The sequence below is a fragment of the Bacillus rossius genome, chromosome 2 (assembly GCF_032445375.1).
Source record: "Bacillus rossius redtenbacheri isolate Brsri chromosome 2, Brsri_v3, whole genome shotgun sequence".
Taxonomy (NCBI): Eukaryota; Metazoa; Arthropoda; class Insecta; order Phasmatodea; family Bacillidae; genus Bacillus; species Bacillus rossius.
In genome coordinates, this window is record NC_086331.1 from 117,682,871 (window position 1) to 118,242,321 (window position 559,451).

General features: G+C 38.8%; 4 protein-coding genes across 12 annotated transcripts; 2 read left to right on the forward strand and 2 right to left on the reverse strand.

The window, feature by feature from the left end:
• Positions 1–3,455: 3,455 nt before the first annotated feature.
• LOC134529679 (GATOR complex protein NPRL2-like) lies at positions 3,456–67,885 on the reverse strand. Of its 3 annotated transcripts, none has more exons than XM_063364028.1 (10): positions 67,669–67,875; positions 62,656–62,747; positions 54,228–54,384; positions 49,459–49,588; positions 34,472–34,608; positions 31,379–31,476; positions 29,690–29,820; positions 28,576–28,745; positions 25,235–25,423; positions 3,456–5,954 (listed from the first exon to the last, which is right to left on the reverse strand). In XM_063364028.1, the coding sequence occupies exons 1-9, from the start codon at positions 67,777–67,779 to the stop codon at positions 25,253–25,255; spliced, it is 1,197 nt and encodes a 398-aa protein (XP_063220098.1). In that variant the 5' UTR covers positions 67,780–67,875; the 3' UTR covers positions 3,456–5,954; positions 25,235–25,252. The 3 variants fall into 3 exon arrangements, with proteins under 3 accessions (XP_063220098.1, XP_063220097.1, XP_063220099.1); XM_063364027.1 differs by lacking the exon at positions 3,456–5,954 and adding an exon at positions 15,260–25,099 and having other exon boundaries at positions 67,669–67,885; XM_063364029.1 differs by lacking the exons at positions 3,456–5,954; positions 25,235–25,423 and having other exon boundaries at positions 28,612–28,702.
• A 23,092-nt stretch (positions 67,886–90,977) lies between these two features.
• On the forward strand, positions 90,978–99,180 carry LOC134529680 (ras-related protein Rap-2a). The gene has a single exon (XM_063364030.1). It carries the CDS (start codon positions 91,158–91,160, stop codon positions 91,701–91,703), a length of 546 nt encoding a protein of 181 aa, XP_063220100.1. The 5' UTR covers positions 90,978–91,157; the 3' UTR covers positions 91,704–99,180.
• A 35,958-nt stretch (positions 99,181–135,138) lies between these two features.
• On the forward strand, positions 135,139–212,861 carry LOC134529681 (synaptic vesicle 2-related protein). Of its 5 annotated transcripts, none has more exons than XM_063364031.1 (13): positions 135,139–135,232; positions 142,369–142,549; positions 145,423–145,607; positions 151,495–151,566; positions 152,321–152,445; positions 158,292–158,355; positions 160,006–160,131; positions 161,971–162,185; positions 173,593–173,783; positions 176,757–176,868; positions 179,847–179,931; positions 187,385–187,474; positions 212,615–212,861. In XM_063364031.1, the coding sequence occupies exons 2-13, from the start codon at positions 142,402–142,404 to the stop codon at positions 212,744–212,746; spliced, it is 1,545 nt and encodes a 514-aa protein (XP_063220101.1). In that variant the 5' UTR covers positions 135,139–135,232; positions 142,369–142,401; the 3' UTR covers positions 212,747–212,861. The 5 variants fall into 5 exon arrangements, with proteins under 5 accessions (XP_063220101.1, XP_063220102.1, XP_063220105.1 ...); XM_063364032.1 differs by having other exon boundaries at positions 135,196–137,394; XM_063364035.1 differs by lacking the exon at positions 135,139–135,232 and adding an exon at positions 135,258–135,351.
• A 3,966-nt stretch (positions 212,862–216,827) lies between these two features.
• On the reverse strand, positions 216,828–453,447 carry LOC134529683 (uncharacterized). Of its 3 annotated transcripts, none has more exons than XM_063364036.1 (15): positions 453,014–453,245; positions 396,462–396,584; positions 350,500–350,670; positions 343,937–344,081; positions 337,520–337,647; positions 303,413–303,937; positions 294,238–294,466; positions 262,722–262,859; positions 259,863–260,068; positions 249,614–249,826; positions 242,731–242,795; positions 232,528–232,732; positions 229,525–229,670; positions 225,806–225,943; positions 216,828–218,976 (listed from the first exon to the last, which is right to left on the reverse strand). In XM_063364036.1, exons 1-15 carry the CDS (start codon positions 453,177–453,179, stop codon positions 218,740–218,742), a joined length of 2,835 nt encoding a protein of 944 aa, XP_063220106.1. In that variant the 5' UTR covers positions 453,180–453,245; the 3' UTR covers positions 216,828–218,739. The 3 variants fall into 3 exon arrangements, with proteins under 3 accessions (XP_063220106.1, XP_063220107.1, XP_063220108.1); XM_063364037.1 differs by having other exon boundaries at positions 216,829–218,976; positions 303,413–303,643; XM_063364038.1 differs by lacking the exon at positions 303,413–303,937 and having other exon boundaries at positions 216,829–218,976; positions 453,014–453,447.
• Positions 453,448–559,451: the final 106,004 nt, after the last annotated feature.

The window sequence follows — 559,451 nt, forward strand, 5'->3', positions numbered from 1 at the left end:
TGAATATCACGCAATTTCGTAGCAGCTCAGTTATTAAAATTCAAATTGTAAATACGTTAAATTAATAATGATTACAGATAAAATAATGGTCACAGTCATATCTCCCGTGTCTGAAAATTTATCTGCGAAAGTTTTACCACTGAATTCTTTATAGTTTTTTAATAAAGCTTGAATTAAAAAAAATACCGAAAATCAGCAATAACTTAATTAAAATAAAAAAATAAAAAATTAAATTTTACACCAGAATGGTTCAAATATTCTCTAGCAGCTGAATCATTAACAAATATATTGTTTTTTTTAATACGATGCTGGTGCACCAATCCCCTTAAAGAGTCCTGAAAGTTCATCTGGACTGAGTTTTTCGTGGGGATGATTTACCATCCATCTTCTGCATGCTTCGTGGTAGGCCTTCTTCAGCGGTGCATAGAAAGCAACATCCAAAGGCTGCATTCAATGGGATGTTTGTGGAGGCAGAGACAGCATGATTATTCCATTGTGATGACAAAATTCATATGACTCGTGAGATATGTGGCTGGAATGGTTGTACAGAACAAGCAATACTGGATTGTTAGGATCTGGTTTACAAAAGGCACTGAAATGTTTTAGCCATGCTAAAAATAGTTCCTCGTTTATCCAGCCTGACTTCGAACACTGATACAAAGAACCTGGGGGACCATCTGTGATTTCGGCACTTACGCCCTTATTGCCTTAAAAAAGTATGAAGCCGGCATCTGAGAGATGGGGACTTTTTAGGATCAATTTTTAACACCCAAAGGAACGTCTGTGCTAAATTTCAAACTTTTTTTTTTTTTTTTTTTTTTTTTAGGTTTGCTCGATTTTTCCCCTAAAATGCCTGGGCTATAAGTTTTAAACATTATAATATGGGTGGTAAATAAACCTACACATGTGTAGATCTCATTTACTATTCACTGTTATTTAGAATGCGTTTCTATATTAACTTGCGGTAAATTATACTATCTTGTTTTTACTTGTAAAATTAACTCTGTTTATTTTTGCACCTTACATAATATATCTTTGAAACTTGTAACTTAAGTTACTTTGCCCATACGTTTATTTCAATCAGTTTTCGTGTATTTAATAAAATGTAGAAGTAACTTTTAAATACATCTTTCATTGTGTGAAAAACGCTAGGCGTTAGTTATTCGCGCGACAATTTTTCACCCAGTGTAGGCCGACTTGTTTACTTGGAAAGGAGGGCTCCCTCCCCGGCAGACTTCTCTCTCCTGCCCTGGGGGTGCCGCACAGCTAGTACGACTTTCATGCTCCATATTATGTCTGTTGTACTTTTTAACAGATTAAAGCGGCTTAGCCCACCCATTCACGTTAGTTTATACAGTTTACATTTATTTTTGATAAATGTTTCGTTGGGTGCATGGTTACACGATTTGTTGATTAAGTTCTGTAAAGTTACAATTACGCCTAACAAAAGCTGTATGTAAAAATTTGTTAGAGACTTGACAATGACTGTTATTGTTGTTATTATTATTAGGTACGTATATAGTCTTAATAACAGCTTCAAATTATTATTGTTATGATTATGTATATCGTCATAATAACAGCTTCATATTCTAATGTTAAATGCATAATTATTTAAAAAAAAATATTTTTGTAACAAACATTCTACAGGCGTAGGTAGTTTCGAAGTAACTATTCTTCTGGAAATATTTTTGAAACTTCTATAAAATCCTAGAGCATTTTAAGAACTTAATGTAGCTGACATAAATACCTATCTGTTCGCCAATCTTCAAAAAGGATTGGTGTAACATATTCTCATATTACATGAAGCGAAAATATTTTGAATGTTTTTAACTTAATGTCTTAAAGATATTCATAATATGTCTACTAAGGTAGTCATTAAATTATTTTTGATTTTCAAACACTGTTTTTTTATATCTTACACTAATGTCATATAATTTTTTTTCGGACAAAGGTTTAAGATAATCTTAAGATTGTTATTAATAAATTCCAACGAAATTGATACTAAAAAATTTACTTTCTTTTTAAATTTCGAACCCTGTTTTTATGTTAATAGTTAGTTTCATCAAATATTATTTAAACCAATTGTTTTAGATAAAACTTAGGAATTTTTACAATAAATTATATTTAATTTGATAGTAAAAGTATTTAAAAAAAGTAATGTATTTTTGTTTTTCTACCCTTGTTATTTCCAGCCCTTGAAGTATTGGTTTGTATTATCAAAAATTGTTTCAAACTAAAGTTTTAAGTAACATTATATGATTAACAAACAATTTGAACGGATTTGAAAGTGCACCACTAAGGGAGTTATGAATTTTTTTTATTCTGCCCCTTATTTTTTTAACCCCTTGTAGCAATAGTACTTCCAATCAATTTTATTGTTTCAGACAAAGGTTTTTGATAAAAATTATAAGGTTTACCAACAACTTGAAGAATGTTATATTGTAACTAATGAGAGTTATGAGTTTTTTTTTTAATTCTACCCCTTATTTTTTCAACCCCTTGCAGTAATGGATGTTCCGATCGAAAATTGTTTAGACAAAAGTTTTAGATAAAAATTATATGATTGATACACAATTCGTACGAATTCTATGTTGTACATACGAAGGAAGTTATGATTTTTGCCACCAACCCTTATTTTTTCAACCCCTTGAAGTTGTGGTTGGTCGTATAAAAATTTATTTCAGATGAAAGATGTACTGAATACTTTAAGGTTTCACGATAAAGGGATTTATGAGTGTACATGGTACATTATGATTTTTTTTAATTCAACAGCTTTATTTTTTCCACCCCCTGCAACAATGGTTCGACATATAAAAAATAATTTCAGACAAAAGTTTTAGATAAAAATTATAAAATTTACTAACAATTATAACGATTTTGATGGTGTACTTACTGAGGGAGTTATGAAATATATATATTTCTTAATTTTTATCGTTATTTTATTTACTACATTACTGCAATGGTTCGTCTAATCAAAAATTGTTCCAGACAAAAGTTTATATAGAAATTATAAGAAAAATACATAATTAGTACAAATTTGATGCCTTACCTACGAACACAGTTATGATTTTTTTTGTCCGCCAACCCTTGTTTTTTCAACCCCTTGGAGATACCGTCGGTCGTATCAAAAACTTATTCAGAGAAAATATTTTGGCATTACTCCTAAGAATTTTAATAAATTCAAAGGATGTGATATTTTCCATATTGCGTGATTTAGAACGATTTTTCTGTTTTTGAAAAAACCTTCCCCATTTCTACCCCTTTCTTCGGATATTGCTCATTAACGAACTCGATCGAGATTTTCCACATTTAGATTTTCTATATTAGTTTGGAATTGATTTGAGAAAAATTAGGACAGTTATCGCGTCCACAAGAAAGTAATATATATATATATATATATATATATATATATATATATATATATATATATATATATATACACACACACATATGTATAAATATACAAGCTTTTGAGTTGACGATGGTTTTGGGGTCTATGGACCATGAAACGAAAAACTATGTAAAAAAAATTCCGGAAGTCGCACCTTCGTAACGGCTACAATAGGTAGTACCTATTTCTTTGAAATCTACCTAAAATACGTAGGTATTAAAATTCTTCTATGCTAATGCACAAAGCTGTTTCGAATTTCTGGCTCCCTTGAGTCACGCGAGACAATTCATATGCTCCTGGGGTTCTCCTGAAACAGTAAAATCTGCAGCTGTGTACATCAATTTAATTTTACCAAAAGAAATGCATTTACCAGTGGTGATTGTACTTTGTTTCTAATTTTATTTTTGGTCAATGTTACTGCAGAAAATATTCTTTCAGTTGCTGCGTATGAATGAGGCAAGCATAGCATGGCTTTAATGAACACTGTTATAGAAGGGAACATTTGGTCTCCTACAGCATTTTTCATTCCAAAAACTGTATTCCAAAAATCCATTATATTTCTTCTCTACTGTAACTTATAGGTAGCTATATTGTGTGTAGGTGTTGACACTGCATTAATAATTCAATTATTAACTTAATTTGATTGTTAGGTAAAAAGTGTAGGACTATATGTATGTACAAATCCTTATTTTACTTAAAAAACACAATAAACATTTATTCAACACAACACAGTACACTATAATGACACAAGGATTTCCAACAATAAAATATTAGAATTTTTCTTCCTAAATTTATATATTAAAATTATTATTTATATGAATATAATATCACGGATGAGTCAGAAGTAGATGATGTACACCCAGGACAATACGTTGAGCACTATTAGATAGAACTCCAGTCAACAATACAATATATGAAAACAAACAGGAAATCGATTAGGAAATATTCTCAACATAAAATTAGTGTTATAAATTAAATTAATCATATATCATTTCCAGAGGTAAATAAAATTTTTGGGTTATGTCAAGTGGCTTTAACTTGGTTTGTTCAAATTTCTATTACAGATGTTGTTGACAGCTTTTAAACATGAATGCATGTAGTTAATTGGCATTTAGACTGAGCATAAATAATAACAATCAAACGAAATAGTATGGTAAGAAAATAAATAAATAGTACTTAAAATAAAATCTGTGTGGGTCATTGTTACCGCACACCATAAATTCGTCGTCTTTCTTCAGTGCTTCAACAGTCTTTAATAAACGCCATTCCCTATCCAGGTTATCGAAATATTTTTCTTCAATAACATTAAGAAAACATTTGGCAAGTGGCATTATACTGTGATTGTCATCTGATTTATACTTTTCTGGACTCAGCAAGGCTAAACCTTTTAGAACAGAGTCATTAAAATTTATTTGTTTTAAAACTTGGCTCCAAAATACAACATAGAAGGCCAAACAATTAACTTTCAATAGTGTTAACCTACATCACTTGGTCTAACTATGCTCTTATCTAATCCCATCAAAAAGAGCTTCCACTCTCGCTCCTAGATAAACTTTGCTTATGTCTAAAACTGGCCGTTGTCAGCTGTATTTTCTTTTTCAATTGGATTATTTGAAACATATTGATGTTTCATGTAAGATTTCATTGTCAGTTTCATTTTTTCTCCCACCGATGAAACCAGAACATGAAAACGATATTAGTACATTGATAATCTAAATTTAAATTAATTATTACTGTCGACAGAATAAAAGCCAGGAACAAAAAATATGACTTAATTAATGCCGAACGACCGAATTGAGTTCCTGACCTGACTCGTCATCGTCAACTGAAAAATTAGATTCCCTTCCACTCCTGTGTGTGTTTGAATAACACTTAATAATAAAACAATTTAGTGTAAACATAATATTATATTCAAGGCAAAAAACTCGAAAAAGTACTAGCTGGGGACACCCTGATTGTGTCTGAGAGTTGGCGTACTTATGTTGTTCTTCTCCTGGTCACGTTCCCTTTCCCCTCTAGCTACCGGCCAATGGCAGCGAGGGGGCGGGGCTAGCAGTGATTCTGACACACTTTTCTCTGATACGGTCTAATGACCATACGGTCAAGCGGTGTCGCCCCACTAGCGACCTTCCCCCACCCTGCTTCGGGTACTGTTGTGTATAGCCTTTTGTAACAAAAAATTAATTAACTGATAATAAATACCACATTAAAATCAGTTGCATTTTTCAGAAGAAGTAAGCGGAAATAAAAACAAACGCGTACAGCGACACTGTTTTATAGATATTATATAGAGATAAAAGCTTCCTTGAGTAGATACACAAGAATAAATGGTAAATACACCTACACTACATAATTAAATCACTACACCCGTGCGAAGCAGGGCAGGATAGCTAGTAATTCCACAAAAAACGTTTCAGTAACAGAAAGTAGTAGGTTACTGACGAACAGTAGGTAGTAGGTTACTGAGAGTAACAGTAGGTAAGAAGCAACTTCTGCTGCTGCCCTGAAGATGGAGGCTGCAACGCACTCCGAAACGTCAGAAAGAACTTCCATTGTGACGCGGCTAGAACCCAGAAGACAAGAACATTTATTAAAATGTTTCTAGTTGATTTGATTACTTAATGTATTTAAGTAAATTCTTGCTTATTGCCACAATGTTCCTGATTTGTTATGAAGTCGCTTGAAGTCTCGATTATCAGTGACTCCGACATCTTATCATGTTTATCATCGGCCAAACATTATTACATTTGCAAGAGGAATTACCTCACAAAATGTGCCAGCCAATTTCAAACTTACCATACATAGTTTATCAAATACAGACACAAATGCAGACTTATTAGTACCTATAAATAAACACATGATCTTTATACAAGCATTCATTTTTCAATTATTGTTTTTATACATTCTAGATAAAATGGCTTCTTACATTAAGTACTGGTTGAAATACACTCAGCCGAGTTAACACTGATATTGCAATTATCTTTTATTTAAATGTAAATACGAATAATGTTAAAGGAATATATCGCACATATCTATCGAATATTGGATTATTTCATATATACAATTTTGAGACTGAATCTCTCCCCACACAGTGCTGAAATAGCAAGTTAGAACACATCAAACGTATACTTAGTGCAAAATGAAACCTTTCTTACAAGCAGAAACACTTTCCCAAAATGTACATGTTAATAATTTATGCAAAACTTGATACAACGATTTTATCTTTAGTGAAATTCTATCACATGCAATGTAGTAAGCACATAACTAATAAGTTACACTATCGCACTGAAAATGTATGTATGTAGTTAAGAACTGAACAATGCATAAAATGACATACCCAAAAACAATACAGCTATATCATGCGTTTGTACTAAAGAATCAAATGCAAACGTCTTGTAAAGTTCAGGTGAGTGTAACATGTGGTATATTTATAATGACTTACATGAGACGATTTCATTATGAATAGTGATAAATCATATTCAAAAACACAAATTTCTTCTTGTCTTCTTTGATTCGGGTTCATCATTGTTGGCAATAGCTTGTACACTTTTATTTCTTCTGGAATTTGATGGTTTCTTGACACTAAGTTTGTGTTGTCTTGCAGCAAATTCGTTCATAGCCTTCCTTTGTAATATAGTCAGGATCTCGTATGGGCAACGACCGCGGTCGTCGCGGGTCTACAAGTTCTGGCAGCATACAGTTTAAGTAAAACTTTGTCAATTGCTGATCCATTTGATCCTTCCAGAACAGATAATCTCTGTCAATACGTGTGGTTTTAATTCCATTTGGAGTCCAGAGCCCGAAGATGCAGTAATTACGCCTTGTCACATGAAGTTGCCCTTGAACTTGGTAGAAAAAATGGTGATTCTTATTAATGTCTGTAACAGTTTTTTTTGTCTCGAGATATGTTCCAAAATGTGCATTTCCTTTTAAGAATTAACTCATCAGGACTTAGAACTTCTGGCTTTACTCCAGAAGATGGACATTTTACTTCCACGATACGATCTCTTTCAATCAGTCCATCTGGGCTGGCCCCTAGAAATTGTATTTCTTCATCAACAAACAGTCCACATGCCTTTACTTGTACATCACAAGTCTCTTCCAGCTTTTTCACTACCTCTTTTTCGTGATCTCTAACCCATATCATAGCATCTGTATCAAAATCCTCATACAACAATGTAGCCACCAATTTTTGGCATGAAGTATGTGGTTTACGCCTACAAATAGTGCCAAAATTAGAAGCTGTCAACAATTTTCTCCTAGTTTATTTCCACAGGCCGCACTCCCTTTGTAAAAGGGTACCATTCTGCAGTTTCTAACGCTCTTCAAATGTAGAGGGTAAGGATTTAAAAAATCCTTCCTTAGCTAGGTTGTAACCTTCGTAAGTCATGTCTGGTTTTTGAGATTGGGGACTTTCAAAGGGAAACCTTGAGGATTTAGAGCTGTAGGTGGTAATCTTGCGCACATACTGGGTTATTAACATTTTGAGATTACAAGTGAATATAATGTCATATGTTGAGCGGACATAGGACTGAATTGTATATTTAGTTGTGAAGCCCTTTCATAGCAAACATTATATAAAAGCTATATTCAAGTTAAAATCTCTTAAATATGCTTTTATGGTATTAAAATGACATTAATTTGTGTAGCATAGGGTAGTAACATGTTATTATTATTGGTGACTGTAAGATATGGATGGACGCTGTGATAGTGTGAGTATGCGGAATTCCCCCGACCTCATATAAATATTTACTACACCTTCACGGTTGTACTGAAATAAGCTAAATGAGTATAGTTTCAGGTACATTGCGTATATATTACATTGATTTATAAGTTCTTTATTTATATTTAGCTCTCCGACTATTCCACGTTTTCCTTGTTTTTCTCGATGATGGACACAATGATTCAGCCACCTTGAAATAATTTTTTCTGTGTTTTGTTTTCAGATAGAATTCCTGAATAACTTTTCATTGAAAACCAAATTTTTTAACAGCCATTTGCTCTGATTTTTGTAATGACTCCCAACATAGATATTGGTGGAAAGTGTGTCTCATATTGTACATGTACACATGAGCATGTGTGTGTTCCCTATCTCTCTCTAAAGCTATCAAGTGTACATAATGGGAGTGCGTCGTTTGCCCTACAGGCGTTTTCCCTAAACGCATTTTCAAAGCATATTCTCGCAGTCCTCATTCCAAACAGGCGTTTGCCCTAAAAGCGTTTGCCCTAAAGGCGTTTGTCCTAAAGTCGTTTGCCCTACAGGTGTTTGCCCTACAGGCGTTTGCCCTACAGGCGTTTGCCCTAAAGGCGTTTGCACAAAATGTTTGATAATCACATTCGGACCAAGCTCCGGCATTTGCCCTAAAGGCGTTTGCCCTAAAATAAGTTTTTCGACAGTCGTTTGCCCTACAGGCGTTTGCCCTACAGGCGTTTGCCCTAAAAGTTTGCGAATTTTCAATAATCCGAAAATAAATGCTTGCCGGCGTTTGCCCTACAGTCGTTTGCCCTAAAGGCATTTGCCCTAAAGTCGTTTGCCCTACAGGAGTTTGTCCTACGAACCTTTTCGAAGATAGATGTCCTTACGTTTGTCGCCCCTGTTGACAAATATTGGAACCATTCTCCAAATGAGTACAAAGTACAAAATTCAAAAATTAGATGGCAGCACATACGGTTTGCTTTCCCAAAGTTGAAGTCTAAGAATGCAGCTGGTAATTGAACCTTACAACAGATGGTGCGCCAATCTCAGTGACTGGATTGTATTTTTTAAATAATTTTTTAACACAGAGGTTGATCATGTAATATGTTCCATGGTGGGGGGGGGGGGGAAGTGTTAACTAGCGAACAAATTAACTTAATTTAATATTGCTGCTATATATAAAAACAAGCGTTAACGAAAGTAGCTTACAAAATTTTATTATCCTTGCCTGCTGGAATTTTCACTTAAAGTTGTCCTAAAAAACGATGACCCTAAAATAATTTAAGGCAGAGGATTATGCATATGCATTTATAAAAACATTTTTAGTGTTTAAAAGTTACTGTTAAAATAGCCTCCGAGACCTTCATGCCTATTTTCAATTTTTATATAATATGTGCCTAACTGAATCTGTCGTTTTATTAATATGTTTGTAGAATGCGGTGAAAATACTTCCATCGAGAGAGTGCATATTTGGCTAATTCGCCCAGATCATCTATAGCTTAACCCCTAATAAGTTTTATGGGAACAAGTGAAGTAGGTATAATAAAAGACTGATTTAATGTGTGACAGCCAATGAAATGTACAACTTTTCAAAATGCATTTAATCATATCATCCATATTGCCACAATATTTGAATGAATGTCATAGGTATGAGTGTAAACTAGGAACGATTTTGATATGTCGTGGAATGTACAATAATGAATTACGTAAAAGTATAATACACAAAGAAAGATCATTAAATATAACTCTGTTTCATATGCTAATGAATCAGCATATTCGCAAAAAAAAAGTGCAATTTTAGTTAACATATTTTCAAAACAATTAAACAAACAGAATTTACTGGAAAATATGTTATTCATAACTTAGTAGGAGCAAGTGACGTCTATTCACCATCACCTATGTTTAATAAATAAATACGTTATTTGTTATTTTTGTTTTGTCTCATTGCTATGTACATGCTGTGCTGAAAGACTATTACTTCTAGATTTCAATGACAGTTTTTCTTGAGCGCGCGGTGTATGCCATGTCTACGTGTCGTCTTTGAAATCGTACAAATGACTTGTAGTTTTTATTAGTTTAGTTTCATATTTTGACATGGTTAATGAATCAAAACAAAACATCAATTTGTATACAACCTCAGTACACATAACATGGTAATTGTATGGTTTCTCAGCCGTATTTATAGTTATATGCGATTACGTAATGGAAAAGGTGTTTTCGTGTATGCTGCTGAAAGAATTCACTCCTTAAAATTTTATTTATGTGCTATGTGATAAATGCCCCATTGTGATACTTATGTAGGCCCTACCCAGCAGCCTAGTATCGTGAGCTGGGGCGATTTAGCATTGAGATTGAAACCATTGTCAACAAATCCCACTCGCAGAAAGCAGTTTTTATTTCGTTCTTATTCATGGACACTATTACTAAAATTATTTATTACCGCGAATTGTAATTTTTTTATAAGTATACATAAAGTTTTTTAATTTTTTAATAAGACATTTTTTTGTGACAGATATCTCAAAGAAAACAAAACCAGTAATTCGGTAGAATTCTATACGAGCCTCGTTGCCAAATTTAATGGACGCAAAATAATAAATTACCTACACATAGACACAGCGTAAATGTTACATGGCAGGACAAGATTCAAGAAAGGTTTAGCTTGGGAGAAGAGTCCTTTAAAAAAAATGTCAGGTAGGAGCCCTGGTTCAATACACAAGAAAGTCATTCGTAAAAAGATTCGACACTGCACAACTCGGCGTAAACTGGCTTACCAAGAAGATAGTCGGATGAAACTAAAACGGCGTGAACTCCAATCGACTAAACCAAATGTTAACTATGGATCCTCATCAGGGCAAGCTACGGATGTACAAGGGTGTGATCTTCCTGAAAATGAACTATTAAGTAAGTGTGAACATTACATCGCGTCACTGCAAGTCACTTTGGAAGAAGGAAGGAATATTGTGTAACAAACAAATATGCATACAATCCCGCAAGGAAAGTCGTTCTGTGTGCGGTGGACTAAAGTCACATTATTATTATTGAGAAATACCATTACATATCATCATTATTTTATTTTGGGAATATAAGTGGAATCCACTATGGGAAAATGGGAAATATTAAGGATAAATTCAGGGTTTTCTTTCGCTTAAAAGAAAGCGAACAGCCAACTCTGGAAAGGCAGCCCATCAGGATTTTACGAACTGTATGCGTACAAAGAAAAAACCTGAAAGGCGGCCTTTCCGATGGGGCACAATTCAGGGTTTTCTTTCGCTTAAAACAGAGCGAACAGCCAACTCTGGAAAGGCAGCCCATCAGGATTTTACGAACTGTATGCGTACAAGGAAAAACCTGAAAGGCGGCCTTTCCGATGGGGCGAAATTCAGGGTTTTCTTTCGCTTAAAACAGAGCGAACAGCCAACTCTGGAAAGGCAGCCCATCAGGATTTTACGAACTGTATGCGTACAAAGAAAAAAACCTGAAAGGCGGCCTTTCCGATGGGGCACAATTCAGGGTTTTCTTTCGCTTAAAACAGAGCGAACAGCCAACTCTGGAAAGGCAGCCCATCAGGATTTTACGAACTGTATGCGTACAAGGAAAAACCTGAAAGGCGGCCTTTCCGATGGGGCGAAATTCAGGGTTTTCTTTCGCTTAAAACAGAGCGAACAGCCAACTCTGGAAAGGCAGCCCATCAGGATTATACAAACTGTATGCGTACAAGGAAAAAACCTGAAAGGCGGCCTTTCCGATGGGGCGAAATTCAGTGCCCACAACGATCTAACGAAAACTAAAAATTTCTGAAAGGGAGCCTTTCCGATGGGGCACAATTCAGGGTTTTCTTTCGCTTAAAACAAGGCGAACAGCCAACTCTGGAAAGGCAGCCTATCAGGATTTTACGGACTGTATGCGTACAAGGAAAAAACCTGAAAGGCGGCCTTTCCGATGGGGCACAATTCAGGGTTTTCTTTCGCTTAAAACAAGGCAAACAGCCAACTCTGGAAAGGCAGCCCATCAGGATTTTACGGACTGTATGCGTACAAGGAAAAAACCTGAAAGGCGGCCTTTCCGATGGGGCACAATTCAGGGTTTTCTTTCGCTTAAAGCAAAGCGAACAGCCAACTCTGGAAAGGCAGCCTATCAGGATTTAAATAATTGTGTGTGTGCTCGAAAAAATCTGAAAGGCGCCCTTTCCAATGGGGCGCAATTCAGCGTCCCCTATTTTACTGCATGCTCGGGTTTTATGGGCGCCACCGTGCCACACGCACGGACCTATGTGAGACTCTTTCTCAGGGTCATGACGTCGCCCATGTGAGGCGTGATTTTAATTTCCCCCTGAATACACCTAGCACGAATCCCTGCCCGCTCTCAGCGTCGGGCACGCTTTTATTTACGCAGTGGGCTCTCAGGCGTCCCACACGCCGTCACACTCCACGTGGTCAAACAGATTTAAATAAGAAAATAATACATTTGATTTACACACCTGATTTATTCGGTGAATGCAACTTACACGATTGAAACTGTTTAAAACGCCCGCGGCACGAATCGGTTTAGGTGTGAAGTCCCCCACGTGGTCACATCTTACATTACGTATTACAAAAGAGAAAAGACCGTTGCTGGTCGTAAGACAATTAGTTATACAGTCCCCCGACCGAGATGAGCTCCGAGGACGAAAAGAAAACGATTTATACGGAATTAAATTGAAACAGAATTACTTGGCGGTGAAACAAACGGTGAGGTCCCCGGAGTGCTGGCACGTCTTCTCTCGGTCGTTCATGGTGGCGGGCTGGGCTGAGATCATGGCTCGCTCGACTAACATGGTGTCCTCCCGCCGAAACAATTGCCGTTAAAAAAGATATTTGCGAATTCGTGCCACGGGAAACTAAATTAACATGACAAGAATGAATTAAAAATTATGTGACAATTTATGAATACTTGAAAAGAATAATACATATTATAATTAATAAAATGAACATTTAATTATTGTCTGACTTCGGGTTTCCTCAGGAATGTCCGGAAACGCTATGATATTTTAATACATTATTTTATAATAAAAGTACATAAAACCCTCCCGGCCGATCTGCCGTCACGTTGCACTTAGGGAATATAAAAACAAATAACACAATTATATTTACTTATGTTTTTAGGGGTGCGGCGCACTGGCTCGACAGCGCCCTCTTGCCGGGCGAGCACACACAACGCACGCACACGCACGCACACGTACGCACGGGAGGTTTGAATGGAGGGTGGGTGGTGTTTGGGCGGTGGCATATCGGACTTAAAAGGGGCCGCAGGCCCGGACGATGTCAATATATATATATATATGTGTGTGTGTATATATATATATAGTATATATATATATACAGTATATATATATATATATATATATATATATACAGTATATATATATATATATATATATATATATATATATATATATATATATATATATATATATATATATATAGAGAGAGAGAGAGAGAGAGAGAGAGAGAGAGAGAGACACACAAATTGGGGTGTGTTTAATATAAGTTTACGTTAGAGAATTTACACATTGAACACTTATTTTAATTTTTTGTTTAGTCCCACTTTTAGTTGAAATATTATTTGTAAATAAAAACTACCAAACAAAAATTGCCAATGAGATGAAACTAACGTAGCATACCCAAAGCACAATACTATCGTTCACACTAACAACGAAAGAGTGCAGGCTATCAAATGTATGTCTGCACCAGGCAGACAGCGTGTGCTGCATGCCATCGGCGACCTATCAATGTCGTAATTGGTCTACATGCATACACTCTATCGAGGCATCACCCCTAAGAAGTACCACAGGGATAGAAAACCTTTTAAAAAAAAGTCCAATCATAGAAAGATTCATAAATTCAAATATTTAACAATTACGTCTATCATGTAAAAGTTGTTACTACAGCGCTCAAAAAACAATGAAACTGTGTTAAGTTCCACAAATTGCCAAGCCTGTTCTGTCACATGTCATGCCAACAGGTCAATGAATGGCTGGTGGTATGCTGTGTATTAGTCAGACGTTATGCCTCCAGTGAAGGAAATGGTGTATAGATGGAACAGCCTCACAAAGTCTATACGAATGCAAGTAGACATTTGGTCAAAAAATACAACTCAACTTGTAACATTGTGCGGCTTGTGAAAATGGTTTTGCCAGTCATGTGCAGTTATCATATTCTTTGAAAATAAATGTTCAAAATTTGAATGATTAAATGTGGTTTAGTAGTTAAAAGATAATTTAAGCATTATTGTATTAATTTTTTCCTCGAAAGCTGAATTTTATATGCGGGAAGCATCTACAAATGCAAACATTTAAAATAGGAAGAATGGAAGTGATTAATGAAGGGAATCATTTTGTGAACGTATCAGGTGGGAAAACATATTATGTGAGAACTTCTAAAGCATTTTAAGCGAGTTTTACTGTATCCAATTCATATCATTGTTGGGTTTGTCTGTTACTTTGTTGTTTGTAGTTTTTGTTCTTGTTACAACTTTCTCGTCGTCAACCGTGTTCGTCTATGCTGTGATGTTTTTCCCAACTAATGCCTTTCACTGTATTCTCTGTGCTGTCTTTAAAGTTAACCTTGGACATCAGTTGATTTTTGCTTGTTTTTCTGTGTGTGTATACTCAGATTTCTTGTATATTCTTGTGGTTTCTCTATATATACAGTGAAAACTAGCACTGGCATATGTGAAGAAGTGTAACATTTGTTACCATCACAAACTCTATGGCAGCTCAAAATAACCAATATTGTGTTTCTTCAAAGTACATTTTACATTTAAAATTTTGCAACTCCATGTTATTTAGCAAAATCAATATTTTGTGTGAGACAGAAATTCATGAAAACTGAAAGGAGTTAATTAAACTATAACCATTACCATAATAATTTTTGCACATACTTTACAAATATTTCCAAACCCTTTTTTTAATTTCACAATTTTGCCTTTAACTAAATTTTTATTTAATGCAGTTTTACACTGTTTGTCAAGGAAAAATTCTGAAAAAAAAATCTACATTGCAGACAGTGGTGTAATAAGTAAAAAAAAAAAAACACAAATTCTAATTGTTTTTAACTATAAAAAGCATCTATAGAGGATTTTATTAAAATTATCCTTATGGCTGCACATTTTAACCACACAACTGTTTTGTCAAGTTTGTGTATACTAAGTTGTTTGTACCATAATAAAAGTAATTACTTCAAATATCCATTAAATATAGGATACAAGTATTTGCCTTATACCAAAAATAGCTTTCTTGGTTTTATTATATTTCTATGAGAAATATTTGTTAGCACTCTTTTGAGTTTAATTAGTCACACCCAAAGCAAGTACAGTAAAACCCTCATTTTAAGTAAATCTCACTTACAAAAATTAATTGCATAATAAGTTTTAAAAATGTAGCACTTCACCTATAAATACGTACAATTTTACCCTTTTAATAAGTTTTTCAGTTAGTACTCAAAATTTCAAAATACCATTGAGAAACTTCTGAACATGGTTTTACAGGGTTTAACATCAATGTGCTTTTGTGTGGCAGCAGAATTAATCAGCTTAAAGCTGATCTAATCTCTCATGAGATGGGGCAGCAGAAGATTAGCCATTACTCTATAATTTGTGCTGGGAATGTACCAACAAAACTAGAGCTAAAATATTATTCTCGCTCTATGTCACATATTCTTAATCCACATTACACAATGGAAAGGATGCAATTAGACAGGGATTTGAAAAAAATTTACAAGTAAAAGTTGTTTGCATCAGACTTTATTCCCCTTAATGCTACTGAGATCCAACTGTTCAGTCTATAACCAAATCATAAGTATGGGACAGACATTGTTTAAGTTCATTTAATACATTTTAAGTAGCATCATTAATTTATCACACAATCTCTACAAAAAAATATCTTACTTCTACTAACAGAATAGTGGTGTTCTCTAACTAATCACAACACTTGATTTGAACGTAAAGCACACTAAACAACTCACATTTAGTATGAGATTATTTATCACACCAAAGTTTCTTTATCCTGAAAGTAATCGTTGTTCAAAACAGAAGAGTGGTGATAAATGCTTCCCATTGTACATTTTCAATTCTATCTGCCAAACAGTCAATGCTAACTACAGTATAAGCTTTTGTAGGATCCCTGCTTATAACTTCATAAGAAAAATGCATAAAATTCCTGTATACAGTAGAGAATAGTTTATTTGGACATCCAAACACGGAACTATTCTAAATAACACACATTTTTATGAATGACTTAAACTTCATATTTTAACGCCTGTACATTTTATCACGTGATACCAGCACTTGTGACACATTGTGCCAAAGGCCACGGACCTATTACAGTGGAACCTCGAAAAAAAAAAAATACGAGTATGGAATAGTATGAGACCTTTGAAGTTATACAGTTTTGTAATGCACCATACATTTGACTGCATAAATGATGTTACATTTATCTGAAAATTACAAGTTCTTTCATGATAGCCCTTTCGTAAGTACGAGTGATTTAAATGGCATCTTTAAACAAGGAGAAAAAATCATTAGCTGAAAAACCAAACATTTGCGCAGTAAACACAAAGACTACATAGCGTGACAGTGCATGGATAGGCTGGGGGACTGACTGCTGTCTCTAGCAATCTAGGAGAGAAGGGGAAGAAAGAGGGCAGGACTTGACAAACAACATGCCCGGTCTCGTTTGTTTGGCTGCATTCACTAGCAGCCATGGAGAAGGGAAGTCTGCGAGATTCTGGTGACAAATATGGTCTCTCTATTTTTTTGTTTAGCGCTCCCGTTTGATGGCGACAACTTGCCCTTCTCCACCTTCACAGATTGCTGTCTGCTATGCTGGTTTTCAGTTAGAGGCCAGTGTTTTATGAGCGAGCATGACCATATCTTACGCAATGTTGATGGTTCTCCCCCCACCTCTCTCCCTCCATTTTAATACCACAAAACTAGCAAGACATAATCATTGTGTCAATCTTGATAAGTTTTTGTGATGCATGAAGCACGTATTCCACATACTACTCGCTTTGAACTGTGCCAACAAAATTCCTTTTGTGTACACATTACTACTCTATTACTAGCAACAGTTTATGCAAAACACTGCAACCAATAATTTTCAATTAGTGGACGTATTGTAGCTATCGATCTTCGATTTGTGGAAATTTTCTAGGTTTAGCGTGATATTGTCTGAGCTTCTCCTCCACAAAATCCACTTCAAATATCTTTTGTCTTATAGTAGTTGGGGAATAGGAGAGGTTGCTAGAGGGAAGGTGGGAGGAGTGGATGACCACCGCCCTTTCCTCCTGTAGTAATAAAGTAGGACAGTCCGAAGGTATGAACATTACCGTGAAAATGTTAACAAATCAGATAAATATTTGCTAAATACATGTGTAAAATTTTTGTGTGCATATGCGTTGAAAACAAATGAAAACTCCTGGCAGTAACTTAATTGTGGCATGGGACAGTAGCATGTACAATTTTGGGCATTTCCTTTCAGAAACAACATCAGGGAGGGTGGCAAACGCTCTTCCTTTCTTCCCTCTCCCGTTTCTTTTTACGCTCCATGTGACCTTGCACAGCAATGTTCACCCCAGCAGTTCTTTGAGCTCCGGCATGTATCGGACAATATTATTCGCGATTAAAAGAGAAAATCCAATACAGATACAAAAAAAATTCATAGACACCTTTTCAACTCTTAATTAAATTTGCTACAACATTTATTCTATGAAATTTTTTACTACAGTGCACCATTTTCAAGATATAGTGTAAAATTAGGACATTTTAGGAATGTTCTGGAATCTAGATTTCAATTTCATGTGTTTGGTTATTACCAGTACTAATAGAAACGAGGATATCTCTTGCCATTGTCAGCTCTCTTAATATGAAGTTCCACTGTTTTTCTGAATACTGAAACTATTAACCGGTAGCCTTGTGATTATTAACAAGTTGTAAACATTGTCTTGGTGAGGTTATGTTCACATGTTTTATTATTCAGAATTTTCTGTTTTCCAGACTAGGCTAGGTCACCATGAATCCGGATGAAAGATACTCTACTGTATAACATTTAATGTTTTAAATTCCTACTTATAACACCATTAAATTAACTTTAAAATAGTAAATTTATTTATCATTTTTGCATAGTGCTGGTCATCAAATAAGTAGGCACCTACTGATTTGAATAAAAACAGCAAATTAATTAAAGGAGCAATTTCTAAACCCATAATTTAATTTTAATATAAAATTTTCTAGAAATAATGCTCTAATAGAAGCAAATATCTCTAAGCAGCACACTATTTATCGTGGCTTTTTTTACATGATGGCAAGAAAGAAAATGTATGACTAGTTACAGAAAAATAAATAAATAGCCAACAATAATAATACTGTTTTAAAATCTTAATGGCATGTCAGTATACTTTATATCTATATATCTAAAAGAATTTAATAAAATAGATCCTAAAAATTTAGTTCTTGCTTATAACATTTATCTGCATGCTAAAAGAATTTAATAAAATAGATCTTAAAAATTTAGTTCTTGCTTATAACATTTATCTGCATGCAACATTTTATTTTTCTCTCTCCCTTCAAAATATGTTACAACAGGGTTCTATAGTATTATATTTTAATATCCAGATAAAGCCATGATATGACATATTTACATCTAACATACAATATTATGCATAATTCAGTCTCAAGTTTCATTCAAGAAGGCTGTCACATTAGTTGGCAGACCTGTGGCACATCTTGTACATTATTTGGAAATATGTATTAATAATTATAGGTTCCTAAACATGGTTTTATTTTCTAAATCATCTTGTTTTTATGACATGGCATATCAATTTTATTTTGCCGTTATACAATTTTTCCTCATTTCAAGTTATAAAATGATTTTAAATGGTTACAAATATTTAACATGTTAATTCAAGCTCGCTAAACCTATTATGGCCACAATGTTCACAATTTCAATTAATAACCATTATTTGAAACAATATAAAATATTTTTTAACATTCATGTATCAAATTCCATTTGGAGAAAAAAAACTGGTGTTACAAGGTGCTGAAAAAAGTTACAAGCCTACTGTATTACCATATACCAGTTGGTGCTTGAGGAAAAATACATTAAAAACAAAATTTAATTTACAAGTCTTTGAAAAAGAGCAAAATGTTGCATGGTATATTGTTGAAAGGAATCATTACATATATATATTTCCCCCATTTTTTAATTTAAGCTTTCTTGTTCCCTTTCTAAATGTTTTCAAAATATATCCATTTTTTCATGTTCTAACGGGTGATTATACAGAACTTTCACACTAGAATATTGTCTGTAACATAAAACCTGTCACACTTAAACTGCGAAGCCCTGGCTGGAAGCGTTACTTTGGGCTATGGCATGATTCAGATATATTTTCTCCATTTGAAAAAGAAATACTGATAAATAAGAACTTCACATATTCAACTAACATATTATGTGAAAATATAAATATCTTCCCTTAGGCAAATATCGACTTGGAAAATCTTGCGTGGGCACGTGGCTAGAAAATATTGATGTCCACAGTAAAATGGTTAAATGAAAATGCCACAAAAATAAAATGACATGGCACCCATAACCTGTGGAGTATAAATATTTGGAGGAAGTAGGTTGTAACAACCCACGCTAATGCCCTCTCCCCTGGTTAAATGGTTTAACAATCAATTTAGTTTGTTGTCCCATTACGTTCAGTACATTGGTTAGGTTTGCAGGTACAAATGGGAGATATTTTTGTAAGCTGGAAATAAACTTAGGTGTGTACATTAAGCAAAAACTTTCAATTTAATTTTTCTTGCATTTGTTAAAATCAAATAATGTTAATAAAGTCTTTGAGATTAAATTTGTTTTTATTTTGTGAAAACAAACTATCTAGACCTGTGATAGAGGCTTTGGAAGCAACACTATCTCTGTTAAAAAATTTTTACAGTATTTTAATTCTACAAAAGATAATTGTTTAAATACATATTTTCTGTTTGGAATATATTTTCACATTATTATTAACAACCATAACAACCTGACCAGCATTATGATTAGTTAAATTTTATTTTCAATGCATATCTGAACAACTACCACAGAGATGATTTATTTCTTCCATTATGGCATCATTTTGCATGGTGATACTACCATTAAGCCTTGTTCCTACACTGCCCATTTATATATTTTACAATTTTTATTTTAGGGTGGTTATATTCAATTCCAATCCCTAACATTTAGGGTCCTCTTCCAAGCTTTCTCTAACTGCCCATTTAAATTTTATATTTCCCACTCTTGAAAACAATTATTTTCCTGTACAAACAATTTGCAGACTTTGACAGAACCCTTTCTTTCTCCACTCCCCATTGCAAGTCAAGTTACCTTCTCCATTTTGAGTAGCATGTTCGGAAGTTTTGAGTGCAAGTAACTTGATATATAAATAGGTCTAAATTCACTGTCCAAAATTCTGCAACTCATAAGCTTATAATGTTGTCTGAAGCCACAGTCTAGAGATAAGCACATTCCCACAAACCCACTTTCGTCGTAAATTATTAGTTTCAATAATGTGCTGGGTTAAGATTCAGTGACTAAATTTTAAGGGAAGTGGGACGGTATCATTACAAAGAATAGTCTGTTGCTTTGAGTAAAACTTCTAGGGTTAATTAGAGCATAGTGAGTGCTACTTATAATATGTAAGGCAAAAAAAAATTATATCCTGTCATCCAACCCAATCTCTGTTTTTTCACTTGCAGATCCTGTTGCCATAACTTGTAGCATTCAATCTTACCAGTTCATTGGGAAAGAAAAAATGCTATTTATAATGTTTTTAATAGAAGCATATCATTTTATAAGTTGACTTATCATAAATACTAACCTTCAATATTTGCTTGATTCTTGTTCTGCTATGAGCCTAAATGGTATGCATCCAGTTTTCATTCCAGTCTCATCAATGTTTCAGATGTATTCAGGGGAAAAAAAGATAAATTTTCAAAACCATGTAGGCCTACTACAGGATTATGGGCTGGCTGGTGGGTATTGTTTTTTTTTCTTCAGAGAAAGGCCAATATCTATTCTAGAAATAATCTCACCTAATTGGATGGAGGTATTGTTCTATATTCCACTCCTAAGCCTCGAATCTGTTCTATCAGCTTCATTACCATCTTGAGAGGCTTACAACTTATGAAGATATTATTTTTTGATAAATGCCTCTCACTCAGCTCTTTGCAGCACCTATTTTAAACTGGCACTATCTAACTATCCTTCCACTCACTCTAACAATATCACCTCCATTATCAAAATCAACTTATAAGCATTTTAGTGTTTTATAGACCCCTGTCACAGAAGCAAAGGTGTTTGGAGACACCTAAATTATTAATGCTTTCATACACTGAAAACAAGCAAAATCCATCGATGGAGCTAGCTTTGAACGTTCCAACACTACCGTATTCACCCGAAAATAAGACGATAGTTTTTTCCTTCTAGAGGATTCAAAAAATTGGGGGTCATCTAACAACCGAGATCAAACATTTTTTAAAGATTGTTTTGTTGTATAACCTATAATAACAAAGGTTGTTTGTTTGTTTATTTATTTATTTATTCATTTATTTATTTATTCATAGCCTCTAATATAACACAAACAATGGGTTTCCCATACGCCAAATATTGCAGCACTTCATGTTTTCCATAACTTCCTCATTAAAAATGCCGTAATGTTACTCCAGCTAAGCAACAAGCATATAAGCAGCTAAGTAAACAATAGCCGTGCTCATAGATAACACAATATGCACGTGTATACGACACTTTCTCTGCTGCATGCCATAGCCATGTTCCAGGCTGCCAACATCGCAAAGCGAAAGATCAGTAGTCCCGTCAATATGGAACACACTTCGTGTACAAGTGGCATATGTTAACGATACATATTTATCTATGGTGAACGGAAATTGCATTGTTTATTGGTGACGACGGCATTTTTACATTCGTTAATCGTTATGGCTGACTACGTGGAAAAACGAGGTTCAAGTGTGAAAGCAAATTGTAATAAAGTGAAAGGCGCAGTTATGACAAAAATTTTAAACTGATGGCTATGAAATATGCAGAAGACACCAATAACTGTGTGGCAGCTAGAAAGTATGGTGTTACCGAGGCAAATGTTCGGCGCTGGAGAAAACAAAAGCCTCGAATACAGAATGCAAGCTCAACACGAAAATCTTTCCGTGGACCAAGACGTGGAAACTTCCCTGAGATTGACAAACAAGTAACGGAATTCGTACGAGCACAGAGAAGAAATGGGATGCCAGTTTCTTATATTTCTATCCAACAAAAGGCACGCGAAATCGCAATAACTTTGAACATTGCAGGAAGAGATTTCAAAGCTAGTAGGGGCTGGTGCACAAGATTAATGAGGAGAAGTGGGTTTTCCCTTCGAAGAAGAACGTCGTTGTGTCAAAGGCTGCCAGCAGATTTTGAAGAGAAGTTGACAGCCTATCAAAGACATGTTATTAAATTACGAAAATCGCACAACTATATCATGGGGAAAATCGGGAATGCAGATGAAACCCCTGTTTATTTCGATATGCCATCAAATTACACAATTGATGATCGTGGGGCAAAATCCATCAGAATTAAAACTTCTGGAAACGAAAAATTAAGAGTGACTGTTATGCTGACAGTGTTGGCAGATGGCAGGAAACTGCCACCATTTGTAATTTTGAAGAGAAAAACAATGCCTAAGGGTATTGTAGTGAGGTGTCAACCAAAAGGGTGGATGACCAATGATTTGATGTTGGATTTGTTAGGAATAATTTGGGGCAGAAGACCTGGTGCTTTGTTGAAGCAGAGAGGCATGCTTGTACTAGATGCCTTTAAAGGACATCTGACATCAGACGTGAAAAAAAAATACAAGACTTGAACACAGATCTGGTAGTTATTCCTGGTGGAATGACTTCTCAACTACAGGTTCTAGATGTTGTGGTTAACAAACCTTTTAAGGACAATTTGAAGCAGCTATACTGTCAATGGCTGGCAGCAGGTAACCATGAGAAAACACCCACAGGTAAAATTAAGAAGCCAACTGTTGCACAACTGTGCAATTGGATCATGACAGCATGGAACAGGATCAGGCCTGATGTTATTGTGAATTGCTTCAAGAAATGTTGCCTAACCAATGCTATGGATGGCACAGAAGATGAGTTCTTGTGGAATGATGCAGAGAATTTGGACAGTGAAACCGATGAGAATGAAGACAAGGAAATGATAATCATCATAGTGACAGTGGAGAAGAGGAAAATGTGTAATGTAATTAACTGAAACTGGAAAGAAAAAAAATCAGTTGAAATGACCTAATTCAGTGTTTTAAATGTGTAATGTTATTTGTAGAAGACAATTTTAGAAATATATGCAGATATTGCTTATATCAATGTTTTCTTGTGAATCCAGGCAATGGCACCAAAAGAAAGAAGCTAAGATTGTGAGTTTATAATTTTTCCTGAAACATGTTTTCATAATTGGGGGTCGTCTTATTTTCGGGTGAATACGGTATATTGTAGACAGTCACATTGACTATTTGGCTATCTATCCTTCCCACTGACAGATTTGATCCCGGATAAAGACTCCCAGCTACGATTAGGATCAAGACTGCCCAAGAAATATTTCATATAGTAGTGAGAAAAATACAAGCACAAAACATGTAAGACTAATCAAAGCAAAAAAAAACATTCACAAAGCACAATCATGAACAAGAACACTGGGCTACTATAGTATCAAATAAATCTAAAACTTTAAGATAATCATTTCTAGATAGTATATATTCTGAAAAACAAAAATATAAAAACAATCTAGTTATTTATACTTTAAAATCAAAACTCCTTCAATGATTCACTCATGGTATTTTCAACCAGTGTTAGCAACCTTAATATTAAAGGTCATGACACACAATACAGTATTGAAAGAGAAGGCTGGATCAAGTCTACTATAGGACTAAATATCACCCTTCTTCCTCAAATATTTAACTTATCATTTAAAAAATATTACATAAATCTGGTTGCCATTTCCTCAATACTCTAGGCTGATTGAGTCAATGAACTTATGATTATCAAATAGTTTTCTTGCAAGTCAAAATTTTAAATCATTGATATATTATAGGAGGTGCAAAACTGATATATGCTTCTTTTTTATTACCTTGATACACTTAATAGTGAATAAAATCAAATGCAAAACAATGTTAAAAATAATAACTTAATTCTTGCTTGACATTAACTTCCAATCCCATGACAATCATTAAATAATACTGAAATTAGGCTTGTATAGATAAAACAGTCTTTCATTGCATTTAATAATTATTAAAGCCTTGAAGTAAAAAAGGATATACACATCATTTTTAAAACAATTGTATTATGACCAGAATAAGACTATGTGCGTAGTCCTATAAAATAATAAAGGGTTGAATGCCTGCAATGTTCCTTATAAGTGTTGCAGTCATCATACATAGCTTGTTTTCCTTATTTATTATTTATGTTATAAATTGTAGCATTTATACAATTTCAAATGTTAAGGATCAAGGAACTTAGAACAAACTAAATTTTACGACTTCAATTTTATATAACTCTAGTTACTCTAAGTAATTCTGACATATTGACTTATGAAGTATATGTAAAAAAATATTTATACTCTGGAACTAAAAATTCAGCCGAAATATAATAGACTTTATCTCGTAACAAAATCAAAAACTCAATTTCCTCAAAACAATGAAATTGGCATTTAGATCCTAATTTACTTCAAGTTAAGATAGGGGAGGGGGTGTTTGTGAAAAAAAAGCAACAAATGTAATGGTAGAAGTTCATCACATTTTAGACTGTGTCCAAAACCTTATTTTAGAACAAATTTCATAATTACAAAGCTTGAGCATTAAATACCTTTGCTTTACATAAAACTTTTATTTTTATTTCTTGGAGGTAGTGATTCTATTGCTTCTGATTTCAAAACCAGCAATCAAGTTCCCCTGAAAAAGAAGGCTTAGCCATCAACACGCCTTGCTAATGGTTTCATTAAAAAAATGTGCATGCCAAAACACACAAATTACATATTCATCCAAAAAAAGTAACTCTTTACACTTGTACATACAGCTACAACTTACTTCAAAAATTGGCGGTCTTTATTTCCATACAATTAGGATTCGTGGATCATGTTCTACTAGCTCCTCAAGTTGCTGGTAGCTCATCTCCATACCACAACAAAGTTCATCATACGAGGCCATGCCAGTGAAGATTTGTGTCATTGGTGACAGCCTGTTGCACTGTGAACTGCTGTTGACCCAAACAGGATACTAAAATAAAAAATTACAGTATAATCAATACTGAACTCAAGTTTCATAAACGGTCAACACAGATGATACAATTAATTATACACAGTTTAAAAAATTGTTCTCACTGCCTAAAACCAAACACTTACATGATAAAACTAGAACTGGTACAGACTTCATGATACCATAAAGGTAAATAAAAAGAGTGACCTAGATAATGTACAAATTTTGGGGATTAAGACAAAACTTTCAACTTTAAGATACTTTCAACAGAAAAATATTTTTGGGCTTTTGGAAGATTTCCTGGTAATTATCGGACGTCGGACATCGCAGCTTTTTAGTACGGAAAGAAAAAATCTGAAAACATGGTTCTCACACATCACACATGTCCCTAAATTTACTCTGAAAAGATGGTTTCTTAATTCCTACTAGTTAGTGAAAAAATTAAAATTTTATATCTTACATTACAATACCTGTGCTTTTATACCGCCGTCATTCATTGTTTACCCACGATAAATAGGAATATATGTTTTTCATATACTAGAGACTTTCCTGAATTAACCCTAAAAGGTAGGTTTCTTAATTCTGACTGGTTTGTGAAAAAATAACAGTTTACAGCTTACATTACAATACCTATGTATTCACGCAATTGCCGACATTCATTGTTTGCCAGTGTGGGTTTTTTCAAAAATTTTTTTTGGAGAACTTTAGTCAATGTAGATGTAATAATGAAATTTGTTTCAATAATAACTGTATTGCAATTGTTAGGAACTTTTAATGCTTATATTTCATTGTTTTATCAGAATAAATAAATGTACTATGAAATGTTTGTTTTGTTACAATTTATTTTTAATACATACTATTTTGAGTCACACTGTAACAAATGAGTCTAATGTGAGCCAAAAATTTGAATTGAATTGTTAACATAGTTCATTTTCTATGAGGAACACATGCTGTGCACTTTAGTTGACACATTGAATTTTGCCATCTTTCCAGATAATTCTTTGATTACAGCCATCATATATTCTGTGGTTGATATGGCTGGTGTTTCATGTATCCAAATTTATCCCTGGATCTTGAAGGCTTGATTCTAATGGCATGATTCTGTGGTACATGATGCTTGCTTGCTTGCTGTTTTAATACAGTACGTTGAAAAATCCTGATGGCATGATCCTGTTGGCTAGATCTTGTGGTACACGATGCTTGCTGTTTTAGTTCAGTAAGTCGAAAGATTCTGCACATAAAAGAAACTGCGGAATAAGCAAGAATTATGACTGTAGGTTGAAAAAAAAAATCCCTTTTATTTGACTTACAATCATGACAGAATAATTTTTTTATGTACAGGATCTTCTGACGTACTGAATTTAAACAGCAAGCTTCATGTACCACAAGAATTAGCCAACAGGATCATGCCATCACGACCATGCCTTCAGGATCCAGGGATAAAAATTCAATATATGAAACGGAACAATTAGCGTATTTTAAATTCTCCATAGTTGGCTAAAGTTGTGCTAAAGAAAAAGATACACAATTTCGGGTAAACAATGACTGGCAACAGCAGTGTGAAAACACAGGTATTATGATGTAAGCTTAAAACGGTTATTTTTTACGAACCCATAGGAATTAGGAAACCTTTCTCTTCAATATAAATTTAGGGACAGTTGTAGCATGTGAAAACCATAAAAAAGCTGCAACGTCTGATAATTACTGATTTCCTACTTAGCTTATACTTTATTTTAAAAATTAAAATAAATATTATTTCATTATAATAATAGGATTTATGCTGTAACTTGAAAGTGTTTAAATTACAATGTAAATCAAATATCACTTAAAAAATTTTTAAATTGATGTTCAATACCTAGAGTAAGTAACACCCATCAAGATATTTAAATATCAACTGTTCCCCTCCAATATTTTTAAGTGCTACTACACAAACAGAAAGCCTGAAACTGGCTAACACTGTCAAAAAACAATAAATAAGACTTCCTGCTACACAGGATAAACAAAAAAAAAAAAACCAAATGAAATCTAAATAAACGTGAAAACTTGTTTTGATTATGAATACACAGTTTTAATACAAATATATTGACAGAAAATTCATTTCACAATAACATCATGTTTTCAATGATGAGAAAAAAATCTGTTTTGAGATTGCCTATTATAATACATGGGAATTTGAATTTCACTGTTTTTTTTTCAGGCGAAGCCACTAGGGTTGCTGCAGTCAGTTGTCACCAGCATTCACCATGTTAAAAGGCCCGAGTTTCTTTTATTTTTCTATTACAATATTTGTTATTACCCCCAATTATTTCAATGAAGTAGTTTTCCTACAGCCACAAAATTCACTGTGGTTGTAGAACATGATTCAATTAAACATAATCCAGATGTTCAGTATTCAATCTTAAATACTTTATTATTTACAATGAAAATGTTGTCCAGCTCCAACTTCAAAGACGTATACCAGCCTTGGAAAGCACTTTCGACCGTAAGTCGTATACAGGTCTTCCACTTATTTTGTTGTGTTGAACCTACAGTGAATTTTCAATTTGTACGTTTGTTTTTTATACAAATCAACAGTTCTACGCAGAGCTTGATGAAAATTTGCACACCTGGCCTTTTAAATAAGAGGAAGGTCACTGTCTACATGACATTACTAAAACTACCCTCATTACCGTTTACCTCCACTTAAAAAAAATTTTTGACACTACATGACAAAATTTTACTCACTTTACGTTCAAAATACGGTGAAAATTACTGCCTACAACAGATTTTTAAAAAAGAGGCAAGTCACTATCTACTTAAAATTTAAAAAAAAAAAAAAAAGCCACACTCTTTTATCACTCCTTAAAGCAGAATTTTGGTACTTCTTGATGAGATTTTGCCCTATTTTCATTTTAAAAAAAAAGTAAAATTACTATTGTAAACTGATTTATAAAAAGAGAAAAGTCTCTGTCCACATGAAATATCAAAGTGTATTAAATAAAAAAGAAGTATAACTTCTAACACACGTACATAGGTACATGCACCTTTATTTTAAATAAATGAAATTCACGTGTCTTTATTTATAAAAGTATAAAATTAAAATTTGGCACTAAATTGAATCTAAATTATATTAGCTGGCTGAAGAAACAATAACTAGCAACTAACTATACATAAAAAATTAAATAGCAACGTACTTTGTGAATGCGACGAATCAATTTGTGAAGAAGTCCAAACTGGATAAGCTTCTTTTCATCAATATGAAGAGCAGATGGGTTGAATCGAACACACAGATCTCTTAAGGTTGTGCCCTGGGTCATACTGCTGTAGAAAACAAACACATCCCGCAAACTTGCTTGAGTGCCACCTGCAGATATCATTAGAAAAACTTGGTTAGTATTGCAATAAACAAAGCAAAATACTAATTTATGATTGCAAAAATAATATGCAGCACAGAATAAAATTGAACCAAATCAATTGACTTAGCAAGTTTGAGAACTTTTCAAAGGAATAACTTTAAACTACAAATTAATAGACTACATGAGCATAATCATCATACTAAGTCACATAACTTAAATAAATAAAAACTTATTATAATTGTTAAAGTGGCAAATGTAATATAGTAGTGTTTAATAAATCAAGTAAGTTACTAAATATCAATACAAATTTAATTGGTAACTTTGAGCATGTAGAACAAGTAGTTAATTGTAGACACACATTTTGCCTGATTACATAACTACATAAAATTTAAAATGTTACATACAGTTAGTATTCCATATTTTCTATAGTTGTATGTACAGTAGGAACAAATTTCTTGACTGATTTGCGACAGTTTTTGGAAATCACTCTACTGCATGCTTTAAATCCATCTAACCCCCATGATCATCAATTGTAATATAATTTCATTTTTTTTAAGAAACGTATTTCAAGACAGTTTGATTCAAAGGCAGACCTATATTACCTTATTCTTTTTCATAGAAAGTTCTTTAGTGTCCATGACCAATGAGGAATCACTCTCCCATGATAAGGATTGGTGGTTCAATCCCAGCTTCAGCCTAAATCAATTTATTAGTATTTAGTAGGTATTCAAGCTATTTGGAGCTAACTGAGGTCAATGAGTTTCCATAATCTTAAAAGTTCAACTTCCTTAAGCCACTGTGCATAACCATGCAACTTAAAACACAACCTTTACCCTTTTTTTTAAATAATTTAAATTTCTTATATTTATTCAAAACGTTTGTTTTACAAAGAATATGTTTATAAAGCAGCCACAACAGTTACTATAACATTTATTAAATCACTTCAACTCACTGGATTTTGAGACAAACTGCAAGCATTCTTCTTGAAAAGACTTATTGCTCACTAGATTCTTTAGTTCTGGTGTAGTTGCATACACATTTGAATACTGGAAAATTGGTAAGAGAGAGACAACTCCATAATACCTGAAAAATATTAAAACAAGAACGTAAACCAGTGCAATCAAAAAGAAAAGAGAAATCAATGGCACTAAAAGTTTCATACGATACTTGTTAAGAATTCCATTTACGGGGGCTACCACCCACCAGGTAGATAGAAATGAGGGTGTTTTAGAGACCTCAGGTATAAAATTAGGGAATTTTTAGAGACTGTTGGAATGAAATTAGGGATTTTCTAAATTCATTACAGAATTTCTTACAACAACAATTATGTGTGTGTGTGTGTGTGTGTTGTGGCATGGTTTGCAGAGAATGGTGAAAGACGTGAGTTTAGACTGAAGACAGATATTTTTCTGTTGGCTGTTTTCTTGAATGGCCAGAGGGCCCTTTCCCCTGGATCATCATGTAGGAGATGAGTGCTGCTTGTCTTGGTTTACTTGTTTTCTGGTTCAAAGAAATATGTAGCATTTAAGTTTATTAAGTTGAGAAATTGATCGTCTGGACCACAGACACTCATTTTTTTAAATTTTTAATGAAGAAAATAAGTATTGAGTAATCACATTATCTTTAATCAGCTAATTTGTCATTTAATTTCCTAGGTAAAATTCAGGGTTTAAAAATGGCTAGGACAAAACAGATATGGTTAGCCTGAAAGTTAACGTTTCATTTATTGTGTTATGAGATGTGAGATCTTAATGTAATTTTTGATGATTCTAATGCTGTGAGATGAGCAAATTCAGGTTGTGTATTTTTTTGGAATTCGTGACGAACTAGGACAATCTTGTGTCCTATCAACCAAATTTCTGGAGTTTTTATTTAATGTGTTATTTTAATATTATGTTGCTTGGTCATTTCTATAGTTGTTTTGGTGTAACTTTGTTGTTGGTTTCTACTCAGAGTTCCAACGGTCCTTATAAGTACTTTTTGAGCAAAATGTGTTTACTGTTATTATTTGTATCTTTACCTTCTGGTGTTATTTTAATTTGTGTATTGCTTTGGGATACCTCCAGTTTCCGTTTGGTTTTAAGTGCCGAACAAATACTGGGATGGCTGAAGTGTGGCAGCCAGTGTGGGTTTCAAGATTTGTTTCTCTGCAATTCTACTCATCATCCACATAATTTAATTTGACCCCATTTTATCTTCTATTCATTATCACCCAGACACTACCCACAACTCACCCAGTTTCATTCATCATTTCAATATGTTTGTAGAATGTTTATAGAATAATTACTACTCTTAGCACGAACCATTACCATTCCCTTGTTTTTTTTTTATCAGAAATTGTTTCATGGGGTAAATGATCTCAAACTGAATATTTAATTTTACTATGTAACTCCAACTCAAGGCTACTATTTATGTTTTTGCTTACCTATAACATCTAAAAAAAAAAGTTTATTTTTAATGGTTACATGCAAACTATCAAGATCAATTATAATAATAACCACTCAATATAAAAACTGGGAGAGAGACTTTCAAAAGTGTTCAGGTGGGAGAATGAGCCAAAACACATGCTTCTCCCATCCAAAGCAGGAGACTTGCAGGTCTGAATAAGACTAAAATATTTAAATCCACTGTGAATACTTACAAGAGATTCTGAATGCATGTTTTCACAAGAGAATTTTCTGCATCTGCTTGCGCTGCAATTTTAGCAACATGGCTGAAACCATCTATATGTTGGAGTATCTGAAAAGTTAGAAACAAATTTTAGTGGTTAGAAAGCACTTTCTAACATTTTTGTCAACGTGGCTTGCTCTAGCACTTGATGTTGGCTGTATCATAATGTCACAAGGTGACCAGAGATGGTTGGAGCAGCACGCTGGCCATGCTTATCTCCAGGGAAACCCGCCCAAACACAGGTAATGCCCGTCCCTCCCCCTTCCACTGTCAGTACGTGGAATACCCATAAGTGGGCCTCTTTCTGTCCCACGGAGTTCGGGTGCCTCTTTGTTTCTCGATAGAGTTTCTGCAGGTTCCCAGAGCCCTGTTGCATGAAGTAGCCTAACTAGGACGCAATTGTTTTTGCAGTTTTGATGATGAGACAATTTTGAGGGCTATGAGATACTCATAGACAAACCCAGGGGTATAAAAGACAGAGCCAACCTGCTGCAGAGGACAGTCTAGTGGTGACACTGGTGAGTGAGCGAGAGGCTGGTGGCGATACCAGCGAAGTGACCCCTTGGCAAGCAACAGCAGGTGACAAGCCACCGGCTTCGCGTGCGAAGATCGTAGAGTCGGGATGTTGTTGAGGCGCTGAGGACGAGTGAGTAGAGCGAAGCAGTATGTTGGGGCAGTGTGTGGTAAGATACAAACAGTAGAGAGAGCCACTGTTGAGCCGAGCTCCAGTGTTGAGAGTAAATAGTGCGATAACGAAAGTGCGAATAATTTGTGGACAGTCATTTATATTGCTGCAATTTAGGAAAAAATGTACATAGAAGTTAAATAGAAACCAATTGATTAATTAATTTGGGCTATCCTTTCTGGACCTGTACTCCCAATTTAACATTTGGTGTCAGAGGTAGGGATGGCCCTAATTGAGATTAACGTAAAAAGGGTGTATAAGCTCACAATCCCTTTTTACGCAGAATGCATTTTCTGTTCCATCGTTTCATTCAGAATTCAGTGGTCTGAGTTTCATTGCTATATCTTGAAAAATGAGGTTGCTACACCTGTTTTAAGAGGACAATGTCAGCTGTTTTTGTAAATACAGCCGGGATTTCTAGTTGCTCTTGTTAGTACTAGTTATGTTATGGTTGTTTAGGCCTATGTGCTGTTATTTCTTTTCTTTGAAGTTAATGTAATAATATTGTCAGTTAAAATGAGTGATACTAGTGAAAGTGATTATGAAACTGAAATTGTAGTGTTATCTTTAAAAGATTTGTGCAATGGGAGTGCATGACTTGATGTAAGTTTTTGGACATACGCCATTGCTAAGAACTTTTTTCTGTTGAAGAAAAACTAAAAACTAAAATAAAGAAATAAATAAATAAAAATACCCAAAAAAAAAGACAAAAAACACACAAAATTAAGCAAACAATTGTTGTTGTCAACAAGAATATGAACACCACAAAATATTCCGTAACAGGAATATGGTCAACAAACAAAGAAAACAAAGAAAAATGTACTAAGAGAACGAAAAAACCCCCACAAATGATGACAACACAAAAATATTGAACACAAAATAATTCAGCACAACAGTTGAAACGAGACAAAAACATGACAAAACGAAAAGACAAACGAACACAATAGTTTTACCAAAACAGAAACAAGCCAAGAAATTGTAGTAAAAAAAGAAGAGGACTAGGAAAATAATAAACAGGCAGAAAAACAAAACTCATGAAGAAGTGAAAATTAAATGTTCTCTTGGTCAAGCCTACACAAAATCCAAAGGTAAAAGTATTAATGCAAATGTTAATACTGTCATGGATAGTTGCTGTAATAATAAATGTTTTGAAAATCTATCATTTGAAAACCAAGTCGAAGTATTTTTATTGCGGCCAATCAAAAAGCTTCCAAGACGCCTATTTATCACATTGTATAGAAAAGTTGGAAAGCTCTAAAAAACAAAGTGTTAACTTAAAAGACCAAGAGAAAATTTTTGGAAATATGTAGTTTCTGTTGGTGTGATAAAGATCAAGTTTTGTAAAAAAAATTTCTACAGCATGGGATAGCACTTGTGAAGTACCGAAAACAATGAACAGAAAAGAGAGAAATAAAAAAGAACTAATAAATATAGTTCATTTTGTTTGATCTATGGAATACACCACAAGAGGAATGATATTTGTTTGGGATGAACAGTTTTAAAGAGGGGGCAGTGTTACGAGGAGAGACCTGCAAAATTGGCGGATTCATTCGGTGATAGGCTAAAATTCAAACACATATGCCTCTTAGATAATTTTGCTATTGGCTTACTGTTCATCTGGACGAATCTCAACCAGTTATAAACCCTCAACCAAAGAAGGATCGAATCACAGACAAACCAGCTGAGACGACTTACAAGTCGGCAGCCAATGAACTTGCGTTATTTGCCCGAGTGTACAGGGGTATGTGCAGTCTATCCTGAAGGCCATCGGAACCGCGAATTTTGAAGGTCTCTAGTTATGAGGTAGCCAGAGATGGCCACGCTTATATCTGGGGAAACCCTGCCATGACACAGGTCACACCCATACTTCCCCCATCCACTACCAGTTCAAGGACCACCCATTAGTGGGTCTCTTTCTGTCCTGCGGAGTCCAGGCACCTCTCTGTCTATCTATGGGTTCAGCAGTCTGACATCCAAGTTTTCTTGTGAATGGCTGCCTAAGTTAGAAATGGAACAAAAAAATTTAAAAGTTTAAAGGAAAGCAATTAAATAAACTTATTTTAATAAATTGCCCCCAAATGAAATCTTTAGATTATGTAAATTTTAGTTTTTCTGGCTAAGACTAACTATTCACAGTTCAGAAGCTGTCTACTAGCTAGCATTTCAGCTTTGCTAGGGACAGGCAGCTCAGCCTCACATAGTATTTGCTGTGTTTCATTACGCAATGTTCATTCTCCTAAGGGATAAGAACTGATTGATGGAGCATTGTGCCTTAGTAGGCAGCGCTTGCCATTTTTGCCGAAGATGCACCACAACTCGGAGTTGAGAGCATTGATGGACAAGTATAGTGCAAATAAATAACTAAATAAATGAACAAACCCTTTGGGTAGTAAGATCCCAATGCTGATTGTTGTAGGTGTTGAGGTCAACCAATAGTATGGGAACAACATGATCGACCACAGGCTGTGGGTCTGCAGACAACTTCACGACCTTCAAGTGTATTGTCATGTTACCATCTGGAACACACAACAAAAAGGTACAACTTGTGACAGCACACACTGCATTACAAAATTATATACCGGCTGGCCTACAATGATGTGTCAAAATATATTTAAAACTTTATGTAAACATATAGGGAAAAACTAAAAAATAAAGTAATTTACAATATTACATTAGCAAAGATATTATTATCAAATTAATTTTATATCCTAACAAATATACGACAGTTGATGTATGAAAAGAGTCTGATTACAGTGCTGCTGGGTTGACCATATTTATAAACACTCAAGTGAACAAGGAACTACAATACACAACATACTTATCAGGGTAGCTAAAGGCTTTGCTGATGGCCCTGACTATACCATATGGTTAGGTTTCAAACAAACCAGATTCAAAAATTGTGTCAGCAACTCCCATGTACAAAACCCTTGGACCACAGATTTTGCAATGCCCCCCCCCCCCCCCCCCCCCCCCCCATGCAAATCCTGCAAAATATTTGCACCCCTGTTTCTCAGTCAGTTCTGTAACTATAGTTGATAAAAATATTTGACTTACTCTGAAGTAAACTTTTATTTTATTTTATAATACATAGCCTAATTAAAATACGTCATGGATCTCCTAACAAGTCTCAGCATTATAACAGATTGTAGGGCACAAAAGTAGTTCATAAAAAGTTTATGCTTCTGCACCTCATATCTACCTTATGAGTTTCTGTGTATCTTCCATTTCAGCCTTCATAAATGGACAATTATCCAGCAGGATATGCTTTTACCAACTTCGTGGAGAAAATTGCATTTTCCTTAGATGAAAAATGATTAACAAAACTCTAATGCATGAAAGAGCTGTAACAAAACCTGGATTATCACTGCAATATTAAAATTCTTTGAATTGGGATATGCTGAAGCACTGTTTCTCACTTGCAGGAATACTTCTTTTGGCTGATTCTTGAGATACTGCTTTTTTTTAATTAACGAGACCACCAAACATTAAAGTTCATTTTTCTTCCATGTGAAATATATAATGCTGTTGGCTATTATATATACCTACATATTCCGTACATTATACACTTTTTTCTGTTATCATCTTCATCAAAACTCTAAGTACCGAACCACAAGGCAGGAAATGTCCTCTTTCAGAAAATCTGTGAACAATCTTCTTGAACTTACAAAACTGTGACATTCTCATACAAATCCTTATAAAGGTACGGTTTTAGTAATTTCCTGGTTCTCCATCGGAAAAACAAAGATGTTTAGATGATTCTTTGGGCAAAATGTGGGAACAGTAATGACAAATCCGTGAACAAACCTTGTTTGGTCTTTTTTTGCCTTATCCTCAAGACACAGATAAATAGTGGCATGCTTTGTTTTCCACATCATAAATACAAAAACAGTTTACCCACGCACAAGTAAATGTTTCTTGCACAGAAATTATAAGCAGTGGAAAATTCTTCATAAAATAAAGACACATTCCTGCAAAATGTTTTTGTGTTTTGCACAATGCCTGTGTTTCCTTCAGATAACTATAAAATTTTGAGGCCCTCATTTTATGATATCGAACTCTGATTGCACCACTCTTTTGATGGTGTCAGGTATGTAGAAGGAAGAGGGATTTTTCAGTTGAATGTCTTGTTCCTCACACTTGCTACATATATCAATTTGAGAATGACTAAAGGAGTAGTTAAATTTCCTCAGTACGTAACAGAAAAAAAAAATAATTTTGTATTGAGGTCTGGATGCTATCTTAGGGCATCGCATCCATTTACTTTATTTCATTTCCCCATAACATGTATTTTTTTTAATAGAAAACATTAAATGTGTTAGTGCATTAACTTCATAACACTTTCAGATATTTTAGATTTACTTGGATTTTTCCCACGTCGGAACTGGAATTCCTCTTGGGTTAGCAATTTTAACAAGCAGAATATCCTCTTCTATGATAGAACATGTAGGTTTCAGAAAGTTTGTTTGCTTGGATTGATTTGTTTTCCATCAACCATAACAAAATAGTCAAAGAATGCTGCCCCTTCTTGACTTCACTGTTCTCTTCCCTTACCGTAGTAATCGTTGTTCTACATATTTTGCAATTAATAATCCTTGCAAAGAGAGTGATCAAGGATTCCTGGATGCTCTCGTTTTCAATATGAGTTAGACATCACATTAAACTCAAAGAAAGTCTTTTAACCTACATATATATTTTGCACTGGCACAGAATTGTAACAGCAAGGTCAAAAGTACAGTATTTTTTACCAACCCACAATAACTGCTGACAGCTTTTGCAGGAACGTATTTCCTTCATAACTAATATATGGCAAAACACGTATTTGTGCTTCTTTTACTTTTTGTTGTTAATGTTCATTTTCACCATGTTTCCTTTTTTGGAGACCAGATAACACGCCTAAGCAAATACTAGCTATTACCAAATACATTGTCACAAATTATCCCAAAACTCAGCCAGTGTTGCAGTTCATATATCACGTGCTGTTACTTCACAGCAGAGACAGAAACTGAAGCCACCTAGTGGTGAAAAAAAAAAACTAAGTCATAATTTTGATTCCTCCTTAATCCACAGCATGGAATGAACATTCCTTTTGTTTTTTCCACATGCAACCGCTGAACATAGTTTGTTATAACACGACAAGGTGCATGCTTGTCTTGAAGTTCAAAATAATTCAGCAAGTACTGTACAAATAAAAAAAAAAATATTTTCTCATCACTAAATTAATTTAGTGTGCTGGTCAATCTAATAATGTTTTCAGCTATACAAATTTAAACGGATGTTTTTTATTGCCTAACATAAGTCAAAAAGAAAACTCTTGAGATTGACTTTAATTAAGCAATGGAAAATGTAAAATCAAATTAATTTAATGGTAATACTTCACCATTACCATTAAACTTCAAAGATAAAGTGATATTACTGGCCATGTAATAAGAATGTCCATACCGAGCAGTTCACAAAAAAAAAGTGACCATACAAATCTAAAAATAATTTACTAATGCACTACATGGTTGATGAAAAACAAAAATTCCTCACTATTGAGATTACTTTCCCTTTTAAAACTTTCTGTTACTTTCTCGAAGTATTGAACACTGAATGGTAGCTTACTTCGTACACAAGGACATGCTAGTAAAACTCATAAGGGGACAGGTGACAATTCAAGTAAAAAGCCCTGGAAGAGTGGCTGAGAAAAAAGAATACGAGGCCTGGAGTGTTGTTCCAAAAAGGGCCGGCTGAAGTCGTGCCAATTAAAAAAACAGAGGCATGGGTAGCCACAGTAGCCGTGTTGACGTCAGAGTACCGTTGTTGACGGGACATGCTGAAAATGCAGTGCAATGGAAACAGCGAATGCTTCTACAGCCATGCCACTGAGCCAGGACCTGCACACAGCTAATGACAGGTGTTATCAGAAACTGCAGCTTAAAAGGTGCAAGGACAAAGACTGGGCAAGCTACCAGAACTCTGCACGTATAGAATATTAAAATGGAAAGTATTCCAAAAAAAATTAATACCAGGTAATAATTTAAAATGGAACTTTAGAAAAATAGTCAAAAATACCTTCAATAATAAAATTACCTAGAAAATTAAATAGTACTAAAATGTTTATACACAGAAGCCAATGTAGTTAAATGAAACTAAAGTGAAATTTTTAAAAATACTTTTTTTTTCTTTACACAGTTTACAATTTAATTCATTCAGAATAATGACACTACACAGCTATATTCTATGATTCTGTGACAAAGACAGACACACAAAAAGTAATGATGATCATAGTCTATACAAAAACAGTCACTGCCGGTCTTAAATAAGATAAGTCTTTCATAAGAAAATTTTTTAGGAATTAAGTTGCAGAAAATTAACATAGAAGAAGCTAAGCCTTAAATTGAAAAAAGTAACCATTAAAAACATGTAACAGTTACATCTCTTTTACAAGTACAAATTACTCTACGTAATCATTACTGGTAACACAATTATTTGTGCATGATAAATCTTACAATTTATTTGATTTTGTGGGTGGCGGAGACTTTGTTTTGTAAAAAAATTACATGTGAATTATATATAACAAAATGTTCTAAAGAAAGACAAATTAGCATTGTTTATGCTCTAGTCTTTGGAAAAATTATGTTTAGTAATTGGCTAAAAGCTGTATTATATTAGAATAAAGACAACACACTCTTGTTAAAATAAGGTAAAGAAATGACACTGCTGTTTAGGATTTGAGTAAAAATCACACTGTACACACACACATGCAATGTGTTGCACCCTCTGGGATGCTAGTGTAATGTTAGAAACAACAAACAAACAAACAAACAAACAGTGGTAGAAGCACCGAGGAGAGAATAGGATACATCAGACCTCAGAGGAACAGGCAAGGCATGGTTAATATCAACTTAAACATGCAGTTATCTTGCAAATCACTCACCTGACCAGTACCAGCAAGCCCACTTTTCTTGTTGATATTTACACACACTTTGAAGTAGAAAAACATTAAAAACTTTTATTTCTAAACTAAAGGTAAAAAGGTGTCAAAATCCATTAAGAAGAGAAGGGATGATGATATTCCTTAATTAAGTTGCATGTCAAAAATCCATTAAGAAGAGAAGGGATGACGATATTCCTTAATTAAGTTGCACACATTTATAATTTTTTAAGGTTTTTGAAAAAATCATTTATATATACACACAACACACAAAACACACACACCAACAACACAACACACACCAATAACATAACACACACACCAACAACACAACACACACAACACACCAACAACACAACACACCAACAACACACACACACACCAACAACCATCTCACAAAACAGCACACACAACACAACACACACAAAACAACCCATCACACACAACACAACACACACCAAACACACAAAACAAACACAACACACACACTTTGACTTAATTCCTCTTAAAGACATCATAACTTCACACACTTGCAATCTGTTCTAGACTCATTCTTGTATACATTTATGTCTTAAGTACATGTGCATTTGAACTTTTTAGAGGTATATTCTCACAGTTATAAACTATCCCCATACATCAATATTTATGCATCTACATATGTAGTGTATATTTATTTTTGTACACATGTACATACATGTGTGTTTATCATCAGACTTGGGATTAACAATTAAAAACCACAGTTGAAAATCATTTTTTTTTAAAATAAGAGTACCTTTTTAACTTCTTGATTTTAAAATAAATTTTCTTCTTAATTCAGATTATGGTTAACTATTAAAAACATTAGTTTAAAGGTTGCCCGAAGGCTGAGCTTTGACCCTGCTTCAGCATATGATGACATTAGAAGGTTTAACCTGTTGGCATATACATGGTAGTTTTGTACTGGTCTTTTGCCATGGTTTAACGTATACACATTGATGGGATGATCTTTGAACCGCATGACCCAAGCATCATCTCACAACGTTACATCAGACACCAGTCTTTTGGACAGGAGGGGGCATATACATACAAACATTTTGCTGCCTAGAAATTTATTAAGACTTCACAAATCAAAGCAACTGAAGTCCAGAGACATTTTTTCCTCAAGTATTTTGGGAGAGCTAACGACAAAGTAGTCTGTTTCACAACACAACATACTCAACTATCCATAAACTGATATTGCTTAAAGAAAATAGACGATTCTTACCTTATGCAAGTTAATTGACTCTGCAAACCCCAACATCTTAATTACTTAAAGAAAAGGAATTTCTCTTACCTTATTAAAAATTTTTGACTCTGCTAATGCCATCATCATAGTTGGTATTTCATTCTTACTGCTACTGTCACTTCAGAATTTCATAGTTTTCCTATTGTGGAAAAAACTTATTTATTCCTGCAAAGCATACTAGAGCTTCTAATCTATAGGCACAAATTTCTTGTAAGTACAATTGCTGCAATGTTTTCTCACTACTTCGCAGTCAAATTAATTTAACTCAATCTTCCTAGTTATCGGTTTAATCATGTTCGAGTAAACTTGTCATTTTCTTTTGTCTGCATACAATTTGTAATCTTTTTTACAAATTCTATTACTTTGAATTATTTTTGTTTTATTTTTGAGACACAATATAGTGTTGGTATAAATTAGTAAACAGCTTTTTAAAACTCATATTTTCAAAACTATTACACATAATATAATCAGTGACACTAGAAAAAAATTCACAAGTTTTTTCAACATTGCACAATACATGGCAGCACAAGGTTATTACAATTCATAATGGCAACAATGGAAGAAGAAAGTTTTCGTGCATTAGAGTACACAAGGGTTTCTTCTATTATTCCTGTGCAGCGCGCATTCAGATATTGCTACAGAAAGAAAGTAAACAAGCCACAAGATCATTTTGAGATGGTATAGGCAATTTAAAAATACAGGTTGTTTGTGCAAAATGACATGTAGTGGCTGACCAAGCATCGTGGAAGAAACAGTGGATAGGGTGAGGAAGACATGTTCAAAGTCCATGGAAGTTGACTGTAGTTAAAGCCTCTAAACTTGAGACATCCCAAAAAAATTGTAAGTAAAGTTTACTAAAAGGATTCTAATTTAAGCAGTATCACAATTTCTGCAAAATTCTTCACTGGTAGATAATATTCATTGATTCGACTTTTGCAAATTATATGAAAGAAGCATTGGAATGTTAAGATTTCACCAATAAAATTACATTCTCAGATGAAGCAAATGTTTCATTTATCAAGACAAGTACATCATCAAAAGATTAGTGTGTGGGGCAGTATGACTTTCCATGAAATTTAGGAGTCAGAGAATGATTTACCAAAAGTAATTATTCTTTGTGCAATGTCACAAAAAAAACTGTAATGTCAATTTATTTTCACTGAGATAACTGTAAGAAGTTCAAAAAATTATCTGGACATATTGCAGAGGTGCCCACAAGGTGGGGGGGTAACGACGCAGACTGCGTCATCAAAATTCCCTGGGGGGGGGGGGGGGGGGGGGGGGGGGGGGGGGGTGTTTGTTAAAAGACGAGAAAAATATGTATATTATTTACATACTTATAGCTTCTAATGTGAAAATACGTATCTGGTGCTTTGATAATTGAAAGGAATCTTGTAAATCAAATTGGCAACTCCGCACTTTCCTCAACAAAAGCAGTTTGGCATCTGTCGGTTCAGGATGGTCCCTATCCCCGCTTCGACAATAAGCGCACACACTCAAAAATAAAAAAAAATAAACAGCTTCGCGCCTGCGCAGACCGTGCAACTGAAAGGAGAATCTGATGCATTCTATCAGGCTTGGAAATTCTATACCTCTGTTCAGCTCATGCCCGCCTGATAGTTGAGACCATATTTCCGATTATTCCCCACACTTTCTTTACAAGTCAAAAGATATAGACAGAAAAATGAAAAGTGTTATCACTTTACACGCATTCCTTCTCATTTCATTGTTTTGCTTGTTATAGCTGGCAGCGACGCCCAGAATTGGCTGGACCACACTGAAGCTATTGTCTGCCATTACTGAATGTATCAGTGCGAAGTCGGGTTGTGCTTGTGCGTTATTCTTATTGTCATCATCTTCGAATTAATTAGTTTTTGAAGTGTAATCGTGATATAATGCTAGTATTGTAGCCATGCCTAAAAAGCAAACGCAATATAAATATAAATGTTTAGAGATTTTGTGTGAAGGGACTGTTAGACATGATAAGTGGGCAGACCATTGCAAGAAGAAGCATTTTTATAAAGTTAAGCACAATTTAGAAATTAGGAAAAAAATAATTGAGGTGAAGTGCAGTGATAGTTCTGCATGGAAACCTTATGTTGAGGGAACATCGACATCTACTGCTATTTATGAACCAGAACAAGAAAGGTAAGTGTAAAATATAATAAGCAATACAAATGTACATATCGGTATCAGACACTTATTACGAGGCCCGTCTACATGCCAGAAAATCGCGCTGCAGCGTGTTAGAACACGTTTTTATACCGAAACTATGTAAATGTGTATTCACGCCATTTATCTACAAAAAGAACACACATTTCAAACGACTGCCCTTGCTTAAGGCGCTCGCCTACCTAGCAAGTGAACAGTGTTACTAGTGTTTAAAATACACGTTACGTTTAAACAGAATACTACAGAAAATTTTAGAAATCAGATTCGGTATGAAAAGAACTCAAACTTTAGGCAAGAACTAAAATATATTTTCAAAATGAACTGTACATAAAAAACAATATTTTATTACCCCTGAACATCGTCAAAAATGGGTTTTTCAGGCTTCTGTATCTTACTAACTATTCACGGGATGTATGTGGCACTAATATAAGGGCATGCGCTGGACCTTTCTACAAACTATGCAGAAATAAAATTATTAGGCCACCGCATTGTATGCGACGGACGTAGCGTCGGAACAACAAGAAAGGGAGGGTGGGGGAGGGATGGAGAGAGAGAGAGAGAATTGCACGCGGTATCAATTATCTTTCTTTCCACCATAAGAGCAGAAGTATTGGAGGTTTGGAAACACCCTATAATTCTTGGAAGGGGGAAAATGAATGACACTACCGCCGAGAGAACGCGGCTGCAGCCTAGTTCCAGCACCGACCGCTGTCGCCCGCGAAGGCTGCTTAGATAGCGAGTGAAAGTTCGGGATGCGCTCCCAGGTAGGCGAGTGCCTTAAGTACTTTCAAGACAACACGCATATTAGAAACACCTTTTTTGGGCCACGAGGCGGGCCCCTTCAGGGCATTTTTTAGTGTGTGTGTAAATTCATTATGCAATTATTACATTTTTTAGGCCATTAAAATAGGTATTTCAAAATATTCCCAATTTTGCAAAGTATATATATTTTTTTTAGGAATGATGTCATACAAAATGGAGAGGAATATTCAGATATTATGCAGGGCCAGTCAACAACTTATCCTGATACTTCTGGTTCACCCTCCATTGTTTTTGGTAACACCTACTCTGCTAAGAATCCTCCTGCGACTGATGGTATTCTGTCTATGTCATCCACCACTGACATGTCAAGTGTTCCTGGGCTTTCGCATGGATTTAATGCACGTGACAAATTTCAAGATCAAATACCTTTCAGCTTGCCCTCTAGCATTCAGCCTGAGTTAACCACAGAAATAATAATGCAAGACACTGAAGTGGCATCTGCTGAATTGATTTCCGACGAGAATAACAGTGATCCTTGTAGACTGAGTGAAATCAAACTGACAGCCAGAGACATATAGTTTGGCTTGAAATTGGAAAATAATGAGTTTGATCCTGAATACGATTTTCCATCAGTCAAAAACAGAAAATCCTCAATGAAGTGGCGGAAGTACAAACTTCCTGATGGCACTGTAAAAGATAGAAATTGGTTGGTTTACAGTAAATGGAATGATTCTGCGTATTGTTTGCATTGCCTTCTGTTTGCACTACCCAACCATCATTCTACTTGGTCATCTGGTAACGGCTATCAAGGATGGTGCACAGGTAATGCACAAAGAGATATTAAACTTCTAAAAACCACTTAGGTTGCCAAATTCCGAGGGTCCAATGGATTGCAGGAAAACATGTTACCAGCACATTTTGTTAAAAAGAAAATGAGAACATTGGACACCAAAGAGAAGTTCTCTCCGTCATCATTGATTGTTGCAGGTACTTGGTTGAGGAAATGCCAGCATTCAGAAAAAACACTTTAGTTGAAGGAAAGCTGCCGAAGTTGTTTGAACTTCTAGCTAAACACAACCGTATGCCAGAATGTATCTCGAAAAAATTGAAAATGCAAGGATGAACAAACAAAAACTGGGATCAAATTTTCTAAGCTACAGAAATATATCAGACTTGATTTCCATTATAAAAGGCATGGTAACCCAAAGGATAGTTTACAGTATAAAGGAAAGTAACAAGTTTTCTGTCATTTTGGATTCAACACAAGATGTCGCTAAGAAAGAAGCAACTACGGTCCTTCTGAGATATATAGAAAATTCAGGAGTATCTGCAAAACCATGCGAGCGACTAGTAAAGGTATTCACATCTGCTGATGTCACTGGAGCAAATCTGAAGTCAAAGTTGGTAGACACTTTGAAAGAAGTAGGACTCAACCCCTTAAATATGATTGGTCAAAGTATGGATGGTGCTGGCAATATGAAGGGCAATTTCTCAGGACTTAAAAATTTAATTCAAAATGAGTATGACACTGCCTTCTATGTTTGGGGTACTTCGCACAGATTCGCCCTCGTTCTTGAGAAATCAATTGATTTTTTCCCCCAGATTCGAGCATTGTTTTCAGTGCTGGAAGAATTATATCGCTTGTTTAACTCTGGGCATAAAAGGCATGATGTTTTTGTTGAGAAAATGGATTTGAGAACAAAGTTGAGTGACAAGAGGAAGCGACTGAAGAGGGTGCAAACAAGATGGTCAAACAAAGCCGAAGCAATAAAAGTTATAATTAGAGACCCGGAAAATTCACAGGTTCAATGACCTCCAGGATAGACTCCAATATCCTCTACACACTCGGGCAAATGCCAACTGTTCATTGACTGCTGACTTGTGAGTCGTCTCTACTGGGTGGCCTGTGATTCGACACTTCTATGAGTGAGGGTCTCTAATTGGCCCTCAGTCCTCCAGATTAACAGTGAACCAATGACAGAAGCAGCACTAAGGTATAATTATTTGAATTTTAGCATAACACTAAATGAACCCGCAAATTTTCCGGGTCTCTAGTTATAATATTGTGCTTCGAGGAGATTACGTCAGCTTTAGAGGATTTGCGGGACAGCAAAAAATTTGACAGAGAAACCGTGACTCTTGCGAAAGGGCTATTGAGCAAGCTAAACTCTTTTAATGTAATCACTGCTCTTCATGTCCCCCAGTCTGTATTCACTATAATGAATCCTGTGACAGTTAGTCTTCGAGGTGTAGTTATAGATTATGGGACTGTTCAAACAATCATTAACAGTGTTAAGACTAAAATTAAGAACCTCCGAAGTGACGAAGGTTGGTCTAAAGTGTTAAAAAAATCGGAAGATTTTGCGAAAAAACATGACATTCATCCACTTGTACCAGTACCTGGAAGAATAAGGTTTAGGAAGAGGGCAATGGATGAGATTGGAGTTGACGAGCCCATAATAGACCTAAATCGTAGACTTAAAATTGAAATGTATTTTAAGATCTTAGATTCTCTGCATCGTCAGCTCGAGGATAGATTTTTCGATCATTCCTTAAAAATGGTTATGCAAATGAGCCACTTTTCTCACACAGGAGTTCTTAATGCAGAGAAAGATAATGTTAAATCTGAAGACATCAAAGAGTTGGGTATTTTTTACAAGTGGGTTTGTGACTCGGTGGCTGAAGAACTGAACAGCTTCAGTGATCTATACCTTGCCACACATCCAAATATCTCACTATCCGATGTGGTAAAAGAAAGCCCAAGAACATCAAGAAAAGAAGATGAAGAGACTGAAGTGACTAATGAAAACCTGGTAGATACAGAAGAAATTGATGGTGATGAAGAAGAAAAGGAAGATGAGGGAGATGAAAAGAACAATGTTTTTTGGGTAACCCAAGGGTTTCTAAAACCTTATCGATGCCTCAATAACTTTTCTGGGTTTAAAGCTATTAAAGTTGTTTATGCAACTTTACTCTCATTGGCAGTAACAAGTTTTTCCGCAGAAAGAGCAATGAGTAAGTTACGTATAGTGAAAAACAGGCTGAGATCGTGCATGGGTGACAGATGGCTGTCAAATCTAATGGTTCTGTGTTCGGAAAAAGATGTGCTTGCATCCATTTTAAATGATGAAATCGTTGATACTTCTCTCCATCTACATCTTCAAGGAAGAAGCTTTTGTCAAGGATATAGATGAGCGTTAATTTTTAATAATGCAATTTTTTTTGCTAGTGAAAGTTATTGCAAGGAGACACAAATTCAATTTGAGCTAGATTTTCAAACAGGCAGTTATCTGTATTACTTTTGCAGGCCTCAAAGTGCTTTATTCACTGGAAAAAAGTGAGAAAAGTGACCTTTATGATAGAAAAAGTGAGAAAAAAGTGATATCCAGGAAAATAAGTGACTAAAAAGGTGACCTGATAGCAATTTGCAGTTCCTTTCTACCTGTGTGGTTTGTTGTTTCATCGTAGCATACTGAATAGTATTCACCATCCATGTCTTTCAAAATAACATTGCGAAAATATGGGCTTAATGCATCTGTTAGTAGATACCTAAATTTAGTGCTGCTCAGGCTGAAGTCCTCAGGCACACCCTCACCAAACATACTTTTAAAAACGTCAGCTATTCCTCCACAAGATGATGCTGAATAATTTGAAATAAAACATTTCATTACCCATTTCAGTTCTGCACTTGTTGCACGATCTCGTACACTGTAAAGACATTTAACATAGTTTTCTGAGGACACTTCACTTGATGTGGAAGCTGAACATGAAGGTCGAACGACCGTGAATTTTAGCTGACTAGGAGCCAACTTATTCCGACATTAACTCTTACGTCACTCGCAAGTAGCATGCTGAGATAGTGCTTGATACCCTTTGGTTGATATTTTGATTGTGACAGCAAACTGCACAAAAAACATCAGTATCATTACTTTTTTTTGCCCACTCGTTAATGATATATCCATTATCATTGCGCCTCTCTAGCCACTCGCTACGAAAACGACACTTCCCCATCTTCAACACACAAGAAATCATCAAAACACTACAATATTATTTTCCGGTTACTTGTTTATCTCAAACAATAGTATAGCATGACACAAGTCATATCGCTAGCAAAGGCCCCTAAGGACAAAACTAACTTAAGACCGTAATCAGACTTACTACAGAACACACTGGCACGAACATAAGTTATCTGCCATCACGTCAGCCGATCGATACTGTAGGGCGAATCGATTAATGGATAGTTCAACTTCAGTTGTTGTTTACCCTTTTACACATGTAAAAAACTATCTCGACAATCCGTGTTATGGCAAACGGCAAATACCTTGACTACGGTCAAAAACACAAATTCAAGCATTTAATTAATGTCACTTTCATAAACGGAAATGCAAATTTTGGGCACCAATATCGAAAAAAAAATAATTAAGTGACTGTTTAAAAAAATGTAACAAAAAAGTTATTGATGCAAAATAAGTGACTGTAAGTGAGTTAAGTGACCATTTTCGACCCCTGCTTTTGTTTGTTATGCTAAGATGTATATATAGGTATATATATTATATATACCTCAATGTTAACTGTTTCTAATATATGTCTAATTCAGAATTTTCAAAATTTTCCATTGTACTACTGAACTATTGTAAGTGATGCTGCGATACTATTTCATCTCATTTTTAAGCTATTAAGGTAACAAGCAAGGATTGAAAAGAACATTGTCACATGTCATAGTATGCTTAAATTATAATATTAAATATTACCTGATATGACCAAAATTATTATTAGAAAATCAGTTTTAATTAATGCAAAATGTGACAAAATATAATACTAAAAAAGTATATTATGAAATCATTGAGAAAATGGCACAAAAAATTTGGGGGGGGGGGGGGGGCGGCATCATTATGTTAGGGGGGGGGGTGAGTCATAGTGTTTGGGGGGGGGGGGCACCTCTGCATATTGCAAATATGGTTCTTTCCAAATCTAAGTGAAGACAGAATGAATTTGTGTTTAAACCAGATGAAGCTCCATTCCATTGTGCTTTGGATGTTCATAGTTACTCAAACAAGGTGCTTCCACAACGCTGGATTGGATGTAGGTGAAAATTTACCTTCCTTTATATACATGGCCACCATGGCCTTGTGATTTCTTTTTCTAGGGTTACATTAAAGATATTGTTTGGTAACCACTATTGCCAAAAACACTCCATGACTTTCAGAATGCATCAGTACTGCATTAAGAACCATTGACAGTAGAACACTGGAAAATCTTGAAAAAAATCTTCAATGTTTTTCTTTTAAGAAAACTTGGAATGGTTTACTTTACTTTCTAGAATCACTGATTATATGTGTATTAGTTTTGAAAATAAGAATTTTTAAAATAATCATTTATTTATTCTAGCTCTGTATTTTAACTGAAAACATTCTGTCTTTTTAAATGTTTAAATTAAATCAATTTTATTTTTTATTAAAACCTAATTTTAACCATAATCAGTTAATGTTATAGATTAACTTAAGTAAATAAAATTGTTCGGCAACTTTCCCAAGTCTGGTATTTATGTGCATTAGTATGAATATATGCATATGTACATACATTTATTTACATGATTTAACAAAACTCTAATTCCAAAATTTGATATCAGCCTTGAACACACAAAAATTAGGTGATGTATGTTAATTTAATATTTAATTTACTTTCACAAACTCTCTATACATAATAAAATGTACCAACTTCCAGGGCCCCACATTTATTATATACATTTTAAAAACATTCACTGCTGAAATATATGTAACTGCTGACTAAACAGATGGACAATAACCATCATTTCACATCTAAATCTGTACAAATCAAGATTTTTATCAGCAGAACCCTCAAGTTAAAAAATTAAATTAATATTTTAATGCAATCAAAATTAGACGTAAAGTTAGGTTCCAGAGAACCTTCTTTTTCTTTGATTTCCCCATATACTTTTTTAATACTTTAATGCGATACTAATAATGAAGAAAATAATATCAAGCCCGCTCCTTTTCTAAATTATGTGCATTTATGTACAGCATGTGCTTGAAAAATGCAGCTTGTAAGTGATGGATCTTCAACCTGACCAAATTCTTTAACTTAAAAGTCCAAAACAGTAATATTCACATAATATAAATTAAAATAAAAAATATGAAAATTTTAAAATACTAAATACAAGATTGTAAGCACAGGTTTACATCCACCACTTTCAGATAAGATAAATCATCTGCAAATTCATGACAATTTGCCTACCAGTCACACTGGATTGTTTCTTTGAGTTCAAATCTTCTAATATCTGCTTGAGCATTGCAGGAAGCTTTGTATTTTCACTCTCTGGTTGATTTGTATCTGATAAGAACCCAGTCTGCTCTTCCATAGTTACCTGCAACAGAAATGAACAAATTATACTTCACATAGAAATAAGTTTTGTAATTAATAATAATGCATGCAAAATTATTTCATATTTTAAAACTTAATAGTTTTCATTACTTGAATTATGTTCAGGTAATTTTATTAGCAATTAACAAGAAAAGGCTTGAACAGTCAATTAAATTAAATTAAATATGCTGGCACAAATATATTTACCCTGTTTCAAGATATGATAATATAACCACAATGTTTATCTAGTTTTCTCGAAAATTACAAAAACCAGTATTTGACAAAAAAATTTGTGGTGAGAATTGAAAGAAGCTAATTTGAAGAATGACATTCAGGACTAGTATATTAGGAAGGCTTAGAAAAAACTTTAAAAATTGGCGCCAACTGCAATAAAGAGAGAGGAAACAAACAAACCGTCCTTAAATGTATTTACCAATATTCTTAACACATTTTCAAAATATTCTCTCAATCCTAAACAGTTTCGGCACCACTGCATACAACCAATGACATAGCGTAAAAAAGAAAAATTAAACGTACACGTGTTCCTTGCTTCCTCGCCTATCGCCTATCTTGTGAAACCAGCTAGGTTGAATGCAAACAGACGTGGTTACAGACACCAGTTGGACACATGCTATTTACTTTAATTAGTTTTAATATTTGTAACTTTTAGTTTCTGAAATATCTTAAACTTAAAATGGACAGATACATGATATGGATAAGAATCACACTTTGTTGCAAGTTGAAAATTATAAAAAATACATCCAACTTTACAACAGTACATTAAAAACAGAAATTAAAAAATAAAATATCTCTAAAGCTAATCAAGCAGCAGATTAAGATATTGGGTATGAAAAATAAAAATACAAAAACTACCCGCTCCTTTCAACCATTTTCCCATATTTCATACATACAGGGATGAAAAGGAGATATATTTTGTTTTAAAATAAAAATTCCTATATCTATGAAGAAAATCCAGCGTAAGTTTGACGTGTCCTGGCGATGGGCCAGTGTCTGGAAGGAGCTTGAGGTGGGGGGTGAAAACCCCCGGGGAGCGACGGCCTCAGTCGTCCCTGCCGAGCAGCGCCTGTTGCCGGGCAGCCAGCCGAACGGAGATGGGCTGGGCCTCGGGTCTCGAGGCAGGTCGTCCGCCGGGCGTGGTGGCGGTGGCCGGCGCAGGGGAAGGGCAGGAATCTCAACAGGGAGCAGGATACTGATGCGGGTGGATGAGGGAAGAGGGGGGAAGGCGTTGGTGAACTCGGCAGGGAATAGGGAACAGGTGAAAATTGGTAGGAGTGGCCGGGGATGTACACTGGGCTCGGTTCGACAGCACTGGTGAAGTAGCCCTGGTGGTGGGCTGACCGCTGCTCGGCATGGAGGTAGACGTTGCCGGAGGTGCCTGGGCCCTGCACGCTTACTAGGCATAGAGAGGAAAAGGGGGGGCCCCAGAGCGCAATCCCGAGGGCCGCTCCAGGGAGGATAGGAGACCTAGAGCGCAATCCCGGGGGCCGCTCCAGGGAGGAGACCCAGAGCGTAATCCCGAGGGCCGCTCCAGGGAGGATAGGAGACCTAGAGCGCAATCCCGGGGGCCGCTCCAGGGAGGATAGGAGACCTAGAGCGCAATCACGGGGGCCGCTCCAGGGAGGATAGGAGACCTAGAGCGTAATCCCGAGGGCCGCTCCAGGGAGGATAGGAGACCTAGAGCGCAATCCCGGGGGCCGCTCCATGGAGGATAGGAGACATAGAGCGCAATCCCGGGGGCCGCTCCAGGGAGGATAGGAGACCTAGAGCGCAATCCCGGGGGCCGCTCCAGGGAGGATAGGAGACATAGAGCGCAATCCCGAGGGCCGCTCCAGGGAGGATAGGAGACCTAGAGCGCAATCCCGAGGGCCGCTCCATGGAGGATAGGAGACATAGAGCGCAATCCCGAGGGCCGCTCCAGGGAGGATAGGAGACATAGAGCGCAATCCCGGGGGCCGCTCCAGGGAGGATAGGAGACCTAGAGCGCAATCCCGGGGGCCGCTCCAGGGAGGATAGGAGACATAGAGCGCAATCCCGAGGGCCGCTCCAGGGAGGATAGGAGACCTAGAGCGCAATCCCGAGGGCCGCTCCATGGAGGATAGGAGACCTAGAGCGCAATCCCGAGGGCCGCTCCAGGGAGGATAGGAGACATAGAGCGCAATCCCGGGGGCCGCTCCAGGGAGGATAGGAGACCTAGAGCGCAATCCCGGGGGCCGCTCCATGGAGGATAGGAGACATAGAGCGCAATCCCGAGGGCCGCTCCATGGAGGATAGGAGACCTAGAGCGCAATCCCGGGGGCCGCTCCAGGGAGGATAGGAGACCTAGAGCGCAAACCCGGGGGCCGCTCCAGGGAGGATAGGAGACCTAGAGCGCAATCCCGGGGGCCGCTCCAGGGAGAATAGGAGACCTAGAGCGCAATCCCGAGGGCCGCTCCATGGAGGATAGGAGACATAGAGCGCAATCCCGGGTGCCGCTCCATGGAGGATAGGAGACCTAGAGCGCAATCCCGAGGGCCGCTCCATGGAGGATAGGAGACATAGAGCGCAATCCCGGGGGCCGCTCCATGGAGGATAGGAGACCTAGAGCGCAATCCCGAGGGCCGCTCCATGGAGGATAGGAGACCTAGAGCGCAATCCCGAGGGCCGCTCCAGGGAGGATAGGAGACATAGAGCGCAATCCCGGGGGCCGCTCCAGGGAGGATAGGAGACCTAGAGCGCAATCCCGGGGGCCGCTCCAGGGAGGATAGGAGACCTAGAGCGCAATCCCGAGGGCCGCTCCATGGAGGATAGGAGACCTAGAGCGCAATCCCGAGGGCCGCTCCAGGGAGGATAGGAGACATAGAGCGCAATCCCAAGGGCCGCTCCATGGAGGTTAGGAGACCTAGAGCGCAATCCCAAGGGCCGCTCCATGGAGGTTAGGAGACCTAGAGCGCAATCCCGGGGGCCGCTCCATGGAGGATAGGAGACCTAGAGCGCAATCCCGGGGGCCGCTCCAGGGAGGATAGGAGACATAGAGCGCAATCCCGGGGGCCGCTCCATGGAGGATAGGAGACATAGAGCGCAATCCCGGGGGCCGCTCCAGGGAGGATAGGAGACATAGAGCGCAATCCCGGGGGCCGCTCCAGGGAGGATAGGAGACCTAGAGCGTAATCCCGAGGGCCGCTCCAGGGAGGATAGGAGATCTAGAGCGCAATCCCGAGGGCCGCTCGAGGAAGGATAGGAGACCTAGAGCGTAATCCCGAAGGCCGCTCCGAGGAAAGAGTGAGAGTAGGTGGGGCGTGGGGGGAGGGGGGGGGGTAGGAGTTGTTGGGGAGGAAGTAGCAATGATATTCCAATATCTCTTGCCACTGGTTTTATTCTCCAGATTTCTCTGGGGGAAGGAGAGCTGCCAGGTCTGGTTGACTCCGAGTACATATACACAATGTTTACATTTCCATCATGGATATCTATATAGAGATTTAACATATATCCTTTACATACCTATGTGTAAGCATTACATTTAACTATACAATTTATCATAATCCAATCACTATGTACATGACATTTAACCTCGCCCTAGTTGTTCATAGGTGAGTTATTAAGTTCACTTAATAACGATTGCCAGCCCTGTGCCATCTGTGGGCAGGTAGTGACACTACCCTTTGTGGGCCATAGACCGGGTAGCGAGTCGTGGTGCACCCGGGCTGAGGGTGTCACTTTGGCCGAGGCCAGAAAAAAATGGCGGATGTGACAAGTTAAGGTACTGGGTATAAATAAACCTACAAAAATTAATGACGAATCCACTTACCCTTATGCTAGAATTCCAACTTCCCAGGTGTGTTAAAGATGTAAATTGAGTTTTACAACTAAAAATTGTATAAATCATAAATCTACTACAATGGGAGGTAATAAACTGAAGATGAATAACATATACATAGTGTTACATGTTGTGTCAGGTAAAATAGGTTATAGAGTACAAAATCACAGGTGGGTCGGTTATAGAGTACAAAATCATATCTCCGAAGCTAATAAGCATAATGTAAGCTATTCAATAGAAACACTGACTAATCATACGAAAACTATAACTTTTTTTTACCATTTTCCAGTATAAAATCACTAAAGGAGTGGGAAGGGATTAAATATGGTTTTACAATAACATTAAAATGTCAGTAATCAAACAGGTGGTAAATTAATAGGTTGAAATATTAAAAATACATAACTAACAACCTATTTTTCCATTATTTGGAAAAACCAAAATAAGATTTTGTTAGTAAATATTTTTACATTATTGATAATGGGATGAGAAATAAACTGTATTAGAGTAAACAACATTTAAATTCAAATATTTTGATGATCGAGAGGCATGACAGTACATTTTTATACACTATGTTTCTAATTGAAATTAAATATGCTATTCTATTAATACAAATGAGAATGAAACACTGCTACACACTATTTGCACCACAGCTTGGTAAAATGAGGTTGCAGCCTAATTACATGCAGAGTACAGAACTTGTATTGCCAGTTATTGGGGCTAAATTTCTATTTTCATAAAATATGAGTACATGCACGCACACACACACACACAAACACACGTAATTACATACACACAGACACACAAATATATACAAATCTAATATACATACCAGATATTCAGAAAACTTTTTGATGACTGGTTCATATTGAACAGTGCGTGCCCAGAAATCGGACACAAAACAAACATTGAAGTAATAAGCATTACGAGCATATTTTGCATTGTCAATCCTGACTGGGAAGCCTGTAATTTTAAATCCCAAAACATTCCTGTAAAACATGAATCATACAACAACATTAGAAATATTAGTAACATGGTTAGGCACATAAAGATCAAACAAACACTACATGTAGCAGTTCTGTATGTCTACTGGGTTGTGAAAATAAAGATATAGACATTTACCTTGACATTTTTGAGATATTTCATCGTACAAGAAATAGGAAATCAATATTTGTAGTGGTAAATTACAACTCAAAGTCTCTAGACAATCTGATCACAAACAATATGAAACAACAGTACTTTTGGTATTTAAAAATAGTAAAACAAAGTGCAAAAGAAACTGCAAAACCTACTACTGCTCAAACTCGCTACAACACACCAAATGGTGATTACGAAAACCAATTATTATATTATCACACCAAACATACTTCTCATATAAGCAAACAGAACTAAAGGCTGCAATAAACTATTTTACATTGAATATTGTAACCTGGTTTAGTTTTGGTGTTAAGGTTTTCTTTAACTTTTGGTGTGGTCCCAGCTTTTTTAATTATTTCTGGCAGGTTTTATTTCAGCTAAATTTTTTAATTGTTGTGGTCCGGAGCACATTAGACCCATTGTAAGAATTGGCCAGACGTGGCCAAGCAATTTTTCTGTGAAGTTGTATGGAAAGCAGACAAGAGATGCGTAACTGCTTAGCGTGGCTGCGAGAGGCAGTTTCTGGTACTCACATTTCTGGGCAAGTGGCAGTTTCAAGGTGCATGGAGGGACGGAGGTGGGGGGAGAACGCAGTACAAAGATTGGCTAGAGGGCGGCTGGTAGCTGGGAAAGGATTGGCCAGTTTAGAGCACATGGTGGCGAGTGAGCCTATCAAAGCAGTAGTCTCATGAGAGTAGTATGGTTGAGTAATCTTAACGCCATGAGGAGACACACACAGACCAGACAATAAAGCAGTTGGATGTTTTGAGCAGTTTTGAAGAAGAAATGGAGGGGCAATTGAGGAGGCAGGTAAGTCGACTGCAAGAAAGCTATCACAATATCACTATAGACGTAACTTAGCACCTAGGTGCTCCTTCTCTAATTTTAACTATGAAATAGTTTTTTTAAGTATGTGACAGTCATGAGAGTTGAAGCTTCTCTGTTAGTTGTCCTGTAAATAACTTACAAATGGCGTGAGGGTGCTTATTTTTAATTATATAGATTTTTCACGAGATTTCTAAATTCTCTTCCGTGTTGTTTTAACACTAAATTTGTTTGTTTGGCAACTAACCTTATAAGTTTAAGATTCTTTTTTATTGTATTTGTCTTAATGATATTTATGTTAGGAGTTTTAACTCTGTTCAATTTTTTTTTTTGGCATTTAATTTTTAATTTAATTTTCAGGTGTTGATGGCAGTTGAGTAGCTGCCAATTTTAAATTTATTCACCATGTCTTTTCTGATTGTGTTGATTACATTATTTTTGCCTTTTCACATCAAGAGTTTGACATCGTCCGGGCCTGCGGCCCCTTTTAAGTCCGATATGCCACCGCCCAAACACCACCCACCCTCCATTCAAACCTCCCGCCTACCCGTGCGTACGTGTGTGTGTGTGTGCGTGTGTGTTCGCCCGGCAAGAGGGCGCTGTCGAGCCAGTGCGCCGCACCCCTAAAACATAAGTAAATATAATTGTGTTGTTTGTTTTTATATTCCCTAAGTGCAACGTGACGGCAGATCGGCCGGGAGGGTTTTATGTACTTTTATTATAAAATAATGTATTAAAATATCATAGCGTTTCCGGACATTCCCGAGGAAACCCGAAGCCAGACAATAATTAAATTTAAATCTTAATAATTATAATATGTATTATTCTTTTCAAGTATTCATAAATTGTCACATAATTTTTAAGGCATTCTTGTCATGCTAATTTAGTTTCCCGTGGCACGAATTCGCAGATATCTTTTAACGGCAGTTGTTTCGGCGGGAGGACGCCATGTTAGTCGAGCGAGCCATGATCTCAGCCAAGTCTTCCGCCATCAACGACCGAGAGCAGACGCTTCAGCACTCCGGGGACCTCACCGCTTGTTTTCTCTGCCAAGTAATTCTGTTAACTTTAATTTTGTCTCAATCACTTTCTTTTAGTCCTCGGAGCTACTCTCTGTCGGGGGACTGCTTCATTAATTAGTTTACGGCCAGTCTCAGTCTTTTTCCTCGTACTAAGTAATTTAATATGTGACTACGTGGCTCATTACCCCTAAACCGATTCATGCCGCGGGCGTTTTGTACAGTTTCAACCGTGTACGTGTGTGAGCTGAATTAGCAGAATAAATCAGGCGTGCAAATTTAACGTATTATTCTTTTATTTTCAATCTGTTCGACCACGTGGAGTGTGACGGCGTGTGGGACGCCTGAGAGCCCACGGCGTAGGTAAAAGCGTGCCCGACGCTGAGAGCGGGCAGGAATTAGTGCTAGATGTTTTCAAGGGGAAATATCACATCTCACATGGGCGACGTCACGCCCTGAGTTAGGAGTCTCACCGGGTCCACGTGCAGCACCACGTGGTGGCGCCCACTAACCTTCCACCTTAAAGCCGACCGATCGACCCCCCGCTTACAACAAGTGTCGCCACAACGAGTGGCACGACAACAAGTTTCTACGTCTGACCTAGTAAAATGTTAGTGATCAAAAATTGGGTTTGTTGCAGTCCTATTTATGTTAGTAAAGTTTAACGTTTGTTCATTGGATGACTATAAGTTAATTATTTTATAGTTAGATGTGGCTTTAAGAGAAATTATATATTGTCTACAGTGAATCTCTGTTGTGTTTTTTGTTGTTTATAAACAAAAGCTTGGGTTATTGTTTTGAAAGAAAGAGAAACTGATTGTTTTGTTTATTTTATTTCTGATAGATAATCAGAGTGACTTTTATTTATGGTTTAAAAGTAGACCAAATCTTAAGTTGTATTTAAGTGCAATGGTGAGAAGCTGCCACCCTCTCGACTGTCTGTCTGTTTTTTTTGTACAACACTGAACTAGAGGGTTATTTTTAGGCATTTGTATATGTGAATATTTAGTATAAAACCATTTGGAATGTAAAAATTACGTTTTAAATGAATTGAATTTAAAATGTGAATTTCACAATTATAACTGCTAATTTATAAAATAATAGATAGATAGTATATTTGGAAAAATTGATGATAATTTTCCCAGCCCCCAATTATGACACAAATCCAATAACCCATAGAAGAGCAGGTTAATATCTGCCCTCCAAATACACTTGTGCATAGGAGGTTACCTCATAAATAATTTGTTTACTGTGCACAAATTCATTCAATTTTAAATGTTTATCTTTTGAACTACAGTTCTCTACCATGATCATTTTCTAACTCCTATTTGTAAGGCTAAAAAAAATGTTCCCTGTATTGTCAAGCACCAATCACAAGCATGAAGACCAAGTGAGGTGGCACAATGTTAAAACAATGATTTTGGTTAAAGTACCTTGGTTCAAATTTTGGTATAGCCATACTGATAGTATTGGTTTTCATGGTAGGTATACCTAAATCATTCCAGATAATTTCTGTGATAGTTTTTAATACAAGCTGTGGTTGATTACTTAATATATTTCCTTGTATTTGACCATTCTAAAAAGCTGTTTATGAAGCATTAAACTTTTCACTATTTTTTTGGCATCAATTTCCAGTTTATTTTCTATTACATCACTGCTGAGTAATGGACATAAATACAAAAAGAACAAACTGGGATTAATAATGGCTAACATTAAAATAAACTATGGTCTACATCTCTTATAAACATAAGCAGCGACAATTGTGGCATTAGCGCACAACCTCAAATCACCAATAAAAATTGCAATAATTGTACATAGTTTATTTAACTTCACAAAAATTTAAATAAATACTGGTTAATTACTGTAAAATTCCAGTAATTATCAGAGCAAGTCATACCAACATTACTCTTGCCTCAATTGTATAAGTTACTGGAAAATTGTATGTGACCCAAAGCGAGGTGGTGCTGGTAATTTCACAATCTACTAGCAAAGAAGCATAATCAGTTAAGTGTACAAATACACTCTCCAAAATACATCAGCCTTGTGTTTGTTCAATTTCCATTGACATTCTATAACTCTAAGTCATACTGCCCTAGTTTAATAGTGTATATTTTATTTTTAAATGGCATTAGGTTACTTTTTACTTTTTTTTTAAATTTAGTTTGTGTTTAAAAGTGGTTTGTTTTTTATTATTTTATATGGGCATTGTGTTAATATGGTAATTTACATCTTAGTTATAATTTTGTATTACTTCTGGTAAAGTTGGAGAGTTTTTCAGTCTGTGAAAGAAAGAAATAAAGAAAGAATGCGCGACCATCTGGAACCTGCCCGATACGTAGTTATTTTCTTATTATTAATGGGAAAAACCTGCATGTAAGCGCGTAACTGCGCATAGAAAATCATATTGTGTCATATGTATACAGCATGCCGTTTCAACAGCCAATCAGAATGCACCACACCTTGGCATGATGTGTTGGTCCAGAAACTCATGGAGAGTTTGCTGTATTTGTTAACCTTTGAGAGCTAACCTTGAAAATAAAGGTTTTGGTCTACTTTCCTTGTATGGTAATGTTTGTTATGTTTGTTGTGATTGGTCGGTTGGCCCACAGGGCTGTGTCCCTCTGTTCCATCCTGGTGAAGGAAGGTAGCTGTGTTGACCAACTAGTCTGTTGTTAGATGCTGCCCTGATCTGCCTTGTCTCATGGCAACTTGCTAAAAAATTAAGAAGAATTAACTGAGAGACTTTTAATGTTCCCTGGTCCAGGTAGGCTGCAAATCAACCATTTTTAAATATGTAATTATAAATGTTTTGACCCCGAGCATCAGCATGACCTCCAACCGCAAATTTCCATGCAGCAATCGCCCCAGTGGCTTGTGGTCTCTTTATACCTGCTAAAAATTAAGATCGGGTATTTTATGAAGAGTTTAATTTTTGTCATCCTCAGAAAAATCTGTCGGGCAGTAAATTCTCAAATAAATGAACTAAGTGTAAAATATATGTTCCAGTTGTTCTGGGCTTTACAAGGGTATATAACTTTTCAAGTGTTTGTTAAAAGAATAAATTTTCAAGAACATAAGAAATTTTTTTTTTCTTTAAACAACTTGCCTAAAGACCATACGAAAGAAGTAATTTCTAATCTCAGTAAAAAAAAATTTTTGCGTATTGACAGTATAAAATATTATGTGTTATGAATTATTGCTATTCTGGATTGCCTTGCACCAGGAAAAAAAGCAACCTAACTGTGAGGGACTAAATGATTTAAATAATTTTTACAACAAAAAAATATTATAGCACTTTAAATAATATAGGAGCTTTAGATATTAAAATACTAGTATTTTCAAGTTTGTTTGAAAAAATTTGTAACAAAAACAAACAGACGAACAAATACTCATTGCTCCACAAACTGCACAATCAAAGTGGCCATTCACATGGGTTGAGAACCGAGGTAAAAAACCAAGGATTTCACGAAAATAATGACAATCAAATGTAGCATTTTTTGATGCACCTAAACCTTGACAAAAGTGATAGTTTTCGTTTCACTCTTATCATTACACGAAATATTCCAGAAATATGCTGCGATTTCCTTGACTTTTCTCAGTTTACTATAACTGTAGCAATCATGCCACTCTACTTCACCAGTGCACAAAATATTCAAATATCACTTATATTTATTTGTCCTTTGAGATACAGTCTTACCTGCGACACAGTTTTAAACTAGATAATTTTGTTTTATCTCCAAATAAATCCAAAATAATTCAATTCAGGAAAAAAAAGTTTTAAATTCAACAGACAGCTAAACTGAACTATGGGTAGGTAAATGTCAAATTCTGTTTCACAATAATTATGGTTAATTTATGCTACCTTTTACTAGGAATGCATGCTAAATGTCTCCTTCGGGGCATCAGTCATTATACTCACTATCAGGTTTAATGGCATCCAGTGCTTTATACACAATGGTTAAATAAAAATTCCAATTTCACTCAATTCCCATGTTTAAATTCATTCAAATAGTGTAAAAGCTCTTTAATCCAGCACTCCTTGGTTCAGAAAATTCTGTAATCCAACAGTGATCAATTAGCTCGCATTCAAATTTTTTGGGGTGATTCTGATGTTTGAAATTTTCCAAAAAAAAAAAAATATAGAAAGAGCATAAAAATTAATTAAATATATTTTTGCTAGCTAACAACGAATAACTGTAGATATTGTATTGTCACCCTCTATTTGTACACCACAGTACAATAAAAAATTTAATTGAAAAATTAATAAATTTAAAAACTGCAGTGGCTGTGGTTTTGAAATATTCTAGTACCACCTAGAAGGCAAGTCTGCATGTGATATTGCACCACAATACACGTCTTCACTCTACACTCACTTCTTTCTTACTTGTGCAAATAGAGATGTCCTGCCTGTCAGTATTCACATTGGCTTATCTCACTTATATAGCCCTTCCCAGACATTGTTGCATGACAGACTTCCTGACTAGCTCAATGTGTCATGAATGTTACATACATAGAATACTTGAAGAAAGTTAATTCAGGCCGTCAAAAATAATGTTTAAATTTGGTAAAAAAGTTACTATAAATGTTTTATGACGGAAATAAAGTCTTTCAAAATTGTTAACTTATTTTCACTGCTTTTTATTATCTTTACCAATATTCACACGTCACCATGGCAGCCATCTTCCGTCTATGAAAATATGTACATGATGAAAATACACGTAACTCGCAGAAAATACCTGTACTTGCTCAAAGAAATCAGTTCATAGCTCGGACACAATATTTAATTAATGTTCGGAACTTAAATCTGAAGTCGCTTCCCAACTCCGGGTACAAAAGGCACAGTGGCCATTGTCTTCTTGGTGCAGCCACAAATCTACACATAAGGCTTCAATCAGGCCTGCACTGCCGCCACTGGTTGCCAAATTCAAATTAGAACAAAAGTCCAAAATGAAGTGTAAAACAGCACGGCCCGGACCACAGGCATGTAACAACATAAAAATGTTATCTTTGGCGACCTGCCACATGACACATCCTGCTTCTGCAAATGCCCGAGCAACAACTAAACAATTGTGACCTACGAATTCACCTCCTTCCCCACTGGAACAATTTTAAAGTTGTAGACCAATCACGGAGCACCTTAGAATCACACCTCAAAACAAAACACTTTTCAGTAATGAAAACAGACCATGATTATTTGCAACTATGGCCATAAGACCTATCACATGATTTCTCTTCCCATGCTCCCATCACTATTATATCATCCAAATGTTCAAGAACATTCTAGAACCAGTCCTGTATCCAGAATTAGTAAATAAAATAAATATAGCAAACAATACCTAAAAAAATACATAGCTGCACATAAAAACTTAAATAAGCAAGCAAAAAATAGGAAAAAAAACCTTTAAATGTATTGTGAACAAAATATTATTAAATGTTAAATGTAAGAGACATAAGAAGAAAAATAAACTACCTATATCGGCAACGTGAATGCTCTGCTGTTACCAAGGAGGAGGAGAGAAAGTTGAAAAAGGGTCATGATTGGTCGGTAGACAGGGAGAGGGGGTGAGACCAGCGGAGTACCAAGTTCCCCAGCCCGGCGGGGCAGGCTGGAGGAATTCACTTGGTGTTCGTTGGTCAACGAGCCTCAACAAAAAAATCCAGGGCGTGATCTTGTCATGTTTTTTTATTATAATTTCTTCGTATGACTTGTGTTAGTGTAAGCTTCCCCGTTCATTCATGTCTAGGTGACGTCATGCCAGGGATCAGACTACCATGTATTGCCCAAGACACAAACTACATAGAAGCGTCTATAAGTAACAATAACATTTTGAATCTAGTTAAAATTAATTCAATGATGAAGTATGCTAACTGAACAATCACATTTATGACTCACCTACTCCAAAGACCTCTGTAACAACCATGCTTATCCACATTTTCATAGTGCAGAAAAAAACCATTTAATTTATTTTTCATCATTCCAACTTGTGGCAACAAAGTAAGAGGAGCCTTACAAAATGAGACATTTTAACAATGACAAAAAATATTTCTGTCTTAGGTAAAATTTTGTTCAGCAGACATATCGCTAGAAATAGTCTGGGAACTTGTAAGTTATAGCTATATCTACAAATAATTTATTAAAGTTTATTTTCTTCACCTATATAACTTTCACATTCTTTTATGTTCATATACGACAAAAATTTTAAACTAAGAGAAAATATATTTCATCTCCAAAAAAAATTTTAATTAACAAGTATCTACTTCATAAAATATAATACTTACACTGTAAAAATAGTTCTTTGCAATTGCGGTTTTGGAATGATGTACACACTTACTGCATCAAAAATTTCCTTTGAAACATAATCATCAGGAACCTAAAACACAAATTACAAACTCACAGATACAAAAACATTAGTTTTATTTTATAAAATTACATTTTTATCAGGTATTTTAAATTGTAATTTGCAATTCAGAACTTTTTCTCTTTCTAATTAATTAAGTTGATAAATGGCATGCAACAACACAACACATAAAGGAGGGACCGAGGGAGTGTATTAAGTTGTATGAATTAACACATGGATCAACTGTAGTTCATCCCAAGAAGATCTAAGTTTTCAATTTTTCTACTCTCAAAAGGCATGCATTAGGCATAACGAACAATTATTGATTGTTTAACTTATGTAATTACACATTAGGAATTTTCTCCAAAATTTAAGTTTTCTAAACCTTTAAGCATTGAAATGGAAAAATATTACGACAGACGAGCAATGTGTTGAATATCGTTCCGTGGCTGATGGACAAATGGTTAACGGATGGACATGACTGGCGATTGTAATCCCGACTTGAATTCTCTGGTATTACTGAGTTTCTTATTCCCGCTTGCACAGAATCATGACATAAATTAGCAGTACTTGAAAGTCATTTACTGATTAGGCCTAAGCTACATTCATGATAGCACAGATTTTGAAGCTACATTCGCACACAACATAGCAGTTCGAAAAACTCAAACTTTTTTTCCACCTTTATTTTTGTGAAAATTTTCATTTTTGTTTGCATTTCGTGATAAATTATTATTATTATTATTTATGAAGCAGTTGATTACCTAATGCTAAGCATTTGATTTCACCATTTAGTTTTGAACTAGCAATGATTAACTACAATGTGTTGCCTCGCAAATAAATACCAACTTATAAATTAGTTTCACTTATTATCTTTGAATTGTACATACCGAAAAAATCACTATCTACTCAGTGCCACTGACATGTTTATCTGATTGGTTGTGCACAAAAATTTTATACACAGCACAGAGAAAGGGATAAAAATTCTTACATCACTGCTTTTCCGTAAATAAAACAATAAAAACCTGAAAATACTTTTTTGGAACACTAAAGACATTCCTCTATTTATCCTGAAAACAGTGTTCCTAAAGTCCTAATGGTTTCTGAGAAATCACCATTTATAGCGAATTTTTTTTAAATTTTTATTAATGGAGAATACAGGATCAGCAAACCTAACATTCACGACTGTCCATTCCAAAGTCATGTTCGTGCATCTTCACTGTAAATATTATAAATTTGTGAAATAGTGAGAACGGTCGTTTCGATTAGGTTAGATACGTTAAAAATACCTCAAAATATTGTGGACTGTTAGTTGGTTAAGTATAGCTACATTAAAAATATGTAGGTACATTATTTTTGATGGTTGTGTAGGAACTATCATGTAGCATAAGAACCAGTTCACATCAGTCCATTCTGAGGCCCAAACAGTTTCAAAGTTCACTGCTTGCATGAGCAACATCAGCAGCACATATTATAGGATAAAAATGTGCATGAAAGATGTCATCTTTTAATTATATACTTAAGTGACGGGGAGATTAGAGAATTGACGAGCTACATTGAAAATACTTTGAAATAGTGTGGACAGTCAATTATGATATGATCGCTACATTAAAAGGTAATTATCTGACGTTGCAGCTTCTTAGAATGGATAGAAAAAAATGGGAAAAAGTGGTTTGCACACACTTCCCTAAATTTACTTCCAAGGGATGGTTTCATAATTCCTACTAGTTTGTGAAAAAATTAAAATGTTATATCTTACAATACCCATGCTTTTACACTGCTGCCGCCACGATAAATAGGAATATATGATTTCCACATACTGCAGACATTCCTGAATTAACCCTGAAATAAAGGTTTCTTAATTCCTATTGGTTTGTGAAAAAAAAAACACGTTTACAGCTTACATTACAATACCTCTGTATACAAGCAATTGCTGACATTCATTGTTTAAGTTTCCACGTTGGGTTTTTATAATTTTTTAAGAACTTTAGTCAATGTAGGTGTTGTTATAATAATGAAATTTGTTTAACTAATGACTGTATTGCAGTTGTACGGAATTTTGGATGCTTGTATTTTATTTTTGTTTTATTAGAACATTTGTTTTGTTACATTGCATTTAAAGTAGGTATACATACTATTTTGAGTCACATTGTAACGAACGAGTCTAATGGGAGCCTAAAATTTGAATTGAATTTTTAACGTCATTCATTTTCTATGAGATATACGTGCTGTGCACTCATATAGCTGACACATTGAATTTTGCAGTCTTTCCAGGGAATTCTTTGATTACAGCCATTGTATATTCTGTGTTTCTTATGGCTATAACATGTATCCAAGTTTATCCCTGGATCATGAAGGCTTGATCCTGTTGACTTGATCCTGTGGTACAGAATGGTTACTGTTTTAGTTCAATACATCTGAAGATCCTAAACATAAAATAAATTGTGAAACAAGAAAGAATTATAATCGTAGGTTAAAAAAAAAAAATCAATTTTAATCAAATTACGATCATAATTCATTATTATATAAAAAAGTATTTTTATTTATGTACAGGATCTTCCGAAGTACTGAACTAAATCAGCAAGCATCACGTACAACAGGAGAAAAATGAACAGGATCATGCCATCAGGATCAAAGGATAAACCTAGATACGTGTATGAAACTTTTACCAACTATTATTTTTCACAAACTAAAAGGAATTTAAAAACCACCCCTTCAGGGTAAATTTAAGGAAGTGAGTAGTTTGAGAAAATCGTTTTCCAATCTTTTTCTTTCTATTCTAAAAAGCCGCTCTCTCATAGACTTTAAAATACTGTGAAATTATGTTAAAGTTTGGTTAGGTTAGGATAGCTAAATGTTAAATTTGTTTGTAATTCCTAACCAACCAATAAAAATATTATACAGTATTTTTGATGAAGCTATACTAACCTAAGCAACCAACCACAATATTTTAAAATATTCTTAATGTTACTAATCTGACTAGTTCTACAAAATAACCACAAACCAACCCACACGGGAAAAAAAAATTGCGACGGCTCCGTCAATGCATAGGTATTGTAATGTATACTATAAACTGTGAATTCTCAACGTATCTAAAGATTCTGTTTTCAGGGGGAGAGAGAAGGGTGTCTTTTGTGTTTGAAAACGGTATTTTCAGAATTTTATTACTAATTTCAAGGAAGACGCGGTAAATATGTAGTTGAGCGGTATTTGCGAAATAAAATGTTAAAAATCCGAAAATACCTTTATTATATGCTCTTCAACTTCCTCTTTTCATTAAAAGCAGGAGAGGTAAGAAATTCCAAATAGTTTAGGAGATATCGAATTTTTAAATTTCATCATATGTTGTTCAGTGGTATTTGCGAAAAAAAAATGTTAAAAATCCGAAAATACCTTTATTATATGCTCTTCAACTTCCTCTTTTCATTAAAAGCGGTGGAGGTAAGAAATTCCAAATACTTTAGGAGATATCGAATTTTTTAATTTTGCAATACAAGACCTGTGGAACCATTTGAGTGCCGCTATTTTTGTTATTTTGCCGTGTGTTTGTGAATATGTGAATCGTGAATGCGTAATTAATAAAATGGTTGATTAGGTCTTGTCAGTTACATTATTAATACTTTCAAACTAAGCCAACATTAAAAATAATGTGAATTAATTTTAATGGCTGTTTAGTTTTAAATTATTTATAATGTAACTGACCTTACCTAACAAACCCGTAACAAAGGATGAACAGTAACAACTCACGTAAATTTTTTTTGTTACTTATTACTTGCGCAACAATATCAAAATAACAAATAAGACTTTAAAATTAGAAACGTTAAAAACTCACCTAAGTTGGAGGCGGCAATTAAACACAGTTTTAAACAATAAATAAACTAAATAATCACATATTGGTTCGTTTGAATTCTGGCCTATCACGAACAATCACGTGACATCATTATCCAATAAAAAAAGTAGATACTCGTAAACAAGAAACAATAGTAAACGCCACATCAATGCACTGGTATTGTGATGAAATTTAAAAATTTGATATCTCCTAAAGTATTTGGAATTTCTTATCTCCACCGCTTTTAATGAAAAGAGGAAGTTGAAGAGCATATAATAAAGGTATTTTCGGATTTTTAACATTTTTTTTCGCAAATACCGCTGAACTACATATGATGAAATTTAAAAATTCGGTATCTCCTAAAGTATTTGGAATTTCTTACCTCCGCCGCTTTTAATGAAAAGAGGAAGTTGAAGAGCATACAATATAGGTATTTTCGGATTTTTAACATTTTTTTTCGCAAATACCGCCCAACTACATATTTACCAATTGAAATATTAACAGTGGTCGGATAGGTTAGCTACATTAAAACACTTTAAAACCCTTTGGATGGTTAGTTAGGTTAGTATAGCTACATTAAAATAAACAGAGAAATATAAATATTAATAAATAAACCCGAGGTTGGCCGAAGGTGAATTGTTCGGGTGTAATAGGGAATGGCAGAACTTTATGTGCATCTTAAGTTTCTCCGTTCGGGAACATCGCAAAAAAAAAATCATACTTGTAAACAAGCAACCGTTATCGCCGCATGAGTGCACAGGATGAAAATTAAAAAATTCGATATCTCCAAAAGTATTTGGAATTTCTTATCTCAGCCGGGTTCAATGAAAAGAGGAAGTTTAAGAGCACAGAATAAAGGTATTTTCGGATTTTTTAAATTTTTTTTTAAAAAAATTGCCAAAAAATGAATGTTAAAAAATTGGATATCTCCTAAAGTAATTGGAATTTTTTATCTCCGCAGGCGGTTCTGAAAAGAGGACGTAAGATAGCATATAATGAAAGTTATTTCATATATGTACGATTTTTTTTGGCGCTAATCCGTACAATACATATTTACCGTCATGGTTTATTCTTTACATGTTATTTTACCTTCAGAATAAATTATTTACACGAAGGAAAAAGTTTTACCTGATAAGTAATTCGCGGTCCGGCAGTTGGATGAAATTCACATAAAAATATGCATCTTATTGGTCCTTCATGCCCACAACCTTCGTAATACCTGGCATCTTCTACTTCCATTGCAATATTTTCTTTTTTATTATTTTATTTGATTTTTAAATGCTACGACAATACAATAACAATGCCGCCAACCAATAAACAACCATGTTTATTTACGGATAGGTCTGGCCATAGATATAGAAGGTATTGCATTGAAACTCCAATGTTAACAAACGCGAACAGGTTTTAGCGCTTTAAGCGGAAGTGCAATAAATTAACGCTTTTTGATAAGCGTAATAAAAAAAATGAACACTAATGTTAACATTAGTTTATTTTCTGTCATGCCAACACACATACACAAACAAATCCAAACACACGCCGAAGCATTCGTTTGGAAAAAAATAAACCGCTTTGACAGGTGATTTCAGTTGAAAAATTAGTATGAAATAAGTACGAGAATTATTCATAAACAAAAAGTAATCTAGAGTGTTCATGAGTATTTGTATTGATTGTATGTTTGTTTTGATTACTACTGACGTGTTTCGGCTGGAGTGGCTTGAGGTGGGGTGAACCCCACCCACAAGGTGTAAAGAGATCACACATCGTTGCCGAACAGCTCCTGCAGGCGGACAGTGCACCTGGTTGCGAGGGGATGTGGGGAAGAGGGATCAGGTAAAGAACGAGGAAGGGGAGTCAGCCAGAGCCTTAGAGCGAGCTCCCGAAGGCCCTTACAAGGGGGGGGGGGGGGGGAAATAAGGAATCCTAGAGTGAGCTCCCAAAGGCCGCTCCAGGGGAGGGGAATCTAGAGCGAGATCCCGAAGGCTACACCAGGGAAACGGGGGGAAAGGATTTTAGAGCGAGCTCCCGAAGGCCACTCCAGAGGAAGGAAAAAAGAGAGAGGGAGCGCGCAATAAATTTTCCACAGCAGTATTGCTTTCCAAGTTTATTAACTTAATTCAATTGGTGGTGAATTCTGGCTAAGTAAGTTTATACCAAGCTTATATACAATTCCCCCATACATCGGCGTCGCAAGGATATATTTTTTGGGGGGGACTTCAATTGATTTAGTTGTTGACGAACATCCATCCCCTGGAGAAAAAAAAGCTGGGCGGATCGGACCACCCCCCCCCCCCCCCCCCCCCCTTTTCCACGGGAAAAATTGGGGATTGAAGGTACAAAAAAGTGGTTTTTAGGCATTTTTCTTTCTTAAATATTCTAATTTTAGTTGGTTGCAATGGAAGGCCGCGTACTTGATCGGATCGGCTCGACTCGTCTCGGCTTTCTGCTATTGGTGCGCTTCGGTATCGGACCTGATTTTGATTTTACACGAAGATCGAATTAAAAAGTGCTCACATTACTACGATTGGACTAAATGCACCATGCGCAACAAATGGGTTGAATCACAGAAATCATGTTTTTTAATATAACTACGAAACTAAATATATTATTGGAGGGGACGAAATTGAAGACTTTTATTATTGGGGGGGACGTTTCCACCCCGTCCCTCCCGGTTGCGACGCCCATGCCCCATACATTGATTACCGATACAAGAGGTACACATTACAAAAACAGGCCATCATCTGTCACCCAGCAACCAGCAATCAAGGTCACTATTTAACAATTAAGACCACATAGCACTGTCAAGCATTTAACATCGTACATCAACTATACAATATATACACACTGTAACAAATGGCAATAACGATTGGTGCCATCTAGGTATGGTTGTGGTAGGTACCAATCGTCGCCTAGACCACAATGTTTGCGTAGAGAAGCCTGTGGGACAGGGCTAGTGCAATGTAAATTGGCGCCCTAGGCGAAAAACCTTAATGCCACCCCCACCCCGCCGGACACCCCAAAAATTTTTCCTTGCCTCAAAATACATCACGTAAGCCTAAGATTTTGTCAACAATCAAATGTAAGCAGGCTTGTGTTTTGTTTTACTTTTTTACTTATTACAAATCATAAAGTATGTTGACATCGTACCTCCTCTTTATTTAAACAAAAACCTGGGTCACAGCCCTGTCCGCGGCGCAACATTCCAGCCATGGCCCTGGTAGTGCCACCACTCATCACTAGATGGCAGTTGTAAATATAAAGAGACAATGTATTATAGTTATGTTATATATATGTTATTATTGTAAATATTTATGAAGATTATTAAGGGTGTATTGTAAGTATGTTTTGTAGACTTGTAAATAATATTGTAAAAGCAAAAGATCCAAAGGGATAGGAATATGTAAAATTGTAACACAAATGATTGTAGAAGAAACATGTATAAATTGTGCGGGCTAACAAGCCCAGCCAGCTCTCCTCTCCCAACCAATCTGGGAGAATAACTATTAACACAGATGCAAGTGGTATTATTGGTTTGCATTCCTCACCTTCCTTTCCTCAACTAGCGACTCTTCTCTCTTTCACCTATCCACTAGCTTCTCCTTGTGAGATCACGGGCAATCCTCTGCTAGCGACTCTTCGTGAGACCGCAGGCATTCCTTTCTCCTGCTCCCAGACCTTCTGCTAGTGACTCCTCGTGAGACTGTGGGCACCTTCCTTGTCAACACGTCCACTGTTGGTTGAACGGTCCACTCCTGCCTCAGAATGTGAGGCTGCTCTACCCAAGAGCTAGCGCCGGGCAAACATCACGACTACCGATCGACCGAGCGGCGTCCACCCCGTCTCCACATCTTCACCAGAGACGAGGCCGCGACAATGTCAATATAAACATTCCAAACTGTTACAAAAATCCCATCTAGTTTCAATAATCGTTAAACATATTGTATCAGCTGTTATGTGTCGTGCTGCGCCGCCCCTAGCTACTTGGCACCCTAGGCGGTTGCCTAGTTCGCCTATATGGACGTGCCGGCCCTGCTGTGGGACACTGCTTGTTTTGGTGAGGCGGCCATGTTGGTATCAAAATTTTTTCTCTGCTTTGAATGTCGGCAGAGGCCATAATTGTAGACATTGAACTTCTTTAAAATTTCAAGACCAGGTTGCACAATCTTGACTTCTAAAGTGAAGAATTTTTCCATTTGATTAACCTGCAAAGTTTTTGCTTAATATGTTTATGCAGAGGACCCCTGTATGTATGCAACTCATGTTTTCGCTAAATGACCTGTCTCAAAGTACAAGTTACCTGGCTGAGGTTTTAAAGTAAACTCATTACTTGCTCTTTTTACATAAGCGATTATTGTTCACTGTGTGACTATACCTCGAATCTCGTCCTGTTCGTTCCCACGCTCTGCGTATTTCGTATTGAAAATGTGGCTTGGGTAGCTCCAGGCTGCCGGTGCCATGTCAGTTGCCACTCATTCAACGCATGGGTTGGACGTGTGAGCACCACGGGGTCTCCAACATCTTGCAATATCCGACTGTAACTTCCATTGCTTAAGGTTTTAAATTCTTTCTCATTGGCCCTGTGGCCGGCCCCATATTCGGTGCAGTTGTAAGGAACCCACCACGTAACTTAATTATTTTGTTCCAAGTAATGCATTTTCAAGTTTTATGTTTTCTATCTTCGCAGTTGAAGGGCCGCATACGCGTAACCATCCTCGGTTAGGATTTACTATTCGTGAACTTTTCCAACTTCACTAGCACTAGGCCGTCTTCAGACTAATCATATCAATTTCCTGCAAAACTAACTAACTAAACATGGAAACCTGCAGGAGGCCATATTCGTTTACGTGGGAAATATTCTTGTGAGGGCCCTCCGCCCATGCTTAACTCCAGGGACTGTTCCTCTCTTGAGAAACACCGTCTCTGCGCAGCCAATGAACAAAACTGAACTCAACTACTCGCGAGACATGTCAAGCTGCCAACATGTATGCTTCATAGTTCCCCACATAGACTCTCTACCAGCTTCAAGTGCAATATTAGTTTATTTGTGTAATATTTAATGTGTTTTATCCTTTCATTTGTATAGTATTTACCATGTTCTATGTAATGGACATGATGAATCAGTAAGACAGAATCATTGTACTATAATTCGCAGATACCCACCCCCTCTGAATAACCAACAGAAATTTATTCTCACTGCCGTACTCCTGCTCTAGTCCTAACAGTAACGTGTCAACGTCGTAAGTATGTAGAAATGTTCTCCAGCACCGACATGAACCAGGCTGAGTGCTTTGGCATCACCAAATAAAGTTCTATCTCTTGTAATAAATCAAAACCTATTCGGAGTTCCTTTCTTTCACTAGCAACGAACCACTGCTGTATCCAGCAAAGTGGCCTGAACCCACTTGAGAATTCTTTAGATAACAATATCAGTCTACTTTAACCACGAGACAACACATATGGCGACAAACTTATTTACCCATATGTGTAATGCTGTATCTATGTTGCTTTATATATTTTATTTAAATCGCTAAAATATGTTTTGTAGTTTGTACATACATACTTCATAAATTAAAGATGAAGTACCAAAAACCGAGGTAACATATCGATTAAATTTTTGAGTTGAATAAGAATAAAACAGTGTCTAAAAAGGACAAGTATAATGTATATATGTTGTCTTATCCCTGGTTGCGGGACAAGGCAGTGGTGAGTCTGTGGTGGGGGTAAAACCCCCCTGGGCACTGCGCGCCTAAGAGTCGCTGTCGAAGATCTCCTGCAGCCGTGCGACGCACCTGGCCGAGATGGGCTGTGGCAGTGGGTCTCTGGGTCGATCACCAGCGATGCAGGGTCCTGGTGGATGCCGGGTAAGCAAGGTGTGGCGCCCGTCTCAGCAAGGACCAGGAGCAGCTGCCTACATGCCATCTGGGCTACTTCTCGGCACCTGACGACCCGGTGGTGCCCAGCCCAACACCCAACGTACAGCCCCCTGCAGTCCTTCGACTTCGCGCCGGTCCCCTACTCACCCGAGCACCCACCGACTGCTGAGACGCTGTTCCCCCATCCCCCAACTCTCCTCTCCCTAGTCAAACCACCCACCTGTCCCCTCATCCTCATCGATATCCCATCCCCTCATACCCGGCATCCACCAGGACCCTGCATCGCTGGTGATCGACCCAGAGACCCACGGCCACAGCATGTCTCGGCCAGGTGCGTCGCGCGGCTGCAGGAGGTCTTCGACAGCGACACTTAGGCGCGCAGCGCCCAGGGGGTTTTTACCCCCACCTGAGACTCACCACTGCCTTGTCCCACAACCAGGGATAAGACAAAGTTGCAGAGAAAAGGTTGACATGCATGACTTCTAAGCTTATATCTGATGGCAGGTTTCGTGATTATGATGAAGTTTTTCAAACTTGGGTGAAGGAAGGTGTAACGAAGGAAGTTTCGAAGGATGATCCTGAAAAAAACATGGGCATTATTAACCTCACAGAGGTGTGTTCAAGAGCAGTTTCATAACAAAGGTCAGGCCTGTGTTTGATGCTTCATGTAAAATCAAAAGATCACTGTCACTTAATGACTGCTTTGCTAAGGGACCAAATTTGTTAAAACTGATACCTTCTGTGTCGATGTAGTTTCGAGAGAATGAAATTGGAGTTATAGCTAACATAAAAATGGCTTTCTTGCAATTTTCTGTTTGTAAAAGTGACAGTGACTATTTGAGATTTTGGTGGTGGGAGAACAGTGATGTCAATGAGGTGAAAATTTTCCGACATTGTCGTGTAGTGTTTGGAGTGAACTGTAGCCCATTTATTTAATGTGCAGTTATACACAATCACTTGGAAAATTGTCCACCTGAGCTTAGGCCAGCAGCAGAGAAACTCCAGAGATCATTCTATGTGGACAATTGGGTGACATAAGTTAGCAATGAAAATGAACTAAAGGATTTTATTGATGTTGCTTCTCAGTTAATATGTACGACCATGTTTGTCATGGGACAAACAAAATGATTTACTTTATTGCTGTGTCAGTGAAATAAAACTGCCTGTAGGTCCTGTGCCGGAAATTAGAAATTTCGACACTTTTTTTTTTGTTATTACAATTATAAATAATTTTTGGGAATTTTATTTTTTATATCATTTAGGTACAAAAGAATGATTTACACTTTGTTAGGCTGGTGTACTCTCCTTAATTAAACTTTGTGCCAGTAGACTGAGGCATCCTTTCTCAGGAACCAATCTGATATTTTGCAAGTCGAATGTAGACGTTAGCAGCCCGTATGACATTTCTCCCGCCTGCAGTCACATCCGGGATTTGTAATATTATTTCCCTGCATGACCAAAACTGCATACAGCAGCTCTGGATGAGTCGTTACCACTTCTCAGAGACGAGCTTACCGTAGCCTTTCCCGTCACGAATACCTTTTAGGTTCACTCCTCGAAAGTCACGACTAGGAGGATCGTTCCTAACCTGGTTGCGTTTTCAACCCCCCCCCCCTTCCCACCACCTTACACCACCTACACCACCTCTTGATTCTAAGAATTTAGCCCAAGATCATTGCCCTGGCGTGAACCCCGCCAAGGAAGTGGCCTACTCCAAGGACATTCTCCCTTGCCCTACAGAGCCCTCCACGACACCTAGTGACAGAAAAAGAAACTTCGGCCCTGGTCGCCAGCGTATCTGGTGGCGATTCAACTCACCGCCTCCTTTAGTTCTCCTTTACGCTGCTAGAGAGCAGCTCCGCGGCGCCACATGCCCCTATGCTTTCAAATTGCGACCCTTAGAAGTCGATTGTTTGTTGCTTTCTGTGCCAGCCGGTAGAGAGAGCGGCAGTCGCTCTTCGGCGCAAACAACTGAAGTAATGCTTACGACCACTCGGTCACCTCCGGATGTCTTCGGCCTAGAACCAAACCTTCCCCCTCTTTTTCCCTAGGGCCGACCGCCGGTTTTAATTAGGAGCTTTGTCCGCCACCATGGCACTCAGTACTCTGACTTCGGCTACTTACCGCGTCATCTCGGTGTCCTCTGTGTTAAGAGGCTATTCGCGGCAACTGCGAAATCGTGTGAATAAGATATGTAGTCAGCTGCCTTAAGGGATGTGATCCCAGCTAAATTTCAGTAGTAGCCAGTCAATAGAAAAAATTAGTATAAGTCATGTCTTAGTTTATATTTTATTAATTATTTTAATTTCTAAATGACGATTTCGGTTGCGTCATCCACGCTATTCTCGAACCGCGCCATTTGATGTCGGCGCGAGACATCTCCTGAGCCCAGGAGCTACACCCTGTTTGGTGAGTTACTTCGATCTTTTTCCTCCCCGAATTCCCGTTTGTTGGCCTTTTCGCGCCGACTGTGTTTGACTGTCTGGAAGCAGGTCTAATTCGTTTGGAATTTCGCTTGTGTTTCAGACAGGGTCCAACATTTGGGCAGCGAAATTGCACCCATCATGTTGTTCTGGACCTCCAGCTTAAATTTCATTAAGAAGAGCTTCCTCCCGGCCAGATGTTCAACTTGAAGCCCCGGGTGATATTTAACATATAACTTCCCCCTAGCGGCAACGAAACAAATTATTCTATGCAAACCAGCGAACAGTGACTCATAACTTAATCCACGAGAATATGTAAACTAATTAGTGAAATAATCTAATATGGTGGAATATTTCAATTTTTTGTTCTGTGATGATGTTAAATTAATATAATATAAATTGTTTTAAATAATTTCGGGCCGGCCCTCCTTTTTGTTACTTGCTAATATATTTTATTCCAAAACAATGCCAAAACAAAACCTATTTAAATAAACCAGGGAAACCTGTAGACCAAGCTAGTTATTTAGTGTTTATTTATTTATCATATTCCTTAATCTATTTAACGATCTACTAGCTCCCAAGTTGCTTGTGTGCAGGGAGTCTAAATTTGTCTTGTTCACCACTTCGTGTCACCTCTGGTAATACTTGTATTTTTCTCTATAATTTTGCCCAGCTGTTTCCTAGGCTTTTTTTATTAAATCTAAATAATATAATTTTAGGGCATGAGGGGCGTAACAATTGGTAGCAGGGCATGGTTTGGTCTATAGGCAAACCTAAGTCGAGTAGGCATACCTAAAATAAAATATAAAAATATATTTTAAAAAATACTTTTTTTGGATAGCAATTTTGTATTTTTATCATTGTGAACTGATCGCTGGTACACCCTGTAGTAAAATTGTGCTTAAAATTTTAAAATTATATTGAGTTTTAACATCCCGCTGTGACTTGTGTTAGCGCGTGGTGTTAGAGTCCGCCCGCCCTTGCCCGTGCGACGTCCGTGGAGGCAGCGCGTTATCAGGCACGCGTGTCATTCTCCCTGTCAACCCCTCCCCTTCACGCCTCACTAGCTGTTGGAGGCAAGGTCATTCTGTTGCCCCCATGTCCGGCAGCGTAAACAATGCATTGCAATCAAGCTTGTTCCTCACGGCCGACAGTGCCCTGAGTTTGTCTAAATTCCTCCTTTTGTCAGTGTTATTTTTATGACACATCCGCCTGCAAACCAGACCATCTTTGTGAAAAAACAGATCATAGAAGTCCTTTCGGACATTGTGTATTTTTATTTTGTCTCTCGGCGCCTGTGCGTGCCACTATGTTATTTAACATATAACTTCCCCCTAGTAGCAACGAAACAAATTATTCTATGCAAACCAGCGAACAGTGACTGATAACTTAATCCACGAGAATATGTAAACTAATCAGTGAAAGAATCTAATATGGTGGAATATTTCAATTTTTTGTTCTGTGATGATGTTTAATTAATATAATATAAATTGTTTTAAATAATTTTGGGCCGGCCCTCCTTTTTGTTACTTGCTAATATATTTTATTGCGAAACAATGCCAAAACAAAACCTATTTAAATAAACCAGGGAAACCTGTAGACCAAGCTACTTATTTAGTGTTTATTTATTTATCATATTCCTTAATCTATTTAACGATCCACTAGCTCCCAAGTTGCTTGTGTGCAGGGAGTCTAAATTTGTCTTGTTCACCACCTCTTGTCCCCTCTGGTAATATTTGTATTTTTCTCTATAATTTTGCCCAGCTGTTTCCTAGGCTTTTTTTTAAAATTAATTTAAGTAATATCATTTTAGGGCACGAGGGGCGTAACGGTCCCATTACTAGGAGAATTATCTTTTCAGTGGCACAAAGGCTGTTCGATGGCATTGGTTTCTCGTGTCCAGCTACTCTGTCACCTAAAGTGTTGTTGCAAGATAGCTAGAAAAGCAAGGTTAGCTGGGATGCAGTAGTGTCAGAAGATGTCAAACTCTAATTTCTCAAATGGGTTCAAGAGTAACCAGGGCTATAGAATGTGAAGATACCAAGATTCGTTTCGCTGCCAGGTGGTCACGTGAAACGAATTCTTCATGTATTTTGTGATGCTTGTCAATCCTCATATGCTGCTGTGGTGTAAATGAGAAGTGAGCAAGAGATATACCATTTAACTTGTGTTCAACTGGTTCTGGCCAAGTCTAGAGTGGCTCCGTTGAAGAAAACAACAATTGCAAGACTGGAACTCCTGGCGTGTTACAGTGGGGCTCGGCTTGCGAAAACAACAAAGGAAAGTTTGGATTTATGGGATGTACCAATTTATTTCTGGACTGATTCAACTACTGCTCTTTATTGGATCACGAGAGGTGAATCATGGGGAACATTTGTCAACAACAGTGTTAAGGAACTACGATCAATATCCAACACTGAGGACTGGTATCATGTTCCGGGGTGTTTTAACCCAGCTGATCTTCCTTCGCGGGGATGTACGGTTGACACACTGTTGATGGTGGGAGGGACCAGACTGACTTCAATAGAGAGAAGAAGATTGGCCAAAGTCTGAACTCATTCCTCATACAGAAATTATTGGTCCCGAAAAGGATAACAAGAATGTGAAATATTTTGTTGCAGAATGACAGTAAGAGGCATGATAGTTAAGGTACTTCTCTAGTTACAAACGAGTGTTAAGGATGATAGCGTGGATTTTGAGATTCAGAGATAATAAACAAGCAAAGCCTGGGAAACGACAGAAAGGGGAGTTGTCAAATAAGGAACTTTTAATGGCAGAGAAGCTTCTCGTGAGAATTGTCCAAAATGGAATCATTCCGGTTCAACAAATTGAATGATCTGAAAACATTGTGCACTTTTGAAGACAGTGAAAAAATTGTGAGAGTCAGAACTAAAATAACATCTCGAAAGGATGCTGAGGATTTTCGATGTCCAATGGTACTTCCCAATAACAACTAATTAACCAGATTGTTGGTTTTTGAGGAGCACTACAGGAATGCCCATGCTGGAACTCACATACTCCTATCAAAACTGCGAGAGCGATTCTGGTTTCTAAACGGGAGACACTCTGTTCGAAAAGTTCTCTCCAAGTGTGTTAAATGTAGGAGGTATGAAGCAAAGAGTTGACGCCAGCCGATAGTGCGCCTCTTAGTCGCACAGGCCGCGATGCCTCTCCGACGCCTCTCAAAGCCGTGTGCCACGAACACGCCCGCGCGTGCAACATGGTGCAACGAGTGTGAGTGCACTGAACGACCCGCAGCTAGCACCACTACCGGCCACCTCGGCGGAAGCACTCCGCCGGGTGTGGCAATGTGCTTCCGCCGGACTATAATAGCATCAAGGGCACATGTTTTCTCTCACAGACATAAACTATGTAATGTATATTTCATCAAATGTTTTTATTTGTTAATTCCATTGTTCAACGTGCGAATAGGTCCTAAACTTGGCCGCGTTTGTTTCCCGCGCGCTGCGCTTCTGGCGCGCAATTGGCAGGCCTGCTGTAGCGCTGTGCTACACGAGTGAGTCAGTACCCACCGGGAGCTCGAAGAGGCTGGTCGTCTTCGCGCAACGTTGAGAGGCCACCTTCGCGCCAATTCCGCAACCACATCTAGATCGTGAGTACAACACCACTGGCCGTGCATCACCGCGCATCACCGCGCAGGTCTTAGCAGCAACGTCCGCCACGTACTGTTCGCTCAAAACTCCCCCCTCTCCATAGTAAGCGGGGTCATCGCCGAACAGCCGTACACGCGCAGAGCTCTCTAACCCCGAACAGTCGCGGCCAGGGGATGGATAGCACCATGTAGAGGTTGATGTGTAATAAAAACCACACTTCACGTAGCAGAGTGCATCATTTGTAGTATAAGGCATCTTGGGTGGCCTAAACAGCCCAAGGATCACCTCTTCGGACACGTCCCTGCCTCCCGCCACTTGGCCGAACCCAAACCCCGAGACCCATCCCGCAAGACTTGATAGCTTTGACGGGGAGGCAGCCGGAACGGTGTCAAAATGGCGCCCACCAAGTGTGGCAACATAACAACGCCGCAAAGGCCATCCGAATCGCTGAAAATCCGGCAGAGTTACGCGTAGGGACAGCACAAAGGGGAGAGAAAGCGCGCGCAGACGTGCAGGCGCCGCGGAACGGGACGCGCCGGGGTAATCAGGCCACACCACCCCCCTCCAGCACTAAGATCGTTCGCTCACTCCCTCCCGCATTCCACGGTTCCACCCCCCCCCCATACACGCGTACAGATCGTTCGCTCACCCCCTCCCGCCTAACCCCTCGCGCGCCGAGGACAAACGAGCGCGCCCGAAGATCACCGAGCCGTCACCAGCCGCGGCCGCGTAAACAACCGCGAGGCGCGTGCGTGCGGGCAAGACCGCTCGGTCGTAAGCGCAAGAGGGCGCACCCCCGGATCTGCCCGCGCCCGCCACCGACGCTTCATCCCGACGCTCGGGTCGGACAGCCGCGGATCGCGCATGGACAAGAGGCCGGACGTAGCCATCACCATGGAGAGCTATTGCGCCGGGTGCGGCAAGCCGCACACCACCAGCCACAGCACCGGTGAGTACCCCCACCTGTACTGCACATGCGAAACGGTACGCGTCAAGACGGAGGGGCAGCCCAGAACCCAAGCGGGTCCCCAGTGCGCCGCTGTCCACTGTCCCGGTTACCGAGGCGAGATAGCGAGATGCCAGCAGTGCGGAACAATTAAACACCGCGCATACGCAGACGCGCTGGAATTCGTAAATTTCCGGGACGGACTTTTTCTGTGTGGGGGGTGCGAGCGACGCGCACGAGGGCACCCAGGGGGTCAGCTAGCTACCACGTCCCGCCCCCTCACCGGGCCTATTACCCTCCCGGAGTTCGCGGGCCTCAACCACGAGGATCCGCGCGTATTTTTGCGAGCCTGCGAGGCGAGGCTCGTGCGGCACCAGATACCGCGGGAAGAGTGGGCGGAACGCGTGAGTGCGCAGCTGCGCGGCGAGGCGCGCGAGTGGTGGGCCCAGGCGGGCAGCTACGACGCAGACTGGGAAGACTTCGCCCGCCAGCTGGAGGCGCGCTTCAATGACACCCGAGCCCTGAACACATGTCGGAGTGAGATGTTCAGCCGTTGCCAAGGGGACGGGGAGGCGGTGGAGATGTTTCTTTATAACAAGCTCAGACTATACCGCCGCCTAACACCCGGGGGTCAAACTAGCGACATACTGCCCTTCATAGTGGAGCTAGTGTCCCCCGAACTTCGCCAATTCTTGCGCGAAGCAGTGACTCGCGGGCTGGATGTTTTTCTCGCACGAGCACGAGCCGTAGAGCATGATTTCCAATCAGCTCGCAGCGCCAAGGGCGTCGCGACGCCCCGGTCAGCCCCGTCCACCAAGGGGGCGGCGCGCGCAGAGGTCGAACGTGCCGTAGTGCCGTACACGGGCCCGCCGCCGCCGAGGGGCAACTACCGGCCCACCGACCCGTCCCCGATGGGGGAGGGGATGCCCCTACCGGGCGCTCCTCACCGTGGCACTGTACAGACGCGTCGCGACGACCACCGCGGGGGAACACAGGGCGCCCAGGACAGCCGGCCACCCCGCTGCCGCTACTGCGCGACAGAGCAGTACCACTGGCACATGGTGTGCCCTACCCGCGAGGCAGTCTGGCGAACGCGAGGGGGCGAGGTGAAGCTTCCGGGAAACTCCGTCTAGGGGGCGGTGACGCAGCTGGCCACCACCCCCCAATTAACAGCCCAGCTCCGCGGAAAGACTCACCCCGGCGCCGCGGAACCACCCAGCCGCCACCCCGCCCACCTATCACAGCTGGAGAGGGTCCGCCTCACCTGGTCGCGGTGTCCGCGTCCCGCTCCAGGTCGCCGGCGAGCGACGCCGTCCACCTGGCGTCGGCGCCGCCCCCGCACGCTGCTGCGGGGGCCACTCAGCTGCCGTCCCATCCACCTGGCGCGGGTGGGGGCGGCCCGCCTCACCTGGTCGCGATGTTCGCGTCCCGCCCCAGGTCGCCTGCGAGCGACGCCGTCCACCTGACGTCGGCGCCGCCCACACACGCTGCTGCGGGGGCCACCCAGCTGCCGTCCCATCCACCTAGCGCGGGTGGGGGCGGCCCGCCTCACCCGTTCGCGGCCAGCCCAAGGTCGCCGGCGAGCGACGCCGTCCACCTGGCGTCGGCGCCGCCCCCGCACGCTGCTGCGGGGGCCACCCAGCTGCCGTCCCATCCACAAGGCGCGGGTGTGGGCGGCCCGCATCACATGTTCGCGGCCTGCCCCAGGTCGCCGGCGAGCGACGCCGTCCACCTGGCTTCGGCGCCGCCCCCGCACGCTGCTGCGGGGGCCACCCAGCTGCAGTCCCATCCACCTGGCGCGGGTGGGGGCGGCCCGCCTCACCTGGTCGCGATGTTCGCGTCCCACCCCAGGTCGCCTGCGAGCGACGCCGTCCACCTGACGTCGGCGCCGCCCACACACGCTGCTGCGGGGGCCACCCAGCTGCCGTCCCATCCACCTAGCGCGGGTGGGGGCGGCCCGCCTCACCCGTTCGCGGCCAGCCCAAGGTCGCCGGCGAGCGACGCCGTCCACCTGGCGTCGGCGCCTCCCCCGCACGCTGCTGCGGGGGCCACCCAGCTGCCGTCCCATCCACCTAGCGCGGGTGGGGGAGGCCCGCCTCACCCGTTCGCGGCCTGCCCCAGGTCGCCGGCGAGCGACACCGTCCACCTGGCGTCGGCGCCGCCCCCGCACGCTGCTGCGGGGGCCACCCAGCTGCCGTCCCATCCACCTAGCGCGGGTGGGGGCGGCCCGCCTCACCCGTTCGCGGCCTGCCCCAGGTCGCCGGCGAGCGACTCCGTCCACCTGGCGTCGGCGCCGCCCCCGCACGCTGCTGCGGGGGCCACTCAGCTGCCGTCCCATCCACCTAGTGCGGGTGGGGGCGGCCCGCCTCACCTGGTCGCGATGTCAGCGGCCTGCACCAGGTCGCCGGCGAGCTACACCAGCCACCGGGTGCCCCCGTCGACCCCGACAGCACCTGCGGTGCCTCCTTATGCACCGGCGTACCCGTCAGGACGGACGGGGATGACCAGCGCTACCCGTCAGCGGCCCGCACCAGGTCGCCGGCGAGCTACAACAGCCACCGGGTGCCCCCGGCGACCCCGACAGCACCTGCGGTGCCTCCTTATGCACCGGCGTACCACGTCAGGACGGACGAGGATGACCAGCGCCATCCGTCAGTGGCCCGCACCAGGTCGTCGGCGAGCTACACCAGCTACCGGGTGCCCCCGGCGACCACGGCAGCACCTGCGGTGCCTCCTAATGCACCGGCGTACCCTGTCACGACGGACGGGGATTACCAGCGCCACCCGTCAGCGGCCCGCACCAGGTCGTCGGCGAGCTACACCAGCCACCACGTGCCTCTGACGACGTCGGCAGCGCCCTTGGAGCAGTCGGGTGAGTCGCCCCACCTGGGACAGTTGGGACCTGAGGCTGGGTACCTACTTAGGATACCAGTGGCCATGAATGGGCAACCTGTGCATGCATTAGTGGACACGGCTGCCAGTCATTCCTACGTGTCAGCTCAACTCATACCCGAGGGGGACCTGATCCCGGAGCGTGAGAATGTACAATTAGCCACCGAGGGGGCGAAGGCACTTACGGTCGGCCGCACCCAAATCACCCTTGCCATTAGAGATCACACCAGTCAAACCACCGCCCTCGTGATGGATGGGCTCAGGGACCAGTTGATTTTAGGGTTGCCATGGTTAGCCCAGGAGGATGCTACAGTAGAAGTGCGGGCGGGGAGGGTGCACGTCGGCAAGCAGGAGAGGCGTACCGTATACGGCCTGGGTCGGCGGCTACCACCTCGGCGAGAGAACCCCATCACCCTAGATGAATTGCAAAATGGTGTACCACCCGAGCAGATAGACCTAATTAACCGGGTATTGGCACAACAACCGCAAGTGTTTGCTGCTACTGATATGCTACGACGCACCATGGTCGCTGAGCACGCCATTCCGACCAGGCCACATGAACCCCGGTTCGTCAAACCGTTCGGGTTCGGGCCCAAGGAAAACGAGGTCATCCAGATGCAGATCGCTGAGATGTTGCGCGATGGCGTCATTGAGCCAAGTGAGTCCCGTTACAATTGTTTGATTGTGATGGCCAGTAAGAAGGATGGCTCAATGCGCTTTTGTGTCAACTTCAAGCCAATTAACGCAGTCACCATACCTGCCCCCCCTCCCCTCATCAACATCACGGATGCCTTGGCGGGGCTGGGCGATGCATGCATCTTTACCTCGCTAGACCTAAAATCAGGATATTGGCAGGTGCCGGTACGCCCGGAGGACCGGCACAAAACAGCTTTCACCGCGCCTGATGGGAGGCGTTTCCAGTTCTGCGCCATGCCGTTCGGGCTGATGGACGCCCCTGCGACCTTCCAGGCCATGATGGTCCACGTCTTGGATGGCTACGCCGGCGAGTTTGCTGCAGCGTACCTAGACGACGTGATCATCTGGTCGCGGTCGTGGGAGGACCACGCACGCCACCTAGGCCTGGTCCTTGAGCGGCTGGCCAGACATGGACTCACATGCGCCCCCCACAAATGCCACGTGGGTGCGCGAGAGATTGAGTACCTGGGGCACCTCGTGGATGCCGAAGGCTGTCGGCCGCTGCCCAAACACGTGAACCTCATTGAATCCAAACCTGCACCCAGCACCCGTAAGCAGCTACAAAAACTCCTAGGTCTCTTGAACTGGCTTAGATCCTTTGTACCCCACTTTGCCAGCATAGTTGCCCCTATGACCGACCTATTGTCACCGAAGACCCGGTTTCGGTGGACAGAGGAGGCAGATCATGCACTGGCCACCGTCAAGCACGAGTTCCGGGAGTGCCACCAACTCGCCTGCTTGAGGCCCGACTCCCCGCTATACTTGCAGACAGATGCAAGCCAAGAGGGGATGGGGGCCGTCCTATACCAGGTAGGGGAAAACGAGGAACGCCGGATAGTGGAGTACGCGAGCGCCAAGTTCGGCCAGCCCGAGCGGCGGTATCATGTGAACGAACAGGAGTGCATGGCCGTCGTTTGGGCGATGCGGCGGTACCGACACCACTTGGAGGGCCGGCGTTTCACGTTGAGGACAGACAGTCAGTGTCTAAGCTGGCTGGATTCCGCCCAAGGCCGCAAGTCGAAGTTCACGCGGTGGGCACTCATGCTCCAGAGCTTCGACTTCGCGGTCGAGCATGTGAAGGGGCAGGACAACCAGCTCGCTGACGAGCTGTCACGTCACCCCGACCCTAGGTCCACTTTCCAGGACGACCACAGCTGGGAGGGGCTACTACCCCCACCAGGTACCCTACCTGTCGCCACCGGGGAGGATGCACCAGCGGTGTTGTGCGCCGTGACCACGCCCCCGGACATTGCCCCAATCCAGGTGTTCGAGACCCTCACTGCCCTAGTGGCGGCCGTGCAGCATGCCCAGCAGACGGACGAGGCCACTCAGACCGAAGTGCAGGCGGGTGAGGGAACAGTCCACCCCTTCCAACGGGTAGTAGACGGAGTGCTACAGACACGGGTGCCTGGCGACATGGAGGCATGGCGTCTCTACGTACCCGGGTGCGCACGAGCTGGCGTACTACATTTTCACCACGACCATGACTTGGCTGGCCACCCCGGGGCAGACCAGACGCAGACGGACATCCGCAAAACATTTCATTGGCCAGGCATCACCCGCGACGTTAGGGGTTATGTGCGACAGTGTCAGCGCTGCCAACAGCGGAAGGCGCGGCGGATGGACGGAGTGGAGCAACAGCGCCCCCGTCGACCCCGTGACCCGTTCCACACACTGGCACTCGACATCATGGGGCCATATCCCCGGACCACTCGGGGCAAAAGATTTTTAGTGGTCATCACGGACATCTTCACAAGGTGGGTTGAGGCCTTCCCAGTGTCCAATGTGCGAGCTGGGACCATAGCAGCTCTACTGGACCAGGAAATTTTCCCGCGCTACGGCTTCGCGAGGGTTCTACTGACAGACAATGGGTGTCAATTCACTGGGAAGCGCTGGCGAGCTGACTGTCGTCGGTGGGGCCTAGACCACCACACCACCCCTGTCTATCACCCCCAGGCCAATCCGACCGAGCGTCGGAACCAAGAAGTAAAAGCACAGTTAAGATTGCGCCTGGGGGACGACCATTCTAAGTGGGATGTACATATACCCAAGTTACTGTATTGTCTTAGGCGCCGTACGAATGCCGTCACAGGCCACAGCCCGGCCGAGCTGCTGTGTGGACAGAACCTCGCCCTACCAGGGGAGTGCCGGGTGGCAGCGGCCATCACGGACACACTAATCCGTCCGGAGATTGAGGAAGGGAGGGAACAGGCCAGGCAACAGAAAAACCAATTCCTATCGGAGCACACACCACAGACCAGTCACCCCCCAACGCCCCTACAACCTGGACAGTGGGTGTACGTGAGGCAGCACCATCTGTCATCGGTCGCTCGCAATTTCTGTGCGGGGCTGGCCCCCAAGTGGTCGGAGCCAAGGGAAGTGCTCTGGAAATCCGGACCCACGTCATACGCGGTCCGTACCCCCCGGGGACGGCCTGCCAAGGTCCACAGGGATGACTTGCGGTTGGTAGCAGCCTGGGTAATGGAAGGCGTGTCACCAGGGCCCAACTCGAGGGTGCCTCAATCAGAGGGCCAGCAGGTAACGAACCAGCAGGTTCTGCCAAAGGGCACCGCCCCACCATCTGATGATAACATGGGACTTGAGCCGATACATATTGCCCCCCCCCGAACTGGAAACTCCAACTGCCCCTACACTGAGCCCTCCGATCGACACCGCGGGTGGCACCCATCAGGACTCCCCGATATGGCAACAGAATGACGAGGAGGAGACAGAGGAATGGGATGAGCCATCATGGATGCTGAACATGAGCTTGGTAGATGCCAAACCCCAGATGTCTGTCGATGAGTCAGGTGATGAGTCAGAAGGGGGGGAGGAAGGAACTGACATTGGGGGAAGGTACCCATCACGCACGCGGCGGGCTCCAGTCCAGACGTGCTGTCTAGACGAACATGAGTCCATGGATATCACGCCCCTGGACGAGCCCGGGAAATACATAATTGAGGATGTCACCCCCCCGGACGAGCCTGAGAGAGACCAAGCTAGCCATGCCTACACCCTGGCCGGACATGGGACATACATAATTGAGGATGTCACCCCCCCGGACGAGCCTGAGAGAGACCAAGTTAGCCATGCCTACACCCTGGCCGAACCTGGGAAATACATAATTGAGGATGTCACCCCCCCCCCGGACGAGCCTGAGAGAGACCAAGTTAGCCATGCCTACACCCTGGCCGAACCTGGGACATACATAATTGAGGATGTCACCCCCCCGGACGAGCCTGAGAGAGACCAAGCTAGCCAGGCCTACACCCTGGCCGAGCCCGGGAGATACATTATTGAGGATATCACTCCCCTGGACGAGACTGAGGACAATACCTCGGACAAGTTCTTGCCCCTGAAGGGGTGCCTCCCGCCGAACATCACACCCGAGCAAGCGGCAGCCCCCTCCCCTCCACGGCGGCCACAGAGGACCCGCAGGGCTCCGGTTCACCTTGCTGAGTACGAATGGACCAATCATCAGTGCCAGGCCAAAGACCCAACAGTGCCACCACAGTGCAACTCAATGGAGCTTATCCACATCAAAACATCACTGCCCCTACAGAGGGGGAACGAGCATAGTGAGAGAGGCACACAGTCATTTTCTTGTTTGAAGAGAGATGCTCAGGGCCTAGAATCTCACCCCAGGCATAGTACACCACCCCAGTGCCGCGCTTCGAGTGCGTCACTCCCGTGCGATCATTGTGAGGCGTTGGTGCACATAGCGGCCTCAGATAGAGGGGGGCATTTGACGCCAGCCGATAGTGCGCCTCTTAGTCGCACAGGCCGCGATGCCTCTCCGACGCCTCTCAAAGCCGTGTGCCACGAACACGCCCGCGCGTGCAACATGGTGCAACGAGTGTGAGTGCACTGAACGACCCGCAGCTAGCACCACTACCGGCCACCTCGGCGGAAGCACTCCGCCGGGTGTGGCAATGTGCTTCCGCCGGACTATAATAGCATCAAGGGCACATGTTTTCTCTCACAGACATAAACTATGTAATGTATATTTCATCAAATGTTTTTATTTGTTAATTCCATTGTTCAACGTGCGAATAGGTCCTAAACTTGGCCGCGTTTGTTTCCCGCGCGCTGCGCTTCTGGCGCGCAATTGGCAGGCCTGCTGTAGCGCTGTGCTACACGAGTGAGTCAGTACCCACCGGGAGCTCGAAGAGGCTGGTCGTCTTCGCGCAACGTTGAGAGGCCACCTTCGCGCCAATTCCGCAACCACATCTAGATCGTGAGTACAACACCACTGGCCGTGCATCACCGCGCATCACCGCGCATCACCGCGCAGGTCTTAGCAGCAACGTCCGCCACGTACTGTTCACTCAAAACTCCCCCCTCTCCATAGTAAGCGGGGTCATCGCCGAACAGCCGTACACGCGCAGAGCTCTCTAACCCCGAACAGTCGCGGCCAGGGGATGGATAGCACCATGTAGAGGTTGATGTGTAATAAAAACCACACTTCACGTAGCAGAGTGCATCATTTGTAGTATAAGGCGTCTTGGGTGGCCTAAACAGCCCAAGGATCACCTCTTCGGACACGTCCCTGCCTCCCGCCACTTGGCCGAACCCAAACCCCGAGACCCATCCCGCAAGACTTGATAGCTTTGATGGGGAGGCAGCCGGAACGGTGTCAGAGTATTTGTAGTTCTCCTGTTCCTTTACCTGAAGATAGAGTCAAAGACACTTCTGCATTTGAAATTATTGGAGTAGATCTCGCAGAATCATTGACCCTCAGAGATGGAAGTAAAGCTTGGATCGTTCTCTTCACTTGTGCCGTGTACAGAGCTGTGCATTTGGAAATTGTTTCTTCCCTCAGTAGAAATTGCTTTCTTCTTAGTTTTTGACGATTTATCTCTCTCCGTGGAAGGCCGAAAATCGTTTACAGTGATAATGGAACAAATTCCTCAGGAGCAGTAAATTTGTTCAAAACTCTTGATTAGAAGACAATTGAGACTGAAGCTGCTTTGCTACAGATTCAGTGGAAGTTTATTTCACCCACCGCAGCATGGTGACGTGGCTGATGGGAACGTTTAGTGCAGGTTGTGAAAATATTGTTATGGCATACTTTAGAATAAGCATCATTAAACTTTGAGGAAGTTCTGAGTCTGCTGTGTGATTGCGAGACAACAATAAACTAGAGGCCACTAACCTACCTGTCAGATGATCCTCAAGGCCTTCTACCATTAACACCGGCAATGTTCATACAAGACCAGCAAATGGTGGGAGTTGCTGATCTTGATAATTTATATGAGATCAACTTGTCAAATAGATTTAAATATCTGCCAAGACTTCGCAGTGACTTAAGAGAGAGGTTTCGAGTAGAGTACTTAAGTCAACTTGTGCATCGCCCAGGGAAAAGAGATTGCATAAGAGGCATTAAAGAAGGTGACGTGGTTCTAATTGGCAGTGATGTTAAAAGAAGAATAGTCTGGCCCATGGCTAAGGTGTTAAAGGTGTTCCCTGGAAAAGATGGAGAAGTCAGAGTGGTGCATTTGAAGACTATGAATGGCGAGATGATGCGACATGTGAAACTTCTGTATCTTTTAGAATTCTCTAGCCCAACAGACCTTACCATAGAAAAAGAAAAGTCTGGGTCTCTCCCTTTTAATAAGGTTACATTAACTAGGAGTGGCAGGGTTGTAAAACATCCATCTAGATTTGTTGAAGACTAAAAAAAAAGAAGTAAAAAAGGTGGTGATGTAACAATTTAATTTTGATTTCTGTTCTGTTTGGTTTGTCGTGTATATGAACGCTGTATTGCTGAATGTTTTTGTACTGGACACAACTTTGAATTAAGGAGTTTATTGTTTTCTGTTGACGCCGTCCCCGCTACCTCTGATTATTTAAACGTAATTGTTGTCCGGTTCGTGATCTCAGGGAAGGTTCGGCCTTGTGGCTAGAGGTAGGGGTCAACGCAGTAGGGCCCCCCGAGCTGTTGAGGCCACTCGGGACGCCTGAATAATAACACAAAACCTCTTCAGATAGTTGGTGAATTTAATACAGCACAGCCCAATACATGGTGCTGCCCGTTCTGGCCGTAACGGTTTGCCCGACGCGACTAGTCACACGCGCAGCTCACTTCCTCAGTGGCGGCTCACGATTCTTATGCGCGTGAGGGGCAGACTCGTATACGTGACGCGAAAGTTACAAAAGACACTCTGACATGGCACACGATATTTTGAAGCACAATACACTACACTAATACCTAGCTCTGGATAAACTGGGCTAGCAACACGTAGGCCCGTGTCTCCGGCGACTCTACGTGGTGTCTAGGTGTGTCCCAGGGACTGAATCGTTATTAAGTTTGGTGGCGCACTGCCGTACGACGGTGATACATAAGCCCTGACATGACGAATTACACTTAGGCGAACAACTATTCCACTAACACATTACACTTGATAAACTGGGCTAGCAACACGTAGGCCCGTGTCTCCGGCGACTCTACGTGGTGTCTAGGTGTGTCCCAGGGACTGAATCGTTATTAAGTTGGATGGCACGTGTCGCCTACTGGCTGCCCCGTGCGGGCCAAAACTAAGTAGCCTGTAGGCTAGGTTGGGCGTGAAGCGCCGTCGTAAAACCACATACTCTCCCCACAGTACTTACGTATGACGTAAAACACTCATCTCGGAGCACTGATTGAATTAAGTTAAGTACCTCATGGTAAATTTAGGCCGACCGCGGAACTGTACAAAAGGTTGAAAAGAAATTACACTATGGAAAACTACATGTCGGTGAATGCAAAGGTTGAAGGTTCCGCGTTGCGCGCAGGCTGCCGGCCTGGTTGAGCTCTCGAAGGACACTGCAGGTGTCGCCGCGCACGACCCCCCTCCCCCGCCAGCCCTCCCGCGGAAACGTGTGAATTTCGCGGGAAACTGAACCGGCCAGGTTCGGGACAAATCGCACATTGAAACATGATTTTGCAAAGACTTAATTATTAATTAATAAAAAATAATGTTTAATAAAATCCTGTGGAAAAACATAATTATAACAATTTGTTGTAGTGCGGCGGAAGGATATGCCACACCCGGCCGGATACTTCCGCCGGCGCAGCACTCGTTGCACGGCGATCGCCTCGACGCACGCACTACACTTAGCTGCGCGCACGGGCGCGTTCGGTGCACACGCTTCTAGGAGACGTTGATGAGGCATAGCGGTCTATGCGACATAGAGGAGCATTGGCGGTCGGCGTCACTGTTTTAGTAATATATCAGCCACTCAAGATGGTGTGTATGTTTGTTAAAAGTGTGATCATTGTAAAAACAGAAAAGATGTGTAATGTAATCCAAGTAAATGAAATGTAACGATCGGGATCGTAATGTTTTATTTATTGCATGGTTAATTATGTGTTTTGCGGTTAATGGTTATAGAGGGAGGACACATTGACAGGTAGTTAATGTGTGGACCCAACAAACACCATATTTCTACGGTTTCATCAATTGATTCTTTTCGAGCCATTAAAAAAAATGTAACCATTTATCGTTTAGGTTATCTGAGCGGATGTATCCCAAAATGCAAACTGATTTTCGTATTCACAGCAGAAACAACCCCCCCCCCCCCCCTTTTTTTGTTTTATCCTTAACGTAATTCTAAATACTAGGCCTAGCTTGGATTTATCTTTAAATCTAGTGTTAGCTCGGTAGATATTTATGTCCATACGGCTGTAATGTTACAGAATACCTTTGGCCAAAGAGTTTAAAACTCAGATGACAACTGTTTTCTACTTTTAAAATGTTTGCCATTCAATTTCAATATTCGAAATATGTAGCATTTTATATTGCGGTTTTATTTTTTAAAACGAGATAATAATTTTAGTTTGTATACTTTATAGTCGTTACGGCAAGTTTGTTAATTTTACGATATTAAAATAGTAACTGATAAAATTATATTATACATGTTTATAAACTATTTTACTTATTTAAATTCTTTACTTTATATTTTCAGCAGAAGGCTATAATAAAGAAGACAAACAAGAAAATGTGGTGTTAATGTCTTGGAAGATGGTTAATGGAGATCGGAAGTGCTGAAGTAATGGCTTGAATCATAGTTTGTGTTGTTGAATACACGGATATTTCCGTCTGGATGAGTGTGTTGCTGATATTTTCAAAGTAGCCGTAAGCTGGTGGTGATAATAGTAAGTAGTGTTAACTCTCTGTATTTTGTAAGCATTACAATGCGCGAGTTTAAAGTAGTTGTCCTCGGTTCGGGCGGGGTTGGTAAAAGTGCACTTACGGTACAATTCGTGTCTGGTTGTTTCATGGAAAAATATGACCCAACAATTGAGGATTTCTACAGGAAGGAGATAGAGGTTGATAATTCACCATGTGTGTTGGAAATATTGGACACGGCAGGTACAGAGCAGTTTGCAAGTATGCGCGATTTGTACATTAAAAACGGACAAGGTTTTGTTGTGGTTTACAGTTTGACAAATCACCAAACGTTCCAAGATATCAAAACAATGAAAGATCTTATTACTCGCGTTAAAGGAACAGAAAGGGTGCCAATCCTACTCGTTGCTAACAAAGTTGATCTTGAAAATCAACGTGAAGTTGAAACTAATGAAGGCGACGGTTTGGCTCGCATTTGGGGTTGCCCATTTGTTGAAGCAAGCGCCAAAAACAGGACAAATGTGAATGAAGTGTTTGCAGAAATCGTAAGGGAAATGAATGTCAGTCCAGAAAAAGAGAAGAAAAGTTATTGCTGCTGCTCATTACTGTAATGTGTAGTTCAGTTGGGCCTCCAATTGAACACAAATTATCCTGCTGTAAACGTTTTTATTGATCAACGTTAATCAGGTATAGTTATTGGGCCTAGTCGATAAGCATTTTGAGGAAATGTCTAATAAAAAAAGTCCAGCCCTATATATTTTAATTTCTTTTTGGGCATGTATGCCAATCTTAAGTAGCAGTCATGTTTAAATGTTTTGTGTATTTACATGTTAAATATGCCCGCAGTTAATTATATTTTCGCTTTTTACTCTATTGTAAATATTCTTTACATTTGGTTTATATTGTGGCAAGTTTTTTGATTAATTATGCATAGTGCCTCATTCAGCATACAATTAGTGTAGAATAATGTGAATGACCATTTATATTAAGAAACTCCTAACTGACCAAATCTCGGAGATATCTTCATAGTGTGATAATAGACTAATTACATTGAACCTTTTAGATTTTTTACTTCATACACATATGTAAATAGCCTATTTTGTGTGCAAAATATATATTTATTACAATAGTCAATTTTGTGTGGTAAAGTTGGCCTATGTTCTAATGTTACAATGCAGTTGCTCTGCTGAAGAGATTGAAGGGCTGTAATAATGTGTTGTAATGTTTTTAAAGTTAATAACTGTATAGTCATCAAAGAAGTGAGTGTTTTATATGATAGGCTGGTAACTTGGCAGTGTTTCTAAGTTTATTAATGTGACTGAAATCACTGACTAGTAGAAACAGTGTTGGGATTATCAGATAAAATAATGAATTTTAATGACTAGCGGCATAAATATTTTGTAGCCTCAGCAGTAAACAGAAGTTAAGTAACAGCAAATACTAATTAAAAGGTAAAAGTTACTGTCTTGTGTAGACTATATACATTTTATTACTAAAAAAGGCCTATTTAGGAATTTCATTTTGAGCCCATGCTGTTACTTGAAAGCTAATTGTTTCATTACCTGTATTTATGAAAAAAAATGCTGGTATAAATGGAACCAAAAATTGTTTTAAATGAGTTAATTTATCCAATGTGGCAATTTGACGGTTTCAAAATGTCCCCACAGTTCTGATTGTAGATCTACATGTGCTCTGTTCAAATTTGAAGTAATTTAAGTAAACCTACATAATACTTCATGCTAGGACCCTGTATCATTGTTAAAATGTGCTTACTATTAATTTGCAGTGTGGCACAGCATATCAAGTGCCTTTGTTTTGTTTATCTAAAAAGTTCTATTACAAAGTTAACTATTAAAGCTTGCTCTACATTTGCCACAGCTAATGCAGTCACAAGAAGTTAAAGGCACAGTCATAGGTAGTGTTGCTAAATTTGTGCTTAACCCACCAAAGGAAAAATCATATGCATGGCATACTTACAGGAAATTGACAAAATTGGAAGTTTACTGTGTGCCGTGAGCAGTGTTGAGTGTGCAGCTAATCAGAAAACATATATTTTATACTTTGTTAGGATGCTTGATAAGCATATCTTTAAAGAAAACAGGAAGGTAAATAATTGAACTTTAGTAAAAAGCCTATTTTGTCTTATGTATTCTGAAGATAACAGGTAGGTATATTAATTTTTTTCATGGCAAGTCATATTAACTGTACATAATAATTCCATTAGGAAAATGGTACTATTCTTACAGCACATTTTTCCTGTAAAGTAGTAATAGAATTCCAAAAATACTTAGTTTTGGACAATAGAAACATTCCTGTATTTACCCTGAAAACAGTGTTTCTATATTCCTACTGTTTTTGAGAAATCACCATTACTAGATTACATTTTTACACAATACCTGTGCATTAATGTGGCTGCTACCATTTTTTCCTTTCTCGTGTGTCTTTGTGTGTGATGATTTGGGGAACTTTAGTTAAATTGTCAAAATGTAAAAGTGGTAGATTATGTTTGGTTAGCTACATTAAAAATACTTCAAAATAATGTGAATGGTTGGTTGGGTTAGGCTAGCTACATATTAAATGGGTTAATTCCTACGCAACCATTAAAAATATTTTTAAGTTTTTTTAACGTAGCTATACTAACCCAACCATTCGTCCACAACTGTTTTGAAATATTTTTAGACAGTTAACCTAACGTAATTGACCATTTTCACAATTTGACTGAAGTTCTCCCATTCATGTACACAGAGACCCACACAGGAAAGTGAAAAAGGGCGGTGGCCATGTCAATGCACACACATTGTAAGGTAAGTTATAAACAGTGATTTCTCAGAAACCACAAGGAATTCAGAAATGCTGTTGTTGGGGTTAATACAGGAACATGACTGTTTGAAAATAACGTATTTTTGGAATTTTATTATTACTTCACAGGAAAGCCGCACTGTAAGAACATTACTGGAAAAATAAATGCTTGGTTTTTTTAATGCAATTGTCAAAAGATATAAAATGTGAGAAGAGGTTTGGAAATGGTTGTGTGGGGTACAAACATAGCAGCCTACAAATTATATTTGTGTTTGTGCTAGATTTTTGTGCTGTTGTGAATATAGTTCAGGCGTTAGTAATTTCTAATTCCAAACTTTCTGGCTTTCAATTCTTCATTGTTTTACATTGAGATAGTTATAAATATTTATATTTTATAACTTTCTTTGTACCAGTTAAAGATTTTTTTCCCTATGTTTTGCAATGATTATTTTCCTCAAAAAAGTATTATGTAATTTTGATGCTCTGTAAAGTATTTAAAAAACTAACTATATCACCTGTTGCTTTAACACTATAATACTGTAGTATTTTGTACTTAAGATCTGCAGATAGGGCTATACATATTTATTTGCCTAATAAACCAGGTATTTCTTCTTTTTTTTTATCTGGCATTAAATCTGCACAATAGTTTGGTGCAAAGCAGGTTGGTCTAATTAAAATATTGTCACATTTCTGAATTGAAGCATAGGATTTATAAGTGAATCACTGGGACCTATGTTGTAAGACTTTGGTTATTGAACTACATTATGACAACCAACGAAGAAGGTTTAATGTAATGCAGGATATTTATGTTGGACCAACTTTGCTTGTCAATTCCTGTGATATACCAGTTAATCATTGCCATACACCTTTCTATTGCGATTCAGCCATCAATACTAGATTTATTATGTGGCCTGACCTGTTGTATGCTGTGCCCCTGTGATTCATCTGTTATTCCTAGGGTGACACTAGGTAAATGTTGAAAGTTGGTGGTTATTTTTGAAAAAAATCAGAATATTGTGTTTTTCATTGCAGTAAAGTCCTGCTAATCCAAAACTCGTGCTAATCCAATTGAGTTTAATAGTATATATATATTTATTTTTTATTTAAAAATTTTTGTTCTTCACCCAACGTGATAACTTAATTCTTATAGAGATGCATTTTACTACATGCTGTTGAATTATGGCAATTATTGGGCTCATCCTAAAATATGCTAATCCAGACAGTTCTGGACCCCCAATTAGTTTGGATTAGCAGAACTCACTGTACTACTAACGTTGCTTCTTTATCCCACAAAAAGGTGATTTCGAATTCCAGCAGTATTCTGAAAACACTCTGTAGTGGGCATGCCTTGCCTTTTCATAAATTTAATACAGCTTATTACAATGTTAAAACATAAATATTGTACACACACATGTATTTTTTAAACACATTTTCCATACTTGACGTGGCGCTCACACTTAAGCATTCATTGAAAGGGAAAACACGGTGCATCTTGAATTCAGTGAATTTTTAAATTGACATACATAATCACTCACTGAGTAGTTCATCAATCATTATATAACGCACAATATCTCGCACGTTCACAAACAATTAAAGCGTATCCACACATTTCATGTGCTTTCAATTCCAACTGATCAAAGTGACCAGTTACTGTAATGCCAGAAATGGAAATTCCTAGTACTTAAAAAACTCTTGTTGTATTATTTTATATTTTAATAGTGTATCAATTTATTACAAACCAGTTGGTATTAATGTGTAAATTCTTTTTCTATCATAACAGAGACAAAACATATTAATTGTAAAGTAATTTATGGTGCAATTGGTATGTTTGTGATAAACCTGTCTATCATTTACATTTAAAAAAAAAAAAACACTTGTAATATTTTCAATGCCCTTTCAGTGAATAATGTAATATTAATTCTAGTTGCAAATAAAATTATTGTGTTCATTTATCTCGTATATTTACAAAAAGCAGCTACTTTCAACAATTACCATATACTAGTGCTTATTATGTTGTTTTTTTTTCATGAACTACTACACTCATTGCTGTTTAGTTTGTTTTTCTTCTGGTTGGCCTTGGCCTAAATCTTTTGAAATAATTATTTTTTGATAATTGTAATAGCAGTAGGTACAACCTGATTTTTATCATATTTTCTAAGACTTTGCTTTGTGATGAATCAGAATCCAAACCACTTTTCATTTATTGTAACTTAATTTTGGATACTTTATTGTATAAATATACAATTTATTATTTATCAAAAGGCTGTGATGGAGTATTGTCTGAAAGTCACCACGTTTTGTTATAATGGATCTTTGTGTGCACACACTACTACTGCTGAGATTTTTACTTTTCTAAAATGTCGTAACTACATCAGTTTTATGAGCAGTTTCTGCCAATTACGAAACTTGCTAGTATTCTCAGTTACTGGTAGTAAATTTATAAATACTGCCTGTAATACAGTTGTTTATTGTATACATCATATATTTAAATACACACTTTTTCATGGTGGTAATGTTAAAGATTATTTGTAAGTATATTGTTTGATAAAACCACAGTCTTTCGAGCTGTAATGGTTATGTAAATAGTTATTTGTCAGATTGAAATAACATTTAACATTTGGCATTTACTCTCATTGCAATGGTTGTACTTGCAGTAAAAACCTTTTAATATGAAATTTGAGTTTGTAAAACCATGCATAAATCCTGAACTCTATATTTGCTATATGAAGTAATTTGTTTAGAAGAACAAAAGGTAACTGAACTATAAATAGTAAATAAGCTCCATTTTTGGTTAGGCCTTTGAAACTGATAAATGGCTGTTATTTGTGCATTGCTACAGTAGATTGAATATAAGACTAGATTGTGCGTGCTAGCTGTGCAGTAACATATTTGTTGTCCTAACTTTGTATGGTTTATTTGCCAGTATAACTGTTCTACACATGGTCATAGCTTACACAGTTGCCACATTGTTTAAGTTTTAAATATCTCTTAGCATCTCTATTTTATGTCTGTAACATTTTAAAACGTGATGTCAAATTACAACCTTACATTTGATTATTCTAACAAAAGTGTGTGCCTGTTAAATTGCAAATGTAAAAAAAAATGTTTTTGTTTACATTAGATTTGACATTTTGATTGATAAATTGTAAGTCAATCAATAATGGCCCCATGCACAAACAAAAAGAATATGTATCATTCTGTGTTTGCATCATTAGACTAGCACAATAAATTGGCCAGTAGTATACTACAAAATTGAATAACTTAAATGAAAGTGTAGATGAACAAATATTTTAATAAGTGTGTTTTACATAACCTAAATAAAATTTTGAAACTTTGTAGTTTAAGTGAACATATTAATTTTGTATTATACTATAGTATTTTATTTTAATTGGGCGAAATGTCCCGTTTATACGGTTTTGTTTCTTTGGTAGGTCACCTAAGTAAGCAGAGGAAGATAGTTCATATGAGTTGCTGAAATCTAACACTATTTTGTACATATTTGTGCACTGTGTCTATATTTTCATTTCCTGTGATATTATTACTATTCTACAGCTGGTAATGCCTATTTGATAAGTTTGAAAATATAGACTTATTATTATTATTATTATCATCATTTACTCTCATAATGTCCACGCTAACAGAATGTATATTAGCTTTAAAGTTTAATGACAATGCTGATGTATTATTACAATATCAATTTCATGCCTAATATAAGTAAAAAAAGACAGGATAACACAAGTGAATAAAAATACACTAGGCAAAACACAAACTACAGATCCTAACATTCAATTAGAACTCTGGTGATTTTTAGGTTTTGTGTTGTTTATGTTTGTTTATTATGTTTTTATTCATCTGTGTTGGGTTATTTAGTTTTCACTTATGTTAGGCAATGGGAAAGTTATATTGAAATTAATATGCCAGTAATAGCATAAGGCTTCAATATTGGAATTTTGGTTATGTTAATTTAGTAAGCATTTTAAGGATGGGAAGGCAAGCTTACATATTATAAAGAAGATTGTGTTTTTTTTTTTCACTCAATAATTATTCTTAATATTATTATTCCTGGTTTGAAATAATGTACAAAATAATGAAAATGTTAGTGTGGATATTTGTTTGGTTGTTTGTTGTTAAATTGTGCAATAACATTTATTTAAAACACATGGACTAGGAAGATTCTGTGTTAACATGATTTGATGATTACCAACGGAAGTTTGGCATGTCGGTTCTCACCTGCATTAAATAATAATTTATGCAATTATTTAGCATATAGTGTTTTAATTTTAAATTTTTACTGAAAATAATTGCTTTTGGTTATTATTTTGATATTTATATATACGTACACACCAAATGTTATTTTTATTTTATACATAAATATAGTGTAATTTGTGACTGGGTGTGACAAAAAGGTGTCAGCTTGTTATAATTTACCAGCATATATTGTAAAAACCTACCTATTCTAATGTTTATGCAAGTTTTATATAGTTCCAACAAATTTTTTTGCAGGCCACAGTCCATTGTTTGAATGTAATCGCCTGGATAGATGAAATTGCAAGATATTTTCACGGTGTAACTTTTCATTATGTTATAGCATTAACTTGTATTGCAGCAAGCTTGGACTTAGGCTGTAGCATATATTATTTTTTTCAATTTGTGAAGGTTATATTATTATTGGTTACTAGCATTGTAAATATTATAGTATTTGTTTACGACACCAAAAATTGTAAATATTTCATAATTGCACATATAATGTAGAAGACCAAAGAAAGATATGATGGAATGTTGTAATAGTAGGCCTGACTTTTTATGACTTACTGGAATGTGTAGTTACCACAGACTTTCCATGCATAATGCTTAACTGGTTTCATTTACAGAGTATGAAAAATAAATTAATCTGAACCTTAAAAAAGACAATTTGTAAAATTTTTGGTAAGTTTTGTGATTACCTGTAAACATTTATGTACCTACGTTAACTTCAGACAGGTCTACTGCATTAAAATTATCTACATGGATTACACAAATATAGATGATGATGAAATTTATGTTGTTGAAATGAAATGGGATTCAGATAAGAAAAAAATTAATAAATTTTTTTGTGTTTGAGCAATTTTCAGATATTTTTCAGCATTGCATTTGTTGGTTAAACTCAAAAGAATGGACCTTATCAGAAAGAAACTGAATGAATACAGTGCAATCAGAGTGTTACACAATTCTTGGAGATTGTAATGGGTGCAATATATTTATATACTCACACATAAATTGTCTTTTGAAAATATACATTTTTGAGAAAAACTTGTAATTTTGATTTTTCTGGTAAACATGTGATGCACTAAAAAAGTAATTATTTTTCTTTTGCAGCATCGGATATTGTCTCACATTTGAATGAGAATTGCAGCATTTTTCAAAAATTGCATTCATGCGTAGGTAACAGCAATGTAAAAACCCAGGTGTTGTCATACTGGGTGTAATTTTCCAATACTGTCACTTCAGTAAAATTGTGTTATTCCTAAAAAAAATTTTTTAATAATTCTAAGATAAGAGCCTCAGTAATTTACCATTTAAGAAAATTTTCTCTTTGTGAATCTTCTAAAGTCATTTATTTGTAAAATGTACTTTATAAAGTTATGATTTTATCCAAAATTCCATTCTTTTTCAGATAATGTATAACTGGTGTTTACTCAAATTAAAAAAATTTTAATGGAATTGAAACAAAACTTACAACTTGTCCTTATAATTGACTGGTTAAATCTAATAACTGAAAACATTTTGTTCCACTATTTGACAGTGTGAATTAGGAAGTATTTATAACATTAATTTTTTATATTTATCTTATGGAATATAATTGATAGGTTTTGTTCTGTGTATAAATCGCTCACAACACTGCTATAGTGCTATAGAAAATATCCTTTATAAATATAGCTATTTTATGGAACAAAATTGGTTATCAGTCTCCAATTTGTTTCTTAAATCCATCTCCAACCAAGCTGCAGGTGACTTCTGTCTGGCATTTATAGAACTTAAATAATTTGGCCCTCATATCACTGACATCTGGCATTCCTTTGACAACAATTTCTCAAATATGGCAAGTATGGCCCTGTTGCTCCCATCACAAAGCTTTAATGCTAACACTTCATGTCTGTTGCAGGGTGAATCCCCTTGCACATTGCAGATTGTTCTTTATTCTTTTTAATTATATATTTCTTCTGTTTGTCTTTTTATGAAAACCAAGCCACATTCTTGGAAAAAATTTGCTTTTTTTTGTCCATGGCTAATTTTTCACTAATGGGTCGTTCTTTGATGAGATTTTACCAGTATTCCTTTTTTTTTTTTTTTTTTTTGCATTAACTGGGAGCCATTTGCATATAAGGTTTTCTTCTTCTGTAAGCACTACTGTGTTAAAAGCCCATTTTGCTCTGTTGGAACCCTGGCTTATTTTGTTTCTATGTGAAGAGTGACACATCTTGTATTTACATTCAGCTTATCAAATACCTTAAGCCTGATTTCTCTTCCTAATAGGATTTTAAAAAAATTATTTTCTTACAGCATTTCTCTCCCATTTTCCTTACCAGTGCAGTCACTTAACAGAAAATACCCTAATGATATAGATGGGAAAACTTCAGTGCTTAAATTCATGCATTATTATTACACAATAAAATTGTGTAGAGTCTTTATTCAGAAATTATCCAGGAATGCTCTGAAGGTTGACCATTTGCAGTTACATTTTTTCAGCCCTGGTCATTATCTAATCAATAAATAAATTTTTTACTCAATTTAGTGTGTATAATCTACCTATGAAAAAGAAAAAAATTAAGACTGAAATAAAACTGGTTGAGTACAGAATAAAAAATATATATACAATAACTATTTCACAATAGACGTCAACCATTGGACAAAAGCCTAACATTGGAAACCAGTTAGTGACCAACCAAGAATTATGAGAAAATAAGTGCTATTTGCTAAAAATTAATAAATACAATGAAAACTTATATTATACATGAGTAAAGTGATAATAAATGATAAAAACTTATTGTGAATCTTATATTCAAAGCAGCCTTTGATAATACACTACTTGTAAATACACACCTGGTAGTGATTTATGTTGTCAATAATCAAACTTTCACTATTTTGAATTGAAGACAATGGTAGGTCAACAATTAAAGTAATGCAGTTTTGTACAGTGTGTGTGTCGTACAGTATGGGTGTCTTAAAAAACTTTACTTGTAATTTGTTTATAATTTTAGGTCTAGTAAATGATCTTAGTATGTTATCTTTAAAAGATTTGTGCAATGGGAGCGCATGACTTGATGTAAGTTTTTGGACATACGCCATTGCAATGGCGTATGTCCAAAAACTTACATTAAGTGATCGTAGTATGATTTTTCTTTCATCTAGACTTGGAAAGTCTGCCTTCATAATTGATTAGAGAATATTTTAAATATTTGCAAATTACAATCATGTTAAAGTAAAATACATCTAAAACATGCAGATTTTAAAAAATGTAAGAAACTTTAGTTTATCCCATAGATCATACAAAGTTTGTCGATAATAGAAGCTTAAATTTAAAAAACACACATACTGCTTCCAAGTTACGAAATACTGAGGCTGACTTCTGGCCTGGCTGTTTCCATTATAAATTTATTTTACACATGTAAGTCTGCATTTACAGGATTATGTTACAGTAGTGACTCAATTGACCAAACTTCCATGTTATCTGAGCCGACCTGAATGCCATTACCGAGAAATGCTGTTGAAAGATTTACAACTGTTGTCGGAAGGCTAAAGAAAATGAACCTTAAACATGACATTTACTTGTGGGTGAATCATAAAGCGGTGTTAAAGAATCTACACAGTTTAAAAGCTGGAAAAACATCACTCCGAAAAATGATACCTGTACTCTAATTGTAAATGAAGATTTTCTTATTCTATGCATGTTATCTGAGATTTTATGTATCTGAGGTTGCTACAGTTCAAATTAACTCCGTTAATTGAGACACTACTGTGTGTACCGTCCTTGATTTGTTATAACGGAGAGTACATTTTGTTGCCTTTAATTTGGTTAACAGCCTCAAACTCGTTATTGCTGACATTTCCGCGTCGCAACTCACGAACGGGAGGGGTTGGTAGTTCTTGAATAGCCTGTATGTACACTCGTATCCAAACACTGCACTGCGTGCACTAATGAATACTTTCTGCATGCATGCATAAGGGTTATTGAAGGATGACATAACTGTTTTAAAAGAGTGTCTGCATATCTCTGTCTACCGCGTCTGTGGAGGGTAAGATGCGGTACTAATATTTATGATGTGCGTGTCAAAGGAAACTACAGCCAACTCAACCCTTCCACCGGTCTGTGCACCCCATTATGAAAACGGAATCTGTGCAGGTCATTCACCAACTTGCTGGACAGTAATGTACACAAGCCATTCTATTCCAAGAATCTTTTTAGGCAGACATTAGTCCTTTGTTGTACAAGCTCTCTGCTTTCGCAGTATTTTTACCCGAAGTAAACATTTAATTCTTGTAGTTTGTTGCATTCAGTGATTTTTTTATACACATGTTTAATTGTATGTAACTTATTTTCTTTTTTTCTTTTTTTTTTAGATTTAGGCTTAGCTTAAATTTTGTGCGATAATGTCTACGCAACAGGCTGGTTCTGCTGCCCCTCTATGAAAGGCAAGTGAGGGGAAACAGCCACTTGTCACGAGCTCTCTCTCACTTCCTTGTGTTCCTATTTCTCTCACCCTCGCTCTTGACAAGGTCACTCGCGCAGCAAGTCACGAGCCAGCAGTTTTTACGTCTCATGTTAATAAGATTTTCTGCCTTTCATTACATACTAGGTTGCAATTCTTAAATGTTATAGATATATATAAAATCAGAATTTTACTATGTATTTATAGTTGAATAATAAAAGCAGGCATTTTTGGAAAGTCTAGGAAAATAACCAGGGACATTAACATTGTTCCTTAGTAAGAAATGAGGTTTAATTAACTGACAATTTTTAGGAACGTAACCGTTCCGTTGATTGAGGACTTATATTTTATCCTACATTTATTCTACTTAGTAATATATATTGGAGTGTTAGAAACAAACTGCACGTCTTTCCAATATTATTTTCTGCTTGATATTGTTTTCAATCTACTTAAATATCATTCATGTAAGTTATTTCCATTCCTAATTGTATGTGACAACTTCTTCGTAAACAAAAAAAATTCCCAAGCATGCAGCCAAGTTCGTGATGAAAGTTTTCGTTTTTCATAGCCTTTGCATATACTTTGTCTAAAAATCTATTGTTTACATCCACAGAGATTTTAGATTTAGTATTTGGCAGTTTATTTTAATTTGGTTAATTACAAAGGAAGCAATCGTACATTCAAATGGGTATGTTTGAACTTAAGTGTAGAAAGAACTAATTTTGTGTTTCAAGCCTGGGCCCTAACTCACAATATATTCTGATGTCCTGCTCATGTAGCTAGACAAGGGATTATGATATGTATCAAGCTTGTTGATAAAACATTGTCTTTATCCAGGTTTATATATGCCCTCATAAGGTCCTGATACCAAAAAATATTCTGTGCATTACTGCAAAGAAAAAATACATCCTTTACTTTTTCCTCAGTTTCCTTTATTTGATTGTTCGCTGTATTTATTTGTGTGGCAAACATGAAGTCCTTTTTTGTACTTCCATGAAGAAACTAACTGGTATTACTGCCAGGTATGATTAGTTTTGCATATCTTAAATTTTTTGTGCCAAAAATTCTATTAACCAAATAATGAAATTTTTAAGTTTTATGATTGAGATACAAAATGTATGGTGTTTTAGCCTAAGTGGAAAAATTTGTTTTAAAGTGAGTGGCTAAGAGTTTTAACAAATAGTAATATAAAATTATTTCCCCACACAATGTTTTTAATTTTAATTTTTTTTGTTCTGTTTAAGTAGGGGCAAAACAACAGATACAATTTTAAATGTTGCTTAAATTTACAATCTCATTTTTTCATATATTCTGAATTTATTGTGTGGTGTTTTTAATATTCTGTTGCAATTGTTGTCTGGCTTGGTAAAACCCTACATTGATTGATAGGGTGTAATAATTGCTTCATATCTTAGATATTGAGTGAGAATAATAATTGTTATTAAGGTTCTCCTTGCTTGTCATCTTTAGTTTTGGAGCAGACATGGTACATTATTTTAGTTCTATAACTCTGTCTTAGTGTAAGACACACATTAAAAAAGTTCTTTTGCTGAAATATTACTTGGCTTGCATATTATATGCAAAAAAAATTGGCCATTCTTTATATTTTAAAATAAGTGCAGTTCAATGCATAATTATCTACAAGTCCTTTATTCATAACTATTCTTGAGGGTTATACTCTCGAAAATCATGTTTAGAATAGCAGTATATAAAAACGTTTGAAAGTAAATCACATTATCACATGAATAACTTCTTATTTATTAAGAGGTGTATAAATTTTGAAATATAAAATATGTAATTCCTGCACAGAAAAATGAACAAATTAATTAATAAAAATACCTTTTGTTAAAACTATTTAGGATTCATTACTGTCACCATAAACCACATGCAAATGTTTTCACTGGCAATGATATAATTCCTCTTATGTAGGCAATATTTCCCATTCAGAGGTAAACACTACATAATTATGTTGGTGAATTGCATGAAGACAGCCCAAAAAAAAGTTATTATTTTAGCTTGTTTATTTGATATTCCCTTGATGATTTCACTTTGTTTCTGCTTCATTCTGGTATGGGAAGTGAACTCTGGTTAATGTAGCCTTCTACACTTCTGCAAATTTTTTCCAATTTAATCTCTACATTCTTATTCATTAGATTATACTTCTCAATAAGATGACATAAAATACGCATAACACCAAAAGTTATACATTTTTCTGTGCTATAATTGCAGGCTATGCTATAGTTATCCACTATAATTACGATGAATTTTATCATCAAATATTTTTTTCAATATATTGGACATTGTATCATTTATCATCATCTATAGAATAAAGTTTTTTTTTCTTTTATTCACAATAATTTTTTTAAACTATGCCAAATACTGTTTCTGATCCTGATTATAGTGTCTGACCCTAAAGGATTGAGCTGGGGCGGAGACATACATATATGTACTCCTTAGTTTCAGAAATATGGCAGGTGATTTTTTTTATCAACCTATATTATATGGATTCAGATGTTCATTATAAAACTTTAAAACCATCTTCAAATTTAAGTTTTTGGAAATTATTTAATATCATGTGATCAAATTTTTTGTATTGTAGTTCAAAATATTTGCGTAGCTGCTGAATTGTCATTGGTCCAGATGAAAAAAATTAATTGGCAGTGATGTTGAAATTCTTTCAAAAGAGTTGCATTGGTTTTCATAAATGAATAACAGTGTCTGCAGAGACTTTGGGTTATTGGAGTCAGGCTGGCACACTGCACAGTTTATTCGGCTTAGCTGACCAGTGCATTGCTTCGCACATCGACCTTGACAGTTGCATTGCATTGTTCTTCCTCAATGATTTACTGATTCAGACCAGTAGATATTTTAAATGATGTGGTAACAATGGCCTGTCAAATAGACCCAAGTAATATGTGTATTAAAAATTTTAATTACCTAATTAGTTTTATAGCAAATATTTTGGTTGAGATTTTTTATTTTATAAATTGGCTTTGTATTCTTTTTTTGTCATCCTAGCAGATGATTTGGGATAAATATTTTGAGCAGATTTCTATTATGTCAGATTATCTCATGTACTAAGCAGTCAGTATCTTGCATATTTTACATGTACCAACAAAAATACTTTTAAGTTATAATATTTTTGTTGCAATTTTCGGGTTAAAGATGTACTTACTTATTTCAGTAATGAAATGACAAAGAGAAATATATTTGTGGGTCAATAATAATTCAATTGATTAATTTTTTTTTCCTTTGTCAAGCTTGCTACATTAACTGTTTGTGAAATTTTATGTCAGGTTTGCAGTAAGTTTGGTTACTGGTGAATTTGTTGATTTGTTTCCAAGAACTGTTATTTCAGCTCTTAATTTTTTTTTATGGTAACTTGATACTACTAAAATAGTGCTCTGTAGCACAGTCCAATTTTTGTATTACATGACGTACTAAAATGCATTAAGTTTTTAGTAGATGTTTTGTAACCTTATTTAATTGCATGACGTGATGCACATTTCAGATGTATACAGTGTGTTCGCATATTTGCGAGGCAAAAATTCATGGGTGGCAGGAAATGACAAAACAAGCAATTTTAAAAAATATATGCCTGGAAACATAAAATCCTGGAAAATTACAGGCAAAAACAGTAGTGCATAAATTTGAATTTCGTGCCCAACTAGGAGTTATTCCAGTGGCTGAGAGGATGCGCAATCGCAGCACCATTATGGTTTACAGTCCGCGCAAAGGAGGTCGATGAGCTGAGTGCAAGTGTTAAGATAGTCGTGTACACTAGCAACCAGCTGTCTGGTGTACAGTACCCTTAGTGGTATGAAACTCCAGCTTCAAGCGTCCTCTGGTTATGACCTATGAAGGTCTTCCCAATCCTTACACCTCTGGTGGGGAAACAGCTTTGGTAAATGTGCACTACTCCTGCAATTCCTTTCGCCTTTCCAAATGTAAGGTACGCCGTACAGTTTATTTCCGTTAAATCTGTAATTTCAGCACTGTACTCACCAAAAGTCATTGCTGCAACTGCCCAAATCCAAACATATAAACATACCACAACTAACCACCCCTTGTGCTGTACAGCAAACTGCTGGTTGATAACGCGTATGGCTGACTCTGAACATCTGCGTCCGGCTTGTCGCCTGCTTCCCTCGAAGCATTCAACCATCAGGCACTGCATTTGCACGTTCTCTCAGCCACTCGGGTGGCACCTAGTTGGGCACAAAACTCAAATTTGCGGGCTACGGTTCATGCCTGTAACTTTGCAGGGTTACTTTTCCGGACATCTGGTCTTTAACAAAAAAATGCTTGTTTTTTCACTCCTTGCCACTCGTTAAATTTATGTCCCACGATTTGCAAACATATTGTATACTATGTTATACTCTTAACTGATTTTTATCAGAACTACAATGAAATTAATGTGGGTCATGTTCTACGCGCTTTGATAGATGTAATTTTTAGTGCTTGTGATTTCCTTTGATTGGAGTGATTTATTTTAAATGTGGCAAATACAAGGACAAACAGGACATCTCAAATTCAATATGATGACTGCACTCTCCTGATTTTAAGAATGTTTCATTTGCACAAAGTTATCAGCAATGAATATTTAACATATTTTTCAGTCTTATAATTTTTTTCATTTTCATGCACACAACAAAAACTGATGTTTTGACGTTTTAAGCCACTGGAAAGAAGAAAACATGTTAACTGATGCAGGAGCTTTTTATTTACAACCACATGTTTATCAGGTATCTATAAGATTGCTAAAGGATTCTAAATGAACTTTAAATAAGCAAGCTTGAATTGGTGTGATTTGTAACAGCTGTTATGACAGTTGTGTAAGAATGAAAAATATTTGTAGATCAAATAAATTTTACTTTTTGAACTTATATAAAAACAAAATTTTATAAACAAGCTTCCAATAGCATAACTCTGCTAATGTTGACACTAGGACACTGGACATATTTTTGCTGTAAATAACTTTGAAATAAATATTTGTAAATGGTTGTGGCTTATCGTGTTTCATTCTGTCATTACAGTAAGGAAAAAAAAAATACACAGATGTTTATGGAATTTTTCTTTTTATATTTTTGAAATACTATATTAAAATTTAATTTCTGTTGTTTTCCAAATCAGGTTAACTGTGATATTAAATAGGAAGGATGCATGTTTCAAAATAATTTTGGTTTTTTGATTTTTGTTATTCCTGTTGACACTCCAGGTATTCATTAATATTCATTCACAAAGGATGATATGAAAACTTAACACAAAATATTTAGGGGTGTGCATAAATTCTAAACAAAGTTTTATAGTGTTGTGTCACAAATTTTGTATATATATGTATATACACACACACATACATTGAGTTTATATGGACACCTAACCTACCAAAAACAAAAAAAAAATAGTTTTTATCAATAGCTGCCTATGGATGTTAGTGGTTTTTAATTTTTGTAAGTTTTGACTATGGAATGTGTTAATGCAACTAAATTTTATTTTGTGATAATGCTTGTTCAATGTAGCAAAACACAAGCTTCTCCATGAGAAAATATAGGTAACTAAAATATTGCTAATATTGAATGCTGGTCATAAAATTATACTCACAGTTCTTTGAAAACTAAAGTGTATGAAAATTATTATAATGAATGTGTATTTTTAACTGATTAATTTTCTCTCTTTCATTAAAAAAATCTGCATTAATAATAGTGCATAAAACATCACTTCACAGAAGGCTATAAATTTTTTGATAGTAAGATACAATTGACTGTTAGTAGTTATGAAGTTCTATTTAATTTATCTTTTACATTGTAATTCAGAAAAATTAAAATTATGTTCAACATCTGTATGTCCTAACAATTTTTTTCTGTGGTAGAGCAGAACTTACATTAGTGCCAATGTTACTGGGTATGAATAAAATACTATGGTGTTCCATTTTTTTCCTATGTTAATAGGGGCCATATACAAGATTTATAAAATAGCTCTAAAAATATTTTATAAGAAGACGACCATCTTACAATTAAAAGGGATTATTTTAGTAACTAGGGCCCTGTTACTTATATAATAACTTAGCATAATTGATCAAGAGCAATCTTAATATTTAACGTCCATCCAAATATCTTTGAATCAAAACATGGTCTGTTGTTCTTTACTCCAATTTTTGACACTGTCTTTAAAATTCTTCGAAGCACCTATACTTACAGCAAAACACTCTTCAAAAATGTTTGAATTTATTTATCACGTTAACCACGGCTTTCAATATAATAGATTATCATTGTATACATATACCAGTTCTATCCATTGTCCGTAGATTAAAACTTAATTTATTAGGCCAAAATTATAAATAGCACCAGTTCCGGCATTGTAACAATACTCGTTTAAAATTGCAAATAAATAGCCAAGGGTTTTTCGCAGATACTCTTGCGGGGCGGTACATGGGCGAAGAGCAGCAGGCTACCTTACCATTCTTAGTCATCGGATTGTGTTTAGGATGTGCGAAACATGCCAGACTTAATAAAGTTGATGCTTCAGGTTTCTGCAGAAACCACGCTGCGCACCATCCCTATACTGTACTTGTCACAGTAACATTCCTTGTCTGTACTAAAATAAAAAATTAAAGATTTGTGTGCCCTCTCAAACTAGCTGTCGGCATACAACTCCCTGTCTGTGCTACGTCGCACTCCCTTCTCCACGCGCCGCATAGCGGTACTAGTCTCGTACTTTCATGACCTGACTTCACGTACCCGTATCCTACTAGTTCAAAATGTGCACTTGCTAATATGAAAAGAAAAGTCGTTATAAATAATGTCCATAAATACTTGAATCCAATACTTAATGACATTTTGCTCAGCTTAAAATTATTAAATACTTATGCTCTTAATTAAACCTGTATCTGTATGTCCAAGAAGGGACCATATCGATTTCGCTTCAAAGTTATTGATAAGAATTTTTCTAAACATCTCAAGTTTAATAAATGGCAGTTCTTAATTATATAAATGCTTTAATTGGCTATGGTAGCCCCTTAGGTCTACCATACTCTTATGTCTTAACAGTTAATAGTATTACATTAAAATAGATTTTACATTGTTTTGCCAATTACAGGTGAATGTCTGGGTCTGCATTTAAGCAGCTTGTGTTTTGTTTTGGTAGCTTTTTAAGTGGAGAGCAATGCTTCACAGAGTTACATAGTTGAGAAAGGCAGCAATACTAATTTGGCTTTCTAAGACAAGATTTCGAATATTGTATATGCAGCAACATCTTCAGTGGACTTTGGTTTTTAAAGACATTGTTTTTTAATTCCCTATAAGATGTCAAATATATGAGGAATTCATATTGCTAACTTAAAAGTGGGATGTTTTTCTATATGTGCTGAACACATTCAGTACCCATTACCAAGTACCATCTTTAGATCTTTTTGAGAATAATATTTGTGTTAAAAATAATGAGATGGGCCTGAATATTATTCTTTAATTTTTATTCGAGAAGTTTTTGTAAGATGGGTGTGATAAATATATTTATTTTTTTAACACACATCAATCAATACATTTTTTTTTCTTAAAGACACCTTGCTGTTTGCATAGAAAAATGTGTTACAGTTTTTCCTGCAGTGGTAAATTCATTTAGTTAATTTTGCTGAAAAACCAGCCAAATAGGCCTGTATGTAAGCACACCCAGTGCAAACTTAAAACTGTTGCAAATGGAACATTGTAGTCCATCAAAAATTCTGTTACCTCTGCACGTAGTTTCATCAAACGGGTCAACTCTTTTCCCTGAGACTACCGCCTTCAGTGTTCAATCTGTAGCAACACTGCATCCATTTATATCTTTTATGCCTGCAGTAAGCCTGTAGAGTCATTCCTTCCAATAACTTGGTCAGGTGTCAAATGTGGAAAATTCTATGGTAGCAAAATCTATCTACTGTGTATACATATACATTTTACAAGGACAGCAATTCTTTTTTTCTGAAAATAAGTCTATAAAGTTTATTAAAGCGTATTTTAGCTTAAAATTTCCATTTATAAGTGTGTGTAGAGCTCAGTGTGTCTCTAGTGTTGATCTTGATTTCCTAACACTGTATTCAAGACAGCTTTTGTCGCTCCCTTAATGCACTAACATTTTATTTAAAAGAAAATAGTTACACTAAAACTGCACGTAAAATACATTAAATATATATCAGAAAATGTTACTTGTTTTGAAATATTATTTCCAGCATTATAAAGTACAGATAATATGGCATGTGATGATTTTGGGGTTTGGCCGTGTCTCACTGGAAGAAATTCTCAAGGTTCCTAAGTCAGTATTCTTGTAACAGTCGGTAAACAGCTAGGCCATCTTGTGCATGATACTATGAGATATGTTGTTTGGAGGACCAATGAGATTGCAACTAGGGAAGTTGGTTGTTAACAAGTTTGGGTGGGGTAGCATGTAAATAGATTATAGCAGATACAAATTAGTCATGCTAAATACAGGTGAGAACATCTCTGATTTGGTTTTTAGCTTGTTTATGTCCTTAGGAACATTTTAATGGCGTGAGTTGTATTAATTACAAAACTATTTTCATGTCATACTTGGATCACATTTTTTTCTTACAGTTGAAATATTATAAAATTAAAACTGTAGTTTCAATCTTGAAGTTTAAAAGTATTTTACTTTTTAAACTATATCTAAATTATAAAAAAATAGTAACATTTTAAAAATTCACGAGGTTAGTGTTGTTATACAACTTGTATTTAAGAATGCTAGGACACGCGACAGCTGTGCTTTATCCATATGTTCTGTCATTTTGCATTATATTTTGCAGACATTTAATTGGGTAAATTTTTTTCATTAAAATACAAGTTTCTGTAACACACTGATGTTCAAAACTCTTACTGCAAGACTTTTGTTTACCAAGATAAATGCTGCCATTTTGAAGTCTGATAAATTTTATGGATCCTTGATTTTACTTGAAAGTGTTACGTGTTTCAACTCAAAATTAGGATATAGAATTTTATAAAAATGTATGTAATCATACAGTAAAAAAACTTAACTTGATCACTATAAACTAATTATTGATTCAAAATATAGCCTGATGCATTTGTACAAACATTTTCAGGCCACAAAATTAAGAGCACATGGGTAATAAACAAACTGAAACAATCATTCACTCAATCTGGGCTTTGTGTTTGGAGCATTGCAGGTTATAATTTTTTAATGAAAAGCCACTGTGATAATCAAAACTGTGTAAATTATTTTTAAAGTTGAATAATAGGGCTACATAATACAAAAATTATGTATGTACTCTCTGAAAAGAAAAAGAAAAAAAATATTGTCCTAACTATCTTGCTTTTCAGCACTGAAAAAAGTACACACAATATATATATTGAGCTCAGTAGCAAAATGTAAAGGTATTTGAATGTCAACAGTTTCTTGGTTGTGTTGGAAGTTACTGAAGATTTTAAAAATATAAATGCTTTCAGGATTACTAATGCCTAGTGAACTATCAAAATTTGACCAGTTGAAAGTAAAGGATGTCCATAAAAGAACATCCCAGTTTCAATGGTATATCATAACAGTTTAATTTAGACTATTTACAACAAATCACTCATCAAATTTAAAGTAAACAAACATAGTTTTTCGTATAGATATTCAATATGTGCACCTTTAGTTATACGGCACATATCCAACCTAAAGTCCGATTCTTTCCACACTTAGGTTAACAAATCCAGAGTAATGGAAGCAATAGCCTCTTCAATTCTGTGTCTCAACTCTGGCAAATCATCAGGTAGCAGCAGAATGTAGACACTATCTTTTATAAAGCCACAAAGGAAAAAATGACATGGTTTTATGTCAGGTGAACGTGGAGGCTAGCGAAAAAGAGCTGTCATCTCGACCATTGGCGGATGTTTTTGCCACATGAGGGCTCACAATTAAATTTTGAATGAAATGCATGTTTAACTGAAATTACAGATTCACTCTTAGCAAATTGAAGAACACAAAACACTTTACACTCAGGAGTCACCAATTTGCGTAGGTGGTGCTGCAAGTGAGAAAACAAAGCAGTACTCGCGCATGAGCTTATCTATAACTGTTACTCTTTAATTGTGACCTTGAACCAAAACTTTACAGTGCTTACAGTTGATATTATTAAAATTTATAACTGGGACATTCTTTAATGGACATACTGTATTTTTGTGTAAGTACTTTTTTTTTTAAATCTTTTGTGGCTGTAATGGATGTGGTACTGATTATATTGTTTCAAATTTTTCAGATGATGATTTTACTGGAACTAAATAATTTACAAACTACAGTAAAATAACTTTAATGATTTTAAAAAAAAATTAAATTCAATTGATATTACACCCAACATGTTTATATTGGTGCTCCAAGGGCTGTGTCCAAATTTGTAATTGGTGCTAATTATGTGCAGAATTATGTATGTTTGGATTGTTTAGGTGGTTTGTAGGTTTAAACTTGTTTTAGTGAATATATGCCACTTATGACTATTCACATTTGTATCGTAATTTGACTACACAATGCACAGCAAGGGAAAATGGTTTGTTACAAATCACATGCATGTAATAGGGTACGGTACCCACAATATTAGAACTGTGCTAACATTATTCATTACTACACAATTCTTTCTTAGATCATTCTGTACATAGTTCCAAAAACCAGTTATTTTTAGTTAGTTTTAAAGAAAAATTTGAATTTTTTTTTATTTTATAATCTTACTTGGAGTATACCAAGTCTTTGAATTACTCTAATATAGCAGTAAATTAAAAAAAATTAGCAGGATTTTAATTTTTCTATTATGGTCAGCAAGACTTGAATTTTACACCAGAAAAATATCTAACTGTTTGCAGGGAAGAATAAATTATAAGAAAATTGAATTTAATCTATGTTAAATTGAACTGAAGAGAGGAAAAATGCAAAATATAGGAAAGTATATTACTTAAAGTGTGACTCAACTATGTTTATTTACTGAAAGTAGTCTAGTTTACTTCCTTAAAATAATAACTAGATTTGAACTAGCAAATATTAATTATTTTTGTAATAATGCCTTGTAAGTATGGAATAATTCAAAGCATGTTTATCTGAAATAAAGCCAGTAGGCTGCTTAAAATGTTACCAGCACTGATTTTGAATTATTGTGTTAATTTTGTTAAACATTCTCTGTTTGGTACACTGAAGCAGATATTTTAGCTGCATTGAATCCTGATTAAGGTCCTGTCATGCTGTCAAACTTTTGCTTCAAACACCCTCCAATATGTTATGTCAAATAAAGTTGGAGGGTTGATGTCATCGGAAATGTCACTACTGCAGCCATGTTTGTTTGACAAGTTGGATGACTTTGAGATTCCATAAAATATTTTGCATTTTGGGTGTGTTCTAAAATATGTTGTATACAGTCAGCCAATCAAAATTGTGCCTAGTGGAAACAATTGACATCCTTCCATCACAACAAATCTTTCAAAATGGCGAAGAACACATGACATGGGCAATTAAAGAGGTTATGAAAATTAAATAAAAAAAACAATGTGTACATGAATGTTTGTACGTGAAATGATTTTATGAGTAAAAAGGAAATTAGATGTCTATAACTTTAAAAAAATCACTAAACATTAATTATATTATGTAACAAACATTATTGTGAGTTAAATTTTTACATGTTTAAAAAATTTAAGAATGCACAAATATTGTAAGTAGTTCAAAAATTCCATTCAGCACTGTAATACGTTATTTAATTTCAAAATGAGATTAAAATAGAAATGTTTGAGATAGCTCACACCAAAAATAAACCTGGATAGTGTGACATGATTTATAACATATTTAAGGTTATCCTTCCAATTTATTTAATGGAAGCCATTTTCCATCCAATACCTACTACCCCTCCAACTCTATTGTCAAATAGTTGCGAGAGAAATATTTGACAGTGTGACAAAAGTCTTTAAAAGTCTTTAATTTGTTTGCAGGAATATGTGTAGAAGCTTAAGTAGTTTCTAACTGTTTTAACTTTGTCTAGTATTGCTGAAGTATAGTTTTATGCTGGCTGTGTTTTAATAATTAACAAAGAAATTTGGCTTCAAAAATTGATTATAGTGAGGATGCAAAAATCTAGTGATCACTAAGGAAAAATGTCACTTAAGTTAGGCACTTTTTACTTTAGTGCTACAATGACTGTGTTGCAATAAACTGCAGATGGACACTATTCAGCATTGAAGTGCAAGTGAATTGATACAGCTTATGTACCAGTTAGCCAACAGTCTTAAAAACAGGCTTTTGTATGCTCACTCTAGTTCCTAGTACTGCTGTTGCATAATTATCTCAGTTAAACAAGCCAATATTGTAATTTATTTTCCAGCTAATAATTTGAAAAAAAAAAAAAAAAAAATTGTACTACAAATCTTTTGCTTATATCATTTCAATTGTTTTGGTTATTTAAATAACTGAAGAAAACTTGCAGATAACATTTCATTTTGAGTTGATAGTAATAACATACAAAAAAATTTATTGGTGAACTATTTCACTTGGAATGTTTAAGACTGTTTGGTTTATGATATGCTCATAATAGTAATATAGTGGTAAATAATTTTTCGGTCTTTTACTTGCTAGAGGTTCCTTACAGCATTTATTATCATTTCAAGTAATTTTTTTCTTAGTTATCAGTGCTCTTGCTCCAAATATGCTCTTTTATAAACAGTGTATTCATAGACATCTTAAACCTACAGTCTGCAAAATAAGCATGCAGGAGTCTTGTCAAACTGTTCAGCAACTGCTAAATCAGTCTACATTGTAAAAGGTATCTTTGTGTTGAGAGGGTCGTCCCCCCCCCCTTCTCTTTCTTCCCCAACTGTTGCTCTTTGCTTCAACATTGAAAATTAGTTTATGTACGCCTTGGGTACTCTGCACATCGCCAACCTCTTGTATGTCGCAGCATTTCCCTCTCTGGCCGCAGTCCGTGCTGCCTTTTCCAAAGATATGCTGGCTGCCCATCTACCAACTACTTCACAGCACTCGGTTAAACAATGTCAGTCCTCCTTGGACCCCACAGAAAAATATATTTGGTGCTATGCAATTCATGATGACTTCCCTCACGTTCCAGATGAAAAGACAGCCCTTTTCAGTTTTTCCATAGCACGAGTCCCCTTAAAGGGGCTCGCCTGCCTGGGCACTCACACAATGTGCAGAGCTTCAGAATAATCATGCAATTTGAAGACTGCTCAAGATATCCGAGTGGCTTCTGTTAATGAAAAGCATTTAAGAATGTACTGAGGGAGGATGGATAGTTCAGTTTCTGTGTTTAGTTTTTAAACTTTTGAATTTTTAGGAGAGCTATAAGGCCTGATGTTAGTGTTTTCAGAGTTATTTTTAGACATGAAATACCTAGTAAAGAGTCTTTAAAACACCCAAGGGCCTTGCATTATACCTTTATCTTCATTTCTCTGCCATGTAATGTTGCAGTTACCTCTCAAATATCGTAGTTGCCCGCTGCACAATGAGAAGACTGTACGCCAGTTCAGAGCCTTGTGCTTAGTGGCGATACATGCTAGAAGCACCAGCAAGAGTTGCACCTATCATCCTGCCTCACTAACATAAATACACCCCTGACTAGGCGGGCCCCTTAATGCCACACGAGTCAGCCGTCTGGGGAGTTTAGTCACACCACCAACGTGTGAATATAGTTTTTTCCAGTGGTAGTTAAACAGCAGAAGCACTCATTACTTTACTAGATTATTTAAGGTTTTATTTGCATTCATGTACACTTCATGAGGTTAGCATTCATTGCACTAACAAATTTTACTTACTAATAGTAATCAATTATATTCCAAAATAAAACTACACAAATTATTGTTATGTGCAACCATTGAGAGAGGAACTCACTAAAACATTAGTAATGTATCCAAACATTGTACATAAAATAGATAATTTTGTGTCTCTTATAAGCTGTTTGTCTATTTTTTACTCTTAATTATTTAATTGCAGTGAATGAAAGATCAATGCTGATATAGTGTTCATTGTTGTGATAGCATCAAGTTCTTATAATAATTCTTGCGTTGGATGCCAGAGTTGTACAATGCAAAAACTTAGGGTTTGGAAAATGTATATGCAAACCCAGGCTACAAAGCAAAAATGAGTGTCAAAAAAAGAAATGTAATAGAAAAACAGATAATTCGGATAAAGAAACTTTGGAGAAAATAAGCAGGAAAAAAGGCTTCTACATTTGAGGAAATTAATTCTGTTCACCTCCTTGGGTACTATTTCCAGCTGCAATTTGTTTTCCTTCTTTGACTCTGTGCTTAGTGTCTACAACTTTTCACCACTCTTTCCATCATTTAAACATTTTTGGAACTGAACCTTGACAATCATCTACTGATGCATGGATGTTGCTCTCCTAATCATGTTCTGAAGAGCAGATTTGCTGCCATTAACATCTTATTAGTTGTGGCTGCTGGCCCTGAAATTGTATTTAGAGCTAAAAGGCATCTACTACACCAATGATGGCCAATCTCAACTTTTTCGAGGGCCAGATATTTTTTAACTAGTCTAGGCCAGAAAAAAAAATTATCAAGACATGTTTAAGTTTTAATTTTAAATGAGAGACTGCAAATAATATTTTTGTATGAAATTAAATGAAACTTATAAAAGGTAAAAACCTTTAATTTCTAAGAATAATTTTATTAGTTTGATGTCTTCAAAGCAATAGATGTTGTGAATTCTACATTACATAGATTGGTAGTAATGAAGGGTCATACTGCTTCCTTCTAATGATTTGTCATTGAAACTCCACTTGTTGGCTCAGTCGATAATATTTTACTGTTGTGGCACGTGATTATGTTCAGTGAAGGCAGCCTGAGATATTAATGTACATCTTCCTGCTTTATTGATAATAAGGTGGATCTGTATATTTTATGCTCTGCCACTTGTTAACAACAATCAAAAGTGTGGTGGCATTTCACAGCAAATAAATGATATATCGCATAACAAAGATGGTTCTGACACAACACCCAGATCTGGCAGCCACACCATATCTGAACCAGATGAAGACAGATCTGTTTGGATCTGTTCAGATGTGGCACAATCTGTGCCAGTTTTCCATATAAGGACAGTGATACATTGCCAGTACAATGCCAGGGAGTCGAATAGTCACGTTTTGTCGCTTCATTAGCTAGACAGATTTTATAATAGCTCAGATCGACCCGGCTACGACATTGACCCAAGACTCCTACAGTACACACACACACACTTGAAACTACAGCACTGCATATGAAAAATTCAAAGTTTTTAATTATTTAGGTTCGTCTATATGTGTATTTATACAGAATTGTTAACAGAATGATGAAAGAAAAAGTTCTGGAATGTTCTGAATATTATTCTGCTACCTAACTTGAAAAATACATACCCACGTACAGTCTAAAAAATGGCAGCACACACAAACAGTTAAACACTTAGTTCAATGTATTAAAATTTGCTATCTGAAAATTTTTTGATAAACATTCTACGAAAGTCTTCTCCTACATCCACTAGACCACTTGGGCAATTACTGCACGAAAGATAGACAGTTGCAGTGGGTCTTAAAAACAAAATCCAAATTAAATGGTTGAAAAAGTTAAATTGTGGCCTTAGTACCTGTACCAGTGAACATTAAATTTTCCTTCCCAAAATAACGTCATTGTTCTTGGCGAGTCACCACGAGATGCACCTGGTCAGAGTGACATCTTATGTCTGACTGGTTGGACATCGCGAAAACCTTTCCTGAAAACGGGAGGTTGTGGCCTGTCCAAATTGACCAATCAGAACAAATATGACAATTTATGGTAAAGGAAATACATTTGTGAGCAATATTTTACAGCACATTTCTAAAATATGTTACTGCAAGCTGGAATTCCAAGCATACAAGTTCCAAGAAATGAGATGGTGAGAGTGCATCGATGAAAGTTCCCGTGGCACTAGTCGACTATATCTGAAATGTAACAAAAGTTTGTAAGAGAATTATAAAGCACAAATGTTGGACATGCTACCAAAATTTACCTTCACATCCCTTTTAACTTGGCAAACATCTGCAAACATATAATAGTACCTTTTATGGGCTTTTATAAAGGAAATGAAATTACTAAAAATTATTCAAGGTATTACTTTTTGTAATATCCTGAATTTGTAATTTCAAATTACAAAATTTGAAATTTTGTACTAAATTTGAACTTTAACTTTTATGACCAGCTGATTTACTACAGTTAAAGATATTTAGCTTTCAAACAGATTGCAAAAAAATACTGAGGTTTAGTCTGACGTCGTCCGACCGAAGGCCACCCTAAAGCCCGACCTGTAACTGCCAGTATCCGACCCTGCTAACGGAACACACCCCTAGCCATGGCCCACCCGAGTCAGGCGAGCACCGAAACAAAATGTATAATTAAAGACCATGCCCCAATCAAACAGACACCGCGGTTCCTGTACGCTATAAATTAAACGTAAATTAACGATTACATCACTTTTCATTAAAAACCCCGTACAAGGGAAGTGCGACGTAGGAGTGCCCGGGTCACTCACGTGTGGATTTTTATTAATTGTGACTTAATTATAACCTCCCAAATTTTTGTGTATCATTCGCCACTGGAGCAGTCAACAAGTGGTGAACAGTCTCCAGTGTGACTCACATTATTTAAACGTAATTAATGTAAACTTGTGGAATCTAATTCCTAAAACGAATCTGTGTATTAGATTATTTCTTATTATTTAATGTGTGAATTTAGAGCCACTTTCAACCTCTTGTTAATTTAATAATTTACGAATAACGGAACTTTAGAAACTCTGGCGCGACAGGACGCTGAGCCCTCCCCTCGCGCCAGGACCAGACGCCAGTAGGGTAGACTGGGTACGGTTGAAACGGTGGACGGTTGAAACAAAGCGGATATCTTGACACCGTGCGTGATGCGGTGAGGAGTACAAGGGGAGAACGAAGCGGAAGACAAGTTGAAACACGAATTTTAGTCGTGCGTCACTCTTCGCGCACTGTGCTTGTGTATAGGAGGCCCCATTGTGTTTTGTGACGGAAAAGTAAGTATTGTTTGTTCGCACATTTTTGCAATTATTATGTTTTTATTAAAGTTAGAGTATTGAGAGTTTTTTTATGAAGTTTGTAGAATATTTATGTATGATTAGTTTTTATTATAATTTATTATCATTAGTACTGTGAACCGTTTTATACCTAGAAAGGGGGGGGTGGGGACAGTTGAAACATTTTTTGTGGGTGCGGTTGGAACAGTTTATTTATTTAGTTTTCTTGTTTCTTAGATGCCAAGGGTACACCAAAGGAATACTAAGAGAGGCCAGGCTGACCTACCAGCATACAAACAAGCCTATGAAGATGTAAAAGCCGGGTCTTCGTTAAGAATAGCGGCAGAAAAGAATGGACTGAACCACTGTTCCCTGTTGAGCATAGGCGTGCGCAGGACTTCAGTAGTGGTGGTGCTGGATTACACAACAGGTCTATCATTCACGGACCCGAGCCTAAAGCGGGGGTCCGGGGGTTCTCCCCCGGAAAAATTTGGATTTGAAAGCGCAAAATGGTGCTATTTGAGGGGTTTCCGAACAAAAACATTAAATACACAGATGTAAAAATGTTAACATTTTTTATGACAAATTATGGCTTTGAGCGTTTTAATCGCCAGGAAAACTACTAAACTATTTACAGTTTTAAGCTTTGTTGAGTCATAAAGTAAATTGCACAAATTGTTTGCACGGAATTCATGCTGGTGGCTTTAAAAAACTGTACTTACATGTTTTCTGAAGACGCCAAATAAATGCTAGAAAAAACATTCTCGAATGTTTAGTTTTAAAATCATCAAATCAAGGGAGTTTTTGTAACATACCTCAAATATGTAACATTAAAATAATAAATATACACAAATAAGAGTGGGCAAAAGTTTTAACTTTTGGAATAAAACAAAAATGTTTTGTCGGCGACTGCATATAGGTCATTGAGTAATCCTTTTCGGGACCCGGCTTTTTAATTTTAATCACCCATTTATACATCATACAAACAGATATATACAGCAATTTACGAACCATAACAACTGTCAACTAGTGAAAATAAAATGATAATTAATGAATTATCCACGTAACAAACACAGGCTGTACTAGAGGTGGGTCGAAAAGTATCAACCTGATACTTTGCCACTGATACGCGCCTGTATCAGGAACGGCAAACGAGTACACTTGAAAAGTATCAGGTACTTTAGTATCAGTTCAGAATTCGCCTGCAACAACACCACGGCCAATGTGCGGAGAACCCGATCGCAGATGACGGTCACTTGGGCGGAGCTTGTGAAAGGGGAGGGAGCAGGAACGATGAATAAGGGATAAAGAAGGGAAATAATGTAGGGGAGGAAGCGCAGGGGAAGGCGTTGAAGGAGAGGCGCAAAGCGAAATTGTTACGAGTCGTTTGGTTATTGTCCCACATCAAAGTACGCTCAGAGCGCTGTGCGTACACAGACTCGTTCAATAATAAAACTAATGAAATTTTAATATTAAAAAGTACATTAATACAAGATATAATATTTATATTTGTGCATACCTAACAGCTATGAAAATGCAAATAAATTCTCAGTTGACACTAATAACAGATGTAATCAACATTAGGACTTTTTTTTTTTCCGAAAACAATTAGTACGTAACTAGTGTTTTCATACATTAAAAGATTACGATTTTATAAAAAATTAAAAAAAACAGATACGTACATTAGTGAGCATACTATATCAATGTTTACGTTTCAAATGTTTCTTCAGATTAGTCGATGATGATTTATAACTCAGTTTTTGTTTACACAAATTACAATTAGCAAACTCATTATTTTCCGTAAAAAAATTCCACACAAATGAAGTCTTTTTCGTGCACTTATCCATTCCTTATTTCACTATAAAGATACTAACTACAAAGCATGACAGCCCGCAACAATGTACATGGTGATACACGGCCAGGCAGAACTGCAGTGAATGTTGAACTGATTGATACTGGCTGTATCAGGCGGGCATGAGAGTAACAGAGGTAGAGAATTACCGGGCGTGATAAATAATGTTTCAGATTCTCCTTCCGGTCGCACGGTCTGCGTACGCGGAGCTTTGTTGCTTCCTGGGACCGTCTGATACAGAAGTATCAGAGACTTGTAACTAGGTACATTACTGTATCAGTATCAGGTTGGAACAGATACCGAAAATTGCTGTAACAACACACCTCTAGGCTGTACTAGTGTACTCATTAGAACAGTAAACTGATGAGTAAGAGTAAACACTACACAGTAGTGCTACCTGGCGGACGGAGGCTATTATTCCGTGCGCCTGCCGAATGGAGTGAACAGTGGACACCGAGCGCGCATTCTATGTAATTCGAGGAGAACTAAGAGAAGTATTTACATTTCAGGAGTTTCGTAGCCGCGGCCCGCGTGTACAACACAAGTAATTGCACCTGGCTTGTTTCCGTGTGTATAGTTGGTTCGATTGATAATTTATATACTGATAGTGTTATGAACACATATCTGTAACTCGACACGATTGGAAAACATATTTTTTTTGGAAATAATACGGTTTTTTGTAAGTATGTATTATTTCTGCTTGTAAAAAATAAAATAACGTTAGCCCTAATGGTGGTGCCAAGGCACCTGTGGCACCTACCGTGCGCACGCCTATGCTGTTGAGGTATGTACATAAACGAGATGCGACTGGTAGCGATGAAAATCAAGAAATTGGATATAAGACTCACAATCGAGTGTTTAACCAGGAACAAGAGCATGAGCTATCTAAATATTTAATTAGATGTGCAGACATATATGTTGGCCTAACTAAAAAATATTTTATGAAATTGGCATACGAACTAACCTTCAAGTACGATTTATCATGACCTCGGACTTGAGATGACAACGAAATGGCTGGCGAAGAATGGTTTCGCATGTTTATGACAAGAAATCCTGAACTGTCAGTACATGCAACAGAGGCTACAAGTCTTTCTAGGGCGACTAGCTTTAATTAAAATAATGTAGATGCTTTCTACGACAATTTGGCTACTGTCATGGACCATAATAAATTTTAACCACTATATATATATATATATATATATATATATATATATATATATATATATAAAATGCTGATGAGACCGGCATAACTACTGTGCGAAAACCCGACAGAATAATTACTAGACGTGGTGCTCGTCAAGTAGGTTCGTAACTTCAGCCGAGAGGGGTACTTTAGTCACAGTAGCATTTGCGGTCAATGCCATCGGAAATGCTATCCCTCCATTCTTCCTCTTTCCGCGAGTGCGATACCAAGATCACTTTATCAGGGCTGGACCAATAGGATCTGCTGGAAGTGCAAATCCTTCTGGCTGGATGCAGGATGAAACATTTATTCATTTCCTGGAACACTTTAAAAAACATACAAATGCTTCTCCTTCACATAAAGTCATACTTGTGATTGATAACCACTCTTCACATATTCACATTAACGCAGTTGATTATAAGTATCGTGAAATACTTGAATATTAATAAAAGTAAATTTGTGATGTTCAACTGTGTCATTACGAGTCGTAAAATGTTATTACACGATGAATAAAACATGTTCATTTATTATATTTTGTATTATTTGCATGTGTTTCAATTGACCCCATACACTGTTTCAACCGACCCTGGCATGGGGACGGTTGAAACAAATTACATTTTTTTTTTAAATTTGATTTTACACATTAAATACAATACAGTGATCTCAAATAACATTGCCCGTTAGTAAACAGATATATGGTCTTTTATTTAGTATATTTCCGTCATCGCTCGCTTAACTAATCCCGACGCAATGGACGATAAACGCTAAAATTTTTCAAACGTACCCAGTCTACCCTACCGAGCGACTCGCGGACCAGGACAGATGTGCGTCTGCCGGGGAGCCTTCAACCATTGTCTTCACCGATTTCATCCCTGGTAATTATAGTCACTCTCCGAAACCTTTTTGTTATTAACTCCCCGTGTGCGCCCGGTCCTTTTACAGTGTAGGGCCTATCCCAGCCACTTAAACGTAAACTCCCCGCACAACGCATTACGCAGTGCAGCATATGGCGCGGGCCGACTCCCGCCATCACAGACGTTTGGTTAATCGCCGAAGTGCACATGCTCTGGCCACAGCAGCTTAAGAACTCTTAACGAATTTCATAGCGAGCCGCGGTCCACACAGGTGGGCCCGGCCGTCGCTGTTCGCAATTTACGGGATTGGCCGACTCCAATCGAACTCCACCCCCCCCCCCCCTCAACCTCGACTGGCGTGAGGACTTAATATTAGTGACGGCGCATCAGAGTGCCCAGTGTCAACATAGTGTACTTTGCGTAGGGAAAAATAGTGTAACCGTAACTGCAAGTGTAACTGCCAATTCCAATTAAACGTCCACTCCGCACACTCCGTGCGCGATGTGTTACGACAGTGTAAACCAGACTCGTGTACGTTATTTGTGAACTTCCCCAATCCAGTTAGAGATCAGCGTGCTATGCTGTGTAGGGCCAGAAGTGTACCAATAACCAGGGACCCCTCACACCACGATCACCGCCGCTGTTCCTAGCGGGCCACGCAGGGGCATTCGCACTCAACGACCCACCTCGCGGTTAGCCATAGAGCTAGCCTGGCGCCTCCTGGACACATTTTCAGCAGAAAACCAGCCTTCTCGCTAGGAACTACGCCGGATCTCGAACGCGAGAACCCGGACGACGGCAAGTTCATTCAACAAAAAGTTATAGAGGGAAATGGGACACCTTTTTTTGACTTTGTTTGAACTTGTTACTTACTTTTGCATGTCATTTTTTTCGAGCTACGAGCGGTCTATTTCCCGCCTCTGGAGTACTTTGACGTCCCTCGGCTTCTGGTCCCTATTTCCCCGTTTACTAGAAATTCCTGTTATGCCCGTACTGTTCTCGTCGGAGAGGTGTGGGTCCAGGCCGACGTGGCCGGGACCGGGAAAAGCGGGACCTGGAGGGATGGTGAGGAAGAATGACAGGTAGATCTAAAGGACCACTCGATGTTAATCGTTCCACGAGCTCTTTTATTGCATTCTGAGAGCTTGCCGCGGCCTGGCGGATCCGTCGCGGGGTGTGCGCCCTTCCCACGAAGACCCGGACTCCCGAAGACCGTCTCGTACGGCCCACTCGTCCCGACGCGAACTAGCAGTCCTCCCACGTAACAAAGTCCCTGATTACCAACTGCTTCACAAAGGCACGTGACGCGTGCGCGGTTCTTACGTACTGACTCGTAACGTCGGCGCAAGTTCAGCGATGCGTAACTATGTTCTTCACAAAGGCATGTGATGCGTGCGCGGTTCTTACGTACTGACTCATAACATCGGCGATTGTTCAGCGATGCGTAACTATGCTTACGCGTCCTATAATGACCGACTCATGACGTAACTCGTAACTCGTAACTCGGACACCCAATCGCGTGGGCGGCACAACGTAAGCAGCTCGGCTGCTGCGAATGCTCGTACTGTGGCGGTGTCGCCGGACCGTGAGCTCGGTAGACACGTCTCACGATCAGCGCGGAGCGGCGCGCACGTCCGCCGCTGCTCGAGTCCTGAGTTCAACTGCCCTTCCCCTCTCGCACGCGGGCCGCGGGGGAGGGAAGGGGAAATCGGCCGGCGTGGGAGAGCGCCACCTCTCGCGACGCGGATGAGCGCCAGGCCGCGCTTACATATAGACACTGCGAGACATTCACGAGAATTACAAGACTAGTTACACACTAATAAATACATTACGGTACATTATTTACACACTTAAAAAGTCACGGTCATTTGGAAAGAATATATACAACACAGAAACATTTACACACTAGCACTGGCTCACTGGCATGCTAGGGCGCACGCGGGTGCGTCCCTGGCCGATGCACAACACTGAGGGTTCACTGGGGGAAAAACAAGGGAGGACGTTGACGAGGCATAACGGCCTGAAGGAGCCGAGGAGTCACTTGGGTCGACGTCAACTTTTAGATTTTCAAACACACAATGCCATACCCAGTGGCGTAGCCAGGATTTGTGTATGGGGGGGGGGGGGGGTGTTAAGAAGCATGGGTCCCTAGTATCAAAGCGGGGTGACCGGGGTTCCTCCCCCGGGAAAATTAGGATTTTAAGGTGTAAAATAGTGCTATTTTAGCAGTTTTCCGTACTTAAATTTAAATATTTTAATGGTAGAAATTTAATTTATTTTAATATGAAATTTGTTTGAGTGATGAATAAGAAATTAATTAAAGATTTGGTGCTAATGGGGGGGGGGGGGGGGAGGTTGAACCCCTTACCCTCCCCCCTTCCCCTGGCTTCGCCCCTGGACATACCGCATATAGATGAAGATAACTGCAAGATCCACTTCCTGAAAAGCGCTGGAACTGCTCATGAAATACAGTTACCTGTTGGATCTTACAAAATTGACGACATTGAAAATAACATCAAGGAAAAGTTACCGAAGCATGTATACTTTCAACTGCGTAGAAACCCAAACACCCAAAGAGAGCATTCTAGCATGCAGTGAAATTGTGTAACAGAACAGTTATAAAAGAAATCGCATTGGGGTACAAAAATATCAACCAGATATCGGTGTATTAAGTTTTAACATATGATAGCATAAAGTCTTGTCAGTATTGGACAAATGCCGAATAAATATGTAAGACGAAATCTTCAACATGAAAGTTCTGCTCATTTTGGATGACAGCAGTACGAAAATGGAAATGCACGAGTACCGGGTACCAGCCTTTCTTGCTCGGGATGTACACTCTACCTTCCGAAGTACGCATCGCTGCACAGCACAATGATATGTGAACTTTACCTTCGCAGTCATTTCTATGTATAAGAGGTACACTAACAAAGGAAGTTGGCATGCATCCGGCAACGATGACAATATTCAGCAACTGTATTCTTCACCTAAAAGAGTGCATTATATATGTACTCAATTGTGTCAATGTATACTAGACGAGAGGTGTAGGCGTAATATCTGCTATTAAAAAAATTACCTTTCGCTGACGCCGAACGAACTGTCTACTGCAAAGATGGCAGGTTGGGGTCTCGAGGATGAATACAAGCTATATTTTTATGCCGAAGGAAGATTCGAAGTGTGTGTTCCTCTGTCAATGCTTCTTGGATTTACTGAAGACTGACGTCGTACCGACCATGGCCGTTAAGCCCGTGCTCCGCACCGCCAGTACAGTATCCCGTTTTCGGAGCGCGCCCCTTGCCCAGCCGGATTGAGTCAGGCGAGCGCCTCGGGCGTGACCCCAATAGACATAATGATATTTAAAGGTACGGAACCCCGGAGGCTCGAACCCATAATTCAATTAAGGGAAAAGCCATTAGTACGAAATTACTAATTAGCCACTCCGGGCGAGTACACCACGCACGGAGCAGACAACAAACCTCATTACAGTCACCGCGGCCACTGGCCTTAATTAAAATGCCCGTGACTATGATCAAGTCAGAATACGAGAAATCCCTCTAAAACAATTCACAGTGGGTTAATATGTTAGTAAATTTACAGTCGCCAACTTGATGTTACAATTTAAATAATTAAATACATTAAAACCATTGTTAAGCCTTAAGCACCCAATTACCAGGTGCTACATTTTAATTGGGCACCTTGAACATGTTTTAACTGGTAATAGAGTAAATTCAATTAATATAAGTTTTTTGACGCCGACTCACAAAGAAGAGAAAGTTTCTCTTCCTTGCGAGGCGGCCATGTTCGGCAGTCTCCAACCACTCCGCGCCGGGAACAGACGTGTGTCCGTGAGCAGCATCCCAGTTTTCTTTCTTTGATTATTTTTATTCTATACTAAATCTTTAAATTTAAAACCTCTTATTAATTGATCGCTGCCCACGTCGACTCGGCGCGTATTTTATGGAACCGGGCCTATCCCGACCGTCTTCATCGTGATACCGCGCTGGGGATCGTATCACTCACGTAAGTGTTTCGCCGAACTTAGGAGCCCGCTCATCGACCCCCCCCCCCCCCTCCTGCACCAGTTAACTTTCGGCGCTGGCCGTCTCCAGCGAGCATCGACCCACGTCCCGCGAGACTGCCGCGGTAACCATTGTCACATAGTGTTGTGTTTAGTGTTGGTGAGAATTTTTGTAGCGGGACTGAACCGCGGAGCGGACTTGTAGAGTGTACCGTGTACCCACATGGACCCCCGGTGAAACTCCCAAATTAAATGTATTCTCGCCAACTCGTATATCATTTTCCGTAATTCCCCGTCCTCCACACGGCCGAGCGGCCTTCACAGTCAAGGTAGAACCATTCAGGTTACATTCAAGCCGTGTACCTGGCGGGGCACGCGGGGGCAGAGTACCCACGACCCCACACCAACGGCCTAGCAGCCCGCTAGCCTGGCGCCCCTCCGGACAACAAGAGCATCGCGACGCCCTTAGCGCCCGTCAGGTACCCCCCGGGCCTTTCACAGAGGTCGGGTGACGGCAAGACTACAATCATACAATCATTAATTCTAAACAAGATATCGTACTACTTCTAGCTAACACATTAATCCAATTGTCGCTGCGGCAGAAAACTCACAGGACGTCTCGCTAACACTATAGTCAGTCGAGTGGATGCTGCCTCACATCCAACTGAGCACGATCGAATGTATCAAGATGCTGAAGAATGTATAAAATGGCAAGAACATTGACGTACCACTCCGATCCTGGAGCCTGGAAACATATCCTGGCTTGCCGCAAATTCAGCGAATTAACTGGATAGTAAAGTCCAGCTTCGCTACGGTAAAACCGAGATACATCATCGTCGGGCTTCAGGCTGGAAGACAGCTCAATGCAGGAGTCAGTCGCTCCATATTCGATAACTGCCAAATACGTAATGTAAAAATATTTTTAAACTCTGAAATTCAGCAGTACATGGATATGAACATGGACTTTGAAAACGGAAGATTTATTCTCGCATATATAATGTATGCGAAGTTTCAGCAAGCTTATTATGGCTGTGGACAGTCGTCGATACTGAGTCCCGACAGTTTCAAGAACAAGGCTCCATTAATGGTGTTTGACATTACCAAATAAGATGATCAAATAAATTCAAACATTTTCGTATGTAAGATCAAGATATAGACGAAAGGAAATATTCAACCAAACACTTAGTATGCTTTTTGTCTGATACTTCATGATCGACTTGCATCGTACAAAAGTCGAGACAATCTTGCGAAAATACTCTCATAAATACTAGTTTGTTTGCGAGATTAATTTAGTTAACCAAGCTTTTCTACCATTAAGATTTACTGCAACCTGCAAGGTTTCCCGAGCCAAAACGGATTTGTGCTTAAGGAGATTGCCGTCATGTACGAGGACAATGGCAATACTCGAACCCGCACGCATCTCCTGTCCTCTGCATCCATGGACACTACTGAACGAAAAAAGCAAATGTTCAAATGAATGGCTATCTAAATACTACCATGGCCTGGAGTGTGAAGAAGGTAAAATTCCATACCACCAAGTGAAAAATGCTCTAGATGATTGGCTACTGCAGAATCCATGTGGCATAATTTATGTTGCCGAACCTGAGCAGAAGAAATGGCTGAGAAAATTTTGCGATGGAGTCACCGAAATTGTAGACCTGCAGACCAACTATGGCTGTCTTCCCTGCGCAAGCTTCATGCAATGTATGGCGGGCAGCCACACAACAAGTCTGAATTATGTTATCTTTAAAAGATTTGTGCAATGGGAGTGCATGACTTGATGTAAGTTTTTGGACATACGCCATTGCTAAGAACTTTTTCTGTTGAAGAAAAACTAAAATAAAGAAATAAATAAATAAAAATACACAAAAAAAGACAAAAAACACACAAAATTAAGCAAACAATTGCTGTTGTCAACAAGAATATGAACACCACAAAATATTCCGTAACAGGAATATGGTCAACAAACAAAGAAAACAAAGAAAAATGTACTAAGAGAACGAAAAAAAAACCCACAATGATGACAACACAAAAATATTGAACCCAAAATAATTCAGCACAACAGTTGAAACAAGACAAAAACACGACAAAACGAAAAGACAAACGAACACAATAGTTTTACCAAAACAGAAACAAGCGATATTTCGGGAACTGCTATCTGCTCTCGTCCTCAGGCAGAGACACACATGGTATGGAAACACAGGTGCGAGGCGAGTGTGTTTCCATACCATGTGCGTCTCTGCCTGAGGACGGTGATGTTCATATTCTTGTTGACAACAGCAATTGTTTGCTTAATTTTGTGTGTTTTTTGTCTCTTTTTTTGGGTATTTTTATTTATTTAATTCTTTATTTTAGTTTTTAGTTTTTCTTCAACAGAAAAAGTTCTTAGCAATGGCGTATGTCCAAAAACTTACATCAAGTCATGCACTCCCATTGCACAAATCTTTTAAAGATAACATCAATGCCCGGTATGGACCCGGTATGCATATTTCTCTGAGGAAGTTGGAAAAGAAATTAATTGATTTATCACAATGTTCGAATAACTTGACTTTTCTCTGTAAATGTCGCCGTAAGGGAGTCATTCCTAGAGGACTCAAATCAAATCCCCGGTCAACAGCAAACAGGCTCAACAAATAACCCGGAAAGCCAGCCAAAAGCTTCTGAGTGAAAGAATTGCCGCATATCACTGCCAAAAATCACATTTGAACAATGAAATTTCGGCACTACAGCTGGAATTTCAGTCTACTCTCAATACTAAAGACTTCAATTGCATCTATCAGTCCATCACGAATCTTGTCCAAAAGAGGTCTCTACAGTGCAAAGAGAAGCAAAAAGATAAATTAGCCAAACTGACGAGTATGGCGAATACAAAAACATCCCACAACACAGAACTTCAACACTGTCGTTAATTCATCTTCAAGAAAGCTGTCCAATAGCGAGGAAAATGTTTTACAAAAAGGTCTCAATTTCAGCATTGCTCCACGACACATTCCTGCACTTGACATAGTTTCATCTGTTGAGAGTGCAATATACAAACTTCCTGATGCCAAACAAGATGAATTTCGTTGGAATGTGCGTACAGCAATCACCTCAGCTGGTCCGCCTAAACCGAATCTTCCGCCTGATGAACTCAACGCTATCAAAACTCTGAAATCCGACCATACCATTGTAATCCTCCCAGCTGATAAGGGTCGTGCTACAGTCATACTTGACAAACCAGACTATGAGCAAAAAATTACTGATTTGATCACCACAGATCAATATACAAAACTGGTAAAAGACCCCACAGCCAGCATTGAAAGAAAAGTATACCAAACTCTAAAAAAACATCAGAATCACATCCCAGAAAAAACTAGATCGGAACTGACACCACACAGCAGTAAAGCACCCCACATTTACTGTCTTCCAAAGATTCATAAACCCGACATGCCTCTGCGCCCGATCATCAGTTGTAATTCCCCATGCCAGAAACAATCAAAATATCTCCTGAAAATTGTTGAGCCACTAGCAGGACAGACAGATACATTTGTCAAAGATTCTAATCATTTTATTTCTATAGTCAAAACACTGAAAACAACGATACCCTGGTGAGTTTTGATGTCCAAAGCCTCTTCACTAATGTGCCAGTAGCCGAAACACTCAGCATTGTCAAGGCCAAATTGGAAGCTGATCCAACCCTAAAGGACAGAACTATAATACCAATCCCATCCATCATGGAAATGATTACCCTCTGTGTCACCACAACATATTTCCAGTTCAAGGATATTTTCTACAAACAGACCGATGGCATGGCAATTGGCTCTTCTCTTTCACCATTTATGGCCAATATATTTATGGAAAACTTTGAGCAAGAAGCACTTAGCAAAAGTAATAGCCCTCCTAAAATCTGCCTCCGTTATGTGGATGACACCTACACTGTCTGACAGCATGGACCTGAAACTTTGGAGGAATTTGTGAACCACCTCAACTCCCTGAGGCCATCAATAAAATTCACATATGAAAAAGAAACCAAAGGTAGCATTCCTTTCCTGGATGTACTAGTCAGCAGAAAAAACAACAGCCTGGAAACTAAAGTATACAGGAAACCTACGCACACAGGCGAATACCTTAATTTTGCATCCAACCATCCCAAAACAAAAAAAAAACTGGCATAATTCACACACTAACCATCCGAGCTGAGATTATTTGTAAAGAGTCGCACCTGTGTTTCCATACCATGTGCGTCTCTGCCTGAGGACGGGAGCAGATAGCAGTTCCCGAAACGTCGCTTGTTTCTGTTTTGGTAAAACTATTGTGTTCGTTTGTCTTTTAGTTTGGTGTGTTTTTGTCTCGTTTCAACTGTTGTGCTGAATTATTTTGGGTTCAATATTTTTGTGTTGTCATCATTGTGGGTTTTCTTTTCGTTCTCTTAGTACATTTTTCTTTGTTTTCTTTGTTTGTTGACCATATTCCTGTTACGGAATATTTTGTAGTGTTCATATTCTTGTTGACAACAGCAATTGTTTGCTTAATTTTGTCTTTCTTTGGGTAGGTACCTATTTTTATTTATTTATTTATTTATTTTAGTTTTTAGTTTTTCTTCAACAGAAAAAGTTCTTAGCAATGGTGTATGTCCAAAAACTTACATCAAGTCAAGTCAGAATGAGTATGTGCCTGTACAAACTTGCAGCTAATGCAGAAATGGCACCCGCAGTGTGAGTAGAGCTTGCTTATATAAAACCTTCAGTTGCAGTCTGACCTGCAAGAAGATGTTTTCATTTCATCCTGCCAATGTGTACGTGAGTGTAAGACCTAGCTTAAGCACTGTCAAATACCAGTGATGCCAACTCCTACAGAGTGTTCCCCCTTGGAACAACTTCAAATCCCCCTAGATTTCGATTAAAAACCCCTAAAGTTTTTGTCGTACACACTGTTTGAGAGGTTATTTCTAAAATGAATATAAAATACATTCAAGTAGTATAAAATAGCTGTTGTATTTACGTGGGTGCATTTTACAAGCAGGCTGACCGTTGAGCTATTATTTCTGATATTTTAGTTATAGCCGCGCTTGGAGTTTATATTTGGTTTAGTTTGTTGGTTGGGTTCGAGGCTTAATATAAATTATTGTATAGAGTCGTGCGTTTATGTTTGTATTGAGTTCATGGGTTTTTGTGTTCACTTGAGCGTTGTCTCGGTTTACAAATTATTATGTTTTGTGTCATTTTACATTCTCTCTTTTTTTTTTTTTTTCAAGATTTACACTTTGTTTTCACGCCCTCAAAAAAATTCTTGAATAATATGCCCCCTAAAAAATCTTCCTAAATAATTGTACCCTCTAAAAAAAACCTGTACATCTTAATTACCCCTAAATTTGGGGGGGAAACCCCAAAGTTGGCATCACTGTCAAATACAGCTACTGGGATGCTGGGTATCTATGCACTAGAGGTGGGTTGGGACAGCAATTTTCGGTATCAGTCCCAACCTGATACTGATACAGTAATGTACCTCGGTACAAGTCTCTGATACTTCTGTATCAGACGGTCCCAGGAGGAAATAAAGCTCCGCGTACGCAGACCGTGCGACCGGAAGGAGAATCTGATACATTATTTATCACGCCTGGTAATTCTCTACCTCTGATACTCTCATGCCCGCCTGATACAACCAGTATCAATCAGTTCAACATTCACTGCAGTTCGTCCTGGCCGTGTATCACCATGTTGCGGGCTGTCATGCTTTGTAGTTAGTATTTTTATAGTGAAATAAGGAATGGATAAGTGCACGAAAAAGACTTCATTTGTGTGGAATTTTTTCACGGAAAATAATGAGTTTGCTAATTGTAATTTGTGTAAACAAAAACTGAGTTATAAATCATCGACTAATCTGAAGAAACATTTGAAACGTAAACACTGATATAGTATGCTCACTAATGTACCTATCTGTTTTTTTATTTTTTTATTTTTGATAAAATCGTGAATTTTTAATGTATAAAAACACTAGTTACTAATTGTTATCAAAAAAAAAAGTCCATATGTTGATTACATCTGTTATTAGTGTCAACTGAGAATTTATTTGCATTTTCATAGCTGTTAGGTGCACAAATATAAATATTATATCTTGTATTAATGTACTTTTTAATATTAAAATTTCATTAGTTTTATTATTGAACGAGACGGTGCACGCACTGCGCACTGAGTGTACTAAAGTAGGACAATAAACAAAACGACTTGTAACCAGGGCTGCCACTGATATTCATGAAAAACCTAGATAACCTAAAAAAAAAACCCAGACACATGGGTAAAAAACCCAGATGCGTCTAAAATGCTATCGTTGAAAATGTTTGCGTACTAATTCAAAAATATAAACATAACTGGTTTTAATATAAAACAATTAATTACCTTACAAGACTGAAAACGGTTAAATACAACCAATACAAGAAAATTACACTGCAGCAAAATGGCTGTATAAGTAATTCTTGGACCAGCACATATCATAAAAAAAACCTACAAATATATACATGACAAAACAAACACCATCACTGCATACTTTAAACCGGTAAATGTTTTTATAAAACTGCATCATGTACGTTAGTCTTTATTCAGAGTCTGATTCTACAAGATTAGTTTGAAGGTTAATTGTTGCATTGGTTTTGTGTTCTGCAAGCCTCTTTGAAGAATGTGTCTAATTTAATATTCGACTTAGCTTCTTGAAAACTAGTTTTGTGTTTATATGTATTTTTGTGTGTGAAACACATAGACTTGTTTGCATTTATCAAACAGATATTGCAACAGATACAGTAGCTACTACCTTTATTATTGTTTTAGGTATAAAAATAATTAAAATTATAAAAAACCTAGAATTGTTGGAATTCATTATTTAAAAACCCAGAAACCCAAACACCATTGGAAAAACCCAGATCTGGGTGGAAAAACCCATGAGTGGCAGCCCTGCTTGTAACAATATCGCTTTGCGCCTCTCCTTCAAGGCTTCAATGCCTTCCCCTGCGCTTCCTCCCCTACATTCTTTCCCTTCTTTATCCCTTATTCGTCGTTCCTGCTCCCTCCCCTTTCACAAGCTCCGCCCAAGTGACAGTCATCTGCGATCGGGTACTGCGCTCATTGGCCGTGGTGTTGTTCCAGGTGAATTCTGAACTGATACTAAAGTCTCTGATACTTTTCAAGTGTACTCGTTTGCCGATCCTAATACAGGCGCGTATCAGTGACAAAGTATCAGACAGCACTAGCGGTTTTCGCACTTTTCTGTGTCTGTGGCAAACATAAAGAAAATAATGTGTTATTTCTTCGTTAACAGGATTTTTTAAATCTTATGGTTGTAGTATATTTATAAATGTTTGTTCAGTAGGCCAAAGTAATGTGTTTCCAAGTACTCTGTTGTTAACTTTTATATCATTTAAAATATTGATTAGAAAATATTAAACATTGTACAATATTGTTAAGAGAAATTGAAAGTTGACGCTAATGTTGTTAATTGGCATAACTTAGTAAAAAGCTCCCCCTCCTCTCTTTATTTATGTGTTGTTTTACTTGAGAGCATCTAACCTGCTCGTATGAACGGCCACTAGACAAAGTATTTCCGGCATTTAAAACGCGCAAGAGTGCCCCAAGAGTTGCAAGGTCATAAGGATCTTGCGAGTAAAACAAATGTACGACTACGTGTATCAAATTATTTAGTAATTTTGTGGTTGGATTTTTTTCATCAATCTATCGTACAAAAAATTAGGTAAATTACATATGGTGGTTATATGTAATTTTTTTGTGTGTGATAAAGGAAGTTAGCTATTAATTTTTTTGCAACCTTTTAGTGTAGCGGCTCCTGAAAAAAAAAAGTTTAAATGAATTGTTGGTTTGAATTGTTGGTTTGAATTGTTGGTTAGATTAGGTAACTATATTAATAATACGTATTATGTATTGCTTACGAATGAAATACGTTTTATTAATGTAGTTGACCTATTCTAACTAACCTTTAAATTAATTTTCTCTTTTCCAAATGACACTAAAATACAAAATTACTGTAATATATTACAGTAAATAGTTATTAAGATTTTTAAAAAAGTATTTCGTACGGTTTTTACATGCACAAACAAGTATTCATAGCCTTGTGCCAAACTTTGTTAAATTCGTGCTTGAACTCATTAACTAAATAAAGGAATACGGGAACAGCATTTAGAAAAATAAAATTGTAATGAATAGGTATATATTACAGATTAATAAACTTTTCCACCACCTACTTACTTTTTTAATCTATTAGTAGTATCCGTCCCAACCCATGTTATCTCATGGAAACACTCCCAACCTAATTCATTTATCCGTACTAAGTCACAGGTTAATGATGGAAGAACACTTCCCTACTTTAGCCTTAAAAACCTAACCTAGCATTGATGTATCTCAATAGAACAGTGCTAACATAGTCTTCAAGAATGACTCAGGGGAAAATTGATAACTAAAGAATTATTGTATTCAAATTGGTGTATGAAGTGTATTGTTATACAGTGCTCAGATGACTTGCTTTCCATTTAGGTGATCCAGGTTTAATTACTGGTGGGGTCAAATTGAAATTTTTTGAAGTGATAAAGTGTTGGAAGTTGCTATAAGCCAGTGGGTTTTCTCAGGGTCTCCCCCCCCCCCCCCCCCCCTCTAATTCATTCTATCAGTGTTCCAGTCTCATGTTATTACCTCTTATCATCTCCAATGACCTAGTTTTTAATGAAATGTTATGTTGTTTCTTTAATCATTCATTCACAATATCCACTTCTCCAGGTTTAATCTTGCTTGATTGTAGGTTAAGTTGAGTAAAGGAAGCTTAAGTGCTAAAGAGTGAGAAAACCATCACTATGATTGATTAAAAATGTCAAAAAATCTTTGCAGTTTATCTTTTGAATAGACAACATGGGAAATGTTCACCAAGTAATATATGTTGTATGTCTTGCGACAGAGTGAGTATAGCTTACCATGGTGTAGGTTTTTATAAGGACTGTCGTTGAGCACTATACTGACACATTTGGGTTCTCTTTGACTGTGATTGCTGAGGCATCACTGTCTTGTGGCAAGGTGGGACTTTGGTGGCCGTGATTTCTAACGCATCATGCTCACGTGGCGAGGGTGGTGGGTTCGATCACAACATCTTGGCATAACTCTTATTTATGAGCACTGTGTAATTTGGCCTACCCATGCGGTTCAGAGCCCACTTTAATCTTGGAGGTATTGTCTACTTAGTGCTTATTCATGTGATGTTGAACCCTATCAAATCAAATCAAAATCTTGTGGCGAATTGTGGGTTTGATGCTGTAGCATTGCAGAATGTGGCCCTTCCCAGCTTTTATGAATATCTTTTAGGAAGAATAAATAGTTTTTTGTGTCATGCAGAGGGAGTATTTGTATTTTATTGACTAACATAAAAATAAGAAAAACTTTTTTCAATCTCTATAACCACAAAACTGATTTTGAGTTGGATGCAAAGTGGCATTTTTTAGCTGCATCTCATGGCAAAAATGCATCAAATGGCTTGGGAGGTACTGTAAAGCAGCTTGCTTCCAAAACAAGTCTCCAGCGTCCATGCGACAACAATCAGATATTGACACCAATATACATTGTTAACTTTTGCAAACAACATATTCCAGGGATTCATTTTGAATATTTTACAAATCAAGATCATAAAGCCAGTGAAAAAAAATATATATTTTCAATTTTCAGAGTGCAAAAGCTTTTTTAGGGACAAGAAAGATCCACTGTATGGTACCTAAGACACTTGCTGAGGTTGCCACAAAAAACTATTCATTAAGTGACAAAGAATAAATCCACATTGTGTGCGACCGTAACTTGTTCCAGTCATCTGCTGCTTCCACTCTCATCAGGTTACATCACTGTTGTGTACAGTGATGCATGGTGGGTAACAAAGCATGACAATGTAGCCAAACTGAAAGTCAGCTTTCTACACCCAAGTGGATAATCATGGTCTTTTGTTTTTCCTCAGCATCCTGACATACAGAACATTACTATAGATTCAGTGCTAAGTCAAGTGGAACCTGTCACTCTAATAGGGCGTGTGCACACGCTGAGTGAAAGTGAAAGTTTGAGTTCAGTTATTTTATTTATTTATTTATTTATTTAAAATTTGTTACATGCCTACCTACAGTTTAAGGCCTTGGATGGTAGGCACGATACAATTAACACAAATACATAAATGAGAAAGACAGAACAATACTAAAGACAAAACAGTTGAAAACAAACACACAAATAAAGAGAAAAAAATTATAGTAAGGGAAAAATGAACACTTATTACAGCTACAGATAACAAAAGATAACACACACACACACACACACACACACACACACACACACACACACCACACCACACACCACACACCACACAACACACACCACACACAACACACACAACACACACAACACACACAACACACACAACACACACAACACACACAACACACACAACACACACAACACACACAACACACACACCACACACACCACACACACCACACACACCACACACACACACACACACACACACACACACACACACACACACAACACACACACAAAACACACACACAAAACACACACACAAAACACACACACCACACACCACACACCACACACACACACACACACACACACACACACACACACACACACACACACACACACACACACACACACACACACACACACACACACACACACACACACACACACACACACACACACACACACACACACACACACACACACACACACACACACACACACACACACACACACACACACACACACACACACACACACACACACACACACACACACACACACACACACACACACACACACACACACACACACACACACACACACACACACACACACACACACACACACACACACACACACACACACACACACACACACACACACACACACACACACACACACACACACACACACACACACACACACACACACACACACACACACACACACACACACACACACACACACACACACACACACACACACACACACACACACACACACACACACACACACACACACACACACACACACACACACACACACACACACACACACACACACACACACACACACACACACACACACACACACACACACACACACACACACACACACACACACACACACACACACACACACACACACACACACACACACACACACACACACACACACACACACACACACACACACACACACACACACACACACACACACACACACACACACACACACACACACACACACACACACACACACACACACACACACACACACACACACACACACACACACACACACACACACACACACACACACACACACACACACACACACACACACACACACACACACACACACACACACACACACACACACACACACACACACACACACACACACACACACACACACACACACACACACACACACACACACACACACACACACACACACACACACACACACACACACACACACACACACACACACACACACACACACACACACACACACACACACACACACACACACACACACACACACACACACACACACACACACACATCAAATAAATTTGTAGTTTTTAGATGAAAACAGTAGTATTATAGTGTGACTGTTGCTCTGTGTGGTGAATTCTTACATTATGATGTTAAGAATTGGCTTGATGATATAAAATTTTTAATTTGTGCCATGTTAGAGTGAACTTGAAAAAATTTGATAAAAACTTAAAACTATGTAAACTAAACTTTTCCACGAAATATTACTGCTTTAATGTTATACATGAAGTGTTCATCAAATTTAATGATTATCACCAAAAACAGTACACAAATAAAATAATATTCAATTTTAATTAATTTTGGTTTTGACATGAAGTTTTTAGTTTTAAAACATTCTCCAAAATGATACATTTTTTCCAGAAAACAGTGCATTTATATATTTAATTTTTAACCTTGTGGAAGTTAGTGTGTTGTTTTACGTACCGGATGTTTATTTTAATTTTACATTTTTCTCATATAGTAATGTTTAATTCAACATTTTTTAAAAATATGATCCCAATATCGTCCCAAAATGAAATTTGGTAGATAAAATCATAAAACCTGCATTATTAACATATTTTTTGTGCAGACAAATTAAAATTGGTCTTTTTGAGTTTTAATAAAAATAATCTTTATAAACTTTTTGAATTTTTTTTCTAAGGTGCCCATGTAGCATACCAAATTGTAGCTATTTTCATGAGTTTTTAAATGTGCCCTTCTCAAGCTTTCTAGGTATAATGGTTAAAAAACAAGAGCCATTTTAGTAACTAATGATTGTAGCAGTATTTTCTCATTTAAAATCATTTATTAAAAAAAAAAAATCTGCGCATGGAGTCCACACACAACAGAAGTGAAACTTCTTGCTTTTTAAATATAGATAGTGATAAATTATTTTCATTTTTGATCAAACTATCCACATACAAATAAATGATAATTATGAACTCATTTACACAAATCAATAACTATTTTCCACACAAATAAATAAATTGTAGATTATTTAATTAAAATAAAAGAAATATGGCAGAATCAATTTCAATGCTCATGTTAGTCACTTGTTACCTACGTAAAAATAAAATGTTTTACTGTCCAAATATAACATTTCTTTATTGACATGTTTTTTAAACAAAATTTCACCACATTAGCTAATTGTCAATGCCTCATTTTTGCCAAATTAAAACAAAAGTATTGAATGATGCATGCAAATATATAGATGTAAATGTTCAGTTGTGAACAATAAAATGAGTGCTAAATGGGTGGGGTGTTTATCTCACACTGTTAAATCCGAGAAAATGTGTGTGTTTTTCCATATTTATAGAACATTGTGCTAAACTTGTAGAAAAGTTTTTTAAAATTGTTTGGCAAACAAAGAGTGTTAAGTTCCTAGTATAGAATTGTTACAATTAATTATGTAAAATAATAATATTAGATTACATTTTACTTTTGTTACTTCAGGCACTGATAGATTTGTTTACTTGTTCACAGCAAATTATTCTGGGTGCTATTCTTTTAAATATAAAACAGAATGACAAAGTTTGGAACACGTTTTGTTTGTTAGCTAAATCTAAATTAACACTTCATCTTTGAATTATAGTTAGACTAAAAATAGTTTTGGACTTGATTTAGAAAAAAACTTAATGCTCATCACCTCCAAAAAATAAGTGCTTGCGGTGCCCATGCCTTGCTGTGCATCTGCATTTTGTTACCAAAATAACAATCTATCTGTAAGAAGGACCTTAATTTCAACTATTAACTTTTTTGTCCTTCATTCCAACAAATTTTCTGTCCCAATTAAGTTCAAGTTTTAGTTGACTTTATTTTTGAGTATCCGTCAAAGTATACAACATGATTATAAACTCTTCCATTGGTTCTACCCCCTGCACTATGGAATAAATCTTAACCTTTAAAGTACAATGTTCTGGCATGGTTGAAAATGGTTCTAGAAAGCTTGAAGTGCTGTGTTGTAGCCTTCAGGCACAGGCGAAAAATTTGTTCACAATTCTCCTTCTTGCCTCAAATTTAGAGAAAGAATAAAAAATTTCTCATTGTCTGTCCTCTCAGACAAGTCCGACACTGATTTGTGCAGAAAAAAACCTTGCTTTCATTACATCCACAGCAGTGACAAAGAGAAGGTGAATGCAGCAGCAGTAGTTTCTTTATGGCGAGTTACACCAGGATTGGTTGACCCTCCGATAATATGACTGATGTCATTACTGATACTCATCAGTACATTATGCTGATTTAATTTCCTTATTGGGTACTGTCAGCACCACGATTCTGCCATTGACATTATGTTTTGTTACATTGCTTTATTTTTTTTACTTTTTTCACCTCATGTTTCAGACACCATTACATTTACCTCATGTTGCCAACATGGCCCCCTTGTAATGACTACAGAACTGACTCATGCTTGAAAAGTTGTTATAAAGAAACATGAAAATAATTAGTATAAAACAGTAGATCTGTTATACTCTCCTACTCTCTACTTTTATATGATTTTGGTTGAAATTGGCTATTGTACACCCCATCTCACTTATTATTTTAATTGTGTTTGTATTGCCTAAGTATACTTATGATTTTCTTCGCAGCTTATATTTTACTTATCTAGGCCTAAAGATAAAAGGTGTAACAAAGGTGATACGCAGTGTCTTCGATACACTTTTGGATGCACACAAGAATGAAAGCATGTGCAGAGTATTTCTATCATCTAATTCAAACACTTCTATTTTAGGTACCTACCTAAGTGGGGTTGAATTGTGAATAAGTTAAATTAAAAATACAGCCCTAGTAATTAGGTACATTCCCCTGCTCACAGTTTTCCCAGAACCCGTATTCACCAACTGTTTCGTCTTATCTTGCTTGACCTAGCAACATATAGCTGTAAAAAAATAACCATTTATAAATACTACTATCGAATTTCATACTCACTTTGAAATTATGGGTTTTCAAAACTTAAAGCAATTAGTAATGACTTTCTGAGAAATGCCATCCATTTTCTGACTTCAGTGAAATCACACATACTCTCATTTTAAATTTTGGTTTTCTTGATTTGAGAGAGCTATATCATTTTAAAACTAAAATATCCTTAAACAATATCTTTTACGTAGTAGAATCATTAAAACAAAATAGCTACTGCACATTGCACATGAAAGATGAAAAGCCCAAGGAGAGTATTGGGAAGGGGAAAACAGCTAGGATGTTGTCTGGTTGAAGTCAAACCAGTCACTGCATGGGTACAAATCACTAGGCTAAACAATGTTGATTTCCACAGGTTACATAAACAAAAGTATCATAACTGGCAAAAATGCTCTCCTCAAAGCGTTGGTCACATAAAAATTCATCACAGTATGAAGACCTTGATAACAATATGGAGCAGTCCAGCAGTGTTGACAATTGTATTCCTCACATTGGGGAAGAAATTGAAATGACTTCAGTTGCGGTTGTGCCGGATGGTAAGTACTGTACACCTTATAGTTTTGATCTACGTGTGTAATTATAAATTAATTTGCCAGTAACTTTTTTCTGCATAAATAAATTGTGCACAGTCATTTATTAATGATGATGAGTGGAAGTATCCGCTCAACAACCGTTTGAATTTTGAATTACTTTAATTGTTCATATAACAGTTTTTTTTAAATTTAGTTACGTATCTTAAAAGAAAATACTGATTCATTATATATATACATGTAATATATGTTACACACTAACATACATTTTGATATACCTGTAAATATATAGATATTTATTTAGGTCCTAGTAGGGAAGTTAGCATTTAGTTCTTTCGAAAGGTTTGGGCACTATTTCATGTAATTATATATTGCTTTCTAGAATCATTTGTTAAATATTGAGGTCACTTGAACCTACTACCTTACTGTTATAAGCTACGAGGGATGCTCAACATTAAGAAGTTGATTGTGACAATGTGAGCTTTGGTATGTTATTAAAATATTTTTCTCCCATATTAATAAGGATGACAGCTCAGGGCAGTTAAGGTTTTACAGTGTTATTGTTATAAAGAGATGTATATGAAAGAGTGTTGGTGGCTTTTCTAAATCTGCGAGCCACATTATGGCTGGCTGCAAACAAAGGTGTAAGTCAAGTTTTATTTTAAGAGACGTTAATTTTTTGGTTTTCGAAAACAATCACAAAAAAAAGTTGTTCAAATCAATATTGAAAACTGTCATATTATGTTGGTATTTGCCCAACCATAAAAATATATTGTTTTCTAAGGTTGAATCGGAGAAAAGAAAACACATAGTTTTGTGTTAATACTAGTTGGTGTATTACTTTTCAGTAATCAGAAGCTAGTTAATATACATTTCTCTTAATGCCTTCTCCCTAGTGCCATACATCATTACAGTTGGCACACTGCAGTGGCCATAGAATATGTAATTAGCAGGATTGTTCGGATTTTAAAAACAACTGACTGAGATGCCAAATTTATATGTCTACCGCTGTGCAAAGAAATCGATTAAGATAAGTGTTATAGGATGTTGCATAACTACATATATCAGTAACCTGTTTTGAATGTGTTCTTTATCATAAAGACACTAAGAATGCATATCTTTACGAAAGGCAAAGTTACAAACTGGGCAGTGGTGGCCAGTAGATGAAATATGACCAGTGACTCACCTATCGTGAATGCTAATATTTGAAACAATTAACATTTTCTCAGTTTTTGTCTTCACACTATCCTGCCAAAAATAAGTCAGTAGGTAATTCAGTTTGTGTATGGCTGATGCCAGTAATAAAGTGGATGTCCCTGATGGTAACGTAAAAGTCACTCCTCCCGCAGTTTCATCCAGTTTATAAAAACAATAGTAAAAGCTTTACAGAATTCATGAAACACATTCTAAGCAGATCCTACTGCAGGGCTACTGCGAGATCTCTTTGTTGTAACACACGTGTCGTTGGGAGAGGGGAGGCAACGGTTGTGTGCGTATCCTACCTTGACAGTAGAGCACTGCACAACATATTTGAATCACAAGCACAGTGGGAGCGTTTATTAGGGCAAATTTGCCACGTCCCTCCGCCACTGCTGGTAGGTGGACAGAGCGGTGGGAGGCAAGCTAGCCAAGCACAGACCTCATGTAACACCGAGGTATGCTAAAGTCAACAATAGAGCTAGGCAATTATCTTAAGTGGTGGAATTGACTGTGTAGCTAAGTAAATTAATGTTGAATTGACTGTGTAGCTAAGTAAATTAATGTTATACAGTGAAACAGTATAATTTGTCTTACAACTTTGATAACACGTTCTCTTAATGGTTCTCGCAATGGGGAAGATTAATTTAAGATGTTGTTTTGGAGATATGCCATTGCTGATTACACTGTCTGTCATAAGAAACCTCAATAACAGACAAGAAATATAAATATGCAAACACAGAAAACAAGCCAAAATCAGGCGATGTAAAATAATTAAAAACATAATACAGAAAATTCCATAGAAGGAATTAGTTCGAAAAATTATAACAGCACAGATGGACCTAGTGGGCTAACAATGATGAGGCAGTAGCAACAAGAACAGTAAATAAAAACTAAAAATACCTTGGACAACATGACAAACAAAATAACCCAACGATGATATTAAACTGATAAATAGACGACACAGCGACAACACATTGACGCGCAGGCAAACCCAGCAATGTGAAGAAACAGATCTTCTGTACACCACAGTGACGACAGATGAACACCTTAAGCTTTCTAAGACAACAGTTTCACAACAAAAACAGAAATTCTGCACATCACAACGACAACAGCACAGATAAGTACAGTAGCCAGTTTCGACGTTTCTCACTTCCCGAAATGTCGAAACTGTTGTCTTAGGAAGCCTACTGTGTTCGTCTGTGTTGCTGTCATTTTTGTGTCCAGAATATCTAATTAGTCACATCGCTGGGTTCGTCTATGTGTCTCTTATGTTGTTCTGTTGTTCATTTTATCTGTTTAATATTATTTTTGGGTTATTCTGTTTGTTGCTATGTTGCCCAAATGCTTGTTTGTCTTTATTTATTGTTCTTGTTGCTACTGTCTTGTCATTGGTAGTACACTGGGTCCATCTGTGCTGTAATAATTTTTTGACTAATTCCTATGACATACAGTGTAATCAGCAATGGCGTATGTCCAAAACAACATCTTAAAACAACTTTGATAATGTTTAACCTGATGTCGATAAAGTTTTGAAAAAGTGCATGTGAAAATTTGGCTGCTACTGAAGATAGGGCTCTAGGAACATTAATTTTTTTTTGTTACATTACAGTAAAATTTGCAATATACATAGTAAGTAAATTAATTTTTCAGTGTTTTCTAACTTAATTTTTTTTGTACAGATACGTATACTGTAGCACAAGCAGTAAATGCATTTGGATTTGGGAAGTTCCAAGTCAAGCTTTCTCTTTTCACTGGCTTGTGCTGGATGGCAGACAGCATGGAAATGACAATTTTAAGTATATTGTCCCCTGTGCTGCATTGTGAGTGGCATATAAGTCGATACCAGCAGGCACTAACCACAACAGTAGGTACTCATGCATGAATAATAGTAATTTAAAATATAAATTTTTGCTTATAGTGCCTAAGTATAGTGTGAATTCCTTTCTACTAGGTGAAGGCATGGCCCCCACAAGGGTGGAGCTGGGTGGACCCATGGGTCTGGAGAGGGCCCGGGCCCAGCACTATGCAATTTTTTTAATTTTGAAGAGAAACTTCTTTGCTGAGGCGGCTACGATTTTTGAGCGTTATGATAATTCTGAACTAATGAGGGGAATAGTTAGATACGTGGTGGGGGAACCGGTAGAGGAGGAGAGTTTGTCAGCGGCGATGCCACTCCAACGCATGCTCCCTGTGGTCATTGTTAAGTAAAATACTTTTAAAAATAAAGTTTAGTTTCAACTAAAAAAATAATTACCATAATACCTGTATTTAAAGGTTAAATTACATTCTAAAAAGAGTATGGATAAGAAATAACCACACAGTTATAATGTAGCATGCGACTGTAAAGTAGGGAGCCTGTGTCTGATCCTGGGTTCAGGGCCCGTAATAGAATGTGGGGGCCATGGGTGAAGGATCGGTAAAATTAAATATCATTAAAATTGTGAATTGTCCTGTTGAAAATGGGGCAATGATGGTTGAGTGGTCAGACCACTCACTTTCCACCAAGGTAATCCAGGTTCATTTTCTATTGTGATCCAACCTTGAATTTTCATGAGTGTAAAATGGTGGCAGATGTTGCCATGAACCATGGGATATTGTATGAACAATCTTGTTTCCCCCATCCATGCATTCTGTTTTTGCTACATCACATCCATCATAATTACCTTGATGTTAATGAGAATTCAATATTCATTCTTTCCTTTTTTTCTTTCACTGGGGTCATGGGTTTGAGTCCCACCTCATGTATGGATTTATGAAGTGAGTTCATAAGCCAATTAATATTGCTATTATTAAATTGGAAGGGGGAAATGACTGAGGGAAAATCAAAATTGAATTTTAATGAGAAATAATTAGAGCTTTAACTTAATAATAAAGTGTAATGATTGAGTTATTTTCATTTACAAAAATACACTTTTAATATTGTAAGTTATTAACAATAATTAATTATATATAATTTTTGTTAATAAATGGACAGATTCCTTATTAACTAAACAAAACTTTGATTAATTAAACCAAACAATAATCATATTATATGTTGTTTCACACAGTCACAACAGCAACATTACCTGAACACTTCTGCATTAGCATTCCCTGGTTTTTATTTTACAAAGCAAAGTGTTGTCAACTATATTTCATAATGGTTTGAAAAAGTAATGTGTAAACTCCCTACATTAGCCCCTAGTGCAACTATATTGTTTGCTGTGTGTTTGGTTATGGCACCAATTCTATCTGGACCCCCGTTTACCATTACCTGCTTCCAAATTACATAGTTCTAGGTTAATTAAAGTTACGTTATATGTTTTTTTTTTTAAATACATTAATTTATCATCGTTAATAGTATTTAGTTTTGATGTTAAAGCGCTGGGATCTACATAAAGGAAAATATGTTATATGGTAATATGCTTAACAAATATTGTTGGACTGGTTTTATATGTCCAATAAAAGCAAATGGGTCATTTTCCAGAGAACTAAAGAGTAGAGGATGCGGAAGAGAGATAGAGAGATAATGAGAGAGACAGAGATGTGTAGATATAGATAGATATAGAGATATATAGAGAGAAAGATATATAGAGATAGAAAAATATATATATATAGGGGGATAGAGATATATATATATAGATAGATAGATAGATAGATACATATAGATAGTGAGATAGATATAGGGAGTGATATAATTATAGAGGTATAGAGAAATATATATAGATAGAGTTAGATAGAGAGAACGATATATATAAATATAGATAGATATAGATATAGAGAGACAGACAGATAAAGAATTGAGAGATAAAGAGAGATCTCTATATATAAAGAGAGATAGAGCTAGGTATATATAAATATGTATATATATATATATATATATATATAGATAGATATATAGATAAAGAAATATAGCAGTAGATATCTAGAGATATAGAAATAAAGATATAGAGATGGATAGATAGAGAGCTAGAGATAGATGTATAGAGATAGAAAAAATGAGATAAAATTATAGAGTTAAAAAGAAATAGAAATTGAGATAGAGAGAGTGACTGAGAGAGAGAGAGGAATAGAGTGTGAGAGATATGTTCATATTTGATATAATTTGAAAAGTAACCTAAACCTATCACTGTGGAGGATTAAATGTTGTTTGAATGCACTGAAGTGCACACTAGTACTTAATTCAACATTTTCACTTTGATATTTTGCAGAAAAATCAATTTGAAACCTTAGGTCATTTTTATATTAACTGGAGCAAATTGTAATTAGCTCAATGAAATGAACATTTGTAGCTTGAGCAACATTAAATTCAATGAATGGAATGTAACTACATATAATTTTATTAGATTGGATGTGTATTAGCAAGGACTGCTCATATTAATGATAACTAGAAATTATGACAAAACTGCGTAAACTTATTTATATATTTATTTTATTTAGGTAATGTTGGATACACATGCTGTTAGGACTGGATATACAGTCAGTTTTTTGTATGTTTGCAAAAGATATTAAAAAGTATTTAATTATTGTAATATGTTAAGTTAATGAAAATGAATAAAGATACTCATATCTATTTGTTACTAAAATTTACTGTAACACATACATCTATAACTATGTTGTCTTTTATACATTATCTAAGTATTCACTCCATTGTTGCAATCTTGAATAATATTTAATTATTTTTGGGGCTTCCAAAATGTAGCAACACTAATGACAATAAATATTAATGACAAACCTCAAACAACTCTAAAAAATACTTGTCACTGGAAAATATTTTATGTATTTGTAGTACTGAATACTAACATTTATTTGGTTGGTTTTACATACAATAATGTACAGCACTCTCTTTCTTAAAAATTGTGTTGAGCTACATCAATGCTTATGACATTTTAAAAATAAAACATTATTCTAACAACAACAACAAACAGAACATTCAATTTTGTAGATCTTATTATAAGGCTAATATGGAGGAAGAAATATTTATTTGAGTAAAAAAGAAATGTTGTAGAATAATTGAATATACACTTTAGGACTTTAAATTTCTCCTATTTTGATAATCATCCATGTCTATCAAATGATGGTCTTACATATTTTCTGCATCTATCACATCTCTGCTAGCTTCTGATACCTTCAATTATGTATTCATCTATTTTATTCCAACTTTGTTAACTTTACAGTCAGTAAAAATATACATTTTACATTTACAACGTTTGTTTTGGGGAAGAAAAAAAATGCCTGTGGAAAATGAAGTACCAGTAGCATATAACATCTCATACACTAAATAATGTTTATATAATACAGTACATAATACACTTAAAAATAATGCTTTTTTCCACCAGGATGGAGTATTATTTTGTTACAATGTTTCAGGACTACCTGAATGTGTGATTACTAAATCCTTAAATTGGTTATTTCGAAACTTGGTTTAGCAGCTGAACCAGATATCTCAATTTTTGCAAAACATCCTTTCTTTAATGTTTACCTATGGAATGAGAAAGACCTAGTAATATCATGAAATATTTTCCATTAACCAAATGTTGTGCAAAAAGTTTTGGAATCATTGTGAATCATTGTTAAGGTTAATAACAGGTTATGTTGCTAGCTGACCCAAATTCTTTGTCTAGCATATCTTAACATTTCTTTGCATTATGCACTTAACAGTCATCATTGTAAACCAGATACCCTACTTTTGTCCTCTTTCTCGACTATCTAGCTACCTTTACAACCAACTCTCACAATAAATCATTGTTACCAACTCCTGCAACAAAAGTCCTGGTTTTTTTCCTTGTACTCACAATATTGCTTTCTGAAGGTATGAATATGTATCGTATGATAGGACTGAACTATTTTTGAGTATAATAAAAAAATAAATTTTCAGTGTACAACCATAGACCATATAACATGCCTTGCGAGTTCTTCTATGCCTTTTTTTTTTATGATTTTGCTACCGCAATGGGGGTTGAAGTGTTCGTCGAAGCTTAGGGCGCCACCACATGTATAATGGGCATGTGGACCCGGCTTCTCTGTTCCCAGGGCCGTGACGTAGCCTGTGTGTGGTGAGGCCCGTTTCCCCCTGTAGCACTCAAAACCTCCGAAGTAGGATGACAGGTGCATGAAGCTCCTTCCTCTTGCAGCGCTCGCGACTCACTGCTTGTTCGTCCTCGCTCGGCAACTCTCGGGAGCGGAGCACTGACGTCACACCGGTGGGCGCGGGGCGACACACGCACACACACACATACACTTCGGCGGGCGGTCGTAGAGGGTGGTGTTGGAAGGAGGGGGCTCGCAGCGTGTAAGGGGGGAGGTGGTGGCACATCGGGCTCAGAAGGGCGCAGCCTGGGACGATGTCAATTTTCAAAAATAACAGTCTTATATGTGTTATACATCAAAATGAAAGAAAAAAAAATGTATTGTAATAATAGTTCATTGTTAAAATGTTGTACAAATTTTTGCTAACTAGTAAATATTTTTAGGATATTTTTGTTTTAAAAAACATTTCTTTTGACAAGTGACTTTTTTGTGCTTAAAAATCTAGTCACCTTACTTAAGTTACAGTTGTAGAAGGTGAGAATCACATTGAAATTATAGACTACAGCTTCAGGTGGTGTGTGTACACCAGGTATGATGGAGTTAGGGAGTTATTTTGGGCCGTAGAAGAATTTTCTAGGCCAAGCCATTACCTGCAAGATGGTCATATTAAAATGTACTGAATTCCTGTCATAATTTAAGCTGATTTTTGGTAAATACAGTGAAAGGTCTTAAATCCCGGATTCTATGGTTGGACACATTCTGTAATCCGGCACCAGTCAAACCACTTGCATTAAGATCGTTTCAGGTGGATCCGGATGTTTACATTGGCCACCAGATCGTATTATTGTGCTGCCTGCATTTTTAGTTCTCTTAGAATTCATCTTAACTGTCGGTTTTCATTTCAGTTAGGTTTTTCCTAGAGGCGTAATTTCAGCTTTTTAACCGGGGTGGCAAGGCGTACTGGGGATCTGGGGGTATGGAATTCCTGCTACTCCACTATATCTATTTAACATTATAATATACAAAATCCAATAAATATTTTATTTTTCTGCTCTAAATAACACTTGATTAATATTGAATCAAGAAAGTGCAGTGCTTGCAAAATTTAATTTTACAATTGTTTGTAAATTATTAATATTTTTACTTCAAAATAGGGTGGCTTAATATTGGGTTTGACAATTATGGGGTGCAACTACCACCCCTTGCCACCCCTGAATTATGCCTATGGTGTTTCCATTGTTCTAGGGGATTACACATCAAATTTTATATTCTCACATCTGATATATCTGTCAAAACTATGTTGATGTTCAGTAATTCATCAAAATCGGTCATGGCCATCGTCCCAAATGTGGTGGATTAAATAATTTCACTGTTTAACTAATTTTTTTATTAATGGAGCCTGTTTTGGCCCAGAATAACCCATGAATTAACTTCAGAAAAATCTAGTATTGTCCGTATTTTAATTTTATCATTACTCTAATTTTTAAAGAAATATTTTTGGGATGCTGAAAGGCACTTAGGTTATCAGTTTATTCTTTGAGGATTTTTATGTATTTGAAATAAATAAGCATTTCTGTCATTTTGTTCATAGACTTCATAATTAGTGTAACCTTGTAAAAATTCTATTAAAAGTTATTATAATAATTTTATAGAAATAGGCTATTACACTTTTTTTTACTAAAATAAGGCTTGAATAATTACAAATGTTAGTTAAACAAATAAATTTGCTTTTTTTTTCTATGCAGATTGTGTTTCTGGGAATGATGTTAAGTTCTACTTTCTGGGGGAACTTGAGTGATCGGTACGGAAGAAAACAGGTTTGTGGCATCTTAAAAAATTAATTCTTGAAGTGTGTATTAAACATAATTTTTTTAGTATAGTATATTCCTGAGTTTTTGTTTGAAACATTTGTACATGGAACTCGCAGTTAATTAATCTTATTTATTTAAATATTATAACTTGTATGTTAGTACTAGAATGACTTATGTTATTACCAATTTTGTGTAGTAATAATAATGGAATTTTTTTAAACTGTTTACATACTCAATCATCATTTTAAAATTGGTAAGGCAGTCTGATTTCTTTGATCATACATGTCATGGGGGATTCAGTGTGAAAATTAATTATATTTAATGAGATAGAAAAATGTTTATAGAAAAACCTAAAGAAAATGAGTATTGTTACATTCATTTACTGAAAAAATGAAATATTAGATTTAAATTTTTTTGTACTACCTGAAAGGAATACAAAGAAGGAATACAAGAAACATGTAACACATATACTTATTTTTACTAATAAATATTTGTGATGAAATAATGTTTTCTAAACTGTCACAAATGACAGAAATAACGACATTTTGTAGTAGTTACTCTTTATTTTATTTTTTACTTACCATTGATGTAAATTTTTGTTCCTGAATACTAGGAAAAATTATAACTTTTATCACAAAATATGCATTCTTGTATATTTCATTATGGCAAAGAGTGTAATAACAATACTGAACAAGATTTTTTTACCTTTCAAGCTTATATTTTGACTGATTTAATGTTAGATTTTGTGTCTTTTTTGCAGGCCCTGAGACTCTGTGCAATATTTCTGTTCTACTACAGCTTACTGAGTTCTTTTGCACCAAATTTCCTATGGATTCTCTTTTTACGTGGTCTTGTAGGATTTGCTATTGGTTGTGTACCACAGTCGTAAGTAGAGAATCACATTATTTGAAATTTATATTTTAGTGTATACTAGTTATTCCAAAACCATCAGTCATAATTTAAGTTTTAAGGTGTTAATTTTTGCATATTTTATGTGTAAACATTATGTTTGCGAGTTTATAATGCTGCCACAATTGTGTGGGTTATTAATAGGGGTAGATCAAGTGATTGATCCAGCAGCTAGTGAATTGGGGAAGGGGTGGGGGCTGGTGTCCTGAAACTAATTTTCACCCAGTTTGCCTCCCAGGAAAAAAATGTTTATCCAGTATAAGTTTGTGATGAGAAGGAGGGGGGAAGGGAGAGGTTTAGGCTCTTAAGCCCCCGTTAGATCGGCCACTGGGCAGATCCAATGTACTCTAATCTGAAGGGTTGGCCTAGCATACAACTTAAAATCTTTTTGGTTATAAAGAAAACATGTTTCACTTTATACAACATTTTGGGATAAACAATCCGGTTTTTCTAACTCCTTTCTAGTGCATAGTTTATTCTATTAGTATTTGTTGCTTAAATGACATACAAAAGGTTATGTAGTTTTATAAATGTATTTTAATGGATTTGCAACTACTTGCTGTCATTGTATATTTTATAGTGTTATTAATTTCTCCCTGTTTTGAGTTATTTGGGTCACTAAGGTCAATAAATTTATTCATTTAATTATTTTTTATTTATTTTATGATTTATTTATTTCATAATTTTATAGGTGTGTGAGAAGAATTTTTTATGTTTCCAGAGAAAATTGAAACAATGTTAAGAATATTCTTGTGAAACTATGTAAATTTCGTAGCAAGATTACCTATTTCAGTAGTTACTATGGCATGACTTTGAGAATCCCAAAACCATTATCAACTCAAAAGTTTATATACATCTTATTTTTTTATGGACACCATAACTACCATAATTTTCAAAAAAATTACTTATCTTATACATAAAAATATGAAAAATGATGGTAATGGGCAAAATTGGACCAACAAGGTATAAATGGGAAAGGTTTTTTGTAGGGATGGGCCAATCAAATCCTCAACTATCATTTAATCCTTAGTTTTCGAAGGATTTAATATTTGAGGAAAAAGATTGGAAGAAAAATTTTAGAGGAAAAAAAGTAAATTAAAAAATAACACTGATAACATCTGAAGTAAACAGGGTCAATTTTAAATTTCATACCTATCCTGTTACCATTCCCAAGATAATGTACTTTTATCATATAATTATATAAATAAAATTACAATATTTATAATTCTAAAACTTAATTAATGAATAAAACATTTAAAGAGTTAATTTTTTCAACACCATAGTTCAGGGGTCGCCAAATGGCGGACCGCCGACCCATTTTGTTCGGACCGCGAGAACACAGCAACTTTACTACAGAGTACGTAATTTAATAAAAATGTATCCCCCGCATTATCTTTGTTGACGTCAATTCGAAAACGGCCAGACGAAGTAACGAGCTAACAAGTGAGAAAGAGTTCGCGGATTGTGAAAGCGTTGATCGTCGCGGTGGGGAAGCGCGAGGGGCGTCGCGAGGGCGGGAGTAATCACGCAATCGTGCTGCGGGCCGCCGGGGGGTCAATTTTTTGTTTTAATTTTGAGTGACGGACGCCGCGACGATCCACGTGCTTGAAATATTACGTTTGCTTGTTTACTTTACGAGTTTAAGTACCTACCTGTTTACATAAGCGAGTTTTATTACTATGGAACCGAAAAAAAGAAAAGTTGAAGATGAAGATAGACAGTTTTTGCCAGAATGGACCGATTTATATTGTTTTACGCTGCCAAATCGTGCTGGAGCAGTACCAATGTGTTTGATTTATAACCAAACAGTGGCATTAATTAAAAGCTTGAATATAAAACGACATTATGATACCAAACACAAATCATTTGCTGAAAACTTTCCACTTGGTAGTGATCTGCGTAGGTATAAAATTGCAAGTTTACTATCAAGTTACTCAACTTCGACCCAGATCATAAGTCGCTCAATGACTGAGCAGGAAAAATGCGGTGAGGCTTCTTTACGTATTTCTTGGACTCTTGCTAAGCATATGAAACCATTTTCTGATGCTGACGTAGTTAAAGAATGCTTTGTCGAGGTGGGTAATGCTTTATTTGAAAACAAAAAGGATGTTGTTGAGACGATACGACGGATTCCGTTATCTGCTTCTACTAGCACCAGAAATACACACTTTTGGCAGAAGAAAATCATTATGATGTGAAGCGGCAGTTAAATAATGCAAACTATTACGCCTTGGCTATGGATGAATCATGCGATGTCACTGATACGGCACAGTTAATTATTTTTGTACGCTACCTGGACCAAACGAGAGAGATATTGGCTCTTTTGCTGCTATTAGGAAGAACCCAAGGAGAAGACATGATCAAAGCAGTGATGGATTATTTTGATAAAGATGAGTTAGACTTGAAAAAGCTTTTATCGGTAACTACTGACGGTGCACCAGCAATGGTTGGGAGTAAAAAAGGACTAGTTCACCTGTTGAGTAGCAATAAAAGATGTAATGAAAATTTGATTTTCTACCACTGTATTATTTACCAAACTGTGCTTTTCTGCAAACTCAATCATAATTTTGAGCATATTATGCAAGAAGTGATGAAAATAGTAAATTTTCTTCGTGCAAAATCATCACTGCAACATCGTGAATTGAAATCATTTCTTGAAGAAGTTTATGCACAATATGACGATCTACTGTTATATAATAATGTGAGATGGTTAAGCAAAGGCTGCATTTTAGAAAGATTCTTCAGCATTTTAGAACACTTGAAGACATATCTTTTCAACAGTGATCAGACTGCAGCAAACACCTTCTTAAGTTTTCTAAACAAAAAAGAAAATATAGCTGCCATTGCTTTCTTGACGGATATTTTTAAACGTATCAATGACCTGAACGTTAAACTTCAAGGCAAGTGAAAGCTTGTATGGAAGCACATGTCAGAAGTAAAATGTTTTTCGTGAAAACTTGATCTCTTTATTAATGATCTTGGTAATGAATGCTTACACTTCCCCAAATGAAATAAAATAATCAGCAGTGACAACAAGATTTACATCGGCCAATACAAGACGTTCATTATGGGTCTTAAATCGGAGTGAGGGTGGGAAAGAGGAGGAGAGTGAGGAAGGGAGAGAAGGAGAGGGTGAGGGTGAAAGAGAAGAGGACAGTGATGGAGAGAGAGGAGGAATGAGTGAGTGAGGGAGGGAGGACAGGGAGGGAGTAGAGGAGGGAAGGATGAGAGAGAGTGATGGAAATGTTGAGAAAATAAGAGATAGGTTGGCAGGAGAGGAGATAAGGCAAGATACGAAAGGAGATATGGAGAGAAAGGTATTGAGGAGAAGTGACAAGGTGAGAGAGGGGGGAGTACAGTTAATAAAGGGAAGGATTTAGGGAGGAGATAAGGTGAGAGAGGGATCTAGGAGAGGAGATAGGGAGTAGAGTGAATGAGAAGAGGATATTAGTAACGAGAGGGTGGGAGGAGGAATTAAGGGGAAAATTGGAGGTAGGAAGCAATATGGTGACAAAGGGAGGAAGAGATAAGGAGAGAAGATTAGGAGAGAGAGGGAGAAGGGAGGAGATTAGGAGAGAGGGAGAAGGGAGGAGATTAGGAGAGAGGGAGAAGGGAGGAGATTAGGAGAGAGAGGGAGAAGGGAGTAGATTAGGAGAGAGAGGGAGGTCATATGTGGATTGAATTTACATCGCAACTGACAGAAGACAAGCTAGTGGCTATCAAACTGAATGGATGACAAACATATGTATTCATAAAATTTACTTCCATGCAACATTGTCAAACAGGTGGGTCATCAATTCTGTATAAAGTGGCAGGTGAATGTTTACATTAAGACTTTGACATTTGGGATGAAAATTTGATAACAGTTTGACGTGGCCAGGGGGTTCGTTGGTGATTACTTGTGTAGTTAATGGGCACTATCGTGCATGGGGGCACAGACCCGGTAGAGACTCTCGATCTGGAGTCGTGACGTCGCCTGTGTGAGGCGTGACTCGTGTTCCCCTGTAACTGCCCAAATTACTTGGACCCGGCCCGCTCTCAGCTTCGGGCATGCTATAGTGAGAAATGCAGTGGGCTCTTAGGGCATTCCACACGCCGGCATACAGTAGGGGTTACATGTGGGTGGCCACAGTCGAAAACCTAAATTTCGATGCATAAGATGCATGCCCACGGCGCCACATACTCCTCGTACAGTAGTTACAATTAAACAAATAAGTGGATCAAATGCCTAATGGCCACCTCATGGCATGTTGAACTAATTTGCAGTAATGTTCGAACTCCACTACATGGATTACTATTTAAATTAATATAGCAGTCACGCTCCCGAGGTAAGCTCCGGGAAAGACGTAAAGGATTTAAAAATAATTAAGTGATGGAATGAACAGATCGGTGAAGCACAAGTTAAAGTCCGCAGAGTTTTAAGACGTGTTAATCTTGGGTATCAGTGGTGAGAGACATGGCCGCCGAGGTGTATTTTCAGTGCCCTCGCGCCAAAATGCAAGTACAGTTAACCATTCTAGTTCATTCTGTCAACATATTTATGTTTAATCAATTATTATATTAAAATTTATAACATAAGCATCTCCGCCACAAAAAGTATAATAAATTTACATATCAAAATTTACAAAGAAAAATATTACAAAGTGTTGGCCTTCAGCAAGTCAGGGTTCGTTGTCAATATTTAATTCCAATTTAATTATTCTTATATTGTTTAAGAGGTCCTGAAAAGCATGTAAACTATGGGGAAATTAAAAGAAAATGTTTACAATGTTATTTTAATATTTATGGGGATGGAACACTGACTTTACCCGCGCCCTTCTGCGGTAGTTCGTGGTGCACTATTCAAATGAGGCACACGTACGTCACCGGCGGGAGATTCAAGTGCCATGAGGATAGGATGGGTTGAGGTGGTGACATATCGGGCTCAGATGGGCGCAGCCCTGGACGATGTCAAGTTCATGTAATCAACTTACCTGTAAAAGTTAACAATGTTAACACATGCAATGCTCTGACTCAGTACAGGAAAATAAAATCAATTACTTATGAGGTTTGGGGACACTCATACAAATTTAAGGTGCAGACTGACTTGTGTCTTGTCAAAATGGAGGGTATACGTACTATTTCTTCAGTTATAACAATTGAAGGTCATATGGGTGTTGTTTTGTATAAAGGACACCCTAGTACATGCTCTAATTGCAATCAGATCAAACACTACTGCTTGGAGTCCCCCGTGTTACACTAATGTGGAAAACGTTCTGTAACAACCTGAGCATCAGTAGTAGAGAATTCTTCTAGGTAAACCCCGAGTTCATCTTGTCCAAACACAAACGACATTAACGCTGTCAACACTAACAGAAGTGTATAAAGACCTCCAATACAGACACCTATCAGGGACAATAATTAAAAGTTAGACAAGTCAGTCAATTTAAATTTAGGTCAGACCGCTTCTGCTCTGTTGAATAATGATAATACCAACCTAAGTTAACATGCTCTCAGTTCTACAGAACACAAAGCAGACACTGACTCAAGTGATGTTTATATGCCAGTTATACATGACAACTAATTCCTGACAAACCACATGGCAAAAAAAAGCAAGGAAGACCAACAGGAAAAATGTATAGCAATGTGAGCCTAAAAACCTGAGATGCTATTCAAAGCTTGCCCAGAGAATCCAGACCACAAGACAGTCAACTTTGTTGGAATATTTTTGTAGAAAAATATAAATAAACAGTTTGTATTCATTAGTTGAGTGCAAATTCTATTTTTTTTTTTTGTAAATTTGCTTTAATTTGAATCTGATGTTACAATTTTCTTGCTTTCAGAGTGACACTTTATGCTGAATTTTTACCTACTAAACAACGAGCAAGATGTGTGGTATTGCTGGATGTAAGTTTTTAATTTCACTCTATGCAATGTACTTAAAGTTTTTGAGTAAATAACTATTTTTAAATAATTGTATGTATTTATATTTATGTTATAAACTATAACTTTTGTATGAATGTGTTCTGTAAGAAATAAAAAAATAATTAACAGCATATTTTCAACATAGATTTTGTAGTTTTTGAAGTTTCATTTCCAAGGAAGATTTTTTACTTTTTACTTATTGTATTTTAGTAATATATTTATAAATATCTTTCACTAAAGTTCAAAATGATTCTGTCAGTAATATAAAATTAGTAAGGATGAAAACAAAAATTTTTCTGTTACAATGTCGTGGACAGAAATTGATTGGGATTATATCTATTGTTACTTTGTTCAAAGCAAAATGATGTGTTAAAAATTTTTGTAGCTTCATGTTTGATTAAGTAATAATAAATTGTAGGTATTTCAGTTCATGAACCATAAAGTAAATAGTTTATGATGTTAATAGTGTTGTCCATAACAATTGATTGGGTTATTACTCTATAAAATATAGAAACTGTCTTAGAGACAAAGAAAGTGAACATGGGTTTGAATTCCACCAGTAGAATGACCATTACAGTCACTAAATGGTTCAGAACCTGTGGTTGCTGAAGCAGGACTGTTTCACTGAGGTGGTGGTGTTTGGGGACGTCAGCCAGATGAACAGATGCTTCCAGCTGGGGTCTCCTGTGTGGCCTAGGCTATACACGGTGTGGCAGCATCAGGTGTCAATATGCATCTTCCCCTCGCGGAACTTCAATTTTGTCATTTTCCTGGGCAAGCCTGGGAAGACCCAGGATAAGCCCATCCCTCAGGCCATCGATGGCTGGCCTGATTATGGACGCTGATGTTTGTTTGAGTGTGGCCAGTGCTAGTGTCCCGACCTCGGGCACCAGGATAAGGTGTGACCCGCCGCTGTATCCACCAGTGCTTTCATGAGTCTCCCGTTCAGGAGGGTGGGTACCCTGATGTGGGTCCCAGTCACCCCAGGCAGGGTCGCAGATGACTTCGGTGTGGACCGGCGTGGTGTCACCGGGGTCACCGAGGAAGGGGATGCTGGCCAGCTGGTTCACCGCCCCCCCCTCATGCTCAGAAAATTTGTGGCGTGATCTGGACAGAAGAAGCACTGGTGATGCTCTACTGTGGGGCAATTTGGAATTGAGGCGGCTGTCTTCAGTAGTGGAATGACTTGTTTCAACGTTCATCATAATGCGGTTGCAGACTAGAAAAGTTGGGAAAGGAGGGGGAAGGTGGCGGTGGTGCTTCTTTCCCTTCTCGCCATTCGTTGGTGTCAGTGAGAGGTCTAGATGGGGCGGAAAATACATACGGCACTAGCACAAGTGCATCTCCTGGCTTTACTTTTCCTTGTTTCGATCGCGCTCGCCAAGGTGTTACGACGCTTCGCCTCATCCGTATTGTTTGAGGAAAACCTTGCTGATTTATGTTAAAAATTTCAATATGCTGTCTCACAATTTTGCAACCAGGGTTAGTGTATGAAGTTAAAGAATAAAATGTTTCACTTTTGTAACATAATGGAATATGGTTGACATGTCACTACGTATAATAGAATATATTTCAGATGTTTACTGTAGATTGATTTTTCACAAATAAAATTAATTTTTTTTTTATTTCTAGTGTTTTTGGGCACTGGGCGCATGTATCGAGGTACTACTGGCTCTTGTTATAATGCCCACACTTGGCTGGAAATGGCTGCTGGCCTTGTCTACAGTTCCTTTGCTTATATTTTCATTGGTGACCCCGGTAAGTTGGTTTCGTTTGGATCCAATATTGTTATAAGTAAAAAAAAATGTAATTTGGTATAAATTTGTAGTTATATTGTTATTCTCTGTTCTGATTGATTATATGACTTTCTTGTGATAATTTTAATAATATATGATGAATGGTGTTCATTAATTATGATATAGTCTCAGTACGACTGATATAAGCAAGAACTCTTTCCATAACAATGGCATTGATGTTATCTCCGATGTTCTTCAGACCTGGTCAAACCTTGGTAATGGGGGAGCGGGCAGGTTAAGTGTAGAAGCAGCTGCTAGAACATGACAGATGAATGTAAGCCTTGTGCTGTAGCGCTGACAGGGTGACTGCAGTCTTCCTTTGTCTGAAAGGTGGAGTAGAGCTTGGCAGCCAGCCAGAAAAAGAACTCCAAACAAAGAGAACACTTTGTAACTAGGAGGAGAAGTGGGTGATGATCAATGCTTGATGGTGGTATATATCATCCTCAAGTTTGTTTACTTGGCTAGCTTATACTATGATATTACACCTGTGACTGTTTACAAACTCTATGAAAAAATTCAAGTTATATTCCACCGTTTGGCTACAATTGGCTGTAAGGTAAAGCACAAGTCTAACTGCAAGATAACTACTAAAACACCTAAATTCTTAATGCCTTACAAAAACATTTTAAGCATTAACAGAATTTTTTTTTTTTTTTTACTGTTGCTGACATTCCTATAGTGGAATAGCTAAAACTTCTTTCCCTAAAGTAAGTGAAGGTCTTGCACAATTTCTGTTGACAACCTTTCAGTCTAGCAGATGTGTGTGGGGTCCACTTGTTGGATCTCATTCATCGACACCACCATAATTCGTTAATGTAAATGTAAAAAGTCATGTTATAATTATAGCCGTGAATCATAGAGTGCTAACATGAGTTATTTAGTTTATTCTGTTTGAATTTTAAATTAACTTCACCCACCTCATCTCTACCAGCCGTAGGTAAAAAAAAAATCTCCTATCTTAAACAATTTGTTGTCAGCAAGGTAATTAAAAAGAGTGTCCTTGCATTGTGTATTAGATGGAAATGTTCATTTTTAGCACAAGAAATGAATAAAGTACAAACACACACACACAAGCGAGAAAGGAGTTACCAAGTAACTTTAAAATCAAGGGCCCACAGTGAGATGGCAGTTTTTTGAAATGCAGTTTGTTGGATGTGCTGAAACATAGATTATATCCTGGGCTGTATTCAGTCTGCCAGTGTAATTGTTTGTTCTCTTACAGATTCATGCTCATGTGTAAATTTGGATCCAAAAGTTTTAAATATTGGTTGAAATGTATCATTTTGCTCTTATTGTATTGTACAACAAATATGACATGATTCCAAATTTTGGTAGTTGCTTTATACCAATAGTGGATTCAAAAGCTTGTGAAGGAGGGGCTTGTGCTTGGAAACTGTTTAACCTATTTTTTTCTCCAGAATACGTCATTTCATCCCTCTTGGATCTGCCTCTACGTAGACATATTATGATTTTTCGGAAGATTATCACAATTTATTTTGATAATTTTTAATCAAGTGTTGTTTCATTATCTTATCTTTTGGTTTTGTTGAAGTTTATATGATTGTTTTGGTTGGTTCAACAAGTTGGCCAAGCACACACATTCATATGCATTCATATTGGTAGTAATAAAACTGCTTTAAAACAAAAATAACTATAGTTTTTTTTAAATTTATATAAGGTGTTTACTTGATGCTTTTGTTTAAAATATCATATATTATTGTATTTTTGATGTTTTTATAACTAGTTAACAAATATTTTGCCATAAATTTCACAATAAATTTTTTTGTGCTTACAATTTTAGTGGCTTCCTGAAAGTGCACGGTTTCATGTTGCAACTGGACAGACTGAAAAAGCATTAGCTACTTTGCAAAAAGTAGCTTCAGACAATGGGAAACCAATGCTGCTTGGTCGCCTGGTTGTGGATGATGACTACAGCGATACAAGGCTGAGGGGCCGAATTAAAGACCTTCTTAGTCCCGAAAGTCGCCGAACTTCACTACTGCTGTGGTTTATCTGGTAAGTTGACCTTGCATCAGTGTGAATCAGTGTCATTTTCGGCCACAGTGGTTGAGTAATCAGTAATTATGTCACTTGCTTTCCGCAAAGCTGACTCATTTTTGATTCCTAGTGGGGTCAGATCCTGATTTTTTTCGTGCAGGAAATGAGGCAGACATTGCAATGAACGGGTCATTACCACAACGCTGAAATACCATAACGCCGAATGTCAAAATTGACCACAACGCCGACAGCTAGAAAACTGCTGTGTACCACAATGCCGAAATAAAAACTGAATGAATTTGTGTGTGTTTCTTAAATGTACCTTAACGCCGAAATACCACAATCAAACCTAACCTTACCTAACCTAACCTAACCTAACCTAGCATAGCATGATATAACCTAACCTAACTTAACCTAGCCTAACCTAGCCTAACCTAACCTAACCTAGTCTAACCTAACCTAACCTAACCTAACCTTTGTGACAGTCCTGCAATGACATTTTTCGGCGTTAGTGTATTTCGGCGTTGTGGTAATTCGGCATTGTGGTACACAGCAGTTTTCTAGCTGTCGGCGTTGTGGTATTTCGGCATTGTGGTGCGTCCCCGCAATGAACCAGTAGATTTTCTTGGGGTACTGCAGTTGCTGTCTCCTCTCTCTCCCCGATGGCATTCTGTCACTGTTGTATCTCGTCTGTGTCACTTCTACATGTTTTTGTACGACTTAATTTTTTCAGGTGATCCAGATTCTGGAATTTCAAAAGCATTAATTTAATGAGAAAGTAAATTTAACAATAAAATTGAGGATTCATGTGTTTTATTTTGAGATGGTTGTTTTTTTTCCTGTAAAATAGAGCGAGAGTAAAGGGAATGAAATGGGGGGGGGGGGGGGGGGAGTTGGTAAGAGCTTAATTTGGGTATGATTTAAGGTAAACCGTGGTATTCGGAACATGATCTGCCAGGCAGATGGCAGTGGTAAATATGCAAGATAAAAGTGAGGATAATGTGAATAGGTGTAGATGAAATTAGCCTATCAGTAGTGGGGTAATTACTGAGAGAGGAAAACTACGATGAATGAGTGGTAGGAAAGGAAATTGAACCTTAGAGGAAGGTAAGCAAAAGGAAATATTGTTTGCAAGTATAACCGTGTCTTAGAATTTTGAGAAACAGGAGTTATATTCTTCCAAAGCCTAAATAATAAAATTTTTAACTCACCATCAACCTGGTTTTTAAGTGCAACCCTTAGAATCTTTTTAATGGTTTCACATTACCAGCATTGTCAGTATGACAAAAGTTGTAGCTAGTAAGCTTATTTTTGAGTTAATATTTTAAATTAAAAATGGTTAAGTAAGAAAATGTGATATTGGTTAATTCAAACATTCTTTTTTTAAAAGTGGAAAAACAACTACACTTAATGTGTAAATATTTATTATTATTGTGTGTGTGTGTGTATATCTTTTCCTCTTAAAATAATTAGAATTAAATTAACAGATATCCACATTTAACATTGCAGTTTACACAAGGTGTGTACCATTTCCATATATGGCCATTAAAGAAATGTAATATTTCTGCTCTTACTTTTTTTCAGCACACAATATAAATGCAGGTACAGGTGACACAGTGTAGGTAGGTTTACAATTCTCTCCCATTACACAGAAATTAAAACTTCAGTTTTTGGAGTTGAAGTATTCTAGATCTCTGAAGAAGCCAAAAAAAAATTATAGCTATTCAGTTTTCAAGATTATGTTTAGGCTACTATGTTTTGAGATGGGAGGGAATTTTGCTCTGTTAATTTAATCCAAAAGCTACTAAAATAATTGTTGAACACTGCTGTGAGAACTTTATAAAAACAATCTCTTACAATCCAATACAACAGAGACAATATGTTTGGTTGTGAAATTGTGTTGCTTCATTAAAATTTTTAGTCACTTTCTGTTGGTCAAATATATGATCAAATAAAAAAATTTAAGAAATTGGGAATATGGATTACCGCATCCTCTAGCTTTGATTTGGCACCAAGTGTTTGCCATCGTCTTCAGCATTTGAAGCATTTCATGGAGGAAGATGGTGCTGAGGCACAGGATGCCTTAAACATAATTTATTCTAGTCTTCTCCTTTTGTATTTAGTTTGATAGTTTTGAGCAGTGTCAAGTAAAACACAAAATCACTGAAAATTGTTGCTGCAAACAAAGAACAAATGAAAGCAAGTGCAAGTTCCATGTCCTTAAATTTAACAGTAAGAGGTCTGTTAAAAAGAATCTCATAAGATTAGTTGCTCAAGTTAAAGTGATTTAGAGCTGCACAAATGGTAGTAAATACCAGCAAAGATATGTACCACACTTAATCACTTCCACTAAAGCTTGAAAAAAATTTTTTGTGTCTGGATAGGTTTATTCGCCAATAAAAAGTGGATGGCCCGTAACACGAGGGTAATGACTCCAGACAGCTTCATTTTTTGGGGAGTCTACTGTATATACAAAACATTTACTGTACAAGACACAAAACATAAGTATAATATGTATTGGATGAATATAAAATCAAGTGTATTATGTTTGTAAGATGTTATGTTGGCAACATGTTAACCATCATCCGGGCGGCCATGTTGTGGGGCAGGAACAATGAAAACGTGTAAGCTTGTACAGACGTGCAATTAAAGACTCAAGATGATAAAACTGTAGTGAACTTCTTATTTATAACATGGTATCAGGCGCGGGGTTATTTGTGTTCGTGTTGCGAATGTAGAAAGTTCGTTCGGCTCGCCATCAAGACCAAAATGGACAAGTTTACGAAACCACCTGATCACCTTTGTGTCGAGGGTAACCTAGACAAAAACTGGACCTTTTGGAAGCAAAAATTCAACCTGTATCTGCAATTTTTAAAGATAAAAGATGATGCCGAGATCCCACGAGTTGCACTCTTACTTAATGCTATCGGAGATAAAGGGATTGAGATTTACAACTCATTCAACCTCGTTGAAACCGAACGGGAGAATTTTGAAACAGTGATTGCATGATTTGATAAGTACTGTTCGCCACGGAAGAATTTGCTGTATCATCGGTTCCAGTTCTTGACTTCGAGGAGGCCAGATGGTATGGCAATAGAACAGTTTGTTACTGATCTTAAAAATCTTTCACGCGTGTGTGAGTTCGGCCAGCAAGAAAGTTTTTTGTGCCGGGACATATTAGTGGCGGGAATTAACGACTCTGTTATGCAAGAGAAGCTGCTGCAAGGTGGAGACGACTTGACTCTTGACAAAGCTGTAGATGTGTGCCGGTCTGTTGAAGCAAGTCGTATTCAGCTGAAAGCCATGCAAGGCACCACAGGGAATCCAAATGCAAGTTCATCTAAGGATGTATTGTCAGTTCAGTCACCCCAAAGTCTGGGAAAATCAGGTTATGTTAGGCAACAGCCCAGTCGTAATTGTGGTTATTGTGGATACAATCATGGACGTGAGAAGCAGTGCCCGGCTTTTAATAAAACATGTGCTAAATGTCACCATAAAAATCATTTTGCAGCAGTGTGTAAGAATCCATCGGCCCGTCAACAATCTACAGATCATAGGAAACACAATAGGCAGCCTAACCTACGTCAAGCCAATGCTGTCTCTGTGGATGTAGAATCACTGTCACATCAAGATGAAACTGTCTATAATCCTAATCAGTACCTATATATATCTGAAGTTGGTGTACCCACTCCTCGTGATAATCAGTCATGGTGGGAACCAATCACTGTTGTCTCCACAGTTGTACAATTCAAGCTTGACACGGCTGCGCAAGTCAACACATTGCCGCTTGTTCTGCTCGATAAACTCTGTGTAGGTGATAATCACATTCACAAGAACGGCCCAGTTTTGCGAGCATATGGGGAGTTTGAAATACCTCACTTAGGGTCTATCACACTGCCATGTGTTGTGCGCAATAATCTACATTACCTACAGTTTGAAGTTGTGGACGTTCCTAAAGCTGTTCCTCTTCTGGGTTTGGAAGCTTGCCAGAAACTGCACCTGGTCCAGCGTGTCAGTGCTATCAATCAACATTTTGGATCATCTAAGGAGGACTTACTACATGAGTTCCAAGATGTATTTACAGGATTAGGAAAGTTTCCTGGTAAGCCACTTACTATTTATGTTGATCCTAATGCATCTCCAGTTGCTAACCCTTGTCGGAGAGTTCCACGTAGTTTATTTGATAGACTGAAGATAGCTTTGACAGAACTTGAGAAGGCGGGTGTCATCACCAAAGTAACCAGTCCGACGGCATGGGTAAACAATCTGGTGATAGTTGAAAAACCAAATGGGGACCTGAGAATATGTCTTGATCCCAATAGCCTTAATAAAGCCATTCAGCGGGAAATGCATCCTATTCCCTCTCCAGAAGACCTCGCCTCAAGACTGGCAGGGTTCAAGTACTATGCAACATGTGATTTGTCTAATGGTTTTTTACAGGTCACTCTTGATGAGGCCAGCTCAGAGCTGTGTTGTTTTGTAACACCGTTTGGGAGGTTTAAATTTAATTGCCTACCTTTTGGAATTAGTTGTGCTCCTGAGATATTTCAGAGGATAACAACTGAGATATTTGGTGATATTGATGGATTTGAGATATACTTTGATGACATTATTATGAGAGCAAACACTCAGTCTGATTTAGAGTCAATAGTTCGTAAGGTGTGCAGAGCTAGAGAATGTAATGTCAAGCTTAATAAATCTAAGTTTCAGTATCAAGCATCTCGTGTAAGCTATGTTGGAAATGTAATCTCTGCACAAGGTATTGAGCCAGAAACAAAACATGTTGAAGCTATTGTGTCCATGCCAGTGCCCTGTAATAAGACAGAGTTGTAACGTTTTCTTGGCTTAGTAAAGTATGTAGGAAGATTCATTCCTAATCTAGCAAAAGTCTCTGCTCCTTTGAGACTCCTTACTCACAGCGATGAACCTTGGCAGTAGTCAGGTGAACAGGATTCAGCATTTGAATTGCTGAAAAATCTCATTTCTTCTGCATCTGTTTTAGGGGTCTATGACCCAAGCCTGGAACTCATAATCCAAACTGATGCATCCTCTCTGGGAATAGGCTGCTGTGCCTTACAGAATGACAAGCCGATTGCATTTGCATCAAGGAGTCTAACTAGCTCTGAACAGAAGTGGGCACCAATTGAAATGGAATTTTTGGCTGTAAAATTTGCTTGTGAAAGGTTTCATGAATTTACGTATAGGAGGCCAGTAACAGTTCACAGTGATCATAAACCACTTGTAGGCATCATGAATAAGGACTTAAATGTGTTGACACCTCGCATTCAGAATATTAGGCTTAAATTGCTGCGATATTCAGTAACAGTTGTCCACAAACCAGGGTCTGAAATGTATGTTGCAGATGCTTTGTCTCGGGCATTTCTGAGAAGTGATGATAACTCCCATGATGACTTGCAGTTTTCAGTTCATTCATTGGTGTCCAATCTACCCATGTCTGAAGAAAAAAAGAGCAGTTCAGAGAAGCTACAGCACAGGATCCCCAACTCTCGGCCCTCATGAAGGTTATTTCTGATGGCTGGCCTGTTTCAAAACAGTTGTTACCTGATTCCTGTAAAATGTTTTGGAGGTTAAAGCATTTGTTGGAAGTAGTAGATGGCTTGATTTTTGTTGGGTTAAAAATATTTGTGCCTGCATCTCTGAGACCAGCCATGCTATCTTTAACCCATGAAACTCACTTTGGGATCAGTAAATGTAAAGCCAGAGCCAGAGAGGCACTTTACTGGCCTAATATGTCCCAGGACATTAAAATACTTGTTGGTAGATGTGAAGTTTGTCAAACCTATCAAAGATGCAACACTAAGGAGCCGTTGTTGCCACATCCAATACCTGACCGGCCTTGGGCTCATTTGGGGATGGATATCTTACAGTTCGCAGGGAAGAATTTCTTAGTTGTCATCGATTACTACTCTAAATGGTTAGAAGTGAAACTTCTTACAGATAAATCATCAACTGAAGTAATCAAACAGTTGGAACATGTTTTTGCTAGTTTAGGTAGTCCAGATTTAATTGTCTCTGATAATGTGCCTTTCAACAGCTATGAATTTAAGAAGTTTGCTGAATGTTGGAATTTTAAAGTTCAAACCACTAGTCCACACTACCCTCAGTCTAATGGGCTTGCTGAAAAAACAGTGGATATTACAAAGCGTATGTTACGGAAGGTATCAGGGTGTAAAATCCCCTTATCTCTAGCACTACTTGAATACAGAAATACAGTAGAACCCCGATTATCCGTGTTAATGAAGGGGACGAGTGAGTCGGATAATCGAAAATCGCGGTTAGCCGAGTCATGCTTGCCTCAAAGGTCATTAGCCCACAGACAGCCATCTGTGAACATTCGGAGATTACATATATACACATGCTTTGTGTGCGTGTGCGTTGTTGACATAGAAGCGGACTGCTTAGTGCTGGGCAGCAGTGGTTTTTAAGTCTTTCGTGTGCGGAGACGTGGGCACGCGAGTCGTTGTTGCACCGAGGTGTGTGACTAGCCGCCCGCCAGTCTGAGGGCCCAAGACAGCTGATAGCTGCCAAGGTCACGCATTCTTTTCATTGCGCGTAAGCGACGCTGCCACACTTAGCTCATTGCTCTGTTGTCAGTAACACCATTGGGCTGGTTATTGTTTTACAGAACGACTGCCTTCAAAATTCTTTTCGAGATAAGATTTTTCATACCAGTGCATTGAGACTTGATTTGATGGTTTTGAAACGGTGTCTCTGTCTCGTATAATTCACGGTGTTTTTATCCCCCTTTATTTATATGAATTTAAAATGTTAGATTTTTTATTTTTAGCTTGCTGAATGTGGAATTAGTGCAAAAACGGCCTAGACTTAGTGTTGCAGATGGGTCGGAAATCTTATAACGACCACCTCTCTATAACGACCCTAATCTCGGGAACCGTGAGGGGTCGTTATATCTATTCTCCGTTCACTCTTAGCTGAGTTTTGAAATAAACAAACACCGTCATATCACTGCGCCGCGTCAGCAAGTGATAGGCTGAATTTATCTTGCGTGCCAAGCACTAGTTGCAACACACACACTTCCGTACAGTCGGTGCTCATAAAATAACGGAGAAGTAATATAACAGGAAAATGGTTCTTCTGTCAAACCTAGTTTTTTTAAAAAAATTACGTCTGCTGTGATAAAATTACGCCACTTAATGCTACACCCTCCGACATTTTCTGTTGAAACCATTCAAACAAACAAGTGTCCAAGCTGCTAAATGTGGATTCGTTCATCGTCTTGCGTTTATTTAATCCACTTGAAGTGTCAGCCTGTGAAGCAAACTGAAGGATTTTTTCGCGATTTTTTATGATGTCGCGCACTGTTGTGTTACCGACATTAAACTCAGTCGCAAGTTTGCAAGCGTTTCTCCACTCTGAAATCTTTCTATAATTTTTGTTTTGCTGTCGATGGACAGTACCACTCGCTTTCTTTTCTGTTCATTTGATGACATTATGAAATGTTGCGCTCAACACTTCCGCACAACACAATGGTATAATCCGTCGGAATGCAGATCACTGTTACAATACATAAAATTATCACCACCTTCACGCTTCAACAACGTACACTAATGGAATGGACTGTCTCCATGCGCCGGGTAATCTCTGTGGCACGGCGCCGTGCTGCGCGCGGAAGTGTACAGTCCGGTCATGCGGACGTGGAATCGCGCACCAGTGTATAATCTATTCACGTAACATGGAACACAAAAATATTATGTACATACGTATGTATGTACTAGTATTTTTTTTTTTTAAACTTTCTGTGTATATAAACATAACTGAGTCAAAGTACTTTGACCAACATACATTTTGCAAAGTATTTTAACATTTACATACATTTTGAATCATTGGTTATATGTAACTAAAAAATTGGACTTGATGGACATAAATCGCGGTTAATCCGCGAATCGGATGATCGAGTCGCGGATAATTGGGGTTCTACTGTACTCCTATTCCTGGTATTCAACTGTCCCCAGCTCAAATGCTGTTGCACCGTCGATTGAAGTCCAAAATTCCCACTCACTCAGATCTGCTTAAACCACACATTCATGCTGATGTTCCTGATAGATTACAGGCACGTCAGGAGAGTCAGAAGTTGTACTTTGATAGGGGTGCGAAAGCCCTCCCTGAATTGCATCCAGATCAGTTTGTTAGAGTTCAACAAGGTAATATGTGGGACCCAGCCACTATTGTTAGTAAATATGATACACCTCGTTCATATTTGCTTAAGACATTAGATGGCACTGTCTACCGGAGAAACAGAAAACACTTAAGGACAGTACCTGGCTTTGTAAATAATGTGCCTTCAGGTTGTGATACTGACTTGCCAAGAGACTGTGAAAGTGCTACTTCTATTATTGAACTGTGTTCTGATTCTGTCAGTGGTAGTGAAGAAACAATGCTCGATTCATTGCCAACCCTTAGGCCAGGAAGGGCTATTAGAAGGCCTCGCTATTTAGAGGATTATGTACATTAGTTGTAGACATATGGAAATGTAAACAGTCACAGTTGCATGTGAGCTACCTAATTGTAGTGTTTTGTATGTAAACTTGAAATGTAAACAGATACTGTTGTTGAGCCATGTAACTATGTGAACTGGTTGTAGTTTATTGGGTGTAAATTTTGTATGTTTTTAGTGTCATTCCATATATAGTAAAGGAGATGTAAGATGTTATGTTGGCAACATGTTAACCATCATCCGGGCGGCCATGTTGTGGGGCAGGAACAATGAAAACGTGTAAGCTTGTACAGACGTGCAATTAAAGACTCAAGATGATAAAACTGCAGTGAACTTCTTATTTATAACAATGTTAACCTAAAATTATAACAGAATGACTACGAAATGTTGATTATAGTTTAGATGATTATAGACTGCCTTGTGACTGGGATAATTTCAAACTAATTCTCTCCTTGGTTCAACAGTGTTTTAGGGCTGCATTTTCTTCATTCTTCTGGTTTTGGCAGAATGGGGAATTGACTGACATTGAATCTAGGTAACACAAACATTTTGTCCTAGTGACAGCATTGCTTGCATCCTGGATTTTCTGCTTAAATTTGCTGGTTGCTTATTGCATGTCTTGCTTGCCTGTAGGCATTGGTGGTGCAACTCACAACAAGGTTGTTTCACATATTTCTACAGGGCTGGCCCGAAAGCTGCTGCTACTTTTGCACGTTTACTATTGTTTACATATGATAATTGCTTCATGAACGTGTTTGTGGCTTTATGAGGTCATATACATATTTACATTTAATGTGCAGAGTTTAAGAGCAGTACTTTTATCACTTGACAGCGTGTAAAAAAATACAAGATTGACGTCCTTTGGTTCTTTGCCCCATAAGCCTGGTAAGACACCACTCCCTTCCCGACCTTCAACGATACTTTTCCGGCATTTGTACCGCTGTAGTATGTCAGTGACGTATGCGTGTGTGTGTTCAAACAGTGCCCCACAACTCCACAAGACATCCGTTCGTTATAATTAATTATGTCAAGTAATTTTAATTCTTTCTTTTGGTCCTAAAGGTAGTTTTTTACAGCAGAATGGCTTGAAGCACCCTAATAACGTAATTGACCTAATTATAAGCTTTTCACAAAGACGGAGTGGAACAATCCTGAGCGGACCCAAAGTTGGCAGAAGCGGGAAAAATTAAAAATATTAATTACTAAATTGCTATATGTTAATCAGTAATGAGGGAATGGGAGGACGTGTCTCATTTATGTGTCTCTGTGTGTTCCTTTGCAATTACCCATGCCACAAATTTTAATAAGCGCAATGGCTTTCTTGCGCAGCGCAAAGACGCCATGATCCCTTGGAGAGTGCGCTTTGTCGCCCAGTCTGACATCAATACTGAACAAGTTAGGACGCGCCAGCACCCCAGGACTTCATCCGTTGCCATCACTGACCAAGTAATTCTGTTTAACTCATTAATTCCATTCACTTTCATAATGTCCTCGGGCAGCAGACTGTTTAAATAATAATTATTTACTCCTCAACGGAACTTTGAAATCAACCTCGTGAATCTTGATTGCGGCCTCGAGGGTGGCTCGCACAACACCCAACTCGATTCATGCCATAGAGCTTTGTAAAAGTTTAATTGTGATATGTATGAGGGCAAGTAGTAATTGTCGAAGGGAATAAAAGTGTAAATGGAAAACCGTGTTACTTTCTGGCCATGTACCGATCATCTGCAGGTCTAAGACATGTGGAATGCCTTAACAGCCAGAAAAATATAAAATAAAAAATTTAGAATTCCTACATAAAATTAAGAAAAATAATCTTAAATTCAATGAAAAATAGAAAGGTGCCATAAAATTTACTAAAAGTGGCACAACAGAAGATAGTGGCATGCATGTTAGGCTATGACCACTTCAGAGGGAGCCACCTCAGAGGAAAGCGTAGGCAGTAATGGATAAGTGAACAATCAAGGTCAACCAGCAAGCAGTTCAAGAAAGTTCTGTAAATTCCAAAGTATCTTCACCACAGAATGGTGAGTTGTTTGTGGTTAGAAAGATTCAGGCTCTCAACGAAATTAAATGCAGCTGCATCATTCTCCCAACAATGTACTTGTTTTGGTGACATACTAAGAGAAGAGAGAACATGTTATGTATTAAAACTGTGGTATAGTCTTTAACTTTGTGTATTTATATGTTTACAAGTTAGTTACTAAGGACTGCCATGTAGGCTAGGTATTTTCAAGGCAGCGTGCATGCTTGGGCAGAAGTGGACAAAGCATGTCTCAAATGGATAAATTATGTTAGCATAGTCGTGAGCATTATCATGAATAGTACATAATATGTAACCAAGAAAACTTTTATTAAGGAATTACTAATAATAAAGTCGGCATTCTTCAGTTCAGCACATTTTGTAATTCGCCACTAATCAAGTCACAGACATTCAATTTTTTTTCGGGTAAATTCAGGGGTTTGTTTACTTTGATGTAATGTGATGTCAAATACATTTTTAAACAGTATTGCTTTTATATACTTTTCTTGTCATATAATAGCTTTTACACTTTGTTTGATATATTGCTGTAATATAAATTATTTTCTTTGGTATTTATGTTAAAATATATTGATATTCAATAGTTTGAAATATCACTAATCCGACAGTGCCAGATTAAATAACCCTTTACTATAAGTATTGTTTGCTGGATTAGAATATTTCATTATTCTGTTTTCATCCATATAGAATATTTATATGCTTTTATGTTTGAAAAATGTTTGTGTTTGCTGTGATTGAAATGCACATAATATACTGCACATTTTTTTAGTTTTGTTTTTTTACCAGCTTTGGGACAGCAGTGTTATTAGGCAAATTATATTTGCATTAAAACTATTTTCATTACTCCATCATTTGCATGGTACATCACTTGTCTGTGTTTTAACACATAAAATGGATATTTCTGCCAGGATGGTTTGTGCATTTTGCTACTATGGTGTCGTACTGATGGCAGCTGAATTGTTTGAGTACAACAAATCTTATTGCTCTGAGCAAATCACATTGGAATTGAAATCTCGTGAAACCTGCTGGGCTGATTGCAAAGAACTGACAACCCAAGATTACATGGACTTATTATGGACATCACTGGCTGAATTTCCAGGTAAGAAAATTTTATATGTTCTATGCTTTGCCTAAGTCAAGACAAGGCAATGCAATCCAGACATGCCGCCAGGAGTAAACCAGACTAAATGTAACAAAATTAAACTCAATGCTAACAAAGCTAAACTTAACCACAACTCACGTCTCACAGCATGCCTGCTCTAACTAATGCAAAGCTTAAACCAAAACATAGGGTGATACCAACTCGCATCCTAACAAATTATAAATGTTGCACGAATTAGCAATATTTATTTTGTTTCCAAAAACTTTCAAAAAGTTTGCTACTATACAAATTTTACAAACAAAAGAGGGAATAGTTACAAATGTACATATTAAAAGGAGAAAGACTACAGAAATTAGTTTTTGTGACCTATATTCATGGTGCATAATGTTGTTTGTGCTTTCAGCAAAACAAAAATTACTTACAAAAAAAATTAATTACAAATAAATACTTTCTACAAAAAGGTATTGCTAGGAGTCCTTCAGTTACGCTGTTCTTGTGAGATCTTGCCTTTACCTTTTTTTCCCCCCATACACCGAGCTTGATTTTTTACCCTTCGAAACATAGCTTCTCGCTGCCAGGAAAATGACCACAAACTACTGATGCCACATGTAGTAGTACTTTACATACTGGATCTTTGCTGTGCACAGATTTGCTTTACTAAACAACATTAGTCATAATCTATGTGTGTCTCATTCGTTAATCAAATTTTGTGAAAACACAAGCTTTTGGGGCAGAGTGTACATACCAAAACGTTGTCTACAAATTTGTTCTGTGCACGCCAGTACTTTCCAAAACTTAAATTTTTCTTTGGTTTTAAAACTTTGGCAAACCTACCGCGAGCACTACCCAACTGGCCGCTAAAACCACCGCACAGCTGACTCTATCACAGTCTTGTGGCTTCTCGGTAACCGCAACACAGTTTACACTAATTATACTCCAACTGTCGATGGAACTGCTTCCTTCCGCCATGGAACTGGATAGTTTTTTGTAACTTAAGTAAAAAAAAATAGTGCGTGGAGTCCCTCCGTGCGGAAGAAGTGAAACTTCGTAATGTGGAAATGAAAATAGGAAGGGGTAGAAGTTGATTTTTAGTGAAATCATATTGTATCAAATCAAACTAAAATAAATCATGAAATCATTCAACGATAAAAGCTGTTTATTTAATTAAGCGAACGGGTTTGCCCCAAGGAGAAAATTGACGCGGCGAGACCCCGTGGAAATAGAGAAATGACACACACACACTATTTATGTGTCTTTGAAACACGCATTCACTCTCGCTCTGTCTCTTTCTATTCCCCCTCCCCAGGAGCGTTAAACGTTTAACGCAACCTTGTTGGAAGTCGCATTGGAAGTTTCACTTCAAAAAAACATTGCCTTCTGCATAAAGGACATTGGCTCAGCATGCCTCGGGAAACGGTGCATTTGGTCGTCCAAAACAGCAGAAAGCTGTGCGGGCACAGACACATCCGCCTGCTGCGGAGGCTCTCGCTCAACTCGCCTCGCTATCACGGCCGCGCCGCTGCTCCGTGGAAACACCTCAGATCACCACCGAGTCCACATGTTTCGTAAGGTAATTTAAAGAGTCTATTACCAACCTGAAATGAAACACTGAACATTTTAAGTTAAAAACTCTTTTTATATAAACAGAATCAACATATATTATGTTAACTTTTTAAACATTATCTTTTACAAACAGTCGTTAACACATTTAGTATTGTACCAGCAACTTAAATTTAAAATCTGTGAAGCAATATAAAAATTATGTTCAAACAATAGAAGATAAAATCAAGTACAATAAATTAATTAAAGTTAAAATACAAGTTACCAAAAGCCAAAAAAAAACGTATACATGTGATGGAACCATCACATATTTATAATTTTAATTTTGTAAGATCACACCAAAATTACTTAAACACGTGGCCAGTAACATGTAGCTAATAATTTTTTTTTGACGAATTTAGGTGGCACAATAGTAAGTCAGAAAACTTACATTCCGAAGGACTCCTTCCATGTCCTCTATTAGCTCTGATGGTCATAGAAAATTCTCAATCTTCTCTAGTTTCCTCCATTTCCTCCACTTCCACTTCACCTGGTCACTTAGCTGCTTTTCTTTGTACCTTCCCTGGCTCTCTGTAGGTCACTGCTGTCTAGGGACTGCCTCACACTGCAGCAGCATACTATGATGGCTGTAAATAAGTCAAGTTGCTTCCACTTTTACATTTAGCTCTCTCAAATGTTGCTGTAAAAATTCAGTTTTCTCTGTCTGGCTATTCACTGCTGGAGATGTAGCTAGTTATAACAAAAATGATTTTGCAATTATTGTTTTTTAATTTTTAATTTTACAAATGTTCACTATTTGTGGCAGTGTTGTGGATTTGTTATCTCATGGAAACTGAACAAAAAGAATAAAGTTCATTTAAATGTTCAAAGTGGTTGTAGAACTTCAATGATGTGAAACCCAGCGGTGTGTTATTTTTTTTTATTAAATTGTTTAAATGGTTTTGCTGAGTAATACTAAAAATTATTATAATTGTAGTTAGAATTGTTTTCATGCTATAATAGGGGTCCTGAATATCTTAATATAACATTTTATGATGTGATTATTTCAACAGTGAGTAATATTTATTGTTAATTTATCTATGTATATTGATTGATGAATAATATTATTGATATCCTGAACAATTATTTTGAAGTGAGTAATTAATTTTGGTAATTCATATTTATTTAGAAAAGAGTTATCATTTTGTTAATTCATGTTTATTTAGGGAATTGTCTTCTTTCTCTCTTTCTCTCTCTCTGCCGTTTTACCCCTTACGATATTCTTATGAGCTGAGGTTTGAATTGCCAATGAAGTTTCACTTCCATCACGTGTACTTGGTTACACACGCTCTCTCTCTCTCTCTTTTTTTATGTTTTCATTTGCAACCAGGATTTTGTTTTAAAACTGAGAAAAATGTTATTCTTCCGCAGGAATTTTCGTTACAATATTTGTGATTGAGAAGTGTGGCCGGAAAAACACGATGGCTTTGCAATTTTTTTTGTTTACTACATGCGTGTGCTTCCTCTTCATATGCACCTCTAGGTAAGTGGTTATTTGCTCAAACTGCATTGCACTGCATGTTTTACAGCAGCGGACTGTTGACTAAGAGTGCAAGCTCCACAATCTTTTGTTCACAAAGTGTTCAGCTCAGACAGGTTGGCGACTGTGCCGCACAAGTAATGGCTTGGTAGGATGCAAACAAAATGGTAATCATTTAGCCACACAGCATCAGGTACGAGCAAGCATGGCATGTTACCATATGTTTCTCGAGCAAACAATGCAAGGCTACCAGATGGCACTTGCTCTCTGTTCTTTCTTGTCCAGGGGTATGATGACTGTATCTTTCACTTTGCGACTGAGCTGAGTTTGGCCCCTTGGCATCTGTAATTCTCTCTGCTCTAGCTCATACTTTGCTTCCCCTCTGTTGCAGTACTCTCATCCACCTTCGTTCCCCTCCTGCAAACTTCCCCTTCACCCTTCTACATTTCTCTTCCCTGCCCCTACCAAACTTTCTCAGCTAGCCTTTCGATGTCTTGGCTTGGCCGTTTGCCTGATGGTGTACAACAGCAAGCCCACGCTTTCTATTCATCACTTTGCTTTAGGACGACTGGCATACGAGTTGATCAAAGGCTCCAGGCATGGTGGCGTGCATGTAACAACATTGTAATTATAATTTATTGTAATGTTAGTAGATTAATTAGTTTTCCCATCAGTGTTTATTCATACTGCAAGTGTGTAGCTAGCTTGATTTAATTTCTAAATTAGGTTTTTTTTTGCGACATTGAAATTTGGTTTGAGTATTAACTTTGTACTATTTTTTTCCTCCTCCTGTTTGCTCCAGCCCTGTCTGCCATTTGTTTGAAAGTGATCTTTCAGCCATTTTCAGGAGTAGCTCTTTGCATAGGGCCCATGGTAATAACTAGATAATTAGTACATTTATAATTGAAAACCTTCTAATGATTACCAATCCTCATGATTAAGTGGAGAAATATTTTTTTTTTATTCTATAAGAGAACATCTGCTTTTGTGGAGAAAAAAAATTAGATCTCCATAAATTATTAAACAAAGATACATTTGCTCTAATATTTGACCTTGTAAAAATTATACATAGGTCTAACTTTAACAGAGATATGAAGCCATTCCAAGTTAACACTATCATATCGATAACTGATTAGCAACAGTATATTGTAGTTCCAAAACTTCAATACAGAAATTGCAATATTCTTCTATATTAGTGAGCAGAAAACCTTGCACACAATTACATTGTGTTTGTAATGGCGATATTAAATAATTTCCTTGACCTCTGTGACATGAAAACTCACAATAGTGCTAATTTTCTTTTAGTCAATCCTTGTAACTTACAACCACACTGTGGTCCCAACACGACCACACATTTCTAATGCCAAAATTCAACCTTTTTCATCTCATGCCAGAAAGAAAAAGAAAACAGTTCATACTGGCATCACTCTTTCAAACACTCTCTTGTTATGCTATCTGGTTGCCATTAAGCGAATTACAAACACATGCACAGAGTATCAGCCTTTCTGCACTAATATCTATGTTCATAAATGCTGCAGATATGCTTTATATAAGCAATTAAATGCAACTAGAATTTATTGATACCAACTTAAAATAAAGACCAGTGAAGAGAATGGTTAATACTGTCATTACTAGCATGTTAAATTACTATTCCAAAGTGTCCCAATATTTTCTTTTAGCTTATACTCAGGCTTAGCCATTTGTTTTAGAAGCTGATTAATATTTTTGAGCTCCGCTTTTAGTGCCTAGCAAAGACATTCCCATTTTTGCAAAGCATTTCCATGCAATTAGGGCTCTCTTTTTCCATTGTTAATGGTAAGTTGTTTTAAAAGTTTTGATCTCATGTTTCTAATATTTTGAGAAACAGTATAGATTGACATAGGTTCACGTGTTTCCCATTCCTGGTACATGAATAAAGAAAAAAATTGGCCAAGGCTTAGTGCAAGGAACAATCCAAGCATTTGCCTGGAGTGATTTCAAGAAAACATGGGAAACCATAACCAGGATAACCTGACTGGGATTCGAACCCAAGTCCTATGGCATGTGAGTGTAGCGTCTTACCACCGCGCCAACTCGCTACATCTCTTGCAGAAGAAGACTTTAGGTAGTTCATTTGGTGATGACAGTTATTTTGAGTCAAGTGTTTTTCTAAGTCTTTTATAAAGTAAAAATTGTATTACTAAGGTTTAAACTGTTTAAAGTTAATTTATTTGATTTGGTTTCATATAGTTACGACAACCCAATTACAATAACACTAGTTATTTACAGCTAAAGTGTTTCAAACAGCAAACATTTAACATAGGATGAATGAAAATGAGCATTAGTAAAACCACGAATGATGGCAAGCAGTTCTTACTGGGGAAAAAAAGTATTTAGAGTAGCACTTTTGACACATCTTGTAGCTTAATATTCCAGTCAATAAAATGAATTTGCTCTTACTGCTTAAACCTGTTGCTTTTTTATTTGAAGATTATTATTATTATGATGTATGGAACTAAATCAAATGTTAATTTGACTGAATCAAATTTTAACGCTTCTACCCATCTCTGATATGGTTAGTATTATTTTATAATTCCTACTTCAGTATTTGACTATCATAATGCAGCAGCATTATTTGAGTACTTCTCTTCCTTGCCATTTATTCAAATCAACAAAGAACCAGAGCTGAAACCATTTTTTAAAGCAAAATGTATGTTCAAATTAATTTAATCACAAGTGTCCCCTATACTAAATTAGAATTTCATTTTTAACTTAATTCAGTTTATGTTTCATTATATAAGTATGTTATAGGCTGTAAATATCTAAACAAATGTGATATTGGGTCAGTAAGTTGGCAAATGTTTATCCAATATGTACTGTATTAATAGGGCTTTAGCTTATGCTTATTTGTGTTGTACAAAAATTATAGTATTAATTAACATTTTGGCATGTAGCCAAACTGAAATGTGAAAATGTTTCTTCTATTAAGATTTTTTTTTCAGTCGAATCTTTCTGACAACAATGTTGTTCATAACAAGGGGCATTGCAGCTGGAGTGTTTCAGGCTGCCTACGTCTATACACCGGAGGTAAGTAAGCTTTTAAATTTGAGTTAATAAACATGAACTTGTGTGTCTAAATAGTTATAAATACATTTTCATTGGCAGTGGTGAAAATAATATGCTTTGTTGTGCAGTAGGTATGTCATATGTTGCTTCTTTACTGGCAGTGAAACCGATATTACTGCCCGGATATTTACAATTTAATTTTTCAGAAATTAAAGTGCTTATTCATATATTACTGCTTGGCTAACACTAATCCTGTCAGGCCCAAGATTTTTTTTTCATTGCACCATTCATTTAACAACCTTTTCCATATGAATCATCTGTTCATTTCTGTTCCGGAATCTAGTGTCAAACATATTCCCGCTAGTACAACCACCAGCATCAGACTTATATAAAAGTTTGATAGGGTCCTTTTTCATACGATTGTGCGTACAGTTGACTTGCTTAAAACTAAAGTGCGACCAACATAAGTGTGGCCTTCATGACATTCTGCATGCCGCAATACTTCTAGTTTTGTCTCAAATACTTGAAGACGATGCATTACGCTCTCTCTTGGAACCATGATTCCAATATGATTCCAACTGCAGGTGCTTGCGCATGTTTTTTATACATATTTGTTTACATACAAGGAATGTTAAGTTCAAAATTAAAATGAATAGAACTCAAACATTGATTTAAATTTTCATTGTTATCCTTGTATTGTACATTGACAGCCACAGTTCATTGTTAAGTTAATATTTGAAGTTGGTAGAGAACTATTTAATATTTTAAAGTGTTCTCTCTCGGAGATTTTGTTCTCATGGCTAGTTACTAAAACTTGTGCATCATTAACTGATATTCCATATATTATTGGTAAGTTTTGAAATGTTTTAGCTAAATAATTATGAATGGCATTCTGAGTAGTACAATCTGTTCTGGTTGCATATTTTGTAGCTGATTTCATATTGAATGTAGGTAGAAAGTTGTCAAGCTTGATTTTGTCATCACTGTATTTTAATTAGTTAATATTGATGTCACCACAGAAAAATATTTCTGTTTTACTAAGGAATTTGTTTACATATTCAGGATGACTGTCGTTGCAGTCCTGTGCCCTTACGTATAAGAAGCACAGACCACCAAAAACTATGCCACCGAGCAGGGATGCTTTTACAGTCAAAACAACACTCAGAAAAAAGGCGAAAAGGCTTGAAAACCAAATTAATCCCTACATGTGGTGTACCATAGAAGAAATTTATATTTACCAAAAACGAAATGAATAAGGTGTTTGAGTCATAAACAACAAAGTTGAAAAACAAAAAAATTATTTATTTCAAAAACCAATATACTACGAGCAAGTACCAGTATGGATAGTTCCTGTACCACATGCATACAATAAGGCAAATACTATTCCAAATAAATAATTAACTCTAAAGGCCCACAATACAAAAGACGAAAAGACCTACTTAGTAACATTCTAAAGTGGGCATACAAAATATATAAAATATAGGGGAAAAATGCATAAATCTTGTTTGCTTTTTAACGTTTTAACCTTTTCGAATATCTGAATACAGTTTTTGTGAATGCAGTTAGTAGAGATACACTGAAGAATGTCACAAAACATAGGTTTTCAATAATATAGCTTTTATTGGCAGATAATCAAGAGTCTACAATAAGTGCGATTTAGGAACCAGTGTCCTAGATCGCACCATGGCGGATCTTAAATCGCACTCTCACTTAACAGGCCTAAAATTATGACTACTTTATTTAAACATTTATAATCACCATACTAATTGTATGTAATTCAAACTTTGACAATTATGTTAAAAAAATATTGCAACATTGAAAATATGAAAAAATAAATTGAAATTATTAAATAGGTTATACATTGGCTAGTATTGGCATAAGCTTGAAAAATTGGAGATTTATTACACTGTAAGGAAAATCAGTTTATTTTATACATAAATCACATATATACGCGACACAATCAGGACCGTATCCAGCACATGACTCATGTGCCCAGTTCAAACACTTCACACATTGCACCATGTCTTCCACTACTGCTTCTTCACATAGCGCGCAAAGCCATTCATTGGTATTAACTATTTCCACTACAACTTGTTGGGATGAACCAGTCATTGTAGATTTTTCATTCTTTGCCCTTTTTTTCTGTCTGTCCTGTCCTTTTACCCATTTTGCTCTGCTGGTTATCAGATAATTTTTATGCGGACTCTCGGTAAGGAGTACAGATTTTTGGATCTCACGTTTCCTTCGAATTTGTGAGGTTGAAGAGGTCGGTGTTGGTATGGGCGATATAGTTTCTATTGGCACTCTCGTCTGAACTGGGGATCTCGAGCTTCCTGCTGTTGTTGGGACACCAGAGGTTGACATGTGAACTGGAGAGCTTGTGCTTCCTGCTGTTGTTGGGACACCAGAGGTTGACATGTGAAAGTCATCGTTTGTGGAACACATGTTGGCTGTTTGCTTTGTTTCAGGTATTGTGATAGTATGTCTCCAACTAATATTTTCAGATGCTATGAAATCACTATCTGAAAACACACTGCGGTCTACAGGCCATATCCCTGTTGCTCTGAACCCAGCAGCAGAATTAGATATTGTGTATGCTTTGCTGTAAGCTTCTCCTAGTAAAGCTGAAACTTGGTATTGAGTGATGCATTGCCCAGGATTGCTACGAAGCCATTTGTTCACTGCCTGCTCATAATAGGTTTCAAATGGTTAGAACAGAGCAACATCTAAGGGTTGCAGACGGTGGGTAGTATGTCCTGGTAGCTGTAGCATGATAACACCACTCTTTCTAGCAAGTTCTATCACTTCAAGATTTTTTGAATGTGTGCTGTGGCCATCCACAACAAGTATATCTTTGTTCTCAAGAGAAGGTTTAATGTGTTCCAGCCACTTAACGAATAGTTCTGAATTGATGTAACCACTTTCAGAAACTTCAACTAGACTTCCAGGAGGAGCACCAGCTTGCAGCAATGGACTGTTGCGCTGTCGTTTGAAAATGATCATCGGTGGAACAAATATTCCAGAGGCGCTTGTGCAACATACAATAGTGGTATTCACCCCTCTTTCACCGCTAGACACAGCACCAATCTGGTGTTTTCCCTTCCTACCTATAACTTTTCCTGCCCGTTTTTGGACGGTGGAAAATCCAGATTCATCAACATTGAACATTCTTAATGCATCAATTTCATTACTGTCTACTACCTTTTCCAACAGATCAAAAAATCCATTCACATTCTCTTTGTTGAATCCCTTTACTCGGGCCATTGAAGTGCACTCAGGCTGTCGCAGACTGAGACGTGGATGCCTCTTCATGAACTGGTAAAACCATTTTTTACCTGCCATTTCTTGTCCCTTATTAAAACCGCGAGGTAAGCAATATTTTTCTGCAATTTGAAAAGCAAGTTTCCTAATGTCAGTTATACATAGCCCGAACATATGTTCTTCCAGTTTCAAAATGTGTTGCTCTAATTCTGTCTCAACATCTGGTGGGAGGTCAGTATATTGGCCATTTATCGGCTGGGTACGATTACATAGGCCTACACCTCTTTTAACTTCACCCCTGACATGCCTTAAAAGTGTGTGCTTTGGCACATTGTACTGTCTAGCACATGCATTCAAACCTAATTTACCCTCCTTGTAATCTTCTACAGCTTGTGCCATGTCTTCTGCCCTCCATCTTCCGTATTCACGCTTAGACATTCCTATATCTGAAATGAACAAACATCCCGATAGTGGAATTAACATAAAATTATTCTTAGTGTCCTAAATCGCACCAGGTGTGATTTAAGGCATGTTTACGTGGTGCGATTTATGCAACTTTCCCTGCTACAACAAACAGCAGTTCTAACCTCAACAAAAATAAGATATTCGCAATGTAACAATACAACTGAATAACTGACATTGCAAGGAATCCGAACAGTATTAAATTATTCTATAAACATACCTTGGTAATGTCTAAACAGACTATTGTCTTCCGTCAGAATCTTATACCACAACACACGAAAAAATTATTTTGCTTGCCATGGACGACTGAAACTTCTGGTGGGTTCTATATTACTGTGCACACATCGATTATGCTCCTAGGTCACCAGATGTCACTTCGAGTCATCCAGTTTCTTTAAACTAGCAGTGGTGCGATTTACGCACCAGTGCGATTTATGCAACTTTCCCCTATATAATAATCCGTTAAATATTGGGCAGAGAAAGTCCTAGAAAAAAAATTTACTGTTATTCATTGTATTTAAAGTTTATATTATCTGCCACAAAATTCAAATTAAAGTCTTTAATAACGACGACTGATGCAAAAAGGATGCAGTCTGTAACGCTGCGACAGTATTCTCAATGTCTCGGAAAAAATTTCTAAAAATTTACAAAAATGTATATTTGCTTCAAAACATGTTACTATAATGCCATGCAGTGCTAGAAACGTCTGTATATTAAGTTTCTTTACAGGTCATAAATCTGCCCCTGACAGTTTTAGCACCAACAAAACACGAAAGGCCGTAAGTTCGTCGACCATAGTACCCAGAAAACGAGGCAGTGTTTTAAACAGCACTACAAACATTGTTCGCCTCTCCACTTACTATTTCCCAGTGAATACATCAGTAAGGAAAAGTTAATCTTGGGTAATAACTCAAAAACGTTAGTCACATTAACAGATACAACAATGTTCATTACAGTCCTATTGAGCACCGGGTGGCTAAGGTAGCCTGGCCTACTACGCAAAGCTTCAACAGCACCTCGCACACAGTCAAATAGGGCACACCTCTATGTCAAACTGGGTTTTTATATTTGCCCAGTTTAAATTCCACTAAGGCTTGCATCTCTCAAACCGTAATACCGTTCATAGTAATTTAATTTTTTTTAAATTAATAGTCTCACTCGGGTACAAACTGTTACTGGCCGAAATTTGCAGCAGTGACTCACTCGTGACCAAGTCCACTGTAACTTTAAAAAGTTGTTGCTCTGCCTATTTAGGGCGGGCCTGATCACTTATGTTATTCAGCGGCGCTGTAGATTACCAGGCTCCTAGGTAGCCCCGAAAGTCCATGAGGTGGCCAGCATCTCCGGGTAGCCCTTGACAACGAGCAGACTAACTCCCAGCCTCTTGTACCAGCGGTGTGCAGCGCCTCGTCAACTGCACTCGCCCGCAGCTAAGCTCCGACTCCCTCGACGACGAGCAGACTAACTCCCAGCCTCTTGTACCAGCGGTGTGCAGCGCCTCGTCAGCTGCACTCGCCCGCAGCTAAGCTCAGACTCCCTCGCGGCGAGCAGACTAACTCCCAGCCTCTTGTACCAGCGGTGTGCAGCGCCTCGTCAGCTGCACTCGCCCGCAGCTAAGCTCCGACTCCCTCGACGACGAGCAGATTAACTCCCAGCCTCTTGTACCAGCGGTGTGCAGCGCCTCGTCAGCTGCACTCGCCCGCAGCTAAGCTCCGACTCCCTTGCGGCGAGCAGACTAACTCCCAGCCTCTTGTACCAGCGGTGTGCAGCGCCTCGTCAGCTGCACTCGCCCGCAGCTAAGCTCAGACTCCCTCGCGGCGAGCAGACTAACTCCCAGCCTCTTGTACCAGCGGTGTGCAGCGCCTCGTCAGCTGCACTCGCCCGCAGCTAAGCTCCGACTCCCTCGACGACGAGCAGACTAACTCCCAGCCTCTTGTACCAGCGGTGTGCAGCGCCTCGTCAGCTGCACTCGCCCGCAGCTAAGCTCCGACTCCCTCGACGACGAGCAGACTAACTCCCAGCCTCTTGTACCAGCGGTGTGCAGCGCCTCGTCAGCTGCACTCGCCCGCAGCTAAGCTCAGACTCCCTCGCGGCGAGCAGACTAACTCCCAGCCTCTTGTACCAGCGGTGTGCAGCGCCTCGTCAGCTGCACTCGCCCGCAGCTAAGCTCCGACTCCCTCGACGACGAGCAGACTAACTCCCAGCCTCTTGTACCAGCGGTGTGCAGCGCCTCGTCAGCTGCACTCGCCCGCAGCTAAGCTCCGACTCCCTTGCGGCGAGCAGACTAACTCCCAGCCTCTTGAACCAGCGGTGTGCAGCGCCTCGTCAGCTGCACTCGCCCGCAGCTAAGCTCCGACTCCCTCGCAGCGAGCTGTGCTCCGCTTCGCCGCCCGCCCGTCACATTCCCAGCAGACGACCCCGGCAACACGATCAAGGCACACCAACATCTGCTTCTTAAATTGTGCGCATGGCCGCCAGCAAAAACTTGCAACTACACTTCAGCAAAAAAAAATTAATTCTGTCTTAGGTCCACACCTTTTCATCATCAAAAAAAAAAAATTTCAATACAAACAGTAACAACATCTGCTAGGACATATATAATTTAATAGGAATTATCTCTATTTTTTTATTGCTGTCAGGAATGTAGAAAAGGTTAAAAATCTGTGCGTGTAATGATAAAGAGATGCTTTATCACCACAATGGAGATATTTCTGAAAAACTTTTTTGATAAACATTTGCTTTTGGGTTCAAAAATGTGACATCTTAAATTTTTAACTATTGTTTGTGAAATTATTTTTAACTATGAGTAGTTTAAACACTATAAGATCCACTGCAACTGCAATTTAAATGATTGAAACACACAAACCTTGCATATCCTTTCATGTTGCCAACATGGAAACAAATCAGCAGAAAAACTATGATCGATATGACTTTGTGGCAAGAAGAGAGAGCCAATACCTGCTAAATGAGTGTCATCTACTGATGTTAAGCGAATCACAAAGCATTTTCAGCCTATTTGAAAATCTTGACATTTCTGTCATTTTCAACAGACTTTGTGTATGTCATATTTTAGGTCCCTGTGACACACATTATTTTATTAATTAATGTTAATCCTATACTTTAATATTGTTTTGAAGGAAATACCTGACAAATGCATAGTCCCCTTTACATATACGCTGATCTCTGTGATTTTCAGCCACTGCCACTTGAATGCATACAATGCGTACAGACTCAATGATAAAATATTACTGTATTTGATTTAGTGAGAGTGATTTTCATAACATCAGTAACACATCATTGGTAATCACATGGCCACCTACAGATTATTAGCCAACTACATGCCACACTTGCTAGCTAGCTAATCATCCTGGTTTATCACCTCCAACTCCAGGTGCCTACTTACCTGTGTGGTGCTTTGGCACTCAAACAATCCTGTGGTCACTACTCCAACACTCATGGTCAGTCAGCGAGCTAATCCACTAGTAGCCATCCCACCAGCTTGGATGAATAAGGAGAAGTCATGGTCTTAACCAGTCATGGATGAGCTATCAGATAACTCCACCAATCATGGGTAGTGGTAGAACTACCCAATGACATTAAAGGGCTTGCTGCTAAATGGTATACATTTATAATGATGTTGCATTTAAAGTTATTTGAAAGTTCCATGCTCTGTCTAGTGGTATACATTCATCAGATAATTTCACATAGTTGAGCTTTTGTCGCACATACTGTGTGCTTCACTGTGTTCCAGGTTTATCCTACTCAGCTTCGCTCTGTGGGAGTTGGAACCTGTAGTGCAATGGCACGCTTAGGAGCCATGGTCACTCCTTATGTGGCCCAGGTAATGATTACTGAATACAAATATGTATCATTGTTGGTACTTTTGTTTCAAAACTTATCAAAACGTATAACCATTTGATCTAGACCTATGATATTTTTCTTAAATCAAAATTATTTTCACTCTCTTACTAGTAGACTTAAAATTTTTCTAAGAGCAGAGAATTTTAATGTGTGTATAAAGTTGCAACAAATCCCGGTTTGGTCGCCGTTTAGACCATCTGCCTTCTTCGGACCTCATCGGGGCGCGGTGGCTCGTGTTCCTCTCACCCCCCCCCCCCCCCCAACCCCGCGCACTCATACCATACCTCTCATACTATTCTGATGCACCTCTTTTCCTTTTCAAGGAACTATTTCTTAAATCACGAAGGCGTACACCCCCATGTTCCACATTCTTCTGTCTTATTCGGCTTCTTGGATGAGTGATTAGCTTCAGCGACCATGCCGATTGCACCGATCATGGGTGTAAGTACAGAGTTTGTGTTTGGAAACTGCATCTTAAATATTTAAGTAGCCATGTAATCTAGTGTAGCTTTTTTTTCTTCTGTTGAATTATGTTTTGTTGTCACGTGCTAGATTATGTTTCTCTTTCGCTTATGTATTTGTATTCATGTTTTTTTCTTATAGTCTTTGCTTAGCTTGTTGCGGCACCCATGGTCAGCACCCAGATGGTGTGTTTCGTCCCTTGCTATTTATAGCTACATTTCTTTATGCGTTTCTTAACGTTAATGTATCTAGTCATTGTGTACGCCGTATCAGTACTACGGACTTAACCCTGATGGATTTATAAATAATTATAAAATTCAATTAATTTCCATGTATAATTTAGATCATATTCTCGCATGTCCAAGTATAGTTATTGTAATTGTAATTTCATGAGATCATATTGTTTAAGATTATTATTGCATCACTGTTTGATACGTGCTTATCATTACAGTTTTGATTTTAATGATTCAGTATTCTAGGAACTTTATTGAGATTGTCTTCAATTCATTTAATAAGATCCTGTTATTTGAGTTCTATCTGGTGGTTTACTACACCCGCGTCACATTTTTGCACGTCACGTATGAATTGTAACTATGATTTATGTTAGTGGAGACCTTCTCCCATGTAATTGTTCTGCTAAATATTTTGTTGGATAAATTTTTCTGTTGGATTCTCATATTTTCCTTGAAACAGGTAAGCACTTGTTTACTTACAAGTTTTTCCTACCAGAAAAGATTTTGAAAACAACCGTTGTTGTCGAGCAAAATCACTTTTATCCGTTGCCTAAATAAGACTAAAATATCCTGTCTTTACCATTTCAGGGGTAACATCTTAAACTATAACATTAAAAATATTAATATTTTTTTCAATTTAGATTAATAATGAAAAATTAATCATTTCCTGATGATGAAGTGTCATTTTATTACAAGCCTTAAAAAAATGCATTGAGTCTCATTAAGAGTGAAAAAAAAGGTAAAACATAAATAGGTAGTCAAATTACACTGTAAAATATTTCTAAGAGCAGAGAATTTTATTGTGTGATGTGAATTTATAAGTGTTGTTCTCTAAACAGATTGACCAACATCTTCATTAAATAATAAAATTATGATTAAGTTAATGAAAACTATGCTATAAATTATGAACTTTTTAAATAAAGCAAAAAAAAAAAAATTACATGTATATAAGGTTTTATAGACAAAACAAAATAGGGTTAGAATTTTTAAAGTGATACTAAATATACCTCTCTCTTTCTCTCTCTCTTTCTCTCTCTCTTTCTCTCTCTCTCTTTCTCTCTCTCTCTTTCTCTTTCTCTTTCTTTTTCTCTATCTTTCTTTCTCTCTCTCTCTTTCTCTCTCTTTCTTTCTCTCTCTCTTTCTCTCTCTCTTTCTCTCTCTCTATCTTTCTCTCTCTCTCTTTCTCTCTCTTTCTCTCTCTTTCTCTCTCTCTTTCTCTCTCCCTTTCTCTCTCTTTCTCTCTCTCTCACTTTCTCTCTCTCTCTTTCTCTTACTCTTTCTCTCTCTCTCTCTCTCTCTTTCTCTCTCTCTCTATTTCACCCCATTAGAAGTAATGTTTCAGAAAATGGTAAAAAAGCAGTGGCAACTTTATCAGCTTCAGATTTATGATTTTTTATTTTCACCCCTTTAGCAATCAATTTTTAAAAACATTAAAAAATGGAAACACCAAATATGATGAAAAGAAGTTGGTAGTCTTTGGATGTTTATTATAACAAAACAAATCTTCTCTCCACTTCACCTTTAACTGCAAAATTTTGAAAAATGTAAAATACACAGTTTGTAACTCTCTGTATTTTGTTCACAATTACAGTACACTCCCGATTATCCGCGAAATTAAGTGGCAGGGCCACCGCGGATAGTGAAAATCGCGGATAATCAACAAAAGAGCTGAAAATGGGAAACAAAAAAGGAAACATTAATTTCAAATTAAAAATCTAAAACTTTATGTACACTAAAAGTTATAATCAACAGTAAAAAATGTTAAATGATACTAAAATTTTAGTATTTTACTGAATTATTAACATACAATACATTTCAGTAATGTAAACATAAAAGTGCTCAACCATCTGACTAGAAACAAAGCGCGACAGAGACAAAAATAGCAACGCATGCCAGCCTACTGCGTGAGTTCCGAGAAGGCCTGTGGCATTTTACTGTATGCTGCACACAATACACTCGTCAGTAGAGTTCAAATTTGCGCACTTGTAATAAAATACAGGTTTACATATGTGCTGTATTTTTTTGTAGCATGCGCGGATAATAGGGAGTTTACTGTAGTTTATTACCTCTTGCTCTAGTTTATCAGGGTGTCTACAAGTCACTAAAGTCCCGAAAGTAACGAAAAAGTAACAAATTTTGATGCGAGGTCACAAAGTCACTAAAAAGTCACGGAATTCAATACAAGCTCACGAAAATTTTTCTATTGACGTATTTTCACGTGTATATATTGGACACTAAGTGACTGTGTAATTGACACAGCCGTATTTTTCTTTCTTTAGTATGTTTGGCCTGCTATAGAAGAACAAAGTGCTGAAATAAGATACCATGAAACGCAGTGGTGAAATTCAATGCTATGTCAAGCTGACTGTCGTGCTACGTTCGTTTTAATGTTTCGTTTTTTAGGACACATGCCGTATGAGTCTAGCATTGCCTGACGTATGAAAAGTCTCGTATTTGTACGAGGATTCAGAGGTTTTCAAACCATAGATGTTACAGTATACTAGTACGTACAACTTGTTACGATAACGATGCTTTCCGCCTCCGCGTCCATATAAGTATAGTAAATACACAATCTCTCATTAGCAGAGCTGCCAACCATTACGGATTTCCCGTAATTATTACGGATTTAACACCGAATTTCGGAACATCGCTGGTTTATTACGGAAACGAGACTTTGTGCTGCATGGTAATGGAGAAAATTCCGTTTCTGCTGTGCGTATTTCGTGAATGCAGTTTGAATACATCGCTTGGTTGCGCAAATAACGGAACTAGTAAGTGTGCGCATGTACTGTCGAAATAAGTGGATTAATTCTCGTGTTTTGAAATAATAAGGGGATGGTATTACGTCCGTTGTACGATACAACTAGTACATATTCTCAGACTTTTTGTTTGAAGGCTACTTACATCACGATAATTTTTTTACGGTACTTTGGCTAACATGTGTTGTTTTAATTTATTGCTTGAAAGCCATTTTTTTTCATCATAGTGTTTTTGTCGTGTATATAGACGTGAAAATTTTTTATGTTTTCGATAGTGTTGTGTTCTTCAGTGCCGGTTGCAAGGGCGCCCATACCCGGGGCTGTCAGGGAAGGAAAAAAAATATAGTGTATTCAGGTGTTTTACTTTAAAGAAAATAATTTAAATTCGGTATTATGTAGAAGTGGTTCAACACGAAGATATTATTGTATATCGTTTTTTACATGTCTACTTCATTTTTTATGTTAGTTCAAGCATTAGTTTCTGCTGCTGCGATATAAGGTGTTGTGTACAGGGAGAAAATGCGGGCAAGCTCAACGCCCGTGGCGAGTCATTCTCCTTCGAAATCCTGCCCAAGCTCACGCGATAACACAACGCAACAGATTTAGACCAGTCAGAGTTAGACAATGCGACAATTGACATGTGCTTGCAGACGGCGAAATGTTTTGCTACTTTTTTGTCATAATAATGTATATATTCACAAATAACATCTCAAAACAGAGACAGTTTTATGCATCTGGTCTAGATTTAGTTTAGTGTAGTCAGTCAGTATAAATAACTTATGTGTAAATAAATCAGTGAAAAGTGTTAAGATAAAAACCATTGTTATTATGTAGTGTTTCTTAGTTTTCCTCATTCGTCACATCCGCTCAGTATATTCACAATTTTTAAGGTAAGCTTACACCATTAAAGTTACTCAAATAAGAATTATTGTTCAGAAAAGTCTTCAACGTAAAATTTATGTTGGAATTTTGAATTTAGAGGAAAACCTTTTTTTCCCTTCAAAAGAGTTTAAAAGGATAAGGATTCCTCTACCTTCAGTAGACTCGGAAGCAATTCACACTGGAATCCCGATTTTACGTACGCTCACGGTCGCTTGGATTGCATTCGTAAAATCGTTATCTTCATAAAATTTTAAACACCCCACCCCCTGAAGATACATGTTATAATTTATTGAACGGAATATATATAATATTAAATATTAAAAACAATGACTGCCGTCTGCCCTCTGCCCTCCCCTGCGTTCCCCCTTTTTTTTTTTTTTTTTTTTTTTTTTTTAAACATTCCATAACTTGCCTCATTGCACGAGTGATATAAAGTGATCTCACAGCGACTAACCACAGTTGCACCACACATTGCATCATGTTAACTTTTGTGTGGTGACAGATACATCAATACTCACCTGCTAGAAAATTTTCAAAAGCAGAGAGAAAGCAATGACGAATTCAAGACCATTTTCGAGGCAGTAAAATAAGATTTTAATGAGCTTGACATAGATTTAAAAATCCCAATATTGGCTGGAAGGCAGACCCACAGATGTAACGTGAATGTCCATTGCTCATCACCTGAAGACTATTTCAAAGTTGCAATTTACAATCCGTACATGGATTCTATAATTATGTCACTTACTACAAGATTTGAAAGAGATAAAGGCATACCTTTCAAAGGTGGAATTCTTCACCCACATTTGATGAAAAAGGAGACGAAAGAAGATTTCATGAGAGACATAAAAAGTTTGCAAAAGTTTTATCAAATCGACAACTTGGAAGCAGAAGCCAGATTATAGTCTGATGTCTGGACGAATAAGGAATGTTTGGAAAAAACAAAGCTCCATGATATACTTTCAGAAACAATGTTTTGGCCAGCAGGAAGGAGACTTCTTATATTCTACCAAACCATACCCCCCACAACTTGCACAATAGAGTGTTCTTTCAGCACACTGCGTAAAGTGACGACGTGGCTGAGAAGTACTACTGGCGAGGACCGTCTGTCCAGCTTGTGCCTTCTAAGTGTCCACAGGAAAAGAGTGAAAAACCCTGGTTTCGAGGACAAAGTGCTTGACTTTTTCGGCAAGAAGAAAAGAAATTTATAGTTTGCTTTTTCAGATAAATATTATAGTCAAATCCGTAATCAAACTTATGCATAATAATTTATCTTAAAATTTGCTTTTTATGTCAATACCAGTAAAAATCGTGTGATGTGTGCATTTTTAATTTGTTTTCTGTATTAAATTATGAAGGTAGAGAAGCATAACATACTGAAAACTAAATTCTTATACTTTATTCCTACTTAACAATTCTGTTAACTTAAATTAGGTTCATCCTCTATGATTGTGTTTAGACACTGATATGAATTCCTCTTTTTTTATCTTTGCTTGTTTCATAAAATGTTCATATTTTATAAATAACCCATTGAAATTCATGTGTTAAACAATAAATTTAATTATTATAAGAAGATGAACTTTTAAGAAAGTTAATGATTGGCTAGCATATCCAGGGAATAGCGATAGCTAGGACATTCAGCTTATGTTTGTGTTTTGACATCTGAAAGTCGTTTAAATAGCAAAGGAAAAGTACATTCTTTAGAACGAAGGAGTATTCGTTCTACCACGGTTTTGTAGAGACATCGTTATTACCTCTGATTATTCACGAGATATCAATTTTGCATGATTTTATTATAGTTTCGACTGACATTCAAGTTTTTACTAATAAAGCAATGTGGCAGAAGTAGTATTAATGAATTAGATTATTGTGACATCAAATTTGAATCATCGTAGGAGATAAACTGCAACCACGATAGGGTTTATTCACGATCTATTGCTTGCTTTGAAACGAACTATCAAATTTTCATGACGGAAACGAACGAAACCAGTCAACTAAGTTCACAGCCTGCAAGACTGATTACTGACGCTTTTCAACGTGCTGTAATGCCAGCGATCAACATTTTTGACTGAAGAGAATCGAGCTGAGAAGAAGAATTTCTGCAAGTTCATATCAAAACCGCTCCAGCCGGAAGGAAGGAAGGCCGGCCAACGATTGACCGGCAGTGGTGATATAGAAGCAGTTGAGGGCGCCGTGTTTCACACAGAACTTCGAAGTCGACCATTGGTGCGTACCGAACAAGACCTTTCCCACTGCGAGGAAGGATGCAGCGGCAGTGAGCAGCCATAGTTCCCGGAACACGCACAGCTCTGTTGCAGAGTCAGAGGTCATCTGTGTCATCATACTTTCGCATGTACTGACGGTGGTTGGTTGTCGTCGTATTGAATAGCATTTGAACAATTTTCGAGAGTCCCTTGAACTATCGATTATCAAGTACCTAAATAATTTTCTTTTCATATAATCTGAGATCTCACTAATTTTCCAGAAATTCATCTTCAATTGAATTTTATTGTGAATATTTTTTGGCATGAAGTAAATTTTAATTTGTTCTAACTATAATGTTGATTTTGTGTCTGATCAGATGGAATTAAAAGTTGCTGTTTGATTAATAACTTAACTTTGCAATTTACTTTTGAGAATTTACCTTGTCCCTTAAGTGTAGTTGATATCCAGTGGTCCAATTTGCTGATACCATTGAGCAAAAATAGCCGTAAGCACTGTTTAAAGGCACTCATTGATAACATGATTTGAGCTGATAACATTAAATTGAGTTTGAAGTTACATAATTTGAAACAATTACTTTTGATAGTAACTTACATATATCTTATTTGAATATTGTAAACAGATTTCACATTTGTAATTTGAAGCTTTACTATCACTAAATAAACTTATAGTCCTCGACTACTGAATCCATCTGTGCTAATTCTAAATGATAAGCAATTATGATTCATATCGAAACATACTAATATTCATTTAACTGTGAACGAGGGAATATTTTGTGTGATACAATATCGCCGTGGTAAAGATAAACAACAGTTGAAAATGAAAAAAAAATAGTTTGAAACAATTTTTGACTATAATTATAAGCGTAGTTCAGGTGTTACATTTAAAAACAACTATTTTATAACTGTGATAACATATTTAAATCGTTTCTCTCCCTAAGTTAAATCTTTTGACCAACACGTTTTAAACTTTATAATTATTTTAATTTAATTTTTAGGCGACATTTATTTAGGGGTAAAGAGAGCAATGAGTTGAAGGACTGTATTCTTGATATTCGTGTACCCGAGACAATGCAAAAATAGAATGTGCCGGAAATTAGGAATTTCGACACGTTTTTTTTCTAATTTTATTATAATTTTAAATTATTTTTGGAAATTTTATTTTTCTCTATAATTTGGTTACTAAAGGGCGATTTACACTTTGTTAGTCTGGGGTACTCCCCTAAGTTAAACTTTGTGCCAGTAGTCTGAAGCACCTTTCCCAGAGACGTATCTGATATTTTGCAGATCTAATACTTTGCTGGCAGCCAGCTTAAAATTTACCTCGCTTACAGGCACGTCCCAGTCCTGTAACGTTACTTCACTTCATGACTAAAACCGCCTACAGCAGCTCTGGACAAGCTGTTACCATTTCTCAGAGACGAGCTGACCATAGCCTTTACTGTCACGAATACGTATTAGGTTCACTCCCCTGGAAGCACGTCACGGACGCTTGTTCCCAGCGTCGTTGCGTTTTCCCCCCCTCTTGAGTTCTAAGAATTCGCCTAATACCAATGACCGGTCATACACTCCAGCAGGCAGCGACCGTCTCCAAGGACGCCTCGCAAAAAAAATGTGTGTGCCAAGATGGACCGCACACGATACCTAGCGGCAAACTCGCTAACCGCCCAGCCAACTTACCCTGTAGGCCGCCAGAGTGTAGCACTAGACTGCGCCCTTTAACCCTTGGTTTAAGCAGACGCCTTGGGCGAGTCGATTCTTTTTATTTCAGACACCTCTCAACAGGTAGCGCTAAAGTTGGCCAGTGTTACCAACTTCGAGACTTCAGTCAGAGTTTTTTTATGACGCCCTCTCGGGGAACTTCGGGACCTTTCGGTCCAGACTCCCAGTCCCCTCCCCCCCAAAATGATTCAAGATTTACTTTTAATTACGAGACGCGGTTATCCGCGGGACACTTCGCGTCGCGACTGCAGACAGACCGTTTGCGAAAATCGGCGAGTCGACGATACACTGCAAGACTTCCATCCGGCCGCAACCGACTATGTAGTCGCTTATGTAAGGGATGTTATCCCTGTAACTTTTTAAAGTAGTTTCGTCCGTCTGCGTAGTACATGTGTAATAGTTATTTTTCTTTTAAATTTCTTTTTTTTTGAAATGATGAAAACGACCGCGCCCAGTCGCGTATTCGCGGGATCCAGTTCCTGGCGGGCAACGCATCTGTAAACAGAAGCCAACTCCCCTGTCTGACAGGGTCCGAGAGCCGGACGCCAAATTGGCATTTTTTCATCTCCCTTCCACAACAGGACACAAGCGCCCTGTCATCATTTTCCCGATGGATCTCCGGAAAACGGAGCCCCGACCTCCGGTGCTTCTGTATCTTTTGACCCTTTTCTGAACTTTATTTAAATTACGTCGTCAGACGCAGTTAATTAAATAAACATAATTTCTGGACTTTAAGTATATAACCTGGGATTGTTTAAACATATTTGTATTTTTTTTTTTATTGGATTATGTATTTTTAGTAAATGAAACTTTTGATAATTCCATGTACGGCCGGCCAATAATTTTCTCTTTCTTTCTGAATATACCTGAGAGCTGCTTAAGAATGTAATTAATATTGTACGTTAATATTTTCTTGTATCTGTTATAAGTTTCCTCAGTATGGAGTAATTATATTTCAGACGGAATCACACCTTGTTTTTTTTGTTCATTTATAATAAACTGGTGAAACCTAAAGATCCACCCAGCAAGGCAAAGATGGTGATCAGACCGTGGTTTGCTGCTACAAAAATAATAGCAGTTAGCATGGTTTGAACCTTGCTACAAAAATGGTAGCAGAGCTGGGGTTTATAGTTTATTAGTGTGATTTCGTCTCTAAACAATCCCAGTAAAAATAACATAAAGTAAATTAAATTTTTTAATCTTTGATTTTTTTATATAAATATTTGAGCGAGAATCTTTATATTTTTTAGCGCGAATATAAGTAACTTTAATTTTAATTCCTTACAAGCAATATTAATCTAACTTTCACGCAAGACGTCTCCCAGCGCTCCCAGCTGTCCCTCCCGCGGCGCGTCCTCAGACGTGACATACACAAGGTCACAGACACCCCTCCCCCCTTTCACCCCGCCTGACGGCCGGTGCATTCTTATCATAGGTACGTGCCTCCGCGCTCGTGCGGACTCTCCCCCCTCCTCCAGCAAGTCCCAGAGGTCGCTTACCTATGCGGGACACAGACAGACGTACCAACTTATACATCTGCCGGTCGTAATAATAATAAACAGAGCACGTTGTGTGTTCGACCAGTATTTTGTTTACTAATAGGGCCCCCCAATAAATAAATTACTTTAATGTCCTTTCGGACTGTCGTGTTTGTTTGTATTTTTGTCTCTCTGCGCTTGTGCGCGCGAGGCCATGTTATCTCGTCACCTCATGACAGGGCCGCCAACCGCGCGGAATCCCCTCTCTTCTTCTGTGTGCTCCTCCCACGTGCCACGTATTTTGTAAACAAACCACCCATGCTTTGTATGTCCTAGTAATATTATTTTTATGTCACCAAGACAGGCACTTTAAATAATCTATACTGCTTTAAATTTAGCAGCAAGGTATTTTCTTAGTCTAGGGGAACTTAAAATATAACATAATAATTTTATATATATAACTTATAATAATACTAACTATACAAATAATATGATAATATAATTTTTGTTTTGTTTTAGCTAATGTTAAGAAACTGCCATTGTTTACGATTTCTAAGTATCTTAAAATCAACGATTAATTTTTTTAAAATAATACATAAAATAAATCACAAAAAGGGTCCATTCATTACGTAATATAAGATAAGAATATACTCTTAAGTAATATACACAACTAGTACTCTAATCCAATTGCGTCGTTCATAAGCTACGTGAATATACTTCGACATATCATTTCATTGTGTTACCATATCTATCCATGTGTCTAGCTTTTAATTAAATGATTTTCGTGATCACCCAACGAGAGGTGCAGTCACTACCTTCAACTAAAGGTTTATTAGATTATATTTGTCAGTGTGTCGGTCGAATTTTCCCCACACGTTTTTTTTATGCTAGCACTGCGATGATGATTTTTTGTTAAGATAGAGTACTACTTATTTACGTCGACGTATAGGTGAACAACTAAGAGATAAAGTTTAAACTATTAAAGTAAGTGAGTGGTAAATTTTGTAATTACGATTTTTATAGTAAACCATTTATTTCTTAATTTTTTTTTAACATTAAGTATTTTTTTATTGTCAGGTGATGTACAGCTACGTACAGAAAACTGAGCACTGCAGCTCGTACATCTTTGTTTACTAAAGAATTTTTAAGTTAACATTTTTTTTTATTGCACTCTCTCCAAAGTTAGTAGTTTATTTTGCATCACTATGAGGATATGATTTTTCATTGTTTTGCAATTGTGACTTCCAAGGTGGCATCAAGGTTTTATTTTTGTGATTTCCTAAAAGTCGAGCAAGGTCAAGCTAGCCACCGAGCAGCGCTAAAGTAAGGGCCCTCTCTGCCAACGAGTCACGACCCGGTCCTCTAGGTGAAACATCCTATGACCACCAAGTGTCACTGGGTTAGATCCCCAGCACTCACCCTTTGGACGACCTATGTTCAAACCCTCTCTCAGGCAGTGTGAACTTTCATGCCCGCCATGGAAGATCCGACGGCGAAAATTAAAATTAATTATAAGTTAGTTATATTTTTTTTAGGACTATAATAATATCAGGTGTTACAGTTTTGTATATATTTTTTTATTAATTAAATTTCAGTGCACATGAAAACTTTTAAAGGTCAAATATTATTTTTACATTATCCATCATTCATCCGAAATTCGTTGATCTTTCGGGTTTCGAACCCGAACTAACTCAGGGGTGGAATTCCCTCTTAGGTGTTTGTGCTCCAGTCTGTTGGTCTGATCAATCTTCAGTCTGAGCATGGGGCCTATGTGAGTTAATAAATGTAGGTAACTGGGACTGAGGTTCTGTTTCGCCTTCGGGCAAGCAGCAAATTTTTACCGTCTTCTCCATCGCCTGACTGTGCAGGGCTGAGTCCCAATGCCTTCGGCTTCTTATGGAAAGACTATTGTACAGGGGTTTTCATTCCCATTTAGTTTGTAAGTTACAGAGCTATCACGCTCATATACAGGGATACCATACCCATTTACAGGGGTTACAATCCCCCTTCGTCACTGAGCGCTCAAGGACGCTTATCCCTTGTTTCGGCCTCCCTCACAGCGCCCATTTTGTGTTCCTACACGATATCCAATATCTGAGATCAATGGGATGAATTCATTTCATTAATATAGCAATTACATAAATGGATGTAAGCATACAGGTACATTAAAATTAAGCTTTTAATTAAATCTTTTTTTATTTATTATATGATTTTAAGGATGTATTTTAAAATAATTAAAACCGAGTTTTAAAAGGGACCCATTTAATTATAAACGTTGTTTTAGACCTATAAGGTATTACAGTCAACGGTCATGGAATTAATTCTGCGTTTATTGTAAGTAGTTTATCTAAGTCGATTCTGGTACAGGGTAAGTATGACAGATTTCAATCATTTTATGTTCAGTGTTGGTTGCTTACCCTGGCTCCGCCTTTCAGTGGGGGAGTATGTGCTGGAAATTAGAAATTTCGACACGTTTTTTTCTAATTTTATTATAATTTTAAATTATTTTTGGAAATTTTATTTTTCTCTATAATTTGGTTACTAAAGGGCGATTTACACTTTGTTAGTCTGGGGTACTCCCCTAAGTTAAACTTTGTGCCAGTAGTCTGAAGCACCTTTCCCAGAGACGTATCTGATATTTTGCAGATCTAATACTTTGCTGGCAGCCAGCTTAAAATTTACCTCGCTTACAGGCACGTCCCAGTCCTGTAACGTTACTTCACTTCATGACTAAAACCGCCTACAGCAGCTCTGGACAAGCTGTTACCATTTCTCAGAGACGAGCTGACCATAGCCTTTACTGTCACGAATACGTATTAGGTTCACTCCCCTGGAAGCACGTCACGGACGCTTGTTCCCAGCGTCGTTGCGTTTTCCCCCCTCTTGAGTTCTAAGAATTCGCCTAATACCAATGACCGGTCATACACTCCAGCAGGCAGCGACCGTCTCCAAGGACGCCTCGCAAAAAAAAAATGTGTGTGCCAAGATGGACCGCACACGATACCTAGCGGCAAACTCGCTAACCGCCCAGCCAACTTACCCTGTAGGCCGCCAGAGTGTAGCACTAGACTGCGCCCTTTAACCCTTGGTTTAAGCAGACGCCTTGGGCGAGTCGATTCTTTTTATTTCAGACACCTCTCAACAGGTAGCGCTAAAGTCGGCCAGTGTTACCAACTTCGAGACTTCAGTCAGTTTTTTTTTATGACGCCCTCTCGGGGAACTTCGGGACCTTTCGGTCCGGACTCCCAGTCCCCTCCCCCCCAAAATGATTCAAGATTTACTTTTAATTACGAGACGCGGTTCTCCGCAGGACACTTCGCATCGCGACTGCAGACGGACCGTTTGCGAAAATCGGCGAGTCGACGATACACTGCAAGACTTCCATCCGGCCGCAACCGACTATGTAGTCGCTTATGTAAGGGATGTTATCCCTGTAACTTTTTAAAGTAGTTTCGTCCGTCTGCGTAGTACATGTGTAATAGTTATTTTTCTTTTAAATTTCTTTTTTTTTGAAATGATGAAAACGACCGCGCCCAGCCGCGTATTCGCGGGATCCAGTTCCTGGCGGGCGACGCATTTGTAAACAGAAGCCAACTCCCCTGTCTGACAGGGTCCGAGAGCCGGACGCCGAATTGGCATTTTTTCATCTCCCTTCCACAACAGGACACAAGCGCCCTGTCATAATTTTCCCGATGGATCTCCGGAAAACGGAGCCCCGACCTCCGGTGCTTCTGTATCTTTTGACCCTTTTCTGAACTTTATTTAAATTACGTCGTCAGACGCAGTTAATTAAATAAACATAATTTCTGGACTTTAAGTATATAACCTGGGATCGTTTAAACATACAGTAGAGCATCCTGTATCCGTAATTCTACTTACCGGAATTTCTACTATCCGGATGTTTTCCGAGAGTTAAAAAAAAATTACAAAATTTAAAAAAATATGTATATATTTTTAAATGAATTATAATATATATTAATATATATTATTCCCGCGGAAGTAAATACCGATTGTTTGCGCAGTTCACGCCCCGTCTAGTCAGTCAGGGTGCACTTGATTTTATAAACACTCAGCGAGTTATGATGGATGCCAAGGCTTCCGGTCTCGCGACTGCAGTGCACTGGCGTCGAGCGCATATCAGGAATTGGCAACAGCGGCCTCGCCTACACGTGAGCGCGCCGTGATAACGTGTTGTAGGGGAGGGGGAGTGGTGTATTGTGTGCGTTCAATGTCAGTCTTGCTTGTGGTGCGCAATCGCTAGTATGTACGTTCCTGCAGACACGTGATGTTTTCAAAACATAAACTTCCTAGTGATGAGGAAAAGAGTAGTAAACGAAGGAAAAAAAGTTCTTACCATTAAAGAAAAGGTTGAGATTCTCAAGAAACTAGATGCTGGGACTTCTGTTAAAAATCTCAGCCAATCGTATGATGTCGGCATTTCGACGATTTACGACATAAAGAAACAAAGGAATGAACTGTGTAAATTTTATTCGGACAGTGATACGAAGAGAGAAATTGAAAACAGAAAAACAATGCAGGATAGTAAATGTAGCAACCTTGATAATGCTCTTTATCAATGGTTTCGTTTGCGGCGAAGTGAAGGTGTTAGCATTTCTGGACAGATGCTGATAGAACAGGCAAAAATGTTTCATGCCGAACTGAATCTAACATACGATTGTGACTATTCGTTAGGGTGGCTTCATAAATTCAAAAAACGCCATGGAATTTCTTTTTTCAAAGTTAGCGGTGAAAAGCTTTCTGCAGATACAGCGGCAGCGGAAAAGTTTGTTGTTGAGTTCGCAGAATATGTGTTGGACAACAACTTAACAGCAGACCAAGTTTACAATGCGGACGAGACTGCTTTGTACTGGCGTTGTATGCCTCGAAGCACGCTATGCACTGCAGATAATCCTCACAGCGGGATGAAAGATTAAGACAGATTGACCGTGCTTGGTTGTTCAAATGCTGCCGGTACCCACAAGCTGAAAATACTCGTAATTGGCAAAAGCTTGCGCCCAAGGGTGCTAAAAGGTGTTAAAGTGTTACCCGTTGAATACCGAGCTACAAAAACCGCGTGGATAACATCTGCAATAACCACAGAATGGTTTGACAGTTTTGTGCGCCAGAGCCGACAACACTGTAACAAGATAGGTTTAGACCCGCACTGCAAGATTGTCCTTGTGCTAGACAACTGCTCCGCGCATCCTGCAGCTGAAACACTAGACAGGGATAATGTTTCTGTCATGTATCTGCCCCCTAACTGCACTGCACTAATCCAACCGCAAGATCAGGGAATATTACGCTCCCTAAAATGTCGTTATCGCACGGAGTTCATGAAGCACTTTTTATCTGATCTGAATGGAGGCAAAACAATCTCAGAAATTAAAAAGGAATACACCATAAAGGATGTCATATGGTCACTAGCTCGTGCATGGGAAGTTATGCCTGCGTCAACATTTCACAAGGCATGGTTTAAATTGTGGCCGACTTTGGTTTATCGTGACGAGGTTCATGACAAGGGAAATGAAGCCGACTTCAAAGGTTTTGAACAAAAAAATGTGAACGAACTGCTGGAGTATGCCAAGAACATAACAAATCCAGAACTAGAAGACTTACAATTGCAAGAACAAAACATTGTGGAATGGTTTTGTGTTGATGATAATGTTCCCGTTGTGCATCACTTTTCAGATAAGGAGATATTAGACTCTGTTAAGTGTAACAAAGACGACGGAAACAATGAAAGCAGTAGCGATGAAGATGAACCACAGGAGAAAATCTCGCAAGATGAGTGCCTTCACCACATAGAACGATTAATAGCTGGCCTAGAGCAACGAAGTTATATCAACGACCAGCAAATTATGCATTTGTATAAGCTTCAAAAACAGCTGACTGAAGAGAAGCACAAACGTGTGCGGCAACAACGCATTAGTGACATGTTCAAAAAAGCTCCTGTTTCCACACCTGCTTCAACTACGAGTGAGTACATTGACGATCCAACACCTGGCACCAGTGGCACAAACGTAAACAGTTACGTTCAGAGTGAGAGTGACAGTGACAGTGATTAACTTTAACTTCTCCAGTCTTTCACAATGTGTGACGATTTAGGTAATTTGTTGTTTAGCTTTTTAAATTTAAATGCGACTGTTAAACAATGTTTCTTACACACAGACAAGTGGGGCCGTATACAGTGATTATTTCAATGCAGTTTATCTAAGTTCTAGGACATTATTTTTTATTCGCGGGACATGTGTAGCCTACAGTGAGTCATGGTGAGTGTTTTTTTATTTGTAATGTACCGTACCTAACTGTACCATGTGTTATTATTTTATATTTTATTTATGCAACATGTGGATACACCAAATCACTGTAAAAACTGTATGTAAATTACGTAATTGTAACACAATTCATTAAATGTCAAACGTCTCGCCTACGTCTGCTTGCTTTGCGCGGACATCATGGTACAGTCACGTAGCTGTAGCGTGCTTCTAGGCAAGGTCTGATAAGCGTGCCCGTGGCAAGGTCACACCACCGGATGTAGCTGTCATCACCCTACCCCCACCCCCCTTGCCGTCCTCATCTACAGCTACAGGATGTTCACAAACTTCGGGAGCAATTTTTTTTTTCAATTAGGGGGCCTTATAGTGAATTTCTACTTTCCGGAATTTTCTACTATCTGGAATAGTCTAAGTCCCGACCATTCCGGATACAGGGCGCTCTACTGTATTTGTATTTTTTTTTTTATTGGATTATGTATTTTTAGTAAATGAAACTTTTGATAATTCCATGTACGGCCGGCCAATAATTTTCTCTTTCTTTCTGAATATACCTGAGAGCTGCTTAAGAATGTAATTAATATTGTACGTTAATATTTTCTTGTATCTGTTATAAGTTTCCTCTGTATGGAGTAATTATATTTCAGACGGAATCACACCTTGTTTTTTTTGTTCATTTCTAATAAACTGGTGAAACCTAAAGATTCACCCAGCAAGGCAAAGATGGTGATCAGACCGTGGTTTGCTGCTACAAAAATAATAGCAGTTAGCATGGTTTGAACCTTGCTACAATAAGGACTGTATTCCTGCATTTGTGTTGCTAAAAATTCACTTGTTTCAATAAAATAGTTAATATTTAATTAATAACGAGGCCAATAAAGTTTTTTATGGCGAATGAGTACTGTGGTCTAGTATTTTAGTAACAGGACAAAAAAATTTAACAGGGTCAGAACTGGAACTATTTTATGGCTAGTAACAAGCTGCAGTTAGTCTTCCAAAATATTAAAAATACTTCATACCCCTAAGTCTGGCCCCCCCTACAAATTATCATATGGGCGGCCTTGGCTGGTTGTAGAAATGAATCGCGTGACAGAACAATGTGTATCTGGGGGGAAAAAACACGCAATTCTTCAGAACTTTCGACTTAAATATTCAAAAGAATGGCCATGCTTGTTGTCTTCAAATGTTCGGAACGCCATGCGTTTTGTAATGTATGCACGTGTGACTTTTCGATTGCACATGGTGGAAGGGATGACTGTAGATGGCATATTGAATCAAAGAAACATGCGGGTCATTTTATAGCCATGATGAGCAATAAATCTATATTGTCCTTTTTTCGCTACATCTGAAGAAACGAAAGTAACGAACGCAAGGTTATTGTTTACAAGTCCTTGTGTTTGTCTGTTGTTTGTTTACATGACAGTTCTTATCCAATTAGGATAAAAGAAGCAAATAAAAGACTGTTTTTCTAAAGTTTAACTTTGAATACTTTGAATTGAAGATTCAAAATTTCCAGTAAAATTGACATTTCTTACATATTCAGTTTGTATTGTTCAAAACGTACGGGACAAAGGTAGATTAGGTCAGGTCAGCTACATTATATAAATACTTTGAAACTGAACGGACATTAAAAATAATACAATTAAATTTAATGGTTTAGTTTAAGTATTTATAATGTAGCTGACCTGACCTAACAAAGGATGGACAGTAGGAACTCACGTAATTTTCTTTTTACATGATGTAGTCGTTCACCTACGTCGCAAAAAAAAATCATACTTGTAAACAAGTAGCTATGGTAAACGCTGCATGAAAATTAAAAAATTCGATATCTCCTAAAATATTTGGAATTTCTTATCTTCGCCGGTTTTAATGAAAAGAGGAAGTAAAAGAGCATATAATAAAAGTAATTTAAGATTTTTAGCATTTTGTTTTCGCAAATACCGCTACTCTACATATTCAAAATTAAAAAATTCGATATCTCCTAAAGTATTTGGAATTTCTTATCTCCGCCGGTTTTAATGAAAAGAGGAAGTGAAAGAGCATATAATATAAGTAATTTCAGATTTTTAGCATTTTTTTCCACAAATACCGCTACTCTACATATTTACCGCCTAATGTGTAATTTTTTTTTGTAAAAGTGTCAATTAATTTAGTCAATAGTACAAAGTAAAAAAAAAAAAAATCCGAAAAAAAAAATGTTGCCATTTAGGTCAGTAAAAGTCACTGAAAAGGTCACTAAAAAGTCACTAAAATTGATTTTGTCACTTCTGTAGACACCTGTATATTCATAGATTATTGTTTCCCTTCTCAAAAAAAAAAAATTACCAGTTTCACACAACTTATGGGTGTAATTTTACAATACCGAAAGAAAAAAAAGGTTTGTTTTTTGTTGCTTATTATTTACACCCAATATTTACCTGACATCATATTGGCTTCAGAAATATGATTTTTTTTTATGATTCGTCAAAACCTATCTCCTTTTCACCTCTTTACGATAGAATTTCAAAAAACTAAAAGAAACACAAACTAACTGTATGAATGTTTTTTGTGCTCATTTCTTATGTTCCGCTTCAGTAAATTTTGTGATGTTAATTTAAATTAATAATACGAAATTTATATTTTTTATACCCCTAAAGGCCCCTCACACACAATCAGTCCAGCTCCCAGATTGGACTGCTCAGTGAGAACTGACAGTTTGGATTGGATTGAGGCCCTATTGCACACACGATCAGTCCAGGTGCTCAGTTTGGATTGAACAGTCGTAACTGACAGTTTAGACCGAACTGAAGCCTCCCACACACATGATCAGTTTTGTGGTTGCTGTTGCTGTTCGTAGAATATGGAAGAAACTTTGGATGTTGCAGTTGCAGTACCATTTTTAGTAAGAAAAAGTAAAAAAAAGTTAAGGAACTATAGAATATAAACAAAAATGTCTGCCTCTACACTCAGCAGATGGACTAATGGACTTATTGTTTGGGCTGACAGTTTGGACTGGCAATACACTGTTCCCACGCACGGCAGTTCGGACTGAGAGTTCTCGAGCCCACAGTCAGATTTGATGGAAAGCCATCAGTTCCAGCTGATTAGTCCACCGTCCTTGCAGTTTCGACTGTTAAGATCCAACTGATAAGTCTGAACTGACAGTTCGGACTGATCGTTTGTGGGGGGCCTTAAGAGGTACAATCTTGCAAAATAGGAAAATTTGTCTGGTCATGTTTGGTTGCAATTTATAACTTTCCCCTTTATTGTCTTTGGAGGTCTCAATTTAATAATAAAACAAAACCTACCCCATTTTCACTCTCTTAATGGCCAAATGGAGAAAAATTGAAAGAAAAAAAAATACTTTGTATGCATGTTGTTCATGCTTAGTTTCTTACCTCCTGCTCTTTTAGATTTTGAGATATGCTTTTTTTTATCTTAAAATCAAACTTAACTTTTTTTTTATACTCTGTAGGGATGGAATTTTTCTAAATGGTACAAAGCAGTTTATTTCGTAGTTTGCAGCCAATATCTTACATTCCACTATTCCACTTTACTAGCTATGGAGCTATTTTTCATACTAACCAAATTTATGCCCTTTCCACCCCCTTAGGACTGGAATTTTGGAACTATATGTAGTGCTTAAGTTAGCCAAAGACCTTACTAATAAAAAAGTTTCATCAAAATCTGTTCAGTAATTTTCCACTGATGCTTGACCAAACAGACAAATAGACCAACAGATGTATATCTTAAAAACAGATATAAATCTTAAAAACTATATATTTCAGTTTTAAATAATGTAAATAGCTTTTTCCTATAGTTTTTTTCCTTCATATTTTCACTCCTTTTTACCACAAATAGTTTTCTTATTAGTATAAATTACATAGGTATTTGCTGAAACAGTAGATTAGTAATAACCAGATTAATAAAATTGATTATAATACAATTAAAATATGAGCATAGAGATGTAAGAATCACTCAATCACAAAATACTTAACTATCAGAATTTTTCAAACAGTTACATCACTCATTACAAAAGATTTGTATTAGTTATAATAATTTGATATATCCGGAATTAATATGCAGAAAGATGTGAATTTACCATACAAAATTCATTTTTAAACTTTACGCTTGTAAACTTTTACCTTTAGTGCAATGCATCCTTGAGTTTGCGAATTTAGTTGGTACAAGTATAGCTTACACAGTTAACCGATTATTGATTTCATACACAACTATGAGGTATAGTACAACAATTATTTAAGAAAACTATCCTTATATGGTATTTATAATTATTGGAACTTTGAGGGCCATTGAACATTACCAAAATTCTCAAAAAAGTAGCAACAGTTATGTAACACAGTAGTGTATACCACAGATTTGGGTATACCATGATTTTGGTTGTACTACCGGTAAAGTCATGCCCATTGTCAGATTAAAGTGTACGTGTTTTTCGTTCTTGTGGCGACAATTACAGACTCTTATGCTATCTCTAGATGGGAGAGGGAGGGCGGAGTAGTGTGTGACTGTTCACTACCGCTGGGAGTTCCAATTGTTAGGCTAATCATTATTTATTCCTGTCTGATCTCTTTGCGCTGTAACAAGTCACAATCATGCCCGGCTAAGATGATGACTAGAGTCAAGATTTTGTGGTGTTATTTTAAGACAAATTTCGGTGTAAAGAAATAAAGATTTCGGTGTTATATGGTTTTATTTTTTTGCTCAAAATACCCACGGCAAAATTTTCTTGCTTTTCTGTACGACATGCAAATTTATTAAAACAAATATTAATAAACACTAAAACCTCATGATCTAATTACAATTAAGTTCATTTGCAAATTCATAGATAATTAAGTTCATTTGCAAATTCATAAATTCAAACTTTTAAATAACTACTAAAAATTTCACGACTTAATTACAATCACATACACTACACAATTACACAATTAAGCACTTACAAAGTTACTATTAAGACGGTTTTATTGAAATTCTATCATAGTTAAATTTTACGCATTTTCTGGAGTGAGACGTTGTCTTCTGTCACTAACTACCAGTGAGTACCTGGAAAATGAATGTTCTACATCAACATTTGATGTTGGGAACCAGATTGCCCTTAAACTGGCTTGAGAAAATTCACTGTAGTCCCCTTTAAGGGAGCACAGTACCTTTGCAACATCAATTTGGCTTGTTTCTGGCAATGAAAGTTCATCCTCAATTATTTTTTTGAAAGCAACATAGCCATGTATGAATGTATCAATGGGAAGATGGGAAACAGAAGGCAAGTTATGCAGAGACTTCTGTATGTTTGCATCTTCTATGCTAACCCTACTCACATTTCTTGGGTTGAACAGCAAATTAATGGCATTAAAGACTCTTACACAAGGATGTCGTTTAAAAGATGAGTTTTGCCTTAAACGCTTATGTTTCTCACTCGCAACATGTTTCACAAGCGTATCGCGTCTCTCGTAGTCTAGCCTGCAGTTACAGAATTTGCACATTAAAATTTTATCACTGAAATAAAATCCTTCGCTGGAAAATTCTTTCGATCGGTCACTGGCAGAAACTTTCGTTTTAGGCATTATCAAAATTTTTTTATCACATAGGAAAAATTTAACCTCTTAATACGCAAAAACTTGCCGTGCTGGAAAGATCAAAACAATGGAGAATAGATGCGAATACAAACGCATACCGAATGCCAACATATGTACGTGTAAATTAATGGGAAGCCTACGATTCACTCGTCCTTCTGGACATACCCGAATACTCACGTTGGCAAGCCTTCTTTTCAGACAAGAGAGCCAATCCCGATGCTCCCCGAAGTTCATGCTCGCTTTTTTTTCCGTTCCATCTCATTGTATAAACCGGTGTGGCATTAAATTTTGCGGTCGATTAGGATAGGTTAGCTACATTATAAATACTTTAAAACATTGTGGATGGTTGGTTATATTAGGTAAGTATAGCTACATTAAAAATACTGTAAAATCATTTTAAGGTTGCTTAGCAAATAACTTTTTAATATGTAGCTTTCCAGGGCTAGGAAACCGTTTACGTGATTTCACAGTATCTTTAATGTAGCTATCCTAACCAAATCAACCGTCCACAATGTTTTAAAGTATTTATAATGTAGCTAACCTAACCTAATTGACCCTTAGTTATCATGAGTTGTATATTTATTTACAATGAACAAAAAAAACCGAAGATGCACAATCGGGTGTTTGGTTCTCTCATCTTCTCATCTGTTGAAATACGGCTTGCCAACGTGAGTATTTGGGTATGTCCAGAAGGACAAGTGAATCGTAGGCTTCCCTAAATTAATACCGACATAAACATGTACTATTTATTATTTACAATCGTTACGTTAAGCAGGGTTAATTTTATTTTTGTACCCTACGTACTTTATTTTAAATAAACAGTAAAAGCAATGCGCTTTAGTGTGTAATTTTTTTTATGATTAAAAACGTAATCTTAGAAAAACATATTTTGGACGTTTGTTATTTTTGTATTATCAGAAAGTGAACGGCGGCCATTGTATCATAGTTATCAACATCTTAAATTATTATGGTACACAAGATTACCGTTTAAAGAAAATATTACGTTAATTCCGAGACTTCATTTTAAAATCTATAATGAATCACCGTCGCATATAATATATATGGCTGCTAGTTACTGTCAGAAATATTTGATTGTGCTGAAGATAGTGAATTGTCCTTACAGAACGGAAAAAAAAAAACGTAAATAATCAGGAGAGACGAAATTTCGTGACATATCGCGGATTTCGCACAATTTCGTTTTATTTTGTGTTTTCAAGCGGTTTTCGGTGTTATTTTGTTTTATCGCGCATTACCATGTAATTGTGCCTCTAATGATGACTGTTCCTTGCACAAACGAAAACACTTGAAAAATTTCCTGACGATTGTTGCACATAGCAAGTAGTGGGCATAAAATTCTGTTAATGACTGTTAATTGACTTTAAACTCTTAACATTAATTACCCAATAAAAACGTCTAAAATGAATTTCTTGTATTCTTATCGCAACAATCCTATCACTGAGCCGCCTATTCGGCGTGACCATTTGGCCCAGCCCTCACCAATGACTGAGTGAAACACAGCAAAGTACAGAACCCTTAGTAAAATTTGGTTAGCTGGGGACTTCCCCAAAATACTGCCTTACCATTGGCTATAACATTTATCCTTACAACTACGATTAAGTAACACCCCTTCTTTGAGGGCTTCCCCTCACTCGTAACATGTCTCTGTCTTTCTCTTACATCTTCTCTCTCCTTTTAATCTAACACAGAATTCTGGGATTCACCAGTCAGATATTCCCACGGTCTGGGCTAACATCTGTTTCTCTCTTATACCGGATGCGATAAATTATCGTCTTTCAGCGCCCGTCTTTCGTTCCTTCTACCCAATACTTGCTGTCTTAAAACCATTTTAAAACTCGTACATAAATAATAACTAAGCCAGCACAATGGAAAGTATGATAAACTAGGTCACTACGATCTTAAAGGCTATATGATCACTTGGTTGACTGTAATACTGAGAAACCATAATATTTATTCTTTTAACAAATACTTGTAAAAGCTGGGAAGGGCACGGTCTTGCAATGTTACAAACTGGTGATAGCTAAAAATTGACTCTGCAAAGAAAGAACACACAAAAGAACATAGTACCGTATCCATGAAGTTAACAGTCAAGAGGTCTGTCCAAAGAGGTACTTCATATACACATAATAAAGATTTGCTGGTACAAATACTTCAGTTCATGAGATGTAGTTTTAAGTCATAGTATTTTATTATTAAGATCAATTTTTAAAAGTATATTAAGCATGTGTTATAATCTCCATTGGTTTTCTTTAAGCTGGAATGATCATCCCTGCATCCTGTTATAAAGATGCATGCAAAAAAGGGACTAGGGTCTACAACTAAAATAAAAAAAAAAAAATCTTTTGTTGACATTGGGATACTTCCTGCCCATTTTCTTTTTCTATCTGAGTGAACTAGCATAAGGGGTTGAAGTAAAGAAGGGAGAAGACAGCATTAGGTAATTTTCAATGATTTACTAATCATTACATGAACGTGTAAAATAGGGAGCTGAGAGGAAGTTAGAAAAAATTAGATATGTAGCCAATGCTTTTATTCACCTGTGGGATACATAAACAAAACTTTACTACTTTCACTAAAACTGAAATGACTTTTTTGTGTCAGATGGTGTCACTCCTCGATGAACTGCGGATAAAACTTAATATGAGGAGGGGGGTAAGTTATATAACTCGACAACCACATTGTACTGCAAGTCTAATGTACGTTACAAAAAGACTGCTGAAAGAATCACATAAAAATATCCTATTTAATTTGCAGACTGCTGCAAATTACTTACTTAAAACTTTATTTACTTAATACTCTACACCGAAACAATTGACGCTCGGTTACTTGAATGAATAAAAAGTTGGAGCACAAAAGAGTGTGCCGGATGGTAGGGTGGGCACACCGCGAAGTCATAGAGAGTAAAAGGTTCAATATGTATAAGTTAACTAGAGCAGCTAAAACATGTGATGGACTCTATGTCAAGCACTCATGCATGCGTCACACCATTGGCCGGAACGAAGACAAATTCCCGCTTCTCCCTGGCCTCTAGGGATCGTGGTCAGTAAGCACACAAAGGTACGCTAACGACGTAAGCTTACAATGATACACACAGAGGGCTTTCCTAGCCAACCACTAGGAGGTGACCCATCAAGTACATACAATGGTTATCTGAAAAATTGTTTAATAGTGTATTTGCCTTGAAATGTTTTTTTTTTGACATTGTTCCAGCAATGGGGTATATCCAAAAAAAAGTTTCAAATCATCTTCCCTATGGAGGAATCACTCACAGAACATATTGTACCTGCCTCCTTTTTTTTACTTAACTATTTTGAGAGAGTCCATATAGATGAAACTTGTAACAATGAAATATGTTTTACACATTCTTTGTTTGTTTGATATACAACATGCATGAATATTGAAGTGTTTGTTTGATGCTAATGAATAATTTTACTTTGGATCATTTTCTAGATGTTCTCTGTTTTAGTGTAATTTCACAATATGTTACATTTTTCTTTGTTTTCTCTAGGTTCTAATGCAGTCATCTTTGGTGCTTGCGATGTCTGTGTATGGCATCACTGCTCTGTTGGCTGGAATAGCTTGTCTCTTGCTGCCTATTGAAACGAAAGGAAAGGACATGAAGGAATATTCACAGCAATAACAAAAATTATAAAAATCATGTTTGTATAAATGTGCTAACTTGCGTGGTGTTTTTATATTTGGTATTTATCTTTTGTACTTATTAATTATTTAATAAAATATTTATTATGTTGAGGTAATCATAGTTTATTTACAGTTATTCATTAGATGAAAATTCATAAACAATAATCAATAATTCTGAGACAAAAACAACTGGCAGTGAAATTATGTTTCATTTAACATTTACTGTTTAGCTTAATGCTTTTTTGACTATAGTTTTTAAGAGAATAATAGGGATATGGTTCTTTCACTATGTTTTACACAAAGGAAAGTGTATTACCAGAAGGACCATCAAAAATACCACAACAATATGTACATGACTGCAGTCTTCCAAGCAACTAATGTATTCACTCTGCATTACCAATAGTTAAATTACAAACAAATAAGTGTTAGCGTTCAAAGCATCCTGCTATTCCAATCCACAATGTGCACATTCATAATAAAGGTACAAACTTGGTTTGTTTGATATGCAAATATGGTAAATATTTGGTAAGCAGATCATTGATAGCTATCAAATATTTTTTCACATTGTTTTTAATTTTAGGTTACAAAGGTAATTACGTTTATGAGAATAGGTTTGTGAGAGTACAAAATGTTTGCTAAACAGCCTTAAGCTGACAGTGCTGCCAACCTCCATACACACTCATCAGTAATATCAGTTATAAATGCAATAAAACATATGTAAAAAATAGGTTACAAATTTTATACTGAATTAACAAAACACTATGTACACTTAGCTAATCCACTGAATAATAATTAAATATAGATGCAGGTATGCATACAAACATATATCTGGGAAAAAAAAAATCAGTAATTATATTTATGTTCTTTTCAACACACTTACCTTCTAATTATCACCTGATAGCATTCACACTGTTGCTTGCTTAGCTTCTTCAATCTACTTTGGAGTAAATGTGTTTTTATAGCACACTTCTTTTGATGAACTGCATTTTACTTTCTGCACCATTAGAGCACCCATGCTGTAGACAAAGATGACCTAAATTCTGTTTGGTTGCGATTAACACTGCTGAAAATTCTCTCTGCTGAAGAATTGCTGTAAGGAGCTGTAAAAATTGCCAAGATTAATTTTGGTAATATTCTAAATTTCAGTTGGCTACTTACATTTTTGAGAGTAGAAATTTTCCCCCAGCTAACATCCATTCTTTCAGCATTAAGTATATCATCCGAAAAAGTTTCACATTGATACATTGCAAATTCTTGTTCCAACAGATACCAATCTGAAGTATTAACAAGCTTTGGAAATCTTTCAGTGAAATACTGGACTGAAGAATAGGAAGCATTTTCTTGGCAAGAAATATCACAGACTTCAGCCTGTTGCAGGAACTCCATTCAATCAGAATTATCTACCATGTAACTACATGCTGAAACATAGAAATCACGCACAGAAGAATAGAATTTTTGAGCATCAACCTGGCTTACAAGTCTTTTAACTGTGCTCTACACTTGGAACCAGTGTCATCTTAATGGTGTTTCTTTCATTTTTTGAAGCTAACATCGGTAATTGATGTGGAACCTAACTGCAGAGAACCAACAATTCTTTGAGAAGACCTTGCAATTTTTGTTTTAACACATGAATTAAAGGGGCTTCTTGCTGAAAGAAAACATTCACAGCATTAAAGAGAGGAAGTGTACTCTCAAGGAAGATCATAAAACAGAGTTTTGTAGAAGGATTTTGCATCAATGACTTGATGAACTCATACTGAGAACTGCTTGCACCAAGATTACTATCTGTTAAAAAAAAAAAACTATTTCAAAGGTTCCCACTGTTCTAACAATCTTTTAACAGATTTAAGAAGAGAAAGACATCTAGTGCTGAAACATTTTAAAAATTTGTGAGGTTTACTCCCGCAGACAGTTTGGTGTAGTTTCAAAGTATTCTGTCATTTAGAACTCTTCTCTAAAGAGTAGAACACCTTTACCAAAAATTGTTTTACATTTACACAAAGTTGACTTGAAGCCTTCTGAGCAGTGCTGTAGAAAAATAAATGGGTGTTTAGCCTGTGCAAATGAAATTACTCCTTTGTTTGCACCCATCATTGTGTTTCATCATCACACGAAAAGGCAATGCAGTTCTCCCAACATATTCCCAATGAAAAAAGCTCTGGATCTGTGGCAGTAAAAATTCCTTCACCTGTGTTGTCTGAAGATTCCAGCAAAGATAACGAAAATGTAAAGACTTGGTTAGGTTTTTCACTATAAAGTGAAACCACAATTGGGTACAATATGACCACATTTTTATCTGTGCTGCCATCAGTTGTTAATGAAAATTCTGAAATTTGCAAAACTGATGCAATTTCTTCTTTAGTTTGTTTTGCTATGCACTGTACTAACACAGAAGTTTTTGTCGGTGCACATCCATACTTTTGGGCTATTTTAGAATCGGGAAATAAAACCAGAAACAAATTACTTGCATGGTCCGGAACAGCTAATGGAACATTATGTTCCACCAGAAACAATGTAAATAACAGTTGGGCGTTCGTACTCTCACTTTCACCACTTTTTACAAAAGTAGACGAGATAGGTGTGGGGGAGGTATCAATTATCAAGTTAAATAAAACACCATACACTACAAACAAGATGTTACATGTTCACAAACAGTGATTAGGTCAAAGCTGATGTAATATATAAACAAAAGTTAAATGTGAACACTTGGCTTTCATTCAAGTAAATGTATGTTTTACATCCTTGTGATGAATATCTAGTTGAAATTCACATGTCAAGCTTAAATGTCTCTCATATACATATTATTTACATTTATCTCGAGTGAACTAATTGCAATCCCAACCTAAGCATTGCCATTGTGCATCACAGAGTTACTGAATAGTGCATTTCCAAGTTTGTGATTTTCTTGCATACTTTTTATATATGCTATGCCTATTTTAGAGATTGCAAGCACTTATTTTTGATGTTGCTCGTTAAACAGTAGAGCAAGGAATTTAACACTGTAATTTTATTATAAACTTATTTTTCCTTGGAACTGTGCAAAAGCTGGTTTTGGTGCAGCCAGTGTTGTTTGGAATGGTTACTTTGAACATTCTGTGGTGGCTCCTGCTTTTACTGCAGAAAGGAAGGGCAAAGCAACCATGAAGAAGGGTTTTGATGTAAATTAAAAAGAATGTTGATGCTTTCTTGACAGGTAGGTTTGAAGAACATGTTAGTGTTTATGGGTATACATAAGGAATATTAGGAACAGTAATACTTTAGATTATCGTATAATTATTTGCAACTAAACAAAAATCTGTGATTCTGGGGCAAAATAGACATTTTTGTTGGGCTTATCCATTATTGTGGAGCGAAGGAAAAGTATCATACATGTAATAGATACTGAACAGAAACAGATTATACCACAACTAGTCATTTACCTTGACTATGTGTTGGTAAAGTAATTTCATGTTACCAAATGAATATTATTTCTTAATTGTAAGATATAAACCTCAATACCTCTACACATTCTAAACGATAGTACTTGTTACTCATTTTTTTGGAAACAGCAGCAACAGCCATAATCACAGAGGCATTTTGGTTTAGTTTTGTTGATATTACAGCTAAATAAAATAGGAAATGCACATCTCTGTAAACAAAAAGTAATTTCACTTTAATATTAAATTTTTATTTTTTTACAGTACTACTAGGAATGTAATTAAAAATTGACTACATACAATTTATTAGTTATCTGCATTGATAACAAGAAATTGCAACCTCTAACAATACAACTTTATGGTTGTATGTGTAAGTGTCTACAACTTTTTGCCTGATTGCTATTAGGCAAGCAGTTGCACCACCTAGTAAACCTTCACACTTGTGATGGCATTAAATTGCTGTCCTGCATTTTACTCCCTTTCCTAGTGTGTTTTTCATTTGCATATTGCATATCTGTTTCAAGTTTACAAAATATTTAACGTGTAAGCATTTTTTTCATTACAATATTTCCTGGTTGAAAAGGTTAACAATTAAACTTGAAGAATATTATGACTTGGTTATGATGGGCACCAGTATTTTAAAACTACGTACTTAAAATAATACACACCTGTTTAAGAAAACATGTTTATTCAATAAAATTTTACACATATCAACAACTTAACTAGTTTGTCTAGTAGGGTTTACAGAAGATTTTACTTCAGCCTTACTTTTTTTCGTGTAGATATTGCATGCTTAACTACTGACTCAATGGATGGGAGAAAAATATAAAATCTGCTAATAATTTAATTCTCTATTATGTACGTACATTTTTAGCAGTGCAGGGGCATACAGGTGATAATTGCGATTTTTGAATCTTTGTACACACATTATTAAGACTCAAGCAAAATTCCTCTACTAAATAAAATTAATGGGCTTACGTTTAAGGTTTTTTGGAAGTCTCCAATTGCAAGCCATGGTTTTCTTACATATTTTTGTATAGAGGGTTAGCTTGGATGGTTTTGCAATCACATATTTCATATGCTCGAAGAGAGTTAAGTGCAATCATAGCAAGAACTACTAATCTTGATGCAATTTAAGCAGCGTGAAAGCTTTTACTGTGGACCAAGCATTATCAGTACTAAGAATATTTGGAATACAGTTGCTTCAGCTGAGCTTATTTTTTTCCTTCAGAATATAGGTACCTATGTCAAAACATAATGTTTACTATATTCCATTTATTATGACCAATTAACTTCTTAAATTATTTGACAAGTTACAACACTGTAAATGCCGTTTATACAATGTGCGAAAGTCATATCAAGGAATTCTTAAATGAAGATGTATTTGTAGAAAACAGTTTGTATTCTTGACATGTGCTTACCCTATACATGCATTGAGCACACCAGGAGTGTAGATCATTCACCATATCCTCATCACGAGTAGTTTGAAACAATTTATCTGTTGGCACTATTTGACACTTTGAATCTCTGGTGTGAATTTGTGTACTATGATTCAATTTCACACGAAAAAGATTATTTTAAAAGTTGTACACTTTGGAAGGAACAAACAGTGATATTAAGGAAGACGTTCATTGAAATCATTACATTCTTCTGCGACATGGTAAACAACATCACAGTCATTCATAACGAAACAACCATCATATAGTTAATGTGAGTTATCATACAAGTTTACAACTGCTTATCTTCATGCATGTTTTGTTTACATCGGAGAGGAATACGGCTTCAGTCGTATAACATCAATTAACAGTGGTAAAGTAAAGTTTTGCTGCGAACCAATGTATAATTAAAAAAATTACACAAAATAGTGTTTAAAATGCATAATCAAGTCAATAAGTAATATATAATTGAAAGCTCAATGCATGAAAGGGAACTGCCAGTTATATTACTTTATGTCTATAAAAGAGTCTGCGAATGGCATGCATATATAACAAATCTTTTCATCTGGCATCAGTTGTAAAGAAAATATTTTGTAGTTCTAAACATTTTTTTTTTAGCAAAATGACAACAAAAGTTTAAGACTTACTGTTGCAATGTACCAAATTTGTGTTTGCTTACCATTTTTCATGGTAAAGTTTGTACTTCAAAACTCTTTGCTACATGCAAATTTCTTCACACACTTTAAATCTTTCCTGAATAGAAATATGTTTTAACCACAGCTGTTCACTCTGCATGCTCATAAGATTAAAGTCAAAATGCTTTGTTTCTCATTCAAAATTGTGTGTTATGTTTCTTCTTGTAGGCCCTACATAATTAAGTACACTCATACTTAGTTGGACTGCAAGTGGACAAATTATATGAATCATATTGATTTTACGATCTTTTGTGCATCAGTTCTATGATAGGAATAAATTTTCAATTGTTTTCCACTTTTTACACAAAAAATTATTCCGTTCACGCGATCTCGTCCCGAGCAAGAATGCATGGATTTGAACTGCGGATGGATAACGCATAGATATTAAATGTTTAGAGCTGAGAAGATGTGATGTAGACTGCAAGTTTCTCAATTGCTGAGTTGTCACGAGTGCGGCAGACATTCTGGGACGGTGCTGCACCAGCGGAGAAACAGGCAAACCAGCGCCATCATCATTGCTTTCAACGGCAAGAACACCTGCAGAGCTGCGCTGCTCTCGACTGGTACTTTCACCTCCACTTCCGCCATCTTGATAATAGATAGCAGAAGATGCGTGTGGAATTCTGGGTGGTGAGAATTTATCTTCTCACTGATGTTGTGCAAGGGTCCAGCACACTCATTCTACAAAAAACCACATTAAAAATTATTAAGTCTGCTCTGTACCTTTCAGTTCATTATTAAAAATTAGGGATGGGTCAGCACAATTGTTCAATGCCACGATTCTCACTGGGATCATAATTACCTATCCTTTTTACGAGATTCCCGGGTGTTTAATTGGATGGTTTTTTTTCTAGGGTGCATTAGATGAATTTTTTTTCTGCAAACCTTATACTCATAAATAAATGAAGGCATCATAAATATTACATAGTGTTGCTTTTCCAATAGATTACACTATCAGTTTTCATGGGTATTTAAAAATGGAAATGGATTTGTTTACATTTTTTTAGCTTAGTACAAAATACACTACAAAAAGTTAATCTCTTACTTGCTAGGAACACACTTAACCTCACTTTAACAATTTTTTTAAAATATGCAACATTAATTTTTCTTTCCACATGTAAACCTAAGTTTTTACATCTCTAATGTCGATGAATAACTGTGGTTCAAAAACCTTTTAGATTAATTTTTCTTAAGTATTTCTTATACTTATTTCTCTTAAGTTTTTTATATCATACCATAAATAATTTCAAAGAAATATGTGTATGAAGGAATGCTCAAGTTTTATTGTTTGTGTGAAACATATTGGTGCTTGTGCATAAGCAGTCTTTGTTTCATAAAATGTATAATTTAAATTTTACTTTCTTGTTGACACATTTGCCATGGCTTGCATTCTTATTAAATTTATTATGAATTTAATCAAAGTAAAATGAAAATATCTGTCATTTGGAATTTTCAAGCAAAGTGTACATAAAGTGATTAAAACACAACAAACAAACAAACAAACAAACAAACAAACAAACAAACAAACAAACCAACCAGACCATTAAAGCTCATGACAGAATAAAATGAAACTATGGACTGGATTATAATGATTTTTTTTTTTCATTTATTTACACAAATTTGTTGATAATGAACAGGGGTTAATTAATAGACTTGAAAAAAAATTTTTTTTTGCATGTTAACATGTTTATTTCATTATGAGTATGTGCTTCCAAAGGTGTGTTTTGGTGGGTGGGGGAGGGGGGGGGGGGGAGAGAGAGAATGTAGGAAATTCTACAATAAATACTTGCAATCTTCTTTTCAAATATAAATTCAACTTTTTCTGAATATTTGTAAAATGAGCTCTGTTGTACATGAAAACATAATTCAGAGGTAAATTACATATATTGTCCAATTAAAAATTTATTGGAAGAGAAAATATATTAAGGGCTCATGTTATATCAGAAAATACATTAAGGCTTCTAAAGTATTCTACTTTAGGTTTACCTTCTGCTTGCATTTCCATAATTTCATTCAGGAAGAAAATGAAACTTGGAATCGGAATTGAAACTGGAATACTGGAATCTAGGAAAATCTTGGAATCAGAATCAAAGAAATGTGGAATTAATCCATCCTATCAAAATTTTTTGTAAAATGGTACCTATCTAAATTGTAGAAGAATAACTTTGATGAATTAAAAATAAAATATTTTGAACTTTTTTTTACATAATATCTAATATTTTAGATATTTTGGGAAACTACTCATAGCTTCTAAAAAAATTAAGTTATTAAAAAAATTAATTACATCCTAAGGTAAAAAGTAACATATAAGTTTCAGTTATGTAATCCATTTAGCTTTCCTTGTTAGCAAAATGTTACAAAATATGCAACAGAATACTTTTGAAATAAAATTAAAGAAATTCAAATTTAAGTTGAATAGTTATTGACATAAATATTGAATAAGAGCTGACATATGAAACACCCATTAAAAATTTTAATGTCTTCTTGTAAACTTTGTTTTGTAAAATATATTTTTTGCTTGCTTTAGTTTGACAGGGTGATTATTTGTTACAAATTATTATTTGACTAACTAAACCACACACCATATTCTAATTATGAGCCCACGAGCATATAAATATGTTATTTGTGGCAATATGGTTATAATGTAAAGAATTAACATGAGGTAGGTCCGCGTTTAGTTATCGCGTCACAGAGCCGCTGACATGTTACTCATTGTTCATTCATTCAACTGCAGAACATTATCAATGCCTATGAAAGCATTACAGTATTTCTATGTAGCCTATTGGCAGAATCTGTTGCACTACAACTCAATGATAAGGTGATATTTGCAGAACTACAAAATCAGTCAATTAGAATGTTCAATCATATCTAACATATACATGATATAAAATTAAATTAAAAACTAATTTATTATAAACAATCCTTGCTTTGATATTTACTAAACAAATTTTCTTTATGGTGTGTGTATTTCAACCGTAGGTAATATTTATTGTTAATTAATCAATATTGATTGATCAATAATTATTAATACCCAGAGCTCTTATTTTGAAGTGAGTAATAATTTTGTAAATTCATGTTTATTTGTTTATTTCTATTTTAATAAAATTTCTAATAAATACAAAAAAGTTAGGATTCTTATATACTTTAAAAAGAAATGAAAGCCAAAAAACTCAGTCCTGTTTTATCTTGTTATTAAATTGTATAAATATTTTGCTGAGTAATACTAGGAATATTAAAAATGTGGTTGAAAATAAAATTTATTGAAGTTGATGTATTTTTTAAAGAGTATAAATTGTAGTTAGAATTGTGTTCATGCTATAGTTTCGGTCCTGAATATCTTAATGTATAACATTTTATGGTGTGATTATTCCAACAGTGAGTAAATATTTATTGTTTATTAATCATTATTGATAGTAATAATTTTGTTAATTCATGTTTATTTAGAAAATTGTCTTCTTTCTCTCTTTCTCTCTCTCTATCTGCTGTTTTACCCCTTACGAAATACTTATGGGTAGAGGTTTGAATTGCCAAAGAAGTTTCAATTCTATCACATGTACTGAGTTACACTGACTATTTTTTTAAAATTATATTTTGTACCTATTGTTTTTATTTTGAGGCCAATATCTTCTATCATGAGCAATGAATGACTTAGACTTTTTAAAGTGAACAGAGCATAATAATTTAAGTTCATACTACATTGATATAAGAACTGAAAGTTTTATTTTAAAAAAATTTAAAGTACAAATTAGTTGCGTATAATATCAATGTGGAAATCTGTAGTTTTCTTAGGTAAAGGTATAAAGAAATTAATATAATGTTTTATTATATGTGTTAATTAATCAACCTTTAATGCTGCACTTGCTCGGATAATATCGGGTTTTTTGATTTCCTCTCCTTCTCTGAGACTTGAGAGTGGGCCTGACGTCACAGCGGCAACGTAACGAATGGAAAACAACTTATATATTTCTTAAGTACTATAAATAAAACAAATTTTTCTGAAATGCAAATGTGTTGTATTAAAATAGGTTATCATTTTTAGAATCAAAATTTTACAGGTTGGTAGAACAAAGATGAAGTGTAGTAATAAACTATGTAGGTTACACACTCCCGTGATTAAAAATTGAGTTCACAACTGTGATGACACTGTGAAATTTTGTATAGCAGAATAACGCAAAAAATTTTGTTTCTTTGCACATACGATACCTTAAGTACTAACAGAAAAACAGCCAATGCAGTTGCCGACCAAAGAAACTGATTATCTATTTAAACATAAACATGTTGCTATCAAATAACCCAAACTGTAAGTAAAAAAAAAAAAAAAAAATTAGCAGTTTATTCTAAAACTATTTAACTCTGGAATGGATTTTTGCGCAACAGTTACACATTAACAAACTGCCAGTTTTTTTTTTGCATAATATTGCATTGTGATTATTTATAGCCATGACTATATAAGTCTACAAAATGTATTCCAGAATAGTTCCTTTATCACAAAGTGTCATTTGGCACACCAATACATTTGGTTCGTCCCCATATATTAATGAAAGAGATAATAAACGAGTGTATGATATCACACATGGGTCTGCCATCATGACAACTTCGGCTCGTGGGTATAGCAGAAAAATAGAACATGTTCTATTACGGTTTTAGGTAAGACTTTGGGTATGCTGAATTGTGATCTGCACTAGAACAGAGGTGCACAAGCAAAAAATAATCATGAAAACCGTTCAAGAAATGTGCATTGTGTGGGGCTTTCGATAGCTTGTACCTTCTTGCTATGAAACTATAGTTCGTAATGATTTTTTGTACATTAAGAATGACGTCACAGAAAAACTTAGAATATGAAACTGTCGAGAGCGAACGATAATCGATAGGCAACGACAATTTTATCGAAACAATAAACTTAGAATAAGCACCCTGGTGCCCTCCCAGACAATTAATACCTATCTAGCAATGCACGCCAGCATCCAGTATGTTCACCCTGGTTTTAGCCTCGAAACTGCGGGTGATGGCAACTAATACAAATAAATATTTGTTAGCTAGTGTATCATTGAGTACAAATAGATATATAGTGCATTGAAATTTACATTTGACATTTCAAATGATACTCCACTCAAAAAGTTTGCAAGACATTCCATTTTGTCATTTTAAACTAGACCAATGCTGTCTGGTCTTGTGAAAAACCATAATACCAGAGTCTCTGTGATTTTAGAGAGGTGAACTGGCATTAATAGAATTTTTAAAAAATTGAAGACAGTTCAAGTTATATTAAGAGTGCAACAATTTTAGATTGAGAAGACATAGAGAAAAAAGACATGGCTGCAGTCAATAAATGCATCATCTCTTATTTTAGTAACTTTACCACAGGTAATATTCATTATAAGTAGGGCCTGGAATTTTTCGCGATCGCGAATTTTGCGAAAATTCGCGCGAATTTCGCATGAAAACACGAAAAGTAAGTACATTCGCGAAAACCACAACATTTCTATATTACACTGCGAATATATCCCCGAAAAGTATCATTACAGTAGAATCCCGCCGATGCGACCCCCCTCTGATGCGTCCATTCCGTTTATACGACCGTTTTTTTGAGAAACCGTGAAAAATTTGAGCAGAGAAAGTCGTAAATTTGAGTAAAATCGGCTGAAAAACAAGTCTGTTACACTTTGTTGGGCACTGTGTTCAACTGTCCACGCGGCAGTGTCTAGCCGAGCTCGGCGCGTCCACTATCGCACGAAAAGCCATCTCAGCGGTCATGTTATCTTACCCGCCCGCACGAAAAGCCGCTGAGGTAGCTTCTGCGAGCGCGTAAGAAACTCGTCCGGCCAGGCTGGCGGGTAGCGGCGGCTTGACGTCATACGTGACGTGACGCGACGCTTACCTCTCCCATCCCCTGCTAATTCTTCAAGACTCATCCCTCCCAGAGTCACAAACCATGTAAACCCCCCCCCCCCCCCCCCCCCCTCTTTTTCCACCTAACATTTCAACACATTCCCTTCCTTATTTCAACCTTCTGCGTGAGAAACTGTCAGCATCCTCCTCCCCTCCCACACCGCGTGGTGCGCCAAAAGCCAGGTTGTATAGTCCATTCTCGGTAAAATAAATATTTTTATGGGCTTATACGACTGTCCTTCGCCGTTAATAAATACTTTATAAGTTTAAGTTATTATGAAACAATTTGTTTATTAGTCACACAGCAGTTTCTGCTGAAAAATCACTAATACCTCGAATTTTATTGAATAGAAAAATTTAGCAGGGCCGTAAATATATTTATTTTACTGCATAGTTACTTTTCCATCTGCATTCCAACTTGTTTTTATCTTTTTTTTTTTTTACGCTGTGAAGGGACGTGGACAAGATAATTGCTTGAGCTGTCAAAATAAACATCGCTGACGGCAAGGGCGGGAGCGCATCCTGTCGGTCTGTTGCTGTGATTATCTACTCCAAAAAACATGTCACAGCATTTCAGGATAGCATTGTTCTTATATCTTTCGTTTATAGCCGAATGTTTTCTACCTGATCCACACAAGTTCCTTCGTCACGTTTTGAACGAAAATAACCACCAGCTGGCTAGCATAGCCTAACTCGCGTGACGCGAATTCACTTAGCGCGAGTATTTATCGGACCCCATTGTTCAGGGTATGCGAGTCCGAGGTGTAAAATGAATTTTAAAAAGTTGTCTTTTTTACTCCATAACTATTTGAATATGAAATCTATGCGAACAAAGGCGATTTTTTTATGTATTTGGATATATTTGGGGGGGGGGGGGGGGGGGGGGGGGGGGGGGGGGGGGGAAATTGGCCCAAATTCTCTATTGCGACCATTCTGTTTATAAGTCCGTTTTTCCGGGAACCGTGAGGGGTCGCATCAGCGGGATTCTACGTATTTGCAGATCACTTATACTCACGTATTTTTAAAGTATCATTTAACCCAAAAAATTCCATTGACAAACATCTAAATTGGGCTAAGCATGTGGCATCGGCAGCCGAAAAAAAAAAATTGTAGTTGCAAACATCTATAGCAACGTGTCTGTTTTGTGTAACTGTTTTGGATTTAATTGGCTGTTATGCATATTAGTCTATTCCTAGTATACATGGATTGTTTATTAAATATGTAAACTATTATATTCAATAACTGCACAATTTAGTCAACATTTAAAATACCGGTAAAATTTCATTGCATAACGAAAATACCGACTTTAAACCACCGCTTTTCTAATTTGAAAAGTACCGCTTTTTGCATACTGAAAACACCGAAATTTTCCAGGCCCCTAATTATAAGCAATGATTTTCTTAAATCAATGTCATTATCTAAGTGTTACATTATGCTGAATTTTAACAAAGTTCAAAATTCAACACCATCATGAAAGATGATGTTGAACCAAATCAATCACCCTTATTAAATAATTATACGTTTTGCAGCAGAAATATAATTTAGTTTGTTAGAAATTACAGCAATGATTATTTTGAAAATGAAGGAAAAAAATTTGTTTACTAGCTTTAGTAAGATTCACCTTCTCTCTCATCAAATGGTCGAGTGAAGAATGACGCACTGCTTCTGGACTTCCAGAGGTCACTTTCTCTGCATTCAGTTTGGCCTTCACAATCATGTTATCCTTCGTAACGTTGTATATCATCAGTGTGCACGAAGTCTGTAAATAAACATATGAATACATAAGAAAAAAATAAAAACTATGACATGTATCCTTTTAAAAATGAAATCATCTAGAAAAATTAAATATGCTACCCATATTTGATAATATTTTCCATCTGATGATAATTTGGAGGCAGAAAGCAATTAATTATCATCTATCAATAAAACATTTTATTAAAAACCTGTGTCATGTTGACATTGTTGACATTAGTTGACAAACTAACTTTTGTGTTCAGAACTAAAACTTTTATCGAAATAAATAATAAAAATTCATAAATAAAGCTTTTTTTTTTTTTCAAATAGAACTGTTTACAAAAAAGTTCCAGTTATCGTAAATGTATTGTTACGAACGCGAGAGACCAGACCGCGATGCCAGCCAGGTTCGGAGCTGGCTGGCGGCCCCGCATGGCCACTGCGCGGATTACAAGGCTCGTCGCTACCCCCCCTCCTCCTCTCCGCTCCCTGCGTGGCGCTCTGCCTCGCGCGAACTGTCGATGGCCTTCTCGAAGTTTCGGGCATCCGGTCGGCGTGGGATGACGTGACTCGTCATCCCGGGCCGTCGCGTGAGCTAACAATGCCCTTCTCGACGCTTGGGGCGTCAGGTCAGCACAGGATGACGCGACTGGCCCCAGCCGCGCTTGTTACTTCTAGAAGGATGCCAGGGTCTATATAAGCTGGACGCCGGCCTCCGCGAGAGTGGCTCGGCGAAGGGAAGTGAGCTCCTCGGCGAAGGGAGTGCGACAGCGGCGACGGAGTGCGACGAGAGTTCGGCGACGGAGGTCCACGAGGAGTGCTGCGGCGAGAGTTGCGTGAGGGGTGCGGCCCAGTGAGGTGTGCGGTGTGTAAGTACTTGAGATACTGAGTGCGAGTAATTGATTAGTAGGCATTTTAAGTAAGATTATGTATTAGTGTTCTAAATATTAGCAGTCAATAAAACTGTCCAAAAATAAATAAATAATTGGGCTATCCCTATACGAGCCCAGTTCTTCCCACTCAACGATTATGAAGATCGTAACAGTATCTTGATTTTAGGGTGCAACAATCTTTATCAGTTTTTGAAACACAAACTTAATATGTACTTACGTAATGACCATGGCTGGCAACTCATGGACAGTTTATTTCTGCACAATACAATACAAAATTTATGATGATTTAAGTTGGATTACTAAAACTTGTTGCCAATTTATAGAAACAATCAATGTAAACATACATCAATTAAGTCCTTCAATTAAGACCTTTCAACTAAAGTACGATAAACTGCCAGATATTGGTGGTTTCGCTGGAGATCACTGTCGCCAAGGGTCTGTGCCATTGCCTGGGGTTGATTTTCTAGTTACTTCTTTACCGATAAAACATGTATGTACAGTGGAGTCCCACTAATATGAAACTCACTAACTAAAAAATCTGGCTAATCCAAATGAATTTAAGGTAGAACATATTATTAGAAAAAGGGGGTTGTCTGTAGAGTCAGTTTACGGACGATAATTTTACGTGATAACGTCATAAGAAAACATTGATGAAAAATTGCATACTTTTTAATTTTCAAATATTATTTACAGTTTTTGCAAATTTAATTTAAATAATTTGTTTAAATATAATCACGAACAATTAGTTAATAAACTGAAATCAAATCAATGTTAATAAATTATTAATTTGAAATGACGAAATTGGAAAAATAAATCAAATTTTTTAAATTGCTGCTTTTAAAAGGCCCGCCTAAACCTGTTTGATATTATAGAAAATTTTCTCGCACGGTGGTTGGCCGGTTCTTGCACGCTCGGCTCAGGCGGAACGTGACAATGAGTCATGCTTTTTCGTGCGTGCAGCCGGCGTTCATCGATTTATAAGACATTATCACGTCAAAATCTTGAATTTGTTTTATTTTAAAAATCATTTTTGATGTCTTAACATGTTTAGTAAGTTTGTACTTCTAAAAGTGTTTAAGTCTGTATTACAGCAATTATTCGGCTAATCTGAAAATGTAATCTGAACAGGTCGTGGCCCCAATTGGTTCGGATTAGCAAGACTCCACTGTGTGTATGCAAGTGCAGGTGTGAGTATAATGTTAAGAAACACTCCGGTTTGGCACGACCAGGAAAAGTTAAATTATCTGTCTCCATTTCAGTTCATGGGTTTTGTGATTTGTCGACAATGCGACCTACCAGTACAACACTCAAGCAACAAATGGTTGAGCAATGCAGGTACCTCCCTTTATCAAGGAGGAACTGAGGTAGGCAGCCCCATGGGCCAACTGACCTATCACAAAAAACACTACCTTATATGGAAATAAATCATACCATCCAATTCCAAGGTTAGCTTTCTAAGGTTAACACATGAAACAAGTGTTCCATGAGTTTCTGGAGCAACACATGACACCAGGGCGCGGTTCGTCCTGATTGGCTGTTGAAACGTCTGGCCAACATTCTACCCTACATGATTTCCTGGCTGCACAGTCAGGCACCTAGGTGTGGGAATTTGCCCGATAACAATAACAAGAAAATAACTATGTCTCTGGGGCAAATGACAGGGTAACCCGAATTTCTTCCTTTATTTCTTTCACTCACAAACTTTACCAAATGATCTAGAAATGTAATTAACATGCTAACATATAAATTACCATATTAACACCATATTTCTATCAAATAATCAAAGGCCTGAAGGGGACGTTTTGCCGATTTGAGTACATGAGTACATTTGAGTATATGCTGCAGATAAGGGGCAAGGAGTAAGGAGCAACATTTAATAATAAAATTACGAATGTTATCAGGAGCTATAAACAATGTGGATTTTAGTGTTTTAATACAGGTACTACCGCCATGGTAGTACCTGACGTTCTTCTTCCACTGCAGCCTATTACTGGAAAAATCACCATCGCGTCTAATCTGTTTGAAGAATTTGACAAACAAATCCATACTTCATTTGCCGACTGCGCCATGTTATGTTAATAAGTATGGCATTATCCTTTATTACAAAGTAAAAGTCTGTAAAATTGTGCTGTATTATTAATATCAAAATAAATTTACTAAACAATTTTAATTTAAGATTTTTTAAGTCAGTATCTTTAAGGTGTCAATGAAATATGATGTCCTTGCATGTTGGAAACCCTATGATTATTCACAGAAAAATTATGTTTACGTACAAATAAAATTAAAAACTGCTAACAACCTTTTCCACAATAAAGAACTACTTTACTAAAAAAACTCCCTTAAAATCGTAAACATGTCATAGGGTTGAATTCTCTAACAATTTATTTATAGGTCTGTCGTGGCGATATGTTCCTTTAAGTTCTTAGCCTTCCGTATCCCTCAATTTAAAACATTTCTATGCCTCTGATATATAGTTAATACCCATATTAAGGTATTTTTTTTACAAGAAGTTAAATATTGGGTCTTCAATATTAATTGTTAAAGTTCACAGATCAAACCCGAGCCCCACAAACAAACAAATTACTTAGATTATTCTATAGTTAAGCATGTGTATTAGCTATAATGTAACAATGTGTTCAGTGATTAATTTATTGCATAAAAATGATAATTAGGAAAGGTCAAACAAAACAATTTTAACGATGACAATGGTTACCTTGTTGCTAACTTCCTGACGCATCAATGCTTCTAAAGATGAAACTGCATCCTGAATAGAAAGGTTACTGTGAGGTTTCAGCAAACTTTCATCAGTCTCACTGTAGCCCAGGAACAAAAATACACCTTCTGGCAAATTGTAACTCTCTGAAACACACATTCATTGACATAAAACAGGGCTGCTAATAATTTAGAAAATTAATAGTTGACAGAACCCCCAAAACCATGAAAAATATAGAATAATTCAACTCAGAAACAAAAAAAAATACTGTTTGATTTTTTAATTACCTCCAGACTTGTAAAATTAAATACGTATGTATTGTGTATGCTGAACTTTGCTCATTTCTATTACAATAGAAATAGCAAACATTGATACCTATATCTTCACATGATCTGCTACTAATAAAATAAAATGCCACTTTATATAGTTAACTTATTACATCAAAAGAAACCATCTATAATATGTAGGTTCATATGGTCGGTTATAGTATGTAAATGTAACAAAAATTTCCCCATCAAAATACCTTATTTTTGTTTACCAATTTAAGAAGATAGTATTTGAAACATGATTAGCTAGATTGGTTCTACAAAACTTGGTTCTTGTTTTATTTATTATGTCACATTGTTGAGCTTTCAAATTTTAATGAATGCTGAAATTATTGTCAAAAATATAAAACCTTACATTGAACAGAGTGTATGTAAAATTTAATTAAATACTAATAAGCATTTGCTAATATTTTGAAGATTTTTGTATTTAACTGTTTACAGACTCCAAAGATCAATCTAAGATTAGCAATAGCAAGTGAGTAGTGAGAACATTAGACCAGTCTTTGACTTAACTTACTGGAGAAAAGCAAGTGACAAGATAATAATTCAGTATGATTCATTAAGCGAGTTTGTTCACAATGAATGAATTTGTAGGCCAATTGCTAGTGAACTCAGCGAATGTAATTGAAGCTTTACTAGTTTTCTTTTACGATAATAAAAACAAATTTAAAGCAATAGTGACATTTATTTACAGATCCATAAGATTATATATATATAATATATATTATATATATATGTGTGTACAATATATCAATTTAATTACTGAATTTTTAATGCAAATTATTCCCAGACTTTGCTTTTTTACTTTTATTATTCTTAAACTTTTAAAAGTCATTTTCATCCTTATGTCCTCATGCATAATGTCAACATACAAGAAGATTTATAGAGGGTTAGACAAACTGAACAGGCGTGTTGGTGGACCCATTTAGAAATTACATATTGAACAAAAAAAGCCTTAGTGGTCCAAATTTTTTTGCGCAAGTTTTTGATTTCATCGTTTTATTTAAATTTGTTCCCTGAGGCATCCTTCACCTATGCAAGGCAGTGTTAGGTGCAAGGAACGACTGAAGAATTAGTTCTGAACTTATAAAGCTAGAAAAATTATGTACACTAATTTTCGTGGAATGTTTTAATCATTATCTTTGTGATTCAAACATTTTATACTTTTTGCATGGCTTTGAGTAAAGGACTGCAACTTTATGTGTAAATAAATTTTACTGAGACTTTTTCATACCAATAAAAACCCTATTATAATTAAAATAAAATGTAAGTTTGATTCCTTACTTATTTCAGAATTTTTTACTGCTTATGCTCCTAAAATAAGTAGCTTTTCAAACTGATGTCGACCGGGGCTACGCCCTCCCTTAGCCCGATGTGCCACGTCACGTCGCAACTGACCCCCCTCTCCTCCCACCACCATCCTCTATTCAAACCTCCCGCCCCGTGCGTGTGTGTGTGTGTGTGTTGGGCGCCCAGCAAGAGGCGGTGCTAGAGTCGGTGCGACGACCCCTTTCTTTTATTAAAATAAAAATAATGTATAAACCTTTTTATGTAATAAAATATCCCCAATTGTCATGCCTCAAGTTTTAGTAAGTAAGGACGGCGCAGCGCCCCATGCAGGCATCAGCAGAACTACCCGCCAATAGTTTTTAAACTTTAATAAGAAATAACACCATAACTAAAGGTTGTTATTTATAAATAAGTGTACTTAAATTATGTTTGTTTTTTAAATAATATTTGTTTGATTAAGTATGTTACCGGACGGCTGCCCGGTAACAAAGCGGGAACTTAACCCTTCCCGGCGGCCATGATGCTCTGGTCTCGTCAGTCTGTTTCCGTTCGCCGCCTGGAGTAGGGGCGGCCCGCGCACCTCGTCGACTTCATCTCTTTTGTTCACTGATCCATTAGTTTCCGTCGCATCTTTAAATAAATCTAAAACCTTCTAACTTTTTCGAGGCCTGCTCCAGGTGGTAGACTCTTTCGCCTAAATATTTGTTTTCCGTTTACGGATATTTCGTACGCGTAATACGTGATTGACTCTCGAGGCCAGGCCACGCGGTGACCTGGTCAGCCTATAAACTGGTTATCACCCGCAACGGTGTTTTTTAGTACTTTACGTAAAACTCTTTTAACATTTTTGTAACGTGCCGTGTAATAATTTGCCTGTGCAAGTTCGCTGGTAATAAAATCACTAGCTCAGAATGTGTGGTTCAGTGGTTACGTGTATAATTCCCTCAGTTCCGGGGCGTGTGGGACGCCTCAAGAGCCCACGAACACGACGCACGAGGGGGGGAAATTAGCCTAGCCCCACATGGGTCACGTCACGGCCCTGAGCCGAGAGTTCGTAGCCGAGTCCACGTGCCCTTCCACGTGGTGGCGCCCAAATTACTCCTTTTCGTCCATCCGAACCCCCCCCCCCCCCCTCCCCGCTACGACAAAACATTGAGTCAGCAACTCCAAGTGTCTAAGCATGAAACATTATTAAAGTGGTGCCCAAATGTAAATAACATGTGATAGTAATTTAGTCAGCCCTAAGAACTGGTAGGCCTGTTCATGTTGCTTCTGATTCTGGCACCTGGTGCTGAAAACTCCTAAACACTCCACTCCATAAATAACAATGTAATAATTGATGAAATTATTCTAATGGCATAGTGATGAATTGCTAATGATAACTTACCTGGTGAAGGTCGCATGCATATAAATTTGCCAGAGTAACAAAGGCAACGACCTCTGTAAGCCTGGTAGGCTGGTGCTTTGTGGTTGTAGAAGGCAAACTCTGTTTTGCATGGAAGCCTCTCTACACACACAGTGTTGCATGTCAGCAAGTCGCCTTCATTACACTGGCACACCTCTGAACATTCTGGCTCGTCATCTCGGTACAGCTGTAACATAAACAAACTCAACTTAACCTTCAAACTGTTACAGATGTATTCCACTTGCTTGTAGCCACATGTGAGAAGTGATAAAATAATACCTTTAATAATTATATTACAAACAAAGTAATAATCTTACATCAAATCTGAATTAAATCTCCTTAAAAATACTCTCCTTGGCTAGCTACGCACTATTACATAGTCGATTCTATGATTGGAAGCATTTCTGGGAGGTTTCTTTTGGAAGGGCCTTCAGCTGCTTCCTTTTACCACGGTTTTTATTTTGGGAAGAGCTGTAAGTCGCATGGTGCTAAATCTGAAGAGAAAGGCTGATGTGGACAGACAGGCACCTTTTGTTCGACCAAAAACTCGCAGATCAGAAGTGAGATATGGCACGGCCCGTTGCTGTGATGAAGGAGGAAACCATTGGCCCATTTTTCTGGTCTCTTTCTAGGTACATCTTTTCACAAACGTTGCAGTACGCCCTTGTAATATTTGGACTTTACAGTTGTTCCCCTTGGAACGAACTCTGATCACACTATGCCCTCACTATCGATCTCGCTAACCTTGATGTTAGACTTTGACTGAAGTGCCTTCTTAGGGCGAAGAGATCCACTCCTTTACCATCCGGAACTTTGAATTTTCATCTTAGGATCTAATAAATTCTCACTTTATTGCTCTACAACCTAATACATCACTAACCATCTCACTCACATCACATTAATTACATCACTTTGTTTACACACACCGAGTCCTATTATTATTGCCCGTCCTTTTTCTCTCCACACGTGTGCCAACCTCTGTCTCCACAATTCTCATGCCGGGTGCCAACTGACACATATCAACAATACTATACATAACACAACAACACTAAACATAACACCCTTCCCCCTTAAGTGATGAAATCCTTCATCCACCCTGGTTTGACAGTTGCCCTTTTAGGCCTGGTACTACTCGACACATCGCCTTCGTGTGTTTGATTCCCCTCACGGCAAGGGCCCTGTTGTGGGTTTACAAGCAGTGGTGCGCTGGCCTCAAAACCTCTGAACTCTTCTTCCTCCTCTGGTGATTGCGGCCGCTGCCCCGGCGGTCGCCCCTGCTCTGCTCCGTTAGGCGGCCCTGGAGACCGTCCTTGCTCTGCTCTGTTGTGCTCCCCTACCTGCCGCTCCACTTCAGCGCTGGAGGATCCTACCGCGGATCCTACCCTCTCACCCCCTGCTTGTGGAAGACTCCTGCTAGCATCATTTCCAGGAACAGCATACCTACGGCGCAATTGATCAATGTGCCGTCTCATGTAAACTCCTTCACTTGTTAACACTGTATAAGAAAGGGGCCCTGTTACGCCCACCACAACAGCAGGAACCCATTTCGGTCCCCTACCCATATTCAAAGCGAATACCAGGTCTTGGGAAACAAACATCCTTGGAGGAACTGGTTTGGTCTTCTCCTCTTGCTTGCTTTTCATTTCTTCTACAAAATCAGGATGCACCCTGTTCAGGCATGTTCGGAGTCGCCTCTCCATGAGAAGTTCGGCTGGGCAGGCTCCAGTTGCTGCGCACGGCATCACATGCTGCGTTAATAACATCCTTGCCAAACGGTGCGGTAAGTCTGCCCCATCCAACCGCTTAAGCGCCTCCTTCATCGACTGAACCATTCGCTCAGCTTGACCATTTGACGAAGGATGGTATGGAGCAACCTTGACCAGGCTAATACCATTGTTCCTTGCAAAACTTATGAATGCAGCAGAGGCAAATGCAGTTCCGTTGTCACTCACAATAACATCGGGAATACCGTGGGTTGCACACAACGTACGCATAGCCATTATGACACACTTAGCATCTGTGGCCGCTACCGGTAATACTTCCAACCACTTCGAGTACGAGTCCACCACGACTAAGAACACTTGCCCTCTGATAGGCCCTGCAAAATCGACATGTAGCCTGGACCATGGTTTCCTGGTCCATTCCCACGGGTGATTGGGAGCCTTGGGTGGACTATGATGGGATGATTGACAGATCTCACATTGTTGCCCGACTGCCTCCACATCTCGGTCAAGTCCAGGCCACCACACGTAACTGCGTGCCAGTGCCTTTGTCCGGACCACTCCTTGATGGCAAGCATGTAGCGTCTGGAGGATGTGCTTGCGAGCTTCTTCCGGAATTACCACACGGTTGCCCCACAGCAAACAACCTCGATGCGTGGTCAATTCATGTTGCCTCTGAACAAACGGAACGAATTCTTCCGTCACTCTTGAAGTAGGCCATCCTTTCATGGCCCAATTGTAGACCCTTGACAAGGTGGGATCCTTCCTGGTCAGCTCGGCGATCTCTTGTGCCGTTAAGGGAGGAGTGTCAAGTGCTTCTAGGAGAAGTACTTCCATTGGTGCTGGCACAGGGTTTTCATGAGTTACGCGGGGAAGGCGACTAAGACCATCAGCATTGGATATGCTTGCTCCAGGTTGGTATCTCAACACAAAATCATATCCACTCAGCAGTACACTCCAACGAAGCATTCTTGGAGAAATGATGTTTGGCGTAATCTTGTCTACCGTGAATAGCCCAAGCAGGGGTTTATGGTCTGTGCGGATCTCGAAATTTCTTCCATATACATAGTTGTGGAACTTTTTCACACCTGCAATTATGCTAAGGGCTTCGCGATCAATTTGCGCATAATTACGTTCAGTGACTGTCATTGTGCGAGAGTAGAAACATACGGGTACTTCATCACCGTTGTCATTTGGCTGACTGAGAACAGCCCCAACCCCATACTGTGAAGCATCACATGTCAATATAAGGTGTCGATTTGGATCATAATGTGCCAGCAAGGACTCTGATGTCAAAAGGGCCTTGGTACCTGCGAAAGCCTTGTCATGGACCTGTGTCCATTCCCACGGTGACTCCTTCCGAAGCAGCTGGTGCAGGGGCTCCGCCACCTCAGCCTTATGCTTAAGGAACGAATGGTAGAAATTCAGCAGGCCCAAGTAGGCCTGGAGCTCTCCCTTGTTGGTGGGGACCGGAGCTTCATGAATAGCAGCCACTTTATCAGGGGTTGGACGAATTCCTTTCTGATCCACTATATATCCAAGAAAAGTCACCGCAGATGCTCCCAATACACACTTTTGTGCCTTCACATGGATTCCCGCTGCACGAAAACGCTCTAGGATCTGCCTTACCCTGCTATATAAATCCTCCATGGATGTCCCCTTCACCAACACATCATCAAAATAGGGCAAAACACCATCCATGCCCGCCAACAAGTCCTCCATGAATCGCTGAAACTTACCAGGGGCTACACTAACGCCGAACTGTAGGCGGTTCACCTTAAATGCCCCCTTATGCGTAACCAGCGTTTGGGCCATGGCCGCACTTTCATCCACTCGCAGCTGTTGAAATGCCTGAGCCAAGTCGATCTTAGCAAATACTGTGCCCCCATAAAGCTTGGTTAGCAGTTGGTTAATGGGAGGGATAGGGTACAGGTCTTTCTTCAAAGCCTTATTGATGGTGCTTTTATAGTCCCCACAAATTCTCACTTCCCCATTTTGTTTTAATACTGGAACAATAGGGGTACCCCATTCAGAATGCATGACAGGTGTATAGACCCCTTGCTCTACTAACTTGTCAATCTCACGTTCAATCTTTGGTAGGAGTGCGAAAGGAACAGCCCGTGGTATCAGTCGCAGAGGTCTGACTTCCTCGTCTAACTGAAACCCAATGGGGGGGCCTTTGTACTCTCCCAACTCTGCACTGAACACATCAGGAAAATCATTGACCAAGTCGGAGACCGAATAACTTACTGTGAGAACACCTCTAACTTCTATTCCTAGCGCCTTCATCCAGTTCCTACCCAGGAGCGATCGGTGGTGCCCCCTAGACACAATTAATGGCAGTTTACTCTTCCGCAATCCATACGTCACGTCAACTTCACAAGTACCCAGCGTCTCTATAGCATTCCTACTGTAATCCTGTAAGATCACTGTGCTCTTCTTTAGTACCTGTGACCCCTGGGGGTAGATGTTTGAGAAGGTGGATTCATCAACAATTGACACTCCCGCTCCTGTATCTAGCTCCATTTCCACTGGATAACCTCCAATAAACACTGTTGTACCAAACTCAGCAGCCCCTTGCACATTGACGTTCCAAAGATGATACACTTGGTCTTCTGTAGAGCTTGGAATGCTATTCACTTCCTCCTGCCTTTGCTCCACCTGATTTACATTGCCCTTGTTCTTATCAGCCGCCTTTGCTCTGCAGACCTTTTCAAGGTGGCCTATCTTCTTGAAGTAATAGCATTCTACATTTATAAAACGGCATGCGGCCCTGAAATGTTGACCACCACAACATGTGCACTTAGGTGTCTTAGAATTTAGGTTACGTCTAGGTGCGAAGTTCCTGTTACTCACTTGGTCTACCCTCACAGGGATGTGTTCCTTCCCACAAGTTTCTTCCTGTGCTACATAATCGGCATTCACAACAGCTGCCGACGCACCACGAATGTCACGAGTGTTCTGGTATGCAGCCTCGGCAGCAAGGGCCCTTTCCTGGGCTTGGGCGAATGTCAAAACAGATTCAGACAACCACCTTCGCTGCACCGTTTCATCCTTCATACCGCAAACAAAACGGTCTCGTAGAGTAAGGTCAAGGATATTGCCGAAATTGCAATGTTCGGCCAGCCTTCTCAATTCAGCAATATACTCCGCCACACTTTCATCTTCCCGTTGATTGCGACGGTGAAATTTAAATCGTTGATAAATTTCCGATGGTGTAGGCGCGAAATGGTTTTTTAACAGCGCCACTATCTCCTGGTACGTTTTAGTGGCTGGAGCAGCTGGCGAGATTAACGACCTCACAACACTATACGTTTTTGGGCCACACACACTTAAGAGAACAGCACGCTTCTTCTCGTTACTTGTGACTTCATTAGCTTCAAAATAAAACTCTAAGCGCTCTGCGTAGGCATCCCAGGTCTGTGGATGCGCCACATCAAATTCTTCAATGTTACCCAAGTTAGTCATGATGCTGGTTGTATGTGATACCTATCTATTGTATCCCATCCTCGTCGCCAGTAATAAATTCTCACTTTATTGCTCTACAACCTAATACATCACTAACCATCTCACTCACATCACATTCATTACATCACTTTGTTTACACAGAGTCCTATTATTATTGCCCGTCCTTTTTCTCTCCACACGTGTGCCAACCTCTGTCTCCACAATTCTCATGCCGGGTGCCAACTGACACATATCAACAATACTATACATAACACAACAACACTAAACATAACAGGATCATAGCCATACACCTAACTTTCATCTCCAGTTATAATTTTTGGCCATGAAGTCCAGATCTGCATCAAGATGATCCTTCAATTCCTTGTAAACTGACACATGATTTTCCTTCTGTTCGTCATTTAAAAGTATGGATACCAATTCCGCACTCATTCATTTCATTAGCAAATTATCAGTAAAACTGCTTTGCACAAACCTGTACACAATGTTCAATTCTTTGGAAGGCTTTTGAATGGTTAATCGCCTGTTTGAATGAACCATTTTGTCACTTTTTGCACGTTTGTGTCTGTTTTTGAGGTCGTAGGATGTCCCAACCGCTGCTCGTCTTTGACAAACTCATTTCTGCTTTTAAATCATTCATATCATTTGTAAACAGTCTTCAGAATTACCATATTATGAGCTTCTTTGGCACTCTTTTGGAACTTAAAATAAAACTTAATGGTAACACATTTTTTTAAAATCCATTATGCGTGACAGACACGGTAACATGACCTCACTCTTCCCGCTCTGGAAGCCGAATGACAAGTCACAACTTGTTCAAACTTGACACTGACTATCTCAATGAAACAGGCTATCGGGCTTACTTCAAAATGTAGCATCATTAGTTGCTGCTATAAAAATTCATTCACCATATTTTTTGATCATACCTCATATACTTCCAAATATTTCCATTATACGCAAAAATTTTCTAATTTGCAACTGGACAAGGAAATATTTATACTATGATGCATAGCTCATGTAGCATATCATGTTTTGTATTACTTCTGTAACATATTTAAAAAAAATAAATTATTCCTATGTTACTGCCCTTGTGTGGTTAAAGAAAGCTTTATATTAATTTTGTTATTAAAGCCCTGGAAGTTGCTTTAAACAGGCGAAAGACACTACAGTATACTTAGAGGTACACAAGGGAGAAACATTAAAAAAAAAAAAGGAAACTTACTTCTCACAATAGTAAGTAGAAAATGGATAGTATTTGAAGAAATAAATAAAATGAAAATGTTTGCTTAAAGCTTACCCTTTTTATTGTTCATTATGGTTTTCATTATTTTCTTTTGATAGTTTCAGGAATACACAGATCAAAGTTAATTGGGGCCCCGGCCGTCAAAACTTATCAATTACAAAAGGATTATTAATTTTACCTGGAATATAAATCTAGCATTTTACTTTGACATAATCAAGCTTTCAAAAAACCAACATTAATAATTTAACTAGCGTATTTTAAGATTAAACATTTGTTAGCCCAACCAGTGCGGGACTATGTATATTCTGATTTAACAATGTCTGATCGTTGACTGTTCACTGGGGGTGACTAGAAGCGGGAGAGACACATAGAATTTATGTCCATGTAGGAAGCCAGCATGTAAATTTAGTTGAATTTCGTGATGGGCTTGAGCTGGAAATGTACCTAAACTCTTGCACCATCTCTTTGACCCCACTGGAACCAAAAAAATAAAGGGATCCAGTGGTCAAGAATATAAATTAAGTTGACAAGCAACAGGAATCGAGAAGTCAAGGCAAAAGTTAAGTAGGGAGCCAACTAGAGCAACTATAGGCAAAAGGGCATAGAATTTTCCATTTAACATTCTGGGGGTGGAATGATGAAAAGCACTCCCTCGGAAGAAGCACTAGTGCTCACGGTAGCCACGCGCTAGTCATGCTATGAGATTACCTAGTAATCCAAACTAAAGTGACTAGCAATCTAGAAAATAAAAAAAACTTAGGTACTTGTCAGACCACCAGCTTGTCCAAGACGTATGAACCAGATGGAATTCCACGTACTATATGATATCTCGCCTTTTAGAACAAAAACGGGCTGTTTCTTTATACCTGGCTGAAACATCGGTAAATTTCGAAAATTTGTCTACTGAAGAGTGGAAAATACTCAGAACAAGCATTGAATTGCTGAAACCATTTGAAGAGAATTCCAAGATTATAAGTTCAAATTGCTCTTCGGTGTCTGAAGAAATACCTCATCTGAAAATCTTCCAGAAATATTTAGAAATTTACAATGATGAAAACAAAGAAATCATGCAAATGAAAGTCCTGCTGGAAAATGATTTGAAGAGTAGGTTCGACTTGGAGCATAACAAAGTCTTCACCCTGGCTACATTGTTGGATCCAAGATAATAAGCAACAGTTTATTTGAGACAGAGGATCTCGTCACCATTAGGTCTCAATTTTTATTACAATCTCAGAAAAATAGCATGAGTGATGACGAGAGTAACAATGGCAAAGATGATTTACATAGCACGTCCATCGATGAAGACAATACAGAAACAGCAACACACCGGAATATTTGGCAATGCTACCAAAAATTTGCATCAAGAAAAATAGAAGATATTCAAGATGACAGGTCAAGGGCAGCTCATGAACTACAGTCCTACTGTGCGTTACCGGTGGTAAAGCGCAATGATGACCCATTTCAGTGGTGGAGCCGCAATAGTTCTAGGTATCCTGAAATGTCGTGCATCGCTAAAGTGTACCTTTGTTGTCCCGCAAGTTCCATTTACAGTGAGCGGCTGTTCTCAGAGGCAGGGAACATATATGAAACAAAAAGAAATCGATTGCTGCCAGATAGGGCAGAAGCTGTAGTCTTTTTATATCATAATTTACCTTTAATTAAAAAAATATAAGTAATAAAAAATATCAGGAGATGACAATTTTGTTTGTCACAAATTTGATTGGATTAGGTTATGTACGGTTATAAATCATATAACTACGTTAGACTGATTGTCATCATGTACATGCAATCTTGCTTTAATAATACTTAGTCTGTTAATGAAGAAAATTCCTACTCTTTAAGTAAATAAGAAGAAATATTTATAAGTGTTTATTGAAGATAAAAAGATATTATGTTGTTTTGTTTGTTAATTAAGATAATAATTTTGTTTGATAAATGTCATAGATATTTTTTCTTTACAAGTAAGTAATTTTATAAGCTGATTACCAAAGAAAAGGTTGTTTTTGCTTTACATTTCAAAATGTGTAAGATCATAAAATAAAAATATTAGTAAACAATCAAGGTTTTTTTTAATGTAATTCCCCCTACACACATTTTATTGAGAAATACATACAAAGTAAGAAGCCGGATAGTCTGCGCTCTTTGCCGAATAGTCGCCGACTAGTCGCTGACTATGAAAGTGGCTGGTTAGTCTGCTTTATCAACTAGTTGGAACATCTCTAATATATATATGAATATGTACCGTATTTACTCGTGTATAGCGCGCCCTCGTGTATAGCGCGCACCACGATTTTTGCAACAAATTCCGAAGAAAAAAAACTTTTTTCCCCGTAAATAAATTTTACTAACATTTTGTGGTACCTGTTAAGTAATTACGTATGAAACAAATGATAATTTAAATTGATGTGTGGTGATCCGTCAGGAAAATACTTAAACTCTGCTGTGTAGACGGAAGATAATGAAGCGCTGTATCGTCACAACTGGTACGTGGGCGGGAGGGAAGGAGACAGGCAGGAACGGGACGCAGAGGACTAGATGACTCACCGGTAGCAGCTGCGACAAGGAAGCGAAGGAAGTGGGAGGGGGAATGGCGACAACATTCTCTCTCTCTCTCTCTCTCTCTCTTTTATTTTAGTAGCTGCGCTGGCTTTCTGTAGAGGGGGAGGTCTAAAAATAAACAAGAGACGTGCGAGCTTGCGCGCGCACGTGTGTTTGTGTGTCTGTGTGCTGTGAGCGTGTGTGTGCGAGAGACCAGGTTGTGTGCGTGTGTGTGTGTGTGTGTGTGAAAGAGAGGCATTGTTGCTTGTGCGTATGTGTGGGGGCTGGCCAGAAACGTCACCCGTCACCCGGCAGTTAACGACTTCCACTCCTCCTCCCAGCCTCACCCCATCACTTTTTTTTTTTTCCGTGTATAGCGCGCATCCTTATTTTTTTCCTTTACTTGAGGGGAAAAAAGGGCGCGCTATACACGAGTATATACGGTATATATGTGTGTGTATTTGTGTGTGTACACACACACATCTACCTAATCAATCAATTTGATTGTATTTGTAAGATTTATTTTTATTAAATGTAAATAAAAGCTTAGGTATATGCCTATCTAGTGTAAAATCAACTAAACCAATGGACTGAGCTATGTATGTAAAGTTATTATAAAAATTTCTTAGTGCAATGACAAATAACTATATTATTTTCTGAAATTATAATGTAGGCTACCTATAAAAATTTAACAATAAGTTAGTTGTATAAAAAAGTTAAAAAATATAGTTTGCCTATGATGTGATTTAAACCTGGTGAGTTTAGCTTCCTAACCACACACTCATCTTCTAAGTTAAACAGTTATCATAGATGTAACTAAGAATATTAGATTATTAATGTTGTAATCCAGGATTACAACATATTTTTGGTTGAGATAATATCTTTTTGAGACTATTAGCATTTATAAAATGTATTCCAGGATAGTTTTTCTATCACAAAGATTTATTTGATGCACTGATATGGTTGATATGCTGCCCAAAGTTCATGAAAACAAATATACAGGTTAATGCCACCACATGGGGTCAGCTATCTGGATGACTTTGACTCATGGGAGCACGCGCATTATAGATTTCGCCATGTTAAACTTCTGTCCTTAATGCATGCGCATCTCTTTTTCATTTGTGATGCATACTAAAATTTCACCCTCAAGGCAAATAATTGTAATAACAAGATTTCTTAAATAAAGTTTTATTATTTCAGCTGCATGAGAAAACTTACCCGTTTTCCTTGGCCTTCTCTGATTTTCTCATCTGAATGATATGGACTCTGCACCACACAAAATCCTGCAACCAAACAAGACTTCTACAATAAATATTCACATAATAAAAACAATGGTTATGCCACTGTACAACATTTTAAATAATGATGGTTTTTGGGAGTGAAACTTGACGTCGTCCGTGGCTGTACCCCACAGAGCTTGATATGTCACCACCCCTCCTCACCCCTTTTTTCCTGGCCATTGAATGCCCCGCTGGCGACATGCGTGCATGTGTGTGTGTATGTGTGTGTGCGTGTGTGTGTAAGTACTCAGTGGCAAGTGGGATGCCGTGAGAGCCCACGTGAGCATTCAGCAGGTATAGCGAGCCTGACACTTAGAGCGGGCCAGGTTCTGGTACATAGTTCTATAAAGGAGTAAGGGGGAAATGAGTCACGTCCCCACACGGGCGACGTCACGCCTCAAGGACAGAGTCCCCACAGGGTCCGGGTGGCACCCACTAACTTTACCAACTAATAAATACCGCATCCCCCCCCCCCCCCCCCCAGCAACAAACTTAAATGACATACTTCTGAACTGGTAGCATTTAGGTATCTACTGTCATCTTAAGAATAGAGCAGTGATGGATACATAGGAGGGGAAAACATTAATATCCCGAAAATCTCACACGCCATTTATTCCAGATGTGAAAATATTGGACCCGGATCACCACTATGTGATGCAAATGGTCTGACCATTACAATACTCCAGCTCCCACAAATTTAAAACTGGTTTTTTCACAAGTGCAACAATAAATAAACTATGTTAGTTCTCTATGACCCTGTCCACAATCAATATTGTGTAAAATAATAACTTAAAAATAGCTTAAGAAAAATAAATAAAATCTTATCTGGTACACTATTTGAACACAAATTAATATTCTGAATAAGGATTTTTTAACATTTATAGGTTGACTACTGTGATGTTCATAAATTGTTTTAAAAGCAACTTTATAATTTTAAGGCTATGCATACAAGACCAAAATGAAGACTTAAAACAATAAATCCACAAATAAATAGCAAAAAATAACTATTTATATAGCAATTAGGTATTATGGTGGGAATTGTGTACCAGTTCATTTTCCAAAACAATATTTCATAGTACAAATTTACAATATTTTGTACATGTGTGTACATGATTTAAATAATGTACTTTCTTGGAAAATTTGCAGTATGAATAGCTGACACAGAAAACCTTACATAGAAGAAGAAAATGAACATATTAATGTCACAACAAGCATCATTAAGCACTAAAGTCATTCAAAATGCATGTACATATATTCAGTTTCTAACGTAGCATGTTTTGGAAGCGAGCCTTATGATTGAATACAGTATTTAGTCACAGGTTAACAGGACCTAATACAGCAGATAACTAAATTATTGCATAAATCTATAATCTTAAGCCAGGTCTCAATTTTTTTGTTACGCATTTCAATTAAACAATTACAATCATTTATACACAAAGCAAAATGCATTATTTATGTTTCACTTTATTTCACACTGCATGGTTATCTGAAAAGAACCTTATATCTTTGAATATATATACTGTATAGAAGTCGCCAGCCCAGGTTAAAATTTATAATACGGTTTGAGGTAGTTGGTTAATTCACCGCCGCAATCGCCACCATCTCTAGGGCATCGACTTGTGGTGGTCCCTAGCGGACAAGTGTCGAACTCTTCAAACACCCCTTCCCCACCCTCCCTCAAACATGCGTTGTCCTCCACCCACCCTCTACCCCACCTCTCATTCCTACAGTTTTGTGACGCACAAACTCCCGTTGAACGACTTTGAGCTGCAGTGAATTTTGGGTGGGGGGTGCGGGGGAATGACAGCGGGCGACAGTGCTGCGCTCTAACGTGTAAATAACAACCTAAGACGATACAGGGCGTTACGGCAGCGCACTGCAGCGGTGAAGTTCCCAAGCTGCTCATCATACACTCCTGAAAAACATAGAGTAAATCCTATCCACTCGCGACTTCTATACTGTTGTACATCTGTCTTGCTGGTGATGGTTGGCATCACTGATAACAGGTGAATGTCAGTTCCGGTTATGGCATCTATATATGTAAATGTAACACGGTTAACGGACAATAAAGAATATTAAGTGCTAACTACATGTACTTGCTTATCTACAACTTTATACCTATGAACGCAAGTAAAACATGGCGCAGTCGTGTGGAATTGTGTTTATATTTCAGTTCGTCCATGTTCGTTGGATTTGTTTGCTGTGGGTGATATAACCTGTAGGTGTGCGTTTGTTTGTTGCCACGTGTTTTTCGGACGTCGGTGGTAGTAGATATCAAACAATGTTGTGGACAGACTGAATCGTATAGTTGTTTTTTTTTCTGTTTTGTGCCATGGCAGGCCTAAATCTTGTAAAGCTCCCCGACTCTGTCGACTTGGAGAGTCCCACGGCCCGAAAAGACTGGGAAGTGTTTGAAGGAGATTTTGAAAATTATTTAATCGCAACGGGCCAGGATGAGGGCCCAGATAAGGTTAAGATCGCCCTACTCAAAAACATGTTAGGCTCCCAAGGACGAGCCCTTTTCGAAACTTTCGACATCCCACCAGAGGACAAGCTAGTGTATTCTAAAGTAAAGGAAGCGTACCGCGTGTTCGTGGCACCAAAAACAAATCCTTTGTATGAACGGTTTGTTTTTAACCAGCGTGTGCAACTGGAGGGTGAGACTTTTGATCATTTCTTGACTGATTGCCGCCGCCTGATTAAAACATGTGGCTATGAGCGCCCAGTTTCGCAGGAAGAGAATATGCTGGTTGACCGCATCGTCCAGGGCATCAGAGATTCGTCCGTTCGGGAGTCTCTGCTGAGGTTAGACAATGCCACTCTTACTAAAGTTGCTGCACACTGCCGTCTGATGGAACAGAGTCAACAACAAGCGAAGGAGATTCAAGCTCGGAGTTCTGCTCACGATAGTGTAAGTTGTGACTTTGTGTCCACTAAGGATAGGAAGTCATCACGCCCAAGGCAAAACAGCAAGTTTGGTGATAACGGTGAGTACAACTGCTCAAGGTGTCAGACACAGCACAAGGCCAGACAATGCCCAGCATATGGAAAAAAATGTGCCAAATGTGGCATTATGAATCACTTTGCTGCCTCATGCAGAGTTCGGAAAGTTCGTGAGGTACAAGCAAAGCATTCTTCTAGTGAGAGTCTATACTGTGATGCGGTGACAGTCAATTCTGTGTATCCTAGAGGGACTAGAACAACCCACATCAATGAGTGGAGGGAGCGTATACTGATTGAGGATAAAGCAGTGAACATAAAATTGGATCCCGGTTCTGAAATAAATATTTTGCCACTCAGTTTGTTCAGGACGGTTGACAAACAGTTCAAGGTCAGGCCAACATCCCTAAAAATTGAGGTTTGGGGTGGGACCATTCTTGCAGCAAAAGGAGTAGTTAATTTGTGTTGTTCTGTCAAAGGCCAAGAGTCTTATGTTGAATTTGTTATAGTTGACTCTGACAGCACTCCTTTGTTAGGGCTACAGTCTTGTGTTGACTTCAATCTTGTGAAAAGGGTTCACTCAGCTTGCCACGAGGCAAAGGACAGATTCATTAAAGAACACAATGAAGTATTCACTGGTTTTGGCTGTTTCCCCCAAGTATGTAGAATTAACATTCGCGACCATAGCAACCCTGTTTGTAAGCCTCCAAGAAGGGTCCCTAGAGCAATCAGACCTGCATTAAAACAAGAACTGGACAGACTCGAACAGAAAGGCATTATATGCAAAGTTGACAAGCTCAGTGCTAGCGCTTGGGTGAGCAACCTAGTTGTTGTGGAAAAGTCAAGTGGGAAGTTGAGGTTATGTCTTGATCCGACTGACCTCAATAAGGTGGTGATTCGAGACTACCATGAAATACCAACATTGGAAGAAATGTCCGAGAAGCTCACAGGAAAAAATTTTTATTCAGTGTTTGATCTTAAGGAAGGGTTCCACCAAGTGCAACTAGATGAAGACTCGTCTCACAAGTGCTGCTTCTCGACACCATTTGGGTGTTATCGCTATCTACGCATGCCATACGGCATTGCCAATGCCCCAGAAAATTTCCAGAAGTTTATCGAAGAGAACTTTGCTTCTATTCCTGGAGTGGTGACGTTCTTCGATGACATCCTCTGCACAGGCGAAACAGAAGGTGACCATGATACGTGTGCTCAGCAAGTAGTGGAGCGTGCAGCCAGCCTTGGCATCAAGTTCAACCCAGATAAGCTTCAATATAAGGTTTCCGAAGTAAGGTATGTGGGCCAGATCTTCTCCGCCGCAGGCATGTCTCCTGATCCTGAGCGAATCCGAGCTCTGACTAGTCTACAGGCTCCCAGCAATCGCAAAGAACTTCAACGTACTTTGGGGATGTTCAATTTTGTTCGCTGTTATATTCCAGGTATGTCTAGTGTGTGTTCCCCATTGTATGAACTTCTTAAAGCGGATGTAGACTGGTTGTGGCTCCCGTGTCATGAAGAGGCTTTTTGTAAACTCAAGTCGCTCATCACTAGTGCCCCTGTCCTGGCAACTTTTGATCCCTCAAACCAACTTGTTATACAGTGTGATGCATCACAGAGTGGGCTTGGTGCTACTTTGTTTCAGGAGGGCCCAAAGGGTCTCCACCCTGTGCACATTGCCTCCAGGTCCCTTACAGCAGCAGAAAAGAGCTACTCCCAGATTGAGAAGGAGCTCTTAGCAGTTTCTTTTGCCTCAGCTAAATTTCACTACTATATTTATGGTAAGCAGCTCCTAGTGCAATCTGATCATAAGCCACTTGTGAATGTTATGGTCAAACCAGTTCATCATATAGGCTCAGCACGCCTTCAGAGGTTACGTCTTAAACTGTTGAAGTATGACTTAAACGTTACTTACCTACCTGGTAAACTCATGTATTTCGCAGACCACCTGTCGCGGTCATATCTTACAGACAAGGTAATCGACGATCCTGCAATGGTTGAGGTAGTACATTCCGTCAGTAAGCACTTGCCTATGTCAAACAAACGCTTGCTTCAGTTCCAGTTGGAAACAACTAAGGATGCGGCTCTCTGTCAAGTGTCCCAATTTTGTCAGTCAGATTGGCCTCCCTACAGTAGAGTTCCTCAAGTATGCAAACCGTATTACAAAATGCGGGATGACTTGTGCGCTGAGAGTGGTTTAGTTTTCCTCTGCGATAAGGTTGTTGTTCCTGAGGCTCTAAGACCATATGTTCTACAGCTGCTTCATGAAGGCCACTGTGGAGAATCGAAGACCAAGTCCAAGGGCCGTCAGTTGTTTTACTGGCCATCTATGTCAGTGGATATTGTGCAGTTCATTCATAAATGCTCTGTGTGTGAGAAGTTTCGCCCAGCCAACTACAGACAGCCCCTCTGCCCACATCCCATTCCAAAGCTGCCATATGACACAGTAGGTGCAGACATTTTTGACTTCTCTGGGAAAGATTATTTGGTTCTTGTGGACAAATATTCCAAATGGATAGATATGTGTGAACTTTCCAAAAAGACTTCCTCTGCCGTCATCAGTGCCATGCAACAAGTATTCAGCACTCATGGTCTCCCACGAGTGCTGATGGCTGATAACATGCCATTCAATTCTCATGAATGCCGTCAGTATTATTCCCTGAGTGAAATTGAGCTACGAACTAGTAGTCCTCATTATCCACGCAGTAATGGGTTGGCAGAAATGGCAGTAAAGATTAGCAAAATGCTGCTACGCAAAAGTCAGGGCACTGATTTCAGAAACTTACTTCGTGAATATAGAAACACTCCTCTTCCTGGCTTAGACTGGTCCCCCTCTCAGTTACTATTTAATAGGAGACTTCGGAGTAAACTGCCTGTCTCATATAACACCCTCAGACCTAGGGTCATCTCTCCAGAACACGTGGTTAGAGCATTAATGTCAAAGGAGAAGCAGATGAAAGACGTATACAACAAAACGGCCAGGCGACAGGAGATAACATTCGTTAAGGGGGAAACTGTGGTTGTCAAAACCCACAAACATGACAAGTGGGAGCCGGGAGTCATTGTGGGCAAACACTCATCACCTCGCTCCTATTGGGTGCGAGGATCAGGTGATAGGATAGTGCGTCGCAATGTGATCCATCTGAGGAAAACCACGACCTCGCAGAAGCCCCACCAGTCAGCTCCACGCCTGCTCGAGGTTCCCAACACCAAGACTGATGGCGAGGAGGGTAACCGCCTGAAGCAGACTCCACGCACCTCATCATTGGAGCCTGACTTCCGGGGGTTTGAGCCTCAAACTTCGACGAGTGCAGTGACTGATGTGTCTACTGTGCAGGGTGATGAATCTCAGGAAGCAACAGACAGCAGTGGCCATACCTTGGCTACCAAAAGTGGAAGGGAGGTGAAGCCTGTGAAGCGCTTAAATTTGTAATGTTGTCTGCTTGTCAATTAGTGTGTTGTGAGTGAGTTGTGAATTGCACATGAGTGTTTCATGCAGTATACTTGTTTTCTGAATTATAGTGTGTACTGTTAAAAAGCAATTGCTCAACTTTGTATGTAAGTTTTGTCTCAACAAGTAAACCTTAGAACCCTAGCAAGTGGTAAAATGTCTCGCAGTTTAAAGGGGAAGGTGTTGTACATCTGTCTTGCTGGTGATGGTTGGCATCACTGATAACAGGTGAATGTCAGTTCCGGTTATGGCATCTATATATGTAAATGTAACACGGTTAACGGACAATAAAGAATATTAAGTGCTAACTACATGTACTTGCTTATCTACAACTTTATACCTATGAACGCAAGTAAAACATATACAGTATATATATTCAAAGCTTATATGGAGTAAGCTAGTTGCAAGGATCGTGCAGGGTTGGGGCACCACTCACGCGGAGGTACAGTGGTGCTGGCGAGGTTTGGCAAGGTGATGGCTGTTCGCTCGCTGGACGCCACCTCCAAGGTCACCACTGGGATTGCTGAAGAGCCTACATGCCCGGGCGTTGCGCTTGCCGCGGGCCTTATGCTGCTCGTATCAACGATGGGACTTCGCGTAGTCGTTGCCACAACCAACTTCTTCGCATGGAAGTCCTTCTGTGATTCCACTGCAAGACCACACAACACAGTGCTTCCTTCACAAAGGCTCATTAATATAAAGACTTAATTCAGGGGTAGAACAGCTTGCCAGTGCACAGTAAACCATTTATGGGCATTAGATTGAATGCCTTATTTGTTATTTGACAATAGAACAGAAAAATCTTTTCTAATAGCACACTAACATAGTTCAGTGTTTCAGGGCTTTAAAATCTCATCATTTTTTGTACGTCTAAGTTTCAATTCAGCATATGATAGATTATATTTCACAATTTCATTAAAATACACACAAAGTTTGGTAACAAATTAACATACACTAATTTTAACAAAATAAGTCTGTTAGAATACCAAATACAACATGTGTCATTGTTAAATCACCTAATTTTGACACTTACACTGACAAATCGTTTGCCAATGATGGGATTATACTCAAAATATAAAACTCAGTCTATTTTATCATTATTAAATAAATTTATATATCTGCCCTGCACTGGCAGTCATACAAAAAGAAAACAAATACACAAAATTCACAAAATAAAATAAATAAATCACAATTGATGATTCCTTAGTTACTAAGTTTTTGAGTGTGATGACCTCTGTTAGCACAATGGTGGTGGAAGTCACAACACATCTGAGGTTTTTAATGATGAGTAATACTGCAGTGGTTTACCGTAGTCTTCCATAGTACAGGAAAAAATGGAATACAGCACCCAGTCCTGAATCTGGCAAGGAATATTTTTCTCAAACACAAAATTCTGTACATGGCTAAAAAACTAACCCAGAAACCTTGAATCACAAGGCAGGAGTCTTAGACATTGGCCCAACGGCTATACACAATATGCATCGAGTGAAAAATGCCAAACTGTTTTCACAAGCGGTCGCCATGGACATGAATGAAGCAGTGTGGGTTGAGCCTATATGTTCATTATTGTCAACCACTGGAAGTGGATTTTCTCACAAGAATTTTCTTGTGTAGTGACACATGTCGATGCAGCCCGATCACGAACGAGTCAGCGCTGCTCGTCGTGGCTGCGGCGAGAGAAAGTTTTTGCAGATCCCCGAGTTTTAGGGTTTCATGGGTGGAATACAAAGGTGCACGAAATGCTTGACTACCCGATACATGCAATGCATGTCGCCTATGGAGCAAGCTGTGTGCACGGAACTATACTCCCGGTGTAACACACGTGAGCCTGCACAGTAAATTTGGAGGGGAGATTGTCGGTCACTCCGCCATTAGCGCCGTCACGAGCATTGGCCTCGGTTGTGATAACCGTATCACTTCCAGAGATCAAAGGAGCAGCACATAAGGACCCAGTAGTGTTCCTGCATGAGTGCCACATGAAATTGGAGCGCTACGAAATACTTCAGGTGGAGTGGACTGACTGAGTAGGTGCATGCTTGAAGGAATCATACAGGGCTTGGGGGAGGTTGGGCCAGGGGTGCAGCGAGTCATGGTAAGGTCTTGCCAAACAACTGGAAAGATGCTATGAAGAAATAGTAGTCATTCCCCAGTGGAGAGCCCAGCTCTTTGGGCAGGCACAGGCCCCACATAAAACTGTTGAATTGTTCTTTTTGAATAAGCTACAGCTATTTCGTAGACTGTTTCCAGACAATGCACCCAGGGATGCGCTTGAGGGCATCATAGAACTTATGCTTCTCAACATACGCACTCATTTGGTTGCAGACTCAGAGAGAAGTCTCAACTGGATTGCAAATAATTGAAACTCTTTGTCATTGGTTCAGAGTTCCTTAAAGTCTAGAGATAATTTTTTGCAGTAAAATCTGTTAATATTTAATACACTTTGTTAATGTTTGAACAATTTTGTTTCTTATAGACTCCGATTTACAAAAAAAAAATAAACCTCATTCTGCATTTGACTGAGCCAATGAGAAAGAACCTGTTGTGTTGTAGAAAGTGTGTGATTTATCTACAGATAAATATACCACATTAAAAATATATTTTATTTCCAATCAAACAAATAATAAGTTACAATGTTAACATTGACCAGGGGTTGCACCCTTTCAGTGAGCCAGTTGTGACCCACCAGCCCAACTCTCCCATCTGCCCTCACAATGTTTTTGAACCTCCCAGCCAGCGAATATGCCTGTGCTTCTTTACACGGGTGTAGATCCGGGTTGAGGGGGGGGGGGGGGTTGGACCCCCTGGAATTACGAAGCTCCTCACTGAGGGGGCTAGCTTGCACTTTGTATGTGAAACGGGATTGATAAACGTAAACGTCAAAACAATGTTTTACGGAAAACTTTCTGTATAATTTAAAGTTTTCTGCTTGTTGCATGCGTATATACCAAAATAGGGACAGTATACAACATACAAGTACCCCATCCAGAGGTGAGTTGTGTCGGTTAAAACTCATGCGCAAAACTCTCAGGCTGCATGGGCCCCCTGCAAATTTACACGGGTCCCCTTTGCGAATCCTACAGATTTGCACCTCTGCTCCTTTAAATACTTCACATAGATTCTGTACCATGAACTCCTAATAAATAATAATTAATTACTATTGTAAAACTTTAATTTTTGCCCTAAGTGTTATTTATTTTCTTTTCCGCGATTGAAATATTAGTGACAAAGTTATGCCATACTCTGGCGTTTCTGAACGCAAACCCACGCAAGATTTTAAAATTTAAGAAAAGTTGTAAACTAAATATAATATTGAACAAGGGAATGTATCTTTTAATTACAAGCTTATATAATCATTAACTTTGTTTTCTCTTTAGCACAAATTTGCAGTTTGCCTAACGACCGTTTGGTTTGACGCTCGGACGTCTGCTTGCTGCCACTATGCGCAGCTTTCGCCCCAGTATCCACCTGACTGCCGCCCACGATACAGCGCGCTCTGCACCTCGAGGACTTCAACCTTAGGTTTACTGATCAAGTCACATCTAATATTTCTAATTAATCAATTGACCCTTTTTTTTAGGCCTACTTTGGTTGGTAGAATTTCAACTCAACCATTTTTATAATTGAATTAATTAAGACTTAAACTTTATCTGTACATGTGGGTGTACCGGATCGTCCTTAAGCCAATTCCATGCCGTTGTGCTCTTGAAATGTTTCATTTTCTTAATGTTATTTGTAAATGTAATCATGTATGAAAGTCATTTACAATAAAATAATATCCTTTTACCAGATTTCTGTGTATGTTTATCATCAGCCACATGTGTAACTGTTGTAGATGTTATCTATGTTAGAGTTGGCAACCTTGTGTAGTGAGTAACAACTGAAGGCGGTATGTCGCCATCACAGTGTGTGTTGTATGTGGTTAACAAGTTATAAGTAAAGATATGTAACCTACAATATTTTGCTGTATAACTAATGCATTCACAAGATATAAAAGGGACTAAAACATGGCGCAGTCTCGTGGAGTTTTCATGAAACCTATTTATGTATAGTTCTTCACAGGGATGTTTGTTTGCGATTTATTAACCTGCAAGCATGGTTGGTCGCGCTATCCACATTCTACAGAGAGAATAGAATTGGTGTGTGGCATACGAGATTGTGTGTTGTGGATGTGTCTCGGATTATTAGTGTACCGAGCTGAGTGACTGACATTTGCGATGGCCGGCCTCAATATTGTGAAACTTCCAGAGAGTGTTGATTTGCAGAGCTCTACTGCACGTGAGGCCTGGGAAATTTTTGAGGGCGACTTCGACAATTACTTGATCGCCACGGGTCAGGATGAGTGCCCTGACAAGGTGAAGATTGCCCTTCTGAAGAACATGCTTGGTTCGCAAGGACGGTCTCTATTTGAAACGTTTGACATTACTGCAGCGGACAAGTTAGTGTTTAGTAAAGTGAAAGATGCTTATAGAACATTTGTAGCGCCCAAAACCAATCCTCTCTACGACCGATTCATTTTTCACCAGCGTGTACAGCATGAGGGTGAGACTTTTGACCATTTCCTGACGGACTGTCGTCGGCTAGTGAAACCGTGCGGTTATGATCGTCCCGTAGCGCAAGAGGAAAACTTGCTGATAGACCATATTGTTCAGGGAATCAGGGATTCAACGACTCGAGAGGCGCTATTGCGAATGGAGAATGCAACATTGGTTAAAGTAGTGACACACTGTCGGCTGGTTGAACAGAGTCAACAGCAAGCCAAGGAAATTCAGGCCAAGACTTGCTTTCAGGATGGTATAAGGGCACCGGTCGATTTCGTAGCAACAAGAAAGGGGCAATTTGCAAAACCTTGGGCCAATGTTTACCCTGCAGCCAGTAGCAATGGTGAGTACACATGTTCCAGGTGCCAAACCAAGCACAAACCCAGGCAGTGCCCCGCCTATGGAAAAAAGTGTGCCAAATGTGGTATCTTAAACCACTTTGCTGTGTCGTGTAAAGTTCGCAAAGTGCGGGAGGCGAAAGTAGAATATTCCTCCAATGAATCGTTGTATTGTGACACTGTAGTCATTCATTCTGTAAGCCCTCGCAGTTCTAAAACATCGCATCCTAATGAGTGGAGGGAGCAAGTGTTGATTGAGGGCAAGCCCATTGACATAAAACTAGACCCAGGATCTGAGGTCAATATCCTGCCTCTGAAGTTATTTAAGAAAGTAAATCAGCAGTTTAAAGTTAGACCAATGGCTCTTAAAATTGAAGTTTGGGGTGGCACTGTTCTTCCCGCCACGGGAGTCGTTGAGTTACTGTGTTCTGTCAAGGGACACGAATGCTACACACAGTTTGTTATTATTGATTCTGATAGCACCCCACTGCTGGGACTGCAGTCCTGTGTTGACTTTAACCTGGTTAAAATAGTTCACTCTACTACTGAAGTTGCTAAAGACAGCTTTGTTAAGAATAATTTTGAAGTATTCTCGGGTACTGGCTGCTTTCCACAAGTATGCAAAATACGTATAAGGGATGCTAGCCAGCCTGTGTGCAAACCTCCACGACGAGTACCCCGAGCTATAAAAGGGGCTTTAAAAGAGGAGTTAGATAGACTGGTGCAGAAAGGGGTCATATGTAAAGTGCATAAACTTGATCCCAAAGCCTGGGTAAGCAACCTTGTTCTCGTTGAAAAGTCTACTGGCCAACTACGACTTTGTTTGGATCCAACGGAACTTAATAGGTCATTGTGAGGGACTATCACGCTATCCCTACACTCGAAGAGATGTCAGAGAAGCTGACTGGCAAGAGCTCCTATTCAGTGTTTGATCTCAAGGAGGGGTTCCATCAAGTGCATTTGGACGAAGATTCATCTCTGAAGTGCTGCTTCTCTACCCCCTTTGGTTGTTACCGCTACCTGCGCATGCCATATGGCATTACCAATGCGCCAGAGACCTTTCAGAAGTTTATTGAAGAGAACTTCGGTGACATCCCAGGTGTGGTGATTTTTTTTTTGATGATATTTTGTGCACCGGATGAACTGAAACAGAACATGATGAGTGTACACGACAGGTTGTTGAGCGTGCTGCACGTCTGGGGATAAAATTTAATGCTGACAAGCTGCAGTTCAAAGTTTCGCAGGTTCGCTATGTTGGTCATATATTTTCTCCGGAGGGAATGTCACCGGATCCAGAGAGAGTTCGAGCTTTAACCAGTCTCCCTGCACCCAGTTCTCGCAAAGAAGTCCAACGAGTTTTAGGTATGTTCAATTATGTCCGTTCTTATGTCCCTAACATGGCCAGTATTTGTAGCCCTTTGTACGACCTCCTGAAGTCCGATGTGGAATGGGCCTGGTTGCCATGTCATGATGCAGCTTTTGCTCATCTTAAGTCCTTAGTTTCTAGCGCACCGGTTCTTGCAAAATTTGACCCATCATGTACTCTTATAGTTCAGTGTGATGCATCGCAGAATGGTTTGGGAGCGACTCTCTTTCAACAAGGCCCGAATGGCTTTCAACCTGTTCATATTGCTTCCAGGTCACTGACTGACTCAGAGAGAAACTACTCCCAAATTGAAAAAGAACTGTTGGCTGTCTCATTTGCTGCCTCCAAATTTCATTACTATATTTATGGTAGAACTGTGCAAGTTCAGTCTGATCACAAGCCCCTTGTTAACGTAATGGCCAAGTCTATTCATCAAACTGGCTCAGCACGGCTTCAGAGGTTACGCCTAAAGCTGCTCAAGTATGACCTGGATGTAACCTATCTACCGGGCAAGTTCATGTATTTTGCAGATCACCTGTCACGAGCCTATCTTCTGGACAAAGTACCTGAAGACCTGGCAATGATGGAGGTAGTTCACTCGGTTAGCAAACACCTGCCCATGTCCAAACAGCGTCTGACCCAATTCCAGTCGGAAACGAGTAAAGATCCCTCATTGAGTCTAGTATCCAAATTTTGTTAAGTCAGGTTGGCCAGCATATAATCTATTGCCTAAAGACTGTAAGCATTATTACAAAATGAAGGACGATCTGTGCCTTGAAGGGGACATTGTATTTCTTGGTGACAAAGTAGTGGTTCCCTTATCCCTGCGGAAATACGTACTCAAATTACTTCATGAAGGCCATTGTGGAGAAACCAAAACCAAATCCAAAGGCCGCCAGTTATTTTATTGGCCTTCAATGTCATCAGATATTGTTACTTTCATCCAACAATGTTCGATTTGTGAAATGTTCCGCCCAGCCAATTTCACGCAGCAGTTGCATCCACATCCCACTCCAAATCTCCCATATGAACAAGTTGGTGCAGACATCTTTGAATTTGCGGGAAAACCTTACCTTGTTCTAGTGGATAAATACTCTTAAGTGGATCGATATTTGTGAACTCTCTGCAAAATCTTCTACTGCTGTGATTCAAGCTATGCAAACTGTTTTTGCCACTCATGGTTTTCCAAGACTTTTGTGGGCAGACAATAATCCCTTTAGCTCTCATGAGTGCCGCCAATTCTTCGCTCAGCATGAAATAGAGTTCTGTACTAGCAGTCCCCATTATGCACACAGCAATGGGCTGGCAGAGATGGGGGTTAAAGTCAGTAAAATGTTATTGCGGAAAAGCCAAGGAACTGACTATAGAGAGATGCTTCGAGAATACAGGACAACTCCCCTTCCTGGTTTGGACTGGTCCCCAGCTCAGTTGCTTTTCAATAGACAGCTCAGGACCAAATTACCTGTGTCGTACAATTCCCTGAAACCTAAGGTCATCCAGCCTCGTCATGTGGTTCGGGCTCTTGTCTCCAAGGAGCAACGGATGAAGGGTTTTCATGACAGAACAGCTCGACGACAGGAGGTGCAGCTTGACAGGGGGGACAGGGTAGTTGTCAGGACAAGCAGTTCTGCCACCTGGGAGCCTGGTGTGATAGTAGGGCAGCATTCATCCCCCCGCTCGTATTGGATTCGCATGTCACGAGGTAAAACAGTTCGTCGAAATGTCATCCCCATTCGGAAGTCAAAAGTGTCTGAGCAGCCAAAAGTGGCCATTCCGGTCCTGATGGAAGTTGATTGTGGAACCCAGTCAGGCAATACAGAGTTGCATCATGGTAGCGAAGAGCTGGGTCAACTTTCATGCTCGTCCCCACTGGAATCAGACTTCCGAGGTTTTGAGCCAGGCACAGGACAGTGTACCGTAACAAGAAGTGGAAGGGTGGTCAAGCCAGTGAAGAGATTGGATCTGTGAATGGATCTGTGAATAATGACATGTAACTAGCCTCTGACAGGGAAGGTGTTATAGATCTCTGCGTTTGTCTATCAGTATGATGTGTTATTGTATCCTATGTGTACTCTGTGTTGAAGGGTTTATTCTATGCAGTGTTCTATGTGTAAGCAGTCAGTATTTTTATGTTAAAATTGAAGAAGTGATTTGTCAAGAGTTAATCTATAAGAGGGAAGGTGTTGTAGATGTTATCTATGTTAGAATTGGCAACCTTGTGTAGTGAGTAACAACTGAAGGCGGTATGTCGCCATCTCAGTGTGTGTTGTATGTGGTTAACAAGTTGACGTCGTCCGACCGAAGGCCACCCTAAAGCCCGACCTGCAACCGCCAGTATGCAACCCCGCTAACGGAACGCGCCCCTAGCCATGGCCCACCCGAGTCAGGCGAGCCACCAGCAACCAAGGTAGAACCCGGCCCCCCCCCAAAATAAACAGACCGTCATTAAAACCAACCACGTTAAAAAACAAACATAGATTATTAAACAGTGTTACGTATTTATTTGAAGTTGTTCAACGAAAGTGCGACGTAGGAGTGCCCGGGCACTCACGTGTGTAACTACAGCAATACGCGTGTGAATGTTCCCCTGGCGGCCTTCTGCCTGAATCAGTCAATCAGACCTTATGACATAATTATTCAAACCTTGTGTTGCGTCATTAACCCCACCAGAGCAATCCGACAAGAGACGAACAGTCGCTGGTGTGACGTAAAAATTCAAACATAATAATTCTTAAATATAATAACTTTCATTTGTAGAAGGGACGAATGACCTTGATTCAGCTTTTATAATTAATGTAAGAATTTAACATCATTAAATTCTCTTATTAACATATCATATCAGAAACTAACGTAATGAGGTCAACCCTGGCGCGAGGGCCACCGAGCCTCGGCCGGACGCCATGACATGACGCCAGTACAGCGCGACTCGTGGACCGGGGCGGACGCACGTCCCACGGAGAGACATCATCCTTTGTCCACACCGAGTTCATTCCTGGTAAATATAGTCATTCTTAAAACCCCTTTTAATAATCTCTTTGTGTGTACCCGGTCCAGTTTTTCGGTCCAGGACCTAATCCGGCCGCATAAATCTAAAACCCCCCCCCTGCACCACACTTGGTCCGCGGGGTAGGTTCAGTATCCGGTACGGGCCGTCTCCCGAGGACAGAACTTTGGTTAAACTCAGTCGCTCCAGCACTGACACTCCCCGTAAGGGAACTTTTAAGCGAATTTAGCTGCGGTCCGTGCTCCACTGCCGTGGACGCGAGCACCGCCTCGATACGCAGATTTACAGGATTGGCCGCCTCCAATCACCCTCACCCCTCGTTGAGCAGCCAGGCTCAGAAACGCCTAGGGACACGATAATACGGAACAATTAGTGACTTTGTAACATTTCTTTGTAAACTTGTGCAACGCAACCTCGTGTAACATTTCTTTTGTAAACTTGTGCGACGCATCTCTCCACGTAACATTCGTAAACTTGTGTAACGCAACCTCGTGTAACATTCCTTTTGTAAACTTGTGCAACGTTAATTAAGTAACTTTCAGACTTAGTTGCGTGTAATTGTGTAGTTTTTGTATCTTGTGACGTCACCTGTTGTACGACGTGGCGTGTAACCAACAACGTTACACCAGAGCCACCGTCGCCTGAATAAATGACGCCCGTCATTTATTACCTCATTTCAGCGTATGCTTCTTTAAACCTACTATCCCCAATCACCGCCGAGTAGGGAATTCCTTAAACCCACGCAACATCGCCGACGGTCCTAGTGGGCCACGCAGGGCAATCGACCCCACGACCCAACTACCGACTAGCACCAGAGCTAGTCTGGCGCCCACCCGGACTCATTACATTTGCAACAGCCACTCCCGCTAGGAACCGCACCGGGACTCGAGCCCGAGACCCCGGACGACGGCAAAGTTATAAGTAAAGATATGTAACCTACAAGATTGTGCTGTATAACTAATGCATTCACAAGATATAAAAGGGACTAAAACAGTCACAACTTTAAATATCTGGGCGCACGAGATGCTTTGAGCACCCACGTGCAATCACCTGTTCTCTTAACTAGCATGTAGTGTGCCCGATGCTCAGAGAGAGCCAGGTCTTGTGGTTGGATGTAATTGGGGAAGTCGAGTTTTGCATTGGCATTGGCGATGTCACGGCTCTGTACTAAAGAGGCTCCACCAGGTCCAAGTGCCTCCAACATAGTTTTTTTCAAGCAAATGAACAATGTCTTTAATATCGCAAGCCCCCTACAAATTACCTTGGTGAAAAAACTTTCACTAAATATTTCCATTTTAACTGACCCTTTACCCTTTCCTATACCAATTCTATTGTCCAAATTATTAGATAAAAACATGAATTAGAAGTTAAACATGTCAAAAAGTCCGTCCGTGCATTCTCCCATTCCCTACTTTAAATAAGTACGAAGGAGAACTAACCTACGCAAGGATTAACCCAGAGCAGACGCTGCCACCCCAAGCAGTCATAAAGTTGCATCATATCAGTGCCCTTGCACGCGCAGTTTGACCGCAACTCAGTGCCCAAGATGCCGAGCATCGACTTTCGACACTCTGCTGGTGGTCCGGCACATTTCTTGGTCACACTGTCCACAGCACAGGACTGCTCGTAGTTTTCTAGCCGGCTCCTGCAAGCAACCAACACATTACACTCTGCAAGTCACTTGAGCTATTCTAAATATTTGAATGGCCTGTATGATTGGAACTGTTATAATTAGAAGGCAGTGCCAGGGATAAAAATATAACACACCTCAAGCCACCTGTAATCTCTATGGTCAAAGCAGTGAGATGGTGTGTAATCTTTTCATTGTACAACATGTAATTAATGAATCTTTAAATGATGACCCTATAATTTTATCATTGGAAAGGGAGTAAAAAAAGTTCAATGCAAACTAACTGAGTAGTTTCATAAATAATCAGTAAGAAGGTTGTAACATTCCAAAGACCTTCCACTAGCTCAAATTGGTCAAACCGTTACAAACATAAACACTTTAAGTATCTGCTTGGATGTTGATGAATGATTTAGTTAAAATAAAATGCAATTAGCGATGATCCATGACTGTTATAAAGTTTCACTGAGGGTTTTATTGATTTTAACTGCTTTTTATTTCTCCTTAACTCAAATCAATAATTCACAATGGCCGCCAGCTTCCGACCACGAAAAACCACATACTTTACACATAAAACAACTTCACTGGCTCAATATATAATTTTACTGTTAGTTTGATGTCGTCCGACCGAAGGCCACCCCAAAGCCCGACCTGCAACCGCCAGTATTCGACCCCACTAACGGAACGCACCCCTAGCCATGGCCCACCTGAGTCAGGCGAGCACCGGTGAAACAGGTAGGATCAAGGACCATGCCCTAATTAATCAGCCACCTCGACCCCAGTTCATGATAAATAAGACACAAATTAATGGTAACGTCACTTTTTATTTAAAACCCCGTTCAAGGAAAGTGCGACGCAGGAGTGCCCGGGTCACTCACGTGTGAATTTACATCAATAATACGTCTGCCTAAATTAATTAGAGTATTGTGTAACGTAAATATGACCTCCCCGGTTTTTGTGTATCACTTGCCACCGGAGCAGTCAACAAGTGACGAACAGTCTCCGGTGTGACTCGTATTATTTAAACGTAATTTATGTAAACATGTTAAATCTAATTATTAGAAAGTATCTGCAAATTAGGGTAATCTTTATTATTTAATGTATGAATTTAGAGCCACTTTCAATCTCTTGTTAATTTAATAATTTCCGAATAACGGAACTTTAGAAACTTTGGTGTGAGAGAACGCTGAGGCCTCCCCTCGCGCCAGGGCCAGACGCCAGTACCAAGCGACTCGCGGACCGGGGCGGACGTGCATCCCACGGGGGTCTTCATCCTTTGTCTCCACTGAAATTCACTACTGGTAACTATAGTCATAATTCAAATCCTTTTCATTGCGTAAACTCCCTGTGCGGACCCGGTCCTTTTAACTGTGTAGGGCTTAACCCAGCCGCTTAAATATAAACTACCCCCACAAAGCATTATGCGGGGCAGTTCAGCATACGGCACGGGCCGACTCCCGCCACCATTTGACTTTTGGATAATCGTCGAGTGCACAGGCACCGGCAACAACGACGTATAAGACTTGTAATTAATTTAAAACGCGAGCCGCAGTCCACACAGGTGGACCTGGGTATCACCGCTTTGCAATTTTCGGGATTGGCCGCCTCCAATCGACCTCCCCCTCAACCTCGACTGGCGTGAGGATTTAAGATTAGTGACGGCGCGTCACAGCGCCCAGTGTCAATTTAGTGTAATTTTCGTAGGGTAATTCAATGTTCATCGTGTAACTGTAAACTGCAAGTGTAACTGTTCGAACCAATTAAACGTCCACTCCGCACACTCTGTGCGCGACGTGTTTACGACAGTGCAAAACCGAATCCGTGTATGTTATTGTGTGAACTTCCTAACCTAGTCAGGAATCAGCGTGTTATGCTGTGCAGGGCCCGTAACGTGTAAACAGCCAGGGATCCCTCCAACCACGACCACCGCAGACGGTCCTAGCGGGCCAAGCAGGGGCATTCGCACCCAACGACCCAACTCTCGGTTAGACACAGAGCTAGCCTGGCGCCCTCCTGGATACACTTTCATTAAAAAGCCAGCCTTCCCGCTAGGAACCACGCCGGACCTCGAACACGAGAACCCGGACGACGGCAAGTTTACCTTCAATTTGATGTATGAATTGTTGTAAATAGTCTTAATCAAACTGTATAATATAAGTTACCATTGAAACTAGGACATTCTTTTATGGAGACCCTGTATTTTGACTGAGAATTGAACACTTTCTGCAAAAGTATAAAGCACAAAATTAATTGTACTTGTTTAAATATTTTACTTATAAAACATCTGGTTGATGTGGACAAAGATATAGCTAAAGCTAAAGCTATTGCTAAAGTTTGAAACAGGTAAGTATGTTAATATAAATTATAAAGTTTCACAATCTAAATTAAAAACTCCACTTTACTACACACACATATAATTTCCCTTGGTTACAAAACATTCCTATCTAAATTAGTGTACATGGCATTTCTTTATTAAAATGCATTTATTTTCTTACATGTATTCTTCATTACATCAAGTCCATAGCTTCTATAGTTTAAAAACTATTAAAATACCTACCTAACAAGAAAATAAATGGTATTTTGCTTTAAAAATGATGCTCACAAGTGAAAACTAACATGATCCAGGCAACACAAATACCTTTGCCAGAATCAGCTAGCTTACAGTATTTACCTGCATTCTCGCTCTTCTCGACACAGTTCAGCAAGCGAATGGCATGTTGGTGATCCTGCTCCTTCCATTCTTTGCGCGCACACTGGGTGAAGTTTCTCTTGAGCTATTAGGCATTTGTCTTGTTTGTTATCAGTCTTTCTATTGTAAACAAAGGAACAGTTTGTCAGAACACTGAATCTCAAAATTATTATATACTGCAGTTTTAAAACTGAAAAGGTAGTCAATAATAACATATTATTAAACTATATATGTATACATATATATATACACATATATATACATATATATGTATATATGTGTGTGTGTAATTATACATATATAAACACACACACATGTTTTATATGACTGTTTAGGATAGAAAAAAATTAATAAAACATTATTATAGTAGGGCCGCGACGTCTTGGCGGGTCGACTCCCTAGAGCTCAGCGACCTTGTAATCGACACGTCCCGCCTTGTCTGCTCCGCAGATAACAACGGCCTGGAAGTCTTCATGCCGTTCCGAAAACATTGGTCGAGAACAATCTCACGTACGGTGCAACACAGCGCAGATCTTAATGATACAAAGATGTGATAATGCTTTACGGTAATTTATTATTTAAAGGTAGTGCACCATTTGCTCGACTGGGCAGCTTAGTTAAATATAGTTAAACATAGCTATACAATTCTTTAAAGTTAAGAACTAAATTTGTAATTGTGGGTTGCTGTAGGAAACACAATTAATTAAGACTTGCATGTAACTCCCTCGCTGATGCTTACTTTTCCATTTGGTTTGGCTGAAATGTGAAGACGATCGACATGACACTTTCACGCACTTCAAGAACCTTACCACTTTTATGCACACGGGTTGGTATTTTTTCCATAACAGCACTCTGAAAGAACCATTTTAGTAATTTCGAGGGGTCCGAAAACCATATTTATAACAAACCATCCTCGCGTATTTTATAGTCTCCTGTTGTTGTGCTTGCTTTATAAACAAGAGAGGCTCCGGGAAGGAAGCCCTGCCTAGAACCAACGCTTAAAACTATCAGTCTGTGCGCTGCATTTCCTGTTGCCATTACCTACACCTTCAGCGTCACCTTTCTTTTGCCAACATTTCTGAAAGGTTAAATTAGTGTCAACCCAGGATTCATCCATGTCAAATATATTCTTTCCAGCCTCCCTGCACTGTTTCATCTGAGTCAGCTACCGTTATCGCCAAGCAACAACGTCAGATCTTTCGAGAAGAAGCATTCGCTTATTTTGGCTTCTTCTCCACACAAAACCCATTTCTTTGAGTATTTTACGCAGCGATGTCTTTCCCTAACTCCATCCGATTTTTTCTTTCAAAACTGGCAGTAGTTTCCTTGTCGTTTTTTTACTGCATAAAATTCGTGGCTAGTGTCTCTGATCACTCTTCTATCAAAGTCATCAACTGACAACAAACGTTTCCCAGTTTTTTTTTGGCTTGAAATGAATAATTAAACATGAGAGGCTGTTTAACGGTCAAATAAAGGAGTGATATATATATATATATATATGTAAATATAAACATATAAATTGTAAATAAATAATGTATTAATATAATATACATTAATATATATCATAAAATCATATATATTATAAAATATATAATGCAATATATAATGTATATAATGTAATATAATATCATGTAATATACCTAATGCAATATAATGTGTAGCAATATCGGCTACACTTGTAGATAAAAAATATTCTAACAAGCGGTGCAGAAAGTTTGGAAAATTGCCAAATGCAAAACAAACAAACCGCGGGTGAAATTACGGGGAATGCATTGAAAAACTTATAATGTTGTTGTTTGTTTTTTATTTGTCGTCTCTCTGTTGTGTTTTCGGATGCGCGAAACTGATCTTTGGCTTATACCTGTGTATCGCGCAGCTCTTTCGGTTGCATTTGTTAGAGGTACTAGCAGACATTTGTTGGCAGCTTCTTCATCACAACACTGGATTACACTACTTATAATTTCCCTCTCCCCACTATGTATTACTTTATTGTATCTTGAACGTCCTGCGTCGGGCTCCATTATTCACTTCAGACTGAGAGCGTGGCGCCTGATGTTTTTGCTATGAACAGCATAGCGGCTGATGTGCGCGCGCAGCTGCTTCCCCTCTCATTTACTCTTCCCCGCTTCCCCGCAAAACGACACGCCAAGACGTCGCGGCCCTACAGTAGATGTTCCTTCTTATTCAATCTTTATTCTAAACACATTGTGTTGATTTTTTATTCCCTAGTTCTTACGCTATGGATAAGATTTAATTCAAACTTCCAAATGTGCCACTTTCTCTTGATTTTCATCCTTATCTCTCATTCCATTTCCTCCATTTACACATTTGTTTCGTTTTATAATTTTTTGAACCATACATATGTGTGTGGTTTCAGTTATTTTTCCTTCCTTGCTTCCTGGATTACTGTGCATGAACCAAAATTGTTTCTGTGTCTCCATATGGCTACACAACATGTACTTCATTTCCCCTAACATAATTTTTTTTTCTATTTTATTCATAAAGCTAAGAAACTATAGGGATACCTACTTTGGGGGTTAGGGTACATGATCACTCGCAAGATAATGGACAAAAAAAAAGGCCCTACAATAAGATGACATAGTAACTGCTATCTCTATTACAGCTAATGCTCAAAATGTAGGGCAATATCAGTGTTCCATTGATGAATCATGAATGGAGAACACACTCAAAGATGTCAGGCTCATTCCGAACAGCACCACAGGCATCATGCATGTATTGCTGCACACCTACACGTCCAGCTCAGTATACACCAATCTCTTTACAACTTCCAGAGGTAGAATCAGAGTGACTCAAACCTGGAGACTGTGCAAGCTCTGTGACAGGTCCTTCACAGCCAAATTATCCTTTAGAAAATGAGCTGCCCTGATAGGGGGTGTACAGGAAAAATGTTCTACATCAGACTACTGGCCTATTCTCCATACAGTTAACACACTGTTGTTGTTGTTTTGTCTCACATACACTGAGCTGATCGTAGACTCCACTGCCTTGGTCACGCACAGGGCACAGGGTTGCCATTCACACAAATGAAGCATTGCTAGACATATATTCATGGGACTTTTTTTCTCTTAGTTGGGTTTTGAGTTATGAAAAACATAAGATTGGCTGGAATGCACTCTAAATGGTCCCCCAGTATTGGATGTGATTTAAATGACAGTGTTATTATAACTTGAAATTGAAAGTGCATGATAACTTTATGGCTTCTAGTTTCCAAACATGTCCATACATAATTTATAACCAGGAGCTGAGGTGGTTCCTGAGTCTTCCCTTCCACGTTTGTTGCCTTAATTCCTTATCATACCTATTATATTGTGAAACTACTTTTCAGTTTTTTAATACTTTGTTGCTGTTGTAGTTCATTAATGAATGATAAGGCATCATGAGTACGTACACAACCTTTGTTCACTGTTGACGTCGTACGGCCGAAGGCCACCCCAAAGCCCGACCTGCACCCGCCAGTACTCGGCTCCGCTAACGGAAAGCACCCCTAGCCATGGCCCACCTGAGTCAAGTGAGCGGACCGCAGCCCAAGGTAGAGAATAGCGAACCATTTTTAATTACGCATGCAACGCAACCCCCGTGCCTATAAAATCCCCCTCATAATAATACAGTAAGCAAAAACAAACAAAAGCCCCTAATTAATAAAGTGCGACGTAGGAGTGCCCGGCTCACTCACGTGTAGTTTTCCGCTAAAACAGCTGTGAGTGCAACCCTTGCGGCCTTCAGCCTAATTTCAGTAGGGAAACGTGTGACGTAACTCAAACCACCCTAAATTAGCATTATCGTTCGCCACTGGAGTAGTTTTCAAGAAACAGACAGTCTCCAGCTTGACTCTAATATTCAAACTTATTTTAGACAAACTTATTAAATGTCATTTCTATAACATATATAGATATTAGATTAATCATTATGTTTTATTATGTGAATTTAGAGCCACTTAAATTTAATTAATTATATAGATTTTTACGAATAACGGAACTTTAGAAACTCTGGCGCGACAGGGAGCTCACCCCTCCCCTCGCGCCAGGGCTGCACGTCAGTACAGCGCGACTCGCGGACCGGGACGGACGCACGTCCCACGGGGAGCCAGCATCTCTTTGTTTCATCCAACGTCCATCTGGTAATTATAGTCACAACCAAAACCTTTTTCTTTAATACTCCCCGTGTGCGCCCGGTCCTTTTTCCGGTGTAGGGCCTAACCCAGCCGCATCAATTTACCACGCCCCACACAAAGCATTACGTGGGGCCGTGCAGTATTCGGTACGGGCCGTCTCCCGCCACCCCAGAACTTTATTTAATCGCCTAGTGCACAGGCACAGGCTACCTTCAAGAGTAAACGTGTATTAATTTAGTAGCGAGCCGCGGTCCACACAGGTGGGCACGCGCGTCGCCAATTACAGATTACGAAATTAGCCGATGCTAATTGAACACTCTCCCTCGACTGCAACTGGCGTGAGGACTTAAGTAAACGCACGTAGAGGCACGCAGGTACCAACGTGTGCAGTGTAACCGTGTACTTAAAAGCACCACAGAGTGCCGTTTTATCAAGTGTAATTGTAATCATAGTGTAATCAAAACTTCTACGTGTTCCGACGCCCCATTGGCAGTCATGTACCGCCGAGTAAACCTCGCGCCCAATGTAATGAACCAGTGTCAATCGTGAACAATAAAAGTCCACCCCGCACCCCCCGTGTGCGACGTGCGACCCGTAGAACAACCAACAGTGTATGTAAATTAATTTAAACAACCCGAACCAATCAGGAAACAAATTTCACCACCGCCGACGGTTCTAGCGGACCACGCTGGGGCAACGAACCCACGACCATCACACGGTTAGACACCGAGCTAGCCTGGCGCCCTCCCGGAGCAGAAAACGCTAAGAAAATCAGCCACCCCGCTAGGACCTGCGCCCGATCTCGAACACGAGACCGCGGCTGACGGCAAATGGCGCCCCTGCGTGTGGCCAAATTTTGAACAAACTGCAAGAAAACTGCCATTTTGGACGCACGAGGGTCAGACAGGCTGACGCGCCAGGAGCAGTGGACAAAGGATACCACTCCCCCCTCCCCAGCGCTCGACGGGCCGAACACCCTTCCCCCCCCCTCCACTTCAATCCTCCACCCGTCCGCTTTGTGCGGCTGTCCGGGCGCTCTCGGCCGTCGCCTCACACGCCCATCCGCACCCCCGCCCGCGCCGCGGCCTATCTCGGCCTCTGTTTTGTGCGGCCGTCCGGGCACCTGCCCAGTCGGCGAGCGCGACCTCGCGCGCAGACTTGCACAGCGCGTGCGCGAATACGTGCGCCCGCCCCGTCAACAGAGCTCAGCTGTCAACAACACCGCGCCTAACCACGCGCCATGCTGCCATACGTAGCTCACGCGACATGCACACAATGCCAACGGCCTAGAGCAATGGATCTACTGACAGGCCCATTACCTTGGCGGAGCACCTGCCAGTGCCCACCACTGGACAAAACACCACCGGGGACAGACATGAAACACGAACCATGGGAAGTAGATTAGGATCAGATATGGAAAGGAAAAATAGAGACGGGATTAGCCATGCCACTACAACCTATGCCAACAACCACGGCAACCGATACGAAACCGCAACCGTGCCAGGAGTGTGGACACGCAACCCGCACCACCACCACAGCCGAGGGCGGGATAATCGCCCGACCCGACACCACACGTGCATGCATGGCACGGACAGCGAACTACATGTCAAAATTACCGGAGTTTAGCGGAGCACCACACGAAGACCCCCTAGCATACACACATCAATGCGAAGTGCGCCTGGCGGCAGTGGGATAACCATCGACGAGTGGCCCGAGAGGACCAGCGAACGGTTGCGGGGACCCACCCACGCATGGTGGCAACGATGGGGACGGGCCGACATGGAATGGTCTGAATTCACCGAGGCCCTCAACCACCGTTTCAATGCCGGGTCTACACTGGTACAATGCACCTCACTATTTTACAGTAGCACGCAGCGGGAAGGGGAACCAGTTGAAGAATTCATAGCCCACAAGATACAGCTATTCCGCCGGATATCACCACTCGTAGAACCGATCAGAGCACTACCCACGATCACACTGTTATTCAGGGACGAACTCCAGCCTTTCCTACGCATAAGCCGCGCCACCTCCGTCGAAGACTACGTCCAACTGGCAGTGGCCACCGAACAAAACTTCCAGAGGGCCTGGTGGAGGAACCCTCGTAGGGCAAACCGGGAGGACCACCCCCTACCGAATGACAGGTGCCTACTAGCCATCCAAGGAGCACCACCACCCCAACAACGCAGGGCACCACCCCCCGATGGACGACACCCCCCCTACGCGCCAGAGTCACCTCAAGCGGACGCTAACGCGGCCCCCTGACCACCCCACTGCCAACTGGGATGCCCAAGGGGCACCTTCCACTGGCACAATGAGTGTCCACAGAGGGGAAACGCGCAGAGGAACACACGTCAACAACCGCCGCGCGAGACACAACCAGCGGGAAACGGACTAAAGGGGGAACTGAAACAGAGTCCCCCAACCCACCACATGACCACCAACCACAACAACGACCAACCAAACGCGACGACCAACACGGCCCCCGGTGGGCACCCCCCACCCAGACTGGGACAACTGACCCAACCACCGGACAACCTGCTTCGCATACCAGTGGAAATCAACAACCGGCCAGCCATTGCACTCGTGGACACGGGAGCGAGCCATGTATTCATCCACCCCTCACTGGTACCACCCGGCGCCCTCCGCCCACACCGGGGCGAGCTGCGCCTGGCCACCACCATGCACGCTGGCCAGATGATGGGGTACGCAAACGTCCAGATAAGCCTAAGGGAGCTGATTACTGACGCGACTGCCATCGTTGTGAGCGACTTAAGTGAGGAGCACGTGCTAGGGCAACCTTGGTTGACCGAGCACGACACTGTACTAGAACTAGGCCCCGCCAAAGTAAACGTCGGGCGGTCCGAAAGGTTCGAAGTCTACGCCATAGGGCGGGCCCCTACACCGGCAGACGGAGGCGTGACCCTCACTGACTTACGTCATAACGTCCCACCTGAGCTCGAAGACGCGGTGAACAAAATCTTGCGCGAACAACGGGACGTGTTCACAACCACTGAGCCCCTACGGCGCACAACGGTAGCCGAACATTCCATCCCCACCACCACCGACCAACCCATCTACGAGTCGCCCCGCGGATACGGGTTTCGCGAACAGTGAATAATACGCGAACAGGTGATGGAAATGCTGCACAGCGGAGTAATAGAACCCTCCAACAGCCCATATAACGCATGCATAGTGCTGGCAGCCAAGAAGGACGGCACCTTACGTTTTTGCGCAGACTTCCGCGCACTAAATGCCGTGACAGTCAGTTCGCCACCCCCACAGATCAGCATCGAGACCGCCGTCGCCGGTCTCGGTAGGGCCCGGGTATTCAGCACACTAGACCTTAAATCGGGCTATTGGCAAGTGCCTATACGGCAGCAGGACCGAGAGAAAACGGCATTCACGATCCCCGACGGCCGACGTTTCCAGTTCCGGGCCATGCCCTTTGGTCTAAAGTGCACGCCGGCTACATTCCAAGCCATGATGACCCGTGTGCTGGAGGGGTACCTCGGCCAATTCGCTCTCGCGTACTTAGATGACGTCATCGTCTTCTCGGAGACGTGGGAGGACCACTGTCGCCACCTTGCCCTAGTCCTCGAACGGCTCGCCACCCACCACCTAACGGCCAACCCGGCGAAATGTCATCTGGGCACGCGAGAAGTAGAATTCCTGGGACACCTAGTCAACGCGGAAGGGAGCCACCCGCAACCATCCCACCTGCAAAAAATCACAGCGGCAGAGGCTCCGCGTACGCGGAAACAACTGCAACGATTTATAGGCCTGGTCAACTAGTTAAGAAACTACATACCAAATTTTTCCCACATAATCTCACCCCTCACGGATCTGCTGTCCCCCCAGACACGTTACCGCTGGAACAGCTGGGCCCAACAGGCGTTTGAACAGGTAAAGGTCGCGTTCACCAGGTGTCATACGCTAGCACGCATTGACCCCGACCGCCCCTTAATACTCCAGACCGACGCCAGCGCACTAGGGGTAGGGGCAGTACTTTTTCAGGAGGACGACCAGGGGAACAAACAGGTCATTGAGTACGCCAGCGCGAAATTTGGGTCCGCCGAGCGAAAATATCATAGCAACGAGCAGGAATGCCTGGCCGTGATATGGGCCGTCAAAAGGTACCGTCCCCACCTCGAAGGACGGACATTCACCCTCCGCACGGACAACCGCTGCCTCACCTGGCTCCAGACCATGCAAGGGCGTAAGGGGAAACTGGTACGTTGGGCTCTCCTACTCCAGTCGTTCGATTTCGTGGTCGAACACGTACCAGGAGAAGAAAACCAACTGCCAGACATGCTATCCAGGCACCCGAGCGAACAGCACGAAGTGACAGATGCTGAGGGGTGGGAGGAGATGCTACCCCCCTCCCCAAGGGACAGCTGGCACCGCCTACCTGCCACATGCACACGCATGATCACTGACGATGAAGGGGCTGACACACCACCTAACACCGCCGCTGACCTGGACCGTAGGGTACTGGCAGCCCAACAACAGTCTCCCGAGGCCAACCGACGTCGGGGTCGTTTAGGAGAGGAACCCCACGCCAACTGGAAAGTCGAGGCGAACCGAATCCTAAATCGCGCCCCAGGGGGCGCGGGGGACTGGAAGACGTACGTGCCACCCGAAGCGCGCGAGGCGGTACTCCGCTTTGTTCACGACCATGACCTTGCAGGCCACCCAGGTACAGACCAAACACAGAGAGCAGCCTCACAGCACCATCACTGGCCCGGGATGGCAAGGGACGTCAGGGAATACGTTCGTGAATGCGAGGTGTGTCAAATACGTAAAGCGCGCCGGCGGGACGGCGAGCAACAACAACAAGCCCGCCATTCCAGACCATCGCACTGGACGTGATGGGGCCCTACCCCCGGTCACCCAAGGGCAAACGATTTTTGCTCGTGGTTACTGACATGTTTACGCGATGGACAGAAGCATACGCTTGTAGCAACGCGAGGGCCACCACCATCATCCACATCATGGCTCGCGAGTTCCTGCCTCGGTGGGGCTACCCGCAATCAGCGCTGACGGATAACGGCAGCCAATTTCTGGGCAAGCAGTGGCAAGATTGGTGCAACCGGATGAGCATCCAGCACCACACCACACCAGCCTACCACCCCAGTGCCAACCCCACTGAGCGCAGGAACCAGGACTTGAAGGTCCAACTTCGCCTCAGGCTGGGCGAGGACCACACCCAGTGGGACCAGCACGTCGCAGACGCATTGTTTTGCACCCGCCGCCGCGTTAACGCCGCGACCGGTCGAACTCCAGCGGAGATGGTGCAGGGGAACAACCTGCCACTGCCAGGCGAATGGGCTACACACGGCGTCCCACACGCAGGAGAAGGAGAGAGGGAGCGTGCACGGCGCCTGACCGCAATGCACGAGACCGCCCGGCAGCGCCAGGCAAATTATACGCAACAAATCACCCCCAAGACCGCGCGGGAGCCCCCCGCGATACGAGCAGGTGATCACGTATACGCCCGCGTCCACCCACTGTCCGCAGCACCACGCAATTACTGCGCTGGGCTAGCACCCCGCTGGGGGGGGGCCCTATACCGTGCAGGGGGCCCTATACCGTGCAGAGACCTCTAGGGAGGACGTCGTACCTGGTTCGACTCGGAGGCAGACGAGTGCAAAAAATCCACCGCGACGACTTACGCCTCGCCTCCAATCCCGGGGAACCTCCACCCGAAGACCAAGACCAGGACGAACCCCCGGAACCCGACAACCCGGAGGAGGGTCCCAGTTCAACACCCGCAAGTGATAACCACGACGACGCACCCCCAACAGTAGAGACAAGCGCGCAAAATTCAAGAGACAAACAACCACCCGCGCCAGACAACCTGCACGAGGCAATGACACCTCACCAACAAGGGCGGACGACAGAGTACGCGCATGCAACAATCACAGAAATGGCGACAGGGGACTTGACACCCCAACCGGACGACGTGACGGCAGTCATGGAGGAGCCAGAGGACTCAGACGCTACCCCCTGGGTAAGCCCAACACGCGGAGCATGGGGACACTCGGCCTCTCTCGCGGATGCCACATTCAGTATGTTCATAGAAGAACCCGATGAGGGAACATCTGCGCCGCACATGGAACCAGAGCCACGACAACTGTTCGACCCCAACGACACGAAGGCCAGTGAAGCTCCAGGTATCCCAGAGCGGAGGAGACAGCCCTACGCAAGCGAACCGCAAGCGGCTGACACCATGGACCAACGACTGAGGCACGACAAACCAAACAGGCCGGCAGTCTCACGGACCCATTCACCGCCCGGAACACCGCCCACACCACCACCAGGGACAGGGAGGCCCCAGAGGGACCGGCGACGCCCGGAATACCTAGCCGAATACGACCTCGGGAGGCCCCCAAGGAGAAACCTCCCCACTCAAAACTCCGAGTCGCCAACCCGGGACGCCCCATCCGCGAGGGACAGAGTCTACCAGCTGCGGCCGCGACAGCCCCCGCCAGCGGGAACGTGCTGCCACCCCTAATGCGGCAACGCTCACGTCTCCATCGCCGACGCCTATCCCTAGCCGGCCTGATACTGCCGCGCCAGGGAGGCGCGCACTCCGCGCTCCACAAGCGCCACAACGCCGCCCCTCGACCAGCCTGCCACTGCAGCCGCCGAGGGCCAACGTCAACAGGCCAGCACCCGGACGGTCGACGTGGGACGACCGGGGCCCAGGACGCAGAGCCTACCAGCTGCGGCCATCACGGACACCGCTGAAGCGGTACTGTTGCCAAAGCTAGGGGCGCCCTCACGTGGCTGAGCCACTCGCGGCGCAAGGTCGGGCTTCTCGAGGGGGGGGGCGTTTGACGTCGTACGGCCGAAGGCCACCCCAAAGCCCGACCTGCACCCGCCAGTACTCGGCTCCGCTAACGGAAAGCACCCCTAGCCATGGCCCACCTGAGTCAAGTGAGCGGATCGCAGCCCAAGGTAGAGAATAGCGAACCATTTTTAATTACGCATGCAACGCAACCCCCGTGCCTATAAAATCCCCCTCATAATAATACAGTAAGCAAAAACAAACAAAAGCCCCTAATTAATAAAGTGCGACGTAGGAGTGCCCGGCTCACTCACGTGTAGTTTTCCGCTAAAACAGCTGTGAGTGCAACCCTTGCGGCCTTCAGCCTAATTTCAGTAGGGAAACGTGTGACGTAACTCAAACCACCCTAAATTAGCATTATCGTTCGCCACTGGAGTAGTTTTCAAGAAACAGACAGTCTCCAGCTTGACTCTAATATTCAAACTTATTTTAGACAAACTTATTAAATGTCATTTCTATAACATATATAGATATTAGATTAATCATTATGTTTTATTATGTGAATTTAGAGCCACTTAAATTTAATTAATTATATAGATTTTTACGAATAACGGAACTTTAGAAACTCTGGCGCGACAGGGAGCTCACCCCTCCCCTCGCGCCAGGGCTGCACGTCAGTACAGCGCGACTCGCGGACCGGGACGGACGCACGTCCCACGGGGAGCCAGCATCTCTTTGTTTCATCCAACGTCCATCTGGTAATTATAGTCACAACCAAAACCTTTTTCTTTAATACTCCCCGTGTGCGCCCGGTCCTTTTTCCGGTGTAGGGCCTAACCCAGCCGCATCAATTTACCACGCCCCACACAAAGCATTACGTGGGGCCGTGCAGTATTCGGTACGGGCCATCTCCCGCCACCCCAGAACTTTATTTAATCGCCTAGTGCACAGGCACAGGCTACCTTCAAGAGTAAACGTGTATTAATTTAGTAGCGAGCCGCGGTCCACACAGGTGGGCCCGCGCGTCGCCAATTACAGATTACGAAATTAGCCGATGCTAATTGAACACTCTCCCTCGACTGCAACTGGCGTGAGGACTTAAGTAAACGCACGTAGAGTCACGCAGGTGCCAACGTGTGCAGTGTAACCGTGTACTTAAAAGCACCACAGAGTGCCGTTTTATCAAGTGTAATTGTAATCATAGTGTAATCAAAACTTCTACGTGTTCCGACGCCCCATTGGCAGTCATGTACCGCCGAGTAAACCTCGCGCCCAATGTAATGAACCAGTGTCAATCGTGAACAATAAAAGTCCACCCCGCACCCCCCGTGCGCGATGTGCGACCCGTAGAACAACCAACAGTGTATGTAAATTAATTTAAACAACCCGAACCAATCAGGAAACAAATTTCACCACCCCCGACGGTTCTAGCGGACCACGCTGGGGCAACGAACCCACGACCATCACACGGTTAGACACCGAGCTAGCCTGGCGCCCTCCCGGAGCAGAAAACGCTAAGAAAATCAGCCACCCCGCTAGGACCTGCGCCCGATCTCGAACACGAGACCGCGGCTGACGGCACTGTGACAACTTAGTACAAACTCAAGTCACTCACGTACATCTTATTAGGCCACCATATTGTCTGGCCTCTTGCTAACTTCCCGGCATGCAACATCTCCCCCTTTTACAATGTTTCCTATGATAACTCAAATGGTATCTTGGCAATGACTCTTCTACCACTTCTAGTAACATACCCATCTACCTCAGTCTTGTCGGAGATAGTTGATTCCTTCTTGCCTGACTGGTTGTGGGGCCTACTCTCAAATCCCTTAAACACCTCCTCTATGGGAGACTCCCTGGTGTTGCTCCCCTTTTTTTCTAATTGTGTGCCCATTACCTCATCATCTTTTAGTGTGGCCTGCTCAGCATCCTCGGCTACTGGACTTTCGTTATGTGTGCGCTGAGTGTGGGTGGCGTGAGTTACTTTTTCAGATGTTACTACATAGCTCCTGCTCTCCCCGTTTAGTTTTTGAAGTCCTCATGTGACTAGTGTTCCGCCTAACCTGCCCTCCATCTGTATCTTTAAGCACCCAATATGACCTGGGCTCTTTACATTTCCTCAGCACTACACCTGTCTCCCACTGATTCTCTTTATCTGTCTTGATTACTACCCTGTCTCTTTGTTCATACGCTGTCTCTGTCCGTCTGGCTGTTTTATCGTACCATTTATTTACCTTTTCTTGTATAGTGCAGAGTAATTTGTGAATGTCGGCCTGAACTACTGGTCTAAGTGCATCCATGCTTGTCGGCATCCTTGTTCGTATGGTCCTTGTTGAAGATCTTAAGAGGTATTAAGTGATCATTGGTATTATTGGCATTACTCTGATGTTCTTATTACATTACTTTGTTTACACAACTCTCGTCTTTATTCCACATTCTCAAAATACAACAACACCAACTGGCTAGCCTCTCACGTTCGCCAACCATCTCTACCAACATTCCCACTCAGTCATTACCAACTCCTACAACACCTTCCTCTTTTCACATTGTTTCAATGAAGCGTGTTGGTTGTCTGCTTACTCTCCCACTGCGCGTCACTTGTACTGTCTCCTGCCTCCTCTTGCCCTCATCAACCCCTGTCTAGACCTCTGGAAATCCCCTGAATTCCTCTTCACCATCGTCCCGACGCTCGTCATCTCTTGCTGGGCTCTTACTTGTCATTCGTGCAGCCTCCGTCTGGTCTTCATTCCCCCTGTTCATTTTGTTCCAGTCCTGACTTGGTGGTCTGGTGTGAGGTACAGTGTGGCACTTTCGAATGTGTCTTGTTGTACGCCGCAGAACCGTCCCGCCATCTGTTCTCGCCCAATATGACCTTGGTGCCTCGTGTTTCATCACTATGCTGCCTCTCCTCCAGGGATCCCCTCTTCCTGTGCTGATTAGCACCGTCTCACCAGGTTTGAAGTTTTCCACGCCCTGTTTAGCAGTTCTGTTGTACCATGATTCTGTTTTCATTTGGTGGTGCTTGGCCTTAGCGTTTACATTTGTCTGCACCCTAGGTGTAAGATTCTGTGTGGTCATTGGCAATCCTGACCTCAGTGCCCTACTCATGAGAAGTTGCGCTGGTGACGCTTTTAGTGGCACTATGGGCGTGTTCCTATATTCTCTCAATAGATCCCTCCAATCTGTACCTGTGGATTCTGCTTTCCTTATAATTGCTTTAGCAATACCCACTGCCTTTTCTGCGTGCCCGTTGCTCTGTGGGTACCTAGGACTTGAGGTCACTAGTTTGCTGTACATTTCAGTCACATATTGGTGGAACAGAAACGAATTAAAAGGTACATTATCAGAATAAATTATTTTGGGGTGACAATGAGTGCTAGTTACTGTTTTAAAGGCCTCAATAATAGAGGGAGCTGTCTTATCTTGAAGTGGGATAATCTCCAACCAGTGAGAGTAGTGGTCTACCATGACAAGATAGTTTCTCCTCCCATGATCGAATATGTCTGTGGACACTTGCTTCCATGGCAAGTGGGCACCGGGTCTACTACAGAGTGTTTCTTTCTGCTTAGCTGGTTGTTCTGCTTCACAAACCCTACACAGTAGGACGTATTCCTTGATGTGCTCATTAATGGCTGGCCAATACACTGCTTGACTGGCTTTTGCTTGACATTTGTCTCTTCCCCCATGCCCGGCATGTAACAATTTCAGTATCTTGCCCCTCATTGCAACGGGGATCACAACTCTTACACAATCCTTCTCAATATCATTTAGTAACACAGTTCCTTCCTCTACAAACCAGTTGTGTCTGTGTTTCCAGTATCGTGCGCTATTTCAGACACCTGGGCAATGTGTTTTGGCCATCCCTTATTATAATATTTAACTACATCGCACAAGACGGGATCTTCTTGTGATGCTCTGATCAACTCGTCTCTTGCTTTGTCACTGAACGGCAATGACTGTAACGAATGAACCACTTCTGCCATACTGGGATCATCACTAACATGGTCTGTTATGTAAGCCCTTGACAACACATCTGCTACATGCATTTCCTTCCCAGGTGTGTAGGCCCTATACGACACGGATATCGTACGTGTACAATTTCAGCCTCATCCTTTTGAGTTTAGTTGACCCAATTGTATGAAGTTCCTTTTGCATTAGTGCCTCCAGGGGCTTATGATCTGATAAGACGGTGACTGGATATCCATAGACAATGTGGTGAAACTTTTGTAATGACCATTGTATCGCTAGCATTTCCTTTTCCACCTGGGCATAGTTGCACTCACTGTTTGTTAAGCACCGTGAGGCAAATGCAATCGGTTTACTGTTCTGCATGAGGCAGCATCCGAGCCCTGATTTTGATGCATCCATTTGAATTGTTATGTGGCTATTGGGGTCAAAGTGTACCAGTGTGGTTGATGCCACAATTTTACTTTTAATGTTTTCAAAGGCTTCTGTATGGGTATTCAACCACTGCCAAATGTGTTTGACTTCTGAAGATCTCTAAGTGGCGCTGCCACTTTTGCAAAGTTTGGGATGTACTCTCTAACATAATTGAACATCCCCATTGCCCTCACGAGTTCTTGTTTATCCTTTGGGATCTCTACTTCTAAGAGTGCTTTAACTCTCTCCGGGTCTGCCTGTTTTCCTTTACTTGAAAATATCTGGCCTATGTATCTTACACTAGTTTGCTTGTACTGCAGTTTATGCTCGTTGAATTTAATATTGTTTATCCGAGCCTGCTGGATTACTGCCGCTACTGCATCATTGTGTTCTTGCTCTGTATTGCCAAATGCCACTATGTCATCAAAGTATACCGCTACATCGGGTAATTTACCAAAAATGTGTTCATTCTTCTGGAAATTTTCAGGAGCACTGCTCACTCCAAAAGGCAGCCGCAAAAACCTGTACACCCCGTATGGTGTCACCACACAACATTTCAGACTCGACTTTTCATCCAGCTCAAAATTATAGTAGCCATCCTTAATATCAAACACAGTATAGTATTTTTTTTCACCTAACTTGTCACTAATGTCACTCAGAGTTGGGATGGGGTAAGGTTTCCTTATTATCACTTTGTTCAGATCTGACAGATCCAAACACAGACGTAACTGCCCATTTGGCTTTTCAACCACCACCAAGTTACTAATAAAGCAGTCTGGTGTTACCTCATCTACTGGTGTTATCACTCCCTTCTCCTCCAGTTGCTCCAGTACTCTTTGCAGGCGTTCCTTGATCACTCGTGGTTTGCGCATGACTGGTCTCCTCCCCTGTTCAGCATTTGGCTCTGTAATTATCCTGTATTGTCCAGGATACTTTCCTAGACCCTGAAATACATCTCGATATTTGGCCACAAACTCATCTTTAGTATCTGGGACACTTTCACTTACACTATCTAGGCACCGAATTAGTCCTAGCTCTACACACACTTCAATTCCTAGGATAGGTACCGCATTGGTTTCAATTACCAGGAATTCAAGTTGACCAGATGTTTTTCCACTAGTTTGCCTACATCTAAATGACACTTTCCCCACTGGGGTTATCTTTGCCCCTCCATATGCCACAATTGTAGCCCTAGTTTTACTCATGTTACACTCCATCTCCATCTGCTTGAGTGTCTTTAGGGGTAATATATTGACTTCAGAGCCCGTATCGAGCTTGAAAACCACTTCAATATTATCTACCAATATGCACTGTTTCCATTCCTTTCGGTCTCGTCCACTATCGTTCATGGTTTCCACCCTTATATGATCACAGTAAAATGGCTCTCCGACATCACGTTCGACACTTACTTCAGCCACTCTCTGACTTATATTCTGTTTCGCCCTGAAGCATAGGCGTGCGCAGGACTTCAGTAGTGGTGGTGCCAGATTACACAACAGCCCTATCATTCACGGACCCCGGAAAAATTTGGATTTGAAAGCGCAAAATTGTGCTATTTAAGGTGTTTCCGAACAAAAACATTAAATACACAGATGTAAAAATTTTAACATTTTTAATGACAAATTATGGCTTTGAACGTTATAATCACCAGGAAAACTACTAAACTATTTACAGTTTTAAGCTTTGTTGAGCCATAAAGTAAATTGCACAAATTGTTTGCACGGAATTCATGCTGGTAGTTTTGAAAAACCGTACTTACATGTTTTCTGAAGACGCCAAATAAATGCAATCAACAAATCAAGGGAGTTTTTGTAACATACCTCAAATATGTAAAATATTAAAATAATAAAAATACACAAATAAGAGTGGGCAAAAGTTTTAACTTTTGGAATACAGCAAAAATGTTTTGTCGGCGACTGCATATAAGTCATCGAGTAAGCCTATCCTTTTAACTAACTAAACTCTCTTTATTCAAATAAACCCTGGCAGACGGCGGCTATATTATTCCGTGCGCCTGCCGAGTGGAGTGAACAGTGGACACCGAGCGCGCATTCTATGTAATTCGAGGAGAACTAGGAGAAGTATTTACATTTCAGAAGTTTCGTAGCTGTGGCCCACGTGTAGAACACAAGTAATTGCACCTGGCTTGTTTCCGTGTGTATAGTTGGTTCGATTGATAATTGATATACTGATAGTGTTATGAGCACATATCTGTAACTCGACACAATTGGAAAACATATTTTTTTTGGAAATAATACGGTTTTTGTAAGTATGTATTATTTCTGCTTGTAAAAAACAAAATAACGTTAATCCTAATGGTGGTGCCAAGGCACCTGTGGCACCTACCGTGCGCACGCCTATGCCCTGAAGCACTGCTTTGCAAAGTGTCCCTTCCCCTGACAATATGCACATGTTTTCCCATATGCGGGGCACAGTCCCACGTTATGTGACGACCCACATTTGCCGCATTTCTTGTTCTGGATGCCCTGATAATTAGAATCTTGGTATCTGCGACTTGTCTCATTTCCACTGTACGCACGATGCATTTTCGCTTGATGTCTCCAGCTCCCTGCTTGCACTGCATCCACTGGTGTCTCTTTGTCCTCTTTCTCGGATAGCTTCTTACTGTACGTCTTGCTTTGCTCTGATGCTCGACAGTCACGAATGGCTTGCTCCAGCTTAAGCTCGTCCACATGCAGAAGGGCTTCCCTAAGGCACTTATCTCGAATTCCTATTACTATTCGGTCTCTTAATATACTATTTTCTTGGTCTCCATACCCACAACTCCCAATTAACTTCTTTGCCTCTGTTAGAAAATGGTCAAATGTTTCTCCTTCCCTCTGGCAACACTGATTAAATACATACCGTTCATAAGTTTCGTTCCGTTTCGGCGCCGCATAGTTGTCAAATGCCACTATTAACTTATCAAAATCATCAAAGTCATTATCACTAAGATCAAACGTCACAGCCAAGTCAATGGCGTATTCCCCCGCCACATTTAACAATATCCTTGCTTTAGTCCTTGATATCTTCTTCCTTTCTTCGGCCGTTGAATCTTCTGGCAAGTCGGGATCGTTACCGCTGGCTCCAAGGTACACCATAAAATGGCGTTTAAACCGCAGCCAGTTTTCGTGAACATTTCCTTCCAACTTTAATTTCGGAGGGAGGTTAAGGGTCGTTGCTGCATGCTCCATCTGGTTTGTTGGTTTGTTTCGTCAGTCGCGACACGCGGTTTGCACGATCTCTGGAGAACTCCACACTGCTTCCTCAGTATACAATGCCCGCGAACCGAATCACAGCATTTCGCATTCGTACCTGAAATTCCCGACACCGAGCTACCGAGTGCGCCATGTTGAAGATCTTAAGAGGTATTAAGTGATCATTGGTATTATTGGCATTACTCTGGTGTACTTATTACATTACTTTGTTTACACAACTCTTATCTTTATTCCACATTCTCAAAATACAACAACACCGACTGGCTAGCCTCTCACGTTCGCCAACAGTCTCTACCAACATTCCCACTCGGTCATTACCAACTCCTACAACAGTCCTACTAAACAATATCTGGGCAGTGGATGTCTGTAGCCCTGTCATTGGGGTGTTATTGTGTTCTCTCAAGAGATATCTGTAATCTGACCCTTCTACTGTACTTTCACGTAATATATTTTTGCTAATACCAACAGCTTTCTCCGCCATCCCATTAGCTCAATGGTAATGGGGGCTGCTAGTAGCCAGTGTGATCCCTTTACCTTTAAAGTACACCTAGCATTCATGTGACAGGAATGGCACATTGTCAGCGACAAGATCTTGTGGGAATCCGTGGACATTGAATACGTCCTGCATTGCATCAATGATTGATTTGAAACTCTTACTCGCTATTGGATGTATATCCAGCCAGTGAGAAAAGTAGTTGGTAAGGATTAGAAATGCCCTACCTGAATACTCAAGAATGTCAGCCCCCACCTTGAGGTATGGAAGTTTTGGTACCTCATGGGGATGTAAAGGTTCTTTGTAGTTTGGTGACCTAAACTTTTCACATGTGCTACACTCTGAGACCCACTTCTCAATGTCTACTGACATACCTGGCCAATAAAACAGCTGCCGTGCTCGTGCTCTCGTTTTCTCTGTACCTAGGTGCCCTTCATGGACCCACCTCAGTACAACTGATCTGAGTGTTTTTGGAACTATGATCTTGTGAGATAAGAATAATATGCCCCCTGCCATTTGTATGTCATGCTCAAGTTGTAGTAGTATTTACAGTCCTCTCTCACCTTGCTGGCAGGTGGCCAGTCCTGGACTTGCATTTCTGCAATTAATTTCAGAGTGGGATCTTGGGCAGTTTCCTTGCTAAAGAGCTATTGCCCTCACTTATTGGTAAATGTACACTAACCATGTGGACTATTTCTAGCATGTCAGGGTCATCAGTAGTTTCATTCAAGTGGGACCACGACATAATGTCAGCAAAATGTAGGTCTTTTCCAGGAACATAGTATACCGTAAGGGAGTATTTTAACAGCTTGAGACGTAGACATTGAAGACGAGATGACCTTATGTTAGCTACATTTTTCTGCATTATGGAGACTAGTGGTTTGTGGTCAGTTTGCACTTTCACTTTGTACCCATAAACATACTCATGGAATTTGGATGCAGCAAAATGAATGGTTAACATTTCTTTCTCCGACTGGGAGTAGTTTTTTTCACTGTCATTAAGACCCTGTGACGTTGTAGCAACTAAATGCATCCTACCTGGCTCTGTGTGGGACTCCTGAAATAAACAACAACCCAGCCCATGTTGAGAAGCATCACATTGGAGGGTAGTTTCTTTTGTGGAGTCAAATGAGGTTAATATGGGTGCTGTGCATTTTCTATTTTTAAGTTTGTCAAAGGCTATTTGGTGTGCTGGTAGCCACTGCCACTCTACCCCAGCCTTGAGTAGTTCACACAGGGGAGCCATTGTGGTTGCCATGTGAGGTACGAAGCATCGTACCATAGTTGAACATTCCAATGACTCGTTGTAGCTGCTTCTTAGAGGAGGGGGGTTTAAGCTCTACGAGAGCCCTTATCCTGTCTGGGTCTACTCTCATTCCCCCAGCAGAGAACAAATGCCCCACATACTTTACCTCTGTTTGTTTATATTGAAGCTTTCCTTTGTTGAATTTAATGCTCCTTTCTCTGGCCCTCTCGACAACCCTACATACTGTCTCATTATGTTCTGCCTCGGTTTCCCCCATGCACATCAAATCATCAAAGTAAATGATGACATTGGGAAGGCCAGAGAAATTTCGTTCAACTAGATTTTGGAACAGTTCTGGGGCATTGGAAGTTCCATAGGGTAACCTTAGGTAATTATATGTGCCATAAGGACTGGAGAAGCAACATTTAAGGCACGATTCCTCATCGAGTTGGATTTGATGAAACCCTTCTCGTAAATCAAAGACAGATAATAGTTTTTTGCCTGCCAGTTGCTTACCTATCTCCCTAACCTTAGGTACAGTATGGCACTGTCTGAGTATTCCCTTGTTTAAATCTGAAGGGTCAAGGCACAATCGAATCTTCCCATTTAGCTTTTCTGTGATTACAAGGTTGCTTATCCAAGCCCTTTCGTCAACATCATCCACCCGTTCTATCACCTTCTTCGCTACCAACCTAGCAAGTTCGTCCTTAAGCGATTTGCGTAAAGCTACCGGTACCCTCCTAGGTGGTCTGCTAACTTGCTCTGCTCCTGGTTTGATTAGTATTTTGCCAGTCTGTAGAAAGCATCCGAGTCCTTGAAATACATCCCTATTCTCCTCTGAGAACTGCTCCTCGCTGTCTTCTGTGACAGAGCTTATTCGCTGCACTAAGTTTAAGGCTACGCAACCTGACAGACCCAATAGTGGCATGATAGCTAAATCTACCAGTATGAAATCAATATAGGCCTCACAATTACGAACATTGAACCTCAAGCGAACTGTTCCCGTGGGCCTAATTACTCCATCCAGAGTTTTTAGCTTAACACTTGTTGGTTCTACTTTAAATTGTTGATTGATTTGACGGAACAATTTTAAAGGCAGTACACTTACCTGGGCTCCAGTATCAAGTTTTAGCTTCATTTTGGTGTTTTCGACCTTGGTGGTTTCATGCCACTCATTTGGGTACATCAGGTTACTCCTGTTGTGTCCCCTTTTAGACTCCACGACATTCACACACATTTTTACACTATAGCAATACAATGAGACGTCTGAGCTTTCAGTCACCAGTCTCAATTACTTGCACTGATTTTACCCTGCACGAGTTAGCAAAGTGATTGAGTTTACCACACTTCGCACACTTCCTACCATAGGCAGGGCATGCCCTGGGTCCATGTTTGGATTGGCATCGCCCACACTGAAAGTCACTGTCTTGACTCTTGTGCCCTTTTGCACGAGACCTTTCCCTGTACCTATATTCTTATATTGAGTTCACCAGCACACTTGCACTTTCTTCACTTGTTTTGTGGATGTGTTTGGCTTGCAGTCTGCTTTGTTCACACACGCGACAATGTGCTGCAGCTTTTTCTAAGGTTAAGTTGTCCATACGGAGCATGGCTTCCTGTGTGCCCTTGTCCCTTATTCCGTGCACGACTCGGTCTAGTAGCATCTTGTCTTCGGCGCTTTCCCGCTCGTTGGTATTCTGTTCTGCATTTCTTCCTTCAGCTGTCGCACCGTTATAGTTGCAGTTCGTCACCAACTGACGCAATGAGGTTAGGAAATGTTCAAAGCTCTTCCCCTCTTCCTGCACCCTCTGGTTAAACACATAGTGCTCAAACACTTCATTCACCCTGGGGTTAACATACCGCTCAATTGCCTCTTTTACCTTTTTGTACACCCATCTGTCCTCTTCCGGGATATTGAGTGACGCAAGAATCCGGGCCGAAGCACTTCCCACCATCTTCCTAAAGAGGTATATTTTAACTTTATCACTCGCCTCGTCTTGCCCTGTGCTGACTAGATAGTATTCGAATTCGGCTTCCCAGTATTTCCAGTCATTGTAGGCTGTTTTCCCTTGCAGATCTGAATCTGGTGGGAGTTTAACACCCCCGCCGGTCGCCATTATCTCACTTGTGGTTGTGGGCGTAAGCTTTTCTTGTTTTTTTTTTTTTCCCACGATCCTGACGACTGCGCCATGTTGTAGTTCATTAATTAATGATAATGCATCATGAGTTCGTACACAACCATTATTCACTGTGACAACTTAGTACAAACTCAGTCACTCACGTACGACTTATTAGGCCGCCATATTGTCTGGCCTCATGCTAACTTCCCAGCATGCAACAGTTGCACCTCAGCTTTTTAAATTATTATTTTTGGTTGGATTAATTTTAGTATGGTTTTTTTTTTGTGGTTCTGAGCACGCTTGGCCCATCATAGGTTTCGAATGGACATGGTCAAGCATGTTTTCTGCGCGGCTGGATGGGACTCAGGCTAATAACACATGGTTGTTTGGTGTGGCTGCAAAAGCCAGTTTTCCAGATACCAACTTCAACATCACCTTCTCCCCTCCTAATTTTCTAGGCGATTATTTGTGTCACTGTGTAATCATTTTTCCATAATGCACCTAAAGAAGTATAACTTCAAAAATATTTCTATAATGTGCAATTCTCACAAATATTTCTTGAAAATCAAAGAAAACTATGATTTTTTTAGTTCTAACTCATAAATGCAGCATTATTTTAAACTCACGATATTCAAATTACTTACCTACAGATATAAAAGTAATAGAAAATAACTGGCAAGTTACTACATGTGTCAAAACTAAACATAATTTTTCTTTCAAAAAAATCATAATTAAATAATTATATTTATAATTTATATTAATTAAAATTCAATAACTTTGATGTTATTTGTACCTCAACACAAAGTAAAAACAAAACAGTAATATGTATAAGTGCAAAAATATACTCTGGTGCCACATACATTGCATCTAAAACTATGCAAAGGAGTTTCAGTGATAATGAAAATTTGTGCTATTATTAGTTTAGTTATAGATAAGTGACAATTGTTTCAGAAATTACTTTTCAATTGTTTTTTGTAGACCATTACCCAAGAGAGATTACACTTCAGGACCACAGTTTCCAGCTGAAGTAGTAGACGAGAGAGCCAATGATCTCCAAAAGCGAATACAGGCTCTGGAATAGGAGGTAGCATATGTTGCATCGAAGAAACAAGAATTGGAATTGCAGGTAAGGAGGTTTTACTCAAAAACCAAGCAATTAAAGAAGATTGATTATCTTCATATTGTTACGAATGTGAGCAAGGCCTTGACATGCGCAGGTGCAGAGCTGGCTGGCGGCTGCCGTAACATGAGATGTGCCGTGCGCACCTGGGTCGCCGCTTTATCTCCCTCCGCTCCCCCCGCGCGGCACTATTAGTTTGACATCCGAAACCTGCCAGCTGTGGAGTTACGTGAGCCGCCGACACGTGTTTTCGAGAGATTTCTGCCGTCGGGACGGCTCGCGATGACGCGACTGTCCCCGGCCGCTCTCGTGAGTTCTGGAATTGCGTCGGGGCCTATATATATGCCCGAGGATGGCAGGGCAGTGAGTCAGTTCGGAGTGTTCAGTCGGGAGTTCTCCCGCGGCGGAGTTTCCGGGCGATAGTGTCGCGGGTGCGGCAGAGTGGCGAAGTCCTTGGACGAAAGTTACAGGGCAGGGAGTGAGTGAGTTCAGTGGAGTCGGGAATTTTCCCGCGGCGGAGTTTCCGGGCGAAAGAGTCGCGGGCGGGGTGGAGTCCCGAGATAAATTAAGAGCGAGGAGTCGAGTGGGATCTCGGCGAAGGGGAAGTGCGTCGGCGGCGGCGGAGTGTGGCGACGGAGTCCCACGGCGGAGACCCACGAGGGGTGTGCGGCGAGAGTTGCGCCAGAGGTGCGGCCCAGCGAGGCGTGTGGAACGAGTGACTGGGGAATAGACCTTTCTTTAATTGTAATTAATTATTTGCCATTTTAGAAGATTTTTGTAATGACATAAGTAGTGGCCATCAATAAAACTGTGTGTGAAATAAAATCTATTAATTGGGCTATCCTTTACGAACCCGCGGTAAATCGTAACAATATGAATAATTAAAATTTTTAAAATAAAATAAAACTAAGAATTCTAGGTGCGAGGTAGAAGCAATTCATTCACAATTTTTCTTGCCATGAAGATACATTGTGTTTTAAGATGACAACAGAATATTTATTGGACAACAGAAGACATCTCAGCAGCTTTTTCATTGAAAAGTGTCAGTGCGAAAGCATACAGATACTTGACGTCATCCTGGGCTACGCCCTCCGCTCGATGTGACTCGCCGCTCCAGAACCCCTCTCCTCCCACCATCACACTCTGTCTCAAGCCGCTCGCCAACGAGTGCGTGCGTGCGTATGTGTCTGTGTCTGCCAGCAAGAGGCGCAATAGAGTCTGTTGCACACCCATTGCATGATTAATTATTATTTAAATCATTGCAATCCTTTTATTTTTCCATTTAGAGTTCAAGTGTTTATGTTTACAGGTAGTTATAAGGACGGAGTAGAGCCCTATGCGGCCGTTTCCAGAACTGGCCCCAGCGCGGGCCACTCTCATTTAAACTTAAATAAATATTAAGCAGCTTTTTAATTAATGTTATCCATGGGTAATATATATAATTTTTTGTAATGAGTTGTAAATGATTGGTTCTGTTACGTGTTCTCTTACACATTATTCTGCAACTAATGGTAAACAGGAAGCGTCCTACCGCCATGACACCCTGGAAAAACCACAGTCTCTCTCGAACGCCGCCCGGAGTAGGACATCAACTGTTGCTATCTCTGATCTGCTAACATCCGTTTGTTATTAATTAGTTCTTAAACCTTTTCTTTTGCTTCGAGGCTACTCTGGAGGGTAGACTGTTTTACTGCAAATTGAAGTCTTTAGTCAGACATTTCGAACCAGACAAAGATTGTAACTGCTAGGCCACGGCACGGGGTGCACTGATTCGATTTAAGATGATTTATTTGCCATTGGCATTTTATAACAGTGATATTTCGAAATGAGAGTGTGAGTCATGTGTAGAGTACAGAGTCAATGAAACCAGTTCAAACTGTGACCATGTGTTCTTCTCTACACTGAGGCTGAGGGTTTTGGGCCTCCTGGAAAGCCTACACGACCATACATGGGTGAGGTCACGATCCTAAGAGAGGAGTGGCCGGGTCCACATGCCCGTATTACACGCGGTGGTGCCCTAAGAGAACGATAACGTCACGCCTTACGTAACTTCAACCCCAGTGTGATAGCATACTTAAGAAAAAACTTCATTATTCTTTGCCTCTTTTAAGTTCACTTAGGAAATCGGTGCAGAAGTTTGTGTGTGATAACGGTGTTCTACATAATGTATGTACTTGTTTTGATGAAATCAAAATGTAACGAGTTTTCAGACTTTGAAAACATTATAGTGATATGAAAGTATAGTGATATCTTTTGACGATATTAAAATTATCAGTAAAATCTGTTTTGTTCAGAAAAATTATAAGGCAATTAGTTTGCATAACTATGCACTATGGCACATGTCATAATTGTAAAATGGAAGCAAGTAATATACTATGATTTTGACAAACCCATGACATAGGAAATTTAAAGGATTTTTTTTTAAAGTGGAAGAAAGTGTATTCAAAGTTGTAGCAATTGGTAAATTAAGTGGGAGATGGAATCAGAGCAGTTCAGAAGAAACTTTGCATAACTACTTATAACTTATAAAACATTATTATCCAATTCATTTAACAGTAGTAGAACTAATTTTGTATTTACCGATGTTCCTCATTTGATTAAACTTGCAATGAATCACTTTCTGGATAAAGTATTTGTTGTGAAAGGAAATGTCAATGTGCAGCAATTAGTAAATCAAACCAATCAAAACACACATTTAAAATGATACCTAAACTGACACAGCATTTTTTAATGTTAGGGGAACCTGGCCTAAAATGACATACTACTTTTTAAATGCCCAATAATTAAAAATATATATTTCTTAGATGAATTCGGGGTGTGTTCTATGACAGACAAACATATTACACATCACTTGTACTCATTAAACTATTTTAATTTAACTCGCATCATAAAATTAAAGTCACACGAAGAAAAAGTACCATATGTCATTTTACCCTAGTATGTGTGGCTAAAATGTCACACTTGTTTAAGGCTTACACACATCACAAATGAATTGCTTTGCAGTTTTGGAAAGACCAGCACATTCGTTATGAGCCCACATATTACACGTTGAACGCTTTAACCATGTTTCTCCTGGCTTCGAGCGGCTATACAAATCGTTACAATATAAGCATGGAGTATCTTCATCGTCGTTATCTATTTCAATGTCAGAATCTTCTTGAGTGACTTGAAAAGAAATATTCTTCTTGGAACGTATTGCAGAGCATCGTATTTCAACTGCTTTCTTTTCTGCCAATTTATTCTTTATTTCGTCAATGTTAGGGGTGCTTGTTAACACTTCAGTCCTTTCATGGTGTCTTCTCTTCGACTTGGATCGTGGTCCAGAGGGCACTGGGGAAATATCACTTGGCATTATAGATACGCCTGTCTGCAGCTTTCCTTGGCATGATTCGAACGAATTAGATGGAATAGCCAAGGGTTCTTCTCTGTGAGTTTTTGAAGCATTGTCCATTGCTGGTTCTTCTATAGGCCTTTGTGAAGAAGGATCAAGTAAATTTTTAAAAGACTTTTCACTGACAACATTTGTTTCATTTATTCTTTCTGGCTCATCTGTAGTTGCAGCAGGGCCAAAAAGAAAATCTGGAAATATATCAGGATCAATTGGCCAGATTCCTATGTTTGCAAATCCTGAGAGCGCATTGTGGTTCGTTGCAGCTTTTCCATAAGCTTCAGCAAATAAATGAGCTACCTGATATTGGGAAACCACCCTTCCTGGATGGCACTTCAACCACTTTGCAACTGCTTGATCATAGTATGTTTTCAGAGGACCATAGAAAGAATCATCTAGAGGTTGAAGACGGTGGGTGCAATGAGGAGGAAAGCAAAGCATAACTATTCCATGATCCTTTGCAAATTGTAAAACTTCAATGTTCTTATGGCTTGAATGTCCGTCTACCAAAAGTAGAACTTTGTTTTGAAGGCTGGAATTTGTAAAAGCTTTAAAGTGTTGCATCCACTTAAGAAATACTTCACCAGTCATCCAACCTGATTCCTGAGCTATTCCCAGAGTGCCAGTGGGTGCACCATCAAGCAGTTATTCTTTCTAATTCTTCCGAGCAAATATCAAAGCTGGAGGAATGTAATTGCCAGCGGAACACATACAAACTACACATGTTACATGCTGTCCTCATTCAGCACTTCTGACTGCTCCAACTTACTTGTTTTCTTCCTTTAGTAGCAAAGTCTTTTTGAGGTTTCTGCACTGTTGACAGTCCAGACTCATCAAAATTCCATATTCTGGTAGGATGAATGTTGTGTTCAGTAATGACATGATCAAAAGTTTTGAAGAAATAAGCAATCTGTGGTTTATTGAATACCTGAGCACGAGCTGCTGACGTAGCTTCAGAACGTCTTAATGCTATGTCTGGATGCCTCTTCATGAAGCCTCTAAGCCAGTCCCATCCGGCCATTTCATCCTTTGAACTGAACCTATGTGCGATGCCATTTCTCTCTGCTAGTTGGAAGGCCAATTTTCTCACTTCATTGCAGGTTAACCCAAAAAAGTCTGGTCTCTAGCAACATAATACGCCTCAAAGTTCTCGTTTCATTTCAAATGTAAATGTTGACTTGTAATGGCCCAATCCCTTCTGAGTACCCGAAACTTGTTTATTCTTGTCTGCTGTTCTTCGTCGCAGGGTAGCTTGTGGAACACCGAAGTTTTTGGCTGCTTTAAGCCATCCCATTTCATTTTTGTTGACAGCATCAATGGCATGATGCATTTGAATTTCATCCCATGACTGTCGATCTGTTTTGCGTGTGTATTTACCAACTATACTGCCCTGAAACATAAGGTCAAAGTAGAAAAAGCTTTTATACATATATATATATATATATATGGACACCCTCACTAAAAATTACTTTATCAGGCAAGCAGGTGTGGCAGCATCGCTAGCATTTACAATAATGGCGCACAAGTTGGACTGCCCTACGTTCAAAAACTAGTGTATCTAGTTGCTATAATTATGCTTGGAGTTAGAAATGTTCTTGTCAGTGTGCTTTGGCATGTATTTCTGTTTTAATATTTTTTTTGTGCTGTGACATAAACAAATAAAATTTGTTTCTTGTTTTAGAGGCTAAATAATTAATTGGTAACAATTAATTATGCCATTAATGAAAATGTTTTTTTAAGCGAGTGAATTATTCTTAAAAGTTTAACCTAGCATAAAATGACATACTGTGTGTAAAATGACATACTGTGTCATTTTGCCCTGCATGCCGATATGTCATTTTACCCACATTGCTACACTGCCATAAAGTTAATTTTTTGAGAACAAAGCAGCCATTTTAACCAAAGTTTGAAACCACACAAAGAAAGTGCACATTTCACACATCATCATGGAACACTATTATTTCTTATGACTAAATATTATTTAACATTAATTTGGAATGAAAAAAAGGACACAAAAATATTTCTGGACTTACTTTTAAAAGATTCACATCTCACTAAAAAACTATGCAGCACAGCTAACCACCATTTTTGTAGCACAACTGATACCAACTTTGTAGAAATTACACGCCCTTAGAAAAACTGTCAGCCATTTTGTTTTCATGAAACAGCCACTGTGTCATTTTATCCTAGTATGTCATTATAGGCCAGGTTCCCCTACAGGCTAAGCTAGACAAAAGAGTTAAAAAAATCAGCACTGCTCTTTTCGAACACAGTTGCTGCTGCACCACTGTTTTAACAACAATGAAACTTGATGGTAGGAAATGCTGTGCATACAGCAACAATCATAAAAAATTTAATGATTGGTTTTATGTCTGATTGTGTTAAAAACAAAGTCTAGATAAGAGATTTTTAACAGTATGGCAGAACTTGTGGATATAGATAGAGCAAAATAACTTAAATACAAATAGCCTAAAGGAAGAAGGTATTGAAATAAGCAGTATATCATTGCAAGATTTGTTCTCGTATCTAAAACAGTTATTTCCAAAACCTTCATAATTACAGTAAAATTAATCAGGATGTGTTTCAGTGTTTTTACTTGTACATACGAGCAATGGACTGAGAAAATAGTTGTCCAATCCCTGTAGATTATAAGTATTGTATTCACAACTACATCTTGGGCAAGAAATCAGAAGCAGTTTTCTGTGAGTGACAAAACATTATTGGTAGAATCCAAGATACAAGATTGACATCTGGGACAGCTATTACTACACCATGTCATACCACCATATTATACCACTACCAAATATGATAACTAGGAATTATTAATTCAAGGTTGTTAGCAGTATCAAAACAGTTTCAGAATAAACAAGACTCAGCAGACCATTGCAAAGAAGACTGACTGCCTGCAATGTGTGGATACACATCATTTTTATGATGAAGAGATAGTTCATTGGGAGGGTCTGGAATACTTCGCTGGATACATTGCTCACAGATTCAGGACTAAACATCCCAAACTTGGAGAAAGATATTTACCACCTGAGAACAAGAACTAAGTGCTTTTTCTGTCCCAAAGAGGCTTTATGACCTACTGAAGAGTTTTTGAAGAATTATATTAAAGCTAAAAATGCTTTGTAAGTATTTGCAATAAGAAAAAAAAATTGGATAGTGACTGAAAAAACTGTACACGAGATGGGTAACCTTATACCAAATGAGGTTATGAAAATTTTCATCAAAACTTAACATTCACACGAATTAAGGAACTTAATACTGCTGCAGAAAACATCGTGAGCAAGAAACAATTACTGCAATAAAAAAGAAAAAAATTGTAAATAAGTGTAATTAATTAAAAAATGTAGTGTGGTGTTAAAAGTTGTATGCTAAAGTAAAACTTATGATTATGTCTTGTCATTGTTAGTTATTTTATTTATTTGATCTTATATTGAAACATACAACAATAGCATGCCATCTTGTCTCACACACTGTCAATCATGGGTGTCAACTACCGCACTCATAACACCTCCCCTTTTTTATCACCTCAAGTTTTTACTATACTTGTTACCCTTCGTACATCTGTTTCACTTTGATCCTCCTACCACTTATGATCACATAATGGCGTTTGCTACCACTGTCTGCCAAGTCCCTAACGTTGTATGTTCCTGGATTATCACTTATTACCCCCTCACTGTCGTTACCACTAAATCCCCGAAAATCTTTTGTATCTGTTTCAGTAATTCCTCTTCTGCCCTGCAATGTAGGACTTGCCTGACCTTCCTCATCAATTTCTTGTTTCGGCAACCAGTCTATCTGGCCGGTTCCTTTTCAATGTGAAGAGCGCAAATGACATGTGTTTCTTCGGACCACTCTGCCCCCCCCCCCCCCCTGTCTTTCCTGATGAGATATGACCTAGGTTCATGGCATTTCGAGACAATTACAGCTGGTTCCCAGAAAATGTCACTTTCTATTTTTTTTCAATCTATCATCGTAGCGTTATAATGTTAAACTCTCCAACACGAATATGCCATGAAAAATCATGTATGGCAAACTCCACATGATGTTTCTTGGGTATCATTACGAGCCATGCAATTTAATAAAATCTCACAAGTGGACTACTTTACCTAGAATTCCTTTTAAAAATATTGAATTCTGAAGCAAAGTACGAGTACATAAACTAGTTAAGTAATACCTAGAAATGTGTTTTTTATGTCTACTGCTCTTTTAATTTGAAATGGTTTTCTATATTTTTCACACATACTATTTTTAACTTTGATTTTTATGGGTGACTATTATAAGGCTGTAAGTTGCTAGCGGCGGATCCAGGATTGACTTCAGGGGCAGGGGGGGGGGGGGAGCGGGTGGCACTGGTAGTCTGGACCTAGTAGGTTTATTACTTAAGAAGTTGTATTATCCAGTTCAGATTTTACCCTTAAGGAGGGGGTGGGGCAGCCCCCCTCCTCCTCCTCCTGGATCCACCGCTGTAAGTTTCTCCTTTACACCATACCCAAATATTCTACAAGAATCACCTCCTTAAATACTTCCAGTGAGTTCCCTATTAACCTGCATGTATTTCACCATGTGCGACACTATAGGCTACTGTGTGTTGCTCGCACAGACCTGCATAGACAAAAGGCGACCTCCAGACTCCAGGAAAGATCTGCTCTCCTGTAGAAGTTCTGTAGCGCCTCCATGCACTGCTCACGGTTGCACCGCGACTGGTCGCAGTGTTGCAGGACTGGCTCCAGCTCAACCTGGCAGCTGTGGTTCTGGTTGCACATGTTGAGCGCCACGTGACAGGTGCTTTGGAATGTAAAGTTTTTGGGCTGATCATCATCTGGCTTGGAACCTACATAACAAATAGACAAGTTGCTAATGAGTCAGGAACTCCTGAACATACACCGCATAAGCAACTACTGTACTCTTATGCGAAGTCCATTGATTTCTATGTACAAAATACTACATAAAATCTTGTGGAAACCATGGACCAGAGTGAGGTGGCATGCACTGAACTACCATTCCCGAGAAATCAGGTTTGAATACCAGCACAGCACTCTGATTTTGAATTTCCATGGTTTCCTTAAATAACTTCAGGTGAATGCAGTAGCAGCTCCTAAACTATAGGCCATGGTCGTTTCCTTCCAAAATTTCCCTTATTGGTGACGTGTAATTCTTTCTAATGAGAGTATAGATGAACTATAAACACCCAAAAATCACGAAGTAACATTTTTATTATCTATAGAAGATGAAAATATGTTCAATAATCACAGGTACGATAATATTTCACATTCATTTAGAGTTCCCCCTACAGAGATGTGTTCAACCACCTCTTACTACAAGTGTCAATTACAACTATTAAATTCCAAACATAAATTGCCCAGCATGCTCATTATGTAATTCATATAAGTTGTGGAAAGGGAATTGTAGAAAAACTATAGGGAGCATCCAGGCCTATTATAATTATATTAATTTTTTGGTTCTCTAGCTGAAAGAAATGTTTCCATGTGGTTTTAACACAAATTTTTGTGATATAATGTGTTTTTTTGGACACAATGTGCTGAATTGTGAAATAAGAATAGCTGAGACCACCTACACTGCCTTAACAATCAACAACAACTGAATCCGAATACTAGCCTAATGGATCCACTAGAAGTGCACCATAGTGGACGCGGTCATATTTGCGTTCCTTCCGAATTCTCACAAGGGATTTATCGGCATCCCTACATGCGTCCACTAAAATCAAAAGTTCTATGTATGCGACATTTACGTCCACTGATGCGTCCCTACACCTTTGGAATCATGTTTTATTTTGTTTGCATATAATTGTTGCGGTTGTATTTTTCGGCCCGCAACGTTTGGCAGTTTTCCCAACATTGAGTGATTATTTAACCCCTGAATGTTGTCCAACCGTTAGACGCGGATGTGTGCGAATAAGTAAGTGTACTCACTTATGGAACTCGTACTGCGAGTTGGGACTCGCTTGGCGAGTAGTCAGTAGAAAATCGCTCTACGAAATTGTGACCTTTAAGACCTTTAAGGCCTGAGGTCATAAAACACTCGCCGACGACTTTCACAATTTTACTCGTCGGGCGAGTGTGAGTGAGCAAGTAAGTTGGTCGAAACAAGAAGGGCAGAAGTCGTCGGTCACCTGCAAGCTGTGTTGTTAACGTGGTTAGACAGAGGCAAGCTGAGGTGGCAGAGTAACGTAACCTGATTTATCTTTGACGAGTCGTCGATATGACCGAACTGTGACGAACCTATTCCGCGTCTTATGTTTCGTCGCAACTGTTAACGAGGGTTCGCTTCTGCAGGCTGGTGATCCCCTGCAAACGAGTGTGACAGGGATCCGACGAGTCGGGAAAGTGGCCAATGGCCAGTTTTTCGCCCAGCAGTCTGTACCGTGACTTGGAGCTAAAGTTCCAGTCTTCGTGACAACCATCGAAGACCGAGTCTAGTGCTGTTGGGGAAAGCGAGCACCACTCGGCGGGTGAGTCAAGTCAACGAGGCAACTCCCTGCAAGGGACCGTGGACTGGGCGACCACCAACCAATTTTGAGGCGAATGTTCCACGAGTCACAGCCCAGATTTTCGAGGGAGTTTTCTTTTATTTCATTTTGTATAAATTGTCATACTTAAGGTTATAACGCATAATGTTAATATTGTAATAATCATAAGTGTAACCCAAGCACAAACAAATTAATCTTGATGAAAGTTTGCTTCAGTTGTAGCAAGTTTGAAAAGTATTTGTTAGAGGCTCCCATAATTTTCATGTTAGTTGTCCAATGTTAAATGTTGTTAAATGAAGTTAATTCTCAAATTTGTTAAATTAATACAGGGAGCGAGTAACCATTTTTATTGGAACGAGCTCCAGTAAAAAATATCTGGTACTATTTCTTTATTTTCATTTAAGGCTAATACTTATATTATTGTTCTATCTGTTAATAACTTTTCGATGTCTTGAGGTAACTGTGCTTATTTGAAAAATGTCCTTTTCATCAAGAATACACGAGTGTTAGAAATTATCTTGTAAATCCATTACACGTAGCTTGTTCTATTTCAATATTTTGATAATAAAAAGAGCATCTCTCACAACAAGTTTTGTGTGTTCGCACTAACATTCACCCTTATTTCCACTTCCGAGGGGCAACATAATATTACTTTAAATTTTTTTGCATAAGATTTGTTTAAAACTTCGTAAGCATACGTAGTTCATCCACCGATGTATTTTTAATGATGATGTCACGAGCGAACCCTACTTGACTGGTACAGTGGCAAGGCTCTGAGCCACTATTAACAGTTGTTACGACTGCGTGTTATGAAAGATATTTTTACTCGACGTATTTTCAGTTAAGAAATACGGCCCCTGCAGGACATTGTTTTTTGGAAACATTTTTTAAATAAAGACTTTAAAATATAATTGTCTTTAAATGGATTGGTTTAGTGACCAGCGCAGGTATCTTAGAAATAATTTTGTTAAATTTATTTACGTACGTATTTTCACACAGTAGTATTTATAAATTTTGTGTTGGTGTTTTTATACATTAAGTGTTTATGGTATATGGTACTATGTACCTTGCTGTGGAATATTGGCACTCAGTAAAATAACGGCCCTCAGTATGTTGGTAAAGAGGAAATTTAGAGATACAAAATCTCCAAGGTTTTTTTTATAATATTGCTTTTTTATAATGTTTAGTATCTGGTATTTATGTAACCTTAATTTAAGTAACTGCCAAATCAAGTTTACGCATTTTGTAGAGAATTTTAAAGTTTGTATTACAGTTGATTTTCCTATCAGTAGAATGCATACGTTAAGCCTTGCACGTTTTATTGTTTTATCGCCGACCTGTCAAAGCGAAGTCTTAATAATTTTTGCACTCTGCTTTTAGAAATATACCTTCTTTCGCTCATCGCCTCTTGAGTAGGCAAATTACGTGCACAGTATTCAGCCTCCATTGTAGGCGTAGTGATATCGAGTAAGATATTTATTCAGTCGATAAGAATCCTTGTTTCCAGTGAGGATGATTAATCAAATAAATATTTAAGAGCATAAATTAAATTTTGTATCGACCATGGATATAACATGAAAATATAATATCAATCAGTACATTATGAGTGCTTTATTTCATGAATTTTGGAATTTTTCCCGACTTTGTAGCTAAATAATTATGAATTTTTAAGACTGCTCTCACTGAGTTCCAAAGAGGTTTCCATGACGTAAGTGCGTTTTTTTTACTTAAATTTTTTTCTGTATATTTTGGATAATAATTACTGATTTTCAAAATGTCGAAACCACCTTTTATTGAAATGTTGTTAGTAAATATTTTATTTTTTTTTTAAATATTTTTTGTGATAAATACGGATTTTCAATATGGCGTAATCCAAGTTAGCGGGAGCGCTCTCTAGCATACGATTTTACACTTCCACTCCTGGTAGCGAGTATTGAAAAAGAAAAAAAATGACGGTTTTGTTTCGAACAGGCGATGCTATTATTCCTTCGAATTCAAAAAATTTACAAGTCCGCATATGTGCTTGTTATTTTTATATACATTATTTAATTCTCAGTTTAGTAAATGGCTCGATGGCCGTGCAGTTAAAGTGCTGTCATGGTTCTATCACAGCACTTCCAATGTATTTAGTATAAAAAGTTAAAATTAATATGTCGATAAGGACCATAACAACTCTGGTAGGTAACGGAACATCGACCTTATTAGCACGAGACAGAGCTATGCTGGTGCTCTCTAGGAACAAATACCAAAAACAAAGGTGATGGAATCCAATATGGCGGTCTCCAGCAGAACAGAAAAAAACAAAATGTTGGTCATGACATCATCCAATATGGTGGCCTCCAGCAGACAAAGCCAAGATGGCGGACATGTCAGAATCGAAAAAAAGGTTGTGATATTAGAGCCAAGATGGCGGACATTATGTTACGATTAAATATGGCGGCTGTAACGAGAATTGCAATTTTCTAGAATCCAATAAGGCCACCAGCATCAAGGTCAAAGGTCAGTGTCATGCAAAATGGCCGCCATTACATTACAATCCAAGATGGCGGACATCGTTTCCTGGCTTTACACCCTAAACCCTGTAGCAGAACAGAATATTATATACTACTTATATATTCTCTTTCGGTGTTATGGCCTGGTCGTATATTTTACATTTTTTGTTTATCATGTTTAGATTAGGCTTCATTTTCTCTCTCCTTTTGTCGTATATGACACATCCGTGTTTTGAACGGCCCTTGATTCAATTAGAGGCGTGATTCGCCTAATTTGTAATGTTACAAGGACTTTTACTACTAAATACTTTTTGTGTGTTAGTTGATGTTCACACCTTGACGTGTTGATTAATTATATCTCCTGAAAATTTGAGAGTTATATGTGTGAAATGGTTAGATGATAAATGCTTATATTGTTGTTATGTGGTGGGTTTTTTTTCTTTCGATTTTAGCTTAGGCTCTTTCCGTGTACAAGTGTGTGTAAATTCATAACTCTCTTTCTGTGGGTAATTATTTACCAAGTAAACGAACCTCCTGGGCTTTATTACACTTCTTTTTAAATTAAATTTGCACCTGTAAATTTTAAATGTCTTTATTTGTGTGAAGCGCGGAATTCAGAGGCTGATTTGACATTGTGTGCAACTGGGACCCCAAATCATATTTTATAATGTTAACAATGAAGTAAAATTGTTCCTGGAACAATTTACGCTATTCTTTCTCCAGAACAAACTCGCCTACAGAACGTAAGAGTGTCATTATCGTTCACCGGACTGGATTCATCAAACATAAACATCATTACTAACTTGTTATATTCTACCATGTGTTCATCACAATTTTGTATACTGGGGTGCCAAAATGCTTGTTCCTCCAAATCCAAATTACCAACTTTAAAGATACAACTATTCCTGCCAAAACTCTGTACTATGTCACTTTGTTCCCCAAGGATATTTTTAGAAAGTCATTGAATACAAACACATTACCCATTATTCTGGCATATCGTAAGAGCAAGAAGAATTCGCGTGTTTGTAATAGTTAGTGAGAAGGCATGGCAATAAAGATTAATACCATATTTTGTCAGTCATGGCTTTGGTTGGGAGGAAGTGTTTTCAAAATAAAACCATATATGAGCTAGGCAGCAATGACGCGACATCTTAAAAAGTCCACATGCTAATTAGAAAATTTGTTACCTTACTTCAGAAGTAGGAATATGATTTCCATCACTCTGATCTTCCATGAATTCTTAGTTTGTCGTAGAGGCTGATACCAACCGTCAACAGTACACGTTACAGTCAAACTCCTTTCCATCTATAACATTAAATTATAGTAAGTGGAGAATATGGCGATTTGGGCGAGAGCCGATAGTTAATGGGCGCCATCGTATTAAGGTGATGACCTCGCGGAGACTACTTTCTCAGGGCATGACGTCACCCGTGTGGGGAACGTGACTCGAGTCCTCCTTAGCGCAATTACCAGTAAGACCTTTGACCTGGGCCTCTCTCAGGATCATGCCCACCTAACACTTACAAGATGGTGGTGGTACGAGGGTTCTTGAAGCGAGAAGCCTAAGATGTACATCAAGTTCTGTCCCTGCCCGAACACGCCCGAATATTCCCCTTCGGCCAACCTCGGGATTTGTTTTATTTTTGCGCAGGAAAAATGAATTCAAATATTAAAAGTGGTCGGTTAAGTTAGCTACATTAAAACACTTAAAAACACTACGGACGGTTAGTTAGGTTAGTATAGCTACATTAAAATAAACAGAGAAATATAAATATATATAAATAAACCCGAGGTTGGCCGAAGGTGAATATTCGGGCGTGTTCGGGCAGGGACAGAGCTTGATGTACATCTTTGGCTTCCCTCTTGAGGCAGGTCTTACACCTCCACGTGCGCACACGTGGTCAGAAAAAATCACACATGGCTTCGCCTGCTCGCACCTATTGTGCACGTGGAGCTCCTACTCAGTAATAACAGACGCGAGGTCTCTCTCAAGAAGGCAACCACGTGGCCGGTCCCTTCTCGCATCTGCGGCGGAGTTGGAGCGCGCGGCCAATGCAATGGGAGGGCATGATGGCATCTGTTGGCTAGGTTCCGCGCTAGTGTCGCGAACGTTAAAACAATTTTAAATCCAGACAAACCATGTTAAAAGCTAAACTCTCATCAAAATATAGCCCGGGCAGTACGACAGACAAATAATTAAAACTTAGGTATAAATATCACATTGATATTTAAAAAAAAACATATATCAACTAAAATAAAATTAATTTATGACGTCGCTTGTCCAGACATTTGTCGTGATGACGCATCAAAAATAAACCAATTAATATTATTGTAATACATAAACCCTAAAAAAAATACACAGCAACAAGAAACACACTTGTAAAACTGTCGAAACGCGCGCGCGCGCGCGCACGCGCACGCACGCACGCACACGCACACACACGCACACACACCTACGCACACACACACACACACACCTACGCACACACTCACACGCACACACACACTCACACACACACTCACACACACAGGAGGAATGTTCAAATATGCAAAGAGTAGGCAATGACTTATGGGTCACGTCGGGCTGAGAAATGGCGTAACCCCGGGTGTTAAATTTATCAAAACTTTAAAGGTTACCATACTCAGATTTGAAAGATTTCAGATTTTTGTATACGTTTGCCGGTTTCACTTGAATAATGGACATACTTACCAGTATTTGAAGTTGAGTTTATATCTAAATGCATTATAATCTCTTTTCAAGAAGTACATTATCCAGTTATTTTAATAGTAAGTTACACATGCTATTGACCTCGACTCCTAGCAGCCACTCGTATGTTCAATACTAGTTGACTCAGGGACAGATAATTCTAAAATCCAAGTTGAATTTCGTTTAAGACAACTGTTTTATAAGTGACAGATTTTTTCATATATATATATATATATATACACACAAAAAATACTAAAATTATTATATAATTCAAGATTTAAAATGACAGCATTGAACATGAAAAAGCTCATATGACACATAAATAAAGCCAACAAAACACTGATAATGCAGTGAAAAAATGTAAGTTGTAAACAGTTTTATAAAGTAGGATAAGAGAAAAATTTGCAAGCAAATAAAAGCATTGAGAGAATAAATAATCGTGCTTAATTTTAACACAATATTCACTTACAATTTGCCCCCATGTGCGAGTTGTTTCATAAGCTCCTTGTGAAAAATTCATATTCTCTTGTGCCGAATAAATGTCAAAACAGATTGGGATAGGCAATTGGATAGGATAAGGATAATTGGACATAAATTATTACTTAATATTAGCAAGTGAATTATTTTAAACAAATTGGACCACTAAGAAATTATATATTATAAAAAACTGCAGAAAACCATACTGTAAAGTTACATAATACATAAATGACTTAACATGAAAGAGTTCATGTCTTAATCTTCGTAGGGTTTTTAGGCAAATATTTTATTTTTAGTATAAAAACTTAATAATGTTTCATCGAGTATAAAATATAATATTTATTTATAGTTTTAATTTGTGGCTTATTTTTGTAATTTTAATAATATACCTATATAAAGGATTAAATCTCGTACGATAAACTCTTGAATATTTGAAAGGTAGATTAATTTATGTAATGTTATTAGTAATCTCATACATTTGTTTATTAAATGAGTGAAAGTAGTACCTTACTCTTTAGTAAGTATACTGATTTAAAAGAGATTTACGAGTAATGCAAATAAACCCCATAAATCACTTTAATTGGAACGTACCTGTAAATAATCAATGAATAAAAGGTGATAAAAATTAATCTTTTCGATATAGTAATTTTTGTAATTACATTTTTATGTTTAAATAAATATTTTATTATTGTATGTTAAGGTACCAGAAAATCATTTCTACCTAAACTCCTGTTATACACATTAAAAAAAAACCGTATGTCAATGGTGAATGAATTTTATATTAAATGTAATTTCATGCTTATAAGGGAAACAAACTGTTTATAAATGGAAACAGCATAATCTTAAATCTTGAATCTTGATTGAACAACAAGGAATGGTGTTAAATATTCTTATAATGCAACTATTTACTCAAAAAAAAGTAACGTAATTTAAGTAATTGTACATTATTCTAAGAGTGTCAGTATTAGAGTCTGGTTTACACGAACGTTTTTTCCATTTATGTTTTAATTATTTTTAGAATTTATGGATTAATTTTAAAATTAAATGTATTTTACGTTGTTGGACATAAATAAGTGAAAATCACCTATCCATACAGAAGTGATTTTTTTCTAATTTCATTAAAGAATTTCGTTAACAAATTTTCAGCAATTGGCTTCTGGCAGTGATTAGATGCAAGAAATTTGACGATTCCTTTACAGGGTACAAAAGACAGTTCAGTTGAAATAAACAAGTTAAATCAAATAAGCGTGTGAAAGTTACAGCTTTAACACTAAACAAGTTATTAAAGCAAAAGTGCTTTGTGTCCAATGCATTCCAAGCATTCGCGTGCAGCCTTGACATTCAGTATTGCAATACACATTACAGGATGAAAATTCTAACACAACATCATATGGCGTGCTGAGTGGGAATAAGGATATGTGCATTACTGGACTGGTATTTTACTGTGATAAAAAAACATTGATCTGTGTATACTAACAGACACACTGCACATAAAAAAATAATTAAAGCTCTACTGATGTTCCATTTTTTTTTTTTCAAATATAATACCAGTTCAGTGTTTAAGCTACTACGTAAGCAGAAAAGAAATACTGTCTATCGTTTTCATATACATACTTGACTGTATCTTCGAGATCCTGGTCGGGTAGTAAATGTTAACTCGTCGCACGGCTTCGTCTTCATCAGTAAAGCTGTCATTTACGTAAGACTTCATCCCATGATGGTTATTCTTTTGTGCATACTTAAGGTGGCCGCTGCCTTTATAGTTGTCGTTGATGCCAACAAGCGGGTTCTCTAACTGAGACTCGATGGTGTTAAACGAAGGTTTTTCCATGGATATCACCTTAACTGAAATTGACCCCGAATATGTAGAATTCATTTTGCCATTTGGATCATCGTATTCTAGTGAAGTGTTGAGTGTTTCTTCTACGGGCAGTTGAGTGCCATTTATCGTGCCAGGGTAGTGAGGGTAGTGAGGTGAGTGCGGAAGGCGAGGGCGCAGGTCGTGTGAGGGAAACAGAAAGTAAGGGTATAAGCTGGTTGCTGGGGGAAACCAAAATTCCCGGAAATTTTCTTGCTCTGGGTCATATGGATAGAGTGCAGAATCTGTGCCAGATAAATCAAGGTAGGCTGGTAGAACGTCTGAAATGAAAACAGCAGGAAAAGAAACAATCAGTGCGGTGCTTCACGTGGCACAAACAAACATGCAGTGCAGTAGAGTAGATCTAGTTTTTTTAAGTACTAACTTTTAAATCAATAGTCGTTCCATTTGAGAAAACTGTCCTAAATAAACAAGAGATTGACTTTTCTGAACAGTCAAATAAGGCCAGTACAAATGTTAGTTTATAATTATAAAGCTATAATAACAGAAAATGCTAAATCAAGTGTTTATTTCTGGCGTAGTTACGTTAAATAAAATTCCATACTCAACACTCACCTACATCTATAGATTTTGAAATTATATTTTAAAAAATTAATTCAAACAGAACATTTGAAAATATATCAAGCAAATAAATAAAAATTATTCTGCTGGAAATAATTTACTGTCAAGGATTTTAGGATAGATTACAAAACTTTGTTTAAAGAACAGCATTAAATGGAACGTCAAATGATTTAAAACATAATCCACTTTTAGTACGATTTATGTGAAATTACTGAACATCAACCACACTAGGTTTCTTTACTAAGAATCTATAGTTTGTTTCAATACTGCGATATTTATTTTTCCAGAGTAGAATTCTACCGCAGTATTGATACGTCAGGGAAAAGGTTAGGCTTTAAATGCATGCTTTTTCTGTGTCAGTAATTTTCACCAACTGTCGAAAATTGTACCATGTGTACGCATTAAAAAACATTTGAAATATATTTTAAAAGTTAAAAAAAAATTGTAATAATACGTAGTAAACAAAAAATAATTCAGAATCCACAATAACGTTATCCGAATAATTATTTTTTCTGTCCAAACTTAGTAATTTAATTTGGTTGCAATTATATTGAATCTAAATACGTGTTTTGAATTTTGCTTTTAAAACCAATTTCAAAGAATAAATTTCAATGGAAAATGTATGTCATTCCAGTAAACTACAATCCATGATTGACTGATACTTTAAATCCTACTAGTTGGAAACGTTGACTAAAGATAAGTTATCTTTTCTCGACTAGAAGGATTTGGTGACAAACCTATGGATAGTATAAAAAATAACTAACTACTTGAGAACTAAAGTGCCCATGGTGAATTTCAACAGTGGTGTTTGCATTTCTTCCAGGACAACATTTTTTACTACGCTGCATTTCATTGTTCTGTCTATCTTGGGCGAATATTCTAAGTTTAATGTGAGATCAGTCAACAGTTCCATGTAAGCCTATTTTACTCATGCGTTTAAGGCTTTCGACTACTTACGTAACTGTTGGTAGGAAGCCGCAATTTTTTTTGCTCTGTTCTCACTGGAAAAATTGCTGCTCACTGCAGATAAATTGGATGCAGGGAAGCTCCAAACAGCGGGAGTAATTCTTAGTTTAAATTATTCTGTTGAATTAACACAGTAAAGCCTTTAAGCAAACTAAGATAATTATCTGTATTCAGTTATTTGAAACTAATCATATTAATTCAAACGATTTAATTTGGAACGAATCAAAGCGTAATTCACTCAAGGGCTCCAGTGAAAATTTAAAAATATTATTTTAGTGGCATGCTTACAAAATTAGTATTTGTGTGAAAAATAATGTTCTTTTCTTTATTTATTTTTGTCACAAGGAAAATAAACTACACTATATTCTTTTTGCTAAACAAATTTGTTTGTTGTAGTTCTCATTTCTGTGTTACCATTTACTTCATCTTTAGCAAAATACGTATTAGACGTATTTCAAAAAAATTATAAACATGTGCTTGGGTTTCATTTCATATCCCCCCCCCCCAAAAAAAAAAAACTACAGTTATTCTAACACATACATGGATAATTCAATTCAAGAAAGCAAAAACTTGTCCAAAATAAAAATAAAAAAACTTTCAAGGAACCTTAACTTTCAATTTTTTTAACAAAAAAACTTTATTGTGTCCTATACATGTGATACCATGTAATTCACGAAATTTAATCTTGTAAAAATGTTATATAATTTGAAGCTAAATTTGATGTAGTGAAATGCTGTCCTTAGCACTGGGCTATAGGCAGCCTATAAATCAATGAAAGGCAGGGGAATGGGGTTGACCTGTAGGTTGTGACAGCAAACGCTGTGAAGTGCTAGAGACATAGCACACCCTGATATCAGCAAGGGAGGTTCGTGCTCTGGTTTGGCTACATGCGCCGTCCACCATGCCAAACATTCAAACTGATGAGCGCCAACCCTACATCAGAATTTCTTCAAAAGCTGTGTAAAGGAAGTGCGAAAATCAATAACGAACGACCAAAGTTCATAAATGAAAGATACTTCCTAATAGTATATGCTACAAATACGCCATCGCATCGAGCGAATAAAAATGATTAAAAAAATTTATATTTGTAACACACTGATGTATGTTGGCCAATCACATGCATTGGCCACATAATGTCCGGGAAAAAACTGGCATCATAAAATGAAATTTAGCATTCTGTATATTAAAAAGCACCTAAAAAATGTTCTTTAATTTTCTTAAATATGTGCTGGAACTGCATAGCAGTTGATTACATTGTAAATAATGTTGGTTATTGTAGACGTTGGTTATTGTACTGTAGAGATATTGTCAAGATTGCCAGGCCTAAGAAACGAAAAGGGGAGGTGGAAACTCAACATGATCATTAACACAAACATTACGTGGTGTCAGCTATTTAAAACAACTATTGAGTAAAAGTAGAAGAAATTCTTCATACACTATGGGCTTTTTGCTTTTTGTATCATCAACAAACAGGAAAACTGCTAGAGGAAGTGAGGAAAAATGTATGAGTACCTTAAGAAAATGCTAACTTCCTTTATGATATGTTGTTGTGTACCTCGTTAAGAATGCTTGATTTTCAATGCTAAAGTCCCTCAAACTACTAGAGTAAATTAGTATATTTGTGTACATTTAAATTGGTCAGCTACCAGTTAATTTATGTCCAGATCCAACATTCTGAGGTGAACATTAAACTCCTTAAAATACTACTTACAAAAGTGAATCAATATTTGATAGTATAAGTCAGGCATGTGAAAAGCCTTATATATATCCTACATAACACTAATGTTAAATTTAAGTATATTTTATGAATAGTAATTTTTTGAATAAACACACTCCAAACTTTAAATTAAGGTACAGTAACAACATTGATACATTTTAAATATTTTAAAGGTTTATTGGGAGATATTTTTTGCAATAAAATTTCCTAAAATTTATCTCTATCAACATACATTTTGTTTAAAATTTTTCAGTTTGTATAAAATATCATTAAAAATTATTTCAATGATACAGAAATGTTTAATTGTGTTTGCTAAGTTCTCACAAATTTCAGAATTTAACATAAGTATTGCTTTTAAATTAATTAATAAACACTTCATATTCCACATGTATAAAATAGTTTTGTAATATGACATTCTGTGCTTTACTCTTGTATGTTACATTTGCTTTGTGAACAGAGCACCAGTGGTTTAATCAAGGCCCATCTACCACAGTCCGCATCTGTGGGAGTTCCATGTCCTTGTCATAATGTGAATGACGTCACATCGTTGCAAGCATAACTGCCCTATTTACAATTGCCATGTCCGAATATAATGATTTCTAAAGTAGCCACAAGTCAACAGTAAACATGGAGTGCCAAAATAAGTTATTTTTTCTATTGTTTAGTTTTTTTTTCATGCGTTAACCATGCACCGATGAAAATTTCGTCTTGGTCTTTTTGGCTTCATATCACACAAACAATTATTTTCTGTTTAAAAGCACAATTAAAAAAAATAGAACTGGAAACCGCAAATATCATGAGTATGAGTATTCTTCTTCTTTTTCTTCTTCTTCTTCTTCTTCTTCTTCTTCTTCAGATTAAGACAAAAAGATAAATTTGACCAATGTATTTGAACCACGGAGATTCTGATAAATATCCACAAAATCCATGGTGTCAGAGGTTCACGGGGACCAATTAGAGATCAGAGTCCGCAGATACAATTTGGAACATTACTTTTGTAGACATACCTTCACAGGACCAATCAGTATACAAGATAAAGAGCATGTATCATAACTTCATACTGGAAATGAAACAAAAGCAATTGAAGATTGAAAGCAGTTTTGTTCGGCATTTTTTGCAAGTGAGATTTAACTTATTATCTGTCTTTTAAAGATGTTATGAATTTTAAGATTATTTGCTTACAAAGCTTTTGGGCCTCTTTTTGTATTTAAATTTCACGCAACGGCTTCAAGCGTGTGCGCATCCCTTGCACGTGTCCCTTCACGGAGGGGCGGACAGGCAGTCACGTGACAAGGCGAGTGAAGAGCAGAGACCATGCCTGTGCGCTGCAAGAGTCCAACGAGCGACCAACGAGCGACCAACGAACCTACCGACCTGCACATATCGAGAGTCTTGAACAACCTCACTCTACCATTACCTAGCGACAGTCTGTGGAATCGCGCAGAAAACTTTACTGCACGTGTGACTTTTTTTTTTGACGTGATAACGTCCTTATAAATCGATGAACGCCGGCTGCACGCAAGAAAAAGCATGAGTCATTGTCACGTTTTGCCTGAGCCGAACGTGCAAGAACTGGCCAACCACCGTGCGAGAAAATCTTCGATAATATCAAACAGGTTAGGGCGGGCTTTTTAACTAATTGTTCGTGATTATATTTAAACAAATTATTTGAATTAAATTTGCAAAAACTGTAAATAATATTTGTAAATTGAAAAGTATGCAATTTTTCATCAATGTTTTCATATGACGTTATCACGTAAATTTATCGTCCGTAAACCGACTTTACAGGAAAGTTTAAGCATAAAGTAGTTCATGGCTTCTTTTATGAGCTAGGAGGACGCATTTTACCACGACTTTAATAAAATCCACACGCGAGACACACCAAAATTCATTCTGTTCGTCGCGTGCCTGGTAACTTTATTTTAAAACTGATGTTTTGAAGCACCATTAGTTAGTTAAACCGTAAACTAATATTTTATGGAAAATTCTTCAAATGAACTTAACTTTAGTTTCATGTTGCAATCAAGAATAGCAAAATATCGGTGCAATATAGACGTACCACCCATTCTAACAAATTGCTTCGCACGCCCTTGTTTTAAATCATGTCAGTAAAACCGTTGCTCGTTCACCTGTGACATGACTCACCTTAGCAAGTAGCTTAACCAGTACAGAAGACGTGAGTTTTGTTTACGTAACGTGTGTTATATTTTTTTCTCAAGAACATACCAGCCAAACTCTGTAATGGTTCCCAACCATGGTCCATTTATTCCTGTTTGTCATTAAGATTTCCTGTCTCTAACGGCCACGTTGTCAATAAAAAGTAAAGCAAACTTTAAACATAATTAGAGGGTTTGGCAATAATTTAGTGCGAGTTGTATCCATCCGCTCAGTACTTTTACCGAATACACATCTTACGATGTGAACCGAGTTTATGTTACCAAAGCTGAGTCAATCTATGGTTTGGATTTTCGACTTTAGTTAGCAAATACTGAAAGTCCTGTTACCCTTATCAGCTACCTCTTTCTATGATAAAAATAAAATGCTTACTGAGAAATTGGATTCTTGAATACTTCACTGATAGCTGGTGTAAAAGCTGACGGATAACTTTAGCTTATATTAGAACAATATTATAACATATTGCAGAAATACAGGTGTTAAATAAAAATGTCAACCTACAATGCTGTATAGGTTAGATCGTGTTTTTAGATGAATATCAAGCAAGTACTTAACACTTCGAAGAAACAGGCTTGTTATTTTTACAATAAATAAAAATATTACATTTTAATTGCAAATATTAATGCAGCTTTATGTGCTACACATCCTTTTAAAATACATATATATTTCTTTATTTGGATGTGTCCTACTGAAAAATGCTTTCGAAAACTTAATACATTTTTTTTTTTAAATCAGAAACTGTTAACTCAGAAAGTTCAAAACAATTTATAGTGAAGAAAGTAAAATGGAATCGGAAAACAAACCACATTTAAAATAAACAAGAAATGAGGCAGTAAAAACACCCCTCGAAAAAGAATCGGTTGAAGACTAGGTGATAATTAACTTTTGCACATGCAAAAAAAAGAATGTGATTATATGCAGTACCTGCTTTTATTGCATATTTATCATTTATTTTGAAGCCTTTTATTCAGAGATTGTAAAAAAATACATACACAAATTAAGTGCGAAATTTTGTTTGACTATAAAAACTTATTTCTTTACAAAGTTTACAAATTAATTCCACGAAAAATAAGCGCGGGAATTTCTGTCAATACTACATTCAAAAATATCATGAAACTTAAGAGTGAGCTTCAACTATTTTATGAGAACATAAATCATTATAACGGCAAAACTGTACCTCAACTGATACTCAAAATTTGCTCACGACTCGAGGAAGATGAATAAATAAAGCAAGGACGTGGATTACATTTTTTGAGACGATCTAATCGAACTAGTATAAAAGCCGAACTCCTAAGTGAATCACGAAGGTTGGGCTTCACTTCGAAAACCAATTAAGTACGTTATTTTTCTGAAGGCTAAAAAAGAGAGTTATGAAGAATATTCAAATTTGCCTGATTTATTATTAAACTGCAAAGACCCTCTTTGTAAGTACCATCCAAAACATCAGTAGTTGCCAACAACCCACCAACAGCAGTCTGCATCAGGCAGATGTTTTTAAAAAATATTCTCACACGTATAAACCATTTAAAGTTTTAAATATTTAATGACAATTATTGGAACACTTAAGCCTACGTCTTAGTTTTGTTATAATTTCATACATTTTAACCTTTTTTCGTGTCTGTATGAATGTCTCGGAATGCAGTAGAAAAAAGTTAAATGGTAAGGATGTATTTATGCCATGATTTAATATGCCTTCCCATGGGACAAATACAATTGAAAAGCCACACATTTTAGAAAAAAAAGGAGGGGGTGTTAGTGAACGCGTATTAGAAGTTATACTTAATTCTAATATAATAAGTTTAACTATTATAAAAGTAGCTAAAAAAATTGAAAATTTGGATAAATAACTTTTGTAACAGAATGGATATATTTATTATCTGTATTTATACCCAGGCTTAAGTAGGCTACTTTGTATTGCAGGGGCTTTACGCAGGGTAAGAATACTTCTTACCTTTAGAGAATAGGTCTAACTCAAATATAAAAATGTATAATTTTATTTCAGAAAATTTAAATAATGGGCGGATATAGGATAGGAGTTTTTTCCCCTTCAAAATCAGATGCAGACCGAAAATTTTCTTATTTTGGAAGTCGAGTGTGCAAAATTTCACCAAGAAGTAACAAAATTCTATTATAAGGGGTGGGAAAGTGGGATAGGGTGGATTTTAGAAATCTCACGTGGATAGATATCCTCCTCTCTTTTTTTTTCGAAAGAGACGTAGTCAGTAATTTATTTGTCAGTTGGGCACAATTTCATCCAGAAGTACCACATTTCTGCTCTATGAGGTGGGGAAGAGGGATGGTGTGGTGTTAGCGAAATGTCATGTAGACAGAGATATTCCTAATTTTTTCCTAAATCAAATATAGACGGTAATAACATTCTTATTTTGAAGGTCAGTTGTGCACAATTTCATAAAGAAGTTCGAAAAATTCCACTTTAAGGGGCGGGAAATTGGAATGGTGTGGTTTCTAGTCGTATTATGTAGGCAGTGATATTCCTCTTGTTTTGAAGATCAAGTGTGCGCAATTTCAGCAAGCTCGGAATAAAACTGTCAGTTTGAATATTAAAAAATGCAGAGGAACAAACATAAATTCTTCTTTATGTGTATTTATATACATACGTATATTCACATATACCTAAACAATAACTTCGATTTGTGTTAATTAGTTTAATTATTTTATAAGTAAAAAAATAAATTTAGTAAGACTACCTAGTGAAAATAACCAAACATACAGACTGAGATATGTATTAAAATAATTATTACATTAGTTAAGCAAATAAAAAGTAAATATATAATTTTTTTAAACTAAAGTTAAAATACAATAAATAAGTCATATAATAAATAGGAAAAATTCTTATCAGGGACGGGATTCGAACCTAAAATCTCTAAGTTCATAGACCGCATACTTCGTCAATTTTTTTGTGTTAAGTGTTTATTGACAAATAGATTTAGGCAGCTGCCAAATTGAACACGTACAATGGGACATTTGTGGAGAGAGAGTCAAGTGCGTATGTCCAAAACCACTTTTTCTTCTTTTCACATTTTACATTTACAAGGGCATTAAAATTATAGAGTTTTATTGAAAGTTCAAAAGAAAACTTAGTAATGGCTAAACTTTGGGTGAAGAGTTTTGTTTCACACCATAGACAATCGTGCACTACGAAGTTTTATTTAAAAATTCGCGTCCTAAAAAAGCTATTATTGTGAGTGGGAGGTAAATATAATCAAGTTCATTATTAGCCGGACTATAAATATCCGTTCGACGGTGGGGAACACGAAAAATCAAGAAAGCATGTTTTATTTACATTAACGTCATGGATAGGGACAACGACAGTTGTCTTGCAACACGTCTTCTACACAAAACCCAAAGAGGTTGAGAATATACACAATTAATGACTCGGTGAAGAGTTGTCTCACAATGTCCACAGATTTCACAACGATCATTATTGTTCAGGGAAATTAGACGTCTTCTAAATTTGGCAGGAGATCGTTTATGAATGCATATGCCGACGTTCGGAGATTTCTCGATAGTTCGACTTCCGCTATGTTCTTCCATTTATGCGTCCAGTTAAAGTATTTCTATTTGTTCTGTACTCTGGGAGTAGTATTGCCTGTTTGACTATATTTGTTATATAACGACCAGGTAGATACACACTCCTCGTCGGGCAATTCACTTACATTCCTTCGCAAATCTTGTACTGCTAATACAAAGTTATGTGGAAGAAACCTGTCGGATGTCCACGCTGTATGATGGAATACTGCGATGTCTTCGTCTTCGGTCAGTAATCGTTTAACATCTCAAACAAGGCTTTGGCTTTAAGTTTATTGTCACAACTAATCCACTATGTTCAGGTTTTTGTGTGAACGGTTCTCTACTGGTTCGAAATAGAAGTTCATGTCATAAGAACCAGCCTACATATTGCCAGATTTGTGCTTCTGTTCCATGTGTCATGAGAATAAGCTGTGCTACATACCATAGCTCAGATCATGTACACATGTACATACTAAATGAGATGAATTCGCTCTATAATATTTTACATTCCGAATTTGTGCTCCTACAAGGCTTCCTTTGATATTTTAAACTACTGAGTCTCAATTAAACTGGTCCACCTGGCCTGTATTTTGTAAAAAAAAAAGTGATCCTTAGGGGGCTGAGTGTTTCCATACTGGTGTAGGGTCTCACCTGACACACTACAGATGGTGCCATCTTGTGGTCTAATAGCTTTGATTCAAACTGGGTTAACTTGGGCTGTATAGGCAAGGCTAAAAAGATGGTGAGCATGTTTTCTGTAGTGTTGATTCCTCCTTCTCACTGTATTATGCAAGTGACATCATCTGCATAGATACTGTATGTAATCCGATGGTCTTGAATGCGTATTCCCGTTAGCATCGTATGGAGTGATCGGATCAGTGGTTCTATTTATATTACAAACAGTGCAATGGACAAAATACATCTTTGTCTTTGTCTCACGGACGATTGGAAATTAATCTTTGCATTGTTACCAATTAATATATATATATATATATATATATATATGTCGTGAAGCGATTTCGCAATGTGTGGAGTATGTTTAACATATTTTGTGTAAAGCCTGCGTGAGACAGAAGTCTGTCCAGAAAGCCCCAATTTACTCTATCAAAAGATTTTTCGTGGTTAATTTTTAGGTACGCAACTGGTCCAGGAGCAGAATTAGCAAGCAGCTGTTTATTACGTAGTATTGCGATATCCTGTATAATAGATATTTTCGGAACTGCGCAATATTCTTCGGGCCCAACTATTTTGGACAAGATCAATTTTATTCCATGTGAGATGTGTGTGCTATGATTTTATAGTCAGTGCAAACCAGAATAATGTGTCTACAAGCCACAATTTTTTCCGGTTTATTTTTCTTCGGAATTTAAACGAGAACACCGTTTGTTTGGGATTTGCAAAGATATCTTCAGTGAATCATTGTACTAACCATTTCACAAAAATAGTTTTTTTTATTATTGGCCAAATTTGTCGGTACAATAAATTCTTACGTGATCCCATCCTTTCCCGGTGATTTTGTTTATGGTTCACTGTGGACAATTTTTGTGATTTCCTCGTCGTAATCTCAGTCTACAGGATATTTCGCGCATTGTTGCTCAGACGAGCTGTGATACTTTGTATGAAAGACATCCGGCGTCAGTGTTTACCTGGTGCTCCGAGTACAGGTCCATATAGGGTATACGAGAGGCAGTCGCGATTGCTGTTGTGTCTCACTTAGTAGTGCCGTCTACGATTTTAATGCACCAATCGGACTTTTAGTTTTCATTTTTTGTTCATTCGCCAAGGGATGTATGCTGAGCCTCTCATGTTTTAAGGTACTATTTTTTTTAAAGAAATTGCAGCCATTTTTCCATACATTTTCCAAGAATAGTCTGTAACCTTGGTCCCTTCATTATTCCCACAACATATTCTAGTTCGATATGTGGATGCATACTAGGCCTTCTAATACTCATTTATATTGATTAGAAATTATACAAGAGAGGTTTGGGACCCGGGCCATATTTAATTCAATAAAACATTATTATATCATTTAAATGTAACTGACACCACAGTCCATACTGGATCGTTTTACTATCAGGAATAAAAATATGCATTGAAAGGTAGTTTAAATAAAAGAAAACATACTACGTTTCTTACTTTTTGGTTTTAAGGAATCTACAACTTTCTGTAGAAAGGCTAATGTTGACAAATATGTTTTTAATAATAGGCCTTCTTCACAAACATTTTAAATGTAAATGGACATAAATATCAATGATATAAAGTCTTGTATTCTTACCCGAAGTCGTGAGTTACATCTTAACTATGAAAATAAGAATAAAGACAGTCCTTATCTGAGTCAGCGGATGGCACGCCAGCCGCTACGACTGGAGACAGGTTGCGAAGCAATGAATTTTGTCTCTGCTTTCATCCTCAAATCATTCATTGGAAGCTGGAAAATTGGAAGGAGAATAAGCCGACGTAGAGCAGAAAGGCACTGAAGTCCAATGCGGTACTTTTGGACTCACTGCATAGACAAGCCATGCAGCATGATAAACAAAAAAAATACTGGACCGAAAGTGAGGAAACATAATCTTTTATGGACGCGTTTAGAATAATATTGTGTCCACTTACTAAATTATGTGGGTAGTTCGAAATCAAGTTATGACTAAAACAGAGATGATCAGATAAATCTGACGAACAATGCAGGTAAAAAAAATAATTATAAGCCATATATCACTACATTTTAATAGATTAAAGAAAAATATAGAATAAATATCTCTCACTGACTACATCCTGTATATGAGATGACATCACTGAATTTTATGTAGAGAAAATCACTAACGAAGTGTTAGGATGGCCTGCCCGAAGACAAAATGCCTCCCGTGAGCTATAACAGCGCATAGTTATCTCAGTGTTCCCTGAAGGGCCCAAGAAAGAGGGGCGGTAGTTCGTAGCTCTTGGCACAAGATGGCAAGGGGGGCAAGGGGGGCTCCAGAAGAGCAAACCTGGAGGATCAAGAGAAGGGGGATAGTGACTGGCGGAATAATACAACATGGTCCCACGTGGGGACTAACTTTGCACGCGGAGGTGGACTAAGTTAGGGTTCACCACGGGGAAGAGGAGGGGGGAAAATGCCACTGTCGCGGCGAGAAAATGCTACAGTGGCATGCTGTCACCGCAAGAAACGGCGATACGTCGAATTGCAACTCAAGACGGGATGTGTGATCCGGGCGCTGCAAGGCGCGCTAGTCTAAGACCCGCGCAGCAGGCCATGTGATGAAGAAGAGACGCATGGGCTGGCTGAGCGCGATACGCGTGTATCACCGTGCGTGTGACAGAAGTGCCTGTGGTGGCTGAGGGAGAGATTTACAAATATGGTGGTCTGGAGAAAAAACAAATCGAAGAATCTTGAAGTATTAAAATTCGATCAAAAAATAAAAGTAAATCCCCTTAGTACTAAAACATTGTAAAAACGTAACTCATTAAAAAAAAAATATTGGTGCCATGTAATTAACTACAATTGGCACAGGTCATTATTTTTTCCTTGAGCCTCTGCTCTTTTCCCCTGACGTATGTCACTGTCGAGACCTCGTAGAGCCGCTCTCGTGTAAGTACAGGATTGAGGCTTGCTCCTCTCACACATGTGAGACGCCAAGTACCCATTTCTACACCGTGTTCCCGCCATTCCGCTACATCGGCGTATCGTAGTTCTAGCCTAGTCCACGTAGTCCATAGTTGTTGGAACTCCGTATTCACTTCCTCTTGTCCCAGTAATCTTGTCTGCAGGCGCCAGTAGTTTCGTCTGCGAATTGGGTTTAGTGTGGGATAGGATAGAGTGCATAGGACGAGGGAATGATCTGTAAAGGCTGCTAATAGGCATGGAATAGCTTCTAACTGAATTGCGATTATTTTTTAACAATTATAACGGTCTAAACTCGTAATGAAAGCATGGCCATGGAATGTAAAATAGGGCCAACGGACTTGTATCATATCAAAATCATTTTCAATTTGCATGGCTGTGACATTCTTGTAATGATGTGTTAGTCGGATATGCTCTGCCATGGTGGTCAATATGGTTACAAACACAATTAAAATCACCAACAGATATTATCTTGTTCCGGTAACCTTCAAAGAAAGGTACAATTTCGTGTCTATAAACGTTTGTCCTGGTTTGTGTGTCCGAAAGAGCATACGCATTCAAAAATAAAGCTAGTTACATTAAGTCATTTTCAGGTGGTGATGAAGGCATGACTAGTGTTCACGATATGATCTGTTCTGAAGAATCTGTTCTAATATTTATGAGCTGATATCCATTCCGTGAAATGATTGCTGTACCTCTTCTTTGGTTGCTAACATTTGTATAAACATTGCACTGATAGAAGTGTGGAATCTAATTCTTGTAGGAAAATAAAATCTATGGCGTGAGTGTAAGCTAGATTGTGTAACACGCCTTATTTATATGCCATCTCCATGGTGCAGACATTTACCGTTGCTACTGTCAGAACGCTGGCCATTACACTCGGCTTGTTTTCTACAGTTACTGAGTTCGAACCAAAGGCGAACCGTGGAAGACCTCCTTGCATTGTTCTATGGCCGGCTTAGCTATGGTCTGATAATAGTAGGTATATATAGTATGTCCTGGTGCATCGGCTGATGGCTGGGGATCCGGGGATCCGCGGCCGCCATCTTGGATTACGTCACTTCCGGCCGCCATCTTGGATTACGTCACTTCCGGCGGCCATCTTGGATTACGTCACTTCCGGCGGCCATCTTGGATTACATCACTTCCGGTGGCCATCTTGTATTAGGTCACTTCCGGCCGCCATCTTGGTTTACGTCACTTCCTGCGGCAATCTTGGATTACGTCACTTCCGGCCGCCATCTTGGGTTACGTCACTTCCGGCCGCCATCTTTGATTTGTCTTTAACCTTTGACCCCGACGACCATTTTGTTTTCTAGAACATTCCACCTTATTATGACGTCATGTCCGCCATCTTGAAAATCCTTATTTATTATCCGATTTTAATTTAAAAAAATAAAAATTAATAATTTAATTTTAATTAAATGTTACAATTATCTAGCACCACACTCCTATACATTACTTTTACATCATCGAGTGCCCCACTCTTCTACATTACGATTACATCATCGAACACCCCACTCATCCCTGTCGCAATTTTTCGTAACACCACCATCTTTAAAATAAATTTATTATAAAAACAATAATCTAAACCATTATCGTCTGCTGGAGGCAGCCATCCTGGATTCCGCCATATTGATTTCATCCGATGATGTCATCACCATCCTAAAGCACCTTAGTGTATGTAAGGCCGACTTTCTATCCCGTACCAATGTTGTTATGATCCTTATAGACCATAAAATCCTCAGTCATTTTGTTGTTGTGACAACCATTTAATCTTAAAGGCATAATCATTTGCAGGTTTTAACTAACATATATGTTATTATTTCATTGCTGCGGATGCGATAGTTAAAGTAATTATAATTTTAAAAAATATAAATTTATTATTCCATATTAGCGAACCAGAAATTTTTCAGAGTCCGTGTTTGCGTACTTGTGTTTAAAAGCTGCATGGAAGCAGATATTTTAATGTTTGCGTATATATCCACCCCCCCCCCCCCCCAACTACCCTTAAAATTTTTAATGAAAGAAAAAACACAAGTAGCTTTAATCGTTCACGGGAATATTATGCTACAAACAAAAATACCGATTCACATTTGTACCATATGATGGAGTTACAACACTCACCTCAGCCATTACCTACTGTCGCTACGAGCAAAGCCATTACCTACTGCCACTACGAGTTGCACTTCATATCAAATGAAAATAGTATTTTTTTTAGTCGTGGCAAGAAGTCGAAGTAAATAAAATATCAAAAAAATATTTAACACTATTTAATAAAAAAAAACACACAATCCTTCGCACCATCTTCTCCCCCTTGTTAACAGAATAGGTACCGTTCAGAAGGCGTTACCGACCCTCTTCACAACACCCCGCTCCGCAGTACTTTCCATACTAGCATCAAATACTTTGCCCACACAACTATACAAGCACCACACAGCTCCAAAGTCGATAATTGAGGAATAAGCGCCTAATATTCCCCCTTCACAGCAGCAATATCCTCCACAGTCAGACTGGAGGTGTTCACAGGTACATCTGCGATGTCTTCCCTGGACTCTTCGTCTTCATCCATCGCAAGAGCTTCTTCCCGTCCGCTAGCCTCCTGACAGCACGCATAGAACTCATCCTCAACAATCTTCTCATAGGTGGCCCGACACATCTTACTAGCTCTGTTGATAACTACGAATGATACATCTTAAGGCTGCAATTGTTCAACTGTCCCCACCCCTCTACCCTTTCTATTGCAGTCCTGTTCGTGCGTGCCAAGAACACACTTCACTGACGCACGGCCTTTGACGTCAGCAGACCTACCCCCTCCCCCTCACCCTGATCCATCCACGCCCCAAATAGCTGCGTCATTTAGACCTGTCGCCACGCGTCCCCAGCGTCCTAATGCCATTTTAAGCACCTTCGACGAACATTCCGACCTCTGGTAACTAGTGAAAAGTTTCAAACAACACATGAATAAATACATTTTTTATTTATTTTAGACTTGCATTTATTGATATAAAAATTTACAACATTTCAAAACATTAAAATTTATATGGCATCAGTAGATTTTATCCAACTGATTTTCACATTTATCGAATCCTAGCCACTTCACAAACAAGGCATCATCTTTCTAATCTATCAATTTTTCTATTTAATAATCGCTTGGGTACTTGGTAGGCTGAATTTATTCCCCATAGAATCCGCCACGTATCACCGAACCTCGTAAATCTTCCAAGTAGTAACATCACGGAATATTTATGTCAACCATTTATAAATACATACAAAATATTCCATTTTAGCTCTAAGTTTTATCACACCTAGTTTATTTGCATCAAAATAAACAGTTTCCAGGAGTGAGTTATCTTTTACATTAACAGGCACCATGCCAGTTTTTCTGTATTTTCTGTAACTTATAAATTCACATGTAACTCCGTTTTGCTGCGAATTCCCTTCACATGACTTCCTTTAGAGCAGGAATAAATTAATCATCCACCCATCCTTTATCTCGGTGAACATAGTTGAATTATTTATTTCGAACAAGGCTAGAAGACTTCTTGGCTACAAAGCTACAAGCTACAAGGTTCCAATCGGCTACGAGTCTACAATACTACCAGGCTACAAGACCACGAGGCTACAAGGATACATCAAACACATAGAAAAAAATCTGGGTATAAAAATACCAACTCAGCAAATTTAAAGCCTACTGTAGAGCAGAAATATCCCTGAAATATGTATTTTATGCTTCCTACAAGACCAAGGGGTTTTGAACCATTACATATTCAGCCCTGGCTACAGGCTTGACAACACACATTCAATGAAACGGGCACACATTTGGATAAAACATTCAACTCAGTAGGATACGATATCTAGGATACATTAACTAAAATACTAAAGGAAACGATAGGATCCAGCTCAAGCCGGCTACAATGCCTCCAACCACATTTGGCTCCAAATGATTTTAGTTACAATGTAGCACGTACCCGACACAATTGACGGAAAGACGTTATTATGACTCTCCATTTTGTTAGTCATTTATTACGAATTTTACATCTTTAAGTTAGAAGTTGTACTACGAGAACCCAACCTCAGCTAGAAATTAGATCACAATAAATAAAACAAACTTTTTTATCCAATTTTGTTTTTCACTTTTATACACATGCAGACAAAACAAGTTATTATTGTATGTAGCATGCATTTCTTATTTCACGAAGTATAGACCATATTTGTTTGGTATTGGGTAAATTTTCTTCATTTTTGCGAGGCAAGTAGAAGTCTTAACCTATCTACCAATAGGTTAGAATATTTCCATGTGGCATAATAAATATCTTCGGCTTCTAACATCTTAGGTAAATTTTCATTACTAATACTTTTAAGACCTCTAAAGTTCCGTTTTTAATACCAGCCTCAAAGCCATTAAAATTGTAATCAACCCACTGACCATCATAAGCCTAATCTGAATAATTTAGTTTAATAAGTCGTTTCCATAATTTTGGTCTCAACACTTTATCACAGTATTCGATCTTGTGAGCTTCAAGTTCTTAATCATAGACTTAGTTCTTGTAAGCTTCAGGTGAATCATAGCAGTCTTCGACATTTTCAGCTAAGGCTGTTCTAAAGTGCTCTCAATTTCATGGAGGCGACTAGAACTTGGTGTAAAAATTTTTTCAACTACCCATGAAAATGCTACTTTCTTCGTTAACTTTTAAATCCAAATAATTAACAAGACCTGGGATAGTACTATTAGAATCATCATCTTCACATTTCTCGTGATCATTATAGTCGTCTAATATTTTGCTACCATTTCACTCCCTTGCTTTTATAGACACACAATTCTAAACATTAACCAGCCTTGTTTAACCAGACCTCAAGGGGGAAGAGAATCATGTTACAAACGAGTGTTTCTCGGCTGTATTTAGCCTATTTAACGAATGAGTAATGGATATTTTTATTCAAGTACCACCTGATTAAAATGCGGAAATTTCTTATTTGGTGTCAGGAATTGACAATACAAACGGATATCTCTCAATATATTCCAAGACCAATACAAAAAATAAAACTTAATAAAAGATATATGACTCAAGAAAATCTGGAAACACATTCCATTGATAATAATTGATAATATATGATGTTTATAAACGACATCTTCTCCCTGATGGTTTTCTCTGAGTGCTCCTATTTTTTCACGTGATATTTCGATGGATTTCTAAGTTTGCTTCAACTTTACTGTGTCAGAATTTTTTTTTTCGTGAGTTTTTTTTTTTATCCTGACAATAATTTGATGATTTTCTCTTGATACCTATCGAATCCTTACTTCTCTTGCGAACACCAAGTATACATCCTCCATAATGTTCACTCTTAGAACTGGCGAATGTGACCTTATTTAGAAATAAAATTGATTCTCACATAGCATTTTTCAGTGAATTCTGTGGTAATAATCCACCATTGACAGATTATTTCTACATGTGACTGGTTATGTGCTGAGAATTTCAGTTAGTTTAAACAAATGAAAATAACGATGACACTTGATTAAAATTCACTATTTTGTTACATATAAGCAAAATGTAGCTTGTTACGAGGACAACACAAATTTGATTTTCTTTCCCTTGAGACCTATCAAATCCTTACTTCTCTTGCGAACACCAAGTTTACATCCTGCATGCTACATAATAACATAGCTTTATAAACAGTATGAATGCACCCATCATACTCTGAAACGAAGTGGGGTGAAGATCGGAATACATAGGCTGCAGGGTTGCATTTGTAGACAGATGGAGAAAATTGGTTACATTTGCTGCCGAATTGACTACATTTGTAGTCATATGTGGGTAACATTTATGTTTACTTAACTAATATTGTGTACTTTGTATAAGGTTTACTTCATTAGAAATAAATAATTAATTACTTTAAATCGGCATGTTGCAAAATATGTTGGTGAGAAGCGGAACTACTTAACCATGTATTATTTAAAATTCGGAATTAACTCTCGCTGATAGTTTATTTTAATGTTCTATTTAAGTTTAGTGTTTGAGTTTAACTTTCAGGTTGCTTCTGACATTTGTCGTAGAAACTAATATGGATTCTGGATCGGTGCTATTAACGTCATGGAAAGGTCACTGGTGTTGTTATTGTGACAGGGGTTTTACATTGAGAAGGAATGATGTCAAAAACCAACTATATAAAATGTTAAGTTTTGATCGGTGTGACAGGTACTTTGTTCTAAGAGAGAGCTTAAAAATACATTGTAAGACTTGTAAAGTTATGCTCACTGATGAATGTTATTCCTTGGGATGAATGTTCGTAGCTCTTCTGATCTCGACAAAGAACTTGAAATTAAGGATGTTGAAGGTTTAAGGAAGACCGAAGATGGTGGAAGTATCATTATTGTGAATAGTGAGAATATGTTTCAGCCCATTTCTCCGGAGCCTTCGAACTTGGAGAATTGATGGACACTTATAAAGAATGTTTCAATACAAAGAAGAAGCTTCGACACCTAAGATTACGAAATATGACAGTAATCTGGATGAGTATGTTGATCATGATGATGGCTGTGTCGATGATATCAGAGAAGATGATGAGGATAATGACTATGTAGCTGGTGTTAAAAACAAAGAATCTTGTGATTTTCAGAATAATGGCAGCATAAGAGATATTAGGCCTATATGTGTCTTGGGATGGTCTAAATGATTTGGTGGCCGGGGTGATACATTTAATTGTTTCTTTTTGTGTAGGAGCCTATACTGATATGGATGAGATCACCTCCATACTTGAACTCATGCATAATTTTTCGACTTGTAATTTTTACATTGGTGGTATTTGAGTGATTTTTATGTTAGATTGAATTCAAAGGGTGGTGGGGGTAGCTGCAACATGCTAATGTGCGGAATAATTTGATGGTGTTGTGGGTTGGTTTGATAATTTATCACTATGAATTATGGATTTAAAGTGGGTTTGTAGGTATGAAGTTATTTACACAAAATGTTTCGTGAGCAACTAGTGTTTTCGCTCAAGTCCCATGCTTAGTTTCACACATGTACACTAGGCGCAATATAACTCCGAGCTTGAGCTACGTCACACATGAGAAGTGTTGACTGCAACACGTGTGGGGGGTCGGGTGGATGAGGAGGGGGTATAAGCAGATACGGCGACCTTGCACAGCAGGTAGAGAAAAGCAGAAAACATTGACCACTTACCACTGACGTTCCAAGCACTACCTCAGTTCTTCAACGCCACTGACTGTTCCATCCGAAGAGTCTGATGTGTAAACGTCACTGCTGTCACTGTTTGCATCACCTAACTGAACAATCGCTTTATCAATTTCAATGTCAAAACGCACATCCTTATCCCAGTATTCGTTCTCGAGTGTCTTGGCGTGATTGCAAATCGGTATCCAATCTTCTGGACCCATTCGGTTAAATATTTCCTCGCAAAGTTTTTTTTTTTTACATTTGCCAAATTGCAAGTAACATTTCTTGAAGCGACTTCTCCTTTAACTTTAGCCCATATGCTTTCTATCGGATTCAAATCCGGATGATAAGGGGGCAGACGAAGTAATGTGTGGCCACTATTTACCAATAGTATGTCTGCCGAGTACTGCACTTGCGAAGGTTTGTGCTCCTTTATGAGGTTATACAAGTTTGGTTTGAGCATGTCGCTAGTAAAGGAAATATTCTCCTTACTTAACCACTGCTGCATTTCCAATTTTGTCGAGCTGGAGGTGGGTGTTTTATTTATTTTTACATTGTGATTATCTAACACAACAACAATGTTTGGTGGAAGATTTTGTATTAATTGTTCGGTGAGCCATTTTTCATATTGTTTGTACAGTCGTGCGAGACACACCCGTCGCATTTGCTGTTCTCAGCTGTGCTTTCTCTAGTGAAGTGGAAGGTTCCTGCAATCGCGCTTCATTTTCCATAAACTGCAGAACGTTATAGACGATTTCCCGCGCCTGCGAGTGCAGTTTTTTACTCTTAACTTTTGACAACACTGGAGGCATTTTATGTATAAAGTTGTACTTTACTGAAGTACTGCACTACATATGTAACACTGGCTCTGAACAAAAGTGATACACTACATGCATACAAACCTCAGATCCAAACTGTAAACGAAAACGTTTAGTAAGTACCAACGTATTCGTCGGATTTCACCGAAGGACTAAGTTTTCACTCTGTGCAGTAGCGTGTAGCCCCTGTTATCAAGTTACGCATTATCTCTCACTGCCGCGCCACGTCTGCCTTCTCCAGTGTCGGGACTCACATACACACAACGATTTTCTAACCGTCACCCAGGCTCGGAGTTATGTTGCGTCTAGTATATGTGTATGTTCTGAATCCAAAAAAGTATTGGATTTCAATTTTTCTAACTATTTCCTTTCACAACTATAACATTTACCATGTCAAGTATTGACATGCAGAAGTTTAACTGTGTGTGTAGATAATGGTTGTGTGCTGATGGACTCATGGGTCCACGATGCCGTGAATTGCTTGAGACTGTTGTGGATAGCTCAGGCTCTCAGACATTTTTGAGAGATGAGTCAAGATTGTGAAAGTACCTCGCGACCCCATCTCTAATTGGCAAAGCCAAAAGTGGTTGTACTTGGTCAAAGCTATAGAGGTTAATCATACTTGTTGCATGGTTGCTACATGTTTTTACCCCATACCCCTGCACACATCACATACCTACCGAAACTCAGGAGTTATGAAAACCTGCACATGAGCTACGTTTTGTGCTAAAATTGTAACAATTTTTATGTTTGGTTGGTTTCAAGCAAGGGGCTTCTTTGTTATAATGAGGGTTAGTATGATTAGTTGTAGTTTGTGGGTTAATTTTTTGGATTTCGTGTAAATGAGTGGATTTGAGGCTGTGTATTCATTTTTTCCCTTTTTTAGATAGCTATCTATATGATCTTTTAAGTAATTTTGTTAGCTATCAGAACTTTGAACATTTTTTTCTGCTAGCTTCTTCTGTGTACTTAAAACTATTGTGTGAAAATGTAGCTGTGCGGACTTTTGAATATTTTTCAGTTTAATGCTTCTCTGTACTTAAACATTTGTGTGGAGAGGGAGTTGTGTGGACTTTGAATATTTTTGAGCTAAATGCTTCTGTGTACTTAATATTTTGTTTGAAAATGTAACTATATAGGGCTTTGAATATTTTCATCTAAATGCTTCTGTGTACTTAAACATTTGTTGTGTGGTCTTTGAATATTTTTGAGCTAAATGCTTCTATGTACTTAAAAATTTGTAAAAGTTACCAGTTACCAGGACTTTGAATATTTTTTTAATACTTCTGTGTAACTTGTCAGTTACAGTACTTTAACATTTTAGTGATTTTTTAGATTTTTTTCGGGGTAAGGTAGTGCTAACTTAAGGATTGGTTTGTTAAAGCTGTATTTTGTAGGTTTGAAGTTATGTATGCAAACATTTTCATGTAATGGGTAGCTACATTGTTTTCTTAAGACTTCTGTTATAGTTCTCCGTACGTCGGGCTTCCTTCGTGTGTTCCGTGCATTGAGCACAGACTACCGATTGTTGTGATGACATCAACCATGCAGAAATGACATTTCTGCCCTGCTACCTATATGGCAGCTAATAACTGCTACCGTTATGAACGTCAGTGTGCTGGCAACCAGCAGCATGACCTCAAGCAGTGTCATCTGTGTGGAAAGATGGTTGCTCGCAGTGATAAATTGCGGTAATATCTTACAACATGTACGGGTGCTGCCCTCACGACTTCAGTCAACCTGGTGTAGCTTCTGCTTCAAAACCTTCGAAAACTCCAGCCATGTCACACATCATGAGAAGACGGCTTGCGGTCTCAACCCTAGCCATAAAATGTATTCGTGTGGGAACTATGCTAAAGTGTTCGCCAGGGCTGGTAAGTTGAAAGCACATACCAAAGCGTGCAAGTGTCCTGATCCACTATTAACTAAGAAGCAGAGAATGGCAGCGCTTAAGCCTGTAGTCATACCTAAGCCAAGCACCAGCCGAACATTGCTGGTAACAGAGGCGGGTTTTGGTCAACATCCACTACTTCATCATTGCAGAAGTGGGAATATGGGATAACTTGAAGACTTGTGTGGTAGAAAATAATACCAGTTCTGTCAAGGACACATGTACATACTTGGACTCTATCAAGGTTAAACTAATAAGCCAACTTCTAGAGGAAATTGAAGAGGATGGTCCACTCAAGTATTACATCGTGCTTGAGTGCAATTGTGAAAAGCCAATGGGTACGTGTGAAGACAAGAGGCCCTTCATAACCACGAATGTTCCACTCTTTGCAGTTCGTGAAGTGGAGGATGTCATTACTGAATACATCTTTAAGATATGTAAAAGAGGAAGAATACTAATTATGAAAGGGGTCCGGATGGTCTTTGTCTGGCGACTACAACTACACATTAACAAGCTTGATCCACTTCGAGCTAGCTCCTACATCGAAATACCTACCTGTATCAAAGAAAAATATGCGGTGGTCAATCTGTAAATACTTAGATGAGTACATACATTTTAAGTGTGCAATCCTGGTCAAGTTAAATGCGGGTGAGCATCTGAGCATGTTAATCAGTGCTACAATGACTTGGAGGGGAAGTTCAACTTCACTAACAACGAGTATCCCAATCCACTTCGCCAGATACCTCTGTTAGAGAAACAGAATCCTCGTGCCTGCATAAACATCTATAGCATCGACGAAAACCAGATGATTGTAACATCACGAGTCGCTCTAGAAGAGAAAAGAACATCTTTCAAACTTCTGTTCTTGGTCTTTAAATATGCAGTTTTTGTGAATTGTGTGGATAATTGTTTGAAATATGCTGAGATGTGTTTGAAATATGATGAATTGTGTTTGAAATAAGAGTATTAGTGTTTAAATGTGTGTTCACATTAGTAAAAAACACATCTGTATTCTTTTAGAGGAATGATTCTGAGTTAATAAATTAATTTAATGGAATGTGTTTCCAGATTTTCTTGAGTCATATATCTTTTATTAAGTTTTATTTTTTGTATTGGTCTTGGAATATATTGAGAGATATCCGTTTGTATTGTCAATTCCTGACACCAAATAAGAAATTTCCGCATTTTAATCAGGTGGTACTTGAATAAAAATATCCATTACTCATTCGTTAAATAGGCTAAATACAGCCGAGAAACACTCGTTTGTAACATGATTCTCTTCCCCCTTGAGGTCTGGTTAAACAAGGCTGGTTAATGTTTAGAATTGTGTGTCTATAAAAGCAAGGGAGTGAAATGGTAGCAAAATATTAGACGACTATAATGATCACGAGAAATGTGAAGATGATGATTCTAATAGTACTATCCCAGGTCTTGTTAATTATTTGGATTTAAAAGTTAACGAAGAAAGTAGCATTTTCATGGGTAGTTGAAAAAATTTTTACACCAAGTTCTAGTCGCCTCCATGAAATTGAGAGCACTTTAGAACAGCCTTAGCTGAAAATGTCGAAGACTGCTATGATTCACCTGAAGCTTACAAGAACTAAGTCTATGATTAAGAACTTGAAGCTCACAAGATCGAATACTGTGATAAAGTGTTGAGACCAAAATTATGGAAACGACTTATTAAACTAAATTATTCAGATTAGGCTTATGATGGTCAGTGGGTTGATTACAATTTTAATGGCTTTGAGGCTGGTATTAAAAACGGAACTTTAGAGGTCTTAAAAGTATTAGTAATGAAAATTTACGTAAGATGTTAGAAGCCGAAGATATTTATTATGCCACATGGAAATATTCTAACCTATTGGTAGATAGGTTAAGACTTCTACTTGCCTCGCAAAAATGAAGAAAATTTACCCAATACCAAACAAATATGGTCTATACTTCGTGAAATAAGAAATGCATGCTACATACAATAATAACTTGTTTTGTCTGCATGTGTATAAAAGTGAAAAACAAAATTGGATAAAAAAGTTTGTTTTATTTATTGTGATCTAATTTCTAGCTGAGGTTGGGTTCTCGTAGTACAACTTCTAACTTAAAGATGTAAAATACGTAATAAATGACTAACAAAATGGAGAGTCATAATAACGTCTTTCCGTCAATTGTGTCGGGTACGTGCTACATTGTAACTAAAATCATTTGGAGCCAAATGTGGTTGGAGGCATTGTAGCCGGCTTGAGCTGGATCCTATCGTTTCCTTTAGTATTTTAGTTAATGTATCCTAGATATCGTATCCTACTGAGTTGAATGTTTTATCCAAATGTGTGCCCGTTTCATTGAATGTGTGTTGTCAAGCCTGTAGCCAGGGCTGAATATGTAATGGTTCAAAACCCCTTGGTCTTGTAGGAAGCATAAAATACATATTTCAGGGATATTTCTGCTCTACAGTAGGCTTTAAATTTGCTGAGTTGGTATTTTTATACCCAGATTTTTTTCTATGTGTTTGATGTATCCTTGTAGCCTCGTGGTCTTGTAGCCTGGTAGTATTGTAGACTCGTAGCCGATTGGAACCTTGTAGCTTGTAGCTTTGTAGCCAAGAAGTCTTCTAGCCTTGTTCGAAATAAATAATTCAACTATGTTCACCGAGATAAAGGATGGGTGGATGATTAATTTATTCCTGCTCTAAAGGAAGTCATGTGAAGGGAATTCGCAGCAAAACGGAGTTACATGTGAATTTATAAGTTACAGAAAATACAGAAAAACTGGCATGGTGCCTGTTAATGTAAAAGATAACTCACTCCTGGAAACTGTTTATTTTGATGCAAATAAACTAGGTGTGATAAAACTTAGAGCTAAAATTGAATATTTTGTATGTATTTATAAATGGTTGACATAAATATTCCGTGATGTTACTACTTGGAAGATTTACGAGGTTCGGTGATACGTGGCGGATTCTATGGGGAATAAATTCAGCCTACCAAGTACCCAAGCGATTATTAAATAGAAAAATTGATAGATTAGAAAGATGATGCCTTGTTTGTGAAGTGGCTAGGATTCGATAAATGTGAAAATCAGTTGGATAAAATCTACTGATGCCATATAAATTTTAATGTTTTGAAATGTTGTAAATTTTTATATCAATAAATGCAAGTCTAAAATAAATAAAAAATGTATTTATTCATGTGTTGTTTGAAACTTTTCACTAGTTACCAGAGGTCGGAATGTTCGTCGAAGGTGCTTAAAATGGTATTAGGACGCTGGGGACGCGTGGCGACAGGTCTAAATGACGCAGCTATTTGGGGCGTGGATGGATCAGGGTGAGGGGGAGGGGGTAGGTCTGCTGACGTCAAAGGCCGTGCGTCAGTGAAGTGTGTTCTTGGCACGCACGAACAGGACTGCAATAGAAAGGGTAGAGGGGTGGGGACAGTTGAACAATTGCAGCCTTAAGATGTATCATTCGTAGTTATCAACAGAGCTAGTAAGATGTGTCGGGCCACCTATGAGAAGATTGTTGAGGATGAGTTCTATGCGTGCTTTCAGGAGGCTAGCGGACGGGAAGAAGCTCTTGCGATGGATGAAGACGAAGAGTCCAGGGAAGACATCGCAGATGTACCTGTGAACACCTCCAGTCTGACTGTGGAGGATATTGCTGCTGTGAAGGGGGAATATTAGGCGCTTATTCCTCAATTATCGACTTTGGAGCTGTGTGGTGCTTGTATAGTTGTGTGGGCAAAGTATTTGATGCTAGTATGGAAAGTACTGCGGAGCGGGGTGTTGTGAAGAGGGTCGGTAACGCCTTCTGAACGGTACCTATTCTGTTAACAAGGGGGAGAAGATGGTGCGAAGGATTGTGTGTTTTTTTTTATTAAATAGTGTTAAATATTTTTTTGATATTTTATTTACTTCGACTTCTTGCCACGACTAAAAAAAATACTATTTTCATTTGATATGAAGTGCAACTCGTAGTGGCAGTAGGTAATGGCTTTGCTCGTAGCGACAGTAGGTAATGGCTGAGGTGAGTGTTGTAACTCCATCATATGGTACAAATGTGAATCGGTATTTTTGTTTGTAGCATAATATTCCCGTGAACGATTAAAGCTACGTGTGTTTTTTCTTTCATTAAAAATTTTAAGGGTAGTTGGGGGGGGGGGTGGATATATACGCAAACATTAAAATATCTGCTTCCATGCAGCTTTTAAACACAAGTACGCAAACACGGACTCTGAAAAATTTCTGGTCCGCTAATATGGAATAATAAATTTATATTTTTTAAAATTATAATTACTTTAACTATCGCATCCGCAGCAATGAAATAATAACATATATGTTAGTTAAAACCTGCAAATGATTATGCCTTTAAGATTAAATGGTTGTCACAACAACAAAATGACTGAGGATTTTATGGTCTATAAGGATCATAACAACATTGGTACGGGATAGAAAGTCGGCCTTACATACACTAAGGTGCTTTAGGATGGTGATGACATCATCGGATGAAATCAATATGGCGGAATCCAGGATGGCTGCCTCCAGCAGACGATAATGGTTTAGATTATTGTTTTTATAATAAATTTATTTTAAAGATGGTGGTGTTACGAAAAATTGCGACAGGGATGAGTGGGGTGTTCGATGATGTAATCGTAATGTAGAAGAGTGGGGCACTCGATGATGTAAAAGTAATGTATAGGAGTGTGGTGCTAGATAATTGTAACATTTAATTAAAATTAAATTATTAATTTTTATTTTTTTAAATTAAAATCGGATAATAAATAAGGATTTTCAAGATGGCGGACATGACGTCATAATAAGGTGGAATGTTCTAGAAAACAAAATGGTCGTCGGGGTCAAAGGTTAAAGACAAATCAAAGATGGCGGCCGGAAGTGACGTAACCCAAGATGGCGGCCGGAAGTGACGTAATCCAAGATTGCCGCAGGAAGTGACGTAAACCAAGATGGCGGCCGGAAGTGACCTAATACAAGATGGCCACCGGAAGTGATGTAATCCAAGATGGCCGCCGGAAGTGACGTAATCCAAGATGGCCGCCGGAAGTGACGTAATCCAAGATGGCGGCCGGAAGTGACGTAATCCAAGATGGCGGCCGCGGATCCCCGGATCCCCAGCCATCAGCCGATGCACCAGGACATACTATATATACCTACTGATAATGATCTCTTTGTGATTGAGGGCTTTTCGGGACAATTTTATTTAATCGGGGCTACGTCTGTTACGACGTATTTTTTTTTCTCTTTACGTCCTACACCATGCAAATCCTCAGTACTCTCTTTTTCCTTGCATTTTGTTTGTCTCCACATTTCCCTATCGATCCCCCCATCTTTGTGTTCCATTTCTCCGATTCGTGCATCTATGTATGTTTCCTGCAATAACTTCCTTGACGCTGTCTGTGAGTGTTTACCTCCACAATGTCTTGCTCCAGCAAGCGTGGCGAGTGTGACAGTATTCGCTGAATGGTAACCTTTTTGTCCAGAACTACCGGCAGAATTTTCGCCTGTCGGTGTTTTCCGGATGGGGGCACAGCTTGCAAGCAGGCGTTGCGGTGTTGCTTGTGCCGTTCTTGGCCGGAGCCGTGTCGCGCACTTGACCCGTGAGCGCCTGGCCATGGCAAGTGTGTCGCGACGCTGTGCAATGGGGCAGGTCACCCGCGTGTGTCGCGACGGGGTGCAATGTCCCTCCTCCCCCAACAGAGCTTGTCAGTTTAAGGCAAGACTTCACCGTACGGTGTCATTTCTAACTTCAACAGGCAGGTTGATCTCACGTTTTGAGGTTGTCTAGGTCAATTACAATGTCAGCTAAAATGGTATCACCTGATGCTGTTAGAATCTGGGATGTACCGCCAGTCGTTCGCATGATCCTCTTTCAGTGTGCCGTGGAAGTCAACATGAGAAAAACGCATTGTTGGCGACCGTTCATCTAAACGGTCATATAGATAGGTCTGGGATCTCCCTATTCTTTTCCTTGGCGTGTCTCGTCCGCTTAGTGAAGCTCGCGGCGGCCTGCGAACTAAAGGCGCTAGTGGTAGTTCAGCCCATTGTTATTATTGCGTTAAATGGACATTTCGTGTGTAATATGACAGTATTCCTAATTCCGTCTCAATTTTTGTAATTTTTGAAGTGAAACTTAATTGGGCGCGATGGAAGTAAAATTCCAAGCCCGAATTTCAATCAACGATTTCGTGAAACATTGTTGTAAAACGATTTCTGACGCTAAAAGATTGCGGATGGTGAAAACACTGATCGGACCCCATTCCCTTCAGAGGGCTCCACGTGGTGGTGTGCGGCTCAGGTTGAACACTGCTAAGCTGCAGGGATAGGCGGGTCGCGGCGGTAGGGACCCGCCTGCGCCTGACGCCATCCGACTTGCTGGCATCTAGCAAGGGAGTATTTGGGCGGAGGGCAACACAACGGGGTTTGAGCTTATTGTTGTGCGCCATGCCACGGGCCATATTTGCAAGAAAATTGTGTTATTTCAAGTGGGTATTATTTTTAATTACTTATGTAAATCAGAATTGTTAAACAATGTTATATGAGAATTGTTTTAGCTGTGAAACTAAAAATATTTTGCTTGTGTAATGCTTTTCAGGCTTTAGTTTGACACGGTAATTATTTGTTACGAATTATTATTTTATTAACTAAATCACACACCATATTATAACTATGAGCCCAAGAGCGTGTGAAAATGTTAATTCCAACTAAAAATAGGCTAGTTTAAAAACGTTTAAACAAATCCCATGCGTGGAATATTAATTGTTTTTATTTTCAATTCGTGGCAATGTGTTTATAATGTAAAGAATAACCGTGAGGTAGGTCCGTGCCGTTTAGTTATCGCGTCACGGAGCGGCGTACATGTTGTCATTGTTCATTCATTCGACCCAAAACATTAACAATGCCTATTAATGCAGAATCTGTTGCATCATAACTCTATGATAAAGTGATATTTGCAAAACTTCAAATTCAATCTATTAGAATGCTTGAACACATCTAACATATATATTATAATATTAAATTAAAAACAAATTTATTATAATCAATCATAGCTTTAATATTAATTAAACAAATTTTCTTTATGGTGTGAGTATTTAAACACTAGATAATATTGTTAATTAATCTATATTTATTGAATAATTATTGATATCCTGAGCTGTTATTTTGAAGTGAGTAATAATTTTGTTAATACATATTTGTTTAGAAAATTGACCTCTCTCTTTCTTTTTCTCTTTCTCTATCTCTTTCTCTATCTCTTTATCTCTCTTTCTTAATCTCTCTCTCTCTCTCTCTCTAGGCCGTTTTACCCCTTACGATATACTTACGATTCGAGGTTTGGATTGCCAAATAAGTTTCAATTCTATCACATGTACTGAGCAACACGCGCTTTTTTTTACATATTAGTATTTTTTTCATTCGTTTGGGTACTTGATAAGTTCCTAATCCGTACCAATGCCTTAAAATTTATCAGCATTTGCCACTTTAGCTGAAGTGGTGGAAGAGAATGCCTCGTTTAGTGCAACTGGTTGTAATGAAGGTTACGGCTCAAAACTGCCGTGTTTCTTCTAATTTTTGTGATAAATTTATGTTACTATTCTTATATAACGCCATCTGTAAAGTAATCCACCACATGTATTGGCTTTCCTTACAAGCATGACATGGATTAACATTTTGCAGCAACCATAAGTGAAAGTGAAAATTATTTTAAGTTCTTAATAAAAAAAACTATAAATTTAACACACTAAAGTAATGTCTCAAAATGAATTTCAATTCGAAAGTCACATTCTGGGCACAAAGTAAAACTTTAAAATTACAATTTAAAACTAGCACTCTTTTGAATAAAGATAATACAATCCATTAATTATAATGCCTAAAAATTCGATTAATTTTAAACAAAGCTTTTGATTACAAACACTAAATTTAAAAGCAGTAGGCCTATATTTTGGGCTTTAGGTTATGACAAAACAAAACGAACTTCTGCTTATTTACATGAAAAAGAATTACTTTATCTTAAAAATCACATTTGAAAAATTACACTTGCTTGAAGATTAAAAAATATAGCAAACAAATATTCTTCATTAAAATTTGCAATTAATTTTTAAAACGTGCTTTCTTATTGGGGGATCCCAGTTTGTTTGGGATCCGCATTCCCATCACTACAACTTTTAACTGACAATTGCGGCAAAGTGACAAGTTGTTGCTATGAATTTAACCCATACAAATCTTCCAAATAAAATTTAAAATCCTAAACTGTAACCGAAATTTAAAAAGAAACAGAGTTTTAAATAATATGCTCACTTTTTTTTATACGAACCTCCCAATTAACACAAGGTTAATAATGGGTTTCACTACTACTAGCGCTGTTAGTTCGCAGGCCGCCGCGAGATTCACTAAGCGGACATAGAATGAAGGTAACTGGCCATACCTATCTATATGACCGCTATCTGAACAGCCACCAGTTCGTCTTCCTTTATGTCTCGTCCATCAAGTTGTGTGAATTCATGACCAATGGCTTTGTGTTTGACTCATCACAAAAATCGTGTTGACGCGTTTTGTAGGTGTATACACATCCATATTAACATGATGACATGGCGGTGTGTATGTTGGTATATGCATGCAGGCAGAGCCTAGCTGAAACAGTCTGCAACCACACGGAACGAAAAGTAGTCACGTTATGTCGAACGCACTCACATGCACACACCCCGTGTGCCTCAGAATCCCAAGGCAGACTATCACTGAGCTACACAGACATGTCGAAAATGAACGTAAACTTTTTTGACGTGACAACGTCTAATAAATCGATGAACGCCGGCTGCACGCACGAAAAAGTGTCCCGAAACGCACATTGTCCTGTTACGCTGTGTCCCGTTACGCTCATTGTACGCTTGCACTGCATCTATCTCTCTTCCACTCGATTGGAACAACCATCGATTTGACTTTTTCGAGGCACATTAAACTTGAAACACTCCCATTCGTTTCCTACTTTTCCTATCATCGTCCTATTCTTAACAGAATAACACAGATTGGAAGAAGTTAAATAGCAAACATGTACAAAAAAAAGTTATAGTTAAAATAATCTCTTCGTTAAAGCAATAAACATATTTGAATTAATGAGTGCAAATAAAAGTAAATTTATCAATTAAATTGTAGATTTCATTTCACTCCTTCTTTGTATCCATAAAAAATAGTGATAATTCAATAAAAATGATTCAATTTTATTCATAAAAGTATGCAATCATTTCATCAATGTTTTGTTATGATGTTGTCACGTTAAACCATCGTCCGTAAACCGACTTTACAGACAACCAATCTTTGTATAATGTTATTTCAGTATAAAACGTATTTTAATTCACAATTATTTATTTTTTTGGTTATTAAAGTGTGTAAGATATTTATAAAATATTTTTGTTACCAAAAATATTTATTTGGCACACCGATACGCTTTAAACGTCCCCCGATTTACATGTAAGCGAATACATACAGGTTAATGCCACCACACGCGTTTTGCTGTCTGGACTACGTCGGCATGTGGCGCTTGCGCTTAAGATTTATTTCATCGCGGTAAACTTCCGTCCGTGGTGCGCGCGCAATTTATCGAGTTTTCGTTGCTTACTAAAAATGTTATCCTCAACGCGTCTAAATACGTATAACATAAAAAATGCAAGCAATGTGCAATTACTATTTTACTATGAAGATTTTACAAACTTACCATACCGTTGTATAGTGAAAACAGAAACAATTAACAAGTTTACAACGGTAACCAAAATATAATAAATAGTTTATGTTTGGGGCTTCTCTCCCAACTTGACGTCGACTTACATTGAAAAGTAATTTTTTAACAATCGGTAAAATCAGTGTTAAATAGTTTAATTTCACCTTTTTTACGTTTGTCTTTATTATTTGGATTTATTAATTCTTGCAGCTGAGATAAACAAGTAAATTATTACTATTCAAATTTTTTATGAGTATTTTGGTATTAAATAAGGTGGACTACAATTTTGCTATTGCGGCGACTCGATATTCTCCATTGCACTGTTGTAAAGTTGTATGTGTAATCCTTCACTAAAACAATTTAACATAAAAACATAATGTTGCATGTTCATTTTACCATAGCATTACACTGCTGCTCATTCACAACGATGTCCCTTTGGTGTAATATAACCCTCGCATATTGTGTGTAGTGCGTGTTGCCTACTGGCAGATAGTTCAAATATAACGTTTGCGACAAGGATCTGCATTGAACGAAAATTTCTTAATCGAGTGTGTTGTGACAAAACAAAAAAAAGGCTGTTTTTTCTGGTTCATTAAAATGTACTGGTTGGTAGTATTCCACCAAATACGTATTGGAATTTAGTATTAAAAATATTATATGCGAACTAAACAGGCCACCGCCATTTTATTTATGAAGGAATATGACACTTATCAACTTTTTTTTCACATGCGTAAAAACATTGCCATAGGGAAATAGTTCGTCTTTTTTTCCTTATCAAGGTTTAAATGTTTCTTTTTAAAATTTCCTGTAAATATTTTTTCTTGGTGGTTTCGCCTTATTATCCTGTAAGGAATCACCGGCATTACGATGTCAGGGTTATTTTGAAATACATTTTAAGTGTTTCTCAGACAATGACGATCCCGAATGTCCGACTTGTTGAATCAGTGGATTAAGAGTCCCAGGTTCAATTCCACACTGGGACTGGGATTTTTCATAAGTAATAATTCGTTTTCCCGGGGATCGCTTCTAACTCGCGGAAGGCAACGGCAAGCCACCGCTTTGGTCACGCCGTGAAAATGTTCAGGTCAAACCTCCGGATCGCTCACCTGATAATCAGCATCTATCTTCACCACCATGTTCGTGAACGCAAAAACTTGATTAAAATAAATTATCTGCTTTTTTATGATAGTTTATTTTATTTTTTTTGTTTTCGGTAAGTTTTATCGATATATTTTCACACGGTACTTCAAAAAGAGATTATTTCATTACTTCAGAATTACTTAAGGACATGTTCGGTTAGATTTATAGGTATTTTTTCAAGTCTTTCACATAATTCCTTAACTTTAGCCTATGTATGCACGTGTTAATAGGTGTGTGTGTGCATTTGCTTGTGTTTGTATGCAGTGCGTGTGTGTTTGTGTTTATGATTAAAAATTAATTAATTTTCTACACTATTACGAAATAAATTTTGCTTGATTAATAAATTACATCATTAATTTAAGTTCCTGTAATGGTAACCACATATCCAAGTGAATAACATTCTAAACATTTACCATTTATAAAAGATTTATTGCGCTGAAGTACACGAGTGACACTTATATTGGCATCCACAAATGTGTTCAAACGGAAGTCTACATTAGTGCACTACACAATGCAAACACTTATTACACTTACCGACACAAGGATTGTGGTTAACTGTGGTGAATATCCTATCGCAGCGTCGCTTCATGTGGTTGTTTGGGCAGATACAACCAAACATAGGGGATAACCTCAACTTTGTCCAAGCATCATGACACAAATCCCTGTGGAAAATAACAATATATAATAATTAACATAACTTTGACAAAGATCTATGAGTTAAATATGTTCGATTTTGAAACGCATTTATAAAATTCAACAAGTACTGTTAGAAATTTTTTCAGCATCCCACAAACAGAATGTATTAGATTGATGATTTTTTGAAATAATTTAATTTTTGTTAATGATACTGCACTAACTGAACGCATTGTAATACAGTGAGATACACGGGCATTAAGAAGGATCAGTTTGGTTAGTTTGTATTTCTTTATTTTAAGCAGTAACATGCCTATCGACAGCTGACTAGCCATAGGTGGTAGGCGCCATACATAAAATACACAAAAATATTAAAGAAGAAAAATGTAGAAATACATACAACATAGACACAATATAAATGTAACACAGACAATTAAAAATACGAAAGTCTAAAACAAAGAACCACTTCAATAAAGCAAAACAGGAATAATTACAAGAAACAATAATAATAAACTACTTTTTTAATGTACCATGTTTTTATAACGTACTAAAAAGTATAAAATAATTTCTCTAATCCTTATGAAGGATAAAACCATATATATTTCTAACTTTTTCTAAATTATCCTGAAAATTTATACTTGGCAACTTTTGATAGCTATTAAAATACTTGTAAGATAGGAAACGAAAAACATGGGGCACATGCAATACATAACTATGAAGAGCGTAGAGAATAGCTATCAATAAAATAACTTAATTATCGGTTCACATTATTTGCGGTGCAATAAAATTGTTAGTTGGGCTATTAATGCATCAATTATCTGCTGCACGCGCCCCATTTTTTTTGTTTTCAATCTTACAAGTATTTTAATAGCTATCAAAAGTTGCCAAGTATAAATTTTCAGGATAATTTAGAATAAGTTAGAAATCTGTATATGGTTTTATCCTTAATAAGGATTAGATAAATAATAGTGCGTGGAGTCCCTCCGCGCGGAAGAAGTGAAATTTCGTAATGTGGAAATGAAAATAGGAAGGGGCAGAAATTGATTTTTAGTGAAATCATATTGTTTCTTTAAGACAAACTTTATTAACTTTGCTTACAATTCACAATTGATCGCATCTTTTAATTATCATTTTCGAGTGGAGAAATATCCAAATCTATAACATTTACAATGGGATTATGATAACTAAAGTACGATACGAAATGTTTGAGTTCTATTTTTTCAATATTTCTTGCAAAAACTGCATCAATGGTAGTTCCCCTTTGGTTTTCACGACGCTCACACAGTTTACTTCGCTGCATAGCAAGAATACCACGCGCATGTGCTTGGGATCTACCGACTCACTCTCTTTCTCTCTCCTACTTTCTACCTTTGTGTATCTTTCTTTCTCTCTCCCTCTTGCGTTGGCCTGTAACAGGTATACTACGCGCATGCGTTCGAGTGCCACGCATTCACTCTCGCTCTGTCTCTTTCTATTCCCCCTCCCCAGGAGCGTTAAACGTTTAACGCAACCTTGTTGGAAGTCGCATTAGAAGTTTCACTTCAATTATTTTATACTTTTTAGTCCGTTATAAAAACATGGTACATTAAAATTTTTATTTTATTATTTTCATGGTTGATGTTAACTAGATTTAATTAACACCATTCCGTGGTTACATGTTGGGGTTCGCGGTTCAATATGAGATGTACAGAAATTAAAGTTTGGGCACAGTCCCGTTCGTGGCAACGAGTAGCCAGACAGTGGTCGAGATGTGAACTGAAGTGTCGGTTGGCTCACTTGGGCAGGGGCAGTACACGAGGTATCCAGTTCGCGGTTGAAGATATTTTATCATGCAACAAGTAAAGACAATGTTAGGGTGCGGTTACACGGGAGTCTGAACTAGTTCAGGTGAACATGTTCAGCTGTTGAGTGCGGTTACACACAGTCTGAACATGTTTCGTTCGAGGCCATTTCCCATTTAACTTAAACAGGTTGGCAAAGTAGTTCAGATCGACATATCTTCTACATTAGCCTCTGATTGGCTGTTAAAATATAAACAGTCCTTTGCAGAAATTCAAGATGGAAAGTGTTTCTGGCACAAGTTCGAGTAATATTTCACCGAATGCAACAAAAAAACATCAATAGATAATTATATATATTTTTTTTAATTGATCCTGACCTTAATTTTCTTAAAACTGAGATAGGTACTCTCGCTCAAAAAATAATAAAAAATAAGTTTAAAAATGTTACTGTGCATGTTGTTTGAATTCCCGATTTGTAAAAAAATATTGAACAATATGTAAACACATTCAATTTCTGCTGATAATGCTGTATAAACAAGTGAGAAAATCCCGCGTTTTCTGGATACAATTACAAAATAGAGATCAACAACACAGTCATTCGTTGACAGTAGAAAATCGGTTTTAGAGCTAAACACACTTTTCAGCAACTACCGTGTAACCGTACACTTTCGCGTTTGTAAACGTGTTTACTTAAACATGTTCACCTGAAGTAGTTCAGGGTCCCGTGTAACCGCGCCCATAGACTCACTTAGATGGGAGCGGTTCCTCTGAGATGACGTGTCGGTGCTAGATACTTCCCGGAGTTGAAAGGGTAGTAAGTCGTTAAGTTCGTTGCGGGCTGGTTTTCCTATCGACCGGTTTTATCCGTCACGTAACACGTAAAACGCTATTAAAAGACGTCGCGTCGGGTAGAGTGGAACGTAATGCGCTGCGTGCAGTGTTTTACTGGGCGACGCTCGTCAGATGTGCAAGCCTAGCGTGAAGACATGAGGAATGAGGAGTGGTGCAATGAAAGGAACAATAAAGTGCATTATGTATTGAGAGTTGAATCCATGAAATACGAAGACGAAGAAAACGATCACCCATATGACCAATTTACCGACTTTTTGACGTGACAACGTCTAATAAATCGATGAACGCCGGCTGCACGCACAAAAAAGTGTCCCGTTACGCACATTGTTCCGTTACGCTGTGTCCCGTTACGCTCATTGTACGCTTGCGCCGCATCTATCTCTTTTCCACTCGACTGTTTATAAAGTGAAGTGAAAAGTTAATGTGGTTTTCATTGCTTATTACAACAACAATTTCGGAAATAAAGGTTAATTATTCTTGCATTTTAAAAATATGATTACTAGTATAATTTCAAGTATTTATTATTTTATTATTAAAATAAAAATGATTCAATTTTATTCATAAAAGTATGCAATCATTTCATCAATGTTTTGTTATGACGTTGTCACGTTAAACCATCGTCCGTAAACCGACTTTACAGACAACCAATTTTTTCATCACAACTATTAAACTAGCTTAATGATAAGACTTACTGCTGATTATGAAAGACAGTGTAACACAAATGTGCATGTAACTTAATAGCGGATACGCTGTTCTTGTGGTTAAGGGTGAATATTTTATGGCCTAAATTCACTGATAATAACCTATTATTATACTTAATAGTGGCCTCAGATGTTGTGTGCAAAGAACTGTACATAAGAGTGTTTAGCAGTGTTTACACCGATAAGTGGCACACGGATTCAAATTGCTTGAAAGATATAAATAACCAGGGCTCACTTTACCCCCCAAAAAAACCTATAGCTGCAGTGACTATATATTATTTCAATATAATTATATACAGTATCATACGGTCATATACTTGATCTGTTCGCCATTCAACATTATTTGCTCCGTCAGTATTTGCTCTTTTTTTTCAACAGGTTCTTGAATTCAGCTTCTGCCATGTTGTACAAAATTGGATGCCCAGCTACCAAATCAATCAATTGTTCATTCTCTGCTGCCGAGAAACGAACCACATACAGTAGGGGGAGCATAGGAGAATTGGATCAACAAAGTATACATTTTCAAGGGGAATAAAAACATTTTTTTATGTTAGATTTTCTCCTCATTTTTCATGCATAGTAACCGTCTTTTAAAGGCAAAAATACTTTAAGGTATTCCAAACTTTTATTTATTGAAGTTATACTTCTTTAGGCGCGTTATGAAAAAATGATGAGAATGAAATTTTAAGATGCGCGCGCATCACTGTAACACAAAATTCGCGGGTGCGCGGGAATAAGGGGATAAGTCAAATATTGGCAAAAATTGTTTTTTATGGTATGAAATAAAGGAGAACAAGCTCTACAAATTGGTCCAAATGGGTTAAGTCTAGCACCCTAGCACTGAACTTTTGGAATTATTAATTATTGATCTTGTATAATTGGAAGAACTTTAAATGTTTGATATCTTAATTTAAGTAATATTGACATATCCCCTTTTTCCCGCGCACCCGCGAATTAACAGGTTGAAGCTGCCCGCTAAACCGCACATTAAGTCTCGAAAAAAAGCTACCAACAAAATAGAAATAGAACCTCTATTAGTCGCGCATCTTGGCACGCTCGTCGCCTCTGATCACTGTTTTCATATTTATAACATTTATCCACAAGTTTCTAGTTTCTACATTCACAACACGTGTTTTAGTTTCATACAAGTGCGAATTATATATGTGCTAGTAATATTTATATTCAGTAGTGATTTAAATGGAATATTTTTATTAATATTATTTACTATTCGTAAATATTAGTAAAAAAAATTGTGCTAATATACTTTTTCAAGTGTTCCAATATAATTGAGGTTAACTATTTGTATGTATTATTTATTGATATAAATTAAAAAAATATTATTTAATATAATTAATACTAAATATAAAATTATTAATATTAAATATATATGATTGGTTATTTAATATTTACAAAATAAAGAAATAAATTTAATAAAACATTTAATAAAAAAATTGTGATAAAAATTAAAACCGAACATCAAATTAAAATATAAATTTTTAATATTTATTATTAAATTGAATAAATAATAAAAATTTATAAAAATAAATGAATGAATTTAATGAAAACTTTTTGATAAAAATGAAAATTGAATATTTAAATTAAGAAAATAATAACTATTTAAAAAAAGAATAAACTTAATTTTTTTAATTTATTATTAAATTTATTTATTTTCTTTTAAAATAATAAATAATCAATAATAAATATTTAAAATTAAGAATCTTATAATATGTATTATATATTTATTATTCTCTAAATTTAATTTTTTTAATTTTTCAAATTCAAACTGAACTGTGTTGACTATCTTTTTCCAGCTCTTTTATTATTTTATTGTAATTAATTATTTGCATGCAATTAAAAACTTTTTTTAGTGATGCCAAAGAAGTATAACTTCTCACGCGCGTACATAAGTAAACGCACCAATTTTAATTTTATTTTTGAAACATAAATTTTTCTTGGAAAACTGAATTTTATATTTTTCAGATAATTCAAATATTTTTTGGTGTAAATATTTTTCTAAAAACAAGAAATTTCGGCAAATTTCGGCGAAATTCGGCAAATTCTGAATCAAATTTGGCAAATTTTGGGTCAATTTTGTTAAATTTTATAGGTCAAGGTCAAAGGTTATGGCCATCCAAGATGGTCGTCGTGACGTCACAATCCAAGATGGTGGTCGAAAAATCAATCGTTACCCTGCATCCTTCCAAAGGACATAGATTTATATACTACTCCCATGTCATCCACCATTTTCATAATACCACAAATTTTTAATATCTACACCTAACCTAAAAACTCGTTAATATGATAAACCACAAACCTTTTTTTTTATTTTTCATTAAAGTGGCTTTACTTCAGTATTACCAATAATTTAACCAATCATCTTACAACTCTACCAAAATACAGCACACAGGCTATAAATGGATATGAATTTAGACATAGACCTGGTTTTATAACATTTTTTTTCTTAACACAAGTTAATGAGTCAATATCGCCTTATTTACTCAGGTTTAACGTTATGGCTTGCTTGTCAACATGCGTAGTTAAGCATATACTATGCTCGGTGATGTTTCTATAAACATAACATATCAGTCACCCTGCAAAACCTATGAATCTCTAGCAAGATTTCGGTTTGTCTCAGAGGCTAGCACAATTTGACTGAACATAATTAGTAAACTCATGATTCTATGTTTCATAAAGTGGACATTCCCGGACATGGCTTAGTAGGGAGGGTATTTCATTATAAATACACTGCTCCAGTACCAACATAACTACACTACTCCCGCAACAATTAGCCCCAGTTTACCTTATACTATTAATTATTTTACTCCACCCTCAGACATATTAGGAAAAAATATTTAAGTGAACTGGCGCAACTTTCGAACACATTCATTACATTAATCACACCTTCCATCGTTCGTGACACACTTTATTTTTTTCCCGAATGTATTATTTGTAAAAATTTGTTTTGTTACCAAATGAATACTCACCGGTCATCCATTCTGCATTTTCCTTCTCGTACTTTACAGTTAGTCTTGAAATCATCAAACAGTGATATGCATTTCCTCTCTTGCTGGCAGACGGACAAAGCGTGGTTACACGTTGGCAGGGCATCGACAGGATATGGATCTTTCTCTGCAAAACACAATTAAGTAAAAAAATAATTGTAATTTTTCACTGCAGGTCATTCACACTTGTTCAAAGTAACATGTTCAAATTATTTGCTTTGCGAATTTAAAATGATTTTGCTAACTCTTTGCTGAAAGAGTTTTTATAACAAGCTCGTATTAAACAATCGCAAAGGAAAAACATGTAAATGTGTATTTTAAAAGTGTATTGTAGTTTGCTTTGGCTTTTACGTACATTTGAGTTAGTAAGCTAAATGGTTTTGTGACTCTTAACTATTAAGATTGTATACTTTTGTACTGCTAGGAGGTTGTAAGGTGCCTAAGGCGCCGATTAAAAATGATGAATAAAACACTTAAATTTAATAGTTAAGACGTGTTTCACTTGCATTTCAAATGTTACCCAATTGTTACCCTTCAATTTTCTATTGTATAGGTACACATCTCTATGGAGTACCTTATATTTATGCCTCATGATAGACTTGTCTCCAAGGTATACTTATCTCTTTGGTGTTACAAGTCAGTGAGTGATGAGCGTAAATATATAAAGGATTATTTGAGGATAATTATTTAGTTTTGAAAATTTATTTGACACTAATCAAAGTCAGAAGTCAATGCATAACATGCATATGCATAATAAAATTCAAGTAACTTATAAATTCATAATAGTATTTCTAGATTGTTTTGAGGTTTTGTAATCTCCATGTTAACAAAATTATTTAGTTTGCTGGGAAGATGCCATAAATTTACTTTTATTTTTGTTAAAAACATTCTGGTCAATAAATATAAAAAAATTTAAAATAAGAATATTATTATGGTTTAGTCGAAAATATTATTTTTTGTATTGGGGTTAGTGGTATAGAAATACTGCGTCTGGAACAATGTTAATCTTATGGGACTACGATTTTGGTGGTAGCTTGCCAATCTTAAGGATTCGGCTATGATCGGGACCTCGTCGAAAATCTTCAGGCACTTTCGTCCTTTTCATTTGAAATCCTACACAGTGGTTTATAAGTTGACTAGTATCTCCTGCGAGGCGCACTACCATCGTGGATAGTCATATTTTTTATATTTTTCTCGGTATTGGCTACTCATACTGTAAAAATCGTTTTATGTTAGTTCTTATGGTGGTTCCTTAAAATATTTAAAGAAGTTAAAAATACTTCGGAGGTGGGTGGATTCGAAGCCTCTACCTTCAAATTACCGATTTAATCTTGGGTCGATCATATCTCAGAACAGATTATAAGTGTGTAGGTACTAGCAAGAATTTCTAACTTTGATAGCTCGGACCTCTGGATTGGAAAACATTAGCCTTTGACCGCAAGGCCATCGAGACATTTACCAGACCGGGAATTAAATAAGGTGTATAAAAAATAAAACATATATTCTGACTTGTATCATTATTATTTTTTAATTTGAAGGAATAATAGCATCACCAGCTAGAGGGCGTAGTCACCATATTTATTTTCAATATTTGCGATTAGGAGTGCTAGTTAACACACATGGTCAGCAAGAGGGCGCTGCCGCCATCTTGTTTTCAGTGATCGATACAAGGAGCACATAGTACATAAACCATATTCTAGATTGCGCTGTATAAAGTCAACGTTTGTACTTTATAGAAATATTTATATTGATCAATTTTGGTGGTTGCAGAAGTCGAAACAAAAAATTGTTTGATTTATGATATGCAAATCTTTACAAATTTTAAATAAGCTAAAACGTTATTTTGTCTCTGGAAGTATGCTTATCTTTGGTTTTTTAAAAAAGGTAATAAATTTGTTGTTTATTACTATATTTGTAAAGAATAGGAGATTCATTTTGATTTTATTTTGCTTGCGTTAAAGCATTGATTTTTTTTTGTTTAAAGAAAAATTGTAGAATCGCGTATTACAAACAAGGACAAGTAAAAATATTCTTTTAGAATATTCGTTTTGTTCCATTTTTCGGTCATTGATAATATGCGTCCGTAATTTTAGCAGCAAACTGGAAACTTCGTATGATTTGAATTAATACTTAAAAGAGATATCGAAGAGCTGTTATAGTAACGGTAAGATTTATTTATCGATATATACCAAGAATTAAGTAAATTTATTGAAAATATTGTGTTTTGATAAGAATTGTTAATTATCGTCGAAGATTTCAACACTAAAATTCACGGAAGAACATGCAACGAAACTTTTATACTAGAACGAAGATCTGCCTAATTATGTTACCTTAATCGACGCAAAGAAGAACGGTTAAAATATCTTGAGGATTTGAGAGAGAGACAATTCAATTATTCAATCGACGACGACTGAACCACGTTAAAATAGGAAAGGTGCTGCAGTTTTGACGACACGAGCTAATAAGAAGACGTCTCGGGAGCCTAGCAGGAGGACAACCCAGCAGCCCGGTCCGCGAGAAGGACCGACTCGACGGCGCAAACTAAGAAGGAGGCGGCCCACGAGCCGAGCAGTAGAACAGCCCAGCAGTCCAGTACGAGAGGAGGACTGAGTCAACGACCTACCAGCTATCCAGAGCAGGAGAGCCAGCTACACGCGGATCGTCGCAGAGTACTGGTCATCGAGGAAGTCAATACGTCTGTAGAGGCTATAACTGTCACTGAGGTCGGTTTTTTTTTCAGTCCCCGTCCAGTCGTCGATTTGGAACGTTTCCCGTTTGTTGAATTTCACGAACATTATTTTTTTTTATAAAAACATTGATTTCCGCCTGAAAGACTTACCAGCGTCATAATTTAAATCCAAATCTGAATCTCTTGTTCTATAATTATTAGAATAACTAAACTAATTAATTTAAATTAACTCTCGGGATCCCAAGACTATTGAATAGTAAATATCTGTTTGGAATTCTTTCAGGGCATTAAATTTGATATAAACGTTAGTCTCTGATGTAGTAATGTTTCACCAACACTCAGTGGTCCACGCTCACCGAGTGCTTTCAATCCTGGCTTAATACATAATTTTTACTTAATTTGAACTTACCACAACTTAACTTTCAACAGAAACATATAGAATTATTGAATCGTTTACATGATATAAAACAAATTGTTGATATATTTACACTACACTAACTTTGAATGAGTTTTTTTGTTTTGTTTTGAATTGGATAAACTTGTTACATACATACACAAAGAATTCCAAGCATTCTAGAATAAGTTAATAGTCTAGTAGGATAAAAATGTGATCAATGTATGTATAATAATAATTGTACCCTGCAACGGCTCTGCCGCACTCACATTAGGTCTAAAATACACCTACTTTAGTTACAGACGCAATTTTACTTTTATTTACGACACATAAACTAGTTACATTGATTTACCTTGATAATTTTAGCTGTTTGAACCAAGAACATCTAATTCATTTTTTTTATACTGACGGAACTCGACGGTTGTGAAAATTTGTTAAAGAAACATAATAAATTTTTTTTTAGCTTCACACACCCGTTGGTACGTCAGCTGCAGTCAAATAAGTTTAATTTTTACCTGCTAGAGTACCCAGAACCATACTGTCATGTCATCCGCCATCTTGTCGACCGTCTTAGCCGCTATCTTGAAATTCTGTAATTATTGACCTATAAATTCGGGAAAAATTCCAAAATTCCTCAAGAAAGTCATTTATTTAAATAATGATTCATTCGATCGATTCTTGTCCTTAGTTCGATACTTACTTGGTGTAAAAAATATAATTTCTGTAAAAATGTACTAATTTAAATAAAATTACCATAAAAGAGATAGGTTCGAGAAATAAGCAAAAAATTTAAAACATAAATTCTACAAGTACAAACAGTCTTCATAGAAAGTGAAGCGAGTCCTTTGCATGCCTTGACATGTGTTGTCAGGCCAGTTATACATAACAGTCGATTAACCAGGCATGTCTATTTAGTAGCCAGGCACGTAATTGGCGGCCAGGCACACCCGGTCAGTGGTTAGGCACATCCAGTCCGTGGCCAGGCACATATTCGACGGTCAGGCACGTCCAGTAGGTTGCAAGGCGCATCCAGTCGGTGGCCAGGCATGTATACTTATTGATCAGGCATGTATTTAGTGTACAGCCACATTCAGTTTGTTGGCTAAACACGTCCAGTTGGTGGTTAGACACTTCCAGTTTATGGTCAGGCTAACACGATCAGTTAGCGGCCAGAAACATCCATTCGGTGACCAGGCACATCCAGTAGTTGTTGACTAGACACCTCCAGTCTGTGGCCAGGCACGTATATTCAGTGGCCAGGAACGCACGTCCATTAGGTGGCAAGATGGAAACAGTTGGTTGCTAAGCATATATATTCAGTAGCCAGGTACGTAATCAGCAGCCAGGTACATTCAGTTTATGGCTGACATGTCCAGTCGGTGGCCAGGACGTATATTCAAAGGCCAGGAACGCACATTCAGTAGATGGAAAGGTACATCCAATTGGTGGCAAGGCATGTATTCGCCGGTCAGGCACGTCCAGTCGGTGGCAAGGCGCGCCCAGTCAGTAGCCCGGCATGTCTATTCAGTTTCTAGAAACGCACGACCAGTAGGTGGCAATACACATCCAGTTGGTAGCCAGGCTCATCCAGTAGGCGGTCAAACAGATCCAGTCAGTAGCCAAGAGAAAATTTTCGTCTATACTCGGCGAACATTTTAAACAGTTCATGTACAAATACATGCAAATAAGCCAAGCGTCTCTGAACCAAAAGGTATTATTCATCGATATGCGACCAACATTTTAAACAGGTCATGTTCAATGGAAGGCATATATAACAATCGTCTCCGAACCACGAGGCCAAACATGTTCTGGGTACAGAATTATCAATGCTGATGCATCGTCAAAAAGGAAGCATATTCTAAAAAGAAAGCACATTCGTCAAAAAGGAAGTACATTAGAAAAAAGGAAGCACATTTAACATGGTAGGATATAATCTTATTAGCTACGATCTCGTCAGTAGGACACGATCGGTCGCAAGATGCGGTATGATACAATGCCTCCAACAGTATTGGCTCCAAAAGTCATTGGCTCTAAACGTTACTTGCTTCAAAAGTCTTTGGCTCCAAAAGTCATTGCCTCCAAACGTCATTCGGTCCAAAAGCCATTGGCTTCAAAAGTCTTTGGCTCCAAAAGTCATTGATTCGAAAGTATTTGGTTCCAACAGTCAATGACTCCAAAATCATTGCCTACAAAAGTGTTTGGCTTCAAAAAGTCATTGGCTCAAAAGTATTTTGCTACAGCAGTCTTTGGCTCCAAAAGTCATTGGCTCCGAAGTCATTGACTGAAATAAAAATTACTTTCACGATTTATCAGTGTCACAAGATATATAGTGGCACAGAGATATCTAAGAAAGTAAAACAAATACGTGATCTGTTTTAGTTGGGTTGTAGATAGCATGCATACTTTGGTAATTTCCTTAACAATATAACATATTATATAATAGAAGAATAAGAGTTAACATTGCTATAGAATGCATCAGAAATTCGTAGAATGATTAGCCAAGAGAAAATCATTTAAAAAGGTTTCAGACAGAAAGTGTTAAATATTCTTAAAGAAGCCTATCGTTTCAAAACTAAAACTTGTGAGTGAATATCATCTTTGTAATAAGTATGTGTCAAGAACTTTATATGTAAGGTAAATATATAAAGATAATTTAAACATACTATTACAGTCTCGGGTTGATTTTTTAAATTTTAATCTAATTTTATTTCACCATCTCTATGGCAGCAAGACATAATTAGAGATAGTTATATGGAGAAATGGGCCAGGGATATTAAGTCAGGAACCATCCCAACATTTGCCTGGAGTGCACTGCTAAGAAATAACAGTAAATGTACAGATTTTTCAACAAAGATTTCATCCAAATTAAGCAAAGGGTTTTTCGTAGTACCAGATAACTTTATCTTCGTAGAAACTATGCTGGATTCTGGCTTTCGAGTTCTACTTCCTGTTGTAAACATTGTAAAAAGGCACGTGGTACCCAGAAGAGTGATCTTGCATTAGAATAAAAAGTGTTTGAAGGTTTTTTTAATTAAACTCAAATGTTTTGTTTTGTGAACAGAGTGTTAAAAAAAAGTCCACTTAGTACCGGTAAATTTACGAAGACATCTTTTAAGTTATGAACATCTCTGGAATTTTTTTAACCATTGTTATTTGTGAATTTTAGGTGAACATTTTTAGCAGTTTAATTTCGGAAAACAATATCAAATTGAAATGTCTGGAACTGGATTCAAATTTGTTTTTTCTGGAATACGAGTCCAATGTCTCACCACCACTCCATAGCTCGGGTGGGGTGCAGAACAGTGACATAGAAGCGAACCTGAGTTCAATAGACGAATGTTTTCCCTAGTTTCTCTCAGAACACTCCCGTTTATCCAGTGTTCGTTGTGATAAAAAATAATGTTGAGAAGGATGGCTGGAGCTACCCGTGTCCATTGTACTCGATTTCTGACGCATACTTACCTTTCTTCGAAACGAAGATGCAGGGATGGTCGAAGAGGAAATCCCTGAACGAGTTGCATTCGGGCTCCACATGAGGTTCTCGACACAGGCACGTAGGTTTGAAAAATGGAAACGCCTGTAAAGTCCTCAGAGCCGCCTGGCATTTTGTCACCGTAACAGTAGAGCAGGCAACTGCGAACATAAACACAACCGTACATTACCTCTTAATTTGTCTTCGGTGCAGTTACAGCTATTAAGGATGGCCACAAGGACAGCATTCAGGGATTTTTTTTAACATTGTGATTAAAGGGACAGTGATGTTGATGATGATGAGTCCTGATGCTTATTTCTGAGCCTACTGGCCCGAGATAATGTCGCGGTGTGGAAGAAACGACACATCTGAGACTGTCATGACAGGGTGGTTGTCTGGTGTTTTTCCATTGCCTTCCGTAGTATAGAGATGAAGGGACAACACAAAACCCAGTTCTGAACCTCTAGAATATGTGACGCAGGTAATGCTAGATAACTATAAGTTTAAGTTATGCATAAATTTAAAGATTAGTTGTTAATAGTAATGTAAAGAGAGCTGCATCAAATTAAACCTGTCCAAGAAATATATCATGTTCCTCCTAATAAGCAGTATATACGGAAACCTAACAAAAGTAAACTCATTTCTAGTTCAAAGTCCAACTAGAATAAATAAATTTATTTGCAAAATGGAACTAATTCAGAAAAGTTTCTTTGTTTCAGATTTGGTTTGAACAGACTGGTCTTATGAACCAGTGCGGAATAGGTACTTCATGTTGTGTAAGTGAATGTATCAGCGATGGATTCCTTCTTTCGACATTCCAAGTTTTAAATGTAGAACTGTTTCGAACTTCCTACTTACCTACTGCTCAAATTGAACTTCAGCTGCATAAGGCGAGATCACTAAACACACAAGCTATAGACGTGACTAATTAACAAGGCCACGATCATATCGCAGATTCTTTTCGCTCCAGGCTAGAATCAACTGTTATACACATAAGCAAACTACCCCAGGGTGCTTACTGGCCAATACCAAGAAACGTTTTTTGGACTTGGTTGCCCATGACTGGGTCAACAGTTTGTGTTCTTGTTTATTATTGGCTCAAAGCAGTCTATGGCGTGTCAGAAGAACTGCAATTCAACCACAGAAGTAAAGCAGATGAATTTTATTTCACTACTGAATAATATTTGCGATATCATAATCCATCACTTTCCTATAAAATATTTGGGTTCTATATAGTTTTATAAACACCATGACTTCGTATATTGTTTGGAAGAAATGTGTTGGCAGGTGTAGTCGATTTAAGACTAATCACGGGCGACCTGAAATGCTGCAGCTTCGTTCTCTTGGGCCAGTCATTATAGCGACCACCCCACTCTTGAGGAGTGGGCCTGACTCCATTGGGGGTATCGGGAATGGCTCCCTATGGGAAGGTGATCGCTTGTAGCAAAGTGGACAACAATTTGATGTGTCCAAGATAGCGCCTTCTAGCGGTTGACAACCCTCCCACTAAACGTATTACACTAGCACTCGCGACACTAGTGCTTTCTTGTAAAAAATTTCGAAATATTTTTGATATGCATCCAATATGGCGCCTTATAAACATTACTATGTTTTAAGATTTTTATGCTTGGTACGGGATAATAGTACCGTATTAACGAATCGTGGGGCCGTAACACTTACCTTTGTCATAAGAGTATAGCTATACTAGTATTTTTAATTGAATCATTTTTATGTATTTTCTTGAACACATTACAATAAACTAGACAAAAAAAGGGCATATGATAAAATACATAACAATGTCTTAAGATTATATTTTAATACTTTATTTAAATATATTAACTGTAATTTAAGCATAATTGAGAATGTATTTTATGTTTAAAAGGGGCGTAAACTTAAGGACCTATTTCTAAAATTACAAATAAATTAATATTTTATTTAAAATTTGAATTTATTTATTTTAGCGTAAGTTATGATAATGGTATGGGTAAAGGGACTGTACACTAGCCTATCGTACAGGTCACGCTGAAACATTAAATTTTATTATTCATCCATTTTAATCACCCTCGCAACAGACATGATTGACTGTGCCAGGAAGCCGAAACGTGTAAACTCCTAGTTTGTATTCTCTATGGATTATGCCTGTGCATTTTAACACAATGTTTATCTTTAGGAATTGCTATTGTTACAAGTCATTTTGTAACTCAATATGTTAAATTGAATGACTATGTCAAAGCCAAATACTAGGTTTATAGCAATATCCTTTTATTTTTGAACTTAATTCACATATTTTATTATCATTCTCTGTAACGCGTGCTGTTTGGATTTGAACCTTGACGGCGCGATATTTTAGTCTGTGTAAAATCCAAATTTACATTGTTTGAAAGCTAAAGATTTTAATTTAATGAACAATCAAGTGGAGATTTCCAGAAAGACTCGGGAGCTACCATGTAGACATAGCGTCGTGATCGGCGGTGTAAAAGAGTATTGGAATTAGCCATTACTTGGTTGGCTAGACCAGTTTCAATATCATTAGAAATTTTTACGAGTCTCAAGTTACTAGTTAACAATAATCTGATCTGATGTCATGTTGAAACGATATTTATTTGCAGTTTTAATTCAGTGAAAAGCTATGCATTTGTAAATGGGGCGTCTTGAACTGATTTAAAGTACTGTTTTATGATTGCCGAAAACTCAAGACAATAGGATATAAATTGTATTTGTTGATCAAGACATTTCCAAAGATAAAAAAATTAGCAAATTAGATAACAACTTAGTAGTCCGGAGTGTATAGAGCTCTGTGTTTTATTGGTTTGAGTTTTATCAGAGTGAAAATTAATAAAACTATAAATATTTATCCCTGAGAAAAGATATTTTTTTTCGAAATTCATAGATTTCTGATATTTTCTTTGTGTCATCTTATAACGACGCAAGGATTAATGTATCGGTATTTGTCCAACATAATTATTTACTTTATTATATACAAGAAAGTTAAGAAAGACAGGTTAAAATATATTTACATATTAGATTTTAATAAATATGATAATTCGTTACTTACGAAGTCAAGTGGTTGATTTGTACTGCATAATATAAATGTGATTCAAGTTCTATTATGGTAAGTAGTTGCATTGCTGTATTGTGTGTATTTTGTTATTTGTAAATATTACCATAATATCAGTGTCTCTCTTCCAATTAAAATAAAAAGAGTTTTTGTTGTTATTGCTATTAGTAAGTTATCTATATACCAATAAACTTAATATCCGTATCTTTGCTACGAAGGTAAGGAATCTTACAGCACGGATATGAACAAAAGTAATGGTTGACAATTACCATACCGGCACTAGTCCTAAAATTGAAGTTATTTCTTTACAAAGTGTATACTACAAAAAAGTATTGGTAGGAAATAAAAGTGTAACCACATAGGACGATTGTTAAAGGCACACCTATGTGAGAAGATTATAATTTACTAATGTTTTATTTATAAAACATTTAATTTTTAAGTACATGTAAAGGAAACATTGGGTAAATTATTTACCTATGTCATAAAATTATAAATGTATATATTTATTTTAAATACTTTTTAAATGTATTTAAAAGTTTATTATATTCGACACGAATGAAAAGGGGTTATATTAAAGACATACCTGTCATAAAATTATATTTATATATAAAGTTTTATTCTAAATCTTACTAAAACTATTTTAATAGCATATGTTATTTATTGTATAGAAAGGGAAAGACATAGTCTAAATACATACTTATGTAACAAGATAATATTTATATTAACATTTTAGAAAAAAATTGTTTCAATAAAATTATTTATGATATATTACACGAATGAAAAGGGCGTATTTTAAAGTCATGCATATGTCATAAGTTAATAATTATATCAACTTTTAATAACAATTTTTAAATTAATCATCATATAATATACTAATGATAAGGACGTATGCTAAAGACATGCCCATGTCATAACATTATAGTTACAATAACTTTTTAATAGAAATTTGATTGAAAGACATAACTATGACTTAAGATTATAAACTAATTTTTATTCAAACCTTTTTATTTACTAAAGGACTCGTAGGAATTGTATTTTTTTCTGAGGTATTATTTTATATTAATACTTAAGACAACAATTTTATGATGTTATGATGGCCGACCGATTGAAGGTGTATGTTTTTCAACCTTACCATTCTATTATTAACATGGTCTTATTGTTCGATCCAGACTCACCAGACCCAAAAGATTTTATAAAAGTATAAAAATAATAACACTGCGGCTTTGAGACGGCCGCGTATCGGACTTAACCCCCCCCCTCCCTTCCCAACGACTCATCACCTTTCCTCTTCGCCGCTCCCTCGCTCCCGTCATCCTATTCCTCTTTCCCCTCTCTCGGCCACCCGTAATCCTCCCTCCCGTCAACAATTCCTCTTCCCCTCTCTCTCCATCCCGTAATCCTATTCAACTTCCTCCACCCCCTCTCTCCTTACCGTCAACAATTCCTCTTCCTCACTCCCTCGCGCCCTCCCCTGTACCCTCGCTCCCTCACAACCCACCCCTGTACCCTCGCTCGCTCACAACCCTCCCTTTGCTAATTAGCATATTGGATCCTCGATCCTCCGCCTGATGCTGAACTCTCGTTTTACTTCTACTAACTGTATCCAAACACGTTGATCGTGACAGTGCCGGGTTTGGAAACAACGCAATACATTGTTTGTAGAACGTACAATGCACGAGATAGTATTTAGCCTGCTACCGATTTTCCATTAGCCTCCCAGTCAGTCTTGCCAGAAGGTGACAGTACAACTTTGTAGAACTAGTGGAAATGCTTACGTTGCACTTGTATACGATTGTTTTGTTCACACGGCTTATCTCTGATTGTTTTCGTTCTGGAGATTAAAGATAGATTTTAAAAAATGTATTTTAAGGATCGTTGCTGGTCCGCGGTGGCCGAGATCAATAATTAGAGACCGGAAAAATTCGTGGGTTCATTTCGCGATAGGCTAAAATACAAATAGTTATACCTCAGTGCTGCCTCTGCTATTGGATCACAACTCACCTGGATGACTCTGAGCCAATGAGAAACACCCAACCAAAGCTGTATCGAATCACAGGCGTCTCACAAGACAGCAACCAACGAGTGGGTGACATTTGACCGAGTGTACGTAGAACTATGGAGTTCATCCTACAGGTCATTGAACCCGCGAATTTATTCCGGTCCTTATCAATAATGCGTCGCGCTGATATGACCAGGGTCATGAGTTTGATATCAAACCCTGGTATTACTCAATTCATGAGCAACGAGACATTTTCCTAGTGGTTCGTAGAACGTAACTGTGCCACATGAAATCATGTTTTTACCGTTTCATTAATTTTTTTACTGGTCGTGAATAAGAACGAAGATTACTGTGAAAAAAATAATTCTTAAAGAACTAAAGAGATTTATGTTTGCGCTTGATGTCTCATAGTGGCGCGGTCATAAGAAGACCGCGAGAAATTTCAACGCCATGCGCGGATAGGAGGTGCGGCGTCTGATACGCTTCCAGTTCGACGGATCGAAGAGCGGATATTGTGGTAGGGCGAGTTAACGATTATTTGCTCTATGCCAACATGTACCTCACGGTGAAGGTAAAGCGCTGGTTATATATACTAGTAATTGCAAGAGTAAAATACGAACATTAGAATATAACTATTTAAGAATATAACTATAGAATATAACTATTTTTAATGTTTGCAGCATTTCTTTTTTTATTAATGGTTTTTAAGAAATGGTTTCCAGTGAAATTATCTTTTTTTTAAATTTATAAACAGGTTTTAATACACGTTCAGTTATGTTTTCAGTGAGTTTCATGCGACTAAACAACATAAGTACGTCTTATAATCCATCAACAGTACAAAATTACAATTAATGACAAGGTAGCATTCCATTATACAACTAGTACAAAATCTATATCATTTATTATGTTTTACTCGCACATAAATTGTTTGGCAGTACCGTAGAGTGCCGCGTAAGTAATATTTACATGAATCATTTTCTGCTTCTTTTCTTCGGCATGTAAACTTGATTCTGATTGGCGAAGCGAACGTATCACGTGTTTGTACGGACAATTAATGTTGTTGGACACAGCGTTTTCATATCCTGAAGTCTACCCTACCTCTATATTTACGCGACAAACGGATCTTGAAAACGCAAAATTTCTCAAGCAAGATGGAATACTTATGACTCGTCTTCAAACTCCATGAGGGTTATTACATTTTAATGTTATTATTTTTGTTTTATTGTGATTTTACTTACATTTCGCTATATCAGCATTGCATAAAACTTTATGTTATATATGTTTGAAATATTTGCAGAGAGTCAGTTAAATTTCATAAATATACATATATTTTTTCTATTGACTATTGGCTAGTTCCAATATTATAGTTAGTGCGTAATCTTGCTGTATAAACTGGTTTGGTCATAGTTAGACTTCATGTACTGGAGAAGGGTATGAAGGGAACAAGCTTACCTAAGTGAACTATTATTTTTAAGGATTTTTCTTCGTTATTTTGAAGTTTTATTAAAATTAATATTTTCTCTTTTGGGCATCCACCATTTAAAATGAAAGAAAGCTTTACTTATAGTCGGTTGGAGCAATTGTCTGCAAATGTCGCCTGGCTATACAGGCCTGTGTACAGGATTTTTCTCATGTATCCTGATGGCTGGATTTGTGGCCAAGGCTACATTTGTAGCCGATCCGAGGTTACATTTGTAACCAATTGGTTACATTTTAATTCGATCCGAGGCTACATTTGCATCTGATCAGAGTCTACATTTTTAGCCAATATGTAGCCGAAGCTACAACTGTAATCGGCTCAAGGCTAAATTTGTAGCCGATTGGCTACATTTATAGCAGAAATATAACCGAAGCTACATTTGTAGTCGGTTCAAGGCTAAATCTTTAGCCAATTGGATACATTTTTAGGCGACTGACTGCATTTGTAGCAGAGGTAACATTACTACTGATTAAATGGTTCATTTGTAGCCGATTGGCTACATTTGTCATCTGTAATGCACGAGTTTGTTCATGAGGATTAGGGCTTTCAAAGTGTGACATACGTTTTCATATCCTTGCAGGTTCCCTCTGCTTAATTTTGTTTTAGTTTAGGCTATTTATCTTCTAAAATTTTGGAGTTACATAGCTTTTTATTTGTTTATTAATTTATTTTTATTACTGTTATTTTATTGTTACGCTTAAACGATTTTTTTCTGCTATTCTTCTTTGTGTTTATTTGCAGTGGAAATATCGCCTTACACGCAGAAGATAGGTTGGATACTAAGTGGAGGTCGAACCTGATGTTTTTTTTCCCATAATAGTGGGATGTGGTTGTTGCTTCCATGTTTCTGACAGTTCTTCTGGGTGGCGTGACACGGGGTTGTCTTCGGGTTCGCGGTATGCAGTTTTGAGGGTTCGTGTAATGGTGTTATTATAAATTATATTAACTTTGTCATTATATATTTAACTACCGAATACAGTGCGTATTTAATGAAATCATACCTCGGTTTCCATCGCAGGAGAGGAACTTTGTGAGAATTGTCGTTTGAGTTGGAGTTTCCTCGGGGCACTCCTAGTGAAGGAAGTTTAGATCTGAGTGTTACCCCGCAAGCGATTCTATGACGTAATAAGTTTGGGGTTTTATCAATTACTTGGATTTTGAATTTTTAAATATATAAATTAATATATTTTTATTATATTATATAAGTTAAAGTTTGATATTACCAATTATTTTAATAGATTTAATAATTTTTTTAACTGTCGACATTTAGATTTTTAGTCGATCCTCTCCATGAATCAATTTTTTTCTTTGCATTTGGAGAATAAAAACTATTTTTATTATTATTTTAATTTGTAAACTTTATTTGATTATAAATGTAATTGAAATTGCATGTGCTTGTCTTGTTTATATGTTTTCCCCGATTGTATTCTTCGGTGTTATTCATGTAAAATTGGAGAGTATAAGAAAACAATAAATTTTGATATCGATATGGGGAAAGTGGTGAACGTTCCCAAATTTCGGCATAATTCCTCTGGTTACTCTCGTTTCCCCATGATTTCAATGTATTTTTATTTCTGTCTTGTGTTTAAATATTTCTGTGGTGTATGAAATATCTCTCAATAAGATAGCTCTGATTTGACACTCGATGAAGGCACAACTGCATTTTTTTTTTTTTTTTAATAATTGGGGAACTGTTGTGAATTTTATTTTCATGTTACTTGGGGGGATTCTCTGGTGAGGGCGAGGCACTCGTGTTTGCAGTATGTAACTTTTAGTTTCTGGATATTTTATGTACCTGCGACCTCCTGTTGTGTGTATGCGGCAAAGCTGCGCCTGGCTGGTTGGTGCGTCCCCCTTGGCCTAAATGATGCTGGAGTGGAGGGGGAGTGCGTCCCCCTTGGCCTAGATGATGCTGGAGTGGAGGGGGAGTGCGTCCCCCTTGGATTAGGTGATGCTGGAGTGAAGGGGAAGTGCGTCCCCCTTGGCCTAGATGATGCTGGAGTGGAGGGGGAGTGCGTCCCCCTTGGCCTAGATGATGCTGGAGTGGAGGGGGAGTGCGTCCCCCTTGGATTTGGTGATGCTGGAGTAAAGGGGGGGTGCATCCCCCTTGGCCTAGATGATGCTGGAGTGAAGGGGAAGTGCGTCCCCCTTGGCCTAGATGATGCTGGAGTGGAGGGGGAGTGCGTCCCCCTTGGCCTAGATTATGCTGGAGTGGAGGGGGAGTGCGTCCCCCTTGGCCTAGATTATGCTGGAGTGGAGGGGGAGTGCGTCCCCCTTGGCCAAGATTATGCTGGAGTGGAGGGGGAGTGCGTCCCCCTTGGCCTAGATGATGCTGGAGTGGAGGGGGAGTGCGTCCCCCTTGGCCAAGATTTTGCTGGAGTGGAGGGGGAGTGCGTCCCCCTTGGCCTAGATTATACTGGAGTGGAGGGGGAGTTCGTCCCCCTTGGCCTAGATGATGCTGGAGTGGAGGAGGAGGGCATCCCCCTTGGCCAAGATTATGCTGGAGTGGAGGGGGAGTGCGTCCCCCTTGGCCAAGATTATGCTGGAGTGGAGGGGGAGTGCATCCCCCTTGGCCTAGATGATGCTGGAGTGGAGGGGAAGTGCGTCCCCCTTGGCCTAGATGATGCTGGAGTGGAGGGGGAGTGCGTCCCCCTTGGCCAAGTTTATGCTGGAGTGGAGGGAGAGTGCGTCCCCCTTGGCCTAGATGATGCTGGAGTGAAGGGGAAGTGCGTCCCCCTTAGCCTAGATGATGCTGGAGTGGAGGGGGAGTGCGTCCCCCTTGGCCTAGATGATTCTGGAGTGGAGGGGGAGTGCGTCCCCCTTGGCCTAGATGATGCTGGAGTGGAGGAGGAGTGCGTCCCCCTTGGCCTAGATGATGCTGGAGTGGAGAGGGAGTGCGTCCCCGTTGGCCTAGATGATGCTGGAGTGGAGGGGGAGTGCGTCCCCCTTGGCCTAGATGATGCTGGAGTGGACGGGGAGTGTGTCCCCCTTGGCCTAGATGATGCTGGAGTGGAGGGGGAGTGCGTCCCCTTTGGCCTAGATGATGCTGGAGTGGAGGGGGAGTGCGTCCCCCTTGGCCTAGATGATGCTAGAGTGGAGGGGGAGTGCGTCCCCCTTGGCCTAGATGATGCTGGAGTGGAGAGGGAGTGCGTCCCCCTTGGCCTAGATGATGCTGGAGTGGAGGGGAAGTGCGTCCCCCTTGGCCTAGATGATGCTGGAGTGGAGGGGGAACGCGTCCCCCTTGGCCTAGATGATGCTGGAGTGGAGGGGGAACGCGTCCCCCTTGGCCTATATAATGCTGAAGTGGAGGGGGAGCGCGTCCCCCTTGGCCTAGATGATGCTGGAGTGGAGGGGGAGTGCGTCCCCCTTGGCCTAGATTATGCTGGAGTGGAGGGGGAGTGCGTCCCCTTTGGCCTAGATGATGCTGGAGTGGAGGAGGAGCGCGTCCCCATTGGCCTAGATGATGCTGGAGTGGAGGGGGAGTACGTCCCCTTTGGCCTAGATGATGCTGGAGTGGAGGGGGAGTGCGTCCCCCTTGGCCTAGATGATGCTGGAGTGGAGAGGGAATGCGTCCCCCTTGGCCTAGATGATGCTGGAGTGGAGGGGGAGTGCGTCCCCCTTGGCCTAGATGATGCTGGAGTGGAGGGGGAACGCGTCCCCCTTGGCCTAGATGGTGCTGGAGTGGAGGGGAAGTGCGTCCCCCTTGGGCTAGATGATGCTGGAGTGGAGGGAGAGTGCGTCCCCATTGACTTAGATGATGCTGGAGTGGAGGGGGAGTGCGTCCCCCTTGGCCTAGATGATGCTGGAGTGGAGGGGGAGTGTGTCCCCCTTGGCCTAGATGATGCTGGAGTGGAGGGGGAGTACATCCCCCTTGGCCTAGATGATGCTGGAGTGGAGGGGGAGTACGTCCCCCTTGGATTACGTGATGCTGTAGTAAAGGGGGAGTGCGTCCCCCTTGGCCTCGATTATGCTGGAGTGGAGGGGGAGTGCGTCCCCCTTGGGCTAGATTTTGCTGGAGTGGAGGGGGAGTGCGTCCCCTTGGCTTAGGTGATGTTGGAGTGGAGAGGGAGTGCGTTTCCCTTGGCCTAGGTGATGCTGGAGTGGAGGGGGAGTGCGTCCCCCTTGGCCTAGATTATGCTGGAGTGGAGGGGGAGTGCAACCCCTATGGCCTAGATGATGCTGGAGTGGAGGGGGAGTGCGTCCCCATTGGCCTAGATGATGCTGGAGTGGAGGGGGAGTGCGTCCCCCTTGGCCTAGATGATGCTGGAGTGAAGGGGGAGTGCGTCACCCTTGGCCTAGATGATGCTGGAGTGGAGGGGGAGTGCGTCCCCCTTGGCCTAGATGATGCTGGAGTGGAGGGGGAGTGCGTCCCCATTGGCCTATATGATGCTGGAGTGGAGGGGGAGTGCGTCCCCCTTGGCCTAGATGATGCTGGAGTGAAGGGGGAGTGCGTCACCCTTGGCCTAGATCAGGGGTCGGCAACCTGCGGCTCGCGAGCCACATGCGGCTCTTTGGATGTGAAGCTGCGGCTCTTTAGTTCCGTTCCAGAAATACTGCATCACCAAGTCATTTATACAGAAAATACTTTTTTTATTACAAACCAGTAGTAAGCCTGGTTTTTTTCCACGCTTGTTATATTTCACTAAACAAAATGTCATCAAGCAGTTAAATTATCCATTTAAAGCTATCCATCCGCCCGAGTACTTACGGGCCCACCCAACAGATAGGCTTATATATGAATAAATTTTTCTTATGGATAAATATTAGTTTTTTTTATCAAAAAACTTTATTTATGCAAGTAGGTACTATTTATTGTTGGCAAGAAAAAAATTTGTGGCTCTTTAAAAACACTGAAATTTTGTAAATTTTAATTTTTGGCTCTTCCGACTCAAAAGGTTGCCGACCCCTGGCCTAGATGATGCTGGAGTGGAGGGGGAGTGCGTCCCCCTTGGCCTATATGATGCTGGAGTGGACGGGGAGTGCGTCCCCCTTGGCCTAGATGATGCTGGAGTGGAGGGGGAGTGCGTCCTCTTTGGCCTAGATGATGCTGGAGTGGAGGGGGAGTGCGTCCCCCTTGGCCTAGATGATGCTGGAGTGGAGGGGGAGTGCGTCCCCCTTGGCCTAGATGATGCTGGAGTGGAGAGGGAGTGCGTCCCCCTTGGCCTAGATGATGCTGGAGTGGAGGGGAAATGCGTCCCCCTTGGCCTAGATGATGCTGGAGTGGAGGGGGAACGCGTCCCCCTTGGCCTAGATGATGCTGGAGTGGAGGGGGAGTGCGTCCCCCTTGGCCTAGATGATGCTGGAGTGAAGGGGGAGTGCGTCCCCCTTGGCCTAGATGATGCTGGAGTGGAGGGGGAGTGCGTCCCCCTTGGCCAAGTTTATGCTGGAGTGGAGGGAGAGTGCGTCCCCCTTGGCCTAGATGATGCTGGAGTGAAGGGGAAGTGCGTCCCCCTTAGCCTAGATGATGCTGGAGTGGAGGGGGAGTGCGTCCCCCTTGGCCTAGATGATTCTGGAGTGGAGGGGGAGTGCGTCCACCTTGGCCTAGATGATGCTGGAGTGGAGGAGGAGTGCGTCCCCCTTGGCCTAGATGATGCTGGAGTGGAGGGGGAGTGCGTCCCCGTTGGCCTAGATGATGCTGGAGTGGAGGGGGAGTGCGTCCCCCTTGGCCTAGATGATGCTGGAGTGGACGGGGAGTGCGTCCCCCTTGGCCTAGATGATGCTGGAGTGGAGGGGGAGTGCGTCCCCTTTGGCCTAGATGATGCTGGAGTGGAGGGGGAGTGCGTCCCCCTTGGCCTAGATGATGCTAGAGTGGAGGGGGAGTGCGTCCCCCTTGGCCTAGATGATGCTGGAGTGGAGAGGGAGTGCGTCCCCCTTGGCCTAGATGATGCTGGAGTGGAGGGGAAGTGCGTCCCCCTTGGCCTAGATGATGCTGGAGTGGAGGGGGAACGCGTCCCCCTTGGCCTAGATGATGCTGGAGTGGAGGGGGAACGCGTCCCCCTTGGCCTATATAATGCTGAAGTGGAGGGGGAGCGCGTCCCCCTTGGCCTAGATGATGCTGGAGTGGAGGGGGAGTGCGTCCCCCTTGGCCTAGATTATGCTGGAGTGGAGGGGGAGTGCGTCCCCTTTGGCCTAGATGATGCTGGAGTGGAGGAGGAGCGCGTCCCCATTGGCCTAGATGATGCTGGAGTGGAGGGGGAGTACGTCCCCTTTGGCCTAGATGATGCTGGAGTGGAGGGGGAGTGCGTCCCCCTTGGCCTAGATGATGCTGGAGTGGAGAGGGAATGCGTCCCCCTTGGCCTAGATGATGCTGGAGTGGAGGGGGAGTGCGTCCCCCTTGGCCTAGATGATGCTGGAGTGGAGGGGGAACGCGTCCCCCTTGGCCTAGATGGTGCTGGAGTGGAGGGGAAGTGCGTCCCCCTTGGGCTAGATGATGCTGGAGTGGAGGGAGAGTGCGTCCCCATTGACTTAGATGATGCTGGAGTGGAGGGGGAGTGCGTCCCCCTTGGCCTAGATGATGCTGGAGTGGAGGGGGAGTGTGTCCCCCTTGGCCTAGATGATGCTGGAGTGGAGGGGGAGTACATCCCCCTTGGCCTAGATGATGCTGGAGTGGAGGGGGAGTACGTCCCCCTTGGATTACGTGATGCTGTAGTAAAGGGGGAGTGCGTCCCCCTTGGCCTCGATTATGCTGGAGTGGAGGGGGAGTGCGTCCCCCTTGGGCTAGATTTTGCTGGAGTGGAGGGGGAGTGCGTCCCCTTGGCTTAGGTGATGTTGGAGTGGAGAGGGAGTGCGTTTCCCTTGGCCTAGGTGATGCTGGAGTGGAGGGGGAGTGCGTCCCCCTTGGCCTAGATTATGCTGGAGTGGAGGGGGAGTGCAACCCCTATGGCCTAGATGATGCTGGAGTGGAGGGGGAGTGCGTCCCCATTGGCCTAGATGATGCTGGAGTGGAGGGGGAGTGCGTCCCCCTTGGCCTAGATGATGCTGGAGTGAAGGGGGAGTGCGTCACCCTTGGCCTAGATGATGCTGGAGTGGAGGGGGAGTGCGTCCCCCTTGGCCTAGATGATGCTGGAGTGGAGGGGGAGTGCGTCCCCCTTGGCCTAGATGATGCTGGAGTGAAGGGGGAGTGCGTCACCCTTGGCCTAGATGATGCTGGAGTGAAGGGGGAGTGCGTCACCCTTGGCCTAGATGATGCTGGAGTGGAGGGGGAGTGCGTCCCCCTTGGCCTAGATTATGCTGGAGTGGAGGGGGAGTGCGCCCCCTATGGCCTAGATGATGCTGGAGTGGAGGGGGAGTGCGTCCCCATTGGCCTAGATGATGCTGGAGTGGAGGGGGAGTGCGTCCCCCTTGGCCTAGATGATGCTGGAGTGGAGGGGGAGTGCGTCCCCCTTGGCCTAGATGATGCTGGAGTGGAGGGGGAGTGCGTCCCCCTTGGCCTAGATGATGCTGGAGTGAAGGGGGAGTGCGTCACCCTTGGCCTAGATGATGCTGGAGTGAAGGGGGAGTGCGTCACCCTTGGCCTAGATGATGCTGGAGTGGAGGGGGAGTGCGTCCCCCTTGGCCTAGATTATGCTGGAGTGGAGGGGGAGTGCGCCCCCTATGGCCTAGATGATGCTGGAGTGGAGGGGGAGTGCGTCCCCATTGGCCTAGATGATGCTGGAGTGGAGGGGGAGTGCGTCCCCCTTGGCCTAGATGATGCTGGAGTGAAGGGGGAGTGCGTCACCCTTGGCCTAGATGATGCTGGAGTGGAGGGGGAGTGCGTCCCCCTTGGCCTAGATGATGCTGGAGTGGAGGGGGAGTGCGTCCCCATTGGCCTATATGATGCTGGAGTGGAGGGGGAGTGCGTCCCCCTTGGCCTAGATGATGCTGGAGTGAAGGGGGAGTGCGTCACCCTTGGCCTAGATCAGGGGTCGGCAACCTGCGGCTCGCGAGCCACATGCGGCTCTTTGGATGTGAAGCTGCGGCTCTTTAGTTCCGTTCCAGAAATACTGCATCACCAAGTCATTTATACAGAAAATACTTTTTTTATTACAAACCAGTAGTAAGCCTGGTTTTTTTCCACGCTTGTTATATTTCACTAAACAAAATGTCATCAAGCAGTTAAATTATCCATTTAAAGCTATCCATCCGCCCGAGTACTTACGGGCCCACCCAACAGATAGGCTTATATATGAATAAATTTTTCTTATGGATAAATATTAGTTTTTTTTATCAAAAAACTTTATTTATGCAAGTAGGTACTATTTATTGTTGGCAAGAAAAAAATTTGTGGCTCTTTAAAAACACTGAAATTTTGTAAATTTTAATTTTTGGCTCTTCCGACTCAAAAGGTTGCCGACCCCTGGCCTAGATGATGCTGGAGTGGAGGGGGAGTGCGTCCCCCTTGGCCTATATGATGCTGGAGTGGACGGGGAGTGCGTCCCCCTTGGCCTAGATGATGCTGGAGTGGAGGGGGAGTGCGTCCTCTTTGGCCTAGATGATGCTGGAGTGGAGGGGGAGTGCGTCCCCCTTGGCCTAGATGATGCTGGAGTGGAGGGGGAGTGCGTCCCCCTTGGCCTAGATGATGCTGGAGTGGAGAGGGAGTGCGTCCCCCTTGGCCTAGATGATGCTGGAGTGGAGGGGAAATGCGTCCCCCTTGGCCTAGATGATGCTGGAGTGGAGGGGGAACGCGTCCCCCTTGGCCTAGATGATGCTGGAGTGGAGGGGGAGTGCGTCCCCCTTGGCCTAGATGATGCTGGAGTGAAGGGGGAGTGCGTCACCCTTGGCCTAGATGATGCTGGAGTGGAGGGGGAGTGCGTCCCCCTTGGCCTAGATGATGCTGGAGTGGAGGGGGAGTGCGTCCCCATTGGCCTATATGATTCTGGAGTGGAGGGGGAGTGCGTCCCCCTTGGCCTAGATGATGCTGGAGTGAAGGGGGAGTGCGTCACCCTTGGCCTAGATCAGGGGTCGGCAACCTGCGGGTCGCGAGCCACATGCGGCTCTTTGGATGTGAAGCTGCGGCTCTTTAGTTCCGTTCCAGAAATACTGCATCACCAAGTCATTTATACAGAAAATACTTTTTTTATTACAAACCAGTAGTAAGCCTGGTTTTTTTCCACGCTTGTTATATTTCACTAAACAAAATGTCATCAAGCAGTTAAATTATCCATTTAAAGCTATCCATCCGCCCGAGTACTTACGGGCCCACCCAACAGATAGGCTTATATATGAATAAATTTTTCTTATGGATAAATATTAGTTTTTTTTATCAAAAAACTTTATTTATGCAAGTAGGTACTATTTATTGTTGGCAAGAAAAAAATTTGTGGCTCTTTAAAAACACTGAAATTTTGTAAATTTTAATTTTTGGCTCTTCCGACTCAAAAGGTTGCCGACCCCTGGCCTAGATGATGCTGGAGTGGAGGGGGAGTGCGTCCCCCTTGGCCTATATGATGCTGGAGTGGACGGGGAGTGCGTCCCCCTTGGCCTAGATGATGCTGGAGTTGGGGGGGAGTGCGTCCTCTTTGGCCTAGATGATGCTGGAGTGGAGGGGGAGTGCGTCCCCCTTGGCCTAGATGATGCTGGAGTGGAGGGGGAGTGCGTCCCCCTTGGCCTAGATGATGCTGGAGTGGAGAGGGAGTGCGTCCCCCTTGGCCTAGATGATGCTGGAGTGGAGGGGAAATGCGTCCCCCTTGGCCTAGATGATGCTGGAGTGGAGGGGGAACGCGTCCCCCTTGGCCTAGATGATGCTGGAGTGGAGGGGGAGCACGTCCCCCTTGGCCTAGATGATGCTGGAGTGGAGGGGGAGTTCGTCCCCCTTGGCCTAGATGATGCTGGAGTGGAGGGGGAGTGCGTCCCCTTTGGCCTAGATGATGCTGGAGTGGAGGGGGAGCGCGTCCTTATTGGCCTAGATGATGTTGGAGTGGAGGGGGAGTGCATCCCCTTTGGCCTAGATGATGCTGGAGTGGAGGGGGAGTGCGTCCCCCTTGGCCTAGATCAGGGGTCGGCAACCTGCGGCTCGCGAGCCACATGCGGCTCTTTGGATGTGAAGCTGCGGCTCTTTAGTTCCGTTCCAGAAATACTGCATCACCAAGTCATTTATACAGAAAATACTTTTTTTTATTACAAACCAGTAGAAAGCCTGGTTTTTTTCCACGCTTGTTATATTTCACTAAACAAAATGTCATCAAGCAGTTAAATTATCCATTTAAAGCTATCCATCCGCCCGAGTACTTACGGGCCCACCCAACAGATAGGCTTATATATGAATAAATTTTTCTTATGAATAAATATTAGTTTTTTTTATCAAAAAACTTTATTTATGCAAGTAGGTACTATTTATTGTTGGCAAGAAAAAATTTTGTGGCTCTTTAAAAACATTGAAATTTTGTAAATTTTAATTTTTGGCTCTTCCGACTCAAAAGGTTGCCGACCCCTGGCCTAGATGATGCTGGAGTGGAGAGGGAGTGCGTCCCCCTTGGCCTAGATGATGCTGGAGTGGAGGGGGAGTGCGTCCCCATTGGCCTAGATGATGCTGGAGTGGAGGGGGAGTGAGTTCCCCTTGGCCTAGATGATGCTGGAATGGAGGGGGAGTACATCCCCCTTGGCCTAGATGATGCTGGAGTGGAGGGGGAGTGCGTCCCCCTTGGATTAGGTTATGCTGGAGTAAAGGGGGAGTGCGTCCCCCTTGGCCTAGATGGTGCTGGAGTGGAGGGGGAGTGCGTCCCCATTGGCCTAGATGATGCTGGAGCGGAGGGGGAGTACGTTCTCCTTGGCCTAGATGATGCTGGAATGGAGGGGGAGTACATCCCCCTTGGCCTAGATGATGCTGGAGTGGAGGGGGAGTGCGTCACCCTTGGATTAGGTTATGCTGGAGTAAAGGGGGAGTGCGTCCCCCTTGGCCTAGATGGTGCTGGAGTGGAGGGGAAGTGCGTCCCCCTTGGGCTAGATGATGCTGGAGTGGAGGGGGAGTGCGTCCCCATTGGCTTAGATGATGCTGGAGTGGAGGGGGAGTGCGTCCCCCTTGGCCTAGATTATGCTGGAGTGGAGGGGGAGTGCATCCCCCTTGGCCTAGATTATGTTGGAGTGGAGGGGGATTGCGTCCCCCTTGGCCTAGATGATGCTGGAGTGGAGGGGGAGTGAGTCCCCCTTGGCCTAGATGATGCTAGAGTGGAGGGGGAGTGCGTCCCCCTTGGGCTAGATGATGCTGGAGTGGAGGGAGAGTGCGTCCCCATTGGCTTAGATGATGCTGGAGTGGAGGGGGAGTGCGTCCCCCTTGGCCTAGATTATGCTGGAGTGGAGGGGGAGTGCGTCCTCCTTGGCCTAGATTATGTTGGAGTGGAGGGGGAGTGCGTCCCCCTTGGCCTAGATGATGCTGGAGTGGAGGGGGAGTGAGTCCCCCTTGGCCTAGATGATGCTGGAGTGGAGGGGGAGTACATCCCCCTTGGCCTAGATGATGCTGGAGTGGAGGGGGAGTGCGTCCCCCTTGGATTACGTGATGCTGTAGTAAAGGGGGAGTGCGTCCCCCTTGGCCTCGATTATGCTGGAGTGGAGGGGGAGTGCGTCCCCCTTGGCTTAGGTGATGTTAGAGTGGAGAGGGAGTGCGTTTTCCTTGGCCTAGGTGATGCTGGAGTGGAGGGGGAGTGCGTCCCCATTGGCCTAGATTATGCTGGAGTGGAGGGGGAGTGCGCCCCCTATGGCCTAGATGATGCTGGAGTGGAGGGGGAGTGCGTCCCCATTGGCCTAGATGATGCTGGAGTGGAGGGGGAGTGCGTCCCCCTTGGCCTAGATGATGCTGGAGTGGAGGGGGAGTGCGTCCCCCTTGGCCTAGATGATGCTGGAGTGGAGGGGGAGTGCGTCCCCCTTGGCCTAGATGATGCTGGAGTGGAGGGGGAGTGCGTCCCCCTTGGCCTATATGATGCTGGAGTGGACGGGGAGTGCGTCCCCCTTGGCCTAGATGATGCTGGAGTGGAGGGGGAGTGCGTCCTCTTTGGCCTAGATGATGCTGGAGTGGAGGGGGAGTGCGTCCCCCTTGGCCTAGATGATGCTGGAGTGGAGGGGGAGTGCGTCCCCCTTGGCCTAGATGATGCTGGAGTGGAGAGGGAGTGCGTCCCCCTTGGCCTAGATGATGCTGGAGTGGAGGGGAAATGCGTCCCCCTTGGCCTAGATGATGCTGGAGTGGAGGGGGAACGCGTCCCCCTTGGCCTAGATGATGCTGGAGTGGAGGGGGAGCACGTCCCCCTTGGCCTAGATGATGCTGGAGTGGAGGGGGAGTTCGTCCCCCTTGGCCTAGATGATGCTGGAGTGGAGGGGGAGTGCGTCCCCTTTGGCCTAGATGATGCTGGAGTGGAGGGGGAGCGCGTCCTTATTGGCCTAGATGATGTTGGAGTGGAGGGGGAGTGCATCCCCTTTGGCCTAGATGATGCTGGAGTGGAGGGGGAACGCGTCCCCCTTGGTCTAGATGATGCTGGAGTGGAGGGGGAGCACGTCCCCCTTGGCCTAGATAATGCTGGAGTGGAGGGGGAGTGCGTTCCCCTTGGCCTAGATGATGCTGGAATGGAGGGGGAGTACATCCCCCTTGGCCTAGATGATGCTGGAGTGGAGGGGGAGTGCGTACCCCTTGGATTAGGTTATGCTGGAGTAAAGGGGGAGTGCGTCCCCCTTGGCCTAGATGGTGCTGGAGTGGAGGGGAAGTGCGTCCCCCTTGGGCTAGATGATGCTGGAGTGGAGGGGGAGTGCGTCCCCATTGGCCTAGATGATGCTGGAGTGGAGGGGGAGTGCGTTCCCCTTGGCCTAGATGATGCTGGAATGGAGGGGTGTACATCCCCCTTGGCCTAGATGATGCTGGAGTGGAGGGGGAGTGCGTCCCCTTGGATTAGGTTATGCTGGAGTAAAGGGGGAGTGCGTCCCCCTTGGCCTAGATGGTGCTGGAGTGGAGGGGAAGTGCGTCCCCCTTGGGCTAGATGATGCTGGAGTGGAGGGGGAGTGCGTCCCCATTGGCTTAGATGATGCTGGAGTGGAGGGGGAGTGCGTCCCCCTTGGCCTAGATGATGCTGGAGTGGAGGGGGAGTACATCCCCCTTGGCCTAGATGATGCTGGAGTGGAGGGGGAGTGCGTCCCCCTTGGATTACGTGATGCTGTAGTAAAGGGGGAGTGCGTCCCCCTTGGCCTAGATTATGCTGGAGTGGAGGGGGAGTGCGTCCCCCTTGGCCTAGATGATGCTGGAGTGGAGGGGGAGTGCGTCCCCCTTGGCTTAGGTGATGTTGGAGTGGAGAGGGAGTGCGTTTCCCTTGGCCTAGGTGATGCTGGATTGGAGAGGGAGTGCGTCCCCCTTGGCCTAGGTGATGCTGGAGTGGAGGGGGAGTGCGTCCCCCTTGGCCTAGGTGATGCTGGATTGGAGAGGGAGTGCGTCCACATGCTATGGCTGGCTCGCGCCAGGATTAAGTCTCTAGTGCTGGCTTGCTTGCATAGACCGCGTTTATTTTTATTGCTCTGGTAAATGCTATAGTTATCGCGGCAAATTAAATTGGGATAATTGGCATGCCGTGTCGCTAACAGCTCATTTACTGCAGTTTGCATGCACTGATATTTTGAAGTCAGTTTTATACTGGGTGTTCGGTGTTGATCGTTTTGTGCGGTTTTCCACTTTAAATGCTTACATGTCTTTATGGCTGGAGTATAAAACAGTCAAATATTTCTATAGGAAAGATTTTACATGAGTTTTATTCTTTTTAATTATTCTTTGATGTTTTTAGACTGTGCCCCTACCTACCATGCTTTTTTTTCTTTCGGCTGCAATATGTCCTGTCCTTACCGTTTTTTCCCTCCTTTCAATACCGTTGAACGTTTCTTGGTTATGGCATACTCTGGCAATTCAATACTTACTTTTAGCGGTCCTTTCGAGTGATTTCAGAATTCATCTCGACGCCCCTGATCTAAGTCAACTCGTCGACTACTGACGTCGAATTTATTGGAGGCAAGTAAAAATTAAAATTGCAATGGCACCTTTGGCGGTGATTTTTTTAAGTGTAACGATTATTGTGGCAACTACCTTTTGATCGGTAGACTCGTTCAGTATTCTGCCTTCAACTATTAAGTTCCAGCCTCAGCATTTGGTATTTGTAATTTTAATTAAGTTTTTTTTGTAACATTATTTTAATGCTTCAATTTTTTTGATGTTTTTGATATGATTATTATATTTTAAAATCACTTCTAAAATAATATTCCAAAACATTAGAGTTTGTAATTTAAGTTTTAAATGAGTTCTGTTTTTTAAAGCAATGGCTTTAAACATAAATTTAAATGGTAATTAAATGAAAGATTGCCTTTTTGCTTGCCTGCTTTGTAATAAATTTTAGCCAGTGGTTAATTTCAATTTGTAATTTGTAACGTGCTGGTACCAGTGTAATAATTTTGTTTTCTTGTATTTGCAGAATAATCTGGAAATGAACTTGCTATAAACTTATTTTATTATCCAAGTCATATTAGCAAGATATTATGTTATTGCCTTGGTTTTTTATAGTGTCATAGATTGTTAAATAAACCTAATGTGAATTATAGCAGCGTTGAACACATTCGCTCACTGCTTAAGACGTGTCCTTTAATTGGTTCAAGTAAAAAGCGTTTTGTACTTATTTTGACAGCCTTAATACTTCTGTGACTCCATGATTCCATTATATTTTACCAAATTCATGGGGGGAAACATACTGTGTGCATTACTGCGATTATTTGAGTTTGTATGCTGTCATGCGTTGAGGAAATTGGAAGTTTTCGTGTTCATGAAAACTTCGCAGAAGCTGTTTTTTGTGGAACAAACTCTGAAATGCTGTTAAAGCGGTATGGAATACACATAAGACACATTGTGTAGGTTATGTCAAATTAAACATTGGTTTCTGTCAAAGTTTTAATGAAAATTGGGATTAAGAGTTGGTGAATTGCACCTGAAATTGTCAGGGGAGGTGGGGAAATTGTACCACCTTAAGGAAAACACGATATAGTTATCGAGATAATGATGATTGACTGAAAATAAACCGTTATACCTAACAATAAGTAGGGGCCGGAAAAATTCGCAATTTGCGATAGATGCGATTTTTTTGCGAATTTTGAGGTTAGATGCGATTTTTTACTAATTGTTGTTATAAATGCTATATTTGCGAAATCGCGGTAAAATTGCCATTATCGGGCGAAAAACCACTATAGAATGCAACAAAATGGCTTGAACACACATTCCTCAAAGTATTTTTTTTGAAAATAGCCACCATAACACAATTACCGTAAACAATAGCTTCTGACAAGGCTTGTTGAAGGAATAAAATCCGAATCCTAACCTTTATTTATAAAACATTCCTTAACCAAATATCACGCATGATAGTATAGAATAAGTAATTTTGTAAATTTATTCTTTACGATTTACTCAAGATACCGTTGAATGTTGTTTAGAAAAGAATGTTCACACTACTTATCGACGCAGTTATTTTGTTTTGTTAGATCACATCACGTTCGCCTACGTTCGCCATTGCATCGTGTGTTGCCTGTTCATGAAGAGTATCTAACCTAACAAAACAAAATTTCCCGGGAAGCGCATCACGGAAACCAACAACCTAGAAAATATCTAGGTCGTTGACGGGATCGTAGTGAACTTGCAAAGATAAAAATGAAAATATTTTAAATGCTGAAAACTACTACAAATATTTTAGTACGCGGTTTTTTACATTCGTTGATAATCACTTTAGTCTTCAAATTTTTTTCTGATCAATATTTTACATAGGGACAAATCATACATTTTGTGGTGCACGTTTAGCGTACTGAAGTTGGTCAACTCGAATCGTCAGTTTGTTTCCATCTGAAATTACTAGTGGTCAAACGTTTGTTTACAAATACCGTTTAATGATTTTGGTTTGTGTTAAAATTCGTCATAATGGGTATAAACACTATTACAACTTCTTGTATTGTTATGTAACTTTAATATCTTATGCAAATTTCTTAAAAATAGATGCTAATTTCTGGAAAATAGATGCTAATTTTCAACATCATAACTGCTAATTATGTAATAAATAGATGCTAATTTTTCCAGGCCCTAACAATAAGTGATCTTAATTACACTGCTATCCATTTAAGATCCTAATATCCAGTTAGTATTATAGAAGTAAAAATATTCCTGGAAAAGTTCATAATACTCCGTTACTTTGGGAAGTATCACCAATGATTTTAGAATATCATACTGTGTGCAAATAAGACCTAATATTTATTATAACTGTAAGTTCCTGTGTTATAAATTACATTTACACTTATTAGAATACACTAGAATAATGAAAAATATTTACAAGCATAAGATTTGGCTATTTATAGCTAGACACGGAAAATTAACAAAAGTCACATACATATAAATTAGTCTTTAGCTGATTCATAACCATTCCATTCTGAATAATTATGGAGTAAACAGTACATCATAACATAATACAACAATTTTCTAAATTCCCTCCATAAAACACACACATTTAAATAATTACCAAACTGGACTGGGTTAGAATCGTCATTCTCATTGTCACTGCACAAATTATTTTCATCTGTATCTTCCTCGTTTGAAGATGACAATGATTCCAATGTAAGATCTCTTCTGTATGTCTTCATGGCCTTTCGTAAACATTTGCTGAATGCTTTCCTCTTCTTCATCTCATCTGTGTCAGTAGACCTGCGTTTTATAAATTTCTTGTTATTTATTTCTCAATGTAGTCATTCATTGGACTGGAAGTTATTATCTCATAGTGCTGCTTTATAGAGACCCTATGTGCACCCGAGTGGCATAAAAATGTTTAAGGAGTTAAAGAGAAATTTCTTCAACAGTGTATTGCGAGAACAAAAAACAGTTTAGAATACCGCATGCGACGTTGCGCATGCGATATTTTAACATTGCAGATGATTTAAAAAAGCTGACAATACCATTTTTGTCTGTAGCTGCAATTGGTAAAACAAAGGAAACCTTAAAGCATGTGCAATCATTCGCAAGTACGCATACATGCTAGTTTAAATTACATTCACTATCAAATGTTTAATCTTTTTACTATTAGAGAGTATGAAAACTGAAGATATAAAGAAATTAATTAAGTTAAATATATTTTTTTTTATCTTACTGGTTATGTTGCCGTTTTCTAAATAGATATTCTCAGTAAACTACCCGGCCACGGTGGTTCAGTTGGTCACTTAACGTGAAGTCAGAAACACGGCGGGGTCAGATCAGAGTTATTCGCCAGTGGGAAATATGGCAGAATTTGCCGGGAGCGGAAGGTATTCCCTCACCAATGCATTCCGTAGCTGCTTTAAAGCATAGTTTACCTCTCATCCTTCTAAGAGCCTTGATGTTGAAGAGACCTTCAATCCTTTGTCATTATGGTACTACAAATTGAAAACGCATTTTCCCTTAACGAAACAATAAAAGTTTGTGTAAACTCCCAATAAATTACCCGGAAGGAACTGATTTGTCACCATCTAACAATTTACGAAAATACTTAGCAAACTATAAAACAACTATATGACCAACCCGATAACTGAACTTGTGAACTTAGAAAAAAAAAAAATATTTATCGGGATTCTTCTCATTGCTATTTTTTTCAAGTAAAAGTGTAAAATTCTTAATGATTTGAGCTAACTGCGTTATTTGCTTTCACTGTGCAATAGTTAAACAAGTGAAAAAGTGATGCGTGTGATAAAAAAAACTGTAGATGTCTGCAGCTTCAAATTTTTGGGGAATACTTCCATTAAAATATGGAAGGCCGAAACGCAAGAATATTTTGCGTCTTGCGAAATTATTAAACATGGATTTGAAAACGAACTTCTTTAACTTTCGGTGTCTAAGAGTTTCTTGCGTTCTTTCGTTTCTTGAGCAGATTATAGGTTTTCGGATTTAAAGCGCAGTAGAAACTGCACTTGCCGTCGTAATTTCCTGTTGGAAGGACGTAAGTGCTCACTTTAGACGAGCTGGGATATGGCTTGCAGTTTCCACCCGCTACCTACTTGGATTCCACACGTCCGTCGGTCACGCCAGTCCACGCTCGCCATGCAGCTATGTACGTAAAGCTGTACTTATTTCGACCATTACACTCCCATTTGTACCAACAAAGAAACTTGCGATTCCTGTGGCCGCTTATACAACGGGTCGTTACCACAACGCCGAAATACCACAACGCCGAACGTACAATAACGCCAAATACCATAACGCCGAAAGCCAAATTGACCGCAACGCCGACAGCTAGAAAACTGCTGTGTACCACAACGCCGAAATACAGTAACGCCGAAAATGTTGCTGCGGGGAGGGGCGGCCACAGGAGCAAAATGAAAAACAACTGAATGGATTTGTGTGTGTTTCTTAAATGTATCTTAACGCCGAAAAACCACAACCTAACCTAACCTAGGCTAGCCTAACCTAGCCTATCCTAACCTAACCTAACCTAACCTTTGTGGCAGTCCTGCAATGACATTTTTCGGCGTTGTGGTAATTCGGCGTTGTGGTATACAGCAGTTTTCTAGCTGTCGGCGTTGTAGTCAATTTGGCATTCGGCGTTATGGTTTTTGGCGTTATTGTACGTTCGGCGTAGTGGTATTTCGGCGTTGTGGTGCATCCCCTTATACAACTATGAAATCATTTGATACGGCGTTGAGACTTGGGAATACAGTACATTTTCAGCCACCAATTTAACTCACCGGTGTAGTGAACAGGCATTCTTGTCTTCCATTGTCATATTAGGGTGAATGCATCCTGGATTAGAAACTAATATTGATCGCACGCGTCACCGTCACTCTTCAAAACATTCCGTGACTCCCCGGCTCGTTCAGTTATTCATGTACATCTGCCAGCATTCGCACCCGCTTTGCGCATTCAATGTGGCGACAGGGCACTTCGACATTTTCAGGCGTTAAATTTTTTTAAAAAAAAAAATTAAGCTTTTCCGTTTCGTAAGACGGTGCGAATTACGTCTCACTTCAATCGCCATGTTTTTCGTTAAGGCCACATTACCTGCCAGCAAGTCTGCTATATGCGTGGCTACATTGTTTTAGGCGCGACTGTACTGTCCCTAATGTATTCCCTCTCCCCTACCACAAACAAACACACCTTTCTCCAGGAGGACTACCTGCAGTTTCCAGGAACTGAGGGCACGCGACCAGTCTGTAGCCTCGCATTCACGATTCCAGTGTGCTACATGCATGGCTACATTGTTTTAGGCGCAACTGTACTGTCCCTAATGTCTTACCTCTCCCCTACCACAAACAAACACACCTTTCTCCAGGAGGACTACCTGCAGTTTCCAGGAACTGGGGGCATGCGACCAGTCTTTAGCCTCGCATTCACGATTCCACTGCAAATTCCAGCTGAATCACAGCACTGCGCAGGGTAGCCACCTTACATATCGGCCATCATATCATGTTCAAAGGAACAACACTAAAAACGCAAGTATTTTCTAATCCTAAACGACAATTTTTATGAAAAAATGTGAATTAATACTCCTTAATATCGAAAAGGATCGTGGTCACAAGAAAGAGAGATACAGCAAAAAAATGAGATATTTGAGTTCGGCAGTCCCACAAGTAAGTATAGTTTATTACTGTTCACTCACGAAGTCGCGGCAAACTTTCACAAAATCTCGTTTCGATATAAACTGATTGAGCAGGGCAAAACAACCACGTACCTAAAGAAAAAAAGGCAAAGGAAATTAAAAAAATCTAATTATGTCACTCTGGATATTGTGTACAGCAAAGACTAACAAATATAAAGCAATTTAAATTTAAAAAACTAAGGATGTTAGTGTGCAATTTAAACTGCCTTAGATGCGATACTTTTGAGAAAAGATCTATTTATCTGGAAATTTTTAAACATCTGTTTGTGGTGAAGCATTAGAAAAACACTTTTTAATAAAAGCTTGACCGTAAGAAAGAGCGAAGCAGAAGAAAGCGGTATAATTTTTAACATAGTCCAAGCAAAACATTTTAACATACCGGATGTTTATTTCCGGGACAGAAAACGGATTAAGTGAAAATATGATATAGACAAAAGAATCATAGAGAAACATAAACTTCCGATATCTGATTTCTAACCAAGACTCAGTTCTCGCGACTGCGTGTTCAATGTGTGCATTTCGTGTTCATTTCTTGTTCGGTGTGCATTGCGTGTCCAGTATGTGCGTTGCATGTCAATTGCATGTCCAGTGTGTGTATTGCGTGTCCATTGCGTGTCCAGTGGGTGCATTGCATGTTCATTGTATTTTTTGGTGTGTGCATTGCGTGTCCAGTGGGTGCGTTGCGTGTCCAGTGTGTGCGTTGCGTGTCCAGTGTGTATTGTGTGTTTGTTGTGTGTTCGTTGCGTGTCCAGTGTGTATATTGTGTGTTCGTTGCGTGTCCAGTGTGTGCATTGCGTGTTCGGTGTGTGCATTGCGTGGCTAGTGTTTGTTCGGTGTGTGCATTTCGTTGGATGTGCGTAGTCAAGTATGTAGTCAGCTCTGAATATTTACTGGTTCAAAACTTCTTGGTCTCGATTAAACATTTTTCAAGGATTCTTGGTCCTCTAGTAAGCGTAAAACATGTTCCGTTCGTCTAATTTCTTGTAATTGATTTTATCGATAGTGTAGGTCCGACAGTTCGGAGACTTTGTCTTGACTGCTTTAAAAATGCTATATTTGTTATGGACGAAGAAGGCGTTGTGGTTCGAAGACGTCTGGTCTATACGCCTGACATTGTACATGACCGGGCCTCGTGCTCCGAAGAAAATTGACCTTTTTGTCTAGCATTGTACATGAACTGGTTGGCAGATATTCCATTCATCGAAAAATTAGACTTCTTTGGTAGGCACAGCAACAACATATTTATTTCCATGGACAGGTATCCTATTTAGAATCGTATTTTGTAGAGAGAATGATTTATTAACTCCACAAAACGTAATGGGAAAGAGAATTTAATTTAATTTTAAACATTATTTACTCTTATCACTGGTTGAGAAACTAACGAAAAACGGATATCAATCGAATCAATCATTATTTTTAGAAGTGATTTTTTTGATGAACTTTGGATTTTTTTCTTCGAATTTCTAGGTTAATTATTACGAATTTACAAGATGGCGGTCATTATGTCATCATCGGTTTACTGAAGGCTGATACATGAAAATTTAAGCTGCTTTTAAGATTTTTCACCAAAGGCAAAAAATTGATGTGGGCAACTCCCCAGATTTTAATTACGACAGCGTATCAGCCTGAACATAAGCTTTCTATGCATATACCAATACTGATGCAAATGTCACCTGATGCACTGTGTGTTTAAGTTTTCATGACAATAATGACAATACAAACATCTTTTACACTGGCTCAGATGATGCTAGCTACTATAGCATTTGCAATTTGAAAAAACCTGCAAATGATCTGTCAAACCATGTTGTTGGTAACTATTCATATTCTATACGATATAAAAACCGCTAATTATTTGGGGAGTTTGAAGTGTATCATTCTCTGCTTCCGAAATGTTTTTAATAAGTATATTAACTGTTGAAATATATTTTTGTAATGATTCCTAAGTGCAAACATACTACGAAGTAAACCAGTGATAATATCCTCCAAACAGGCAATAAAAACACAGCACACTGTTTTGCAAAGTTCATTTAAAAACCATAAATCACCAACTGTGCCAACCTATTTTCTTTTGTAGTCTTGTTACGGGGAATTTCCCTGTAACGCAGCTTAATGCACGCGTAACCACCGGCTGACTTCAGGCCAATGCATGTTAGCACCGCGTGCGCGAAAAAGGAGGCAAACATACCCTGAGGATGTGAAGTTGGTGGAAACCGAGATTGGTGTAGAAGAAGAGAAAACATTCTAGAACGAATGGACCAAAGCAGGCGGAGAAGTATAAATAGGGGCGTGGCCGCCAGAGACGACACAGTACGAGAGAGACAGTATAGGAGAGACGACAAACAAAGTCTACATAGTCACAACAAAGAAGTCAGTCTTTCTCGCGGCGTTGTTCAGCCATGATGTCGCCAGAAATAAACGAAGAGACTTCGAAAATGACGACGGTGAATGAACAAGAGAAGGGCACGATTAGCTTAGCGAGTGAGCTTATCGAGTCTCATCGAAGCAACCTGGGTTTGAATCTGCAGCCATGTTGGTTACGAGCCGAAGGCGACGAGCATGGTACTCGCTGGGCGAGTGAGCTGCAGTCCAAGTTAAAGAAGATCATCGGTGCAGTCGGCTGCGGGTCGCGCTCTCAATCGTGATGCTACCGAGTACGGGACTTGCCAGGCGAGGAGAAGTTGGAACTCAACTCGCTGTGGCTGTCTCCACATACCAGCTCATCGAGCTAGTGCGGAAAGGATTCGCTTGCGCGGCAACTGACTGAACGAGGTGTCCCGCGGAGGTGTCCAAGGGCGGTCGAACTCGCCGGACAAGTTACCTTGCTGGAGAGGACCTGGAACGACCACTCGTCGTGGTACGAGTGCGCCGCTGAAGCACTCGGTGCACGCGAGTGCCGGAGGAGCCAACCAAAGGAGGGTTGGTGTGAAGGAGTCGAGAACCGAGGAGTCGTCGCAGGCCCCGAGTCCAGGCGATGCAGCCGAGTAGGGGAGAGGGACCCCAGCGTACCTGGAGTGTGGTTGACTGCCGGGGAAGACGACGATCGACGTTTTAGAGAAGGCGTGTAGAAACTTTCTTCACTAGCCAGCCTTCGGTGGCGAGTAAATTGGTGTTCAAGCTTATTGAAGACTCGCCTTAAAGTCAACGCGTACACTCATTGAAGAGAGGGCATAGACTAGAGTTTCATTGTGAGTTTAATTTGAAGATAAGTCTTTCATTTGTTTTTGTTGTAACCTAAAAAAAGTTCGTATTAAAAGGAAGTGCACGTTTGATGTTAGTCCGATAGTACATTCAGTAAATTTGTCTTGACGGGCTCTTAAAGACAATGGCTAGGCCAAACAGTTATTAACGTGTCATTTAAATGTTGTTCAAGGAGAGTTGTGTTATGCCTAACGTTTAATGGCACGCATGTTATTTCGTTCACATATTGAAGGGCAATGGCAACGATACGCCCTTCAGAGGAACATAATGTATGCAACCTTGTTATGATTGTAAAGAGTACTCTTAGTTAGAAAACAAGATTGTATTGTCGTTGGTTCTGTTCCCCTGCTGAAATAAAAGCTTGGTATGTTGGTTTGTTTAGGTTATGTTAGGTTAGTTGCATAATTTAAAAAAAATATTTCATAATTTAAATAGTTTAACAAACATTTTCCCTATAATTATTGTAGCTGTCCCAGGGCGACACCCCACCGTTTTCTTTCGGTGGCAAAGCTTTACTTTTATCATTCGTAGGGACAGGAATTTTTTTTTCTTTCGCGAATTCAATTTTGTTGTCCAACCGCAACAGTCTGTGGACAGCTATACCTGGGCAGTGTGTGGAAGGCCAGCGTTTCGGCGAGTGACGCTGCGTGGACAATGCGTCGCCGGGGGAGCGCGCCTGGGGAACACGAGGCCTCGGCAGGGCGCAGGTGGGCGCGGGTGGGCGCGGGTGGGCGCGGGTGGGCGCGGGTGGGCGCGGGTGGGCGCGGGTGGGCGCAAGGTGGGCGCGCCTGGGCGACTCAGGTCACCTCGCGTGGAGGCCCTCATTCAAAACAACGCCCCGCTTAAAGCTGCGGCGATCGATCGCCCCCGTTGAAAGGAGCCTGAAAGAAGCCGACCCAGCCTGCGCCACTCTCCGGTCACCGGAGGAATCTCGACGCCTTCGCTCCGCCACACCTTCCGGCCGAGGGCGCATTTACCTTGGCCCACCTTGTTGGATACACTCGCATACAGCATGGGACCTCCACCAACTAGTTCTAGTCAGGTGTCACAATACGAGTTTTTTTTTTTTACGTCGCAGCGTTTTATTTAGGCTGAATACTCTTTCGTAGCTTGGCTTCTGGGTTGAAGCCGTGTCCTTGGCGAATAATTCGCTGACGTTTCGGTCGACATTGCAGTTGCCGTGTCCTTGGCGAATAATTCACCGACGTTTTGGTCGACATTGCAGTCGCCATCATCAGGGAGCAGTTACCTACTGATGGCTTTAAAGTTAACCTGAGAATCAGCTAGAGGGTTGACAGCGCTACCTACCGAGTATTCTATACACTACTTTTAGAGCAATGCTGCTGTACCTACTCATTCCATGGAGTGTATAAGAAAATATGGCAGAATTCCGCCTCGTTATGGCATTTTTCCGTTTTGGTATTTTGCCACCTTTTTCGAAGAGGCCAGACCCACGTTTTTCGTTTCAAATCTTACAATTATATTCATAGGCATTAAAAATGCAAAATCATAAATTTTTATGAAAATATGTGTGGGTTTGTAAATCCATATGGGACCAGGATAAATATATGTATGTATATATATATATATGTATATATATATGTATATATATATGTATATATATATATATGTATATATATATATATATGTTAGACTTTTTAGTCCATTTTAAAAAGGTGGTGTGTTCAATATTTTTATTTATTATTTTTTCATAAAAATCGCAGTTTTCAAACACAATGAGAGACTATTCGCTGGATGATCCTCTGAAAGTTTCGACCCTGCTAGCGACTGGGGATTCCCGGTCGAGTTGGAACCCCCCGTTCTTATACCATTGCCACGGTAACCTATTCGGTACTATGTACAACGATAAAGTCACGCTAAGTAAAAGTATTTTTGGCATTTTCAGAGAAAATAAATTTGGTAGACATTATACAGTGCATCCTAATCACGATGAATTTTTTTTCTATTTATTAACTAATATTTATACTACTAATTAAATCATTGATATTGTAACTCTTTACAATGACTTTTGGCCAACTGCCATGCCACCTTCACTGCCGCGTCGTTCAGTTCCAAAATGTCCTTTCCCATGAAAAATAGTGCAAAACTGGTACATCATTCTGCATATCGAAATGATACAAAAGAAATAACTGGTCACGAAACAAATGGAAAGGAACATAAAGAAACATTCTTGTAATTCAGTTTCGGCGCAACAGCCCGGTGGTCTCGGTTCTGCAGGCGAGCGGGGCTCGCGACTGAAGTGCTGGCTGAAGTGCCGACTAGAGACCCGTGAAATTCGCGGGTTCAGTGACCTCCAGGATAGACTCCAATATCCTCTACACACTCGGGCAAATGCCACCTGTTAATTGGCTGCTGACTTGTGAGTCGTCTCGACTGGGTGGCCTGTGATTCGACACTTCTATGAGTGAGGGTCTCTAATTGGCCCTCAGTCCTCCAGATTAACAGTGAACCAATGACAGAAGCAACACTAAGGTATAATTATTTGAATTTTGGCATAACACGAAATGAACCCGCGAATTTCACGGGTCTCTAGTGCCGACTGAAGCGCTGGCTGAAGTGCTGAAGCTCGGCAGGGCGAGAAGTGTCGTCGGCGCAGACGCGGGGCGCTCGGTTCGGGTTTCACGAGCCGCCCGTCGCAGCCTCGTTACGGGCCACGTTGCAGTCATGAAATATTGCGTCGTGCGATCCGACGCGCAGCGCTCGTCGGCCGCCGGGTTCGGGTATCCAAGTAATTCAACAACGGGACGTTCATCAGTTCAAACTTGCCCCAACCGCCACGAAAGCTGATCATCGCAGTTTCCTGTCAGCTGTCACCAAGCACCCGTGACCATGTTAAACAATTACTTCATATTCACGGACCTTTCGACCAAGAACCCAACTGAAATTCACGAAGGTTTCTTCCAGATAACTAGAGCTTCCTAACACTACGCGGGTTTCAGAGTTCCTAGTTATGTGTTTCGTATTATAATGGTAAACAGGCATGAACAGTGTTGTCGTTATAGATGTAAAACGTTTAAGAAGATTTTGTTAATATACTTGTGAGTTCATGTTGATAGTTAGAAAACTCAATACCCGATTCATTTAATAAGATATCCGTAGATTGTAGAAGATCCCTGGGTAATTTGGTAACCAGCGTTTTTCGTAGATTTAAGGTGAAAATTTTTAATATTGTATTTGTATGTCTTAACCAACTCGGCTTTTGGACGTAATATATCTCATAGCAAAAATTTACTATTTTTCTATATCAATTTGATAAAAAAAATATGATTATTAGAACTATTTTTATGACTATTATAACTTATTTTATATCAATAATACCTTCATTAAATTAAATTAAATTAAAGAATAAAAGCATATATATTTTTACACGGTATACTTATAATTCAGCATAGTCATTCTTAGGTTTTAAATCCATTGAGAAGTTTCTCACTGCGTGGGTTATTTTAAACCTCTCTAGACGTGAATTTTTTCCCAAGGTTGTGCTCCAGGTATTGATCTTCAAGCACTGTCACACCATGGCGTGTTAACTTCCAAGGTTGTCGTGCGTATTTCTCCCCTTTCCCAGTTGTATTGATTTCTTAAGACTGCACAGCGCCGTCACAAAGAATTTCAAAAAATAGAAACTCGCTCGTCCACATTTCTTGAAATAACCTTTTTGGAGTAAGTTACGTGTTCGTGAACTAATAAAGTTATCGTTTTTCTTACAAAGAACCAATTGAACCAGTCATAGCAGCTACTGCGGATATATTAAATTACGTATGAGATAAATTATTATATATTTCTTCTATAACTATCGGCAAAATTATTGAAAATAGTAATTTTTTTCAAGGACCATCCCACACAAAATTTCTCTGAGAATACATAACTTACCGCAACATAAGAAACGTTCTTTGTTTTGTAAAAACAACAGTAATATACCCCAATTTTTTTTTTTTTAAATTTGGTATTGAGTACATATTTGTAACTTATAAGTATGAAAATGTATACAAACATTACATTAAAAATATCAGTAGTAAAGTATTTTCTGGCCCTGGTTCACGGTTCAAGTGCCGTGTAACAGTGTCCGCCATCTTTGATTGGAACATCATGGTGGCTATCTTGAATTATGACGTCACCGTTGCAATTTTCGTTATGATAGAACTTCCTGCCATATTGGATTACGCATTCCCGTCCGCCAACTTGAATTCCATCATCTTGAAATCTGATATCCCACTGAAGATTGTTGCACGTTTCGTTACTGTAGAACCTTCTACCGTCTTGATGACGTCATGGCGGCCATCTTGTTTCTGTATGACGGAGGCCGCCATATTTGATGACGTCATACCACTGTTTCGATTCTGATGATACCGCCGCCATAGTGTATTCGTCTGCTGGAGGTCGCCATATTGAATAACGCCCATAACGCCATCTTGTTTTTTATTCTGCTGGAGGTCGTCTTCTTGGATGACATAAAGTCCACCATCCTTGTTTCAGCTGTTTATTTATAGCGAGTGCCAGCATTGCTATGTCTCATGCAGGTAAGGTCGATGTTCCATTACCTACCAGTGTTATGGTCCTTATTGACATATTAAATTTAATTTTTCATACAAAATACATAGGAAGCGAGGTGATTATAATCATTACAGCTCGGAACTCTGAGTTGGAAAACATATGCCTTTGACCACACGGCCATTGAGACATTTACCAGACTGATAATTAGATGTAATTTTTTTATATGACGAAATAATAGCAGTACTTGCAACTAAGAGCGATAGTGATCACACATCTGCAAGAAGGCTCTACCACCATTTTTGTTTAAGTTTTAGCTTCTAGAGTTCAGTAGTATTTAATACCATGGCATCCACCATCTTCTTGGCCATCTCGGTCACCATCATGAAATTCTGTAATTATTAACCTATAAATTCGGAATAAATTCCAAAAATCATCAAAAAAATTAATCAATAAAGTATTGATTCGACCGATTGCAGTCTTTGGTTCGATCCCTAGACGACGCAAGAAATATAATTTTAGGTAACAAAATTATTTAGTTAAATATCAATTCAATTTAGCATTTTACCATAGTATTATTACTAGGCCGTTGTTGCTTCGGCCATCTTGGCTGCCATATTGACAGTTTCTAATTTTTAATCTAGAAATTCGAGAAAAAGTCTAAAATTCTGCAAAAAAAATTACTTATTAACATAATGATTGATTTGACCGATTTCCATTCTTGCTCGATGTACAAAAACAATTTAGGCTCTGAAATATTTATTTATTCTTTCTCACTAAGAAAAATAACTCTATACACGACAACGGTCCGGCTGAATAAATATGTTACTGAATAACACTATGCCTACCGTGGAGGCTGTATTCAGCACACCTTATGATTAGTCGAGTGAAAACTAAAAGCATATAGAACGAGTGCATCAGAACAAAGAGGACTTATTTTCGATACTTGTTATATGTTCTAAACGGGGCATGTCCAATGTCAGGCGTAGAGACCAAGCATCTCCTAACCACGAAGCCTTCATCGTCGATATTTGTTATACCTTTCAAACAGATCATGTCCAATGTCAGGCTATAAGACCAGTGTCTCTGAACCACGAGGCCTTCTTTATCGTTAGTTTTCATATTTCAAACAAATATGACCCATTTCAAACAGGCAAGACAAGAGTCTCCGAACTGTCAGAGCTACAGTAGGGATAAAAATTATTGCAAGCAAATATTCCAACTAACAAAGCATGTTTTACGCTACCTAAAGGATCGAAAATCCCTGAAAAATATTTTATGCTTACTACAAGTCCTAGAGGTTTCGAGCCATTAAAATACTGAGTCCAGACAACATACATAAATTTAACGAAAGGACGCACATTTGGACGAATATTCTACTCGATAGAATACGATAACTAAAATACGTTTGCTGGAATACGAAAGGATACGTTAGGATCCAGCTCCAACTAGCTTCAATTAGAACTGGCTCCAACTGCAGGTGGCTCCAACTGATCAAATTTATCTAAATGCACGTGGGTTCAACTGCTCCAATTGATACAACTGAATTTTGCTCCAACCGCTCAAATTGCTCCAACTGGCTAAAATAGCTCCAATGCCCCAATTGCTCCAATAGGCTACATTAGATCCAACTGCTCCTATTGCTCCAAATGGCAACAATATTTTTAACTGTTCCAATTTCTCCAACTGCCCTAATCGTTCAAACTAGCTACAATAACTCCAACTGCCCTAATTGCTCACAACAATATCTCCAACCTCTTCAATTGCTCCATTTGACCAGATTATTAGCTCCAACTGCATCCAATTTCTCAGACTTCTCCGATTGCCCTATATAGCTACAATATCTCCAACTTCACCAATTGCTCCAAATGGCTTCAATACTCCAACAACTCAAATTTCTCCAACTGGCTACAATAACTCCAACCGTTTCAAATACAGCAGGCCTATTTTCAGAAGAAAATAAAATTTCAATATCATCTGCAAAAAATACTATCTACCTCTCCCTCTATGTAGATGTTACATAAATCACTTTATATATATATATATATATATATCAGATTCGTCCTCGTTATCATTGGTCCGCTTGGTTGTACATATATTGCTTTGTTTATATAATAATTATCTTTGACCAAAGGATTTCTGACACTGGCTTGCGTTGGGGAAACTTGCAAACTGGAGAAGTAGGGCCAAAAAAGGTGTTCGTACAATTCAACTGAACAGGATTTCTCGTTAACAAGGTTAGATGCTACACATCACTATCGAGTATTGAAATACTCGATTCTTATTTATATTTCCTACCTTACTAGTAGTATAGGTTAGCCGGAACTGGCACAGGCGCAGGCGCGTGGTGCCGGTGCCGGTGTCCGCCATATTGGATTGTGACGTCACGGCGGCCATCTTGGAGAAGTGTAACGGGACATAACGTAACGGGAAAAGTTTGACCTTGACCTTTGACCCTCAAAATTCGCCAAAATTGGGCAAAAATTGCCCAAAATTCCTCAAAATTCGTCAAAATTTACATTTCTGTGAAAAAAATTCCGCCAAAAAAAATCTCAAAAAATTCCACAATTCAAAAATTCCCGTTTTCGAGAGAAAAATTCCCGTTTCGAGGGAAAATTTCCCGTTTTTAGTCCTTAAAAATCCCAGCGGCTAGAAATGTCCATATGTAGGCTTAAGCATCCATGTCTACAGCCTACGATAAGCCTCTGACGTCATCATGGATTATGACGTCACTGTTGCATTTTCCGTTACGGCCGCCATCTTTAACTTTTTTATTTATTATCCGATTTTAATGAAAAAAATTTTAAAAAATATAAAAAAATTCAAATAATAAAATTTTAATAAAAAATATTTAAAAAATAAACTTTTACGACACGGAGTTCGGAGTCCTCGGTTCGAACCCGGTGAGGGCAAAAAAATTAAAAAATGGCGACCGATCCTTCCCTCACAGTGACTGCTGGCATACTGACTCCCACCACTTTTTTCATAGCATATATCATCCGGCAGTATGACGTCATGTACGCCATCTTTAAATTTGGACGCCATCTTGAAAATCTTTATTTATTATCCGATTTTAATGAAAAAAATTCCAAAATTCATCAAAAAATTAACGTATTTGAATTCTGTTTGATTATACCGATGTACGTCCTTGGTTCGATTCCCGGCGAGAGTAAACGGTCGATCCTTCCTCCATGAAAGCTACCTAGACTGATCTACCACCACCAGTACCAAGGTATATATCATCAACTGGTATGACATCATGTCCGCCATCTTATCTTCATCCGCTGGAGACCACCATCTTGTTTTCGTCAGCTAGAGTGTGCCGATACCATGTAGTATAATTATCTGGTCACTATACTTGTGTCCTCAACTGTTGACATTGAACATTGACCTTGAACTTTGACCTTGACCTTGAAATTTGGCCTTGACCTTGAAATTTGACTTTGTCCTGGAAATTTGACTTTGTCCTTGTCGACCATCATGGATCCGACATTTTATGTTCAGTACATGCTACCAGAGGATACCACCTGCTGGAGTACGCCATCTTGTGTGTGTACTTGTATTATAGAGTACATTTCCATCTAGATAATTTTATTCTAACCCGCTACAGTGCAGTAATCATTTATTACCGAGGTGCCCCCGCCATCATGAAATTCGACCGCCATCTTGAAATCATGTAATAATGTAGCTAGAAAAGCTGGAAAAAATCCAAAATTCATTAAATAAATCACTCATTAACTTACATATCGATTCGATCCGCTCCAGTCCTTGGCTCGATCCTCGATCGATGCAAAACATTTAATTTTATGAAAAAAAAATAATAATTCCAATAAACCATGTTCAACATTCATAAAGAGACTTTAAATCCTCTACTACCATCATCCTATCAGACGTCAAGACTACCATATTGGAAATTCGTAATTGTAATGCTAGAGATTCGGGAAAAAGTTCAAAACTCATTAAATAAATTTGTAATCTATATACTGATTAGATCGACTAAGGTCCTTGGTTAGATCCCTTGTCGATACAAAACAACTTTAATTTTAAAAAAGTACCAGAAAAGTGTAAGGTTCGAGGAATAAAACACCTAAAAGTCTTTTACAAACATAATATTTATTACACAATTTCTATCCTACTACAGAATCACTTGCGAAAGCCAGCAATCTTATAAAAATTTAGCCCTGCATAGACGTACAACGACTACTTCTTAGCTCCAAATGGCTCCAAATGCTCCAAACGGCCTCCAAATGGCTCCAAAAGCTCCAACAGCCTCCAAATGCTTAACACAGTTCCAAATGGCTCCAAATGCTCCAAACGGCCTCCAAATGCTTGACAGCTCCAAATGTTTCCAGCAGCTCCAAATGCTCCAAATTCTTGACAGCTTCAAATGCTTCAAAAGGCTCCAAATGCTCCAAATGACTCCAAAAGGCTCCAAATGCTCCAACAGCTCCAAAAAAAAGGCTCCAAATGCTCAAACAGCCTCCAATGCATAACACAGCTCCAAATGGCTCCAAATGTTCCAAACGGCCTCCAAATGGCTCCAACAGCCTCCAAATGCTTAACACAGCTCTAAATGGCTCCAAATGCTACAAACGGCCTCCAAATGCTTGACAGCTCCAAATGTCTCTAGCAGCTCCAAATGCTCCAACAGCTCCAAAAAAAGGCTCCAAATGCTCCAACAGCCTCCAAATGCTTAACACAGCTCCAAATGGCTCCAAATGCTCCAAACGGCCTCCAAATGCTTGACAGCTCCAAATGTCTCCAGCAGCTCCAAATGCTCCAACAGCTCCAAAAAAAGGCTCCAAATGCTCCAACAGCCTCCAAATGCTTAACACAGCTCCAAATGGCTCCAAATGCTTGGCAGCTCCAAATGCTTCAAAAGGCTCCAAATGCTCCAAATGGCTCCAACAGCTCCAAAAGACTCCAAATGCTTCAAAAGGCTCCAATTGCTCCAAGAGCTCCATCTTCAATTGGTTCCAACTCATTCCTATTACTTTTATCGAACTTGGCATGATTACTAACATGTCTTTATCAGTATACATTTTGACTGGCAGTGGTAACGTTTTTTACACCTTTAAGTTATAAGTTTTATTTAGAAATCAGATTTCGATAAATGATAGCTTCCATCTGGAAAGAAAATATATTAATTTATCTTCAAGTTTATACACATACATTTAATTTAATCCATTATTGTATGTAGCCAGCTTCCCTCAGTTCTTTGAGTATGAAGGATATTTCTTTAATGTTCGAATAGTTTCCTGCACAAAGCGATCCATGTAGTAGTCGTAGCCTGTTAACCAATATGTTAGGATCTTCCCATGAGGTATAATCAATCTCTTCTGCTGCCTTCATCATCCTTGCATGTTTATAATAAATATTATCTCTGGTGTCTATCGTTTTAACACCAACCACAAGGTCACTTTCGTCATCTTGCCAGTGATTATCACAAGCTTGATCAGGATAATTTATTTTATTACGTCGTTTCCATCGTTTTGGTCTCAAACCACCATCACAGTCTTCGCTCTTGCATGCTTTTGGTGCTTCAGTACAGTACTCAATCATGCCAGCTTCTGATGTGTCACCACAGTCTTCAATCATGTCAGCACCACAAACTTGATCAGGATAATTTATTTTATTACGTCGTTTCCATCGTTTTGGTCTCAGACTGCCATCACAGTCTTCGATCTTGCCTGCTTTAGGTGTTTCAGTACAGTACTCAATCATGTCAGCCTCAGATGTGTCACCACAATCTTCAATCATGCCAGCCTCAGATGATTCATCAAAGTCTTCGACCTTGTAAGCTTCAGGTGGTTCTCCATCTTTCACATTTTCATGGAGACGACTAGATATTGGAGTAAATATATTTTCATTTCTAATGTGGTTACAACTTCCTTCGTTTGTTTTAAATTTTAAATTATTATCTTGATCTAGATCAGTAATTTTAGCATTAGCTTTTTCGCCTTCGTTCCTCTTCAGCGATGTTGTAGCCCAGTCTTCGTTATCTTTATTCATCTTAATTGTACAGGTCTTGTAATGTCTATCCAAGTAATATCTTCTACCAAAGGATTTCTGACACTGACTGCAATGAAATGGTTTTTGACAAGGACCCAAATTACACTCGCTTCTCTCATGTCGTTTAGCATTCTTTCTCAAGGTAAACACCTTGCTACAGTATCTACAGTGATGACGTTTTGATACAGCAACAAATCCCGTTTCAGGATTCATATTAGTTATTGAGACTAATGCCAGATGCAAACTAAGAGTTTTAAATTAGATATATTACTTAAATAGAATTTTTTAATTATTTCATCAGCGAGAATTAATTTATCTCATTCAAAGGTACTTGTTGCAAGTAGTTCTGCTTTTCAACAACAGATGTCGCCACATGTTACTTGCAGGTAAATAATATTTAGTTCTTTTATGCGGGATGCGGGATGCTCACTAACGATCGCAAAAGAAGGATGGCTTCGCTAGACTCCAAGGAGAAGGAAGTTCGTCCATCCTGTTAGTGCTTCTTAGATTTCTCAGAGATTATTTGACTGAGTAATGATATTTTTTTTTTAAATTTCCACCTGATAAAAATATTACAAGTGCTGATTTATTGACAGAATTTCAATAATTAAATGCAACCTTGAATAAAAAAATGACATGACTCATTAAGTAAAAAATTCTTCATGCAGAGATCAATTCCTCATCAGTAACCAGAAGCACTCGGAGAAAACCATCAGATGTCTAGTCAGGAATAATCAGAAGCACCCAGAGAAAACCATCATAATATTGTCAAGAATAAACGGGAGCACACGGCGAAATCCACCATAATATTGACAAGAATAATCAGGAGCACACGGAGAAAACCACCGCAAGTTTTCTTTGATATCATAAAATTTCAGGAAAAAAAATAATAAAAAATAAAAATAAATTAATAAAAAATTAAAAAAAAATAAAATAAAAAATACATAAATATATTCTGCTAGCTTGTGAACTTCTCATTGTTGAACAAAGATAGAGTTCTAGTACAAGCCAGAATTTTATGTATTTTTTATTTTATTTTTTTTTAATTTTTTATTAATTTATTTTTATTTTTTATTATTTTTTTCCTGAAATTTTATGATATCAAAGAAAACTTGCGGTGGTTTTCTCCGTGTGCTCCTGATTATTCTTGTCAATATTATGGTGGATTTCGCCGTGTGCTCCCGTTTATTCTTGACAATATTATGATGGTTTTCTCTGGGTGCTTCTGATTATTCCTGACTAGACATCTGATGGTTTTCTCCGAGTGCTTCTGGTTACTGATGAGGAATTGATCTCTGCATGAAGAATTTTTTACTTAATGAGTCATGTCATTTTTTTATTCAAGGTTGCATTTAATTATTGAAATTCTGTCAATAAATCAGCACTTGTAATATTTTTATCAGGTGGAAATTTAAAAAAAAAATATCATTACTCAGTCAAATAATCTCTGAGAAATCTAAGAAGCACTAACAGGATGGACGAACTTCCTTCTCCTTGGAGTCTAGCGAAGCCATCCTTCTTTTGCGATCGTTAGTGAGCATCCCGCATCCCGCATAAAAGAACTAAATATTATTTACCTGCAAGTAACATGTGGCGACATCTGTTGTTGAAAAGCAGAACTACTTGCAACAAGTACCTTTGAATGAGATAAATTAATTCTCGCTGATGAAATAATTAAAAAATTCTATTTAAGTAATATATCTAATTTAAAACTCTTAGTTTGCATCTGGCATTAGTCTCAATAACTAATATGAATCCTGAAACGGGATTTGTTGCTGTATCAAAACGTCATCACTGTAGATACTGTAGCAAGGTGTTTACCTTGAGAAAGAATGCTAAACGACATGAGAGAAGCGAGTGTAATTTGGGTCCTTGTCAAAAACCATTTCATTGCAGTCAGTGTCAGAAATCCTTTGGTAGAAGATATTACTTGGATAGACATTACAAGACCTGTACAATTAAGATGAATAAAGATAACGAAGACTGGGCTACAACATCGCTGAAGAGGAACGAAGGCGAAAAAGCTAATGCTAAAATTACTGATCTAGATCAAGATAATAATTTAAAATTTAAAACAAACGAAGGAAGTTGTAACCACATTAGAAATGAAAATATATTTACTCCAATATCTAGTCGTCTCCATGAAAATGTGAAAGATGGAGAACCACCTGAAGCTTACAAGGTCGAAGACTTTGATGAATCATCTGAGGCTGGCATGATTGAAGATTGTGGTGACACATCTGAGGCTGACATGATTGAGTACTGTACTGAAACACCTAAAGCAGGCAAGATCGAAGACTGTGATGGCAGTCTGAGACCAAAACGATGGAAACGACGTAATAAAATAAATTATCCTGATCAAGTTTGTGGTGCTGACATGATTGAAGACTGTGGTGACACATCAGAAGCTGGCATGATTGAGTACTGTACTGAAGCACCAAAAGCATGCAAGAGCGAAGACTGTGATGGTGGTTTGAGACCAAAACGATGGAAACGACGTAATAAAATAAATTATCCTGATCAAGCTTGTGATAATCACTGGCAAGATGACGAAAGTGACCTTGTGGTTGGTGTTAAAACGATAGACACCAGAGATAATATTTATTATAAACATGCAAGGATGATGAAGGCAGCAGAAGAGATTGATTATACCTCATGGGAAGATCCTAACATATTGGTTAACAGGCTACGACTACTACATGGATCGCTTTGTGCAGGAAACTATTCGAACATTAAAGAAATATCCTTCATACTCAAAGAACTGAGGGAAGCTGGCTACATACAATAATGGATTAAATTAAATGTATGTGTATAAACTTGAAGATAAATTAATATATTTTCTTTCCAGATGGAAGCTATCATTTATCGAAATCTGATTTCTAAATAAAACTTATAACTTAAAGGTGTAAAAAACGTTACCACTGCCAGTCAAAATGTATACTGATAAAGACATGTTAGTAATCATGCCAAGTTCGATAAAAGTAATAGGAATGAGTTGGAACCAATTGAAGATGGAGCTCTTGGAGCAATTGGAGCCTTTTGAAGCATTTGGAGTCTTTTGGAGCTGTTGGAGCCATTTGGAGCATTTGGAGCCTTTTGAAGCATTTGGAGCCATTTGGAGCTGTGTTAAGCATTTGGAGGCTGTTGGAGCATTTGGAGGCTGTTGGAGCATTTGGAGCCTTTTTTTGGAGCTGTTGGAGCATTTGGAGCTGCTGGAGACATTTGGAGCTGTCAAGCATTTGGAGGCCGTTTGGAGCATTTGGAGCCATTTGGAGCTGTGTTATGCATTTGGAGCTGTCAAGAATTTGGAGCCATTTGGAGCTGTGTTAAGCATTTGGAGGCTGTTGGAGCATTTGGAGCCTTTTTTTGGAGCTGTTGGAGCATTTGGAGCTGCTAGAGACATTTGGAGCTGTCAAGCATTTGGAGGCCGTTTGTAGCATTTGGAGCCATTTAGAGCTGTGTTAAGCATTTGGAGGCTGTTGGAGCCATTTGGAGGCCGTTTGGAACATTTGGAGCCATTTGGAGCTGTGTTATGCATTGGAGGCTGTTTGAGCATTTGGAGCCTTTTTTTTGGAGCTGTTGGAGCATTTGGAGCCTTTTGGAGTCATTTGGAGCATTTGGAGCCTTTTGAAGCATTTGAAGCTGTCAAGAATTTGGAGCATTTGGAGCTGCTGGAAACATTTGGAGCTGTCAAGCATTTGGAGGCCGTTTGGAGCATTTGGAGCCATTTGGAACTGTGTTAAGCATTTGGAGGCTGTTGGAGCTTTTGGAGCCATTTGGAGGCCGTTTGGAGCATTTGGAGCCATTTGGAGCTAAGAAGTAGTCGTTGTACGTCTATGCAGGGCTAAATTTTTATAAGATTGCTGGCTTTCGCAAGTGATTCTGTAGTAGGATAGAAATTGTGTAATAAATATTATGTTTGTAAAAGACTTTTAGGTGTTTTATTCCTCGAACCTTACACTTTTCTGGTACTTTTTTAAAATTAAAGTTGTTTTGTATCGACAAGGGATCTAACCAAGGACCTTAGTCGATCTAATCAGTATATAGATTACAAATTTATTTAATGAGTTTTGAACTTTTTCCCGAATCTCTAGCATTACAATTACGAATTTCCAATATGGTAGTCTTGACGTCTGATAGGATGATGGTAGTAGAGGATTTAAAGTCTCTTTATGAATGTTGAACATGGTTTATTGGAATTATTATTTTTTTTTCATAAAATTAAATGTTTTGCATCGATCGAGGATCGAGCCAAGGACTGGAGCGGATCGAATCGATATGTAAGTTAATGAGTGATTTATTTAATGAATTTTGGATTTTTTCCAGCTTTTCTAGCTACATTATTACATGATTTCAAGATGGCGGTCGAATTTCATGATGGCGGGGGCACCTCGGTAATAAATGATTACTGCACTGTAGCGGGTTAGAATAAAATTATCTAGATGGAAATGTACTCTATAATACAAGTACACACACAAGATGGCGTACTCCAGCAGGTGGTATCCTCTGGTAGCATGTACTGAACATAAAATGTCGGATCCATGATGGTCGACAAGGACAAAGTCAAATTTCCAGGACAAAGTCAAATTTCAAGGTCAAGGCCAAATTTCAAGGTCAAGGTCAAAGTTCAAGGTCAATGTTCAATGTCAACAGTTGAGGACACAAGTATAGTGACCAGATAATTATACTACATGGTATCGGCACACTCTAGCTGACGAAAACAAGATGGTGGTCTCCAGCGGATGAAGATAAGATGGCGGACATGATGTCATACCAGTTGATGATATATACCTTGGTACTGGTGGTGGTAGATCAGTCTAGGTAGCTTTCATGGAGGAAGGATCGACCGTTTACTCTCGCCGGGAATCGAACCAAGGACGTACATCGGTATAATCAAACATAATTCAAATACGTTAATTTTTTGATGAATTTTGGAATTTTTTTCATTAAAATCGGATAATAAATAAAGATTTTCAAGATGGCGTCCAAATTTAAAGATGGCGTACATGACGTCATACTGCCGGATGATATATGCTATGAAAAAAGTGGTGGGAGTCAGTATGCCAGCAGTCACTGTGAGGGAAGGATCGGTCGCCATTTTTTAATTTTTTTGCCCTCACCGGGTTCGAACCGAGGACTCCGAACTCCGTGTCGTAAAAGTTTATTTTTTAAATATTTTTTATTAAAATTTTATTATTTGAATTTTTTTATATTTTTTAAAATTTTTTTCATTAAAATCGGATAATAAATAAAAAAGTTAAAGATGGCGGCCGTAACGGAAAATGCAACAGTGACGTCATAATCCATGATGACGTCAGAGGCTTATCGTAGGCTGTAGACATGGATGCTTAAGCCTACATATGGACATTTCTAGCCGCTGGGATTTTTAAGGACTAAAAACGGGAAATTTTCCCTCGAAACGGGAATTTTTCTCTCGAAAACGGGAATTTTTGAATTGTGGAATTTTTTGAGATTTTTTTTGGCGGAATTTTTTCCACAGAAATGTAAATTTTGACGAATTTTGAGGAATTTTGGGCAATTTTTGCCCAATTTTGGCGAATTTTGAGGGTCAAAGGTCAAGGTCAAACTTGTCCCGTTACGTTATGTCCCGTTACACTCCTCCAAGATGGCCGCCGTGACGTCACAATCCAATATGGCGGACACCGGCACCGGCACCACGCGCCTGCGCCTGTGCCAGTTCCGGCTAACCTATACTACTCTTACTCTGCAAGTGGCCCTTAATATTACATAAAGTGGAGAATGCTACTGTGGTGTGGTTCTGTGGCTATTGTTACAATTAAATGTAAGTCTTGCACTTATATTTTCTTATCTAATTACCGACTATTTCTTTATATTTGGTTCATATAATTTAATAAACTTTGACTGACTTATTCAGAATGTTTAAGTTTTTCTATGCAGCTGTATATTTATTTGTGTATGCATGAGTACACCAATTTCAAATATAACATAGCTATTAATATATTTGTTTATATTGTGAATAAAATAATAATAGGTATTACAAAACAAAAATTAATATACATACTAGACATAAAAATTCATTTATATTAGTGCGATTTTGGTATAAAGTCAATAGTCACCATTTATTGCAGACTTACCGAGCTCTGGACCGCATACACGTGGAATTATTTCTAGGATCGCTGAGCATGATGGATCTTCAAAACACAACTGGCGCGCTATCAAGCAATTCAGTATTGCAACAGCAGTCTTTATGTTTGGTCCTGCAACAGAGAATTAACGGCACATCTTAAGGCTTTATATTTAATCATCAGAAAAATATAGTAAATAACACGGCAATGTAGCAAATAATTCTGTATTATAGTAAATGTCTGTAGAATATAGTAAATAACACTGTTTCCCATAGTGCCGGCAGAAATTACATACTTAAAGTAAATTTGTTCACTAGTATCTAGATAAACGTGCAAAACAAATTCACGAATAAGGATAACAGAAAAGAGAATATTTAAATACGTACAGATAAAGTTTCTATGTTTAAGAGAAAAACTTGCAAGGGAGAGTTTTGCATTAATTCGATTAAATTTCCGAAACCCACCAAGGTATTCTGCAAAGAAACATGGAATTTTACTGAACACGATGTAACGCGAGTTCTTGAATTTTGCCAAAATAACACACCAGTCAAAATTAATAGTAAAATTTTCTAATCGCCAAAGATTTCTCTTTTATAATAACAATACTGAGACTATAAAGGTCGTATGCTTTCATATTGTGTGATTTTTCAATCTAGTTCCTTTATTATGTGTATGTATATATATCTAACGAACATCTGGCCAATGTTTTATAGTTGCTAACCTTCATTGGATGTAATAAAGATGTGTGGGATTTTACATCAGAATGGAATTTAGCTAAATGGATAAATACTAGTAACTCATTAGTTGAAATACTGAAATCTGAATTAATATACCATATGGGCCCGGTAGGTTTTTTTAAACCTTTTTTCTGAAACAATGATTTATGTGGTTACCTTGCTTTATGTGTGTATATGTGTCTCCTCTCTAATGAGTAACAAACCGTTTTGAATTAAATATTCAGTGCATAATTTTCATTCCACCCATGTTTAGTAAAAATTGACAAACATAATAAAATTATCTATTTACGTTTCGTGTGATTATATTAAGTACAATTAGCTATAAAAAAGGGAATTTTTTGGATAATTTCAAAAATCAGTGTATTTTCTCTCGTTTTCCACTAACACTGTGGCAATGATCGTAGCGTGTAACCAGATCTCTCTCTCCTCAACTTATGGATCTGCCGTCTGTGAGAAAAGCCCATACTGCACAGCTTATTTCATGCATCTGTTATCGATTTTACAAACTTAAGGCATGTTAAAACAGCCGAGTTCCCTAAGACCTGAATTACCTACGTCATTTGGTTTTAGATATAGCTCCATGTGACAATTGTTTTTTTTTAATTTGAAGAGGTTCTTAGGGCGGTAAGCGCTACAGTCACCATGACTATACGAAACAAGCTTTGCATCGTTAGCTGTCCTCGCAGACCACTCCATTTTATGTAGAAAGTAAAGATAAGCTGGACCCACGCCAAGATAAATGCTTCAGTTTGGTGTAAATTGTGTAGAAAATAAATTACAGTTAATTCTTTCAATGCATATGTAAGTAGTATGTAAATATATTTATTGGCCCTGGGTTCTGGGTGAGGTGCCTGGTACAGGTACGCCATATTGGATTGTGATTTCACGGTGGCCATCTTTGATGCCGACCGCCATTTTGAAACCCGCCAATTTGGATTACACTACTTTGTTTTCTTGAACATTCCACCATTTTGAATTATGACATCACGTCCGCAATTTTTAATTATGACATCACGACCACCATTTTGTATTATGACATCACATCAGCCATTATAGGCTACAGATTATACCAGCAACCATGGGTATGTAAGCGAGGCCCAGACTACAGAACCCTCAGTCCTTTTCTGGCTGCAGTGTAATGCCGATCGTCTAGTTTGACTAGTAAAGCACATATGTCACATAATCACCTATTATTGTGAACTCTACGGCAACTTTACCATCATTAACTCTGACCTTGAGGGAAGGTCTGCCATCAAGAGTGCAAACCCTGATGGCAGCAATGCCGATGGCAGCGTAATTCCTGTTGACAACGGCGTTAACAGGTGTACCTATTGTTCCAGCATTGCAAGAAATTTCGATGCGCGCATTATTATCAGAAGAGCAGACTTCAGAGACTTCCGCGGTTGAAGTTTCGCCAGTGTTGCCTGCAACCACAGAGACTTCAATGAGCAACGGACGTTCATTGGCATATTCAACGCGCCAGTGAAAATAATGTGGAACGTCTTTCACTACAACTTTAAGTGCTCGTTGCCACGAAAGAAGCTTATGTCCAAATAATGTACACAGAATACTGTTTCAGTGCGAAATGTGTATTAAACAATTTGGACGACGGGGATAACTTGATAATACATCTTATAACCATCAGAAGGTCTATGAGCTTGTCTCGGGAGACATAAACGTGTGACAAATGCGATAAGGTATTATTACATAGTAACAGTCTGAGTAATCACAAGAAAATGTGCACATTAATACAAATAATTGCTAGTAAGCCGCAATACCACCAGAAATAATTATTGATTTATTTATTTACCTGAGTTGGTCGTTGACAAAAGAGCAGTAATCAAGTGTCAGAACTTCAACGATCAGTTTTGTTTTAAATGGTGTATTCTGGCAAGATTTGTCGAGGGAAGTCATCAAAACCGTGTTGATAAGAGGTATTATGCTTTGAAATAAGTACCACTTAGGTGGTCTGGACTATTCAACACCAATACATCAGATAAAACGTTTTGGGGGAAACAATACCAAAATGTCAGTTAGTGTGTATACACTGAGAATAATAAGGTATGTCCAATATGTGTAACTGAAAAAGAAAGAAACACCATTTCGATCTGTTTGCTTTAGACAAATGAAAGAAATGCTGCACACCAATGTTCCATCAAAAACTTTTATTGTTTGTGAGATACCAGGTTACAAAACATCAGCACAAGATTAATTTGTGTAAAATGTGCTTTAAGTATTTCGCTGATCAATCTCGGAAATCGTGTCTACGATTTTACAGTTTCTTGAAATGCACAAAATAAAGTGTGGAGATGTACGTTGGCCAGAAAATGTTTGTGCTTGTTTGTACTTGTAGTAGTGTAGACTTTATGTAATAAAATTTATTTGTAAAAAAGGGGTGGTTTTATTTCCTTTAACCTGTCACTTTTGTGGTAAAACATTAAAATGAAGATATATTACATCGAATAAATACTTTTAACCTATAATTAACTTAAATTAATTGAAAAACATTTAAAGCAAATTGTTTTGGTATCGACACACAATCGAACCAAGTGCTGTAATCGATTAAATCATCATTTCACAAATGAGTAAATTTTTAATGAATTTTGGAATTTTTTTCTGAATTTCTAAGTTAAAAATTTAAGATTTTCAAGATGGCCGACAAGATGGTGGATGTTAATAAATAATACTGCTCTATAATGGGTAAAAATTAAACCAATATGGTGGGAATGTCCTCAAGTAGATGAAAACAATATGGAAGATGCAAAATGACCGCCATTACGCATATGATTTAGTGTAATATTTGCCTTGGTAGTAGTGGTGGGAGGTCAGTCTGCCAGCGCCCTCTGTGGAGGAAGGATCCATCGTTTTTTTTCCCTCACCGGGTTCGAACTAAGGATTCTAAGCTCTGTGGTGTAAGTGCATTTTTTACTCAAATTTTATTTAAATTTTAATTAAATTTTTTAAAAATATTTTTTGATAATAATTATGTATTTTTAATAGGCGGGTGTGACATAATTCACAATGGCGGAACATTCTATAAAACAAAATTGCATAATACATAATGGTGGAAAGTTCTAGAAAACAAAATGGATGATTTCAAAATGGCGGAAAGTTCTAAATCCAAGATGGCGGACATTTATAGAATACGAAATGGCGGAAAGTTCTTTAACACAAGATGGCGGAATTAAAAAAATTGTGGCCGGGATAAAGGTCATCCAAAATAGCTGCCAAGGTCAAGGTCAAAGGTAATTTAAGATGGCCGCCGTGACGACACGATATAAGATGTCGGATTGGCACCAGGCACCTCACCCAGAACTCAGGGCCATTAAAAACATTTACATACTACTTATGTATCTTACAAAAAAAAGTAATTTTCTTTAAATTTTAAAAAGTAATTTTTTATAACAGGCCTCGTTTATGACACCAAACTCGATAAAAAAAATAGACGGTGAACATAGCCTGTAACGAAACTACAACAATTCTGAATTAAAATGACTTCGAGCTGGTCTATAACACGCAAGCGTACAAAAGAAAGTGTGAAGAAGCCCACACTCTAAATGCAATGTTGAAGGGCTACCACCTCTTCTGCTGGAAGTGAGTGGGTGAAGGTTTGCCATGACATGATCAGCTAGTGATCGTGCAACCATCACGGAAACATTAGCAACGTCGCAGAAGGTTAATTCTAGCTTCATCGTATACTCCATCGAGATAAGCCAACTTAAATTTCTTCACTTTAAAAATTGGCACTTCTTACGACCCCATGTTCACTGGCATTTCTAACTTGGTTTTGTGTAGCGTAGAAATTGTGAAACGAATAATATTAATATCCGAATATTCTTTACAGCTTAATGAGCGTTACGCAAGAGGTGAAGAGCTCACAATCATCTTGGAGTTCTAGTAGCCCTGAGTACGTTTTTGGTAACCAAGTCTGACACAGATTCACGCAATGTCACGCAATGGTAAAATATTGGACTCGCCCGCAATCACTCCAAGCAATGCTCGGGTGGCTCCTACCCACAGGCAATGATCAACACCTTTCCGATTTCCCAGCGATGTGTTCGTTGTTTGTGTCCGTATCTGGCGATCCCGCTGTCGACAACACATAAAGCAAAACTAAATAAATACTTGTTCAGGGTTATCAGGAGTTCATCAAAAAACTTTGGTGAAATTATAAATAAAAATGTCTGTATTTAAATACACACTATCCTTGCATATACTCGCAAAATCCTCATAACTAAAAAAAAAAAAAATAGTCTACGCTAGTGCAGTTAAGCGCTTGTGAAACTATGCACATATTTGTCCACCAAGGCACTCAGAAAAAGGTTGGGTTGAGCAACGAAGGTTTTTTTTTTTGTTTATGAAGAAACCAACGTTTATTTGCTAAGTTATTTTATTGCTAGGTTGGATTCAAAATGGAAAAAAAATACCCTTCGTATTGTATACCAAACAAAACATACATTTCCGTAAACAAAAGCTGTCCAAATAGAATGAAATATTTATTTACATCTCCATATTTTTGTTCCGCCGTATATTAACAAACAATATCTTATCGAATGAAACCAATATCTTAGAGTAAAATCAGTTAAATTAAATCTGAAAAGATTTGCAAGTAAATTTTTTTATTGAGCTGCAAAAATTAAAAACTCTACTGCTGGTGGCTAAATCGTGTTCTTGTGTTTTACTGTTTAAATAGCTGGCCACAATGTTGAACTATGCTAATTATGGAAGCAATAAATATTCACGGAAAACTGTATGCGAATGCATCAAAAATGTTACTTTTCGAAAAGATTAATAGTTTGCGAGAAAGCACGGGTAAAGTGGTGCTCGAGAAGCGACGAATTCAAAGCGAGAACTTGCAAGTACTTTGCCCTTTCCAACCCTTTGTTAGCAGAACGTCCATTCCTCATCATGACTGTACTTCATCGTTATAAGTTTAGAGCGCATAGCAAAAGAGGTTCGGTGATAAAGGCAGGAATTTCCAAGTTAAAATTTTCCGGGTACTTAAGAAGGATAAAAACTTTTATTCAGAACTTCGCCAGGTGCTAATATTATACAGTTTCTCATTTGAATTTAATCCGTTGCTGTCATAGTAGTAAAATATATTAGCTGAGAGAAGTTCAAAGGATAGAATTTCAAATATTTAACTGCAGCCATCAAAGCAACAATAATTGAATTTTTTTTCTGTTTTTGAAATCAATTGCAAATGAAAATGCGTATAAATTATACTGAACCACAGTTAATAAGTTAAATTATGAGTAGAAAAAAAAATTCACAAGTGTGACGGTTAAAAGACCCAAAAGACTAAAATCTAATTAAAATTTCGGGACATACGTCATTGAATAGCTATGATATACTGCACAGACGACGCAATATTTCACAAAAAAAAAACCTCAGTTTTGATGTTATTAAATGTTAAAAACAAAAAAAGTATTTTCTTAAACTTAAAACCGACAAGGAGTATAGAAATATTGAGACTAGACAGATGAAATTAATAGATACATGCGGACAATATTGGATGGAACAACACAGTCTACAAAAAAGTAGGGGAATACATACCTCTGCATACAAAGGCTTGTATAATATATACTACGTAAATAAATCTGGTAACGTACTTATACTTTATTTGCCATAAAAACATCTTACATTTAAAATAAATATAAATTTTTCATAAACAAATGTAAAAAAGGTGCTATGGATTCGTGGGAAATTAATAATACACCAAATTATAGTTTTATTACTTACATTACATATTTAAGAAGTAATGAAAAAATACATATTTTTTAAATTGAACTTAACACAACTTAAAAATTATGGCTTCTTATGAGAAACAAGAGCACTGTTGCAAAAATTTGTGTCTATTTTCGTTATAGATACACACAGAATGTGTGTGCCTTGCTGTTAATGTTCTTATCAATGCGCAAATGCAAAGGAATATGCAATTTGGGATTTATCGGACATAATTTCTGTTATATAAGTTATTATAAGACTTCCAGTATGTAAATACGGCTTGTATTTCAATTATCTTATGATAAACTACACATTTTTAATTAGAAAAATTAAAGGTGTGATAAACCTATTAATTCAATACATTAATATACAAGAAACAGCTAAAAACCCAACGAAATGAACGAAAGCTAGTTCCTAAAACAAGTAGATTTGTATTATTACATCACAAAGAAAATAGTTTGAAATTTTTAAAACTAAAATCAATATGTTAAATTTTTACACAAATAGCGAATAAAATGTGCGCCTAACGGTTTAACGTTTATAGATGATTATATTTAGATATATGCATATATATTTATGTGTATGTTTATATAACTGAGTGTTAGTGTTCTAATTATGGATAAAAAATTAAAATGTGTTTTTATTTTACGTATCTATTAAAATTATCCAACACAAATATTCAATAGAAATAGTAATTTCAAGGTATTGTATTGTTTTTAACATGCAATTTTAGTCTAATTTCATAACGCAATTTTCATGATCGTAAATTTGAAATATAAAGCACTTAAATTCCTTTTCTGGGAAAGTTTACAACCATGCTTAAGTTGCTATCCACTTTTGGCATGTAATTTACTAGTTCTTCACTCCTAAATATTAATATGTATGTTACCTATACTTAAAAATAATTACAATGTCCACCTTGAAAGAACTCGTTTAGATGGGTCATTCAAGAGATAGCATAATGTTTAGACTGAAAGGTGTCAGCTAAGGTATGCAGTACTTCAGGAAAATAAAGTACATAGGTCATGGATAGCAATGATTAGCGGAATGACGCGCCCCATCAAATGGATCATGAATTGTGTACGCTGACGGAATGTAAGAAATGTCCCGAAATTAAGAAACTCGTATTTCTGAAGTGAAACTTATTTTCTGAGGTGCTACAATTTTCGAACGTTATGAAAATTCCGATAGAATGAGGGGAATATTAAGGTATGTGGTGGGGGAACCATTAGAGGAGACGACAGGGGAGAGGTAGAAATGACGCAGCATACTTGCACACTTGCATACGTGCACACTTGCATGCTTGCACACTTGCATGCTTGCACACTTGCATGCTTGCACACTTGCATGCTTGCACACTTGCATGCTTGCACACTTACACACTTGTATACTTGCAGACTTGCATACATACTTGAGTAATTGCACACATGCATACCTGCACCTTTGCATACGTGCACACTTGCATACGTGCACACTTGCGTACTTGCAAACTTTACACTTGCATACTTGCATACTTTCTAACTCGCATACTTGGGCAATAGCATGATTTAGCGCGCGCAAACTTGAATATATATTTTTTTTAATCGGCGACCTCAGCCAATGTTTCCTATATCTAATAATATAACAAGCAAGAAGTTTCACTTCTGTCGCGGTTGGACTCCACGCACACATTAAAACAATTGGTTGTCTGTAAAGTCGGTTTACGGACGATCGTTTAACGCGACAACGTCATAACAAAACATTGATGACATGATTGCATACTTTTATAAATAAAATTGAATCATTTTTATTGAATTATCACTATTTTGTATGGATAAAAAGGAGTGAAATGAAATCTACAATTTAATTGATAAATTTACTTTTATTTGCACTCATTAATTCAAATATGTTTATTACTTTAAGGAAGAGATTATTTTAACTATAACTTTTATACATGTTTGATATTTAACTTCTTCCAATCTGTGTTATTATGTTAAGGATAGTACGATGATAGGAAAAGTAGGAAACGAATGGGAGTGTTTCAAGCTTAATGTGCCTCGAAAAAGTCTAATCGATGGTTGTTCCAATCTAGTGGAAGAGAGATAGATGCAGCTCAAGCGTACAATGAGCGTAACGGGACACCGCGTAACGGGACAATGAGCGTAACGGGACACTCTTTCGTGCGTGCAGCCGGCGTTCATCGACTTATTAGACGTTGTCACGTCAAAAAATTAAACATGCAGTTTTCTCACATATGGCTTTGTGACGATAGCGTGGGCACATAACTCACATGCTCACGGTCACGCCTGTGGGATATTTGATTCGGCTTCTTGGTGATGCAGTCTGGAGTTGCGGGTTGCCTATACCAGGTGCTGGTGGGCCAGAGCGTATGGTATCTCCCCTTCTGCTTGGTGCTTGCTTAGAACGCACTCCCCAACAAATTACATCAGCAGGCGGAGGAGTAATAAGATGAAAGCCCGCAATGATATTATCGGATGGCATCAGCGATACAAAGTTTCGTCGGAGAAGGCTAACCCTTCCAGCTTTACCACCGCTTCGGGCAGTGCAAGTATAAAAGCTAAAATTATCATCTCATATGCTGGACAAGTATGTGCATATAGTTGCTTGCTTTTCAAGTACATGTAGAACATATCAAAGGCTTACTTTCCTTTGAGTGAATTAAAAAGAGAGAGTAGATGCCATTTCTCTATGGAACATGATGATTCGTCTGCAATAAGAGCGAAAAAGTGAACTGAATTGCAGTTAAATATTTAGTCATTTATATGAAGTGAATTGTTTAAGATAAGTTGAATATTCGTTGGCTGTTTTGGACACTAGTATTTTTTTTTTAAATTCTAATGTTTACAGGTAATCTTTGACAGGTTTCAAATATTATTTAAAATAATTATTTAAAAACTACCCTATACCCTACTCTTCTTTACAAAATAATTTCTCTATTATATACCCGTGAACTTATTGCTATACAAAATATTATATATTTTGGTAATTGTTAAAAATATAAATGCGTATGTAATGTTTTATTAATCCTACGTTGTAGATTGTAATTTTTTTAATATTGTAATTTCATATGGTTTATATTTTCATTTTATAATCCTTAAGAAAAGCAGTCACTTCAACACGACTCTCAGATTACTAATATTTCGTCGACCACATGCCACACGTAACCAGAAAACATATTATTTAGGGTATTAAGACCACACAACAGTTAGGTTGATTAAAAATATATATAAGGTACTGTGTTTATTCTGGTTTTATTCCATAAATGCTCCCTAATATGTATCCAAAAACAACATATTTGGATTAATGTTGAATAAAGGAGTTTTGTTCAATAATCACCATTCAAAATGAAAATTTTATAAGCTTTTCTAAAGAAACTTCCTTCTCTTTCTTTTATAATCAGTTCCATTTGTTGATTGGAATTTTCATTTTAATACGTAACAGATTTTGTAATTTTACTGTCCAGGTGTATGTGTACTTAGCGTAAATATATATCCTTATTTATCTCCAAACTTGTTAGTAAACCTTTGGGAAGGATCGGATAATGCACATTTCCTTCTTTTATTTAAAAATAAAAATCGATACACCAACTATGATTTTTATTATTCTAACTAAAATTTACTGAATTTTGATCTCATGAATATTCACTGAATCCTGACGTTTTATGTAACGCGCGGTTGACTTAAGTGAATGTTGCAAGTATCTGTGTCGTATGGTGCAAAGGCACTAGAACCGGGGAGACTGTGAGCGTATGGGGGCGCTGCGCCACAGCGTTTCCCCCTCCCCTCACTCCTGCAGTGCCCTGGCCAATACCCCCCCCCCCCCCCTTCACCCGGGGTTGGCCGCTGCCGGTCCCGACTTGTCGGCGGGCAGTGACGGTGGGGGGCGGGCAGTGACGTGCTTGAAGTGGAGGGGAGGGTGGTGCCGGGCGGGAGGGGAGGGCGGGTGCTGGCAGCTGGCGCGCCGGGGCCATGTTAACTGATCCCGCACGCGTCACGCGCGTCACGTGCGGCCGCTGCGCGCGCTGGGGCGCGTTCCGTAAGGCTGGGCGCCTTCTCGCTCATTTTCATTTTTTTTTTATTCGCATCACTGATGGAATACGAAAAATACCGCAGTTTGGGACATATAAAATTCAGAGCTTTTAAAATTGTTTCAAGAAAAGTGGTGGAAACAGATTGAAAAGCCATCGTGAATTCAGCACTCTTTAAACTATCATTTTTCTATCGATATTAAAGATGTAACCTCTTATAATAATAAAATATAACTTAATGTAATGCATGAAATATATAACAATTGGCAACATTTAACATTTTGCTTTGTGAAATCTTTAATTTACGAAATCTAACGCAATATTTCTTGAGTTATTGGTCTGGTCTACAAATGGGATTTTGCATAAAATTAGAACACTTGTTACTTGTATTAACTCATACTCATCGTGAAACAGAATTGATAATAAGTTGTTCAGTTATATATTTTTTGGCATGGGGAATGTATGTTCTTTTTTTTTTATGTCACGTGCTCTCCATAAATCGCGCTTTCGTCCCAGAAATTACGATTTGTAATAGAGTTTCCGTATTTGGTAAGCCTCTTATATTCTATAGTTTGCACTGTTGATATATTTTCTTTTGGTTATTTTGTGTGATTGAGAAACTTTTTTTTATTTAAGATGTGTTTATTGCTGACTCCTGTGTGTAATGGTCCGATTTATGGGATTCTTGACTGACGATAATAGTTTCATAGAATTCTCCTGATTATTGATCCTCAATGCCAGGCACAATGAACCCTTGAAAGACATATGCTCATTTTATAAAACTACTTGAATTAAAAAATATCAGTTGTTGAAAATTCCGTTTTAAGGTAAGAGTATGATTAAAAATAATATATCATGCCATTGAAGTAAGTATAATATGCAGAAGACTGCTGCAGAAAGATAGAGGAGGAAAGGAATCTAATTACCACTGAGCCAAATGAAATCGTCCACTTTGCCTTGGGGTCATAGTAGAATACTACAGTTACCAATATACAGCGGCAGAGAAAATTTAAACTATAAAAAGAATGTTGGTGTTGTATTTTTTTTCTGGGGTTTGCTGACTCAGATGTCTGTTTTTTGTTTACCGATATAGATATCAAATACATAATTTCTGATATAAGTGTGCTAGAAACTTTTTTTGCAAAACCAAAACCAAATAAAAATTAACTTCGTTTCCCTTCTAAAGACGTTTTAGGAGCAGTGAGAGTATAGGAGTTCGAGACCACCCTATGCTTAAAAGGAACCTAAAGACCATTCCTGCCAAAATAGTATGCTTCCCCTCCCCTCCCCAGACCACCCAGAACATGTTGCGAGACAGATACGTCATCCCCCCACTCCTGGTGGTCATCTCTCACCTCGAGGAGGACGAGTTGGTAGGGACACTGATTGGTCGAGACTAGTGTGGTACGCAGTAAAGTGCGGATGGCATGGCGCGTGGAGGAAGAAACACCCAAGATCCAAGGAGCCTGCCCCGCCGAAGGAGTCCACGTGTCAAAGTTATCGTCCAGAGTCATTGGTCCAGCCCTAGCTTCCAGTCGACTGAATAAATGATGTTTTTAGCTTCGGCACGTGTAGCATCCCCTCCCCCTATCTAATGGCACTAAGCCGACAGTTGCACTGGCTAGAGTACGAAATGTGAAGTATTTAATAGTGTTAGTAGTATGTAAATGTATGTCCGGGGACACGGGTTCTGGGTGAGGAGCGAGGAGACAGTCCGCCATCTAGGATTGTGATTTCACGGCGGCCATCTTAAATAAATATTTTCAAGATGGCGTCCGTAACGATAATTGATACAGTGGTGACATAATTCAAAATGTCGGGTGGGATGTAAGACGTTTCTATTACTTTTCATTGAGAATTTTTTAAATACATTAATAAATTACTGGATTACTCTCGCCGGAAATCGAACCGAGGACCGAAATCGTTTAAATAACTAAACATTTGAAGTAGGCAAATTTTAATATTTTTTGGAAATTTACGGAATTATAGCATTGAAATGACGGATTTTCAAGAAGGCAGCCGTAACGAAACATGCAACGTTTTTAAAATATTTTAAATCAAATTTAGATAATTTAATTTTTTTATAAATTTTAAAACTTTTTTCAGTAAAATCAGATAATAAATAAAGTGTTCCAAGATGGCGGACATGATGTCATACTCGCTGACGATATATATACCTTGACATAAGTGGTGGGAGGTCAGTCTGCCGATAGCTTCCCTGGAGGAAGGACATGTCGCCATTTTTTTATTTAACCTCGCCAGGTTTGAACCGAGGACTGCGAGCTCCATGGCGTCAGTGTACATAAATTTTTTATAAATATTTTTTAAATTAATTTTTATTATTAAATTCGATTTTTTTTATAAAATTAAAAAAAAATTCTCGATTTTCTAACATTAAAATTACGGATTTTCAAGATGGCGGCCGTAATGGAAATCGCAATGGTGACGTCATCAATCAAAATGGCGGTCGTGGTATACTTATTCCTAGAAATGGCTTATCGGAGGCTTTAGACTTGGATTCTTAAGCCATTTTTAGGACATTGTGTTCTTTCTAAGGCAAAATGACATTTGAGGTTTTCGAAATCCTAATTTTTGAATTGCGGAATTTTTTGAGATTTTTTGGCGAAATTTAAAAAAAAAATGGAAATTTAGGTGAATTTTGAAGTATTTTGGGCAAATTTTGGAGGTCGAAGGTCAAGGTCAAAGTTCAAGGTCATCCAAGATGGCCACCATGATGTCACAATCCAAGATAGCGGACTGTCTCCTCGCTCCTCACCCAGAACCCGTGTCCCCGGACATAAACTTACATACTACTAGTGTTGTAACTTTTGGCGAATTGCCTTCAGAGAAATTTGAATACTTTTAAATTAAAATATATATTATTCATATTTTTTCTTAACGTGCAAGCCTGACGCTAGCCCGAGATAAAATAATACACTGCATTGACTGTGGTCGACTTGTAGAACGCACGAAGGATAGAAACCTCCTTTCTTCACCCCTCGTCTTGAGAGTACTCTAGCCGGACCACAGCGTCCTACCTGCGCCGATAGGGAAGTGAAATGATTTTCTTAGAAAAACAGTTGGCCGCCTCTCGCAGCGCCACTCGGGAGCATTGCGTGCGTGCGCCTGACATCACAAGACATGCAACCCGCAAAATTTACAAATATAGTTACTTGGAAGTAGTAAAATCATAATGTGCTATGCCTAGCAACAACACGGTCAAGACAGGCAAAATAATTTACATAAAAAACCAATACTTTATAACCAAGTATGTACAAAACTTTGTTAACATCGCCGACAAGTGCTGTACAGAACACAGCAAAACACAAGTGACTGTACATGGAGAAACAAGTACAACAAAACCCTTCCACAGAAGTGACCTTCATTCATTCAACTAAAAAGCGTGTTGTCTTTATTGCGGAAAGACGGTTGAAAGGAAGCTTACAAGAAGCACCCACATCGCTATCTAAAAATATGATGGAAACTGTCCTTAACTTTTACAAATTCGGAGTATGTGCGCAAAGAGGTGTGACATGTGGTAGAAAATTGTTTTTAATATATCTGATAGCGAATGTGTTGATATTACAGCCGAAGTGCAATACCATAAAAACTGTGTTGCATGACTTTCAATCGTTGTTTCAAGTATGCCAGGCCTTCCATCTGAAAGTGTGGCTGGAAGACCTGTTGACGAGTCCAAGTTAGAGACTTTCAATAAACTTTGCAACTTCCTAGATGACAACGATAATTGTCGGTACCTACTGTCTGACCTTATGGAGTACCGAGAGTGACACGTTGTATAGTAAAAAGCACCTGAGGATGTTATTGTCAGATGCTATGGCAATACCATTCTTATCTTAGGTAGCACGAAATGTTGCGGAACTGTTGTTTCTTTGAAGCCAGTTGCAGCGAGGATTTTAAAGGACAATTGGTATGCCAGCCAAAAAAAAAGGATGCTATTGATGAAAATAAGAGGATTATAGACGTGGCTATTAGCATCTTCCAAGAGAAGAAAAGCTATCAAGTTTATGATTGCTCGACATATCCAACCTGCGAAGAAATATCTAACGTGTGAGAAAATCACGTATGAGTGATACTCACTCATCTTTTTTTCTGGTTTAATGAAACCATTTAAATGCCCCTCTTGCATACAGAATATGTTTAATGTTGCGCACTCTGTCATCTCTTCTATGCGTCCACGTTAATTTGTGTCATGTTGGAATTGTAAAGTTTCTTCAATGACATTTCCAGTCAAAACATCTAATAAACCATCTGCATAATTTAGGCTGGTCTGTTTCATACTGCGAGATCTGTAAGTATAAAACTTACCTAACAATGAACACTTAAAACTACGTTCTGAATCCTGTGAGGCTCACTCTCACTTCAGCTGCTATGAACCAGCATAGTCTGCGAGTAAGAGGTATGGCTATAAATAACCGGACTAAGGTCATAACACTTTTTATTCGTCACCAATCACAGCAGAAGTTTTATCGCCTTCAATGTACTCCCCTTGGCGATCCCTACACCGCTCCATATGACGTTTCCATTGTTGAAGTCCTCTTCTGTCAGCTAGTTGAGAACCTCCGTCGCTTTTGCTTTAACCGCTTCCACACTTTCAAATATTGTCACCTTCAGCGCCGACTTTACCTTGGGAAATAGAAAAAAGTCACAGGGGGCAAGGTCGGGCGAGTACGGTGGATGTTCAAACAAGGTAATGCGGTATTTTGCGAGGAATCCTTTCACAGACAAGGCAGAATGGTCTGGTGCATTGTCTTGGTGAAGGATCCAGGATATGGTCTTCCACAAATCGGGTCTTCGTCTTCTCACACGCTCACGTAGGGCCGTCAAAACCTCGATGTAGAAATGTTGATTGACCGTCTGACCCTCGGGTACCCAGTGAACGTAGAAAATGCCACGAATGTCGAAAACGACAATCATCGTTGCTTTGAATTTGGATTTGCTCATCCTGGCTTTTTTTTTTTTTTTGCCTTGGCGAGCTTGGGCTCTTCCAATGCATGGATTGCCTCTTTGTTTCGGGATCGTAAGTAAAAAACCACGATTCATAACAAGTAATCACCTTGTCCAACAAATCTGGATTAGTGGCGATGTTGTTTAGGATGTCAGTACAAATGTTCTGTTTTGATTCCTTTTGCTCGGGAGTGAGGAGTTTCGGCACCATTTTTGCGCAAACCTTCCGCATGTTAAATTATTCATGCCAAATACGTCGAACACTTTCTTTGTCGATTTCTGTCATTTCAGCAAGCCCTCGGATGCTCAGACGACGATCAGCGCGGATTAATTTACCAATTTGTTAAATGTTTCCGTCCGTTTTTGACGTTGAGGGCCGTCCTGGGCACCGATCGCCTTCGGTCGTTTCACGCCCTTCTTTAAACCGTTTAAACCACTCAAAAACCTGTGTGCGGGATAAACATTCATTTCTTTCATTTCTTGTCTAGGGAGCTCAGGGTGGGGGAAGGACCATCAGACACAGTCATGTTCAAACATGTCGCGGCACGCTCGCAGTTTGCTGGGAGCAGCATCAGTTCGGTTATTAATAGCCACACCTAGTATATAACCTAGTCCAGGTGTGGAAAGGTAATCTATTTTCAGGCTAAACATTTGGGCGGGACAATGAAAAAGGGACACTAAAATCCTGTCACAACCACTTTACCACCGGCGCCAGAACACCTACTGCACCTCGTACGTTGTGAGTGCAGAAGAGAATGCTCCCGAAATTGCGAAGTGGGCTGATATGCACCTCTATGTGCGGCGAATTTGCGGGAAGGTCCTGCTTCAAATCGAGATATTCCGGATTCAAAGGATGAATACGATATAGAAGGTAACTGCGATACCAAGGATCGTGTCTAAGCCAAACATACCAGCGCCTAAACCAGAGAATATTATGCAAAACGAGGACCAGTTTAATGAAAAACAAAATTTGTCAGACACACCAAACAGTAATTGTTTATTTACACATTTTCACATTTTTTTATTTCAAAATTCACATCAAGGTACCAAATTAAGTCTACAATTCTTTAGTGATAAAATACTGTTTTAGCATGTTTTAAAACCTGTTTTACAGAAATGAGTTAGATTAAAAAAAAGTTTAGTAACAACAGCATTTCCAAATGGTTGTGCTTTGCTGAGTTATGGCATTTTTTGAAAAAAAAATCTAATGTGCCAGCTATTTATTCAGAACTTAAGGGTGTTCCCCATACAGTATTTTTTTTATTATTCTGGGGAAGTAGTACAGTGGGACCTAAAAAAGTATATTAAAAGGAATCAGCTTACTTGTAATTATATATGTCTATGATCTTAATTTGCCTATACTACAGTCGGGCATGTGTTCGTTTTTAATGACCTACCAAATGACGAGAAGAAACATCACAATAAAAATGATGATGTGTTTTCTTTTCCCTTCTTTCCTGGAAGGACCGTGCGGTAAAGCACCTCGGAGATTCTTCACCGAAGAAACTGCCTACAGTGCCAAGACCATGGAGGATCTCGCAGCGTTCGCGAGGCTGTGACATCGCCGGGCCTCTCTCGAGTGGGTCCTCGGATCTCCGGGTGCTCGACGTGCTCCGCGAAGCGTCGCGGGGAAGGGTCAAAAGCCACGAGGCTGGATGGACCCGGCACCCAGCCGCTCGGAGAGTCATCGATTGGAGCGTCCCGAAGGCGAGGCCGAGAGCTTGCCTGCAGCCGCCCTTCGCCTCTGCGGAGCTGTGGCGCGTGCCGATGATATCGGGCCCGAGATATATCACACGAATATTGAAACCCCTCATATTCTTACAACCGGGCCGTGCAGACTGAAAGTCAACGAGGTTTTAGCACATTTTTAGTACTCAATGTTTCAATTTTACCAGGCTTCTGAAATTATATTGCATAAACATGGTTATTACTGTATATCTACATTAAAATATTTTATTAGTAACATATATATTGCTCAGTTGTTATAATATTATCACATTTTTAAAAACAGATTTCATGACTTTTGTATGGGTTAATATTCTGGTGCTTCAAGTTTAATGTAACCTGTGGATGTTGTGAAGCAATCCCTCATAAAAAAATTAAGTCATCTTAAAACTGTTTCTATTGAGAATACTAAGTGTATGTACTGTGAATTTCCGAAAAATTAATTAACATAAGTAGTATGTAAATAAATGTGTGTCCGGGCACAGGCCTAAGGCTGTAGTGCCTGTGGTGCCACCGCCATCTTGGATTGTGACGTCACGGTGGCCATTTTTGGTGTCAGATTTCCTCAAAATTCCTCAAAAATAACACAGATTTTCTTAAAATTAATGTAAATTTCCAAATTCGAGGAAAAATGCCCATTTTGAGGTAAAAATTTCAGTTTTATTTCTTAAACATTCAAAAACTCAAAATTCGGAATGCCCCAAAAGACTTCCGCCTTAGAAAAAAATAAAATTCCTAAAAGCAGCTAAAGACTCCTGAAAGGAGGCCGCCCTGAGCTGCTATTGTCATTACCTCGACCTTGACAAAAAAAACTGGAAATTCTTTCATTTTTGATCAAAAGGGTCTGAAAAAAATTCCAAGTAATATTAAAAAATGTTTACTTCAAACGTTGCACTTTCCGTTACGCATGCATTATTTTTTTTTCAAACCATATTTTCCCCCCGCCATTTTGGATTCTAGAATATTCCGCAATATTGGAATATAGAACATTGCACTTTTCGTTACGGCCGCCATATTGGATTTTCAAACTTTGCAATTTTATTTACGGCCGCCATATTGAAAATCCACATTTTAATGATAAAAATTGAAAACAATTTATAAATTTATAAAAAAAATTATATAAATTTTTTTATTTTAAAACGCACTTACGTCATGGAGTCCTCAGTTCGAACCCGGCGATGCCATTCGATTAAAAATGACAATGGATACTTCCTCATGGAAGCCACCGGCAGACTGACCTCCCACCACTAATGCCAAGGAAGATATTATGTCGGCCAGTAATACGTCGTGGCAGACATCTTGTTTTCGTCTGCTGGAGAGCGCTGTCGCAATATTAGTTTAATTTTTACCCTCTAGGGTACAGTATTCATTTATTGCCAGAGCGGCCACCATTTTAACATTTGTCCTCCATCTTGAAATTCACTAAATATTTACCTAGAAATTCGGAAAGAACAAAAAAAAATTTAAAAAAAAATCATAAGTTAAAATAAAGATTTATTCGAATTGCTTCTGTCATTGGTTCGATGCTTGATCAATACAAAAAAAATATTATTCTAGGTAAAAACAATATTTAATAATTCATGTTCAAAATACTCAAAGCGGCTTAAGTTTCTCATCTACCAGCCTCCAGTAACCCGATAAGGCCACCATCTTGAAAATTCAAAATATTTGACTAAGAAATTCGGAAAAAATTCCAAAGATCATCAAAAAATCACATATTAAATGCAAAGAATGATTCGATAGATTTTCATCCACGGTTCGATCCTTTACGGATGCAAAATAAAGTTAATTCAATTAAAATTACCATTAAAGTGACAGTTCAATAAATAAAACAAAATTACAGATAAAAAATTAATATATTATTATAAGTACAAAAAAATTTATAAGCTTTTCTCCATTTCTACAATCTTCTTAGAAGGCGAATCGAGACCTTTGCATGCCTTAAAATGTTTTTTCGGGGCAGTTATACATGACAGTCGATTAACCAGAAACATTAAGATGTTAGCGAGAAATCTTCAGTCGATTAACCAGACACGTACAATCGACGACCAGGAAAATTAAATTCGTGGCCAAGCATGAACAGTCAGCAACCAGACACGTCCAGTTAGAGGCTAGACACGACCAATTGGTCGTTAGGCACTTCCAATTTGTGGTTAGGCACTTCCAGTTTGTGGTCAGGCACATTCAGTTGGTGGCCGGACACATCCAGTTGGTGGCCGAACACATCCTGTTGTTGGCTAGACATCTCCAGTCAGTGGCCAGATACATGCAGTCCGTGACCAGTCATGTATTGATGTAAGCTAGACACATCTATTCAGTGGTCAGAAACTCATGTCCAGTAGGTGGCCAGCCACATCCAGTTGGTAGCCAGGCGCATACAGTAGGTGGTCAAACACTACCACTCAATTGCCAATAAGTATTTTTCGTCGAAACTTGGCAAACATTTTAAACAGTTCATGTACAAAATCATGCGCATTGGCCAAGTGTCAATATAAGAGGTAATATTCTCCGATATTTGACCAAAATTTTTAACAGGTCATGTTCAATGTCAGGCGTATATACCAATCGCTTCCGAACCACGAAGCTAATCATGACCTGAGTACAGAAATATCGATGCTCATTCGTCGTCATAAAAGAAGTACATTCTAAAAAGAAAGCACATTCGTCACATTCAAAAAAAGGAAGCCCATTAAAAAAGGAAACACATTTAACGAAAAGGACACACATTTGTACGAAAATTCAAATTATAGGATACGACCTCATCAAAATGATACTATCAGTCGCAAAACGTGGTAGGATACAATGCCTCCAACAGTCTTTGGCTCTAAAAGTCATTGGCTCCAAAAGCCATTGGCTCCAAAATTATTTAGCTCCAACAGTCTTTGGCTCCAACAATCTTTGGCTCCAACAGCTCCAACGTTCTCCCAAAAGTTCCAAGTGCTCCAAAACTCCAAATGCCCCCAAAACTTTTAAATGCTCAAAAGCTCCAATTGCTCCAACACCAATTGTTCCTACAGCTCCAAGTGATCCAACTGTTCCAATGCCTCCAAAGCTCCAATTGCTCCAAGTGCTTCAATGCTTTAATTGCTAAAATTGCTCCAATAGCTCCATTCCGCGACGGGCGTTAATTTATCTCCTACAAAAATCTGGTTACGTGTAGTTCTGTTTTTCGAGAACAGATGGCGCCACGTGTTGCATGTAAGAAAATATTTTTTTTTTTTTTTTATGTGGGATGTGGGATGCTCTCTCACGATCGCAAGAGAAGGGGGGCTTCGCTAGACATCAAGGAGCAGGAAGTTTGTCTTGTATGACAGTATTTCTCAGCCATCTCAATACATAGTAATCGACTGAGTAATGAATCACCTTTGTTTGAATTCCACTATATATAGGCTATATATATGTATATATGTGTATGTATATATATATGTATATATATATATATATATATATATATATTGTAAGTGCTGATTTGGTAACAGGAATTTACTAAATAAGCAAAACTCTGAATAAAATTGCTTATCTCACTATGAAAAAAAAAACAATATTTTCTGCAAGGATTGTTTTCCCAGGAATAACCAGAAACACTCGGAGAAAACTAACAGGCAATTTGTCAATCTGTCCAGGCAGGCCGACCGTCCCCGTTTAGGGCAAACGAATTTCATGAAATTTCCTTCCTGGAACTGTTGGGCATCGAAAATACATTTTTAGGTCAAAGGCCTTTAGCTTCAGTCGAGGTCAATCAATATGGCAGCAATGACGCCATTCAAAATAGTATTGAAAGTCTCGGGGCCATCGGTGTCTGACCACACCACATACCACAGACAGACAGACACCAGGTGTCGGACCTACATAAATATACAACTTAAGGTATGTAAGATTGGGCTATACAATGATTTGAATTAATATTTATTCTACTTTCTGAGGTGTATCACTCTATGTATCACTTTCAGGCACGGTTTCACATTCCATGTTGATATTTTCATTTTTGACGTGACAAAGTCTAATAAATCGATGAACGCCGGCTGCACGCACGAAAAGTGTCCCGTTACGAACACTGTTCCGTTACGCTCATTGTACGCTTGCGCCGCATCTATCTCTCTTCCACTCGACTGTTTATAAAGTGAACTGAAAAGTTAATGTGGTTTTCATTGCTTATTACAACAACAATTTCGGCAATAAAGGTTAATTATTCTTGCATTTTAAAAATCTGATTACTAGTATAACTTCAAGTATTTATTCTTTTATTATTAAAATAAAAATGATTCAATTTTATTCATAAAGTATGCAATCATTTCATCAATGTTTTGTTATGACGTTGTCACGTTAAACTATCGTCCGTAAACCGACTTTACAGACAACCAATTTTTTATGCTATTAATTTTCTGTAAGGATATTTATGTCAATTTTAAAAGTTACATTTCTGGTGTTTATTGTTCTCTCGCCAATATTTTCAAAATTTTATCACTTAGTGTAATATAATTGTTGTAAATATTCGCACAAGTGTTTGAAATTATTATCACTTACGCGACTTTCTACGTCCACTATATTAACTTAGAGAATATCTGATGAAAATATTTGTGACAGAACAAAAAATTAAAGAGAGTTTTAAAGATTAATTTACTGAAATAGCTCTAACTACCAGTATGACGAGAAATATATTAACCTTGGCGTGTGAGAATGAGCCCTAAAGGTATAACCTTAATTTTTAAGGCAAAATAAAACTTGACTGTTAATCTATTTAATGTGTACTAATGCCCATATGTGAGTAGCCACAGGCACACAATAAAAATACAATATTATACGTAGAAAATCCCATTGTTGGTTAAATAAATATGACATGAGGTAATAAGTGAGTTTACAACATTGCACGCATATAGTTCGTAAAATACCTCAGCACCTTGCGAGGGGTTGTACACGACACCAAACAGAATAGAAAAATCCAGTCAACATTGGGTGTAAAACGTGGCAATTACGACGAGGAAAACTTGTAGTGCGCTAATAAGGGACATGAGTGCAATAAATGTGTGGCGGCAGGCAAGTTGATGTGCGTCCCCTATCGCCACAAGCCACCCACACGCCATCTCGCCAACTGTTTGCACTAAACAGTCACGCTTACCGCAAGAGGGTTGTCATGCACCCATTACCGCATGCGTGCTGCGTGAAGCCGCGATGGTACATCATCTGATGGTCTTCACGCTTGCCACAAGAGGGTTTCACGCACGCATTACCGCATGCGTGCTGCGTGAAGCCGCGATGGTACATCATCTGATGGTCTTCACGCTTGCCGCAAGAGGGTTGTCACGCACACATTACCGCACGCGTGCTGCGTGAAGCCGCGATGGTACATCATCTGATGGTCTTCACGCTTGCCGCAAGAGGGTTGTCACGCACGCATTACCGCACGCGTGCTGCGTGAAGCCGCGATGGTACATCATCTGATGGTCTTCACGCTTGCCGCAAGAGGGTTGTCACGCACGCATTACCGCACGCGTGCTGCGTGAAGCCGCGATGGTACATCATCTGATGGTCTTCACGCTTGCCGCAAGAGGGTTGTCACGCACGCATTACCGCATGCGTGCTGCGTGAAGCCGCGATGGTACATCATCTGATGGTCTTCACGCTTGCCGCAAGAGGGTTGTCACGCACGCATTACCGCATGCGTGCTGCGTGAAGCCGCGATGGTACATCATCTGATGGTCTTCACGCTTGCCACAAGAGGGTTTCACGCACGCATTACCGCATGCGTGCTGCGTGAAGCCGCGATGGTACATCATCTGATGGTCTTCACGCTTGCCGCAAGAGGGTTGTCACGCACGCATTACCGCATGCGTACTGCGTGAAGCCGCGATGGTCCATCATCTGATGGTCTTCACGCTTGCCACAAGAGGGTTTCACGCACGCATTACCGCATGCGTGCTGCGTGAAGCCGCGATGGTACATCATCTGATGGTCTTCACGCTTGCCGCAAGAGGGTTGTCACGCACGCATTACCGCATGCGTACTGCGTGAAGCCGCGATGGTCCATCATCTGATGGTCTTCACGCTTGCCGCAAGAGGGTGGTCACGCACGCATTACCGCATGCGTGCTGCGTGAAGCCGCGATGGTACATCATCTGATGGTCTTCACTTTGTTTGTGGGACACCCAAAACATTGTGTCTGCAGTGTGGAAACAGTCTTAAAGGACTGTATTTAAAGGCAGTGACTTTTAACGACGTAAATTCTGATTAATGCTTATTGACCATCGCCAGGTGTGGTTCAGCAGTTTTTCCTGCAAAGTTCTGAGTGTTTAAATATGGCGACGGTGAGGTAGAAAGTGACTTCACGTAGTCACTGCATGCTATCTCCTAAAATTTCCCGAATCCGTGCTTGCTGTGGTAATTGAGGTATGAGTAGTTAATATAGGGTTCTAAGTAACATGGTATTGCACAGAGGCATACAAGCTATGGGAACACTTGAGTAACCGACTCGATTCTCTTCAATTAGATTCATATCGCGAGGAATAATGGAGTGCGGTGGCTTAGTGGTAATTAACTGGACTTGCGTTCCGGAGGAACCGGCTATACTGATTTTGATTTTTCACTGTTTCCCTTTAAGTATTTTTTTTAAATATTCTTGTTATGTATCGCTACATGTTAAGCCGCGTCCACGTATTAATAAGTGTCAACCTAATGCCAACGCGTAGCTCGCGACCCTTGGAAGAGTGTGTGTAAATCTCTGACGAGGTTCCATAACCCCGTCACGAACATGCCAGTGCAACATGGAGTACACTTATCGTGATGCGAGAGTCCTGCCACTTGTCGGTATTCGGGCGTCACGTTAAAGAAAGTTACAGGACGGGGTTACGACAAGTCTGACGAGCATTCGAAACGAACATCGGTCATCATATTTTGCTACTTTCTCATTTTACATTTACATTGTGTCCTGGAGACGAAGTTACTGCGTTGAAGTTAATTTCTGTACAAGATGACAAGAAATCGTCGTGGAATGCAAGACACAACTTTCTAATAGCACACGTCGCAATGACGCGTAGAAAGCTATAGTAGCAAAAAAAATATTTATACTTAAGAGGCGTGAAAAAAAAGATGTCATCTTGTTCGGGACACTTAGACGGTAAAAAAAATGTCAAAAAATTAAATAAAAAAGATTCCTGTGACAGGAAAAGTTTAGTGAATCAAAATATTGTGAATATTACATTTTTTAAAGTTAAATATTTTGTAATTAGTAACAATTTAAAGAGATACAAAGATAAATATTAGGTCTTTAGATGTTAATAGCAATTATTTTTTACTTGCTTCTAAGCAGAAGCTTTTTTTTTTTTGCTACTCTAACGTACTACGCGTCATTACGGCGTATGTTATAAGAAAATCGTGTCTTGCATTCCACGACAATTTCTTGTCATCTTTCAGAGCCATTAACTTGAAAGCAGTATACGCTATGAATATAAATGTTCTCTACGATTACACAGATGTTTGAAAACGCATTGCAGGTGCCGACGAAATATAAAAGCACTTGTTTGCTTTCCAAATGCTTAATTTCTTGTGGAATAAAACAAACCATGGAAACTAGGACAGTAACTTTTAGTCTGTTTGCTTACAAAAATTAAAAAATATATATAAAAGGTCCCAAAAACACAAATAACCCATAAAATTAAACAGGCTGCGGTACAACCAATGACCCGTTCTATAAATGCACGAATATGGTCCGCGTTTTTGAATGACTGTTTTGCTGAGGAACTTGAACCTACATGCATAAACTATTCTGCCAATTCCTCTCTGACTGATATAGCAGGTTTACTTGGCACACGTCTCAGTGGAAGTAATGAAGTCCTTTCCTTGAAGTCTGGGAACTAGTTATCCTTCTACTTCACAATCCTTACTTGTTGTAGGTGAATAGTATTGCGCGACTGCTTGTTACTTCGCAAGAATTTGTGAAGGCTAGATACAGCCATCACAAACAGTGTAGCTTTTTCTGGCTGTGGTAACAGTGTTTTTCTGAGTACTCTGAACCTTATACATTTTAAACTACTCGCCTATCTCCGCATAGCAAATAATTTATAAACAGGTTAAACAGAATCATCATAAAATGCATTCATGAGAACCTTTTCATTAAATTAGAACTAAGTGCAAACGCCTCATCCCCAAGGAAAAAATTATGGATTTCTGTATCCTTCCTTTCAAGCTTCGAGGTGATATGAGTATCCAGGGCATTCCGTTCTAATATTTTACTCTAACATAAGAGCAATTTTTAAAACAACCACCGTCTGAAATTCTGGTTTGACATCCTGCATCGACGAATAAATCTTTATGACCTGACATTATTCACCTGAGTGAAGATAACAATGATTATGTCAATACAGTTATTACAATCACTTCCACTATTGAAGGGACCTTGAAGAACAAAATGCTTTCAATCCAATGGCGCAAATGACTAAAAAAAGTTTCACATGTTCTCAAACTGTTTTGAGATAACAACATTCTTCAGTAGTAGGTTCTAAGTAGTGTAAAATAGAGACGTATGGTGCAGGATTCAGCCTGTAGTGCGCTGCCATATTGAAATTTTAGGGAAAATTTGCAAAATTCTTAAAACATTATTAAAAAAATACTCACAATGACAAAAAATTTCCCTATTTAGAGGGGGAAATTCCCGTTTTAAACCATAAAAATGTCGAAGGGTTGAAAAGTCATAATAGAGGCCTAACTAAGCCTCCATAAAATTTTAAAAACAAGCCGCTAAGCCTGAATCGTGATCTTTTACTCTCATGACGACTGAAATATGATCCCTCGAGTGAAATTCGACACCTCAATTACATTTATACCTAAAAACTCATAAAAATATTTATAAAAAGTTCTTAAAAATTAATTTAATAAATTCATTTCATACGTCATCGAGTCCGGGGTCCTCAGTTTGATTCTAGCAAGAGCAATTTAATAAAATATTAATAAAAGTCCCAAAAATTTATAAAATATTCAGGGGGAAAAATGTATTAAATACTAATGAAAGTTCTGGTGGTCCAGAATTCTTGCCAAATTATGATCTGTGAATGTACATTTGAAGATTACATTTGTGGGTTTTTCTCAGTGTGCTTCTAGTTATTCTTGAGTCACCAATCCTCCATTTTTTGCATTATAAATTATTTCATTTTTATTAAATTAATACTGAAAATTAATAAATTAGAATAACTATTCTGCATATTTAATGATTTTTGTTACTAATCAAAATTTATTACGTATATTTTACTTAATTGATTAAATTATTTTATACACACTTTTATATTAATACTGAATAGTGAGTATTTATTTAAATATTTAATATTGCATTTGCACTTTACCAACCGTAATTATAATATCACTCTAGTCCTTATATTATTTTATTTACTATTAATTATTTGCATGCAAACTTAAAAGTCAGTTTTTATCACGCTAAGTACGTACTGTTACGAACGCGAGAGACCAGACCGCGATGCCAGCCAGGTTCGGTGCTGGCTGGCGGCCCCGCACGGTCACTTACGTCATGCGCCATTCAATTGATGTGAGACATGCCACGCGTGCCTGTGCGGATTACAAGGGTCGTTGCAACCCCCCCCCCCTCCCCCACAAATCTCCCCGCGCGGCGCCCTGCCCGGTGCCGGACAGCCTGTGGGAATTCCGCGGGCCATCGCGCGAGCTGCCGACACCCTTCTCGACGCTTCGGGCGTCGGGTCGGCGCGGGATGACGCGAATGGCCCCAGCCGCGCTCGTCACTTCTAGAAGCGGTGCCAGGATCTATATAGGCCGGACGCCGGACGCCGGCCTCCGGGGAAGGGGGGGGGGGGGGGGGCTCGGCGAAGGGAGTGCGACGGCTGCGACGGAGTACGGCGAGAGTTCGGCGACGGAGGTCCACGAGGAGTGCTGCGGCGACAGTTGCGCGAGGAGTGTGGCCCAGCGAAGTGTGCGGTGTGTAAGGACTTGAGATACTGAGTGCGATTAATTGATTAGTAGGCATTTTAAGTAAGATTATGTATTAGTGTTGTAAATATTAGCAGTCAAAAAAACTGTGAGAAAAATATTTGGGCTATCCCTATACGAACCCAGTTCTTCCCACTCAACGTTTATTAAAATCGTAACAGTATGTATAACTTTTAACGGATATACATAAATGCATGCGCCCATTTTTTAAAAGCATATGAATAATATATAATATTTGACTGATTTATTCAAGAACAAAAATTTGCAATTTTTCCAAGGTCATATAAATGACTGACCACCGCTCCGACTCCCCGCCCGGAACCCAGGGCACAGACGTACCAATATATATTAGTCATTATATTCAATCCAGTATTTATTAAAACACTTCCGATGACTGGGCTCTAGGTATTTATGTTTAATGCCGTACCATAAGACGTTGTCCATTAATACCACCCAGGATCGACCAGGTAAACTTGGTTGCGCAGCACCACGACCTGGTACAATCTATCGCGGAAGCACAGGAACTCGCGTGCGGTCGTGCATTCGCGGTGCTTTCTTAGCCCACACTCGTGGCAAACAGCTGTTTCGCCTAACCCTCCCCGACAACGCACTGCCCCGCACACTAGTGTTCTGCGTCCTACGCCACTGGCCGACCGGTGTTCGATTTGTATGTCCGGTGGTGACGTGTCCGGCACGCACATGCAACAGTCCACGATCCTACTACCGGCACATAATTTGGCACCTGTGCCATGTCGATGGCTACGTACACGTTGCGCATGGCCACATCCACAGCTGTCCAGTTCGAGCGCCGATAGCAGGGCGGTGTCGGGCTAGTGTCCCGTGTTCGCCCGCCTCCTGCCTCTCTGATTTCCGAAAGTTTCCGCAGCCGCGCGGAAATGTGAGAGTGCCCAGCTTCGACAATATTCGGTTCCGCGATGCTCCCGCGACTCGGAGCGTGAGACGCGCCGTCACCCGATCTTCCCTTATCGGTTGCCTCCTGTCGCGCCGGCTTCCGCTATCTCGCGCCTTGTCCCCACACCTGTCCCTACTGCGCAGCACTGGTTTGGACTTGGCCATTTTTCCACAAAATTGAAGTTTGGAAAATTTTGCCTTCGAAACTTGAAACCGTTTCAGTGGCCACGCGAGCTGGGCATCATCTGACGTGCTCCGCCTGTTTCACAGGTGATGGTCGAGTCCCGAGCGCTGGCTAACTAGTGGAGCACTGTTCCTCAGGGAGAATATGTGTACCACGTGGCTGGAAACAGGGGAGACATTGCAGCAGGGGACCCCCGAGTTATTGGCCACTCGGGACGCCGTAAGAAATAACGGTAGACACAGTTTCTACGACGTTGCTTTGACTGCACCGAAACACTCTGCACACTGTGCTGTTCGCGGAACTGTCCCTTCACGTCTGAGTGCCGCAGCACCTTCCTACACACTGATTGCCCACGGTACCAGTTTCTCTCCGATGGTGGCACGTATGACGGGATTGAGTATTACACCAAAACTTAAGTCACTGATCAACACAACGGGCCAAAATGTGGTCCTTAACGAAGACACGAATGTTATACTCAGTATTGTGATGCAAGAGACGAGCTGTTCACACGAAATACGTTACACAAGTCCGTGGAGCTACATGCACAATTTACACTAACACAATAACACGTAGTAAGCTTGGGCAGAGGGCCATTGTAGGTACGCGTCCAGCAGTATGTCGACATGGCCGCCTGGCAAAATCCAGAGTGAAATTAATGGCGAATGAACTATAGTTGGCGCGTGTAGCCCGGAGGCCGAAACACCTTTGGCAGATCTGCAGGGACCGAGGTGGGAACCGGGTGGTGTGGCCCTCTTGACCCGGCGCGCGAGGTCAGTAAAATGCAATTAAGTGAAGCGGTTGACTTGATGGGCCAAGCCGAGTGGAGGCCGGCCGCGGAGCTGAAGAGACGGTTCTGTAAGACTTTAACGACTATTGTAGCTGAGGTGGGAGGCAATGTCGAGGTGATGCTGGCTCCGCGCCGCGCGGGCTGTTTTTGGCACGCCGAGTGCCGGGAAACAAGAGACCTTACTTCCTAGGCCAACCGCGTGGATGAAAGCGCACGGTGAATAACAAATGAATCAACTAAAGAAACTTTCTGACACCACAAAACTTGTTACAAACACATTCAATTAATAAATAAACAAATCTATACTAATATTATAAAGCTGAAGAGTTTGTTTGTTTGAACGCGCTAATCTCAGGAACTACTGGACCGATTTCAAAAATTCTTTCACCGTTGGATATGTACGTGATCCCTGAGTGCTATAGGTTATATATGTACCACGGGCGAAGCCGGGGTGGACCGCTAGTAGATTTATATTCGGCGGATTGATACACAGCGGATGCACACAACAGTGCCGCGTGATCGTCGCGCTAAATCGGCCCGGGGTACCGTTCTTTCCGCTGCACCTCACACGTTCGCGGCACTGCACCCGCGAGAGAGTGTGAGGAACGGCAATGGGCAACAGCGGCCTAAGCGACCTGAGGCAGCACTGGAGGCCACGTCAGTACATCACCAATTACCAACACCGATATTCACGGAAATGTTGCGTTATGCATGGTTTGCATCCCAATTGTCGGAGGAAAGATGTCAAAATGTCAACGAGGTTTTGTTTTTCCGATAGAAACTCTGAAGATTCCTTGTGTATGTGGGAAAATTGCATCCATTCAATGTAGTAAATGCCATTTTAATTGATGTTTTCTGTGTCTCTATGACAAAAATATCATCCTGGAACTTGTAATGTCAAAAGCACATCCTTTATTTAACGATATTTGACTTGGGATTCCCAAGCCCGTTCCTACCCTTGTCCTTTCTCATCAAATCTGTTTCTGCAGGTCGCAGCGTCCAGGTACAGAGCAATACCGGCCACCTTACCCGATCGCAGGTATACGGAATGTCACAAATTACAACAGACATACATTTTCAGCAAAACTTTATATGTGTATGTTAGTCATTCACTTGACGATACTTATAAATATAATATTTGTTGTGTAATATACACTTGTGAACAGAAAAAAAAATGAAAATTCAATAAAAGTTCATGCAAATACACGTAATTTTTGAAGTTATACTTCTTTAGGCGCGTTATGAAAAAATGATGAGAGTGAAATTTTAAGATGCGTGCGCATCACTGTAACATAAAATTAACAGGTTGAAGCTGCCCGCTAAACCAATCATTAAGTCTCAAAAAAAAAGCTACCAACAAAATAGAAATAGAACCTCTATTAGTCGCGCATGTTGGCACGCTCGACGCCTCTGATCACTGTTCTCATATTTATCATATTTATCCACATGTTTCTAGTTTCTACATTCACACCACGTGTTTTAGTTTCATACAAGTGCGAAATATATATGTGCTAATAAATTATATTCAGGTGTGATTTAAATTGAATATTTTGATTAATATTATTTACTATTCGTAAATATTAGTAAGAAAAATGTGCTTATATACTTTTTCAAGTGCTCCAATATAATTGAGGTTAACTATCCGTATGTATTATTTATTGATATAAATTAAAATATTATTATTTAATATAATTAATACTAAATATTATTAAATTATTATTGTTAAAAATTTATAATTGGTTATTTAATATTTACAAAATAAAGAAATAAATTTAATAAAACATTTAATAAAAAATTTGTGATAAAAATTAAAATCGAACATCAAATTAAAATATTTATTTAATATTTATTATTAAATTGAATAAGTAATAAATATTTATAAAAATAAATGAACAAATTTAATGAAAACTTTTTGACCAAAATTAAAAGTGAATATTACATTAAGAAAATAATAAATATTAAAAAAAAATAAACATAAATTAAATTTTTGAATTTAATATTAAATTTATTTATTTTCTTTTAAAATATTAAATAATCAATAATAAATATTTAAAATTAAGAATCTTATAATATTTAGTACAAATTATGTCATATATTTATTATTCTCTAAATTTTATTTAATTTATTTTTCAAATTTAAACTGAACTTTATTGACTGTGTTGACTATCTTTTTCCAACCCTTTTATTATTTTATTGTATTTCATTTTTTGCATGCAATTAAAAACCATTTTTTAATGATGTCAAGAAGTATAACTTCTCACGCGGGTACATAAGAATAAGCACCCATTTTTTATTATATTACCTTTGAATTGTAATATATATGAAAGAAAATGACCAGCGTTTAAAAAATATATGAATTACAAAAACCATGAGAACTCGATCCCGTGTTCCAGCGATTACGGAGCTTGAACGCCGATCACTCGACCACCGCCATATCGCGCTCATAGCGCCCCGTTATATCGAAGCGTAAAACTTATCTTGTTATCTTCTCGAAAACGCCGAAGTAGTGCGCCTTACTACTTGCACATTACGTTGCCCTAATGGCCAACTAAAAGTTTACAAAGTTTGAATAAAATCCGTGATCCGAACGTCGTAGCTTCCCCCTTGTTAGCGAAAATCCAAACAGCTCCCTATTAAATTGAAACTTTTAGTTCGAAAAATAGGAAAAGATAGCGCCTCGTTCGCAATTCTTTGTAGAACCAACAAAATGTTAAGTCTCTTTGATGCCATGTTTGTTCCAAAGAAATTTTCCTCCTTATATTTAATTTTTTTTCAAACGACTCTCATTGTGTTCTAGCGAGATAAATTATGTAACGGTTTTTAAATCTAATCATAAGCTTTTAAACACAAAATGTTTCATCAAAATCAGTAAAGTAGTTTATGGGTGGGTGGTGCTCCAACAAACAAAGACGTGACGTACGCACCAAGCGATAGCGCGTTTTTAAATTCAAGGCAACGCCATCTAATGAGGAAATTTATAACTAAACTGTTATTAGCGCCGTTAGTTCGGTAGCCGCCACGAACTTCACGAAGCGTACAAGTCTCACCAAGAAGTGTAATGAAACGTTTGGTGTTATTGTTTTATCTCCGGCTCTCGTCATCGTAGAGAAATAAAATATACGCCAGTTTTTAAGCCTTTAAGCTTTAAAACACAAAAAGTTTCATTAAAATCGGTCCAGTGGTATTTGCCTGATGCTTGATCAAACTAAAAAATAAACAAACAGGCAAACAGATATACATATATATACATATACATATACATACATACATACATACATACATACATATAAGCTAAAAGCCTAAGCGCAGAGTTCGGTGTAGTAAATCTAATTAACTAACTTTGTTTCTTGTTTCAATATTGTAAAGATTTTAGTTTATTATTAAAAAAACAATAAATATCATGCCAAGTACATTTTTTACACCATAAAAAAAATATATTATCTCTTAATTTTTCTTTTAGTGCCTCAAAATAGCTTCACAAACCTTTGGTTTTATGAGAGGAATAATTACCTTTGATATTTTGAAAATAAATTGTAGGCTACTATAATAATTCCTGTTCCTAGAAAAGCAATGCCAGAATTTCCTGAACAGTAATGGATTTCTTCATTTATGTATGATTTCCGGACACTTTGCAGTCAATAATATTATGAGAAATTGGAACAAAGGGGTGTCATCCTTGGAAAATTGTTATTCTGCCCACCGTCAGCAAGTAAACTATATCAAATCTAGTCCGCCCTCCTTGCATTCAAAAGTGTCTGCCATCATCTTCTTCGCCTTTTATTATTGGTGGTAATATGGATATACGTGTATGTTGAGGAAGCCACTCGCAATTTACTGAAACGCACCAAACTTCCGACGTCTACCGACTACACTTCAAGCACCTGACTGATGGAATAAATAGAACACTTGGATGTTCCTGGCGGCGAGAGGTTCCGGCGGAGTTGTGTTACGATCATTGTGTAAGCACATTAGCCATTTGACAAACAGTGTCATGACAAACAGTGCCAAACTGCAATGGCGTATGTCCAAAAAACTGCATTAAATCAAAATTCCCCATCGCATGAATCATTTGAAGAACCTTAACTGTTCATCATGACCACATCGTCATGAAAAGGGGTGTAGGAGGGGGGGGGGGGAATTGGAACTGCGACCCTCGCCACATCAGTATGAAAGCTTAGCGAACTCAGCCATAGAGTGTCTCGTGAATGGTGGCCAATAAATCGGCATTGGCAACGATGGAGTGTGCAACCCCTTGCTTCTCTCGCGTGTTTGTCTGGAGTTGGATAATTTCGAGCCCTACACATTTTAGAATAGTTGTGATCACGCCCTATCATAGAATTTTCGCTTCCAAAATATGTAGCCATTATTCCTGAAGAAATGAAAAATAAAGATTTTTATTTTTCAAATAAATAATATTTATTTTTTATTTTTCGGCTTGATAATTTAATTGATGACGAGATGTGTCTTACTTATATTCGTGACCATAATTAAAAAAAACGAAATAAAACAGTCAAAATTTTAAAATACTTTCAAATGCTCACGTAGTATGTTTTAAAACTGTACAATAACGTACAACATTTTGTCAGATAAAAGGATTAATAAAACAGTTTATTTAGCTAAGGGTATTGTATTGCATCACTCAACGACTCCGCTGGGTAGCCTTAGTGTGAGTTGAGTGACGTGGCTTACACGACTTTTGGCAGCGGGCTAGGGAGAGTAGTTTCATGTGTTTAACGTCTTATTGAAAGTAAAATGTCTGAATAAATAACCAGTAAAATAAATTGCCTTTATTCTATAGTACGTATAACCAGAATCACCATAATAATCACAGGATCGCTTATGCTAGGTAAGTTTGCAGGATACTCACATACAAATTATTCACTTGCTGCTACCAAACCCGCTCCTTGCAATCTCAGTGACTAGTTGGTTCACAGCTGGCTTTGCTTCAGAACGAGTTAAATCTAAGACCACGCTATTTTTCCCGCTGATTTCTTGGCTGCTCAACCTTCGAATCCTAGATTTTTTTAATACAGATGAACTACAAAATTAATAACTTATTTAAATAACACGGTATCTTATCACTGCACTTAAATTTTAATGCAAATAATACATAATGATGTATTTATAAAAATGACAACATGTACTACCGCGGAACCTCTAACGATCAAGAAGCGAGTTTACTAGCATTATGTTACGGTTACTCGCTGCTACAGTGACAAAATGTTCGCTCACACACGATTTTACCAGCTCGTGCAATTTCATCGATCCTTCAGATGAATTATGCATGATGGCAACCCATTGCAGCTCACGTTAGGGTTGATTACAGTATGACGGAATGATGTACAAGAATGTGAAAATATATTTTAAGCAAAGCTTCGAAAATCTTTTCAGTTATTCAAACGTAAAATATGGAAACCAGGAGAGACGTCTCTCAATTATTGCCACAGACGTTCTAAAATTAATTTTTCGAGTGACTTCATTTCATATTATAACAACGCACAAACATGAAAGTTTTCGTTGCTGTTTGTAAGAAAATATTTATTTTCAGAACAGATAGTCATTTGTGTGATAAACATATCTCGTTGACAAAGCAATTAAATTCACTTGCTTTGTCCACGGATCCAATTACCGCAGGAACTCCATTGGAAAAATGCAAAGCGATATAACTGTCTAGTAAAGCCATTAAGCGATGTTAAGCTGGATATAACAAAGAAATAAATACTATCATTGCAGATGATTTTCCATTTTTAACTTGCTGAATAAACTGGCCGAATGAACGTTTCATTACGAAACATCTTACATTCAAACAACGTTGGTAACAAACATTTTCAAAATACTTTACAAATACGAATAACAGTCACATAGAATAGGGTAAAGGTGGGGCAGACGGACATAGGGGCAAACGGACAGATCGTAAGAAATTGGAGTAAATTTTAGTGACTTGAGTTGGTAACACTGATCTGGCTACTCTGAAAGTACCGCGGAAGTGTGTGGTATCGTGTGTTTATACTGAAACTGTCGTATTTTTAAGTGTAATTGAAAAACAGCTCATAACATAACTACAGGCAAGGAAACTATACGTCATTATTTACATCGTATAACTAAGAGCAATTATAAAATAACGATTTACGCTTTTAATACGAACGGGAAAAGGTTTAGCGCGGCAAGGTATGTTCCCGCGGTATTTGGTGCGTCACTTTTCTGCCCAAGTGATTGTTCCTGCTATCTGTTGGGATTTGAAGGTACTACGTGTGTTGTTACACACGTTGGGGGCAAACGGACATAATTGTTTGGGGGCAAACGGACACTTTGTTTGATATAGTGTAAAATACGTGATAATGAATTTTACTTAAGGGGTGGAGTATAAAAGTGATTAGGGGAATACTTTATGGTTATATGTCTATATATGTATATACTCAAACATATTCCCGTGCATTTAAGTAAATAAATGGACAATGTCACGAACAGCATTCGCAGTTCTCTCAGTTCATAGACCACTTTATTGTTGCCAAACTAGCAGGACCAGTAATGTTGATCCTTGATGGTCACGGATCTCACTGCTGGGATCCCCCAACGATCGAGAAAGCGATAGCGAATGATATATCTTTATTATGTTTACCCCCACACACTACACAAAAGCTTCAGCCACTTGATGTGTCTCTCTTCGGCCTCTTAAAGAAATGCTACAATGAAGCATGCCGAATTCATTTAAGAAGAAACCCTGGTAAAGGATTAAACAAAGTGGTGTTTGGTGGTATATTTGCTGAAGCGTGGAACAAGGCTGCTACAGTCGGAAATGCTGTTAATGGATTCAAGGCCTGTGGAATTTTTCCTTTCAATCCAAGTAGTCTGCCTGAACATGTTTTCTTGCCAGGAACTGCCCACAGGTCAGACATCGACAATTATGATCTTCAACATTCTGAATAAGTCGTAGTGGAGGCACAATATGAGGCAGAGGGAATTACACTAAATCAGCTACCAGCATGTATTTCACCTGCATCATCAGCACCCACACCTGAAGGAGGAGTGGCGTCAACATCCACCTCGCGAAGAAACAGTTTCGAAGAGCTGAGCACAGTTCCTATTAGGCCTACACCTAATGTACAGAGAAGGAAATTAAAAAAATTGGCGAATCTCAAATACTTACTGTCCCAGACTTCATTCAGAAGCTTAAGGATCAAAAGGCTGCAGCTTCTAAGCGCTCCAAGAGAAGTGACTGCAAGAATACCATAAAGTCCAAACAGCAAAACCATCAAGATAAGTGTCAGTCATGCAAAAAAGTGTACCAACAGGATGAGGATTGGGTGCAGTGCCTGCAGTGCAAGTCCTGGTTCCATGTCAAGTATGTAGATGATGGAAGTGACCCATATTTTGAATGCAATGATTGCATTTCAAAATAAATTTAAAAGGAATCAGATCTGTCCGTATGCCCCACACAGTGTGTCCTTCTGCCCCATAGCTAGGGGCATACGGACACTAATGTAGTGCTAATTATTGTTAATATTTTCTATGATATAGATTCCAGTTACAGACATTAATTTTCGTATATAAGTATACCAATGTCTAATACATATACTGTGCATTTATGTTAAAGTTTCAATTACTTTCATGCGAGATTTGCGATATTTTATCCTTATGCTGTCTGTCTGCCCCGCCTTTACCCTATTAGCTGACAGACACAACATTCTTGGTCAGTAAATACCCTAAATAATACGGGAATGTAAATGCGGTGAATAAAGGACGAAGGATAAAACAAGACGACTCCGAGTACATATTCGCGTCAGAAGTGACCGCTGTATTAATTGCTCCGTTTACGGTGAGGTTAGATTGTGAGAGTAACGCACAGCGCTAATGGCGACTCTCTCTAGCTTAACTAACGTAGCATCGCCCCTACACGCAAATCTCACAACTGGTGTGCCAACTTTCCGTCCCGCTGCGTATAACTGTGAAACTTTTCGAGAAGTCTCTTTCATTGTACCAGCTTAAAGTCTTCATAATGCAAGTTCTTCAGTAAATTTTATATGTATTTACTAACAACGTAGCTTGAAAATCCCGTTTTCTCCCAATGTAAATGGGTCTCTAAATATTTATGTAGCCAACAATTTATTTTGAAAGTTTTCCAAAATCATCCGAAATTCATTTTTTAACGACACCAGTGTGTATGTGTGTGTCTTTTTCCAGAATATATTACTTTGAAAACTTTAATTTTAAGTTCGCTGTAACGTATAGTTTACATTCCTGGCAAGCGGACCTTAAAAATGTTTATCTTCTGCGATAACCCAGGCCTCGGGAAAAGGCGATCTACATCGGTTCCTAAAATTGCGGTAACGTTTGCAGCATTATACTTTAACTACATACGAAAATAACTGATAAACAGTGAAAATCTTTCCGACTTGAAAATAGCTATTTCTGATTCGTTTCATCATGGATAAAACTAAAATGTCATTTAAAACTGGCAGTTAGCTCTTGTTTCTCAGGTATAGCCCATAAAGTTGTAAGGATATTTTTTACGAAATTTGATGCCTGGAGATTGTGTTGGCACATCTGCACACAGAAGTGATGGGTTAAGGGTAATTTTTAATAACTAGTAGGAAAATTTGAAGACTAGCGATAATGTTATCACAACTGAATGCAGGAATCATCAGTCATGCTTGCTAATGTTTAGTAAAATTTGTCATTCTTGCTAATGTTTTGTGCCATTTTTCATTCTTGCTAATGTTTTGTAAAAATTTTCATTTTTGCTAATGCTTTGTGACATTAGCTCTGTATAGCTTGATTCAGGTATTGAATAATATTGAGTTCTTAAAAAAATCGTTTTTTTGTTTTTATTTAAGTTTATATAGAATCCAGGATGCCACGTAATTATAAAAAGTCTCCTGACAATTTTTGTCATGTGTGTGTGAGATGACATTTTCTCTCCAGAAACGTCAAATTACTCCAATCATCAAGACAGAATATCACCACTATTTTGGGATGAAATTAGGAGATATGGACAATTCCTGGGCACTGCATACAATCTGAAATTCATGTGCTGTGAATCTACATGGATGGTTAAACAAAAAAGTATATTAAATGCAGTATGCCGTTCCAATTATTGGAAGAGAGCATTGAAATCACATAAACGATTGCTATTTCTGCATGATAACCCCCGGTATGACCAGAAAAATTAAGCGGACTGTAGAATACCGCAACATCCCGTCAGCCATTCGACCAGTACCACATAGAGACAGTCTGCCTGTACCACTCCCTCCGGAAGAGTACACTCAACAGTCGGATATAGATGAAGACTGTGGAAGGGAGAAATCACTTCATCCTTCATCTTCAAAGAATACTGATATTGTACTTGAAAATGAACTAACCCGTGCGCCACAAAGATTTAGCTAGGCTGAACTAAGTGATCTAATTAGAGACTTGGACCTATCTAAAGACAAAGCTTCAAGCTTCGACGCTTCAAAAACGGAATCTTCGACAACCTAATGTCAAAGTTTCTGTGGACAGGACTTTACAAAAGATTTAAGTCAGTATTTTTAAAAAAAACATACTCTTTTTGTCTTCTGTAATGTGAGTGGTTTGATGACAGCTTTACATTTGGAGTACAATCCAAAAGAGTGGATTCATCAAAGATATGTTTAAAAGCTGTACTTTTACACGATGGAAAATCCCTCCTTTCAGTGCCTAAAAGCATGTGGTCCACAAGAAAGAAAGCTATGAAAATATAAAATCATTTCTGACAGCAATTAAGTACACCAACCATCAGTGGTAGATCTGTGGACATTTGAAGGTCACTGAAATATTGCTGGGCATGCAGTTGGGATACACAAAGTACTGCTGTTTCCTGTGTCAATGGGACAGTCTGGCTAGGTCATCTCACTACAAGGTAAAATCTGCCAGCCAAGGGGATAATCTCTGGATCTAACCCGGAGAAAAAAATTTCCGGGATGATATTCTGGTAGAAAGAAGCAAAATTATTTTGCCCCTTCTACAAATAAATCTGGATTAATTAAGAACTTTGTAACGGGGATGGAACAGGGCAGAAAAGCTTTTCACTAGGTACCTCAGAGGACTATTTCCACAGATCAGTGATGCTAAAGTTAAAGAACGTATATTCATTGGCACGCAGATTCGTCATCTTCTCAAAGACGATAATCCCGATCATGTTCTTCCGGACTATGAAAAAGCAGCATGGGAAGCATTTAAAGATGTTGTGAATGGTTTCTTGGGAAATCGAAGGGTTAACAATTACATTAAGATTGTAAATAATCTTCTAGAAATGTACCATCAATTAGGCTACAACATGTTACTCACTTAAACTCTATTTCCTACATTCTCACCTGGACTTCTTCCCTGACTACTGAGGTTCTGTAAATGACGTTCAAAGAGCAATTCCATAAGGACATTTCTTAAATGAAACGAAGGTGTAAGGAAAAATGGAACACTTCTATGCTTGCGGAATACTGTTGGACAGTGACAAGACAAGACCCAGAAAAGGAGTACAAGCGACTAGCAAAGAGAATACGTTCACGTGAATAAGTCGTTTTATTTGAGGTTAGTCAAGCTATAAAACCAGAATCTAATGTCAACTGAACTCATCTAATGTCAAATTCTCGATCCAAAATTAGGATAGTTTAGCTATTTTCAGAAAGTAAATAACTTCGAAGTGTATTTTTAGTATATATTTCTACTTGAAATTGATATATCTTAAAAACTAAAGCTAACACACAAAATTTAATGTCATATTAGTTTTTCTCGATCCAAAATTAGGGTATTTTAGCTATTTTGATCAATGAAAGAATTCCAAAGCACATTTTTGTTGAACAGTGACATATAATTTCATTAAAATGTAAAATATTTTATAAAATGTACCAATTTTACAACCTATGTTTTACTATTGTTATGTAACTTGTTTATACATACAATCCTAATTTATTTGCTAAATTAAAATAAATTAGAATTCATTCAGTAACATGGTAAATAATTTTAGACAAATATAATTTGATTAAGGGGCGCACATAGCTTTATAAATACTTTCACCATTGTAAAACTACTGTAAATTTTGCTGTCGGTTCTGGCCTTCAAAAGTATATAAGAAACGTTGCACATACCTCCATGTGTGTCGGATTCTTGAATGCTTGTAAAAGTGTGTTTTCACTAACGTAAAATGGCTCAAAAATTATCTTTCAAGAAGTTTTGGGTAAAGGAATGTCTGATTATAAAACTTAAAATAGTATAGGTATGTGAAACAAGCTTTTGTCGTTTATCGGACGCAAAAATCACATAGGGTACAGCTTAAAAGTCCCATACTAAATACTATAACTGTAAGTCAATTGAATTGGTTCCGTGACATTACTCGTTCAGCCAAGAAAACGCCGGGTGACACGCAGTTTCTATACATTCGGCATCGTTTATGTTCGTTGAGTTCGAACGTGGAGCAACAAGACATGATTTTCATCACTGGCCTATTTGAAGGATCAATTCCAGCATTTGCCTGGGGTGATTTCCATTTACCATGGAAAACCGAGATCAGGAGTCACAACTTGCTTCGTTTCTGGTTTCAAACGGTTTAGGTACATTTCATGGCACACTGCTGTGAGTTGTATTAGATTTATGATCAATTTCAACAAGTATCGTAGTTTTTCTCGGATATGATATTAAATTAGGCACACAGTAACATCATAAACTTGATATAAAACGAACAAAATATACGGTTACAGAAAATCGTTTGGAAGCTTTGTCTCTATAGGATTGTTTGTAAAACGCAGAATAGAGTTTTCCTGTGTACATATCGTTAGCGGCCGCTCCCCACAACGCCGCTTGTTGTAGTTCATGTCGCCTCGTGGTGGACAGAAGCGGTGAGTGGTATTTTTGATGAATGGTTGTGGGGGGGGGGGAGGTTAGGGAAGAGAGTGATCGAGAGAGGAGGGTGGGATGTGGTGGGGACCTACCCACCGCTGACATCACCACAGCTTGACTGAAGTCTGAGGACCGCTGACTATCGCAGTGTGGGTTCTTTTTTTTATCCCGCTGCAGGACACTGCTCTGTTTCCACCGCCACAGGAGCGCCAGTGGGAAGGTATCGAACTGTCAGGTCAACGACCTAATGTCGGGACTGTGGTCAAGCGGCGAACATTGCAGACGGTCTGGCAAAGAGAAGGCGTGGCGCATCATGGTGGGTAATGGGTGAGGTGACGCAATTTCAAAACATTACACTCGTTTTTGTCAGAGGACACGGGTTCGAATCATGGTTTAGCCATTTTTGGTTTGGATTTTTTCCTTTTCCTCGATACAATTCCAGGCGAATTATTTATAAGTTAGTGCCTTACCAACAGGCCATATCGCCTATTCCTGCACATATTTCCTTTCTTTGTGCCCATATTGTGTGTTCTTCTTGAGTGAACGACACACACTATGCATTCAGAGACAGGTATAGGGGGAGAGAGTGTATTCAGATCCTGAGTGTGGCTACTAAGAGCGAGAGAATGAACTGAATACGTCGTAGCACCTAGTCGACATCAGGGTCATTAGAGGCGACGAGGGACGATGAGATGAGAATGGAGCATTGAAGGAATCGATCGGATGTGGAAGCGGGAGTGCCCCGAGGAAACCCACCCGCTCACGGCAGCGTCCGACACGTTTCCCACTCGCGAAGAATCCGGGTTCGACCCAGCTGTGGATGGAATCCAGAGCACCTTCGTGGAATGCCATCTACGTGACTGATCAACCAGCGTGACACCAAAGGCAAGAGAGATACAGTCGGGAGTACGAGAGCAAGACTAAGTTGGTGGCGCGAGTACTTCAGGCCGATATCCTATGCGAGTTAACTTCTCAGATCACTGTTGCGTCTAACAACAATTTAAAAGCTAGAAAAGAAAGCTGTAAACATCGTTGTGTAGTGTATATACATAGTTATTTTATTTTATTTATTATAATTATTTGAGTGCCTACCAACAGCCAGAGCCTTTAACAAGTGGGCACTTAATAAATATAACAAAAAAATAACAATAACATACACATAACACAATAATAACACAACAATAAAATGGGACAACACAAACATAAACACGTGACAGAATACACTTAAAAAATTATAACTAAATTTGTTAATTTTAAATTAATTAATGAAATAACAATAATACATTATTTACATCAGAAATTATCTTAACTGCAAGAAAATTAAGAATTAAAAATGTCTTTCATTGAGATTTTTGCCCTTTTGAAAGGGTATCAATCTTTCAAAATATCAATACAAATTTCAGTACACCGTTTTGATAGCTCATTTTTTATGTGATACGTTCGAAAAGGTCTCATTGTTCTATGATTGAATGATATATATAATATTATATATATATTTGTTATTCGGCAATTAAAACTGCAGTTTAAATCGTCAAAGGTAGAAAATTTAGAATACATATAAAGTTTCTTTGATAAATTTAAAAATAAAAATTCAATTTGCTTTTAAATAGTAACTTTCCTATTTTGGAAATCATTTTTGTTATTTAAAATACTCATTAAAATATAAAGCAAACATGTACGCCAGGCATCATAAGAAACTTAACTGCGAAAAGGATGTATGGATAGAGCCTAACATCTCTTCGACATGGAACTCATTAATTACGGCAACAGCAAAAGAAAAAAAAATTGATTGTCTGTAAAGTCGGTTTACGGACGATAGTTTAACGTGACGTCATAACAAAACATTGATGAAATGATTACATACATTTATGAATAAAATTGAATCATTTTTATTTTAATAATAAAGAATAAATAATTAAAATTATACTAGTAATCAGATTTTTAAAATGCAAGAATAATTAACCTTTATTGCCGAAATTATTGTTGTAATAAGCAATGAAAATCACATTAACTTTTCACTTCACTTTATAAAGAGTTCACGTGTAGATGACTTGTAATTAATTTTAAAAACTGGCGTTTAACTATAAAGTTTAAATATAATTATGAAAAAATTTTCATATAAATAAACTGTAATCAAATATCTAACATAACCTATTATTACTGCACTCGCCGACAGATGCTACTTTTTTTTAATAATAAAAGAATAAATACTTCAAATTATACTAGTAATCAGATTCACTTTCTTACATACATTTGACGTAGAAATTATTTCATATTACACATTTATAAACAAAGTTTTAAGTTTTCACTTCTGTCGGTGCGGCGCAAGCGTACAATGAGCGTAACGGGACACAGCGTAACGGAACAATGTGCGTAACGGGACACTTTTTCGTGCGTGCAGCCGGTGTTCATCGATTTATTAGACGTTTTCACGTCAAAAAAGGTAAAGTGTAACTACATTGTAACGGTCATTCCTTGCAGCCTGCTGCTCACCTTACACCTAAAAGATGGACTCCTCAAGTGCGCTGGGGATAACACGTCATCCCGAGTGAGAGTCAGTGCGGATCAAGAGCGTGTTTGTAAAGATCTGCTGCTTCCACCGCAAAGGGAAAGCTAAACAAATAAATGTGAGCAACATCAAGACTATCACGTTATTCTTGAAGGAAAAGGAAGCCCGCTCGATATTAAGATATGTCATAATCACAATGGACTTTTGGTGGATTCCTAGACATGCTTCCCGAGAATACTTGCGCCACGGCTGTTAGGCGGCCAGACAGTGTCATTAAGTCTGATAACTGAGTCCTGTGCTAAGTGAGATGAGTGTCGAGTTGCGTGTGTGGAGAAACAAAGCTTTGCGTGTGAGAGCAACAGTTATTTATTGCAGCTGTAGACGAGTGGTGATTATACTAGCGACTATTTGTGTACATTAGATTTTTTTATTTGTTTATTTTAATTTTCCTCTTTTTTTTTTACACATTGATCACAATTCACTAAGTTAAACAGGAAAAATGCAGCACTCACAAAAATCAAGCTTGTGTTTTCGTGCAATAAGTCACTTTAAACAAGTAGCGGTATTCAGACTAATTTAACATTTTAAAAATTGTAACAAATGACAAATAAATGAAAATAACTTAAGAAATCTTACATACGTTTTCATAAAGTTTAAAGTTAAAAAGATCAATTAAATTTATTGAATGATAGTATAACATTGTTTCAAAAAATTCTATATATAAAAAGACAAAAAACAAAAAAGGAAAGTAGAAGTACACACATTAACTTAGTATATAAAACCTTACTTAAATATTACAGAAATCTATTCATCAGTTAAATTATTCAGTCAAGGATTCACATATTTTTTTATTTGAAAATAATTTAATGTATTCAATTTTTCAGGAAGAGTAATGAAATTCTAAACATCTCTGTGAAATTGTTTTATGAAGTAGAGGAATTGGTAAATTTATGTTTTATCTATGCCGTGTAGGAGAATTATGATCTACATAATTTAACTGATAGTCCCTTCGATTTATACTGCCGCACCTGAGTACTTTGCACAAAAACAAAAAAGTGAAATAAATCAACGAAGAAGTAAAGGCAATTTTTTTAGTACCTACGTCGTGCATAAATTTGGTTATAGATGCGTTTTATGTATATTCGAGAGCAATTTCATATATTTTATATTGCAAGTAGCTTGGATTGGTTTTTACTGCTTACACAAGCATTTCGTGATAGTTATAAATGTTATAGTAAAAGTTTACTACCTTGTTAAACTATCGATATGGTTTATTTAGTGTGGTCACGGTATTTTTCATGGATGTTGTATGTGACGTCGTTGGAACTCAGCGGTGTTGAAAAGGAGCTGCCAGGGGCGCATATTCGCCCGTGAGCGCTCGAGGCAGTAAAGTCCTTTTATTCACACGTTTGCGCTCGCGTTTGCTCGAACGCCGCGTTTCCGCCAGTGTCCTTTTATTAGCGCGTTTTGCATGCGGGATCGTTTATTGGCATCTGTGGCGGCGGTATTTACAACGCAGTTGTACCAACTCCTGTTGCTACTGAAGTTCTTTGTTTTCATCATCTCAGGGGTCGTATTCCAAGAACACGGCCTCAACTTTAGCTCCGCAATAAAACGTCCCACGTCGTTTCCCACCAGCTCACTTCTCAGTACAAGTCCGCACCAAACAACAATCAACTGGAAATGCGACAGTGACGTAGGAGGGAGCGACGAGGTAGGCAACCCTGCGTGCGTGGGCGCTACGCGGGAAGCTTTCAGCCCGCAGGGAGCGGAGCCAGGCGCCCGATTTATCCGCGTTCCTGCTTCTTCGGATCTTTTATTTATTTTTTCTGCTTCTCTGAATCAACATAGCGATATTGGTAGAAGAATAAAAGCAGACGATGTGTTGTTTCTTGTTATACTTTAAAACGATCACGAGAAAAACACTCAATGGTGCTTAAAAAATTATTTAGAGGAAAATACGACTTTGAATATAACCACGTACGCCATGGGTGAGTTCCTACTGTGCTTGCAAACAGCTTGCCATAATAGTAACAGGTATCAAGTCATGCAACGAAGATGCTTGGTGCAATTTTCAAATACGAATTCTATTGAATCAGAAAAATATTTATTTGATAAATGCAGCAAGTAATTTTAACTTGCGCGGTTTTATAAAATAATGTTTGCATCCCGAAGTTGCACGAGCAAGCGGCGAGCTTCGGGGAACTTCGGAACTATTCGGGAGTGACTCAATTTCCTTGTGAACTGCAGGCTTCCCGCGGATCGCAACAAAACGCTATTAGGAAACACTAAAAATCTGCAACTAAAAGCGTTGCGGTTTACGAAATGCAACGTTTGAAAGTACGCTCCAACACGAATAAAAACTATCATTTGATCCGATCTAGGTTGGCAGTTTCAGTTGGTCGTTGTTTGGGGTGGACTTGTACTGAGAACTTAGTTGGTGCAAAATGAGTGACTGCGATGTTGACCCGTTTCTCTTGACGACTTAAGGGAGATTTGGCCTTGATATCTTGCATTTTAAAATATTTTGATACCGCTTGCAATAAAGATTTCGTGCTAAATTTTTTTTGGGTCGACATGGCATAGGACTTAGCTTTGGCTATTTGTTTAAGTCAACACTCGTGAACTGGTGTGGTAATCATGATAGCTGTAGTTGTGCGCGTGCAATAATAAGTTATTTCCTTGCGGCGCTTACAGACAAGAACCAGTTATCAAATATGTGGTTGCTACAAGGCACAGAAGATCTGGGAGATATTATTTATTTGGGATACATAATTCAAAAATAGAATTTTAACAAAAATATTGAAAAACCCTAGATGGCGGGGCCTAATCCCCTTGAAGTTGAGTCGTGTATATGTAATACGGACAATAAAGACCATTAAAATAAGGAACGTAATAAGCAACAGTGGTTGGTGTAATTGCATTGTAAAATCTACCAACACAGATGCCAATAACGTTCGCGCATGCAAACACGTGACTGAAAAGACTACGGTGCTCGCGAGCAGGCGGTTGTGTACAAGCAACTCGGGGAAAGCAAGATAGTCGGATAGCCCGAAAATCAGATAGTCGGTTAGTCGGTTAGTCGGTTAGTCGGTTAGTCGGTTAGTCGGTTAGTCGGATAGTCGGATAGTCGGTTAGTCGGTTAGTCGGATAGTCGGATAGTCGGATAGTCGGATAGTCGGATAGTCGGATAGTCGGATAGTCGGATAGTCGGATAGTCGGATAGTCGGATAGTCGAATAGTCGGATAGTCGGGTACATTAGGCGCAATATAACTCCGAGCTTGAGCTACGTCACACATGAGGAGTAGGGACTGCAACACGTGTGGGGGGTCGGGTGGATGAGAAGAGGGTATAAGCAGATACGGCGACCTTTCACAGCAAGTAGAGAAAAGCAGAAAACATTGACCACTTACCACTGACGTTCCATTCATTTCTTCAACGCCACTACTGTCACTGTTTGCATCACCTAACTGAACAATCACTTTATCAATTTCAATGTCAAAACGCACATCCTTATCCCAGTATTCGTTCTAGAGTGTTTTGACGTGATTGCAAATCGGTATCCAATCTTCTGGACCCATTCGGTTAAATATCTCCTCACAAAGTTTTTTTACATTTGCCAAATTGCAAGTAACATTTCTTGAAGCGACTTCTCCTTTAACTTTAGCCCATATGATTTCCATCTAATTCAAATCCGGATGATAAGGGGGCAGACGAAGTAATGTGTGGCCACTATTTACCAATAGTCTGTCTGCCGAGTACTGCACTTGCGAAGGTTTGTGCTTCTTTATGAAGTTATACAAGTTTGGTTTGAGCATGTCGCTAGTAAAGGAAATATTCTTCTTACTTAACCACTGCTGCATTTCCAATTTTGTCGAGCTGGAGGTAGGCGTTTTATTTATTTTTACATTGTGATAGGGAGCATTATCTATCACAACAACACTGTTTGGTGGAAGATTTGGTATTAATTTTTTGGTGAGCCATTTTTCATAATTATCTTTATTCGTATTTTTGTGATAATCTCCTGTTGCCTGGTGCGACTTCCACATTGCAAGAGCATTTGGGATAAAACCTTTTTCGCCACCTGCGTGAATAATTATTATTAATCTTTTACCCTTCGCGACAGGCACTAGTAAACCATTTGAGGACATGTCACTCCACATTTTATTTTTTACATGAGACGACAATATGTACGACTCATCCATGTATATAATTGTGCGTTCATCGTTTCTATATTGACGCATACTCTTGAGATATTCTACACGTTTTTGCCGAATATCTGATTTTTCTATTAAAAGTAAGCGCTGCGATTTGGTTTTCTGCCACCTGAATCCTAGCTTCTTCAAAGTCGTCCTTAAGGTTGTATTGCTACCTTGGTAATTTATGTCATTCTTTAGTTTACATCGTACAGTTTCGACAGTCGGCACACGTTTTTTAAGAAGTAAAAATTGGACACAGTACGTCGTACCACAGCTTCATCAAAGGTGTCAAGTTCGTGTTTACATGTTTTCTTTCGCTTCTTGTTGGGCGTCTCGAAAGATGTTCCTTCACCAGCTTCATTCCTCTTAGCCTCCCTTTTAATTATTTGTACAGTCGTGCGAGACACCCGTCGCCTCCTGTTCTCAGCAGTGCTTTCTCTAGTGAAATGGAGGGTTCCTGCAATCGCGCTTCATTTTTCATAAACTGCAGAACGTTATAGACGATTTCCCGCGCCTGCGAGTGCAGTTTTTTACTCTTAACTTTTGACAACACTGGAGGCATTTTATGTATAAAGTTGTACTTTACTGAAGTACTGCACTACATACGTAACACTGGCTCTGAACAAAAGTGATACACTACATGCACACAAACCTCAGATCCAAACTGTAAACGAAAACGTTTAGTAAGTACCACGGTTATGTTAACGAACGTATTCGTCGGATTTCACCGAAGGACTACGTTTTCACTCTGTGCAGTAGCGTGTAGCCCCTGTTATCAAGTTACGCATTATCGCTCGTTGAAGCACAACGTCTGCCTTCCCCAATGTCGTGACTCACATACACACATCAATTTTCTAACCGCCACCCAGGCTCGGAGTTATGTTGCGTCTACTGTAGTCGGGTAGTCGGGTAGACGGGTAGACGGGTAGTCGGGTAGTCGGGTAGTCGGGTAGTCGGGTAGTCGGGTAGTCGGGTAGTCGGGTAGTCGGGTAGTCGGGTAGTCGGGTAGTCGGGTAGTCGGGTAGTCGGGTAGTCGGGTAGTCGGGTAGTCGGGTAGTCGGGTAGTCGGGTAGTCGGGTAGTCGGGTAGTCGGGTAGTCGGGTAGTCGGGTAGTCGGGTAGTCGGGTAGTCGGGTAGTCGGGTAGTCGGGTAGTCGGGTAGTCGGGTAGTCGGGTAGTCGGGTAGTCGGGTAGTCGGGTAGTCGGGTAGTCGGGTAGTCGGGTAGTCGGGTAGTCGGGTAGTCGGGTAGTCGGGTAGTCGGGTAGTCGGGTAGTCTGGTAGTCGGGTAGTCGGGTAGTCGGGTAGTCGGGTAGTCGGGTAGTCGGGTAGTCGGGTAGTCGGGTAGTCGGGTAGTCGGGTAGTCGGGTAGTCGGGTAGTCGGGTAGTCGGGTAGTCGGGTAGTCGGGTAGTCGGGTAGTCGGGTAGTCGGGTATAGGGTATAGGGGGAAAAGTTAAATCTGAACCATCTCTGTTATCGCTGTGCGCATGGTCTGCCTTCCCCTTTACCACCCCTTAGCGCAACGACAGTGTCTGCAGGGGAAGATGTGGCGACCCCTCCAAATCAAGGCGATGGAGTGTCAGCCCATCTTACACGAACGCGACACAAGGGTTATAACGCATGAACTGCATTATGTAATCACAACTAGAAAATACACAACATCGTTAACCCAGTCGAAATCATTCAAACACATAAATATTTGCAAAAATAAACCAAGTTAACAGAACATCAGCATGCTAACAGTCACGCTATTTGTTTGCAGTCATAAAAAACCTCTCTGTGAAAAAAAAAAACTATATTATCATAAACAAAAATGCTGCATGTGTTAAAATTACTCTTTCTTTGAAGGCTTGGTTATCAAATTATCATTTGGTTAAGGGTTCTGTAAAAATAGCATTTTCTTAAAGGTAAAATACAGAACATTTGCGTTTTGTCACTACTTTTTCCGTCACTAATGTTCGACGCAAAAACGCGTGTTGATTATAGATACATAATTTTAAGATGCCAACGTAATATTTTAATAGTTAGATAGTACCTAATCTGAGTCTGATGTGAAGCTGGCATTTTCCGTTTCACTAGAGGAATCAACGTCTGTAGATTATTCAAGATTAACAATAATCTTATCTATTTCAGTATCTAATAACCTTTCACTGTTCCAGTATTCATTCTCGATTTTTTCCACATGCCGGCAGCATTTTTTCCAATGCTCTTTAGAGTAGCTACTAAACAGCTGTTCACATAATGTATTTTTGTCCTCGAGTGAGGATGATATTTCTTCGCACACTTGTCCTTTAATATATCCCCACACTAACTCAATCGGATTGATGTCAGGATGATAGGGTGGAAGCCTTATTACTTCGTGGGAGTTCATTTTAATGATTTCGTCAATTTTTTAAGTTTTGGAAGTGGGCACTTGTTTCGCAAGTAATAGTAGTTTGGCTTTTGTTAGGTCAGAGGAAAAAGCTACGTTGTTTAATTTTAGCCATTCTTGAATCACTTGTTTGGTGTTAGCGGAAATCGGCTTCTTATTTGTCTGTACATTGTGATAACTTTCATTGTCGAGAACAATGACGGAGTTTTCAGGCAAATTTGGAAGCAGTTTATGTGTAACCCATTTCGAAACGTTTTCGATATTCATGTCATTATGATAATCTCCCGTTGTTTGTTTTGACCGGAATATCAACAATGCCATCTGCACAAATCCCTCCTCTCCTCCTGCATTCACAATTATTAAACGCTGGCCTTTTCTGATTGGCTTTGTAACACCCAGCTCATTGTCCGATTGCCAACAATAACTAACGCTGTGGGTAGCATTGATATACGTTTCACCTACATAAACGATTGAACGACCATCGTTTCGAAACTTGCGCTTTTCTTGTAGGAAACGCCCCCTCCATGCTGCTATATCAGACTTCTAAATCAAAATCCTTCTCCTTGACTGACACTTCGTCCAACGGAATAGTCTCTTTAACAGTTTTATCAAAACATTTTTACTGCAGTCCAAAACACCATAATCTCGCAAAGCCGTCTTTAATTTATGTAATGGTAGGACAGTTTTCCTGACAGTGTAAAATGCATGCACTTTTCTCCTCACAGCACCACACGTAAAATCGTCGACTTCTAACCGTTTTTTGCGTTCTTTTTTTTTTTTTTTTTGGCCAGTATGTGTTGAAGAGTTCAGACCAATTTTACTTTTTACTTTTCCCTCAGCCAAAATCCTTTTTACCGTTGATTCAGGGAAACTCGTCGCAGCACTTGTCGCTTCAGTAACATTGTATTTTAAACCGTACAGAAACTTCTTTTCTTTCAGATGCGTCGCAACGTTGTATACAATTTCACGCGCCTGTCCTCGCAAGGGTCGTCCTGGAATAAAGTTCGACTTAATTCCCGAGGTTGATGGGATAGGCTCGCTTGTTGTACCGTGTAACCCAGGTCCCGGCATGACGCGCGGACGCAATCCTCATGCAGCCGAGTGAAGCGCGTAACTGATCCCCACCACTTCCCCTGGCGGCTATCACGTGACGGTAGTGTGCGTCACGCCATGAAATGGGGTCTGCGCAAGGTCACAAGTATCTTGCCGTAGTAGTCGGGTGGCCGGGGCGGCCGGGGCGGCCGGGGCAGTCTGCGCAGTCGGGGCAGTCGGATAATCGGATAGTTGGATAGTAGTCGGATAGTAGTCGGGTAGTAGTCGGATAGTCTGGTAGTAGTCGGATAGTCGGGTAGTAGTCGGATAGTCGGGTAGTAGTCGGATAGTCGGGTAGTAGTCAGATAGTCGGGTAGTAGTCAGATAGTCGGGTAGTAGTCAGATAGTCGGGTAGTAGTCGGATAGTAGTCGGATAGTCGGATAGTAGTCGGATAGAAGTCGGATAGTCGGGTAGTAGTCGGGTAGTAGTCGGGTAGTAGTCGGATAGTCGGGTGTAGTCGGATAGTAGTCGGATAGTCGGGTAGTAGTCGGATAGTCGTCGGATAGTCGGGTAGTCGGGTAGTAGTCGGATAGTCGGGTAGTAGTCGGATAGTCGGGTAGTAGTTGGATAGTCGGGTAGAAGGATAGTCGGATAGTCGGGTAGTAGTCGGGTAGTCGGGTAGTAGTCGGGTAGTCGGGTAGTAGTCGGATAGTCGGGTAGTAGTCGGATAGTCGGATAGTAGTCGGATAGTAGTCGTATAGTAGTCGGATAGTAGTCGGATAGTAGTCGGATAGTCGGATAGTAGTCGGATAGTCGGATAGTAGTCGGATAGTAGTCAGATAGTCGGATAGTCGGATAGTAGTCGGATAGTCTGATAGTAGTCGGATAGTCTGATAGTAGTCGGATAGTCTGATAGTAGTCGGATAGTCTGATAGTAGTCGGATAGTCGGATAGTAGTCGGATAGTAGTCGGATAGTCGGGTAGTAGTCGGATAGTCGGATAGTAGTCGGGTAGTCGGATAGTAGTCGGGTAGTCGGATAGTAGTCGGGTAGTCGGGTAGTCGGATAGTAGTCGGATAGTAGTCGGGTAGTCGTCGGATAGTCGGATAGTAGTCGGGTAGTCGGATAGTAGTCGGGTAGTCGGGTAGTAGTCGGGTAGTAGTTGGGTAGTCGGGTAGTAGTTGGGTAGTCGGGTAGTAGTTGGGTAGTCGGGTAGTCGGATAGTAGTCGGGTAGTCGGATAGTAGTCGGGTAGTCGGATATAAGTCGGGTAGTCGGATAGTAGTCGTATAGTAGTCGGATAGTAGTCGTATAGTAGTCGGATAGTAGTCGGATAGTAGTCGGATAGTAGTCGGATAGTAGTCAGATAGTAGTCAGATAGTAGTCAGATAGTCGGATAGTCGGATAGTAGTCGGATAGTCTGATAGTAGTCGGATAGTCTGATAGTAGTCGGATAGTCTGATAGTAGTCGGATAGTCTGATAGTAGTCGGATAGTCGGATAGTAGTCGGATAGTAGTCGGATAGTCGGGTAGTAGTCGGATAGTCGGATAGTAGTCGGGTAGTCGGATAGTAGTCGGGTAGTCGGATAGTAGTCGGGTAGTCGGGTAGTCGGATAGTAGTCGGATAGTAGTCGGGTAGTCGTCGGATAGTCGGATAGTAGTCGGGTAGTCGGATAGTAGTCGGATAGTCGGGTGTAGTCGGATAGTAGTCGGATAGTCGGGTAGTAGTCGGATAGTCGTCGGATAGTCGGGTAGTCGGGTAGTAGTCGGATAGTCGGGTAGTAGTCGGATAGTCGGGTAGTAGTTGGATAGTCGGGTAGAAGGATAGTCGGATAGTCGGGTAGTAGTCGGATAGTCGGGTGTAGTCGGATAGTAGTCGGATAGTCGGGTAGTAGTCGGATAGTCGTCGGATAGTCGGGTAGTCGGGTAGTAGTCGGATAGTCGGGTAGTAGTCGAATAGTCGGGTAGTAGTTGGATAGTCGGGTAGAAGGATAGTCGGATAGTCGGGTAGTAGTCGGGTAGTCGGGTAGTAGTCGGGTAGTCGGGTAGTAGTCGGATAGTCGGGTAGTAGTCGGATAGTCGGATAGTAGTCGGATAGTAGTCGGATAGTAGTCGGATAGTAGTCGGATAGTCGGGTAGTAGTCGGATAGTCGGATAGTAGTCGGGTAGTCGGATAGTAGTCGGGTAGTCGGATAGTAGTCGGGTAGTCGGGTAGTCGGATAGTAGTCGGATAGTAGTCGGGTAGTCGTCGGATAGTCGGATAGTAGTCGGGTAGTCGGATAGTAGTCGGGTAGTCGGGTAGTAGTCGGGTAGTAGTTGGGTAGTCGGGTAGTAGTTGGGTAGTCGGGTAGTTTTTGGGTAGTCGGGTAGTCGGATAGTAGTCGGGTAGTCGGATAGTAGTCGGGTAGTCGGATATAAGTCGGGTAGTTGGATAGTAGTCGGGTAGTAGTCGGGTTGTCGGATAGTCGGGTAGTAGTCGGATAGTCGGATAGTCGGGTAGTAGTCGGATAGTCGGGTAGTCGGGTAGTAGTCGGGTAGTAGTCGGGTAGTAGTCGGGTAGTAGTCGGGTAGTAGTCGGGTAGTAGTCGGGTAGTCGGGTAGTAGTCGGGTAGTCGGATAGTCGGGTAGTATTCGGGTAGTAGTCGGATAGTCGGAAAGTAGTCGGATAGTCGGAAAGTAGTCGTATAGTCGGAAAGTAGTCGTATAGTCGGAAAGTAGTCGGATAGTCGGATAGTCGGATAGTCGGATAGTTGGATAGTTGTCGGATAGTCGGATAGCTATCGGATATTCGGATAGCTATCGGATATTCGGATAGTAGTCGGATAGTAGTCGGATAGTAGTCGGATAGTAGTCGGATAGTAGTCGGATAGTAGTCGGATAGTAGTCGGATAGTAGTCGGATAGTAGTCGGATAGTAGTCGGATAGTAGTCGGATAGTCGGGTAGTCGGTTGGTGGGTGTCTCGTGACGGGGCAACTTGGCGGACTCTGGTACGGCCTGCAGCAGCGGACTGATGCGTCTTCAGCGCGGACGTCGGCCTAGCTGGACTGCATTGATTTCATTGAATCGATGAAAATGAGGTCGGCGCCCATATCTATTCTAGCTCTGTTCATGAATATAATGTAGATTAGTCATGTTGAATGTAATCACATTGGGTTTTTAAAAAAGCTACATTAATGTGTCGCACAGTGATTCCCATTAATTAATATACATAATGTTGGTGAATTGCGGGGTATATATTAAATGGGTAGTAGAGAATGCCAAAAACGACAGTTTTTGTTAAGGAACATATGTCTGCAATCGCAATCCTGCAAAGTTGCTGGCGAGAACATTAGCGTGCAAATTTGAAATTCCCGCGCGTTAGTCGCCACTACAGTGGCTGAGAGAACGCGCTTAAAATTAATACGCATCAAGGACCATAAGTTTTTAATTTTTGAAATCATATAGACTACTTTTAAATTTCTTGGCATAGGATGTATTTGTATATCATTAACTGGAATTCATTGTATCCATATAAAAACTTTGTTGGAAATAATATTTTTTTAAGTTTGCAGCCCAATATAAATTAATAAATCATTTATTATGTGTTTTAGAGTGAGTTTTTGTGTATTTGAGTGTTTGAGTGTTTCTGTGTTTGTGTGTGTGTATGCACGCGCGCACGCGCGCACACGCTCGCTCTAGATTTCTTCACCCGCGAGGTAATTAGAAACGGTTACGCTCATCATCACACGGAGAGGAACTTGGACCACCGTAAGAAACATTCAGACATACCTATCATTTGCCTGCAATGATGTCGGGGAACCACGGGAAAAAGGAAGTCAGGATTTCCGGACAGGGATTCGAACCAGGGTTCCCTTGGAGTGCGAGTCGCTGGTTTCACCACTGCACCACTTAGCTTCGCTAAGTTTTAAACGTGAGGTGGTCGTGAGTTTGGTTCTTTGACAACGCATTACATTAAAGGCCATTTTAAAACTTCTTAATTATGAGAGAGTTATTACAGGTAGACCAATATGGCTTGCAGTTTACAGTCACAATTAAATACGTACCGCAAAATAAATGAGAGTTTAATGTGTTTGTATGCAAAAAAATATTACATAGCCTAAAAATTATTACCCTGGAAAATATTATTTTCCTTAGTAAAAAAAAAATAGTTTATGAATACTCAAAACAGATTGAAACCGTTAAACATTCGTTCCCTAAAAGGTGGCTATAACTAGTAGACTAACTAAAAAAAAATTTGTTTTAAAACAATAAACACGTTAAAATTTTTTAAACATATTGGATGAACGTAAATAAATTGAAAAGAATGCTTATATTAAAATAATTCTTACCATAAAAGTTGTTTTGATGTCATTTGTTATATTATTTAAGAGTTCTCACCCAATTTTCAATGTAGAAATGATATTACCAAAAAAAAGTTAATCACTCATAGACGTAACATTATTGCATGACTTTAGATATGTTTGCGTAGGCTGAAACTTTTGCCAGTCCTGCACTTCTCGTGGTTAAAAAAAAACGCTAAGAATTTATTACCTAACCAAATGTTTATAGGTAATATAAATATATCGTATTAATTTAAAATTATGCAAATCTTTTGTCAAAATGTGTTAGCTAGTGCAGTTTTAATCCATTTTTAACTATGGGCCAACACATTTTTGTCCTATACACCCACACCCATCCACACGTACAGACTGTCTCTCCCTCCCTCCCACTCTCTCTCTCTCTCTCTCTCTCTCTCTCTCTCTCTCTTTCTCTCTCCCGCTCTCTCAATGTAGAAGTGTTCAATAATTCAAAATGTATACAGTAATACGGTAAATTGATTAGTATATTATTTGAAACGTAGATAGTCAAAAAAAGTGTCACTTTTTATAACGCATGCGTAAGGTAATGTGAAATAATAAAAACTACATTTATTTGCTCCGGTAAGACTTATTATATCATGTAAAATTAAAAACATGTTAACATATCCAAACTGATGCAGAAATAAAGTTTGTAAATATTTGATTTTGATACGGTAGCATTTGTATTGTAAATTCATAAGTAAAAGTCATAATATCTATAGCATTCATAACTGCTTTCTAAATTATCTCTCAAGCTAACCTCTCAGTGCCTTTTTAATCTAGCGTTGTTATTGATGTTGACTGTGTTCACAGCATATGTTTGTTTACACAGTTAATGTCATCACCTAATTACCTATTACAGACCTAAAATGATGGAGCACTACCAATCAAAACAAAACCAACATGTCAATCGTTACTTCTAAATGTATTTATACAGATCACTTCTGTAAAATTTTGATAAATTAAAAAAATATATTTACTAATCTGAATAGATAAAAATTATTTATTTTGCAGGCCAAGATTTTTTTCTGCGATATCAGAATTTTTTTTTTTAATGAGCGCGACAATCGCATAAAAAGTGACACCTTGCACGTAAATGCGTGGACGGAAAGTAGTACAAGGAACGTATTCCCTTTTACGCTTTACTACGTGCGCGGCGATTACAAAATCAATGCTGGAAACATCGGCGAGATGGTTTCCGCAGGAAGATTGGAGGGGGGGAGGGGACGGAGGGAAAAGGGGCGCTGGCGCTCACCTGAACGGCCGGTCGGCGTGGCAGCTGACGGATATGGCGTCGTGGAGGCGGGCGGCGCCGGCAGCGGGTAGATGGGGTCGCAGCACTCGCGCTCGGGGAACTCGCTGGCCTGGGCCAGCACCAGCCCCAGCAGTAGCCACCAGGGCGGACCTCGGCGCTTCTTCATCGGGGCGCGCGGCTCGTCATCGGTCCGCCGCCATCTTCCCGCCCGAGCGGCGCACTCGGGATCAGCCACGCACACACCCCCCTCCCTCCCTCCCTCCCTGCCTTCCGGCCACCTGCCCGCCCGCGCACTCGTGCACACGCGCGCGCTCGCTTGTTTTTGTTTTCCTTTCTAGCCCGGGTGGCTGTGGCGGCCTGCTCGCTCTACCGCCGCGCTGCCTGCTTCGACCGGCGAGACTGGCGAGTGGCGAGCGCCGCTGCGTCCATGGCGGACGGCGTGGCAACTGCGCCCGGCTCGAGCCGCGCATGCGCACCAGCCGTCCTCCTCCCTGCCCCACGATTGTGGCGCGTACCATTATTACGGCATGTTGTGATCGAACAGGCTCTGAATTCACGACAAGTAAAACTTATAACTCCCAACTAATTTCATCATTTGAGCCTTAATAAAAGTATTTAGAACATCATGTTTATTTTTCCAGGTAGCTCAGTAAAGTAGCCTAGTATTTAATTTTTAATTTTTTTTTCTTCATTTTTGTTCAGTTTTACGTCTCGTCGACAACGAGATTGCTATAACCGACAGCATAAATTAAGGCTATTGGGTGAGAAAGAGCAAGGAACCACTTAACATGTACCTGGGTTGATTTCCGCTAGCGATGGAAAAATCCAGCTAAAGTGGTCGGACAAAGATTCGAACCCGGAACTGGCTACTCCGCCACCTGCACCTCGCACCTTTTGCTCTTGGTATTCCAGCGTTCGTCCATCATGATTATACGTCCCCGAGAATGTTTAAAATTCAAAATCAAATAGGCAAATTTTATTTAGTTAAAAGGCTCCAAAAATAATTTGAAGTTGCTTCACTTTTATGGGTCGCAAAAATATCGACAACGGCAGGCTTCGTCGCATTAAGCGCTGGTACCTGTCGAGCAAATTAACACGCTCTAAAGTAAACAAAGAGTGAATAAATCTGCAATTTGATGTACTAAAACATGACATACAATTGATAAAAGTTTAATAAGTGATTTTCAGGTAAAAGCGTGGTTACGTCGCAAGGACTCTACTTGTCTGGGCCACCAAACCCTATGCAGAGTTTCAAGACATAGCGATAAAAAAAAACTTATAGGCTTTCCGAGTAGTTCCTGTTAAGGAATCTTTTTTAACGCTGAGGTTGGATTGGTAGTTGTTTTCTGATTTAGTTTTTAAATCTTTTTATGCATTTTAAGAATTATTTTATTTTACGTATGAAACTTACGGTACATATTTATGAAAACGCAACAATTGCCTTTATTACACCTTTCTGTTCATACAACGTCATAAAGATAGTCATATTTCAAATTTCCTTTAATTATCATGGCACTGGAAAAACGATTGCACGCCAGTTCATAACGCAGCGCATAGATTATAGCGCATTGGTTATTGGTCGCCGAACATTGTGTGAAGCTTTAGAAGTAACCGCGCTATTTAAAACCTTTCCAATATTCTTTTATGGCATCCTGTTATGAGTATCAATTACGAAGCTGTACACAGCTGAATGTATTTTTTTTATTAAGTCTTTTAAATGAGTTTCATTACGCACGAAAATGGTTGAAACGTGAATTTAAACCATGACATGCTGTTTTGTATTTCTGCAAAGTTCTTTAACTTTGCATAGATGTATGCAGCATGTAGTTACTTTTCTTTTACCATAACTGCAATAATTATGGATACAGACCGCAAGCGAAAGCTGCACATTGAAGCATTTGTGGCTTCAAATTTGAACGGCTAATTTTTCCAATAGAAATATCAAAAATGTGTGTTATGACGGAAGCAGCTGGCGTGTTTTTGAAGTTATAACTCTCACAGCAGACTGTATATTTCAGCTTCTAAGCATATATATTTCAATATAAGCGTATTGAAATATATTGTGGGTCAAAATACCAACTACTTAAAAATTAAAAATTTTAACAAAAAAACTTTCGCCTGCTGGAAGACCATTTGTAGGTACACAGTTATACATCACGTTGTTTAGATTAAATAAAGTCTACAGTTATGTTGGCAAATCATTAGCCAATGACGGTCGAATGTGCAGAAGACAACAATTGGTCTACGGTATAACAAGTTTTACTCTCTGGCTTTTGCATTACAAAGTTACAGCATAGCCTCTGCTTAAAATATGACACATGTGCCGATAACGACATGACTGCACGCTAGATAAGCGCAGTGCGCGGAGAGGCGACGAGGTATCTCATGTGCGTGCCATAGTCACCCTTAGCGCTCCTGCACTCCTAGTCCTTGAATATGTAACACACGTTCAGGTGCATGGTCCTCTTAAAGCCACGGGACTCCCAGTATTATAGGGAGTGCCGGTGCCCATATATTAGCCGAGCTGTGCTTGGAATTGAACCTACGACCCTACGAATGTGTCACGTTTTCGTCCACGACCTCCAAGAACCCTTAATTATGCCAGTATCTCAGAACTGTTCCTTATTCTTGTACAGTGTAAACCAGGTAACATAGGTATATTATTTTGAGATATTTTGACGTGACAACGTCTAATAAATCGATGAACGCCGGCTGCACGCGCGAAAAAGTGTCCCGTAACGCACATTGTCCCGTTACACTGTGTCCCGTTACGCTCATTGTACGCTTGGAAGAAGTTAAATAGCAAACATGTATAAAAGTTATAGTTAAAATAATCTCTTCGTTAAAGTAATAAACATATTTGAATTAATGAGTGCAAATAAAAGTAAATTTATCAATTAAATTGTAGATTTCATTTCACTCCTTCTTTGTATCCATACAAAATAGTGATAATTCAATAGAAATGATTCAATTTTATTCATAAAAGTATGCAAACATTTCATCAATGTTTTGTTATGACGTTGTCACGTTAAACTATCGTCCGTAAACCGACTTTACAGACAACCAATTTTTTTTTTATTTCATGAAATTCAAAACTTTTTATCCTCTATGATAGAGGTCGGGTTTGCACACACAATTTTAACATAGGCCGGGCTTCGAAAATGTTAAGAGACAGGGCTTTAATACAATAACCACCTTTAGGAATAACGGTAATAGTTTTTGATTAATATCCAATCCTAAGCATAATACAGTCAACCGTATAAGAAAGTACGTCTAATTTAAAATGCTGTAAAAAAACAATATCTCATGTTGAGTACACAGAATATAAATATAGTAAATAAATAATTAAATACTACGATTATTCTTTCTTTTTTTCTTTTTTTATTAGTTTATTTGCCACTGATACGGGCAGCAGTGAATCTTTAACCATTTATGTAGAAATAATTTGAATAAAAAGAGCCAACAAAAATATATTTCACGTGTGTACAAAAATGTACAATAATATGTACGACGTACCATGAATTCGGGTGTACTGTACTATAATAGGGCACTGCCGACCTACCATCCCCTTCCTTCGCCCTGGCCAAGGCCCACTCGAATCTTTTATTCCGTCCCGATGCTTGAGGACGCGCAAAGAAAGAGAGAAAACCTTCGTCGGCATTCGGTGTTTTGTGCCACCGTCCACAATTCACTCAATGATGAGAAATATTCCTGCTGCTAAAGATCACCGAACATAGGGCATGGAATGCAATTCAATATCGCGCTCACGTGATTAACACCAAAAAAACCTGGTTTGAACTTAGAATGTTAAATATCATTTTTACTCTACACGCGCATTATGAAAATGCACATAAAATCAACTCTTTTATTTAACAGTATTTTGAAGAAGGGAAAAAAAACTATAGGTTAGTAGTATATAAATGTATATCCGGCGTCAGGGTTCAAGGTGAGGAACCGAGGAACCAACCGTCATCTTGGATACTGACGTCATGGCGGCCATCTTTGATGACCTTGACCTTTCAACTTGCCCTTCAAAATTTGCCAAAATGATTCAACATTTTCCAAAATTTTGCCTAAATTCGCCTAACTTCGCCAAAATTTCCAGTTTTTAGAAAGCAATTCCTCCAAAAAATCTTGAAAATCAAAAAATTAACATTATCTTATTTCAAGGGGAAAAAAATCCCGATTTGAGGGAAAATTTCCCGTTTAAGTCCTCAAAAAAGTCAGAGGCTTGTACTGTCCTCAAAGAGGCTTAAATTCATCATCTACAAACCTCAAATAAACTTCTGAGGACGTTTGATCTAGACAAATAGGATGTCATGGCCGCCATTTTTGATCATGACGTCACCATTGCAATTTTCGTTATGTCTGCCATATTGAAAATACATAATTATTATCCAGGGAGGCCACCATTAGACTGACCACCCACCACTAATAGCGATGTATATATTATGGAAACAAGTATGACATCACGTCCGCCATCTTGGTTTCGTCTGCTGGTGGCCGCCATCTTATATTATAACATCATAGTTGCCATCTTATTTCCGTCTGCTGCAGGCCGCCATCTTGGATCCATCATCTTGTTTTCATCTGCTGAAGACCATCATCATGGATTATGACATCATAGCCGTCATCATGTTTTTGTCTGCTAGGGGCAGAAATCTTTATGTTCAGTACTTGCTACCATGAGTACTAATTTCAAATAGTACACATGTCGTCTGCCAGAGTGCACTGCCGCCATCTGGTTTTTGTATTCGATACCAGGAGCACTAGTTTCAAATAGTACATATGCCATCTGTTAGAGGATGCCTCTGCCATATTGACTTAATTTTTACCTGCTAGAGTGTCAATCACAAAACCGTCGTTGCATCTACCATCTAGACGGCTATTTTGGCCGCCATCTTGAAAATCTGTAATATACTGCTATAATTTCGGGAAAAATTCTAAAATTCATTTTAAAAAATCTGCAATTATATGCTGTTTGATTCGATCGGTTCCTGTCTTTGGTTTGATACTAGTACGAAGCAAAAAAAAAATAATTTTACATAAAAATTTTAATATCAATAAATATGGTGGAAAGTCCTAAAAGAGGCTTAAGTTCCTCTACTACCAACCTCCTGTAAGCCTATGATGACAATCCGGCCACCATCTTCGAATTCGTAATTATTTAGCTATAAACTCGGGAAATATTTCAAAATTAAAAAACAAATCACTCATTGATTTACTCATTGAATCGATGGATTCCTGTCCTTGCCTTGATCCTTGGTCGATGCAAAAAAAAGTAATTTAATAAAATATTGCAAATATACCATAAAATTACAGGTTTAAGAAATAAAATAAGTTATTTTACAAACAATAAATAATTTACATAAATCCTACACTACTACAGACACACTTGTAAAAATTAGCATTTTAATGAACATTTAGTTTTTCATTGGCTTTAACTGAATAATTCTTAGCTCCAATCTGTTTACTGAAGACAGATACCAGCCAGATCCTTTACCTACATAGTCTTTTTCTTCTGGGCAGAGTTTAACAGACTGCTTCACATCTTTGGAATTATAAATGAGAGTATTCACTGTCTTGAAAGCGCACTTCTTCAATTGGTCCTCGAACGGATATGGTTTACCATGTACGCAGTCCAACCACAAGTTAGGCTATATGTTAAGATCCATGCGTTGCTACTTCATATGTGAGCTGATTGATTATGTTCTGCTTGATATCATCAAGAAAAGCAAAAATGTATTTTGACTCACTAAATATATTTAGATAATAGTAGTTTTTCAACGTTACATGAAATGCAGCTTTCGCTAAGTGGAATCCATTTATTATTTACCTGCAATGCACCAAGCACAGTCTTAAGATTTATGTTAATTTTCCAGGCATTATCGCAATCGGTTGATGAACATCTGTTTTTGTACTTGTACGCATTCGAGTATCCACTCTAATGCAAGGAGTCGAAATGTCTGCAGGTAGTTCATCAGTAGGCACACGGACTTCGCCTTTACATTTTTTCGCATGCCATCCCAAACTGTCAATACGTGTAAACAAACATGGCACTCATCGCAGTCAAACTTTGTACGAGAAAGATTTTTTACACATTTGCTCCTCTCGTGTCGTCGTGCATCATGGGAAAATGCGAACGACATATCACAGTAGCTGCAAGGATGCCTAGTTGATGAATACGAACCTTTCACACCCGAACCGGAGATTAATGTTCCTGTAGTTGTACCAAATCCCGGTGTACTCTTAAGCGAATCAATCGATGTTGTAGCGAAACCTTTACTTTCTGCCGCGCAACAGGACCTTTGCATGTACTTATTCGAGTGTCCTTTCAAACCGGGGTTCTGGTAATGAATCCTGGGAAGCCCTATGCTTAATTTGGTTACATATGTTCAGGGCCGCAACTAGAGTCTCTGGTACCCGGGGCATGAATGGATTCATGCGCCCCCCCCCCCCTATTTTTTTGCACATACCACACCAATAAAGCGGGGGGTCCGGGGGCCCTCCCACGGAAAAATGGTGCTATTTACATGTAACAGTTTCTGTGCTACTGTAACTTCCATGCATGAACCCACTATGTCCATAAAGTAGTCCGTATAATCACTACACTTGTTTATTAAATTGTCGTCATAAATGTTTTTTAAAGATTCAAATTCAACTTGCGAGACCTTTTTGCAGCAAAGATTTTGATATCATCATATAGCAAATAGAGGATGCTCTCTTGTGTTCTATGGAAATAATGCTCAAATTCGACAGTTTGTTTTGCCTCATACTATTTCTTAAATAATTTTAACAATTTTCAATTTGCTGAAACTTCTTTCGCCTGAAGAAATTGTTACAGGAAGAGTAAGAAATATCTTAAGGGCTGTGGTCAGTTTTGGATATCCTTCTTCAAGTCTGTGTTCTTGAATGAGCTTCAAGAGGGTCGCTGCAGATGCTGTTTTCATAGTGTCATCAACTGCCAAGGCGTGATGTTTAAAACTTTCAATTTCTTGAACTATTTCTTCTCCATTGATGTCATCTTTGTATGTTTCAGACAACCATTTAGCTGCAGTCCTCAAATCTTAACTTCCATTTTGTAGATGTTATTCCCATTTAAAAAGCTAAACTTGTCATTAATTGCTTGAAGAGCCTGAAACCGGGATTTTAAGGCATTTACTATTCCATCAATGATATCTAACAAAGCTATTCTAAACAGATCGTGTTCTGATAAGTTGGAAATTTCATCTTCGCAGCATTCGTCAAACATTTTCTTCTTTTTAATTTTCCTTTTTTCTTTAAAATCAGCAGGTACATTTTTGTTCTCAGCAATCTGCTCATGTCTGTGGATGAGATGATAGAAAAGCTCAAAAGCTGCAGTGTGCAAAAATCAAAATACATAATTGACAACCGGAGTCGGGTGATGTAGCAAGATTAAACATCAATTATCATCACACAAGACATTAAAACGTAGAAATATACGTATAATTTTACTCAACATACCTTTGTTGCATCCTGGCTCAGATAACCATGACGACATAAAACATGATGATAGATGTGCCGCTTTGTTTCGTTCTTTGGTTTTCTTTCTGTTTTCAGATCCCGAAGGTTTCTTTGACATTTTAATCAATTAACAATTAATTGCTCTAAACTAATTTACCACAAAAAAACTGCTAACTCTTGATCAACACAACCACAACACAACCAATTATAGCCACGGTCTTATAAATATAAAAACTGGAAACACTACACGCACACATCGACGCCACTCCGGACAGCTCAGCTCTGAGTGCTGTATGACTCACGCGTCACGCCACCCCGACGAGTGACTTGAGTACCGACTGCGGTGCGCCACTGCTTCCTCACAGCCAGTGTATACTGTATTTGTATAGAGGACGCATTAAAACATTCTAACTTCTCCCTTTACAATTTTTTATGTTTATGATGCCCTTAACATTTTTCTCAGAGTATTTTAAAATAAATATGTTGAGATGTGATATTGTAAATCAGATTAGACATTCCTGGCATGCAAGTTAAAAAGCATTTTACCAGTTATCATTTGTAGTAGGAATTACAATTCAAGCGATTTCGGCGCCCCCACAGCTTTGCGCCCGGGGCGTATGCCCCGCTTGCTCCCCCCTAGTTGCGGCCCTGCATATGCTCCGGGCTTGAATCTGAGGCGTCTGTGGGTCAGGTACTGAAGCTGGTGACAATTTGAATATCCTTGACGTCTAGTTCTAAAGAAAAAATGTCACCCCTAAAGAAATTTTAAAACCTAATTAATAAATTGACATCTCGAATGTCATTTGACACCTCGATGACATTTTACCTAAACATAAATATTATTTTTATATAAATAAAATTCTAGTTCGTAGAAATTTAAAAGAATATCAAGTTCGAAAATAACAGAATTTTTTTTAAGGATGGTACATGAAATGACAGTCACAGATTTCATTAAAATGTTATAACATATTTCAATGGTTGCAGAGCAATTTTTTTAATATAAGATAAAACTGAAAATTTAAATTAAACAACAAAAATACCTTAAACAAGGTAAGCTATTGTTATCTGTTTTTTTTGTTGTGTTGAATCATGGATTACATGTGACATATATAAACATTAATTTTTCCAAGTTTTTGGATAAAACAATTTTCATTCAAAAAAATTTTTTTTCGCGTTTTACCTTTTTGGCTTGAAACTGCTTAAATGAAGTACTTAAATTATTATCAAATATTTCTGGGACAGGCAGGGTCAATAACTTTAGGATAATAGTTATTTGGCAACGTAAATATATAAAACTGGAGTATATAAAAGGTAGCAAAATATAGGCGTGGTAACATTTTTTTACATAAATTTAGTAATTGCATTTTTAATAAACAATGATTATTTAATAAAATAAGACACATCATCTAAGTTGAGGTCCAAGATTCTGACACTGCTGCAAGCGCAAAGAAAAATAGCATCGCATCTCCATGTGAACAGCCTCCTCTTCATCGCAAGATAGTGATAATTACTAACCTATGTTTTAAAAGTAATTTTATATGAATGAAAAATTACAGTAATGACATTCACTACGTCAAAAATCTGCTAAACCATGTAACAAAGAGCTGTTCATAACATATGCAAGAAATTTTGTCCAAAAAGAAAGCTTTATGTTTTCGCTAAACGAAAAAAAATTCAACCACTAAAGATCCGTTTTGAAGAGATATTCTATCAGACATAATTAAATGTTATAGTATTTTGTACTGAATAATACAGCAGAAATACATGCATGCTTTTCACAAAGGCAGTGCTAAAAATGATGTAATGAAATTAGTTAGTTTTGAGCGATTATTTACAGATGACCCCTCGGAGATAGTAGAACCACGTTTATGCCGGGGATAATAAAACACATTTATGCTCTGATAACTGCAGCAGACAAAAAAAACCCCACCAATTGTTGGGAATGAGTCTGTCGTTATCACTAGCTGACATGAACTTCAGAGAACTAAACGCAATATTATGTTTCTTATCGGAAGCTTTATATCTAGGCATGCAGCTGGCATTTTGGTATTATAATTAAATTTACAGAAAGCTTAGGGTTTTAAATGTTCATCGACTTATTTAATTAACATCAACAAACGCAGAGTTTATTTCCAAACTGTTAAATTATGCACAGTATTTAAACAAATATTCATTACTGATTTCTACAAAGAATAACACTTCAGAAATACTTTCGTCCAAAAGTGTCAAAAGATTTAACAACTGAGTTTTGGTTCTGCAAAATTAAGAATTTCCTCTAGAATACTGAATTTAGAGGTGCCATTGCATATAATTAAATACCTAATACACGGAGCTGCGATCATACATTCCGTTTTACACATCCTGGCAAACGAATTATAAACATCACTACAAAATAAGCCTTCAAAACATCAGAGTTAATATCAAAAAAAAGGCAAAATTATTCACATGTTTAAAATTAATCTTTAAGGCACTTGCACTATAAAATGTATTATTTCAGTACTTCAAAGTCAACTTGCACTGGAAGTTTGGTAACGTCACTAAAACGTCACCACTGCTTGACGTAATTAGATGACAGTCATTTTCATCTATGTTCTTCGGTGTTTTAATTTAGATTTTAATATTTTTTTTATAAATCAGAACCCTTATCCATCACTTGCTTGAATATTAATTGAATCTTAATTTTAAAATAAAATAAGTTGTGAAATGACCAAACAATTGAAATGTTAAAGCTAGGTATAGAAATAAATTCATTTCTTACGTGGGTAGCTAGCATCGCATAAAAATACGGATTTTTAAGACGGCTGCCGTAACGAAACTTAAAACAATGACGTCATAATTCAATATGGCGATAGTGACATCCATATGATAGATATCATGACCTTGGCGGTTTATGGTGGCTTGTCACCGGGGAATTGAAGCCAATTTGGGGGATTTTCAAGCTGTTGGAATTTTTGAGGACTAAAACGGGAAATATGCTTTCGAAACGGAAAATTTTCCCTCAAAATAGAGAAAGTTTTTATTTTTCTAATTTTTTGAGATTTTTTGGCGAAATTGTTTATCAATAGATTGGAATTTCGGTTAAATTTTGAGAAATTTAAGATCATTTTTGGCAAATTTTTAACAAGGTCAAGGTCATCCAAAATGGCCGCCGTGAAGTCATAATCCAAGATGGCGGACATCGGCTCCGACGTCACACCCAGAATCCAGGTGCCGGACCGGCCAATATATACTACTGTCCCCCCAACAACCCACTTCAACAACCGCTGAAGCACTCTTTGTACAAAATTACAGAGAAAAATGACATTACGGTATTTTGACAACCTCAAAGCTCTTATGGCCAGCTCAAATACAATTTAGTTGTATTTTATATTAAACATAATCGCCATTTTATAGTTTAAAAATATGTTATTCTTTGTAACTGCATGGGATGAACATTTTAAGTACGTACAAACAATCTGTTACAATTGTGTTATTTCTCTTATTTTTGTGTGTGTACGCTAAATATTTTTTGAATAGTAGTTTCATTTTTACTTACTTAATCATTTATTTTTTTATCTTTAAAGGATCTTCAACACCGATAATTATTAAAAAGTTTTATCAGTTCTCTGAAAACTTTTTTTATTTCCGTATAAGTAGTATATAATAGTTCCTCCTGCGCCTGGCGTTGGCGCGTGGTGCTTGGTGCCGACCGCCATCTTGGATTGTGACGTCACGGCGGCCATATTGGATGGCCTTGACCTTAAAAATAAACCAAATTAGCTAAAATTAGCCAACATTTACTCGAAAATTGCCAAAAATCGTCAACATTTCCAATTTTTGGCGAAAAAAAATTCCGCCAAAAATTCGCAAAACATTCCACAATTCAAAAATTATGATTCCGAAAACCTCAAAAGTCATTTTGCCTTAGAAAGTTCACAAATTCCTAAAAACGGCTTAAGCATCCATGTCTAAAGCCTCCGATAGGCCATTTCTAGGAATTAGGATACCATGACCACCATTTTTAATTATGACGTCACTGTTGCAATTTTCATTACAGCCGCCATCTTGAAAATCCGCAATTTATATGTTCGAAAATCGGGAAAATTTTTAAAAATCATAAAAAAAAATTAATTAACCGAATTGAATAATAACAATTTAATAAAAAAAATTGAAAATTTAATTGTACACTTACACCATTGAGCTTGGAGTCCTCGGTTAAAACCCAGCAAAGGCAAAAATAAAAAATTACATCAGGTCCTTCCTCCACGGAAGCCACCAGCAGACTGACCTCCCACCGCTTATGCCAAGATATAGGTGTGTATATATATATATATATATCGTCATCTAGTATGACATCATGTGCACCATCTTGAAAATCTATATTTATTATCCAAATTTTAATAAAAAAAATCCAAAATTTATAAAAATTTAATTTATTAAAATTTAATATACCTAATACTATTTAAAAACTGCCTTTCACATATCGTTACTGTCGCCATCTTGGATGATATAAATGTTGCATGTTTCGTTACGCCCGCCAGCTTGGTTGATTATGTTGTCATGGTTACAATTTTCGTTTTGCCCAACATATTGGATTCTAGACCATTGCTCGTTACGTTACGGCCGCCATCTTGGAAAACAGAAATTTTTATGCTAGAAAATCAAGAAAAATTCCAAAAACTATTTTAAAAATTGCCTACTTGAAATGTTTAGTTACTCTAACGATTTCGGTCCTCTGTTAGATTCCCGGCGAGAGTAAACCAGTAATTTATTAATATATTTAAAAAATTCTCAATAAAACATAATAATAAAAACGTCTTACACTACACCCTACATTTTGAATTATGTCACCACTGTATTAATCATCGTTACAGACGTCATCTTAAAAATCTTTATTTATTAACCGATTTTAATGAAAAAAGTTCCAAATTCATCAAAAAATAACTCATTTGAATATTGATTGCTTAGATCGATTCCCATCCTTGGTTCGAAACCGGTAAGATCAACAAATAAAAAACAACAGATCCTTTCTTCACTGAAGCCACCTACAGACTTACCTCCCTCCACCAGTGCCAAGGTATATATCGTAAACTGGTATGACGTCATGTCCGCCATTTTGTCTTCGTCAGCTGGGAGCCACAATCTTGTTTTAGTTTGCTAGATTGTTCTGATGCCATGTTAGTGTAAATTTCTGTTCACCATACATTTGACATCGACTGTTGGCATTGAACTTTGACCTTGAACTTGAACTTTGACCTTGACCATGAACTTTGACCCTGGCATTGAACTTTGATCTTGACCTTGAACTTTTACTTTGACCTTGACCTTGACCTTGGCCTTGAAATTTGACTTGGACCTTGACGACCATCATGGATCTGACATTTTGTGTTCAGTACACACTAACAGGAGCCACCACCTGCTAGAGGACATTGCCACCATCTTGTTTTCGTCTGCTGGAGGACACCATATTGTTTTCGTCTGCTAGAGTGCGCTGACGCCATGTTAGTTTAATTCTTACACAGTAGAGTACATTAATAATTTATTATTACTGTGACACCCGCCATCGTGAAATTTGGGCTAGACATTCGGGGGAAAATCCAAAATTCATCAAAAAATTCACTCATTAAAGTAAAGATTGGTTCGAAACTTGGTTCGATTCCTGGGCGATACAAAAAAAAATAATTTTATGTAAAAATACATCAAAAATTACAGGTTCGAAAATAATACACCACAATTTCCTTTACAAACATAACATTTATTACTTAATTTCTATTCTACTACAGGAACACTTGCGAAAGTTAGCGATAATATAATCATTTAGGTCTGCATAGACGTGAAATGACTAATTCTTAGCTCCAACCGGTTTATATTAGACAGAGACCAGCCAGAACCTTTACTGACATAGTCCTCCTCTTCGTGACAGAGTTTCTGGACACCATGGTTAACAGTTTGCTTCACATCGTTAGAACTGTAAATTACTGCAGCCGATGTCTTGAATGCACACTTCTTCACTTTGTCATCGAACGGATATGGCTTCCCATATATACAGTCCAACCACAAGTTATATTTTAATGGACTGTTTGTTGCTACATCATCAGTATGCTGATTGATAATGTCCTGTCTGATATCATATAGAAAAGTACAAATGTCCTTCGACTCACTTATCGTATTTAGATAATAGTAGTATTTCAATGTTCCACGAAAAGCAGGCTGCGCCAAGTAGAAGCCATTATCATTCACCTGTAATGCACCAAACACAGTCTTAGGTTTAGTTCCATGTCCAGACGCCATAGCAATCGGTTGCTGCATATCGATTTTCTTGCTTGTACGCTCACGAGTCTCCAATCTAAAGCGAGGAGTTGAAATTTCTGCAGGTAGTTCAGCAGTAGGCGCACAGACTTCACCTTTACATTTTTTTCGCATGATGTCGCAAACTGTCAATGCGAGTAAACCAAACATGACACTCATCGCAGCGAAACTTTATATGAGAAGGATTCTTCTTGCATTTAGTCCGCTAATGTCTACGTGCATCATGGGAAAATGCGAACGACGTATCACAGTAGCTGCAAGGATACCGTGGTGATGAAGACGAGCCTTTCAGACCTGATCTAGATACTGATGTTGCCACAGTTGTACCATTTCCAGGCATACTGTTATGAACATCAATGCATCGTTGTTGTATAGAAACCTTTACTTTCTGCCGCACAGCAGGACCTTTACATGTCTTCATGTGCGTTTTCATATTATCTTTTCTGGCAAACTGTTTATGACATTTCTCACAACCAAACATGTTGCGAGGAGGATTCTTAGCACATTATATCTTCTCGTGTTGACGGACATTGCTGATGTTTGAGAAAATATTGTCACAGTAACGCTACCGATGTTCGTTAGTTGTTGACGAATCTCCATACATTGAAGTCTCCATCGAGGACGAAACAGCGTTCGTTGAGGTTTCCTGTATAGCCAGCACTACCGGCATTAAAGTCTCTTCTGCTGGTGGTACCACAACTGTTAAAGTCTCCTTCAGTGTTGACGTCAGGGTTCCCGTAGTCGATGATACAACCTCCATCGAGTTCGTCGTTAAAAACGGTAAAGATCCATCGAGTTCTCATGAACAGGTAATCACACGACTTATGCACCAGATGAAACAAACTAGGTGATCTTTACACCGTCGACGACAGTAACAAACTGAGCGACCTGCAGTCTAGGACTCGCTTATATACATGCACCCGATGGAATAATACGCTAGTCAAATCAAGAACCATTTCCTATAATACTCGAGTCAAAAAACATTTCAAAAAGAAGCACACAAAAATAAGGTAACCCAATTGGAAGCAAATTCTACAAATATTATGAACACGCAATGTACACACAGTACACGCAGTACACGCAGTAAACGGTACAAAGCCGCAATGTTCACGCAATTCATGCGCAATACACGCATTGTACACGCAATGTACGCAAAGACCACACAACGTTCACGCAGTTCAAGCATTCAATGAAACGGAAGCACAATCGGAAGCACAATGATAGAAAAGTACGCGCAATCGGAAGCACAATCACCGAAAAGTAAACCCATTCGGAAGCACAATCATCGAAAAGGAAGCACATTTGGAAGCACAACCACAAAAAGGAAGCACATTTGGAAGCACAATCTCAAAAAGGAAGCACATTTGGAAGCACAATCACCTAAAGGATCCACAATCGGAAGCACATTCAACAAAAAAGTAAGCACATCCAACGAAAAGGACACACATTTTCACGAGCATCCAACTCAGTAGATTGCGTTCGTTAATTTTACGTTAGATAACAATGCCTCCAACAGTCATTTGCTCCAACTGTCTTTGACTCCAACAATTAATGACGTCAAAAGAATTTGACTCCAAATAGTCTTAGGCTTAGCGCTATTTGACTACAAGACTAGGAGGCTACGAAAATACGAGACTACAGGACTACATGTTTACATGAGTACTTGACTACAAAGCTACAAGTCTACAAGGCTCCAATTGCTGCATCTGTCTTCGGCGGAATTTTCTCTTTGGCTCCAACTACTCCAGCAGCATTATGTTATAAGATTACATGGCTACTTGGTTACGTAGCTACAATTCTACGAGGCTCCAAGGCATCATGACTACGTGACTACGAGCCATGAGGTTACGAGACTACGCGATTACGAGTCTACAAGGTTACGAGACTGCGAGGCTATAAGACTACGAAGCTTCCAGAACACAAGGTTACGAGACTGTGAGGCTACAGGACTACGAAGCTTCCAGGACACGAGGCTACGTGGCTACGGACTACTTGGCTCTAACTGACTACAATAGCCCCATTCAGTGGTGAGAGTTAATTTATCTCATGCAAAATAACCTTTTAAAGTAGTGTCGATTCTTGTCAACAGATGCCACCACATGCTGCTTTCAGGTAAACATTATTTAGTTATTTTATGTGAGATGCAGGATGCTCACTAACGATCGCAAACGAAGGATGGCTTCGCTAAGCACCAAGGAGAACGAAGTTCGTCTTGCTTATTAGTGATTTTCAGATGTCTCAGAGAATATTATTATATATGACTGAGTAATGGTATTTTCGTTTGAATTCCACCTGATAAAAACATTACAAGTGATGATTTAGTAGCATAAATTCAATTAATTAAATTTAACTCTGAGTAAAATGACAAAACTTTTTAAGTAAAAAATCCTTAATGCATAGATTGGTTTTTCAGAAACAACCAGAAGCATTTGGAGAAACCACAAGAATAATCAGGAGCACACGGAGAAAACCATCAAAATATTGATAAGAATAATCGGGAGCACACGGAGAAAATCATCATAATATTGACAAGAATAATCATGAGCACACAGAGAAAACCATCATAATATTGACAAGAATAATCGGGAGCACACGGAGAAAACCGTCACACATTTTCTTGATATCAGAAAAATCACAGAAAATTTTTAAAAATAATAAAATAACAATAAAAAATATAAAAAAATAAAAATTACACAACAGCTTCTGTCAGCTTGTGAACTTCTCATTTGTAGAACAAGGATAGAGTTCTAGCAAAAGCCAGTATTTTTGAAATGTTTTTAATTTTTAGCTAGTTTAGCTAGTTTATATCAAATGTTTAAAATGCAACGACAGCTATCACCACCAGGTGTATAGTCATCTATACTACGAGGTGGCAACTCAATTGAGTTTATTTTTTGTAATGTCAATCAAAAGAACAATAAAATAAACTTAAGCGTTAATGATTTCACAGAAAAAAATATGTTTACGTTAGTACATCTTTAATAATACCCACATTATATTTCTGATGGGCTATTGGGGTTCACTTTTCGTAGGCTGACTTCACTACTACCTTACTTATTAATGGCTGTGGTGGTGTTTTTGTCATGTTGGGGATGTTACAGGGTATTGTGATTCCAGCATTATGGTTTTAGCATGTGCTGTGAAAACCATTAGAAGAGTATTTTAACATATAGATGTACAGAAAAAAAACAATTGCAATTAAGAACAGATAAAAACTATCACAGCATTTCCAACCTGTGAACTGCGAATACGGAATATTTTTTATACGTCACTGGAGAACGATTTACGTTTGCTGTTTAAGTTTTACTGATTAAGTAGTTGTGAAATTATACCTATATTATAACTGCCTCAATGACTAAGAAATAATTTATAAATACTGTAATGAGCTGGTTAAGTGAAAACATTTCAGAATATTAATTTATGAAAGCCTTGAAATCATTTTTATGTATGTTTACCAGGGGAATAGTCTATTTCCGATATCATTTTTCTACTTATTCTGAAATGATTACCAGTCCGTAAACAGATTAATAGACGGCAAAATACAACGTCACAGTAGAGCTACAATGTCAAATGAATTAGCCATGACCTACAGTAAGGAACCATCCTACCAATTTTCTATAAAAAAAAATCGGTGGGGCTGTATCAAGATTCACGGCTGTTGGTTTCGAGTGAAACTTCTATGTTAGCGAGTCGCTTTTAGTGTAATGGTTTAAAATAAAATACAATAAAAACGCGAAATTTACTACGTACTAAAATTTTTAATTCAAAACAGACATTAAATAGTTGCTTACGGCGAAAATTCTGTTTAACATTGTTCTGTGATATGATAAATGAGATACCACAGGCATAATATCAAAATTAATGTTTTTTTGGTGAACGTACAATCTGTATTGCCCAGTGTTGTCAGTTCTCTATACACAATCACACGAATCACCGAGCTATCACATCTCAGTCGTGAGCTACACTGAACAGAAATTTTTTCCGAACCTTAATTAAAATTAAGTGTATTTGGGAGGTCTAGGTAAGGAAGACTTAAGTGCGTCTCAGGCCGAAGCCTATATAGTTAGAAAAATGTTAAAGCAAGATGACACACACCTTTTCGTCAGACTTTTTCTGGTACCCATATGTTTCGCTGTGATTTTTTAGACGTTTCACGTCAAAATGGTATGACAATTACCAGTCGGGATTTGAACCTATGTTCTCTGGAATACGAATATAGTGTCTTACGACTCGGTCCATAAACTTCGATAGTGTATCTTTTCTCAACATCAGATTGTCTTGTAGTGATTCCTTATGCTACAGGCGTGAGTGTAAGATTATTGCATAACAGTGCAAATACATAGTTTCAGACTATAGTACTCCATGTAGGCTATCATCACATGTATTGAAAAAGTATTCACATCTAATATTATAAGTACAACTATCAAATATTACGGTCTCCTAAATTTGAATTCACGTCTTTTGAGTACATCCTGTACTAGTGCGTGTAACTACATGTGATTTTGTTTAAACATTTACCGTGGGTGTAGCCAGTATTTGTGGAAGGGGAGGGCAGAAGCCAGTCCCTCCTCCGGAAACTCTTTTACAAAGATAATGCTTGAAAATATATTTTTAGGTTAGTTGACGATCCCTTAAGTACTTTTTGAAATTCCTGCCATTGTAATTTTTGTAAAATAAAATTCTTTATCTAAATAAATCTGGCAACCCTACTTTCCCCCTTTATTTTTACTACGCTCTTGACACTTATTGTTACAGAAACAGGTTCCTCTTTTGAATAAGCTTCTCTGCACTAATACCTGTGCCTTGTTAACAGAAGTGTAACCAAATATACACATAAAACAAACAAAACACAAATCTGTTTAAAGAAAGTCAGTATCTATGTGAATATCAACAAATTGAGTATAGTTCATTAAATAAAATTTCCACTGACAAACAACATTTTAAATAATAGGTAAATTAATTCGAGATGTAGTTTCGGACAAACGCCATTTCTTATTAAACTGTATGTCATGACAAACTGAAGTCTGTTCGTGCCTTCAGATCTCTTTCCCGAAACGTTGCAACTGTTCTCTTAGGAATCATATACTGTGTTATTCTGCGCTATCATCGTTGTGATTATAAAAATATCTGTTTTTTCGCTCAACTTTTGCTTACGGTGTTTGTCTGTGCTGTCATCACTGTTTCTTCACATCGCTGGGTTCACCTGTGCATCTCTGTATAGCCGTTGTTTTTGTTTTTTTAATTTTTATCTGTTAAGATTCATCGTTGATAACTGTATCACTACAAAATAGTGTTACCATTAATGTTTCTTATTGCCCCAGTACCTCCAATATTTAGTTATTTGTAAACAATTGTTTGAATAGCTTTCCAGGGATTAGCTGTGCATGTTAAGCACGGTAAAACAAAATAAAGCCAAAAGTAATATAAAAAAGTTAACTTTTCTGTGGCTTTAAAACCAAATAAATAAAATGTTTATACAATAACTTCATGCTTGTAAGCACACGCATATTTTAACTAAATACACTCTTTTAATATGTAACATTTATTTCAAAATAACTTTACCATTGACAGTGCAAGCTCTTACATATGTTTTTACTAGTCTATATTTCTATATAATTATTGTATAGCGGGATTGTAAGTTTGTTTGCAGGAAAGTAATTATAAATTTTCCAGACTAGTTATACAAATTATATTTCACTGTTATGAAATTACATAATTCATGCGGAACGAACAACATAAGAACACATAAATTTGTACGTTACCGAGGTTAGATGTTACTGCACGTACTGCACGTGTTAATGACACAGGAAACTACAGTAAACTCGTGGAATAACATCATGTCAGTGTTAAGAAGACTGCAAGTATTCGCTCTACCACTCTGGTTCTGGGGTAGAGCGCCTGCCTTGTGACTTGTAGGACCCGGGTTCGCGCCCCGGCTCCTCCAAGGCGGATTGCCCAGACGAAATGGTGGCATTTTCTCTGGTAGGAATACAATCCCTTGTAACAAGTCAGGCTACCAAAGAAACGGTGGGTGGAACAGAAAAAAACCTTCCAGGTGGCTTCCAAATGGGGAGCCCGTTTCTTTTCTTGGGCTCCCCATGCGGTGGCCATTCCGGGGGTTTCTCCGGGGGAACGGAGTTTTGCAAAAATATGTTTTGTAGTTTTGTAGCGTTTAGTTTTTAGAAAATGTAGCATTATCATTCCAACATGTTATAAATTAAGCTCAAACAAACATTTAAAACATTAAAAAAAATTGCTTTTGTACAAAACTATTTTAATTAAGTGTGCATCAGTCAGTGAGTGGTTGTGTGTTCAACCATTTATCGGTATATATTTTCTTGAAGTATTATTGACGGTTAAATTCTACATTTCTTTTGTAGTATTTTAGCAGTTTTTGACGAATAAATATTTATAAGCACATGAATTTTATTTCTGTAAAACCACATAGTTTTAACTCAGGAATATCGTCGTTAACACACGCTTTTTTATATGTGTGTGTGTGCCAGTTCAATCCAGATGTAAATAAAATATTCTATTTATTTCAACATGACCAAAGCCTTTGATACATTACAGCATATTCTTATGATTAAAAAATTGTCAATTTTAGACCTCGTCAAGCGTGTTATATATATATATGTTTTAATTATCTTACAAATAGAAGCTTTGCAGTCAAATTTGCAAATTAAATTGCATGGTATTAGGTGTTCCGCAAGGTAGTAGTTTATCTCAACTACTCTTTAATATTTAATAAATTATATTCCAACTGTGATCAGATTTATCAAGAAAAGATGCTGGTGAAAAAATATATATAATTAGAAAATTTGTTTGTGAAACTATTCAGCAATATATTTCAGCTATCCGGATCTGATTTTCAAGTTAACAAAAGTCTCTGAATTACGATAGCATTTATTGTATAACCTTTTGTCAAAAAACTAATTCAATTAATCATAATTATGACATTAGTAAGTAATGACATTAAACGTGGTGTCCTCTTTTAAGACCTTCAAGTTATATTGGATGCCAAGCTTTTTTTCACCAACATGTAGATAATACTATTAGCAACACATGAAGATCTTTAGGTCTTATTACATTTTTAACTTTCTCTGCATCAAAAAGAATTGAAAGTATGCAGAAAAAGTTCATAAATTAAAATTTCAGGCATTTAAATTATTTTGAATATGCTACATTCCTATATACCCTATTTGCATTTTCTATTTATTATACGTTCGATCAGTGATGTACTTTTTACTATAAAGATTTTATTACCATTTTTGTTGGTTCAGACATAATGACTCGGTTTGGATTAATAATTCTAACTTGTAATTGCAGAATTAGTGACATTTTTAAAACCATTAGTAACTATAAAATGTGTCAAAATATTATAACTCCTTTTGAATAATCTACAAATACCTATTCATTGGTAAAACTTTTGTAATCTACATACTTATTTTAGTTTCGTTAAAGATTTTTGTGAAAACCAAAGTAACCAATTGGTTAACTGAACTTTATCTATCTATGTGTTGTGTTGTTTCGTGTTTTGTCGCATTGATGTATATATTGTGTTATTGTTGTTATTTTATGTCATAATTCGTTTATTGGTGCTGTAAGGCACAAAAACTGAATTTCAATTAGATCTGACAGTTTTAATGAAGCAGGACAATATGCTACGCATAGTAATATTTTTTTATTTTCTAATATAAAAAAATACTTAAATTTCAGCAGAGTTTATTTTTGAAAGACTGCAAGTCTGTGCAAATCCCATCAACATTCGAAATGAACGAGCCTATGTCTCCCCTAGAGCGCATGTGCCAACAAACTGCACTACACAAAAATATTTCCCTCTCATTTCAGCATCTTAAAAACACATTTTGTAGACTTTAAATAATTTATTATAGACATTAAAAACCTTAACATCTGAGTTTTTTGTGTTCAGTCACAGAAAACATTGCATAAGAAAATCCTTGAATATTTGCGTTGGATTTGCATTCATTAAATAATGTTCTACAATTACTTCAATTATTTCAGTGTGGAAAAATGTAAATTCTATGAAGCTAGTTACATTACAATTTTACGAGTAAGGCCGTTTTCTTCATTCCGTAGAATGTATAAGAAAATTTGGCAGAATGGGATACTAGGTACCACGTGTATTTTTTTTTAATCATCGTAATAAGAATACAGTGCTACCTATATAACATTTTTAGAAAAATTTCTTTCTTCTCGTCCGCGATCTGGATATGATTTGTTATTGCAACTATGACAGTCAGAAGCGGTATCTGTTTGCTTTAAAGTTAACCTGAGAAACAACTAGAGGGTTGACAGCGCTACCTACCGAGTATTCTATACATTACTTCGAGGACAATGCTGCTGTACTCATTCCATGGAGGGTGTAAGAAAATATGGCAGAATTCCGTCTCGTCCTTTGGACTTATGGCAGATTTCCGTTATGGTACTTTTCCGCCTTTATCGAAGAGGCCAGGCGGAATACCTCCATTATGGTAGTTTTCCGATATGGTAGTCTTCCGTCGCCCCCAGTCTGTAGGTGGCTTCCGTGGAGGAAGGATCTGTCGTTTTTTATTTGTTGCTCTTACTGGTTTCTAACCAAGGACGGGAACCAATCTAACCAATCAGTATTCTAATGAGTTATTTTTTTAATGAATTTTTAACTTTTTCATTAAAATCGGATAATAAATAAAGATTTTCATGATGGTGTCAGTAACAATAATTGATACAGTGGTGACATAATTCAAAATGTCGGGTGTGGTGTAAGACGTTTTTATTACTTTTATTGAGAACTTTAAATATATTAATAAATTACTGGTTTTCTCTCGTCGGGAATCAAACAGAGGACCGAAATCGTTTAAATAACTAAACATTTCAAGTAGGCATTTTTAAAAATATTTTTTGGAATTTTTCTCGGTTTTCTTGCATAACATTTACTGTTTTCCAAGATGGCGGCCGTAACGAAGCATGCAACGGTCTAGAATCCAATATGTTGGGAATAACGAAAAGTGTAACCATGACAACATAATCAACCAAGATGGCGGGCGTAACGAAACATGCAACATTTATATAATACAAGATGGCGACAGTAACGATATGAGAAATTGTGGTTTTTAAATAATTTTTTATTAAATTTTAATAATTTTTTTATAAATACTAGATGACGATATATAGGTATATCTTGGCATAAGTGGTGAGAGGTCAGTCTGCCGGTGGCTTCCGTGGAGGAAGGACCTGACGTCATTTTTTTTTTTGCCTTTGCTGGGTTTGAACCGAGGTCTCCAAGCTCCATGGCGTAAGTGTACATTAAAATTTTTTTATTAAATTTTTATTATTCAATTCAGTTGATTATTTTTTTTATTATTTATTAAAAATTTTCCCGATTTTCTAACATAAATTTACGGATTTTCAAGATGGCGGCCGTAACGAAAATTATAACAGTGCCGTCAAAATTAAAAATGGTGGTCATGGTATCCTAATTCCTAGAAATGGCTTATCGGAGGCTTTAGACATGGATGCTTAAGCCGTTTTTAGGAATTTGTGAACTTTCTAAGGCAAAATGACTTTTGAGGTTTTCGAATTTGAGATTTTTTGGCGGAATTGTTTTCCAAAAAAATGGAAATTTGAGGAATTTTGGGCAAATTTTGAAGGTCAAAGGTTAAGGTCTAGGTCATCCAAGATGACGGTCGGCACCAAGCACCACGCGCCAGCTACTGGTATAATTCAGGTTGTATGCCTTTCAGCCATTCAGTAGATTATCTACTATTATTTATTTATCTTTTTAAGTTTAAAGCAACCGCATACGCAATGATTTTTAGCATTAAAAAGGCAATTTCTGTCACAAAATTATTATTACTTAAAGTGGCTTGATTGCATATTTTACCTTGCCAACGCGCTGGCTTGAATACTTTATAGTTTCACCAGTACGTGGCTAGCGACACGAGGTCGTGTGAACCAGGCCCCCCACACCATTCTGTGGGCCCCATTGCTAGAAGTCATGATATAAAAAAATGTTTTTTTTTCCTTTATGTCCATTGTTTTAGTTAGATATATATATATATATATATATATATATATATATATATATATATATATATATATACATTTTAACCTTTTCACAATTATTTTAAAAACATCAGTGTTTCGATTTGTAAACGTAAATTTATTTTGAATAATGGCAAATAAATGAGTGTAAGTGTTCTGCACTGTCAACATGGTGTCGCGTCAATTGGTGGTGGTTTTGTTACTCACAGTTGAAGATTCAGACACGTTCTGTACGCACAGCATATTCCGAATAATATTACTCTGGTGTAATATTTCATCGGTAACTAAATTTAGGCCTTACTTTTTAATTGTTTTCTACGAATTATTTATAATTGTCTACTTTTTTGTTTTAAGTTTTTTTTTCTTTCCTTCGCAGGCCCCCTAGACCCATGGGCCCCGTTGCCATAGCAATGTGGGGGCCCTGGTGTGAACATACGGCAAACACCGAATGTAGCGCGCGGATGCAGAATTTAAAATCGGCACGCGGGCAGGAGATGCGACTTCAAAATTTTCCAACTTGTAGCAAGTTCGTTCCTGCCCTCACTCGCCCAGTCGCCACTGGGCGCGATAACGTGCCCCTAATGACGTTGTAATTATCCTGCGGCAATTACGTTAACGCGCCTGCAATGCATCACGCCCTTAACTGCAACCGGAGATGAGGCACCGGGCGCAAACTTCAAGCGGCGCTACAAAGATCTTCATTCACACTACTACGGACAAGTTCGAAAGAAAATCTTCGCTAATGTCGGAACTCATACTTACGCGTGAAAGAGGATGAAATATGCTCAATTAAAAATTTGTGGTACCAACATATGTTTTAAGAATGAAATTGTTTATGAACTTGGCCGATAATAATCAGGCGGGTTATTCTTTAGTAACTGGCCTATTTCAAAACAAAATTAGCACCTTACATTTTGTCTGAGCGTTGGCGTGTATCGGCCTCGCCTTATCAACCCTTATCACCTTCGATCTAGCTTGACTGATTTCAAAGTAATTTATTATAATAACTTTTAACTAATTATGTCATGATTTAAGTTTAATAATAAAATTCGTTCCGTGGTGGTCGAGTATCCGAACACCGTAGCGCAGATATATACACGCCAAGTTTAGGTGTGAGGGTTTATGTGTTAGGGTCCCGGATAACGAATTGGTACACATTTGTATAGTCAAAAATAGGTCGTAAATACGTCCAAGTCATCTAAACTGTAAAATTAAACAAATGTTTGTCAGTTTATTTAAACAACTTGAAATAAATTTGGTGAGATGAGAGATTCTATATGGCTCAATATTGTTTAGAAAATTTTAATTTTTGTCAGGTTAATAAACACATCTGTGAACGTGAACAACTTACGTTTTCACCTAGACAAGAATGTGGAGGTTGATGCTTGATAAAAAAAATGTGTCAAACAGAATGGTGGCCAGTTAGTCAAATTTATAGCCGGGCCATATTAGGCACACGTACCTATTTAATTACCTCAAGTGTGATTCTACGAGACGTTACAGAAACTATTCAAATGTAGATTTCCATAAATAAATAAAATTGTAATGTTTAGAAACGAATTTATATATTGTTCCAATGCCTTTCTGGTTTGATTATAATTATGTATTGAAAATGCACCCCAAATTAGTTTTATATAAAAAAAATTATTGAATACGTATTCTTAATTGAATTTTAATTCTGTATGTAAATTTAAAATATATTTTCAGATTTTTGGTAACATTTTGAGATTTTTAATGATAACAGTATGTTTCGGAGACAAATTATTTACTGTTTACCTTTGATACTCTCAGGTTATACCATGTTTCGGCTTGTGTTTACAGGAAAGCTTATATAACTCGGCGATGGTAGGTATGTCGGGCTAGGGTACTTCCTCATTCGCGAATTTAAGCGGTTTCCCGGCTGTTTATAGCCCACTGAATAAGCAGTTTATGCACGTTTCTGAATTTTATCGGCACACCACCAATGCAATAACTGGCAGTCAGGTCATCATTACTGTAAGATATGCACAGGAAAACATCCTAGTTGAGAGTTTTAATAATGAATCACTACGCAGTCTTATTTATAGGCGGATTTTAAGTGGTTTTATTGAAATGAATCGTGGAAATCAGCCATCCCATCGCTTAGACCGTCGATCTCCGCATCCCTGCACTAAAAAAAACTGTAATTTTTCACAAAATGTATGTGGCAGCAGTATCTCCGCCGATGTTACACCTGTTGGTGTATTTTTACTTAAACACAAGAGTGTAAATACTCCAACCCGTGTAGGTGTAAAACTACACTAACATCGGTCGAGACTTTGTGCCACATTCATTTAGTGTAAAATTATAATCGCTATGGTTTGTTAAATATATCATTGCTGTTGGTGCATTTTTTACTCTGTGTTGTATTTGTAAATTTACTACGACTGTTTATTAATTTAAATTACATCATTTACTAAACGTACAATAACACCTAACCTGCTAATTTGCACCAATTAAAAAAAAGTTCCACTTTTTGTATATTATATTTTATCAAACTATGTGTAATTTAAAGGGAATTTTAATTTATTTGCTGTTAAATGATATTATATACTGCATTATCAGTGACCTAGAGGAGGTTCGAACCCACATCATGTTGGTTGTAAACATCTTAACCTCACGACCATCGTGCACAATGGCAGTGGTGAAGAAATGGGAATAAGACTTTCGTAACCTAATGTAAATTAAATGGGGTTTTCGTCAGTATGGATAGTAAATTAAATTGTACTTTTTTTGGTTTCTTGGTCGTTGTGAATTTACTGTGACAAATTTTATGCACTTTTACAATGACGCAAGTCTGTATATAAAACTACAGTCTACTCAGGAAAAATAGGACTTTAATTATTTTAAAACTAATTGTATGTGTAATTTTGCATTAACTTCCAAATGTGGTATTTAACACATAAGTTATTCAAATGAAATATTTACAAAACATGTAGCACAATTTGGCTATCTATAGAAATCTGTGTAAAACTACACTAACTATAATTGTTTTTAAAAATTACGCTACAAAAATAAAAATTACTAAACGTTTTTATATTTAATTTTACGAAATATTTTTTCAGTGTAGGTGATAATTTTTAAAGAGAATCGTTGATTTACACGGAAGCTCTGTATTATTTACAAAAAATACGTTACGATATTTGAATATCAACCTACATTTGTTGTAAAATTACATAATGTTGTGGTAATTCTGCACAAGGAATGTTGCCTCATGGGCATACAGAAATAAAAAGTGAGTAAACATATAATTGCTAATAGTGTTTTAAAATGCATACTGCATACTACACTGTGATTTATTATCACAACAATACGTGTAATTTTACTTTATGTTTATGAAATATTACTTGGACATTGTGGGTGTAAATCTATTTGAAATATAGATAATTTACATGGAAAATATTTTTTTATGTTAAATTTCTAGAATATAAACATACATTTGGCGTAAAATTACCCGCTGTAGTAGTAATTTTGATCCAAGAAATGTGTAAAAATACTCAAACTGTTTGTGTTTTTCTGAATAACACGACAAAAAGTAAAAAATAAATTAACATAAAATGTTTAGTTTTACACATTTTTTTTACATTGTGCTTTACATCAATCAGTCTTACTACAACATTGGTAATTTTTTTCTCGTTTGTTATGTGACCCATATTTGTGTTGCTTATTTAGTTTTAAGATAATGTGTGAGATTTGGAAAGTTGCTTTGTGGATTTTTCCCAACCTTAGCTGTCCGGAGTCTAAAACTTCATACTCTTGGCTTGTCGAGAAATTCTTCTAGTTATTATTTTAATAAAATAAATTTTAATACACATTCCAAATGGAATACCTCAAATCACCTTGTCCTAGGAGGGGCCGTTTACTCTAGCTTCATATTTAGTTGCACTTGAGTCACGGCTATTTTATTGACATTTCGTCAATCCTATCGTTTCGCTTTAATTTCTTCGAGATAGTGTAAATCTGAGGAAAAACCTTGGTAACGTGTTTTTTTTTTTTAATAAATATCGAATGTTCATAGGCCTATGATACTGTCTTGCTGGTATTGCCATAGATGTCCGTCTGTTCAAGTGATAATTGTGTCAAAGGGTTAAGCAGTGCTGTTGATATTTAACCTAGCCAAAGTGTACTTGTAGCAATGCTGCGATTTAAACTGCTTTGCGTCCCCAAGAACACTGACGAACACCTAACTCATACATGCCAACACGCGATTTATTAATTTGAAAATCAGTACAACTTACACTCCTAGAGGTATTTAAAACCTGTGCGTGCCTCCATATAATAGCAAAATACAGCGGATATTTTTAAAGAAACACTAGATAGTTACACATGTCCTAAAATTAAATATTATGCTATAACTCTTTACATAAAAATAGCTTCATATAATTTGTGTAGCAAATGTGATTTTATTGCTCATCTTCTATAAGATAAACTGACAATCTTATTGTTAAAATTTATTCACTAAAAATACATTAAAAAGTATTTTTTATAGTTTAATTACTTAATAATTTTTGTATGTATGAATTTTCATGTATTTAATTTGAAGACAACTAAATATATTGGTTAGCAAGCACTGTACGGCCAATGTTATAGTTAGAGACCCGGAAAATTCGCGGGTTCATTTCGTTTTATGCTAAAATTCAAATAATTATACCTTAGTGCTGGTTCTGTCATTGGTTCGCTGTTAATCTGGAGGACTGAGGGCCAATTAGAGACCCTCACTCATAGAAGTGTCGAATCACAGGCCACCCAGTCAAGACGACCCACAAGTCAACAGCCAATGAACAGTTGGCATTTGCCCGAGTGTGTAGAAGATATTGGAGTCTATCCTGGAGGTCATTGAACCCGCGAATTTTCCGGGTCTCTAGTTATGGTACTTATTTTTAATATGGAGTCAATAAAATTTCAAAAATATTAATTACGTTTAAGCTTAATTAAATATAATACATATCTAAATCAATATTTGCTGGTGTTTCAATACATCGAGAGTAGTATAGTATAGGTTAGCCGGTCCTGCTACTGGTGCTTGTGCGTTTGTGGTGGCGGTGTCTATTGCCTTGGAACCTACATCTCTGATGACGTCACGGTGGCCATTTTGGTGCCAAATTCCTCCAAATTTCTCAAAAATGACTCAAAGTTTCTCAAATTTTTACTTAAAATGTTTTTAACACGTCTTCCGATAGATGTACTATTAAAAAAGGCAACAGATACTTCCTGAACGATGACCTTATACCATAACATATACCGTATACTGGCACTATTGTGACATCGCGGCAGCCATATTAGTCGTAACATTGGATTCTCTTCTCGTATGTATGGATATGCCAATTCCATCTTACTTTAATCGTAATCTCCCTGGAATTTTTTCACTGTTGTGGTTAGCAGACTCATCTAAATTGGAATAAATGTAGGGATTTATATTCACCGTCTTGAAAGCATTTTTGAGAGCTCTTTAATGAAGTAGTTTAGGTAATCCATTTATACTTCAATGAGCAATAATTTTCTAAACCTTCTTCCAGCTGATTAAATATATTCTTTTTAGAATAAGCAAGCTAAGTGAATACTTTTTTTTGTCTTAAGAGAACCGTCTACGTTGTAATATGTTTGACTCAAACGAAATGTTGATTCTGCATTTGCACACAACCGCTCACCCACAACAACCAATCACTAAGGCAAGGATATCAGAAAGTGCCGGCTAATGGAATGCCCTTTTAGTCGTAAGAAGAGGATGAGGAGGAGGGACCTATGTCCAAGAGTAGGTGGGGCTATCCTGCTGGCTGGTGCGCCGGCTGGCTAGCTGGATTTGTCTCTAGCAGCCTCATAGCAATATTTAATTTCACCACCAATAGATTTAATTAAAATATTCAAGTTTTTTTTAGCAAAGATATTTGATTATTTTTTTTTTGCAAATTATTTATTAGATTTTATCTCTGTAGGAAATGTATAAGTTAAGAAGATATCATCTACACACATGTGTTTTTACTTTAAATATTAAAACCTGCATGGTGAATTTGTAATTTTGTATCGTACAATTTTGCGAGTTTGTTAAATAGGTACAAAATAAGGAGTAACCATTACTTTTTGTATACAATATCAGTAGTATAAGAATGGGGCTACTGAAACTGGCTTCTGGCTGTGGTGCTTGGTGCCGAGCCACATCTCTGACGTCACGTCTATCTGTGACGTCACGTCGGCCATCTTGGACGAGCGTAACGGGACACGGTGTAACGGGACATAACGTAACGGGACAAGTAGATCACGGCGACCATTTTGGATCCACCATCTTGGATCCGCCATCTTGGATGACGTCATTTTGTATTCTCGAACTTTCCACCATTTTGTTTTCCGCCATCTTGGATTATGACGTCACCGTTGCAATTTCCGTTACGGCCGCCATCTTTAACTTTTTTATTTATTATCCGATTTTAATGAATTTTTTTTTAAAAATTATAAAAAAATTTAAATAATATAAATTTAATAATATATTTATAAAAAACATACTTTTTAGACACGGAGTTCGGAGTCCTCGGTTCGAACCCGACGAGGTCAAAAAATTAAAAATGGCGACCGATCCTTCCCCCTGTGGTGGCTGCTGACAGACTGCCCCCCACCACTTTTTTCAAAGCATATATATCGACAGTGAGCATGACGTCATGTCCGCCATCTTGTCTTCGATGTTGGAAACCATCATCATTGTATCGGCGGTAATAGCCGGTCCTGAAACTGGCTTCTGGCTGTGGTGCTGTGTGTCCTTTCCGCCATCTTGGATTGTGACGTCACGGCGGCCATTTTTGACTCAAAATTCCTCAAAATTCCTCAAAATTGACTCAAAATGACTCAAAAATTCCCGTTTCGAGGGAAAATTTCCCGTTTTATTCCGTAAAAATCCCAGCAGCTAGAAATTCCTGATAGAGGCTTAAGCATCCTTAACTCAAGCCTCAGTTAAGCCTCTTTTAGGATTATGACGTCACCGTTGCAATTTTCGTTACGCCCGCCATCTTGAAAATCCGCAATTTTTATGTTAGAAAATCGGGAAAAAATTTAAAAATCATTAAAAAAATCATTTGATCGAACAAAAAAAAATATATTAAAAACCACTGTTGCAGTTATCGTTACGGTAGCCATCTTGGATTATATAAATGTTGCATATTTCTTTACACCCGCCATCTTGGTTGAGTACCATGCCATTCTTACACTTTACGTTACGACCACCATATTGGATCCTATTAATGTTGCAATTATCGTTATGGTCGCCATCTTGAAATTTAGTCGCCATCTTGTAATTTAGACGTCATCTTGTAATTTAGACGCCATCTTGGAAATCCGTAATTTTTATGTTAGAAAATCGGGAAAAATTCCAAAATTCATCAAAAAAAATTATCTTTTTAGAATTCTGATTGATTATATCGATTCCCGTCCTTGGTTCGAAACCGGTAAAGGCAAAAAAAATATCACATCAGATCCTTCCTCCACAGAAGCCACCTACAGACTGACCTACCACCACCAATAACAAGGTATTTACCATCAGCTGGTATGACGTCATGTCCGCCATCTTGTCTTTGTCTGCTGGAGGCCGCCATCTTGGTTTCGTCTGCTAGAGTGTGCTGACGACATGTTAGTATAATGTTCTGTTCACCATAACTTTGACCTCTTATATTGACATTGTACTTTGTCATTGACCTTGAACTTTGACCTTGACCTTAAACTTTGACCTTGAACTTTGACCTTGACCTTGAAATTTGACCTTGACCTTGAAATTTGACCTTGACCTTGAAATTTGACCTTGACCTTTAAATTTGACCTTGACCTTGAAATTCGACTTTGTCCTTGTAATTTGTCTTTGTCCTTGTCGTCCATCATGGATCCGTCATTTTATGTTTAGTACATGCTAGCGGTCATTGCCCTTCATCATGTTTTCGTCTGCTGCTGGACACCATCTTGTGTGTACTTGTATTATAGAGTACATTTCCATCATGATAGTTTTATTCTAAACTGTTACAGTGCAGTAATCATTTATTATTACCGAGGTGCCCCGCCATCTTGAAATTTGGCCGCCATCTTGAAATCATGTAATTATTTAGCTAGAAATGCGGGGAAAATACCAAAAGTCTCCGAGGAAATCAATTATTAATTTACATATTGAATCGATGGATCCCTGTCCACGGTTCGATTCTTGACCAGTGACAGTTGTAACTAATTATGAAATAAATTTTAGATTCTGTTTTCCATTACCTTTCAAGGAGTTTATTAATCATTCACTCTACGAAAAACAACTCAAGTCAATATACCTGACCAACGAATTAATACAGTGCCGATTAGCCTATTATGAAAGTCTAATTTTTCAATAATCTGAAAAACATATAAGCTGTTCATGTACAAAGCCATACATATAGATCAATTGTCTTCAGTCCATGAGACCGAGTCACGTCATTATCAGACGTATAGGCTAGTCATTTCAGGTCCGCATGAACTTCGTCGTTAGCTAATTATATTCAATTAATCCCTCGTGACATTTTTTATACTTACTAAAGGACCAAGTGACCTTGAAAAATATTTTAGTAACACCAAGAGGTTTTTAAACTAGTAAATATTCAATCACTACATATTGTACTACGCACAATCAAAAAAAAAACAGGAAGCACCATCATCGAAAAGGCAGCACCATCAATGAAAAGCCAGCACATTTGGAAGCACCGACAACGAAAAGGAAGCACCATCAACGAAAAGGCAGCACCGCCAACGAAAAGGAAGCACATTTGGAAGCACCGACAACGAAAAGGCAGCACCGGCATCGAAAAGGAAGCACATTTGGAAGCACCGACAACGAAAAGGCAGCACCGGCAACGAAAAGGAAGCACATTTGGAAGCACCGACAACGAAAAGGCAGCACCGGCTTCGAAAAGGAAGCACATTTGGAAGCACCGACAACGAAAAGGCAGCACCGGCATCGAAAAGGAAGCACATTTGGAAGCACCGACAACGTAAAGGCAGCACCGGCATCGAAAAGGAAGCACATTTGGAAGCACCGACAACGTAAAGGCAGCACCGGCATCGAAAAGGAAGCACATTTGGAAGCACCGACAACGTAAAGGCAGCACCGGCATCGAAAAGGAAGCACATTTGGAAGCACCGACAACGAAAAGGCAGCACCGGCATCAAAAAGGAAGCACATTTGGAAGCACCGACAACGAAAAGGCAGCACCGGCATCAAAAAGGAAGCACATTTGGAAGCACCGACAACGAAAAGGCAGCACCGGCATCGAAAAGGAAGCACATTTGGAAGCACCGACAACGAAAAGGCAGCACCGACAACGAAAAGGAAGCACATTTGGAAGCACCGACAACGAAAAGGCAGCACCGCCAACGAAAAGGAAGCACATTTGGATGCACCAACAACGAAAAGGCAGCACCGCCAACGAAAAGGCAGCACCGCCATCGAAAAAGCAGCTCATTTGGAAGCACCGACAACTATAAGGCAGCACCGCCAACGAAAAAGCAGCACATTTGAAAGCACCGACAACGAAAAGGCAGCACCATCGACGAAAAGGAAGCACATTTGGAAGCACAAGTTACGAGAACTTAGTCTTAGTTAGAAATCTGAATACAAGAAATAAAAACATTAAATTTTTATAATTCAAATTTTTTATTTCTGTACATTATACAAATACAAGTAAAACAAGCCATTATTGTATGTAGCCAGCTTTCCTCAGTTCTTTGAGTATGAAGGATATTTCTTTGATGCACGAATAGTTTCCTGCACAAAGCGAGCCATGTAGAAGTCTTAGCCGGTCAACCAATATGTTTGGATCTTTCCATGATGTGTAATCAATCTCTTCTACCACAATTTTACTTGCTTGTTTATTATAAATATTATGATCTCTGGTGTATTCCGTTTTAACACCAACCTCAGGGTAACTTTCATTATCGAGATAGTGAACATCACATGCTTGATCAGATTTATTTAATATATCTCGACGTTTCCATCGTTTCGGTCTCAGGACACCGACACAGTCTTCGATCTTGCCTGCTTTAGCTGCTTCATCAGAGTCTATGTCTTTGTCAACAGCCTCAGAGTCGCTGTAGCAATTACCGTAGAAGGCATCATCTTCACCCAGATTACCGTAAGAATTCGATGCCGATGATGTCGAAGTGTCTTCATCGTCTTCATGCTTCCTTTTTAGGAGTCCATCATTTTTACAGAGTAGGAAAGATCTACTTGAATTCGGCTGGAATGTATTCTCACTTTTCACGTTAAGGATTCTTCCATTGTCTTCATTCTTCCATAAATCATCATCATCCGTCAATTTAAGTTTTTTGTCGAGATTGGAAGAGCCGCGAACATAATCTCTCCCAAGACAAGGAAAATTATTGTCGTAATGCAAATCGCTCTTCCTTAGCCTAGTAGAGCCATCGTTGTCCTCTAGCTTGTACACAGGCTTGACGTTACAAGTTCTGTCATGTCTTTTTAAGCTCTCTCTCCGCGTAAACGACTTGCTACATCGAACACAACTTATCATATTACGTAGTGGATTTTTATCACAGTCATTCTTCTCGTGTTGTCTTCCATTCTTTCTCAAGATAAATTCTTTGCTGCAAAACTTACACCTGTGTCCTTTCGTTACAGCATCAGTCACCGAATCAGGATTCATATTAGTTACTGAGACTATGGTCAGATGCAAACTGAATTAATTAAATTAGATACATTACTTAAATATAATTTTTAATATTTCATCTGCAAGAATTAAGTTACATCATACAAAAGAAATTGTTACATGTGGTCTCGATTATTAGCATGTGATGTCGCCACGTGTTGTGTTGAGTCATAATTTATTTAGTTGTTTTATGTGGTATGCGGGAAGCTCACTAACGATCGCAAAACAAGGATGGCTTCGCTAGACATCTAGGAGAAGGAAGTTCATCTTACATGTTAGTGCTCCACGGATGTCTCATGACATATTATTTGACTGAGTAATGGTTGCTTAATTTTTATTTCCACCTGGTAAAAAAATTACAAGTGCTGATTTAGTAACAGATATTCTCGAATTAAATGTAACTCTAAATAACACGTCATGACTCATTAGGTAAAAAATCCGTCATGCAGAGAGCGGTTTCTCATAATAGACAGAAACACTTGAAGAATCCACAGGAATAATCAGGAGTTCATGGAGAAATCCATCATAATATTGAAAAAATAATAGGGAGCACACGGAGAAAACCATCACACGTTTCTTTGTTATCATATAAATACAGAAAAAATATTTAATAATAAAATAAATTAATAAAAAAATTTTAATTAAAAAAAAATTAAATTGAAAGCAGGAATAATCAGGAGCACACGGAGAAAACCATCATAATATTGACATGGATAATCAGATGCACTCGGAGAAAACCACCACACGTTTTCTTTGATATCATAAAATTACAGGGAAAAAATTTTTTAAAAATAAATAAAAAAAATTCAAAAAAGGAAAAAATTACCAAAAAAAAAATTCTGGCTTGTACTAGAACTCTATCTTTGTTACACAATGAGAAGTTCACAAGCTAGCAGAATCTATTTATGTATTTTGGTAATTTTTTCCTTTTTTGAATTTTTTTTATTTATTTTTAAAAAATTTTTTCCCTGTAATTTTATGATATCAAAGAAAACGTGTGGTGGTTTTCTCCGAGTGCATCTGATTATCCATGTCAATATTATGATGGTTTTCTCCGTGTGCTCCTGATTATTCCTGCTTTCAATTTAATTTTTTTTTTCAATTAAAATTTTTTTTATTAATTTATTTTATTATTAAATATTTTTTCTGTATTTATATGATAACAAAGAAACGTGTGATGGTTTTCTCCGTGTGCTCCCTATTATTTTTTCAATATTATGATGGATTTCTCCATGAACTCCTGATTATTCCTGTGGATTCTTCAAGTGTTTCTGTCTATTATGAGAAACCGCTCTCTGCATGACGGATTTTTTACCTAATGAGTCATGACGTGTTATTTAGAGTTACATTTAATTCGAGAATATCTGTTACTAAATCAGCACTTGTAATTTTTTTACCAGGTGGAAATAAAAATTAAGCAACCATTACTCAGTCAAATAATATGTCATGAGACATCCGTGGAGCACTAACATGTAAGATGAACTTCCTTCTCCTAGATGTCTAGCGAAGCCATCCTTGTTTTGCGATCGTTAGTGAGCTTCCCGCATACCACATAAAACAACTAAATAAATTATGACTCAACACAACACGTGGCGACATCACATGCTAATAATCGAGACCACATGTAACAATTTCTTTTGTATGATGTAACTTAATTCTTGCAGATGAAATATTAAAAATTATATTTAAGTAATGTATCTAATTTAATTAATTCAGTTTGCATCTGACCATAGTCTCAGTAACTAATATGAATCCTGATTCGGTGACTGATGCTGTAACGAAAGGACACAGGTGTAAGTTTTGCAGCAAAGAATTTATCTTGAGAAAGAATGGAAGACAACACGAGAAGAATGACTGTGATAAAAATCCACTACGTAATATGATAAGTTGTGTTCGATGTAGCAAGTCGTTTACGCGGAGAGAGAGCTTAAAAAGACATGACAGAACTTGTAACGTCAAGCCTGTGTACAAGCTAGAGGACAACGATGGCTCTACTAGGCTAAGGAAGAGCGATTTGCATTACGACAATAATTTTCCTTGTCTTGGGAGAGATTATGTTCGCGGCTCTTCCAATCTCGACAAAAAACTTAAATTGACGGATGATGATGATTTATGGAAGAATGAAGACAATGAAAGAATCCTTAACGTGAAAAGTGAGAATACATTCCAGCCGAATTCAAGTAGATCTTTCCTACTCTGTAAAAATGATGGACTCCTAAAAAGGAAGCATGAAGACGATGAAGACACTTCGACATCATCGGCATCGAATTCTTACGGTAATCTGGGTGAAGATGATGCCTTCTACGGTAATTGCTACAGCGACTCTGAGGCTGTTGACAAAGACATAGACTCTGATGAAGCAGCTAAAGCAGGCAAGATCGAAGACTGTGTCGGTGTCCTGAGACCGAAACGATGGAAACGTCGAGATATATTAAATAAATCTGATCAAGCATGTGATGTTCACTATCTCGATAATGAAAGTTACCCTGAGGTTGGTGTTAAAACGGAATACACCAGAGATCATAATATTGATAATAAACAAGCAAGTAAAATTGTGGTAGAAGAGATTGATTACACATCATGGAAAGATCCAAACATATTGGTTGACCGGCTAAGACTTCTACATGGCTCGCTTTGTGCAGGAAACTATTCGTGCATCAAAGAAATATCCTTCATACTCAAAGAACTGAGGAAAGCTGGCTACATACAATAATGGCTTGTTTTACTTGTATTTGTATAATGTACAGAAATAAAAAATTTGAATTATAAAAATTTAATGTTTTTATTTCTTGTATTCAGATTTCTAACTAAGACTAAGTTCTCGTAACTTGTGCTTCCAAATGTGCTTCCTTTTCGTCGATGGTGCTGCCTTTTCGTTGTCGGTGCTTTCAAATGTGCTGCTTTTTCGTTGGCGGTGCTGCCTTATAGTTGTCGGTGCTTCCAAATGAGCTGCTTTTTCGATGGCGGTGCTGCCTTTTCGTTGGCGGTGCTGCCTTTTCGTTGTTGGTGCATCCAAATGTGCTTCCTTTTCGTTGGCGGTGCTGCCTTTTCGTTGTCGGTGCTTCCAAATGTGCTTCCTTTTCGTTGTCGGTGCTGCCTTTTCGTTGTCGGTGCTTCCAAATGTGCTTCCTTTTCGATGCCGGTGCTGCCTTTTCGTTGTCGGTGCTTCCAAATGTGCTTCCTTTTTGATGCCGGTGCTGCCTTTTCGTTGTCGGTGCTTCCAAATGTGCTTCCTTTTTGATGCCGGTGCTGCCTTTTCGTTGTCGGTGCTTCCAAATGTGCTTCCTTTTCGATGCCGGTGCTGCCTTTACGTTGTCGGTGCTTCCAAATGTGCTTCCTTTTCGATGCCGGTGCTGCCTTTACGTTGTCGGTGCTTCCAAATGTGCTTCCTTTTCGATGCCGGTGCTGCCTTTACGTTGTCGGTGCTTCCAAATGTGCTTCCTTTTCGATGCCGGTGCTGCCTTTTCGTTGTCGGTGCTTCCAAATGTGCTTCCTTTTCGAAGCCGGTGCTGCCTTTTCGTTGTCGGTGCTTCCAAATGTGCTTCCTTTTCGTTGCCGGTGCTGCCTTTTCGTTGTCGGTGCTTCCAAATGTGCTTCCTTTTCGATGCCGGTGCTGCCTTTTCGTTGTCGGTGCTTCCAAATGTGCTTCCTTTTCGTTGGCGGTGCTGCCTTTTCGTTGATGGTGCTTCCTTTTCGTTGTCGGTGCTTCCAAATGTGCTGGCTTTTCATTGATGGTGCTGCCTTTTCGATGATGGTGCTTCCTGTTTTTTTTTTGATTGTGCGTAGTACAATATGTAGTGATTGAATATTTACTAGTTTAAAAACCTCTTGGTGTTACTAAAATATTTTTCAAGGTCACTTGGTCCTTTAGTAAGTATAAAAAATGTCACGAGGGATTAATTGAATATAATTAGCTAACGACGAAGTTCATGCGGACCTGAAATGACTAGCCTATACGTCTGATAATGACGTGACTCGGTCTCATGGACTGAAGACAATTGATCTATATGTATGGCTTTGTACATGAACAGCTTATATGTTTTTCAGATTATTGAAAAATTAGACTTTCATAATAGGCTAATCGGCACTGTATTAATTCGTTGGTCAGGTATATTGACTTGAGTTGTTTTTCGTAGAGTGAATGATTAATAAACTCCTTGAAAGGTAATGGAAAACAGAATCTAAAATTTATTTCATAATTAGTTACAACTGTCACTGGTCAATAATCGAACCGTGGACAGGGATCCATCGATTCAATATGTAAATTAATAATTGATTTCCTCGGAGACTTTTGGTATTTTCCCCGCATTTCTAGCTAAATAATTACATGATTTCAAGATGGCGGCCAAATTTCAAGATGGCGGGGCACCTCGGTAATAATAAATGATTACTGCACTGTAACAGTTTAGAATAAAACTATCATGATGGAAATGTACTCTATAATACAAGTACACACAAGATGGTGTCCAGCAGCAGACGAAAACATGATGAAGGGCAATGACCGCTAGCATGTACTAAACATAAAATGACGGATCCATGATGGACGACAAGGACAAAGACAAATTACAAGGACAAAGTCGAATTTCAAGGTCAAGGTCAAATTTAAAGGTCAAGGTCAAATTTCAAGGTCAAGGTCAAATTTCAAGGTCAAGGTCAAATTTCAAGGTCAAGGTCAAAGTTCAAGGTCAAAGTTTAAGGTCAAGGTCAAAGTTCAAGGTCAATGACAAAGTACAATGTCAATATAAGAGGTCAAAGTTATGGTGAACAGAACATTATACTAACATGTCGTCAGCACACTCTAGCAGACGAAACCAAGATGGCGGCCTCCAGCAGACAAAGACAAGATGGCGGACATGACGTCATACCAGCTGATGGTAAATACCTTGTTATTGGTGGTGGTAGGTCAGTCTGTAGGTGGCTTCTGTGGAGGAAGGATCTGATGTGATATTTTTTTTGCCTTTACCGGTTTCGAACCAAGGACGGGAATCGATATAATCAATCAGAATTCTAAAAAGATAATTTTTTTTGATGAATTTTGGAATTTTTCCCGATTTTCTAACATAAAAATTACGGATTTCCAAGATGGCGTCTAAATTACAAGATGACGTCTAAATTACAAGATGGCGACTAAATTTCAAGATGGCGACCATAACGATAATTGCAACATTAATAGGATCCAATATGGTGGTCGTAACGTAAAGTGTAAGAATGGCATGGTACTCAACCAAGATGGCGGGTGTAAAGAAATATGCAACATTTATATAATCCAAGATGGCTACCGTAACGATAACTGCAACAGTGGTTTTTAATATATTTTTTTTTGTTCGATCAAATGATTTTTTTAATGATTTTTAAATTTTTTCCCGATTTTCTAACATAAAAATTGCGGATTTTCAAGATGGCGGGCGTAACGAAAATTGCAACGGTGACGTCATAATCCTAAAAGAGGCTTAACTGAGGCTTGAGTTAAGGATGCTTAAGCCTCTATCAGGAATTTCTAGCTGCTGGGATTTTTACGGAATAAAACGGGAAATTTTCCCTCGAAACGGGAATTTTTGAGTCATTTTGAGTCAATTTTGAGGAATTTTGAGGAATTTTGAGTCAAAAATGGCCGCCGTGACGTCACAATCCAAGATGGCGGAAAGGACACACAGCACCACAGCCAGAAGCCAGTTTCAGGACCGGCTATTACCGCCGATACAATGATGATGGTTTCCAACATCGAAGACAAGATGGCGGACATGACGTCATGCTCACTGTCGATATATATGCTTTGAAAAAAGTGGTGGGGGGCAGTCTGTCAGCAGCCACCACAGGGGGAAGGATCGGTCGCCATTTTTAATTTTTTGACCTCGTCGGGTTCGAACCGAGGACTCCGAACTCCGTGTCTAAAAAGTATGTTTTTTATAAATATATTATTAAATTTATATTATTTAAATTTTTTTATAATTTTTAAAAAAAAATTCATTAAAATCGGATAATAAATAAAAAAGTTAAAGATGGCGGCCGTAACGGAAATTGCAACGGTGACGTCATAATCCAAGATGGCGGAAAACAAAATGGTGGAAAGTTCAAGAATACAAAATGACGTCATCCAAGATGGCGGATCCAAGATGGCGGATCCAAAATGGTCGCCGTGATCTACTTGTCCCGTTACGTTATGTCCCGTTACACCGTGTCCCGTTACGCTGTGTCCCGTTACGCTCGTCCAAGATGGCCGACGTGACGTCACAGATAGACGTGACGTCAGAGATGTGGCTCGGCACCAAGCACCACAGCCAGAAGCCAGTTTCAGTAGCCCCATTCCTATACTACTAATATCGGGCCATGTTACCATTTTGCATACATAGGCTAATCCATCCTACCAATAGGTTTGTTTTATCTTGCGCAGTTAATTATTTTAAATCTAGAGCACATATTTATGAGTTAAATTCAATGTACTGTATTAAACTACCTACTCGAAATAAACAAAGTCGGTTAAATTACTGAACTACAATTTGGTCACAAACGTTCAGTCGAAGAACGCTTAGCTAATTTTCAAGAGCATTAAACATCGTACTTACACATCGGACTACAATGAAGCTGTAATTAACACTATTTTTCACTCGTTCAATATTTATGTAATACCTTCAATAGCTGTGAAATAACGAAGAACCTACATTTTGAGATGATTTAGTAGCAACTTACAGTTTTCTCCAATAATAACCAATACTTTTACAACTTTATTTTGCCCACCAAGTTGTTGAAACACCTCTCTGTCTCTCTCGCTCGAATTGTAGTTACCCAGTCTGCCGTCGACAGCAGTAAATGGCATAGAAAGTAAGGCGATAAGAGTCTATATATCTTTGGGTCGTTGTTCAAATGTTAATAATAACATACAAATTATTTATTTTTTAATTTATTAAAACAAATTAAAATGTAGAAACCCCTGCAATACTGTCAAACTTTCATCTTCACGGGTAATTGGCATTTAGGTTTTACAACAAAATTTGGGAAATTATGTATTTTATGAAAAAAATGCTTTTACATTATTTTATGAAATAAAGTTGTACAGCACAATCTCATAAAGTTCAAGAGCATGACACACTCTTAAAGTTTATTATTTAACTACACTATTTTACAACTTTTAAATTTTCTAATTTAAAGAAATATAATAAAGTGAATTAAAAACCAGTTTAATTGTAAATTACATAAATACTTGTTGTACTATAATTATATGTTATTTATTGATACCAATTTTTAAAATCCATCTTGACCTTCATTTTGATCATCAAAATTACTATTACACACAACTTTCGTAGGCACATATATTTATTTTTTAATAGCTCTATTATAATTGTTCGATTTCATCAAAAATATGATAAACTCTTAGTTTTGTCCGTGTACCTAACTAGAAAAAAAGTTTGATAACAATTATTCACGCTAACCATATTACAAAACAACAGTTAGTTTGCACTAGTGAATTTTTCAGTGACGTCATGATCACACATTTAAAATTTAGCGAACTTTATTGGAAGTATTTCGAAGAGAAAATTTGTCACTATGCTGAGTGTTATCGGTTCTGTGTATAACAACGTTCGAGGACACCTGTCCCGTGGGTGTTTGAGGGGTCGTTACCACAACGCCGAAATACCACAACGCCATACGTACAATAACGCCGAATACCATAACGCCGAATGCCAAATTGACCGCAACGCCGACAGCTAGAAAACTGCTGTGTACCACAACGCCAAAATACAGTAACACCGTAAAATGTTGCTGCGGTGAAGCGGAGGAGGGGAGGGGGGGGGGGGGCCACAGGAGCAAAATGAAAAACAACTGAATTAATTTGTGTGCTAACCTTACCTAACATAACCTCTGTGGCAGTCCTGCAATGACATTTTTCGGCGTTAATGTATTTCGGCGTTGTGGTAATTCGGCGTTGTGGTAATTCGGCGTTGTGGGGAACAGCAGTTTTCTAGCTGTCTGTGTTGTAGTCAATTTGGCATTCGGCGTTATGGTTTTCGGCGTTATTGTACTTCGGCGTTGTGGTGCGTCCCCGTGTTTGAGGCGCTGGCTTTCCCCCCCCCCCCCTTACACAGGGCCGGTGCAAGGTAAATTGGCGCCCTAGACGAAAAAACTTAATGCCGCCCCCCTTCCCACCGCCGGACATAACCAAAAAAATTTTTCTTGCCTCAAAATACATCACGTAAGCCTAAGATTTTGTCAACAACAATCAAATGTAAGCAGGCTTGTGTTTTTTTTTTACTTTTTTTACTTATTACAAATCATAAACAGGTCACCGTGGACTTTAAATAATTACTTAATATCAATATAAACATTCCAAGCTGTTACAAAAATCCATTTTCATCTTGTTTCAATAATCGTTAAACATATTATATCAGCTGTTGTGTGTCGTGCTGCGCCACCCCCAGCTACTTGGCGCCCTAGGCGGCAGTGGCGTAGTTAGGATTTGTGTATGGGGGGGGGGGAGGTTAAGAAACATGGTCCCCCCCTATTAAAGCGGGGGGTCCGGGGTTCCTCCCCCGGGAAAATTTGGATTTTAAGGTGTAAAATAGTGCTATTTTTAGCAGTTTTCGGTACTTAAATTTAAATTTTGTAATGGTAAAATTTTTATTAATTTTAATATGAAATTTGTTTGAGTGATGAATAAGAAATTATTAAAAGATTTGGTGCTAAGGGGGGGGGGGGTTGAACTTTTAAACCCCCCCCCCCCCCCCTGGCTAAGTCCCTGCTAGGCGGTTGCCTGGTTCGCCTGTACGGACGCGCCGGCCCTGCCCCTACCACTCCCCTCCGGCTCGCGGCCCGCGGCTCGAGCCCGGCCGAGGGCAGTCGGCGGCAGAGCGCCATGGCGGGAGGTTGCGGCGACTGCTTGGAGCGCGCTTCGGGCCGCATGGAGACGGAGTTGCTGGCGCACGTGTGCTGCACCTCGTACGCGCTGGCGTGGTTCGCGCTGGTGGCCCTCGCCGCCGGGCTGGGGCGAGCCGACGACAGCCACGCCTGCAGCGTGGACGCGCTCCGCTGGTGGCGCGACTCCAACTCCACGGGCGCCTGCGTCTCCTCGGAGGCCGCATCCCGCGCCATGGAGTTCTACGCGTGGACGCCCTTCCTGTACCTGTGCCAGGCGGTGCTGGCGCTGCTGCCCGGCTGGATGTGGTGCTGGTGGGAGGGCGGCTTCGCGACCCGGGTCTCCGCCACGCTGGGCGACGAGTCCTCAGGAGGCTTCCTGAGCAGGGTCGCCTTCTTGCGGCGCTGCGTCTTGAAGTGCAACCGCCGCAAGTACGCCGCCAAGCTGTTCTTCTGCGTGTTCCTGCACTTCGCGCTCAGCGTGCTGCAGGTGAGCTCACGCAAGGGTTCGAGTCTCGCGGTTCTCGTCGCCCTTATGACGGCACGACGTACCAGGGGGCGTAGCCAGAGGGGTTTTTTTTTAGGGGTTCTAACCCCCCCCCCCTTCCCTTAGCCATAATTATTTTTCTTATCTGAAAGCAGGTTAGCTAAAAGCCTGGGTGTCTTACTGCTATCATCGGCAGGGCCGGCGCGTCCGTACAGGCGAACTAGGCAACCGCCCAGGGCGCCAAGTAGCTGGGGGCGGCGCAGCACGACACACTACAGCTGATACAACATGTTTAACGATTATTGAAACCAGATGAAAATGGATTTTTTGTAACAGTTTGGAATGTTTATATTGATATTAAGTAATTATTTAAAGTCCACGGTGACCTGTTTATGATTTGTAATAAGTAAAAAAAGTAAAAAAAAAAACACAAGCCTGCTTACATTTTATTGTTGACAAAATATTAGGCTTACGTGATGTATTTTGAAGCAAGGAAAATTTTTTTTGGGGTGTCCGGCGGGGGAAAGGTGGGGGGGCATTAAGGTTTTTCGCCTAGGGCACCGATTTTCCTTTCACCGGCCCTGATCACCGGCCACTGCACTGGAGGGGAAGAGTAAGCGAGCCCTACCGATTATCCTTCCCTTCCCCTACCCCTGTCGCGAGCAGAAGTTATATGGTTGTGACGCCGTGACGGGTCCCAAGTTTTCAAATATCTTACACCTATTGTATTTAACCAGCGCGGTAATTATAAGCAGGTGGTGTGACTGGGTAACTGTTCAAGCTAAAGCAAATTGTTTCCAGGAATAGGCCAGTTCTGCCGAAACCCAACCATTTTTATTCCTTTTTTTTTGTATTGTCAAGCTTCGAGCATGATTTATGATTTTGAGTGGACGTGGACAAGGCATTTGGATTGATTAAAAAATCTTTAATTAATTTCTTACTTCATCACTTAAACAATTTTTTATTAAAAAATTAATAATATTTTTACCATTACAATATTTAAAGTTAAGTACCGAAAACTGCTCAAATAGCACTATTTTACACCTTAAAATCCAAATTTTTCCGGGGGAGGACCCCCGGACTCCCCTCTTTAATAGGGGGGGGACCATGCTTCTTAACCCCCCCCCCCGGCTCATACTTAAATCCTGGCTACGCTACTGCGTCGTACCATTGAATATATATAATGTATAGAAGTCGCGAGCCCAGGTTAAATTTTCTGTCCGGTTTCTCAGAAGAATTGTTGTAGTTCCAAGCTCCGCCGCTGCGATCGCTATCATCGCTGTGTATCGGCCGTATACGCCCCTGGCGGTATTTGGCAGAACTAGGTTAACCAGCCCAGTCGTGGCATCCTTCACCCCCCACCACCCTCTACTAAAATACCAGACCAACGATTCAAATTACCCGGCAGGTCTTATCAGCATCGTTAGGCGACCTTGAAGAGGAGCTTCCCTTACCGTCGCTTTGAGAATGATGAAATCCCAAAAGAAGCTAGCCACGGAAATCACTGAATGATGGGATTCTGTACCCGAGTGAAGTGAAAATTAGCTATTAAAACTTTGTATTGAGCCAATAGCCAGTGTTCCGTTCAAAATATGGTTTTATTTTAAAAGTAAATTCTTATTTAAACTATATTTCGCGTTTGTACAAATTTACTTTTAGATATTGGCAAGGAAAATCAACATACCTTAAACAACCTTCTCTTATTCAATGTTATCTATTAAGTAGTAAAAGGGGTAGATATTATTTTTAAAAATAAATAAAATGGAACCCACTAAATCAGTATTGGCAATATATATATATATATATATATATATATATATATATTCAATATTAAAATACGCATATTAAAATTTTTTATATTTAACTTTTGTCGGTAATAAAAATTCAGGATGATTTTGGTTTAATTGGTTTACGTATATTGCTATATTTTCTAAATCACATAGAAAAGTGAAAAGAGTACATCAGTGAAAATTCAAAAATTTAGTTTAAGTAATACTAGCCATACCAAAAAATCAATATGCGAGATAAGAAATTTGGTAACTGCTCTACATTTAAAATAAAAATGCATTGGTTTCATGAATATTGAAATGGATGCGTAATAAGGCATATAATGTTATTATCCTAAGCATGACTATAACTAACAAAAATTACAGTAATTTAAAACGATGGCAGTCTTAACATACAATAAGTGCGCGAGTCTTAGTTTATTTTTTAATTGTCTTCTTCGTCAGATGGAAAAGAGTTAAGATTTCATCAAGGAAAAATATATTCTCAAAGTCACTAAACCGGGAGATAGAAAATAAGGTAGGTTATTAATTTTAAATAAAAGTTAAAATAGGCTTACGCTAAACCAATTAAAAATAAGCCGTAAAAATATTTTTATTTATTAAATATGTTCTATACTTGACAGTTCTTTGTGTATAATTCTTCAATAATCTTTGAAATTTAATACATACTTTTCTTAAAATGGTAGAATATCAGCAATACCCGTAAATTACGTGAGCAAAGCCACGGGTTATTAGATACATTTACTATAAAATAAAAACAACTATACATTTGTAGTTCACGAATGTGATATTTTGTTTATTGCTTCACAACATTCATTTGCCAGTCTCAAATTTCATCGTACCACTTGTCAGAAATGTCACCAAAAATGAGAGATAGATTTTTTTTGACGAATTTCAATTACGAGGAAACCTTTTGCAAGACTTTTTTCTTCGCAGTAGTCACTGGGACACCATTAATTTAAATCCACTAAGATAATAAAATTGTATGTATAATGATTTGTTTTTGTATATTTATATAACTTCCCAACCAATTTTTAATGATTTTCATGTGAATAAAAACTTGTAAAGCAATTTAATTAACTGTGCCATAATACTTCTGATTAGATGGAAATACAAACTTTTCATCCGTAATATACGATTGTAAAATATATTTATATTGCAAAATAATATTCACTGTTCAAATGCAAATTTAAATAGATTATTCATACATGTTTCCTGCTAATTAATGGTTTAACATAATAATTTTTAGTATAAAATCCTTTTTCTCTTGTGTTAAAATGGGTTGCTAAAATGAGGAATTATAAATATATCACTTACAAAGTCCGTGCACAGATTTACACAAAACAGCAACGTAGATAATCTTTTTTGGTAGTTTCTAATTTTCTGCCCTGAATAACATGAATTTGGTTGAATTCATACCAAAGTGAATTTTTTGAACAACTTAAATTGATGTCATAAATAAATATTTGTTTTATATTAAAAATCCACAAACTGTTTTTAAAATATAATATTTATCACGCCAGATGGAATAATAAACAAAAAATAGCTCTTATATGTTGTCTGTGTTTAAAGTATTGTATTATATTTCATGGAAATAATATTTACCTTTCGGTTATTAAAAGAAAATATATTTGTATTCAAAATACTTGCGCATCGTTTTTACGAGCATAACTTGTGTGTCTAACCTCAAAGCAAGGAATATAAAGAGTGGCAACTCAATGCTATAACACAAACTCTTATTTTCTTTGGAGATCCGGGAAATGTGCGTTATTTATAAGCAACTTAACATAGTAAATCGTTAACTTTTTAGATCTATGTTGGCAAAATTTATTTTTTTTGTGGTCATTCGTTACTGGGAATATTCACCATATAACGTTTCAGATTATTTATTTTGAATTACGAAACAACAAAAACATTATGTAAAAATGCTTCATCTTATGTTAAAAAAATTATAAACTGCATAGCCACAAAGTATGACATCATACCATTAGTTTCAGTTACTAATAACAACACGTGCACGCGTTTGAACAGTCATCGCAGCCATAGTTGTTTCATAGCTACCAAAATCATTCAACGTTGTCAAGAATTTATTATTTCAAATTATGTTTTGCCATTTTACTCAATGCGCCACTCCGTTAACACATTTTATAAATTCTGAACTACGAATGTCAGTATTTTTTTTTTTACGTTATTACGTTTAAGAAATTTCTGTAGTTTTCTTATAATTAAAACTTAATTTTTGATGTTGGCATCTTTTAACCGCACTTTTTTTTTTTTTTTTCGGTGGCCGTACTCCTCCAATTCAGTTGCGCCCGCCCGTATCTAAGCGCTCGGATTTCAACAAAAGGCACCGCCTCTCGATAGAGTGAGACAGAGAATTACGCGCACGACCTTGAAAAAAACGACGCTACAGCGCTCTGGCGTGGAAGCTGGTAACTACGAGTACCCTCTTGTGGAAAGAAGAGCTGTCTAGCGGCGGAGCTAACAACTACCACAGTTTTGGATCCGAAAATTGGAATAATAAATCCTATCCCCTCGCGACTTCTATAAGATATATATATTCAATGGTCGTACAGACAAGGTCTGAAGTGAGGCTGGTCTCTGCCCGCAAGGAAGCGACGGAATTCATAGGCGAGTGATAAATCTGCACTCCTCTCAACGCCTCATTACATAATAATACATTGTTTGAATTCCATCATGTGTGCTAAGGAAGCAAGCGATCAGCGCACCCGGGGCTACAGTGATTGGTCTGTTCGCTCGGATTACACCATGATTCCCGGCGGGTTCAGACCCGTGTTTATGCAGGTAGGAAACGTGGCTGACGTTGCCATGAGCCGGTGGGTGTTTTAGAGTTGCTCCGGTTTACCCCCAACTATGAATCCCTTTAGAACTTTATTCTCATCTCATCAACCTTCCTTCGTCTTTAACTACCCCGATGTCGAAGAGACGCTAAGACCTATGTCATAGTCATCACCATCATAATTTATGTACCTCATTCTTGCAATAGTGTTTTTAAGTTTTTAGCTACTCGTGGTTTTAACCATGTATCTGCTGTTTAGTGTAGTGCATTGCTTCCGTCAGATCAAATGTTGGTTATACATTTTTTTTAAAAAAATTTTTAAGATAATGTTGCTAGACTCTCATAGACATTTTTGAAACGTGAAAGAGGCCCCTTATTAGCTGTAACTAGCAAGTGCTTATAAAGCACATCATTATTCTCGTGAAAAGTGGACATAATTATCTGATGCTGTATATTAGTCTACAAGCGGTTTCTTTCAAACTCAAAACTGTGAATATAATTTTTTTTTATTTGATTAAGCGCTGTGCTAGTGCTTTGTCAACAAAATTTTCCCAATTTCAGCTTTATTTTATTTATAATTGGTTAAGTTTGTGGAGCTAAAAATCACGTGTCACGAATGGTGAATTATAAACCTAGTTGTTTACATAATAAATTGTGAAATAAATTATTTTTGAAAGAATGATATTAAACAAAAAGCTTTATAAAAAAATACATTTCGGAAGCGTCCAGTATATTTGAGTATGAAACATGTAACAACACGTAACAGTATAGAAGAACGAGGAAAAACGACGTAATCCTGGCTCTCAATTGCAGGAAGCAATCGGATATTGCGACAGCTGTTAGCCACGAGTCGCTACTGTAAAGGTTACACGCACGCACCCAGCCACTCAGATAACCTCACACAATGCAAAGCACAATGCGTCATTGTCAGCCAGGTCACTCGATATGGTAACACTACTACGCAGCGCAGAGAAACAATGGCCACGTCACGGCATTGGCTTGCAGTTTCTCTGCGAAACCATTTCGGAACTAAATCAGGACAGCATGGTCGGGATACAAATACAGTGTACGATCACCCCACACCAGACACTGTTGGCTGAGCTAAGTATACAGTATTGGAGAACAAAAAAAAACAATACTTTGTACTAAGCACTAAGTAAGTTATGAAAAAAAAAAAACACGCAAGGTGTGTAAATGATACAAATAGTTACCATTCTAAAAAAATCGTTTAATTTTATTGGTAAGTATATATTTTTATTATAAATGTTAATTAGGAAGAGTTTTTAAGTTTCATACCACCAACTCCAAACACGTTCACGTCATAGGCAAGAACTTACTACTCTCTCCTGCATTAACCACTGACAATAAAACTGAAATTATCCTACCTTGTATCCCGACTCGGATGTTGATGCCGACTGGGATGTTGACTCTGATGAATATTTCAATAAAAAAGTTTGTTTTTGTAAAAAATACATTTTATTCTATGTAATTTAGAATATTAATATAGATAGTTTAATATAACATTTGAAGTGACAAACTAAACCAAAGATCCAAAAAAAAATATGGTTTTAATGAAAATTATTTTTTATAATTTGTTAATAACTTTTTTTAGTATTTGAAATGTTGAGTTTCGTACTAATCATAAGCCCTTCGAATTTTCAAACCACATTGAAAATCTCCCCCCTCCCCAACATTTTGCTACCTAATTTCGATATTTTTCCACTTTTGTCCGCCATGAATTTTTCGCGTAAAACTCTGAACGCCTATTAGACTGCAAATCAACAAGGTAGACGTGCACCAGTGGTTTCTTCCTTGTGATTGGCGACCGTCTGCGAGAGAAGTCGTTGCCTTATCTGAGCGAGCCACTCGGAACGCGTTTGCTCCCGTACTGAATTATTGTGATTGGTGTTGTAACAATCGACATGTACCTGAAAGAAACTCACCCAATCACGAAATACAGACGAGGCGACAGTATTTTAAGTTACAATTAGTTTTGGATTATTTTCGCGAAAAGTACATGGCCTTACAAATTGGCTATAGCCGTATAGTATACAAAAGTTGGAAAATAAATACGAAAGTATTTACAAATAGCATTGCTCCCTCTTTATGGGCAGTTCACTTTTCATGAGTTGTCCCTCCATATTAATATGGGTCTTGAGTTAAATAATAATAAAGTTGTGTATTTCTGCCACGACATTTATGCTTTTCTTTAGGGTTTTTTTGCACAACACGTTTGGCACTCTGCCTGACCCTATTACTAGGGCCAATGCTTTTTTGTCGTTTATCTATATGTTAACGTAATTGAGGTAAAGTGAAGTGGACACCCCCCTTTCCCCTTCACGACACTTCAATTTTTTAAAATAATTATTTAAAAGTTATATATCAAGGTTGTTAGTTGTAAATATTAAAAATAATAATTAATTACTAGTTGCATATACTATTAGTTATCTTTATTCATTCGTTCATAATACAATACATAGGTATTGAAGTAGCTTGGCTTCTGGGTTGTAGCCGCTTCTTTGGCGAATAATTCACCGACGTTTCAGTCGACATTGCCGTCGCCATCATCAGGGAGCAGTTATCTACTATTATTCGCCAAGGACGCGGCTACAACCCAGAAGCCAAGCTACTTCAGACAATGGCCGTGAAAGCCTGCGAACATTACCATACATACTGCTTTTATAAGAATTAAAATTTGTTTACAGATTATATAAAAGGTAAATATTAGAAACACTACTAAAAGGATCATTGTTTAAGATCCTTGATTTCGCTTTTTAATACAAAGTGCTCTTCCCTCTAGGAATTAGATGGAGAACCGCAGCATTAGCGCTACACTGGGCAAATTGTTTTGTGATTTGTTTCAAAAAAATACATTCAGGGATTTTTTTTTAGAATGTACAGAAACACTCGGAGAATATCAGCAAACGTCTCACTAAGAATAACGGGAGCACACGGAGAAACCCAGCAGAATATTGACAGGAATAATTATGGACCCGTATTCAATATCGATCACTAAAGTGTATGATTTAAAAGCACCATATAAATTTTTTATTTCTATGTAGCCTTATTTTTGTGTGCAGCCTTTTTTTCATCCTGTGATAATTTCATTGCATGGTGCGGGCGCACCGCAAAAATTCACTTTCATCATTTTTTCATAACGCGCCTTAAGACGTTTATAACAAACATTGTTTGAACATAAAAAAACATTTATGCAAGCATTAACCCCATCATGTTTTAACATACATTTTTAAAACACATGTCTGAAACTGGAAATTAGAAAATACCAGGTATCAAGTTCAAGAACTAAAATCACAAGAAAAAGCCTCCGATTATATGTAGCCTACTGTGAATTCGAGACTGTATATTTCTGCGAGCCAAACACTGAGAGATCATAATGCAGGCAAGAGTTTTACATAGACTACAGTAACGTTAAAATTGTTTAGAAAGTGAAGGAAATGTATTCCTTCACCAAACCAATGCTTCTCTTACGTTAGCTGAACAGACAAGCTTTAAGCAGGTTAAGAAATGTTTTAAATATTTCACTAAAACACAACGTTGCAATTAAGGTAAACTTCTCCGCAGGAAGCCGAAGAAACTTGTTTAGGTGGAGATTTAGCATGAAAATATTTAGTACCAATAGCACTGCTTTACTGGCAGTTAGTATTTTGTTAATTTAATACGTTTTTGGACATACGCCATTGCTAGTTTCACTCAATGTCAAGAGAAACGAATAAAAATGAAAAAAAAAAAAAAGATTTATATGCAAACTCACTGAAAACAAGCCAAAATCAGCTGATGTCAAAAGTTAAATACATCGTCTGTGCTGTGATATGTTTTCTGACTTGTTCCTTCACAGAATTTTCTGTGCTCTCTGTGCACTTGTTTTCAGTATGTTTGCTTATTCAACTTTTTTTTTTTTAGATTATTGAGGATTCTTATGACATTAAGTGTAACCAGTAATGGCGTATGTCGGAAAAAAAATTTATACTCATTATTGCAAGAAACATTCTAAGAAAGTATTGTGAGTTTGTGTTGTGTATTTTATTTGTGGTAATGAAAACCATCCTATCATCTATAGCATAAAGTAAAACCATACGTTTTTATATTGGGAAAACTACGAATAGGCATTAAAGTATAACTGAAATTAATTCAGCTTTTGTAGGGGAGAGGAGAATGAGACCGTACCCCTGGATTTGCCAGTCGTGTCATGGCGAACGTAGTTGCGCGATGTTTTGGTTGTAAAATCCTCTGTAACAACACTAAAAAACAATACATTATTTTATTTTTAAAAAATTGGTTTTCTGTAAAGTCGGTTTACGGACGATAGTTTAACGTGACAACGTCATAACAAAACATTGATGAAACGATTACATACTTTTATGAATAAAATTGAATCATTTCTATTGAATTATCACTATTTTGTATGGATACAAAGAAGGAGTGAAATTAAATCTACAATTTAATTGATAAATTTACTTTTATTTGCGCTCATTAATTCAAATATGTTTATTATTTAAACGAAGAGATTATTTTTACTATAACTTTTATACATGTTTGCTAATTAACTTCTTCCAATCTGTGTTATTCTGTTAAGGATAGGACGATGATAGGAAAAGTAGGAAACGAATGGGAGTGTTTCAAGTTTAATGTGCCTCGAAAAAGTCAAATCGATGGTTGTTCCAATCGAGTGGAAGAGAGATAGATGCGGTGCAAGCGTCAATGAGCGTAACGGGACACAGTGTATTGGGACAATGTGCGTAACGGGACACTTTTTCGTGCGTGCAGCTGGCGTTCATCGATTTATTAGACGTTGTCACGTCAAAAAGTATGCTGAAGTAGAATCTGTAAACAAACGCGCATGTTACTGTATACGTCAGCTGATTCAGATGGTTGTTTTAATACGAGCCTCAGGCTCTGTGGCTGACACCCGTGGAGGTGTTCTCCATAGAACAAGGAGAGAGCTATAGAAGTGCGACTCTTACTGTGGAAACTGAAACCATGTTTTGCGCGACATGTGACGCTATCTGCTGGATGGGCCGATAGCTACTAGCAAAAAAATAATAACCCTTGACGGGAGGTTCAAAAACCAAGTGTTAGGTTTATTATGTTAATTTAACTACTTGACGACTAATAACTTGGTAAACGAGATTTAAACTCTTCTAGAAACACTTAACGCTGTTTTGTGATTAAAAAAAGAGCGCGTGTAACTCAGTAGAACATGTGATAGAAGAGAAAATTATTTTGCAATTCAAACCTTGAGTCGTAAGTATTTCGTGAGAGGTAAAACGGCAGAGAGAGAGAGAGAGTGTGAGAGAGAGAGAGAGAGAGAGAGAGAAAGACAATTTTTTGAAAATAACACAGCGTGGGGTTTTTAGCTTTCATTTATTTTTCAGGTATTTAATAATCCTAACCTTTTTTTGTATTTATAGAAATTGATTAAAACCAAACTAAATTAATAAACGTGAATTAACATAATTATTACTCACTTTAAAACAACTGCACAGGATATAATTTATTATTAATCAATCAAAATTATTAACAATAAATATTACCACTGTTGAAATACACAATAAAAAAAAGTGCGTGTTACTGTTTCTTCAAACAATTCTGCTATTTGGAACACACCAAATCTCTGAACGATATATTAAATTTATAACAGGTAGCGCTATGTATGCAGGAAATGTCTCAACAGCGGTCTCTACGCTGCTAGTTGAACAAGGAGGAATGCAAGCGCCCTGGTAGCAAATATAAAATTCAAGGCATTCACAGCTGACTGTATAAGACATTTATATCTGTTTTCTGAAACAAGCGCATGCGCACACACTATGTCTTATTCTTTCGTTCATCCATGTCTCTCGGGTTTATTTTTGGGGCGGGGGAAGAATCATCGCACAAAGAGGAGAACGAAAACGCGCCCATCAACATATTATATAGCATAGCACTCTCTATATATCTCCCTGTCCTTTTCGCGTACGGGCAGCTCTACTTGCGGTAACCAAGGCGTACGCCACTGTGGCTAGTGATGCCCTACCTGTCCTTGCTGGTGTGGCTCCCCTGGATATTGAAGTTTTGGAGCGTGGGGCCTTGGTCCGCCTCAGAATCAAACAAGAGTTGACTTCTGAACGCGAACACTTGGTGTGGGAGCACAGTCTTGCTGCGTGGCAGTTCAGATGGGATACATCGGAGAGAGGGCGGCACACCTACGCGGTGTTCCCGTTTGTGCGGCGTCGCGTGCGGGCTGGGTTCCTCCAAGTTACCCAAGCGCTTGCGCAGATCTTAACTGGTCACGGTAACCTCCGGGCTAGCTTGCACCGGTTTGGGTTGGTGGGCACACCACTCTGCCTGTACTGCCATGAGAACGAGGATGTACACCATGTTCTGACCAACTGTGGGAAGATGGAGGACCTGCGTGAACAACTGCGGCTCCAGGTTGGGCTCCTGGAGGGTGAAATGACACTACCTCAAATGCTCCTGCAGAAGAGCACAGCGGCCTTAGTAGGAGCATTTGCCTGAAAAGTGGTCCGCCGGCTAAGTGTGGCAGAAATGCTGCTGATGCCGAGACCCCCCGATGGATCGGTGGCATAGGTGCATGGGGTCCAGTGGAATGGATGTTAACCCTGGATCGAAGCGCCAATGATTGCACGGGACGACTCAGCACTCCAGCCCTAAATAATGGGTGCAGGGATCCTCCTCAGATGTCTGGGACACATGGGTGGAGACATTCGGATGGTGGGAGGACCACCTCCGACGAGACCGTGGGGGGTGTGGTAGGGACCAGTACCATTGCCTACGTTCCGGCGGAAGCATTCGGGAACAATCTTGGCCAGCACAGTGGTGCAGCACCTGCCACATTTCTGATCCAATTGAATTGAGCCTCAGTGGGTGGCAGTGGCGTAGCCAGGATTTATGTATGGGGGGGTTGTTAAGAAGCATGGCCCCCCGTATTAAAGTGGGGGGTCCGGGGGTCCTCCCCCAGGAAAATTTGGATTTTAAGGTGTAAAATAGTGCTATTTTAGCAGTTTTCGGTACTTAAATTTAAATATTGTAATGGTAAAAATTTTATTAATTTTAATATGAAATTTGTTTGAGTGATGAATAAGATATTAATTAATAATTTGGTTGATAAGGGGGGTGGGGGTTTGAACCCCTAACCCCCCCCCCCTGGTTACGCCCCTGGTCGCTGGTGGGTGCTCGTGGATCTCACGACCTGGGACGAAGTGGTTCACCGTCCCTAACCGGGTTAATGCGGGTGACACCCCTGCCTATACGCGGATTGCTTAGAAGGCTAGAACACCAGCCTAAAGAATCTGTAAGTGCACGTGGACAACCTAGATTGTCCCCGTGTACCTGAGAAACCTGCCTGGTGTCAGCCGGACAGGTGGAGGGGCGTGTTTTCAAGCAACACGGATCCTTGAGATAGGCAACAAGCTTGTATCAAAGCTTTGATAGGCCTATTCTAACACGTCTATCAGCTGTTCCCTTATTCTACCTTTGAGGTGCAGGTACAGGGAGGGAGGAGGTGCGTAAAGCCGGACATGTTCCGGAAAACTTGTCCTTTTCGCGTCAGAAAAGATTCACAACAACGTTTCACGAAATTATTGCATCAAAATTCGGCCTTAAAATATTACTCTCATCGCGCCCATAGACGTTTCTCTTCAATAAATCGTGTTCTATAGATAAGTTATTTGTAGGAGTTGCAAAATTCCTGGTATGCCACACCACAAAATAAGGGGGATTGATTCTCACTGATCTTGTTTACCTGTGCATTACATCTCAAAATCAACACATGAAAGCCACTGCTTGAAACTACTCCGCCACGACGCTCTGTCGGCAGATGCTCGTGACCGACCAGCTGTCGGGCGGCGCGCTGCGGGCGTGCGGCCGTGACTGGCTGGCGCAGTGGCTGCCGGTCTCCTCCCCCACGGCCTCTGTCGGCAGGTGCTCGTGACCGACCAGCTGTCAGGCGTGTGGCCGCGACTGGCTGGCGCAGTGGCTGCCGGTCATCTCCCCCACGGCCTCTGTCGGCAGGTGCTCGTGACCGAACAGCTGTCGGGCGTGTGGCCGCGACTGGCTGGCGCAGTGGCTGCCGGTCTTCTCCCCCACGGCCTCTGTCGGCAGGTGCTCGTGACCGACCAGCTGTCGGGCGTGTGGCCGCGACTGGCTGGCGCAGTGGCTGCCGGTCTTCTCCCCCACGGCCTCTGTCGGCAGGTGCTCGTGACCGACCAGCTGTCGGGCGTGTGGCCGCGACTGGCTGGCGCAGTGGCTGCCGGTCTCCTCCCCCACGGCCTCTGTCGGCAGGTGCTCGTGACCGACCAGCTGTCGGCCGTGTTGCCGCGACTGGCTGGCGCAGTGGCTGCCGGTATCCTCCCCCACGGCCTCTGTCGGCAGGTGCTCGTGACCGACCAGCTGTCGGGCGTGTGGCCGCGACTGGCTGGCGCAGTGGCTGCCGGTCTTCTCCCCCACGGCCTCTGTCGGCAGGTGCTCGTGACCGACCAGCTGTCGGGCGGCGCGCTGCGGGCGTGCGGCCGCGACTGGCTGGCGCAGTGGCTGCCGGTCTTCTCCCCCACGGCCTCTGTCGGCAGGTGCTCGTGACCGACCAGCTGTCGGGCGTGTGGCCGCGACTGGCTGGCGCAGTGGCTGCCGGTCTTCTCCCCCACGGCCTCTGTCGGCAGGTGCTCGTGACCGACCAGCTGTCGGGCGGCGCGCTGCGGGCGTGCGGCCGCGACTGGCTGGCGCAGTGGCTGCCGGGGGCCGGCCCGGGGGAGACCGAGGCGGCGTGCGTGCTGCCCGCCGACCCGCCGCGCGCCATCGCGCACATGCTGGCCTGGCTGTGGCTGCACGCGGCGCGCCTGCTCGCCGGCCTGGCGCTGCTGCGCGCCTTCTGGCCGGACACTGGCTGCGCGCGCCGCCTCGCCGTGCGCCGCCTCTTCGCCGCCGCCGGCGCCGACGAGCGCCACGTGCGGCTGGTGACGCGCGAGCTGGGCGTGGGCGGCGTGTACCTGGTGCGCCGCCTGGCCGCCAAGTTGCCGCCCCACGTGCTGCAGCCGCTGCTAGAGTTCCTCGCCGAAGGCTACGTCCACAACTCCAGCGACGACAGCAGCTAGCTCCAGCCATGCACAACTCCCGCGCCAATACCTCTCACCGAAATAGCACATGACTATTTCAGAGATTCGCTCGAGTGTTCATTTTTTTTTATTTTGATCTTATTGTTATAAAAAAATTTCCCATGATTATTTTTATGTAGTCAATCCTTTTGTGCAACCAAAGAAACTCGTTTCTTTTCTTACAAAAGTTTAAAGGAAACTTTAAATAATTTATCAATTCAATTATGTAAACAGAGTTGATTATTATATATATATTTTGCTATTAATGTATCATAACATAAGGCGCGAAAAGTAAACAAAAAAGTGCACTGTTTTAATTTGTTTTAATATGTGATTATGATTTTTTTTTGTATGTCACTTAAGGCTATTGCTAGTATTTTTTTTTTTAATTTTTATTTGAAGTGGAATCATGCTCTTCAAATGGTATCTGAATAATTAAAAGTAAATAGTTGTTGGTAAAAAATAGTTTACTTGGTTTTGCAGACAAAGTGTAAGCAATCAAATAAGAAGCTTTAAAAGTTGAATAAGAGACTGTATGTAGTACGATACCATTTTTACTTTGAAAACTGCACACACCAAGTTGTTAAGTGTAACTCAATCACAAATATGTGCCATACTTGTAGAGTAAAAAAAAAAAAGGTTGTTTAATGACTACTTATTTTTACATAATAATCATTGATGTATATGTTATTCTTGAATAAAAATATTTAGTATTCATTAGCTTATCTTTGTTACTTTAGGGTGGTCCAAGCAAAAGAGTATTTTATTTTTGAAGTTATACTTCTTTAGGCGCGTTATAAAAAATGATGAGAGTGAAATTTAAGATGCGCGCGCATCACTGTAGCACAAAATTAACATGTTGAAGCTGCCCACTAAACCGCTCATTGAGTCTCGAAAAAAAAGCTACCAACAAAATAGAAATAGAACCTCTATTAGTCGCGCAGGTTGGCACGCTCGTCGCCTCTGATCACTGTTTTCATATTTATAATATTCATCCACATGTTTCTAGTTTCTGCATTCACAACACGTGTTTTATTTTCATACAAGTGCAAATAAATTATATTCAGTAGTGATTTAAATTGAATATTTTGATTAATATTATTTACAATTCGTAAATATTAGTAAAAACAATTGGGCTTATATACGTTTTCAAGTGCTCCAATATAATTGAGGTTAACTATCCGTATGTATTATTTATTGATATAAATTAAATATTATTATTTAATATAATTAAAACTAAATATTATTCAGTTATTAATGTTAAATATTTATTATTGGTTATTTAATATTTACAAAATAAATAAATAAATTTAATAAAACATTTAATAAAGATTTGTGATAAAAATTAAAGTCGAACATAAAATTAAAATATTTATTTAATATTTATTATTAAATTGAATAAATAATAAATATTTATAAAAATAAATGAACAAATTTAATGACGTTTTGATAAAACTGAAAAGTGAATATAATATTAAAAAAATAATAAATATTTAAAAAATGAATAAACTTAAATTTAATTTTTGAATTTATTATGAAATTTATATATTTTCTTTTAAAATATTAAATAATCAATAACAAATATTTAAAATTAAGAATCTTATAATATTTACTACAAATTATGTCATATATATTTATTATTCTCTAATTTTTTTTCAAATTTTAACTGAACTTTATTGACTGTGTTGACTATCTTTTTCCAGTCCTTTTATTATTTTATTGTAATTAATTATTTGAATGCAATTAAAAACTATTTTTTAATGATGCCAAAGAAGTATAACTTCTCACGCGCGTGCGTAAGTACACGCACCCATTTATTTTGTATACGAATAAACTAGTTAGAAGTTGAAGAAAATTAAAGTTACAGATGTATTATAAATTTGAAAATAACTTAAGACTGACCCACAATTTGATCAAAAGTATCCTTTAGCAAACATGCTAGTATGCATTATGCCTAACAGTGTGCCATTCTCTGTATGTTTTTGATATACAATAGGACTTACTATAGCATACGAGATCTCCGAACAACGGACACCTTCCAAAGGAAAACTAGTTAACTTTATGCCTACTTCAAATACATTACAAACGCACTGACCGAGTGCCTTCCAACTACAAAACCTCAACCAGTCATACTTAACATACATTCAGCCAACGTGGCCATTATGCCACCAAAATGTGACCAGGTACAGAAATTCAGCTCCTTGCTTTACTACAACGCATAACTTCGCACTCATCTCCAAATCCATTTTCGCACCCATCTTCACGCTCATCTCCGCACCCATCTCTGCACCAATATCCGTACTCATCTCCACAGGAATCTTCGCACTCATCTTCGTACAAACTAACAACATTCTCACACTCGTCATAACACAAGTGAAGATCACAGCTCAAATAACTATAATAGAATGTGAACTTATGCCCACCCCAGTAGTATTCGAATGTATGTCCGGAAACTGCCGCTGGCGCGTGGTGTTGGTGTCGAGCCACATCTCTGATTCTGACGTCACGGCGGCCATCTTGGATGAGCGTATGGGACATATCGTAACGGGACAAGTAGATCACAGCGGCCATCTTGGTTGACCTTGACCTTTGACCTTGACCTTTTAACTGGTCCTTTACCCCGGCAGACATATTGGATCCGCCATATTGGATCAGACATCTTGGATACCGTCGACTTTGTTTCTGTTGTTTGTTCCTAGATAGCGCCAGCGTCACTCTTGATTTTTTTTCTGTTCCACTGGAGGCCGCCATCTTGGATACCGTAGACTTTGTTTCTGTTGTTTGTTCCTAGATAGCGCCAGCGTCGCTCTTGATTTTTTTCTGTTCCACTGGAGGCCGCCATCTTGGATACCGTCGACTTTGTTTCTGTTGTTTGTGCCTAGATAGCGCCAGCGTCGCTCTGTCTCATCACATATGGTCGATGTTCCATTACCTACCAGAGCTATTATGGTCCTTATCGACATATAATTTTTTTTTTTTATGCAAAATACATTGGAAGCGCTGTGATTCGAACCAGCGCAGCTCTGATCTCTAGGTTGGAAAACATACGCCTTGAACCGCTCGGCTATCGAGACATTTACCACACTGAGAATTAAATAAGGTATATAAAAAAATATCATGCATATCGGGACTGGAATTTTTTTTAATTTTAAGTAATAATAGCACTTCCTGTTCGAGACAGAACCACCATCTTGTATTAAGTCGTAACTGTTGCAATTATCGTTACGCCCGCAATCATTCAAATCCGCTATTTATATGTTAGAAAATCGGGAAAATTTTTAAAAATCATTAAAAAAATTAAATAATTGAATTAAATAATAAAAATCTTAAAAACCACTGTTGTAGTTATCGTTACGGTCTCCAAGTAGAAAAAAGTTCGCCCTCCCTGCGGTTTCAGTCAAAGGTCAAGGTCACACCCATCCAAGATGGCCGCCGTGACGTCGCAATCCAAGATGGTGGACCGTGAGAAATCTGAGAAGCACTAGCAGGAAGGACGAACTTTTTTCTACTTGGAGACTATTGAAGCCATCCTTCTTATGCGTTCGATAGTGAGCATCCCGCATCCTGTATAAAAGAAATAAATATTATTTACCTGCAAGCAACACGTGACGTCATCTGATGTTGAAAAGCGGAACTACTTGCAGCAAGTACCTTTGCATGAGATAAATTAATTCTAGCTGATGAAATATTTAAAAAATTATATTTAAAAAAATGGTTCCAATTGGAAAACTGTCAGTTTGTATCTAACATTAGTCACAGAAGTTATCGTGGATCATGGTTTGTTAACTGCAGCTGAATCGGAAGGAATCCGCTGTAGATACTGTGGCAAGGATTTTGTCATGAGAAGGAATGCTAGACGTCATGAGAGGAATGATTGTGCTAAAAACCCACTACGTAAAATTTTAAGCTGTAATCGGTGTAGCAGGTTGTTAAAACAAATTGACAGCTTAAACAGACATGATAGAACATGTAAAGCCAAGCCTACTTACGGCATAGAGGACATCGATGGATCTGCTAGACAAAAGAAGAGTGATCTGCATTACGAGAATAATTTTCCTTGTCCTGAGCGTGATGGTATTAGGTCACCCGATCGTGACGAAGAAAATAAATTGAAGGATGCTGATGGCTTCGGGAAGACTGAAACTAATGGAAGTATCAACACCGTGAAAAGTGAGAATACATTCAAGCCTATATTCAGTAGAACCACCATTCTTTGTAAAAATGACGGACTCCTAAAAAGGAAGCAAGAAGACGATGAAGACACTTCGACATCATCGATATCGAATTCATACGGTAATCTGGGTGAAGAGGATGTCTTCTACAGTGATTGTTACAGTGATTCTGAGGCTGTTGTCAAAGGTATAGACTGTGATGAAGCACCTAAAGCTGACAAGATCGAAGAATGTGTCGGTGTCCTGAGACCGAAACGATGGAAACGTCGTGTTATAATAAATAAATCTGATAATGCTTATTATGATCACTGGGACGATTGTGATATTAAAAGTATGTATAATAAACAAGCAAGTAAGATGGTGGTAGAAGAGATTGATTACACATCATGGAAAGATCCAAACATATTGGTTGACCGGCTAAGACTTCTACATGGCTCGCTTTGTGCAGGAAACTATACGTGCATCAAAGAAATATCCTTCATACTCAAAGAACTGAGGAAAGCTGGCTACATACAATAATGTCTTCTTTTACTTGTATTTGTGTAATGTTAAGAAATAAATTAAATATTGAAAGTAAAAATTTAATGTTTTTATTTCTTGTATTCTGATTTCCAACTAAGCCTGTGTTTTCAGCTACTGTATGTGTGATCATTCCGTTTCCTGTGTGTTCGTTCCGTTTCCTGTGCGTACTGTGTGTACATTCCGTTTTCTGTGTGTATGTTCCGTTTCCTTTGTGTACGTTCCGTTTTCTGTGTGTACGTTCCATTTCCTGTGTGTACTGTGTGTACGTTCCGTTTCCTGTGTGTACTGTGTGTACGTTCCGTTTCCTGTGTGTACATTACGTTTTTACCTGTGTGGGTACTATTTCTTCATTTCGTTTCCTGTGTGTACTGTATAATCATTACATTTATTGCGCGGAAATTGCATGTATTGCGCGTACATTGCGTACATTGCGTGTTGGAGCTGTTGGAGCTTTTGGAGCCGAGTAGACTTGTATCCTTGTAGCTTCATAGACATGTAGTTTCGTAGCCACGCGGTCTTTTAGTCATGCACTCTTGCAGCCATCTATAACTCGGAACCAGCTAGATCCTTTTAGACTCGTAGCCTTGTAGCCACATAGTCTCTTAGACTCGTAGCATTCTAGCCAAATATCATTGGAGCTGTTGTGACAAAAGGCAGTTGGAGCCAATAAATATTGGAGCCAATGAATATTGTAGCCAACGATTATTGGAGGCAATGACTATAGCAGCCAAAAGACTGTTGGAGCCAAAAGACTGATGCAGCCTTTTGGAGCCTGATGGAGCATTTGGAGCAAATAGAGTCAATTGATATTGGAGCCAATGAATATTGGAGCCAATGAATATTGGAGCGAGCGAATTAATGGAGCCAATGAATATTGGAGTCAATGGATATTAAAGTCAATGACAAATGTGTTGCCTTTTCGTTGATGGTGCTGCCTTTTCGTTGTCGGTGCTTCCAAATGTGCTGCCTTTTCGTTGTCGGTGCTTCCAATTGTGCTGTCTTTTTGTTGATGGTGCTTCTATTTTTAATGTTGTTTTGACTCTAGTATTATAGTAAATTGTTCTTGATTTGACTAGCTTAATATTCCATCCAGTGCATGTATATAAGCGAGTCCTAGACAGCAGGACGCCCAGTTTGTTACTGACGTCGACGGTGTAAGGATCATCTAGTTTGTTTAATCTGGTGCATAAATCGCGTAATTACCTGTTCTTGCGAGCTCGATGGCATCTTTACCGACTTTAACGTCGAACTCGGAGGTTGTACCATCGTCTACGGGAACCTTGACGACAGCTACGATGGAGAAGGTGCAGATCCCGTTGGAAACGACGACGTCAACATTGGAGGAGATTTCAACAGATGTGATGCCACCATCAGCCGAAGTTTCATCATCAGCAATGGATACTTCAACTAATGAAGAGCGTACATTGCGTCAGTGCAAATACTGTGACGCGTCTTTTACTATCACCTCAAATGCTCGCAGACATGAAAGAAGCAGTTGTTCTAATAATGTTAAAAGAATACAATTTCAGTGCAATAAGTGCAATAAACTAATTTCACGTCTTGATAGCTTACATCTTCATTATAAAAAATGCTCCGAGAAAGTTAAGTGCAAGTATAATGAACATGATTATTGTTTTGACTCATGTGTTGTACCAGCTAATGAGAATATATAAGTGAGACCCTCGTGATATGAACTTCAGTCCGTCTCTGGCTGCGGTGATGAACGGATCGGATAGTCAGACTTGACTAACGTAATAGACCAGTACCTAGCTATTCTTGAGAACTCGATGGCAACATTACCAGTATCAACACCGACCTGGATCGAAGGTCTACCATCATACGTGCAGAGCACGATGACAACGTCGTCTACAGCTGCACCTACTCTCTCAGCACAACAGGAGATTTCGACGCGTGCAACATCTTCCGCAGAGCAGACCTCAAAGGCTTCAGAAGTTAACATGTCAGCAGTGTTACAATGGTTGTCAACATTTCCAGTGTCATTGATGAAGGAAGGAGCAACCAACGGTGTTCCGTCGCCCAACTGTACGTACTGTGAGAAGATCAAAAACTGGAAATTACGGGATTATGTAATACACAATTGTAGTAATAACTCTGAACGCATTAAATATCAGTGCAACAGGTGTTTAAGCAAGTTTATACACTATGGACGATTAAAACGACACCTCAGGAATTGCGATAGACTGGCTGTACATTCCTCAGAATCAATCTGTATATTTTGTAACAAAACATTAGCAAATATTCAAAGTGCTAAACGACATGAAATATATCACTGTCCTTTTAATGAAATCGATAATTCGTCTTTGTGTGAAAATTGTGGTGTACCATTATGTCGACCTGATAAACTGAATAGACATTTACGAACATGTAAAGGACTTAGTCCGTACGATAAGAAGGCTGTTTGAATCGAGAAATCCACAAGACTTTAGTAATTTGTGTTTTTTTTGTTCTTGTAGTAGTGTATAATGTATGTAATAAAAATTCATAAAAGTACTTGCTGTGTTTTTTATTCTCCAACCTGTCACTTTTGTGGTATTTTTTAAATTAAAGTTGTTTTGTATCGGCCAAGGATCGAACCAAGGTCAGGTATCAATAATTTCCATAATGAGCGAATTTTTTTATGAATTTAGGAATTTTTCCCGATTTTCTAGCATTGGAATTACGGATTTTCAAGATGGCTGCCGTAACGAAAAGTACAACGGTGGTTTTAAAGATTTTTATTATTTAATTCGATTATTTAATTTTTTTAATGATTTTTAAAATTTTTCCCGATTTTCTAACATATAAATAGCGGATTTGAATGATTGCGGGCGTAACGATAATTGCAACAGTTACGACTTAATACAAGATGGTGGTTCTGTCTTGAACAGGAAGTGCTATTATTACTTAAAATTAAAAAAAAATTCAAGTCCCGATATGCATGATATTTTTTTATAGACCTTATATAATTCTCAGTGTGGTAAATGTCTCGATAGCCGAGCGGTTCAAGGCGTATGTTTTCCAACCTAGAGATCAGAGCTGCGCTGGTTCGAATCACAGCGCTTCCAATGTAATTTGCATAAAAAATAATTTTAATATGTCGATAAGGACCATAATAGCTTTGGTAGGTAATGGAACATCGACCTTATGTGATGAGACAGAGCGACGCTGGCGCTATCTAGGAACAAACAACAGAAACAAAGTCGACGGTATCCAAGATGTCTGATCCAATATGGCGGATCCAATATGTCTGCCGGGGTCAAGGACCAGTTAAAAGGTCAAGGTCAAAGGTCAAGGTCAACCAAGATGGCAGCTGTGATCTACGTGTCCCGTTACGATATGTCCCGTTACGCTCATCCAAGATGGCCGCCGTGACGTCAGAATCAGAGATGTGGCTCGACACCAACACCACGCGCCAGCGGCAGTTTCCGGACATACATTCGTATACTACTCACCCTATTATACAAATGTCCGCCCACTTGGTCTAGTGGCTGTCGTGTCTGTCTGGTGGACCAAGGGACCCGGGTTCTACTCCCGGCCGGAGAAGAGACTTAACAAACCTTCTCCCTGGGTTCAGGACCGGGTGTTTGTGATGTCCCTTTCACCTCCATCCCGCAAAAGGCAATGACAAATCATCCTGCCTTGACAAACATAGGGACGTCAAGGCTGCCTCAGCTCACGACAACCAATAATGACTAAAACGAGTCATCATCATACAGAAAGCTGAGGTAGTAACCTTATTTAATGCACTTACATGTTTAAGGCTAATTATTTTCATGTAATAGCTTCAAAATAATTAAACCTGGAGTAACAGTAAAAAAAAATCGAAGTCTGTTAAAAAAACTGTTTAATGGTACAATTAATAGTTTAGTAACCATACAATTTTTTCCTGTAATTTTAACAAGTTTATACAGTTGTATTAACTAAAATATGAATATAGTTGGATAAATATATTAAAACACATAAGGTAAGAATATTTTTCGTTAAATTTTTATAGTGTTAATTATTGATTTTAAAAAGTTATTTTAATAGCACATTTCCTATAACATACTGCTTAAAATAGCCTATGTTATATGCGTTTTTAATTGGTTAGTTAATAAAATCACCAATAATAAGACATATTACACGCAGTTTCTCACATTGTCATGAGTTAGCAAACATAGAAGTGAGTGAAAGTTTTTTTTCAGATAAAAATTGAAGTAACCCGAGACAGTCACGCACCATTCACTATATAAAACGAGTGACGAAATGAATAAAGAATAGGCTATATATAAATTTTATGAACACGATAACTGACGTAATTTTTCACAAAACATTTCCAAACTAATACAAAAAAAACATTGGGAAATCTAGTAAGAATTTTTAATGGCAAAAATCCGACCAATGGGGCAGAAATGGGGAAGGTTTATTTTTTGACATGACAGCGTCTAATAAATCGATGAACGCCGGCTGCACGCACGAAAAAGTGTCCCGTAACGCACATTGTCCCGTTACGCTGTGTCCCGTTACGCTCATTGTACGCTTGCGCCGCATCTATCTCTCTTCCACTCGATTGGAACAACCATCGATTTTACTTTTAGAGGCACATTATACTTGAAACACTCCCATTCGTTTCCTACTTTTCCTATAATCGTCCTATCCTTAACAGAATAACACATATTGGAAGAAGTTAAATAGCAAACATGTATAAAAGTTATAGTTAAAATAATCTGTTCGTTAAAGTAATAAACATATTTGAATTAACGAGTACAAATAAAAGTAAATTCATCAATTAAATTGTAGATTTCATTTCACTCCATCTTTGTATCCATACAAAATAGTGATAATTAAATAAAAATGATTAAATTTTATTCATAAAAGTATGCAATCATTTCATCAATGTTTTGTTATGACGTTGTCACGTTAAACTATCGTCCGTTAACCGACTTTACAGACAACCAATTTTTTTTTAAAAATGTTCAGTCCAGAAGTGACTGCACAGCTATAAAGTGCCAATGTGTTTCCCCCCACCCCCGCCCCTTTAGGGAATGCGCAGCTTTTGCTGGTAAAGTGTGCGACTGTGTACCGTTAACCGTTAATGCCTATGTTTGGAATGTGACAAAGGTAATCCTTTGATAACTGTGCGAGCACCTGTGTCCACTAATCCCCGTGCCAAATAGATGCCCGGCCTTTTAAACGTTGTTTGCAGCATGTTTTTAAATGACAGGGAAAATGTGGTTTCTTTCCTTGTATGTGATGTTTTTAAATCATTTAATGCAAATGATATGATTGCGCGTGAGATACACAAAACTGCTAATATGCAGTTACAGTTAGGTAGTAGATAATACATTCATATATCTATTATATTACAAAAACGTATATACAAACTTTTAATGTTCGCAAAAATATTTATTTTCTCTCTTCTAGCGGAAATAAATTTGCTAGAACATGAAGCTATTAAATTTTTTAAGTGCCCAAGTACTTAAGTCAATTGTCTACTAGTAACATAAACATGAATATAAAAATATTGTTTTTTTTCTTTTAATCTGCTCAGTATTTCCAAGGGTCATCTGAATATGAATGTCATTAAAAGACATTTTTATTTGTTTATCTAGGCTTCAGGCTGTAGTGAAGGCCACTTTCTTGGATTTTCTTCGCTACGTCCACCATGTTGAATGACCTTGACCCTGGGCCTCATCTTGGATCTGCGATATTTAAGTCCACGCAGTATTCTTAATTTTAGAAAATTTTAGAGACCACTATTTTGAATTCAGAAATATTTAATTCAAGAAAACCTTTACATCAGTATCTCGGATTCCAATTCGTACTTTAAAAAAAATTAATTAGTCATTTATAAAATATTATAAAATTTTAAATCGAACTACACGTACATTATCGACTTCAGAGTACTTAGTTAAAAACATTTCGAGAGTAAAAAAATTGATTTATAAAAAGTTGGAATAAAATTATAAATCATTCTATAACAATTTTTACAATATATGAACGTTATAAAAATTTTAATAAAAACTCTCTTGCGTCATTAACAGGGATATGTGGCTCATCATTCATTTAAAGATTATCAAGGCAACTTGTGGTTGGTTTTAATAGCTCTTTATTTTCTATGTCACAAAACACAGAGTGTAAAGTTTAATGAAGGTACAGTGTTTAGGCAAAACCGTTTTTCTTGCCAAGTGGGAAAGTGATACATTTAGTATGGCTTGAAGGACTCTCACTTCCTCGTGTGTCTGAAAATTCTATGATTCGGTGATCTCTCGTGATCTAGCTTTGGACGCTTCCACACACTGATCAATTGCCTTTCATAGTTCTCTCAATTTCGTTTCATATATCTAGTTTTTGACAAAGCAGCAGTGTTTTTACCTTAATCGAAGGCAAGCATACATAAACATTTTGCAATACATTCTGCATCATCCGGTATACGACTGCTACGATCAAATTTTGTTATGCTGTACCTCATTTCAGATGTGTGATGATAAAATGAACGAAACAATGTAGGGACCATCCCTTACATAAAGGGCCATCTTTGACGATGATGAGAAATCCACGCTTATCGTACCAGCACAAGAAATGTGCATCATTAAATTACTGAAAAGTTTTAGGCCGGTTCACGTGGTCGTTCTTACTGATGACGCAAATTAAATTCGTCCATACAGAACAATGCAATAGCTTCTGCGTTGTTGCCTGAACGTGTTGCGGCGTATCAAACGTGGCAGTGGTCAAGACAAAATTAGGAATCAGCACTCACAGAAACCTATTAGGTTCTCCCACAAAAGCTGGCTCACGCAGTACTTGCGCAGGCTGGCGAAATATGAAGTAAAACACGAAGGAAAAAAAAACATCGTCTGGCAGATTTTATTGCAACATTCCACCTGAAGTCTGCATTTGGTACCCTCAGAGTTGTGGTGGTTTCCACAAGCTTTATAATCCACGTAACGAAAAACTAGCATTAACAAGTGCTACTGCAAGAGACTAAGCTGGTATACACAAGGAAAAGGACTTAATTTTGTGACATATTAAAGCTTCTTTCTTAATTATCACCTTTCTCTATCCATGTTTGTAATGTTGAGGATTGTTTTTTTTTCCGGAAGTGATTCCCTAGAAACTGTAATTTAGTTTTTTTAAATGCATATTAATTATTACATGAATCTAAATAAACTAGCTCGTTAGTATGGGGAGTTTGAACATTTTCTTTCATTATCTATTTTGGAACACTAGATGCTTTACATATTTCATTATGTGTACAGTGTCATACTCGTGGAAACTTTGTCCAATTTAGTCACTAAATAATAATCTATACATCCTCAAATATTTTCACGCTGGTTCTTTGATACAGGTTAAAAAAATATCAAACATATGGAAGATAACAGTAAAAATTACAAAACTGGTAATCAATTTTAAGATTTTGGACTTATTACACAATGTGGTAAGTGTGAATCGATGTTGGTTGCTTTATTTTCCGTTCATGAATATATATAATGTGATGTCGTAATAATTAATTATTTTTTTGGGGGGGGGGGGTTGGTTTTCGTTGGGCTGTGAAGCCTCTCAAGTAAAATAGGCGTGTGTGTGTGTGTGTGTGTGTGTGTGTGTGTGAAAGAGAGAGAGAGAATGTGATGAGTCTTGTACTTCTGGTTAGAGTGTATTTGATTTTTCGAACGATTCGTGTCTCAAGCCTCCCTGGGTGTGTGTTGAAAGTATGATAGTAAAAATCATAACATTTTCTGTGTAATAGTGGCTATACTTTGGAATATTTATTTTAATATACGCTTATGGTTTTACACGAAACCTTGGAACTTCTCCCATATTGCAGCGATGAGAAGACACTACTCTTGAGTTTGTAGATAGTTCAAATAATTTTTCTAGCTTAACCTATTTTATGAATCAGGGGACTTTATTAAGAATTTTCCTTTTTTCTTTAATTATAAATTCAATTTTCGGTATTTTTATATTCGTTATACGGATATTGATTTTAAAGGTTCTACTTCTTTGAATGGTTGGTTAGATTTTATAAATAAAACATGTTTAATATTTAAAATATGTGAGTTTTAAGTTTTGTGATGGTGCTTGTTTAAAGTTGCTCCCCCAACTATATAATGAGTGTATGACGAACTAGCGTTAACATTTTAGATAATTTCTAATAAAATTTAAATATAGACTCAAAAGTTTTTTTAAATTTATATTCTTGGTTACAATAATAATTCAAGCTTAGTCAAAGTAGATTGCATATATTTATTGTTTGCTATTGTCGTTATTTATTTAAGTGGTGAAGAGGAGGGGGATTTTTGTTAAGGAAGATATATATGTGATGTTTATAAGATGGATACTTTCAATCTGATCAGTAACAAATTCGTGTAGCTGTTCTTATTTGCTTAATCATTTCTTTCTCATAGAATCTGTAATGGTACATGGCTAAATCTTAAGTATGGTTTATCGGTGGTATAGCTGGAGTTTTTATTTATGGAATATCTCGATATTTTACTTTCTATTAATGTCAAAACATTATATCTAATACTATATTGTTAGTTAATTATTTTATGCATGCCAACACATTGTTCTGAGGCAGGTGGCCAAGATTAAACTATGCTTACACTAATTATTTAGAAAAGTTTTTAAAATTCTGATAATTATTTTTTTAAATCTTTACTGCATGTATTTTTATACAACACAAATAACAGTCACCGTCGAGCCTCATCTTTCAAGGTACACAGACTAAAATCATGCATGGGCGGCTTTGCTGCTAGCCATAGTGTGCGAGGTATTCTCTTATTTGGTTAAATTTAAAAAAATATATATATTATCCAGCATTGCAGCTTGAAGTCGGTGGTTTGGAGCGGACCACGTTCGTTTGGTAACAATGCTTATTTTTGTTCTTGAGCACTGCCTGGCGGCAGTGTGGACGTGGAAACTCCTCGGAGCCAGCCGTCGCATGTTGCTCTACCACAGCTTCAGGCCTAGAAGTGGAACGCAGGTTTACCAACCGACCACCGATGCGACGTGAAGGGCGCTGGAAGGCTATTGCAGTTGCCCGAATGTCCGCTAGGTAGCGGAGGCCGCTCCACGGGCGCCGGTGACTGTAAGGGCCGAATTCAGAGAGCTCTTTCGACGGTTATCCACACACCGAAAGGCTTTTCAATTGAAGCTGCTCGGCAGAGACGTATTTCAGTGGTTGGTTGACTGCTGGATAAGGAGAGCCAACCACTTGAAAGTGAATGTGGTCTGAAGCTCATTCGAATGCCTGTTCAGTTGAAAATCGGCGGAGCAGTTGATGGTTTTAATATATAATTCCCACATAAAAACGTGTTCATGTATGTTTGTAATTGTTTAAAACATTTTTGTCATATGGCAGATATGAAAAATATGTTTTGGAATTAAATATGCGTTTTTAAAGAAATTGTTTCGCCCGCAAAGTGTGCATCAGACACGTGTTTTGTAGCGATGGCAGAAGATTTGGAATTTCCAAAACACATTGATGAGGTTTTTGAATTTTTTGATGATCTTAAAAATGAAAATCCAGTTCCGCGTAGGTATATAAGAAATTTAGCAGACCCGTTTGATTTTTATAGGGATCAAGAGTTCGAAACACATTTTTTTTCTCTGTAAGAAACTGCATCTGTTTTTTTTTTCGGTTACGTTTTTGTGCTTTCTCACGAGATCAAAAATAATCGCTTTTTCATCTGGAGAAAACTCTATAATTTTAGGCAACGTATCCATCTTCAGAAAATTTCTCAACCTCGTGTCCAATCCAAACAAAATATTATTTTCAGCGGGAGAGCAGACAAAAGACAATCGAAATGAAACAGGGCGCTTTTCCACACACACTCCAAGTACTTTATTTAAGAAAATTTTTGTGCCATGATGCCAGATCTTCACCGAAAGTGGATGGGAACAAGCTTTCAGCTGGCAGTCATTCGAAAGGCGTTTTTGAAGTATGAGAGGTGGAGAGTCTGCCAGATGAATGAGAGTTGGATGCGCTTTCGAAGGTCAACTCTGAATTCGGGCCTAAGAGTGTACTATCGCAGTTACAATCTGCAGTCGCACCCGGGCCGTGCCGAGCCGAGCTGGGCGCCGCGAAGGGATCAGCAGCCGCGGGTGACGTCAGCGATCCCTGACCTTGAAGGAACGCACGTCCCTTGCCAAGAATGAATACCCGGCTTCCTGCAGCGATTGTGGTGACCGTGTCTTAGCCTATGGCCTACCACAGTTAAAATCGACAAATTTGCGTGGTAATTTTTTTTCCACGTATATTCCTAAACTTATATACACCTATCCCTCACTTAGCACGTCTTCAGATTGCACGCATTCATGTTAATTTTACTGCCCCAGTCTTGAATAGCACGTCTGTAAATTTCAGTTAGCGCGAAATCTCCACAGGCATAAAAAAAAAAAGTCGGGCACGACTAGGGTTACCAGACGTCCGGCAAAAGGAGGACATGTCCTCCTTTTTATGTATTTTTTTGCGTCCGGCCGGATCTTCCTTAATGCTCCAAAATGTCCGGCTTTTTTATAAAGTGAGATAATTCCTGCAGTTACACTCTGAGTAAAGCGCGCGGTGCGCGCTAATGCGCTGTCCGCAGAGTCACCCCACTAGTAAGTAGTTCTGTGACAGCTTGACAGGTAGCAGTACATGTAGAAGCACGTGTTTTTAATATGCTGTATATGCGTAGTTTGTTTGATTCTTTATACTGAAACTGTATTAAATGTCAAAACATTGTAAAATATCGTATTCCATTGTAATTAATTCATGGCTTTTTAAAAAAATATATATATTGTCCTCCTTTTTAGTGAAATGTCCTCCATTTGCGAGGTGAATGTCCTCCTTTTTTGTTATCAGTGTCTGGTAACCCTAGGCACGACGCTACGAAGTCTGTTTCAACTTCTGTAAACAACAGATGTTCCGTGGGATACAGTTAGCCAAACAAGGGGGGAAGAGATGCGCGCGCACGTCTGTCTACGCTATCGGCTGTTGTACTAACATCAGCTATGGAAAGTTAAATTGCGGCTATGGAGTGTGAAGGGCCAATTTTTTTTACGTCCGGGCGTATGCCGCCGTGCCATACCATTGTCGCCTGGCCACAGACCGGGCCGTGAACTCAGTCTAGCCAGTGGCAAGGAATTCACACAAACAAAAGCAATGTCTGCCCATTCAGCTGCCGGTAACTGTACGTGCTTGATCACTCATAATGCACCGTGTTCAAGTATTTGAGACAAAACTAGGAAGTATTACGGCACGCAGAATGATTTGAAGGCCACGGTTATGTTGGTCGCACTTTAGTTTTAAGTAAGTCAACTGTGCGCACAATATTATTTTAAAGACTTTTTAAACGTTATAACCTTTATCTGTTAGTCTGCGTCGCCGCGGTGTACCGTTTATAAAAATGCAGCCAGCGCTAGTTGGCATCATTCATGTTTGGCTATGTTGCTTCCCGTATAAAGCCCGCACACGTAGTCGAATATCGATATTGATATCTCGCCGATTGCATGCAATGCGCTCTCTCTGTCTTGTGCCGAGTTTACTACATTTGATAGCCCGCACTCTTTCGTGGTGAGAGTGTACTACGACGATAGTTACCTATGCGTTAGTTCAGGCTCGCATTCGGGTCACAGATTTCGTTTTTCTATTTAGATTTGAAATAAGGTTTTTGTTGCATGTCTTATTAATTTAAATTGTTTCGCAGCATGCTTTTTAATATTCTGCTTTTTTAATAAATGTACTTTTCTATGAATGGGTTATGTTTTTATGAATAACTATACATAACAACAATTTTTTTTCGCATAAAAATCGCACCCCTACTTTTGAAACTTGATTTTATTATAAATTGTTCGACGATTATGCGATAAGACACGGTAAGCAATTTAATTTTTGAAAAATTAAAATGTTATTATCCGGACAGTAATATCTGTTTCACTGTCAGTAAAGGATGGTTTGGAAAGGTACGCGACGTGAATTGGTCACGCCCGGGAGGGCAAGTCAGCCAGCCGACTGACGATAAAGTGCATAACCACATATCTCCCATTATGCGGTGTCGTATTTGTCATGCAAACTGCGATAGGAGGCGTATAAAGATTAATGGTGTGAGATATTTATTGTTGAGTGTTATTTTACATAGGCTATATCACAACACAAGATGTCTGCGTGTACATCAGTAGCAACAGCTGCCAACAGGTGGTGCTACTAGTAAAAGTATTCGGATACTATCCATCCCTTATAAATGCGTCCTTTCCATTGTAGCTGCATTTGTAGGGATATGTGCGCTATGGACGCATCCGTATGTATTCGGAAGTAGCCTCTAAATGTAACATTCGACGACGTTCTGATAAAAATATATATGTTTTGTTTGGCAATTTTCAAGGTCCGATCGTACTATTAATTTTGTTTGCAATGAAATTTATATAACAAGATTAAATATGAAAAAATTAAAAGAAAGAAAAATGTTATGTGTTTTTCTTTTCTTTAAAAAGTATTTGTTTAAACATGATTTGATGCATAGTTTAAATTTTCTTTCAATATTATTGAAATTAATATACAAAATTAAACTGGATATAATTTGATTAATAAATAAAGACGTGACAAGTTACAACAAATAGCTGTACGAATTACAGTATGATGAAAATGACTGAAAACCATTTAGAATATAAAAACCATTGCATTACGAAATCTGTGAAAATGAGAAGGGATTAGACGTCAGTAGATATTAAATTTTCAGAGAGAAAAGTGAATACCGAGGAAAACGTCCCGCTTTCAGTCAAACTGCTGGTTCCATAACACGATTAAGGACATTTTAAACACCCGAGCTTAACCTGACCGTCTGTATACTATGTGAAATTTGCCGTGATTGGAAATCTTTCATTTAACCTACCGATCATTGCTTACTAGAGGTTGAAAAATGATTCCTTTTGGATGGCAATGACTTCCTTAACCAAATGAGACAATTGAACGTGGTTCAGAAAAGGAACCCGGCTGTGTCCATAAATGCATAGGCTACTCACGGGATGAAGGCATGAAGATGCTGCCAGCAAAGGTGACTGACGAAGAGCAGGGCCAACATTTTCATCTCCTCCTAATAACAAAGACAATCCCTGTTTCACATACTTCGAACATAATGCGTTGTGATATTGCCACGAGCAGCGAGCACAACAGGTGAGAAGCGCATGACTCTCAGCATAGAACTGATTGTAAGATCCACACCGCGGTGCAAATTGAAAAGCCGCAATCACGAAAGCATGGGAACCCTCGGTCATGGAATTAAAAAAAAATTGCCATCATATTATTAAATATTTGTTGTTGCATATTGTAAGTTTTAGGCAATGCTGCAGAAAATATACACACAAGCCAAACCCTTGTGCACCACACACATTCCTATACAAAAGCATAATCCCTACATTTTAAAATATAAAAGTAAAAATGAACAATATTGTGGTTACCACAAAAAAAAAATGGGACAAGCCCGGAGATCCAATAATGTTCAGCTAACCAAATACAACGGATAATATGATAGAGAGGATTTGGAAAATAAGCATGACGATTGTACATATAAGCATCAACACACGAAGCACCCAAGGCAATGTACACATTGACACTGTTCAAGCAAGCAGAATTGTTGTTGTCATAACCATGCTGCTTCTGTTTTACCAACTTCATGCATTCAAACACGAAATTACGGATCCAAGATCATTCGCTGAAAACTTATTTAACCTAGCATGTAAAAATTAAATGTTACAACCTCAAGATATAGGATTTAGTATTCTGTAAATGATATCATATTAATTTTATATACAAACTGAGTTATGTCAATTAAATTGCTACCATACATATAATAAAAGAGGAAGTTTATTTTTGCCTGTCGTTCGCGTAGCGCGGAGTCGGAGGGGCTCAAACGCTGTGAAATTTGATACATAGGTTTTCAGGCGGAGCTCCATTTGCACATTAAAGCGATTATTTTAAAATTCAATTTTATAATTTATTAAAATATTTAGTGATTTTTGACCCTCCACATCACTTGCAAAAAAAAAAACATGTCACTAATAAAATAGAGATTCAGACAGATGTAAATGTATTTCCAAATATTAATCGCCATTTTTGATACAACTGTGAAATTGTATTTGCACCACATTTCACTTACATTTAAATCCTTTCTTTACTGCAGTCGTGGTTGACCGTTTGATTTCACATTCGATTCAAATAAACAACATAATTATTTGCATTTTAATACTCTTCGGCGTTCTATTTGGGTAAATTATTATTAAATCTTTCTTTTTAATATCAAAATATAAATATTCATAAAATACAAATATCTTTTCAATCTGAGAAAAATATTAATATTTTTTTTGTGTCGTTAACTTTAGGGATAAAAACTTTTTGATTGAAGAAAAGGTTTTCAAAATGTTTTAGATATTTTTCGAGGGGTGGTAGTGGCGTACCCACGAGAAGGGGTAATGGCGAACCCAAGAGCGAACCAGATGCAAACATATGAGGAGGGGTAGTGGGGAACCCAAGAGGGAACCAGTTGCAAACATATGAGGAGGGGTAATGGCGAACCCAAGAGGAAACCAGATGCAAACATATGAGGAGGGGTAGTGGCCAACCCAAGAGGGAACCAGTTGCAAACATATGAGGAGGGGTAATGGCGAACCCAAGAGGGAACCAGTTGAAACATATGAGAAGGGGTAGTGGTGAACCCAAGAGGGAACCAGTTGCAAACATATGAGGAGGGGTAGTGGCGAACCCAAGAGAGAACCAGTTGCAAACATATGGGCATTGGCGGACCAACAAGGAGAAGAGGTGGTAGTGGCAAATCCATAAGGTCTTAAAGTGTGATATATGTTCAGCTCATTATGTGAAATGAGCAGTGCGAGAGTGTTTTACCTGTTGACTTCCGTAGCGATGGACGGGTATATCAGATAGTATGACGCACGAGAAGAAAGTAATGTTAGCAGACTTTCACGGCCATTGTGTGAAGTAGCTTGGCTTGTGGGTTAAGCCGCGTCCTTGGCGAATAATTCACAATCTGTTTGGACTGCCTCTCCGTTGCCTCGCTGTTGGTTTACTTCATGCCCACGCGCCCGGAGGTCGAGTGTCGTTCTGCACGAGCCGTGTGGTGTCGACTCTTGTGTCGTGCTCAAAGGCGCCCCAGTGACAGCCGGGCCATCTGTTTGGACTGCCTCTCCGTTGCCATGCTGTTGGTTTACTTCATGCCCATGCGCCCAGAGGTCGAGTGTCGTTCTGCACGAGCCGTGTGGTGTCGACTCTTGTGTCGTGCTCAAAGGCGCCCCAGTGACAGCCGGGCCATCTGTTTGGACTGCCTCTCCGTTGCCATGCTGTTGGTTTACTTCATGCCCACGCGCCCAGAGGTCGAGTGTCGTTCTGCACGAGCCGTGTGGTGTCGACTCTTGTGTCGTGCTCAAAGGCGCCCCAGTGACAGCCGGGCCATCTGTTTGGACTGCGTCTCCGTTGCCATGCTGTTGGTTTACTTCATGCCCACGCGCCCAGAGGTCGAGTGTCGTTCTGCACGAGCTGTGTGAAGTAGACTCTTGTGTTGTGCTCAAAGGCGCCCCAGTGACAGCCGGGCCATCTGTTTGGACTGCCTCTCCGTTGCCATGCTGTTGGTTTACTTCATGCCCACGCGCCCAGAGGTCGAGTGTCGTTCTGCACGAGCCGTGTGGTGTCGACTCTTGTGTCGTGCTCAAAGGCGCCCCAGTGACAGCCGGGCCATCTGTTTGGACTGCCTCTCCGTTGCCATGCTGTTGGTTTACTTCATGCCCACGCGCCCAGAGGTCGAGTGTCGTTCTGCACGAGCCGTGTGGTGTCGACTCTTGTGTCGTGCTCAAAGGCGCCCCAGTGACAGCCGGGCCATCTGTTTGGACTGCCTCTCCGTTGCCATGCTGTTGGTTTACTTCATGCCCACGCGCCCAGAGGTCGAGTGTCGTTCTGCACGAGCTGTGTGAAGTCGACTCTTGTGTCGTGCTCAAAGGCGCCCCAGTGACAGCCGCGCCATCTGTTTGGACTGCCTCTGATTCGCCTCGCTGTTGGTTTGCTTCGCACCCGCGCCCACAGAGGTCGAGTGGCGTAGGTTGGTGCAACATAACATTTGTCAAAGATGTACCCATCGAGGGAGATAAGTGCAACACGCCTCGAGCACCTCGAGAAAATAAAGACGATGTAAACGACGAGAATGCAATGCTTAAAAACGCTTATGAACTATTATTGAGTATTTCTGAAAAACCATGCGATCCGTATGTTTCTTTTGCACCACATTTTGCCAACGTACTGAGGATGTATGACCCAGAAAACTTACGCCAAATGTGACATAAGCAATATTCTGTTTCAAGCAGACTTGTGCAAATGCAGTTTTAAATTTGAGGTTTAAGTTACAGTAACGCTGTACAGTTACAACGTTACCTTCAGCTGCAATAATTGGGTCATATACTTATTCATCTGCCACGACTCATTCTCATCTGTCATGATGTTCAAATGCCCCACACCCATATACTTATGCTCCTAGCACACCTTCATTGCCTTCGAACTTGGCACAATCACATATTCTAAAAGTTTAAATTATATTTTTACATCAAAACGAATATCCATAGAATCATAACCTTAAACGTGGTCTCAAACCTAACACTACCGTAACAAAAATTTATTATTTATATCTTTATATTACTATAAATAAGTGTAAACAGACGTCAGAATGGTAGACAGGTATATGGGGTGAGGAGAGGCTGAAACTTCACACTTGAATTCCCCTCCCCCTTCTCACCCACCCCCAAGGATTGTTTGCTTCCTACACGTTTGATTTAATTGAATATTACATGGAAAATTTAATAATTTCCTTGCCTGTGAATGTAAACATTAATAAACTAAGTGATAAATGTACGCTTCAGTTTAAAAAAAGCTTCAAAAATTTATTAAAGGTGTTATGCATTTTCATGCCATTGTTTATGGTGTAATATCTGTAAGGTTTTACTTGGTAAGGGATTGTGTTTAAAGGCAGCTCCGTTTCCATGATTTACCAAAACAGTTCCAGGACACTGCTACAATAATATCGGTAATGTTCTATTACTAAGTAATATTTTCCTGTGTTCACGTCACTCTAATAGCCTTTCTTAATGTATGTGAATAACGCACGCGTTCTCGTGCACTGTATTATTAACATCGTGAACGTGGTTTTAATGTAACAGCTAGTAAAAAAATATATTACAAAATTAATATAATTATTTTTTAAAAATTACGAAATTTTATAATAGTAGTATATAATAGGGGCTACTGAAACAGGCGCCAGGCGGTGGTGCGTGGTGCCGAGCCACATCTCTGACGTCACGTCAATCTCTGACGTCACGGCGGCCATTTTTGACTCAAAATTCCTCAAAATTGACTCAAAATGACTCAAAATTTCCCGTTTTAAGAAAAAATTTCCCGTTTTCGAGGGAAAAATTCCCGTTTCGAGGGAAAATTTCCCGTTTTATTCCTTAAAAATCCCAGCGGCTGAAAATTCCTAAAACTGGCTTAAGCATCCCTAACTCAAGCCAACGTTAAGCCATTTATAGGATTATGACGTCACCGCTGCAGTTTCCGTTACGCCCGCCATCTTTAAATTTACTATCCAATTTTAATGAAATAGAAAAATTTTTAAAATTTATAAAAAAATTCAATTAATAAAATTTTAATAAAAAATATTTAAAAAACATACGTTAACGACACGGAGCTCGGAGTCCTCGGTTCGAACCCGGTGAGGGCGAAAAAAAATAAAAATGACGACCGATCCTTCCACCACGGAAGTCACCTACAGACTAACCTACCACCACCAATAACAAGGTCAACTAGTATGATGCCATGTCCGCCATCTTGTCTTCGTCTGCTGGTAGCCATCATCATCTTGTTATCGTCGGCGAGAGTGCGCTGACGCCATGTTAGTTTAATTCTTATCCGCTAGAGTGCAGTAATCATTTATTATTGCTGTGTCACCCGCCATCTTGTCATTTGGCCGCCATCTTGGAATCGTGTAATTATTTAGCTAGAAATTCGGGAAAAATTCCAAAATTCATTAAATAAATCACTCATTAATTTACAGATTGATTCGATCAGTTTCAGTCCTTGGTTCGATACCCGATCGATGCAATAATGTTTAATTTGATGTAAAAAAATAATAATTTCATTATTCCATGTTCAACATTCTTAAAGAGACATTAAAACCTCTACTGTCATCATCATCCTATAAGCCATCAACACCAACATATTGGTAATTCATAATTTTAATGCTAGAGATTCGGGAAAAAGTTCAGAAATCATTAAATAAATTTCCAATCAATGTGATTAATTAGATCGACTTAGGTCCTTGGTACGATTCTGGACGATGAAAAAAAATAACAATTTAACAGAATAGTGACAGGTTCGAGAAAAAAACAAAAACAACACAAGTTCTTTCACAAACATAATATTTATTACATAATATATATTCTACTACAAGATCACTTACGAAAGCCAGCAATCTTATAATCATTTAGTTCCGCAGCGGTGTGAAATGACTAATTCTTAGCTCCAATCGGTTTATACTAGACAGAGTCCAGCCAGAACCTTTACAGACATAGTCCACCTCTTCTTGACATAGTTTCTGGATACCGTATTTAACAGTTTGCTTCACATCGTTAGAACTGTAAATTACTGCAGCCGATGTCTTGAATGCACACTTCTTCACTTTGTCATCGAACGGATATGGCTTTCCATATATACAGTCCAACCACAAGTTATATTTCAAAGGTCCGTTTGTTGCTACATCATCAGTAAGCTGATTGATTATCTTCTGTCTGATATCGTCAAGAAAATTACAAATGTCCTTTGACTCACCGAACGTATTTAGATAATAGTAGTCTTTCAACGTTCCACGAAATGCAGACTGCGCCAAGTAGAAGCCATTATCGTTCACTTGTAATGCTCCGAACACAGTCTTAGGTTTAGTTCCATGTTCAGACGTCATAACAATCGGTTGCTGGGCATCTGTTTTTTTGGTTGTACGCTTTCGTGTCTCCAATCTAAAGCGAGGAGTCGAAATGTCGGCAGGTAGTTCAGCAGTAGGAGCACAGACTCCACCTTTACATTTTTTCGCATGATGTCGCAAACTGTCAATTCGAGTAAACCATTTAAGGCACTCATCACATCGAAACTTCATGCGAGAAGGATTCTTCGTGCATTTGCTCCGCTCATGTCTTCGTGCATCATGGGAAAATGCGAACGACGTATCACAGTAGCTGCAAGGATACCGTGGTGATGAAGACGATCCTTTCAGACCCGATCCAGATACAGGCGTTGCAACAGTAGTACCATTTCCAGGCATTCTCTTATGCACATCGATGCATCGTTGTTGTGACGAAACCTTTACTTTCTGCCGCACAGCAGGACCTTTGCATGCCTTCATGTGCGTTTTAATATTATCTTTTCTGGCAAACTGCTTATGACATTTCTCACAAACAAACATTTTACGATATAGGTTCTTGACACATTCGCTCCTCTCGTGTCGCCGAGCATTGCTGTTGTTTGAGAAAATCTTGTCGCAGTAACAGCACCGATGTTCGCTAGTTGTCAAATCAGCATCCATTGAAGTCTCCATCGAGGTCGTATCGTCGATCGTCGTGGTTTCCTGCATATCCAGCTCAGTAGTCATTAAGCTATCTTCTGCTGGTGGTATCACATCTGTTGAAATCTCCTCCAATGTTGACGTCGTCGTCGTTGCCAACGAGATCTGCTCCACCATTGTCGTCGCTGACGTCAAGGTTCCCGTAGACGATGGTACAACGTCCATCGAGTTAGGCGTTAAAGTCGGTAAAGATGCCATCGAGTTCTCAAGAACAGGTAATTACGCGACTTATGCACCAGATGAAATAATCTAGGTGATCCTTACACCGTCGTCGACAGTTACAAACTAGCGACCTGCTGTATAGGACTCGCTTATATACATGCACCGGATGGAATAATACGCTAGTCAAATCAAGAATCATTTACAATAATACTAGAGTCAAAACAACATTAAAAATAGAAGGACCATCAACGAATAGGCAGCACATTTGGAAGCACCGACAACGAAAAGGCAGCACATTTGGAAGCACCAACATCTAAAAGACAGCACCGCCATCGAAAAGGCAGCACATTTTGGAAGCACCGACAACGAAAAGGCAGCACCGTCATCGTAAAGGCACGGACCGCCAGACCGGGTCATGTCAATATCAAACATATAGAATAATCAGAAGCACACGGAGAAAAACGACACATGTTTTCTTTGATATCATAAAATTACAGGAAAAAAAATTTAAAAATAAAAATAAATTAATAAAAAATTTAAAAAAATTAAAAAATACATAAAATTCTGGCTTGTACTAAAACTCTTTCTTTGCTCAACAATGATAAGTTTACAAGCTAGCAGAATCAGTTTATGTATTTTTTAATTTTTTTAAATTTTTTATTAATTTATTTTTATTTTTAAATTTTTTTTCCTGAAATTTTATGATATCAAAGAAAACATGTGTCATTTTTCTCCGTGTGCTTATGATTATTCTTATCAATATTGTGATGGTTTTTTCCGTGTGCTCCTGATTATTCTTATCAATATTTTGATGATTAATCCGAGTGCTTGCGATCATTCCTGCGGTTTCGGTCAATTGTCAAGGTCACACCCATCAAAGATGGTCGCCATAACGTCACAATCCAAGATGGTGGACCGTGAGAAATCTGAGAAGCACTAGCAGGAAGGACGAACTTCCTTCTCCTTGGAGACTAACGAAGCCATTCTTCTTATGCGATCGATAGTGAGCATCCCGCATATAAGAAATAAATATTATTTACCTGCAAGCAACACGTGACGTCATCTGATGTTGAAAAGCGGAACTACTTGCAGCAAGTACCTTTGCATGAGATAAATTAACTCTCACCACAGAATAGTGCTATTGTAGTCAGTTAGAGACATGAAGTTTCGTAGCCGCGCCGCCAATTAGTCATGCAGTCTCGTAACCATACGTTCTGGAAGCTTGGTAGTCCTATAGCCTCGGGATCACGTAACCTTGAAGACGTGCAATCGCATAGTCTCGTAACCTCATGGCATGTAGTCTCGTAGTCATGTTGCATTGGAGCCTCGTAGACTTGAAGCTACGTAAGCAAGTAGCCTTGTAATCTTATAACATAATGCTGATGGAGCAGATGTAGCAAAAGAGAAAATTCCGTCGAAGACAAATGTAGTAATTGGAGCCTTGTAGACGAGTAGCTTCGTAGTCAAGAACTCATGCAGACTTGTATTCCTGTATCCATGCAGACACGTAAACTCGTTTTCTAGAGGCTTCGTAGATCTGTAGCCTCGCAGTCTCGTCAACTTGAAGATTCGTAGTCACGTAGTCTCGTAACCTCATGGCTCGTAGTCGCGTAGACATGATGTAATGGAGCCTCGTAGACTTGAAGCTACGTAGGCAAGTATCCATGTAATCTTATAACATAATGCTGGTGGTGCAGTTGGAACAAAAGAGAAAATTCCGTCGAAGACAGATACGGCAACTGGAGCCTTGTAGATGAGTAGCTTCGTAGTCAAGTACTCATGTAGACTTGATGACCTCTATCCTCGCAGTCACGTAAACTCTTTTTCTAGAGGCTTCGTAGCTCTGTAGCCTCGCAGTCTCGTAAACTTGAAGATTCGTATTCACGTAGTCTCGTAACCTCATTGCTTGAAGTCGCGTAGTCATGATACATTGGAGCCTCGTAGACTTGAAGCTACGTAAGCAAGTATCCATGTAATCTTATAACATAATGGTGGTGGTGCAGTTGGAGCAAGAGAGAAAATTCTGACGAAGACAGATGCTGCAATTGGAGCCTTGTAGACGAGTAGCTTCGTAGTCAAGTACTCATGTAGACTAGTAGTCTTGTATCCTCGCAGTCACGTAAACTTGTGAACTAGAAGCTTCGTAGCTCTAGCCTCGCAAGCCGTGTATAACTCGTAAATATCTAGATCATTTTAGACTCGTAGCCATGTGGCCTCATAGTCTCTTAGACTCGAAGAATTCTAGCCAAATATATTTAGAGCCAAAAGACTTTTGGAACCAAAAGACTGTTGGTGACAATGACTGATGGAGCCAATGAATATTGAAGCCAATGAATATTAGAGTCAATGTATATTAGAGTAAATGAATATTGGAGCCAATGAATATTGGAGTCAATGAATATTGGAGCCAATAAATTTTGGAGCCTGTGATCATTCCGTTTCCTGCGTGTACGTTCCGTTTCCTGTGTGTACGTTCCGTTTTCCTGCGTGTACGTTCCGTTTTCCTGCGTGTACGTTCCGTTTTCCTGCGTGTACTTTCTGTTTTCCTGTGTGTAAATTCCGTTTTCCTGCGTGTACGTTCCGTTTTCCTGCGTGAACATTCCGTTTTCCTGCGTGTACGTTCCGTTTTCCTGCGTGTACGTTCCGTTTTCCTGCGTGTACATTCCGTTTTCCTGCGTGTACGTTCCGTTTTCCTGCGTGTACGTTCCGTTTTCCTGCGTGTACGTTCCGTTTTCCTGCGTGTACGATCCGTTTTCCTGCGTGTACGTTCCGTTTTCCTGCGTGTACATTCCGTTTTCCTGCGTGTACATTCCTTTTTCCTGTGTGTACTGAGTTCATGGTCTATATGTCTGATATTGACATGACCCGGTCTGGCGGTCCGTGCCTTTACGATGACGGTGCTGCCTTTTCGTTGTCGGTGCTTCCAAAATGTGCTGCCTTTTCGATGGCGGTGCTGTCTTTTAGATGTTGGTGCTTCCAAATGTGCTGCCTTTTCGTTGTCGGTGCTTCCAAATGTGCTGCCTTTTCGTTGTCGGTGCTTCCAAATGTGCTGCCTATTCGTTGATGGTCCTTCTATTTTTAATGTTGTTTTGACTCTAGTATTATTGTAAATGATTCTTGATTTGACTAGCGTATTATTCCATCCGGTGCATGTATATAAGCGAGTCCTATACAGCAGGTCGCTCAGTTTGTTACTGTCGACGACGGTGTAAGGATCACCTAGATTATTTCATCTGGTGCATAAGTCGCGTAATTACCTGTTCTTGAGAACTCGATGGCATCTTTACCGACTTTAACGCCGAACTCGATGGACGTTGTACCATCGTCTACGGGAACCTTGACGTCAGCGACGACAATGGAGGAGCAGATTTCGTTGGCAACGACGACGACGTCAACATTGGAGGAGATTTCAACAGATGTGATACCACCAGCAGAAGATAGCTTAATGACTACTGAGCTGGATGTGCAGGAAACCACGACGATCGACGATACGACCTCGATGGAGACTTCAATGGATGCTGATTTGACAACTAGCGAACATCGGTGCTGTTACTGCGACAAGATTTTCTCAAACAACAGCAATGCTCGGCGACACGAGAGGAGCGAATGTGTCAAGAACCTATATCGTAAAATGTTTGTTTGTGAGAAATGTCATAAGCAGTTTGCCAGAAAAGATAATATGAAAACGCACATGAAGGCATGCAAAGGTCCTGCTGTGCGGCAGAAAGTAAAGGTTTCGTCACAACAACGATGCATCGATGTGCATAAGAGAATGCCTGGAAATGGTACTACTGTTGCAACGCCTGTATCTGGATCGGGTCTGAAAGGATCGTCTTCATCACCACGGTATCCTTGCAGCTACTGTGATACGTCGTTCGCATTTTCCCATGATGCACGAAGACATGAGCGGAGCAAATGCACGAAGAATCCTTCTCGCATGAAGTTTCGATGTGATGAGTGCCTTAAATGGTTTACTCGAATTGACAGTTTGCGACATCATGCGAAAAAATGTAAAGGTGGAGTCTGTGCTCCTACTGCTGAACTACCTGCCGACATTTCGACTCCTCGCTTTAGATTGGAGACACGAAAGCGTACAACCAAAAAAACAGATGCCCAGCAACCGATTGTTATGACGTCTGAACATGGAACTAAACCTAAGACTGTGTTCGGAGCATTACAAGTGAACGATAATGGCTTCTACTTGGCGCAGTCTGCATTTCGTGGAACGTTGAAAGACTACTATTATCTAAATACGTTCGGTGAGTCAAAGGACATTTGTAATTTTCTTGACGATATCAGACAGAAGATAATCAATCAGCTTACTGATGATGTAGCAACAAACGGACCTTTGAAATATAACTTGTGGTTGGACTGTATATATGGAAAGCCATATCCGTTCGATGACAAAGTGAAGAAGTGTGCATTCAAGACATCGGCTGCAGTAATTTACAGTTCTAACGATGTGAAGCAAACTGTTAAATACGGTATCCAGAAACTATGTCAAGAAGAGGTGGACTATGTCTGTAAAGGTTCTGGCTGGACTCTGTCTAGTATAAACCGATTGGAGCTAAGAATTAGTAATTTCACACCGCTGCGGAACTAAATGATTATAAGATTGCTGGCTTTCGTAAGTGATCCTGTAGTAGAATATATATTATGTAATAAATATTATGTTTGTGAAAGAACTTGTGTTGTTTTTGTTTTTTTCTCGAACCTGTCACTATTCTGTTAAATTGTTATTTTTTTTCATCGTCCAGAATCGTACCAAGGACCTAAGTCGATCTAATTAATCACATTGATTGGAAATTTATTTAATGATTTCTGAACTTTTTCCCGAATCTCTAGCATTAAAATTATGAATTACCAATATGTTGGTGTTGATGGCTTATAGGATGATGATGACAGTAGAGGTTTTAATGTCTCTTTAAGAATGTTGAACATGGAATAATGAAATTATTATTTTTTTACATCAAATTAAACATTATTGCATCGATCGGGTATCGAACCAAGGACTGAAACTGATCGAATCAATCTGTAAATTAATGAGTGATTTATTTAATGAATTTTGGAATTTTTCCCGAATTTCTAGCTAAATAATTACACGATTCCAAGATGGCGGCCAAATGACAAGATGGCGGGTGACACAGCAATAATAAATGATTACTGCACTCTAGCGGATAAGAATTAAACTAACATGGCGTCAGCGCACTCTCGCCGACGATAACAAGATGATGATGGCTACCAGCAGACGAAGACAAGATGGCGGACATGGCATCATACTAGTTGACCTTGTTATTGGTGGTGGTAGGTTAGTCTGTAGGTGACTTCCGTGGTGGAAGGATCGGTCGTCATTTTTATTTTTTTTCGCCCTCACCGGGTTCGAACCGAGGACTCCGAGCTCCGTGTCGTTAACGTATGTTTTTTAAATATTTTTTATTAAAATTTTATTAATTGAATTTTTTTATAAATTTTAAAAATTTTTCTATTTCATTAAAATTGGATAGTAAATTTAAAGATGGCGGGCGTAACGGAAACTGCAGCGGTGACGTCATAATCCTATAAATGGCTTAACGTTGGCTTGAGTTAAGGATGCTTAAGCCAGTTTTAGGAATTTTCAGCCGCTGGGATTTTTAAGGAATAAAACGGGAAATTTTCCCTCGAAACGGGAATTTTTCCCTCGAAAACGGGAAATTTTTTCTTAAAACGGGAAATTTTGAGTCATTTTGAGTCAATTTTGAGGAATTTTGAGTCAAAAATGGCCGCCGTGACGTCAGAGATTGACGTGACGTCAGAGATGTGGCTCGGCACCACGCACCACCGCCTGGCGATTGTTTCAGTAGCCCCTATTATATACTACTTATAATACTTATTTTATTTCATGTAATTAAGCTTTTAAGTATATATTTCCCGTTAATGTGGTGAGCCAACACCGAAATATGGGCGGGCCATGAAATTACTAGAGAATCATGTTGTCCGCAACTGCAAGTGTAACATGCTCGACTCAAACCATACGGGAAACATAACTAGCCAAATTATTCAACTAAGAATCCTCCTAAAGAAAACACGAAGTAACTTAACCCATTCAAATAATATGGCTTTAGATAAAATATCAATATTATATATATATAATATATATTATATATATGTATATATATATATATATTGAAATGTCACAAAAATTTTTGATAGGTTAAGAAAGTGATTTCTAGAAAAATATTTTACGTCACATGACTGATAAATTTATCCATCCGAACAGCTTAAGAGCAATTTCGGGTATCATCACTGTAATTTTATTCCTAACCGGATCTTTACTGTTGAACTCCAGTCATCACGCCCTCAGTAACAACCAGGTAAGTTTGAAAGAAAACATAGAATATCATTATTATTTATCAACCCCGATCAGTTTGCTGTTTATAATCAACTTTCCCTTGCCCTTCGACAAAGTAAAATTATTTCCCTCCCGCCTTCCCGCATCATAAGGTGATTTACTGAAGGAAATTCACTAACTTCATTGGTATTGAACTATTCTCATTTAAGTAAGATTACGCCGAACCATTTTCCATTTCTAAATGTCTGGCCATAGTTTGCAAAATAGTAGTAACACAGCTTTCACGTAGCACTTTTTTTTTTCAACAGGGCACAGGAGCTGGCTTTGGAGATGTGCTGAAGTCAACATTCGTGGACTGGTGTAGTTATTGTTACAGTTGTAGTCAGCTGCATGAAATAATCATAATTTTTTTACTCCCAGCGGTAACAACCTGAAGTCTATTCATAAATGTACGATTGTGACAAGGTAGTAAAACTCAGAAAGATATGCCACCTCAAGCCAAAAATTAGTACAAACAACTCACTTTTGAAGTCAAAGCAAAAAATATAAAAAAATACAACATGGCGGGTACAATAAAGATTTAAGGCTCAGTAACACATGTTTTAATGTTTATTTAATTTTCAAGTCATTAACATTCTATGAGGGCTTTTTTTCTTTTAATTTATTCCTTTAGCCCTTTTGCATTTCGTTTGTTTTAAGTGTTATCAGCATACATGATCTAATATAAGCAAAAAGCCACGTAAGTGTCCATAATAATTATAATTTGCGTGACCTTTAACAGTTAAAAAATAACACTGATAAATATCTGGTAAAATTATTTTTGACCCAACAAAAGTGCAAGAGAGTTATTTACAGTCATGACAAGCCAGTAATCTAAGCAACTTATCTGTGAAGGAAGTAACATGACTGAACACTGCCAGAAGTCCAGAAAGTAGACATCTATATAAAATGTAATCAGGAAACTGCGACTGAAACCGGCAAACGAACTTAATTTTCACCGCCATGAGTAGAGTGTAGCTGACCTAGGCGGAGGATTTTTTTGCTTTCATCCCAACCGCCCTCCTTCGGTGGGGCTGAAGGAAAAAGAAACAGGATCTTGGAAACGGAGAACATAATTGGAGCAACTATCTTCAAGACACCTTCCTTAAGAAAGCCCCAGTATCTGCAGTTCCCACTCACTGGCGATCTTCCAAGTAGAGGTCGATTCCAGGAATCCTTCCAACACAACTCCCAGAAAACGATGGGAATAAACTTCTATTCCAAGCCGATAAGATGAAATTGAAAGTAAGTTTTATTTTAAGAAACATTTAACAATCATAGTCAGTTATAATTAAAAACACATTAAAATAACGTTTATTAACCATAAATAAAAAGATTTGCTTCACATTTTAAGATATTTATATTTCTACAAATGAAACTTAGAAGCACGCACATACAAAGTTGTGCCTACAATGTAACTTGACGAAAAATATTTTCCGACATCTAGTTTTGCACGCAGCTTGCTGCCAATTCCCTGAGAGTGAAACTGTAAAATTTATTAAATATTTACATACTTTTAAAAAAAATCAAATTAGTATATAACAGTGGCCCTCATTTAGTTTTGAATTACTTCAGATTCTCAGTGCTCACGGTTGTTAAGGCGTTTCGCTCGTATGGTAGGCTCATGAGTCAAATCCTAACCCCGGTGTCACTAAATTTACGAGCACAAAAGCAGTACCCAAGTGGTAATGGGAGGCCCCATCGTTTAAACTTTCTGAGTAAAATTTTACGACATAAAGCTCACTTTACTTTTGACATTCCATTTTGTAATTCACTCACTGAGCTCAGTAGTGACTCAAATAATGAAATTTAAAATGTGAACAGACTCACCATTAATTTCGATTTTTTATGAATATCCTCTTAAAAATAAACCGCACGTAGATGGAGTTGCTCTTGTACAGTTGCTGTTGTGCCATTTTTACTCAAACATTATTTTAGCCAATTCTGCAGGAAATGCTTGCATTGGCGATCAAAATACCATTTCGCTACCAGATATCGTTGCATTAACACCTGACAGATAAAAGTTTCTTCTCAGTATAGGTTAAGAGTTGACTAAATATGGAAGAGGAAATTCTCAATGTGGAAGACCCGGTAATGTTTTATGAGAGTATTATGAAAATGGAACTGTACGAGTACCAGCATTTCCTTCTCGAACCCTACAGGCTACCCTCTGAAATACGAACCGCTGTAACTAGTAGGGTATGGGCCCCAATATGGAATACTTTTTGCTCTAAGGCAGAAAAGTCACAAAGTTTATTAAAATAAAAATTTTATACTTTGCAATGACAAACTTATATATTTCACAGACATAAATAAAAATTCAGACACATGACTACCTAATGCCAATTTAATCAATATGATATTATATAAACATATGCAAGTATTTCACATTAGGCTCCAGGCGTCCACAAAGTGGAATACTAGGTGTTCCTAAAATGGGATATTTCAATAATATGTTTTTATGGTTTAGTTTCAGAATAATTGTCATAATAAAATTTCTGTTATGACCCATAAAATATTGGTTACTCATTTCTCTAATATTATGGCATACAGAAAATTTAATTCCCAAGAAAAATTACAAAAATAATCGTACAAATGTTTGTAAAAAAACACTGAAAATGCCTGTCAAATTCTGTTGTAATTATTTGCATTTAAAGCAAATAAAATGTACATCCGGAAATCCCACACATTTTTCATGGGCCCACTTACAACACTTTTGACACTTAACCCATTCCCCCATTTCATTTGTGCTCAACGACCAGAGCTGCCCACACCTCAGACATTCCGCATCATCTTCAAATTCTTCACGTTCATTTTCATATTCACTCGAAGAAGTTCAATCGTCATCTGTGTCATCGCTAGAGGTAACAGGTGACATTGAATTTGTGTTTTTCTTGCGCCTTATCCTCTTATGGTCATGGTTCAAGGGCTGACTATATGCAAGTGATCTTTTTACTGAATGTAACGCAGCAGATGATTGATTTTTCTTTGATTGTTCTAACTCACCTTTGTTACGTGTACAAGTGAGCACCTTGGCTGCACTTCTTTTCCTTCCACAATTGCTGGGAAAATCCCTATGCACTGTTGGTAAGGGACAAATTTCTTCAAATGATCTTGCAGGCCTAGTTTCTTTGGGATTACTAGCAACATAACCGCTGCTACATTCTGACGATAACATGTCGATATTCCTTGATGTGCGTCTCATAAGTGCATCAGTGTTTGGTGAACGATTATTCGGCGAATTATCTATAAAGTCATGATCGCGGAAACATCTTTGTTCAGAGGAAATATTCCACTTTTCCTAAAACAATTCATTGCTGTTTCTAATGTAGCTGCACGAGTATCAGCCTTCCCAAAGAGTTAAGATAACTGATAGTGTGTGATTGGACGGACAGGGTTACGATGGTTGGCCAACCATGACTTTATTTCATCATTAAAATAAGTAGGGCAAAGCACACTAGTGTCTCATTGCAGTCTCGTGCAGCCAAAATAAGGTCAAGATTGCGTGTATGCGAATAATGTCCATGTAAAATAAGCATTACGGGATCGTCTGCTGTTGTTTTTACACACGACACAAAATGGTGGAACCATCTTGTAAATAAGTCCATTTGGATCCAGCCCGAAGGATGTGTTTCAAATATGGAACCAGGCGGAGCTCCATCTCGCAATTCATTTTTCATATTTTTTCTGGGGAATATGAGCATCGGAGGGACGTAGATTCCACCCGCGCTCATGCAGGTAACAACAGTAACCAGACTTCCCCTCTCTGCTGATGTCAGGCTGCCAACCTGCTTCTTCCCTTTCCTTGACAATACTTTTGGCTGTTTCGACTGAACAACAGTGAGGCTCGTTTCGTCACAATTGAACACCCTATTAGCTGAATAGTTGTGCTTGTTATATTCTCCCTCAAGTATTGTGAAAAACAGGTCAATGCTCTCTTTATTAAAACATTTAATTCTGTCAACGGATGTTCCCTCAGTAGTGCGCAGTGAAAGCTCCGGATTTCTTTTCAAGAACTTGCGAAACCACTTTCGCCCTGCCGACTGTTTCTCCAAATTGAATTGATGAGAAATGTTATTTGCAATGGCAAACTGAAACGCCAGTCTTCTAATGTCTGCCAAGAGGAATGTTCAGCATTTCGTTGATGTCTTTATCAGGATTATTGTTTTCCTTCCTAACGAACCGGAACAGTGTAGCTCTGGGAACACTGAATGTTTGTTGTGCCTTCAAAAACCCCATTTCCTTTGCCTGGACAGCACGAATTGCATTGGCCATTTTTTCTTTATCCCACTTACAGTTTGTTGGGCTTTTGCCTGCCATCTGTAAATTAAGGACCTGTGCATTAAACTTCCGCCTTACATTTATAAAACAGCCACAATACAGTGTTGAAACAAAATTTATTTTTACACATTAAGGCTCATTTATTTGTTTAACCAGTGTATTTAAATTTTAAAAATTACTAAATCAACTTTATTAAAATTACTAAATGAAGCAATTGGAATTCAGACGTTTTAATGGCAGCATCATATAATCAGAAAAATTTACATGTACAAGGAAAACCAAGAATATGCAGAATAATTTTCCAATTCAATAAATATGCGTAAAGCTTTTTTTTTTTAGTACGTTAGTTGGCCTGAAGCAAATATATTACCAATTTAAACAATGAACCTTTAAACTGGCCTTTTATTTATATAAAAAATTTATAATAATTTAATTAAAATTTTATTTAATATTTTTTATTTTTAAAAGAAATTCAAAATTTTTTTGTTGATAAATAAAAAAATTAAAGATATCGGGCGTAACAAAAAGTGCAACGGCAGGTTTCAAAATGGCGGAATGATCCAGAATCCAAAATGGCGGAAAACAAAATGGCTGCGATGATGTCATAAAACAAAATGGCGCCCAAATCCAAAATGGAGGTCCAAAATGGCCGCCAAGGCCTAGGTCAAAGGTCAAGGTTACACCCATCCAAGATGGCCGGCGTGACGTCACAATCCAAGATGGCGGACCGGCTTCCGGCTCCACAGCCAAAAACCAGTTTCCGGAGCCCCTTTTATATACTACCTACTATCACGCGAGTGGCTTAAGTTGTATTAATAGTTACTCTAGGCCATGAATGTCACCGTCAAGTCAAGTCCACAGTCAGGTTCTGTATTTTGTCAAGCCAATTATTAAAAAAATCTGATATTTATTTATTTTATTTATTTATTTATTTATTTATCGTCTTTATTGGTGGCGGGTTACATCCCAATTACGGTATTCCAAATTTTTGAATATGTTTCTTGTAATCTATGGAAATATTTCTTCTTGTTTATACAGTATTTTGGGTAATATTCATAACACAAACCAGTATTAAATCACGACGCTGTTTTGCTTTAGAATAGCTAAATCTAATAATAGATGACGCTAGACATTTTACAAATTTTTGCCAATAAAATGGAACATGCTTGTTCTTCTAGAGGTAATCTGTAAGTATTTTGTCTGCGTATGTCAGAAGGACTGTACACTTCAAGCATGCAGTTCTATATTCGTTGCCATCCTTCCTGACTATTTTTACTTTATTGTATGTTTATGATATATAATGTATCTATTACTTATTAGTCTAAACGGGCTGAACTCCCTTTTGACAATTAATGAGGGGCTGGAGGTGGGGCAAATTAACATTTCAGCCCCTTACAGTTGATGCATATAATGTTAGTATTTCTCCCCGCTCTCTTGAAAGCTACGCTCACGAAGTTTTTGTGGAATATAATAGACTAAATATCTAACTATCAAAAGTATTTACGTATAAACATTTTTATAATATATGTGTAGGATTTGTATTTGGCACTAAATAATCAAACCTAATGCAAACAATGAAGATAAAGAACCCACTGCAGCCTTCAATCAATCGGAAAAGAAATAACTGTTAACATGAAGAAAGCTGTGTGAGTTACTGTATACTCTATATATATATATATATATATATATATATTTAATACATTTAATATATAATCAAATCGGCTACACAGTTTCTGTTCATTTCGTATGATTAATAACTTTGGACAAATATCACATTTAGGGTAAAAAAATACCTAAGATTTTTGTTCAGCTCAAATAAGTCTAGGTATTAAAACAACAAATGTTTTCATTGCATAGCAGGAAAAACTTAAACTAGACGTTGCAGTTATAAAAATCCGAAGGCAGAGACCCAATATGTAACGTTGGCAGCTAGGAAGTAAACACGGCAGAAGAAATTTCTTCAAAAGAGAATGACATTATTCCAGATGAAGAGAATAACTATTATTATGTCAATATTCAATAATATGAAAATGATCAGTGTGTTTATGTGGCCCAATTAAACTTTATATTTCTTTTAAACCATTTACCAATTATAATTAACTGCTTAGTTCCCTTAAATTCACCTAAGAATATTCAGTATGGTTTGGTTTATTTTAGTCTCTTGTAATATGTTCACAATATTAAATGATTGAGTCTGGGAAATGCGGTATGTTTTAGCTGTGTAGTCGATTAGTGAATTACTGTGTTGCTATTTTAATGCAGAAAAATTTCTAAAGAGGGTTTGGTAATGTATACAGTCTCACTTTATTTGTTGTAATTTTGAATTTTACTCCTCATAAAAATCTATAAATTGATACAGGGAAAGGGAAAACAAATGTTATTTTATCATAGTAGTTTTTAATAATTTAGTTACCCTGGTAAAATGTACTACCCCAATTTGTGGATCCACAGTGACGAAATTAATAGCATGCGAAGCAAAATACAAGGTTCCGCCACGAGATGAAAACATATCAATTCACGATTATTCACTATCAATGTATATTTCGTGGATAAACACGTATTATGTATTCCTATTATACTTTGCGATAAAACTCAAATTTGAATGCTATGAAAATTTAATGTTAGTGAAAATACCTCATGAATATCACTTTAAATCCTAGAGCATATACAACACGTAATCGCGGGAAGAGATTGGAATACCTTAAAATTGTATTAATTAGAAATATTGCAAGAAAAATATCAAATATTAATAAAATCTTTCACAGAAATGTCTCGTTTCTGTCTTATGACGCGACATGTTTGCTTAAGTAGGCCGAATTTGGACGTCTTAAGTTATGAGGGAACGTAAAAATATTAAGGCGTCATAAGAGACCGGTAATAGTGGCAAAAAGTGATTCGTAATCGAACTTCTGTCGACCCACGACCTCTGTGGCCAGTCCGGTTCTAGCGTGGTCCCCGGAACTTCATGGCACTGTTATCACCACCAAGCTCAACCCAGCGATTGAATCATGAAACCGGGACCGTGATAAAGTATTTGTTTAACAATATACCGGAAGTTCTGGTTAATAGTTATAATATAAAAAAGGGGTTGTCTGTAAAGTCGGTTTACGGACGATAATTTTACGCGATAACGTCATAAGAAAACATTGATGAAAAATTGCGTACTTTTTAATTTTCAAATATTATTTACAGTTTTTGCAAATTTAATTTAAATAATTTGTTTGAATATAATCACGAACAATTAGTTATAGAAATAAACTGCAATCAAATCAATGTCATTGAATTGTTAATTTGAAATGACGAAATTGGACAAATAAATCAAAATTTTAAATTTCTGCTTTTAAAAAGCCCGCCTTAACCTATTTGATATAGAAGATTTTCTCGTACGGTGGTTGGCCGGTTCTTGCCCGCTTGGCTCAGGCGGAACGTGACGAGTCATGCTTTTTCGTGCGTGCAGCCGGCGTTCATCGATTTATAAGACGGTATCACGTCAAAAACACATATTTAACATATAAAGTTTGTACTTTTACACTTTTTTTTTTAAGTTATACACTGTGTATAATCAACACGAAAATGTGTAGGTGTCAAACCACCACTAACATCAGTGGAGACACTGCTGTCACGAGAGAATGTAGGTTAAAGACCACTGTAGTAAGGAACATATAAATATGTTCTCTTGCGTAACCGATGAAACACTAGAGACCATGGGGGAGAAACTCTGATTGCCAAGACTAAGACCTAGTATTTTTTTTAGTAGTTTTGCACCCGCCTGCTAGGTAGTAGCTTTCATAATATTTTGCTAACGTAGCTACATTGATTGTGAGAAGTAATGCATAAGCTATTATCGGGCAAACAAACCAGTGACAATTAATTCACTCAATTTTGTAACCCACACATATTTTTTGCATCTCCTACTCATTTATATATAACATGACTTTTCTTATTACAAAACAGCATTAAGTGTTTTTCGCACAGTTAAAATCTCTTTTACTAAGCAATCTGTCGTCAACTAGATAAATTAACATTATTAACCTAAAACTTTTGTATTAGAATCTATGTCCCGAGTGTTTTTTTTTTTTTGCTTGCAATTATGGGCCCACCCAACAGATAGCGTCACATGTCGCGCGAAACACGGTTTCAGTTTCCAATGTAAGAGTCGCGCTTCTGTACCTCCCTCCTTGTTCTGTGCTCGATACACGAAGAACTTCCACCCAGCGCTTGTCGTGTTGTCTGTTGATACGGGGGTGGGGGGGATGGGGGGGAAGTAACATGGAGGACTGCAGGCCTCATGCCCGGAGAAATCTTCTGCGACAGACGGACGGCATATCGTGCCGAAGCTAGGGGCAAGGGGCAGGGGGCAGGGGGGAACAGTGTCGCTCTCGGTTGCTCCCAGGGGCTTGCTTGTCTTGGAAATTGAACGCCGTCAGAGTTATTTTTCTCTCCGCCTGGTACCATCCACCTCCGCGGAACAACACACACACGAAGCCATTCTGAATGACAGCTCAACGGGAGATATTTCGCAGGTCAATTTTTTCAGAAGGTGCCTTTTTCGAATAGGCTCCGTTGCCGGTGTGGTGAAGAATATAAACACGAATAACTATTATCTTTGAAAGATTTGTGCAATGGGAGTGCATGACTTGATGTAATCTTTTGGACATACGCCTTTGCTAAGAACTTTTTCTGTTGAAGAAAACTAAAAAATACCCAAAAGACAAAAAACACAAATTAAGCAAAACATTGTGCTGTCATCATTTGTGGGTTTTTTTTCGTTCTCTTCTGTTTTGGAAAACTATTGTGTTTGTTTTGTCTTTTCGCTTTGTCGTGTTTTTTGTCTCGTTTCAACTGTTGTGCTGAATTTTTTTTTTTTTTTTTTTTGGGTTTCAATATTTTTGTGCTGTCATCATTTGTGGGTTTTTTTTTTCGTTCTCTTAGTCCATTTTTCTTTGTTTTTTCTTTATTTGTTGACCATATTCCTGTGATGAAATATTATGTGATGTTTATATCCTGTTGACAACAGCAATGGTTTTGCTTAATTTGCGTTTTTTGTCTTTTGGGTATTTTTTAGTTTTCTTCAACAGAAAAAGTGCTTAACAATGGCGTATGTCCAAAAGATTACATCAAGTCACGAATAACTAATTACAATCATTTAACTATTTATTTTTTTACAAAGTATTCAGTTTACAAAAGCTGATAAATCACTGGTTTTCGTTTAAAACCAATTAATGGAGATTGTGAATTTCACTTTAACATCGGTGTTCATCACTGCCAAATCAGACAGTTCTGACATCGAAGTAATCATTGCAATTGTACTTATTAAAATGAGGTAGTTTCAACTGAAAACAAGTCAGCATTTCTGATTTCAAGCAGTTTACGACGTCACTTGTATTACTGCCCGGTTGGATTCATCCCGTCGCGGCTACCTAGGTTCGATCCCCAGCTCGTTAAATCTCGAACTCTCGCATTGCGGAGAACATGGTGTATTTTGACATCGGCCAGGTTTCCTCTGGGCGCTGACAAATATTATTCTAAATTGTTGTTATTACGAAACAATTATAAAATATCCACACAAAAACGCATTCCGATTTATGTTAGTCATTAGCAACATTTTTTTTAATAAGTCAAATGTTTACAGTTCGGAAATGTTTACAGTTCAATACTTATACGTTAACGACATACTTTTGATATCTTATACTACCGTAAGTTTTGTGGCCTAAGCAAAGTGTTAGTGTTAAAGATAAAATAGTCATCAGTAATATATTTTTATTAAAATGTTTGTAAATTAGGTTTTATTAATTTTACTTTTAAAAATAAAAAAAAGATTTTAAACCATTTTTAATTAAGTCCTTGACTAACATAATAGCTTGTTCTAACAAAGGAAAACGGAGTATTTTTTGTTGCAATGCAATTTTCGGGGATATTGCCGACTGTGTTTTAATTTTTTCAATGTTATAATACTAAAAAATAATAATATTTCCCAAATTAAACTCCAATTGTTTAACCACATGGGTTTAAATAACATATTATCTCATAAAAATATGGGTGAATGGCTCAAATTCCTGGGAAAAAAACTTTTTTATCAATATTTCATAATATCTAATGTCTCATAAAATTATCTAGGTTTGCCAAAACATGTTCTTTTGTTATATAAAAGCGGAAACAAGAAACTCTTTTCCACCAAATTTTAAATGAACTAGGTTAACTAATTTCAATTAAATATGTTAATACAATGAAACATACTGACAATATTCTGGTAAGTAATAAGCAAAACCATTTTTCTTCTTTGGAAAAATATACTAACTATATTCACCGTTAATGCACACTGTCTCAACATTAACCAACATCCACTATTCTGCTTTTTTCTACCCTTGACGTTATCTTTCTATTCACATTGATCATAACTTTTGTCACATATCTCATTTCATTTAAGTTTACTTAGTTAAGCAGCAGTGTTGCCAGTTTATTCACTCCAGAGAATAATTTAAAATTTTGGTGTTAAAAAGCTAGGCGTTAACACCTGAGCTTTTAAATTCATCCCAAACTGGTTATGAAACTATCCCTACTTGACCTTCTTTGCAAGTACTTGCCTCATGTTTCGGCTCTCTTTGCAAACTTGTCTACTCATTTCCCCCAACTTTGTTACATCTGACATCTAGAGTACACATCTTGTATTATTCTACGTAAAAGCGGATGCTTACCTTTATTCCCTGCAGAACAACTTCAGGTGTTTATAGTCTGTACGTGGACGGAACACTTAAGTCTAAAAGTGATTGATGATACTGTGTAGGCAGCTATTCGCGTTGATCTCAGAGTGACAGATTGATGAAGCAATAAATTGTAATAAAATATAGTTTTGTTGAACTCCTGTGAATTTATTCTGAGAGTTTTAATGTTAACGATTTAACCTGTGATATTTTATGTTGAATCGGAAATACTGGAATCTCAATATGATTTTTTCAACTTATCAATCCACACAGTTTCTACAAACAAGAAATTAAAAATATATCTATATATTACACACCTCAGAGCATAGTGAAGGTTATTTCACAACAGCAATCAAACACTCATACTCATAACCATAGTGCACAACCATACATGACATAACAAATGTTTTTAAAAATGTGGCAAAAATTTAGTAAATGACACAATTCTATTAGTAAACAGTTTGATCTCTACACTGTAAAAGTGTAATTTTACACAAAATGTATGTGGCAACAGAGTCTCCACCAACGCAAGTGTATTTTCACACTTACATGTGTTTACTTCGCGATGTGTAAATTTATACATGCATACATATGTACAGTTACCATAACGGTCAGTCACATTCACTACATTGTTACTTAATTTCACATTAACAATGTACATGTTAATTTGTACAACTTTATTTTTTTTAAATTTTCGTTGTTTGTAGCTGTTTATGGTCAATGTGTATTTTAGATTGATTTTATATTGTACCACCTTCAAATAGTCAAGTAACCACTTCTAGCATCTGAGTTAAGTACCATAGTTTCGAACTCACGAGCTTTTTGTTGTAAGTATAGCGTCTTAACCATTTGAACATAGTAGGTACACACTAATAAATCCTTAAGTAATGGATATTCTTGTAAAGTTCTGTAAATTAATTATGGTTTTGTCAATATAAATGGCAAACTACATTATATTTTTTGCAGCTCCTTGGTAGTAGAAAATTTACTGTGACAAATATTTTGCACATTTACAATGATGCATTTGTGTGCCTACAAGTACAGTTTATTGACAAAAAACGGTTAATGAGAAATTTAACACTTCTTGTGTGTGTAATTCCAACGATATATCCAAATAAGAGCATAACACATTAGTTATTGTAATAAAATACGAACAGTTGTGTATTTTTACCGAAGCCCTGTAACAAAATTTTGTTTTCTAGAAACACTTATGTAAAATTACAACTGTACAAGTTCTACAAAACACTCGACAAAAAAGGGTTAAATAAAAACTTTTGCATATATATAATTTTTTAGTCTTTTTTTACAGCATACGTTTCTGAAAAAAATTGTTCAGGAAAATTAAACTTTTTAACTTCTTATATTTTGTAATCAAGTTTCATGCTGTTATTTTCTTCCTCGCAGAGAATAAACGTTGAAAAAAAACCATGCCAAACTATTTTTTTTCCAATGTATCCACCGCTTATCTAACGTAGTTACTTAAAATATGCATAAAGACGAGGCATCAGGCAGAAATAATTTGTAGTTTTAGAAAAAGAAAACGTACTAACGAAAACTGTGTCCATGGATTAGCACCAGACTTACAGGTAGAGGGCTGCTTATGAATAGGTTGACCTTGTTGCCCCCATAAAGATGATAACAAGAGGAAGGGTTGATTTCAGCGAAGCACTGACACAGTGTTGTGATAAACACAAAATAAAATTATTGGATATTTTTACAAAGTCAAATGAGCGAGCACACATGTTTTCTAGAAGGCAAGTACAGCAGTGCGTGATTAGGGGGGGGGGGGGGAGGGAGGGGTTTACTATAAACAAAGAAATGTCAAAGTTAACATAAAGTAATTTTATCATGAAAGAAACAAATTATTGAACCTATCATCATGAAAGTAAAACAATAATTATTAGAATACTAAAGTTAAAAAAGTTAAAATACTATAATAATAAAAAATTACAAGTGAACTCAAGTGGTCTTATTGGAGCCTAAACGCAACTTGCTATGTATGGCTCTGAGATGACTTTTGACTACAAGATTATTTACAAGACAATTACAATCACCCTTACTCTTGAATTAATTTCTTTCTGGTGAACATTAAAATTCTACGAGTTCACTACACCTGGCAAACATCCTTCATCAAACTCGGTCGTGTTAGTTCTGTTCGCTGTGTACGCGATATTGACACAAAAAGTACGCCCCTCGGTTAAGCGGGTGATGAATCAGTTGACACTAGCCTTAAAGATCGTTGAGAGTGAGGGTCCACTTCAGGGCCAGACTGCAGCGAGGGTCCACTCCAGGGCTAGACTACAGCGAGGGTCCACTCCAGGGCCAGACTGCACCGAGGGTCCACTTCAGGGCTAGACTGCAGCGACGGTATACTCCTGGGCTAGACTGCAGTAAGGGTCTACTCCAGGGCCAGACTGCAGCGAGGGTCCACTCCAGGGCCTGACTGCACCGAGGGTCCACTTCAGGGCCAGACTGCACCGAGGGTCCACTTCAGGGCTAGACTGCAGCGACGGTATACTCCTGGGCTAGACTGCAGTGAGGGTCTACTCCAGGGCCAGACTGCAGCGAGGGTCCACTCCAGGGCCAGACTGCACCGAGGGTCCACTTCAGGGCCAGACTGCACCGAGGGTCCACTTCAGGGCCAGACTGCACCGAGGGTCCACTTCAGGGCTAGACTGCACCGAGGGTCCACTTCAGGGCCAGACTGCACCGAGGGTCCACTTCAGGGCCAGACTGCACCGAGGGTCCACTTCAGGGCTAGACTGCAGCGACGGTATACTCCTGGGCTACTCTGCAGTGAGGGTCTACTCCAGGGCCAGACTGCAGAGAGGGTCCACTCCAGGGCCAGACTGCAGTGAGGGTCTACTCCAGGGCCAGACTGCAGTGAGGGTCTACTCCAGGGCCAGACTGCACCGAGGGTCTACTCCAGGGCCAGACTGCAGCGAGGGTCTACTCCAGGGCTAGACTACAGCGAGGGTCCACTCCAGGGCTAGACTGCAGCGAGGGTCCACTCCAGGGCCAGACTGCAGCGACGGTATACTCCTGGGCTAGACTGCAGTAAGGGTCTACTCCAGGGCCAGACTGCACCGAGGGTCTACTCCAGGGCCAGACTGCAGCGAGGGTCTACTCCAGGGCCAGACTGCACCGAGGGTCCACTCCAGGGCCAGACTGCAACGAGGGTCCACTTCAGGGCCAGACTGCACCGAGGGTCCACTTCAGGGCCAGACTGCACCGAGGGTCCACTTCAGGGCTAGACTGCAGCGACGGTATACTCCTGGGCTACTCTGCAGTGAGGGTCTACTCCAGGGCCAGACTGCAGAGAGGGTCCACTCCAGGGCCAGACTGCAGTGAGGGTCTACTCCAGGGCCAGACTGCAGTGAGGGTCTACTCCAGGGCCAGACTGCACCGAGGGTCCACTTCAGGGCTAGACTGCACCGAGGGTCCACTTCAGGGCTAGACTGCAGCGACGGTATACTCCTGGGCTAGACTGCAGTGAGGGTCTACTCCAGGGCCAGACTGCAGCGAGGGTCCACTCCAGGGCTAGACTACAGCGAGGGTCCACTCCAGGGCTAGACTGCAGCGAGGGTCCACTCCAGGGCCAGACTGCAGTGAGGGTCTACTCCAGGGCCAGACTGCAGAGAGGGTCCACTCCAGGGCCAGACTGCAGTGAGGGTCTACTCCAGGGCCAGACTGCACCAAGGGTCTACTTCAGGGCCAGACTGCACCGAGGGTCCACTTCAGGGCTAGACTGCAGCGACGGTATACTCCTGGGCTAGACTGTAGTGAGGGTCTACTCCAGGGCCAGACTGCAGCGAGGGTCCACTCCAGGGCTAGACTACAGCGAGGGTCCACTCCAGGGCCAGACTGCAGTGAGGGTCTACTTCAGGACCAGACTGCAGTGAGGGTCTACTCCAGGGCTAGACTACAGCGAGGGTCTACTCCAGGGCCAGACTGCAGCGAGGGTCTACTTCAGGACCAGACTGCAGTGAGGGTCTACTCCAGGACCAAACTGCAGCGAGGGTCCACTCCAGGGATAGACTGCAGCGAGGGTCCACTCCAGGGCCAGACTGCAGTGAAGGTCTACTCCAGGGCCAGACTGCAGTGAGGGTCTACTCCAGGGCCAGACTGCAGTGAGGGTCTACTACAGGGCCAGACTGCAGCGAGGGTCCACTCCAGGGGTAGACTGCAACGAGGGTCCACTCCAAAGCCAGACTGCTGTGAGGGTCTACTCCAGGGCCAGACTGCAGTGAGGGTCTACTCCAGGGCTAGACTACAGCGAGGGTCTACTCCATGGCTAGACTGCAGCGAGGGTCTACTCCATGGCTAGACTGCAGCGAGGGTCTACACCAGGACTAGGCTGCAGCAAGGGTCTACTCCAGGGCCAGACTGCAGCGAGGGTCTACTCAAGAGCTAGACTGCAGTGAGGGTCTACTCCAGGGCCAGACTGCAGCGAGGGTCTACTCCAGGGCTAGACTACAGCGAGGGTCCACTCCAGGGCTAGACTACAGCGAGGGTCTACTCCAGGGCTAGACTACAGCGAGGGTCCACTTCTGGGCTAGACTACAGCGAGGGTCCGCTCCAGGGCTAGACTACAGCGAGGGTCTACTCCAGGGCCAGACTGCAGTGAGGGTCTACTCCGGGGCCAGACTGCAGTGAGGGTCCACTCCAGGGCCAGACTGCAGTGAGGGTCCACTCCAGGGCTAGACTACAGCGAGGGTCTACTCCAGGGCTAGACTACAGCGAAGGTCCACTCCAGGGCTAGACTACAGCGAGGGTCCACTCCAGGGCTAGACTACAGCGAGGGTCTACTCCAGGGCCAGACTGCAGTGAGGGTCTACTCCAGGGCCAGACTGCAGCGAGGGTCTACTCCAGGGCTAGACTGCAGTGAGGGTCTCCTCCAGGGCTAGACTGCAGTGAGGGTCCACTCCAGGGCCAGACTGCGGTGAGGGTCCACTCCAGGGCTAGACTGCAGCGAGGGTCAACTCCAGGGCCAGACTACAGCGAGGGTCTACTCCAGGGCCAGACTGCAGTGAGGGTCTACTCCAGGGCCAGACTGCAGTGAGGGTCCACTCCAGGGCTAGACTACAGCGAGGGTCTACTCCAGGGCTAGACTACAGCGAGGGTCCACTCCAGGGCTAGACTACAGCGAGGGTCCAATCCAGGGCCAGACTGCAGCGAGGGTCTACTCCAGGGCCAGACTGCAGTGAGGGTCTACTCCAGGGCCAGACTGCAGCGAGGGTCTACTCCAAGGCTAGACTGCAGTGAGGGTCTCCTCCAGGGCTATACTGCAGTGAGGGTCCACTCCAGGGCTAGACTGCAGTGAGGGTCCACTCCAGGGCCAGACTGCAGCGAGGGTCTCCTCCAGGGCTAGACTGCAGTGAGGGTCCACTCCAGGGCCAGACTGCAGCGAGGGTCTACTCCAGGGCTAGACTGCAGCGAGGGTCCACTCCAGGGCTAGACTACAGCGAGGGTCTCCTCCAGGGCTAGACTGCAGTGAGGGTCCACTCCAGGGCCAGACTGCAGCGAGGGTCTACTCCAGGGCTAGACTGCAGCGAGGGTCCACTCCAGGGCTAGACTGCAGTGAGGGTCTCCTCCAGGGCTAGACTGCAGTGAGGGTCTACTCCAGAGCTAGACTGCAGTGAGGGTCCACTCCAGGGCCAGACTGCAGTGATGGTCCACTCCAGGGATAGACTACAGCGAGGGTCTACTCCAGGGCTAGACTACAGCGAGGGTCCACTCCAGGGCTAGACTACAGCGAGGGTCCACTCCAGGGCTAGACTACAGTGAGGGTCTACTCCAGGGCTAGACTACAGCGAGGGTCCACTCCAGGGCTAGACTACAGCGAGGGTCCACTCCAGGGATAGACTACAGCGAGGGTCTACTCCAGGGCCAGACTGCAGTGAGGGTCTACTCAAGGGCTAAACTGCAGCGTGGGTCCACTCCAGGGCTAGACTGCAGTGAGGGTCTCCTCCAGGGCTAGACTGCAGTGAGGGTCTACTCTAGGGCTAGACTGCAGTGAGGGTCCACTCCAGGGCCAGACTGCATTGAGGGTCTACTCCAGGGCTAGACTACAGCGAGGGTCCACTCCAGGGCTAGACTACAGCGAGGGTCCAATCCAGGGCCAGACTGCAGCGAGGGTCTACTCCAGGGCTAGACTGCAGTGAGGGTCCACTCCAGGGCCAGACTGCAGCGAATCAACTCGTGGTCGCGGTGCCTGCCGTGTAGTTCCCTCCTCCCTAGCGACGCTCAACACGGACTTCGCTGGCACAAGTCATGTGTGGAACACCAAGTTCCGAAGTTGACTTCTACAGCTGGGCGAAATAGCAGACACACCTCGCTCTTCCTACTCGTCAGCACTCGTAATGGATAATTACTATAATGCAAACATCTTCACAATGTTTGCATTCCTAAGCTCTGGCAGTGACACAAAATCGTCTCACTTCAGCATTTTCCTCTTCGTCGAACACCCAAGTCTATTTTATTGTTTGAAAGTCACAGTCGGGTTATTATAGCACTGCCCTTATATGTCAGCCACTGCTCCAGTCACACACACTAAATCTTCTTACAGCCTTTGATGACATGTGCCCTTTTAGCGTAGATACACTATTCCACTCGCCCACTTGCACTTGTTCGACGAGTATTAAAAAAAAGTCGTTGGCGAGTATGTTCGTACCTTGGCGGCAACTTGCCGTTACCCAAAGCTCGTTATTCCACTTAGTGGTTTTACAGAAATTACTCGCTCAGCGAGTAGCAACTCGCTCCGTGACTCACGTCGACGAGTCTTTGAACGAGTTACCGATTACCTCTTCTGCGGCTATCTCCTGTTGGCACCTCGGCCCTGATCGGGCTAAAAGGTTTAAAGTCCAGTTTACTCACTTCTGAGTCTAAGTCCACGATGCAGCTCGATGTGGCGTCGGGCAGAGTGACGTCCCTTGGTGACATGGTGACGTGAAGTGTGATGGCAGGGTGACGTAGTCGGGTGTGAGAGCTTCAATTTCCGGCTCTCCGAAGACTCTGAAGAATGCAGCCCAACCCAGGGCTATATATGCTCCTTGGGTTGGTACAGACTTCGTGATAGAACCATCCAAAAGCATGGAGTTACTTC

Excerpts from the sequence above, each read along its gene's own strand:
- LOC134529679 (XM_063364028.1), bottom strand. The coding sequence starts at position 67,779 with ATGGAAGTAGAAGATGCCAGGTATTACGAAGGTTGTGGGCATGAAGGA. Across the intron at positions 62,748-67,668 it reads GACCGCGAATTACTTATCAG|GTTCCTGATGATTATGTTTC; the intron begins GTAAAACTTTTT and ends TTTGTGTTTTAG. Across the intron at positions 31,477-34,471 it reads GGGATCTTACTACCCAAAGG|ATACTCCAACATATAGATGG; the intron begins GTTTGTTCATTT and ends CTAACTTTTCAG.
- LOC134529681 (XM_063364031.1), top strand. The coding sequence starts at position 142,402 with ATGCTCTCCTCAAAGCGTTGGTCACATAAAAATTCATCACAGTATGAA. Across the intron at positions 179,932-187,384 it reads CCTACGTCTATACACCGGAG|GTTTATCCTACTCAGCTTCG; the intron begins GTAAGTAAGCTT and ends ACTGTGTTCCAG. Across the intron at positions 187,475-212,614 it reads TCACTCCTTATGTGGCCCAG|GTTCTAATGCAGTCATCTTT; the intron begins GTAATGATTACT and ends TGTTTTCTCTAG.
- LOC134529683 (XM_063364036.1), bottom strand. The coding sequence starts at position 453,179 with ATGAAGAAGCGCCGAGGTCCGCCCTGGTGGCTACTGCTGGGGCTGGTG. Across the intron at positions 260,069-262,721 it reads CGAGAAGAGCGAGAATGCAG|GAGCCGGCTAGAAAACTACG; the intron begins GTAAATACTGTA and ends GGTTGCTTGCAG. Across the intron at positions 249,827-259,862 it reads CTGGGTTAATCCTTGCGTAG|TGGAATCACAGAAGGACTTC; the intron begins GTTAGTTCTCCT and ends GTGGTCTTGCAG.
- LOC134529680 (XM_063364030.1), top strand. The coding sequence starts at position 91,158 with ATGCGCGAGTTTAAAGTAGTTGTCCTCGGTTCGGGCGGGGTTGGTAAA.